Source organism: Budorcas taxicolor, chromosome 24 (assembly GCF_023091745.1).
Source record: "Budorcas taxicolor isolate Tak-1 chromosome 24, Takin1.1, whole genome shotgun sequence".
Classification (NCBI taxonomy): Eukaryota; Metazoa; Chordata; class Mammalia; order Artiodactyla; family Bovidae; genus Budorcas; species Budorcas taxicolor.
In genome coordinates, this window is record NC_068933.1 from 40,812,135 (window position 1) to 41,388,850 (window position 576,716).

The 576,716-nt window shown below is 45.2% G+C and overlaps 2 protein-coding genes, 1 non-coding gene and 1 pseudogene across 7 annotated transcripts; 2 read left to right on the forward strand and 2 right to left on the reverse strand.

The window, feature by feature from the left end:
- The first annotated feature begins 6,149 nt into the window (after positions 1–6,149).
- On the forward strand, positions 6,150–443,608 carry THRB (thyroid hormone receptor beta). 5 transcript variants are annotated; one of them, XM_052661486.1, is made up of 10 exons: positions 6,150–6,289; positions 193,650–193,721; positions 320,704–320,767; positions 358,452–358,706; positions 408,793–408,893; positions 414,370–414,517; positions 417,487–417,692; positions 427,539–427,685; positions 434,078–434,336; positions 438,964–443,608. In XM_052661486.1, the coding sequence occupies exons 3-10, from the start codon at positions 320,746–320,748 to the stop codon at positions 439,203–439,205; spliced, it is 1,380 nt and encodes a 459-aa protein (XP_052517446.1). In that variant the 5' UTR covers positions 6,150–6,289; positions 193,650–193,721; positions 320,704–320,745; the 3' UTR covers positions 439,206–443,608. The 5 variants fall into 5 exon arrangements, with proteins under 5 accessions (XP_052517446.1, XP_052517449.1, XP_052517447.1 ...); XM_052661489.1 differs by lacking the exon at positions 6,150–6,289 and adding an exon at positions 6,367–6,402; XM_052661487.1 differs by lacking the exon at positions 6,150–6,289 and adding an exon at positions 6,780–7,054.
- On the reverse strand, positions 311,542–311,613 carry TRNAS-GGA (transfer RNA serine (anticodon GGA)). The gene has a single exon. It is a non-coding gene; the product is annotated as a tRNA-Ser (tRNA).
- Positions 443,609–457,471: 13,863 nt separating the features above from the next.
- Positions 457,472–458,381, forward strand: LOC128068234 (uracil-DNA glycosylase-like; annotated as a pseudogene).
- A 74,239-nt stretch (positions 458,382–532,620) lies between these two features.
- On the reverse strand, positions 532,621–558,724 carry NR1D2 (nuclear receptor subfamily 1 group D member 2). Its single transcript, XM_052661351.1, has 8 exons — positions 558,638–558,724; positions 548,593–548,859; positions 547,628–547,716; positions 545,729–545,873; positions 543,342–543,967; positions 541,771–541,956; positions 539,255–539,465; positions 532,621–532,905 (listed from the first exon to the last, which is right to left on the reverse strand). Exons 1-8 carry the CDS (start codon positions 558,651–558,653, stop codon positions 532,709–532,711), a joined length of 1,737 nt encoding a protein of 578 aa, XP_052517311.1. The 5' UTR covers positions 558,654–558,724; the 3' UTR covers positions 532,621–532,708.
- Between the last annotated feature and the right edge of the window lie 17,992 nt (positions 558,725–576,716).

Here is a 576,716-nt window from a genome sequence, read left to right on the forward strand (position 1 = left end):
TGCCATGCCCTCCTCCAGGGGATCTTCGCGACCCAGGGATCGGACCCAAGTCTCCTGCATTGTAGGCAGATTCTTTACCATCTGAGCTACCAGGGAAGTCCTAATTAAATGAAATTTGAATTGAAATTACATGAATTAGATTGAAATTATATAACTCAGTTGGTAAAGAATATGCTCACAATGCAGGAGACCCAGGTTTGATCCCTGGGTCAGGAAGATCCCCTGGAGCAGGAAATGGCAACCCACTCAAGTATTCTTGCCTGGAGAATCCTGTGGACAGAGGAGCCTGCAGGCTACACTTGATAGAGTCACAAGAGTCAGATACGACTTAGCAACGAAACCACCACATTTCAATAAAAAAGTTATCACTAACCTTTTCTCAACACAACATTTTGTTGTAGGGCCTTATGCATGTTGAAGTGCCTAGGCCTGTTTCACTATTTGCACTGTATCTGTTTACAGCAAAGATGGTTTATGTTCTGGTGCAGTTTGGCTTGGCTGATGGGTGTGTTGGGATAACACTAAATTACTGCAACCAATAAACCTTCACTTTTCAGCAGCTTCACACAACAGAAGTAGATGACTCAGATACTGCTCAGGTCAGTGTGAATGTTCTCAGATTCCTCTGTACGGTGATGCAGGGACCCAGGCTCCTTCCAGCTTGTGGCTTACAGCTTCCTGCCCAGGAGTCTCAGAATCTTCTACCACCAGTTGGAAAACAAGGCGAGACAATGTAGCCAGAGAATTTTCTAGGTTACTGCTGGTAACAGGCATGTGCTCTTTAGTCCTCTTCTGGTTGTCCCAGAGAACAACCCCTCACAGGAGGAACTAGAGAGCCATCGCCTGACTCCCAGAACACGTGCACGTTTTCTCCGCCCAGGAGCCTGCCCACCACTTCCTCTCCTGCATACACGGAGCAGGGTGGGCCGGTTAAGGGTGCAGCCTCGGCCAGTAGGGTCTGGGCTCAAGCAGATGATGTGTTCTTCCAGTGTCTTAGCTCCCACATCTGAAAAGCGGAGTGCATAAGAATACTACTCCTCAGAGCGCTAGGGCAAACTTTAAAAGGGTTTGAAGCATTTAGGACAATACCTGGAACACAATACGAATTTAATAAATGTCAACTGTATCATACACTCCCTGCTATAACCAGCCATTTCAGAAGTTCTGCTTACTCTCCAGCATGCCCTAGGCTCCTCCCAGAGCAAACAATCAAGTCCTCTCCCCCAGCCAGCTTCGCAGGCATGGAATTTGTGCAGTCACACGGGGCCCCATGCTTGGGGCCTGGCAGCTAGTTTAACGCTCTGACCGTACCATTTTGAAACTGCTAGCAATTTTCTCTCTGAACTTGTGTTTTGCACATGAAGTCTGGAGCGGCGGAGATCCACACAAGGCACGCGTCCACTTCGGCCTTCCCTGCCCCGCTCGCGTGCGGCAGTGCTGGTGCCCCTCGAACACAGAATTCTGATGCCCTCACGATGTCTGGGAGGCGAGCAAAGCTCAAGTCAGGTACCCGGCAAGCAAGCCACATCTGCAACTAAGTGGGACCACCCACGAGGCCAAGCTTCCTATTTCAAACAGAACATGTTCTGAATGCAAAAAAAAAGACAACAACCAAGGAAACCTATCACGGCTTTTCTTACTTGTGTTCCTTCCCCCTTTTAACTAACTGAAGACAGAGGAGAAAAGGGCAACCCAGAATTTGTTTTCTTTTCAGTTCTTCTTCATTCATCAGTAAGTCAAAGATGGAGTATGGATAGAATGGGCATACATAAAGAAGCTGAGATGTGGAAGCAACCTAAATGTCCATTGACAGAGGAATGGATAAAGAAGACGCGGCACATATACATAATGGAATATTACTCAGTCGTTGGAAAGAATGAGACAATGTCATTTGCAGCAATATAGGCAGACCTAGAGATTATCATTCTCAGTGAAGTCAGCCAGACAAAGAGAAATATCATATAACAGCACGTATCTGTGGAATCTAAAAAAATGATACCAACGAACTTATTTACAAAACAGAACACACACAGACGTAGAAAACAAATTTATGGTTACCAAAGGGAAAAGGGATGGGAAGGATAAGTTAGGAATTTGGGATTGGCAAAGTTGTCACCAGCTACCTCTTCCTCCAGAGTCACTTTCTAGAGAATAAATATGCCCTGAGGCTATACAGTTAAGGACGGTAAAGCGTCTGTCTGCAATGCAGGAGACCTGGGTTCGATCCCTGGTTCGGGAAGTTCCCCTGGAGAAAGAAATGGCAGCCCACTCCAGTATTCTTGCCTGGAAAATAGTAGGCTCCGCCGTCCATGGGGTCACAAAGAGTCGGACACAACTGAGCGAATTCACTTTCGCATACATAAAACAAACAAGGGCCTTCTGTATTGCACAAGGAACTGTACTCTGTATCTTGCAATAAATTATAATGGAAAGAATATATGTGCATGTGTATTATAACTGAGTCATTTTTCTGTACACCAGAAACTAACACAACATTGCAAATCAACTATACTTCAATTAAAAAAAAAATGTTGAGTCAGTTTTGTGCTGTGTTTCAACTGTTCTGGTGAGAACAAAACATATCTGCATATGCAGACCACAAAGTATCCACACATACTTGCTACAAAATACAGATTGAGTAATTGTGTTGATTTTGCAATGAGTTAAATGCTCCTATATTTTCCTTTAAAACTAGCATTGCACGATCTAAAAATGAGCAGTGAAATTGATGCTAGTCATTTAAAATGCTTGTTTTCCTTTACTTAGAATGATATTAAATAGCAAATAAAAAATACCATAATCATTCCAAAGACAGAACATGGAACAAAAGAGAGAGCTTTATATATTTTTGTCTTTAGTGTGGCACTTTTTTTTTTCCTGCTTCTTGAATAAAGGGCTCTGTGTTTTCATTTTCCACTGGGTCCTGCTAATAATATAGCTGGCGACATCCTTTCTTTACTCCAGCTTCTCCCCAAAGTACTACCCAGGACCTTCTACAGAAAGTCTCACCTGATCACCCCAGTCTTCCTCACCAGCAGCTACCTAGTAATTTACATTTACATATTTCTCATTGCACCTTGACTTTTAGCATTAACTTTGAGCATGGTATCTCCCTATTAAGTCTGTCTTTTCTCTGAGGGGCAGGGGCAGACTTGACATTCTTATTTGGCTGGCCATGAACCAGAATCACTGGGGCCCTCATAGCCAAAGTAAATTCCAGGAACTGACAATCAACAGATAGAATCAAGAGCTCCAGGGTTAGGTAATTCGGTTGCACAGTGAACTTGAGAAGCAGTTGTTGAATGAACGAGCGAATACCACTGGTTCTGGGGCCTACAGTGGTACTTCTGGTTCCAGCGCTTCATGGTGAAATCTGGTCTGTCCTTAACAGACTGGTTTAAGTGCAGCCCTGTTCGGTGAAATCTCCCAATTTTTCCGTTCCCACACATCCGTATTTCTAAACCTGACATCAAGTTCCTTTGTTGTTGTTAGTTACTAAATTGTGTCCGACCCCCATGGACTGTAGCCCGTCAGGCTTCTCTGTCCATGGGGTTTCCCAGGCAAGCATACGGGAGTAGGTTGCCGTTTCCTTCTGCAGGGGACCTTCCCAACTCAGAGATCGAACCAGCATCTCCTGCTTGGCAGGCGGATTCTTTACCGCTGAGCCACCTGGAAAGCCCTGAAGTTCCTTACCATATACTAATTATCTTCAATACTAATACAGTTTGAATTGAATTTTACTTCTCTGATTAGACTCCGCTAACACTGAGGTCACAGCAGAGGGAGCCCAGGATGAGATAAATGAGGCTCTCGCTTCATTTTGAGGGCAGAATTTAAAAGAACATAAAAAACTCAGTGGAGGAGAGACAATATTTTAATGCCATATTTTAAACATCAAAATGAAAGGAACAATTATCCAAGATGAACAGTGTATCAACATTTTCAGTGGAGAGTGGCTCGGACGCTGTTTGGCACCACCGGCCTCGTAGCCTTCAGTGTAACCCCAGCCCTGTTGGATGCTGTGTTTTATTTATCTTCTTACCCCAGCAGTTGATGAATACATGAATATATGAATGATTTGCTTCCTTGAACCAAGTCACCAGCCTGAAATTTGTAGACCCTGGTAATGATGGTGGCTAAGGTGAAGGGTGAGCCTAGGTCACGAGAACAGTGTTGGCGTGCCCTCTCAGATCGGAACATAGGAGCTGGTGGTCTACAATTTGAATACGAGTTTCTGCCTTCAATCAGGTCCCTATAAAATTCTCCTCCAATGTACCCCCTTGTGTAAAATTAGAAAAACAAACACCACGTCCTGTTGGTAACCCTTCCTCACTGTGATGCAGCCTGGAAGACCCAGTGGGCTGACTTCCGATGGAATCATGCTGTCTCAATAACACTGCACAACATTGCCCTGGCCTGGGGCCTTCCCTGGAGGCCCAGTGGTGAAGACTCTGAGCTCCGAACGCAGGGCACAGGGGATGATTGTTCCGGAAACTAAGATCCCACGTGCTAGTGTGGCCAAAAAAAAAAATTACCCTCACTTATTGTTATATAACATTGCTTCATTAATTGCTTGAATAATGCCACACTGTTTATTTAGCTTTCATTTACTCTTTATTTCAGAAGTTTCCAGGCCAAATGAGATCAGAAAAACAAAGTCAGGGACCAAAGGGAAGCGACAGCTTTTATTCTATTCCGTTCTCTGTATGACGTTTCCTACTTAAGAAGGAAGTGAGCTCCCAGCTGAAGAGGATGCAAACTATAGGATAGATAAACATAAGGTCCTGTGTAGAGAACTATATTCAATATCTTATGATAAACCATAATAGCAAAGAGTATAAAAAGTGTTTATATGTGTAAAACTGAATCACTTTGCTGTACAGCAAAAATTAAACACAATATTTTACATCAACTATACTTCAATAAAATTAAAAAAATAAATGTCCCAGTGGATTAGAACCTAGCACCCACCTCCTGCCCATCCAAAGCAGTTCCAGGGGCTCCAGGGCCCCGAGAAGGCCAGCTGTCCACCGTGCTGGCCTCTCAGGGCACGCTTTTCCCTCAGTGGCCAGCTTCTCGCCCACGGTTAGCCACCAGAGGGCCGCCTGTTTGGTTCAAATGGTGCAGACGCCACAGCTTTCCTCCAAACCAACCAAAACATACCGGGCTGCTTTGGAGCAAAGCCCAGGAACTTCCCTGCAAAAGGAGAACAAACCCTGAAAGTCCTAGGGTGCCGCCTTGTTCAGCATGAAGAAAAAAAAAAAAAGCCCAGATTTCTTGCCAAGGACCCAGGGGCAAAGCGGGTCCGTGGAGTCTGAAGGGAGAGGTCCCTCCGTCTCGCCAGGGAATCCTGGGGTCTGCAACGCTGCGCCAGGAGCAGGGCAGTTTCTGAATTCTTGACGGTTGTGTCAAGAGGCTTCTCGTCCCTTTCCCCAGAACGCTCACAAGAATTGGGACTAAAACACACACGTCATTGGCTGGAGATCTAGAAAACTCTCCAATAAATCATCGTTCAGACAGTTGAGGCTAAAAAAAAAGTCAAAGCTCTGTCAAAACAGTTGGTTATGTTAATACGTGTGTACATTGAATAATGAAGTCGGAATTATTTTAATATTATCTGTAAGAAAATCATTATACCCTGTCCTTCAAATAGCTTTCTGGCAACCCGAGCTTCTGACCGATGGCATTTTCGTTTTCTGGGTACTGAGAATTTTCACAAGCACTCTTCTAGCCCAGAACCGCAGAAGCCTGCTTCCTCTTCTGCCAGCCTGGACCCTCGGCCTTCAGGACCAGGGTGGGGGATGGATTTTATAAGTGCATATCTGACTCGGGCAGGACTTTTCAAGAGTATAAATTATTTTTGTCTTCCGGGTTTTATTTGGACGTGTCCCGGGCAAAGACAAACGAGCCAGGCGGTCTTTCTGGAACCCCTGCGGGGTCTGCACCCCGCGCCGGGCTCCCACGATGTGCGGGGTGGTGCGGAGGGGTGTCTCCCTCAAGGGCAAGCCAGGTATTTTCCAAAACTTCCAGTCCTGGGGTTGGCGATGGGGGGGACCGCCAGACGCCCGGCGGGAGCGAGGCCCCAGGAGGAGCCAGAGCGCCGCGTCGGCCCCGACACGCGCCACAAGTGGTTTGGAGGAGGGAGGGAGGAGCGCAGCGGCCGGGGCCCGGCGGAGCCGGGGCTTCTGGAAGTCACCCCTCCCGGCCCGTGTCCCCGTCCCCCGTCCCTTCCTCGCTGCCGACTAGAGGAATGACGCCCGAGCCCGAACCTCCCTGCGCACGCAGCCGGGTGGGTGGACGCGCGGCCACCAAAACGGCCGCGACATCGCCGCCGGGGGGAGGACTCCGGGGTGGAGGGCACGGCCGGGACGGGGCCCGGGGCGCCCGCACCTGGGGCGGCAGGTGCGGAGGCGGTGAGCCGGGCGGTGCGGGCCGGGCGCGCGGGGCCGGGGGGGCGCGGGCCGGGCGCGGCGGGCGCGTCGAGGGCGGGGGCGTCGGGGGCCGGCGGGCTCCCCGGGCGCGCGGCCGGGAGGCCATTTCCTCGCGGCGCCCCGGGAGGAGCCGGGCCGGCCTGCTCCGGGCCGCCGCCGGGCGGGCCGGAGGGGAAACCAGGTCACCGGCTGGCAGACGCGGCGCGGGCGCCGGGGCCGCAGGAGGGCAGCGGCCCGGAGCGGGCCGGGCGCGCGGGCCCGAGAGGCGGAGACTCGGCGGCCGGGCCGCGCTCGCCGCCCGCGCCTATAAAAGTGGAGCGGCCCCGGCGGGCGGCGCGGTCCCGGCCCGGCCGCCCCTCTCCGCCCGCGGAGCTGACATTTCGCAGGACGCGCTCCCGGGACCCCGCCGCCGGGAGGAGGGGGCGGAGGAGGGTGGAGACTGCGGGGCTCGGCCGAGGCGGGCGCGCGTCCTCGGGCGGGCGGCCGTGACGCGGCGGGGATTAACTTTGCATGAATAAGGCGAGTGCGCCGGGGAAGCGGCCCTCCAGCTCCAGCGCTCGGGCAGCGCCCGCAGGCTGCCTCCCGCGGCGGGGGCGCCCCACCCGGCCGGCTCCAGCGCCCCGGTAATTCGGCGAGAGGACGGCGCGGAGGCGGAGGTGCGGGGGCGACAGCCCCGCTGTCCGGAGGGCGGGGTGGGGGGTGTCGCGGGAACCCCTCGGGGTGCGAGCGGCGACGCCGAGCGCGCGGGCGGGCGTGGGTGGGGTGTCAGCCGCCGGGCGCCCGCCCCCGGGGCTTCGCGCCCCGCCGCGGGGAGGAGGTGCCCTCCGGCTCGGGCACCCTCGGGGAGCCGCGGCGTGGGCAGCGGCGGAGCGGGGCGGCTGGGGCGGCCGTGGCCCTCGGACCCCGAGCCCCGGCGGGTTGCCAGCCTCCTTGTGACCCGGAGTTTGGCATCCTCGGCGCCGAACCCAGTGGAAGTTTCCATGATGAGGAAGTTCTATGACACGAGGGTTCGGAAAAGGTTGGCAGACAGCCGGGCTGAGGGGCGGGGGCGGGGGCGGGGAGGGGGGCGGCGGAGCCGGTTTAAAGGGACGGCGGGTCCCCCAGCCCCCTGTTCTGCTGCCCCGGAGCTCCGGGCTTTGCGGGCGGCACGGACCCCGCGGGTGGCATGCGCCGGTGCCCGCGCCTGGCGACTTGGCGTCTGCCCACCTCCTCGGGGATTTGCGGACGATTTCGCTTGCCTCCGGGTCGCGCTTCTTGCTTCGCTTCTCTTGACGCAGCATCTTCCCCTGGGCCGTCTCGAGTCGGTTCCGATCCGCGCAGTGGTGCCAGCTGCGCGCTCTCCCCCACCCCCGCCACCCCTCGGAGAAGGTCTCATTTGAGGGAGTTCTTACTCCTGGTGGATGTGGTCCTTTTTATTTCCCAGCGACCATCATCAGGTTCTTATTAGTGTTAAATCTTAAGTCTTCTGATTTGTTTTCAGTGGAGGTGGGATGAGTGTTTTGGGTCTGGAAGATTCAGTGTAGAATTTTCCCCAAATGGGAAATGTTCAAGGTGGGATCTGGAAGCATGACAGTTCCGTCAAGTGAAGCGAAGAAAGAGACAAGGGTTTACCTGAGCAGACATCTGCCCTTCTCACACACAGAATTTGTGAAGATTCAAGCACTAAGCCTAGTAAATACATGAAACAAAGTCTTCCCCTTAGCATGTTATTGATGCTAGGTGCTTGTGAGAATCAGTTTTAAAGACCTGTTTTGAAGTTCAAGAAATTCAGCATTCGTTGGACAGTGCAATAATAACAGAGCACAGCAGTTTCTAATAGTATCAGTATATTGGGTAATGTAGACCTTTCGGGCAATAATATTTGACCTTCTTTTAGTATGCCTATTTACATTGCAGTAATATGTAGCATGCTCTGGATTGCACAGTAATACCAATTGCATGTTAGTCAAAATATTTCACCGATTCATTCTGGATATTCACAGTGACAGATCAGCTCCCTGATTCACTACTGCTTGCCTCTCTGATTCTGAAACAAGGCAGGGACTAGGAAACACGAAAGAAAAAGGTGTTTTGATGAAAGTTATTCTAAGCAGTAGATGTTTTCAGGAGTTTTCATGCCAGTTGGCTATGTGTTTTAATCGACTTCAACAGAAATTCCATATCAAGCAACTTATTCAAGATGAGATATGTGAAGGCATTGGCAGACACTCACTTATTATTGGTGCGTGTTGAATAGATATCATCAGAACCTTAATGAGTTTCAAAGTTTAATTGTATATTGAAGTTGTGTCCTCTGCTAGTAAATGTGATTTGCTTCTATTTTTCAACAAGTGAAAGCAAATGATACTGAATTTAGCCATAGACTTTTCCTAAATAAAGCAATTCCTGTTGGCATTACAATGCAAAGGCATAATTTTATTGACACTTGAAAAATGCTTTTTATAAAGTAACCGACATTAAAAGAGAAATTAGCATTCCATTTCCCCCTCTTTAGACTCTTTGTAGCAAATTCTGCTATAGAGGCAGATTAAGACAGATCCCTTTTAATTTAGCAACTTTGGGAAAAGGAGGTTTCTTGAACTTTCCTTCCCAGTGGAGAAAGTCGTGGATTCTTTTCCTTTCCTGGGACTTTTGCAGTTGCTGAAACATGGTGTGTGGAGCCACAAATGATATTGCACGTTTCGTTTCAGTATGCTCATCGTTTTGAAGGAAATCAGAGTAAAGATGATTGGTTTCTTGAGCTCCTTTTTGTCATTGTGCTGTAAGACTAAGTGTTGCTTCTGTTAAGAGCGCTTCCCTGACGTTGGCGCAAAGGCAGGCTCCCATTGCTTCTCAGAATCCGTGCGTTGTTTTTGCTTACCTTTATCCCTCTTCCGTGGTGGTATTTGGTATCTGAATGGTTCATTGCAGTTGCTACTTGTTGAATACTTGTCTCCCCTGTCTGGAAAAGAGTCTTGACGGCCTTGTTTACTCATAATTATCTAGCATCTTGACCGGTGCTTAGCACACAAGCAGGTGCTAGAGAAATCTTTGTTGAGTAAATAAATGGTTGTGCCCAAACCCCATGTTCCCCCAAATACTTAAGTAAGCATCTAAGTGAGTATCGATGGGGTGTGCCGAGGTCTGTACCTGTGTGTGCCGTGTGCATATGGCTCAGCTTCTCTCTTTTGATAGGAAAGCTAGCCCTGTTTTGTGTAGTGACAACTCAGAGTTATTTCTGTGAGTTCTTCTGGGGGCATTTGCCTTGAGTGCCTGGAAATCCTCAGCAGCAGTTTGTCTTACGTGTTACCGTCATTCCCTGAAGACACTGACCTTCAACTCCCTGGGTTTCAGCAGACTCTTTATGAGTTCCAGAGGCATTGTCAGTGCTGAGAGTGAGATTCCAGGGAACAGACATCACTGGATGATAGCAGTGCCTTCTCACTCAGCAGGTTCTGGCAGTGCCTTTGGCCTTGGCAGCCCCAAGGGGCCCAAGGGCATGTGGTGGTGTCACTGGTCTGCAAAAGTAGCTGTTGGGGAAGGGGCGAATGGGACTGTCAAGACCCAGCACACTATACAAATATCCCTTACTGGTAGAGTAGGAATTACCCTGGGCCGCTACCCTACATGTAAATTCAGTCAGTCAGCCTCTTCCCTGTCTCCTTGCCCCATTTCATAAACAGATTCTGAACCTGATAATTATGGGAACTATTACACTGTCTGAGTTTCCAAGTGACGGAGGTGTGATACCCAAGGGGGCATCTTCAAATTAGCTATTCATGAAAACTCTTGTGACAGTTGAGACTAAAAGGAAATTACAATGGATGGTTCTGGTCATTTATTTTTGTTTACAGAGTGGTGACTTCCAGAAACATGTATCAGTAAATGCATAGCAAAAAAAAAAAAAAAAGTGTAAAAAATACATAGTAAAAAAAGCCCACAAAGTGATGAGACCAGTAAAAATGATAAAAGAAGAGAAATCAAAATCTTAGGCATAAATTAAACTGAAATAAGTGCTTATTGCTTTTCAGTTTTTAATTTAGCTCTGAACTTCTGTGTCCAAGTTAACAGAAAAGAGAAGGCAGGGAGGGGGCCACTGAGGTGGCAAGTATGTACAGAACCTGTAAGGATAAATCAGATAACATTTGTAGAGGGCTTACCTCTACATGTGTGCCAACTACTTATACTCTCATGAAATACCATGTCACATAACTTGAACTTCATTTCTACAGAAAATGAAGTAAAGTTCTTTACATGGTAAATTCCTTTGCCCACCTGCGAGAGAAAAAACGACGCAGAAAGTATAGTAATGGAAAGTCACCTAGTGGGACTTTATTTGTGGGGACCTGAGCTCCGATGCTCAGTGGTAGAGATTTTGGACGCTGTCTCTAGTGCAGAAATAGAGCTCAGACCTAGAGGAATGAATGGTTAACATGTTCTTTGGGCTGACTTTCTCAAATATCCAGTGTCTCAGCCAAGCTTTTAAACTGGAGCAGTCTGAGAGGACGGTTCAGGTCCAGGTACTGGAAGATGACCCTACGGCCATAAACCTCTCTCAGCAGGTGGCCTTGATGCTTTGTGCTTTAGTCTGTATTCCCAGGTGGCGCAGTGACAAAGAGCCTGCCTGCTAGTGTAGGAGACGCAAGAGACGTAGGTTCGATGCCTGGGTGGGGAAGATCGCCTGGAGTAGGAAATGGCAACCCACTCCAGTATTCTTGCCTGGATAACCCCATGGACAGAGGAACCTGGGGGGCTACAGTCCATGGCGTTGCAGAGAGTCAGACCTGACTAAGCGCACACGCACACACTGTGTAGTTATCGACCTTTGGGACAGTTTGTTTGTTTATGTCTGTTTCACCTCTATCTTCCCCTCTGAACTGTGATGATGGACTGGGGGTTTCCTCATCCTTGACTCCCAGCGCATCTAGCCAAGGCTTTGACATCTGGGCTCAGGGAGATGCTCCTTTGGGAGAATGAATGGGAGGGGCAGGAGGGAGGATGTTTCTCTTTCCTGTCTGGTACTGTATCTGGTGTCATCTTCTGACTTAGTTTTGTTCAAGTGAATGTTTGCTGCCTGGCTTACATTGTATGTCTGTATCACAGCAGCGAATTTTGCTAGAAGAGCTTATTCTCACGTCTGAGCTGCTTGAACAATACATGGCAGGTTAACTCCCTACTTTATTTAAATTGATTTTAATTACCTGATTTGATTTCTCTTTCAGGCTACAAAGATTTGTGTACCTACTGTGTGCCTGGCCCCTCTAGTTGCTCTGTAGCTCAGCATGTAGTCTAGTGAACTGTGAGACACTAGGTGATGTTAATGCAGAGAGATTCTGAAATGGTTTCCACTGTGATGGAACGGAATGCCTGTCGGGGTCCCTCACGTGGCCCCCTGGGTAAAATAAACTTCTTTTAATCTGAGGAGGTGATGGTTTTGTGAGGTTTCTCACCCATGTGTATTAGTGTAAACTGCACCACGATTCACCCAGGACTCTCTTGGGATCCATGTGGTCTGGCACTGAATACGTGTAGGCTGGCGCATCTGTGATTAAGGATGCTCACTCTCCACCTTAAGGGCCTAAAGTGTTAGTAGTTGTGGCATTTAGGCCAGTGGGGGCGAGGGAGAATGTCCACATTATCAAGTCACAAATAGTATTTCCACGTCTTCTCAGGAATCTGCCCAACTGAAGGCTAGAATCGTGATCTACATTTAATGCTAATGTTGTTTGGTCCTGCTGCTGCTGCTGCTGCTAAGTCGCTTCAGTCATGTCCGACTTTTCTCGACCCCATGGACTGCAGCCTACCAGGCTCCTCTGCCCATGGGATTTTCCAGGCAAGAGTACTGGAGTGGGTTGCCATTGCCTTCTCTGTTGTTTGGTCCATACTGTCCTAATTTCAAGGCACTTTGGAAACTTTATGTCCTGGCAGCTCTTCTTCTGTGGTACTATTTTTATTGAGTGAGAAACTGAGCTCTGCTCTGAACTTAAGTTATCCTTTTCACGCGACAAGTCAGGAGACCCAGGAATTAGGACCTGGGAGCTTGAGTCTCTCCCAGGAAGCATACTGTATCTTTTCCTTCATGACAGATGCACTGACATATACATATACATGTAAGGATATATATAGGTGTATACAGTGCATACAACTTTCCTGGAGAAGGAAATGGCAACCCACTCCATTATTCTTGCCTGGAGAATCCCATGGACGGAGGAGCCTGATGGGCTACAGTCCACGGGGTCGCAAAGAGTCAGACACGACTGAGCGACTTCACTTTCACTTTCACAGCACATACAGTAATATTTGTATTATTTGCATTGTGTAGATAACTGTATAAGTAACATGTGCATGTGTGTTCCTGCATCTGTGTGTATGCCAAAAGTGGACGGTAGATGGGACACATATAACAATTAGGAAAGGACTGAACTGAACTAATTACTCAACTTCCTAGTTTAAAAAAAAAAAAAGAGCTTCCAGGTATCATGGCTTCTCTTCTGTGATCAAGAATGCAGGGTTTTTTTTTTTTTTTTTTTCAGAAAGTCATGAATGATGAGCTGATGAAAGTAAAAGCTTGGACAAAGACACGCTGATCGACAGCAGGTGTATCTTCTTCATTTGAGAAGTATGCTATCTGACTCCTCTGGAGGCCCAGGAGTGTCTGTGTTTAGGAGAATGGAGAAGACAGTCCTTGTTTGGGTGGCAGGCTGTATGAGCATGGCCTTCAGAGCCCACTGCGTCTTCTGACCCTTGTGACGTAGGTTGTTCAGTGGTTCCCAGGAAGGTCCTGGTACACTCCTCTTTCCTTTCATTTGTCTCAAGACTGTTTGCCCAGATTTCAGCCCTGGTTGTTCAGAACAGCTGCTCAGCAGTTCATGATTGAGGTTAGCGATCGTGACATTCTTGGGTTAGGGTCAGCGTTTTCCTTTTTCTCTCCTGTCTGCATCAGTATCTCCCCACTTGCATGTCTGTACTCGCAGAGGCTCCTCTAACAAGTCTGTGTCCTGTTATCACATACAGTGAGAAAGGCACTGCTCGTCTCTGGCTTCAGCCGCGATTCCCATGGCGAGAAACGCCACAGCCATGCTGACGTCCCCAGCTGCAGACCCTGCCATCAGTTTCAGTCCTCCGCCACACTCCTAAATGTTTGGGCACATCCTCTGATTTTAGTTTGTACTGGTTACTCTATGGGAAGTCCTCAGTTTAACAACTTAATGCAAGTGTTTTCAGAGCCTGCTTTTTATGCTTGTGTACAGGGGCAGCATGTACCGAAACTTATTTGATCACCATATTCTCATGTGTGTGTGTGTGTGTAAAGCCACAAATGGCCAAAGTTGGATGCAAAAGGCTGTGAGGAATAATTCATGGTGTTAGTCACTCAGTCGTGCCTGACTCTTTGCGACCCCATGGACTGCAGCCCACCAGGCTTCTCTGTCCATGAGATTTTCCAGGCAAGGATACTGGAGTGGCTTGCCATTTCCTTCTCCAGGGGATCTTCCCAACCCAGGGGTGGAACCCGGGTCACCTGCACTGCAGGCAGATTCTTTACCGAAAAATTAGTCCTATCTGCTTTAGAGCATGAGAACCCACTCCAGTATTCCTGCCTGGAGAATCCTGTGGACAGAGGAGCCCGGGGGGGTGCTGTAGTCCATGGGGTTGCAAAAAGCTGGACACAGCTGAGGTGGCTTAGCAGGCAGGCTTTAACTTCTGCTACATTTTAAAATTAGAATTATTTATTTTTGGCTGTGCTGGGTATTTGTTGCTGCCGGGACTTTCTCTGGCGGTGGCGAGTGGGGGCCACGCTCTCTGTCACGAGCAGGCTGCTCACGGCGATGGCCTCTCTTGGTGCAGAGCACACGGGCTCCAGGCTGTGGCTCCCGGGCCTCCTTGCTCCTCGGCATGTGGGCTTTTCCGAGATCAGGGAGAATACCCATGTCTTCTGCACTGGCAGGTGGATTCTTCACCACTGAGCCACCAGGAAAGCCCCTTCTACTACATTTTATGACAAGTGATCACTCACAGTGAACCTTTATGCTCTTCTGTAGAAAAACCTATCAGTTTGTATTCAATAGCAATTAATGCTGCCTTTGTGATGATGTAAAAATTAGGCTAAATTGCTGTGACTTTAAAATGTTACAACCATAAAATATCTTTTCTTGACTTCATTTCTGGTATTTGATATATTAATTGACTCCAGGCATAGAATGGTTTATTTCTGCCTTATATGTTTTTGTTTACTTTTCTGAATTTTGCCTAAGCTTCATTGTAATTTCTCCTCCCTATTTTACTCCCAGCATCGGGAAACCTAGAATAATGTATTTATATCTGAATTGTAGTTTCAACAGGAGGAAGCATATGGTTGTATAACCTTGTATTATTTGTGTTTTATTTTTTTAAAAAAAAGATACCAGGGGAATCTTATACAGGAAATCTTTAAAAAAAAAAATCTAAATTATGGCCTGTGTGCCCTTGGCTTGTTAATGTGATCTCACACTACAGATTCATACATGTGAGGTATTGCTAAGGCTGAGGCATCCTCTGGAATGTACTCTATATGAATTCATTTACTATTAATTAAAAATGTGTTTTCTGATTTATTTTTACTTCAGGTGCCACAGAAACCAAGCCTTAAAATAATAAACTTGTTTCTTTTCTCCTGAAATCTGTCTATTCCTCAACCCAGCCCTCTATCTCTACATCCACCCCCCATCCATGCACCCGTCCATCCATTAATCCCTCCATCCATTAATCCCTCCATTCCTGCATTCATCTGTCCACCCATTCATCCTATATGCACTGGACATCTACTGGGTACCAGGCTCTGTGGTAGGTTCCAAGACCCCGTGGTGAACATTTAAAAATCCTTGCTGTAAAGATGCTCAGTCTCCTGGGTCAATCTACAGGCATTAATTTAGCACAGAGCAGTGTTTCTCAGCCTCTGAATCAGTGACATTTGGGACTGAACAGTTCTTTCCTATGAGGAGCTGCACTGTGTATGAGAGGGTATTTAGCAGCATCACTGGCCTCTTACCCCACTAGATACTTGCAGCCATGAAAAATGTCTCCAGATGTTGCCAGATGTCTCATGGGAGCAAAATCACCTACACTGAAAACTACTGGTGTAGAATTAAGAACCTGGCTAAGAGTGGTGATGTGTGGGTTCGTAACTTGTCTTCCCCTGACTTTGTTGCTCGTGCCCCTGTCTCCTCGTCTATAACACAGTAAAGATTTAATGGAATAGGGTAGCACTTGACCTGCAGTGAGGTGTTAAATATTAACTGCTCCCAGCAGTGGTAGAATTAATGCTTCAACAGTTACAGTCAGTTACAATATAGATGAGTTCTGTGATGGAGTAAGTACAATGTACTTTACTTTAAAATCTTCTAGTAGCCACATTATAAATTAGTAAAAAAGCAACCAGTGTGTTTGCTTTCAACAGTATATTTTATTTCATCTAATATATTCAAAAATTACTGACATAATCAATATGAAATGATAATGAGATTTTTACTTTTTTGTATTAAACCTTCAGTATCTGGTATATATTTTATACTTGTAGCAGATCTCAGCCTCAGCTAGCCACATTTCAAGGGGGTGGGGAGAGTTCTAGGAGTGGGAAAACCACATGCAAGTATATGAAATGGGATAAAAGTATGACACATTTGGGGATTGCAAGGAGCTTAGTTGGATGTGCAGAGGACAGCAAATGAGGCCATAGGGGCAGGTGGAAGCCACGTGATGAAGGCTGTCCAAGCCAATAAGGAAAGTGGGTTTTGTCTCGACTGCATGAAGAGACTAAAGGGCAGCATGTGAGAGTTTTATTTTGAAAGGGTTTTTTTGGAGTAGGTCTTGAGTAGGATGGAGACTGGAAATGGTGAGCCAAGTGAAAGGTTCTAGAATAATATACTGACATGAGGGTAGCTGCTAGAACAGCGGCAGTTATATGTTGCTGTGAAGTCTTGGGGAACAGATTTCACTTTCTCCAAGATATGGCAAATTTTTAACATTTAATTCCAATAAGGAATATTTTTAGCAAGCTGGCTCTACGTTTGGGGGAATTTCAAGTTTAATTTGAAGGCAGATTAAATGATAGGTTCTCTTTAAAGTATTTTCAAATGAAGCTTAATTTAAAAACTATCTTACAGCCTATTTGTTGCTCAGTATTACTCAAGGGTTCCTCTGCTATTAAGTGTTGATTTTCTGATAGGGATTTTATTACTCTAATGATCAAAATTAGAGATGGGTGGAGAGTATGAATCATTGAGTGAATGAACAATAATGACCTTACGGAAATACCACTTAATTCAGAATAAAAATATTTTGGACAAGTCTCTTCACTTATCTGAGCTTTCATTTCCTTAGTCATGAAGTAGTTAGAGTAGGTGAATTAGGCAATTTCAAAGTTATTCTTTATCTGGGCATTATCAGAATTAAGTTCTTCATATTGCAAATTTTAATTTTCAAAAATATTGCAAATATTTTACAAGGACAACCATTGTAAGTCAAGGACAGCCCTACCTAGGGTAATACAAAGGCAAACAATTATTTCTTTTCCTTCTATATGTCCTTAGCTTAATACTTCTTATCATTGGTTGGTCTTATTTCTTAGTAACCCAAAACAGATCTTCTACAAATACTTCATATAATAAGCCATTATAATAAAAAGTTTGAGCTTTTCAGGACTACTCTGAGAGTCCTACTTTTCAGCTCTACTCTGTAGTGGAAAAGCAGCCATAGATAGTATGTAAATAGTCATGGCTCTGTACCAATAAAGCTTTATTTACGAAAACAGTGACTTGTAATTTGCTGACACCTACTATCCCAGCAGGAGTCCAGTAGAAATATAAAGTGAACCACATAGGTAGTTTAAAATCTTCTAGTAGCCACATTATAAATTAGTAAAAAAAACAACCAGTGTGTTTGATTTCAACAGTATATTTTATTTCATCTAATATATTCAAAAATTACTGACATAATCAACATGAAATAATAATGAGATTTTTACTTTTTTGTATTAAACCTTCAGTATCTGGTATATATTTTACACTTGTAGCAGATCTCAGCCTCAGCTAGCCACATTTCAAGTTTTCAATTGCCATTGGTGGCCAGTAGCTGCTAGAATTGGGCTGTACAACTTTAGCCTTAAAAGCTATGGTTCTATCAAATTCCATGCACAGAGAAACTCTATGCATTATTTCAAGTGATTGAGACATTCACCTTTTCTCGCCATACGTGTTGGTTAGGAAAACATCAAGCTTTGAAAAAAAACACCAAAAAAACAAAACGGGCAGGGGCTAAAGAAAGTAAAATTGTATCTTTCACCCACGTGAAGTTGAAGGTTGCTGTTCCCGATTCAAGGGGGCTCTGCTCCGTGTGAATTTCGGAGACTCCCGATTTCCTGGGTCTTGGTCCCTCCGTCTCCAGCTCAAGGCTTCCAAGGTCACATCCTCACTGCGTCAGACCCCTAGAAGGGAAAAGACGGTGCAGAAGCACATGGGCCTCTCCCCTGCCTCGGCTTGGAAGGGACCCAGCACCGTTTTGCTCCACTTCCACCAGCGACAGCGATCACCGGCCTGCACCTGGGGAAGTGGGAGGGGACATACAGCCCCGCCTCCCGGGTGCCCCTGGGCTGGGGGCGGGAGTCGAGGTCTGACCCTCTCTGCCACTGTGTTTTTCAGTTCTTGGGAGGCTCTCCTCAGAGCGCTGTCTTGGTGCTTTTGGAGGCGTTGCTGCTGCTGCTAAGTCACTTCAGTCGTGTCCGACTCTGCGCGATCCCAGAGATGGCAGCCCAGCAGGCGTTCCGTGGTGGAAACCTCTCCATAGTGACGAGGCAGCCCACGACTGGGTTTTAGTGCAGGATCGCCCTCCTAGCTGACCCAGTTCTGTTTTCTCCCTTCTTGGGCTCTTACAGGGTCGCTTTTAATCTGCCTGCACCCGCCTTTTCCTTGGAATCTTTGACTGTCATCTTGAACTTCTTGATAAATCTGTGTGGGTCATAATATGTATATAGTGTTGGGAGTTTACTGATCAAGCCTGGTGTAACTGGCACATTACTAATGATGCTGCTACATTTTTAAAATTTTTTATTGGAGAAGAGTTGCTTACAATATTGTGTTAGTTTCTGCTGTACAGCAAAGTAATCAGCCTTACATATACATAAGGACTTCCCTGGTGGCTCAGGTGGTAAAGAGTCTGCCTGCAAAGCAGAAGACCTGGGTTCAGTCCCTGGATCACGAAGATCTCCTGGAGAAGGCAATGGCAACCCTGTCCGGTGTTCTTGCCTGGAGAACTCCGTGGACAGAGGAACCTGGTGGGACTGGGCTACAGTCCACGGGGTCACAAGGAGTTGAATGAGACTCAGGGCCTGCCACACACACATACATACACATATCCACCCTTTCTTGGATTTCCTTGGCATTTAGGTCACCGCAGAGCACCAGGTTTCGTTCCCTGTGCTATACAGGAGGGCCTCATTTGCGCTGGTGTTTTTTAACGAAAACTAAAATGTAAAGTAGAGCCATCAGGAAGCAGAGGGCAGAGCTGATTCTTGGTGTGCTGACAGAGGAGTTGAAGCCATTTTCCTGGAATCATTTTACAGAGCTTTAGACAGTTTAAATAAATGACTCATTACATAATATCTTGACTAAAAATAGCAAGTTTCCTAGTATTTATTCTATTTATCATTCCTTACTACAATGGAGAAGCCCAATTTATTTTAGTCAAAAAGGATGTTTGCTTGTTTTCTTCCCCAATTATAAATGTATTAATGTGTTTGATCAGATATTCAGCCTGTTCTGTAGAAATGCATCTGGTGAAGGAAGTGGAAGAGAGAAATGAATAATAAAAGTGAGGTCAGTGAAAAGAACAAAGAAGCTCTTTCCTTCTGATTCTGCATATTTTACCTTTTTGAAAACTTATCATTTAATTATTATTCAAATGTCTTCCTCTGAGAGTAAGGGAACTGGTATTTCATTAAGAAATAGGACCAACCAGTGATCAGAGGTATCATGCTAAGGACACGTAAAAGGTAAAGAAAGAATCATTCGCCTTTCTATTACCCTAAGCAGGGCTGTCTTTGATGGCACAGTCTATTTTTGTGAAATATTTTTCAGTAGTTATGAAAATTAAAACTTGCAATATGGAGAAGTTAATCCTGATAAGTGCCTCTCAAGTACAGAATCCAGCTAATACTTTTTTTTTTCATTGAACTATAGTTGATTTACAAGGCTGTGTTAATTCCTACTGCACAGAAAAGTGATTCCGTTATACACATATATATTTAAAATACTCTTTTCCATTAATGTTTATCACAGGGTAGCGAGTGTAGTTCCCTGTGCCATTCAGTTCAGTTCAGTTCAGTCCAGTCGCTCAGTCGTGTCCGACTCTCTGCGACCCCATGAACCACAGCACGCCAGGCCTCCCTGTCATCACCATCTCCCGGAGTTCACTCAGACTCACATCCATCGAGTCTGTGATGCCATCCAGCCATCTCATCCTCTGTCGTCCCCTTCTCCTCCTGCCCCCAATCCCTCCCAGCACCAGAGTCTTTTCCAATGAGTCAACTCTTCGCATGAAGTGGCCAAAGTACTGGAGCTTCAGCATTAGCATCATTCCTTCCAAAGAAATCCCAGGGCTGATCTCCTTCAGAATGGACTAGTTGGATCTCCTTGCAGTCCAAGAGACTCTCAAGAGTCTTCTCCAAAACCACAGTTCAAAAGCATCAATTCTTCGGCGCTCAGCCTTCTTCACAGCCCAACTCTCACATCCGTACATGACTACTGGAAAAACCATAGTCTTGACTAGACGGACCTTAGTCGGCAAAGTAATGTCTCTGCTTTTGAATGTGCTATCTAGGTCGGTCATAACTTTTCTTCCAAGGAGTAAGCGTCTTTTAATTTCATGGCTGCAGTCACCATCTGCAGTGATTTTGGAGCCCAAAAAAGTAAAGTCTGACACTGTTTCCACTGTTTCCCCATCTATTTCCCATGAAGTGATGGGACCAGATGCTATGATCTTCATTTTCTGAATGTTGAGCTTTAAGCCAACTTTTTCGCTCTCCTCTTTCACTTTCATCAAGAGGCTCTTTAGTTCCTCTTCACTTTCTGCCATAAGGGTGGTGTCATCTGCATATCTGAGGTTATTGATATTTCTCCCGGCAATCTTGATTCCAGCTTGTGTTTCTTCCAGTCCAGCATTTCTCATGATGTACTCTGCATAGAAGTTAAATAAGCAGGGTGACAATGTACAGCCTTGATGTACTCCTTTTCCTATTTGAAACCAGTCTGTTGTTCCATGTCCAGTTCTAACTGCATACAGATTTCTCAAGAGTCAGGTTAGGTGGTCTGGTATTCCCATCTCTCTCAGAATTTTCCACAGTTTATTGTGATCCACACAGTCAAAGGCTTTGGCATAGTCAATAAAGCAGAAATAGATATTTTTCTGGAACTCTCTTGCTTTTTCCATGATCCAGTGGATGTTGGCAATTTGATCTCTGGTTCCTCTGCCTTTTCTAAAACCAGCTTGAACATCAGTAGGACCTTATTACTTATCCATCTTGCATCTTCCAATCCCAACCATCCCTCATCTGACCCCATCCTTCTTGGCAACCAGAGTCTGTTCTCCATGTCAGTGAATCTGTTTCATAGACGGGTTCATTTGTGCCGTGTTCTTGACTCCATGTGTAAGTGATATCGTATGGTGTTTGTCTTCCTCTTTCTGACTTACTTCACCTAGTCTGATCATCTCTAGTTGCATCCACGTTGCTGCGGATGGCATTAGTTCATTTTTTTTTACGGCTGAGCAGTATTCCCTCGTATATATGTATGGCATCTTCTTTGTCCATTCCTCTGAAGGTGAATATTTAGCTTGTCTCCGTGTCTTGGCTATTGTGAACAGTACTGCTTTGGGCGTACATGTATCTTTTGAGTCCAGCTAATTCTTGCTATCCTGTCATAAGAAAGAACTACTTCTTTCAGTCACCCCCCCACTGGTTACCACCCCTCACTAGGATCCCTGGGGCAAGGGGTAGCCTGCAGTGTGGGCACCAGGAATGTCATATTTTAAAGTCCTGTCACAGAGCAGGTAGAAGAGACATTCCCCTTCTCTGAGAGACAAAGTGCAAATTGCAGGGAGGGTGGAAATGGGGATCTGGGGTCCTGGCCTGGTTGAGAGCCGGGGTGCTGGGGGCAGATCAGGAGTAATGGGTAGAGGGGTGGCATCACTCAGGCGTTGAGTTGGATGCCCAGCTTTGCCACCTTCTAGCTTGCGGTCTCTCTGACAAGTTACTTAACCACTTTGAACTCCAGTCACCCCATCTGTACAATAAAAATAGTATTGATACTTCACAGCCTTGTTGAGGACACTAAATGAGATTGTGGTTAGGAACTGTGTAGCCAGTCCACAGTGCCTGGGAGGGCACGGTACATGGGGAAACAGTCTTATCGTTATCTTATTATTTCAGAAGCTGTAAAATTGGTTGTGTTACGTCAACCTACACCCTAGAAGTATGGAGCCTGATTGTTCCAAAGGCAGGAAATCAAATTTCCTCGATCATTTTGTATTATTAGTTACTCTTTTTTCAGTTTTAAATCATTAGGATGCATTTACTGGTAACAGTCTTCTTTTTATAGTGAAAGTGTTTGTCACTCAGTCATGTCCAGTTCTTTGCGACCCCATGGACTTAAGCCCACCAGGTTGCTCCATCCATGGGATTTTCCAGGCAAGGATACTGGAGTGGGTTGCCATTTTCTTCTCTACTTTTTAGAGATGTCCTGGAATTTTTTAGCCTCAAGAGATACGTTCTGTTGTCAGTGGTTGAACTCAGGGAACCCTCAGGGTTTGCATAAAATAAAAATAGCAGATGCTCAATTTCCTGCCCAGGGCTCCAGCCTCTTGAACACAAAGTTGGTTCTCCCACTTGGACTGAGTGTGATGCTGAAGCTGACTACCTTACTGACTTTTTTCATAGCATCTACTCTTGCTTCTTGCTCTGATGCTTTTCTGCTGTCCACAAACAAACTTCTGTACCTTGTTTGTGTGTGCTAAGTCATGTCCAACTCTTTCCGACTGTAGCCTATCAGGCTCCTATCTGTGGGATTTTCCAGGCAAGAATACTGGAGTGGGTTGCCATTTCCTTCTCCAGGGGATCTTCCCTACCCGGGAATGGAACTTGGGTCTGCTGCACTATAGGTGAATTCTTTACCATCTGAGCCACCAAGGAAGCCCTCTGTCCCTTACAGTCCAGTATATATTTTTTCCTGCTTCTGTTTCAACCCAGCTTCCAAATATCCTTCATTCAGGGAGCTCCCCAGACCTGCCCTGGTTCATTAGGATTGTGATCCAAATGATCTCTGCCTCTTCCTTGGTGAAACATACCCCTTTAATGACAGTTTCCTTCAACCCTTTGTCCAAAGGTAATAGTACATGTTAAGTCTCTTACTATATGGATTTCCTCACTGTTCATTGCCCAAACCTCACATTGGTCAATGAAGTGGCTATTTCTCTGCTGGATTTGAAGTTCTAAGAGGGCAGGGGCTGTGTGCTGAACAAGTGTAGTGGCGTCTAGATGGCAGGCTCAGAAGGTAGGTGCTGAGTAATGCTGTCTGCTGTTTTGACCAACCACATGCAGGCTGTTTTTGTATAATTAGGATGAATCTAATTTTAAAATGAACAACCGTGTGTCCTCAGATGAACCAGAATATACACTTACAAGGCGCTGCTGTCCTGCATTATAAATAAGGGAATAGATTGCCCGGCAGAAAAGCTCTGCTGTTCTTTTCCCTTTTTTAAAGAAAAGAGAAAGAAGGAAAGAAAAAAAGCTCTACGCTGGTAAGAACTGAGATAGAAGATCTCCCCGTCCCCCCCACCTACACTGGCGAGAAATCAGGGCCCCAAAGTGGATGTTCTCAGCAGAGATGAAACCCAGCCGACAGCCACAATCGGAGGAGAGTGGCTTCAGAGGACTCGTAAGGAGCCATCCTTAAAAATGGCTTCCTGCGGACAGACCCTGAGCTGCACGCCCGTCCTCAGAGACCGGGGGACCCCCTCAGGGCCGCGCTCGGGTCCCGCGGAGTCGGAGTCCTTGGAAGGCGTCGGGTGCATCCCTGACTACAGGCCTGCTGCTGGTGGTGTGGGGAGCCCCTCGATACATTGCCGCCATCACATGCCTCAATCTCCGGGCATTTTCGTGGGATTCCTTAGCATCTCGGGATGCCCACTGTAGGGAAGATGAGTGATTTAATATCGCCCCGAGGGGGCTTACGGTTCACGTCTCTCCTTTGTCTCGCGCGGGTTTGAAACGGTGATCCATGTTGCTGTTCTGTGGTTTTCGGTCCCCCCTGGTAATCCATCCAAGTTCATTTGAACCGCAGCCGCCCTTGTTTCCAGCTTTGCCTGTTCCCGGCACTAGAGTAAGACTTCCCTCCCAGAGTCAAGTGTTTTACTTACTTAAGTTCTTGCAGAGGTCTGACTTCAGGGGCACTTGAGACTCATAGGGATTGTGCTTGGGTTCCCTGCCAGCCTCGAGCTAACCATGTGGGAGAGACTGGAATGTACTTGGCATGAGCCGCGTTTCTGATGGTCTGCAAGGAGCAGGTCTAGAGCCCGTGGCTCAGCGGATCCCGGGATTTTGTTCTCAGGACCTGGGGGTGGGAAGGCCGGACCCTCTGCGAGAGGGCCACTGAGACCCCAGAGATCTCCCATATCCGAGGAACCTGAGGATCAAGTGACCGACACCCCCAGTGTCCCTTCGAAAGACTTGCCATTAGAGTTTGGGTTCCCCAGAGGCAGACCCTGAGCTGAGAATTGAAATGCAAATTATTTTAGGGGGACAGTGAAGAAAGCACCCATATGAGAGTGGGGGAAAGGGGGGCAGGACAGGAATAGCCGCCAGTGAGGGGGTGTTGCCAAACAAGTCGCCACTGTGGGCACACTGCAGAGCCCCGGGGGACAGTGTGAAGCGGGCCTCCTGGTTGCCCAACCCAGAGGCGAGGGGGCCGGGACTTATTCACCCAGACCTGCCCGGCATTGGTGCAGGACTGCCTGCAGAGGCAGTTGATTTCCTGGTATTTCAGGACTGCCACTTGGGCAGCCAAGAGCACGCCTCAAGGCAAAGGAATGCCGTTTCTGGCAGTTGGAAGCCAAGCCGACGGGCGCTGGTGCGGCGCCCCCGGGGCGGGGTCGGCACCCGCCGCAGGGGAGCCCTTCTCGCCAGAGGCGCGTCACCCCGCAGGGCAGCCCGTGGTGCGCGTTTCCACCCAAGGGCGCCTGCCTTCTCTCCAGCCGGTGCTTGGGAAGAGGCGAAGGCTGCCTTCAGCGGGAGCAGCGGAACCGAGCCCCCCTGTGATTGACTGGGGATCCAGTGGAAGGGGCGGGCAGCCGATGCCAGACGCTTCCTTGAGCTCATCTCCCTCCACGCTGTCTGCCTCTCTCGCCCCCTGCCGAAATAGTCCAGTGGGCCTGCTGAGCGCATTCTCTTTCCCAGTAGCTTCTCCTCTGGCTCCTGTCCCGCTTACCTTTGTGCCCCTGGGTCTCAGCCTAGGCACTGCAGACATCTGGGGGCCGCCAGATCCTTGCTGTAGTGGCTGCCCTGAGCTTTGCAGAACGCTGGGGGGCCTCCCTACCCTCTCCCGGCCGGAGGCCCTGTGTTCCACTCCTGAGTGATGAAGGTGAAAAATGTCTCCGGACCTTGAATGCCAGTTGTCCCCTGGGAGGCATAATTGCCTCCTCCCGAAAACCACTGCCTTAGACCTCGGTTCCGACCCTCATCCCCTCTCTCCCCCCAACTCCGCGTTAGTTGTCATTACCCTTCATGAAGATGCTGCTCCTCACGGGGGTGGGAAGAGCCTTCCGCAGTCAGCCGCCTCTTCCACCTGCCGCCCCATCCCCTGGGGGTCAGGGATCGCTGCCCTGCTCTGTCCGTCTCTCTCTCTCTCTCTCTTTTGCCTCCCTTCCCCTCTCTTCTCCCCTTGCGCATCATGAACACATGTGATTTGGAAGGTGCCATTCTTTATTTCTGCCTCCCTCTTATTAAAGCGCCCTGCTCAATTCAAGAAAGCAAATGCTGTAATGAGAAATCAGCTAATAAAGTAAGATGTCGCATTTAAAAAATCATGCTCATACGTTCGTGTTTTTAATCAAATGTGTATGTGCCGGGTACACGCTTGGGTGCAGTGGGTGAGCCCACTCCCTGTCCCTCCAGACAGATGCACAAAATGATTCCACAAAGACAGCCTCACCATAATTAAGACTGTTTTCATTTTATCCACACACATATCCGAATTCTGGAGGCTGGAAGTGCAGAAAGCCAGTATGGTGCCAGGAACAGCTGGAGTGACCATCAGTGTTTCCTAGTGTGGGGATTCTAACTCCGTGGCTTCGACTTATGAAATCATGCTTGGAGCACCAGGACTTCCTGCTGTCACGTTCAGAAGTGTGTTATGAGTGTGTCCACCTTGATGAGCAGGTTACACAGTTTAACAGGTGCCTGAAACGAAAGGTTAGTAAGTCACACTCTTGTTGGCTGGCACCATCTTTGCTGCCCCTGCTTTGCTGAGACAAAGTAATTGTTCACAATTTGGGGTGATCCCATCCAGAGGGCTTCCCAGCAGTCACCAAAAGGGTGGCCTTGTCCCTTCTCGTTTTGGCTGAGGTTGGTTCTGGAGGAAGGACACAAGAGTCCAGATCTCCAGAGGAGAAGATGAAAGCATAAGGGGGCCTCCTCTGCAGTGAAGGCCACCCCCACCCCGCTTGGAGGCAGCAGGGCTGTGTGGTGGTGGGGAGGTGTTTCACACTGCCCTGCTCCTCTGCGCCCCCTCTTCTTAGCCTGCTACCCCCAGGCTGGTCCATCCATACCTCCACAGGTACAAAGGCAGAATCTCGCACCCCAGCCCAGCCCAAGCAGACGCTGCGTTTCAACAAAGGCCCCCGGGGGCTCACTGCAGGAGAGCAACTTTTGTTCTACCTGCATCTTGTCTATGAAAAAACGTGGGGTGCAAGCGTAGAAAAGAGTTGCAGGGTAACCCCGGTGGGTATTGACTAACTCATTATACGTAGTCTGTTGTTTTTCAGACTTGATTATCAACACGTTAGTGGGCCGTGAATCCACATAATGAGTCACAAGCAACAAAAGTTGTAAGTAAAACTAGAAAAGAAGGTCTTAGAGGAAGCCACAGTTTTCGAAACATCTATTTCATTAAAAAAAATACAGACACACACACCCCATCTTTATATGTATGTTCTGATAGGTGAATAAGAATTCTGGCTGGGATTATGGTTAAGGAACAAACAAACAAAGAAACCCTCCTAAAATGAATGTATCACTTTATATGTGTAGATCAGTGTTGTAAAAACTAAAATCTAACATATGCCTCTAATGAAATGTGGTCACTTGACTCTTCCCCAGAGATAGTGAGATTACATTCCCGAAATCAGATTCCTGAACTAGTGAAATGTTAATAGCATATAGGAATAGTAAAGTGATCTCAGTTGCATGTCCATGACACTAGCATTTACATTTCACACTCAAGCTCAAGAAAACAATGCTCTATCAGAGAATATTACCTCAAAATCTTGAAAAAGAAACCGAAGACACGCTCACTTTAAATCAAGAAAAGATGGCTGCAGAGTGATGGAAGGACATCCGTTAACTGGAAGGGAGTAATTTAGAGCCCCGAAGAAACTCCCCAGGTTATGAGAGGTACAGGGAGTCTCAAAAGTGGCAGTGCTATTTAAATGTCAGCGTCTTCAGAAGTGTGAATGCTACACACCTACAAAAAATGATCTGAAAGTTTAATCATTTCCGTTTCTTCAACACTCATTTAGCTTCACAGATTTTGAAAAGTTAATTTTTACTTTATTGTTACAGGCATTTGCCAGTTTCCATCAGAGAGACAAAAAAAAAAAAAAAACATTCAAGTTGAAAATCCTATTGTTCATGGAATTGTTTTCTTAATTTCATTTTCAGATGGTTTATTGCTACCATATAAATATACAGTGGATTGGGGGAGGGAAATGTACTTTGCAAAAGCCGCAAAGCTCCATGAGTGTCCAAGAGAGCAAGGTAATGAAGCTTTCCAGAGCTTTCTTGTGTGAGTTGTGTAGCATTAATCCTTCTGAAGATGTTAAACCCCCCGGAGGAGGAAGGCAAGCTTGTCACTCTGGGAGCACCAGTCGGTGTGAGGCTCAGGCACCGAGACCTTGACAGTCGGGATTCAGCACATGTGGGGAGACCTGTCCTGGGCCAGGCCGGCTCTGTGAAGGGGGCTGCTCGGGGCAGGGTGGGCCGCGCTCACAGGGCCCGCTTCCTCTCCCCACCTTGTGTCCCCACCAGGACCTCTGCTGGGCCCTCAGCCCCAGAGAGGCCTGCAGGGCTGATCCTGAACCTCCCCTGCATCCTTCCAGGCCCATTCCCGCCTTCTTCCTCAGCTGCGGGGCCTCTGACTTTGCTGCAAGGATTACGTACCCCAGTGGTGCCTTAGAAGGACTCCACGGAGCCACCAAAGCAAGATTCCATGCAACAGGATTTTAAATACGCTTTGAAGGAGCCATTGAAGGTGTTCTCTTTATTTTCTTCTATAATAAGTCTGTCAACTCTACAGACACCTTCTTCATTAAAATTGAAGACAGAAAATGATGATGTCCATATTCTTTAAGAATGCTGTGTTTGGGTGGAAATTTAAAACAATGACTTGACGCGCTGGAAATGATGAGAAAACAGTGCTCCATCTCTAACTGGGTGTCGGCATTAAAGCAGGTGGTTTTGCTCATTTTTAAAAAATATCCTGTTTCTTTGTTTCAAAACTTTTTTTCTAGTGCACAGCTCTTTGAGAATATATATATATATATGTTCAAATTATATAATTTGAATATATATGAGCATATGTATGTTGAACATATGTTGAATATATATTAAATATATATCATTGGAAACCAATATGAGAAACGATATTATAGATATTGTAAATAGGAGCACTTTATAACAATCTCTTACATTTTATTTCTGAGTGGAATAAATTGCAGTTCCTCAACATTGTGGTTTGATGCTTTTCCATAAATTGTATTTTTACTTAAATAAAACATTAATTTGAATAATATGAACTGGAAGATATTCGTATTTGTCATAATGTATTGTTTGCAATTTTTTGCTGATTTGGAAAGAAATCTGATATTTCAGCCTCTCCTTGTTGCCCGATGGGTAAAATTGTATAAAGTAGCACTGTTGCTCTCAAGACTAATGAGAACATGACAAATTCTGAGGTCCATGCCAAAAGAACATTTTGTTTTTAGAACATGAGCTGTAGAAAACCACATATTAGTGTCATGGTTTTCCTGTGTGATTTATCATGGATGTTGGGGTTTTTTTCAGTTGAAAAGCACAGTTCATTGTATTAAGTCATTCTTCTGTCCATAGCATTTTAGACAGGTTTCCTATATACCGTTTTCAAATTAGTAAGAAAGGTAAAGGTTTCAGCATGCCCTGCTCTGCTGCAGGCTCCCCGGGTTGGACCAGCCGTGCCCGTCTGTGAGTGTCTGAGGCCTGACCCCCTCCTTGCGCCTCCAGTTCCATGGTCAGCGATGCAGAGCAAGCATGGTCTGCCCAGTCCTTGGTTCCATCCAGAAATCAGAGACACTTTTCCTGTGAAGGGTCAGAGAGTCTTTGCTGGATGCATTCAAATGACTGTAGCCTTCTCTTTTTCCCATAAGAAACTTGGACTATCAGAGTAGCCGTTCATCCTGCCCGTTCTAGTAGGTCTGCCCCAGAGCTGAGGTCAAGTAGCTCTGTGCCAGTTGAAATAGGTTTTGCTGGCTGACGTGTCTGAGCTTGGCAGTAGTGTGTGATTGATTAGTAATACCTGCTGTGGGCTAATGATTAGGAGTAATGGCCTGAGTGTCAGGTATTGTTTTTTATCCTGTGTCCATACCTACGGAGGATTAAACCTGCAAGACCCATTGTGTTTTCTTGGGCTCTAGTCTCCCTTCAATGGAGACTGTACTTGTTCTGAAGACTTGTTCATTTTCTTGTCAATGGTAAATGAGAAAACTCATTTGTAAGTCAGGGAGACTGTGTAAGAGTGTTTCCATATTGGCAAGTTTGTTGTGATAGCACAAAACGAAGCACAGGTGAACTTTTGTTTTTTAATTGTCTCTTTGGTTTTCTGAGTCTTGACACTCAAATATATAAATATATTATTAATACTACTTTAAAACTGAAATATCAAAATTGTTGGAACTCTTTTGAGAACATGCTAGGTTCTCAGAATTGAAGACAGTATTTTCTATTATATTTTAAAATGGCAAAAATGTGTGTATGTAATTTGCCATTTGAACTTCATGGTCTACTTACTTTCTCAATTATAACATCATCCTCTCAGAAGGATTTGGCCAGCCCCTTAACATGGAGACCAGGAAGGAAATTGATTGTATATGAGAAGATAAAGCAGGTGGGTGATCACAGTCCAGCTTCTGCTGGGTCTACCAAGCTGGGAAGATGGAAAGTTTGGGACTTGAGCCCAATAGTGCAAAACTGAAGTTGGAAGGTCAACAGAGTGTGTGTTTCTTATTCCAAGTAAAACTAAGTCTTTGTTAATTAGTTTGATTGGACTCATTGAAATCTCCCTGTGAGAAGACCTATTCATTATTACTCACCTACCAAACTTCCAGGTCTACCAAATCTGGAAGGTCATAATTGCTTACATTACATGAAATGATTATAACGTCCTCAGGAATTGATGAAAGAAATCTTTTGTACATGTGTGTTGGGATTCTCTGCAGAGAGAGATGAATCATTTTCTTCAGCAAACCCAGGACTTGACTTTGTGAAGGCCGGCAGAGAGGGCAGTAGGAAACAGCTGGCTTTTCACAGGCGCCTTTTCCTTTGCAGGGGCTGCTGTTCTGCAGGATGAAATGGCCTGTGGCTAGATAGGTCTTTATAGGGCTTCCCTCATGGCTCAGCAGTAAAGAATCCACGGGCAGTGCAGGAGATGCAGGGTCGATTCCTGGGTTGGGAAGATCCCCTGGAGGAGGGCACGGCAACCCACTCCAGTGTTCTTGCCTGGAGAATCCCATAGGCAGAGGAGCCTGGCGGGCTACAGTCCATGGGGTTGCAGAGAGTCAGACACAACTGAGTGACTGAGCACGCACACACATGCACATGTGTTCATAGCTTAGAGGATTCTTGTAGAAAGGGACCAAGTGCGAGATCCCTGTGGATGTTTTAAGATGTCACCTTCCTGGAAGCTGTGATATGTGTTATTTTGACCATCAGTAATTGAATTTAATATTCTCTGGAACAAAGGGTGGGCTAAGAGGGTCTCAAAAATCATAATGAACATCTTTTTAAAGTTCCCTGCCATTTTCAGCCACAATAGTGTTAATGTAACATAGCAGGTATGATATGAACCTTGGACAGACCTGAATATAAATATGACTGTCCCCACTAAGGTAGCTGATATGGCATTAGGAAAAATTTATTAACTTCCAATTCTATAAAATGTTAAAAAAAAGAAAGCCTGCTGTGTAGGACTATGGTAGAGTAGAAATATCTGGAAAAGAAATTTTTAGTGTAAAATGAAAGGAAAAGCAGAGCTTTGCATTTAACATGAAAGCTTTGAGATGTGCCTGCTTCCAGGCCAATCCTTGTTGGAGGAGAAGAAGGAGTAGAAAAAATTAAACTTCAGAAGCCTATCAAAAGCTGCTCTGTTCATCATGAATTTTTTTTAAAAGCTTTTATTCAGGGTTTGAAAGCAAAGCTAGTCTCTCACGGTTTCCTGTTGGGCAAAGTGGAGATATGCAGGGTGCTAATAAGAAATTTCACAAGTTGAACAACCATATGAACTGATGTTCTCATGGATTAATGTCAGGCCAGAGGAGGAGGGTCTGCCAAGGACCCCCAGCCTTCTGCCCCAGCTCTGGGTGGATGCTGTGGGTGACACCATGGAGACACGTATGGTATGCTCATCAGATGTTCAGAGTCGCAGAGCCGGAGGGGAGAACCAGGAAGCCCCACCCCAGAGCGTGGGCTCAGAGAGATCTTGAGGGGCTGGAGAGGCGGCTCCGGGTCAAGAAGACCCAAAAGAGGGTTAGAAGCACAACGCTACATTCAGTACAGGTTGGAGGCCCAAATTCCAGGAGACCACCCATCGTCAGTTTAGTGCGAGCTGACAAGCAGCGTGGTGTCTCGACTTTCTGTGGTCATAAGTTCGATGAAAACAATGGTTCTTATCATCTGGAGGGCTTATTGACGTAAGACTCCTGGGCCCATCTCTAGGGTTTCTGATTCAGCTGGTCTACACTGGAGCTGGAGAGGCCATGTTTTGAGCAAGATCCCAGGTGGTACTGAGAAACTACTGCTGCTGCTGCTAAGTCACTTCAGTTGTGTCCCATTCTGTGCAACCCCACTAACGGCAGCCCACCAGGCTCCCCTGTCCCTGGGATTCTCCAGGCAAGAACACTGGAGTGGGGTGCCATTTCTTTCTCCAATGCATGAAATTGAAAGGCAAAAGTGAAGTCGCTCAGTCGTGTCCTCTCTTAGTGACCCCATGGAGTGCAGCCTACCAGGCTCCTCTGTCCATGGGATTCTCCAGGCAAGAGTACTGGAGTGGGCTTGCCATTGCCTTCTCCAGAGAAACACTGAGTTAGAAGAAAAACCTTGCTCAGATCTGGGAAGATGGCTGTCATCTCCTGAAGTATGGAAGCAATTTTGCATTTCAGTCTTTTAGTTAGGTCAAAAGCCAGAAGGATGAAAAGAATTCTGGCAACCAGGTAGTATTAGGAGCCAGGGAGGACAGAAGAGTATATGGAGAAGAGAAAAACTTCAAGGATGTAGTTAGTCCTACCTTCCAACCCTTGAGAGATTAGCATGCTGAAGAGTCTTGGTTGAGTGTATACGTTGGAACCAGATATACCTGGATTTGATTTGAGAATTCTGCCATCCTTTTCTGTGTTTAACAAATACTTCTATGGTGCTAAGTACCAGGCACTGTTGCAAATGTTTTACACATAAGAACTGAAGGTCGCTCAGTTGTGTCTGACTCTTTGCAACCCCATGGAATTCTCCTGGATGGAATACTGGAGTGAGCAGCCTTTCCCTTCTCCAGGGGATCTTCCGAATCCAGGGATGGAACCAGGTCTCCTACATTGCAGGTGGATTCTTTACCAGCTGGGCCACAAGGGAAGTCCCTTTACACATAAACGCTCATTTAATCTTCATCACACACACAAAAAAACCAATCTCATAAAGTAGGTTCAGAGAGGCTGAGCAACTTTCCTAAGGTCACAAAGCTCGGAAGTGGTAGCGCTGAGCTTCAGATTCAGGCAGCCACATCAGAGCCCATGTTCCTAACTAGAGCATGACGCTGTGTCTCTTCTCTTCCCTCTTCTCCGCTTAGTGACTGCGAGTCCTTAGCGACACCCCCAACTCCTCGTGACTGAGTTCCTTCATCTTTGAAACAGACACACTCCTTTTCTCATAGGGTTGTTCCAAAGAGCCGAAACGGGTAGTGTTTGTAGAGCATCTTGCTTGTGTCTGGTGTGTGGACTTTTGTGATACTCAAAACTAGGAGCAGTGGGTAAAGTTAGGGTGGGTCACACTGTGACTCGGGAGTATTAAAACCTATCTTATCAGTTCCCGGGTCCAGGAACAGTGCTAGGGTGTCAGCTTTGGGGGGACAGTCTTAGGACCCAGATGGCCCTCCAGTGGGACCATCAGCAATAGCATTCACACCTTGGCGGGGAGGCTGGACTAATGGATACTCTAGGTTTAAAAACATTCTGTGACTGTGGAAAACACTGACTTCATTCATTGAAAGTATCAGCCTTCGTCAGATGGCTTGGTTATTTCCCCTTTGCTCACCGAAAGACTTCTGTAGATTCTCCAAGATTCTGCCTGTCACAGATAAGGTGGTTATAAAAGTCAGTTACCCAAACAATTTCCTATTTTCACCCATATCTCATCTTTACCAGCACAGAGCCTGCTCATAGATTGTTGCTCGTCAATACTTTCTTCTAAATGTCAACCACATGTACTAATATCTAGTAGCTACTTCTTGCCTGATTTCTTTGTACCTGAGTTTTCCTTAGTAACGATGCAGTTTGATTGTTTTGCGTGTACCTGAAACCTTCATATTTTAAAGCACTAGTGATTATGTTCAGAGATATTTCATCATACTCCTAAGAGGTAGGTTGAATGCTTTCCCTGAGATACATGTACAAACATGATAAGGAATACAAGACAGCCGAGAGGAAAAGCTTATCTGGGTGCCATGTTCTGTTGGGGGATTGCACAGCAAGGGGTAGCACTAATGCTGATGCCCAAGGTGTGTGACAGTGGAGTTTACCTGAAGTCCTTTCCTGCCTCCTGTGTGGCTCCTGCATGGAAGAGCAGCTCCCGTAACTGGGCTGCCTCCAGAATTAATTTAATAACTCATGAATCTATCGAGTTTATCAAATACTAGTCACAGTGCCAAGAGCAGAGTATTCTGTGCTACAGTTCTGTGACTATAGTTCTATCTGTAATTGGATAGAACTGATTTCAGAGAAGGACAGATATCTAACTAGACAATTACAGAGGCAGGGGGATACCTGCAAAGATAGAGGGAAACTTTGGGTTCTATGAGCTAGCTCAGACTGGGTGTCTACTGGGAAGATCATGGAGACCTTCCCAGAGGACGTAATGCTGGGTCTGTTTTGAAGAATTAGTAGTAGTAAGACTGGGAAAGTTATGGGCATCTGTGTGTGTGTGTGTGTGTGTGTGTGTGTGCGTGTGTGTGAATTAGGTAAATGTATGCATACTGGACACATGACTCTCAGGCCTCCTACCCCACTAGGTTTCCAGAATCCTAGCAGCTGGGCCTTCACTCTGCAGGCAGCAGTTTGAAAAAAGCATTTTTCTGGAAGATCTGAGCTGCCCAGGAATAAGGACCTAAAGATATTAAACCAGGGGTACCTGAATCTGCCTGCAAAGCAGGAGACCTCAGTTTGATTCCTGGGTCAGGAAGATCCCCTGGAGAAGGGAATGGCTATATTTGCCCTGCTATACATAACATCCCTTGTGGCTCAGCTGGAAAAGAAACCACCTGCAATGCAGGAGACTTGGGTTCGATCCCTGGGTTGGGAAGATCCCCTGGAGAAGAGAATGGCTACCCACTCTAGTATTCTGGCCTGGAGAATTCCATGAGTTATATAGTCCATGGGGTCATAAAGAGTCAGATACGACTGAGCAACTTTCAATTTCCTCTTTTTCACCCTGAATTATGCTCAACCTTATGAATGTTATCACCCAACATTTCAGTTTCAGGCAGCTGAGACTGCCTATTTCTTTACCATTAAGAAATAGGTGCTGCCTGAAACTGAAATGTTGGGTGATAACATTCATGCCATCAGGAACATGGAGCTTAAAGCCTTCTTTTCCTTAAGTACATGAAAGCGCTCAGGATGGTTATCCCTAGGGATAGTGGAGGAGATGGGAGGAGGAGTTGGGAGAGAAGTTTTCCACAGTACGTCTTATGAAACTATTTGATACTTTATGTGGAAGTATACATTTGACAAAAATAAAAACCAAAAAACTTTCTAAAAATATCTGGTGAAAGAATAGACTAAACATGGATACGGAAAAAAAAATGACTGAGCTTGAAGATAGCAGTGATTAAGTTGCCCAGCATTCAGCTAGGATGTGGCAGTTCAAACAAAAAGACAACTCTGAGTCCTGGACAGGATGAGAATGCAGCCGGTCAAATGTAAAGGGAATGGGGATGACATTACTTGCAAAGTAACCATCCTCAAACAGCCAGGTAACCTCCTCCCAGCAATAGCAGCGGCTGGCTAGCCACAGCATGTGATTTTCAAAATGTTGAGCAAAGTCATCAACCCCCAATTCTAGGCTGGCTAAGGGAAAACTCAAAACTGGGGGCAAATTAAAATCCTGTCCAAATAAATCAGACCGGGCTAATTAACCTTGCGGAAAGAACTGTTAAGAGATACACTTGAAGGAGAAGAAAATTAAGCAAGAATAATGGGGACAACAATGAGCAAAGAAATTGGTAAACATTATGGGAAATTTAAATAAGCACTGTTGGTAAAACAATCCCAACAACAGTAATAGTAAGAAGTTTTGATGAATATTTGTAAAAAATAATATAGAACTTAACTGTTGCACCATAATAGCATGGAGTGAAGGGGAAATGGAAGTAGTATCTTCCACATTCCATCTATTATTGTAGAGAAGGATAGAGATAGTGATTCTCTTTAGATTTTGGTTGGTATACAGATTTGGGGATGAACTCCTTAGAAATAGAATAACTTATAAACCAGAGGTAGGGAATAAAGAAAATGTAATCAATTCAAGAGATAGCAGAAGAGAAGGGGGAAAAGGACCAATGAAGAAGCTGGCCAATAGAAAACAGTGTCAAGAAATAGGTCCAGCTGGAATAGGTCCAAATATATATTTAACCACAGTAAAAAGGAGAAAGAGCTGAACTCTCCAGCTTGAAGACAAAGGTGGCCAGAGTGCATAAAAATTTGAGCTCCAGCTGTATATATACTGTTACAAACATCATACCTAAAAGACAGCCTCAAAAACTTTGAGTGTAATGGGATGGACGTTGATGTATCAGATAAATAGGAATTAAAGCTAAAGTAACAATATTATGTTAAGTAAAATATTAAGGTCAGACTTAAAAGACTCTGTCGTCAACATTGATCATTTGGACCAAAATTTAATGACACAGATTTATCTTTATTGGTGTTGAAAAGCACCATATTTACCAAGTTAATACAGCCATTTCTTAAGGATGTTCTTGGACACGTTAAAAGTATCAGCAATTCTTTCATAAAAGATACCGTTTAACAGGTCACTTCATTAGACTCCTGTGTGGTGATGTGGCCACCTGAATGTGACCTACACGAGCAGTTCTGCATCCGTGTTTGTTCATTGTGTGTGTGTGTGTGTGTGTGTGTGTGTGCTGTGTGTTCAACTCTTTGTGACCCTATGGACTGTGGCTCGCCAGGCTCCTCCGTCCGTGGAATTTCCCAGGCAAAATTACTGAAGTGGGGTGCCGTGTTCTATTCCAGGGGATCTTCCTGACCCAGGAATCAAATCTGCATCTCCTGGGTCTCCTGCGTTGCCAGGCAGATTCTTTACCACTAGCGCCACCTGGGAAGCCCATACATGTACATCTATCCACTCTTCTTTAGGTTCTTTCCCCACATAGGTTGTTGCAGAGTATTGGGTAGAGTTCCCTGTGCACTGTGTAGGTCCTTATTAGTTATCTTGGAGAAGACAATGGTAACCCACTCCAGCACTCTTGCCTAGAGAATTCCGGGGACAGATGAGCCTGGTGGGCTGCTGTCCGTGGGGTTGCACAGAGTCGGACATGACTGAAGTGACTTTGCATGCATGCATGCATTGGAGAAGGAAATGGCAACCCGCTCCATGTTCTTGCCTGGAGAATCCCAGGGACGGAGGAGCCTGGTGAGCTGCCGTCTATGGGGTCACACGGAGTTTGACACGACTGAAGCAACTTAGCAGCAGCAGCAGCATTAGTGATCTGTTTTATATACAGTGCAGTAAGTTCCCTACATGTGAGCCTTCAAGTTGTGTACATTCAAAGACGGGAGCTGTGTTCGCATGTCCAGTCGTATTAGTTCACGTGTCTGGTGTACATTGCTATGTGTGTGGTTGTGTTTGTGTGCAGTTTACTGTACCGTACTGTGTATATACAGTAGTGCGGCATCTTTGTTCCAAGCCCAGGGTGTTCTGAACAAGTGTAAAAGCCGTGGTGATGTAGTTGGTACTAGTGAACTTTTCAAGGTACTCTACTGTAAGATTAGAAATGTTTTTTTGTTGTGTTTGTTTTTATGTTACGTTTGTGAGAAGTATTATAAACCTATTGCAGTACAGTGTTACATAGCTGATTGTGTTAGCTGGGCCTAGGCTAACATTATGGGACGTACATGCTCTGGAAACAGAACTCATTCGTCTGTAGGGGACCTACGGTAGCCAGTGGCATACTGGACTTTAAAGCTTCCTGCATGTAGCAGTAACATTTACCTGTGCCTTTAAAGAGATCGTCGGCAGGGTCGGTACAGATGATTTTCAAATTTTATAATGAGATGGTGTAAAGAGAGCTCTTTCCCACCTCCTTTAAAACACTTGTTCTACTAACAAAGTTATGCAGAAATCTTAATCCGTTTAACATTCTGTTAAGGTTTCAGCTACTTCTTCCTCCCCTCATAAGGAGCCCTTGCTACAGAAAACAGGCCCAAGTTCTTACTAATCAGGCCAAGGCAATCTCTTTGTCAATCGCTGAGCCCCAACAGATCCTGTGGACGAGCACCCCTCCTCTGTCCAGGAGGGAAGCCAGGTTGTGTAACCCGACTCCCCGGCGGGAGCAGGGGTTACGACGTGGGTGGAAAAAAGCTTGTCGCTCCTGCACAGAAGCAGATCAGCTTTGGGGACTAGCGCCACTGGGCTAGGTGCCTTGCCCAGAAGGGGGTAGGGCTGGTAGCCTGAGAAACCGGGTATTTTTCCCAGGCTTCTGGGTCACCGCTACCGCCTTTCAATGCCCTTTAAAAAGCACCTCGAGGAAACTTCTCGTTGGCAGCCAAGGAGCCCACTAGTTCCAGCAGAACAATCTGAGCAGGAGGAAAGAAGAATCGTCTCCCCTCTCTCTTCTGCAGGCTCCTGAAAAGTAGGATGTTGCACATTCGTTTTAGACCCGGGACGGAAAGCAGCAGTTTAGAATGTGTTTTGTTCTGTTTGGATTCTGAGGCTTCGAGTAATCTGATTTCCTTGCTACTTATTTCTGTAAAACAATTTTAATCATGTAGGTATTTCCCTGATATTTAATAGTTTGGACTGGGTTGTGATCTTACCGATGCCTTGCTCCTAAAATGCTACAGGTGATAGTTCTGTGTATTTCAAAGGGCTTCACGTCTGAGACATCTCAAGAAAACCATCTCCTTTTCATAACCGTCTGTTTTATTTGACTTGAGTCACTTATCCCAGGACTGTGGCTGTCACTTGTGTAATTTTTTGGGTTTTTTTGGATTGATGTGTTTAGATCAAATAAAACGTTAAACCTTTGTAAAGGTACAATCAGTTCAGTCAGTTCAGTCGCTCAGTCGTGTCCGACTCTCTGCGACCCCATGAATCGCAGCACGCCAGGCCTCCCTGTCCATCACCAACTCCCAGAGTTCACTCAGACTCACATCCATCGAGTCCGTGATGCCATCCAGCCATCTCATCCTCAGTCGTCCCCTTCTCCTCCTGCCCCCTATCCTTCCCAGCATCAGAATCTTTTCCAATGAGTCAACTCTTCACATGAGGTGGCCAAAGTACTGGAGCTTCAGCTTTAGCATCATTCTTTCCAAAGAAATCCCAGGGCTGATCTCCTTCAGAATGGACTCGTTGGATCTCCTTGCAGTCCCAGGGACTCTCAAGAGTCTTCTCCAACATCACAGTTCAAAAGCATCAATTATTCAGCGCTCACCTTTCTTCACAGTCCAACTCTCACATCCATACATGACCACTGGGAAAACCATAGCCTTGAAGAGATGGACCTTAGTTGGCAAAGTAATGTCTCTGCTTTTGAATATGCTATCTAGGTTGGTTATAACTTTTCTTCCAAGGAGTAAGCGTCAATACCGTGTACCAATTTTTCAGGTCTGTAAACCTGTATTTATGCTGAGCCCCTGACCCATTTCAAATATTATTTTTTACCTTTTGTTGTTCTTAATTATCAAAGGAATAATTCTTATTATTTAAAAAACAATACTGGAAATGTTGAAAAATAAGAGGGCTTCATCCCAGGCTCACTGTGTGGCACTATTTAGCATCTGTGGGCTAGCTCTAATACGGACCAGGGTCCTTGACCATTCCCAGTTGATGAACATTGACTAGACACCAAACAAGAAATTCAGGCGAGGTTTTATTGGGGCTCCTCCTGCACGGGGGGCAACAGGAACAGGTAACAGGTTCCCTTACTCGCTGCCTGAGGGGACGGTGAGCTTGTACTTTATGGAGGGTGGGGGTGGGGTGTATCCAGGGGTGACGCTGGAGGGGTGTCTTAGGTGGTCCGCCCTTCCCTTTGGGGGTGCTGAGTGCAGGGGGCATGCGCCATGCCCTGCTTTTGCCCCTGACTCTTCAGAAGTGGCAGTTGGGCTCTCTTGGTCTTTTTGTATCTTTTGTCCTTACTTTGTCCCAACTGAACACGCACTCAGTTATTTTTAGTCCCTTATAGTTTCTTTGTATTTTGTTGCTGGAGGAAAGGTCTGTCCAGGTGCAACTGCTGCAGCAAAGGGTCCCAGCCTGTCTCAGCTTGAAAAACAAAAAGTTTTTCTGCCACACGTGGTCACACATCTTGAATGCTAGAATGTCAGACTGGAAAGATACAGGTTATTTGTTCAAAGCATCTCAATTTCAAGGAACAATACTTGGCCCCAAAATGGGGAGGTGATTTTGCCTGAGGTCATCAATTTTAATGTGTCAGGGCCTTGGCCTTTAAAACCTAGTCCTTGACACCTAGGACCCCTTTCTGGCTATCACACTGCTGACAGGGTTTTAACTTGTAATCATTCACTTTTAAGAACTTTTATTATTATTCTGATCACAAAAGTAAGAAATGCTCTTCATGGACATTCATCTGTCATCTCCCCACCAACCACTGAAATGGTGGGGTCTTTACTTCCAGGCATTTTTCTGTATCATATTTGTACAAAAATGGGATCAAACTTCCCATAATTTTCTACATTGCCTTATTGTCTTCATATATGATGAATTTATTCCATGTCTCCGAACAGAATTGCTTAAAACTATCCCTAATAATTGCAATGGCAGTCTGTCCTATAGATTACCATAACATGTAAGAGTCCCATTCAGGGCCATTTGAGAAGGCACCCTTTCGTCAACAGAAAGATGATGTCTTGTACACAGCTGAATGTAAATCCTTATTTTGCAGGCTGTCTAGAAACCCCTGAGCATACAAATCATAGTTGGTCTATAATTTAGGAAATTCTTGGAAGGGTAGTGAATTGCTAAAACCCGAAGTTACTTCATGTCCCTAGATTAGATATCTTTTATTTAAAGTAAATAAAATCAGATCTCTTTAGAGAACAAATCTATTAACTCTGACTTGGTCAAAGATGACTTCAGTTCAGTTCAGTCGCTCAGTCGTGTCCAACTCTTTGTGACCCAATGGACTGTAGCACACCAGGCCACCCTGTCCATCACCAAATCCCAGAGTTCACTCAAACTCATGCCCATTGAGTCAATGATGACATCCAACCATCTCATCCTCTGTTGTCCCCTTCTCCTCCCACCTTCAATCTTTTCCCAGCATCAGGGTCTTTCAAATGAGTCAGCTCTTTGCATCAGGTGCCCAGAGTATTGGAGTTTCAGCTTTAACATCAGTCCTTCCGATGAATATTCAGGTCTGATTTCCTTTAGGACAGACTGGTTGGATCTCCTTGCAGTCCAAGGGACTCTCAAGAGTCTTCTCCAGCACCACAGTTCAAAAGCATCAGTTCTTTGGCACTTAGCTTTCTTCACAGTCCAACTCTCACATCCATACATGACCACTGGAAAAACCATAGCCTTGACTAGATGGACCTTTGTTGGCAAAGTAATGTCTCTGCTTTTGAATATGCTATCTAGGTTGGTCATAGCTTTTCTTCCAAGGAGTAAGCGTCTTTTAATTTCATGGCTGCAGTCACCATCTGCAGTGATTTTGGAGCCCCCCAAAATAAAGTCTGCCACTGTTTCCACTGTTTCCCCATCTATCTGCCATTAAGTGATAGGACCGGATGCCATGATCTTTGTTTTCTGAATGTTGAGCTTTAAGTCAACTTTTTCACGCTTCTCTTTCACTTTCATCAAGAGGCTCTTTAGTTCTTCCTCACTTTCTTCCATAACGGTGGTGTCATCTGCGTATCTGAGGTTATTGATATTTCTCCTGACAGTCTTGATTCCAGCTTGTGCTTCATCCAGCCCAGCGTTTCTCATGACATACTCTGCATAAAAGTTAAATAAGCAGGGTGACAATATACAGCCTTGATGTACTCCTTTCCCGATTTGGAACCAGTCTGTTGTTCCATGTCCAGTTTTATCTGTTGCTTCTTGACCTGCATACAGATTTCTCAGGAGGCAGGTCAGGTGGTCTAGTATTCCCATCTCTTTCAGAATTTTCCACAGTTTGTTGTGCTCCACACAGTCAAAGGCTTTGACATAGTCAATAAAGCAGAAATAGATGAATTTCTGGAACTCTCTTGCTTTTTCAGTGATCCAACGGATGTTGGCAATTTGATCTCTGGTTCCTCTGCCTTTTCTAAATCTAATTTGAACATCTGGAAGTTCACAGTTCACATACTGTTGAAGCCTGGCTTGGAGAATTTTGAGCATTGCTTGAATCCCATGGATGGAGGAGCCTGGTAGGTTACAGTCTATGGAGTCACAAAGAGTTGGACACGACTGAGCAACTTCACTTTCACTTTCACTTTACTAGCATGAGAGATGAGTACAGTTGTGCAGTAGTTAGAGCATTCTTTGGCATTGCCTTTCTTTGGGATTGGAATGAAAACTGACCTTTTCCAGTCCCGTGGCCACTGCTGAGTTTTCCAAATTGGCTGGCATATTGAGTGCAGCACCTTCACAGCATCATCTTTTAGGGTTTGAGATAGTTCAACTGGAATGCCATCACCTCCACTAGCTTTGTTCCTAGTGATGCTTCCTAAGACCCACTTGACTTCACATTCCAGGATGTCTGGCTCTAGGTGAGTGGTCATACCATCGTGATTATCTCGGCCGTGAAGATCTTTTTTGTATAGTTCTTCTGAGTATTCTTGCCACCTCTTCTTAATATCTTCTGCTTCTGTTAGGTCCATACCATTTCTGTCCTTTATTGAGCCCATCTTTGCATGAAATGTTCCCTTGGTATCTCTAATTTTTTTGAAGAGATCTCTAGTCTTTTCCATTCTATTGTTTTCCTCTATTTCTTTACACTGATCACTGAGGAAGGCTTTCTTATCTCTCCTTGCTATCTTTTGAAACCCTGCATTCAAATGGGTATATCTTTCCTTTCCTCCTTTGCTTTTCAATTGTTTTCTTTTCACAGCTGTTTGTAAGGCCTCCTCAGACAGCCTTTTTGCCTTTCTTTTTCTTGGGGACGGTCTTGATCCCTGCCTCCTGTACAATGTCACAAACCTCTGTCCATAGTTCTTCAGGCATTGTCTCTATCAGATCTAATCCCTTGAATCTGTTTTTCACTTCCACTGTATAATCGTAAGGGAGTTATTTTAGGTCATACCTGAATGGTCTAGTGGTTTTCCCTTTCTTCAGTTTAAGTCTGAATTTGGCAATAAGGAGTTCATGATCTGAGCCACAGTCAGCTCCTAGTCTTGTTTTTACTTAATCATTGTTTATTAGCCACGTGTCTGTTTTATTAGCCAACTGCAAGAAGGTTTAGTATAATATGCCTCATTGCTTGGTAGGTAAAGCCTCTGTCTTCAGAGTGTTATTTTACAATGCTAATAAAGCAAATAATAGTAATTATAGTAACAGCTAAGGAGATCCAATCCATCCTAAAGGAAATCAGCCCTGAATATTCATTAGAAGGACTGATGTTGAAGCTGAAACTCTAAATCTTTGGCCACCTGGTATCAAGAACTGACTCATTGGAAAAGACCCTAATGCTGGGAAAGGTTGAAAGCAGGAGGAGAAGGGGACGACAGAGGATGAGATGGTTGGATGGCATCACTGACTCAATGGACATGAGTTTGAGTAAACTCTGGGAGTTGGGGATGGACAGGGAGGCCTGGCGTCATGCAGTCCATGGGGTCACAAAGAGTCAGACACAACTGAGTGACTGAATTGAACTGAACTGAACTATTTATTGAGCATATGCAGTATAATAGCTAGGCTGCAAGTTCTTTACAAACATTATACTCAGTCTTCATAAGGACCCAGCAAAGAGTCTTATCCCACTTTACAGAGAAAGACACTTTAGCTCAGAGAGGTTAAGTAACTTGCCTGAGGTGGTACAGTATATGAGTGGCAGAATGCAGACTGGAACTCAGGACTGCCTCACTCCAAGACCCAAGATTGGGGTCCACTTCTCCAAAGCAGTTCTGGGAATTAGTTTTTTTGTGATGATTTAAATTCCTTTCTTAGCAGTGGTTTTTAACCTTTTGAAGATTGTAGAGCCATTTGAAAATCTGTACTGTTGCCTAGAAAATGGTCTATTTGAAAGGATTGTTGTTGTTGCTATTGTTTAGTTGCCAAGTCATGTCCGACTCTTTGTGACCCCTTGCAGTGTAACCCGCTAAGCTCCTCTGTCGGTGGGATTCTCCAGACAAAAATACTCGAGTGGGTGGCTGTGCCCTCCTCCAGGGGATCTTCCTGACCCAGGAATCGAACCCCTGTCTCCTGCATTAGCAGGCAAGTTCTTCACAGTTATTTAGTGAAATATGAAGTAAAACCTTCGTGTTCTCCCTGCTTAGTTAGATTAGGGTAGGTTAAAGGAACAGGGGTCAATTATTTAAATATTAGTCTGTATGACTTGTTAAGAAAATGAAAAAAAATCTGGTGCAAAAGAAAATCATGAGCATTATAAAACCAACACAATGGTTTGAACATTTTCTGTGCTGCTGCTCCCCACATTAATGCATATAATTGAGAGTAAATTGTTTTTTAGTGCAATTTTTCTGATCATCTCTGAACTCTCTGATGCTCCTGACGATGTTAGCTTTAGATATTAAACCAGTAGATTTATTTTCTTAGTGTGCAAGAAAACAAGAAATAGTAACTTCAGCTTAATTTTAGATAGGTAAGTCACAGATGGATAAGCCTGTCATTTTAACTTTCCTATATACTTTGCTCTTCAAATGACAGAGTGCACCATGTAATACATTCTAAAATGCCACTAAGATAATGTGCTAAATGAAATCTGTTTAAATTTCAGGGAAGTGGTAGCAAAGTTGTGGGACAGCCGGTAAGGTGTTAGGTAGAAGCTCTCTGGTGTATGCGAAATGATTTCTTAGAATTGAAAGCCTGAAATTTAACTCTTCTGCCCTATTGACGTCAATGTATTTTGAAAGTAAAATGTGATGTTGAGCTTCTCAGAATACAAATAAATATGTCCTCAGTTAATATTTGCATTATAAGTACTTGTATAAAAACCATGTACAGGGACTTCCCTGGTGGTCCAGTGGTTAGGATTCTGCACCTCCCCTGCAAGGGGCACGATTCAGTATCTTGTCAGACCCCGGGTGGCACAGTGGTAATTGCACCTGCGAATGCAAGAGATGTAAGAGGCACAGGTTCAATCCCTGGGTCAGGAAGATCCTCTAGAGGAGGGCATGGCAACCCATTGCAGTATTCTTGCCTGGAGAATCCCATGGATAGAGGAGCCTGACGGGCTATAGTCTGTGGGGTCACAAAGAGTCAGACGGGACTGAAGCAACTTAGCACACACACATGTGAAGATCCCACATGCCGTGTGGCATGGCAAAAAAAAGAAGTTAATATAAACAAAACAGAAAAATTAAAAAATACTACTTGCAAGAATTCTTTTCTCTTTAGAATATGTATAATATGTAACATATTTGAGGATTAAAGGCCAAGCCACATGGGTATCTGAGGCTCTGTCTAAACATCACCTTTGTGTTACTGTGGGTTTGAAGTTGGGTTTTTCTTGTTGAACAGTGTGAGTCTGATTCTCCCTAGACTTAAGTCACACCTCAGCCATCAGTTGGATATTCTTTCAGGCTACTGATACGAGATTTACTGCAGTGTGAGGGAAGGAGAGGAGTATTGACTCAGTCAATTTTGCCGTTTATAATAGGTTTGATGGAGGAAATTGAAAGCAAGAGCTAAATTATTAGCAGCCAGTGCATGAACTGGTACCCTACCGAGTGGCCTGAAAGAGTTGAAAATATTTAACTCACTGAGAGTTAATGAGATTGCAGTTGGGGAGAAGGAAGTTGTTCTTTTTTTTAATGCCCGAAAGCAATTGAATGTAAACTAAAGACCATCATTTCAGCCTTCTGTCAAAGTTACAGGGTCTGGAGCCTGGGAAAGCAGCTGACCAGAGCTCCAAAGCCATCAACCAGACACAGCTGCTGCCTTTTTTAGGAACAGAAAAATGACCCCCAAATACCTTATCGGCCCAAAGTGACCACTGTCACTCAGCCTCACAGAGTTTTCTTTTCTTGTATCTCACTCCATTTCTTTAGAAACCCACTCTTCAGGTGTGGGCCCTGGCCCAGCCCCGTCGACAGCCCTCTGAGCTTGTTAGACACACAGAGTCTCAGCCCCCCACCCAGCCCTGCTGGCCTGGGGCCTGCATTTGACGGGACGCCCTGGGGACGCGTTAAAATCCGCCAAGCTTCGCTGTGAAAGAGGGAAGCAGTGAGTGAATCGCTGCTCTGAAGAGTTCTTGGAGCTTCCAGATAGTCCCTGCTCTTCTTTTAAAGTGATGTCCTCCGCAGGTGGGGAGGGTGGATTTGTGCACGCAGTGGGGGAGAGTGGGACGAATGGAGAAAGTAGCGTCCACGTGTATACACTGTCGGGCGTAAGACGGACAGCTGGTGAGAAGGCACCTGTAGCAGGATGCCCAGTCTGTGATGACCCAGAGGGCTGGGGTGAGGGTAGGGGAGGGGCTAGGGAAGGAGGGGACCCATGTACAGTTATGGCTGCTGTGGGCTGCTGTGTGGCAGAAACCACAGCACTGTAAAATTTAAAAATAAATATATAGTTAAATTAAAAATAAAAATAATTAAGAAAAAGGAAAGCAATGTCCTCACCAGGACATTGGCCTAGAGAGATGTGAGGCCAGAAAGCTCCTTTCCACCAGGAATTCCTTCCCTGCCTCCCTCACTTCTATCCAAAGAGTGTGTAGTCCCTGAAAGCCTAGTCAATCCCACAGACAGGTGAAATTTGCCAATTTGTGACACTAAAAAAACTGGAACCCCACAATTTTTTTAGTTTTATCCTCTTTCCCCAAAACTACTTCTAGAAGGACCAGCAAATTAGAAATTAGATGGATTCGCAAATCACCACCTTTGCCCCCTCACTCTCAACCAGGGATAAATGCTAACTAATGGCTAAATGAATACAAAGTCTGAAAGAGCCTTGTTAAATGAACCTGGAGCGTATGCAGGCTGGTTACCAAAGGAGGAGAGCGGGTGCACGCTTTTGTCACTACCACGTGCAAAACTCTTATTTCAGAGGTTGGGGTCGACATACACACACTGCTGGGTATAACATAGGCAATTAATGAGAGCCTGCTGTTTAGCACAGGGCACCTGACTCAGTGCTCCATGGTGACCCAAATGGGAAGGAAATCTGAAAAAGGGGGATATATGTGTACAGATAGCTGATCTCCTTTACTGTACAGTAGAAATTAACACAACACTGTAAAGCAACTATACTCCAATTAAAAAAAAAAAAGAAAACAAACCTCTATCTCACAGTCCCACAAGGTGGAGAGAACACTTGTTTTCTTTTCCTTTTTAAAATTTTTATTGGAGTATGGTTGATTTGCAATGTTCTGTTAGTTTCAGCAAAGTTTCAGTGTACAGCAAAGTGAATCAGTTTATGTATATCTCCACTCTTGTATATTCTTTTCCCATACTGGCCATTACAGAGTGCTGAGTAGACCCCCCCGTGCTCTACAGTAGGTCCTTATTGTCTGCTTTGTACACAGTGGTGTGTATGTGTCTGTCGGGACCTCTTTTTCTTTGAAGGCAGTGTCTACCTGGTGGCAGCCAAGACAGATGGAATGAATGCGTTCCTATAAGCTTCAAAAATTCTTTCAACTAATTTTTAAATGACTTGCTCTGAGAGTCTAAAAGGGCCTTTCTTACCAACTTCTGTAAGAAGATAATAGTTTGCAGAGAAATTCAGTGATGCAGTTAAAAAAAAAAAGCTTAAAATTTTTTTTTTTTAGAGAGTAGAGCAGTGATAGTGATGTCAAACAGTATCCCTGAGTTTCCAGCCCGCTTAAACCAGCCCCAGGCCCAGCATGGCCGTTTCTCCTCGTCAGCCAGAGGTGACAGAAGAGCAAAAATCAACCCTGTATTTCACTGACTCTTGGGTACACTTCTCTTCACCACCTGTTAATAAAATATCCCCTTGGAAGGGAGCCAGTCTTCTCTCAGGCAGTTCAGACTTTCTGAAATACAGGAAAATTGCAAAGGGAAGCTAGCAGAGGAATATAGAAGTAAAAAATTAACTTTGGGGGTCAAAAATTCTTATCTAAACAGACTGGCTTGATTATTTTTTTAAAGCATTGTGTTCATACCAGTGTTTAAATTGAATCACAGGTAATGATTTAACTGAAGTTATGCTGCATCGTCAACTCTCAGGAACACGGGGGAAACAAACTCAGTTCTGAATGGACATTTCTCACGGACAGAAGATCACAGGGTGTCACTGAAGGCCTCCGTTGGGTGAGATCGCTCAAGGTCTCAAAGGCAAGGGTCTGGGGAAGAAGGGAAGGTGGGAACAGACGGGTTTGCTGAGCAGGTTGCAGAGAGGATTCAGAGTCCATTTCAATACCCCATTTGCTTCCCTCTCTACTTAGGACCTGGGTAATGGAGGTGACTGGGCTTCCCTGGTGGCTCAGTGGGTAAAGAATCTGCCTGCAGTGCAGGAGACCCAGGTTCGACCCCTGGGTCAGAAAGATCCCCTGGAGAAGGGAATGGCAACCCACTCCAGTATTCTGGCCTGGAGAATCCCATGGACAGAGGACCCTGGCGAGCTACAGTCCATAGGATCACAAGAGTCAGCCACGACTTAGCGACTAAACCTCCATCAATGGAGGTGCCCAGTCCAGGAGATGGTCATGACAGCCTAACTCTTCGTATTTAGAGGCCCAAATCTAAATTTCCCACTTTTCTTCTGTCTTAAAAAAAAATGTGTGTGTCTTTATTCCCACAGTGCCTAGGGCATGACTGGGAGCTCGTCAGTGCTTACTGAAGGGATGAGCCTCATGCCTGTCCTTCTCAGACTTTGAATGGGATTTCCTTTCCATGCAGGAGACTCAGTTGTGCAGAGCTCTGGGCTGGGGCCACCTTGGAAAATGCAACTCACGGCTCTCCATTCTGTATGGTGCTGCTGCAGAATAAAAATAAACCTTTGGCCTGGCAACCTCTGATTCTCCTTCTCCTTACCTTTCTGATCTTGGAGAAGATATTTATTCTCTCTGGAGCTTAACTTCCTTGCTCTAAAATGATCATTTCTTCCTCTCGTCCCACTCTCAGTTCAGTTCAGTCGCTCAGTCTTATCTGATTCTTTGAGACTCCATGGACTGCAGCATGCCAGGCCTCCCTGTCCATCACCAACTCCTGGAGTTCACTCAAACTCATGTCCTTAGAGTCGGTGGTGCCATCCAACCATGTCATCCTTTGTCATCCCCTTCTCTTCCTACCTTCAATCTTTCCCAGCATCAGGGTCTTTTCCAATGAGTCAGTTTCAGCTTTCCACTCTAACATTCTATTAACCTGGCCCTGTGTTTCAAGTCTGCCTCTAAACAAGGACAAAGGTAGGCAACTAGGAATGATCAGAAATGAGGAAGACCATAATTTCTTCGTGAGAACGTTTCATCTAAAACTCCTCTTCTGTGCTCGAAAGTAAATTATATTCTTTAGTTAAGTCACACCTACCCTTGTAAATGCCAAACGTAGGTCCAGCTTTAAAGTATTGTAAAACCTGTATTCTGTCAGTTTTATAACAACTTTATTGAGATGTAATTTACATGCCAATGCAGTTCATTCATTTCACGTGAATTAAAGTTCTTCACAGAGTTGTGTAACCATCACTGTCTCGTTTTAGGTCATTTGTATCTCCTCCTAAAGAAACCTGGTACTGATTACCCCTGGTGCCTCATTCTGCCTCCAGCCTTAGACAACCACCAGTCATCCTTCTTACTCTATGAATTTACTTGTGAACATTTCATGTCTGTGGGATCACACAATATGTGGTCTTTTGTGGCTGGCTTTTTTTTTTTTTGCTCAGTGTTTTCGTGATTTATTCCTGCCATATCATGTATCAGTGCTTCATTTCTTTCTACTGCTGAATAATATTCTATTACATAGACGTGTTGTGCTGTGCTAAGTTGTTTCAGTCATGTCTGAGTCTTTGCGACACTCTGGACTGTAGCCCGCCAGGCTCCTCTGTCCATGGGATTCTCCAGGCCAGAATACTGGAGTGGGTTGCCATGCCCTCCTCCAGGGCATCTTCCCAACTTAGGGATCAAACCCGTGACTCCTGCAGCTTCTGCACTGCAGGCGGATTCTTTACAGCTGAGCCACCAGGGAAGCCCATTACTTGGATATATCATAGTTTATTTTCCGTTCATCAGTTGATGAATGTTTGGGTTGCTCCATCTTTAGCTATTAAGCATAAATGCTGCTATGAACATTTGTGTGCAAGTTTTTGTATTTTTTTATATGTTTTCATTACTCTTAGGTGTATAGCTAGGAGTAAAATTGCTTTGTCATATGATAAGTTTTCCAAAGTGCTACACCATTTTACAGTCCCCTCAGCAGTGTATAACGGTTCTAACTTCTCCACATCCTCTCCAATAGTTAATAGTTTCCTCTTTTTTCTGGATTGTTACTATCCTAATGGATATGAAGTGATATTTGTTGTGGTTTTAGATTTGCATTTCCCTTATGGCCAAGGATGTTGAGCATCTTTTCATATGTTTATTGGCTATTTTTATATCTATCTTGGAGAAATGTCATCAAATTCTTTACTTATTTTTAAATTGTGTTGTCTTCATGTTATCAAATTCTTTTTATATTCTAGATGCACATCTCTTATCAGATATGTGATTAGCAAAATTTTTCTCATAGTTCATAATCAATTTTTTGGATTCATTCATTTTCTTTTTAGAAGTATTGAAATCTGAAAGGACAGGTACCTTAATCTCAAACCAAATGATTATCTATTATATAGAGAAAAGAAGTATCTGTATATATTCCTAGAACATCTGTGACACAGCAGAACAGTGGAAAAATCGCATGTAATGAATGGTTTGCTGTTTCCTGATAAGAGACTTGGCACCAATGGGAAGTCAGCCTCTAAAGTATGAAGAGGAATAAGTTGTCAAAAGATACGTGATTGAAATTGCTCATCACTTATCATGAATATATATATATGGAACACCACTCTGTATTGGGATTAAATAAGAACAGTCAAGAGTTTGATTCTTATCTTATTGGGATTGATAGTCGCCATGACGACACGAACCTAGATATCCTGTAAGACTTTTAACAAAATAATTCTTTAGAAAGTTCTCTTTTTTGTTTGCTTCTATGCCTTTTCCAAAATTGAATGTTTGATTTAAGAATTTTTGTTCACATATAGGAAATAAAAAAGATATCATACATACATATGTCTTTTCTTTTTGAGACTCAATGATGTTTATTAAAGTGCCTTCTTCAGTTCACGTGTAGAAATCTTTAAAATATTTAAAGATCTTTAAAAGAGCTGCCCCAGAATTTATTCTCTGAATGGATAATTACACTGTTTATATTCATGGCTCTGGGAAAAGGGACAGGGAGTAAAATGGTGGATGAAACACCTTGATTGTGCCTCTTGGAGCTCACAGGCAATCAACAGGTAAAAAAAATACACGTAAATGTAGAGTTAATGCATTTTAGGGTTGCTGTGAAGGGAACGGAGAGGATGCTGAGAGAGAATAACGTGGAGATGTCTTTAGGCTGAGGGATCAGGGAGGTAGGCTAGGATACATGGAGGGTTAGACAGACCAGCCAGAGAAGGAAGGAAGCCCTGCGGAAAAGAACATCCTGGGGCATGGGAGTGCAAGAAGGCTGCTTACTCGGATAGAAAGGTAGGAAATGGCGAGGTCTGGGAAGAGCCAGTCCATAGAGGAGGTCATAGCCCACACTGAGGAATTTAAACTTCGTTCAGAAAGTAGTGAGATGGTGTTGAGGGTTTTAGCAGAGGAAATGACATGACCTGACATAAACTTGAAAGAGACCATGTTGGCTGCTTCCTGAAGACTGGTGTGTAGAGATGAGGTAGAAGTGGAATCTAGGTGACCCTTTAAGAGGGATTTGCAGGTGTCTGAGTGAGTAATGACCGTGGCGTGGACGGGGCAGTGGGAAACCAAAACGGTGAATGCGTTTGAGATTATTTTGGAGACAGGATGTCATGGTTAAGAGTGTGAGTTCTAAAGCCAGACAAACCAGTTAGAATACCAGTTCCCCCTCTTACTCGCTGTGTGACCATGAGCAAACAAGCTTCTTTGTAATAGGAATCATTTCATAGAGTCATTATGAAGACTGAGTGAGTTATCAATTCTCTCCAGGCATCATAAGAGTACACGCAGAGTGAATGCTTTAGTATATGTTGTTGTGGATATTGTTTTGGTATTTAAATGGATAAGTGTAGGTCACATTTTAAAGGGGGAAGTTGGCGGGAGGTGGTGTCAAAGGCAGTTGCCAGGTGTCTGGTCTAAGTACCCACCCGGCGTGGATGGTGCCAGGTCCTGAGATGGAGGAAACCCAAGAGAAGCAGAGTTGGAGGGGAAGGAAGGACAATAAGCCAGTTTTGAACGTTTTAGTTTCAGACGTGCCTGAAATCCTCAAGTGGAAACATCGGGCAGTTGGAATCTGGTGCTCAGAGTAGTGTCCTGGGCCAGAGATAGAGCTTATATTTTAGATCACGCTCCTTGTCATGCGTAAATTTGTAGAACAGACAGCACTTGGAAATAATTTGACCTTCTCCTGGACGGGCCCACCCAGGACCAAGATACTGAAACAGTGTAGTGGCCCTGACTCTCCTTGAAGAAGTGGCAGATAGGGGGAAAGGGTGTGGAGATCGTCATCAAACAGGCCATCTTTTGACGTTTACTCCTCCACTTACTATGCAGATGACCATGAACAGTTACAAGTGTTGGCGATGAATTCAGTGAATCACAGAGGAGGAACGATGGACATTCCCCAGGATCCTGTCCCTTCAGTATCAGGAACCTGGTGGGGCCAGTTCCTGAGAGGGAAGAAAGTAGTCCCCACTTCCTCAGCTGGAGATTAGTATACTTTCCTCTTAGGTAAGGGCCCAAGGAATGTACCTAAGATGCCTAGCATAGTACCTGGTACATAGGAGGCGCTTTGGGCTCTTCTTCCTCTTTATTTCAGCTGCAAGCATCGCGACCTTCTTGCACGAATCTGCTTCCATTTCCAGGTTAAGATGGTAATGGGAGCAGTGTGGTGACAGAGCTCGGCCAGGAACAGGCTGAAGTGAATGACGCCCTTGCTGAGGGCACCAAAAAAAAAAAAAAAAAGAAGAATTAGGATAAATATTATTTCAATGCAATATTTTGAAAAGTGAAAACACATACCCCAGATCCATGATGACTAAAATCTATTTTTAATAAAGCCCAGGGGAGGTAGTCCTGATTTCTCCTTTTGCCTGAAGCTCCAGCACTCAGTGGGCTTCCCTCGTAGCTCAGTTGGTGAAGAATCTGCTTGCAATGCAGGAGACCCGGGTTCGATTCCTGGGTCAGAAAGATCCCCTGGAGAAGGAAACTGGCAACCCACTCCAGTGTTCTTGCCTAGAGAATCCCCATAGACAGAGGAGCCTGGTGGGCTACAGTCCATGGGGTCACAAGAGTCGGACACGACTTAGCTACTCAACCACCACCACCACCAGCACTCAGTGTCCTGGGCCCCCAGGACTCTTTCTCTCCTTTCTTCCAAAGTTGGTGTCTAAAAGTCAGTCAGCTGACTTGTGTACTCCCAAGACCTCTCTCTCCCTCTCTCTCTGCAAGATAGCATGTTCTAAGTCGGGGTAGGAGGTGCGGGGCCTCTGCTAGCCCAGCCCCCAGCCCTGTTCCGTCAGGGCCATGTGAGAGCTGGAGCCGGGCTCCTGGGTTTGCCCCACCTCGGTACATGCAGACCCTGCTGACCCAGAATGCTTGAGCAAACACGGAGTTCTCTAATAGAGGCTGGGGTTTAAAGGTCAGCTCTGTGCTTATCGGCTGAGTCTGATTCACTCTCTCAGTGACTCTCAGGGAGTCTGATGCTTGCAGTGTGGACCGAGGAAGTAGATGAGCCTTTCCATGCAGAGTGGGGAGCTGTTTGCTTTGCAAGGAGCTGCCTCTGCCCACAGGAGGTCTGCAGGTCAGCCGCAGGTGGGAGACGCGCGGAGGTCCCCTGCGTCGCACGCTTCCTTCCGACGCGGACTTAGAAAGTGCGAGGTACCTGTGGTCGTTGGTGGCTTGTGGCTTTCAGCTTTTTCCTGTGACAATCAGAAGATTTCCAACTGAGACAATTTGGTGATTTCAACGTGGTCAGCAGGCAGGCAGTGAGTGAGGAAAAGACAGATTTGCCCAAGCCCATATCTACTGTGCAGAGACCAATGGTGGACGTTTTGAGCTTTTGGGTCACTTTAACAAAAAACTGGGAATGAGAATATAATTTTTAAAAGTTATATTCAGGATTTTTATTTCAATGTAAAGAAAAGAATGTTCCTACTTTTTAAAATGTTTTACTGTAAATGTAGCATACCCTTGTCATGTATGAATGATTTGGGCTAGGGCAGTAATTAGCAAAGGGGAAGCTTGTTCCAAGTGGCTACTGGACAGTCTGCATGTCAATGGCACTTTAAGATTGCAACATTTTGTTTGGTGACCTTCATACCAGTTGACTGCATGCCCCTTAATCTCTCGCTCTCAAAAAAAGCTGAGCCTGCTATAGATTTGGTCAGTTGTGTGGTTTTCTTTTTTTTGTTTGTTTAACCCAGTTTTTCATTTACCTACTGCTTTATGACTCCTGGTTTAATTTGTACAAAAGGATGAAGTTCATTATTACATAACTCTGAAACTCATCTTTAGGAAAAATAAGTACAAGGGTTGGCATGGATTGAGACTGAAAAACTTCTGTATGTGCTGGGGATACACTTTTAAGAGTATAAGAATGCTTTGGAACAGCTGTCAACTAGGTACACAAATGCACAGGGGAAGAAGAAATGCCATGTGGGGGAAATAAAGTATCTTCCAGGCTTGAACCTACAACTGAAAGTTCAAAAGCAGAGTAAATGTTGGGACCTTTAAGCTCTTGTGAGGGGCTGTCAACTTGTAAATATGGCCTCTGTGCAGATCTTCCTCACTGTGCAGTTCTGTGTCCCTCTGTTTTTTGGGTATCTTGTCTTTATTTGTCAAGAGTTAATGCAACGACTTTTCAGACTATAAATAAACAGTGCATGGTCCCTGGGCATGGTTACACAGCATACCTATGGAGGTTTTATCTTTTAAAGAGCTAAACAAGATTTTCAATTGTCTAAGTACAGATATTAAGCAATTGAGTTGTGATACTTGTTCAAGGAGGTCTGATTTCATCCCTTTATGCTTCCCTCCATTCCTCTTCTCTCCCTTCCTCTCTCCTCCTCCCTTCTTTTCTTGGCTCATTTATTCTTATCATGTCCACTGGATTGCTTAGATTATCTTACTTCTATCTCTATGAGCATTAGTTTTAAGTCAAAGCTATTAGTTCCACCAAGAACCTGAAAGCCAAGTTAATATCTTTTTTAACCTACTATTCTTCTCTCTTGCCCCATGATTACAGTTCAGTTCAGTCACTCAGTTCTGTCAGACTCTCTGTGACCCCATGGACTGCAGCACGCCAGGCCTCCCTGTCCATCACCAACTCCTGGAGCGTGCTCAAACTCATGTCCATTGAGTTGGTGATGCCATTCAACCATCTCATCCTCTGTCGTCCCCTTCTCCTCCCGCCTTCAACCTTTCCCAGCATCAGGGTCTTTTCCAGTGAGTCAGTTCTTCACATCAGGTAGCCGAAGTATTGGAGCTTCAGCTTCAATATCAGTCCTTCCAATGAATAGTCAGGACTGATTTCCTTTAGGATTGACTGGTTTGATCTCCTTGCAGTCCAAGGGACTCTCAAGAATCTTCTTCAACACCACAGTTCAAAAGCATCAATTCTCTGGCCCCATTATTGCAGTAGTTACTAAAACTAGCATTAGAACAGAAAGTCACACCAGCAAATTGCATTCTTTGGGTTTAGGTATTCTCATATGTATACTATTCAGCTAAAAGATAAGGATAATAAGCTATAAACCGGCTACCCTACTTTGAAAAATCTTCACTTACCTCTCCAAACCAAATGTGAATAGTCACAGAATTTGTGGACAATAGTATGCAGAAAACCTTTAACCTGACGTTCAGTTTTCAGGAGAAAACGTCAAAAACTCCACTACAAATCTCAGCTGTTGGACTAAACGTTGACCTGTTAGTAATCAGGGAGAATGATTTGACTGCTTTCCTGCTGAGCTAAAATACAGTGCTGCCATGCTTTCTCCCGTGGTGGCCCCAGCATGGGTTAGTTACTTGCTCCTGGGAATTTCCTGTCGACAAGCGCATTTCTGTCCATCAGCCGTCACCTGTTTCTGGGAATGGCTAACAGCAGTGGTACGGCATGCTGAATTTTAATGTGCTAGTGGCCCTCTCTGGTTTCAGAAATGGGTCCTGCAAATGTGAACCCATGAAAACCACTGGGAGCAGTTTTAGAGTCAGGAAAATTCATCATACCTGGTATAGACAGTGTTCACCGTGCTGCTACGGTGCGTTCAGGAACAGGAAACCCTCATTTCTAAAGAACTTGAAGTTTCTCTTTATCCTTCCTTTACTTTTCGTTGACCATCTTTGCAGCCACTGCTCTGTCCCTGCTAACTGACTGGGTACCTGCCCACCGCTGGTATTAAATTCAGAATTGGACCCAGGCCTTCACACTCAAGCCATTCGGCCCTTACTTCCTCGTGCCTTACGCGTGTCCTTGACCTTAATTTGGCTGGTTGGTTTGCCGTTCTCCACACTCGTCCCTCCCTGGCCTTTGTGTGGGCTCCTCTGTCATTTATTTTTAACTGGTGGCACGTGGCCCTTCTCTGTCACCTGCCAGCCTGTAGTCTCTCCTCCTCCAGAGCCAGCCCAGGTCTTGTCTTCTCTGGAAAGACCTTCCTGTATCTGAATCTAGATTCTGTACCCAGGACTTGCTCACAGTTGTGTGTGTGTGTGTGTGTGTGTGTTTTCTAAGAAATTTAAAAAATTTTGAAGTATAGTGTTGATATGTATATAATCTCTATATAATTCATTTTTATATAATCTATAATGTTAATATCGCCAGTATTCTGGCCTGGAGAATTCCATGGTCAGACGAGCCTGGTGGGCTGCTGTCCATGGGGTCGCACAGAGTCGGACACAACTGAAGCAACTTAGCACGCATGCATGCATTGGAGAAGGAAATGGCAACCCACTCCAGTGTTCTTGCCTGGAGAATCCCAGGAACAGGGGAGCCTGGTGGGCTGCCGTCTATGGGGTTGCACAGAGTCGGACACGACTGAAGCGACTTAGCGGCAGCAGCAACAGCATAATGTTAATATATAAAAATGTTAATTTTTATATAATCTATAGTGTGTTAATTTTGGCTGTGCAGCAGTGATTCAGCTATACACTAAATGCGCTCCTTTTCATGTTCTTTTCCACTACAATCTATCAGAGAATATTGAACATTTCCTGCTAACAACCTTAGAACCTTGATGTCCATCCATTCTGTATATAACAGTTTGCTCTGCTCATCCCAGACTCTCAGTCTTTCATCCCCTCTCCCCTACCGCTTGGCAACCCCCAGTCTGTTCTCTCAAGCAGGGGTCCCCAACCTCTGGGATCTAATGCCTGATGATTTGAGGTGGAGCTGACGTAATAATAACAGAAATAAAGTGCACAATAAACGTATTATGCTTGAATCATCTGAAACCATCCCCTCCTTCCCAGTCCATGGAAGATTTGTCTTCTGCGAGGCTGGTCCCTGGTACCAAAAAGTTTGGGGCCCACTGCCCTGTAGGACTTGCAACCTCTTGACCATCCAAATACACATGTGGTCAAACAACCTGAACCTGTTGAAAATATTCAAAGACTGAGACTCTCATTCTTTGTTTTGTGCGGTAATCTCATGGCAGGTACTTTGGAGAGTGTGTCTCAGTTTAGGAAATGAACTTCCAGCTGGTGGCCCTGGCCAGATGGGAGGTAACCAAGTCTGTTTTAATGAAGATCCATGTCTAAAGGCTGCTTTTTGATGGAACAAGACAGAGAAAGACCTGCTTATCTGTGTATTTTAGATTTCCTAATTGGTAACAGTTGTCTCTGGAAAATTGTGCATATGCCTATCCAAGGTGATCATTAATATTCTTAACATTGTAAATTTCATTGTCTAATCTCTTTGGAAGTTTTTATTGCCTTGCTCAGAGTTAATCAATAACAGTTTTGCTAAAGGAAACTTTTTTCCCCCTATCTTAACCATTTTTAAGCATACAGTTAAATGCTATATGTGTTTATGCTGACTATTTCATATGTGCTGGTCTTTTTTTTTTTTTGTCGTTATTAGGTTATAGCCCCTTGATCACTGAAGTTAGATTATGAAAGTATTAACTTGATTTTCTTTAAATCCTCAAGGTCTTAACGCATTCACAATTAATAGTAATTTTCTATTTTATTATACATAGGACAAGATACATTTTATATCTTTCAGGGAGAAAAGATTTTGTTTAAAAAATTGCTATTTTTAATCACCAAAATGTAGATTACATTAGTCACATTTCAGAATTAGACACATTTTAGGCATTTACAAAGATATGAAATCATTTTAAAACATACAAATAAAATGTTTTCATTATTAAAATGATCATGTTACAAAACACTTGAAAAGGCACTATAGAAAGCCTAGAAAAATTCCATCTCTTAAATATGTTAGAATTTTAGAGTCTTCCCTCTAGTCTTGTCTGCTTGAGCATATTGTTATTTCAGTATCAGTTCAGTCCCTCAGTCGTGTCTGACTTTTTGCGACCCCATGGACTGCAGCACCCAGGCCTCCCTGTCCGTCACCATCTCCAGGAGCTTAGGCAAACTCATGTCCATCCAGTCGGTGATGCCTTCCAACCATCTCATCCTCTGTCGTCCCCTTCTGCCGTTTTCCATCTTTCCCAGCATCAGGGTCTTTTCAAATGAGTCAGCTCTTCGCATCAGGTGACCAAAGTATTTTTGTTTACATGGTTTCAATCGTGGCATGTTATTAAATGCCTTTATATCACTAAGAAAGAGAAGCTGTCCAACAGAAATCAAGGCAGCTTCACAAAAGGTATGAGCACTTACTTGATTGAACTCAGGTCAAGCACTGTGGGAGAAGCGCAGTTACGGTGCGCCTTTGGACACCAGGCTCCTTCTGCTTGCGTCGGGAGTGACGACCGGGTGGGACTCTGCTGGGGCTGGTGGGGCCTCGCTGTGACTGGCCGCGTTTACGGAAACGTTGTCTGCCGCTGCGGAGGGAGAGGGACGGGGACGCGGCCGAGCAGAGCGGGCATCGGGAGACCCTGCGGGCATCGGGACACCCTGCGGGCATCGGGACACCCTGCGGGCATCGGGACACCCTGCGGGCATCGGGTAGCACGGAGCTCCCGGCTCCTGCCGCCCTTCCTCAGGGACTGAGGGCGCCTGAGGACCCTCCCGTTAAAGCTCGTCTTCTGATTAGCATTTGAACATCGAGGTTCTCTTTCTTTTTCACTGAAAGAAGCTTGACTGGTGCATCTTGCCTGTGAGCGTCGTCCTGTTCGTGTCATCTGAGTGATTTACTGGCTTCAGGCGCCTCAAGCTGATCCTCTGCTCAGTGGTGAAACGCACCCAGCAAGCAGGCAGGCGTGCCCTCCCTGGGCCTCTGTGACTGGGGCCTAGTAGGCGCTCAGGGGATGCTTACTGAATGCAGTAGTCCTGTTTTCATTTGTTCTTTTAAATGCCGTCGAGTTGATATGGAGAATGATACAATATAAATTAATCTTTAAAATAATTTTGATGAGAACTTAAGTTGAGAAGGTTATGGCAAAAATTCAATTTTTATAGTTTAAATATAAAATTAAATACTAAAATATGGAATGTTTAAATTCCCAAATCTGGATATTAGTTACTTCCTATTGAGGAAGAGTCAGGAAATCATAAAGTGGTATTCAGGGCTCATTAAGTGCCTTGTCATGGGTTTTTTTTTTAATTAAAAAAAATTTTAATTGAAGTATAGTTAATTTGGGCTACCCTGGTGGCTCAAACGGTAAAGAATCTGCCTGCATGGGAGGAGACCTGGGTTCCATCCCTGGGTCAGGAAGATCCCCTGGAGAAGGGAATGGCAACCCACTCCAGTATTCTTCATGCCTGGAGACTCCCATGGATAAAGAGGCCTGGCAGACTGCAGTCCATGGGGTCACAAAGAGTCCGACATGACTGAGCGACTAACACACACACACACACACACACACACACAGATAATTTACAATGTTGTGTTAGTTTCTGGTATACAGCAACACGATTCAGTTGTACATACATATATATGTGTGTGTGTATTTCACATTCTTCTCCATTATAGGTCATTATAAGATATTGGATATTGTTTCCTGTGCTATACAGTAGGACCTTATTGGTGATCTATTTTATATGTAGTAGTGTGGTGATGTTAATCTCAAACTCCTAGTTTATACCCTGTCCATTCCCCTTTGATAACCATTAGTTTGCGTTCTCTGTGAGTCTGTTTCTATTTTGTAAATAAGTTCATTTGTACGATATCAATAAACTTCACATATAAGTAATATCCTATGGTATTTGTCTTTGAATGAAGTAATTTTGACAGCAAATACACTCATTCCTTAAAACCTGTAGCTATCTTGTTGGGCACCAAGAAGCAACGACTTGTGTTTTCATCATTCAAAATCTTGTGATACCGGTAGGCGACCGCTGAATATGAACCCTTCTTTCCACGTCTCCTTTCTGCAGAGCACTGGCTACGGGCAGATTCTAAGCACAGACGTGATCAGATTCTTGACTTTCGTTGGTGACTCATCATCTAGCCCCCACCCACTCCTTCTTTTATTTTTTAAAAAAATTTTTTTTAATTTATTTTTTTAATGAAGGATAATTGCGTTACAGAATTTTGTGGCTTTCTGTCATACAGCAGTGAGAATCAGCCATAGGTACACCCATGTCCCCTCCCTCCCAAATCTCCCTGCCATCTCCCTCCCCATCCCACCCTTCCAGATTGTCACAGAGCACTCGGTCCTTAGATGTGTGGTGTCTAGGACTTTAAATTCACATTGGGGTGACCACCATGGTTGACCCCATAAGAGGAGGGTCCTGGCATCACTGATTATACACCGGATAAGTAGAAATAAATCAGAAGAAGTAAAGATATCCTTGTGTCATAACAGCTGAAAAGTGAACTTGGAATTAATATATTAAACAGGACAAGTTAAAACAAAACATACTCCCTCTGGGATCATACCTTTCTCATTACTGCGAAGAAGGGCATGGCATGAGAAAGCTCTCTCCCTAGGTTTATTTCAGCTTCACTTAGACCTGTGTTGTTGAAATTAAGTTCAGGAGTTGACTTCTTTCTTATGGCTGAAAGTGAAGTCGCTCAGTCGTGTCCGCTCTTTGCGACCCCATGGACTGTAGCCTACCAGGCTCCTCTGTCCATGGGATTTTCCAGGCAAGAGTACTGGAGTGGACTCATTCTCTTGTTTATCTGTAAATCCCCTGTTTAACAGTGAGAAACTTGGATTTTACCTTCTGACATTCATTTACTTAATTGTTCAATTCCAAACCTAGTTAATTGTTACAGGCTGGTGGATTGTATAGAATACTCAACAATACATAAAAAGACCTGCTGTGGATTTTTCTTATGGTAGTTTATTATAACATTTATTAAATGTTTCAGAACTTTTTCCTACTTGAGTTTAAAAATAAATAGGTAGTTCTTTGAAATGTCATTGATTTGAGTTGAAAATTAGTTGGAAATGGGGTACTATACTTGCTAATTTTGTAATTAAAATATACATTGTGGAAAAGTTTTCGTCTACTTTTGTTTTAAAATTACTTGATTTCTTATTTAAAAAAACAACAACACAGAGTCTATGTTTGCATAAGTGTGTTCCCTATAATGATGGGAGACTGGAAAGCTGCAAAAAGTACTTTGCAAGGAGAACAAGAGGCTCAGTCATTTGCAGCTGGACTGGCAGCTCACTCCAGTATTCTTACCTGGAGAATCCCATGGACAGAGGAGCCTAATGGGCTACAGCCCATGGGGTTGCAAGAGTTGGACATGACTTAGTAACCACCAGAGAGAAAGTAGTATATGTTGAACTATTGCTTAGGCCCTTTTGGAAAATATAGATGTAATTAATACCCTAACAATATTATTACTTGATGTGGTGATGACCCCAAAGACCCAACTGTACCACTATGATACTTTATAAATCAATGAAATATTGATACTGATGAAGGTTCTTGGCCTTTCCCAGTCAATAAAAACTGATCAGAGGCCAGACAAGAAATTCAGGCAAGGCATTGCAGGGACCCCTGCTGCAGCAGGAGGAACAGAACGGAGGATTCTCTTTCCTTGCTTGCTCCTGAAGCGAGTGAGCTGGTTCCTTAAACGGAGTGGGGGGAGGGGCGGGTCCAGGGGTTGGGCAGGAGGAGTGGCTTAGGTGGTTTGCCCACCTCTTTGTGGTGGTGTGTGCAGAGGGCATGTGCAGTACCCTGCTTTTGCTCCTGATGCCGTTTTTTTGTTTTTGTTTTTTTGCTTTGGCTCTTCAGAAGTGGCAGTTGGGTTTTTTGTCTGTATCTTTTGGTCTGGAATTCGCCCTAACTGTGCATGCCTGCGGTTAGTTTTAGTCCTTAGAGCTTCTTCGTATTTTGTAGCTCAAGGAGAGGGATGTCCACGAGCAGGCACTGCAGCCAGGGTCCCAGGTCCCAGCCTGCCTAAATAGCACTCCAGGACTTCAGACTTTAAGGTCAGAAGGAGAAGGGGGCCATGCAGTGAAGGAGGAGAATAGCTGGATACTCTGGGTTACATCAAGCTAGATAACAAACATCTATTTGCCTTCCCAAAATGTCTGTTTTTCATATGAATGCATGCATGTCCCATCAACTGGAATGTGAGCTCCCTGTGGAAAGATGCTACAGAAGATGGGTTTGTAAAGACATACACTTACCCTCTGGGAACTTAACTTCCTGATGGGTGAGTAAAACTCCCACCTATGAAGACAGCTAAAAATGCAGCATGTTTCGAGTGTCGTAGAGATTGATAGAGTGCTGCGGCTGCTGTCGCTTCAGTCGTGTCCCTCTCTGTGCGACCCCATAGACGGCAGCCCACCAGGCTCCCCCGTCCCTGGGATTCTCTAGGCAAGAATACTGGAGTGGGTTGCCATTTCCTTCTCCAGTTTGTTAAACTTGTTTCAGTTACAGGAAGTAGTTTAATCACTGGATTCATCCCTATAGCCTAAGGCTCAGGGATGCAAAGCAATTTGCTTCCATTAATAATGTTAATATAAACAGATGTTGAAAAGCTTCTATGGTCAAATAAATTTAGAGAATTTTGGGTTTATCATAGTGAAGAGTATTCAGTCTTTAAGATACTAAAGTACATTGTGAATTTCCAAAAGGGTGACACAATGTATTCATCTGCCTAGAGGACACTTTAAAATTGTGCAGTGGCTTGTGGAACTTGCATTCACTGTAACACAGTTTGGGAAATTCTGGCAAAAATAAGAAATAAGAAAAATAAGGTGATACATGTTCAATGTGGAGTCTCTAGCTTTCATTGAATATCACTTGCTCACTGGCTGCTGCTGTTATAACAAATTACCACCAATTCAGTAGCGTAAAACAAATTTATTATCTATAGTTCTGGAAATAAAAGTTCAAAATAGGTCATCCAGGTTTTGTTCCTTCTGGCTACTGTGTGGGAGAATCTGTTTCCTTGCCTTTCCAGCTCTTAGAGACTGCCCGTATTCCTTGGCTTGTGGCCCCGAGTCACCTGACTTCTACACCTTCCATCCCATCTTCTGATCCTCCCTGCTCTTTCCCTTATAGCACCTCCTGTGGTTATATCGGGCTTCCCCGTCTCAAGATCCTTACCTTAATCACATCTGTAAAATTCCTTTCACTGTGTAATATAATATATTCACATGTTCCAAGATGAAGGTGTGGACATCTCTGCGAACCATTATTCCCCAGACCCACACCCACATTATATTTCCCAGAACCCTAGATGGTACCCAGGCTTCCCTGGTGGCTCAGTGGGTAAAGAATCCGCCTGTGGTGCAGGAGGCCTGGGTTCGATCCCTGGGTTGGGAAGATCCCCTGGGGAAGGGAAAGGCTATACCCAGTCCAGTATTCTGACCTGGAGAACTTCATGGACTGTATAGTCCATGGGGTCACAAAGAGTCAGACACGACTGAACCACTTTCACTTTCAATAGATGGCACCCAGTAAATATTTGGTGAATATCCTTCATTAAGAGACCAATTCAATGATTTTAGTAAAGCTCCCTGAATTATGCTGCTGAAGGAGAAATGGACTTCTGGCATCATCACTGCAAGTAGATTTTGCAAGAATTTTTAAGAGCGTGGGTTTTTTTTGTGTGTGTGTGTGAAAAGTCCTCCCGATGTAGAGAGTCTTATGAAATGATGATTTAGCAGAGGCAGACTGCATTTCTGTAGAAACACACATCATTCCCTCAGTAATCACTCAGCATGCTGACCTCCCTCCAGACCTGCTTCCTGTGTTGCGACTGTTTTGTTGTGGCCAGACTTTGAGTGGGAAGAAGAGGGAGGTTGGCAGAGTCTAGGGGGAGGAGGCCAGAGAAGGAATTAGCCAGATCTGATGGAGAAATGGTTTCTGGGATGCCTTTGAGAAGAGGAGGTGGCTTATGACACACTTGCTCCAGCATTTCCTTAAGATAGAAGGACAGAAAAGACAGTTGTCTTCATTTCCTTAGAAGGCTATGTTCGATACGCCTGGCTTCTTATTTTTCTTGTCAATCATTGGTTTGTTTTTATTCCTTCAGAAATAAATTTTATCCTGATATTTATTGTAGAAAATAAAAGTTACCTAGTCTAATGCTCATAGATAAGCCCTGTAACTTTTTAGTACATTTTCTTCCAATTTTTTTCTATATGTATTGTTACTTTATAAAATCAGGACTGTGGTCTAGATACAATTTTGTATCTCATTTATGTTAACTTGACCAGGAGCATCTTCTTGTGGCATTAAATAGTCTTCAAAACATGATTAATTAATAACTATATAATATTGTACTTAGGAGTGTATAACTGTAGTTGGATGCTCATGCTTTGCATTCATCTTTTGCCATTTTCTTAATTGCTGCTACATGATAGTAGATGTAGTCAAAGGACATGAACATGTTTATACTTCTTCTTAGACGTGGCCGAAGGTATTCGTTCATTTACATTCCAGCTGGCAGTGTATGAGACTGTCTTCAGGTCCTCCCATTCAGCAGCAATAAGCATTAATCATTTAACATTTTTGAATGTTAACTGGATGTGTATAACAATTCTTTTGTAACTTGTTGATCCATGTTCTTTGCCCATTTATCCACTGAGGTATTAATATTTTGCTTATGAACTTTCTATTAAAGAGCCTTTCTATGCCACATCTCTGGACATTATTTTCCTAGTTTGGTGTTTGCGTTTTAATCTGAGTGTTGTGCTATCGGACATGTGATTTTTTTCATGTTTATTACTACAGTCAAATCTATTACTACTTTCTGATATACTCTGCTACTTCTGTGTTTACAAATTGTTTGGCCCAATATCTAATAAATAGCCACCTATATTTTTCATAATCTTTTATAATTTTATTTTTAAATTTAGTATGTAATCCATTTGTAGTTCAGTTTGACACATTGTATGAAGGAGAGACGTAATTTTTTAACTATTCAAATAGCTACTTCAGTATCATTTATTGAGTAACCCCTTTATTCTATATTGAGTTGTGATTAGATCTATGTTAATTAAATTAGTATATACATTTTGGTATCTGGGGTCTTCATTCTATTTCTTTAACATCTATTGATTGTGGAAACAGAACCATATTGTATTTTGTAAAGCATTTTCGATTTCTGATATAATAATCCCTAACTGCTTCATTATTCCATATTTTAAATGTACCTTAGCCAGTTATCATCTGAGCATTCTTCCAGGTGAATGTTGGAGTTAATTTTCAAATAAAAAATTCTGATGTATCTGCATGGAATTATGTACAAACTATGAAATATTTTGGAAGAGTTTGCATCTTTACAATTTTTTATCATTTCAGAATCTGCCTGTTTTTTAAGTCTAATTTGATACAACAGAAAAATTATTTCTTCCCACAAGTTCTGCATATTTTTAAAGGTTATTCCTAGGTACTATATGCTCTTTATTTAATGGTATTTGGTATTTTTCTAGTGTTTTCTAACTGGTAGTTACTGTTATATAAAAGCTGTTGATTTTTTATTAATAACTGAAGTATAGTTGAGTTCCAGGATTGCAAGTGTACAGCAAAGTGACTCAGTTATATAGCTGTTTGTTTATCTTGGAAATTTGCAAATATTTTCTCCCATTCTGCAGGTTGTCTTTTAGTTTTATTTATGGTTCCTTTACTGTAAGAAGAAAAGATGAATCCAAATTGGAAAGGAAGGAGTAGAACTGTCACTGTTTGCAGATGACATGATATTATAGATAGAAAATCCTAAAGACATCACCAGAGAACTCCTAGAGCTCATCAATGAATTCACTTTAAGTAATTGGTTTTATATATTGGTTTTGATTCTGTTTATTAATGATAATCATTTTTTCACTTAGTTCTCCTGAGTTTTCTTAGCAACAGTTATAATGTACAGAAGAATGATTCTAATACCTTTCTAAAGAGACTATTTCTTATTCTAGAACTATGTCTTATAGCATTAGCCCGAATTTCTGCAGCAGTGTTAAATATGTTTAATCATATTCTTATCTCGCTTTTTATTTTAATAGCTAGGATAGAATTTTCCAACCATGTTAAAGAAACTTCATTGCATTTCTAATATGCTGCTGCTGCTGCTGCTGCTAAGTCGCTTCAGTCGTGTCCGACTCTGTGTGACCCCATAGACGGCAGCCCATCAGGCTCCCCCGTCCCTGGGATTCTCAATATGCTGAGAGTATTTTTAATCAAAAAGGAGTTTTGAAATGCTATAAAATGTCTTGACTATTTTGGTAGATTCAGTCCCTGGGTTGGGAAGATCCCCTGGAGAAGGGAACAGTCAGCTACCCCCTCTAGTATTGTGGTCTGGAGAATTCCATGGACAGAGGAGCCTGGCAGGCTCCAGTCCACAGGGTCACCAAGAGTCAGACACGACTTAGCGACTTTCACTTTCACTTTTCCATCCTCTGTGAGGAGAACATTACGTGGAGATCAGATCATAGAATTTATGACCAGACCTGGGATCATATTGCACCTCTTCCTCTTAAATTGTTTATCACTCCATGAGTTATTTGTTGTCTTCCAACTTCAGTTTCTTACACTGTTATATGAGGATAAAGAGTATTTTGTAAAGATATTGTGAGTATCCAATGAGAATTGCTTACAATTCACCAGACTTGATACAGAGTATCATCTTCTTTTTGAAAATTATTGTGTAATTTTTGCCTTTGATCTGTTAAAATGGTGTTCTATAATATAAAACATCTTAGTATTTACTTATTTTTTATTCTTGGAGTAAAGCCTACTTGGTGTGATGAAATATTTTCTTAACTCCCTGCTATATTCAATGTTTGTTCCAGATTATTGCATCAATTTCTATAATAATTTAGTCTTTGGATGAATGTTATATTGTCTTTCTAGTTTTGACATCAAAATGTTAAGTTCTTATAATGATCAGAACTTTTTAATATTTTTTGTGATTTGGACCTATGGGGATTGTATTTTCTTTGAGAATGCAAAAGAAGTTCCCTGTGGAATTTTATATGCCTGGATTATTTTTGAACCAGATAGTGCTTTTACAACTTTTTACATTATTTTTAAATTTGTAGTTGTTTTTATTTTCTCTAATCATTTTGTCTGTTCCGTGTGTCTGTTGAAGCTTGTGCCATTTTAGTATTTCGGATTATATCTAAAAATTATCTTTTGTTAGTATTTTTAAATAATAAGCATGAAACTGAACACAGAACTCACTCGTAATTTCTAAAATCGTAGTATCTGTGCTTCTCTCTTTCTTTTTTTTGTATAATTCTGAGGTTTATTTGGCTTGCTTTAAAAGAACTCTCTTGGATTTATTTATTATTTTTTGTACCCCCCACATCTGTAACATAATCTCACAGTGATTACTTTAATTATTATACACTTTTGACTCTGCCACCTCAAAAGTCATCATTTATCACATGGTCAGCGATCATTTATCAAGTTCCTCCAAAGCCCCCCCTTCATAGAGGAGCTGGTGTCTGTTTTCACCCTAAGGCTGGGAACTATGGCAGAACATTCTGTCTAGGTTCACGGCCAAGCTCCACTGCTAACCACCTATGTAATCTCTAAGCTACTTCAACTTTCCGTGCCATAGTTTCCTCATCCGAGTGCGAGGATATGAAGCTCAGAACAGTCTCTGGCATGTAGTCAGTAGCTTTTAGTTAGCGCTTGTCATTATTATACTTTAGAATAAACACTGTGATTGTCCTCAAGGTTACAGTGTATAGACAGAGTTGCCAATGGAACTCAAAGACAAATGGAACATACAGGGTTTTCACTTGTAATATTTGGAAAGATTTTAGCCTTCAGAAGAACCAGACACGGTGAATAAAGGTTGCAGCAGACCATGACGCTATAGTTCATCTGTTCAAAATCCATAGTGGTGGAAAACCAGCAGTTCCTCACATGCTTATCCCATCTGTGTGGGTCCTCACATGTCTGCTGATTGCTGTCCAAAAGTCAGAGATAAACGTGTTTTCTTTTCTTTTTAAAAAAATTTTTATTGGAGTATAGTTGATTTACAGTGTCGTGCTAGTTCCAGGTGTACAGCAAAGTCCATCATATACACGTATCCACTCTTTTTAGATTCTTGTCCCATGTAGGTCATTACAGAGTACTGAGCAGAGCCCCTGTGCTGTACAGTAGGGCCTCTTAGTTATCTCTTTTATATATAGTAGCGTATGTATGTCAATCCCAATCTCCTAATTTAACCCCCTCCTCAGAAGTTTGTTTCCTGCATCCGTGACTCTATTTCTGTTTTTAAATGTGTTTTTTAAACAATATTTATTTTTGGCTGTGCCGGATCTCCAGTGCAGCACCAGGGCTTTCTCTAGTTGTGACAAGCGGGGGGCTGCTCTGCAGTCACGGGGTGCAGGCTTCTCACTGTGGTGGCTTCCCTTGCTGCTGAGCTCAGGCTCTAGGGCGCTCAGGCTTCGGTAGTTATGGTGCAGGGCCTTGGGTGCCCCACGGCATGTGGGATCTTCTGGGACCAGGCATCGAACTGGTGTCCCTTGTGCTGCAAGGTGGATTCTTAACCACTGAACCAATAGGGAAGTCCCTTAAAGGCGTTTTCTTGAGGGAGCCAGCAAGTTAAAGAAATTGGCTTGAGTCTTTAAAAAAAAATTGTTTTTTTTTTTTTATTTTAGGGATTCATGTTAGAATGTTTCTGTTTGGAGAGGGTTCTCTAGTGATGTAAGTTACCTGTGTTCTTTCCTGTCTAGTGTGTGAAGGGCACACCTCATCCTAACAGCAGCACAGCAAAGCACCGTGTACCTTTCTCACATTGTCGTGTAGGCAAGCGAGAGGGTCAGTTTCAAGCAGGGGATTCATGTGTGTATGTAGGTGATACTCTGCTTTCCGTGTATTACCTCAGCTCATTGCATGGTGTCTCTGGCACTGCTGTGCTTCCTAGAATACCGTCCTAACCTCCGCCACCTGCTTTCAGGAGAAAGCTGAAACTGCAGCAGGGCACCGGGGGCCTCTCCAGCCTGTGTCCTGCTCCTGATGGTCCCTGCAGCTCCTTGAGTCGCAGGAGGGTCTGAGGGGACCCCAGGATTCTCACGCCCTGCTGGGCACGCCGCTTGTGATCCCCTTTCTTCGCCGAGTACCAGACCTGGGAATATGATGGGATTGTCACTCTCTGAGCCACTTCATACGGGACCGCACCCCAGTGGAAGGCAGAGAGAGATTCTGCCTCTGGCCTTGAAGAAGCAGAGTGCCATAGTGGCCACGGTGGGGGCGGGGGCTGCAGGAACCTGCAGGAAAGTGCAGATCTCAATTTTGCAACTCACTGTCTATAGACAGCCAGTGAGCTTGGAAGGGGACCTGAAACCTAAGCCAACACCTTGTTTTCGACCTGATGAGTCTGAGCAGGGGCTAGGCTAACCTGACGCGTGGGACTGACCCACAGAAACTATGGGATAACAGATTTGGTTGTTTGAAGCTACTACATTTGTGGTCATTTGCTAAGGAAAGAAGTGAAAGTCACTCAGTTGTGTCCAACTCTTTGCGACCCCACAGACTATAAGGTGCATGGAATTCTCCATGCCAGAATACTGGAGTCATTTGTTTCTCCAGGGGGCATCTTCCCAACCCAGGGGTCGAACCCAAGTCAGTGGATTCTTTACCAGCTGAGCCACCAGGGAAGCTATGGGGCATTAGAGAAATAACGCAGTCGGTTAGTCTTGTCACCTGCTTTCCTTAGATCAGGCACGTCCCACGTGTCCCCAGCCAGGGCTCCCCACAGCCCCTCCCAGACTCAGCATCCTCTTCTCAATGGGAGAAAACAATGTTTAAATTCTAAAGTCATCTCCTTAGATTATTTTCAATCACAAAATGAGTACCTTGATATCCTGTTTTTCTATGAAATGAATGGAAGTAAAATATTTTATTGGAAATTAATTATCCTTTGAAACTCAGCATATCAGAATATCTATGAAAGAGTCAGTTGATGGTCGGATTTAGACTGGGTCTAGGAACAGGTATGAATGAAGCTGTGGGAGAGCTACAGTGCTCCTGGGAGGGAGTCACTAACAGTGGGCTGTGAGAATCCACTCTTGGTCCTATCAAAGTGTTCCTTTAAAGAGTCACTTTTCGAGGACTGACTTCCCTGGTTTTGGCTGTGCTGGGTCTCTGGTGCTGCGCGGGCTCCTCTCTAGCTGCGGTGTGCAGGCTTCTCACGGCAGCGGCGCCTCTTATAGAGCATGGGCTCTAGGGTGCGCAGGCTTCAGGAGCAGTGGTGCCTGGGCTTGGCTGCCCCGCATCGTGTGGAATCTTCCCGGACCAGGGATCAAACCCACGTGTCCTGTTTTGGCAGGCAGATTCTGAACCACTGGAATGCCTGGGAAGCCCAAAGTGTTGTTTTATATCAACAAGTTTAGTGAAGATACAGACTGCATATTTATCAAAGTTGTGGTGGACGTAAGGCCTTGAAGCATAGCATGTACTTTGAGTAACACAATTAGGATCCAAAGAGATCATTTCAGGTCAAAATGATGGTGGGCCAACTCATCCAAGATGGACTTTAAGCTAAATAGGCATAAAAGTCTATAGTTAAGTTAAAAGACATCAATCTAGAAACGAGGCATGGGGTTAGACAGACAATATATGCAAAAATATTTACAGGTTGGCATAAATAAGTGATATACTGGGCATGTCACAGAGCTTATTCGAATCATGAAATTAATTTTTGAAACTCTGTTAATTGAATGGCTGTGTACCGAACAAGAAGACTAGCTCTCCTTTGCTCATGGGGGTCAACGGCACTCCTGGAGGCTTGGGTGGTTCTGGGCACCTCTTTAATGTAGTCAAAGACAAACCGGAATTTCTTCAGTGGGCCGGAACCAGAAGAGTGAACAGATCTGATATCACACATGATATAATGGGACAATCTGAGCATGGACATTTAACTAAGGATTAGACGCCCTGTCCATGACTTTGGCAAATGGAAGTTACAAGGGAATAGATTATTTGCTTACATTGAAGATGTAATCATTGACATGCTTTGAAACTTCATAGCAAAATATACCGGGCTGCCTTTGGGCATTATTGACCCCTCCGTCCCTGAGAGGCAGGCTCAGAGGCTGGGGCAGGGGAAACCAGATGCGTGGAGTCTTGTGCGTGCATTGTTACCATATGACAACGATGAACCAAAATCACCCACACACAGTTAGAGGCTAGAAAGTATCATGAAAGGTAGAATACAGAAACTCATGTTGATGGTTTTCGAAAGTCAGAGGTTAACTCAGCCTGTTTCTGGGCAGAGGACTGGCTCCCCGAGGCTGCCCAAATCCCCCACAAAAGGGCAACAACCTGTTCATCAAGCCAAATTCTTCTAGGCGTGAGAAGCTGCCTCTAACAGGTGCGATCAGTGGGCCCCTAGGCCCCGTCACTGGGCTGGCGTGCCCGTCCTCCAGAGGCTGCCAGCTCCTCACCCTGCCATCCTCCCCTGTAGCACTGCCCTTGGCTGATGGCACCTGTCTCATCCAAAGACGCCTGGGAGGTGGTGGCCCCATCCCCGGGGACAGCCCTCTGGCCCTGCCTGACATCCTCTGTCGTCCTCTCTCCTCTCGCCCTCAATCTTTCCCAGCATCAGGGTCTTTTCCAATGAGTCAATTCTTGGCATCAAGTGGCCAAAGTATTGGAGTTTCAGCTTCAGCATCAGTCCTTCCAATGAACACCCAGGACTGATTTCCTTCAGGATGGACTGGTTGGATCTCCTTGCAGCCCAAGGGACTCTCAAGAGTCTTCTCCAACACCACAGTTCAAAAGCATCAATTCTTCAGGGCTCAGCTTTCTTTATAGTCCAACTCTCACATCCATACATGACTACTGGGAAAACCATAGCTTTCACTAGATGGATCTTTGTTGGTAAAGTAATGTCTCTGCTTTTGAATATGCTATCTAGGTTGGTCATAGCCTTTCTTCCAAGGATCAAGCATCTTTTAATTTCATGGCTGCAGTCACCATCTGCAGTGATTTTAGAGCCAAAAAAATAAAGTCTGTCACTGTTTCCACTGTTTCCCCTTCTATTTCCCATGAAGTGATGGGACCAGGTACTATGATCTTTGTTTTCTGATGCTGAGTTTTAAGCCAACTTTTTCACTCTCCACTTTCACTTTCATCAAGAGGCTCTTTAGTTCTTCTTCGCTTTCTGCCATAAGGGTGGTGTCATCTGTGTATCTGAGGTTATTGATATTTCTCCCGGCAATCTTGATTCCAGCTTGTGCTTCATCCAACCTGGCATTTGGCATGATGTACTCTGCATATAAGTTAAATAAGCAGGGTGACAATATACAGCTTTGACGTACTCCTTTTCCTATTTGGAACCAGTCTGTTGTTCCATGTCTAGTTCTAACTGTTGCTTCTTGACCTGCATACACATTTCCCAGGAGGCAGGTCAGGTGGTCTGGTATTCCCATCTCTTGAAGAATTTTCCATAGTTTGTTATGATCCACACAGTCAAAGGCTTTGGCATAGTCAGTAAGACAAAAGTAGATGTTTTTCTGGAACTATGCAGACCTTTGTCGGCAAAGTGATGTCTTTGCTTTATAACACACTGTCTAGGTTTGTTATAGCTTCCCTGCCAAGAAGTAGTTGTCTTCTAATTTCATGGCTCCTCATAGCAAAATTCAGGGTTAAACTAAAGAAAGCAAAGGCATCTTAGTAGAGTGTAAAGCCCATGACAAACACAAGCTATTATTCAGATATTACATTAAAATGCAGTCCTGCTCATGTACAGCTTGCCAAATATTGGTTTGGCCAAACAGTTCTTTCAGGATTTTCATAAGATCTTTGAAGCTCTGAGGTGTGAACATAAATAAGAACTGTTTAAGGTGGGGATGGTTTGCTCCCTCAGGGAGGGCCAGAGCTCTGTAGGAGTTCAGAAGAAGATGAGCCCATTTCCTGTTGAACATTTGTTCTTTGGACCCAAAAGTATGTCTGTCTTCTTTCCTGCAATTCCCTTCTGGCTTCGGGCATGAAGACAGCAGGACCTTGCATAAATTCAGAGAAATAAAAAAGATCGTTTACCCTATTTGATGCTTCATGGAGAAAAAGGGCCTGGTCCACATATACAGGATCACTGTAGGGATGGAGTCATCTCTTTAGAATTAACCCTTTGTTATGAGATTTAAGGATGTTCCCTTTCCAGTGGATTTTACTAGACCAGTCAGATGTGAGAACTTGACCTTTTGTATATGGATCTCTGTTTTTAGTACTGATTAGCAATGGCACCCCACTCCAGTCCTCTTGCCTGGAAAATCCCATGGACGGAGGAGCCTGGAAGACTGCATTCCATGGGGTCGCTGAGGGTCAGACACCACCGAGCAACTTCACTTTCACTTTTCACTTTCCTGCACTGGAGAAGGAAATGGCACCCCACTCCAGTGTTCTTGCCTGGAGAATCCCAGGGACGGGATCCCAGAGCCTGGTGGGCTGCCGTCTGTGGGGTCGCACAGAGTTGGACACGACTGAAGTGACTTAGCAGCAGCAGCTGATTCTTTGATCATAATGTGAGCAGGTCCGTGTTATTATAACTGTACTTAAGAGTTCCTGGAGCAGCTGGAAGAAGCTGGACAGACACAGTGAGAAGTACGTGATCGTCCAGGCCACCCATTCGGGGAATAGTGGATGCCCCAAGCTTGGAACAGCAACCTCACTGAATCACCGCCCCATGGTGGTACCAGATGCCTGAGACATAGAATGCTTTTCTGATAACCTGTATTCTGACAGCCAAACTCAGGGTGAAACTAAAAAATACTAATTGCTATCACTGATCTTCTAATTTACTCAAGCAGATGTATATAGATATACTTGAATAAAATGTACTTCTACGTTTATGCAAGACAACAGTTGCGCAGAGGCCTGGCCGTCTGCTCTTCCTGAACAGCTTGGAGAGGTGAGGCGCGCAGGGCTGCAGGCTTCGCGGTCACTCCTGGGCCCGGATGTTGTTTCCCATCTTGCTGGCTCAGTACCTCAGGCGCGAGCTGGATGTTCAGTATTCCAGCGGTTGCGGCTGGAGCTTGGCTGTGCTCCTGGCATCCTGAGAGTCTGGCAAACCCCAGCCCCGGCGGCTCCGAAGGCAACCACGGCGGGCGCGGAGCTTGCGCGCGGCCCCGGCGCCACGCGGGAAAACAGGGCACGGGGAGAAGCGCCCGGAGCGAAGGGCCCGCCCCGCGCACGCGCAGAGGCCGGGCTCCCTCGGTGCCCCGCGGTCCTGGCGCCAGGTTGCCCTTGATGCCCTGGACGCGGCGCTCGTCCGGCACCGCTGACCCGCCCGGCGCCCTGCCCGCTCAGTGGCCTTCCTTCTTATCTCTGCACCCCTGCGCGCGCGTTTCCGGTCTCCTTTGCCTCACTTGGCCCCGGCGGCTCTGTTGTCTACTTTTCTGAGCCCTCGCCTCCCATCTGTGCCGTGTCCTCCGCGTAGTGTCTGTGGCCCCGGACTGTGCTCTCTCCCTCGTTTCCAGTGACTGGCTGGTCATGTCGCCCCGTACGTGCTGAGCTAAGCCAGAAACCCCAGGCCGTCTCTGACTTCTCCCCCAACATCCAGGTCTTTTCAAGACAGGTTCCACCCACCCAGCACTTTAGGTGCCTCCCCACCCCAGAGCCCTCATCCAGGACAGGACTCCTCCAGCATCCTGGAATCCTCTACCTTTTTAAAATTTTTTATTTTCCAAAAAAAAAAAAATCCGATCTGACCATGCCACCTCCTGGATGATAGCTGTTCGTTTTGTGGCAGAACTCTCGGCAAGAACACGAGCCCGGCGTGGACCTCGGCCCCCTCTCCTGCTGCTGTCTGTCCGTCGGCACTGCATGCCAGACACACCAACTTCTTACTATGTTTAGAGGAGGCTTTTCTGCTTTTGCACATAACCATTTTCTCTTTTCTCCCCAAAATGTCCTTCTCGTTTTTTCTAGCTAAGATCTATTCTTATTTTGCAACTGTTTTATCGAGTTTTCTGGATTTTCTCAAGTTGAAGTCACTGTGTCTCTATGTGCCCAGCTAAATACTGGCTGTGTCTCTATCATGACATCTGACCCCACACTGAGTTAAAAAAAAAAATGCTTTGCATGACAGAATAATTTATAAATGGCAGAGCATTTTTCACAGACTTTCTCTCCATGGTGAGTTGGAAAAAGCAGAGATATGAAAGAGCTTGTGTTCCAGGGCACTTGGGTGGTGGTTCTATTTTGGTCATTTTTGATCCCCATGTACAGTTATCTACACCTTTAGCAACAAGGAAAGTGTGTCAAACGTCCTGCCACTTTGGAGGATAAGAGCCTGGGCAGAGTGCTTGATGAGAATGGACGGCCAACTCTGTTCTCCAAAGTGAGAGCCTTGAATTAAAGACAGAAGGGCCCCGGACTCTTGGAGCTAGGATATTTTTTTGCTAAGAACAGTCTTTGTGAAACACTGAATACCTTTTTTTAGGCATAAATTTAAGCTAGGAACTGCTTGACCTCTTTTTGTCTTTTTGTTTTGTTTATTAATTGCAGAATTAGGCCTGCCTGGTTAATCAGTGTCCTGTGCAAAGATAACCTAGGGGCAGTTGGCACTAGATAATTCAGCCACTGGCTACAGGTTTGAGCAGGAGGTGGGGGGTGGGGGGTGGGGGTGGGGTGGACTCAGGAAGTATGTATTAGGCTACCTAAGTGAGCATATAATCCTTGCATTTTCGAGCTTGAAAGGATCTAGCCTCTACTGATGGCTGAGGAATGAGGCCTGGAGAAGTCCAGCACCCAGCCGGACCCTCACCATTAATGGCTGTTGAATGCCTGACTCGTACAGAATCTCTTCTCAGCTTCCTCAGTATATAGGAAGATGTAACCATGGCTTATGAAGGCGGATAACTGAGGGTACAGTAATATAGCTGGCTGTGAGACTGAGCCTTCACTGGGGACAAATTAGATGGATGGTAACAGTAATAGATGCCAAGAACTTTTACTGAATTATCTCACTGGATCCTCACCATAGCCCTGTGACACAATGAGTTCCCATCTTATTGCTGCTGTAACAAATTACCACAAATGATTTGTTTAGTGACTTTAAACAACTCAGCTGTATCATCTCAGAGTGCGGAGATCAGAATTCTGAAATGTGTCCCGTGGTACTGAAGTCAAGGGGTCTGCACATCTCGTTCCTTCTCAAGGCCATAGGGGAGAATCCATTTCCTCGACTGTTTATAGCTTCTACTGGCCGCTCCTTTTCCTTGGCTTATGGGCCCTACCACCGTCTTCAAAGGATATCCTTCCAATCTCTGCCTCCATCATCACCCAATCTTCTCCTGTCTCCCATTCCCCCTGCATCCCTCTTCTAAAGAACTTGGTGATTAGACTGGGCCTTTGTGATTGTGTTGGTCCACTTGAATATTCCTGGATGATCTCCTCATCATGAAATTCTTAACTTAATCCCATTTACAAAAATATGGTACTGTATTCACAGGTCCCTGGGACTAGAATCTGGATGAATTTGTGGGGCAGTTGTGCAGAGCGGTACTATTCTACAGCTGAGGAAACTGAAACTCAAAGAGGTTACGTAACTTTCATAGAGTGAGATGGTTACTAAGGACCAGAGTCATTTATCCTTTCCCATTGTCCCTGGAACTAGATTACAAGGAGTGAAAAATAAATGATATAACTGAGCTCACAGTAAATATGATCTACTATTATTAAAATTTTAGACCAAAAGCATACTAAGCCTGCAGTCTGAATTGTAAAATGTAATCCATTATAAGAGAAAAGGTTCTAAGCTTTTTTTTTTTTTTTCTCTTATTTTCAAGGATAACATTCCATAACAGCTCTAGGTAATTCTTGGACTCTAATAGCCACCCTCCACTTAGTCATCTTGCTCGCAGCTGTGAGCTGATATTTTAATTTTCAAAGCTTAAGTAGGCTTCAATACATTTCTATCCATTGGTAGTAGGTGGCCATTCTGCGTGCAGAATAAAGCTGAAAATGTTTAAACCTGACAGCATTTCTTCTTCATTTTTGAAGTCATCTGCCTCATTTCGCTTAATCTCTGTTTCCTCTCAGTTGAGTGACTCAAGTTCAAATTTAGTTAGCCATTCATCTGAAATGGATATTTGACAGTCTCATGTCTACATTAGCTTTCCCGAGAAACTCCCTGGTTTGTCAAATACTTCTCACAAAATATAGCTCCAAGGACTCAAGATGATACGCAGCTGCAGCGAAGTAGCATTGAGTACCACTGAGATGCTCCCTTCTCTTCACTGCAAAGTGTGCCGCTAGGGCATTGCCCTGCTGACAGAATGAGTGGAAAGTTGGACAGACTAGCTCATTTCCAGAAAGACAGAAGTCTTTTTAAACTGTCATTTGACTGATAATCCACTTGAAATCCAAAGAAAGCAGCAAAACCTTCCATTACACCTTGACCCCCTGGAAGTGATGTGTGGTCAGCTCTGATGGGGTTAAGAAGGCCGCGTTCCTTGGTGTGTGTACGTGTCGTTCTACTATTTTCCCTATAGTTATTTACATGTTATAACATGTATGTAGGCTATGAAACTTAATCATGAAATAAGTCTTCCATGGAACTAATGTCCAATTTAAGGAGTCGAACATCACGGTATGGTTGCTGTTGAATATACATAGAATGTTCCTTGCTCTTCCTAAATCTTGCTTCCTTCCACTGAGATATACTTTATAAGTTTTATATTTATTATTAGGAACTTTAAAAAGTTTTATTATGTGTGTTTATCTCCCTAAATCATAAATATCTTAAATTTGTGCTTGTCTGTAGGCTTTGTAAAAATAGTAGCATGCCATATCTAATTTCCTGTAACTTGTTTTTTTGTTCACAATTGTATTCCTAAGTTTTATTTACCTCCTCCTTAAGGCTAGGATTTGCTCACTTACCCCTGCTGTATAGTATTCTGTTGGGTGAACATAGCACTGTATTTGTGGATGGACTCTGGGGTTATTTCCTGTGACTTGCTGATACAAACAATGCTGCTATGTGAATTTTCTTGCACACGTCTCTAGGTGCACGTGAGTGAGGGTATCCCTAGGAGCAGAATTGCCGGGTCAGAGGGCAAATGCATTTTTACTAATTCGAAATTATTTTTCAAAGAGATTGAACCTATTGACACTCCCCCTAGCATTGTGTTAGAGTTTTGTTGCCCCACGTGCTTGACAATACTTAAGGTCAACTCTTGCATTTTACCACCTAAAGTGTATCTTATTGTGGCCTCAGAAAGCATTGCCTTTCGAAGGAGGTTGAATGTCTTTTCATACTTATTTACCACTGATGCTTCCTTTTGTGAAATGCTCATTCCATCCCTCCATTTAGCTTTTAGTTCGTAAGTGTATGTGTGTGTGTATATAATGTGGTCAGATATATTAATCTATTCTTTTCTGCCAAGTGATTTTTAAGTTTTGCTTAAGAAATCCTTCCATCCCTATTCTGCATTGTTTCTAAATTTTTTGTTTCATTTTACCTTCATATTTTAAGAATGGATTTTTCTCTTTGATGGCATGAGATAGGAATTCAATTTCATTTTTTTTTTTCAGATGAAAAACAATTACACTAGCGTGATTTCCCCTCTTGATCTTCAGTGCTAAGGAGTTCATGAATTTAAATTTTGATTCCGTGAGACTTCTTTGGGTCTTTTCTATTTCGCTGGACAGTTTGCTTCTGTGTCAACACCTCATTTTTCTCTCCTTGCCCCCTTTGGTTGTCCATTCTTCTGCCTTCCTCTAAGGACCTTGGATCTTTCATTCCATAATTCACCATGTCGAAGGTCAGCCAGTTTGCTAGGAGTGTCCTGAGAGATGCCATGGTGGATCAATAACAAAATGAACAGGGCTATCTCTTGCCCATGGTGATTTCCCATCATAGCACAGACCAGTAGGTTATCAAGTCCCCACTGCAAGCAGGGTGACTGGAAAATGGGAGGAAGGGGAGCAAGAATATGTTCTGTCCTCTTTCTCTAAGATTGCTCTTTACTTTCTTTCTCATATTTGCCACCATAGCACTCTGTTGACTTCAGTTGTGTCTTCTATACAGCTGTCATCCAAGGCTGCCCTAACTCTGCACCCTGCAACTCCCTATTTACACTTTATATCAAGTGCAGAACTCTATATTGTGCTCTCTAAGTTTTATCTGACTTTTCATCAGATCATCTTATATACATGATTATGTTATCTCCACTATTCACAACCATTCAATGATGGTAATCCGCTCTGTCTTCATCCAAATCAATACAGGTTTTTCACAGGAAAAAGCTCAATAGCTCAGTTGACATTAATGAATTAACTAACAGTTGTTCAACTCATGTATTCATTCTTTGCCATTCAGGTCATATTCTACTATCTCACCCCAGGATACCTTATAAGACTTTGTCAAGCATCTTGCTAAAATAGGTCTATGATGCCATTGGTGTGCTTGTGATTATTCATTTGCTAAGTTGTGTCTGACTCATTGCAACCCCATGGATTATGGCATGCCAGGCTCCCTCCACTATCTCCTGGAAGTTTACTCAGGTTCACGTCCACTGAGTTGGTGATGCTATCTAACCTTCTTATCCTCTGCCACTGCCTTCTCCTTCCACCTGCAACCTTTCCCAGCATCAGGGTCTTTTCCAGTGCATCTGCTCTTCGCATCAGGTGGCCAAAGTATTGGAGCATCAGCTTCAGCATCAGTCCTTCCAATGAATAGTCAGGGTTGATTTCCTTTAGGACTGATTGGTTTCATCTCCTTGCAGTCCAAAGGACTCTTGAGAGTCTTCTCCAGCACCACAATTCAAACATCAATTCTTCAGCACTCAGCCTTCTTTATGATTCAACTCTCACATCCATACACGACTACTGGAAAAACAATAGCGTTGACTGTATGAACTTTTGTGAGCAAAATGATGTCTCTAGGCTTACCATAGCCTTCCTCCAAGGAGGAAGCATCTTTGAATTGCATGACTGCAGTCACCATCCAAGAAAGTTAAACCTATCAGTGCTTCCACTTTTTCTCCATCTGTTTGCCATGAAGTGAAGGGACAGGATGCCATGATCTTCGTTTTTGGAATGTTGAGTTTCAAGCCAGCTTTTTCACTCTCCCCTTTTCATGCTTATCAAGAAGCTCTTTAGTTCCTCTTCACTTTTTGCCATTAGAGTGGTATATCATCTGCATATCTGAGGTTGTTGATATTGGTATACCTTGATATAAATGCACATGAAATATAATTTGATGTATTTGTTGTATCATATTGTCAAATAGCATGTATCATGTATCATATATTTATCTCATATGTCATATGTCCTGTATCATTTAATTATGTCTCCTCTCAAGCCCATTGCTACTCTTTATTGATTACCTCGTTCACTTTCTTTCACTAGTATTCATAAACCATGAATCTACGTATAACTTGTGGAAATGTAGGCATGCCTACAGTTGTGGGAAATAATGGGATGCCATTATTCCCCACAGCCCCATTTCTCCCCTTGCTGCCCTCAGATCCCTTTTGTGATAATCAAGGCAAAATTTACTTTCCTGATCTTCAACAACAAGGAAAAATTTGTGTGCTGTTGGTTTGTTTCTCTCCATTACTTCTGATGACCTGATGCATCTGAGCCTGGAAACTTCAACACAGTGAGGTACTCACTTTCAATCTTCTCATTTTTCCAGTCTTCTGCTAACATTAGTGGGCTTCCTTGGCAGCTCAGACAGTAAAGAATCTCCCTGCAGTGCGGGAGACCCAGGTTTCATTCTTGGGTCAGGAAGATCCCCTGGAGAAGGGAATGGCTGCCCACACCAGTATTCTTGCCTGGGAAATCCCATGGACAGAGGAGCCTGGCAGGCTACAGTCCATGGGGTCACAAAAAATCAGGCATGACTGAGCGACTAACACTCACTAACATTAACCATTTCAGGTCTCTTCTTTACAATTTGACGACCATTCTTCCTGATAAAAATTACAAAAGCCACAGGGAGAGGGACTGTTTTCCTTCCTCCTTGTCATATGCTAACATTGCACCATCTGGCTGAAGCCAGGGGTCTTGCCCTTCCTGTTCTTCTTGCCCTGAACATAATCAAAATGCATTTTTACTTACTCAGTGTTTTCTCAGCAAGCTGCAGCTCATCCTTGACTTCAGCTTTATTGATGTCATTCGGACATGTGACTGTGCTGCCAACAAGCAAATTATGCTCAGAAAAGTGGGGGAAAAGCTTGTCCAGACTTACTGAATCTGAACCTCAAACAAACACCAATATTGTTGGGTACTCTGGTAACTAATTCTGCTGAGAGCTTGTTCCCAAAGGGGGACTGGGAACTAAGAGATGGGTTTGATTACTTGAGATCGAGACACCCATCCACTCTATATGTGATGCTGCTACCATATGGCAAAGAACATTCTTTGCAATATCTGTGGGATGTCCCTGAAATAACAGTTGTGTCTAAGAATAGCAATACTGTCCATTGTGTTGATTTTCAGTAGCTATTGTCAAGCACATAGTAGTCCTCAACAGAATTTTGTTTATTGGCAAAATGAGAACCATAGAAATGGGAGGAGAGGAAAGAAAGATTATTTCCTTCAAGTCACCTGATGGACTAAAATTGATAATGTGGATTTAATTTCTTCTATTACCTTTGGACTGACCTGACATTTTTCACTTTAAGATTCTGGCCACTTTGATCCACAGGGAAACATTAGTGGTGAAAACATGGAATCTGCTTCTTGGAAAATGCTTTGCTTCGACAGATTAGAGACATACAAGCTAGAGGGAGTATGCAGATCTTCCTTGTTTGAATGGAAAGGAAAGGAAGCAGTAGAAGAAGTTAATGGAAATTTTCAAATCTGGGTCTCTTTCTGATATTTTTGATAAAAGCCTCTGGGAGTGAGTCAAGAGGAAGAAGACTGACAAAGTCTTCTGGGCTAGAGGTATTTTAATACTAATGATGCAAGTTCAAAACATCCCAAAACAACAACTAATATTTTCTCTTGAATTTCAGTAATTCAGACTGTTTACTGAGAGTTCTCAGTTAACCCTCCGTGTTAAGTTTGCAGAAAGGTGTGTATATGTGTAGATGCATGGAAGAGAGAGAGAATCATTTTTCTTTTCCTAGGGTTCCATGTATTCCAGAGCTTTGCAAAACTTAGCTTGTTTAACAACCCCTGGTTCCGTGTGTGATAATCTCTAAGTGTGTTCAAATCCTTTTGGCAGAAATGATCGATTACTACTCAGCTCCCTGCATATTTATGATTCTATATCTCACTGGGCTTCCCTGATAGCTCAGTTGGTAAAGAATCCGCCTGCAAAGTAGGAGACCCCGGTTTCATTCCTGGGTTGGGAAGATCTCCTGGAGAAGGGATAGGCTACCCACTCCAGTATTCTTGGACTTCCCTTGCAGCTCAGCTGGTAAAGAATCCGCCTGCAATGCAGGAGGCAGTCCTGGGTTGGGAAGATCTGCTGGAGAAGGGAAAGGCTAACCCACTCCAGTATTTTGGCCTGGAGAATTCCATGGACTGTATAGTCCATGAGGTCCCAAAGGGTCGGACACGACTGAGCAGCTTTCACTTTGCTGTATCTCACTGTTCATACTTGCTTAAACATTCATTTAAACGGAGACCCTTTTTTGATTAAAAAAAAAAAAGTACTCAGTGATGTGAACTATGTTAACTGGTGACTAGCTGGAAGGAAGAGGTTTTCCTCAGTCACAGATCCAACTTCAGTGCAGGGTTTGCTATTTTTAATCACAGAACTTTAAAGCATAATGCAGTTAAAGAGGGAGGAAGTTGTCAGGGGAGGGTAGCTAAAAGTTCATGCTAAATTTGCTTAGAACCAGATTGCGTTCATTAATATTTATACATCTCTGGTTGGGAAGGGCGATTATGCTCCTTTAAAAACATTGGGTATTCATTTTCCGCGTATCGCGTGGCCTTCTGATCGGCGAAGGTGGGTTTTCATTGTATGATCAATGGAGATACAGATGGGAACCATCTGGCGCCTCATCCCTCGTCTGTCAAAGCCTTGTCTTGTCTCTCACATGTCAACGATGAATGGAAGGATTTCAATCTCAAGCTGAACAATGCAGCTTGAATCCCTCAGCTAGCCAAGGGGTTTTTTGGCAAGCGCTGATGGGCTTAATATTTTAAAGAAACCAGCAATCATTTTAATTCATTAGTTGAGGCCTGTTGTTCTCGGCAGTGTTTTTGATTTGTATTTTGGGCACTGGCTTTGTTTTTGACTCACAAGCGTATTCCATATGGGTGTAGCTTCTTTTACACGGTGCGACTCATGGGGACAGAAGTGGGAGTTTTATCAGATAAAATGACCAAAATGCTGAGAGTTTCTTTGAATCATCTTCTGTATTAATTATGATTCATATTATGAGTTACCAAAAATCTCCTTGTTAGCTGAGAGCATAAATCAGAGAACACAGATTTTAATTAACCCAACTACAGACAATGCATCTAAAAATCCATGTCTCTGCTCTGCCTTGAGGTGGGAAACTTGGTGCCTACCTGTCTGAGAGTGCCTTGGGTCCACGCTCTTGTGGCTGGCTGGCTGGCTGTGAGTTCTGGGCTGGAAGCAAAGTGACCAACCCACATGGTTAGCTTTGACAGTCATAATCCAGCTAATAAAAAACAGGTTGGTTTTCCTGCATTCCACATTGAGAAGAAAGAGGTAAATCACAGAAGAGCAAGTTGATGCCAGAGCCTTATTCAGAAACTCGTTTCCAGGGTACATCCTGGGTTTGGTAGAGACTCTGCCCAGCTCGTTCCGCCTGCTAAGACTGTGGTGGCCTTTGCAGCAGTTATAAGCCTACCCCTGGCATGTGTCGGGCTCTGGTTAAGAGAGCATGAAGCAGGCAAGGCCTGTCGTTGAACCGGGATGATTGCTGTGTTAATATGCAGTGCTTACTACTTGCCAGGCCCCGTTCTACAGTGCTATACAGACTTTCATTCATTTAATCCTTGTTACCACGCCAATAGGTACATTCTACTATTATGCTCATTTGACAGTTAAACTGAAGACCAAAGACATGAAGATCTAGAGATTGTCATACTGAGTGAAGTAAGTTAGACACAGACAAATATCATCCGATATTGCTTGTATGTGGAATGTTAAAAAAGGGGGTCCAAACGAATTTATCTACAAAACAGAAGTAGAGTCACAGATATAGAAAACAGACTTACGGTTACCAGGTGGGAAAGGGAGGAAGGGCTGAATTAGGAGACAGGAACTGACTTTTATGCACTATTATATATGGAATAGATACCTACTAAAGCCCTACTGTACAGCACTGGGAACTCTGGAATGGTCTGTAGGGGAGAACAGTCTGAAAGAGAGTGGATATATGTATGTGTGTAACTGATTCCCAGGTGGTGCAGTGGTGAAGAATCTTCCTGCCAGTGCAGAAGACGCAGGAGACATGGGTTCAATTCCTGGGTCAGGAAGATCTCCTGGAACAGGAAATGGCAACCCACTCCAGTATTTTTGCCTGGAAAGTTCCATGGACAGAAGAGCTACAGTCTGTGGGGTCACGAAGAGTTGGGCACAACTGAGCAACGAAGCACATAACGGATTCACTTTGCTGTACCCTGGAAACTAGCACAACATTGTAAATCAACTGTATTCCAGTAAAAGTTAAAGAAAAGAACTTGCCCGAGCTCCATAGCTTTTAAAGGGCAGCGTGGGGATTCCGATCCAGACAACCAGGCTCTGAAATCTGTGTGCGTATCCTGCAAACTGTCTCTCACGGTCACCGTGGGAGATAAAGGTCATTCTTGTTATTTCTGTTTTAAAGGTGAGGAGACTAAAGCATGTCCTTAGTCTACAATTTTTATATAAATTGTAGCTATGGAGCCAGGACTCAGACTTTCTGAATCCCATTCTCTTCATACGGTGGAGAATTCAGAACAATCACCATGAGGCCCCACAGGATAATCATCAGAGAAGGACTGTATTTGTTCAGTGGAGTACAGGCCTAGGAAAAAGGAAATATACTGAGTCTACACAGATTTACAGTAATGTAACTTGACCAAATGATTATAATTTACTTCTGATGAACATGGAACTGAAATGAACTCATGCTGATGCCACTCCATTGAGTGTTTACTATATTTTTCGTGCCTCTAAGTATTGATACAAGAAATCCTTAGTATGCAAAAAATCTTTTCAGTTCAACAGGAAGAAAACGGAATAGTCAGATTTTTTAAAGAATGGGCAAAGAATGAAAATAAATACAAGTGGGCTATAAATTTTTTTAATGACGAAAAGAATTAACTTCATTAAAGAACAATAGGAGCTCATCCTGTTACTAAAGTGACACAGATTAAATAAAGCAGTGATATATAGTGTCACACACCATGGTGTGAGAGGCTTCCCAGGTGGCTCAGTGGTAAAGAATCTGCCTGCCAATGCAGGAGATGCAGGTTCTATCCTTGGGTCAGGAAGATCCCCTGGAGGGGAACGTGGAAACCTGCTCCAGTATTCTTGCCTGGAGAATCCCATGAACAGAGGAGCCTGGTGGGCTAGTCCATGGGGTCACAAACAGTTGGACACAACCGAACATGCACGACCACGCGTGGTGCAAGGGAGCTGGTGCTTTCCTCCACTATTAAGGTGCTTATTTTTTTGAAAGGACAGTTTGTCAATGTGTATCAATAGCTTTAAAGGGTATACACACTTTGACCTATGAATATCACATCTAGGGATTGATGCCAAGAATGCCGTCATGAATGTGAACAAAAACTGCTTAAGTAATCAAACAAAACATTATCTGTAAAAGCAAAAGTCTGAAACAACCACTGAAGAGTCAATAAAATATATCTGGGATATTCCTGTGATGGAAAAAGGGCTTTCAGGTGTCACAGTGATAAAGAATCTACCTGCCTATGCAGGAGACTCGGGTTTGATCCCTGGGTCAGAAAGAGCCCCTGGAGGAGGAAATGGCAACCCAGTCCAGTCCTCTTGCCTGAAGAATCCCATGGACAGAGGAGCCTGGAGGGCTAGTCCATGGGGTTGCAAAGAGTCAGACACAGCTGAGTGACTGGGCACAACAGCAGCATGGTGGAGAAAAGGCAGCTTTAAATATGTCTAAAAGTAGTTAGTAATACAGTAGGATATGAAGGATGTGCTAAGTGACAAAGCAGGTTAAGAAGGTTATAAAACAATGTGTATAACACTGTCCTTTATGTGAAAAGCAAATTGATATCAAAGTAATAATGTCATTTCAAAGTAGTATTTTTATTCTTTATGCTTTTCCATTGTGTTAAACAAAAAATGAATTAGAAATCAGAAATGAAATAGTACTTTTGATTTGTTAAAAATTTTGCTACCAGATTTTTATAATCCTATAAAAAATGTTACTTTAATGAGTGTAAGAAGGGCTTCTAGATTTATGAACATTTAATGAGGTTTGAGGCACAGCGAAGGGACAGAGAATCAGTTGGCCCTTTTAATTTGTATCATAGCACAGCAGTTCTCCTGAGGCCTTTCTGATTCAGGAGGTGTTGATGGGGGCCAAAAATGTGCATTTCTAGGAAGTACCCCAAAGCCTGAACTATTTCAACCATGTTCTCAATCATAGCTGGACATCAGAATCCCTTAGGGAGCATTAAAAAAAAAAAAAAAAAAAGCCCAGAACAATTAGGTCAAACCTCTGGGTCTTGGATTGGAAGGACTCCAAGTGCTTCTAGCAGTTGGCTGGAGCTGAGACCCACTGCTGCCACCACGCTTCCAAGCCACCATGCTAATCCTGTATTTCAGAAATTAAAATGCTGAAGCCCTCTGTCTTCAATTAACTGAACTATACATACTTTGAAGATCCTCAGTCACCAAGCACGCAGTTTTAGTAGAATGAGTCTCCACTGACAGGCTTAAAGTATCCCTGGAAAGCATTTTACAGAATGTCTCTATTTAAAAATGTTGCCTTCTGCTGGATTAGGGTAGAGAATTTTCCTCCGAGAACCATTTGTGGTGAAGTAAATAAAAGTTTTCTTGGAGTAGGCCATATATAGCTGGGTGTTCATTCTTTTTAAAAAATTATCAGAGTATAGTTAATCTACAATGCTGTGTTAGTTTCCGGGGCTGCTCTGTGTTATATAGCACTGTCACGTACCTCTGTAAAGGCTGGGGCTAAAGCGCTATTGAATGTCTCCTTTACACCCAAAGCGAGGGTCCGACACGTGGATGACATTGATAGTTGGAGGTCAGCAACAGGTGGCTGAAGTGTCTGAATAGGCTCCACCCCCAATATGTTGGGTTCCAAATGTGTCTTGTGGGCTAAATTCTTGGGGACACAGAATTTACATCCGCATGGAAATAATGGTTGTTGTGCCACCCTTTTCAAAACTCACAATGGAATCAGGCAAACGGGTAGCAGAGCAGGTTTTTCTCATCCACCCTCCCTTTCTTTACTTTCTGAGAGTTCTCACGTCTACGGCAGGCGACCCTCCCCAGCTAAGTCGCTTACTGCTTTATAACAAACCACCCTGCAGCTCAGTGGCTTCCGAGAACGGTGGCTTGCCCTTTCTCACAGTTCTGTGGGGCAGACTTCGAGTAGGGTTGGCTGGGCAGTTCTTTTGCTCCATTTGGCATCGGTTGGGGGTCACTCACTCAGCCTGTTCAGCCTGTGGCTGGGCTGGGCTGGAAGCTCCAAGAAACTTTTACTCAACTCTGGCTGAGCTGGTGTTTCTCCTGAGGCCTTGCCACACAAGGTGCGATGAGTGTTCTCACAGTGGGTGGTGGACAGGACTCAGAATTCTCCCATGGGGGTGGGCTTCCAAGAAGGAAGAAGCAGAAGCTTCCAGTCCTTTTCAGTCTTGGGCTAAGAAATCCAAGGAGAAGGGGGCGGCAGAGGAGGAGATGGTTAGGTAGCATCACTGACTCAGTGGACGTGAGTTTGAGCAAACTCTGGATGATGATGGAGGATGGGGAAGCCTGGTGTGCTGCAGTCCATGGGGTGGCAAAGAGTCGGACAGGACTTAGGACTGAACAATACCAAGAAGTCCTGGGACCCAGCACGTCTCTTCTTCCATATTCTACTGGGCAAAACAAGTTACAAGGCTGCCCCACGTGTCAAACGGAAGAGAATGGCACCCTGCCTTCAGCAGGGGAATGGTGCATGCTCTCAGGGAGGAGAGCATTAGTGGCTGTCTCTGCAGACTGTCTCTTGTACCACCCCTTCCCTGGTGCATTCTGGAAGAGGTTGAGTTGTGAGGTCTTAACTCTTCCAAGTAGGACCCACCAGCATGGGCATGTCCCAGAAGTTCAAGGGCAGCCAGAGATGCAAAAATTCCTCTGCAGCAGCTAAGAGAATGGTGAATTCATGCCTATCCCTCTTGCAGCTCCTGTTTTGCCATAAAAGAGCGGGAAATCTAAGTTTGCATCTGGAGAGGAGATGCAGGAGAGTGGCCATTTTGGGGTTAGTTTCTGTTGCCCCGGAAACCCCAGTAACAGTGAAGTAAGCAGAAGTTTGTTTCTCCCGTAAAGTTTGAAGGTCGGCCCTGCAGGGCCGGCGTAGCTTCCTTAAGCCCACTACTCTACCCCAAAACAAAATTAGAAAAATGGCAGCTCTTGCATAACTCCTGCTCAGATCAATTCCACATCCTTAATTCAGATGGTCCTAATTCCTCACGCATGGATCTTTGACTTTGGGCGATTATCCATCCATGCCACCAAGTTTCCTAAATGTCCACTTTTTATGGAAATAATGCTCACTTCGTGAACAACTGCAGACAGTTAGAATTTCAAGCTTTCCGAAATTTGCCAAGCTCCCCCAAAATACTTAAATGTTAAATGAGTGATTACTACCAGATTGCATCTCCCTTTTTTATGAAAACCACATGAAATCGTTGTTATAATCATGGTCAGTTGAAGCAGTGAGACATCGTACTTCAGAGGAGAAGAGACAGACCCATCAATCTGCTTTGACTGTATTTTTATTGATGGGGCAGAAGGAACACCGGACTAGGAGTCAGATAAGCAGAGAATCAGAGAAGCACACGTCTTCAGGAAAATCACTACATTTTTTAAAATCTTATTTTTATTTTTTTTAACACCAAAAACATTTTATATTGGGGTTTATCCAATAAACAATGTTGTGCTAGTTGAGGTGAACAGTGAAGAGACTCAGCTATACATACACGTGTATCCATTCTCCCCCCAAACCCTGTCCCGTACAGGCCGCCACATAACATTGAGCAGAGTTCCCTGTGCTGTACAATAGGTCTTTGTTGGTGATCCATTTTAAATACAGCATGGCGCACATGACCTTCCCAAAGTCCTTAACAATGCCTTCCCCACCGGCAACCCTGAGTTCGTTTTCTAAGTCTGTGAGTCTCTCTCTGTTTTGTAAGTTCAGTTGTTTCCTTTTAGATTCTACATATAAGGGATGTCATATGATATTTCTCCTTCTCTGCCTGACTTACCGCACTCAGTATGACTATCTCTAGGTCCATCCATGTTGCTGCAGATGGCCTTATTTCCTTCTTTTTAGTGGGTGAGGAATGTTCCATTGTATACACGTACCACGTCTTTATCCATTCATTCATCAGTGGACATGTAGGTGGCTCCCATGCCTTGGCCACTGTAAACAGTGCTGCGGTGAACATCGGGTGTGTGTATCTTTTCAGACCATGTTTTTCTCGGGATATGCACCCCAGAGTGGGATTGCAGGGTCATTTGGTAGCTCTGTGTTTAGCTTAAGGAGCCTCCATACTGTGGCTACACCAATTTACATTCCCTGGTGCAGGAGGGGTCCCTTCTCGCCACACCCTCTCCAGCATTTGTTGTTTGTGGATTTTTTGATGAAAGCCATTCTGACCGGTGTGAGGTGTTATCTCCCTGAAGTTTTGATGTGCATTTCTCTAATAATTAGCAGGGAAATCACTGTTTTATTTTTAAAAAAGAGTCTTGGGATCTATCAAATGGGGACGGTAACCCGTGGTCTGTAGACAGTGTTAGGAAAGGAGGCATCAAATGCAATAATAGTGGGAAAGCGATGCACCATATCATTGCCACAAGCGTCAGGCTGTTTGCTTTCTTTGATTTGTGAATAGCATCAGCATCACTGTGTTGTCGGTATACTTCATTCTGAGTGGTACAGTAAAATCAGTGAGAATGCGGATTCTGCCTGTTTTGCAGCCTTTTTACTCTTTAACACGGGTGCTGGGGCCGGGCTTTGAGTGGCACCTGTGGGGGAAATTGTGACTAGGACTCCACTGGCGTCACAAAGCCTAAAGACCTGGGAGACGTTCCAAGGAAAGAAAGGCATTGTGACAACAGCTGGCCTGTGCGTCCTCAGGGCTGGGCGGGGTGGGCGCTCTCTCCAGCTCCCACCTCGTCCATCCCTCACCTGGGCCCTCCATGGCCCACGCATCGTTAGACCTGTTCCCTGCAGAGGAACCAGCCTTAGAGAGATGGGTGACTTAAGAGCAAAGTACTGGAGCCAGAATTTAATTCCCATAAACTCCTGAGCCCGTGTGCACTCCCCCGTGCCCACTGGGGACCCCAGGACCAGCTCTCCAAGACCAGAGAGTGGGCGAGAGAAGACCCAGCGCAGAGAGAGTCTGGTACCCAGACTGACGGCGCGGGCCTGGGACCTGGGCCAGCGCTCACGCCCCGCATAGAAGGGCCCCATGCTCCGCCTACCCCCTCTACTGGCACTCTCTCAAGATTCCTAATAATTTTTGAACATGTGACTCTCCTTTTCATGTTCTACCAAACCTCATGAAGGTAGCCAGACCTGGGAGACACTTGGGAAAGAGAAAGGCTAGAGAGACTAGCCTACCTTCATTCTCCAAGGTGACACAGATGAAGCGAAGGAAAAGGAGAGAGACATGAATACCTATGGGAACGGACTGTGTGCTGGGCAGGCATCCAGTCACTGGTAAGCCTGCTAATCACTTTCACCTCCAGAACATTTCTCAGAGGTAAAGAAGTTCTTCCTGTTATAGATAAGGAATCAGATTCTCAGGGAGATGAAATCATTTGCATAAGAGTCCACCTCTGGGAGGAGCTGGGGTTCCAGGCCAGGTGTGTCTGAAGTCACAGCTCTCCATGCTGTCGAGATTAAAAACAAACAAAAACCTTCTTCTCACCGGTTTGTTACTATGAGGTGACTTTCCACCTCTGCAGAAATAAACTATGATTAAAGTGTACAGTAATGTAAATCATTATCTGTAAAACTTACCAACGTATTTCTGGTTGAGCCTGCCCTAATGAAAGGTTCTCAAAGATAGAAGCTGTGATAGGTAAACATGATCAAGATATAATGTCTGGAATGACTAGACATGGGACTAGGCAGTGTTATTTTTAGAAGCTCATTGCATCAGGATTCTTAAATCTATGAATAGCAGTCAACTAGGAGTCCAGAGACCTGAATTCTACTCTTGGCTCTCAGCAAGTATGCTTGGGTAAGTCATTTGACTTCTCAGAGTCTCAACGATGAACGGAATACAACTGTGATCAAAAAGCTTCCGTGGTGATCAGAACCCTAGGTGGAATTCTTTTTTTATGCCCAGGGCAGGAAGCTCTAATGGGCTTTTCATTTGGGGGAGTGGGGGGGCACTTAAGCAAGTGGGAGAAGGGACAAGAGAGAGGAGGAGGGGCCTTCCCCTGGTGTACTGGTGCTCCCCGAGCGCACTGGCTGTCTCACCCAGTCCACGGGCCGCGAGCTCTGTTTCCAGGAGCTTGCCGGGGTTGCCTGATGAGCCTGAGCCTGCCTTCAGGCTAGGAGAGGCGGTGCAGTGTGTTTGTCAGAGGAGAGACGGGAGGAGCTCTAAATTCGCCTCCTGCTTCCCAGTCATGATTTGACTCTTTTGTTTTCTGCTCCGATGCCCTGTGGTCCAGACCTGACGGCCACGTCCTAGGAACTGCCTTGCAACTGACTGGGGGAATGGCTTCACAGACATGGGTCCCACTCAGCGGACAGAGTGCTGTGTTGATAAACGGAGTCTGCCGTGGGCCCTGGATGTGTGGAGGATGGGACTCAGGTCCCATCTGTTAGCTACTGACCATCCCTAGCGGAACGTAGACTTTAAAGCAGTATTTGTCGGATGACCGAGCAAGCATTTCTGTCAGTGTTAACTTTGTTGTATCTATGAGAGAAGTGTAGTCCCAAGAAGTTGGCTAAGAAGATTCTTGAAAATTTAGGTCATTGCTCTACGGAAGTGAAATACATGGAGTTTCTCTTGATTTCTCAGGGTGTGGGTCACAAAATATTTGTATCAGACTTGCCTAGTGAGCATGCTTAAAGTACAGATTACTGGGCTCCATCTAAGACTTTCTAAGTCAAATTCTTTGGAGGATAAGACCTAGGGATCTGCCTTTCCCAAGGGTCCTCTGTGATGTTGTGTGTGTGGGTGCTGAAGTTAAAGAATCATTGCAATACCAAGTTGGACAATTTTTTTAACTGGCAGTATTTCCTTTTTTGGTTCTCCCATGTGGCTTGCAGGGTCTTGGTTCCCCTGACCAGGAATCGAACCCAGGCCCCCTGCGGTGGAAGCACAGAGTCCTAACCACTGGGCCGCCTGGGAAGCCTCTAAACTGGCAGCAGTTTCCTTCAGCATATTATCGTGTCAGCTAAGAAGCCACTGTGCAAAATGTGCTGCGAAGAGAATTACAAATACACAGTCTAAGTAAATTCTTCAGTATTCAGTGGAGGGAGGGAGTCTAAATACATAAACTTAAAGACAAGGAATGCCTTTTTGAAAAGTTTCATAGTCGTAGCTTAACCAAGTAACAACTCTAGATAAGGTCTTTTTATGAAAAAGAGGACTCTTTTTTCATCTGCGTATCTTTGATGTGTCTGAGGGTAGAGGGGTAGGTGGGGGGACAGAGATGTGTGTTGGGGGGGATGTGTGACCGTGAGAAGGGAGTGGGGTGCAGAAGGCCACAACACAGGCCGAAGGGCAGCATCGACTCAAAGAACAGCCGGCTCCTGGGAGACAGACAAGTGGACGAGGGTGAGAACAGGGAAGCGAAGGGAAGGGTGGGCCGAACAGCACAAGCCTGAGAACACTCACTGGCCCTCCAGCACGACACAGACAGCGTGAGTGTGAGCCTGCCCCGGCCACTTGCCCAGCCCTGTGGTCGTGGGGGAGTTACTCGGTCCCTCTGGGTCCCACTTTCTGCATTTGGGAAGCGGGACGAGGACAGAGCCGACGTCCCCAGGGGCACGCGTGCTGCGGAGAGTTACAGGGCAGGCAGCACGGGACACTGGACTGTGGTGGACACTCAGGGTCACCCACAGGGGACAGGCCGGAGCTAGCACGGCTCTCTCTTTCGAAGGGCAGCTCGCTAACATTGCTGTTTTTAAAATTAATTTTTATTGGCGTATAGTTGATTTTCAGTGTTCTGTTCATTCCAGACGTACAGTGAAGTGAATCAGCTGTGTGTGCACGTATATCTCCTCTGTTTGGGATTTCTCTTCCATTCAGGTCACCACGGAGCACTGAGCAGAGTCCCTGGGGGTGCAGCGGGTCCGCCTTAGCGTCACCCAGAGGGTCAGCAGGGTGTGCGCGTCAGTCCCAGCCTCCCAGCTCACCCCACCCCGGCTTCCTCCCTTGTTTCCATACGTTTGTTCTCTATGCCCGTGTCTCTGTCTCTGCTTTATAAATAAGGTCATCCGTGATTCCACATATATCCGTTAATATACAACTTTTTTTTTTTTTTTCGTTCTCTCGCTTACTTCACTCTAATATAACAAGAGGTCCAGGTAACGCTGGTAATGAGATGCATTGCTGGAAAGAATCCTGAGTTGAAGGAACTCAGCTTTTTAGCTCAGCGGGTAAAGAGTCCACCAGCAGTGCAGGAGACACAGGTTCAATTCCTGGGGTGGGAAGATCCTCTGGAGAAGGGATAGAGAGACCTGGGTTCGATCCTTGGGTGGGGAGGACCCCCGGAGGAGGGCGTGGCGACCCACTCCAGTATTCTTGCCTTGAGAATCCCACGGACAGAGGAGCCTGGCGGACTACAGTCCGTGGGATTGCAAGGAGTTGGACGTGACTGAAGCGATTTAGCACACGGGCATGCGGATATCCTCTCTATGCTGAAAGTCTGTTCAGTGTGCACACATCCAAAAAAGCTAGTCTGCAACAAGGCAGGCCGTATCTCTTCTTATAAGACCTGCAGAAACTTGGAAGACCCATGCAGAGCTGTCCTCCAAAAATGCTGTGAAGAACACTTTGCTCTCGATCACATTTGAGCCTTTTCTTAATAGGTTTCAGCAGATGTCATTCTATTTTAGATATGCTCATTGGCAAACAGTGTTGTCGGAAATCACTCTTTCTACCAACATGAATTCCATGTATAAAGGGCATTGATAGCACAAGACTCATGGAAATCTTTACTTTTACTTATTTCCCTCCAAATACAATGCATCTGTACCCAGAACACAACTAATGGGGTGACTATTCCATTTCTGTCCTTGATAACTAATAGTTTAGTATCAGAGATTCCATGACTGCTACACGATTGAGTATTCTCAAAGACAAAATCCAAAGCTGGTTTTTCTAGATGCATGGACGCACACCCTGGAGCAGCAGTGTTTCTTGTTTCTATATTTGTTTTCTTTTTTTACGTTAGGTAAGGTAGCTTTGCTTAGACAACCAAGGAAAAGGTTTTATTTATTTAACATTTTCTTCGTCTGAATTATCATACAATTACTCTAACCTACTTTCCTGTTGTCAAGCTTCTAAGACACAGATATGTGCTGTTTATTTAGCATACTTGGAAAGATACAGGAAAAAGGATACCAAGTAAGTTCTCACTGTTAACTTTGGACTTCCTGACACATTGACTTTGTCAAAGTAAACTTGACATACTTAGGCTGGGAGTGATCATTTAGCTGTCTTTTAAATCAAGATAAAGAATTTGCAGGCAGCTTTTTCTTCCTGGAAACTTAGATTTTATGAAGATGCATGTTCATGGCTGTATTATTTTGCTTCGTTTTTACAGCGTCATCATTGAATTCTCTCAGCCCTGGTGGCTGGGCAGGGGTGGTGGAATTCAGTGTTTCTATTTGCTGTTCAAGTGCACTACTGCTTCCTGCCATAAGAGATGTCCCTGAAAAGGCAAATACACCCTAGGGACCCGGGACAAATGTGGCTTCGTGTGCTTCTTCCACTTGAGGTCAATTCTGGGTCCCTGTGGTTGTTGCTCGTCACTCAGTCGTGTCTGACTCTTTGCCACCCCCTGGACTGCAGCACGCCAGGCCTCCCTGTCCATCACCAGCTCCCAGAGCTTGCTCAAACTCATGTCCATTGAGTCGGTGATGGCCATCCAACTGTCTCATCCTCTGTCATCCCCTTCTCCTCCCGCCTTCAGTCTTTCCCAGCATCAGGGTCTTTTCCAGTGAGTCAGTTCTTCTCATCAGATGGCCAAAGTATTGGAGTTTCAGCTTCAGCATCAGTCCTTCCGATGAACACTCAAGACTGATCTCCTTCAGGGTGGACTGGTTGGATCTCCTTGTGGTCCAAGGGACTCTGAAAAGTCTTCTCCAACAGCACAGTTCAAAAGCATCAATTCTTCAGTGCTCAGCTTTCTTTATGGTCCAACTCTCACATCCATACATGACTACTGGTAAAACAATAGCTTTGACTAGACGGATCTTTGTTAGCAACATAATGTGTCTGCTTTTAACATGCTGTCTAGGTTAGTCATAGCCTTTCTTCCAAGGATCAAGCATCTTTTAATTTCATGGCTGCAGTCACCATCTGCAGTGATTTTGGAGCCCCCAAAATAAAGTCTCTGTTTCCACTGTTTCCCCATCTATTTGCCATGAAGTGATGGGACTGGATGCCATGATCTTAGTTTTCTGAATGTTGAGATTTAAGCCAGCTCTTTCCTCTTTCACCTTCATTAAGAGAGTCTTTAGTTCCTCTCCGTTTTCTGCCATAAGGGTGGTGTCATCTGCATATCTGAGGTTATTGATATTTCTCCCGGCAATCTTGATTCCAGCTTGTGTTTCTTCCAGACCAGCGTTTCTCATGATGTACTCTGCATATCGGTTTAATAAGCAGGGATCCCAGTTAGGTGAAGTCATACGTAGATGTGAAGCAGAGATTAAAAAAGAAAAAGGAGCAACTAGTGATATCTTTCATCCTTGGGTTCGTCCAGAGATGGCCCAAAATATTCCTTTTCCATCTTCTTTTTTTCCCAGTTCACTCTGGTAAGTGTGCCTATTTAATTCAAGAGTGACCAAAAGCAAGGCCACTCCTGTTTTTAGAGCTTCCTGATGGTTACTGTCTGTAGCAGAAGGATGTGAGCCCAGGGTTAGAATATTTGTAGGTATAAGAAAACTTCAAGAGGAGCTAATATCTGAAGCCCATCATTTTGATTGTTTAATTTCTAAGAAGTAAATGACAGGTTGCTGGTGCTATTGCTCTCTTTTTCTATACTAGCAAGTTTTTTTTTCATTTTGCTGGTTGCAGTCAGAACATGAGGGTCACATGAATTCACTCAAGAAATTATTCATACTCGGTGGGACATGAACTCAATTTTACCCAGTTACATTTAGATCTGGAGGGGCGCTAGGAGATAGTGTAGGCCTGTTTTATAAATATTTATTGTTAAACCAGAAAGAAAAGACTCACCCAAGGCAGGTGGGTGTCCTCGTGATTCAATGTTCTTCCTCCTCTACCGTGATTCTTTTGCTAGGGAGTCTGAACCAGCCCTTTTTTAAACACCAGAAATAAGTGCCTGAGCTGTGCTGTGCTTAGTTGTGTCTGACTCTTTGCGACCCCCTGGACTGTAGCCCTCCTGGCTCCTCTGTTCATGGGGCTCTCCAGGCAAGACTACTGGAGTGGGTTGCCATGCCCTCCTTCAGGAGATCTTCCCCACCCAAGGATTGAACTGAGGTCTCCTGCATTTCAGGTGGATTCTTTACCCTCTGAGCCATCAGGGAAGCCCAAGAATACTGGAGTGGGTAGCCTATCCCTTCTCCAGGGAATCTTCCTGACCCAGGAATTGAACTGGGGTCTCCTGCATTGCAGGTGGATTCTTTACCAGCTGAGCTAATAAGTGCCTACAGCTCTGCTACGTTTAGGGGCCACTGCTTTGAACAGCACAGACACGGTTCCGTGCTCAGACTGCTCACCAGCTAGGAAGACCCCTGGAACAACTGTTCACTGAATTTTAGCCAAAAGGATCATGTGAGAGTATAACAAAGAGACGTCGAGGGAAGACTCCCCGTGGAGCTGAGGTCAGTAACCAGGAGGAAGAGAGCGAAGATTTAACGGTAGGAAGCAAGGGAGATGGGACAGACCACAGAACCTGGAGGTCCTGAAAAGCCAGTGGGGCAGGAGCAGAGATCGAGAGAGGTCAGGAACAGGGCAGGCCAGACCAGAGAGGCGGGCAGGAGCTGTGCTGGGAACAGGGCCTCTATCTAAAGGCTTACAGGGAATCATCGACAGGTTTAAGAGAGCCCACACGCAACCTGTGTGTCTGAGCATACTGCAGAGTGGGGACGGATGTGATCGGAAGGAGGATAAGATGGGTTCCAGGAGTACGAACAAGCAGGAAACGGATATGCTCCACGCCATCTGATTTGTTCCACGGAGCTTTGCTTTGTTAGGGGATTAGTAACAGTATTTTTAAAAAATAAACCTTTTCACTGGATAAGAACAATACATAACGCATTGTAGAGAACCTCAAAAATAGAGGAAATGTGCAGAAATAAAATCACCCCAAATTCCACAATCACAGTCAAATAGCATTTCATAGTTTGAGAATACTTACTTCCAGTCTTTTTTCTAAGCACATTCTAGTATATTAACATATAGTGTAATTTTTAAAATATTAATAATGTGTTTTAATATATATTATATAATATATTGCACCAGGATGAAAGTTTTTGTACCATTTTTACAAAAATATTGTTAGCCTTTTTGAGTGCTCATTGTATACAAGACTCTGAACAGAGTGCTTTGCCAGATTACCACAATTTAATCCCATAGTAACCTTATGAGGTGGGATCTATTACTGTCTCCGTTTATAGATAAAGAAACTGAGGCTTAGAAGGATTAAACAACTTCTTTAACAGCTTTACCAAGGTGTAACTGACATACTGTGAACTGCTGCTGCTGCTGCTGCTGCTAAGTCGCTTCAGTCGTGTCCGACTCTGTGCGACCCCATAGACGGCAGCCCACCAGGCTCCCCCGTCCCTGGGATTCTCCAGGCAAGAACACTGGAGTGGGTTGCCATTGCCTTCTCCAAGACCATGAATTGAACGTATTTAACGTCTACAGTTTGATAACATATAAGGTCTACAGTTTGACACTCACATATACCTGGAAATCTTCTCTGTAGTCAAGACGATGAACGTAATTCTCACTCCAAAGTCTTCTCGTCTCCTGTAATTATCCCTTCTCCCCACGCCCCTCGTCCCTAGGCAGCCACAGATCCGCCTTCTGTCGCTGTGGATTGGTTTGACTTTTCTAGAACTGTAGACTCCTGCAGTATGTATCAGAGAAGGCAATGGCACCCCACTCCAGCACTCTTGCCTGGAAAATCCCATGGACAGAGGAGCCCGGTAGGCTGCAGTCCATGGGGTCGCTGAGGGTCGGACACAACTGAGCAACTTCACTTCCACTTTTCACTTACATGTATTAGAGAAGGAAATGGCAACCCACTCCAGTGTTCTTGCCTGGAGAATCCCAGGGATGGGGGAGCCTGGTGGGCTGCCGTCTATGGGGTCTAACAGAGTCAGACACGACTGAAGTGACTTAACAACAACAACAACAACAACAACAGTATGTATAATGTTTTCGATCTGGCTTCTTTCACTCAGAAAAATTATTCAAGTCTAATCCACACAGGAGACATAAGAGATGTGGCTTCCATCCCTGGATCAGGAAGGTCCCTTGGAGGAGGGCATGGCAGCCCACTCCAGTATTCTTGCCTGGAGAATCCCATGGGCAGAGGAGCCTGGTGGGCTACCATCCATGGGGGCACAAAGAGTCAGACGTGACTGAAGCAACTCAGCACGCACGCAATCCATGCTGTTATCTGTGCCAATAGTCCATTGATTTTCATCACTGACTGATGTTCCATTGTATGGGTACCACAATTTGTTTATCCATTCAACAGCTGATGAACATGAACAGTAGTATACAAATCTTTGTGTGGATATATATACCTTCGTTTTTCTTGGATAAATACCTAAGAATGGAATAGATGGGTCTTAGGGTAGGTGTCTTCAGAATACATGAAGAATGCTCAAAACCCAATAATAAGAAAACAAGTAAACCAAAGTAAAAGTAGGCAAAAGTTGTAAACATAGACTTCTCCAGAGAAGATATACAGATGGCAAATAACCACACGAAAAGATACTTAACATTATTGGTCATTCCGTTCCATTCAGTTCAGTCACTCATGGACCGACTGCGACCTCATCGCCAGGCCTCCCTGTCCATCACCAACTCCCGGAGTTTACCCAAACTCATGTCCGTTGAGTCAGTGATGCCATCCAACCATCTCATCCTCTGTTGTCCCCTTCTCCTCCTGCCTTCAGTCTTTCGAAGCATCAGGGACTTTTCAAATGAGTCAGCTTTTCCAGAAATGCAAGTTAAAACCATAGTGAGCGACCAATGTACTCTGATCTGAATGGCTCGAGTGAAGGAGAGTGACCATTCCCAGTGACGGTGCCATGTGGGGGAGCTGAGTCTCCATACCCTGCTGGCGGAAATGGAAAATGGTACAGACACATTAAGAAACTATTTGGTGGTTTCCTGAAAGGTTGAATGTAAGCTTACCATATAAGTTTCCTGTGGCTGCTGTAACAAATTACTATAAACTTGATGGATTAAAATAGCAGACATTTGTTCTAAGTTCTGGAGGTCAGAAATCCAAAACCAAGGTGTCCACAGAACTGTGCTCCCTTCAGAGGCTTTAGGGAGGATTCGGTGGTGTGCTTCGGCGGCCGGCGGTTGCCTGCATTCCTTGGCTTGAGGCTGCATTATTCCAGTTAGTTTCCATCTTCACATCCCCTCGCCCTCTTCTCAGCATCTGTGTCTAAACTCCCTCTGTCTCTTCTTATAGGGAAACATGTGGCTAGATTTAGGGCCCACCTACATAACTCAGGAGACTCCGCCTCTCAGGATCCTTCATTTAAGCACGTCTTCTGCATATATGAAAATATATACAAGTTCTGGGGACGAGGACATGGCCGTATCTCTTGGAGGACTGACATTCTGCCCACTATACCTACAATAAGCAAATTTTCAACCTCATAACACAAGTGGGATCCGATTTTATTAAAACGCTTTGTGATATCTTTTCAGATTGTCACAAAATACTTGCTGCATCAGCAGATGCCTCACCATGAGCTACCACTTCAACTATTGAATGTTAAGGAGATTCAGAAGAAAGTCTTTCTTTCTTTCCTTTTTAACTTTTTTTTTTTTTGCCCCACTATGGGGCACACAGGATCTTAGTTCCCCAACCAGGAACAAAGCCCACACCTCCTGCAATGGACGTGCAGAGTTCTAACCATCGAACTGCCAGGGAATTCCCAGAAATTCTTCATTAAATAGCACTGCAGTGAACATCTTTGTGTGTAAAGCTGTTTTTTCTATATTTTGAGATTTTCCCCCTTAATCCTCCTAAGTGAGTTCACTAGGCCAAAAACTACGAATGTGAACTTCTTTGTGTATCTTCCAGAAGGGTAGTACCAACAGATATTCCACCTGTAGCATAAGAAAACCTCTTTAACCACTCCTTCCTGTTGAAAGTAAAAAAAAAAAAAAAAGAGGCAAATTGATAAGTAGAAAATGGCATATTATTTTAATGTATAGTTCTAGTGAAATGAGATGTTTTCCTGCATTTTTTTTAAGTTCCTAAAATTTTGTGTCCTCTGCTCAACTGTCATTTGCTTGATGCTTTTAAGAAATGATCTTATATGTTAAAAATAGTGACACTTTACAATTTGTGTTACAAATGTCTTCCTGAGTCTGTGGTTTGCTTTTGAATGTTGACAAGGTTTGATTTGCAGGGGGGGGACGGGGGGGGGGGATTAATAAGCAAAAGTGTAAAATTATCCCACATAGTTCAGTCATTGAGTCGTGTCAGACCCCATGGACTGAAGCACGCCAGGCTTCCTTGTCCATCACCAACTCCTAGAGCTTACTCAAACTCATGTCCATCACGTCAGTGATGCCATCCAACCCTCTCATCCTCTGTCATCCCCTTCTCCTCCTGCCTTCAGTCTTTCCCAGCATCAAGGTCTTTTCCAATGAGTCAGCTCTTCGCATCGGGTGGCCAAAATATTGGAGCTTCAGCTTCAGCATCAGTCCTTCCAGTGAACATTCAGGACTGATTTTCTTTAGGATTGACTGGTTGGATCTCCTTGCAGTCCAAGGGACTCACGAGTCTTCTCCAACACCGCAGTTCAAAAGCATCAATTCTTTGGTGCTCAGCTTTCTTTGTAGTCCAACTCTCACATCCACACATGACTACTGGAAAAACCAAAGCCTTGACTAGATGGACCTTTGTTGGTAAAGTAATGTCTCTGCTTTTTAATATGCTGTCTAGGTTGGTCATAGCTCTTCTTCCAAGGAGCAAATGTCTTTTAATTTCATGGCTGCACTCACCATCTGCAGTGATTTTGGAGCCCAAGAAAATAAAGCCTCTCACTGTTTCCATTGTTTCCCCATCTACTTGCCATGAAGTGATGGGACCAGATGCCATGATCTTAGTTTTCTGAATGTTGAGTTTTAAGCCAACTGTTTCACTCTCCTCTTTCACTTTCATCAGGAGGCTCTTTAGGGACATTCTATTGAGGCTTTTTCTTTGTAGCTTTCCTACTGCCACAGTAAAATTTGAGAAAATTGTCTCTCATTCAGAGAGCAGATAACTATTCATCTAATTTTCTCCTAGTTGTTTTTAATCCATCTGTACTTTTATTTTGATATACAAAGAGAGGTTGAGATAATAACTTTTCCCTAATTCCTAAATAATTATCTCACAATCTAATTTTTTGAATAATCAATCTCTTTTTTGTTGATTTGTCTTTATCATTTTTTAAGGTTCACCTGTAAACTGGAGTCTGTTTGGAGGACAATTTATTAGACTCCACTCATCCATTTCTGGCCAATGTAAGAGATTTGTATTAAAGCTTTAAGATATATTTTATTATCTAGGCAGATCGGGACATGGTGTTATCATTTGTCTCTAATCAGAGAAGCCTAATGCTTATATACAATGCAGTCAGTGCGTGTTATGAAAGCAAACAGGCTAACACACAGGTTGTCTTGCCAATGGTTTATGTCAGCATTTTCTTCTATAAATAAACACATCTATTTTTGAGTCATTTGATGGAGTACTCTCTGTGTATACAGTTTACATCCTTCTCTGCCCTGCTCCTACCCTAACCTTGAGCTCATTGGCAGAAGATACAACGTATTTAGAAGTATCCTTGATACTTTGAAATGACTTGACAAATACTCTTTCAGCAGGCTGATTTTCTCCTCCTCAGCCGCAGAAATGACCAGCTGCTACTCAACTAATCAGATCCCAGATCCCTGCATTATGATGTGTCTATTTAAATCAGGGTTTCTCATCCTCAGCACTATTGAGATTTTGGGTAAAAGCTTCTCTGTTGTGTCCTATACACAGTGGAACCTTCCTCTCTGCTCCATTTGTGACAATCAAAAATATTTCCAGGTGTTACCAAATATTTCCTCTGGGACAGAAGTGCCTGAATTGAAAATTATTCATTTAGCTCAAAATATTTAGGTGGCATGCGGCGTAATAAATGTATTAAACTTTTATCCATTTACGATCTTTTTTTGGTAATCTTAGTAATACAGTCAGGTTGGACCTAGAGCAGTCTAATGAACCACACAATGGCTCACTGTCATTAGGCTTAAAAAAAAGAATCACCCTGAGGGCATTACGCTTGTCCATGTGACTTAAACGTGACCCTAGAAAGAAGAATGGCAGTATGATTGCTCAAAATAAAACATCTCACAGATCTCTTTCAGCTCATCCCTCCCGGTCGACGGAGCCTGTACTGATGGTAAATTTGAAACATTGTCAATTTGATAAGCATATTGGTATATGTAAATGAATGATGCCCTGTATTTGAATCCTATATTTTGACATTTGGAAAATGACCTGAACTCTCCATCCATAATTCTTTGACTCATCTTGCCTTTGATTTTAGCCTATAACCATGGCTGTCTGAGCTGGTTAGTTCAGAGGGGTTTTACAAGATGGTAATGAGGCCAATGTTGCAGTTTCAATTAGCTTCACAGAAGAAAAACCCAGCTTCACAGAAGCAGACTGAATTGCTAAGCCTACCACCACTCAGCCAACAGCCAAAAGGAGGAGGAGAACAGAGGGGGCTGCTGACTCAGCACTCCCAGGACCATGTAGCCTGGACCAGCAAGGTCACTACCCATTGATGGGCCATCCATGTTGTATTCCTCCACCAATGCACAGCAGAGACACAAAATGAAGAGCACACTGAAAATCAGAGCTGCTCTGACAGTCAGTGTGGATCATCGACAAAGTTCTTTCTTATTCCAAATTTGGGTGAAATTAACAGAACAGCTGCAGTTTTGGAAGGTGAACAACTCTTATTTTTGTTTTCAGATTTGCAATTTTGGCCATATATTTGAAGTACGTTTTATCCACTGATGAAATTATCTTCTCATCATTCACTTAGAGGGATAGATGATCACAGACATAAATTTCCCTGCTGCTGTGTAACTATTAATATAATGGCTAACTCTGGCCATTTTTCATTGGAATGGGAAGACTTTTATAAGTATTTAAATGGAGATTAAATTTTGTTGCTCTCGTTTAATCACTGAGTCATGTCCAACTCTTTTGCAACCCTGTGGACTGTAGCCCACCAGGCTCCTCTATCCATGGGATTTTCCAGACAAGAATATTGGAACAGGTTGCCATTTCCTTCTCCAGGGGATCTTCCCAGCCCAGGAATCAAACCCACGTCTCCTGCACTGGCAGGCGGATTCTTCACCATTGAGCCACAAGGGACCCAGATAGAATTCTACCTGTACTTAGTATGACTTTTGCGCTGGCAAAGGGATATGAACAAGGATCCCTAGCACCAATATACCTAATACTAATTGTTTAAATAAAAATTAATCTCCATGGCAACATGGCCCTCAGCCTCTGCCCTTCATTCCAAAAGATTGGACTCCGTTCTGCTTTTGAAATATTTGCATTGTTCCTACTAAACCGCCATATAGTAATGGATGCAAATGACACCTGGCCAGTTTGGTTTATACTCTCAGTTCCAGCATTAAGGTACATTTGCTTCTTTTCATTTTCTTCTGGTCTTTGATTTCTGATCATACTTTCCAATCCCGGGCCACATTTTTCCTGTAGGGAGCATCTGGAGCTTAATATTATTTATACAATGGTCCTTCTCACTGCTTCCTGAATTTTTCTTCTGGCTTTTCAAGAGAGCCATAGAAATTTTCAACAATGTAGGTAGATATTCTGGTGATGGGCAGATACTTAATTTCAAGCTCTTCCATTCAAAATGCATTCATCAAAATGCAATCAACTTTTGATAGCCAATGGGAAAATGGCTTTTAGGCATTGATATTAACCTCACCTCAACAAAGGTCTGCTAAACATACTGACTCTCAAATGAATAGTGATGGACAAGCCAAACAGATTGAGCCTTGAGTGCAAGAAGATCAACAGATGTTCCATGGATTGCTTGCTCCATGCTTTTTAAGTTTTAATTTTTTTTAATTGAAGTATAGTTGATTTGCAGTGTTATGTTAGTTTCAGGTATACAGCAAAATGATTCAGTTATATATATATATATATATATTCAATATATATGTATACACACATATATATTGTTTTTCAGATTCTTTTCCACTATACGTTATTAGAAGATGGAGACTCTAGTTCCTTGGGCTATACAGTAGGTCCTTGTTTATCTCTTTTGTATATAGTACGTGTTAATCCCAAACTCCTGATTTATCCCTGTTCCCCTTTGGTACCCGTATGTTTTTCTTCAAAATCTGTGAATCATAGGAGCTTATGCCTTTTAAAAATTGATTTCTATGATTACAGTGGCATGGATACCACATTCTCTGTTACCATTAGACTTGTGTTCAAAATCTTTTGTTTCAAAATGCAGATGTTCCCTTCTTTCTAAGAATTTTAATATTTATTGAGCACTTCTGGGTGTCCCGCACTGTGCAAAATGCTTTAATGAATTGTTTCATTTAATTTTTTTACCATGGTCTTACGGCACACACTAGATGCTATTTTTCTCATAGTACAGCTAAGGAACTTAATAGTAAATATTAGTCCATGGCCCAAGAGCAGACAGCTAACACCAACATATGGCAAAACCAGAACTGGAATTTGATCTGTATGAATCCAGAGTCCACACTCTTAACTGCTATAGTACTCTGCCACCCAGAAGTCATTATCACAAAAAATGTATATTATTTTTAATTTCCAAGAATAATAATATAATTTTCTTTCTGTTATTATACTTGATTTAAAACAAATAAATATGACACCCAGATATCTTTTGTGTCACCTAAACCTGAATTCCTGCAGAAATTTTGCCCATGCTAATTTAACTTGAAGTGGGGCATTCATTCCTCTGTTTCCCTTAAATGAGTCTTAAGTTTGTCGCTAGAGAGGGGTTCATGTTTTGAGTAATTGTATTTCACTCTCTATGGCATTATGGTACTTAGAACATGTTCAATGATGTTTTAAAGAAAGCAATTTACACCACTTCCTTTAGAAGACTATAAATTAAAGAATGATAGAAAGTGTCAAACCATAATTATATTGAAGATTTTAGTAACCTCATAAACCACAAGAACAGAAATACCAAGAAAATTTGTTTCAACTGCTGCCAACAAAGTTTCATTTGCTGATTCTATTTTTGTAGCATTGATGGAAGTAATACAGTTAGGCTGACATTTTTGTAGAGGATGGTTTAATGTTCAAATAAGCTGTGTTGTTTCATCAGCTTATTTTCTTTATGGATAAGGTTTTTTCCTTCTGTAATGGTTTGAACTATGAAATGAAAATGTGTCTTGTGGGTTGGATTATGGCTCCAGAAGACACAGTTTAGCTGATAGAAAGGTCTTTGCCACAACCACAGTTGATGTTTACAAATACACATCCCTTCTCATTTTTAATGCTGTTTCTGTATTTCTTAATGAATCTAATCACAGAAAATGTGTCAGATGGAAATGAAAACTTGGTCTCAAACATATGCTTGGGTTTCTGTTAGCAGGAAACAAATGTCCAAATGCAATTGCAGACAGGCTCACACACATCCTTATACACACACTCAAGTTTGGATCCAAGTAGGAACCTGGGGACACGCAGGCACTCAGAGCCAGATACTAAACATATGTCGAAATTCGGTGTGATCACAACAGCAGAGCGGCACAATATTGTTTCATTCCGTCTGATGCTGGGGGAGAAGCCAAGTGACAACGAGTCATAAAACAAATGTCATTCTCCTTACGGAAGCATGATGTTTGAATAGTGGAGGAAATAATAGATCAGTGTGTTTCAGTGTGAGTTTCTTGTCATTGGAAAATTGATAGATACACTTCTGTTCTATAAGAGAATGTGGGCTAACCTTTAGTGGTTGACATATGTGAGATAAAATTGCTGATACTTGATATTTCTGTCCTATAGGACAAAATGTATCTATCACACACCATAAAAAATACAGTATCTGCAAATTCATATAGTTCAGTATGGCAAAATAATATTTATTATGTTCCTTTTCCCCTCAATTTCTTTATGTGTTTTTTCTTTTAAAGATGACAGTGTTAACCATGTAAAAAGGTGTAACTGAAAGATGGACCTTACTGATACAAATAACTTGTGTATGGGTCAAGTTTTTTTGCAACTTATGGGATATAATTGACATGCAGCACTGTAAATTTAAGAAGTACACAGAATAATCGACCTGCCTACATCATGAAATAATTACTGCATTAAGATTAATCATCTTGTATAGACACAGAGTTAAGAAAAAAGAAAAAGGCGCATTTTCCCTTGTGCTGAGAACTCCTAGGATTTAGCCTTAATCATGTTCATGTATAATGCACGGCAGTGTTAATTATATCATTAATCTTACAACTGGAACTTTTTACATTTTGACTGCCTTCTTTGCTATACAAAGATATCACATTATTATTGACTGTTCCTCCACACTGTATGTTTCATCCCCAGGACCGATTAATTTCGTAACTGGAAGTTTCTTTCTCTGAATTTCCTTCGCCTATTTCGTTCATCCCCACGGCACTGTCCTCTATGGCAACCACATGTTTGTTCTTGGTATCTGTGATTCTGTTTCAAGTTTATTATGTTTTTTCATTTGTTTGGCTTTTGTTCACTTGTTTTACAGATTCTCTGTGTAAGTGAAATCAGGGTATTTGTCTTTCTCTGACTTATTTCACTTAGCATAATACCCTCCAGGCCCACCCATGTTGTCTCAAAGGAGAGGATTCCTTTTTTATGACTGAGTGACATCCCATCATCTGTATAAGCCACATCTTGCTCGCCCATTCGTCCATCAGTGGGCCCCTAGGTTGATTCTGCATCTTGACTATTACGAATAGTGCTGCAGTGAACAGAGTGATGCATAGATTTTCCCCAAATTAGTGTTTTGTTTTCTTCGGCCACATACCCAGAAGTGGAATTTCTGGATCATATAGTAGCTCTATTTTTAGTTTTTTGAGGAACTTCTGTATCATTTTCCACAGTGGCTGCACTGATTAGCATTTCCACCAACAGTGCATGAGGGTTTCTTGTTCTCCACATCCTCACCAACACGTGTTATTTGTGGTCCTTTTGATGATATGAAATCTGCCGGATGTGAGGCGATGTCTCACTGGGGTCTTTATTTGCATTTCCCTGATGATTCCCTGATGATGCTTGCTTCATGTGCTTGTTGGCTACCTACATGTATTCTTTGGGAAACCTGTCTATTCAAGTCCACTGCACATTTTTAATCAGGTTGCTTGTTTTTTTGATGTTGAGTTGTATGAGTTTTTGTATAATAACCCCTTATCAGATATATTGTTTATAAATATCTTCTCCCATTCAGTAGGTGAATTACAGAACTATTTGTTCTAGTTCTGTGAAAAATGCCATTGGTATTTTGATAGGGATTGCATTGAATCTCCAGATTGCCTTGTGTAGTATGGTCATTTTAATAATATCAATTCTTCCATCTGTGAGAATGGAAAATCTCTCCATCTGTTTGTCTTATCTTTAATTTCTTTTACCAATATCTTAAGGTTTTCCAAGTATAGGTCTTTTATTTCCTTGGTTAGATTTATTTCTAGATTATTTATTCTTTTTGATGCAATTGTACATGGGATTGCTTTCTTAATTTCTCTTTCTGGTAGTTCATTTTTAATGTATAGAAATACAACAGATTTCTATATTAATTTTGTATCCTACAACTTTATTGAATTCATTTATTAGTTCTAATACTTTTTTGGTGGTGTATTTAGTATTTCCTATATATAGTATCATGTCATTTGCAAACAGTGACAGTTTTGCTTCTTCCTGTCCAACTTGGATTCCTTTTTCTTTTTCTTGTCTGATTGCTGTGGCTAGGACTTCCAATATCATGTTGAATAAAAGTGGCAGGAGCGGGTATCTTTGTCTGTTACCGAATTTAAAGGAAAAGCTTTCAGCTTTTCACTGTTGAGTGTGATGTTGCCTATCAGTTTGCCATATATGATCTTTATTATATTAAGAGATGTTCCTTCTACATCCACTTTATAAAAAGTTTTTATCATCAATGGATGTTGATGTTTCTGCATCTACTGAAAATTTTTTCAAGATATGTTTATCCATGAATTCCCTTATAAAAGCCAAAGTTAGAATAGTCATTCATGACTAGCACATGTCACAAAAAATGAGAGTTCAAATTCTTTCAGACCTTTCTGCTTTGAGATGTTTGGCTAATGGGCAAAATGTAACCCCAGGGAAAAGTAAACAGGGGCCAAATGATAACTCCTTGAAAAGATTCTATATCATGTTAATAAGTTACAGGTAGATGAAATGCTCTGTAAATTCATGGGATGGACATGCCATTGGGATTATTCAGCCCAACAGTTCTCAGTTATCCAGTGAGAGAGCCCAGCTCCATGTGAATAGGTTGCCATAATCAGTGAGGTATGTTTTACACAGTTTGTGTCTAGTGCTCAAAGTACTACAGTTAACAAATTACTGTTTCTTTTATAAATTAGAATAGATTTGAAATTATCCTTCTCAAAACGCCACACTAACTGAATAGCATTTCAACGCAGAAAGAAGTACACCTTCGGATGGTAGGTCTAGTGCTACATATGTGTCCCTTGGAGGTACCCATGGAATACAAGATATTTTCTCGTGTGAAAATGGAGGTGATGTTTCCTAGCAGAAAAAGTTTATGATCTGCACATCTAGATACCTCCTTCAAACTTTTCTATGATCAGTAGAGATGACTAAATTCAGAAGCAAAAGGTTACTGGTGTTCATGGAATCAGCAAAGGGCCGTAATCTTCAAAGGCATTTCTCCAGGACACGGAGAAGCCTGAGGAAATGACTATGCACTGGTTTACGTTTTTCATAGCTGACTGCTTAGAGCTCTTGGATTCTGTCTCCTTCCTACGAGGAGAGCCCAACACCCCCCCCACTGCCAACGTTTGTTTTCTCTGAGCTCAGTTTATCTAAAGTGGCCATGCTCCAGGAGTTGACCTTTTCTTTCTTGGATGTGTTAATGTCATGGATTAAGCTCCGTGGTTGGTCTCAGTCCAGTGGCTATTCCCATAAACCCAAGGAAGTGTAATTAATTCAGTGCTTGCAGGAGAACCTTATTCCTTTATCTGCAAGTTGTTACTTGGAGGGGTGGGGACACTCCACCATTGTTCCCATTTACCAAGAAACTTAAATCTAAATCTGACGCTAATAGTTAATGTTCTTGCTGCTGTCACTGTGCAATTCTGACACCTCTCTATGTTACTTAGTGGGGCAAGTTGACACCATACCTCATTCTTGTGATCTTCATTTTATGTAACGTCTTTTATCACTCAAAATTTGTATAAATTTATCATCTTAGCAGCTGTCTACTATTCTAGGGATAGAAGGTATGATCATTCCCATTTTGTTTCTTTTACAATACAGGAAAATCCTAGTAAAGGTAACACCAAAACCTTACTAATCAACCTAATAGGTTGAAAAATCCCAAGTGAAATGCCAGTGGATTCAATCAGGTAAACCTTGAACACAACAACAAGCTATACCCAGAAAAGCTGGTTCTTAGGAACACAAGAAATTTTGCTAATAGAGAAATTTGTTATGAAATTCATGTTATCAATAGACTAAATGAGAAAAAATGTTATTACCTCTATAGATGCTCCTCAAAGTGTTTGATTTAATATACGTTATTGATGAGAACTCTTAATGAAACAGAGAAGGCTAATTACATAAAATTATAAAGATTATTTGAAACAAAGATTAACTATTTCATTTAATCTTTGTATTTACTTGTAAAATTCTGTACATATTTTCATTAAAATGAGAAACAAGAAAGTTTTAAATTTATTATTTTTTCAATAAAATTAGGTAAAGTGATCAGAAAGGGAAAGTTAAATAAGTCCCTATTTGTCTATATTATAATTTTAGGCGACTCAACTGAAACAAACAAAAATATTGGAACTGTAAAAAATTCAGTATGGGAACTATTTAGAAAATATACAGAAAAATACAGAGTACTTATTTGCCTTAATCAATGTAAAAGTAAGGAAAAAAATCACTGAAGTGACCCTAAAACAGAAAATTACTAGAAATAAATATAAAAAGGAATTTAATAGGATATACTGAAGAATTATAAGTTAATTTGGAAGAAGGTGAGATTTAACTGGGAAACATTCTGTGCTCCTCGACAAAAAGAATCAATATTTTAAAAATTAAATTCTCCCCAGAGTAACACAACAATATAATGCAACTGCAGTCAGAATCACTGAAGGCTTTTTCAGCTATATGATAAAATGATTTTAAAATTTATGTTGAATAAAATAAAAACAAAAGTAACAAGTAAGTCATTTAAAAATCAGTGTCTCCAAAGTTTAAGAACAATTATATTAAAAGAGAAAATCTGATCAAGTTTTTATATCCCATATGAAAATTTTTGCAATGGAAAAATACCCAGAAACAATGTTAAAAGGTTATAAATGTGATGGGAAAACATCTGCAAGACAAGATTTCATTAATATACAAAGGTATCTTACAAATAGGAAAGAGAAGGAAAGAGACAAGCCTTCCTATGGAAGCCACAAGATCAAGGGCCAGCAAACCTTTGCCACAGGAGACAGATAGTAATTGTTTGGAAAATCCCATGGATGGAGGAGCCTGGTGGGCTGCAGTCCATGGGGTCGCTAAGAGTCAGACACGACTGAGCAACTTCATTTTCACTTTTCACTTTCCTGCATTGGAGAAGGAAATGGCAACCCACTCCAGTGTTCTTGCCTGGAGAATGCCAGGGACAGCGGAGCCTGGTGGGCTGCCATCTATGGGGTCGCACAGAGTCAGACACGACTGAAGCGACTTAGCAGCAACGGCAGGCACCATGGTCTCCTTTGCAACTGCCCAGTCTCTCCTTGTAGCACAGGCATAGCCACAGACAATGTGTAAACAGATAGGAAGGACTGTGTTCCAAAAGAACTTTATCTACAATAATGGGAAGTGGATAAAGTTGGCTCACAGGACAGTAGTGTGCCAACTCCCGCAGTAGGCCTTTTGCAACTTGTTCACTGCTGTATTCTAGATACACCTAGAAGCTTCTAGATACATCTAGAAGCAAGTATGGTATGTGCAAGATGTTCGGCCAACACATGGTGCACGAATAGAAAGAGGACAACCCACAAAATCAACAGTAAAATAATATAGAATAGTTCAAACCAACATAATGAAAGAAAGGCAAATTAAAATTATGGCATATTTTCTTACTCTCAGATACACTGGCTTGGTTTGTTTCTCTTAAGCAGTAATTCTTGTTTGGCAACAATATGCGTACTAAATCTCGTCAGTCGTGTCTGACTCTGCAACTCTATGGACTGTAGCCCACCAGACTCCTCTGTCCGTGGGATTCTCCAGGCAAGAATACTGGAGTGGGTTGCCATGCCCTCCCCCAGGGGATCTTCCCAACCCAGGGACCAAACCCATGTCTCTTATGTCTCCTGTATTGGCAGGTGGGTTCTTTACCACTAGCACCACCTGGGAAGCAGGTTTCTGCATATCCTCGTGTGCTGCTAGAAGGTTTGTTTGTCTTTTTGGCTATCTTTCATTACATATACAGAGAAAAGTATAGAAAGTAATAGAAGTGTAGACGAGTATCTGTGTATTCACTCACTCCCTAGATCAGCAGTTCTCAAATTATCTGATTTCATTTGTAAAGATTATTGAGAACCACAAAGAACTTTTGTTCGTTAATGTTTACTGCATTTAGAAATTAAAACAAAATTTAAAATATTTAATTCACTTAATATAGCAATAATAAAATCTTTATGCGGTAACATAAAAAAAATTTCTTGACAGTACAATTTTCAAAGTAAAAAAAAAAAGAAAGAAAGCAATATCGAGAAGAATGACGCTGTTTTACGCTTTGGCAGATCTTTTTAATAACTGACTTAAAAGAAGTTAACTAGATCTTCATGTCTGCTTTTGAATTCATTCTGTTGTGGTATGTTTTATTGTTGAAGTATATGAAGAAAATTGATCCTCAAGCAGTTATGTAGTTAGAAATGGGAAACATTTTAATAGCCTGGTAACTGAAAATTCTATTGGATATTACACCAACATTCAACAAATGGTAGCTGCAGTGTGTAATCTGAAACCATGTCACTGAGCTTTTCAGACTCTGTGACATTAAAATCCACTCATTTATCCTGCACTTTGAGTGGGTCTTCCTCTCATACATGATTTTTTTAACATCATGCACTGACTGAAGCTTGGCATGCTGCAGTCCGTGGGGTTGCAAAGAGTTGGACATGACTGAGCGACTGAACTGAGCTGAACTGAGCATTTGGAAAATGTTGGTTCAATGAGTAGTGTAGGCTTTCCTGATGTAGACATGTTACCTTATACAATATTTAAGACTCCACCTGCCAATGCACAAGGCACAAGAGACATGGGTTCGATCCCTGGGTCGGGGAGATCCCCTGGAGTAGGAAGTGGCAACTCATTCCAATGTTCTTGCCTGGAAAATTCCATGGACAGAGGAGCCTGGCAGGCTACAGTCCGTGGGGCTGCAAAGAGTCAAACACGGCTAAGCGGCTGAGCACTCCTCGTATCACACCTCCACTGATCTCAGAGAAGTCTTTAACAGTTAGGCGTCGGCCAAGCCCACGGTGGTAGATATGTTTTCTAGAATTCTAATTTTCATTTGCAAGCTGTAATTTTGTCATGGGCAACGACTATTACTGGTTGTTTTCTTGAAAGTGACCGGCGGTTCAGCCGAGTCTGAATAACCATAACTGAGCTCTCGTGCATTCTTTCAAGAAAAATGACGTTCCGTGGAGAAATGCAGGTAGATCGGTTCGCAGCTCAGATGGTCACACACGTGCTTTTCCCTGAAGGCAACACTCAAACATAGAGCAGAAGTGCTGTGGGCATATTTGCTATTCTGTTACTCAGCGCATCATTGAAAAAGCATTCATACGTTGGGATTTAATGAAAAGAAATGTTACTGCTTCGGCAAGGAGCGGTTTGAGTAAACCTGGCTTATCTCATTTTGTCTGGTGTTTCTGCAAGTGCCTGGGGTAAGGAATGCAGCCCCCTACTCACCTAGTTGGCACCAACAGCTTAGTGTGCGCTGACACCACAGTTTTACCCAGCACTGATGGTGAACCATCAGCGGCAGATGTCAACACCCAGGAAAAGGCAAATCAGGTCTTACTATTAATATAAAAATTATTTTGAACTCAAGGACATCCTGCAGTAGGCTTGGGGCCCCCAGAGGTCCTCAGACTCACTTTGAGAACTGTGCCGCAGATTGGGCATATGTTGATATTGACCTTGTTTTCTTCAAACCTGTTTATTAAGAAAATAAAATATTATAGATCTTAATAAAATCCCTACCTTTCTTCCCCCCCATGTTGAAGTTAGTGTAGGAGGTTTTGTAATTCCCCTGTGTGTGTAAACACAACAGTGTGTCTTTATAGTTCTTTCTTATTTTACGAAAGTAATTTCATTCCATATGTATGCTTTTACCAAGATTTTTTTCATTCAATATTATGCCATTTTGTTTTTGAGAGAGATCTCGGTTGATGTAACCTAGCTCATATGTTTTACCTCATATATTTTTCTCTCTTTATTCCTGTACTGATGTATCCTTGGACTATTTTCAGCTTTTTGCGATTAGGAATATTCCCTTAAGCAAGAGTCACTTTAGGTTGTAGACCATGGAATTCCTAGCTATAGGGGCATGCACACAGTCAGTTTTCCATTCCTATCTTCCTAAATTTCCTCCAGTACAGCGATACCAATGTACAACCTAATGTGTTTCTTGGTTTTGCATTAAAAATTTTACTGATTTGGCTATTCAGGGTCTTAGTTGTGGCATTTGTGATCTAGTTCCCTGACCAGGAATCAAACATGGGCCCCTTGCATTGGGTGTGTGGAGTCTTAATCCCTGGACCACCAGCGAGGTCTTCTAAGGAGGCTGTTCACTGGTCTTCTCATTCTGGGAGCAATTTGGCGATGTATGTCAGATACTTCAGGAGAAAACATTAAGTTTTGAACCAGAAATTTCAATTCTAATAATTGGCCATTAGGAATCAATGCAAGGATTTTTTTTTTCCTTTTACAAAGTTGCCTGTTGTATTGTTATTTGTAGAGGGGAAAATCTGAACAACAACTTCTAAAAGATCAATATGTACTTGCTACTATATGTAGAACGGATAACCAGCAGAGACCTGCTGTAGCACAGAGAACTCTGCTCAGAATGTCATGCGGCCCTCTGGATGGGAGGGGAGCTTGGGGGAGAATGGATACATGTATACGTATGGCTGAGTCCTTTTGCTGTCCAGCTGAAACTCTCACAACAATGTGAACTGACTATACTGCAAAATAAAAAGTTAAAAAAATAGGTGATTAGTTACATATATTATAGTACCTTTGTATGAACTATGATGTTATTTATGTCCTAATTTTGTTTAATATTATTTTATATCATTTTATTTATATCAAAACGGGCGATAGGAGTACAGTTAATTTTTCTTTTCTTTTTTTGCGTGTATTTTTATTGGTATTTTTGAAGGAACGTGTTATTACAGAAAGCAAGGAAGAAAGAGCAGACCGTAGGTTAGCAAATAAATCTTGAAACTTTATTCCAAGCTAAGTGTCAGGTCAGGCTAAAAAAGTAAAACGTGTCCCAAAGTTGACACTGAAGAGTTGTCATTTGAGAGCTTGTTGCAACCCTCAGAGGTCTTGATTCTGTGGGAGCAGGGATCAAGGAGACCCTGAAATACATAGACCTCACATCTTAAGAAATACTCATTTAGACACGGTAGCTAATTTGATCGGATGAGCCCACATTCATGAAAAATCAGGAGTCTTGTCATTTTCAAATTCCCGCAGGAAGAGACCAGCAGTGTCTAGGGACAGTTCTGGTGGGGCCTCCCTCTGCTCACACAGGCCTGGAGCCAAAGGCCGGAGGCTGGGCAACCACATCCTGAAAGCCTGCCCTTGGCATTCTTTGCTTTCTCCGGGCTGTTGGCAGCCTGCCCAACACAGACAAGGTCACGCCTGCAGGTGCTGGCCCCAGGTGTTCGGCCTCTATTCTCTCCCATCCCTCCTGCCTGTTCTCTGGCACCTGGGTCGCTTTCTCTGCTGAACTAAGCTTCACAACTTTGAGCGTTAGAAGATACAAATTCCTGGCCCCCAACCCCCGTGTTTCGGATGCCATAGGTCTGCAGTGGGGCCCAGGAATATGCACTTGTAAAAAGCTGCCAAGTGATATTGAAGCTGCTGGCCCTGGAAAGCACTGAGGTCAAGGCCATCAGGTACTCAAGGGGCTGAACGATCAAATGTTAGTCATTAGAGTTCCTTTCAGATGGCCATTTGGAAATGCAGGCGTGGATGCAGCATAGTAACAGCATTACTAGTGGTGGTAACAAGTAGAAAAACAGCAGTCATGAAAATAGTAACATTAGTAATAAAATAACAAAAATAAATGAGAACCATTTGTCTTCCAGTGTCTTGACAAAAGTCTTGAATATGGTCTTACCAGAATAGGAACGAGATTTCCAATGCAAGAAATGTTATGAAATCACTAATTTAAAAAATATGTCTGGCGGTCCAATGGCTAAGAATCCGCTTTGCAATGCAGGAGGAGACATGGGTTCGATCCCTGGTTGGGGAGCTAAGATCCCACCTGCCAGAAAACCAAAACTTAAAACAGAAACAATATTGTAACAAATTCAATAAGGACTTTAAAAATGGTCCACATCAAAAGAAATCTTAAAAAAAAAAAAAAAGTCTCTTTAAATGGATGTTATATTTCCAGTGAAAGCAAGGTCTTGAAAAACATACCAGGCCTTATGATCCAGAAAAAGCTGTTTCTTTTCCTTCTGCAGGGTATTATTTATCTTTGGCTAATAGATTCAGCCAAGCCATGTTTATAGCCTCATATGTTATCAAAAAAAGTGTTTTTATTGCTCAATCTAACTACTCCCTTTCTCAACCTATTGCATTAATCCTGCCTTTGGAAGCCAAGTATAAACTAAAGTCTAGATAAAAGGGATTTTTTTTAAACCCATTTGTGTTTTTCCTTTTTGTGTTAAATTATGAATACAGTAATTGGCAGTTAATGAGATGTAAGTGCGGTAGCCTTGGACACTTTGGGTTATGCAGGCCTCTGCACCATTTTCCTCTGGCCCTCATTTCCCAAACTCCAGACCTATAATTATGCCAAAATTTATCCAAGCCAGAAAATATTTTGTTTTTCCTTGTTGCTACCTACAGACCATAAAGTTATGGAAAGCAGACGGGCAAAACTAATTTTAACCCCTCAGTGAAAATTCTGAGAGGCAGCTCAATAAGATATAATTAAAGGTGTATGAATCATAGATGTCAGAATCTCTGAGACGTCTAGAAAGCATCTGATTCAGCTGTTTGGCTGAATGTATCAACCCCATTTTGCAGATAAGTTAGCCAAGGCTCAAACAATTAAAATACAGATGAAGCTCAGATTTGAACTGAAGATCTATCTGATCCTAAAACTTGTGCCGTGTTGAAAGGGGTGTGGCAGCTGTTCTTTGCCACTCTAAAGGGTTTTCTTTCACTGTAGCCTACCTTGAACTCTTTTTTTAAAATAGGCTTATAAAGTTGAATAAAATATTTGATTCATGCAGTATCTTCCAATCACCATGTCCTTGCATGAGATATTTTGATATACTAAATTTATACATACACCTGAGTGAGGAAGATACATGCATTCTCTTTGTGTAAAAAAGTCCAGGTCTCATGTTTACATTGAAAATGTCAATCTTCGTTTCCACTCAAGTGCTAATCTTTCTAAAAATGTCCCTGACATTGAAGGACAGCTAAAAGGCAGTAACTTATTAGAACCTTGGGTTCCGATTACAAATGCGTCTGGCAAGCTCTGTGTTAAAGTTCAGATTATCTTGGAATTATTTTAAATATTTGTGCAGGAACACTGATTAGTTTCTTAACGTGTTGCCTCATAACCATCCACTAAGAACCACCTTGGTCTCCGATCGCTAACTCCAAGGGCTCGAGTCAGTTCTCTCAGCAGAGCTAATTGCTTCAGCGTTTGGAAGTCATTAGAACTTGGAAGCGTTGACTCAGAAAAGGAATTTGACATCTATTTTGACTTTGTTCTTTGCACAGGAGAGCTGAAAAGGAAGTTCTGATGAGGTAATGACCTTCCCTACCCTTCCTTTTATGTAGTTACTATTTCCTGATGATTTACCTTGAAACTGGAGACGAGAGCGTGACGTCAGGGAGAGAAAGCTGGTGTGGGAGCCAGGGTACCTGGGATGGCGTTCTGGATCTTTCAACTCATGCTCTTAGACAAGTCACGGAGTTTCTCTGGGCGTTGGTTTCTATAAGTGCGAATGTGACACAGGCCACTGTTACACTGTCAGTTCAGCCAAGAGACATCAAACCAGCTCTCAGACCACAGATTCAGCGACAGGTCAGCCAGACCCCCGCCTCCCTTCTTGCTTATCTTTTGGCAAGTCTGGCTTCATGGGCAGCAGCCAGGCAGTGATCCTGGCCTGAGCTCTGCGGGACTCCGTGCCTGATCCAGAGCCTTTCTGTCGCCGTCTTGAAAGTCTTATTCACTTATGAATAAGGACCCTGCATTTTCATCTTTCTCTGAATCAGACAAATCACGTCTCTGGCTCTGCCGTTTGGAAATACATTTATTGCCAGATGTCTACCAGTTTAAATTAAAAAAGAGTCATTAACCTCAGATTTGCCACTTTTGCCACCATTGTTTCTTTGGGTGGGGCTTCCCTAGTGGCTCAGATGGTAAAGAACCTGCCTGCACTGCAGGAGCCACAAGAGACACTGGTCGAGATCCCGGGGTCGGGAAGATCCCCTGGAGGAAAGCATGACAACCTAATCCAGTGTTCTTGCCTGGAAAATCCCATGGACAGAGGAGTCTGGCAGGCTACAGTCCCTGGGATTGCAAAGAGCCGGACATGACTGAGCAAAGATAATAATAATATCTTTTGGGTAGACTAGGAGAGTAAAGTATTGGCAAAAATATAAATGTGGATTGTTTGGTTATTTTCAGTGATCTGAGGTTTGTTGAAGGGTGTTTGTCTTTTTAATTTTTAAAAATTAAAAAAAAATTATTGAAATATAGTCAATTTACAGTGCTTCAGATGTTTCAAGTGCAAGGTATTGCAGATATATGTCATCTCCCTGATTCATTTTCATTATGGGTTATAAGAGGATATTGACTATAGTTCCCTGTGATATACAGTAGGTCCTTGTTGTTTGTCTATTTTATATATAGTAGTGCTATGATCTGAGTTTTTGATTGTCTAAATTTTCCTTCTTCTGTTCCTCCTTGCCCCGGTTCAATCCTGCTAGAGCCGGGTAGTCAGTTGTAGTACAATATAGAAGACCCTGGACAGACTAGGGAGGAGGCTTCTTTTCCACCAGCAGTGACTTTATCTGATCAAGTGATCTTCTCTCTGCTTTGAGGCTAGGACACCCACCTTGCAGTGGAAGAGGTCAATTCTGGGTGAAAAGGGGCCGCTGTCTGTGGTGAAGTGTGCATGCATGCAGGGCCACCTTGATTGCACGTGTTAACACTGATGAAAATGACTCTGTTATTGCAAAGAAAATGCACATTCTTTGTTTCACTGCATGCCAGAGATGAAAGAGCAAAGCAGACAAAGGGAATGCTTCTAGGTACTCACTGAGCACTGGATGGTTTTACATTAGGAGTCTACTTTCAGAAGCTTGGAGGAGGTCTCCAAGGAACCAGATAGGCAGTGGACATATTACAGCCCTGATAATACCCTTCTTTGAGGGGCCATTCCAGAGTGAATTCATTCAAAGCATTGAAAACACCAAACCAGTCTTCGAACACTCCTTTTTTCTTTTACAAATGCAGTGTTCATAAACTTCCCAGGAGCTGTCTTTTTTCCCTCAGTTCATGAAGTTTTCTTCTATTTGCTTAAAACTGGATAGTATCAGACTTCTAATTATATTAACAATGTCTGAATGTTTTGAAGTATTTAGTCTTTTCCCTTCATAAAACTAAATTTAAGTGACAGTCTGTATGGTGAGTTCTAACTGCTGTCTGACTTTTGACTTAGATATTGGAAAATGTGTCATTTTTATTCTTTAAATCACATAAACCAGTATTTTGATGCACAACTGTGCTTAAAAAACAGGGTAGAAAGAATTGGTCAGTTTCTAAAGGGAAAACAATTGGCCACAACATTTTTCTATTTGGTATTGATAACTAACAAAGCAATAGTCCCAGCTTGCATTTTGGGTTCCCTTGTATTCAATGCATGGAATCAGTCTGAGATAAATCATTTTGATGAACTCAATTTATTTTTGATCTGTTGCTTGGGCTTTAGGTATTTTATCCAAAAAAAAAAAAAGGTTTTGCATAACCCCAGATAATGAAAATTTTCTCCTCTACTTTCTTCTAAGATTTTACAGTTTTAGCTTTTCCATTTAGGTCTGTAATCCACTTTGAGTTACAGTTTTTCTACATGGTGTGAGGAAAGAATCCAACTTCATTCTTTGGATGTGGATATGCTAAATGAGTTTTGAAATAGCCTCCTCACTGGTGGTCGGTGACCGTCTTGCTGAAAATCAGCTGTGTGATGAACTTCACAGGGCTTGGCATATGGGGCAGCTAATTCCAGAAAACCAGCGAATTGCAGCTTCTTTGTGCTCTGCCCCAGTGAACCCATATACTGGCTGAAAGCCTAAACGCACACCTGGGACCCCCAGAGAACACCGTTACACAGTCTCTGGTTTGAGGTTTCCCTGCTAGGGGGCACTTAGGAGTTAGGGGAAGAGTGATATCCATCCATCACAAAAGGCGTCTGAAGGAGCTGAGTCATTTTGCACACTGAGCCACACAAACGCATGCCAGGCTAGGCATGCCCTGTCTGGCAGGAAGCGCCAGGTGCGCCCTTCTGGTCAGGAAAGGCTGTGCTGCCGTCTGAGGAGGTTTCATTGCCTTGTACTCCTTCCTGTGTGAATGAAAGAAGGCCCCTTCCTCACAGCTGTGATGTGTTATCTAGAAACACTTACGGAGAAGGCTATGGCACCCCACTCCAGTACTCTTGCCTGGAAAATCCCATGGACTGAATAGCCTGGTGGGCTACAGTCCATGGGGTCGCGAAGAGTCGGACACGACTGAGCGACCTCACTTTCACTTTTCACTTTCATGCATTGGAGAAGGAAATGGCAACCCACTCCAGTGTTCTTGCCTGGAGAATCCCAGGGACAGAGGAGCCTGGTGGGCTGCCGTCTATGGGGTTGCACAGAGTCGGACACAACTGAAGCGACTTAGCAGCAGCAATAGCAGCAGAAGCGCTTAAGGAAAGAGTAGATAGGTCCCTGGGGGTCCAGTGGTTAGGACTTGGAGCTTTCAGGCCTGTGGCCCTGGTTCAATCCCTGGTTGGGGAACTAAGACCCTGCAAGCTGTGCCACCGGAAAAAAAGAAAAAGTAGGCAAATCACCCCTCTGGAAGACCCTCGAGTCAAATAGTGCCCAAAGCAGAGGGGAGTATTGCCCATCCCCAGAGTTCTGTGCTGCTCGGAGGGTGGCAGGCAGTACGGAGAACGGTCCCAGCAACAGGAAGGGAAACGGCCTGCAGTCAGGCCAACGACGGCAAGCCCACGTTTAGGAGCAAGTCACGTTCCTTCCTTCTCTTCAGCTCGATGGGTACTGATGCTCGTGAACAGAGGTTCATCTTCCCCAAGCAATCTCTGCGTGCTTGTTTAGGAAGGGAACGTACCTGGCAAGAGTCTTACTGTGTCCTCAGCTTTAGGCGGGCATGCTCATGTGTGCTTTTGGGGACTGTGTTAAAACTTCCATCGCTTCCCGGGAATCCTCCCAGGCAAATCCCATTTTATCCCAAGAAGGCAGCAAAGATTCACATAGAGCTGGGTCCACATTATACAGTCAGGGTAATTTGCAATGAAGTATTTAAATTCTTTGAGCCTCATCCTCCTCTTTAAATTATAGGAATATAAAAATCTTTATTCATGGTCATTATTGGATAAACTGAGATGACGTGTAAAATCTCTGGCCCACATTGTGAGTTATATATTTTATTACTTTCTCCCTTTCAATACCAAAGATAAAGTGGGCCTCCCGTTTCAAAACTTGTATTTTGGGCCTTCAATCCAAAGAATTAAAAGGACTGTCAGCCATTAAAATGGAAGTTGGGTTGATGTGTGGACACGTCAGATCTCTCTCCTGTATTCTTTTCCTTCAGTGATCTTAAAGCCTACAGGACCTTGCCTCACAGGGTCTTCCTGAACCTTAAGAAAAACATTACTGCTGTCCATAACTTTGGTGATCTGTCGGCATTTCAGAGAACTACCCAGTGATTTAAAATAACAGATATATATTTTCTTTGATCTGAATATGCAAAGGTTAAATGCAACTGCCTTTTTTCAGAAAAGCTTTCTGGACCTAAGGTATTTGGTTAGGTTAAGTGTTGAGATGTATTATGACCTTGATGAGTACTAGCTTTCAACTGGTTACCCAGAGCTTGTTTATGCAGGTATTTTTGGCCACAAAGCTGAAACCAAGCCCAAGTTTCCCTGTTGGGGTTTTTTTTTGGGTTTTTTTTTGCTTTTTTTTTTTTGGTGGAGGGCGGTGGGTACATTGTTCAGCAAGAATATTTGTTTGACTGTCAGTGGAAGGAAACATTTCTCACGACAAGGATGTCAGGTCTGGCACAGGGGAGGTTGTTCTAAACAGGCATGGGATCTGGTTCTTCAAGTGACCTCGGGTGTTTAATCCTTCCAAGTGCTTCCTTTGTTTCTGCATGATCTGGAGGTCCTGGTCTTTTGTTCTGTTGCCACCCCGTAATGTCCTAAAGGTCATCCGTAGGATAGCAGACGAGGGGCATTTCGTTCCAGGAACAGTGTAGACATTCAAGTCGTGGTGTCTCTAGTATTTGTATTCCTGTGTAATTTAGCCCAGTTGTTCCTTCAAAACGCTCATGTTTCCCTAAGGACGATGCTTCAGAAATTGGGAAAAATGTAAGAACTCAGAATGAGCTCGCATCCAAAGAAACAGTAATCCAGTAACAAATTTAGCATTTGTTTTCATTAGGCTACATTATCACATATGTCTTTTCTTAAAACTTTGTGCATATAAGTAGAGATATTAGAAAAGTAGAATAAACTACTTATTTTTCCCATGAAGAGAGGGCAGAGGTATACATAAATTCCCAGCAGTACATGTTCCAAACCTCTGAACATCCTTTCTGGAATTTGGCCTGGTATGTATAAATGTAGACGTATAAGTACAAATGCTGCTCATATAACTATAAATATGTCAAGCCTAAACTATTTGATTTTGCAGTGCAGTCAGTTATAACTTACAACATTTAAATACGCTCCCTATTTCTACTGGAGTTCAGAGCATCCCCCTGAAAAATGTAGGACTTTGCTTTATAATAGCAGAAAAAGACCATAGAGAGTTATTTGAGGATGATTTACAATTGAATATAACTTTAACATTTTTAGGTGGAGAAGTCCATCGTGTTACTTTAGACTCAATTCAGAATTTTCATCTGGAAAAAAAATTAGCCAAATCCTTAATAATTCAAGAAAATAAAAAATACTACATATTTTTCTAAGACTTGGAAAAAATAAAAGGGGGGTTTCCAGGTTAAATAAAATCTAATGTGTGGTTGTAAGAATCAAATAAAAAGATTCATCGAAAAAATGCTTTGGAAATGGCAACATAGTCAAGCAGGATAGCAGGAGGATTCCACTGAGAGCCTAGTGCTAAGGAGTCTGGCTTTGTGACCACATTCTTTATGTCTCAGTTCCAGCATGACTGCTCGTGTGTGAATTACTCAGTATCTGTGTCCCAGTCTCCACATCTGTTAAAATAGGGATCACAGTAATTCTCATCAGCACATGTACAATTTTCAGGATGATGCCTGGCTATTAGGACTCCTATTTCAGGATGATGCCTGGCTTATAGGAAATGGGTGATAAAAATGATGCTGATGATGAAATGATGGCGGGAGATAGGCCAGCTGACCCTAACTGTTTAAAGAGAAGTAAACAGAATACTAGAAACAAATAAAGTTTGAAATTGGAAAGCAAAGGGATACCTCGTTCATAAATAATTTCTAAGTTGAGACAACTGTCTTTCTTGATATTGGTGGAAATATTAGTGCCAAAGAACTGATGCTTTTGAACTGTGGTGTTGAGAAGACTCGTGAGAGTCCCTTGGACTGCAAGGAAATCCAACCAGTCCATCCTAAAGGAGATCTGTCCTGGGTGTTCATTGGAACGACTGATGTTGAAGGTGAAACTCCAGTTTGGCCACCTGATGTGAACAATGGACTCATTGGAAAAGACCTTGATGCTGGGAAAGACTAAAGGAAGGAGGAAAAGGGGATGACAGAGAATGAGATGGTTGGCTGGCATCACTGACTTTATGGACATGAATTTGAGCAAACTCCAGGAGATGGTGAAGGACAGGGAAGCCTGGCATGCTGTTGTCCATGGGGTTGCAAAGAGTCAGACATGACTCAGTGGCTGAACAACAACATAGTTTAAAAATGAAAGATATTTTTGAGCAATCATTGCACATTTACTACAAAGTCATGAAGTTGCAGAAGATGTGATATATACATACACACACAAACACACACACAGTGTGATAATACTCAGCCATAGAAAGGAACAAAACTGGGTCATTTGTCTTGATGTGGATGAACCTAAAGTCTGTCAGAGTGAAGTACGTCAGAAAGAGGAAAACAAGTATCATATATCAATGCATGTATGTGGAATCTAGAAAAATGGTACAAATGAACCTATTTGCAGGGCAGGTATGGCGCCGCAGAAGTTCAGGATGGACTTGTGGATGTGAGCAAGGAAGGGGGGTGGGATGAATTGAGACAGTAGTGTTGCCATATATATTCTACCACATGTAAAACAGACGGCTAGTGGGAAGCTGCTGTATAACACAGGTTGCTCAGCTCAGTGCTTTGCGATGACCTGGAGGGGTAGGATTGAAAGGTGCGAGGGAGGTTCAAAAGGGAGGGGAGATATGAATACCTACAGCTGATTTGGGTTTCCCTTGGTAGCTCAGCTGGTAAAGAATCTGCCTGCAATGCAGGAGACCCCGGTTCGATTCCTGGATCAGGAAGTTCTCCTGGAGAAGGGATTGGTTACCCACTCCAGTATTCTTGGGCTTCCCTGGTGGCTCAGATGGTAAAGAATCTGCCTGCAATGCGGGAGACCTGGGTTCGATCCCTGGGATGGGAAGATCCCCCGGAGGAGGGCATGACAACTCATTCCAGTGTTTTTGCCTAGAGAATCCCATGGACAGAAGAGCCAGGCAGGCTACAAAGAGTCAGACATGACTGGGCGACTAAGCACATAGCTGATTCAGGCTGTTATAACTAATACAGCATTGTAAAGCAATTATACTCCAATTTAAAAAGACCAAAAAATGAAAAAAGTTGACTATATCAAACACTGAGTTTATCATAGTCCTCTGGACTTGGGTAGGAATTGCATCTTTCAGAATTAATTTAGGTAATACAACATTCAAGGGGTCCCAATAAATACAGTCAAAATTTTAAGTGTAAAAAAAAACATAGTAAGAAATCACTGTCCATTATGAGATGATGACTTTGGATCGTAAACAACTATGCCACAATTATGAGCTGATGACCTTATTCAAGAACGGTAGACCAAAAACAGCCCAACTCCAAGGATTGTCCAAGTTTTTCAGACTCTTCCCAAGTTTGTCAAAGCTGAACTACAGTTATTCCTTATGACGCTGACCGTACTTTGCCACGTATTTTCTAAGACAGTGGTTAAACCCTCCCCACGGGAAAGCCAGAGTCTCCGGGTCCTCACCTTCCCATGGCTGGGATGCGTGTGGTAGCGGACACACAGCCTGGAGAGGACCTCCATCAGCCTCCAGCGGAGCTTCTGAGGCCCAGCAGCTCTGCCCACTCAGGCCCCACTCCGCGTCTCCGCAGGCCCCGCTCTGCTGGCACACACCTGAGCTCCATGCGGGGCGCCTGGCCCTCCTGCTGCCGCGGATGCAGGCTGGGGACCAGCCCTGGACGGGCTCAGCGCTGCTCCCCGCCCATCTGCGGGGCTCTCAGACCTGCCCGAGTCGTCCTGGCTGGCCCAGAGCCCAGGCTCTGAGCGGTTCACTCTAAAAATGGAGAATCGGGGCCAATATTCTTCCTGGGATTGTCTTAACTCCAAGCGTTTAAAAATAATGCATGTATACATTATATATATATTCAGGGAGAGGCTCGGGAAGCAGCTGGGCTGCTGAGAGGCTGCGTGGAAACAGAGCAGCTGTGTGGGTCTTAAGCCCTGGCTGGCTGTGTACCCCGTGACTTCCTTCAATTCTAGGCCTGGGGATTTGGGGCCATTAAACAGAGCTAACAAACGTCAGGCTTCCCTGGTGGCTCAGACAGTGAAGCGTCTGACTGCAATGCGAGAGACCTGGGTTCAATCCCTGGGTCAGGAAAATCCCCTGGAAAAGGAAATGGCAACCCACTCCAGCAGTCTTGACTGGAAAATTCCATGGACGGAGGAGCCTGGTGGGCTACAGTCCATGGGGTCGCAGAGTCAGACACGACTGAGTGACTTCACTCAACAAATGTCAAGCTCTCTGATTTCTTGGGAGACATCAGGGTTGAGCTGATTGTTAAGCAGTCTGAAAGTGGACAGGACTGCAGAAACACTTTTAATAATAAACGGCTAATGACAGCACTTTCCCAGGTTCTAGAACTTTGGTAACGGGGAGCACAGCGCGTCCAGGACCCGACATGTGGATCAGGGAGCTGGCGATGTGTCTACCAGAGTCAGCATGCTCTTGTATGTGTGATAGCTCTTCTGCTGATCAACATGATAAGTCTCACTGGACAGCTGCTTTAAGATAAGCAAAGCAAGCCATTGCCGTTGATTTTAAAGCCATTTATGCATGAGTGGGCTTCCCAGGTGGCTCAGTGGTAAAGAATCCACCTGCCAGTTCAGGAGATGCAGGAGACATGAGTTCGATCTCTGGGTTGGGAAGATCCCCTGAAGGAGGAAATGGCAACCCAGTCCAGTATTCTTGCCTGGAGAATTCCATGGACAGAGGAGCCTGGCGGGCTGCAGCCCACAGGGTCACAAAAGTTGGACACGACTTAGTAACTGAACAACAACAACAACATGTACACCTAAAATAGGTTTCCACTGGAGACTAGGGAGAGTGTCTCATGCATCTTGGTATCTCTGTGGCATCTTATGATTATTAAAGTGACTGGCATTCTGCCTGGTACATAGTAACTGACCAATAAATTATCAGTTCTCACCCTTCCCCTAGCATTTTGTCTTCAGTGGGAAATGGCTTGGTAGGTGGTCCTTGGGGAGCTTTGAGTGCCAAGAGTTCACAGCCTAAAGAAAATCAGTGGGTTTAGTAGAGAAATGCAGCCTAGGGATAGCTCTAGCTCATCCCTCCTACCAGGTTGTCACCTCCATGGCATAGCCACAAAGACATTTTGGAACTGTCATTGGTCACTTCTCATTCAGTGAGAGTTGCAAAAGTACCTGCCGATTCAACTACATCCCTTATGGACGCTCCAAGATGGTGATCCCCTTTAAGGATCAGTAAGTGCTGCTGAATGGATTTCTACTTGTTGAGTATCGCTTATTGCTGTGGATATTTGTATAAACACTGCCAAAAGCCTTTAATCTTCTCTCTGTTGAGCGTATCTTTGGGGTTGTTTTGGTTGTTAAAACCCACCTTTGGCAGAGAGTGGAGCGAGTCAGGAAAAGGGAATCTAGGTAGGAAGCCATGTGTAGAAAGTTCCTTGAAAAAGCCCTGGCCCCTGAGTTACAACTTGCATTCCACTGGAAAACCACAGAGTAGAGACAAGCACGAATCTGGCTGAGAGCCTGAAAGGCAAGTTTCAGCATGAGTGAATTTTTAACAGCCTCCAAGAGGAGGATAAAGTGAAATTCTGACAACCTTAACTACCCTGCTTTCTTAAAGCCCTGCTCTAACAAAAAAAAGAAAAAAAGAAAAAGAAATGTCAATAGTCACATATTATTTTCTCTAACAATAGTTGATAATTTTTCCTCCGTAGGAGCGCTTGCCATTGTATAGTTTCAATTCTGCATTTTGACTGGCTGCCCAAGGACAGCAATTACTTAAGCCCATTACCTACACTTGGGTAGCAAAGCCAGAACCTGTTCAGCATTGCTGGCTCCTCTGGGGCTTGGCTTTTGGGGACTTCAGTCAGGCAAATGAGTCCTATGATCGGCGGGCGTGTCTTCCTTAGTGCTTCTTAAACCACTCCAATTACCTGGACTCATCTCTAAGACTTGGAAGCACACTAATGGCCATGTCTTCTGAAAAAGAAAGCCCAACTTCTTTCTGTGTGTCCAGGAAACATCTTACACCCAGAAATGATGGAATAACTGAGGAGTAAATGCATCCCTAAGTACACACTACTGATCATTTAGCTGCCGTTTAGTACTTCATAAACGCTTACAGACTGGTTCCAAATAGGAAAAGGAGCACGTCGAGGCTGTATATTGTCACCCTGCTTATTTAACTTCTATGCAGAGTACATCATGAGAAACGCTGGACTGGAAGAAGCACAAGCTGGAATCAAGATTGCCGGAGGAAATATCAATAACCTCAGATATGCAGATGACACCACCCTTATGGCAGAAAGTGAAGAGGAGCTAAAAAGCCTCTTGATGAAAGTGAAAGAGGAGAGTGAAAAAGTTGGCTTAAAGCTCAACATTCAGAAAACGAAGATCGTGGAATCTGGTCTCATCACTTCATGGGAAATAGATGGGGAAACAGTGGAAACAGTGTCAGACTTTATTTTTTGGGCTTCAAAATCACTGCAGATGGTGACTGCAGCCATGAAATTAAAAGATGCTTACTCCTTGGAAGGAAAGTTATGACCAACCTAGACGGCATATTAAAAAGCAGAGATATTACTTTGCCAACAAAGCTCTGTCTAGTCAAGGCTATGGTTTTTCCTGTGGCCATGTATGGATGTGAGAGTTCGACTGTGAAGAAAGCTGAGCCCCAAAGAATTGATGCTTTTGAACTGTGGTGTTGGAGAAGACTCTTGAGAGTCCCTTGGACTGCAAGAAGATCCAACCAGTCAATCCTAAAGGAAATCAGTCCTGGGTGTTCATTGGAAGGACTGATGCTGAAGCTGAAACTCCAATACTTTGGCCATCTCATACAAAGAGTTGACTCATTGTAAAAGACTCTGATGCTGGGAGGGATTGGGGGCAGGAGGAGAAGGGGACGACAGAGGATGAGATGGCTGGATGGCATCATGGACTCAATGGACGTGAGTTTGGGTGAACTCCAGGAGTTGGTGATGGACAGGGAGGCCTGGCGTGCTGCGATTCATGGGGTCACAAAGAGTCGGACACGACTGAGCGACTGAACTGAACTGAACTGAAACGTTTATTGAACTTCTTCCTGTGAAATGAGGCAGGCAGTCGTTAGCAACTCTCAGATACCTCATACTTTGACAAATGTAATAGGAGGCATGGCCAGTGTCCTGTGGAAGGACAAAGGAGAGGGGCGTTTTCATTTCAGTTGATGACACAGGAACATCTTGAAGTCAACAATAATGATGATGATGATAAGATCAATGGGGATCAATGGGAATGATAGCTTCTATGGATGCATGTTGAGTATGAGAGTTAAGTGCTTTCTCATTTTCAAACTCAATTTGTTCCCTCCACAGTCCTTCGATATAGATCCTGTATCATCATCCTCTCTGCATACAGAAGAGGAAAGTGAGGCTACCAGAGACGTTAAGCAATTTGCCTAAGAGTTGATGATGAGAAGGTGGTGGCCCTGGAATTTGAATCCAGCGTGTATGAAGCCAAAGTCTGGTATCTTATCACAAAACCATTTGATCTCCTCTTTGAAACTGACCTGGAAATAAACATGGCAGAGGGGAGCATTCAAGCTGAAGGAACTGTTTTTTAAGGACAGGATAATAGTTGGGGTTTGGGAGGAGATGTAGTTGCCTGGAGAATCCCAGGGATGGGGGAGCCTGGTGGGCTGCCGTCTATGGGGTTGCACAGAGTCGGACACGACTGAAGCAACTTAGCAGCAGCAGCAGGAGGTTTTGGGTTTCCCAGGTGACTCGGTAATCAAGAATTCGCCTGCCATTGCAGGATACTCCGGTTCGATCCCTGGGTCAGGAAGATTCCCCGGGAGAAGGAAAGGGCAACAAGTCCAGTATTCTTGTCTGGGAAATCCAGGCAAGAGGGATTTGGAGCCTGGCAGTCTGCAGTCCCTGGGGTTGCAGAGTCAGACATGACTAAGCAACTGAGCACGCAGGAAGTCTGACCGAATGTAAGGTACAGAAATTGAAGCATGGTTTGGAGGGTAAATCTTCAAAATTAGATTACAGTCTCTTTGTAGATGGCTTTAGGTACTGAGTTAGGGTTTTATTCTGTGTGAAATGGGGAACCGAAGAGGTTTGTGAACAAGGGTGTGGTCAGAGCTACGCTTTACCAGTGACTCTGATTGGGGAGACGGATGGATACACGGAGACCCTGGAGGTGGGTCAACTCCGAGAAGGAGGCCGAGGGGCCCCGATGGCCGGCTACGGGACGGGAGCAGAGCCAGTAGAAGGAAATGGAAGAGAGCCTTCCTGGCGGAGGGAAGGGAGGATTTGGTCATTGCATCAGCTCAGGTTTGGCGTTTATGTTACTGAGACCGTGGGATGACATAAAGCTGGATGCAGAGAGCGCATGCGTGCACCTTCAGGACATGAAAACGGAGGTCTGGGCCTCTGGGGAGGCTCTGTCTAGAAATCTCAGGAACCTCCACCTGGAGGGGTGGAGGACCCTGGAGTTTGGATGGCATGGGTTTGAGGTTATTGAAAATAAAAAGGCATCCAGGCTGTGAAGTCTGAAAGTAGACATTTAAAGAGAGGGGACAAGAAGACGATTTTTTTAAAAGTCATATGGTACATCAAATGAACTCCTGACGTGGCCAACAGGCTGTACAAGAAGTATGTGACCTTTCAATTGTGGGATGAGAATTAATGTGTAAGGCTGGGTACAGTGTTTCAGGAGAAGGGCAGGGTTGACGTACGATTCATCTCAGAATCTTTCCAAACCCCGGTAGGTCATTTCCACGTGGGAGCACAGCCTGGCTTCCACGGCCTGGATGAACTTGGGGGGCCAGTTTTCTCTGTTGTTTATTGGTTACTTGGTCCATTCATCTTTCTGTTGAACCGTCATAGTCTGCTATTTAGTTCCAACTTGCTTAAAGTGTGGGTTATAAATTTTATTCTAATATAGTTATAATTGCAGGATTCATTTTTACTATGTATAGGTCAAACCCCTAAGGATTTAAAGGCAGATTATGCTGGATGTAAAAGTAGGAAGCAATTCCCAATATTTAGAGTGTGGCAACATCTCCAGCCTGTCCAGTGCACACGAATGAGTGTGTGTATGTAAATGTGTGCACGTGAAAACCGTAGTGCATTTGATTGTTTTCTGGGAATTCTTTGATAATATGGGTGCTCCCCTAGATACAAGTGGGAATGTCAAAACCAGGACTTAAAAAGAAATTTCTGTTGCAGAAATTTTCAGCTTATTTGATTCTCCCAAATAGCATGCTGGTGGTCAGTCATCTTTTTCGATTATTAATAAAAATTCAGCATTTCAAATTAAGTTCTCACTCTCCAGCAGATGAGGCCCCATCTTTAGGACATCTGTAAGAAATCGTTTATGATAAAATTCTTATTAGACCATAAAATTCTTATTAGACCTTAGAAATGACAATCAGGGTGTGTCGTTTTTCTTGCGAAAGATTACTCTCCCCTAGCCTTTCAGAAAACAGTTGTGCCTTTACTTGCCTTCTATTTTGATCAAGGTGTTACATTCATGTAGTACACAAATCGTAAAGTGAGTGGCTGATGACTTTTTACCATGTATATACCAGCCAGGTCACGTGGTAGAACACCCCGGCACCTGGAGTCTCCCCCCACCCCTGCCCACGCACTTGTTAAAGATGACCTCTGTTCTGACCCCTATGACATCGACCGGGGATCCACACGTTTTAAGTGCAAGGCTTACATATCGATGAATTCTGAAATCTGTCTGTTGGTGTGTGCTAAAGTACTAGGAAATACTCTTAGCTTCCTTCCAGAGGCCACTGTATAAGAGGAACTCTATAGTCAAGTGACTAATCCCTGGGCTTGTGCAATCCGCAGTGGCACACTCTCATTATACCAAGGGTGAGTAATACCAAGGGTGGAAGTTAAACTAAGGGTGAATAACTGTAGGGATTTCTGCCCTCTAAGCAAGGTCGTCGGTTTTCACCATTTTCACAGAATCGAACCTCTCCTAAATTTCCCCTTCCTCTCACCATCTTCCACCCCCAAGGGTTCTAGTGGCTATTGCTTTCTCCCTTTTCTTTTTTTAAAGTATAGTTGATTTACAACCTTGTGTTACCTTCTGCTATAGAGCCAAGTGATTCAGCTATACATGTATATTTCTATTATTTTGCATTGTTTTCCTTTATGGTTTATCATAGAGTATTGGATATGGTTCTCTGTGCTGTAGAGCGGGACCTTGTTTATCCAGTCTGTGTATGAAAGCTAACATGTGCCGACCCCAGCCTCCCACTCCACCCCTCCCCCAACACCTCTGCCTCGATTGCCGCAAGTCTATTCTCCAAGCCTGTGATTCGGTTTCTGTCTCGTAGGTAGGTTCATTTGCGTCATATTTTAGATTCCACAGGCAAGTGACACCGTATGGTGTCTGTCCTTCTCTGTCTGACTTCCTTCACTCGGTATGCTCATCCCTAGGCCCATCCCTGTTGCTGCAAATGGCACCATTCCATTCTTTTCGATGGCCGAGGAATACCCCGCTGTGTGTGTGTGCTACATCTTCTCATCCTTTCATCTGTCAATGGACATTCAGGCTGTGTCCATGTCTTGGCTACTGTGAATAGTGCTGCCGTGATTGAGGTGCATAGCAGCACCCCAGTCAAGGGACATGAGTTGGGGTGCATGTATCTTTCTGAATTACAGTTTTCTCTGCATATATGCCCAGAAATAGGATCACTGAATCATATGGTAGTTCTGTGTTTAGTTTTCTGAAAAGCCTCCATACTGTTTGCCACAGTGGCTGCACCAACTTTCATTCTCGAGTGGGTGCTATCTGATTGAGATTTCTTTATAATTACATTAATCAATTTATATTATATGAATCAATGCTACAGTGCTCAGTTGCTCAGTCATGTTCAACTCTGCAACCCCATGTACTGTAGCCCACCAAGCCCCTCTGTTCATGGGATTTCCCAAGCAAGAATACTGGCATGGGTTGCCGTTTCCTCCTCCAGGGGATCTTCCCAACACAGGAATTGAACCCAGGCCTCTTGGGTCTCTTGCATTGACAGGTGGATTCTTTACCACTGCACCACATGGGAAGACCTTTATGTGAATAATACCTTGTAATATTTCATCTTCTCCCAATCATTCTTATGTCTAACTCCAGAAGTTTGCGGAGTTGTTACAGCTTCCAACACATAAGAATGCAGAGGTTGATTAGTGATCAGACAGAATCATCCCTCTTTTTTAATGATTCAGGAAAGCTGAAAATGACACAGAATGGTCTTGTTTTCGTTCTGCTCCCTAGGGCTCCTTCCATAGGGTTGTTCTGTGATATTGTGTTGTAAGTCCAAAGCTGCCCCTGTCTAGAAACCAAAATTAAAAGTCAGAGGCTCGTTTATTCAACAAAATCTGATGAATGGAAAGATGACTGGTGATCACATACTAAGGTGGCAAGACTTCGTGGGGCCCAGATTGCTGTTGCTCCCGAGAGAACTTTCCAGACTAAAGCAACATCAGAGAGAGACTAGTGGTATCTCAGAAAGAGAGACCAAGAAAGATCTCTTTGGTCATGTATTTCAAAAATTCTTCCCTCGTTGTTGAGCGTTTACCTTCTCAAACTGTTGCTTAGGAGCTGGTAATTCCTTCAAGGGAAGATGCTCTAAGGTGAATTGAGTTCAAGAGATTCCTTTCAAAATCAAGAGAATCTTGTTTCCTCCACCTTGTTCCTTTCTGTTAAAAAACGATGACAATGTGACTGAATTTCCCAGGCAAACTATCTAGCACCTTTAATGAGAAAAATTGTGTGTTTGCATGAGTATACAGACACACATAAGAATGCTTGTGAGAAGAACTGTTTACTCTACACTTACAATAGACCTGAATTGAGTTGGCAAGAAAAGAGAACTGTGTTAATATGAGCATTTGTCAAAGTTTCTGTTATACTCCTAGTGACAAGATATTAAGAAACTAGCATCACCAGCTCAATGAACATGAGTTCGAGCAAGTTCCAGGAGTTGGTGATGAACTGGGGAGCCTGGCGTGCGGCAGTCCATGGGGTCGCAAAGAGTCGGACACGACTGAGCCACTGAACTGAACTGACTGAAGGAGAAATGTTCAAGATAAACTTGATCTCATGTCATCAACAATATTTTTATTCCATGTACCTAGTAGAAATGTAAGCAACTGCAAATGTTTAAAAGAAAAAAAAATCTTTTTTACTTTTCACTCTCTTCTATTCCCTCAGCCTCAATCCGTAGACAATAATAGTGTCTTCCAGATATTGTTAATGCAACTACAGAATGGACGGATAGAAGGGTGTATGGCTGTCTGGCTGGACAGATAGTTGGATGGCACAGTGGATGGATGGATTAATGGATGGATGAAAGGATGGATGGATGGATGGGTGGATGGTTGGATGGATAGATGGCTATATAGACTGAAGTACATACTTATTTCATTTCTAAGTCACCTACCTTATTGAGGATTCAGTGATGAGCAAAACAGGTATACGATCAACTTTTCTAGGGATTATAGTCTAGCAGGGGAAAATAAATACTAATCACACATAGGTAAATGTATAATACACGTTAAAGCATATAAATTAAATGAACCAAAGAAGAACATGTGAGTTTCTCTGTCCCTAAGGGATCGTTGTACTGAAATCTGAAGGAAAAATGGAAAGCTAAGTTGGATTAGAGGAGAATGTTCTAGAGAGGGACAAAGGTGTGTGCAAGTCTGTGTGTGTGCCAAGGGACCATAGCTTGTTCCAAGTGCCCAGTGTGGCTAGAGTGCAGAAGTGAGGAGAAGCACCTAGCTGGACTCCAGGTAGGAGGCTCCTACAGAGCATAAGGGAAGGCACAAAGGCAACTTGGACTAGCACGTGGCTGAAGAAAAATGGAGACATTTCATTGTATTTTGGAAAATAAATTCCACATGATTTAGCGATGCGTTGGATGTCAGTGGTAAGGAAGGAAGAAATGCTCTGTTGGTTTATATATGTGAAATTACCCTACCTTCATTGTTCTGACTTTGCATTTTTTCTCTTAATAATATGTTTTGAGGATAGCATGTCTGCCTCAGTTTCAATAACACCCTTTTAACAGTCTTACTACATTTCATGATACAAGTTTGTCATAATTATTTTCACAAGTAACTCACTGACAAACAATTTTTTTTGTTTTAATTTGGGGGAGAGGTATTTCAAACAATATGCAATTTAAAATGATACACTCATGCTGCATGCTTCCCTCGTAGCTCAGTCAATAAAGAATCTGCCTGCAATGCAGGAGACTCAGGTTCGTTTCTTGGGTCAGGAAGACCCCCTGGAGAAGGAAACAGCAGCCCACTCCAGTATTCTTGCCTGGAGAATCCCATGGACAGAGGAGCCTGGTGGGCTACAGTCCATGAGGTCGCAAGAGTCAGACACGACTTGGCCACTAAATCCCCACCACCACCACTTACACTGTATGTTTGTGTTTGCAGACTTAGACAAATATAGCATACTAAATTTCCACCAGGCCTTCCCTAGTGGCTCAGGAGTAAAGAACTCACCTGCCAGTGCAGGAGACATAAAAGATGTGGGTTTGATCCCTGGGTTTGGAAGATCCCCTGGAGAAAGAAATGATACCCCACTCCAGTATTCTTGTCTGGGAAATCCCAAGGACAGAGAAGCCTGGTGGCTACAGTCCACGGGGTTGCAAAAGAGACTAAACAATAGCAACGGCAGATTCTCACCAAGGTAATTTATGGGTTAAAACATGGTACACTTAATATTTAATTGATTTTTTAATTGCTCTAAAGTACATTTACAACATTTTATCCATCACCAATAATTTGTAAGACTTCTTGCTTCCCCATACCATCAACAACTTTAACAAAGTTTCAAATTTTTGCCAGTCTGATCAGTACTAAATCTTTGTGTGATTTGTCTTCCTTTAAAATAAATTCGAGTGTCTGTGCATATGTCTATTTGTGAGAACGTTATTGGCCATTAGTACTTATTTTTAGTGTGACCAGCTTGTTCATAATAGTCATGAAAGTGAAAGCTGCTCAGTCATATCCGACTCTTTGTGACCCCATGGACTAAACAGTCCAGGGAATTCTCCAGGCCAGAATACTGGAGTGGGTAGCCTTTCCCTTGTCCAGGGGATCTTCCAGACCCAGGAATCGAACCGGGGTCTCCTGCATTGCAGGCAGATTCTTTTACCAGCTGAGCTATCAGGGAAGCCCATAGTATTCATGCATCTGTCTAATGATTTTTTTCTCTTTTAAAAAAATGATTTTTTTAAGGACATAAATTCTTTGTCTAGCAAAAGATTAAACTAGATTATATAATCATAACCATAGTTGCCATAGATACCAAAAAGACACTTAAAAACATTTATCAGCTTATTTCTCCCTATTTCATAGTTCACTATAGCTGGTCGTCTGGTCTTTATTTTGTTTTCTGAGCTTAATTGTCTCTCTTTTCTCCATATTCCACTATCCTTGCATCTCATCTTTGCTCCATTCTTGGGTCAAACTCATCATTTTTTAAGTCTTCTATGCAAAGCTTTTGTTGTGGAATTTTCTGTTTCTCAAGACTTTTTTTCTGGAATGTATTTTTTGTCAATCTTTGTTTGATATCCTTCTCTCCCTACCTGTTTCCTTCCCTTCTGTATTTCTTCTTCTTCTTCTTCTTTTTTTTTTGCATAGTTGCTATGCCATTGGTTTTTTTTTTTTTTAATTTTAAAATCTTTAATTCTTACATGTGTTCCCAAACGTGAACCCCCCTCCCACCTCCCTCCCCATAACATCTCTGTGGGTCATCCCCATGCACCAGCCCCAAGCATGCTGTATCCTGCGTCAGACATAGACTGGCGATTCAATTCTTACATGATAGTATACATGATAGAATGCCATTCTCCCAAATCATCCCACCCTCTCCCTCTCCCTCTGAGTCCAAAAGTCCGTTATACACAGCTGTGTCTTTTTTCCTGTCTTGCATACAGGGTCGTCATTGCCATCTTTCTAAATTCCATATATATGTGTTAGTATACTGTATTGGTGTTTTTCTTTCTGGCTTACTTCACTCTGTATAATCGGCTCCAGTTTCATCCATCTCATCAGAACTGAATCAAATGAATTCTTTTTAATGGCTGAGTAATACTCCATTGTGTATATGTACCACAGCTTTCTTATCCATTCATCTGCTGATGGACATCTAGGTTGTTTCCATGTCCTGGCTATTATAAACAGTGCTGCGATGAACATTGGGGTACCTGTGTCTCTTTCAGTTCTGGTTTCCTCGGTGTGTATGCCCAGCAGTGGGATTGCTGGGTCATAAGGGAGTTCTATTTGCAATTTTTTAAGGAATCTCCACACTGTTCTCCATAGTGGCTGTACTAGTTTGCATTCCCACCAACAGTGTAGGAGGGTTCCCTTTTCTCCACACCCTCTCCAGCATTTATTGCTTGCAGATTTTTGGATCACAGCCATTCTGACTGGTGTGAAGTGGTACCTCATTGTGGTTTTGATTTGCATTTCTCTAATAATGAGTGATGTTGAGCATCTTTTCATGTGTTTGTTAGCCATCTGTATGTCTTCTTTGGAGAAATGTCTATTTAGTTCTTTGGCCCATTTTTTGATTGGGTCGTTTATTTTTCTGGAATTGAGCTGCATAAGTTGCTTGTATATTTTTGAGATTAGTTGTTTGTCAGTTGCTTCATTTGCTATTATTTTCTCCCATTCAGAAGGCTGTCTTTTCACCATTGGTTTTTATGTTTCTTATATTCTTGTGGGGCATGCTAACTAAATATTGTGTCCATGAACCATACTTCTCATCCCACCTTCTCTGAGATCTGTTTATATTCTCTTAGAGATGTTTGAAGACTGGATATCACTATGATTTTACTTTTGCTTGAAGGCAGAGTAAGGGATTTAACTGGGAGACATGAACAGTAATAGTTGATGAATTTGGGCTCTACTTTTTGTTCTGCAGCTTTAGTTAGCATTGAATGCTGCTATTATTTTTAAAGAAGGGACATAATTTGGTTCAGTCAGTGGGAACCCTTTGGTGCACTTTGCTGTAATCTGAAAAGAGTTTTCAGAGCTTTTGATTTGACAAAGACAGCCCCATGCACTTACTTGCCCACATTCAGCTCCTTCTTCCAAAGAGTCATTGCCACTTTGAGTCAGTATCATGGGCCAAGACTTCTACTCTTAAAGCTTTTTCTGCAAAAAATATTGTTCCTATATTGCCTAATGTCTCTTTGGAGTGCTGCTTGCTGAATTCTGGGACTTTATTAATATTTCTTCCAAATTTGTGCAGCTCTCCTACAACTGCTTTTCTCTCCTAGAATTGCTTTGGAGTTAGAGAGTAATTACTCTTGGGTCTGTACATATTGTATCATTCTTTCGCTAAGCACCTTCTTTAAAATGTTGTTCTGCTGGGTTGTATTTCTTTCTTTGAATGATGTTTTCGATGTTTGAAATTTTTATTCATTTTATTAAATGTGGAAGAAGGGAATTTTGGCTATGTGACCATGACTACCTCTTTTAATGAGGGTCAACATATTTATTTGCAAAATGGGAACAAGTAATTGCTACCCTTTCTGCTTTCAGGGGGATCAAATTAGATAATCTATTAGAATGCACTTTGTGCATTACAGTACTAACATTACATCACAAGGAACTGAAAAGGAAACACATTATGCCCAAAGGTAGAAAAAGGAAAGAAATAATAAAGATTAGAGTAAAATTAAATAATATAGAGAATAGGGAAGCAATAGAAAGTATTAACAAATCTAAGAGCTGGTTCTTTGAAGAGATTTTTTAAAAACTGGCAAAACTTTAGCTAGACTAACCAAGAAAAAAAGAGAGAGGTCTCAAATAAATAAAAACTATAAATGAAAGCAGAGGCATTACCATAGCTTCTACAGAAACACAAAGGATCATAAAAGACTACTATGAACAATTATAAATCAAAAAATGGGATACCTAGAAAATTGGATACGTTCCTAGAAAGATATAACCTCCCCAGACTAAATTATAAAGAAATAGAACATCTGAACAGACAGATTATGAGCAAGGAGACTAAGTTCAGTAATCAAAAACTCCCCTACCAAGAAAAGCGCAAGACCAGATGGTTTCACTGGTGAAGCATTTAAAGAATTAATGCCAATCCTTTGTCCTCTCGTCCAAAACACTGAAGGGAAGGAAGACGCCCAAACTCACTTTACAAGGCAGACATTAATTATCCAGATACCAAAGCCAAATAAGAACACTGCAAGAGAAGAAAACTTCAGACCAGAATCCCTGACTAATGTAGTTGAAAAATTCTCAACAAAATATTAGGAAAGTGAATTCAATAGCACATGAAATGGGTCATAGACCATAATAAGTGGGAGTCATCCTGGAATGCAAGAGTGCTTCAACACAGCCAAACCTGTGCATGGGACACACCAAATCAACAGAAGGAAAGGTAAATATTATAGTCATCTCAACAGATGCAGAAAAAGCATTTGACAAAATTCCACATCCTTTCCTGATACAGTAGCTCAACAAATGAGGTGTAGAAGGGATGCAACGCAATACAGTAAAGGCTATAAATGACAGGCCCACGGCTGGCGTCACACTCGGTGATGAGGGGCGGGGAGGCCCAGCTGGCGTCACCCTCGGTGATGAGGGTGGAGAGGCCCGGCTGGCGTCACCCTCGACGGCGAGGGGCGGAGAGGCCCACGGCTGGCGTCACACTCGATGAGAGATAGAGAGGCCCACAGCTGGCGTCACACTCGGTGATGAGGGATGGAGAGGCCCCTGGCTGGCGTCACCCTCGACGGCGAGGCGTCACACCCAATGATGAGGGGTGGAGAGGCCCGGCTGGCGTCACCCTCGGTGATGAGGGTGGAGAGGCCCGGCTGGCATCACCCTCGACAACCAGGGGTGGAGAGGCCCCCAGCTGGCGTCACCCTCGACGGCTGGCGTCACACCCAGTGATGAGGGATGGAGAGGCCCCCGGCTGGCGTCACCCTCGACGGCTGGCGTCACACCCCGTGCCGAGGGTGGAGAGCGTTTCCTGCCGGACCAGGAACAAGGCTGGGGTGCCCACTCTCGCCACTCCTACTCTATATAGTGCTGGAAGTCCTAGACAGTCATCAGGCAAGAAAAAGAAATAAAAGGCTTCCAAATAAGAAAGGAAGAAGTAAAATATGGTCTTACATGTAGAGAACCCCTAAGGACTCCATTTAAAATCAGTTAGAACTAATAAACAAATGCAGTAAGGTGGCAGCATACAAAATCAATTACTTTTCTATACACTAACAGCAAACTATCTGAGAAAGAAAGAAAACAGTCCCATTCAAAATAGCGTCAGAAATAATAAATGCTTGGGAATAAATTTAACCAAGGGGATGACAGATCTGTACACTTGAAATGATAAAGATATTGATAAAAATAAATCTAAAATAAATGGGAGATAGATAAATGGAATCATAGTCTGTGTTCAAAGATCAGAAGAATTAATATTGTTAACATATCCATACTACCAAAAGCCATCTATAGATTCAATGCAATTCCTGTCAAAATCGCTATAACATGTTTCATAGAAATATAAGCAATAGTTCTAAAATTGGCATGAAATCCCAAGAGTCTGAATAGGGCAAGCAGTCTTGAGAAAGAAGAACAAAACTGGAGGCCTCACACCTCCTGATTTCAAACTACTCTATGAAGCTATAGTAATCAGAGCACTGTGGTGCTAGCAAAACAAAAACCCATGAGGGTCATTGGAACAGAATTGAAAGTTTAGAAATAAACCCACACATATAAGGTCAACTAACACTTGACTTCATTAAATGGTTCTGGGAAAAATAGATATCTTTATGCTAAAAAATGAAACTGTACCCTATCTTACACCATGTACAAAATTAACTAAAAATGGCTTAAAGACTTAAATGTAAGACCCGAAGCCATCCAAATCCTAGAAGAAAACATTGGGAAAAGATTCCTCAACGTTAGGTCTTGATGATGATTTTTGAGGTATGACACCAAAAGCACAAACAGAAGCAAAAATAAATAAGTGGGATGATATCAAGCTGTTAATAAAGAGCTTCTGCGTGGCAAAATAAGTGATCAGCAAAATGAAAAAAGTCTACGAAATGGGAGAAAATAGGTGCAAATTATATATCAGCTACAGGGTTCATATCCAAAATATACAAGAAATGCATACAACTCAAAAGAAAAAAAATTGAAAGAAATTTGATTTTAAAATGGTCAAAGGGCCAGAACACGTGCATGCTTCTATCGTGCTTCGCTGTATTGTGCTTCACAAATATTGCTTTTTATTTTTCAGATCGAGTGTTTGTAGCAAACCTGCATCGAGTAGGTCTATTGGCACCATATTCCCGACAGCACTGCATTTGTTCCAGTTGGCTGCACTGGGTTTAGCTGTGGCACATGGGGTCTTTAGTTGCAGCGTGTGAGATTTAGTTCCCTGACCAGGGATCAAACCCAAGCCTCCAGTGTTGGGAGCACAGAGTCTTAGCCACTGGACCACCAGGGAAGTTCTAGCATTCCTTTTTAATTAAGGTGTGTACATTGCTTTTCAGACATAATCCTATTGCACACTTAGTAGACTACAGTATAGTGTAAACATAATTGGGAAACCAAAACATTTGTGTGACTCACTTTATCGTGATACCTGCTTTATTGTGGTTGTCTGGAACCGGACCCACAATATCTCCAAGGTATGTCTGTAGACATTTTCCCAAAGAAAGTATACACATGGCCAACAGGTACATGAGGAAGTGCTCAGTTACGCTAATCGCCAGGGAAACGCAAATCAAAGCCACGGTGAGATATCATTTCACATCTATTATAAGGGTTATTATGAAGAAGACGAGATGTAAGTGCTGATGAAGAGGTGGAGGAAAAGGGAACTCTCAGGCCCTGTTGGTGGGAATGTAAATCGTTGCAGCCGCTGTAGAAAACAGTCTGGAGCTTCCTCAAAATCTAAAAATAGAACTACCATACGATCCAGTAATTCCATTTCTGAGTATATAGCTAAAGGAAATAAAATCACTATCTTGAAGAGGTGTCTGCAGTGAACACCCTCATGTTCATTGTAGCATGATTTACAATTAGCCGAACATGGAAACAGCCTCAGTATCTATTGATGGATGAATGGATAAAGAAATGTGATATATCATTTGACCCCTCCCTAACTCTCTGTCTCCTCCTCCTCTTTCCCAGTTTCCTGTGATTTCAATAAAACACACACACACACACACACCCACACACACACACACACTGACATGTTATTCAACCATAAGAAAGGAGAAAATCCTTCCATTTGTCACAACATAGATGAAACTTGAGGGACTTATGCTAAGTGAAATAAGTCAGAGAAAGATAAATACCATATGACCTCACTTATATGTGGAATCTGAAAAAACAAACCCATAGAAACCAAGAATAGACAGATGGTTGCCAGGGGCAGGGGTTAAAGGAAATGAGTGAAGGTGGTCAAAGCTTATAACCTTCCAGTTATGAGAAGTCAGGGGTGGGATCTAATGTATAGTGTTGTGACTGTTGTTAATACTCTTTTGCATACTTGAAAATCGCTAAGAGTGGATCCTTAATGTTCTCACCACAAAAAATGTAACCAGCGGAAGGATGGGTATGTTCACTGATCTCTAATCACTTCACTATATATATACTACTTGTATATATATGGATCTTCCCCGGTGGCTCAGACCGTAAAGAATCTGCCTGCAATGCAGGAGACCTGTGTTCCATCCCTGGGTTGGGAAGATCCCCTAGAGAAGGGAATGGCCACCCACTCCAATATTCTTGCTTGGGAAATCCCATGGACAGAGGAGCCTGGTGGGCCACAGTCCATGGGATCGCAAAGAGCTGGACACTCCTGAGCAACTAACACATGCATAGTGTGTATATATTTATAAATATATATATGTAATCATTTGTACACTTAATTTACATGTCAATTATATCTCCATAAAGCTGGAAAATTGGCAAAAAAAGAGATGTTTTGTGAGCTGTAAAGTTTTTAAAAATGTTTAAAAGATGTTTTTAATTCTTACTATTATCTGCTTAGATAGGACACACAGAGACAAAAGTAAAAACTAGATATATTCTGAGCACCAAAGTGATAGAATGTGTGAGCATACAGTTAAGCACGTAGGGGCCCCAAGGGGGAATTCTGTGGCGGACAGGAGTAGGGAGGGTGCAAATGAAGAAAGAGTGGGTGGGGCCCCCGGTGTGTTTAGAGACCAGTGAGTTCCAATGAAATCACAGGAAAGTGGAAAAGAGGAAGAGGAGACACACCCTGAGAGTTAGGGAGGGGTCAAAAGCTGTAGACCTGACCTAGGAACAGAAAGGTCAGTATGAACGTAGGATAAAGTCTGGGTTTGACTCTGAAAACCTTAGCAGGAAGCTCACGCTCTGTTTAGGGATGGTTCTGTGGCCGCGGTCTGCCAGAAACAGAGCAACACCATGGGTGCGGGCGCTCACACGAGCGTGGACGTGTGTCTAGTGAAACGCCGTGGGTGCGGGCGCTCACATGAGCATGGACGTGTGTCTAGTGAAACGCCATGGGTGCGGGCGCTCACATGAGCATGGACGTGTGTCTAGTGAAACGCTGTGGGTGCGGGCGCTCACACAAGTGTGGACGTGTGTCTAGTGAAACACCATGGATGCGGGCATTCTACACGAGCGTGGACATGTGTCTAGTGAAACACCGTGGATGCAGGCGCTCACATGAGCGTGGACGTGTGTCTAGTGAAACACTGTGGATGCGGGCATTCTACATGAGCGTGGACGTGTGTCTAGTGTTTATACCAGTGTAAACCTGCTGTCCGAGAGTGGTTACTCACAGTTGGCCCCCTTCCCTCCTGATGCTGCTCATGATGAGATGATGGTGTCGGCACCAAATGAAAGCATCGTCAGGACCTTGACCAAGGTTCAGGAGACCAGCAGGTATATGAAGGAGCCAGTGGCAGGACATTAAAATAAAAGAATTTATAGAATGTGATGCATTGGGGTAGGACGAAGGAATAGAAGGGAGAGCGTGAGAGATGGGTCCAGATACCCTGCCAGAGAAACTGGGGTCATAGTAGTGACAGCGATTTTAAGAAACAGATAGACAGGAAGTTAGAAGCGCCATGGATGAGGAGAACAAGTATCCGTTTGCTGCGGACTGTTGAGTTGTAGGAGTCAGTGAGGATGCAGGCTGATTTATCACTCCTGTGTTGGGTGCTGATGCGGAATAGTTATTCATCACGTTTACAAGACGTTCACAGACCATGCTCCGCCCCGTGGGGCCGAGTGGAGACGGTGTGAATTACGGAGCGTGTCCCGGAATCCTCGTGCCAGATAGGGATCACCTGCTCCTACTCTCCCTTCCTACACAGAACAAGTAAGCAAACACCCAGATACCTTCTCTTACAGCTCCAAACCCTGTACACACCAAGGATCCAGGGTCAGGCGTTTCTCTCGGCTTTGGACTGGGTCTGTTTTCATGACAGAAAACATTCTCAAGACTTTTGTCCCCTTGGACCTTCCAACTGAGAGCTCAGCGCCTGACAAATAGAAGTTGACCTTTCTTATTTCCCAGTTTGTGACTTTCCGTGACCTAATGGGCCACCTTTGCTTGATAAGTTGCAAGAAAAGCAAATTACACAATATCACTGATGGTTGTAACATATAGGGTGCAGTTGTGGAAATGTGCACATATATGAATGTATAAATGACCACATAAACACCAGGATAAATGTTTATGCAGACTGTATATACACAAGTACACATACACCCATACACGTCCAAGGCAGTGTTGTGCTTAAAATTCAGACACGTTAAGGAGTTCTTGAGTTGAGCATTCTCAGTTCACGTGTTTCCCACACACATCACCTTCCTCGTGTCTCTCTGAAGCCCTTTTCAACTGTTTCCCTTGGAAAGAAGAAAGACCTGGTGTCCTAGGACCACCCAGCATTGGAGAGGTGACAGGCCATTGGGGCAGAAACTAGATTCCCAGTGTTTTATAGACTGTTTGGCTTTATCTTCATTTATCTTTCCATCTTCTCACTTCTTAAGAACCAACGTTTCTCTGATGACAAGGCTAAAAGGTGAGCAGCCTTGTCTCTTTCCAAATACAGTAGGCATCTCCCATTAAACATTTGTTTTCGTTAAAAATAAATCAGAAGCTACCTTTGGGTCTAAAGCCAGTGCTTATTCACTGTGAGAGTTTCAGATCCTAACAAACACATAGATGGCCATAATTTTACTATTATATTTTTGCTATTTTACTATTATTTACTATTTGCTATTACTATTTGGATAATTTTACTACATTTTTCCAAATATTTGCACGATCTTTTTTCTTTTTGCCCATACCATCAGTCCTAAATCATCAGGGGTAATTTTACTTATTAAAAAGTGGAGAGATTTTAGGGGATTGGTTCAAAATCTTCAAGAGATAGCAGGACTGAAGGAAAGCAACAGTCCCCTTGCCCAATTCAGTCTGTGCCTCATTCACACTGAGTTCCTCTTGAGCCTGCACTTCTGGGTGATAGAATTGGTTTAATTCAACCTTGTAAACAAAAGGAGGAAACTCTGTCTAATAATCAGCAAATAGGAGCATTTGGAGAATATGTGAGGATTTTCTTCTCTTGCTTACTGGGTTCCTGTATCTCTCAGCTTACACCCTTTCTTTGTGGGCTTGAACAAGACACTTTTATAAATCACCATTAGCCTGTAATCTAGCTGACTTTGGAAAGTCCCTCATTTCATAGACCCATGAAATGTTGTAGCTAGAAAGAGCCCTAGAAGGCCTCCCTTCTCAGTTTACGGGCTGAGGGGGAACAGCGGGAGGTAAGAGATTTGCTCAAGATAATCCAGCTCTTTAACAACGAGCCAGGACTATCCGTTTTCAGCTATCAGATGTTGACGCTCTCACCAGTGAGCCACACTCTGAGTCTCAGTGTGCGTGGTCTAGCATCCATGCTACCCGCAGCCTCTCCGGCCCTGTCAGAATGGCTACTGCTTCATAATCTAGGAGGAGACCCCGTCTGAATTCCACCCTTCCCTTTTGCTGCAGCTTCTGATGCAGCTGAATCCTAGGCTAGGAATCCCACGGATGTCTTCTGTGGACGATCATCATGGCTTTTGTTCTTGTTCACTCACTCAGGAGCGTCCGACTCCTTGTGGCCCCATTGACTGCAGTGCACCAGGCCTCCCTGTTCTTCACCATTTCCCAGAGCTTGCTCAAACTCATGTCCACTGAGTCAATGACGCCATCCAACCATCTCATCCTCTGTCACCTCCTTCTCCTCATTCCTTCAGTCTTTCCCAGCAGCAGGGTCTGTTCCAACGAGTCGGCTCTTCACATCAGGTGGTCATCGTACTGGAGCTTCAGCTTCAGCATCAGTCCTTCCAATGAATATTCAGGACTGATTTCCTTTAGGATGGACTGATTCAGTCTCCTTGCAGTCCAAGGGACTCTCAAGAATCCTCTCCAACACTGCAGTTCAGAAGCATCAATTCTTCAGCATTCAGCCTTCTTTATGGTCCAACTCTCACATCCATACATGACTACTGGAAAAACCATAGCTTTGACTAGACAGAACTTTGTTTGTTTGTTTGTTTTTTAACACACCATCTAGGTTTGTCATAGCTTTTCTCCCAAGAGTAAGTATTCTTTAATTTCATGGCTGCAGTCACCATCTGCAGTGATTTTGAAGCCCAAGAAAATAAAGTCTGCCACTGTTTCCATTGTTTCCCCATCTATTTGCCATGAAGTGATGGGACCGGATGCCATGATCTTAGCTTTTTGAATGTTGAGTTTTAAGCCAGCTTTTTCACTCTCCTCTTTCACTTTCATCAGGAGGCTCTTTAATTCCTCTTCACTTTCTGCCATAAGGGTGGTGTCATCTGCACATCTGAGGTTATTGATGTTTCTCCCGGCAATCTTGATTCCAGCTTGTGCTTCTTCCAGCCCAGCGTTTCTCATGATATACTCTGCATATAAGTTAAATAAGCAGGGTGGCAATATACAGCCTTGACATACTCCTTTCCCAGTTTGGAACCAGTGTTGTTTCATGTCTGGTTCTAACTGTTGCTTCTTGACCTGCATACAAGTTTTGCAGGAGGCAGGTAAGGTGGTCTGGTAGTCCCATCTCAGAATTTTCCACATTCTGTTGTGCCACACAGTCAAAGGCTTTAGCTTAGTCAATGAAGCAGAAGTAGACATTTTTCTGGAATTCTCTTGCTTTGTCTATGAGCCAATGGATGTTGGCAATTTGATCTCTGGTTCCTCTGCCTTTTCTCAATCGAACTTGAACACCTGGGAGTTCTCAGTTCACATATTGCTGAAGCCTGGCTTGGAGAATTTTGAGCATTACTTTACTAGCATGTGAGATGAGTGCAATTGTGCAGTAGTTTGAGCATTCTTTGGCATTGCCTTTCTTTGGGATTGGAATGAAAACTGACATTTTCTAGTCCTGTGGCCACTGCTGAGTTTTCCAAATTGGCTGGCATATTGAGTGCAGCACTTTCACAGCATCATCTTTGAGGATTTGAAATAGCTCCACTGGAACTCCATCACCTCCACTAGCTTTGTTTGTAGTGATGCTTCCCAAGGCCCACTTGACTTCACATTCCAGGATGTCTGGCTCTGGGTGAGTGATCACACCTTTGTGATTATCTGGGTCATGAAGATCTTTTTTATACAGTTCTTCTGTGTATTCTTGCCACCTCTTCTTAATATCTTCTGCTTCTGTTAGGTCCATACCATTTCTGTCCTTTATCGAGCCCATCTTTGCATGAAATGTTCCCTTGGTATCTCTAATTTTCTTAAAGAGATCTCTAGTCTTTCCCATTCTATTGTTTTCCTCTATTTCTTTGCATTGATCACTGAGGAAGGGTTTCTTATCTCTCTTTGCTATTCTTTGGAACTGCATTCAGATGGGTATATCTTTCCTTTTCTCCTTTGCGTTTCACTTCTCTTGTTTTCTCAGCTATTCGAAAGGCCTCCTCAGGCAGCCATTTTTCCTTTTGCATTTCTTTTCCATGGGGATGGTCTTGATCCCTGCCTCCTATACACTGTTATGAACCGCATTCCATAGTTCCTCAGGCACTCTGTCTATCAGATCTGATCCCTTGAATCTATTTGTCACTTCCACTGAATCGTAAGGGCTTTAAGTCATACCTAAATGGCCTAGTGGTTGTCCCTATTTTCTTCAATTTAAATCTGAATTTGACAATAAGGAGCTTATGATCTGAGCCACAGTCAGCTCCCGGTCTTGTTTTTGCTGACTGTTTAGAGCGTCTCCTTCAACTGCAAAGAATATAATCAATCTGATTTCAGCATTGGCCATCTGGTGATGTCCATGTGTAGAGTTGTCTCTTGTGTTGTTGGAAGAAGGTGTTTGCTGTGACCAGTGCGCTCTCTTGGCAAAACTCTATTAGCCTTTGCCCTGCTTCATCTTGTACTCCAAGGCCAAACTTGCCTGTTGCTCCAGGTATCTCTTGACTTCCTGCTTTTGCATTCCAGTCCCCTGTAATGAAAAGGACATTTTTTTTTTTTTTGATGTTATAGGTCTTCATAGAACCGTTCAACTTCAACTTCTTCAGCATTAGTGGTTGGGTCCATGGGGTTGCTTAGAGTCAGACACGACTGAGTGACTTAGCAGCAGCAGCAGCAGCATAGACTTGGATTACTGTGATACTGAATGGTTTGCTTGGAATCGATCAAGATTATTCTGTTGTTTTTGATATTGCACCCAAGTACTTCATTTCAGACTCTTTTGTTGACTATAAGGGTGCTCCATTTCTTCTAGGGGATTTTTGCCCACAGTAGTAGTTATAATGGTCCTCACGGCTGCATCTCTGCTTCCTCATTTTTTGACCAAGCTCACTTTGTGTAGCGGGGGGAAGGGGGTACCATCAGACCCCTTCTTTCATATCACACTAGTTGAATGCCCACAGTCTTAGGGGATAAGTACCCAAGGGGACTCTCATTGGCCCGACTTGGGTCACGTGTAGCGCCCTGTGTCCAAAAGGTCTGTGTTTCCTGGTCACCTGGACATGGCGAGCGTGGAGGGCCCTGGCTAAACCGAAGGGAATATGTTCCTTCATAGGAGAAAAGTCCTCTTGTGATACATCCAAGTTCCTAGAAGTAGGACAAAGCCGTGTCCTGCAGGCAGAAACAACTATCTGCTTCAGGTGTCGACCAGCGCGCTTGTGCAGTAAGCTTTTATTTGATGGCGAGCATCATGGATATGACAGTGTGAACGCGATGGCTGTTGTCTTTTCCAGAGAGGGGTGAATTTCTCCCTGGCAGGCATTTAGTCTTCTGGCAAGTGAGCTGGAGCTCGTCATGGCTTTAGGCTCTGTTGGGGCCAGTCCCGAGTGCTCATCACTCTAGAGTCATCCTTCTAAGGTATTACTCTTTTGGGGTCTCAGCTGAGTCTCAGGAGAGTTGAACAAGGTCTCTTTCCTCTGGCTGGTTGGAAACCAACCTCCTGGTAGTCTGCATCCTTCAGAAATTCTCTCCCCAGAAGAGCTATTTTGGCTAAGCCTTGGGTATGACTTGCTCAGTGCACAGCTGAAAGCTCAAGGGAAGCTCTGCACGCGTTTCTCAAGCTCTTTTGTCATGCAGCTTCTTCAATACCATGCTTCACAATTCCTGCCTAATCCGGCACCCGGATCTCAGCTTACTCCCCTCATCTTCTCTCTGCTTGCACTCCACTCCCCTGAGCTGCAGCCTGAGAAGCGCCCGCAGGCAGAAAGCCAAGAGAGCTCACATCCCAGCTCCATCGGTCTTGCACTGTCTGTGGTCCAGTGCCCGCAAGTGTGGCCTCCAGTCTTGGTCCAGGTTTACTGTTGCTTACGTCCATTCATCCTCTAGGGCCAGGTGTGATGCTGTAACTGAAGCACACATAGATTTGATCCATCACCACGCTAGCTCTGTGTGCAAGGCTACTTTATATTCACAGAAGGTTTCCCCGAAATGCTGAGGACAATGGGTTACGGAAGCTGGTAATTTAATCTGCAGTCAGTCCTTTAATGAAAAGAGAATAATTGCTTTCTAATTTATCTATACTTCTGTAAATTCTCATATTCAGTTATCTCTTTATTTTCTTTTAAATGGGGATGTGGTCATCATTTGAAACAACTTTGAAATAAGAGAAAGAGAAGTGGACTTAGAATTACAACATCTTGGTTCAAATCCCAGTGGACCTCAACATCCTTGGGCTTGAGTTGGTTGTAAAATGGGATAAAATTACCACTTTTCCGAGCTGTAATGATAATGTTGAGAATGTTTTCCAGATTCTTATTATTTTATTATTCTTATTATGTCAATTGTAGTATAGAAGACTAGACAAATTTAGAATTAGGTAACACGTAAGCATAGTCTTGAAATAGCTTTTTTCATTTTTTCTGTTGGGCGAAATGTAATATTAATAGAATGTTTGAACATAAAGCATTTCAGAGCAACCAAAAAAAATGATGATTTAAAAGGAAGACAGTATATGCCTCTTTAAAATATGTCTGTTAGCGCTTGGCTTTGCTTTAGAGAAGTTTGCTTTGCTTTGCTTTTCTTCTTTATTAATCCCTGAGTCATAAAATCTGAGCCTTTGTAAAAGAAAAGTAAAGCAGAGGGGGAAAATGTGTGCAAAAGAATTTGTGTATTTGACTTTTTGAATCTCAAGTGTTTAACAGTTTCATAATCCAGGTTTATAACTTGTTGAGAACAATAGACTAACTATTTTAAGCACACTGGCTTTGCTAAAGATTAACTTTTTACATGCCTGGCAAGTATGGTCACATTTGAGCTTTGAGGGTAATAGAGAGGAATATTTCCAATCACTGCCTGTGTTCGAGATTTTTAGTAACACACTAACACCCATCTCCAGTGAGTGTGTTATGTTCTTTTGCAAACAGTGCGATTTAAGCACTGTATCTTAGTGCACATACTCCTAGAGAAAAGTGAAATAAGTGGGCCTTGAGAAACAAGAATTTCATTTATCCTGACTTTACTTTTCACATCGCTTTGGATTCATTTTAGATTCTCATTGAAATAAAATAAAATATTGAGAAATATTGAGAAAAATGAATATTGAGAAAGATAAAATATTTAGAATCCTCATCCTAATATACATAGGCTGACCTGCATTCCACAAGTGCTTTAATTCACAATCATTTTATATGATTTGAAAATTTTATAATTACTTAATTTCTTTTTGGACTTTGGCCAGATAGCTCAGCAGTCAAGAATCCACCTGCAGTGCAGGAGACTTGGAGACATGAGTTCAATCCCTGGGTCAGGAAGATCTGGAGAAGGAAATGGCAGTCCACTCCAGTAGATTTCCCAGGGGCCTGGGGGGCTGGAGTCCACAGGGTTCCAGAGAGTCCGACACAACTGAGGGACTAAAGAACAGTAACAGATTTCTTTTTAAGTCATAGTATCAGTCTTAAAGACATTTTATTCCAGCAAGAAGTTGTACAGCGTTTTGTTAATCATAAAAAGAACATTATAAATATATACACACATAAACAGACACTGAAACACTTCACACATTCATTTATGGGTCTTCCCATACACATGCTCCAATATTATAAGGCATAATAGGAGCAAATAATTATATATATACATATATATATATTCTCTTTCTACATACTTCTCCATTGTAGCTTCAGGGTGAATATTTGTCTTAAAAAGTATGCACTTTGGTATTAGGTCTGTCTATACCTATAAGTTTATAATACTATCTTAGGAAATATTTAGTGTTTAAGATTTGTTCTCAGCAGACCCGAAGGTAATAGGATGTTGTGCAAATTAAATCTATTTGCGCAGCATCGATCACCATTTGATCAGGCACATCCCATGTGTCTTTTTTCCAATTAAAATGGTTGACTGACTTTGGCTAATGATTTATTATTAGCTAAAATGATTCTCTTTGCTCCGTTGGTTTTCCACCAGGAGCGCCTCAGAAGGCGGCTTCGGGTGTGTGGGTCTGACAGCCTGGTATCCGTTTATTGTGATGCCAGCCGCCTTGTCTGCCTTCCCCAGGGGCTTGCCACAGGTCTGTGTGGCCGTTGCTCGTGTCGCCCTGGCACGTGTGGGTGGGGCAGCTACGTCTGCGATGTGTTCACAGCCGGGAGTCGTGCTGGCCTCCAGGGCGTTAGCGGAGGACCCGGAGTGCCTGGACCGTTCGGGAGGTCACGTGATAGAAGCATCTCCCGCGGATGCACGGCATCCGCTAGCTTCCAGAACAGACCAGCAGGAGGCGAAAGGACCCACGCTGACTTCTCTGCGGTGTGTCTGCACGCAGATTACCTCCCGGTATCATGGGAAAGAGCCGCCAGAAGGCTCCATTTGCTTTACGAGAGCCAGTGTCTCACACCAAGGAGCTTTGTTTGAAGATTAACAGTCTAGACTTTGGTCTTCACTGGGGTTTTCCAACTCTTTTTTTTTTCCCCTAAAGTCACTGAACTTCTTCAAAAGAAATCATCTGACTCCCAATATATAAAACAGATGAGTGCTTTAATTCATCTCTGGATGGGAGGATCCAAGGTCTTCCCCTCTTATGCCTTAAACCCTTCCCTGGCCCTGAGAAAACCCTTAGCCCCCTTGAGGCTCCATGAAGCACAGTCTGAAAACCACAGCCCAAACAGACCTGGAGGCTGTCTGTTGGCCACAAACATTGCCACTTATACTGCATTTGACGGGAGTCCTGAACGTCCTGCCACAGTTTTAGAAGGTTTTGTTTTTCACAGTGATGAGGTACCGTGGTGCAGACGTGAAGGCCCCAGCACTGGTGGACTTGGAGCATGTGGTCTGATTTCTAGGACTTTGCCCCCCGCTGTCTGTAAGATGAGGATGGCCAGACAGTTGTGGACGATACCTGGAGATCTTTGGCTGAAAGATTCCATTTCTATGCGTGCGTGTTTAGTTGTGTCCGACTCTATGCAACCCCATGGACTGTAACCTGCCAGGCTTCTCTGTCCGTGGGAGTTCCCAAGAGAGAATACTGGAATGGGTTGCCATTCCCTTCTCCAGGGGATCTTCCCTACCCAGGGATCAAACCCGGGTCTCCTGCATTGCAAGTGGATTCTTTACCACTGAGCCACCAGGGAAGCCCCTCCAACTCTATGGAATGGAACCAAAAGGGGCTGTTGCTGTCTGACACATCCCAGTATGCACATGTCTCTAGATCGCTTCAGCGACAGCTTCTCAGGTCCATTCGGTTGTAGCCAGGGTAGGGTGATCACTGCCCTGGTAGTAAGCACAGCAGTGTCTGCAGGAGAAATGTCTGGGGATAAGGTTCCCATCAGCAAAGTCTGCATCCTATGAGCTTACAGTCTTGAGACTTCCTCTCTGGTACCTTGGGCTAGAGAGGGGTTTTAAGTTCTGTTTTTTTTTCTTTTTTAAAAAATTTCCATTTTATATTGGAGCATAGTTGATGAACAGTGTTGTGTTGGTTTCAGATGTTACAGCGAAGTGATTCAGTTATACACATACATACAGCCATTCTTTTTCAGATTCTTTTCCCATTTGGGTTATTACAGAGTACTGAGCAGTGTTCCCTGGGATGTACAGTAGGTCCTTGTGTGGTGCGTGTCAATAAATTAACACCACGCTGGCAGGTAAAGAAGCCTGGGTTAGAAGCAGAGAGATCCACGTGCTGGAGCTTGGCTGCCAAATTTCCACGTGTCCTCCCAGCTCCACGGATGCGGCAGCATCATATTGGGAGCTTGGAATGGCTGTGGGGGAGCTATTTACACTTGCAAATCAGCCAGTTCTGTAAACCGGGGCTTTGTTCTCCCTGAGAGCTGTTTCCCCAGCACAGGGAGCGGAGGGATTCGAATCACAGACCCAGCGCGGCTCCTCAACACCGTTTTCCGCCTCCATGTTTTCATCTATTAACCTCGGGAGACAATACCTGCTCTGTCTGTCTCGCGGATTTGCTGTGGAGGCCCAAGTGCATGCGAAGGAAGCCTGGAAATGAAAATGGCTGCAGAAGTGGCAGCGCTGTCATTTCCAGCGCTTACTGGAAAGACCGAGAGAGAACATGATGAGAACGAACCGCGCCTGTTCTCCTTCATTAAACAGAATGAGTGTCATCAGAGCAGATCTTCTAAATGTAAAATTAGATCTTGCTTTTAAGGAATCATAAATATCAGGCATAGGTGGTAGTGTTTTTTAAAGCCACTCTTTAAAAATGGAACTGCGGACTCCTAAAGGACAAACAGCTACCTCACTTCCCAGGGCAGGAACCACTGGGTGCTGAAGGGGTTCTTTTGGGCACCAGCCTCCAAGATGCCCTGATTCTAGCCCCAAGGATGCTGCTGGTTGCTGGAATTGCCACAACACAGCACAGCTAAGTGGCTGGGAATGGCTTTCTCCTTAAGGAAGGTGCAGGAAGTTAGACGGTCTCTGACATTGTGGGTCACCGTGATCCGGGCAATCGAGGATCTGCATGAAAAGGTGTCCACGGATAATCCTAGCCCTGCTGGAAATTTCCCCAGGGGCTTTCCAATTACACCTAAAAGTAAACCCCACAGTAAAGCAACTTAGAGAAAAATGATTATTATTAATAAGATAATGGCATAAAATCTCTACCAAGTACACTTCAAAGAATGTGATCCTGTTCACCTCTTGAAGATAGGATGGGACTCATGTCTTGAACCTTATCTCATGTTCCATAGCTGTATTTCATTGCTGTTTAGTCACCAAGCTCTCTGACTCTTTTGCTACCCCCGGACTGTAGCCCTTCTCTGTCCATGGAATTCTCCAGGCAAGAATACTGGAGTGGACTGCCATTTCCTTCTCCAGGGGATCTTCTCTGACCAGGGATTGAACCCATGTCTGCTGCCTAGGCAGGTGGATTCTTTGAGCCACCAGGGAAGCCCACACTTAGTTATAATCTTTCTCTTTTATTTTTGTGGACCAGAACTGTGGATGATGTTGCCCTAGGCCTCTATGGTTATTGGGTCAAAATATTTTCATGAACGGTGCAGAGGCAGACATGTATCTTTTATTTTGTACTTTAATCATAAGCTAAATTTATCCCTTTGAAATTGTGTTTGCCTTATTATTTTTAACCTCTTTATGGCTCATAAACATACTGTAATGGTTAAGAGAACAGGCTTAAGCATTAGAACTGTCTTGGTGTTCCAGCTGTGTACCTGCTGTTCCCCTGACTTTGTTCAAGTTTCTTATCCTTTCTAAGCCTCTGTTTCATCAGCCAGCAAATGGGGCCAAGAATAGCTTTTCTTCCCTGAGGCTGTTTTGAAAATTACATGAAAGCAGAGCTCAATTAATGTAAAGGCCTTAAGCAATAAGCTGAATTATGATTTTCTCTGGGTATATGCACAATACTGGATTTGCTGGGTCATATGGTAATTTGGTCTTGGAGAAGACTCTTGAGAGTCCCTTGGACTGCAAGGAGATCCAACAAGTCCATTCTGAAGGAGATCAGCCCTGGGATTTCTTTGGAAGGAATGATGCTAAAGCTGAAACTCCAGTACTTTGGCCACCTCATGTGAAGAGTTGACTCATTGGAAAAGACTCTGATGCTGGGAGGGATTGGGGGCAGGAGGAGAAGGGGACGACCGAGGATGAGATGGCTGGATGGCATCATGGACTCGATGGACGTGAGTTTGAGTGAACTCCGGGAGTTGGTGATGGACAGGGAGGCCTGATGTGCTGCGATTCGTGGGGTCGCCAAGAGTCGGACATGACTGAGTGACTGAACTGCACTGAACTGAACTGAATGGTAATTTTATTCCTGGTTTTTAAAGGAATCTCCATACTGTTGTCCACAGTGGCTGCAGCAGTTCCTACCAATAGTGCAAGAGGGTCCCCTTTTCTGCACACCCTCTCCAGCATTTACTGTTTCAGATTTTTTGATGATGGCCATTCTGACCGGTGTGAGGAGGTTGCTTATTGTAGTTTTGATCTGCATTTGTCTAATAATGAGCAATGTTGAGCATCTTTTCAGCTGTTTGTTGGCCAACTATATGTCTTCTTTGAAGAAATGTCTGTTTAGGTGTTCCACCCATTTTTTGATGGGGTTATTAGTTTTTTTTTTTTTAATTTTTATTGAGCTGCATGCGTTGCTTGTATATTTTGGAGATAATTTATTTTGTCAGTTGCTTCATTTGCAATTATTTTCTCACATTCGAAGGGTTGTCTTTTCATCTTGTTTATAGTTTCCTTTGCTGTGTAAAAGCTTTTAAGTTTAATTAGGTCCCATTTGTTTATTTTGGTTTTTATTTCCATTACTCTAGTGGGTGGGTCAAAGAGGATCTTGCTGTGATTTATGTCAAAGACTGTTCTGCCTGTGTTTTCTTCTAAGAGTTTATAGCTTCTGGCTGTACATTTAGGCCTTTAATTGATTTTGAGTTTATTATTGTGTATGGTGTTAGGAAGTGTTCTAATTTGATTCTTCTACACATAGCTGTCCAGTTTTCCCAGCACCAGTTATTGACGAGGGTGTGTTTTCTCCATTGTATATTCTTGCCTTCTTTGTCAAAGATAAGGTGCCCATGGGTGCCTGGGTTTATCTGTGGGTCTTGTATCTCGTTCCACTGATCTATATTGATGTTTTTGTGTCAGTACCATACTATCTTGCTGACTGTAGCTTTATAATATCGTTTGAAGTCAGGGAAGGTTGATTTCTCCAGGTCCATTTTTCTTTTTCAAGATTGCTTTGGTGAGTTAAGGTCTTATGTGTTTCCATACAACTTGTAAAATTTTTTGCTCTAGTTCTGTGGAGAATGCCATTGGTAATTTGATAGGAATTGCATTAAATCTGTAGATTGCTTTGGCTAGTATAGTCATTTTCACAATATTGCTTCTTCCAATCCAAGAACATGATATATCTCTCCAAGGACATCTTTGCTTTCTTTCATCAATGTCTTACAGGTTTCTGTACACAGGTCTTTTGTCTTCTTAGGCAGGCTTATTCCTAGATATTTTATTCTTTTTGCTGCAATGGTGAGTAGGATTATCCTTAATTTCTCTTTCTGATTTTTTTATTGTTAGTGTATAGGAATGCAAGGGATTTCTGTGTATTAATTTTGTATCCTGTGACTTTATTAAATGACACATTACCTCAGTGTTCATCGCAGCACTGTTTACAATAGCCAGGACATGGAAGCAACCTTGATGTCCATCAGCAGATGAATGGATGAGGAAGTTGTGGCACATGTATACAATGGAATATTACTCAGTCGTAAAAAGGAAAGAAGAATTTGAGTCAGTTGAACTGAGGTGGATGAACCTAGAGCCTATTATACAGACTGAAGTAAGTCAGAAAGAGAATAACAAATACAGTGTGTGCATATGTGTATACATGTATATATATATGGAATCTAGAAAAGTGGTACTCGTGAACCTATTTGCAGGGCAGGAATAGAGACACAAATGTGGAGAATGAATCTGTGGACACAGCCAGGGAAGGAGATGTGGGATGAGTGGAGAGAGTAGCGTGATCACATGTACGTCACCGTGTGTCAGATCGGTAGCTAGTGGGAAGTTGCTGAACAGCACAGGAGCTCAGCTCAGCGCTCTTTGACTACCTAGAGAGGTGAGACTCAAGAGGGAGGGGAGATATATGTGTACACACACTTATGGCTGATTGACGTTTTATGGCAGAAACCAACACAACACTGGAAAGCAGTTATCCTCCAATTAAAAAGAAAAAAACACTTAGAAAACAAAGAATGAGCCTAATTGCCACAGGGCCTACACTCAAGCAGTGATTTCAGTTAGGATCTTGATCCTGGAACGAACCTGGAGCTGGGGGGGTGGGCGAAGCTAAAATTAAAGCCACCTCCCCGTGAGGGGAGCCCCTGGAGTCTGTCAGAGTCAGAGGTGAAGCTGGAGCTGAGAAGCTGTGGCCATAAGGCTTACGCCTGGTGAGAGTCCCTGTCATTCTTCACCTTATTTCACGGGGTTTTCCCCGGACCGGTGGCTCCCTCACGATTTGTCTGCCGCAGGGGAGTGTTTTCCCCCGCTGGTCCCTCCGCGGCTGACGGGCTGTGCTGAGCGTGCATTGCTGACCGCAGGGCCTCCTCCTCGTTCTTTCGGGCCTATGGACGTGCACACACCCCACACGACCGCCTTGGTCATCCTGCTGACGCATCCCGACCCTGTCAAGCCAGTGGAGTCCAGGGCGTGTGAAATAATGGAGCCTTCCAGAAAGAAGAGTCATCCGTCCACCTTTGTCCAAGATGAAGACCTCAGCACAGAGGCATCCCAAGGGCAAGGGGTGGACGTGGCCTGTCCTAGCACTGCTGGCCGTGAGGGGCGCACTGTCTACAGAGAGTCTAAAAATAATCAAACCGATGAAATGTCAGTTGGCTCTGATCATCCTCTTGCCCTGTTCTAAAGACTCTCAGTAAATTAAAATCGTTGTTGTGGTGATTTAGTCACCAAGTCGTGTCCGATGCTTGTGTGACCCCATAGACTGTAGCCCACCAGACTCCTCTGTCCATGGGATTCTCCAGGCAAGAATTCTGGAGTGGGTTGCCATTTCCAGCTCCAGGGAGTGAACTCATCCTCCCGACCCAGGGATTGAACTCGCATCTCCTGTGTTGGCAGGTGGATTCTTTACTGCTGAGCTACCAGGGAAACCCTCCAATATTAAAACACTCCCCCTAAAAGATATATCTTGTTGATCTAAGCCATTACTGCTGCCATTACTGTTGAGTTTTATTAGTATGTATTTCAGTTTCAACATAGCACATTTTATAATTTATATTTTAGTAAACATGAATTCACTTGAAAGTTAATTTGGAGAACTCCTGGGTATCCAGTTGGTAGCAACATACAGGACTCAGCTGTACACATCGGTTTCGAGAGTCAGTCCTTATCAGTTTGAAGGATGTTCAGTGCCTTGAGCACCATTTCTCTCTCCAACCCTTGGGACAGTAAGTAGTTAGTATTTAAAAAATTCCAGAATGAGCAAAGATAGCCTGAGGACAACAGTCAAAGAAGCAGAACCTGAGTTACTTCAGCTCTGTTATACTATGTGACCACGTGGAATTTTCACTTGTGTTTTAAACGTAAAACAGTGAAACAGAATGTACACTGTGAGTTGCAATATTGTTTGGTTAGTGTGAATTTTAGTGACCTGAAATATACATGTTATGATTATTGTTGGAAAAATTGTCGCTTAGAGGAGGAGAGTGTTAAAAATGCCCCAGCCTGGGGTAAAATAGTGTCCCCATTGTTAAGTTCAGATGAATGGACATTTATCATCTGATGTCTTACAATGAAGTTGATTTTACTAGTATTTTCTCTTTAGCCTTCCTTTCTGCCCTTCTTCCCAAATGCAGAGTTCCTGCACTGGAAGCAGGCTGTGCACACAAGGTACCTTGAAGCCAGGAGAGACCTGAATTCAAACCTCAGCTCAGCCACTCACCAGCTAGCAGGGCTGGAATCCATTGCTGGATCTCCTCACCCTCTTTTGCAAAATCCCAATACAGCCTGGAGACAGATAATTAAATCAGATGCTGTGTGGAAGGGGCCCTGCTTTGTAGGTGGATTCTTTACTGTCTGAGCCCCAGGAAAGCCCCTCCACTGGTACCACACCTGGCAAATATAAGGCTGCCTCCCCCATCCTTGCTTCTTTACTTCCCGCACTGGTGTTTATCCGTGTTTGCCAGTGTGCTTAGGAGTATGATTCACTGACAGTGATATCTACACGATATTTACAATGCCTTATATACTCAACAACTAATACATGACCACTGTTTATGTCCAGTCTGTCCCTCTGAACCCCTCTCGGCTCCACTTACAAATACAACAGTTAAACGAGGCCATTTCCGAGTTACAGTTCAGGTCTAATATGCTGTGTGTGTGCGTCTGACTCTGGCGACTCCATGGACTGCAGCCCACCAGGCTCCTCTGACCATGGGATTCTCTAGGCAAGAATGCTGGAGTGGGTGCCCGTTCCCTTCTCCAGAGGATCTTCCCAACCCAAGAATCGAATCCAGGTTTGCTGCATTGGCAGGCAGAATTTTTTAACCACTGAGCCATGTGGGAGACCAATGTGCTGTGTAAATCCGGCCAAATGAGGGAAGTCTTCCCTGCACATACAAAGTGGGCAGGGGAAATGCGTGGACGCTGTGAGTTCAGGTGCACGTGAATTTTGTATTCTTCTTGGCCATTGCCAGGGAAGCAGTGTAGTGAAGGTGGCCACCAGCAGTGTGTTGAACCACAGCTTTTACTGGCTTCAGCAGTAAAGGACATCCATGTTTGAAGACAGCAAATAGGACACGACTTGGTCGAAATGGGTGATCTCATTTTTGTGGGTAGTTCAACTGATGCTCATAGTGGCACCAAAAAGAGCACTTTCAACTTTCCCTCAACCTCTCTGTTTCCCCCTTTTATGAAGCCATAGCAGTGTATAGTGTAGCTAATCTCTGGTTTATACCTAGCGTTAATTTTTTTGGTATTGCCTGTTTTATTGGTTGGTACATTGTGTCCAACAGAACAAAGGTTTTTCCGCCTTTGACTTAGTTTATAGGAGTTGTTATACAGATCAAAATCAGATAACACACAGGAAAGCTTTTCTAAATCATAAAGCAGTTGTAATTGTTAAACGTAATAATTATCTTATATCGGGGTTCAGTAAACTGTGACCCACAAACAAGGTCTAGCTCTCCACCTGTTTTTATGCCAACTAGGGGGCTATTCGAGTCCCTTCAAGTATTTTGGCTTCACGTCGGTCTCATGTTTAAGTTCTCCCTGGTGTTGAGTCCAAGTTGCTGTTTCTGTTTCTCGATGCTAGTTCAACATTTGGCCCCAAACATTTGCAGTTTATTCATCATCTCGCCCCCTCCAGATTTTCCACAAGTCCCGCCCGAGTGTAGACACTTTACTCTCTGTACTCTGGCTGCTGGGAGGCGGCTTTCCAAATACCACACAAGGGGGAAACCTTCAAACGTGAGACATGCCCTGGTACCCCTGTCACAAGTGAGGAAACAGGAGACTCGAGCGCTTGGGCCATAGTCTGTCAGCCTACATGGCAGAGCAGGCCTTGAGCCCGGCCAGTCCGAGCCCAGCACAAAGGCGGCCTCCTGTGCCCCAGAGCACCCTGCTCCAGCAAGCCTGACTGCTGGGGAGCCCAGAGGATGCTTATTTCATGCCCCTGTTAATCCCAGTGTGGTTGATAAAGACCACAGGGTCTCTACCCCTGTTGTAGTTTCCAGCCTAAATTGCAACGGATCTTTTTTTTTTTTTTAAATATATGGAAGTGTTTCCCCATCCCCTCTTCTGAGTTGACCAGGTCTGGCTCAGATGATAAAGTATCTACCTGCAATGCAGGAGACCCGAGTTCAATGCCTGGGTCGGGAAGATCTGCTGGAGGAGGGCATGGCAATCCACTACAGTACTCTTGCCTGGAGAATCCCATGGACAGAGGAGCCTGGTGGGCTACAGTCCATGGGGTCACCAAGAGTTAGACACGACTGGGCAGCTAACACTGTCACTTTCTCCACATCACCGCCGCCCTGACCTCCTCCCCGTGTGCACATTCCCGCCCTCCTCAGGGTCCTCACTGAGCTCCGCCCGTGCCCTTCCCAGTGGTTCTGGAACAGTGCAGGTTCCTCCCAGTCAGCTGGAGGGTGAGGGCTGTACCATCAGAGTCAGCTTTACATCCTCACCCACCAGCTCACTTCCTAGTGGACAACCGAAGCTCACTACACAGTCGTTGAAGGAATTTTGACTGCACCGTCGGTCCTGTAAATGCTGGCAAGCATTGTTTAAGAAGGGCAGCTGTGGAATAGTCACAGGAAAACTGGATATGAAACCCAAGAGCTGAGGAATGCCAGTGCAGATCCCGTAACTCTGGGTCCTTAAAGCGATCGGCATGCACAAGCTGACAGGTTGGTGGGCCAGAGGCGGTGATAACAGCCAGCCACACTGGGGAGGGGAGACCCCAGCTGGCTGTGACCTTCCCCGGGCTCAGGGTGGTGGTGGCCTGCAGGAGAGGTGGGCAGAGGGGACATGGAGGGGAAGCTCTGGCTTGTGCAACTCACTCAGGTCTGCCCTAGACAGGCACTTCTGAGTCCCCAGGAGCTGCAGAAGTGGCCACAGTTAGAATGTGTGGAAGATGCTTGATCAATATGGATTGAGTCAGCTGTGACTCAGCCATGGCTGTGTGTGGCGTGTCCCATTGACTCACTGGGTGTATCTCTGCTTCCATCGTCCAGAACTAGACAGAGCTGTCTTCTCAGGGCTGATCGCCACATTGATGGACGCCTTTGGTACAGAGTGAAACTCTGTAGGTAGAATTACATGATCTGGTTCTCCAAGAATGGTGGTGTTTTAAGAAAAAATAATTTCTATTGGAGCACAGTTGCTTTACAATGTTGTGTTGGTTTCTACCACAGCAAAGCGAATCAGCTATATGTACACCTATATCCTCTCCTTCTCGGCTTTCCTTCCGACTCAGTCACCCCAGTGAATTAAGTGGGGTTCTCTGTGCTGTGCAGCAGGCTCTCATTCCTGGTCTGTTTCACACAGAGCATCAGCAGTGCAAGTATGTCAGTCCCCATCTCCCAATTCATCCCACCGCCCCTTCTTCTCCCTTGATGTCCATACATTTGTTCTCTATATCTGTCTCTATTTCTGTTTCGCAAATAAGATCATGTAGCCCATTTTTCTATATTCCTCCTGTGTTGGCTGGTGGACTCTTGACGGTCTCAGCCACGAGGGAAGGCCCCTAGATTCCACATACATATGTTAATATACAGGTTTTTTGAATTTAATTTTATTTTCAATTGGAGGGTAATTACAATATTGTACTGGTTTCTGCTGTACATCAGCATGAATCAGCCACAGGCATACACACATCCCCGCCCTCTTGAGCCTCCCTCCCACTTCCCACGCCTTCCCACCCCTCTGGGTGGCCACAAAGCACCTGATTTGGGCTCCCTGTGTCACACAGCAAATTCCCACTGGCTGTCTCCGTTGCATATGGTGACGTATGTGTCTCAATGCTGCTCTCTGAATTCGTCCCGCCCTCTCCTTCCCCCACTGTGTCCACAAGTCTGCCCTCTCGGTCTGCATCTCCTTTGCTGCCCTGCAGATAGGAACATCAGTACCATCTTTCTAGATTCCGTATGTATGTGTTATTATACGATATTTGGTTTTCTCTTTCTCTTACTTCACTCTGTATAGTAAGCTCTAGGCTGACCCACCTCCTTAGAACTGACTCACATGTATGCCTTTTTATATCTGAGTGATATTCCATTGTATATATGGTCCACACCTTCTTTGTCCAGTCGTCTAGTGATGGGCATCTAGGTGGCTCCCGGGTCCTGCTGCTTGGTCACTTCCTCCGTGTCCGACTCTGTGTGACCCCATGGACTGCAGGCACCAGGCTCCTCTGTTCCTGGGATTTTCCAGGCAAGAACACTGGAGTGGGTTACCATTTCCTTCTCTAATTCCATGTCCTAACTATTGTAAATAGTGCTCTGATGAACACTGGGGCACATGTGTCCCTATGAATGTGGTTTTCTAATATGTTTTTTTCTCTTTCTGATTTGCTTTACTCTATATGACACTCGTAAATCCAATAACAGTTGTACTTTCAAATGTCTCTTCCCATTTTACTGAAGTATTCCTGTACTTGTCAGTCACATTTTGATTTTCAGTTTGGAGAAGGTAATAATAGGTTTAACATGCAGATGTCTGCCTAGCGCAATGGATTAATACTGGAAGTAGCCAGTTAAATAATTCTGCCCTCCCAACTACAGTGTATACATTTTTAGCTAATAAATGTGTTGAGGTCCAAATACCTTCATCAGAAGTTCTTGTGTTCTTTTCTTTCTAGGTTTACCCAATGTGATAAAAGTACTTTAAGTTTCTTTATAATGCTTTGCCAATACATTGAGATTATTAGTGAGGAGAAAAATATACTCAAGATGAATCTGTTTATCTCATGAACTTCCAGAAGCCACATAAAAATTATTTTGATATTTTAATGTTCAATAAAGAATTTTTTAAAATGATAAGGAAATATTCCTGCCCTGCAGATAGATTTATTTTATTTTATTTTTCTAATTCTTTTTTGAATTTGTTACAATACTGCTTTTGTGCTTTGTGTTTTGATTTTGGGGCTGTGAGACTCAGACATAGAGGACATACTTATGGAAACAGTCAATCTGGTGCTCTGGGGCAGCCTGGACGGGTGGGAGGTGGGAGGGAGGTCCAAGAGGGCGGGGACCCGCGTGTACCTATGGCTGATGCACGCTGATGTACGGGGTTGTGAAGAGTCGGACACGACGGGGCAACTGGATAACAGTAATGACAGTCCGTGGAGGAGCTTTGGTTTGTGGGTTTTTGTCGAGTCCAGCGAGACAAAGTTGGCTGGCACACGAGGCTCCCTCTCTGCAGGCTGTTTCCAGCGTGGCCGGGGAGAACTCCCCTGCACCCCTGCCTGTTCCTGCGCCCCCCAAGCGCCTCGGGTTCGCGGGCCTGACCTTGACGCCGTGGCTCTTTGCTGGAATGGTGCCTTTTCTCCAGTATCTGTTGGTGGAAAAGGCAGGAAATAATGCTCCTAGATGAACAAAATTGGTCAGGCTAATCAGGTGGCAGGTGAATGATTTTTCTTTTAAAGACAGAGCTTGGAAATATGTTTCTGAATGGAGCCATTCACCTCTAATATACTAGACATGAGGAATCCTTCACTTCTTGCATATTCTGTGCGTGTCTAAATAAGATACTAGGATGCATAAAATTAGAAAAACATGCCCTTTCTGGTATGGAAAATACAGACATAGATGTACATACGTCTATACATTCTTCTCACTGCAAAGTGATAAAATTTGCTTATTTGTTATTTCTCTGAAGCAACACCAAAAGTTTTTTCAGTATTTAAGTTATGTCCATCAGATTTTCCCAAGGCCTACTTTTTCCAGTTGTTTGTCATCAAAGGTATAAGCTGCAGCGGTAGACCTCTCTTATTTGCTTCTTTTTATCTTTGTAGTTTTTCTTGTGAACAGTCTCAGTAGCCCTTTCTCTAGGAAGCAGTGTAAATCACATAAATTTGTCTTGTTTCAGACAAGTGGCAAAGCAGAAGGATTTGAGGCTGTATTGGACTCTGATTTGCTTATAACTAGGAAATGTGGAACAAGTTATTGGACCTTTTCAAATCTCAGTTTTCGCACCTGTAAAACGCCACTAACTTCTACTTCCTAGGATTGCTCATTGTAAGGAGTGAAAATAATTTGTGGGAAGTTCAGTCTTGAAGGCTCTCACTGAATATTAGCTGTTATTATTATTAAAATATGAAATGCCCGACACATAGTAGGCATTTAGAAAAGGTGATTTCCTTCGGTCCTGAAGCGCTACATTATTGCTTAGTTTGGCTTAATCAAGTCGTCGCTCCAGTGACATATCAGGTGACTGAGGATACTCGTGGGAACCCTTCACTGTAGCTGGTCTTTGATATGTGTCTGTCCGCAGTTTACGCATGTTCCTCTGCTACCATCCCTGAAACTTCTGTCTCCCTGTTTATTTTGCTTTGGTTCTTCGATTATTTCTTCCTCCTGTCTCTCTTTGCCCTTTCTCTGGGCCTCCAGTTCCATCAGGTCTTCGTTAGTAAGCTCCTCGTGTCATGCAGCAAGGAGTTCAATGAAGTCATCCTTTTGCGGATCTAGCTTGAAAGATACTGTATTACTGTTCTGTATACAGTACTATGAGGAGGGCATGGCAACTCACTCCATCGTTCTTGCCCGGAGAATCCCGTGGACAGGGGAGCCTGGTGGGCTGCAGCCCATGGTGTTGCAGAAAGTTGGACATGACTGAGCAAGGCAGCACACACGCATGCATGCTGTACGGTACAGTAAAGTACACAACAGCACAACCACGCATAGAGAATGCACACACACGACAATGTATGCACACGACAATGTACGCCAGACATGTGGGTTAATAGTGAGCTTAAAATGTCAAGCCACCTATTTATTTCTTGTCTTTAAATTATATTAGAAACTTAAGACACATCTCATCTAATTCATCACGTATTTGCCAAAAGATGTTTTCTGCCGTGTATCTTTTCTCAGACAATTTTCGAAAGGTCTTTGAAAGCTTTTTTTTTTCCCCGGAGGAAATGTCTCAATCTTCCTTTCTTTGAACTTCACTTTTCAGTTTGGCCAAACACCATATAAATGACTGCCTTATGGACTAAGCACTTTGATCCACTGAAAGCTGTCTCAAGTAGATGGCTTAATATTTTACCAAGTGCCCCCAAGGCTTTGGGCACATTCAGCCTCCTCAGGCCCCCTGTGTTTGGCACGAGTTGAGTTCTATCCAATGTATTCTTAGATTGGGGAGTGTTGGAGTGGTCTTCAAGGCCAAGTTAGCGGACTTTCTACAGAACCCTTTAAGACTCCCGCCGCCGTGCTTGCATTCCATGTGGTCATTTTCTACGATGTCTTTGGGTTCGAATTCCTGCCACTGGCTCATACTAGATGAAATTCTTGAGCAATTTAAGGTTCAAAGTGGCCCTTGACTTACTTACCCCGAGGAAATAGGACTTGCTAAACCTTGATTTATTTCCCATCACTGTAATGCTTCAGAAGGTCCAATTTCTCAACACATGATCACTCAAGAAATTGTATCAACTGCTCTAAAAATTAAGAATTACCCTAATCAGAGGGAGCAAAAATAGTTTTTCCTTTTCTCACTAGCTTACAGTAATTGCCCTAGTTCCAATTACATCAAATATAGCTCCACTTCCAGATTATAATTATTGTATTTATCATTTCCCAAGAAAGGCCCAGAATGGTTAAAATAACAACAGAGTAGGTCAGGAAGTGTTTCGAGCTTTTGGTGTCAAATGGTCCAAGGTTCACATCTCCTGTCTAGGAATTTCTCTTTTGTGGTCTTGGGTCACTGCAGCCTCTTTAAACTTCATACCTTGGTAAAAGCAGGATTATGAGAGTGCCTATCTTCTAGGACTGCTGTGGGGATTGAATTCATTCACTTATTCATTCTGAAAGCATTTATTGAGCACCAGGTATGTGCCTCGCATTCTTCTAGGCACTGGGAATACAGCAATGAACACAGCAGAAGGGACCCTCTGCTTTTATGAACCTTACCGCACAGTGGATGCCAGACAGAAAAACCGGTAGAGTTCTGGATGTCAGAACGTGAGGAGGGGAGTACGGAGACACAGCGTTAAAGAGTGGTCTGAGAAGAACTCAGTAAGACGACGGCAGGAAGGACACTTGTGATGTCTGGAGAAGAGCGTCCTAACTCGGGGCACGCAGTGCAGACAGTTCGTGTTTGAGGGACAGCCAGAGTTCCTTCACATTAGAGGAGTTGGCATTGGACGGGGAAGGGGAGGAGGTGAGGTCAGAGAAAGAATGGGTGGAGAGGGAGGTGGGCAGCTGATGGCTGTGGGACTTTGCCGGCTGGGGAAGGGACTTCATCCCCAGCACGGAGTCAGATGGGAGCCATAAAGTGTTCTATGGAGAAGAGAGCAAGATCTGACTTTTTTTTCATTTACTTTTCTAAAATTGTATTTGCTTTAGGCTGTGCTGTGTTTCTGCTGCTGCGCCCAGGCTCTCTCTAGTCGTGGCAAGCAGGGGCTACTCTTGGGTGTGAGCGCAGGCTGCTTATTCCAGTGTCTCCCTTGGTGTGGAGCGCAGGCTCTAGAGTACTCAGGCCTGAGTGCTGTGCTGTGCAGGCTCAGTAGTTGTGGTTGGTACACGGGCTCAGTGGTGCTAGTGGTAAAGAACCCACCTGCCAGTGCAGGGGCTGTAAGAGATGTGAGCTGGATCCCCGGGTGGGGAAGATTCCCTGGAGAAGGAAATGGCAACCCACCCCAGTATTCTCTTTTTTTTTTTTTTAAGAGTAAAATCTTCCCCCCCACCAGTGGAGACACCATGTATTTTTTTTCTATTTATTTTTAAAATTAATTATTTTAATTGAAGGCTAATTACTTCACAATATTGTGGTGGGTTTTGCCATACATTCACATGACTCAGCCATGGGTGTGCATGTGTTCCCCATCCTGAATCCCTCCCTCCTGCCTCCCCATCCCATCCCTCAGGGTCACCCCAGTGCACCAGCCAAGAGCACCCTGTCTCATGCATCGAACCTGGACTGGCGATCTGTTTCACATATGACAATACACATGTTTCAGCGCTACGCTCTCAAATCACCCCGCCCTCGCCTTCTCCCACAGAGTCCAAAAGACTGTTCCACCCCAGTATTCTTGCCTGGAGAAGTCCCACGGACACAGGAGCCTGGCGGGCCACATTCCATGGGGTTGCCAAGAGTCAGACTCGACCGAGCAACTGAGTGCACACATGCTGATTGTCAGTGGTGGCATCATTATTGTTCCTGATGTCAGTGCTGGGCTTGCCTCTGCATTCTTAGCTACCATGGGACAAACGCCAGGATGTGGGTTATTAGTATTAAGAGTTGGGGCCCCTGTCATCTCGCGCCCCAGTTAAATCCGCAGAAGGTGCTGGTGCCTTCAACACCTGGAAGCGTTTTGCTGCGAACATCATGGGCAGTGTGGTCCAAGCCCCCGGTACTCCATCCATGCCCCTCCCCTCCCTGCAGCTCCAGTAGAAGCCCTGCTGTTCATCATCCAGGCAAACACCCCCAGACAGAGGGACGCACTGGTGATGCAGACACCAGGCAGAACACTTTCCCTCTGACCATGATCTTTGTTTTGCATGTCTTTATTTCCTGTCCTGGTTTTCATCTTGGGTCCCTTTTCCTTGGTTTCGCTTTGTCACTAGGCGGTGCCCAGGCCGCGGGTGGAAATCATGGCAACAGCGCCTGTTGAAAACTCACCGACTTTCTCTACTGAACTGCAGAGCACCACCTGCCCCCTCCCTGTTGTCACGCGTCCCCTGGTTCTGTTGGCATATCCGGGCATTGCACAGAACACAAAATTAGGCATAGGTACTGATTCTCCGAGGTCTGACAGTCTCCGATTTGGGCTGTGTCTTACGCCATTGACAGGAACACTATAATGCCTCTGAAGCGAGGATGGTGAAGTGCGATGATTATAACGTGTGTTTTCCAAGGCTTCAGGAGTGGTGGCGTTTATAACCATCAGATTCTGAGGGGGTCATGGACCCCCCCGGGGAATGACTTTAAACTTACTGACTTTCCTGTATCCCTAACCAGATGCACACACACAGACAAACAGATGCGGTTTATTTTACTTGCATGCAGTTTTTTCAAAAACCTAAATTTGTTGACAACATTTATTCTAAACTCTGGATTTTGAGGCTCTTCTTCAGAAATCAGAACATTTGGCACTCCTCCACCCCAGTTTCTCCATAGCAACCATCAGCTGGAGCTGCAGGAGCCAACCCAGTCGTGTTCAATCTTGATGACACAATAGAGTCACGTGAGGCACCTTGCCCAAAACAGTGGTGCCCCAGCCCCACAGCAGACCAATCAAGGCATAGTTTTCACCAAGAGCAATAGCAGCCAGTGTTTACTGAGTGCTTATTTTCTGCAAGAAACTACCCTGAAAAGAGAGCTGTTATATAAAATATATTTGTGCTGGGGACATAGACTGTGTATAAAAATGCTAAAAAGCAAACAGGCAAGATATAGAATACACTTAGTACCAAGTGAGCTGTATTAGCCATGGTTCTAACTTAACTGTATGTTAGAACCACCCAGGAGGCTTTGAAAAATCCTAATGCTTAGGTCACACCCTAGTCCAATTAAACTGGCATTGAGAAACAGGCAGGGAACTCAGGCATTAGTATATTTTAGCAGCGCTCCATGGAACTCCAGCCAGAAGATCTCTGGGACACAGAGCGGTGCTCCTCCAACTTTAAGGCGAGTCCACCTCACCTGGGGACAGTAGGTCTGGGTTGGGACCCAGGTTCTGCATTGCTAACAAGTTCCCAGGTGATGCCAAAGCTCTGGGTAAGAAGGCTGCATTTTGTGTCACAAGGAGGTGGGAATAGCTCACTACATTCGAGCTCTGAGACACTCAGACAGTTCAGTTCATCATTCTGAGCAGCAGTGTTCTCAGCTCTAAAATGGGCTGGGCAATTCCCACCCTTGAAGTTAGGGTTAAATGCAGTAATATGCACACACTACTGTATATAAAATAGATAACTAATAAGGACTTGCTATAGAGCACAGGGAACTCTACTCAATGTTCCATGATAACCCTTATGGGAAAAGAATCTGAAAAAGACTGTATACGTGTATATATCAGTTCAGTTCAGTTCAGTCCAGTCGCTCAGTTGTGTTCAACTCTTTGCGACCCCATGAATTGCAGCACGCCAGGCCTCCCTGTCCATCACCAGCTCCCGGAGTTCACTCAGACTCACATCCATCGAGTCAGTGATGCCATCCAGCCATCTCATCCTCAGTCGTCCCCTTCTCCTCCTGCCCCCAATCCCTCCCAGCATCAGAGTCTTTTCCAATGAGTCAACTCTTCCATGAGGTGGCCAAAGTACTGGAGTTTCAGCTTTAGCATCATTCCTTCCAAAGAAATCCCAGGGCTGATCTCCTTCAGAATGGACTGGTTAGATCTCCTTGCAGTCCAAGGGACTCTCAAGAGTCTTCTCCAACACCGCAGTTCAAAAGCATCAATTCTTCAGCGCTCAGCCTTCTTCACAGTCCAACTCTCACATCCATACATGACCACTGGAAAAACCATAGCCTTGACTAGATGGACTTTAGTTGGCAAAGTAATGTCTCTGCTTTTGAATATGCTATCTAGGTTGGTCATAACTTTTCTTTCAAGGAGTAAGCGTCTTTTAATTTCATGGCTGCAGTCACCATCTGCAGTGATTTTGGAGCCCCCCAAAATAAAGTCTGACACTGTTTCCCCTGTTTCCCCATCTATTTCCCATGAAGTGATGGGACCAGATGCCATGATCTTCGTTTTCTGAATGTTGAGCTTTAAGGCAACTTTTTCACTCTGCTCTTTCACTTTCATCAAGAGGCTCTTTAGTTCCTCTTCACTTTCTGCCATAAGGGTGGTGTCATCTGCATATCTGAGGTTATTGATATTTCTCCCGGCAATCTTGATTCCAGCTTGTGTTTCTTCCAGTCCAGCGTTTCTCATGATGTACTCTGCATAGAAGTTAAATAAGCAGGGTGACAATATACAGCCTTGTCGTACTCCTTTTCCTATTTGGATCCAGTCTGTTGTTCCATGTCCAATTCTAACTGTTGCTTCCTGAGCTGCATACATGTTTCTGAAGAGGCAGGTCAGGTGGTCTGGTATTCCCATCTCTCTCAGAATTTTCGACAGTTTATTGTGATCCACACAGTCAAAGGCTTTGGCATAGTCAATAAAGCAGAAATAGATGTTTTTCTGGAACTCTTGCTTTTTCCATGATCCAGCGGATGTTGGCAATTTGATCCCTGGTTCCTCTGCCTTTTCTAAAACCAGCTTGAACATCAGGGAGTTCACGGTTCATGTATATATGAGATGGCAAAGAATCTGCCTGCAGTGCAGGAGACCTGGGTTGGATTCCTGGGTTGGGAAGACCCCCTGGAGAAGGGAATGGCAACCCACTCCAGTATTCTTGCCTGGAGAATCCCATGGACAGAGGAGCCTGATGCGCTACAGTCCATGGGTCCTCAACGAGTCAGACATGACTGAGCGACTAAAACTTTATATATATAACCTTATTTACTGTGCTGTACACCTGAAATTAACATAACATTGTGAATCAACTATTCCCCAATAAATTTTTAAAATAAAAATAAATGATAAACATATATAAAGTACCTTTGCAGTGGGTGTTCAGTAAATGTTGCTGCTATCCCTGGAATATAGAAGAAAGAGGATGATCTAGTAGGGTACCCAGTGAATTACTAGGCACGTCTTTAAGGTCTTTAAAATAAGGCCGTGGATCAATAGAAAGAGCAGCCAGCCTTGGGAGTGGGGAGGGTCTTTGGAATGAGTGGTTGCATTTCACAATGAATTCTCAAAACATTTACTTTTCATTTTAGTTCCCTTTCCAACCATATAGAAAATTGATGCCAAATAACAAATTGCTAAAAATTGATGAGTTTGAGTTGACTCTCTCTGCCCCTATACACCTCTGGTAAGGGGATCCCAGCAGCAGTCATGTGGGTATCGGGGGAGGGAGCAGAAGGCGCTGATAGAGAAAGCCAGAGCCACACTGGGGACATGGCTTCCCCCTTAGGCAAGGGTTAGTAATCCAACTCAACAGAAACCTTCATTTCAAAAAGCAATTACTTTCCAGTCCTGAACCATGTCAGTGTTTCCAGAGTTAGAAATGGGAGACATGGAAGGAAAATGGTAGAAAAGTCAGAAGTAATTAAGAGGGAAACTGTCCGATTTTCTACTAATAGACACTGCAGTAGTTTTAAAACATGACCACAGATTCCCGACCCTCTCCCAGCAAGAGGTGGAGGTCTTTGAATTTGGTGGCACGTGAGCACTTTCACCAGTAGCAAATGGGGGAAGGGGGCTTCTGAGGCCACACAGCTGCCCCTGTGTTCCCTGAGTACTTGCTCTTGAGTCCAGCCACCATCTAAGAAGTTGGACAACCCTGCAGCTGCCAAACGCTAGAGAAGCCACACGGAGGGTGTCTGTGGGATAATCCCAGCTGAGCTCCGCCTTCGGGTCGTCTCTGCCAACGTCATAAGCACACAAATGAAGCCATCATCCTTTCATTGAAGAGAACTGAGTTTCATTCCGGTGTATCAGGAGCTTGGGAGAGCATAGGAAACATCCGAGTGTCAATAGAGCCACTTCTTGTACTGATGTCATTTCTTTCTAAATTAATCTGTAAAATAATCTGGTTGCAATAAAATAATGAGGTAATCTTCTGGAGGGAGGGTTGACTGGCTCTGTGGCTTCTGATATTCTTATGAAAAAATAAACACGTGAGGATAAACAGGAAACCTAGGGCAGAGAGAAGACAAAAAGGAGTGCCCAGCCCTACCCAGATGTGAAAATCACTATATTGCAAAGCGAATTAAGATAAATCAGTACCAACCCAGGAATGGACAGGCAAGTTAACAGGGCAGACTAGAGATGAGATATGACGTAAATATTTATGGGAATTTGATATATGATAAAGATGGCATTTGGAGCAATGAGGAAAGGATGAATTGTTTTTTAATTCATGTTGAATCAACTGGCTAACTATTTGGGAAAAAATAACAAAGCTGATTACATAGCCACTACCTTTGCCAAAATAAATTCCAAATGAATCAAAGATTCCAACATGAAAACAAACCATGAAAGTACCAGACAAGTTTTTAAAAATAACTCTGGAGTGCATAAAGCCTTTCAAACCAAGATACAAACATGAAAGTTATAAAAGGCAAATATGTTATGCTTAAATATATAATAATTAAACCATTCTTTAATGGCAGAAAGAATGCCCTCAACAAAGTGAAATGATAAACACCACACTGGAAACCATGTGAGTAGGACAAATGACAAAGGCTTATTTAGTTGCCATATAAAGAACTTTAATGAGTCAGTAAGAGGAAGACCAGTAATCCAATAGGAAAAATGTGTGAAGCATTCATTCACTGATTCCTTATTTATTGAGCGCCTACCAAAAGCCAATCACTGTTCTCTGTTTTAAGAACACGGCAGTGAATAAAGGTAAGTTTCCAATCCCATGGAGTTACTATTCTAGTAGCAGCTGCAAGTGACAAAAAGTGAACAAGCAAATACGTTCTGTTTCAGGTGGTGATAAATCCTGTGGAGGCAACTAAAGCAACGTGACAGATAAGAAGGATGGAGAGCTGTTGCTAGTGTAGGAAGTTTCCAGAAAAACAAGTGGTGGAAACAAGAGAGAGAGGAGTGTACTGAAGGATGTGCACAGTTGAAGGACATTTGATCCCTTGTGGTGCAAAAGAACCGCAAACGTCGTAAAGAACCTCATTAGCAAAGAGCTCTGATGAAGTATAAACGGAAGAAGTGCGAGAGAATACGACACAGCCCATTTAGAAGGACATTTGAATATATCAAAGGAAAGAATTCAAACCAAGAGCCAAACAAAGTGAGCCAGAGAGGGTTTATCATGGTCCTTCTTCCATGAAAAAAAAAAAAAAAAAAAAAGGATGAACAGATACCTATGCGTGTGTGTACAAAGAACACTTCTGGGAGGATGATCCAGGTCCTTCCGACGGAGGCAGCTCTGGAGACTCCCTTCCCATGGTATTTATTTTAGCTGCACATGGATTGTATATCTATTAATATTCCCACAACAAAAGAGACATGGCTCCCAGCACCGGCACAGGGTTAACACTGAGACAGTCGCCTCCCCTTGCTGTCCCTCCCTCTCCCCAGTGGAGGAATTTGAGTGAAATGATCTCTGGACATTCCTGGAAGCTTGGAGATTTCGAACCTGAAATGTTGGTATTCTCTTGTATATTATTTTATACTAAGATAAAAAGAGAACTGAACAGCAGGAGAAAAACAGACCACAGTGTTGGTTCGAGGCTACCAGCCCACTGTCTTTATTTTAACCTTCAGTCCAGGTTCCCAAACCAAGAAGGAACCTTAAGTATTGGTTACGTTATTGACCGCGGGTCACTGAGAATGGTAGCTAGTGCTACCATTTTTTTAAGATTCATTAATTAACGAATTTATTTATTTTTTGACCGTGGTGGCTTCGTTGTGGCACGCAGGCTTTCTCTAGCTGAGGCGAGCAGAAACGACTCTCTAGTTGCGGGGTGCGGGCCTCTCCCTGCGGTGGCTTCTCTTGCTGCAGAGCATGGGTTCCAGGGGCCTCAGGCTTCAGGGGGCTCGGGCTCCAGGAGGCCCCGGGCTCCAGGGTCTCGGGCTCTGGGGGCCTCGGGCTCCGGGGGCCTCGGGCTCCAGTAGTTGTGGAGCAGGGACTTAGCTGTCCCTTGGCTCATGGGACTCCTCCAGGGCCAGGGTTGGAACCCCTGTCCCCTTCATTGCAAGGCAAATTCTTTACCACTGCCCCACTAGGGAACCCCTAATGCTGAAGTATTTAAAAACATAAGCCGCCGAATATTGCTAAAGGGTTATTCTGTGTCGTCACATTCCCCTCCTCCGCTCCCAACAAGAAATGTTCTGGGATCGTGGTAACCAGAGCCCGTCTTTGCTGTGTTAGTCTGAGGGGAGCTCAGAATCAAAAAGGCTTCAAGTACGCTCGGTATTCTTGAAGGGTGCCTCGAGTATCCTGCTTTCTTCTGTCTGCATATTCGTTTGACATCGTCATAGCCGGCACAGCCCTTCTGATACAGCCCTTCAGGTGACTTTGACCATGAATTCACATCGGGTTGATAAGGTGTCAGCATGAGTGCTGAGTCACTTCAGTCATGTCCGACTCTTTGCGACCCTGTGGACGGTTAAAGTGGCAGGGTCAGAGCCAGTTACTGCTCAAGGATTCAAGGTGTTGTTGCTTAGTTGCTTGGTTGTGTCCAACTCTTGTGACCCCCATGGACTGTAGGCCCCCACGCTCTTCTGTCCGTGGGATTCCCCAGACAAGAGTACTGGAGTGGGTTGCCACGCCCTCCTTGGGGGATCTTCCCAGTCTAGGGACTGAGCCCACGTCTCCTGCAGGGGCAGGTGGTTTTTGTTTGTTTGTTTGTTTTGTTTTTACCACTGAGTGACCAGGGAAACTCCACGGTGTTGGCTGAGTTGCAAAAACTTCTTTTAAGAATTTGCTTACTTCAGCAGTAGTAGGAGTTCAGGGTGTTTGAAAAGCAAGCAAGAAAGGACTGTTCCTTTATGCATCCCTCTAGACAGTGTGGGTGGACCCATGGTTATCATTTCTGGAGGACAAATTTTATGGGATCTTAGGCACCCTCCTACAGATTGGATACCACCTGTTCTTATCATAGGAGCCCATAGAGGATTTCAAGAGGTCCATAAACCTCCTAGGACTGTCTGTAGAACTGTGCACCTTCTGGAAAGCACCTTCCAGAAGAGTACCTTCTGGGAACAAAGGAAAGCAACAGCAACCACAGAATTTCCCATATTAGATTCCCCAAGGGACCCAAGGGATGCATAACCCAGAAAAGATCAAGAATATATGCAATGTAATCAATAGGGATTTTTTCAGGATATGGAGAGATGGAGAGGGATGTTTGGAGGTACAGTCTGTGGCACTCCAAATCTCTAGTTCTCCAAAATTTTTGTATTTAAATGTGCTTATAGAAGGTAGAATATATACAACACTAATTATCAAATAAAGAAGCTAATGCTTAAAAAAAAAAGCACAGCAGTACTATAACACAATCAGAAAATTGGTCATTCTCAATAGGTTTAGCTTTAAACTATATATTATTCTCTGAAAATTATGTATTTATAACTTTCTCTGTTCAAACTACCGTCCAATTGAGCTCATTTCACATGCTAGTAAGGTAATGCTCAAATTCCTTCAAGTTAGGCTTCAGCAACATGTGAACTGAGAACTTCCAAATATACAAACTAGATTTAGAGAAGGCAGAGGAACCAGAGATCAAATTGCATTGGATCAAGAAAAAGCAAGGAATTCCAGAAAAACATCTGCTTCATTGATTGAGTGAAAACCTTTGACTATATGGATCACAACAAACTGTGGAAAATTCTTAAAGAGATGGGAATACCGGACCACCTTACCCGTATCCTAAGAAACCTATATGCAGGTCAAGAAGCAACAGTTAGAACCAGACATGAAACAACAGACTGGTTCAAAATTGAGAAAGGAGTATGTCGAGGCTTTTTTGTCACACTGCTTATTTAACTTATATGCAGAGTACATCACGTGAAATGCTGGGCTGGATGACTCACAAGCTGGAATCAAGATTGCCAGGAGAAATATCAACAACTTCAGATATGTAGACGATACCACTCTAATGCAGAAAGTGAACAGGAACTAAAGAGCCTTTTTATAAGGGTAAAAGAGGAGAGTGAAAAAGCTGGCTTAAAACTCAACATTCAAAAAACTAAGATCATGGCATCTGGTCCCATCACTTCATTGTAAACAGATGGGGGGGAAATGTGGAAACAGTGACAGTTTTTATTTTCTTGGCCTCCAAAATCACTGCAGATGGTGACTGCTGCCATGAAATTAAAAGATGCTTGTTCCTTGGAAGAAAAGCTTTGACAAACCTAGACAGAGTATTAAAAAGCAGAGACATCACTTTGCAACAAAGGTCCGTATAGTCAAAGCTATGGGTTTTGCTGTAGTCATGTATGGATGTGAGAGTTGGGTCATAAAAAAGGCTGAGTGCTGAAGAATTGATGCTTTCAAATTGTGTTGGAGAAGACGCTTGAGAGTCCCTTGGACAACATGGAGATCAAACCAGCCAATCCTAAATGAAATCAACCCTGAGTATTTGTCAGAAGGACTAGTGCTGAAGCTGAAGCTCCAATACTTTGGCCAGCTGATGTGAAGAGTCAACTCATTGGAAAAGACCCTGATGCTGGGAAAGATTGAAGGCAGGAGGAGAAGGGGACGACAGAGGATGAGATGGTTGGATGGCTGGAATTTAAATTTTACCTTTTATCTGCTTGCCCTTTCACCTTGGCAAAGTGATTTGGTCACACTGAGCTTCAGTTTTCTCGTCTTCAGAAACAGACATAAGCGTGCCGCACTGCCCGGTGTCGGGTGCTAACGTCGCGGTTGACGAGGACCACGGTCTTTGAGATGCAGGTGGGCAGAGTTGGCAGGTCCTGGTGAGAAATGCAGAACTTCAGGCTCCTCTTAGACTTTTTGGGCCAGAATCTGCACTTGAACAAGATCCCTCCAGAGTCTAGATTCGCTGGTACTTAAATTATTGGCTACGTTAAGGCTTATGGTGACGTGTCTGGAATTCAAAGGGGAGGAAGTTTCAGGTCCGGTCATCTCTGTCATGTACCCTCTTCTCGGACTGCTTCTCCGGGAGGTGTCTGTATTTCCGCAGGGTGTGCTTTAGAGAAGGATTCCCGTACAACCTAGTCTAAACAGACCCCCACACGGTCTGCCCAAGGGGGCAGGGTGTCTTCCCCTGCAGTCGGGGAGAGAGGCTAGAGCGGGCAGACAGGGAGCCCAGCGGGGAGGCTGCTTGGGAAGCCCCTGTGGTCACAAGCTCCTGGGACCTCCGTCACCAGAGCTGCGCCTTCAAGCCAGCTCTCAGAACAAACAAGCGAAAGAGATGAGGAGAGGAACTTATGGGAACTATTCCCCTCAGGCCAGAAAGCAGCAGTGCAATGCCAGGCAGAGAGCTGACGTTCAGGAGCTTCCAGGGTCAGCCGGACTCCTGCAGACGTTTAAATGGCTGAGTGTTTAGAAACTCCCCGAAGCCCCAGGCTGTCCTCCGTTCAGGCCTGTGTGTGTGTGTGGGCCCTGTGCTGTGGGACATGGTGGGAGTGTATGTGGTGTGTGTGTGTATGGTGTGTGTGTATGCAGTGTGTGTGGTGTGTGTATACAGGGTGTGTGTATGCAGGGTGAGTGTATGCAGGGTGTGTCAGCGATGTGTGTGGGGGAGGTGTGTGTGGTATGTGTATATGTGTGGTGTGTGTATGTGTGTGTATAGTGTGTGTGTATGCAGTGTGTGTGGTGTGTGTATAGGGTGTGTGTATGCAGGGCATGTATGGTATGTGTTTTGGGGGTGTGTGTTTGTGTATGCAGGGTGTGTCAGCGATGTGTGTGGGGGAGGTGTGTGTGGTATGTGTATATGTGTGTTGTGTGTATGTGTGTGTATAGTGTGTGTGTATGCAAGGTGTGTGTGGGGTGTGTATATTCAGGGTATACATGGTGTGTGTGTGTATTGAGGGTGTGTGTGTATGCAGGAGGTCAGCAATGTGTGTGTGGCGTGTGTGTTTATGTGGTGTAAGTGTGTGGTGTGTGTGAATGTGGGGGGTGTGAGTGTGTGGTGTGTATGTGGGGGGGTGTGGGGGGTGTGTATGTATATTCAGGATGTGTGTATGCAGAGTGTGTGTGTGTGTATATGGAGGTGTATGTGTGTGTATCTGATGTGTGAGGGGGTATGTGTATGTGATGTGTGTATGTGGGGGGTGTGTGTATATTTCTGGTGTGTATGCAGGATGTGTCAGTGATGCGTGTGGGGGTGTGAGGGTGGTGTGTGTGTGGGTGTGTGTGTTTATGTGGTGTGTTTATCTGATGTGTGAGGGAGTGTGTGTGGTGTGTGTGTGTGTGGGGTGTGTATATTCAGGGTATACATGGTGTGTGTGTGTATTGAGGGTGTGTGTGTATGCAGGAGGTCAGCAATGTGTGTGTGGGGTGTGTGTTTATGTGGTGTGTGTATCTGATGTGTGAGGGGGTGTAAGTGTGTGGTGTGTGTGAATGTGGGGGGTGTGAGTGTGTGGTGTGTATGTGGGGGTGTGTGTGGGGTGTGTATGTATATTCAGGATGTGTGTATGCAGAGTGTGTGTGTGTGTATGTGGGGGTGTATGTGTGTGTATCTGATGTGTGAGGGTGTGTGTGTGTGTGGTGTGTGTATGTGGGGTGTGTGTGTGTATTTCTGGTGTGTATGCAGGATGTGTCAGTGATGCGTGTGGGGGTGTGAGGGTGGTGTGTGTGTGGGTGTGTGTGTTTATGTGGTGTGTTTATCTGATGTGTGAGGGAGTGTGTGTGGTGTGTGTGTATGTGGGGTGTGTGTGTACGTGTTGGGTGTGTGTATGTGTTAGGTGTCTCTGTGTTGGTGTGACCCTGTTGGACACACCCTTTCTCCCTTTACGGGGATGTTCTGGGCTTCACTTCCCGATGACCGCCCCCCGCACCCCCCGCAGCAGGCCCCAGTCTCCGAGAGTCCTGGGGAGGAATTCCAGGGTGGAGAAAAGACCGGCTTCCTATCATCAGATCTCCGTTCCCCACCCTGCTGTCTCTTTTGCCCTCATTCTTAACCGCTTCGGTGTCGACTTTCTAAGAACAAGGGCAGTCTCTTATAGCACCGCAGTGTGGTTATCAAGCCCGGGAAGTTCAGCGTTGATGATACTGTTACCTAACCAACATTCCGTATTCCGATTCTGTCACGTGTCCAGTGGTCTTCCTGGTAGCAATGTTTTTCTCGGTCGAGGTTTGTTCCACAATCTCCTGTTGGATTTAGCGGTCTTGTCTCCTTACTCCGAAACAGGTCCCCAGGCTTTCTTTGTGTTTCTTGATGTTTTGGAAAGGTACAGACAGATTCTTCTGCAGAACTGGATTTCTGACGTTTCCTCGACGTTGGATTCATGTGGTGCCTATTTGGAAGGAAGACCACAGTAGTGACCTCGTGTCCTTCTCGGGACACGTGAGGCCAGTTTACTGCGCCGGCGGCGATGCTGGCTTCCATCACTCAGCTGAAGTGCTGTCCGCCAGGCTTCCCACGCAAGGGTACTACTCTCCTCTTGGGAATTAATATGTTATTTGGGAGGAAGCACCCCAAGACAATACAAATGCCATTTTCCTCCTCAGATTTTCAGCCACTAGGTTTAACATCCACTGATGGCTTTCTGACTCCATTGCCCCTTCTGTACTAGCTGGCATTCCACTCTGCAGAAGAGCTTTTATTTCTCTCCTGTGTTTGAGTCCTCATGATGATGTGGACCCGTGTGGGCCTGTGAAGAAACCCTTCCCGTTACATCCTGAGCCTTTTCTGGTCTCCTCTGTCCGGAGTCACCGAGAACCAGCCGGAGCACCCAGAGCGGGGTGCTAGCTGCCTGGGGTGAGGCCGTGGGGGATGGGGGCCCAGGAGAGCCTTCACAGCTGGGTGGGAGGGGTCATAATCTTGGTTCCAAACTGAGGTCTCCATACAGCTTGGAAGTGTGGATTTTTTCACGCTTACTCACAGACACTGAAACCCCTTCTCTGAGAGCAGAAACCCAGTCAGAACACAACCGTGTTCCCCCTCCTCTTCCGTTCAGACACCCTTCTCTTCCCACCCCCACCCCCACCTCCACCAGCCACCCCAGGGTGTCTGTTCCAAAGTCAGTAGCGAATGTCTCTGCCTAAGGACTGGAAAAGGCCTCAAGGTGTCAGAAAGCTTGTTGTTGTTCAGTCGCTCAGTTGTGTCCGGCTCTTTGTGACCCATGGACTGCATCACACCAGGCCTCCCTGTCCATCACCAACTCCCGGAGTTTACTTAAATTCATGTCTATCGAGTCAGTGATGCCATCCAACAATCTCATCCTCTGTCATCCCCTTCTCCTCCTGCCCCCAATCCCTCCCAGCATCAGGGTCTTTTCAAATGAGTCAGTTCTTCACATCAGGTGGTCAAAGTATTGGAGTTTCAGCTTCATATTCCAATGAATATTCAGGACAGATTTCCTTTAGGATGGACTGGTTTGGTCTCCTTACTGTCCAACGGACTCTCAAGAGTCTTCTCCAACACCACAGTTCAAAAGCATGAATTCTTGGGCACTCAGCCTTCTTTTGTCCAGTTCTCACATCCGTACATGACTACTGGAAAAACCATTAAAAAAAAGTATACCGTACCATTATAAACTAGAAACCCAAATGGATAGGTCCCAGTAACCCTTTATGCCTCTTGTTTTTCCAAAGTAAACAAGTTTCTATCCAATCTGTGATAGCATTGGAAATTTCTTGAACACCTATTAGGAACTTTAATCGAGAGCAGGGCATCGGCTGCCAAACTGTAGGAGGTACCCCATCCACATTACTGAGAAAGTGGCTTTAAAATTTTAGCAGAGTTGAGAGAGGGATTGGGGTCGCTTTGTTGCCAGAGCATCTGTACTTACAGTTTGCTTCATGCACTTGCTTTATTCAGTTTTGTTTTAGCTCAATGAAGGAACGAAGGAGAAAATCTCTTAGTTGGTCAGGTGGCTTGCTGGTAACAAGATTTTATGGAAGTTTTCTTGGTGGCCATATGGAATTAGTTATCAAATATACAGAGTCAGAAGCAAACAATAAAGCAGATCAACGTGTTTTTCCCTCTCTGGATCTGCCAGTGCAACGAGGTCTCCCATACTGAGCTGGCTGAACTCATGGTGACTGTCCCATGACCCAGGCTTGAGGGCGGCAGCCTCAGGTTTTGGAACTGCCTTCATTTCCTTTTCAAATAGCGTAGAGATTACTCTGGGCGTCCCAGGTGGCACCATGGTAAAGAATCAGCCTGTCAATGCAGGAGATGCTGGAGACCCAGGTTTGATCTCTGGGTGGGGAAGATCCCCTGGAGGAAGAAATGGCAGCCCACTCCGGTCTTCTTGCCTGGAGAATCCCATGGACAGAGGAGCCTGGTGGACTACAGTCCATGGGGTCGCCGAGAGTCGGACACGGCTGAGCGATTGATGGAGAATCCCATGGACAGAGGAGCCGGGTGGGCCACAGTCCATGGGGTCGCAGAGGGTTGGACACGGCTGAGCGATTGATGGAGAATCCCATGGACAGAGGAGCCTGGTGGGCCACAGTCCATGGGGTCGCCGAGGGTCGGACACGGCTGAGCGATTGATGGAGAATCCCATGGACAGAGGAGCCTGGTGGGCCACAGTCCATGGGGTCGCCGAGGGTCGGACACGGCTGAGCGATTGAGCACACACACAGAGAGGTTACTCTGCTGCTCGCTTTTGCCTTAGCCAGCTGGACGACGTCAGTTGCTGTAAGGCTGGGGAACTCTGCCAAGGGAATGCATGCGTGTGTGACATTTACATTAACTGGGTGGGCTTGCAGATGGGCCATCTAAACCCTTAATATTATTAATAAGCAACAGTATTAAGTTGGTCCACACAATCCACATGAAAAAGATATACATTAGAAAAACCGGGTCTTTTAAGGTGGTTTTCCTTCATACAAATATGTTCAGAGGGTAAGAACCTGTTTCACTTTTTTTTGTCTTTGCATAAGATTCACTGAGGCATTCGGTCTTTCTGTTCTCCCTGTTAAGTTAGAAATTTAACTCCTGAAGTTCTCATGAGTCAAAAGAAAAGGGACAAAGTTTACAGATATTTATGAGTCAGTGAATGAACAAATTACAATCATTTAAAAACAACTTAGAATTTATAAAGAAATACATCAATTACATTTTTTACAGTGGCTTTTATCTAGTTGTAAAAGCAATCCATGTGTATAATGGAAATTTTGGGGAAAAAGAGATAATAATAAATAAGAGATAAGTAAGTAAAAAGATATAAATGATAACTAAGAAATAAGAATACAAAATAAATTTAATGTTCACTCTTGATTTCTCTAGCCAGTATTTGTAGCTCCTCTTAATATTTTGGAGTGTTTTTCCCAAGTCTTTTTCTGTGCAGATGTAATGCATACATGCTTTAACACGGTTGAATTCATTTTTTGTTATCTGTAGTTTTCATCTTGCTTTTTACATTGAACGTTTTATTGTGGTTATTTCTCACGTGGTTAAGTATTCGTTTTAATGATTGCACAGTTACGTTTTAAAAGTCTTCCTGCCAGCCTGAAACTTATGGACTGCTTCTGACTTCATGCCACTAAGACAAATTCTTCCGTAGACATCCGTGCATGTAAATCTTAGTTTGCATGTTTGGTCATTTCCTTGGGAACATCCATGCTCTCTTGGAGCGAAAGCAGAAACTAAGCCTAGGCCCCATGTCCTAGGAAAGCATTAAGCCATTTCAGCTCTGTTATATTCCTTAAGGTCCTTTTTTTGCTAAAGGGAAAGAACCAGTCATATTCACACCCCTCTTATTGTCCACAGTATTGCCCACAGTATTGTCCTCACAAAAACAGCATTACCAAAGTGAACCTTGGTGCTCTGGCCCAAAACATATTTTTCTTTCTTTGGGGCCTGGAGGATAAGCCAAGATGGCACCTTGCCCAAAAGTGATCCAAGACCTTGTGCAGGGAAAGTTTTGTTTGATAGGACCTGAGAAAATGTTTTTTTTTTTTTTTTTTCAAGTTTTATTAAGGCAAAATGTGTTCCCTGGGTTAGAAAGATAAAGTTACTTCCCACATGCCTGGACTGGCTCCTCCCAACATGTTGCTCGTTCTCCTGTAGACACACCACTTCGATGACCTGAGAAGGACTTTACACCCTGAAAAGAGAGATAAAGGAAACTCAAGAGCATGAACTCCTTTATCACAGAGACGCAGAGATGCTCATGCTATTCTTCACTGTCAACTGTAGAACCCTTTGTTCCTCTTTCAAAAGTGTCTTTGTGTTTCTTGGAATGAGCTGGCGCGCTCTCTCCCAGCTGTCGGAAATGCAGGAGAACTTCATGGAAAGCAAGAGTGTCTATTGTTCCCTGGAAAGTTAGAGGTGAGCTCCCTTCCTGGGGTCCCCGTCACCATGTGCCCTCTCTGCAGAGAGTGTTGCAGTGGTGCCACCGGAAGTGTCTGTCCTGCAGGAACTGTGCTTCCTGTTCCCAGAGAAGCAGGCCCTGCTGCCTTGGGAGGACCTTCATCTCCCGGTTCTGTCTTCACTGATTACCACGTGACTTTGAAAGCAGTTCAGGGAGCTTGTTCTGGAAAAGATGATGATAGCTTAGAAAGATCCATATACTAGAATAAGTTAACATAAGCTATGAAGGATAAGAAGAAGCGAGAAGCAAAAGAAAACAGCGGTAGACCCTAATAATGAGCTGGAGATTAGATTGATATGCAAATATAGACCATTGCATATTCAGTAACTTTTTATATTTACCAGGAACTCTAGAAAATATTTTTCAAATTTAGTGGCAACCTTGGTCCATGAAATCATTTAAGTGAGTGGTCACAATTTTTAATGGAATAGGATATGAAGGGCTAGAATAGAAAATATCAGAGGATATTGCACAAAGTAAGGGTATTATTTGCCAAATTGTATGTTAACAAATGTATGTGTGTATTTGTATCTTGAATCATGATATAAAGTGTGTTTCTTACTGTGGCCATAGTAAAAAGAAAGTTTGAAAGCCACTGACCTGCGGGTATGCACAGATTTAGGGCTGAGTTTTCTAGGAGCCAGGGGTAAGAGGGAACCATTATACAAATTTTGCTGGTCATTTCCTGCAGCTATGCACACACACACAAAATTTTTTGCTATTCTTTACAAGAAGGAAAAATGAATAACATGCTAAACAACCTCTTTGCAGAAGACTCTGGTAATTTCAGGCTGTTTCTTTCTACCTTTCATAACTGACAACATTGCTCTACACTCCACGAGATGTCTGAAATTTATCCTATGTGTACTTTAGGTCCTATCACTGCTCTTTACCATGTATGCCAGTGTTTTTATGACTGCTAAGTGGGGAACATGAGCTATTTATTAAAGTCTCACAAACTTATTTTTGAAGCAAAATGTACATACATTCCATTAAACATACTGTAAAATGCATGTATCCGTTACATTAAAAATGGGGGTTACTCGGAAAAATGGTTCCAGGGACTCTTAATGTGTTGCAACTAAGTATACAAGTCATCCTCATACTGCTTGATACATTTTCACAAAATATAAGCACCCATGTAGCCAGCCACCATTTACATCATGAAACTGAACACTACGGGAAGAACAAACTGTCCCTCTTCCCCCTCAGTTTCTGCCCCCAAAGATTGAACTTTCCTAAGTTCTAAAACTACAGATTAGTTTTGCCTTTTTTGAGTTTTACATAAGGGGCTCATGTAGAATGTACTCCTTATGTCTGACTTGTTTTTGCTTAATATTATGTTTGTGAGGCATTCCATCATTTGTGATTTATATTTCATTGTGGGCATATATCCTTTCTACTGGATAATGAATATTTTAATTGTCTCCAGCTTGGGCTATGAGAAGTACAGCTATGGACATTTTTATATAGATCTTTTGGTGAAAATGTGTATGCATTTCTGTTGAGTTTGAGGATGAAATTGCTGTTCATAAATATATATGTGTGTATATATATACAGACATGTATAGATAGATATTCAGTTTCATGAGATATTATAGTGTCTCAGAGCCTGATCACACGTGTGCCTGGAGATTCACCAGTGTCTCAGTAACAGGAACAAGCACAGACGTGTTCTTTTCAATTCCTTAGTCTTTATTTTGGAAAATTTGGAAAATACGGGTGAGTATACAGAATAAATGGGCTTCCCTCATAGCTCAGTTGGTAAAGAATCTGCCTGCAATGCAGGAGACCCAGGTTTGATCCCTGGGTCGGGAAGATCCCCTGGAGAAGGAAATAGCGATACCTACTCCATACCACTCCAGTATTCTTGCCCAGAGAATCCCATGGAGAGAGGAGCCTGGCAGGTCCATGGGGTCACAAGAGTCAGACATGACTTAGCAACTAAACCACACATCACTACATACAGAATAAAGGGCTTCCCCAGGTGGTGCTAGTGGTAAAGAATCTGCCTGCCCACACAGGAGATGTAAAATGCAATTTCGATCCCTGGGTCAGGAAGATCCCCTGGAGGATGGCATGGCAACCCACTCCAGTGTTCTTGCCTAGAGAATCCATGGACAGAGGAGTCTGTCGGGCTACAGTCCATGGGGTCACAAAGAGTCAGACACGAGTGAAGTAACTTAGCATACAGAATAAAATTTGAATCCCAATAACCCACAGCTCAAAGATGACCACTTTAGCAATTAATTGTATATTCTTTGAGACCTTTGCCATTATAGATAACATTACCTGAGCATCTCTGTCACTGAGGCTTCATGTGTGTGAATGTGTGTGTGTGTATATATATATATAAATATATGGATATATATGGATATAAATATATATAAATGTATGGATATATATCCATAATCATTTATATAAGATAAATTCAAAGAAGAAGAAGTGCTGAATAAAAGAATGTGGAAGTGAAAAACTTCAGGCTTTTGATGCCCTCACTAACATTTTACAAGTCGGATGAGTGGGAAAGGGCACGCAGTAAGTGGGTGAATGTCGAAGAAGTCACAGGTAAGAAAGGATATTCTGGCACCAGAGGACTGGCAAGAAAGCCTCTAAGGATTCTCCTATATGATGATTCTGTAGTCCTTGTTCACTTTTTCCTGTTAGAAAGAGGAAATAGTTTTTAATATTTTAAGAAATAGATTTTTTGGGGGTAGCTGCCACTGAATTCAGAGGCATATATCCTCTTACTGTCTGTCTTTACAGTTAATTACACTGCTCCAATTCCAGCTGTGTACACTTGGCCAAAAGAATCGTTACAAAGTTCGCTCTGGTCTGTAATCTGGACAGACATCCTCAACACCCGGTTCTGCTGTTGCTCCTTCGTGGGTAGTGGTTTTCTTGCCAGGCTTTGTTTGCAGATCCCCTGGGGGTGGTTTTCCAGAGGGATGAATGCCATCTTTGTTCAAAGGGGCAGGAGAGAGAATAATCGAGTTCTACCAAACAGAGGAGACAGTAAGCCGATCCTGCGTTTCCATTGCTGTTGGAAAAAGAACAGTAAATGACAGCAAAATTGAATAGCTTGATACTTGCACGGTACAAATGACCCAGCGGAAGAGATGTGTTGAGAAGGAGAGTGAGGATTTGATCTCCGCCTTTCAGTTCTCAGTCATTGTCAACCACCAAGTACAAAAATTGGCTCAGCAAACCTTAGTTTCATCCAGGATACTAGACAGAGAGCCAAGAGATTTTTTTTCCTGCTTAGTTGCCCAGGATTGCTCTTTTGTGGGTATGTTTACATTGGTGAATGAAGTCGGGGCACTTTATTTTGCTACAGCAGTGCCTTTTACACTGTGGGTTGGGCCCTATTTGTGGGTAAGGAAATCAATTTAGTAGGTTATTAGTCATTTTTCTTTAATGAAATACTATATTATAAAGAATAGGATAGTGTTAATGAAATAGGAAATATCCAAATGCATCACATGAGCAAGAGTATGATCTCACCTTTTGCTTTTGTTAGATATGCGTGTGCGTGTGCACGCTAAATCGCTTCAGTCGTGTCTGACTCTTTTCTGTCCTACGGACTGTAGCCCACCAGGCTCCCGTGCCCATGGCTACTCCAGGCAAGAACACTGGAGTGGACTGCCATCCCCTCCTCCAGGGGACCCCTGACCCGGGGAGTGAACCTGCATCTCTTACATTTCCGGCATCGGCAGGCAGGTTCTTTACCTGGGACACATCTGAATATCTGGACGTGTGTTTTAGATTAGGACAGACTTCTTATTGTGGGTCATGGTCAGATAATTACTGCTGGGAATTTGTTACATTAGAGATTTTCTTTTCTTTTCTTGGAATATTTTTATATATACACAAGTTTCTAAAAGATGTATCTTTGGAATTGAACAGATTAAACTATGGGGTTTGGGGTTCAAGGGAGCAGGGAGTCTTCATGTTCATATAGATAGCAATTACCTTCTTGTTGATCAAAAGTACAAGTAGAAAAAGCTTGGCTTATCCGAATCTGTCTTTATTATGGTCCCATAACTTCACCCAAAACACCCAGAATTATAAAACTGCTCTAGTGACTTTCAAATACCGACCAACTCATCATACTTTAGAAGGATAGAAGGATGGCTTGTGGTAACATTACATACCTACTTGCCTGAGACTTCACCAGACAGTGGGATCACTAGCAGTTGATTGTGATGACATGTGCTAATTTTCAACTTTTACTATGATTATTTAATAATAGAGTAAGTTTTCATGCATACCAAAATTTCCCCCTAATTCAGCTTCATTCAAATCTATATTTAATTGCTTTGAGTTAACATTTACGTGAACTCATGAACTTGAATAAGATCTAGCAGGTGACCTGATTGTGTGTAAGTTTCCCATATTTCCCAATATGCACATAAATATGTATATACAGATCCTATTAGTATTAATACTTTATGCTATGTACATCCATTCATTGGTGCTTCATCCTATGAAACCAAAGAAAGTGAATGCTATAACTAAAGATGGTCACTCTAGAGAAAAACAGTGGCTGCCTCGGAAGGGAGCTAGCTGAGAAGGGTTTGGGGATTGTGTTGGACTCGGCAGGATGGAAAGCTTGCGTTTGATTAGTAATATCTGTGATGGCATGGGAAGGGGACAGCGGGATGTCCACGCCTTGTGTTTATCTTGGAAATTTTTAGCTTAGGAGCTCTTTATGGTATCTTGGAAACATGAGTTGCTTCCTCCATTTCATAGGGAGGAGAAAGGAACAGCAGGTGGAAATAGCCCAGAATTAAACCTTTGATTTATTTTCTCTGTTCCCTTGTTTTTTAAAAAAAAATCAACTATACTTGATCTGCAATATTGCATCAGTTTCAGGTGTGCGACGCAGTGATTCAGTGTTTTCATACATTATACTTCATTTACAGAATCAAACCTTTTAGTAGCCCTTGCTCTTGTTTCGTTTCTCTTCCTATTCATCTGTTAATAGATTATTTGCGATAATGCCTTACGAATGTTTATGCCTGTTTGCCCCTTTCCATCCCCATTGCCACTGTTGCAGTTTTGACCCTGCTCGCTAGATCATGCCCTGCTTCTGGCATTTACAGTGTTGGATAAGGTCAAGGATCATGGGCTCCGTTGAAAACCATGTGAACGCTCTGTCCTATTTCTAGGAAAACTGAATGTCTACACAGACTCCTGTCAGTGTGTTCAAGAAGGTTGTGAGCTCCCCGAGGTCTGTGCTGAATTACAAATCCCTCATCTGTTTCTCTCCCTCCCATCTACCCCATAGGTTTTATCAGAGTAATATTTCTAACACACAGTTTGGGTCATATTGCTCTCTGCTCAGAACCAATTCATTTCCCCATTGCCTTCAGAACAGAAAGAAGTCAAATCTGCTTGGATTGGGCTCCAAGCTCTTTTTCTTTCTTTTTTTTTTTTAGCAAAATGTATTTGGCATATAACATTGTGTCAATTTAAGGTGTGTAACATGGTACATTGACACATTTATATATAGTAAGATGATTACTATTGTAGGGATAATTAGCACCTGTTACATCACATAATTGGAGAAGGAAACGGCAACCCACTCCAGTATTCTTGCCTGGAAAATCTCACTGGACAGAGGAGCCTGGCGGGCTACAGTCTGTGGGGTCACAAACAGTCGGTCACAAACATCACATAGTTATCCTTTCTTTTCAGGGGTCCCAGCTCTTTCAAGTTCTCACCTTTGCAGCTTTTTTGCCTTTTTTCCTTCCCTGTGTCTTTCTCCCAAATACACAACCTCTAAGTCTAACCAGAACACTTGCTCCCTCCCTCCGCCGTTTGTGCACTTTGCTTCCATTTCTCTTGCTACCTAAACATCCTTTTCTGGCTATTCAGGCCCTTTCTAACCTTCAAGCCCAGTGTCTGCTCTGACTCTCAGATATTCCTGCAGATGGAGCTCTCTGTGCCAGTGAATGCCTTGTGTGGTGTGCTGTCCATCACAGAGGGGCCCAGGTGTGACTGAGAGGCTGCCCCTGAGGGCAGGACCTGAACTGGAGGATAAGAAGGACAACAAGCCTAAGGGATTGATTTTTTGCTAGACTTTATGCATTTACTCCCTTTTTAATGACTATATGATAACCGATTATAGAGGAACTGAGAAGGCTTACTAACAGATGCAAATGAAAGGTATAAAGCATATGAGAAGTGAATTGTTGGAATTTGAATTTATAAGTTAAACAAACAAACAAACAAAAGCAGGGCTGCCCTTGTTCCTGGACATCTGGGGCCGGCTGAGTGGTCCTGAGCATCTTGGGTGCTCTCCTATGTGTGGGGCTTGGCTGCTCTAGGCTGGTCTAGAGTGGTCTCGGTTGAGGCAGGAGTCAGCTCCATTCTGTGTTTCTCAGGCGTGACAGGCTAGTCCTGGTGCCTTCTGAGAGCAGTTACAGAGGAGCAAAGAAAACACGTGAACGTAGCAAGAGCTTTTCCAGACTTCTCCATGCAGCATACTTGCTAACATTCCATTGGCTGAAGCAAGTCACATGACCAAAACCAAGTTTAAAGGAGGCAAGACTGAACCTCTTTGGGAAGAGGAGCTCCAAGGGGCAGGTAGGGCTGAGGATGCGCCATGAATGCAGTGGAGTTGGTCAGTATCAGGCTCTATGGGGTCAGACAAGACACCTAAGAACAGAAGATAGAGAGGTAGATGACATTCATTTTTTGCTGTAAGAGTAACCCTTTTAAATGAAAACTTTGCAATAAAATACGCATCATGTATTCTCTGGTTCATTCTTTAGAGTTCATTTGTACATAGTTATAGGCTAAAAAAAATAGACCAAGAGTCATTTATAAATAACATATTAATAAACCGAGTTAAAGGAGCTTTATTTATCCTTTCACCTTCAATTTGCATTAATTGGGAGCAGTCACGGGAAGTGGTGCCAACCTTACCTCAGGTCAGATGGCTTAACAAAATGAACTGTTTCATGCCCAGAAATAAATGTCTTCCAAACATAAATATGAATCAGTTATAAAAAAGAATCTTTTGGAAGTACAAAATAACCACACTGCTAATATATTTGTGTCCCAGTTGAAAGCGTGTCAAGAACACACATTCTGGGCTAAAGTTGTTCCAAGGAGTGATTCTCATTTTTGCTTTGAATCTTGTATAAACAAACCAGGATGCCTTCTTTGAGCCATGAGCAAATCCACAGCTCCCTGTTTTCTGAAGAGAAGAAGAATTAAAGATGGAACTGTTTAAGTTGGAAAGGTCTGGGGCTTGACCTTGCTACTTTAAATTTCCTTCATCACTAGGAAATTGCTTTGAATTTGTCTGCTTGGAGAACTCTAATTTGGTTTGTTCTTGGTTTGAACCACACCATGAAAGAGATGCTGTCCGTTTGTATTATAGCAAAATTTGGAAGCCACCTCAGTGACACTGTTTTCCAGTTTTCCTCTCTGCTGTTTTCGTCTTTAGATCTGAGCTTGTTCTCAGTAATTCAGAATGAGACCCCTGACATCTTACTGCCTGAGTGAGCATCCCAGCTAGTCTCTTTTTCACATTTGTCTTTGGACAAATGTTTACAGCTTTCTCTGCCTCTCTTTTCCTCATGTGAACAACGGGGTTATTAATAATGCCTACCTCATACAAGCATTGTGAGGATTAAATTAAATGAAATTCGGTGAGAAAATTAGTGAACCCAGCCCACAAAATGTGCTTAGGAAGTGTTATATATTAAACTGCTTATTGTCATCATTAATTATTGAGAATGTTTAGCTTGTTTTCACTGACTCGGGTTCATGCATAGACTTTAAAATCCAAATCAGATTTATACGCTCAAAAAATAAGTTGAGATTCAATATTATTTTTATAGAAAGGCAAAGCTTGTTTTTAGGTATTAGTGTTGAAGATAGCGGTTGTGTATCTACTCACATTTAAAGCCGCAGCAGTTACAGACACAACCTTCTTCCTGCCTTGCCAATTCCTTGATATTGATTGAAAAGGGAAGAAGATTTATAATAAGCAGATGAATTTTTAGCAAACGTTTTGCCTTTTAACACACCTAATGTTCACTCTGCGTGGAGCCAGAGTATAGAGGAAAGAGCAGCATCTTGAGGAGCTGAGTGGAGATGCCGGGAAAACTTGCACACGCACACCTGCGTATGCACGCACACACACACAAGCAGCACCCAGTTTAGTGGCATGACAGCGGCTTTGATGGTGCTTGGTGGAAAGGCAGTGAGCTAAGGCTGAGCTAAAACTTAGCACTCTCAACACAGTCAGGTCACACACGTAACACTGAGCCCAAATGGAGAACAGATCATATTGTAAGTGTTTAAAGGGGGGGAAAGCCTCCTGGAAAGATACAAACAAACTGGTGATCTGACCTTGGAGTAGGTCGTCAAGGAGATTATACCTATGCTCCATTTTGTTTGATGTTTTTTTGAAAAGAGTGGATAATAACAGGTCCATGGTCCATTCTGGGTAGAGGGGACCCAGATGTTTGTCTCGCCCTCGCCAAGCTCTGCTTCCCCGTGATTTCTAAGCTGCTCACAACAGCAGTCATGGGCCCACAGTCACTGGAAGAGCAGCCCCTCGCTTGCTGTGCAGACAGGCACCTGGAGGCGTCATCTCTTGCGAGAGCGAATGCCCTGGTTTCTCCTTCAGGGAGAGGCCCGGGGGAAGTGTCCCCAGCATCACCGCACTTGCCACCATCCAGCGTCTCCGTGGGGTCCTCTCGGCCCCGCCCCCGGCCGACTCACAGGGGCACAGCCGCAGCTGGGGCGTGTTAGGACCTACCCTGGGGACCATCTTCTGACACCCAGCTGCACAGTGTTTAGCACAGAAGTTCTAAATTGTTTAAGATTCATGTTTGCCTTTTAGACCTCTTCCAAGGCCGGGAATCCTGTGCACAGAAAAGTAGGTCCTTGGGACTCAGAAACCCTGTCCCATCCCAAAATGTGTTATTAGAATCCTGTGTTAAAGTCCCTTTCTCTGAAACCGGCTCCTCTTTGGAATGGGACTTTATCTAAGTCTCTTTGCATGTATTCAAAATCAGAGCCAGCCCTGAAACCAGACCCTATCCAAACATAGAAAGAAGAACAGTGGCGGATTAAGCAAATGCTGGGGAACTTTAAAAAAACACACACACTTTTATTTATCTTCTTGTGTTTCTCTCTTTCCAGATCTGCAGTCTCCCTCCCGCTGGCCGTCCTGCGTGGGTGCCAAGTTCCACACGGGGTCTCATGGATCGGCAGGTCAGATGTTGCGCTTGTTTGCAGACTCGTGATTCTGTGATTGTCACTTTGCAGCGTTCTGGGAATGGTCTTCTCCTTATGCATTACTGGTGTTATTTAAGAGAGTTTTGAACTCTGTAGGTGTTGAGAAATACAAAGCATTCAGCAGGTTCAAAATAAACATGATGGAGAAAAGGATGCTTCGAATTCACTTGGGGAGAAAAAGTAATAACTGGGCACAGAAAGGAGCCTGCTTGTCATTTGTTATGTGGAAAAATGGTGGACGGAGAACCAGAGTTCCCTCCAACCTCTCTTCTTTGAGTGCTAAAGAAGGCAGAAGGATCACATCTCTACCCTGGGTTGGAGCGAGTCAGGTAGACGAGAGCAACTGTGCAGTGAAGACCCACTTTCTACACCGACAAGGCTCCCAGCCTCCCTCCAGTCCCCCACTGTTGAGTATTTGGAATGCTAGGATGTCATTCGGAACCCAGTTTGTTGACGTTATTGTAGCAACGGTTTCAGTTTGTCTCCGCAGTTAAGATCGTGTCAGCACTTCCCTCTCTGTGTTTATTATTTTTAGCAGTTTAAAAGCTAACCAGGAAAGATGGCTTTCTGGCGGCGAGGTGACATTCTGGCTGGGCCGGGGTCTGTGGCGTCTGTGCAGCCCTGGCTGACGGTGGAGCCGGGCCTTCTGAATGCTGTCTTTGTGCCTGCCATCGCCAGCGCCTCTGGCCTATTGTCCAGCCGCCTCGGTTGGGGTGGCGCTATCTGATTGTCGCCAGTGCTAATATTACAGAGCTCGGGGCCCTGGCCTCCCCGGGGGCCCCTCGTCTGGCTGCCGCTGTCTCCCAGCCTTCCCTCCAGAGGGCCAGTCCCGGCTCTCATATCAGAAACACGATTTGTAATTTATAAAATGTTCCAGGGAGAGGGATGGGTAAGAATCGGCTAGACCTGCACTTCTCCAACTTAAAAAAAAATTTTTTTTATTATTATTTTTTTTACAAAAAATACTTGAATGCAGTCTTCCAGTGAAAGGCAATTTGTAAGATACAGAAAAGTCCAGCTGTTCTGTTGGGAGGAGAGAAGCCCAGGCTTCTGCCTGCCCTCCACCCACCCCCAATCAAGGTGGCTTCTAGGCCCCCAGGAAACCTGCGACTCCTCAGAAGACTTGCCCACTGTTTTCACAGGGCAGGCCCCTCAACCTGCAGTTAAGGAAGCTAAGAGGTGTTTTATAGATGCTTAAAACATGAGACATTAGTCACTTAAAAACTATACTGTATTCATCCATTTTTACCTTGTTCTAAAAAAGGCACAACGATTCTGTGGTGATAGTCAAAATAGTGGTTACTCGGGGGAGAGACCAGCTTGGCTGGGCAGGGGCACAGGGAATTTTCTGGGGTGATAGAAATGTCTGTCTTCATAGACGTGTGTGCTACCTGGCATTTGTCAAAACCCGTCTCCTTTTTGCTATACGTAAATTCTACCTCTGTTAAAAAATGAAAGCAACAAAGGAAAATGAAGCGAAAAAAAAGTAGCTGAGAGCAAAAAAAATTACTGAGAACTTCCTGAAATACTGAAAATACTGATGGTCTTTCTTAAAGCCACGTGCACTCTGTTGAGTGGGGTTTATAGTCATTATGCAAAGTTGGACAAGACAAGAGGCTGCTTTTCTAACAGTTTCTTTGTTCAATAATTACCAAAACTAGAAAAAAAAAAAAAAAACCTCAGAGAATTTCAGACAACAAAACCCCTGAATACCTTCTGGCCCATAATGCAGCTAGAGGAAAATGTAGGGGATTTCTAGGGGTTGAGGTCCCAAGCACAATACTTGATTCATGCATTTCTTGGACATGGACTGTGGATAATGCTCAGGAAATTGTCCATAATTTTTTAACCTCTGCTCTTTCATCTGAATGCTCTTTGGGGACCTGTGAAATGCAAGAGTCCTTCTTCTGTATCTTTTCAGAGTGGAACTTCTGGTGAGAGGTTGGAATTCTGGCCTTTAGTGACCTGAATAAAGCATCCTTTAAAATGGACTTTTCTCCCCCAGAAATACTTGGAGCCAAGTCTATTTGAGTTTTTCTGTTCGTGTGTTTTAGAAAGTCCGGCAGTAACATGGAAGGTTATCATTTGGGTTGAAACGCTTGCTGGTGTCCTGGGCCCAGGCAGATATGACCCAGTGGCCAGGCCTGCTTGTTAGAGCTTGATGAGGAAGCTTGACCGAGAAGAGCCAGGAGGGGGTTTTAAACAGTGTCGGGTGATGGTAAGAGAGGGTCACAGGAGGCAGAGGCAGCAAGGGTTTAAAGGCGCAGCATAGTTCCCGGTCCCCCCCCCCCCCCGGTACACCCAAATCCACAGATGCCCAATGCCCTCAAGTCGACACGATGGTGTAGTGCAGTCGGCCTCCTTATCCCTGGGCTCCGTGCCTGTGGGTGCAGCCCATCTCAGAGTGGTCCAGGGGGTGCGCTGCGCCCAGTGTTCTTGCCTCCGAGGCTGTGTGGCTTCTCTTCAGGAAAAAAACAAACTGCTTCTTCAGTGATTTCCCAGCAAAGGGCCACGATCTAGTTCATTCACAAGGTGTATCCACAGGACCAAAAATTTAGTTCACTCCTGAAGCTATGGCAAAGCTGAATCATTCGCCAAAGAACATTTAAAATAACATTTTAAAAACCCACACATACTGCACTCTGCCTGCACGGACACGCAAATGTTCTCATCAAATCAAATTTAATTCAGCAGGATTTGTATCCAGCCAATTTAGGTTAGTGTGCAGAAGAGCAGAAATGAAATTGCAGGATGGAAGAGTCTGAGCAGAATTTGCTTTTTTGAAATTCAGTGCCATTTAAAAGGAACTGTTTCTTCAAGTCATTCATTACTAGTCAATGTATCCAAATGGCAAATACCAAGAATTGTGTGACTTCTCCATTCCAGGGACTTGGGACAAGTGATTCCCCCAGGGCCAACGTTCTTGAAATCTTCATGTGTGTGTATGTATGTATGCATCTATCTACAGGGCAAGGGGTGTTTGGAAAATGCAACACGTGTTTGCTCAGATTTCAGGTATGCTTACAAATGAGAGTGAAATGTCAATAACTGAAGTCCGGTTGTTGATACCTTTTCCCTGTGACTTTTGAAAATTAGCAACCTGAATCCTTTCGACCCCGAAATTGCTGACAAGGGCTGTGAACAAGTGGGAACACATCCTGGTTTGAATTTTATCTCCTTCTCCCTCCCTCAGTTATTTTCTCTGTTGATGCTTTGGGGCCAATAGCAACCAAGAAACCGGGTGAAAGGAAAACAGCAAAGCCTTTAATGTGCATATTCTTCTTCTCAGTTTCCAGACAGGGTAACTGAGGAGGAGGGATGAGGAACAGGGCCTGAGGATGTTGCAGCGGTAGGGCTGGGTGCAGATGCAAACCTTTCTATCTGTAAGCTCTTGTCCCAAGAAGATCTGGTACTCTGTGGCAAAACGGATGGGCGGAATGGATTGGAAAATGAGAGGGACATTCAAGAGGGAAAGGACATATGTATACCCATGGCCGATTTGTGTTGATGTGTGGCAGAAACCAACAGCATCTTGTAAAGCAATTATCCTCCAATTAAAAAACGAATAAATGTTTAAAAGAAGAATAAAAAACTGATCATCATATTACACTGGCCAGAGCAGAGAAATAGATAGAATTGGAGAGAGAACAAACCACTATGTTGGGCCTGCCTATTGCCGAAAATCTTAAATAACAGTAAAAAAAGACAAGATTTATTTTTCTCTCCAGGGCAGTTGGGGGTAGTTCTGTTATCATCAGGGACTCAGGTACCTTCTATCTTTCTGTTTGTCTGTTCTCAAGCATATGACTTTATCTTCAGGGTTACCTCCTGGGTGATCATAGCTGCTAGACCTCTAGCCCTCCCACATAAATTCAAGGCATCAGGGAAGATGGGAAGAGAGGGGCAAAAGGCACGCATTACCAGGTGGTTTCACGCTCTAGGAGACTTTCTCTGAATTTCCCCTCATAGTTTCTGCCTGCAGTCTCATCTACTAACTTCTGGTTGCAAAAGAATCTGAAAAATGTAGCTGGGAAACATACTTTGCATCCGCAAGCAAAGTGAGATCTGGTTATAAAGGAATGGAGTGGAGGCACCTAGAAGATTGGCCAGAATCAGGTAGCTGTTAAAGGCTTTTCCATTTTGAAGAGGCATGGTCAGGGTGGTGCTTTGGAGGAGCTGATTTTGCAGCCAACTGGAAGCAGTGGAGGCCTCCAGTCTGTAGTGATGAGCTTTGTGTTACTAAGGTGGCGTTAGGGTCAGGAGAGACCGGTGTCATGAACTTTGTGAAGAATGCGTTGACCAAGGATAATGTATTAATTTATTAGCCATGCAGTTCAAACTGCATTTCAACAAACACACATGCACACACATGTTTGTGAGGTGTGCGGATGTGCGTAAAAATACATTATATACATATTCATATACATGTGTACATATGAATATGTGTGTGCATACATTGCTGCTGCTGCTGAGTCACTCAGTCGTGTCTGACTGTGACCCCATGGACTGTAGCCCACCAGGCTCCTCTGTCCATGGGATTCTCCAGGAAAGAATGCTGGAGTGGGTTCCCATGCCATCCTCCAGGCGGGGTCTTCCCGACCCAGGGATCAAACTCGGGTCTCCTGCACTGCAGGCAGATTCTTCACCCTTGAGCCACCAGGGAAGCTCATGTATGTGCATATATATGAGTAAATATATACGTGTGCATATGTTATACAGACACACACATACATATATATATGAATGGAAACCCAGCAAAGACATTTAGCCAAATTTCCAGGAGACAGGATCTGTATAAGCAAAAACAAATCTCGTGGTGTTTTTACATGGAGAACATTGGCTGGGAATGTAGTGATGCGGTCCATGGGCAATAGGTAAATAACGCACAGATGAATAGTGTATGCATACGCACAACGCAAACTACACAAAGCTTTTCGAGGGCTCCTCCCACCAACTGCAATGATTTTCAAACTTTGGCATCCCTACGCAGAGAAAAAGGAAAAATAAAAAGGAGCTAAACTGTAGACTTTTAAAGGAACTAAGCGGTGAAGGCGTTGTAAATACCACTAAGAGGGGGTCATAAGAAATCAAGGTGGGGGAAAGGGGAAGGTCGAGGTTGAAAAGGAAACCAGTTTTTCTTTCCTTGTATCTGCCTGTCTCTCTTCTCTCACTCTCTTTCCTGACTTTAGGAGGAGAAGGATCATGCATTTGGTAACCGTACAGACTTTTCATTGTGCTGTGCTAAGTCACTTTAGTTGTGTCTGACTCTTTGCGACCCTCTGGACTGTAGCCCACCAGGCTGCCCCGTCCCTGGGATTCTCCAGGCAAGAACACTGGAGTGGGCTGCCATGCCCTCCTCCAGGGGATCTTCCCAGCCCAGGGACTGAACCCTCATCTCTTGCCTCTCTTACATCTCATGCATTGGCAGGTGGGTTCTTTACCACTAGCGGCCCCGGGGACGCCCCACGACTTTTCATGACTAGCTCCTCCCAGTGAGAAGGAAGTTCAGCTCCATGCCATCACCACATCCCTTGTTAAGCCAGGGGGCAGCAGGTCACGTCTTGCCATTTTGCAGATAACGAAATCAAAGGCCGTCTTCGGTCCTGGTAGGAGGTAGCCAGGTGTTTTCGAACTCTTTGCACCCACGGTACATGCTGCACCCCCATGTACACACTCACCTTGTGTGAGTAACCCAGCAGGCTGGGCACAGTGACCGAGCTCGTCAGTACCACGTTCTTGGTCCTGTGTGTTTGACATCTTTGACGGCAAGACAGCATGCGTTTTCATTTTCGCTTTTAAAATCAGCTGAACTAGCAGAATGCGATTTTCCGATTCACACCCCTCTCCCCTGACCCCCCGCTGCACCGCCCAGTGGCACCATGCAAAGCTAGCCCAAGGCCTGCTTTTTCCCACCCCCCGTGGAGAGGAGATGGTCTGACAGGCCCTGGCTGCCTGCTGCTCCCTGCCTCTCCGCAGGAAGCCTGTCCAGGCAAGCGCAGTAATTTCTGCTGTAATGTCCTGGACTGAGTCTCTCATTAAGATGTAAATGCCTGTACACTTACATAGTAAAAGTGCAAAAACATGCATGGGAAAAAGATGCCAGCTGTAAAATAGTGGCTAGCTTGGTGATGGGGGGGAGGGGAGGTGAAGGCGGGGAGGGGGAGGGGGAGGGGGCTGGGGGAGAGAGAGGGAGATAGGTCGCTGTGTTTCCTTGTTTTATTTCTTAAAAAGGAGAGGTGGAGCTAATAGAGCAAAGCTGAATGGTGGGCCCTTGTGTGTCTGTAATATTGTTTCATATCCCTTTTAAAAACCCTGTTTCCTTTATGTCGGAGCATAGTTGATCAACAATGTTGTGTTAATTTCAGGTGTACATCAAAGTGATTCAGTCATACATGTCTATTCTTTCCCAAATTCTTTTCCCACTTAGATTATTATAGAATATTAAACAGATTTCCTACGCTATACAGTTCAGTTCAGTCGCTCAGTCGTGTCTGACTCTTTGCGACCCCATGAATCGCAGTACGCCAGGCCTCCCTGTCCATCACTAACTCCCGGACTTCACTCAGACTCACATCCATCGAGTCCGTGATGCCATCCAGCCATCTCATCCTAGGTCGTCCCCTTCTCCTCCTGCCCCCAGTCCCTCCCAGCATCAGAGTCTTTTCCAATGAGTCAACTCTTCCATGAGGTGGCCAAAGTACTGGAGTTTCAGCTTTAGCATCATTCCTTCCAAAGAAATCCCAGGGTTGATCTCCTTCAGAATGGACTAGTTGGATCTCCTTGCACTCCAAGGGACTCTCAAGAGTCTTCTCCAACACCACAGTTCAAAAGCATCAATTCTTCAGCGCTCAGCCTTCTTCACAGTCCAACTCTCACATCCATACATGACCACTGGAAAAACCATAGCCTTGACTAGACAGAGCTTTGTGGGCAAAGTAATGTCTCTGCTTTTCAATATGCTATCTAGATTGGTCATAACTTTTCTTCCAAGGAGTAAGCGTCTTTTAATTTGATGGCTGCAGTCACCATCTGCAATGATTTTGGAGCCCCCCAAAATAAAGTCTGACACTGTTTCCACTGTTTCCCCATCTCTTTCCCATGAAGTGATAGGACCAGATGCCATGATCTTCGTTTTCTGAATGTTGAGCTTTAAGCCAACTTTTTCACTTTCCTTTTTCACTTTCATCAAGAGGCTTTTTAGTTCCTCTTCACTTTCTGCCATAAGGGTGGTGTCATCTGCATATCTGAGGTTATTGATATTTCTCCCGGCAATCTTGATTCCAGCTTGTGCTTCTTCCAGTCCAGTGTTTCTCATGATGTACTCTGCAAAGAAGTTAAATAAGCAGGGTGACAATATACAGCCTTGACGTACTCCTTTTCCTATTTGGAACCAGTCTGTTGTTCCATGTCCAGTTCTAACTGTTGCTTCCTGACCTGCATACAGATTTCTCAAGAGGCAGGTCAGCTGGTCTGGTATTCCCATCTCTTTCAGAATTTTCCACAGTTTATTGTGATCCACACAGTCAAAGGCTTTGGCATAGTCTATACGCTATACAGTAGGTTACCTATTTTATATATTGTAGTGTGGATACGTCAGCTCGTATTCCTGATTTCTCCCTCCCCGCCCCACCTGTCCCCTTTGGTGACTGTGAGTCTGTTCTCTGAGTGTGTGAGCCTGTTTCTGTTTTGCGTCGTAGTTTAGACTCCACGTGTATGCAATATCATGACATTTGCCTTCCTCTGTCTGACTTACTTCACTACGTGTGATAATCTCCAGGTCCATCCGTGTGGCTGCAAATGGCGCTCTTTCATTCTTTTAATGGCTGAATAATATTCCATTGTGTGTATATATATCAATATATATGTATATATACACAAAATATTTCATTGTGTATATGTGTGAATATATGCAATGTTTCATAATTTAAAAAAATTTCTTCAAATTAAGCAAATGCCCCTCCTGTTGGACAAAGTGAGTGGAGGCCTTGACAGTCTTTTCTCCGTCCATAGCAGTCTACTTGCAATGGCATATACTGCTTCTGTGTCTCTCCTATGAGGCCTCCTTCCAGCCCTGCTGCTCCCCCTCCCCTCTAATAACGTCTCCTCACCTTTCCACGCTCAATGAAAGTATCACATCCTCTAGCAAGCTTCATCTGACTCCTGTGCCCTAGTGCATATCTGGGTTTAGAGGTTCTGCTCGTGTCTCAGAGAAAATCATGCCTCTTTGTATAATGACATCCATCACAGTGCTCTGCTAACCAAAGGCTTGTTTCTCTGAGGGCCAGGACCATCACCTCTGGCTTAACTGCGGTATGTCACTGGGCACCATTTATACAGTATCCAACCTGCAGAACTGTACAAGTCTGCCCTGCCTCCTTCCCGTCAGAGAGAGAGAGATTCTCTTTATACCTCTGTGCAGAATACCTGACCTAATTCACGGGCTGGAATAGACACATATTCACAGAGCAAACGCTTGTTTAATGAATCAAAAAGTGAGCAGCCAGCCAAACTTGAGTTTCTTCAATGAAGACTTCTCCAGACAAGTGGTTCTCAGAGTGTGGCCCTTAGACAGACAGCATCCACATCACCTGGAACCTTGTAAAAATACAGATTCTCAGGCCCCACCCCAGACGACCAACTCAAAACCTTGGGCGTTGGAAACCCTGGAAACTTTAACAAGCCATCCAGATGACTGATGCATGCTTAACTCTGAGATACACTAACTCAGGCTGATCAACACTAAAAGCAAAGATTTTATCTTGGGTCAGTTGGGTCTGAAAAGGGAAAGCGACATTGTCTGGTGAGCAGTAAAGGTTGTGGGGCGGCGGGGGCAAGCAGAGACAATGGCATAGATGAAGGCAGAGAGGTGCGGTGTGTAATTCACAGGGAGATTATGATGGATGGAGTGAAGCGTTTAGACTGGCAGGACATGACAGCTGATGATCAGGGATCAGCTCACACAAGTCTGCCTCTATGGTGTTCGGATTTTAACCTGACAGCAGTAGAGGGCCACTTGAAAATTTAAATGAAGCAGTGATTTGACCCAGTTTAATATTTTAGAAAGAGCCCTATGGTAATGAAGGGACAGATGAGGTGGAACTGAGATTGGCTATCCAGGGCCAGGTAAGCAGCTGTTACTTGGCTTAGGTGTAAAATGATGAGAGCTGAACGAAGACCATTCTGGTGGAAAAGGAGAGGAAGGGATGGAGTCAGGCAATATTACAAAAGTAGAATTGATGAGATGTGGGAATGACAGAATTCAGGAAGCAAGAGAGAAGCCGTGGAGGGTGGGTTTGTGTCTTAGGTACAGACATACATTAGCACCAGTCATTGAAACAGAAGGCAGCGAGCTTTGGGGATCAGCACTGTGGCTGCAGGAAACCAGTTTGGACATTTAGACTTGGAGGTATTTATGGAATATTCATATGGAGGCTTCAAATGCCCACAGATATATGCTGGGCCAGAAACCAGTTTGGATGTTACCTACGTATTAATCATTTACATGTCATAGTAAATATACCTTCCCAGAGATTTTGTCTTAATATTTTACAAAATGTTGTGTTGTTTTATGCTTCCGCGAAGAGAGTCCAGTTCATCACATCTTTACTGACATTATTTAATCTTCACAAATTGGATTTCCCTAGAGTGAGGTTGGAGAAGGCAATGGCACCCCACTCCAGTACTCTTTCCTGGAAAATCCCATGGACAGAGGAGCCTGGGTTGGCTGCAGTCCATGGGGTCACTAAGAGTCGGACAGGACTGAACTACTTCACTTTGACTTTTCACTTTCATGCATTGGAGAAGGAAATGGCAACCCATTCCAATATTCTTGCCTGGAGAATCCCAGGGACGGGGGAGCCCGGTGGGCTGCCATCTATGGGGTTACACAGAGTTGGACACGACTGAAGCAACTTAGCAGCAGCAGCAGCAGCAGCAGCAGAGTGAGGCTACGTTAATGTACACTTTTTCAATTCCTTGTAAGACTGAATATATTTCACTTTTATTGACTTTCATGCCAAGATTTCTGTTCATGCTGTTCGCCCATTTTCTGTAAGATACTGATCTTTTTAAGTTTCCCAAAATGCTTTTCTCTGTTAAGGACATCTCTCTGCTCGTCTCATGTGTCACAAATAGGTTGTTCCCATTTTTCCTTTGCCTTTGCTTCAGTAGCAGATGGCTGTTCCCTTTTCCCGGAACACTTCCTCCATCCCCAGGACACTCACTGGGCCCATTCCTGCACCTCTTGAAAGTCTTTATTTGAATCTTCTCCTTCACTGATGTCTGGCCACCCTGTTTAATACTTCAGCCACCCAACAAGCACAGCCCTTAGCACTTCTAATTCTCTCTCTTATCTCTACTTTTCTTTTCCCCATAGCACTCTTCATCTTTTCCCATGCAAAGTGTTACCAATTTGTTTTGTTAAACATCGGTCTCTATCCACTAGAATGTAGACTCCTTGATAGCAAGGCTGTACAGACCTTTATCTGTTAGATAAATGGATGGATGGATGGATATGTAGGTAGGTAGGTAGATAGACAGATAATTACCTAAACCTAAATAATGCCTGGAATATAGTAGATGCTTAGTAAATATCTATTGAATGAGTATGAGTTGCTCTTATATTTTTATCTGTTGTCCTAGGGTTTCAAATTTTAATTCATATAAGTTTATCTTTATATGAATATCCTTTCCCTTACAGTCTCTTTCATTATTTGCATGTTTAATTATTTTTCCCATGCAAGGATCCATTAAATATTCAGCTTGAATTTTTATTTTACTAAATTTATTTTATTAAATTTTATTTAATATTTTCTTGTATTTTTAAAGTTTCCATAAAAGAATTACTCTCTAAATCCATCCTGCATTCTCTAGAGTACATAGTGTGAGATGAAGCTCTAACTCGTTATGTTTCCCCAAACTGTCAATTTTATCTCATTTTTTGAACTACAGCATCACTCTGTCATTAGTTTATACATCTACCTTTTAAAAATTCTATTTTAAATTCATACAGTAGCATCTGATTAAAACCTAGAATAGTTTGATGGGAATTAGACCATTCCATTATCTACTGATGGGTGTTTTAAACCTTTATCTTTAGGATTTACCAACAGTTTTTATAATAAGTTTTTGGTTGAACTAGGTGCAAAATTCAAATTTCTTAATCCATAAATATATTCATTAGAATCAGGAAAATGAGAGGGTTCGTCAACATTTATTTGAAAGAACAAAAATTCATCCAAAATGTACAAATTACCTAAATTTGTATTAAACACAGTTTTTGCAATTGTTGATTTCTGTGTTATGTCAGCTTATTTCATGAATACCCTGAAGACCACTTAAGACCATGTTGATTAGACAGCTTTTTCTTGAGATGTTTGGAGATCGTACCAAGACACGACAATTTCTGGTTTGGAGCTGTGCTTTCTGCTAATAATAGGTGGAACAGCTAGTTTTCACTGCCCTTTGGGAAAATATGTTGTAAAATATTTATTAAGCTCTTCTCTATGCCAAACATCATGCTATGCCAATGGAAGGTACAAAAAGTACTGCCAATTATACTTCCTCAAAGAAATGTAGAATTAACTGGGAAGTCAACATACATATGCCAGAAAGGTAAGCGGTGATTTGAGTTATTCATTATTTATGTTTTTGGTGAAATGATTCATAATTCATGAAAGAAGAGGAAGAAAGGGTAGTAGTTGCAGTGACCTATGAAACCTTTACTGAAGGACTAGAATTTGAATCGGGCTGAGAAGAATAAGCAGAATCTGACTTCTGTCAAAGAGGAGAAAGGGAGAGGAGGCTTCGTAGTTCTAAGCTCTATTTCCAACATTTAACGGTCGGCTTTATTTTTTTTTTTTTTTTAAGTTTCCATTGTTGCTGTGCTTTCATTTCTAGACAGTTGTTGTATTATGCGTTCATATGTGTCTGAACAGTTTTTCACTTCTGTTTCAAACATTTTATATACTCACCTAACATTGAAGTTGAATCAATGGGGAAAATCTAGAAGGACAGTTATATTTAGTTGTTTTGCCGATCAGTCACGTCCGACTCTTTTGCAACCCCATGGAGTGTAGTCTGCCAAACGCCTCTGTCCGTGGGATTTTCCAGGCGAGAATACTAGAGTGAGTTGCTGTTTCCTTCTCCAGGGGATCTTCCTGACCCAGGGATCGAGCCCGTGTCTCCTGCACTGCAGGCAGATTCTTCACCCCTGAGCCCCCAGGGAAGCAAGTCATATCTAGACCGGTTACGAAAAGGCAGCACCAAGCATGCTCCCTGCTCTGTTAAAACCATGGGCAATTAATGGGGATGGGCCAGTCACCTTGATGTTCAGTGTTGTTTTCCCTTTGAGAGGAAACACTTGATGAGGTAGGTATCATGCCAAGTTTAAGTTTTTTAGTGATAACCGGTCACAAGAAGCAGTGGTAAGCTGTTTATCTCACATAACGTAGAGAACTTCATTTAGTAAGGAGCATAACCTTTTCCTCTCAGGCAATCTTTTATGATAGTGATTAATAAATTAATAAATACCGGTCCATCCTAAAGGAAATCAGTCCTGAATATTCACTGGAAGAACTGATGTTGAAGCTGAAACTCCAATACTTTGGCCACCTGATGTGAAGAGCTGACTCATTTGAAAAGACCCTGATGCTGGGAAAGATTAAATGCAGGAGGAGAAGGGGACGACAGAGGATGAGATGGTTGGATGGCATCACCAACTCGATGGACATGAGTTTGAGCACGCTCCGGGAGTTGGTGATGGACAGGGAGGCCTGGCATGCTGCAGTCCATGGGGTCGCAAAGAGTCAGACACGACTGAGCGACTGAACTGAAAACTGAAAAAATAACAGAATTCGTCTGATAGACTAAGTCTGTGACTTCTTTCTCTTCTACTGCTTCGTATTATCACCTGAAACAGAACCAAAGGCAGACAGGCAAACACTGGAAGCAGGAGTTCACTCCACAGTCTGAAGACACAGACCATGACGGAATCGGAACTTGCAGCAATTATTCATTTTATTCCTCTTATCTGGATGTCCGCCTTTAATACAAAATACTATTATACACGTCTTGCATTTTTCATTTAATCGGAAATACTTTAAGACGTATTTTGCAGCAAGGTAGAGGTAGCATTGGAATATGCTTATTCTAAGAGTGCTAACCGACTTGATTTTCTGGTAATTTCCGAGAGTCAGAGACAGAAAGTCTGACATATTGCACTTAGCAACCAGTAGAGACCTTCCATTTTCTCGTTTAAGCTTCGCCTCAGTTTGTTTGAATCTTGGATCTCTGGGCTGCCAGTAATGGCCATCTTAGTAAATGATATGTTTCATATTTTTATTTCATATGTTGTTAATGAAAAGCAATTGTTTCTCCATTAAAAGTCAAAGCTAGTAGGAGTTGAACGTAAAAAGTTAACCATAGACAGTCTTCTGCACATGTAGTATGCATATCATGTGCATGTTAAGCCCTTCAGTCATGTCTAAATCTTTGCAGCCCTAGGGACTGTAGCCCACCAGGCTCCTCTGTCCATGGGATTCTCCAGGCAAGAATACTGGAGTGGGTTGCCATGCCCTCCTCCAGGGGGTCTTCCCGACCCAGTGATCGAATCCGCGTGTCTTACATCTCCTCCACTGGCAGATTCTTTACCATTAGCGCCACCTGAGAAACCCATGCATAGCATATTTCGTCATTTAAAAAGAGGTAGAGCGGGGGACAGGGGAGCCTGGTGGGCTGCCACGGGATCGCACAGAGTCGGACATGACTAAAGCGACTCAGCAGCAGCAGCCGCAGAACAGAAGAAACAACCGTAAGAAGATGGGAAAATGATATCTAGCAACAACCAGCAACAGAATCCCTCTAAGGAAAGGAACTGTATTTACTTGGGGAACTTGACCAGTGTTGCTTCTGCTGCTGCTGCTGCTAAGTCACTTCAGTCGTGTCTGACTCTGTGCGACCCCAGAGATGGCAGCCTGCTAGGCTCCCCTGCTCCTGGGATTCTCCAGGCAAGAACACTGGAGTGGTTGCCAAGTGTTGCTTAGAGGTAGAAAAATAAATCTGCAAGGAATCTGGCTGAGAGGGAAACTGTTCTGCTGGAGGTGAGGGGAGGTTTGCGCCGTTACTCCAGAGAAGAGAGGGAGATAGAGGTGGAGTCAGAGGTGGAGTGAAGACTTGCGGGTGAAGCTCGAGGTGGAGGGAGAGGAGATGAGCGAATGAGTGAGCAATAGTGGGCAGAGCAGCAGAGAGGTGGCAGAGGCTCTAAGGCAGTGATTCCAAGGGCAGGGGAGCCTGGCAAGCTACAGTCCACGGGGTCACAGAGAGTGGGACGTGACTGAGCGATAGGGCACACACACGCACACACACACACACACACACACACACACAGGGTCGTGAGGTGACTCCTTCCCTCTGACGCCTGAGATCCTCAGCAAAGAAGTGGAAATGTTTGGTGCTTCCAGATCTGTTCTAGAAAAAACCTACTTTTGACTCAGGTCCTGGGATGAAGCTGAGGCAGCTCAGGTGCCCACAAATGCCTGAGGGGCAGATGGTAGCAATCTTTCCGAATGGGGGTTCAGGCCAAGGGGGAAGGTGGCAGGACTGGGGGCTGGTCTTTCGTCAACCAATGTAGCCTGTGACCGGGGTGCGTCTCAAGGGTCATGCGATCAACTGGGAGCCTCGTTGGAAATGCTGGTTCTGAATCACGGCACCCGGGGAGGGCCTGAGCTGCTGGATTCCGGGCAAAACTCTTGGGATGAGCCCGTGATGCGAGTCATCACACCACACCCAGAGGAGCGAAGTGGCTCCAGGACCAGGTTTGCCGGGTTCAAATCCCAGTTTTGCCGTGTATTTACCGTGTGACTGTGAGGAGATGCTTTCACTTTTGCTTGTTTCCTCAACCATACCATGGAGACAATACCCCAGAGGGTTGCTGTGAAGATTAAAGGAGTGAATACATGTAAAACGCCTAGAACATGAGTGCCTGACGGCTCAAGAGCTGTATTAGTGTTCACTTCGGCCGAACTCCCCTCCCATCCAGGCTGCCGCACAACTTTGAGCAGAGTCCCCCGTGCTGAACAGTGGGTCCTTGGTTACCCACTGTGTGCATGTCCATCCCAGACTCCCTCACGTACTCACTTGGAAATGAAACCAATCCTACAAAGAGTTAAGAATGTAAGACTCAGCCTGTGGCCACAGTGCGAGCGTGGACTTGAATGTGAAGCAAAGGTGAGTTCAAGTCCCACCTCCGTGACCCAGATCATTCACTCCCTTCTACCCTTGCAGTAAAATAGCTTAAATTCAAAAACTTGCTGAGAAGTTAGTTAGGCAGACATGCATACTAATTTTTTCCCCTAAAACTTTACACTACATAAAAATGTGTATTGTTGGGACACAGAGGCCAGCATTCCCATCCAGGGAATGCCTCTGTTCTGCAGTGTTTTATAGATATCTCTGTTTAAAAGCGTATTATGTTGTAAATACTGAGTTAGATGCACATCCTCCGCCCCCCCTACTCAGTTAGAGGCTAAAATTCATTCCTCTTCTCCCCGCTCCCACCACCTGGTACACGTGGTGTGTGTGAATGTTCAGTTAATATAGTGTAAACTCATCTGCCTGTAGTCAAGAGACAGAAAAGTCATACATTGAAAGAAATCACATATTGATTTCATTTTGACTTTCGCTGAGTCTTCTTCGTCTCTTTAAGAGTTTCCCTACACCGAGGAATTTATTATCATCATCAATTACATGGCTGTACACGGACTTACTTGGTTTGAGAAGCAATGGGTATGATGGAAGGATCCTTGATCCTGCTATGAATATAAATTATTTTTCATACTTATCAGATATGGAATGAGAGAATTGTGTTCCACTTTAAGCAAACCTTAGACGGGAGTGTGTTGTATTTACAGAACAGATAAATTGAAGGGCAAATATTTATTTAGCAAAATTCTTCTTTGCATAAGGATTCAAGATAACTGTTTTATGTAACTAGTCACTGGGTAAACTTGGATGTGTTTTGCATCCAACGTTATTAGCCATCCAGCTGAGGCGTCAAGGGGGCTTATTTGTAGAGATATTCTAGGAAGGCAGAAGCTAAAGATGCATTTGACAGAACAGCTAGATAGTAACTTGATCCACTGCAAGATTCTAAAGTGGTTTGGTGATAGACTCTGACATTTAATTTCTAAATCCTCCTACTTTGATGAATTTCTGCAGCTGGTACTATGACTGCTGGAGTATTCTAGCAGAGCTTCTCAAGAGAACCAACTCCTACTTATGTCAGCTCTTGGTTGCTGGTCACCCAAATTACAGAATCCTAGAAACGGGTGATTTCCTGGAGATGGAAGATTTCTTAGAGATGGACTCCTCTGTGTCTCAGAGGGTGGTTGTGGTCAGTCTCATGGCACCAGGCAGGATCTTGCTGGAAGGGCAGAATCGTGGGGCTCACCCTGGACCCAGTGAATCAGAATCGGCAATTTAACAAACTCCGCAGGGGATTCTGATACACAGTAACATCAGAGAAGGCTGAGTCCATCCTCAGTGGACCCCTTCACCCCTGTGTGGGCTAGCTGCCCTGAATGATCCTTGTCATCACCCTGAGAATGTTCTGAAACGAAACCGAGTCCTTAACAGCTCTCGTCTTGGCTTAGGGGCGCTGTCGTCATTTCAAAGGGCAGAAATGCTGTTCCCAGGAAACAGAGAACAGGATCCAAAGAACATGCTTAGGAACTTTGGTTGCCTGGGGCCTGAGTCTGTTAGAACAAGTCAGCTTGTTAAGGAAAACCTGATGATGGTCACTTCATCTGTGGGCCACCTCACCCTCATCAAAATGAATGGCATCGTTTTATGGAAATCTTGGATACTGGCAACACTGAACAAGAGTTGGGGGAGGAGTCAGCAGTGGTGTGACGGGACTTCCCTGGAGATCCAGTGGTCAGGTGCTTTCACTGCAAAGAGTACAGGTTCAATCCCTGGTCGGGGGACTAGGATCCCACGTGCTGTGAGACCAAAAAAAAAAAAAAAAAAGTCTTGAACTGAATAAAAATGAAAGTACAACATAAACTTTAAAAGCTTATATGGAAACTTACATCACCATATACGTAAAATAGCCAGTGGGGACTTGCCGTGTGGCTCAGGAAACTCAAACAGGGGCTCTGTGTCAACCCAGAGGGGTGGGCTGGGGAGGGAGATGGGAGAAAGGTTCATGAGGGAGGGGATATATGTACACCTGTGGCTGATTCATGTTGAGGTCTGACAGAAAACAGCACAGTTCTGTAAAGCAATTATCCTTCAATAAAAAATAAATTAATTTTAAAAAGATTACCAAAAAAATTTTATGGAAAAGTAACCAAAAAAAAGAGGAAATGGAGTGAATGGGAGGCACATGGGGCATAAATGCAATGCTCATGAGAAAAGTGCATTTATGGCTAAATTCACCCAAGTTCCACGTCTGTACCTGGGATATTTAAATTAGCCATTAAATAGCACCCAGACAGCATTTGCACTGCAAAAGTGGCAGAGTATTAGAGAGAGGAGATGGAGCTAAAGGCTTTGGTCATTTCTGTGATAGGTTCTGTGCAGGACTGTGAAACTATGCCCGCATATTGTTCAGCCCCAGAAGAATCAAGCTCCTGTGACAGGAAGTGTCTTTCAGTAGAATGTTCTAGGTGAATCACAGCTTTGGTGACAACGATGGAAATCAAGCTCCTGTAACAGGAAGTGTCTTTCAGTAGAATGTTCTAGATGAATCACAGCCTTGGTGACAACAATGGAAGAGAAAAAAATTAGCAATAATATTTCTTTGCTCTTGGGCAACATAGTCATTGTTTTCAGCTCCAAAGGAAAAGCTGAGGAGAGATTCTGGTGTCCCCGAGATGTGCAGACCCAAAGAAGAAAGCTGCCTTCCTGGAGTTCCAGGCAAAAAAAAGGAGCTTCAAGAATTTCTCTAACAGACTTTGTACATTTACTTACTCCTAGGAAGGGTCACAGGACAAAGGTGCGAGCTGGACCTGGCCCAAAGCAAATACAATAAAGTCTTTGTTATTTGGTGTGTGTCGATTAGATTAACAAAAAATGATACTTAACCCAGTTACCTACTTTTCCCATGAACTTTTTCAAATCCTTCATTTGAACCTATGGAAGCTATGGTTTTGATTTAAAAAGATAAAAGGGTTTAAGCTTCTAATACTGGTTTGTTTTCCTGGCTCAGTGATTAAGGGGACAAAGTGAAATATATACGTATGATGTTGTTTCTATCTAAATCAGTATTTTACAAAAGCTCATTTTTTCCCTCCAAATCCACCTTAGCTTTTTTACTTTATAAATGCACTTTAAAACATATTCATCATTGTGATTTCTCGGGAACTTCTGAGATCTGTTTCACTTTTCCTGCCCTTATGCTGTAACCCAGGACTGCCCACTAGAAATAGAATGTGAGCCAGGAATGCAAGCACGTATGTAATTTACAGTTTTCTAGTAACTGCATTCAGAAAGAAAAACAAGTGAAATTTATTTTACTCTTATATTTCACATAGCTCAGTATCTAAAATAGCATCCCAACAAGTAACCAACAAAAGAATCATTGAGCTATATTGCGTCCTGTCTTCCGTGCTAAATCTTTGAAATGCCGTGTGCACCATGCGCTTAGAGGGCATCTTACTCCAGCCACACATGTCCAGTGGCTTAGGCAAACCTGCAGAAAGCTGTGAACTCCCTCCCAGAAAAATTCTCACCAGCACATGTTCCCCATAAACTGTCAGGGGATTCATGAACTCCTGGAAGCTACCTTGCACTTCCTGTCATAAACTAATCCCAAACTGCCAAAGTTCCATCACTAACCTCACAGTTTTTCTTATTGTTGTCCTTTGGGGGTTCTATAAACTATTTAAAAAGAAAACTTTAAATCATTTCTGTGTATGAAAAATGTGTCATTTACCAAAAGATAACTGTAAAAAAACATTTAACTATATTTTTATAACGTTTTAACTTGAAGTATAGTTGATTTACGGTGTTTCAGGTATACAGCAAAGTGATTCAATTTCACAAGTATATATTTATATATGTTTGTATATGTATATCTTCCTGATAGCTGAGTTGGTAAAGAATCTGCCTGCAATGCAGGAGACCCGGTTCAATTCCCGGGTCAGGAAGATCTGCTGGAGAAGGGATAGGCTACCCACTCCAGTATTCTTGGGCTTCCCTTGTGGCTCAGCTGGTAAAGAATCCACCTGCAATGCCAGAGACCTGGGTTCAATCCCTGGGTTGGGAAGATCCCCTGAAGAAGGGAAAGGTTACTCACTAGTCCACGAGGTCACAAAGAGTCGGACACAACTGAGCAACTTCCGCTGTCACTTGTTTATGTGTGTGTGTGTGTATGTATATGCACACTTTTTCAAATTCCTTTCCATTACAGTTTATTATAAAATACTGAATATACTTCCCTGTGCTATGCACCAAGTCCTTGCTGGTTATCGTTTTTATGTATAGATAAAAAAGATAACCTGTTAATCCCAAACCACTAATTTATCCCTCCTTCCTTTCCCTTTGATAACCATTAGTTTGTTTTCTATGAGTCTCTTTCCATTTTGTAAATAAGTTCATATGTATCATTTAAAAGTATTGAACTATTCATTTGTTTTAGTTGTCCATCCATAGACCTACCTCCTAAATTCATCTTTCCTAACACTTACCCTACCTAGGGCTATGCAGACCAGATGAAGAACTTGCTCTAAGGCTTGTTGGATCAGGTACAAGAGTAAACCAGGGTCTCTGGAGACACAGTACTAAGTCGTTATAGTAACTAACTGGTTGAGCTGTTATTAGGGATCAGAGGCAAACAGCTGGGCAGAGTCATTCACTTGGGCATGGTTCTTGGACAAGAGAATCGTGGGGCTTTTTCCTCCTACTCATGAATTTTCTTCCCTAATTCTGTTTGCCAGGATAGAGTTTGAGCTCTGCTCTTGGCAGAAATGGGGCTGCAGGTGGGGGGTGACTCGGGTTGAAGACTCAGATGAGGTTTGCTCTCAGCTTCAAGGTCTGGGCTTTTGCTCTCCCATCTCCACTGGCTTCCTCCTGTCCCAGTGCCTCTGGTGGGGTCCTGTGGACAGAGGGGAGAGGCAGCCAGTGACTGGTCCCTTGCGCTTCCTGCAGCATTGACCTCAACCCCAGGCTGCAAATTCAATTGCCAGCAAAAGCAGAACAGGTAACTTAAATGAGGCACTTCTTAAGGAATTGGAAGTTTGAGCTTTTGAATTGAAGTGTCCTGTTCTTTCATATGTTGACTCTTTATTATTTAACACTAGATACACTTAATCGGGACACTGATGCAGGGTGGACTATGCCCACAAGATGCCAGTTAAGGCTTCAGTCCGAACATCAGTGGTGATCCTCCAACAGGACTGGCTCCCTGCCTTTTGTTGATATCACAGTGAGGGAGGGAGGAGCGGGGATGTCTCTAGCCTTGGGGACCTCATACCAAAGGACAGTTCTGCCCCCAAAGGTCTGTCCTGCTGCGGATGCTGTAATGCCCCAGCCGTTGTTGTTCAGTCGCTCCATCGTGTCCGACTCTTTGCAACCCCATGGACTCCAGCACAACAGTCTTCCTGTCCTTCACCATCTCCCAGAGTTTGCTCAGACTCATGTCCATTAAGTCGACGATGCCATCCTATCTCAGCCTCTGTCGTCACCTTCTCCTCCCACCTTCAGTCTTTCCCGACATCAGGGTCTTTTCCAATGAGTCGGCTCTTCGCATCAGGTGGCCAAAGTATTGGCAGTTCAGCTTCAGCCCCAGCTGAGAAACACTAAAAGAATAATGGGAATTCTCTATGTTCCCAATAAGGTGTCCAAGTTCAACTTGGGTTTGGGGCCAAGGCCCTGTTTGGTAATAAGGAGGAAATGCATTTTCCGGGAGCACCTATTTCCTTTTGGTTGCACAGGTGTGACAGACAAAGTAGGTTTCAAGGATTGGAGGTTTCTGACCACCTTTGGCTTCTCTCACATTTCTGCAAAGTTTTGCGGAAGCGCTTTAGAGGAAGACTCTGCTCTTTTCTGTGGCTCTAGTGCGCTCCCATCCTTCAGAGCTCTGACTTTTTTGTTCAAAATGACTTTCAAATGGGGGGACCCCGAGGACAGGACTTGATTCTAGGTTTATAAATAAGTGAAGGTCTAAGTTGCAAGATTCTGTTATAGGACAGTTCAGCTGAACTGTTTATCCACTCATCCTTCGGAAGGAGTTACGCTACAGATATAGCCTCCTGGGATGGGTACATCCTTGCTCGTCCTTGTCTGAACAAACTGAGTTTCCCCTGATTCTCTGCTCCACACCCACTCCAGTTCAGCGTTTTGTTCAGTGATAGCTTCCTTCCCTGAACCTGCAAGGGTCTATATGATCCAGTGTCCGAGATTCATATAAATGATGGAGGGGTTTTGTCCCTTAGACTTATCAGTTCAGTTCAGTTCAGTTGCTCGGTTGTGTCCAACTCTTTGCGACCCCATGGACTGCAGCATGCCAGGCTTCCCTGTCCATCACCAACTCCCAGGGCTTACTCATACTCATGTCCATCAAGTCGGCGATGCCATCCAACCATCTCATCCTCTGTCGTCCCCTTCTCCTCCTGCCTTCAATCTTTCCCAGCATCAGGGTCTTTTCCAATGAGTTGACTCTGCATCAGGTGGCCAAAGTATTGGAGTTTCAGTTTGAGCATCAGTCCTTCCAATGAATGTTCAGGACTGATTTCTTTTAGGATGGACTAGTTGAATCTCCTTGCAATCCAAGGGACTCTCAAGAGTCTTCTCCAACACCACACTTCAGAAGCATCAATTCTTCAGCACTCAGCTTTTTTATAGTCCAACTTTCACATCCATACATGAGTACTGGAAAAACCATAGCTTTGACTAGACAGACCTTTGTTGGCAAAGTAGTGTCTCTGCTTTTTAATATGCTGTCTAGGTTGGTCCACAGGAAAAACCATAGCCTTGACTAGATGGACCTTAGTTGGCAAAGTAATGTCTCTGCTTTTGAATATGCTATCTAGGTTGGTCATAACTTTTCTTCCAAGGAGTAAGCGTCTTTTAATTTCATGGCTGCAATCACCATCTGCAGTGATTTTGGAGCCCGAAGAAAATAAAGTCTGACACTGTTTCCACTGTTTCCCCATCTATTTCCCATGAAGTGATGGGACCGGATGCCATGATCTTTGTTTTCTGAATGTTGAGCTTTAAGCCAACTTTTTCACTCTGCTCTTTCACTTTCATCAAGAGGCTTTTTAGCTCCTCTTCACTTTCTGCCATAAGGGTGGTGTCATCTGCGTATCTGAGGTTATTGATATTTCTCCCGGCAATCTTGATTCCAGCTTGTGCTTCCTCCAGCCCAGCGTTTCTCATGATGTACTCTGCATATAAGTTAAATAAGCAGGGTGACAATATACAGCCTTGACGTACTCCTTGGTCATATATGGATGTGAGAGTTGGACTGTGAAGAAGGCTGAGCACCAAAGAATTGATGCTTTTGAACTGTGGTGTTGGAAAAGGCTCTTGAGAGTCCCTTGGACTGCGGGGAGAGCCAACCAGTCCATTCTGAAGGAGATCAACCCTGGGATTTCTTTGGAAGGAATGATGCTAAAGCTGAAACTGCAGTACTTTGGCCACCTCATGCGAAGAGTTGACTCATTGGAAAAGACTCTGATGCTGGAAGGGATTGGGGGCAGGAGGAGAAGGGGACGACCGAGGATGAGATGGCTGGATGGCATCACAGACTCGATGGACGTGAGTCTGAGTGAACTCTGGGAGTTGGTGATGAACAGGGAGGCCTGGCGTGCTGTGATTCATGGGGTCCCAAAGAGTCGGACACGACTGAGCGACTGAACTGAAATGAACTGAATTGAACTAGGTTGGTCATTGCTTCTCTTCCAAGGAGCAAGTGTCTTTTAATTTCACAGTTGCAGTCACCATCTGCTGTGATTTTGGAGCCCCCCAAAAAATAGTCTGTCACTGTTTCCATTGTTTCCCCATCTATTTGCCATGAAGTGATGGGATCAGATGCCATGATCTTAGTTTTCTGAAGGTTGAGTTTTAAGCCAACTTTTCACTCTCCCCTTTCACTTTCATCAAGAGGCTCTTTAGTTCTTCTTCTCTTTCTGCCATGAAGGCGGTGTCATCTGCGTATCTGAGGTTATTGACATTTTTCCCGACAATCTTGATTCCAGCTTGTGCTTCATCTAGCCTGGCATTTCGCATGATGTGCTCTGCCTAGAAGTTAAATAAGCAAGGGTCTATATGAGCAAGGGTGACAATATACAGCCTTGACGTACTCCTTTCCCCGTTTGGAGCCAGTCTGTTGTTCCATGTCCAGTTTGCTTCTTGACCTGCATACAGATTTCTCAGAAGGCAGGTCAGGTGGTCTGGTATTCCCATCTCTTGAAGAATTTTCCACAGTTTGTTGTGATCCACACAGTCAGAAGATTTGGCACTAGTCAATAAAGCAGAAGTAGATGTTTTTCTGGAACTCTCTTGCTTTTTCGATGATCCAGCAGATGTTGGCAACTTGATCTCTGGTTTCTCTGCCTTTTCTAAATGCACCTTGAACATCTGGAAGTTCACGGTTCACATGCTATTGAAGCCTGGCTTAGAGAATTTTGAGCATTATTTTGCTAGCGTGTGAGATGAGTGCAGTTGTGCGGTAGTTTGAATATTCTTTGGCATTGCTTTTCTGACAGAATGTGGTCCACTGGAGAAACGCATGCCAAACCACTTCAGTATTTTTGCCTTGAGAACCCCATAAGCAATGTAGACTTATCCAGGCTTCTCATAATCTCTCATCTATCTCTAAGTTTTTAGTGAGTGTCACGTGGAAATGTTCAAGTATATAAGACAATGAGTTTTTAAAATAGACATCACTCATGCCACCAAAAGAGAAAATAGAACTTTTCCACACCACAGAAGGTTTTCTTAGCCTCCTCTGCCCCCATCAGAACCTCACCCTCACCCTAAGACCTACCACTATTCTGATTTCTGTCATCATTGACTCATTTGTTACCTGAGCTTCAACTTCCTATGCAGGTAATTACATAAGTACTCTCTTGTATTTGACGCTTTTTGCTGAACTGAGACATTCTCACATATCGGTGTAGTATCAGTGTTTCCTTTTTATTACTGAGCAGCTCTGATTATGTGGAAATATCAATACTTCGTTGCTGTGGTTGTGTTAGTCACTCGGTCGTGTCCCACTCTTTGCAGCCCCATAAACTATACCCAGCTAGCCTCCTCTGTCCATGGAATTCTCCAAGCAAGAATACTGGAGTGGGCAGCCATTCCCTTCTTCAGGGGATCTTCCTGACCCAGGGATCGAACCTGGGTCTCCTGCATTGCAGGCGAATTCTTTACCATCTGAGCCCCCTGTTGATTCTCCCGTTGGTAGACGTGTGAGTTGTTTCTGGTTTGGGGCTGTCTTTTGGAGAACATGTGCATTTCTGATGGATGTAGACCAAGAAGTAGAAATGCTGGCTCGTAGAGTGGGTGTGTGTTTAATTTTATAGGAACTTCCTAACAGCTTCCTAAAGTGGTTGCATAAACTTACAGTCATGTGAGACTTCCAGTTGCTCCATTTCCTCTCCAGCACTGGGTAGTGTTGGGCTTTTTAATCTGAGTACTTCTGATTGGTATGTAGTGGTGTGTCTTGGTGTCTTTGATGTGCCTTTTCACCTACAATAAGTGAGTCATAAAAACTCCTGAATTCATGAAGAAGCTTTTAAAGTCTTGGCTCAGTCAGCTACACGTATAGTTGAAGTAACCCTTTGCAGGAATCCTAACTACTTCTCCTTCCTGAGAGATGTGGTGCCTAATGGTGCGATCATCCTCACTTTCTCAAATGTGAAAATGCCTCAGCCACAATCCCAGTGCGATAGCACCAGAGCGTGCCCTGATAAACAGGGTGCAGTGGACACCCAGCCCTGTTGCCGGAGGCACTTGGCAGTGAGTCACAGCCTGCACCGCAAGTACTCAGAGCACGTTTGTGGAGCGCCTCCTCTGTTCCTCTCTGCTGAGGAGAGAGGAAGCAATGGGAGCCGAGGCTCGACCCCCCTCCTGAAAGCCTCACAGTCTCAAGAGGGAGTCAGAAAGTGAGCAGGTGCGTGGCATGCAGTCTGCGTGCTTTGAGAAATCGGTGTGGCAAGGTGCTGGGAGAGAGCAAGGAAGAGGGAGAACCCCAACCTTTGTTTCAGAGAGAGAGGGAGGTCCCCCCAGGCAGGGCAGCCACAGTGAGAAGTGAGGAGATGAGCCTCTGGACAGGTGGCTACTGCTGCCGGGGCAGCTGGAGCATCAGGCTCGTGCAGGAGGGTACAGGCAAAGACACAGCCAGGGTGTCAGCCAGGCAAGATCATGCCCGGGGTACCTAGGTGATGATGGATTCTGCAGAGTCCCAGCCTGGAGAATCTCCTTCTCTGTTTACCCACCAGAAGAAAGAGTCAAGACTTCCCTTTGGCTGTGATCTCTGAGTTTGACTTCTACTCATCTTTCGAAATTAAATTGCCTGGTGTTCGACATCTTTCTAGCTACTTACCTGGACCCGAACACATTTCCTATTAAAGCAGTTTGCAACCAGTGTGTACTTCCTCATAGATGGTAGCCTGAGAACTGCACTTTCTCCTCTCGGGTTGCTTTTTTCTTACACGCCATCCAGACCCACATCCCTAGTTGCCAACAGGGTTCCATGTGCCCAGTGTCAGTTTTCCTGCAGAATGGAGTTTTATTCTCAGTGTTACTATATGTCCTTAAAAAAAAAAAAAAACTTTTGATTTTGTATTCAGGTATAGCCAATTGACAATGCTGTAATAGTTTCACATGAACAGCAAAGGAACTCAGCCATATATATACATGTATCCATTCTCCCCCAAACTCCCCTCCCATCTAGGCTGCCACATAACACTGAGCAGAGTTCCTCATGCTACATACTAGAGATTGTCATACTGAGTGAAGTAAGTTAGACAGAGAAGGAGAAATACCATATGACATCCCTTACCTGCAGACTCTAAAAAGAAATAATACCAGTGAACTTACCTACTCACAGACTTAGAGAACAAACTTATGGTTGCCGGCAGGAAGGGAATGTTAGGGAGTTTGGGATGGATCTATACACACTGCTGCTGCTACTGCTGCTGTGCGTGTCCGACTCTGTGCGACCCCATAGATGGCAGCCCACCAGGCTCCCCCATCCCTGGGATTCTCCAGGCAAGAACACTGGAGTGGGTTGCCATTTCCTTCTCCAATGCATGAAAGTGAAAAGTGAAAGTGAAGTCGCTCAGTCATGTCTGACTCTTTGCGACCCCATGGATGGCAGCCCACCAGGCTCCTCCGTCCACGGGATTTTCCAGGCAAGAGTACTGGAGTGGGGTGCCATTGCCTTCTCCGTGTACACACACTACTATATTTAAAATGGATAACCAAGGATCTACTGTATGTGTTCTTCTGATTGGAGGAGGGAGGCAGACATTCACATTTCTCATCAAGCATCTTCTCATCTAAACCAGGTCAGTCCTGATCATGTCCAAGATCTCCTCCCTTCAGCAAGCAGAGGAGGCTGTTGGGTACCAGAGTGCTCTACTCAGTCGTATTTAACAACGCCTACATGACCTGTATCCCTTTCCATTTTCTAACCCTATGACACATTGCAACTCTCTTAATCCTCACCCCCACCCTAGAGCTGGACAGTATCATCTCCATTGACAGATGGGGAACCGAGGAAGCAAAGAGGGTGGTTAACTTGCTCATATCACAGTGGGACGTGAACCCATGCACTCATTCTTGTAACTGATGAACCACGATGCTGCTGTGGCTTCCTAGTGAAATCTTGAAGAGAAACTCAGAGCAACAAAGTTCATCCAGCAAACATTGATTGAGCAACTGCCTGGGGGGTGAGTCAGCAACATCTTTGCCCCAGAAATTCTTCACCTATTTGACATGACAGGGGGAAAAAATGTTTGCAACGCAACGTAGACCTGAAGAGGAAAGAGACATGAAATTAAGCAAGCCTGGGGAAGGGAGAGAGGGGCTTGAGCTTTAAAGACAGGCTTAGCCTTTGTGAAAAGGTGTAAACAGAAGGGGTTTGGAGGGGGTCAATGTGTGTTAGGGGTGGGAGGTTTAAGGTGTGTGGGAGGAGGTGAGGGTGGGAGACAGGATGGGTCAGGGAGCAGCTGTGGGGCTGGATCAGAGGGTCTCCTTTGCGGACTGGAGAGCAGGGCTCATCTGGTACCCAGGGCGAAGCCTTGGGGGTGTTGTGCAGAGGGCAGAGGTGATGGACTGTTGCCATTGCTGTAACCCAGGAGTGGATGAAAGCTAGCAGTGCAGGGCAACTGGAATCCAGGCATATCGGATGGGATGGCAATAAAATATGGCATCTGAACCATAACATGCAGAGAGACGACGTGATGGGAAAGGACAGACAGGAAGAACAAGAGAGAAAAAGAGGAAGAAGGAGAAAGAGAGAATGATGTCTGCTAAAAAGGAGCAGGGGGAAAGAGAATAGAGAAAGTGTGGAAGGTGCAAAAAAGAAAATATGTCAGTATCGGTACCTTCCCAATATCTCATGATAACCTTACTGGCAAAAATCTACATGTGACCAAGACTTTGGGAAGTGTTTTCTCAGCCAGCTTTTGTGTTGGTGGCTCTCCAGCGTTACCAGTCACACCTCTGTAACCCCGCCCATTGAGATTACTTCTATCTGTAGATAATTTGTCAGGCTTATGTAAGACTTCATTTAGGAGCATTGCCTTGGCATGCAGAGAGCTTCCAGACTTTACACACCAGCAGAAACATGTTATCTGAAGAGTGCAAGAAAGCAAATTAAATTCATTGCTCAGCACCCCAGCAGCAAACAAGTGCTGTTCTATAGGACATTGTCAGAATAATCCTTTTCTTTAAAAAAAAAAAAAAAAAGACATTTGAAATTCAGCCTCACCAGTCTGAATTCGCCAACCCCAAGAAGCTTCAAAGAGACAGGAAGCCTTATTCAAGCCCAATCACTCTTGTCCTCTTCACCAGCAATAAGCAGCGGAATCAGTGGAAGGAATGATTCCTCTCTGCAATGATGCTCCTCTGGCTGGGTGGCAGCAAAAGTTCTCATCGTCACAGGGCCCGCGGACATGGATAAGGTAGCATGTCAGGTGTTAGCTGTCCAGCAGCCTCCTGGTGTTAGAGGCGTCTCCTTTCACCGTGGGTTTAGGTTACCACCAGCTTCGCTCATCTTCCTGCTGCAGGGCTGGCTTCTGGGAGTGGGCTGGAGGCATGGTGTGGAATCCCAGAGCCAGACAACAGCCCCAAGTCATGAACTGTTGGCCTGGGAGCCTTATGTGGCGAAGCCCGGACAGTTGTGACGCCAGCCCGGCGTCACTCCGCACGGGCATCTAAGATGCATTTCAAGAGCGTCTAATTGAGATCGCTCAGCCTCAGAAGCACGGGACGTGGCGATGGGCCCCAAGCAGTTTCTTGGCTGAGAAAGCCTGCTTTCCACCTGGCTTGGAGGCATACGAGGAGTAGATCACGCTGAGGGTGTGGAGACGCGAGAGATCCTGAAAGCCTGGAGGACTGCAGGGTAAGTGTCCAGCCCCTCCGGGACAGCTCCTCTCCGTGTGGATGCTGGTGGGGCTTTTGTTACCATTCAGGTGTGGGGTCAAGGCCTCTTCCATCTTCAGGGCACACGCTTCCAGTAGCCAACTCTCCTTAAAGTTCTAACATGTCATTGTTGAGGGTAAGATTCTACAAATGTACTTTGATTTCATTGGTACAAATAATGTACCAATAGTTCTCAGCTGTCTTGAACTGGAGTTCAGAGATAAGGCAAAGAAAATATCAGTCCTAGATTTCAGGCTTTTACGGTGGAAGATCGGGGGAAAAAGAATAGTAAAGGGATAGAGATTGTAATACTGTGTTTTCTAAACTTTAAATTTTTTAAGGTTTGTAAAAGAAAAACTATCTACTTGTTCTTAAATAGAATATCAAAGGCATGTATGAACAGACCATTGAAATCAGTTCCTAGTGCAGCACTTTGTGGGACATTGAATTTCATCACGAGCCACACCTGAAGGGAGTGCGAGGTGGCGTCCCATGGAGATTGTGGCTTCAGAGGTGCTCCATGTTCTCCAGGAAAGGCGGGGAGACCTAGGGGTCTTCAGTCTGGAGAAAAGGCTGCCAGATACAGCCGTTTTCAAGTTGAAGGATGAGGTCCAAGGTAAGGAGACTGCTCGTCTTGTATTTCTCTAAGAAAAGGATTTCGTTCTTTGGAGAAGGGGATGACAGATGTCTTTGACAGCCTGATTTTTGAAAAACCACATGGACTTACTTCCCAAAAAGTGTACTTATATAAATGCAAGATTGAACCATAATATCTGGGATTTCATGGAGCCTTATAAAGCCTGTGTGAAGAACTCCCATTTCAGGCAGTGGGACCAAGTGAATGGAAATTTCAGGATTTGGTTGGAGAGAAGGAAGGATTCTCAAAGTGTTTGGCAAGTCCTCCCATGGAGCTGGGTTTTTTGTCATGGGATTTCCTTCCCCATCACTGCGTGAATAGGCATGTGAGCTTTAGATGCACAGAGGTGGCGATCTGAATATGGGTGATGCTGTTTCTAGCTGTGCATCCTCAGACAAATTATTTACCCTCCTAAGTAGAAGGCAGTGGTGCCCCACTCCAGCACTCTTGCTTGGAAAATCCCATGGATGGAGGAGCCTGGTGGGCTATAGTCCACGGGGTCGCTAAGAGTCGGACACAACTCAGCGACTTCACTTGCACTTTTCACTTTGATGCATTGGAGAAGGAAATGGCAATCCACTTCAGTGTTCTTGCCTGGAGAATCCCAGGGACGGGGGAGCCTGGTGGGCTGCCGTCTATGGGGTCGCACAGAGTCGGACACGATAGAAGCGACTTAGCGTCAGCAGCAGCAGGTACCCTCCACTCCACTGAGAAGCTGAGATCAAAGCTATCATGGAGTGGCCAGGCTTACTCCATGACAAAGGGTGTATAAAATGCCTATCCCAGTACTAGAGAACATGAAGAGCAAAAATCAACTTTTCTAAGTAATTCTCGAAGATAATGAGTTGAAAGAGCAAGAAAAAGCCCAGTTCCTGCCTGTGCATAAGTTCTTTATAATTATGTTCTTTTTTGACTCTTAAGAATATTTGAGGCAGCATTCTTGCTTTGCGTGGGAAGTTACAGTGAATGCCTAACTCCAAATATGTACCAGATTTGTATTAAAAAAAGAAAAAACCCTTTTGAAATGCATTGAAAGGTGATAATATGTATACTAAAGTTTTGTGGGTTTTTTTAAGCATTCTGACCAAAGTGTGAATGAACACTGTAGAAAATGAAAGGTACTTGAGATGATTCAAGTGTTTTCAAGGAGCAGAAACTTATCCTAAATTTCTCTTTAACAGAAGAGGAAATGAGGTTGCATGTTATGGTAACACTTAATAATGGGAAAGAAAAGTAACTATACATCAGGTGAAAGGTGATAATGCTAAATAATCACAGAGTATGGAAGTTAAATGCCTGGCTTTACAATGCTAGAAAGGAACCTAGTTTTCAAAGCCCTTTGGTAATGGGCTTCTGAAAGTGTCCATTGGGGTATGAACTGGAGGAGACAAACATTTAGTCCTGTGGGAGGTGGGATATTCTTAGCAGCTGACGGCTGCACGGAACAGCTCCAGAGTAATTTGCTGCAATGTGAATCATATTTAATTCCTCAAGTATGTGTGGCACCCCGACTACATCCAGAGCTGTTCTGGGGGTGATACTGCGTGGGAAGGTGGGGGGACAGGGGTGACCCTCCCCTACAAGGACCATAAGCCAGATTGGCACCTTGAGCACGTGCTCCTAAAAGAATAAGTGGGGTGGGCAAGGAGGCCCCAACTTGCTGAGAAGAAAGAGGGAAGATGGGTTGAAGTTGGTGACAGCCTTTCTGGAGGAGGTGAGAATCGGACTGAAAATAAGTAGGAGTTTCCGTCTTTCCATCTCAGTTAATGGAGGCCCCATTCATCTGGGTGTCCAGTCCAAAAACCTAGAAACCATACTTGCTTCCTCCTTCCCTCCCCCAAAGTCCAAACCCTTGGCAACTCCTACATCCTCTGCCCCCAAAATGCCTCTGGATTCGGCACGTCTCACATCTCCATTGTCATCAGCCTGGGTCAAGGCTCATCATTCCTCTGAAATGCGTCAATGGACTTGCCCTTTCCACACTGGGCCCAGCCACGAATCCATTTTCCATCAAGCAGACAGAGGCCACCACTGCTATTTCAACTCTTCTGAGGTCTCCACTGGGCCAAAAGCAAGGACCCCACTCCATGCCACAGCCGACGAGGCCTGTAGGATGCGGTCCTGCTGCAGGGTCTCACCCTGTTCTCTTAGCTCATGGTGGTCCAGCCACGCTGCCTTCCCTTGACGCTGTGATCCAGTTAGACTCACAGCAGAGAAAAAAGAATGAGAACATTCCTGGTGGCCATCTAAAAAGATTGGCTCCAAATTCATCAGAAAGCTAGGTTTGATGATGATTCTGCCCCACAAACATGGGTGTATGAGTAGAAAACATCAGCCGTGTGGTTTGATTTCAAGGATTCCCCAAGGAAGTCTCCTTTTATATTTCACAATTTATCTCCCCCTCCAGCTTCCTTTAACTCTTTCCCCAGATCATAGAGCTTATTAAATTCCCACCAGGAAGTACAACCAGTATTTACCATGTGTCAGTTATGGGAGCTCTAAGAAAAGAAGAGTGAAGACTTACCTTTGGGCTTTCCTGGTGGCTCAGTGGTAAAGAACTCGCCTGGCAATGCAGGAGACACAAGTTCGATCCCTGATCCGGAGGATCCCACATGCCACGGAGCAACTAAGCCCATTCCACAACTACTGAACTAGGGCCCGGGAGCCTCACCTACTGAGGCCCACGCGCCCAGAGCCCCAGCTCCGCAAGAAGAGGAGCCACCGCAGGGAGAAGCCTGCGTGCGGAAACGAGAGGGAGCCCACGCACAGCAACGAAGACGCTGTGCAGCCAAAACCCAGTGAATGAAACAGAAGGCCTGCCTTCCCAGTGCTGTCAGGACAGCCGGGCACACTGGCCGTCACAACGGGAAGTCATCCTGATGAGGAGCTGGACAAGGTGCCGCGAGGACACGGGTTGGGACGTCCAAGTCTGACCTGGGGGCTCCAGGGGAGCTTCCCGGGAGAAACGCTATTTCAGCTGAGACTTGAGGGAGTGGGTGTGAAGCAGAAGGCAGAGGCGAGTGTTCCAGTGTCCTCAGCAGGGGAAAGAGTACAGGAGAAGGATGGTGTTTAGGGGTGGCATGACTTTCCGGGAAGCCAGGCATCTTTGACAGGGACATAGTGGGCTAATGGGGGTGGGGTGAGAGAAGGGGAACCAGCTCTGAGCAGTGAGCAGTGGTCTGTGCACACTAAACCTTTCCAGCCATCAGAAGGTCTTCTGACACATCTGTAGCTCCTGACAGGTTTCAAACTGAGACGGGGCGGGTTTTAGAGAGCTCACTCTGGAGAGGGTCTGCAGAGGAGGCAAGCCAGAGGCTGGCAGGCCGATGGAAAGGCTGTTTGGAAATCCAGAAGAGAGATGAGGTTGGTACAGGCCCGCAGAGAGGCAGAAAGAGTGGAGAGAATCCAGAGGAGGGGTTTGGAAAGCCTCGTCTGGAAGACTTGCAGATACTCTTCACGCAGCACGCACGGGGGCCTAAGGGAAGAGCCACAAGGCAAACGCATTACATTTGCACCGTGGGCAGCCTCTCCCGTAGCGAAGACAGGGATCTCGGGCGTAAATGAGCCATTGGGAGAAGATGGGGAGAAGCCACTGCTGATAGTGAGGTGTGCTTCTTCTTTATCGGAGAGCAGGTTTTCTTTGTGGTGTGGGCTCTGTAAATTCTGAAAATCAAAGGCTGGAAGAGTCCATGAGATGTGGAGAGAGAAGGTACCTTAGAGAACCATTGAGGCCTCCTTAATTTTAGGTTCTTCTGTCATTCAAATACAGTATTAAAGAGAAACACTGGTCTGCTAGGGAATAGTCAGGCTCTTTCCAGCCCCATTACTCTGGGATATCTGTGTTTCCATTTTCCACAGTCAAGGTATGCCCAGAATCTTCTCTGCTATAGACAAGAGGCTTGCAGCCCCTTGGGGACTATAAGTGTTTCCTCATCCCAGTTGATTTCACATCCCTACCTAAGTCCTCATTTACATTTTGGATGAGTGAACGTCTGGACCACGGGGTGTTTTATGAGCTTTGTAGACGTGTGAATGTGAGAGAGACAGGAGGCACAGAGAGAGATGACAGTAGGTATGCTTGAGTCAATTAAGTTAATTCCTGTGACATCATCCCACTGCAGCTGAAGCCTTCTGAGCTGAGGTCTTCTTGTTTCTGTTGTGGTTTAGACTCGTATTAAACAGTGGGCTTCCATGGGAAAGACAGCTCCCTTACCCAAAGGTTTCCCGGTCTCAGCACTGCTGACCTTTGGGACTGGATAATTCTTTGTGGTAGGGGCTGTCTTGTGCATTGTAGAGTATTTAGCAGCATCTCTGGCCTTACAACAAAGGTCTGTCTAGTCAAAGCTTTGGTTTTTCCAGTAGTCATGTATGTATATGAGAGTTGGGCTATAAAGAAAACTGAGCACTGAAGAATTGATGCTTTTGAACTGTGGTGTTAGAGAAGACTCTTGAGAGTCCCTTGGACTGCAAGGAGATCCAACCAGTCCATCCTAAAGGAAATCAGTCCTGAGTGTTCATTGGAAGGACTGATGCTGAAGCTGAAACTCCAGTACGTTGGCTACCTGATGCAAAGAACTGACTCATTTGAAAAGACCCTGATGCTGGGAATGATTGAAGGTGAGAGGAGACAGGGACGACAGAAGATGAGATGGTTGGATGGCATCACTGACTCAATGTACATGAGTCTGAGTAAACTCCAGGAGTTGGTGATGAACAGGGAGGCTTGGCATGCTGCAGTCCATGGGGTCACAAAGAGTCAGACACGGCTGAACTACTGAACTGAACTGAACTGACCTGGCCTCACTTACTAGACGCCAGTAAAGACCTCCCCAGACCCAACCGTGACAGTTGAACATGTCTCTATTCATTGCCAAACGCCCATGGATCATCCCAGCTGAGAATCGTTGTTTAGAGCCATTGTTCTCAAAACATTGTGCTTAGATCAGAGCATCCACATCAAATGAAAACTCATGCTGTTTAGAAGACATGGTAGAAGTATACAATGGAATATTACTCAGCCATAAAGCAGAGAATGAAATAATGCCATTTCCACAACATGGGTGGACCTGGAGGTGATCGTACTAAATGAAGTAAGTCAGAAAGAGAAGGACAAATACCACATGGTATCACTCATATGTGGAATCTGATTTTTAAAATGATAAAAATAAACTTACTTATGAAACAGAAATAGACTCACAGACATAGAAAAAAATCTTAAGGTTATCAAAGGGGAAAGACAGAGGGAGGGATAAATTGGAAGCTTGTGATTAACATACTCACACTACTATATATAAAATTATAACCAATAAGAACCTACTATATAATATAGACAATTCTACTCAATATTCTGTAATAACAAATGGGAAAAGGATCTGTGAAAGAATAGATATGTGCATATGTATAACTGTATGTATAACTGAACCACTTTGCTCTATACCAGAAACTAACACGGCAGTATAAATTAGCTATATTCCAATAAAATTTTTTAAAAAAGAAAACTCATTAGAAGTGCAAATTCTATGAGAAAAAAACTCTAGGTGTGGGGCCAGTTATCTGTGTTTTAAAAGCCATCCAGTTGATTCTGATCAACACTAAAATTTGAAAAGCACGGCTTTAGAGCAAATGAACAGTCACCAAAGTCTCACCAGAAATAGTTACCTATGTTAAAAAAAAAAGATTTTGGATAAAGGAAGATTTTCTCTCTTTCCTTTCCCTTTAAGAAAGAAGCACAAAAAAGTATAATACAACATGTTATTTCTGCAAGACAAAGATTTTTTTATTTTAATTAGAGGCTAATTACTTTACAATATTAAGACAAAGATTATTGATAAACAGTTCCCTGTCATGGGAAATTCTTTTAGGTAAACAGTTTTTAAATCACATGAAACGTGTGTTACTCTGAACAGAATTCTTTTTACCTTAGTTCACAAAGATCTAATAGCGTGATTGGGTATCAGATTGACCAGGAGAGATTTTAAATAAGCACATGGAAAGACTTTCTGCAAGTGGAATAGAAATGTGATACAGAACTTGCTCTCAGGGCAGCAGGCCCGCGGCCTGCCCAGCACCCTATAGCGTTTGAGAACAAAGGCAGATGTCTGTGTCAGAGAGACTTGCCTTCGCTCTCTTTCTTAGCTTCCTTTGTCACTCAGTTATTCAGTCGCCCCTTTTCCACCCGAAACAGGACTGCATGAGAGGGTGCAGTTTTCTGATTCATTTAAATAGCAGGTGGATAGCACATCCTACAAATTATAAACATTCAGATAAAAGTTATATTCTTCAAGTACATTTTCCACTTCTGGGAGTTGCTAAGAAATTCAGTGATGTTGACATCTTTAAGAAATGCCTTTGGGACCCCAAACATTAGATTGGATTTAAAAATAATTTTATCAGAAAAGGAAATGATGTTCCACTTAAATAGTTGTTTATAAGGGGCTGCTGCTGCTGCTGCTAAGTCACTTCAGTCGTGTCCAACTCTGTGTGACCCCATAGATGGCAGCCCACTGGGCTCCCCCGTCCCTGGGATTCTCCAGGCAAGAACACTGGAGTGGGTTGCCATTTCCTTCTCCAATGCATGAAAGTGAAAAGTGAAAGGGAAGTCGCTCAGTCGTGTCTGACTCTTAGCAACCCCATGGACTGCAGCCTACCAGGTTCCTCCGTCCATGGGATTTTCCAGGCAAGAGTACTGGAGTGGGGTGCCATCGCCTTCTCCGTTATAAGAGGCAAGTATGCCAAACGAAAGAAGATACATTTAGTAAGACTTTGTTCATTAATTTATTTCTTTATGTGTTGATTTGTTAAAAAAATATTTTTGCCAACTGGATAACAGTGAATAAGACAAATATTTGTTCTCTGACTTCACGGGGCTTACTTTTTTGTAATGAGAGGAAACAGAAGGCAAATAACCCAATAGTTCAAATTCAGGTTCGTATCCTGTTCATGGATTATAAAATCGACTTAACCCGTCCCAGACAGCTTTCATGATTGTTTCTTTGAGAAACAAGCTAGAATAAAATGAAGAAGGTGGGCCTCACTCTACCATAGTTCTCAAGCGTGTTATTTCACGAGACTGTCATTTCTGTTGTATGTGAGGGCGTAAATCAAAGTTAAACACTTCTTGTTACGAGTTTCAAAAGTTTGAAAAATGCTGAAATTTTTTAAATAAATAAATAAATGAAACTATTTCAATCGCAATACATGCTGTAAAAGGGCTAAAGAGTGAAGATAGAAAAATCACAAAAAGATGTCCAGTGCAGGGAGGCAGAACCAACATTAGCTGTGTGGTCAGACATGGTCTGTCTACTGAAGGGCCCCACCACCTGTCCCCAGCAAGGAGAGGGGCTGGCATAACCGAGGAGACAAGCCTTCCAGACAAAGGAAACAGCAAGGGCAAGGATTCTGTTGAGGCGTTAGTACCCGTGGGGTAGCAACCTACATGGCAAAGAGAAAGCACAGTTCATCTCCTTCCCCCATAGGAAGGAAAATTCCAGAACTTTGGGTTGATAGAGTTACAAAGACGAAAGGAAGACATGAACCTCTTCCATAAACACAAATACGTCTCACTTCAAAGACTTGGAAGATCCTCAATTCAAGGAACTCATAGTAAAGAAACATACGTTCCGTTAAAATTCAGCAAATATTTATTGAGTTTTTACTGTGGGCAAATACTTTACTTCTTGGCAAATAATTACCTTAAAGGTGAATTTGAAGATAAACAGGAGTTTCAAGATGTAAGTGTAAAGTTCTAAACACACATACACACAAAATCCAAAGATTGTAATTTACCTATTAATAAAACAGCTGGCCCTCTCCTTTTCGAGCATATTGATTCCACATGCCTGGAAATTTACTTTCCTCAATATGGCTTTATAACAAAGACTTCATTTACTCCAGAAGAGTCTCTGCCTAACAGAATGGTTTCTGCCTAATTAGATTATCTGCTCTGCTATTTATTTCGAAAGATAGGGGGGTCCTGTATCCAACGGTGATTTTTCTGTTTCAGGGCCTCAAACAAAGTATTGTGACTTAGGGCCTCTGTTAACACCTGAATCCTGCACCCCAAGACTCCCTGCTTCTTTCTGAGAACCTCAAGTTCAAAAGCAGCCCTTTGCAAAGCATTAAGCTGTGTTTGTCACAAACTTCCTGTGGCTGTGGTCCAGGCGACCGGCATTATTTCAGTGTCTCCTGTCTCCTTGCTGCCTCACTCAGTCTGACGGCCCAAGCTCCGTGACAGCCCGGTGGAGTGTCCTTTACCTTATCTTCCTGCTGAGTTCCAGCCTGCAACTTCTTCAGCACCCAGTCTCCCACTTTCTTTGCCAAGTGGGCAAAGAAATTCACAGACGCTGCAGCAGTGACCACAAAAGCTATTTCTGTAGTTGACAACATAGACCCATAGTCCTACCTTGACAGCAGTGGACTGTGGAGTCATAGGCCTTTGGCGAGTGGTCTGGAAACTCCAGAGATGATATTTATACCTTAGCTTAAAACAACTAGAATCCAGTAAAAACTTTAGGAGTGGACAGAACAAAGTCACAGGGAAATTCTTGAAGGATTCTTCAAGCAAAGAGTTTAAGACACAGTCATTTGCAGTCATATCAAGAAAGTACTTCTTATTCTTTGAAGCAGTTCTTTGAGAAGCTTCTAGAACACTTTTGAAAATTTTTTTATAAAGAAATAACTCAGAATTCAGAAATAGATTTCAGGTCAGAAATGTTAGTTGTGGCATTACTTGTGTTTGAAAGTCAACCAGATATCCTTCAATAGGAGACTGTTAAATATTTAATGCTTTATCTACATAGTGGGGGTGTGTGTGTGGGGGGGGTGTGTGTGTGTGTGTGTGTGTGTGTGCGGGTGTGTGTGTGTGGGTGTGTGTGTGTGTGTGTGTGTGGGTGTGTGTGTGTGTGGGTGTGTGTGTGTGTGTGTGGGTGTGTGTGTGTGGGGTGTGTGTGTGTGTGTGTGTGTGTGTGTGCGCGCGCGCACGCTCAGTCGCTCAGCTGTGCCCGACTCCCTGTGACCCCATGGACCACAATCCCTTAGGCTTCTCTGTCCATGGAATTTTCCAGGCAAGAATCCTGGGACACGCTGCCATTTCCTACTCCAGGGAAGCTTCGAACCTGAGTCTCTTCCATTTCCTGCGTTAGCAGGTGGATTCCTTACTGCTGTGCCGCCTGGGAAGCCCATATCTATATAGTGGAGGGTTTCGTCCTTCAAAGCGCTATTTGTGAAGAGAGACTCACGTAACAAGATGGTTAATGTTAGAGGGAAAAGAATGCAAATCAGAATGTATGCTACAACTTCATCTCTGTTATATTTGCATAGAAAATGCATAACAGATGCGTAAAAAGGCTAGAAAGGAAAGAAGGGTTGAGATTTCTAGATAGATTATGAGTTTTTGTTACACTTTTCTATATTATTAATATCTTTCTACCATAGCATGTATTCCTTTTAGGTTCTAAGTAAATAACCTTTAACTCAAACATTATCATGTTATTTCTCCCCAGTAAATGTAGAAAAATTTCATGGTTCCAGGTAGTATTCAGTATACATGTAGTGCTGGGCAGGCTGTTGAAAGCTGCTTGCCCACGTCCATGAGTGTATACTCGCTTACTTTCACCACAAATCATTGCCAAGTGATAAAGCAACATGAATATTTTATAATTTATTGTTGGTTGTATTTATAAAGCAATCAAGACCTCTCATACAAGATTTTCATTTTTTATTGTGAAGAAAAAGAGAAGGGATCTATAATCATGGTTTGCTTTAAGGATGGGACCTTTATTTAGAACAAGATGTTATAGGATAATAAACCAGCTCATAATATATAATATGCCTCCTGAATTAATTACTAAATTTTGTCAATTAACTGTAGGAAGGTACAGAGAACTATTTGTATGCAGATGGATTTTAGCTTTCAGAAAGTTTCATCAGCCTTCCAAGAAGCCCTGCCATGGTCACAAATGACAAGGTCATATATTTGATCTACAAGAGTAATGCGCCAGTTGAAGGACTTTGAGCCTGGACTGGAAACAGAGGGTTGCAGCCTAACAGACACTTTTACTTCACTCAACTGTCAAACCATTTGCTTTGCCTTAGAACAAAACAATCAAGACCAATTCTTCTGATCACCTTGAAAAGATGGTAATACATCCACCTCCATCCCTAGAGGCCCAGTTAGTCAGCTATGAGCAGGCAAACACTAAGAAAACATTCACTCCTCTGTTTCAGAGAATTGTCCCTCGTTCTTCAGCCCTATTTATAGTTTCTGTTCTCAGGGAGAATATATGGCGCACAGTTATCTTGGCCCGGGTGCTGTGCCTCAGCGCGAGGGACCAGATCCCTCTGGGGAAGGCTGCTTTGTCAAGGACACTGCTGACAGATCCCTGCATCCTCCCACGGGTGGTCCAGCCCAGGCCTGGGATGTGCCAGGAACTGTAGATTCAGGGAGCTCTTATCTATCACAGCGATGAGCCTCCTGGGAACCAGAATTCCAGGTCACTAGTATTCCTCCTGTGTGCCAAAATAAACCCAAACTCCTAATCCCCAAATGGTGGGGGTTAATATTAAAACGTATAACGATCTGTTAGTCTCTGGGCCAACGCAATACAAACATCGCTGAAGGGCTGTCATTCTGAAGCACGTCTAATTGGACAAGCGAGGAAGTATGTTATCTATTAGAAAGGCCTCTTCAGAAGGAGTCAGTCCACTGAAGAAGGAGATAGACTCAGATTTCTTGGGAGCCAACTCAGGCTGAGAAAAAAAATTCTAAGAGATTTTAATAGAAGGAGCCAAAGCAGCAAGGCAAACCTGATTTTGAATCCTGTATAGAATCGAGTGTCCTAGGGCAAGTCCCCAGTATTTTTTGTCAGTTTCTTTCCTTGTTAAAAAAAAAAAAAATGGAGCAGAGTTCCCTGTGCTATACCGTAGGTCCTTGTTGGTTATCTACTCCATATATATAGTGTTTGTATGTGTTAATCCCAAACTCCTATTTTATCCCTTGACCCCATCTTTCCCCTTTGGTAATCATAAATTTGTTTTCAAGGTCTACTTTGTAATAACCAATATGAGAAATCACTCGGAAAAAAGAGTGGATACATGTGTGTGTGTGACTGAATCACTTTGCTATATACCTGAAACTAACACAGCATTGTAAATCAACTATAGTCCAATATAAAATAAAATTAAATTTATAAAAAAGGAGTTCCTAAGAACTACTTTCTATGTTAGATGTAGGAAGAAACGATATAATGGATATGAAACACCCAGCTTTTGTGGTATGCCTTTCACATACCTCTTTGCCTCATTATTAAAGCAGGTTAAGGGCTTCAAACCAACTGTAGCTTGTCCACCCTTACAGGGAAAAAGGTACTTCTCATTTGGTGATTAGAGTGCAGCAACATGCAAATACCCATGTTTACCTTAGTTTGGGATCAGTTATCAGCTGTAATTCCTACCAATATATAAGCAGATACTAGTCCTGGTACTGGAACGTTCAACCTTGACCTCACCCCACATGTGCAGCAGGAATCCCAGGACCAAGGAGGAAATACCACATGCCTGCTCCCACCAACACTACCATACCCTGCTCCGTTTGCTCATTCTTACCTCCAGCTGCCTTGCACTCCTAAGAACTGACTGTCCTGGTGATCATAGAGTAAACGTCTCTATATCTCTATACGTGGAAGAGATTCGTTATGCAAATATATATATACATAGTGGTTGTGGGTGGGAAAAATTATGTGAGCACATTCATTACGTATGGAAGGTAGATTGATGTTGAGGAAAAGAAAGGAGAGCGGGCAATCCAGCAGACGTGGTCCTGAAGATGAAGCAGTGCCCGTAGCCTGCTGTGTGTAACGTGTATGCCAGCCGCGTCCAGGGCAGCGGTTCTCACAGGTTACCGTTTGAGGACCTCCAGTTCTGGGACCCTCACCCCTGAGTTTCTGATTCAGGAGGTCTAGATAATCGGTATTTCTAGCGAGGTTCCAGATGTTGCTGGCCTAAGAAACATACTAGAAGAACCACTGATCTATACGATTCATAAAAGGAATTTAGGAAATTTTCATCTTTTTCACTGGCCTGGTGTAGTTTCAACAGCATTGGCATTATCTGTTTTCTAAAAGTTGGGACTTCCTCAACTGTGAAATTATTTAGCCTTGATACTTTTTTCCCTGTTAAATGATAGACTTTGAGTCACTGTTTAAATCTCTTTATTACATTTTTTTAAAATTTCTTCTTGCAGGAAGTGTTAGTCACCCTGTTGTGTCTGACTCTCTGCGACCCCATGGCCCACCAGGGTTCTCTGTCCGTGGGGATTCTCCAGGCCAGAATGCTGGCGTGGGTTGCCATGCCCTCCTCCAGGGAATCTTCCCAAGACAAGGATTAAACCCAGGTCTCCCGCATTGAGGGCAGATTCTGAGCGACCTTTCTTAACTTGAAGTTAATTTCTATTTTATTTGATAAATAATCCATTCCCTTTAGGTTTTCACGTCTATGGCAATGGGATTAAATGTAGTACTTTCTTATAATTATTTTATTCTTCTGTATGTGCTTCTCTCTTCTCTCAATTCTAATAGTTTCTTCTCTTTCCTCAATCATGTTCAGGAGATAGTTATATATTTTATGAAAGAACCATATAATTTGAACGTATTTCTTCTTTCTACCATGTTTGTTTTCCATTGTATCCATTTCAGTGTTTATCCATTTTTCATACTTTATGTGGGTTTATTATTTTGTTCTTCATGAAATTTCTTAGTACAAATACCATGCTCATTTATAATGTCTTTCAATAATGAAGTTATCATAGCTATAAGCCATACATTTTCCCCTGAATGTAGTTTTGGCTGTGTTCCATAATTTTTAGTAGGAAATAGATATTCTCTTTTGATTGGGTCTAGATAGTTTATAATTTAAATTTTGCCTTTCTCATTAATCCTAGAGTTATTTTGAAAGTTTTTGTCAAGTAGTTAAGATTGACTAGCCATTGCTTCACTATTTAACACTAATTTTACTTGCTTATGATCTAAGATTATGATCTATTAAAGTGTATACTTTTTAAAGTAAGCTAAAATTATCTTTTTAGACTTGTAATTTATATGTTCCATTATGATGTGGATTCTGTGTACAAACCTATTAGATTGTGTGGCTTATGTTTTTCAAATTTTTATGTCATTTCTTTTATTTGGGCTTCCACATCAATTCTCAAAGTTCCCAAATCATTTCCTAACGCCTACATAATCTTTCTTTCAAAACCTAATGATAAAATACAGACCAAAGGGGAAAAAAAAGGACCAATTTCACTTACGCATGCAATATTTAATAAAATATTACCAAGTAAAATTCAAAGGCATCTTGAAAGAATAATGCACCATGACAATGACCAAAAAGGACTTGTTTATAGAATATAAACATAGTTTAAAATGAGGAAATCTATCAAAATAACTTGTGTCTTCATTAAATTAAAGGAAGGAAAAAAGATTGGAATAATACATGTGGAAAAAGCATTTGCAAAATTCAGCCCTTTTTAATAAAATAAAACCTTAATCACTTTCTACTTATCTGTTTCTGTTTTACTCACATGTGATAAAGACTGTCATCTAAAAACTAACAAAATTCTCAGCGGTAAACCTCTTGAGACTCTGTATACTAAAATAAGTTTACAAATGGAGAAGTGATTGTCACCCTAACAACACACTGGACAGGACTTGGGAAGGAACTTTAATGAGAAATGCTAATTTGAAGAACATCAAACAATATCTGTAAAAACCCAGCAAAACTATTCTTAAAAACAAGTAAAAACAGAGGCAGCTAGCTTGCCTACCGGATACCTGAACATACTGAAGGGACTGTTTCAAGACTACATGATATTAGCAAAGGAATAAACAGACTGACAATAATAAGTGGAACCAATAGGTTCCAAACAACCTATTGGAAAGTCTACCTAGAACCAAGGCTGTGCTCCTACTCGCTAACACACTCAGAAGTAAGTTATGGATATAATAAACAATAAGGTCTTACCACATAGCACAGGGAACTAATTCAATATCCTATAATAAAATGTAATTTAAAAAAGCTGAAAAAGAATGCATATATGTGTAACTGAGTCACTTTGCTTTACATCAGAAGTTAACACAACATTGTAAATAACAATACCTCAATAAAATTATTTTAGCATAAATTATACATAGATAAGGGTACACATTTTTAATTGAGCAATAAATATGCATTCATTTTCTACTGCTGCTGTGTCAAATCATCACTAATCTAGTGGCTTAAGGAAAACAAAAATTTCCCCCTAATATTTCTATAGGTGAAAAGTCTGGCTTGGGTCTCACAGGACTAGGCAGGGTTGCATTCCTTTCTGGGTGTTCTAAAGGAGAATCCTTCTCCTCCCCATTCCCCAGGTCTGCCCACATTCCCTGGCTTGTAGACTCTTGCTGTCCTCAAGGCCGGCAGCATTGCAGCTCTCTGATGGCCCTCCCATAGTCGAGTTGCCCTCTGACCACACCTGGAAAAAGCCTTGAGGGCTCTTAGAGTAGATTTGGCCCACCTGGAGAATCCAGGACATTCTCCCATTCTCAGGGCCTGTACATTAAAAAAACAAAAAATTTATTGGAGGATTGACACATGTGTATGGAATCTAGAAAGATTGTACTGATGTTCCTATTTGCAGGGCGGCAATGGAGGTGCATAGAGAGCGCAGACTTGCGGACACGGTGGGGGAAGGAGAGGGCAGGACGAGTTGAGAAAATAGCACGGAAGCACATGTATCTCCCTGTGTGAAACAGACGGCTGGTGGGGATTTGCTGTGTGACTCAGGGAGCTCAGCCCAGTGCGCTGCGACAACCCAGAGGGGCGGGATGGGGAGGGGCATGGGAGGGACGTTCAAGAGGGCGGGGACATGCGTGTACCTGTGTCTGATTCGTGTTGATGGATGGCAGAAACCAGCACAATATTGAGACACATGTGCTCCACTTTGCAGCATTTTTTGCAATAGACATGGAAGCAACCTAGATATCCATGGACAGATGAATGGATACAGAAATTGTGGTATGTATACACAATGGAATATTACTCAGCTATAAAAAAAACAAACACATCTGAGTCAGTCCTAATGAGGTGGACCCTGAGGTGGACCTGTACATTTAATCACACCTGCAAAGTGCCTTTCGCCGTGGAAGGAAGCGTCTTCACAGGCGCCAGAGATGAGAGCATGGGCATCTTTGGGGACCATCTTTGTGCCAACCACAGGCATTTCAAAGGAGAATTAGGAGAATATTTTTATCATCCAGATATCAGAGAGACGTTTGTAATCAACAGGAAACTAACTCATGAGGGATAAAAGAAGAGTATGCTGTATGTACCCTATAATTTATTTTGACAGTGTGACCCAACAGCCATAAACGAACTTCAACAGATGTCTCACAACACCTGGCAGACAAAGGGTTAATATCTGCTTTTCTTTCTTTTTTTTTTTAAATAGAATTCATCAGAATTGTTAGGGAAAAAAAAACAGCCTTTGAAAAGTGGATGAAAGATCGGAATAGTACATTTATAGGAAAGCAAATTCCAATGGCCAATAAAAACCACAAAAATATATCTAACTTCAGTCATTTTCAGAAAAACACGTGATAACAATGAATACTGGTTGCCCAGGGATGCCATAACAAATTGCCGCAAACTTGGTGGCTTAAAACAGCAGAAGTATATTCTTCTCAGAGTCCTGGAGCTGGAAAGTCCAACGTCGAGGGCATGGCCGTGCTCCCTCCAGTAGCTCTGGGGAGACTCTGCCCTGGGTCTTCCAGGGTCTGGTGGCCTTAGGTTTCTCTTGGCTTGTGGCTGCTTAACTCCACCCTCTACTGTCTCTTTACTCGGTCCTCTCCTCTTCCCCCATGTGTCTCTTACAAGCTCACCTGTCACTGGGCTTGGTGGTGGTGGTGGTAGTTTAGTCGCTAAGTCGTGTCTGACTCTTTGCGACCCCGTGGACTGTAGCCCGCCAGGCTCCTCTGTCCATGGGATTCTCCAGGCAAGAATACTGGAGTGGGTTGCCATTTCCTTCTCCAGGGCTTGTTGCTGCTGCTGCTAAGTCACTTCAGTCATGTCGGACTCTGCTCGACCCCATAGACAGCAGCCCGTCAGGCTCCCCTGTCCCTGGGATTCTCCAGGCAAGAACTCTGGAATGGGTTGCCATTTCCTTCTCCAATGCATGAAAGTGAAAAATGAAAGTGAAGTCGCTCAGTCGTGTCTGACTCTTAGCGACCCCGAGGACTACAGCCCACCAGGCTCCTCCGTCCATGGGATTTTCCAGGCAAGAGTACTGGAGTGGGGTGCCATTGCCTTCTCCAGGGCTTAGGGCCCATCAAATAATCCGAGAAGATCTCATCTATATTTCCTTAGTTATATCTGCAAAGACCCTTTTTAAAGTTTTTATTTTCTTTCTTTTTTATTAAAGTGTACGATGTTGCACAATTACTTTGTGCAGCAAAGTAATTCAGTTATAGATCATACGTTCTTTTCCCTATTCTTTCCCATGATGGTTTATCACAGGATATTGAGTACAGTTCCCTGTGCTATACAGTAGGCCTTTGTTGTTTATCCGTTCTATCTATAATAGTCTGCATCTGCTGACCCCAAGCTCCCAATCCATCCCTCTCCCATCCGCCATCCTTTTGGCAACCCCAAGTGCAAAGACTCTTTTTTAAAATGAGACCATATTTATAGAGTCTGGTGATTAGGTTATGATCACATCTTTTGGGGATGCTGTCATTGAGCCCTGCAATGAGATATTATCCCTCCCATCAGATTGGTTCTTTGGTAGATGGACAGATTGGCAGGGGGAGTGTGGACATAGTGCCCTACTGTGGTCTTGTGAGTTTTTGAAAAGCAAACTATTAATACACACACACACACATATTACATGACTCAGCTTCTGGGAAACTAGCCCATAAAAATAAAAGCACCAGTATGCACGATTTTGTATACAAGAATGTTATGGCATCATCATTGCGGTGAAAGAAAGAAGTATCCAGAAACAAAATGAATGCTGGTCAGTTGGGAGATAATCGCAAACGCTGTGGTACCCCTCTGTCATGGATTTGTTTTTTTGTTTTGTTTTTTTGTTTTTCTTTTTTTTTTTTTGTCATGGATTTGTGTATGTGAGAGATTTGAGAGATACGTGGAAGGGAAAGCATCGGCTTGACTGATGCGTAGATCATGGCAGAATTCGTGTTGGAGGGTTTAAGCAGAGGAGATGACTTTCCTTTGAGCCGCCGTGTCTGGAGTCCCGAAGGAAGCCTTGGTCCCCTCCTTCCTGGTATCACAGAGCGCAGCCCTGTGTGCCCAGCCGCCCTGGTCTCCATCGCACAGGCTCAGGGCAGGCAGTACCCTGACTCTTCTCTCTCGAGCTCCCAAGCAGAGTGTTTTGGTTCTGCTCTCCCCTGAGGCACAGGGAGAAGGCCGTACATCTCTGAACAGATTTAGAGATGTAATCAGTGGCTTTAGACAGAGTCGTTGCTGACTGAGAAAATTCCTGTTTAGTTCAGGAACTGAGAGGCAGGGTTGGGATGGGCCATTCCAAGCAGCCTTGCACTTGCTTCCTGTAATTCCCCCAGAATATTTTGAGCCATGGGAACACACTGAAAAAGGTACACAGTTTCCTCCCCCGGGGTGGGGGGGGGGCGGGGGGGAGGAAACTACATGCATTTAAAGGTATAAACTCTGGTATGTATGTTTGCTTTAAAAAAAAAAAAGTCTCACTTGCCCAGAAACCTCAAGGCTTCTTGGAATCTCAGTTAAGAATTCAGATGTCCTGATGATAAATTTCTAAATACCATCATTTCAGTCAGTACTATTGAGACGTAGCAAAAAAAAAAAAAAAAAAAAGTAAAGTTTCATTGATCAGAGGAAATGTTTTTAAAAAAATGTGGAGAAATGCAATATACCTGGTCATTGATGAAAACCTGAAATCAGATAGCTATTGATCCTTTCAAACTGTCTGCATCCTGTACTGAATGGAGTATCCAACTCCAGGATACTTTGAATTGCTTAGAAATAAGTTATTGACATCAAATCTCCTGAAAAGCATCCAAATATCAAGCAACTGACTTTTCTTCCCCCAGGCAAGGCTGGAGGCTGCCTAGCAGAGTTACCTGAAGGTCCTTCTTACCTTTAAACAACCCTGACGTGTGATGCCGAGTTCTTCACTTCTTCTATATTGTTATCTTATTCTACAATGAATATAACATGCTTTTCTAATTAGAAAAAAAAACCCACATTAACTAAAAACTTGCCTATGTGATTTAAGAGTGACAGTTCATGCAGTGTTTGGGGAATGGATTTTTAAAGCAGCCGAAGCAGTTGCAGTCCGTGCATGATCAGGCTTTTGCAGTGTGTGTGCCTGGGGACCGTCCTCATGTTTATATTTACAGATTAAACCGTCGAGTGCTTATAAATGCAGGAGAGAGTATGGGTCGGAGGGGTGTTCTGAATAAGAGGGACCGACAGAGGCTCCTGGCTTCCAGCTCAGACTCCGAGCGTTCATCTCTGTAAGTGGAGGTGACTGCAGCCTCTACCACTGCAGCCTCATCACAGGCTTAGGGCACGTGTTATAGGGAGCTGGAAAACTGTACCCAGTGATTCACATCTACGAAAGCCTGGGCAAGTATTTTTTCATGTTCTTCTTGCGTATTTCATTGGGGTTTTTTTATTTACTTAATTTTATGGAGTATAGTTGTTTACAATGCTGTGTTATTTTCAGGTGGGCAACAAAGTGAATCTGTTATACATATACACATGTCCACTCTTTGCAAGATTTTTTTTTTTCCCATATAGGTCATTACAGAGGATTGAGCATAGCTCCCTGTGCTATGAAGTAGGTCCTTATTAGTTATCTGGTTTATATACATTAGTGTGTATACGGGCTTCCCAGGTGGTGCAGTGGTCAAAAACCTGCCTGCCAATGCAAGAGATATAAGAGATATGAGTTCAGCCCTGGGTCAGGAAGATCCCTTGGAGTAGGAAACGGCAACCCACTCCAGTATTCTTGCCTGGAAAATTCCGTAGACAGAGGAGCCTGGCAGGTTCTACAGTCCATGGGAGCCAGGCACGGCTGAGACGCAGCGTGACACATGCATGTGTTAATCCCAACCTTTTTTTTTTTCCAGTTTTTTTTGGGGGGTGGGGGGAGGGCTGCTTGACATGGCTTAGCAGGATCTTCGTTCTCCACCAGGGATTAAACCTGGGCCTTTGGCGGTGAGAGCAGAGTTCAAACCACAGGACCACTAGGGAATTCCCTCTTATTTAAAATAACCACAAACAAGACCAATACAAGGTGTATTAGGCCTGTGCTGTGCTTATTCACTCAGGCGTGTCCGACTCTTTGTGACCCCATGGACTGTAGCTCACCAGCCTCCTCTGTCCATGGGATTCTCCAGGCAAGAATACCGGAGTGGGTTGCCATGCCCTCTTCCAGGGGATCTTCCCAACCCAGGGATGGAACCCAGGTCTCCCACACTGCGGGCTTATTCTTTACCGTCTGAGCCACCAGTATCAGAAGTCTGGGTATCAGGCCATTTGCCCTCAAAATACAACTGACCTCTTAACTATCTGTCAACAATTATTTGCATCTAAATAGGCCAATCCTCTTGCAATTTGATAATGGAGACAAATAAAACTTCCCAAAGCAGAAGCGATATTTAAAATCAGGCATGTGGTTCCCATGGATCCTGGGGGGCCCCCAGGAGAGGCTTCTGAGTGACTAGGTAGCTTTGGAGTTTTGATCTGAGTACTGATTACATGCCTTGTATGATTAGAGTCTGTGTACGTGTCTCTAAGTGTGTTACACTTTAATAAAAAGTTGAAACCAAAAAAGAAAAAAAAAAAACAAGATATCCCAGAAAGTAAATAGCCTCTTCATAGTTCTTAGTGGACCATATTCTTTTATTTTCTTCTTTCTCACATTTCATATGCACACCAGAGGAGAAGTTGAAATTCAGTACTTTAGACAGAGATTTTCAACTAAGGGCAGGCATCAGACAGGCTTTAAGGTGTTTTAAAATTAAAGGTCAAAATTCACCCTTGGAGATGGTGATTCAGTAAGTGTGGAGGAGGGGCCCAGAAATATGTATTTTTTAGATCTCCAAAATTAGGAACCACTGCTCTGAAGTCTGCAGCAGAGGGTCTTAAACTTTGCCATGTGCTAGCATCACCCAAGGGGTTTAAAAAATATTGAGAGCTGAGTTACCCCAAGCTTCTGATTTGATTGGTCTGGGAAATGACCTGGACATCTAGGTTTTTGAAAACTTCCCAGATGACTCTGGTGTAAGCCACAGGGGTGAACAACCATCTAAAACAGAGAGAAGGAGCTTGGAAACCTCCCGTAGGGATTTGTCAACAGCAGGTGAGAGCAGCCTCATCTCTCAAGCCAAGCCTGCCAGCATCCACCTGCCACTTACCGTAACCTGTGGCTTTCGCGTAAAGCAACTGTTTGTTGTATGTTTCCATGATCAGCATGTGTCCGTTTATAGGGCCTTAATATCCTGTCTGGGTCAGCATCCTCCTTGTCATTGTTTGATCGCTCAGTTGTGTCCGACTCTCTGCAACCCCATGGACTGCAGCGTGCCAGGCTTCCCTGTCCATTATGGACGTGAGTTTGAGCAAGCTCCAGGAGTTGGTGATGGACAGGGACGCCTGGCGAGCTGCAGCCCATGGGGTCGCAAAGAGTCGGACACAACTGAGCGATCAAACAATGACAAGGAGGATGCTGACCCAGACAGGATATTAAGGCGCTATAAACGGACACATGCTGATTATGGAAACATACAAGAAGCATTTGCCTTCTGTGAAAGCCACAGGTTAAGGTAAGTGGCGGGTGGATGCTGGCAGGTGGCCTGTAAATTTCTAAACGGCAGGAGTGAGGGCAAGGTAACTGCTTGTACAGCACCTACGTGCGCAATTAGATGGACGATCACAGTAATGCAGGAACACCTTTCCGAGCTCATCAGAGAAGCGGGCACCAGCCGTATCTGTTCATCTGCCCCAGTGACGTCACCAAAGGAAAGGGAAATGCAGGCAAACAAACTTCTCGGAGACGAAAGGTCCATTTCCCAGAGGCCAGCAGCAGACTCTGAGAAGTGAGGTTGCAATGCCAGGATTCAGTGACTCTGGTGATGAATGAGGATTTTATTTGGATGGGAAATCAGCCTTGCAATGACTCTACTTGTTGTTTATCCGGCCTCCTCCTTCTTTTCCTCCCTTCTAACCCATGAACAGTGCCTTGCACTCCATACCTTCAGAATGCTGCTTCTTGTCAGCGATGCCTTGCTATACCCAAGAGTTAGAGCTGAGTGGGATGGGAAGAGGAAAAACTCTCATCCTTCATCAAGAAAGGGAATTTGCTCCTTGAATAAGCAGAGATTCAGAACCCAAAGTTCTGAATTCATTTTACCTCCTTGAGAAAGGGTTTAGCTGCAGCGCTAGTTGGTGAGAGGTGGCAGAATCACTAATCGCTATATGTTTCGCTCTGTTCCTCACAGTTAAAATAGTAATGAATGAATTTAATGATAGCCCCAATTAGCTGACAGCCCTGTCCTCCTCCATCCTGGCCACCTTCATCAACTTCACCACCCTGCACGCGGTACTCCCTTTCTGGAAGCTTCCCTAGCTTGCTCTCTCCTTCTAGTCACATTGATTATGGGATGTTCACAGTGTGTTATAAACATTTAGCCCCTGGCCAGGCTCCTCTCGTAGACCTGGGCTCTTTCTAGAAGAGGAGGGACGCTTACTCCTGTTCTCAGTCTCAGGTTAGTTCTGGGTCTTGGCACGTAGTGGGAAGCAGACGGTGTAATTACAGGAGATGAAGCTTGGGAAGTGCATCACCCGTCCTGACAACGTGGCTAATGTTTATTAGCAGAGCCTTCGGACAGCAGCGCTTCTAACTGAAGCAGGCATTATCCTAAAATAGGAAGTTGCATCAGTGCTGCCTTTTGATTCAATAAATGTCAGCTCTCATCCTATCCAAATAACTCCTGACTCTCCGGTGGGCCTCTAATGGAAGATCAAAGAGGCTCTCCAGAACTGTTTTGTTTCTCTATCTCAAGAAGCGAGTTAATGCTGCAGGTTAATTGGGAGCTCTTGACTCTATGGTGAAATGGTACCGGAGGCGTATCTGACCTTGAATTCTAAGCAAAATACAAAGACAGTGGAGAGTCGGTGGGTGGGGAGCAGATGAACAGCGGAATGAGAAGATTAAGTGGAAGGATAGGGTAGTAGGAATAAATAACATTTACCTAAGAAGGATTTGTGCTGCGGTGGCTGTGGTGGCTATTTGAAAGTGAACCTGAAGTCGCTCAGTCGTGTCCAACTCTTTGCAACCCCATGGACTGTAGCCTATGAGGCTCCTCCATCCATGGAATTTTCCAGGCAAGAGTGCTGGAGTGGGTTGCCATTTCCTTCTCCAGGGGATCTTCCCCACCCAGGGATTGAACCCAGGTCTCCCGCATTGCAAGCAGACGCCTTTGCTGTCGGAGCCACCAGGGAAGTGGCTATTTAAATGTGGATTAATAAAATGAAGCAAAATTAAATATTCACTTCTAAAGTCACAGTAGCCATACAGCAAGTGCTCATCCGCTACTGACTCTGACCAGCGGCCACCGCGTTGGAGAGTGTTGCTGTAAGGCACTACCGTTATCAGGGTGAGTTCTGTCGGACAGCACTGGCTCCATCCCATCCCCTTGCAGACAGGAAGCCGGACTGCTGAAGAAGTTCAGTGACTGGGCGCAAGGACACACAGTGGGCCTAAGCTTGGGGACCCCACGCTCAGGAACCCCTGGCTGGCCTCACAATGCTCCATGCTGTGAGAAGTGCCCACTTCCACTGTGTCTGTTTGTATGGGTCAAAGAAAATGAGGGAGGCGAGCAAGTTTCAGCTGATTTCAAAAGTACAAAATAGCCCTTCGGTGCTGTTCTACTAAGCAAACTTACCAGAAGAAAAATTGTAAGTAGAAAGTTCAAAACATAGTAATTACCTTAAATGGAAAACTTGACTGGTGAACAAAACATGCCTTTATACTTAAAATGCTAAGCTATGTGGCCATCAAAGCACCATCTGATCACTCAACTTAATACCAGTTAAGGAGGTTGCATGCAGATCAAGACCTCAGCACACACACTTGTAGCCGTTTAACTGCCCACTGCTTACCGTCCTGTAACTGTGTATCATTGTGTTTTGAATATTCCAAAAACAAAAACACACGTTTACATCTTCTACTTAAACCCGCTTGTGGTGTGGGCTGTCAGACATCACCCACTGATATGCGTTGTTTAATATTTGACTTTTCAAAAGGTTTCTTATGTGGGTTCAGATTTGCCTCGTATCTCGAGCTGGTTTCAGTAATAGAGTGATGTGCCCACATTCGACCAACCAAGAGAATATCAGACTTCTTTATACATTTAAATTGGGTTTCCAGAAACTGAGGTGATGAGTTCTCAGACCCGGGGCAACATTGAAAATACCAATATTTGAGGAACGTGTGTTGCTGTCGTAGTTACAGGGACATTTTTTGGACGTGGTATTTCAGAAAGCTAACAAGGATTTCACTGAACTCCCAGGCCATCCATCTTCATTCGTTTGGGTGAAGACATCCCTCTCCTGTTTGCTTTAACACTTGGCTGATGGTGCTGAGAGCTAGACCCTCAATGAGAAAGTAATATCCAGAGGGTGTTAAGACGAAGCTTCCTCTCTATTCACTGGGGTCACATATCAATAGTGTTGGAGCTATTTGACAGAAAGTTGCAGAATTTCAGACCAAAAATGACTCAAAGGCGTGTGATCCCACAGAGCAGGAACTGCGGAGGTAGCTGGTGTTCGTGTCTGTTACTTCTCCAGCTGGCCTAGACCTCCAGATGCCATCTTCTCGGTCTGCCCTCCACCCCCCACCCCCACCCCCCGCTGCCCTGCCAATGCCTTTCATCCCCAGGATTGTCCCCTCAAGAGTCACAGGTTATCACATCTCCAGAAATCCTGTGGTTTGCACAACTGCATCCAAAGCCTGGAAGAGAAGAAATTTATCTTCATTACAGGGAGAAACATCTCTTCCAGAAACCCACCCACCCCCACAACTACCTCTAGCAAACTGCCTCTGACATCTCATTGGCCAGAGCTGGGTTACAAGCTTGTGCTGTTGTTGTTGAGTCGCTCAGTCGTGACCAACTCCTTTGCAACCCCATGGACTGTAGCCTCCCAGGCTCCTCTGTCCATGGGATCTCCCAGGCAAGAATATTAGAGGGGGTTGCCATTTCCTTCTCCAGGGGATCCTCCCGATGCAGGAATCGAACCCGGGTCTGGGCATGGGCAGGAGGGTTCTTTATCACTGAGACAGCAGGAAAGCCCCTAACTCAGAGGGAAGGGACGTCAGCTCCAGCTTCTGATGAAAGGAGTGGCAAAGACAGATCACCCAGGACACACGTGGGAGGGGAGGAATTGTGGAGAATCGGCCGTTAGGATGAACTGATGTTTCAGACTTCACGTGGCATCAGCTTTGCTGCCCTGGGCATAGCCTGGGCATAGCCAACTTAAATGACCTTTGAGGACACAGTACCAGCATTGCCAGGCTCAGGAATGATACCATCCGCTTAAATTCCACTTGAGAGAACCGAATTAATCAGACCTCATCTTCTCTAAAGTTGAATTAGTGAAAGAACAGATTTCCATATATTTAAATAGAATAAAACCATGCCTGGGGCTGACAATAAATTCAGCAGTACGGTAAATTTGATTCATTGATAAGACTTCATCCATTGAAGAGGCACGTCCTTAGGTTTTGTTATACTGACTTTCATGCTTATTCCATATGTTGAACGTGACGTTTCATTTTAAATCAAAATAACAGAGTACTGTGGTGAGCTCAGGTGGCCTAAGTGAGAAGGAGAAGGGCTTTTCTAGGTGACTTTCGCTGCTCTCTCTTTCTCTGTCCCCAGGGGCACAGCCCCAGATGGGAGGGACCTGTGTGTGATTGGATCATGCTGGTAAAAAGCTCCATAGCCTAGTTACCAGCCTGACTCTACAGTCTCAAACCCTTTAAGTTCCCAGAATGTCTGGAAGCCATCAAACTCTTAGATCAACAAAACATAGTGATGCGGGAAACATGCTCAAGTAAGGCACCTAACTTGTGGTGAAACCAAGCAAGATTCTGACTCTTGATTCTGGGACAGACCTGTGAGTGGTGGGAGGTACAAAAAATTTGAGAAGCAAACACATGAAAACTTGGCACCGGAGCAGTTCTAGCCCATTGTATTTTTTCTGGAAAATTGGTAAAATTTGCTCAATTTTAAATGAAATGCTTGCCTGTGGCCAAACTTCTGTTTTTGCTTTGAAACGCCTGAGTGTGTTTTATGGGACCCCAAAGTTTCACATGGTCTGAGAGGCATGAATCACTGAAAGGGCCAGGAATCAGAAGGAACTGGTCCAAATTTGCAGCTAAAATCCCATGTTTATAATATTCTGGTGTTGTTTTATCAGAGTGTATTTACACTGTTGGGCTTCCCAGGTGGCTCAGTGGTAAAGAATCCGCCTGCCAATGCAGGAGACATCGGTTCAACCCGTGGGTCAGGAAGATTCCCTAGAGATGGAAACGGCTCCCCACTCCAGTAGTCTTCGCCTGGGAAATCCCACGGACAGAAGAGCCTGGCAGGCTACAGTCCATGGGGTCACAAAAGAGCCGGACACGGCTTAGCAAGTAAACAACAACTTACAGTGTTATTTACAAAAACAAGAGCGTGGTACCTGCTACAATTATGGTACACTGGGAGAAACTTCCTTAGTTTTTCAGACTTTAGACTTTTTTTTTTGTATCGGGGTACAGCCAATTAACAATGTTGTGGTAGTTTCTGGTGGACAGCAAAGGGACTCAGCTGTACACATACATGGATCCAATCTCCCCCAAACCCCCAGGAGAAACTTTCTACAGATGTCTCATTGGGCTTTCACAAACCCCCTGTGAGGTGAAACAGTGGTGATCCCCATTTTACTGATAGGGGAATTGAGAGAGGGTAAGTCAGTTGCCCAAGGTTGCACAGTAATGAAGTAATGATATTGGATTTGAACTCAGGACATCCTGACTTCAAACCCACTACAAGACATTGCTTCTCAAGGCAAGTCCAGGAGAGCCCTTCCACCTGGCTTAGCAGGTTCAGGACTTCAGGACCAGTTTGCCCCCCACCAACGTAGACCTTCCTCTTCTACAGCATTCTGTTGGTTTTCAACTTCACAGAGCAGTGGTTTTTCATAGTTCATTTACCCTGTGCTCTTGAATCCTCTTTCCTCACTCCCCACCCCATCGAATTCTGCAAAGGAAGTATTTTAATCAATGTAAATGAGCATTTTGCCAAAATCTTTTTTCCCAGAATTGCTAGGGTAACAGTTGGATTCCTGCAAGCATGGTTTTTACATCTCAGTGAAACCTATGTTGCAGAAGTAGCTGCCCTTTGCTAGGGAAGAGAGAGAGAGGAAAGGCTTTTGACATCCAGAGAACTGTGACAATGAGAGCTGAGTCTCAAAAGTCTTCCAAAGGGTGGGTTCAGGGACCTCCAACCACGTGGAACCCACTCCTTCCTTTCTGCACTTTCGGTTTATGACTAATTTGGCTAATATCGTCAAAGCAAGTTGCCCTCCTTCCCTTGTTGATGTTTAGATCTAACATGTCATGCCCCTGTTAGAACTGTAGCTGAGATGAGGCCACTGGCTTTTTTATCAACCAGATCTATTGGCTGCTCAGTATTTGCCAGCTGCTGTGCTGAGAACCAGGGATTTATTCACAAAGGCAAGACAGACCCAGTCCCCTAGCAGGGGCTTAATGCTTCCAGTCGGGGAAGAGGGTACAGAGCAGGCTGGCCCCTGGTAAGCAGTGCCCAGGGGCTCAGAGGAGGGACCAGATCTGCCTCTCGGTTCAGAGCCTCACTTCCCTCCAAAATACATGGATTAGAGTCAGATGTTAGGTGAGTCCTTAATGCAGTTTGGGCAGTAGCTGAGTGAGTTCAGCCATTCAGTCATGTCTGACTCTTTGCAACCCCATGGGCTGCAGCACGCCAGGCTTCCCTGTCCATCACCAACTCCTGGAGCCTGCTCAAACTCATATCCATCAAGTCAGTGATGACATCCAACCATCTCATCCTTTGTTGTCCCTTTCTCCTCCTGCCTGCAATCTTTCCCAGCATCAGGGTCTTTTCCAATGAGTCAGTTCTTCTCATCAGGTGGCCAGAGTATTGGAGTTTCAGCTTCAGCATCAGTCCTTCCAATGACTATTCAGGACTGATTCCCTTTAGGATGGACTGGTTGGATCTCCTTGCAGTCCAAGGGACCCTCAAGAGTCTTCTCCAACACCACAGTTCAAAAGCATCAGTTCTTTGGTGCTCAGCTTTCTTTATAGTCCAACTCTCATATCCATACACGACTACTGGAAAAACCATAGCTTTGACTAGACAGACCTTTGTCAGCAAAGTAATATCTCTGCTTTTTAATATCCTGTCTAGGTTGCTATGACAATGGAACTCAAAAGTATTCTAATAAAAGTAATGTATACTTATAGTGCAAACAATAATAACATTGAGAAGCTCAGAAAAGGATAGAAAATAAGACATAAAATATTCCTATCTCCCAGATCTACTGGTAACATTTTCTTATATAATTTTAGGAGTTTTGCATGCATGCCATTTACATTACATAATTATAGATACAGATGTAGGTAAATATTACATGAAACACAGGCATAGATAGACACAGAGATGGATGGATAGATCCTAGATAAATAGATATAGACAGACATTGGGATAGACAGGTACATAGTAGATAGATCATAAATATATACATCTTTTACACAAATGGGTCATACTCTATATATCATGCTGTGACTTACTTTTTCCTTAAATAAAAAACCTTCAACATCTTTCCATACCCCTCCAAACACCTTTATTTCACACTATGTTGCTCTCTTTTGAATCGCCACATTTTAGTAGAATGATTAGATGTGCAGACACTTACTCGTCAGGTCTTCTGTTAATGAACATTTGTTTCCAGACTGTTGTCATGTTACGCAAGCCATAGCAAATGTGTATGCCATGTATATGTGAATACATATATGAATAATATGTGCCTGTGGGATAAATGCCAAGAGGTGGGTCGTGGGGCCAGAGGCCGTGTGTCCTGGGAATTTCGACAGCCGTGGCCATACTCTGGCTAACGTGCACTCTTACTGACAGCGAATGAGGGAACACCCCAGGTGTTCACAGGGGACCGATGAGCTTTGAGGGCAAGTGTGCACCTCACTTCTGAGGCAGGTCCAAGCGGAGCCCTGTGTCATTTGCTAATAAAAGGAGGTGAGCCCAGGGTTTAAAACAGCTTTCTTCTCAAGTCTTTGAACTGCGATGTGGTGGCGACTCCGGTGAAGAGTTTCCTTGACCTCCGGGCTCATGTGTAGTTCGGCCTCTCGCCTTCTGTCTCGGGAGGAAAGCAGTCTTGTGGACCTCCCTACAAGCTAAGAGAGGTCCCCAGAGGGACGCTGAGGGTGGTGACGTGTAAAGAAGACACAGGCGTGATCATCCGACCTCTTTTGTTGAGCTAATCCGAAGTGAGCAAACAGTCTGGTTAAACTCAGTTCAGTGATATCCCGAGTCCCTGGGCGCTTCCTTACAGTAGGCTAGCCAGAGACATTTCAAGGACCATTTTAGGGTCCTTTCTTTCACGCCTGGGAACATAGAAAATCTTAGCTTATGGACCCAGCGGATGGCTTGGGGATCCCCACGTGAAGTTTCCGAGGTTAGCTGTCATCGCTGTGTGATTCTGCTGCAGGGTCTGATTTGAACACCAGCCCAGGAGCAACACTTGCTGGAAAAACCAGGCTCCTCTTGGCAGAAAGAATGTTTGTTTCCATTTCTGATCAATTAGGGTATTTTAACCACTGAATATGGCACAGTGGTAAAGAATCAACCTGCCCGTGCAGAAGACATGGGTTCTATCTCAGGAAGGTCCCCTGGAGAAGGAAATGGCAACCCACTCCAGTACTCTTGCCTGGAAAATCCCGTGGACAGAGGAGCCTGGTGGGCTACAGTCCATGGGGTGGCAAAGAGTCGGACACGCCTGAGCACACATGCAAACGCATAAACACTTAATGGTGCACCGCGTCTCCTAGAGTAGGCACTGGATTGCATTGTCAGGAAAATAGCACCGTTAATGACAAAAATACTCTGAATATCTAAGAAAGATGGAGAAGGCAATGGCAACCCACTCCAGTGTTCTTGCCTGGAGAATCCCAGGGACGGGGGAGCCTGGTGGGCTGCCGTCTGTGGGGTCGCACAGAGTCGGACACGACTAAAGCGACTTAGCAGCAGCAGCAGCTAAGAAAGAACTTTTGTTTCAAAATGTTTTTGAATATGGTTGTTGAGGTTCACAGGGAACATGCCTAGGATGTGATCTGACCTGAAAGAACATGTTGTCAACAGATGCCTTTTTTGTCAATTCTGACATTGCAGAAGGGCCCGGAGCAGGCAAACCCCTCACTAAGAGCCCCATGGCCCATGAAGAGAGACACGTGTGTTGTTGTTGTTGTTGTTGTTGTTGTTGTTGTTGTTGTTGTTGTTCAGTGGCCAAGTCATGTCGAACTCTTTGCAACCCTGTGGACTGTAGCAAGTCAGGCTCTCTGTCCTCCACTCTCTCCTGGAGCTTGCTCAAACTCATGTCCATCGAGTCGGTGATGCCATCCAACCATCTCATCCTCTTTTGCTCCCTTATTCTTTTACCTTTAAACTTTCCCAGCATCAGGATCGTTTCCAGTGAGTCAGCTCTTTGTATCAGGTGGCCAAAGTATTGGAGGTTCAGCAACAGTCCTTCCAATGAATATTCAGGGTTGATTTCCTTTAGGATGGACTGGTTGGATCTCCTTGCAGTCTAAGCAACTCTCAAGAGTCTTCTCCAGCACCACAGTTCAAAAGCATCAATTCTTGGGCACTCAGCCTTCTTTATGGTCCAACTCACAAATCTGTTCATGACAAATGCATCACATTTCATTAAAGTGACTAAGCAAACTGTCTAGAAGATTCCTTTCCCCTCCCTCCTATCAAAAAAGAAACACAGCTAAGCAGCAAATATTTTCCTTTCTGCCAATGTTTTTGGGATTTTTTCTTGGCTCATTTCTTTTTCAGCCCAGACATTATGGAAAACTTGATTGCCTGGCAGACACGTTTCTGGGCAGCTGAGGAAATAAAAAGGAAACATAGCTTGGTTTATTTCTTTTCTACTAGGAAATAATCTCCAAAAGAATAAATGCTGTCTGCGACAGTGAAAAAGCAGGGGGTAGAAAATAAGCATTGCCTTGGAAAATAAGGAAGTTGATTATGAGAGACAGCAAGGGTCTTTGCTGGGGGATTGGGGAGGAGAATCTCTGGGTGAAGTTGCGGGTTGTTAGATTTTAAATTTTAGATTTTTCATCACCACAGGGAAAAGCCCCAAACTCTGAATTTTTGTCTCTTTAAGTGCAGTTTAAATAATGTTTACATTTTGCTTCATTTCTGAAAGGCCAACTTGTATTTTCATGCTTATTACCTTGCCCTACTCCCCCAAAAAAACAGCTGATAGATAGACAGACACTGCCTATTTTAGAAACTGAAGAAAGATTGGAAAGCAAGTTCTTTGAAGGCAGATCCATATAAAATTGCCCTTTCTGTGGGTGAAAATGACCAAGTGGTGGGCATCTTTGACATTTCATCCTGAAAGAATATGCATCTCAGGCATACCTACACCTTGGTTTGCATTTACTAAGCATCTGGAACTTTGTGTAAATTATCAGCCACTCAGTTTATGAACTATCACTCTCAAAGTGAAGTGGCGTACCTGGGGCTCTAGTTGGTGCTTACTATCCTATGTGCTCGATTTCTTTAAAAAATTCCTTGGTCTTCATGCAGCTAATAAGCGGCAGTAATAAACCCTTGTTTGTCCACTTGCCAACCCTCCCATTTGGCCAGAAAGCTGCTGGCTTGAAACCCCATCCTGGGCTTGTGTCCAGTTTTTGTGAGTCTCCGGGTCCCCTCCCTTTTCTTAGCCAGCACTCTGGACAACAGTCAGAAATCAGAAGGGCTTTATTTCCTTAAGCAAGTCACTCCTTTCAGCGTTTCTGCCATGGCTTTGGCGCAGTGGCCTTCAAAATGATGACCGCAGCCCACAGTAAGAAAGACGTGTTCCATAACAAGACGGAGCCTACAAGCGGTTTGTCTGTGAACTCAGACGAGAGCTTCACAAAACACTGCTGACTCTTAGTAAATGCAGGGAACTCCGCTGCTTTCCACTCCACTCTTTCATTTTTTAAAAAAGGTGCTTCTCACTCCCTGCTAAACTGATTTCACAACCCACGGGTGGGTTGGGACTCCTAGCTGAACAACGCTGCTTTAGTATACTTGCCTCAGCCTGGGAATTTTCAGTTTGGCAGTCAACCTCGGGCTCGGGTATATCGGCAGAAAAAGGCAGGACTATTCACTGCTAGGAGCACAGTACAAAACATCCTTCGGCGGCTTTCAGAAGACTTTTCATATTTGTGGAGTAAGAAAGGTATTTAGGTTATTCATGGAAGAGTCCCTCAACCAAATAATCACAAAGAGTTAAAAATACCACGGCCAGGCTCTCTGAGAAGGTAGGTGGGATCCCAGAGACTTTAGCTCCAGGACTTGATTCCCGGAGAGTGAAAGAGGGGTGGCCTGCTTTCCAGGTAGTCAGGAATGCAGATGTTCAGATAGAGGCAGCAGAGAAGGCTCACGATGTTGATTTAGACATCCTGGCGCGGACCCCGAGTCTGCAGCAGGCGAACAGCCCCCGCCGCTTCCTCCACCTCCAGGCTTCACTCAGAGGTTCTTTCACCACGTGCGGCCACAACTTGCTCAGCTCCGGCCACCCAGGTGAAAACCTGCCCTCTAGATTTGGGACAGACTAAAAACCGTGCACCTGGGCCTCCTGACACCACGATGTATGTCTTCAAGGCCCGGCTTAGAGCCCTATTCCCTGCAGCTTTGGAGCTTTCGGGAAAGCTGCAAGTGTAGAGCAAGGCCAGGAGCAGTTTTCATTACTTCTCCCCTTGGTCTTTGGCTACTGACATCTCCGTCTCAAGCTCGCGCCAAAGTAGGATGGGAATGTATCTGGTGACCACAGAAAGCGAACTGGATCAAGTTGCCCCAGGAGCCTTAATTTGCGTGGCTTCCCATGAGACATCGTCAAGTTTTAACTTCAAAGAGGCCACTGCAGGTGTTCTCCTTTGTAATTTTCATGTTCCCCAAAACATCTGAAAGCCATTGGGAGGAAAAAAAAAAGATTCCTGGGCGTTCTTCAGGATTGCAGAAGAAAGCCACACATCTCTCACCTGAAAGGCAGTGTCCCAGTCTCTCCCAACCAGGTCAGGAAGAGCCAGAAGGGTGTTTGTTCCACACCGTGTCAGAACCACCGGGGTGACTCCCGTTCCACCTGCAGACCAGGAGACAAGCGCGGTGATGCTGCCCGACAGCTGAGGGCTTGCTTCTCTGAACTGGGAAAACCAGTTTGGGCCCGCACTGCTCACAGAGCGGATGTGAGCATCAGTAGAAAACTACAAAATTCTGTAAAGCAATTATCCTTCAATTAAAAAATAAAACGATAACACACACACACACACACAAATACCGAGACAAACCTGCATGCAAGTGCTTGGTTCTCTCCTGTTTCAGTCTTTCAGACGTAATGCGGGTGCTGCAGCGGGGGAGTTAAGCCCTCGTAGCCCTAGGAGTCTGATTTTTATGGCAACTGTCAGGGGCTTGGATCCAAATAAAGGAAAAGAGGCAAAATCAAGGGCACCAGGTGGGAGGAAGCCAACCAGAGGGATTCAGTGGCAGAGGAGAGGATAGGTAAAGGAACCTGTCTCGGGTGTTGTGTGGCTCCCACCCCGCCCCCTCGTCACCTCTGCAGGTGATCCCGGATCTTCAGAAGCTCTTGGAAGAGCCTGGATTTCCACCATGAGCTGAAGGGCCTTTAAGGGGTGGCTGGGGTACCTCCATCTCATGAATGTTGAATATTATTCATTGGAATTAACCCAGCTTGAAATTCTGTCAGTCTTGATCTTAAGCTTCTTCATTTTCACTGACGTTGAAAGTAAGACGGGCCGCTGAAGCCCCAGTCCTGTGTTCCTCCTGGCTGCTACCCCATCCCACCCTGGTCCTCGGTGAGAACATGCATCTCTCGATACAGACATGACTGTTTAGCAGAGGAAGAAAGGTAAAGGAAAATATTGAGAGAGGTGTGTTCATGGGAAGAGAGATATGTTGTGAAGAGGCAATTTTGCTGCCATACAAAATTTCTGCTGCTTCTAGTTACCCCGAGTTATTCAGCCTTGAAACCATTGTGGTTTCAGCAGGAATAAACAAAGCTGCCACTGAAGGGCTCTGAGCCTGACGTAGTGAGCTCAGCCTAAGGGTGGACCAGCTTCAGCTCTATCTGTAAATGATCTAGCCGTTTGTCCAGATGCAGAATTTTGAGATGTTTAGCGAAGTGTTAAACCGTATGCATTAAGCTGACTACACCCGAAATTCCTCCCTTGCCTCTTAGCTGGTGATGGCAACAGGATTGAATGGTGAAGAAATGGAGAATGTGGGATTCTTTTTTTTTTTCATCCATGGGCATCTTCTTGAACCACGCTGAAAACAGTATTTAGAAAGGAATACTTTCTTTAAATGAAATAATGATATTTGCAACAACATGGATAGACCTAGAGATGATCATACTAAGCAAAGCAAGTCAGGAAGAGAAAGATATACGTCATATAATATCACTTATATGTGGAATCTAAAATCGACACAAACCCACATTATCTGTGAAGCAAAAACAGATTCACAGACATAGAGAACAGGGCAGGGGTGTGGATGAGAAGGGAAGGGAAGGATTGGGATTTGGGGATTGGCAGAGGCAAACTACTCTATATAGACTGAATAAACAACACGGTCCTACCATACAACGCAGGGAACTGTATTCAATATCCTGTGACAAACCATCATGGGAAAGAACGTGTGTGTGTGTGTGTGTGTGTGTGTGTGTGTGTGTGTGTGTGTGTGTGACTTTGCCGTACAGAAGAAATTAACACAACACTGTAAATCAACTTACTTCAGTAAAAATTGTTACAAAGTAATGCTTCCTTTAGAGAGTTGCTGTTTTATAAAAGTGTGTGGCACTGGTGAGCCCCCTGTTCCTTATAAAGACCTGTAAATGAGAGGAAGCTTGGCTTAATCAGCCCTGGATGCTATAACAAAACACCGTGGATTTAGGTGGCTTAAACAACAAAAATTCATTTCTCATGGTTCTGGAGGCTGGGAAGTCCAGTAGCAAGGACCTGTAAGATTCAGTGTCTGGTGACGGCCCTCCTCCTGGTTTGCCAGCATCTGTCTTCTCTTTACGGCCTTGCTTCGTGCCTGCCCTAGGAGAGAGTGGCACTCCCCTGTTCTGCTCTTATGAGAATGCTAACCCTTTCATGAGGGTCCCAGGGTTAGAGCGTCAACATATAAATCTGGGGCAAGGGGGACACAAACCTTCAGCCCACAAGAAGGCATAACCCTAAAACTAAAAATTTTTGAATGCGAAAGATCTTCTAACCTCAATGGTCAATGTAACGCAGAATTACTTTTACTCCAGATAGATTGTGGATGATAATTCAGTGATTAAGTGATGGCAGAAGTACCATTTTCTGGGAGCGTTTAGTTCCGTTTGAGACCTAGGAAATTATCAGGGCTAGATAATCAGTCTTCTGGGAAGAAAATGAAATGTGTGTGGTATGAGAAACTGACTCTGTGGCTTATGAGGAATAAAGGTAATAAGGTTGCATCCTTCAGCCAAGGCAGCTTGATGTTTGTAGCCATTTTTGTACTGTGACCCCTTTTGCCATCCTGATGAAACCTACAGATTTCTTCTCGGAATAATTCTTTCAAACATGTGATGTAAAACATAGAGGATTACAAAGGAAACTAATTATACTGAAGCAGAGCTTCATCCCTGGCCCATTTCTGCAGTGTGGTCCATGGACCACAGATTAAGAGCCCCAAATCGTTAAAGCCCAGAAGATGGGTAGAGGAGAGTGATGAGGTAGAAAGAGCAACGTTTCCAGTGTATATAATGGCCATTTTAGGAGGCAATGTGAGGAGGAAATACAAAGTTCTGACTGGTCTAAAAGCAGGGTAAGAGGGGCTTCCCTGGTGGTCCAGTGGTTAAGAATCCGCCTTGCGATGCAGGGGACACAGGTTCGATCCCTGGTTGGGGAAGATCCTACATGCCGTGGGGGATCACGTCTCAGCCCATGTGCCGCTAGGACGGAAGCCCACTCGCCCTGGAGCCGGGCTCCGCAACCAGAGACGCCGCCGCAACCAGAGGCCCCTGCGCTGCAACTGCAGAGTAGCCCCCGCTTGCCGCGACCAGAGAAAGCTCCGCACCGCTAAAAATAAATAAAACAAATAAATAAACATTTTTTAGAAAGATAGCATAAGAAAGGAAAAGAAATTCCCACACTTGGAAATATATTCCTCTGAGAGCTTTAGAAATGAGCTGTAGCTCTGATATCCTGGGGATAGAACTGTACGTTCACTGAGGACATGTTTAGAAGAATATTTGCCAATATAAATCAAGAGCCTGAAAATGATCATGAGTGGGTAAACAGCTGTGAGAGACAGCAAATATAGGAAAATACTACTGTTAGAACTTGGGTGGGTATATGAGTGTTCAGAACATTCTTTTGATGTTGCTATATGTTTGAAATTTTTAATAATAAAGCACTGGGAGGTGACAAAAAAAAAGTAGCTAAAGAGCTCTCGTCACATGTTTAGGCAGAGAGTGCCTGAGAACAGCCGAAACTGGATCTGCAGAACCTATCATTTTTCATTGATTCTTCTCTCACGAGCTTTGCAGATGTTTTTCAACATTGGAAGTTTTCGTTTTTGCCTTAGACAAGTCCACATGTTCACTCTTCCTAGTATAAATATTTCAGTTCCCCAGTTACAGACTCAAGCTACCAATCAAATGATGTCCTGTGAAAGCGGAAAGTCCATATATAAATAAAAGGGACAGACAGTCCATCTTCCTGTCGTGAGCCGTTCTGAGCTCCTGCCATGCCAGGTGCGAGCTGCTTGCGGGAATCACAGGCCTGTCGAGTGGAGGCTCCTGCTCACGAGACGTTCAGAATCTGGAGGCAGTGAGAGGCAAGCAAAGAGACAATTTCGATACTGTGCTTTACTGATTTTTTTAAAACTTGTTTTCTCACATATTGTAGCTTAAGTAGAGAGTTGTGATGTAACATCTCCTTTTTCACAACCCTGGGTTCTTATAAAATGAATAATAGACCACCCTTTTGTGCAAAGGATAATATTATTCTGCCTGTTCAAGAAACAAAAATTGCCCTTTCCCGAAGATGCTGGCCTAGTCTTTCATGCCCCTGGGCAAGACGTTCTCAGATTTCAAGAATAGAATGAAATCTGCTTAGTGTTTTACACATTATACCTCCTGTCTCAGCAAATCTTACCCACTTTAACAATCTCAAAGTATTTCTCATTTCTCTCATCCCATTTCTTTACAGTATACTTTATGCCTTTTTTCTATAAATTCTGAAAATGGAGATTAGTCAGACACCATAATCTCACATTTTATACATATGTATATATATATATTTCATATATTTTCTTGAATAAAAAAAGAATGAATTAGACAGTGAATAAGTGTACTTGCAAGGCATTATGAACCTTTTCTATTTTTGTGCTGTGTGATTCTGATCTTTGTACTCTCTGCCTATCTTCCATGTTTCAACATCATTATGGATCCCTTTCAGTTCAGTTCAGTTCAGTCGCTCAGTTGTGTCCAACTCTTTGCAACCCCATGAATCGAAGCACGCCAAGCCTCCCTGTCCATCACCAGCTCTGGAGTTCACCCAAACTCAGGTGCATCGAGTCAGTGATGCCATCCAGCCATCTCATCGTCTGTCGTCCCCTTCTCCTCCTGCCCCCAATCCCTCCCAGCATCAGAATCTTTTCCAATGAGTCAACTCTTCACATGAGGTGGCCAAAGTATTGGAGTTTCAGCTTCAGCATCAGTCCTTCCAATGAACACCCAGGACTGATCTCCTTTAGGATGGACTGGTTGGATCTCCTTGCAGTCCAAGGGACTCTCAAGAGCCTTCTCCAACACCACAGTTCAAAAGCATCAATTCTTCGGCACTCAGCTTTCTTCACAGTCCAACTCTCACATCCATACATACCACTGGAAAAACCATAGCCTTGACTAGACAGGCCTTTGTTGGCAAAGTAATGTCTCTGCTTTTGAATATGCTATCGAGGTTGGTCATAACTTTCCTTCCAAGGAGTAAGCGTCCTTTAGTTTCATGGCTGCAATCACCATCTGCAGTGATTTTGAAGCCCCCCAAAATAAAGTCTGACACTGTTTCCACTGTTTCCCCATCTATTTCCCATGAAGTGATGGGACAGATACCATGATCTTATGGATCCCTTTAACCCACCTTAAATCCCCAAACCCATCTTAAAATGAGAAGAACAGAACTAAAGCTCTGCCTATTTGGAAGGAAAATCAAGCTTAATAAAAATATATCCATGCAAACTCTGCTCTGTGTCATGTGGCAGCCTGGCTGGGAGGGGAGTTTAGGGGAGAACGGATCCATGTATATGTGTGGCTGAGTCCCTTTGCTGTGCACCTGAAACTATCACAACATTGTTAATCAGCTGTACTCCAATACAAAATTTAAACAAATATATGTCGTGCACTGTACAAATATCATGGCATAACTATTGGCTAGTGAATGCATTATTAATGATTAGTTACCACTTAATTGAGAGAATTGATTATTTGGTAAATGACAAATGGGTGACTTATTGTAACAAACCTGAGTTTCTGAGAAATTCCTTATATCTAGAACTTAAATGTAATGTTACTTTTAGCCAAAAAAGCCACTGAGGGAAAGGACATCCAGAGGCAGCAGCTAAAATTTGGGACAGCACACCGACAACTTACTTTTAAAGTTGTATAACTGGCTTACTTCTACACATTTCTTTAACTGCCTGGGCCTTTTTGGCAAGTGACATAAATATAAACTTAGTAACTTTCCATTCAAAATTGTATGTAAGTGAACAAAAAAAAAACTCATATAACTCAGAGATTTTAAGCTTGAAAATGAATATAGAGATTATACAGGCCAGAGTCTCCAAAGCAGCACTGTCAGCGTCACTTGGGAAACTGTCAGAGATGCGAGTTCTTGGGTCCTTCCCCAGACCTACAGAATCAGAAATTCTGGGAACAGGGCCCAGAAATGTGGGTTGTAACAAGCTCTCCAAGCAGTCCTGATGCACAGGACAGTCTGAGAACCACCAATTGAGATCGACTCTATTGCCATTTTGCTCCAGATCATTCTTTTTTACGGAGGTGGGAGGTGCCTGCCCTATGTGTTGCTGGATGTTTAACAGCATCCCTCGCCTCAACCTATTAGACACCAGTAGGACCCCCCTCCCCAGTCACGACAATGAAAAAATATGTGCAGACATTGACAAGTGCCCCTTGCATGGGGGCTGGGAATTGTCCCCTCTGGAGGACCACTGCTCTGGAGCACGGTCCCCAGCCTTTCTGGCACCAGAGCCTGGTTTCCTGGAAGACAGTTTTTCCACAGACTGGTGTTGAGGGGCGGGGGGTGGTTTTGGGATGATTCAGGCGCACTACATTCATTGTGCTCTTTCTTTCTATTCTGACTCCATCAGCTCCACCTCAGGTCATCAGGCATTAGATCCCGGAGGTTGGGGTCCCCTGCTGCAGAGCACCCTGCAGCCTTGACTGACAGCTCCCTCTGCTCCAAGTGTGAGCTCCTTTCTTTCCCTCCTCCCTTTAGAAGCCACAGCATTGGTAACTCACCCACTCACCCTCAAAAACCAGAAAAGATTATTGCAGAGTTAAACATTTTAAGGATATTTTGTTTGGAAATATTCATGTAATTCTTATCATTGATTAGGAGACAACAGTCTTATAAAGTGTGGTGGATCACTAATCTTTGTTCAGAACTTTGCCGCACTATTTATCTCTCGCTCTCTCTGACTGCGCACGTCTCTCCCTCCTCCACCTCCCACGGGAGCCCTGGCTCCACCCAGCTGTGCCCTGCATGCTTCCCCCACGTGGCACTTGGCGCTGGACTCTCACTTCTGTACTCCTCGTCGTTCAATGGTGCCCGTCTGTGTATCCGCAGGCCCAGCGCAGCACCTTACACCCTGTGATAATAGTGATGACCAGACTTGACTGCGTCGCTGTCCTGTCCCAGGCACTGTGCTAAGTGTTTTTAGACTCAATTTTCTCCTACCACTGCCAATGAGGAAGATTCCATCATTACTCCTGTTTGCAGAAAACAAAAGGGAGATTTATAAAATTAGAGACCTTATTCAAAGTCTAAAAGCTGAGTTCCTTGGTTTTAGGCTGTTAATCCCTGCACTACACTATTCAGTTCAGCTCAGTTCAGTTGCTCAGTCGTGTCCAACTCTTTGCGACCCCATGGACTGCAGCACGCCAGGCCTCCCTGTCCATCACCAAGTCCCAGAGCTTGCTCAAACTCATGTGCATTGAGTCGGTGATGCCATCCAACCATCGCATCCTCTATTGTCCCCTTCTCCTCCTGCCTTCAATCTTTCCCAGCATCAGGGTCTTTTCCAATGAGTCAGCTCTTCACATGAGGTGGCCAAAGTATTGGAGTTTCAGCTTCAGCATCAGTCCTTCCAATGAACACCCAGGACTGATCTCCCTCAGGATGGACTGGTTGGATATCTTTGCAGTCCAAAGGACTCTCAAGAGTCTTCTCCAAGACCACAGTTCAAAAGCATCAATTCTTCGGCGCTCAGCTTTCTTCACAGTCCAACTCTCACATCCATACATGACCACTGGAAAAACCATAGCCTTGACTAGACGGACCTTTGTTGGCAAAGTAATGTCTCTGCTTTTAATATGCTATCTAGGTTGGTCATAACTTTCCTTCCAAGCAGTAAATGTCTTTTAATTTCATGGCTGCAATCACTACCTGCAGTGATTCTGGAGGCCAAAAAAAATAAAGTCAGCCACTGTTTCCCCATCTATTTGCCATGAAGTGATGGGATCAGATGCCATGATCATAGTTTTGTGAATGTTAAACTTTAAGCCAATTTTTTCACTCTCCTCTTTTACTTTCATCAAGAGGCTCTTTAGTTCTTCACTTTCTGCCATAAAGGTGGTGTCATCTGCATATCTGAGGTTATTGATATTTCTCCCAGCAATCTTGATTCCAGCTTCTGCTTCATCCAGCCTAATGTTTCTCATGATGTACTCTGCATGTAAGTTAAATAAGCAGGGTGACAATATACAGACTTGACGTACTCCTTTTCCTATTCGGAACCAGTCTGTTGTTCCATGTCCAGTTCTAACTATTTCTTCTTGACCTGAATACAAATTTTTCAAGAGGCAGATCAGATGGTCTGGTATTCCCATCTCTTTCACAATTTTCCACAGTTTATTGTGATCCACACAGGCAAAGGCTTTGGCATAGTCAATAAAGCAGACATAGATGTTTTTCTGGAACTCTCTTGCTTTTTTGATGATCCCGCGGATGTTGGCAATTTGATCTCTGGTTCCTCTGCCTTTTCTAAACCCAGCTTGAACATCTGCAAGTTCATGGTTCATGTATTGCTGAAGCCTGGCTTGGAGAATTTTGAGCATTACTTTACTAGCATGTGAGATAAGTGCAATTGTGCAGTAGTTTGAGCATTGTTTGGCATTGCCTTTCTTTGGGATTGGAATGAAAACTGACCTTTTCCAGTCCTGTGGCCACTGCTGAGTTTTCCAAACTTGCTGGCATATTGAGTGCAGCACTTTCACAGCATCATCTTTCAGGATTTGAAATAGCTCAACTGGAATTCCATCACCTCCACTAGCTTTGTTCACAGTAATGCTTCCTAAGGCCCACTTGATTTCACATTCCAGGATGTCTGGCTCTAGATGAGTGATCACACCATTGTGATTATGTAGGTTATGAAGATCTTTTTTGTGCAGTTCTTCTGTGTATTCTTGCCAACTCTTCTTAATATCTTCTGCTTCCGTTAGGTCCATACCATTTCTGTCCTTTACTGAACCCATCTTTGCATGAAATGTTCCCTTGGTATCTCTAATTTTCTTGAAGAGATCTCTAGTCTTTCCCATTCTATTGTTTTCCTCTTTTTCTTTGCACTGATCACTGAGGAAGGCTTTCTTATCTCTCCTTGCTATTCTTTGGAACTCTGCATTCAGATGCTTATATCTTTCCTTTTCTCCTTTGCGTTTCACTTCTCTTCTTTTTCACAGCTATTTGTAAGGCCTCCTCAGACAGCCATTTTGCTTTTTTGCATTTCTTTTTCTTGGGGATGGTCTTGATTCCTGTCTCCTGTACAATGTCACGAACCTCCATCCATAGTTCATCAGGCACTCTGTCTGTCAGATCTAGTCCCTTAAATCTATTTCTCACTTCCACTATATAATCATAAGGGATTTGATGTAGGTCATACCTGAATGGTCTAGTGATTTTCCCTACTTTGTTCAATTTAAGTTTGAGTTTGGCAATAAGGAGCTCATGATCTGAGCCAGCTCCAAATGCTTGCCACATGTCTGGTCAATGCATTCACTCTGTACTGAAGGATGAATGAACTGATGAGTGAATGAATGATTGACAGTTCCTTTAGCGCTAATGATGAGAGCTTTCAGATGACTTACCTAAAAGTTCAGTCATCGACCAATTCTACAATGTGTCAGTTATTATAGACTAACTGGCAACATTGGGGGACAATAGTTTCAGTTCAGTTCAGTTCAGTCGCTCAGTCATGTCAGACTCTTTGCGACCCCAGGGACTACAGCATGCCAGGCCTCCCTGTCCATCCCCAACTCCCGGAGTTTACTCAGACTCATGTCCATTGAGTCGGTGATGCCATCCAACCATCTCATCCTCTGTCGTCCCCTTCTCCTCCTGCCTTCAGTCTTTCCCAGCATCAGGGTCTTTCCCAATGAGTCGGTTCTTCGCATCAGGTGGCGAAAAGTATTGACTAGCAGAACCAGTGCAGCTCAGTGGAGTCATGTTCAGTGCAGATGGCTGGGTCTGGCATCAAGGCTCCAAAGGCAGCAGGAACTTCCTCCAAGGGGCTGTGTCTACAAGAGCTAGAGGTTAATTCAGGAAGTGGAAGCACAGCGGGAGACTCCCAGACTCTGAGTTCTCCTGGCAAAGTGGCAGTTTAGGGGTGAGAACGAAGCCCCGTGATGCGTCCCAGCCTCTGCCGGACATCAGGTCGCCCAGGAGAGCATTTTCAAAATGCAGAGGGTGTGGAGGTGCGGCGGGACCCCGGGAATCAGAAATCTCAAAGCGTCTTTGGCACAGAGGGAGAGGGCCAGTGCCCTGCATCTTTCCCCGCGCGGTTCCTAACGTCCACAGAAGCTGCCAGAAAAGAAGCCCTCAAGAGTCATTCACAGAGTCAGGCTGCCCTCGAAAGCATAAAGATACGCCCTTTCATCCTGCTCCAGTGGGAGACAAGGAAGAAATAGGAAAGTGGCCACGAGCTGTGTGATGTGACCATGTCCATGGAGCCAGGCCGCTGGTGGCTTGCTTTTCCCTGACTTCTTCCCTGTCATAAGAGAAACCATCAGACCGTGGAGTTCTCAGTAGAAGGTAAAGTAACAGCAAGGGTGCCTGACTGTAGACTGCCTTTCACAAGAGAACTCGCTTCAAAAGAGCCAGTGGTATTCTTGGGGTGATCTGTTTCAGCTTCCTCATTAATAGATTAAGAGGGTGAGACTAGCTGATATTGTTCACCTGTAAAAGTTTCATAAAATCAGAAGCGATTATTAATGTGTGGGGCAAACTGCCAGAGCACTTTTTAAAACATAATGTTTAAATTAATTTTACTCATTTAATATTATTTTATTCATTCAATACTATAAATAGAATGTTATAATAAATGCATTAAAATGTTGATTGTAACATTTTCATGTGTTTATTATACTATAAATAAAACATTATAATAAACATTAATATGTTTAATATAACATTTTAATGTTATTATAGCATTTTAATATGTTTCTTTTAATGTTTTATTTACCCTGTGTGAATTGAAAATGACTGCTATGTGTCACCTTCTATATTCCTTTCCCAAATATTTATGTCTGTATTGAAACCCAAGATGCAAACTGCCTGTTTTGAAAATATTTGGAAGAGGAAAGTGCTGGCCATGATACAAGTGGTTTGCCAGGAGAAGCAGAGGAGGAAACCTGGAAGATTTCACATCCTCTGATGCTTTGAGCTTATCGCTCAGACCCCGAGTCTGGGTTTGCAAATCCATAAGCAGTGCATTATATGAGAGCAGACAAACAGAGTGCTTAGAAGTGAAAATAAAGCTGACCTGAAAGTTCTAGGCAGAGAACGTTAGACATCAAGGCTACTTTGGTCTTTCGAAAAATTCTGCTTATGACCCACTGGGCTTGGAGATGGTGCCCGCTGTCCGAGGCAAAGCATGGCAGTGCTCTGGTCCAGGGCTCTCTACCCACAAGCTGTGACAAGTAGTGAGAATAAAATGAGTGACGTGGGTCACAGCCAGCGTTTTGTTCATGCAACACAATAGAAGAGAAGCGACCTTGTGCATCTCTCGTGGAAAGATTGAATACTGTGTCATGCGACTAGGGAGTGTGGCAATGCAAGATGTATTCTTATTACAGACCGCCTAGTCCAATACTTCACTTTATAGAAAGAAAAAGTAGACCACAAGACATTACATAACTTGAAGCTGCACTATGAAATAATATAAACTGAGAAAATAACTTTTTTAAAGAGCCTTCAAAAACTCAGCTGTTCCCCAAATCTTGATTCTGCCAACAAGGACACAAATTTTCCTTGGAAGACACCGCGAGGGTTATTGGCAGAACAAGCACATCCCTTCCCATGGGCTCTTAGGGGAAGAATAGTCAGTGAACCAGACTCTGTGTTACGTGCTACGTATGAATTGCATCATTTCATTCTTCCGCAGCAAGGCAGGTGGCCCCTGGCCCCTTTTACAGATCAGTAAACAGAGGTTCAGAAAGTGTGCACTCCGCTAAGTGGAAAGGCTGCTGTGTGAACCCAGAGCCTGAGCTTACTCGCGCGAATGTAAGCTTAGCTGTGCCCACTTTCTCCTTCTTTAGTAAACAGACGGGCAAGTAAAGAAAAATAGATGGGTGCCCAAATTCTAAATGTTCTCATATGTTTAGATATTCTAAAAGTATAAACCTGATCACAGAGTATAAAAATTCAGAGACAAATAAATGGAAAATCAAACAATGTAAGGTATTTGAGCGAAAACTTTGCTGGCAGTACAAAGTGTGTTAGACTCGGGGTTTCTTAAAGTTTAGTGAAGCAAAACCAGTAACTGGGAAAGCAGCAATGTGGTGCTTTTGCAGTGATTTAAATACAGTGAGTGACGTCCCTGGCTGTCCAGTGGTTAGGACCCTGCACTACCACTAGGGACTAGGGTTCAACCCCTCGTCAGGGAACTAAGATCCGTTATGTTCAAAAAAATAAAAATAAAAGAACAACAAAAAATACAATGAATCTTTGCTTCACTTTCTCGAGGCAGGTACCCTATGAGTTTCAACTTCTTGGTATGTCACACCTAAGATATAAATGTTTTTGATCATGCAAATAGAAAAAGAAATGGGCAGGTTAGGGAAAAAAGAAAGGCAGGAAAAGGAAATGGAGAGAAAGAGCCAGAGTTAATCAAAACCTGTCCTTATGTCCTTACAAAGGCCTTACAAATTATTTACACATATGTTCTTTCCTGGTTTCTTGAGAATTTTTTTTTGAAAAAAGTAAAATAATATTATACGTGTATGAGACCCACAATGAAAGAGAACACAAATTCATCTATAGGAACCTGAAAATAGTTAAGCTTAATGTGCTTCCCCAGTTAACCTTATCACTCATCTCTTTGTTTTTGCTGTGAACATTTTCCAATGTCGGTCCATATAAGCAGTGTTTCAGTGTAGTATATACTATTTGGCCTGTGTAAGCAACATCGGATGCAGAGGAGCAAAGCTTCAGAAAACTCATTTGCCACAGACGCAATCACTGGATGAAAATAAAAATAAGTCTGTGCTCTCGCAATTACTCTTAGGAGAGCACTCTGAAATTACGGGGCCAAGGAGAATGGCGGAAAGCCCCTGAGATCACCTGGCCCGTCCCGTCCCCCACATCGTCCTGCCAGGCCCAGCGCCCAGTGCTCCTCCGAGTGTGGTCCAGAGACTGGCAGCAGCCGCACCACCCGGAAGAAATGCAAGTCTCAGCCTCCACGGCAGACCTGCTGAGTCAAAGTCTGCTTTTAACAAGCTGCTCAGAGGGGTCGCGTGCCTGTGGACGTCTGAGAAGCCTCGGGCCGTGCCCGTGTCAGAGCAAAGGCATCCAGGACTAGACTGGAACAGCTGAGATCAGAGTTGGGGGGAAAAACCCAAGATGTGATTGATGATCAACGTGAGACATACAAAACACTTGGAAGACGTTTGGTGACACGGTTCCAACTCAGAACAAAAGGAAATTAAATTTTTGTTTCAGGAGAGATGAAGGTTAACAGTCAGAACATAGAAAAACCTGAAATGCTCTACATCTGACCCGTCTCGAGGATGGATGGGTGTGTGAGATCCCCCGGTGGTTTCAGATGGGTCAAGAGCATTTTGTTTCTGCCACATTCATTTTTCAGTGATCTCCTGTTTATGACAAACGAGAACAGGTTTTCCACTTACAGAAGTGATCTAACTTTTCTTATAAAGAAGTTTATTTCAGCTTTTTAAAGTGGTCAATTTAAAGAACTATAATAATTAAATAACGGGGCAGATGGATTGCGGGTGGAACTCAGGTGCCGAGGAAGCGGACTTGTTATTCTAGGTCAGTATCACCCTGAATTTTACATTTCATAGAAGAGCATCGTGTCTAAAAAGAAACAGGGAACTGCCAGCCTTTCTGTTTCTCCAAATAAAGATATTTGAAGACAGAGCAAACCAGCTTTTACTATCTGCTCTCACCACATTAAAGAAAGAATATTTTTAAAATTCCCAAAGCGAGAAAGCAATTTCGGGGGAAAAAAATCATAAACCTTTCCAAGATGTGGTTGGGAATTTTACAAAGATACACACAGACAGGTCCAAAGTTCTTGCCAGACAGGTCTCAGAATTTAGTGTTTTGGTTTTTGGGGTTTTTTTGGAGGGGCGGAGGGTTCTAGAAAGATGTGTGTGTGTGTGTGTGTGTGTGTGTGTGTGTGTGTGTGTGTGTGTACCACTCAGTTATGTCCAACTGTTTGCAACCCCATGGACTGTAGCCCGCCAGGCTCCTCTGTCCATGGGATTCTCCAGGCAAGAATCCTGGAGTGGGTTGCCATTTCCTCCTCCAGGGGATCTTCCCAACCCATGGATTGAACCCCAGTCTCCCGCATTGTGGGCAGACTCTACCATCTGAGCCACCAGGGAAGCCAAAAGCTTCTCTGGCCTGTAAGAGGCATGAAAGTAATATTGTGGCATCTGAGGGAACAGCCCATCCCATTAATATTTCTGTAGTGAAACATGAATATGCATGCCCAATTGAATTGATAAAGACTTATAGAGCACGCTTATGAAATCAGGTCAGCTTTTACCACCAGATAAGCTTCAGTTTCCAGATATTTTTAGACTTTGAAATTGCAAGTCAGAAGTTGTGCTCCCGTGTCCTTCCCCCTTCTCATTTTGCTGCGAAGCAGGGAGCCCTCCCCGCCGATGACAGATAGAGGTCTGAGAATGGTGACCTGACTGGTCAGTTCTTCATTAAATAAAGGAAAGGCTTGCAAGTTAACAAGCCATGCACATATAAATATTAAAACTGCCACAGGCAGCTCACCAGTAGAGAGTTGAGTTGCAGTGTGTGCGTGTGTGTTCCGTTCAAAACAACCTGTTACATTCTCTTTCCTTGTTTGTATTGGAGTCTAGCGGCTCTGCGGTGTGTCCGTTTCTTCTGTACAGCAACATGGGTCGGCTATCAATGCGTGTGGATATACGCAGCCCTCTTTCTGGATTCCCTTCCCGTTCAGGTTGCCTCAGGGCAGTGAGCAGTGCTCCCCGTGCCGTGCCGTGCGGTGGGTTCTCATTGCTGAGTCGCCTCAGTCGCGTCCGACTCTGTGCGACCCCAGAGCTGGCAGCCCACCAGGCTCCCCCGTCCCTGGGATTCTCCAGGAAGAACACCGTAGTGGGTTGCCATTTCCTTCTCTAGGGTTCTCATTAGTCACCTATTTGATACACAGTAGTCGGTATATGTCAACCCCACTCTCCCAATTCATCCCATTCCTTCTATGAAAAAAAAGACTTGTATATGCGAATGCCTCCCACTGGTTATACAGCTGTAAACAGAATGCGGCCAAGGAATCCAGATGGTGATGTCATACACTGACTCATCTGAAATTGAGTCAACACAAATAAGTATTCGGTACTGATGCTTATTTTTTAAAGGTAGACTGTTTAATTTGCTTTGCTATTTTGGGTGCAGATGGTCTAAAATAAGTGAGAGTTCAATGAACTGTAGTAGGAAAAAAGACCATAAACACAGTACAGTCATTCAGCATAAATAAGAAAGTAATGCTGTGAAATTTTAAAACGAAACTGCTTAGCGACCGAGGATCTGAATTGGTCTTCATGATCACAACAAAATATGACTTCAGCTGGATGAAATGTGATAGCAAAAAAAAAAAAAACAACCTTGTGTAATCATGGCTTAATTCTTCCAGAAAGATAGTTTGATTTTCTTTCCTCAACGCCTATGGGTATGGTTTTGATAAAACTGTGATTAAATGAGCAAAAATCCTTCTCCAGGGAAAATGTTACCCTCAGCAAAGAGTAAGGCCACATCACTGTCTGTGAAGTAGAGGCCACATGTTAGCCGGTTGTAAATTATTGGTGATTGTTTTCAGAACTAAGAAAATCCTGCAGGCACTTATCAACCACAGTGCGTGGTGAAATTTTACATGGTTCATGATCCTGTTTGTCCCAGAATTATAGATTTCAGCTATTAAGAAGTAGCTTTACCTTCTAACTCTACCAACCTCTTGACCATCATAATCATAACAGGTCACACTTATCCAGCCTTCGCCAGGCCCTATAGAAAAAATATTAGTCATCCTACTAACTTAGGAGGTTGGTATCACTGCCTCCACTCCCATTTTACAGTTGAGGAAATTGGAATTCAAGAAGGTTAAATACCTTCCTGGGTTTATACCACAGTAAGTGGCCAAGTGGGGGTTGCAATCCAGACGCATCGCATCCATATACTGTCCATGGTAGCATGCTGCGTGCCTTCATGTACATCGTGTGAAACACTTTAAAAATCCATGGCTCTCGGGTGTGAAAGTAACAGATACAGTGCAACAAGCAAGTCCAGTGATTATAATGCATTTTTCTGCAGTGTTGTCATCTACGGCCACTGCTTATAACAACGTGCCCATAAAGCTACACAAATGCGTATCAGATAATCTTTCAACTTTCCATTCTTTTCTGAGCTAGTTACTGAAATTGTTCCTTCTGAAATAGATTTGTGGGATCTTAACTGTCCAGTTAATTGTGCCCTTGTACTATGTGACATCTTAAACCATGAAACTATTAGTTATAGTTTTTCCAGGCGCTGCCAGAAAGGAAGTACAGAATTTCTGTAATACAGCCTAATTTATTTTAAGCAAAGACTCTTCTTAGGAACAAATCAAAGAAAGAAAATACTCACATGGAAGTTAAGTGTTATTAAAACTGTAAGTCATCAATTCATTCCTTTAATAAATGCATTCGGTACCCTGGTATGTATTAGGAATTGGTATAAATGCTTGATTGCGTGTGTGCGTGCGTTGTTAAGTCATATCCAACTCTTAGCGACCCCATGGACTATATATAGCCCATCAGGCTCTTCTGTCCATGGGACTTCCCAGGCAAGAAGTGTTTGGGGGCATATTAAATTTGATTTGGTAAAAGGATGCTGAGTCTTTAAAATGAAAAAAGCCTTTAAATCATCCTGTTAAGGCTGATGTTTGAAATAAGACCATCAAGGTTAGGGATTGTTCCTTCAGTCACAAAATACGGGTAACCTAGAATACGTCTGTATTATTTGTTTCCAACGTACAGGCTCTGCACCCCTGAGGGTCTAGGAGATGGTTCTAGCTGGGCCCAGGATGACTGCAGGCAGAAGAGCACACAGCCTTAACCTGAGCACACCTCTCCAGTCTCTGGCAGTCTGATTAGACCCTGGGCAAAGCCACAAGGCTGTGCTCACCACTGCTAACCTTTAATTCCTGCCCATCTCTTCGCAACAGCAATCAGGCCTCAGGCCTCTGGCTGTTCTTCCGCAAGTGAATCCCCCTACAAATTAATAGCCTTATTTCATTTGCTATATTTTGACAGCCTAGACAGGTTTTTCATTAGAGTAGTGCTCCAAAGTCATCTTCTTCAACATATCTAAGCTTGAAGAAAAGTGTAAGTTGATGTGGTGGGAAACAACCAGCAGAGTTGGAGAAGGAAATCGCCACCCACTCCAGTAGTCTTGCCTGGAAAAATCCCATGGATGGAAGAGCCTGGCGGGCTGCACTCCGTGGGGGTCACAAAGATTCAGGCACGTTTTAGCGACTGAACAACAGCAACAACCCGGCACAACTGCTCTTCAGCTGTGGCCAAAACGGTGAAACTTGTACTTGAATGTGTAACACTCCGAAACGTTCGTTTTAAAGAAGTGGGGCTGAGATGCCGGTGTCCTGGACCCATCTACCATCGGCAAACCGTCTAAGCTAGACATTCCCCCCCACCTCCCTACCCCCACCCCAGGAGGCCTCAACTCTTTTTTAGAGAGAGAGAGTGTGAGAGTTGAGCCAGATAAACCTTAACAGCTTCCCAGTTTCAAAATTTTGTGCAGGTGACCCACCAGGGGGGTGACCCAGGGCTGAAATCCAGGCATTCAGCGGGCGCTCCTGGCAGACAGGGAATTCATGTCCCCAGAATGACACTGGGCCTCTTTGGGAGACTTTGGGTCTGTTTAAAACATCAGTTAAGCCTGTTTGTTTTCTACCCATAGAATGCCTCCATTCCAAAGAGAATAAAATAATGGACATCATTCAAGGAAAAATTACCAACAATTTTTGTCTCGAGGGTCTGCCTGAGAGCGTGGTGGCTCCTCTGGGACTCAGTGATCCTAAGAGCAATCAACACCCTCGTGTGAAGCTGGAAAAGAAAAGATTCCCAAGGCCGGTGCTCTGTCTCTGCTTTAGACTTCCCGCCTTTCTTTTCCCAACATTTTAGAAAGTCCTCGTTTACAACGACACCTGCTCAGTACTAATTTCAGCTAATAAAATGCAAATGGGCTTTGCTCTGCCGTGCCTGCCTCTAAACCCTCGCTTTGCATGTTCGCCTGACACTAATTCCCATCTTCTCTTCTGACTTGGGGTGTCCTCTGGTTCCTTCAAAGCGGATCTGGGCTAGGTGGAGAGTCAGGACCCTGGAGCCCTTCTCTCCACCGCTCCCTGCCTCCTGCTGACTTAGCTCAGGCCCTGTGGGCCCTGCTCAGCCTCTGCTCCTGGCTATTTGCATTGTCTGTGCATCTGACCCCCCACCCCGGGGTCATCGGGGTCATCACTCCTTTTGCTGGTGCCTCTTGACTTTTCTGCTCAGCAGAGCTCAGGCCATGCTGTTCTGGGCCTCCCTGGGTCACACCTGTCTGGGGATTCCAACAAGCAGACTGCAGCCCCACAAGAAGTCTGCTCCTCACCATGCTTTTCACCGTTTTGCTAAAGGACTTGACTTTACAGCCAAGTGCTGTGCATGATGGGGATACATCATGGGGCTTCCCAGGTGGCGCTAGTGGTAAAGAACCCACCTACCAGTGCCGGAGACATAGGAGACATGGGATCCCTGGGTCAGGAAGCTCCCCTGGAGAAGGGCATGGCAACCCGCTCTCCAGCATTCCTATCTGGAGAATCCCATGGACAGAGGAGCCTAGCAAGCTACAGTCCCTGGGGTCACCAGGAGTTGGGGATACATAGAGCCAGCCTTATAACTTGCACTCAGCTGCAGGAGGTCGTGTTGGGTCTGGTGCCTGATCATGGGTTGAGCTGGAACACTGACACCCATTAGGAGAAAGAAAATCCCAGGCAGACTTGGCTGCATGCCAGAGCATCCCCGTGTTGACCACAGAGGGACCAGTGTCCACCAGCCAGGGGGGCCGCTGCGTGCTCCCCTCCTCCTCCCAGGGACCCCCTCTGTCTGCACGGGCCGTGGCCTGTGTTCCTCCATACGTTTATCATAAGCAGATTGTACTAGTTTGTCAAAAATGTATTCAGAGATATAATCTAAAATATGATGTCCTGATCAGTTAAAAAAGCATTAATTCATTCAGACAGTAGCTGGTCTTCTCTTAGTAGCATAACAAATCATGTCACACTTGACTTTTTCAGCCTATTTTTGTGTATCATCCTGGCTGCCCTAGACAAGGTACCCCCAACATAAAGTGAAACTTCAGTTACCTAGAATGAAAATAACCAGGACACTCATCTAACCATAAATCCCCTATTGAATTTTTATAAGGCAAATGATAGAAACTTCACCACAAAAATTCAACCTATCATTTTGTACTAGAACAAGTGTACAAAAACCAGATTGATTCTAGAGAATTTGGAATTCTAATGTTTATGGTTAAGCGTCATTTATTATTCTAATGTTCAGAAATATTAGTTCAATAAATCTCTGAATGCCCAAGACCCTGATCATCTCAGAAAGATTAAATTTAATCTACTAACTGACAGAATTTCTGTTTTCTAACCCTCTCCTGTCTCTTGCTTGGCACTTCCTACGGCTTTCCTTTAGGGCATTTCTCTCCCTTCCTTGTGTACTCGTTTCATCTGCCCTAAAGAGCCAGGGTCCCTGGTGTCTCACTGGTAAAGAACCCGCCTGCCAACGCAGGAGGCTCAGATTCGATCCCTGGGTTGGGAAGACCCCCTGAAGAAGGAAATGGCAACCCACTCCAGTATTCTTGCCTGGGAAATCCCATGGATGGAGGAGCCTGGCGGGCCACAGTCCACAGGGTCACGAAGAGTCGGACACGACTTAGTAACTAAACAACACAGAGCTGATGGCAGCTGAGGGCAAGGTTAGTAAGCATGACCTCCATCACCCTCAGAGCCGTCAGCGAGGTGAGAGGTGAGTGGTCACAGCACACCGAAGCTAAGCCTTCCCTCTGCGGTTCTCCCAAATGATGAGAAAGAGGGGAAGAGGAGAAAGGGAGGGGAGGGAAAGCCGGGGCAGGGAAGGGGGCGAAAGGAGAGGAGGAAGGAGCGAGATTCTCAGAGTGTGCTGCCTGGAGAACAGCGGCAGCGGCTCCTGGGAGTTTGTTAGAATTGAAAACTGGGTGCTTTCCCTGGTGGCCCAGTGATGACCCCATACTTCCAGGGCAGGGGGCCCAGGTTCCATCTCTGGTCCGGGAGGTCCCACGTGCTCCAGGGTGCAGCCAAGAAAAAGAAAGAAAATTGGGGGGATTACCCATCCTCCATGTTCAGCCTCAGAAATTCCAGAGGAGGAGACCCCAGGGTGCGCTGGTCTGACAAGTCCTGCAGGTGATTTTTAAGGCAGCTAAATTTGAGAAGCGTGGGTGCAGACCTCCTCGCTCGTTCTGTGAAATCTCTTTCACTCTTCTAGAGCAGTGCCCATTGAGCTTCAAGGTCCATGCAAATCACTGGGTCTTGTGAAAACTGCAGTCAGATTCAGCTGGCCTTTGGGGCGGGGGTGTGGGTGTCAGGGCGGGGGCTGAGAGTGTGCATTTTTAACCAATTCCAGATGAAGTTCTCACCGCTGTTCAGTTCTAGAAAAAAAAATTACAGATATATTTATCAGTTCAGTTCAGTTCAGTCGCTCAGTCATGTCCGACTCTTTGCGACCCCATGGACTGCAGCACACCTCCCTGTCCATCACCAACTCCTGGAGCTTACTCAAACTCATGTCCATTGAGTCAGTGATGCCATCCAACTATCTCATCCTCTGTCATCCCCTTCTCCTCCTGCCCTCAGTCTTTCCCAGCATCAGGGTCTTTTCCAATGAGTCAGCTCTTCACATTAGGTGGCCAAAGTATTGAAGTTCCAGCTTCAACATCAGCTGAAGCTTCCAATGAACACTCAGGACTGATCTCCGTTAGGATGGACTGGTTGGATCTCCTTGCAGTCCAGGGGACTCTCAAGAGTCTTCTCCAACACCTCAGTTCAAAAGCATCAATTCTTTGGCGCTCAGCTTTCTTTATAGTCCAGCTCTCACATCCATAGGTGGCCACTGGGAAACCATGGCCTTGACTAGACGGGTTTGTTGGCAAAGTATATGCATTTTGAAATTGTCACCTTTCACTCCTTTGGAAATTGTCTTCTCTTCTAATGAGAACCCCTGCCTCTCTCTGGCAAAAAATAACAGGATTCTGTTCCATCCAGGTCAAGGTCAGAGGGCTGCTTCTTAAAGGATACCAGAGATGTTTTCCGTGTGCCCCCAGGGAATCCCTTTCAATAATCTCACACTGCAGTGTGGGTTCCCACCACTCTCTGGTTTCCAGATTTATGCCCAACTCAGGAATGGACACTCTAGAAAAACCCAGATCTTGTCTTCATTATTACTGTCTTCCTTCCTTTTCTACAGCTACAAATCTTGGGAAGTGAAACGGGGGCAAAAGAACAAGTTCTTATTTCTTTGGTTGTTTCATAAGCCACATGCATTAAATGTTCATGTAAACACCCTGGTTGGGGGGAGGGGGGAGAAATATGATGGTTTGATTTTTGTAAACAAGGGAATTGCATCAAATATCTTCCCCAGGTATAGAACATTTTTATAACTTAGACTGTACTCTGTGCTCAAATATACTAATTAACTAAAATATCCGATAAGACTTTATTACTCAGAAGAAATGGTAACAAGTTACCCATGCCTGCCAGGGAAGGCAGTGTTTTGAATGCGTATCTCTAAAAGGATATCTTCTTAGACTAGAGCATCCAGGGGAGAAGATATTTTGGGGAAAAAAAAAAAAAAAAGAACCTTCTTGACCCTCTTGAATTGAACAAATAAAGTTTTTCCAGGGAGTCTCAAATAGGTAGGATTCTAAACGTTTCTGTGCAAGAGTAGATGAAAATTCGTGCTCTTAATAATCAAAGGATGTTAAGAATAAAGAACTTTAGAAATAAACTAATCAAGGCTACACTTTACAAAGAGAGCCAAAGGGCGAAGAGACTTGTCTCAGAGCTCCTGGCTGATTGGCCCACAGCTGAGGCTAGAGTTCATATCTGCCAGTTCCCAGCCCAGTGCGATGTCCAGGACGCTGTCTGACTTCAGCCGACGTGCCCTTATGAACTGACCTGCCGTGAGCTGCTACCTTAGTGCCTTTGCAGAGCCTTGCAAGAATGGCACAGATGCGAGCAATGCTTCCTTTGAGCTCCAGCTGGAAGGGCTGGGAAGTATCTAATTTCTAGGCAGCCTGAGTAATAGCATTATAGATAGATGCTCATAATGTTAGCACCCAAGACAGCAGGCTCACTTGATTAAATGGCAGTGTGGATCCCTTTACGTTCTTGTTATTTTGATAATTAGATGGGATTTCCAGCTCATCTTTTGACCTGACACTTGTATTTCATTTTTAAAGTGAGTCAGGGAGTGAGTAATTCATTGTAGTTTTACAGAACAAACTATACCTGTAGCTTATTAAAATTTAATAAAACTGCTCCCCATGCAGTAATAAACCTCGTTAAAGTGTCTAGCACATCATGCATGCTTTTAATGGCCTGTTTGCTTTCAGACATGTGAACAGAGACACACTGGGAAAAAGGAAGATGAGTGCAATTTTAAATTTTTCGCCATTTTCGTAGGACTGTTTCTATGTTTCCAAGATATAAAACCCTAGTCGTCTTATCATATTTTTTAAAAGTCTAGCCTTATTATCATATTTTTAAATGTTTCCTTTTCATTTCCTAATGTGAGTAAATACCACCCATTTGTAAGAAGTTAAATAGCATTAATTCTTCAATGCTCGAATACATTAGATGTCGCAGAAGAGAAAAAATGAGGATTCGAAAAAAAAATTCAGAAAAATCCAACCAAAGAAGGATCAAAGTTATTGTAGAAATCACAAATGTATATATCAAAAATTAAAATTTTCACACTTAATTTCTTACTCAATTTGGCATTTGTGCCCAGATTGTCAAGGCGAATAAACCAGAGCTGGAAAACAGAAGGTGATGTTATTACCCTTAATCATAAATAATTTAAATATGTATATTTTCGTATATAATATATATTGTGTTATTTATAATTTCGCTTACATAACTTACATACATTTAGCCTTATTTCTTATATTTATATTTATATATGTATTCATTTTAATAGGCTATGTCTGCCTGGTTGACTGAAGGGCAACATTGACTTTTTTTTAAATTTTTATTAGATTGTAGTTAATTTCCAGTGTTGGGTTAGTTTCAGGTATACCATGAAGTGAGTCAGTTATGCATATACATATATGCCCGCTTTTTTAGATTCTTTTCCAAAACAGGTCACTACACAGCACTGAGTTGGGTTCCCTGTGCTATACAGTAGGTCCTTGTTGATTATCTATCTTATGTATAGAAGTGTGTGTATGTTAATCTCAAACTCCTAATTCATTCCACCAACATTCCGCTTTGGTAACCATAAGTTTGTTTTCTGCATCTGTAAGTCTATTTTGTAAATAGGTTCATTTGTATCCTTTTCTAGATTCCACATATAAGTGATATCATGTTATTTGTTTCTTTGATTTACTTCACTTAATATGATAATCTCTAGGTCCATCCAAGTTGCTGAAAATGACATTATTTAATTCTTTTTATGGCTGAGTAATATTCCCTTGTATATATACACCACATCTTCTTTATCCATTCATCTATTCATGTATATTTAGGTTGCTTTCATGCCTTCGGTTCAGTTCAGTTCAGTCATGTCCAGCTCTTTGCAATGCCATGAACTGTAGCACGCCAGGCCTCTCTGTCCATCACCAACTCCCAGAGTCCACCCAAACCCATGTCCATTGAGTCAGTGATGCCATCCAACCATCTCATCCTCTGTCGTCCCCTTCTCCTGCTGCCCTCAGTCTTTTCCAGCACCAGGGACTTTTCCAATGACTCAGCTCTTTGCATCAGGTGGCCAAAGTATTGGAGTTTCAGCTTCACCATGGTCCTTCCAATGAACACCCAGGACTGATCTCCTTAAGGATGGACTGGCTGGATCTCCTTGCAGTCCAAGGGACTCTCAAGAGCCTTCTCTAACACCACAGTTCAAAAGCATCAATTCTTTGGGGCTCAGCTTCCTTTACAGCCCAACTCTCACATCCGTACATGACCACTGGAAAAACCATAGCCTTGACTAGACGGACCTTTGTTAACAAAGCAATGTCTCTGCTTTTTAATATGCCATCTAGGTTGGTCATAACTTTCCTTCCAAGGAGTAAGCGTCTTTTAATTTCATGGCTGCAGTCACCATCTGCAGTGATTTTGGAGCCCCCCAAAATAAAGTCTGACACTGTTTCCACTGTTTCCCCATCTACTTGCCGTGGAGTGATGGGACCAGATGCCATGATCTTCGTTTTCTGAATGTTGAGCTTTAAGGCAACTTTTTCACTCTCCTCTTTCACTTTCATCAAGAGGCTTTTTAGCTTCTCCTCACTTTCTGCCATAAGGGTGGTGTCATCTGCATATCTGAGGTTATTGATACTTCTCCCTGCAATCTTGATTCCAGCTTGTGCTTCCTCCAGCCCAGCGTTTCTCATGATGTACTCTGCATAGAAGTTAAACAAGCAGGGTGACAGTATACAGCCTTGACATACTCCTTTTCCTGTTTTCTATTGTAAATGGTGCTGCAGTGAACATTGGGGCACTTGTATCTTTTCTAATTATGGTTTTCTCTGGATTTACACCGGAAATTTTGACTGTTTCCTGAGGATAATATTAGTGAATCATTAAGACTTTAGTTCCTCTCCCACTTCATTACATGTTTCTGTTACTTGAATTCAAATCAACAACATGTATTAGCAAGCAGCCAGCATCTGATATTTGTGGAGAAATGACTAAGATGGCTGCCGGTCACAAAGCAATATGCGGACACTGTCGTAATCCCATGTCCCTGGAGGGCCGGACTGTCTGTCACTTGCTCCCTCTCCTCCCCCAGAGGACCATGCCCTGTCTTCTAATCGTCTTCGCGCTGGATGAGGAAGCTCTGCCGAGGCCTTCTTTTCACTCTGGCAGAACATGGCGGAATCTTTCTGGATCTTTGTCCCACGTCTCCTACCTTTGCTCTCCTCTCCGAATACAGCTGTGGTCTGGACGTCGATTTCCAAAGTCTTGTCTTCGCAAGAACACGCAAGTGTGGCAGGCCTAGTACGGCAGGTCGCTTTGCTGGGGACCCAGGCTCAGCCCCCACTTCTGAACTCCATTAGGTCTCACAAGCCAGGGTCCCTTCCACCACTGAGAGTTGGCCCATGGCTGTGGACATGAGTCTTTTCCTGGCTTGGATGGGAGCCCGGTCTTTGCCAGCGTGCCATGACCGCCCTCAAGAACTACTTTGCTCTGAGGTGTTTCTCTTGCCACTTCCCCAAGGCTCCCTCTGCCCCTCCCGGGATCACTACTTTCCAAGTCTAAAGATTTCATGAGACGGTCTCCGGATTCAGCCTGTTCACCTTCCTTTCTCTGCATTGTCTCAAGTGGAGAGGTGGAACTACAGTCCTCTAGTCCTCTGGCCAACAATTTTTAAGACTAAGATATGGAGTTATCCTGCTCTCTTTGTTTTGTGGCTGCTGGAATTATTTTGTTTTGCTTTGTTTTATTTGAATGTATGTTTTTTCATTCCTTAAGTGTTAAAGGAGGGAGACCCCGTGATACAACCTCACACAATGATCTTTTCTCCGTATCACCTCAGAAATCACACACACGTCTACACAAAAGTGGCAGTACAGATTTGGTGAAGTTTAAATGAAGATTAAAACTTCCATGCCAAACTTTCATTCATTATTGCTGTTATGATTATAAGAGAATGTAATCTTTGGAGAAAATAGGATAGAAAAGTGCCGTAGAGGACACCTTCATTCTCACATCATTTGGTGTGTTTTCCTATAGTATTTTGCTTATCTGGGATAGTTTCCAAAAATAGGATTACACAACATATGTGGCTGTTTACTTTGTTGTTTGTTTTGCCTCTAACAGTATGCTAAAAGCATTTAATATAGCATCAAATATTTAACAAAAAAAAATGTTTTAATCATTTGGAAACATGCTCTGTATTTAAATAATCCCCTATCATTGGACACTTATGCTATTTATAATTTTTATTAACATTAATGCTAGGATCTATATAAATCTTTGGGTGTGTTTCCTTTATAATGTTATTAATCAATGTTAAAAACCTTCATTGTTATACAGTGCTATGAGGAAGATAAAAGAGAATCCTGCACTGTATTAATGGTCCGGACCCAAAATTCTGAATAAATTTAGTTATACGTCTTTTAGTGCTTGTTGCTCATGAATTTAAGGTTGAAAATCATGTGAATTCTGGTGAGTTATTTAGTGGAAACCACTGAAGCATTTCCTAAGTTGATTTCTCACTGTTTTCAGACAAGGTCGCTTTCGCTGTCTCGATGAGTGCCCTTTGGCTTTTTCTGCAGAGTTGAGGGTAGCAGAGTGGTTCAGCGCACGGACCCCGGGGTCAGAAGGACCTGAGATCTACCCCAGCTGTGTCTGCTGTGGAGCCGGGTGGCCTCTGCACACCGCCCCCTGCCCCTCCTTCTTCCATTACGTTCCAGTGACGGCCGCTTGCCCTCCGTCCCCTAAGCCGGCCAAGAGGAAACCCCGCCTGGCCCCTGACTCCTTCCGTCTTCACACTCTTCCCCCCGGCTGCTCGCAGGGGGCCCTTTCTTGTTCGAGGGCTGGGCCTCTGCTCAGATGATGTTTCTGCTAACGTTCCCCTGGCGTCATTCTCCATTCCATTCCTCTGCTGTATTTTCTTCTTAGTATTTCTCATCACTTATAAGTATCTTAATAATAGCTCTGAAAATAGTAATAATAAAATATTGGCCCTAATGAATGGTTTTTATTAGCTTACCTCAGCACCCATAATTCCCTTCTGCCCACCTACAGCTTTGGAGCCCTTCTGCGGTGAGGGAGACTGCCCTCTTGTGGACTGTTAGGATATTGCTACTAAAGGCGCAAAGTTTCATTTTTTTCAAATGCAGTCTTGTTTTGCGGGGGCTGGGAAGGGGTGGGGTGTTGGATCTGGAGGGGCGGGGAGCTTATCTGCAAGTGTCAACTACCTGAGACTTACTGATTTTCAAGCGGCAGACGAATGCATTTCTAATCGACCTGAAACAGGAATGACCTAAAATGTGAAATGGCCTTGGTGTAATAGTGATAGTTACTCGTCAAAGAGTGTTTTCTCAGTACCAACCACTGTACTAAGGAATTTTCTCATATTATCTCATTTAGCTTAAGCATCAGAGCTGGGAAAAGGCAACAGCTTGAGACATATAAAGAAAGCTTTCCCAAGCCTTGGAGCAAGGCTGATTCTCTATGTCTAAGCTTTGTCTGCAAAGTTTTGGGGGAGGGGAAAAATGGCAAGGTGGAATAAGAGTTCTTTTGTTCAGCAGCAGAGGGGCCTGAGTTCTGGACTCACCTGATTACTGCGAGTCCCATGGAGGTTCGTTTGTCTTGTCCAGACCTTAGTTTCCCCAAATGCAAAATGAGACTGAGGGCTCTTTCAGGCGGGAAGCGCCTTCATCAGCTATGCTCAGCCAGTGCCAAAGGGGAGGTCAAGTCATCATTTCATCATCCTTCCCAGGAATGTGGCTCTGAAATTCTAAGACTAGGACATCGCTCTGTGTGTTGATTACATGCCATGTTAACCGCAGGTTAACACCTGAAAATTGTCTTACAACAGTGTTACTTCTGTAAAGCTTCTCAACATAGTCCTTCGTCCATGAATGATAGCTGAGTTTTAAATGTAGTTGATTATGTATTACTGTAATTGTCCATGTCTGGGTTTTGTGCATAAGGTTTTCTTTTTCTTTCTCATCTTTTATTGGGGTAGAGTTGCTTTGCAATGTGGTGTTGGTTTCTGCTGCATAACAAAGTGACTCCGCCATACAGATACTTACATCCCCTCCCTCCTGAGCCGCCCTCCTCCCCCTGCCCCACCCACCCTCTAGGGCGTCGCAAGAGCACCAGCTGAGCTCCCTGCCCTGCAGAGCAGCTTCCCGCCAGCTGTCTGCTTTACACTGGGGAGTGTATAAGTCAGTCCCAGTCTCCCAACTCATCCCCCCCTCCTTCCCCGCCGCGTCCACACATCCATTCCTACATCTGCGTCTCTATTCCCACCCTGGAAATAGGTTCATCTGTACCATTTTTCTAATTCCACATATCTGCATTAATAGACAATATTTATTTTTCTCTTTCTGACTTACTTCACTCTGTTTGACAAGCTCTGGGTCCAGCCACATGTCTACACATGACCCAATTGCTTGATTCAACAAAAATCTATTTTGTAAATGTGCGTTGAGCACCCATTCTGTCTTGGTGCTGGCATGGAGGAAATATCAACAAAAGAGACGACTGTAACCCATCCTCATGAAATCTACTTTCTAGGATCTCAAGACATCATCTCCAGTATTATCTTCAAAAATAATCGGGGGCAAAATGCCAAAATTTAAATTCTGGAAAGTGGATTTATTAGTTATATTATGCATATTGATAGCATCATAATATAAAATTTTAAAGCATCTGCTTTGGGGGGGGGTCTGACAAATTTCTTTTCAACCTCTTATTAGCTGTGGGGTCTTAAGCAAGCCGCTTTACCTCCTGTGCATCGGTATGCTCCCTCAAAAATCAGAGGTTTTATAAGGATTAAATAAGATAGTGTTTGCAAAGAGTCTGGCATACACAGTCCATCCATGGCAGCTGTTGAGTGAAGAAAGAATGAGAAAAGAAAGAAAAGAAAATTGGAAGCAGTCCAGCAGGCAAGTATTGGCAGAAGGCGAAAATGGCAAATATTTTTAATATTATACATAAATGCTGGAAGTTATAAAAAAGCTGAAGAGTAATATCATCTTCTGGCATGCTTAAAACTGAAAATAGAATTTGTTACCCAACTATATCATAGTCATATCCACGTCTTTCTCTTCTGTGCCCAGAAACTCTAGAAGACAAGTTCAGGGCCTTTTTGTTTTGTTTTGTTGGTTGTAGCGGTGGTTTTTGTTTGTTTGCCATGCCACCATGTGGCACATGGGATCTTAGTTCCCAAACAAGGGATTGAACCTGTGCCCCCTGCCATGGTAGCATGAAGTCTTGACCGCTGGACCACTGAGGAAGTCCCAAGACAAGCTCAGTTATAATCCATCATCTAACACGGCTGAAGAAAGGTTTGCCAGAAATACATTCTACAAATAAACATGCAAGTGCGCCTAGCGCTGTTTGGGGCCTTGGAGCTAGAGTGATGAACAAAACAGAAGGGGAAAAAATCCTGTCCCTGTGTTTACAATCCAGCAGGCGAGAAACAGACAGACAATGAATGGTCTAAAGAGATGAATCATGTTTCCAGAGAGAGCATGGTCCAAGGTCCTGAGGCAGGAGCAAGCCTGGTGCATTGGAGGACCAGCAAAGTCAGCTGGACTGGAGTGAAGTAAGTGAGGAAGAGAAACAGCGGTGAAACAGAAGTCGGGCGGCGGAGGGACTTAGGCCATAGGAACCACTGCAGGGTTTGTGCAGGGGGTGAAATGAACGCACATATGATTCAACCAGTGGAGTCCACCGACGCGTGTTTCAGAAGGATCACCTCTGGCCGTGTGCTGAGAAATAAATGTCGGGGACGGGGTTGAAAGCAGGAAGACCAGGCTTAATGCAGGTGAGAGATGATGGCTGTCGTGATCAAGATGGGAAGCATGCTTTGATGCTGAATCGTTTAAACATTATTTATAGTGACGAGGAAGATAGTGGGTGGAACAGGTTTGTCTGAGGTTTTCTGGCCGGGAGCAGGCGGAAGGTCTGTGATCTAGTTTTGGACATGTCGGGTTTAGTTAGTATGTCCATTAATGCAGACAGGTAGACACACAGGGAGAAGTCTGTCCTGTGGATACACATTTGGGGATGGTGTCTGAGGCCGGGAGACAGAATGAGATCTCTGAGGGAGTGACCGCAGATCAAGAACCAGTGTCCCAGGAGTGAGTCTCGGAGCATCTCAGCAGGCGGAGGGAAAAGAGCCAGAAGAGAGTGGGAAAAGAAGCATCCAGGGGTTTGTAAGGAAAGTCAGGAAGATGTCTTATCCTGGGGGAAAACAGAGGCAAGAGCTTCGAGGCAAGGAAGCAACCAGTCATGTCAAGTGCTGCTGAGAAGTCAGACAGAATGAGGCCGGAGAGTTGGCCGTAAGAGTCAGCGGTGTGGGGACCGTGGGTTGCCTGCCTTGGTTCAGACAGCACGTGGGGGTGCTGGGGGCCAGGGCGGACTGGAGAGGAGCAGGGAGGACTCCAGGAGGGAGCACAAGCCTGCTGCTATAAAGGGGAGCAGAGCAGAAGCTAAGGAGGAAAGGGGGGGTCCAGAGAGAGAGACTCTTAACATGAAATAACGTGCTGGTCAATAGGCTGATTCAATAAATAAGGGGCAAATGCTGAGGCCTGAGGCCGGAAGGAAAGGGGGGGAATCGGTGGAGCTAGGTCCCTGAGAAGAAAAGCTCCGGATGGAGTTCGCACGTGGAGAGGTTGACCTCGGCTGAGACTACTCCCAGTCTCCTAGCATCAGCCCCACTTGGGAATTATTACAAGCGCGCGTTCTCAGCTCCTGCCCCTGCTCTGCTGATTCAGAAACTGAGATTGGGGCCCACACGGTTTAGATGCCAGTGTGGTCCTGAAATGCAGAGGATCCCCTTCTGGCTGCTGCTGTTTCCTCAGAGAAATAGGAGGGATGTTAGTCAAGAGGGAGGGTTAGGAAAAGGTTCTTGGAGACAGGAGGAGACGGGAAAGGCTTATCCAACAGCAGTTATCGGGGACACCGAGAGGGTCCGTGGTCTGGGGGTACAGTGAGGTGCCTGCGAGCGCCAAGTGACCACCCAAGGGAGAGTGTCCACGTGGAGACGGTCAGTTTGATTCTGTTTTTTCTCCAGCCACGTCCAGCTAGAGCTGAGAAGGTAAAAGAGAAAATCAGTGGAGGAATAAATGAGGAACATGGCTAATAGCTTATAAATATGAGCTTTCTAAATAAACCTTGCTTTCCAGCTTGGAAACTGTACGTTTCCTGAAGCCCAGTTTACGTCTTATTCTCAGGGTCCAGCACGGGGCCTGCAGGCCTGGCCCGTTCGCTTCTTGGTGGGAGAGTCAGGCTGGAGTCCTGCCAGCCCCACAGGTCAGGAGTCCAGCTGGTACATCCAGCAACGGCAGCCTCGCCAGTCAGGTGGTGGGCTGGTCAGGGCAGAGGGGTGCACCCAAAGAGTGCCCCGGAAGAACTGTTTCTTCATTTCCTCCCCTGCCCACCATGTTCCTATTCAGACAAAGTTATTATTTAAACAAGAACTTGCCCAGATCATGGAAAACTACATATCATATGATTCTATTTATGAGAAACGTCCAACGTAGGCAAATCTCTAGACAGGAACGAGATTAGTGGTTGATTAGAGCAGGGGGAATAGGGGTGAGCTAAGGGGTGTCAGAGCCTCTTTTTGACGTGATGAAAATGTTCTAGGGAGTTCCCTGGTAGCCCATGGATTCTGGGCTTCCACTGCAATGGCCGGGATCAGTCCCTAGTCAGGGAACTGAGTTCCAGCAAGCTGAGTGACCGAAACATAGAAATAAACATCTAGGTTGAAAAAAGAGAGAAATGTTCTAAAAGTGGCTGTGGTGTATATATCTATGAATATACGATAATCCATGGAATTGTGCACTTTGTAAAGGTAACTTACATGGTGTATGAATGATATCTCAGACTTGCATACCCACACGTTTCACTACTTATCTGTAGAGATGAAAACCAAGGACTTCTTATTGAAAATTAACCAAGTCATTTAAACATGTAGCTGAATTCTTTTGTACCTTTCTTTAGGCAAATAGAAGAGCTTCTCCTTCAAATGCTCAAGACTTGCTAATACATTAAAAAAAAAAGTACAGTCTCTGATGTGGAAAATAGCTGCCAGGAATTAGGCTTTTGTTTCCTTTAAAAAAAAATTACACAAAATAAATTAAACAGGAAGGTAAGAAAGCAAGCCAAGCCCTGCTCTGTTGTGAAAAACTTGGACTCAAAGCGGCCGTTAAGTCTGCTTTTCAAAGGAGGATCCTCTCTGAACTGAACGACCAAAACGAAGGGCCCCAGGGTCTTAAGGTGATAGTGTCTCTTCCATCAAAGTGGCACGTGCTGTTGAGAACAAGCTCATTTCTGCTTCCGTCAGCTTCGCGGCTGGGCACTAACTGTCCTTTGTTTCACTTGTTTGCACTAACTTTCTTGCTCTAGGCCTAGAGACCACACTCCTTTCCTTGCTATTGTCAAAATGCGCCCCTTGTCCCCATTTTAAAGCAGGCTGGCACTTGGCTCTTGCTTCTGGTGACTAAATCCATCTCGGTCAGTTTGTCTTTGAGTAGAAGAGCCCCAAGGCCGTGCAGTCCTGTCGTCCAAGGCAAGACGTATCTCTGGTGTGTGTTTACGGCAGAGTCACTGCACCCTCCCTGAGCAGCCTGGGACTGGAGCAAGAAGGAATCAGCGGGGGGCCATGGTAGCTTACGAGCCAGGGGCTCTGGGACGTTTCACAGGCCACAGGAGGACGTTTCATCCTCCACTTCCACATCTAAAACTAAAGGGATGAATCAAGTGACCTGTGAGGTTCTTTCCAACGCCAGCCTCCAGACAAGGCATGGGAGATGGAGAGCTGGGGCCCCAGAGTCCGAGTGAGCTGGACGGGTGCCTGCACCCTGCTTCCTCAGCCCCTCTGTGCTGGGCACTTCCAGGCTCAGACCGGCTGCCTGGGTGCCTCCCGGGCTCAAGGCTGTCGGTAGTCACAGCCGTGATGCATCTATGCTCAACTCAACACAAGAGCAAAAGAGCCGGCCCCGCACACTTCCAGTCTCCCTGGGAGCCAGGCTGGTGTGCGCGAGGTTATGGACCACGTGATACTGACTACAAAGCTCCAGCCCAGGAGAGGCCAGGTGACGCCCTGAAGCTTCAGGGGGCAGAGTCCAGGGCTGAGACTGTCGGCTGGGAGGAAACATAAGTAAAACCCTCCTTGTTTGTTTCTTTCTCTCCTCCCCGTCTGACTCTCCCAAGTTTGTTTTGGTTCTGAAACCAGGCCCTCCCAGGGGAGCTAACAGAGAGCAGACCCTTCGTCCGCTTCCTGTCTCCGAGTCTCCGGGCCTCGGCCTGGGGGGCCCCGTGGGCTCTGCGGTGTCGCCTGCCTCAGTGGGTGCCCTTTTCAGGTGCCCTTTTCAGGTGCCCCCACCCTTCCTGGCCACGATCTGCGGGCCTGCTTCTTGGGAGAAGCCCTTCCCCCTCTCCCCTCCTCCTCTGCTCTGTTCAGAGGAACACCTCTCCAACCCCGGAAAGAGAGCGGTGCACGCGGAGGGTTTTCATTCATTTCACCCATCAGATCTCGAAACACTGGAGGCCGTGGTTCTTCACACTCTGTTCCTTGCCAGCACCGTCAGTGGTTTGGAGGTGTTGCTCTGGCGCGGACTCACGGGACCAGCCTCCCCTCGGAGCCGAAGCTGGATCCAGGGCCAGCCGTGTGAGTGTGGGAGGTGGCTCCACTGTGCTCACAGGGCACGTCCGCCTGCCCCGTTAGTGGGACTCCTGTTGTTCGGTCCCCGAGTTGTGTCCACCTCTTTGCGACCCCGTGGACTGAAGCCCGCCAGGCTCCTCTGTCCTCCACTATCTCCCAGAGATATCAAATTCATGTTCAGGCATGTTTCATCTGTACTCAGGTCAGATTCCACCCAGGCTGAGACGTGCCTGAGCCCCTCTTCCCTGCTGGCCTGCCAGTCCATTCTGGAGAGCTCTCAACACTACAGACATCACCCCACTTTTCCTCCCCCACCTCCCTCCTCTGCTGGCAACAGCCTTCCCCCTCCCCCATCCCCCATGTGTGGGCCGGCCTCCTTCCCCTCCCCATGGGGGTTGCCCCCCCCCCCCATTCCAGCTGGGCCACTCCTGTTCATTTGTTTCATCTCATCCCAGTGAGCACTTTTAAGAATCTCATCCCATTCACCGCTTCTAAGACTTCCTTAAGTCAAATCCGGCCTTTTCGTCTTTCCCTTGTATTGTATAGCGTCACCAGAGGTTTCCATTGAGCTAACACTAGCATAGCTCTAATTCTACACTGTACCCTCAGCAGCACTACTGACTTGATTAATACCTGTTCCCTCCCCCGAAGCTGGTAGGCACTGTGAGCACAGATACTCTGGACTGTTTTTGTTTGCCTAGCACCTGGCACAGGGGCTGATCAGCATGAGCTGCTCAGTAAATATTTCATGAAAGAAATGGATAGAGGGAGTGAGGGAGGGGAAAAAAAGGGATGGATAGGTGGACAGGTATGGCATCTTTGGGCTGAGACGTGGGCTTTAGCATAGGCAGTGGGCTGACAGAATGAGCATTATGCAAATTCTCTACTAACTCAGAACAGGGAAGCATAAGCATTTGACAGTGGGATTGTTGAACTTGATACCTTGGACATCTCCTTGCTGTTTTGCACTCTTCCCAGGGACACTCTATTTTTATGGGAATGTAATAATAATAACAAGCACAGTACGTGTTTCTTAACCACCACAAATATTTCTCAAATGCAAACTTGCGGCTTCTGATTCATCCATGTTGTTGGGGAGGAAAATCCAAGCTGTCACAGGCTTATGAAAAGCCCTGCATTCTTCTTCTGTGTGATTTTACATGACTAATGTCATTAAACAACCACAGAGACTAACCCACTGGTCACAGGAAAATAAAAACGGTCTTGTGTTGGTTGTGTCTGGCACAAAGCCTTTGTTCAGGAGGATATGCATCTGCGTGTCACGCATCCTAGAATGAACTGACTTATAGCATTCAGTCATCTCCAAGCGATCAAGCCCTTATTTAAAAAAAACAAAAACACACACGGCACCCTATAGCAATCAACTGACTCCAAGGAACTTAGCCTGTTACTAAATACCTAGGAGACAAGGACGTCTGGGTTTGACTCCTACACATTTAAGTGCATGCTCGAAAACACTTATCTTAGAATGAACAGAAGAAAACATTGTTGCTTTAATGATTCTACCCTTAATCTATACCAATATATACCAGTATATATACCACTATATACCCTTACTCTATACCAGTCAGTCTTAAAGGAAATCAATCCTGAATATTTATTGGAAGGACTGAATCTGAAGTTCCAATACTTTGGCCACCTGATGTGAAGAGCCTGCTCATAGAAAAGACCCTGACGCTGGGGAAGATTGAGGGCAGGAGGAGAAGGGGACGACAGAGGATGAGATGGCTGGATGGCATCACCGACTCGATGGACATGAGTTTGAGCAAGCTCTGGAGGATGCTGAAGGACAGGAAGCCTTCCGTGCTGCAGTCCATGGGGTCACAAAGAGTCAGACACGACTGAACAACAGCAACAACCCTTACTCCAAGTATTTGCAAGTCCTCTTTGGGATTGCCTTCAAGACCAGAAGTCCATGATTAAACACACCCTTCGTCTTTTGAGGGTAAATTTGGTGTTTCAAAAACCCAGCATTGTGAAGAATCAAATCTGGTAAAGAAAATCAGGCATTAAACTGAGAAGTCACATTTGATCCAAACAAGACTTAAGTCCACAATGATACAGGTTTTCTTATGCAGTGAGCAAACTGGTCTTCTGTGAGGGGTTCCAGAAATGTTTCAAGAATTGAAAAAACATGCGTAGCTTCATCAGATGGCAGGGCTTACAAGTTTGATGTGTTTGTTTTAAAAGCTCAATCTCATTTCTTCAGAGATTTGAACTGGCTGTCCCAAGGGCCAGCGCTGGCCAGCAAGTTGTGTTTTATTTGGATAGCATGGTGATTTATCTTAAAGTTGAGTCAGGATTTTAGAATCAGGAGGTTTCAAGTACAAATCTTGAATTTCTGGTGTCCTCTGAAGATCTGGCCAAACTGAAATATCTGGCAAAACTTTTTCCCCAGCCGGGCATGACCACCCCTTTCTGGAGAGAAGTACTCGCTGTCTCCTCCATAAGGGAGGCAGCCAGGCCTACCCCTCACTGCTGTTGTGACCCACCTAGGTCACTATTCCTGACTCAATCCCCACCCCCTTGGCTGTTTGTCGTTCTTTTTCTTTTTGTAGTTTTCTTTTTTAATTGGAGTATAATTGCTTTACAATGTTGCGTTAGTTTCTGCTGTGCAACGATGTGGATCAGCCATAGATATACATATAGGCCCCTCCTCCTTGAGCCTCCCTTCCATGCCACCTTCCCAGCCCCTGGGTCATCACAGAGCATCAGGCTGGGTCCCCTGTGCTTTCAGCAGCCTCCCCCCAGCTATCTGTTTTACGTGAGTAGTGTATGTATGGCACTGCTGCGTGTGTGTCCGTGCTAAGTCGCTTCAGTCGTGTCCGACTCTTCGTGACCCCGTAGACTGTAGCCTGCCAGGCTCCTCCGTCCATGAGCTTCTCCAGGCAAGGGAATTGCTATGCCCTCCTCCAGGGCACCTTCCCGACCCGGGGGTTGAGCCCTCATGTCTCATGTGCCCTGCACTGAAAGGCGGGTTCTTTGCCACCAGCTCCACCCTCTCAATCTGCCCCATGCTCTCCTTCCCCGCTGTGTCCATGGGTCTGTTCTCCACATCTTTGCCTCCACTCCTTTCCTGCAAATGGGTTCATCAGCACCGGTTTTCTAGATTCCCTGTATCTGCTTTAATGTGTATTTGTCTTTCTCTTTCTGACTTAAACCTCACTCTGCATAACAGGCGCTAGGCCCCTCACCACCACTGACTCACACTCATTCCCTGTTTGTTGTTCTGAGTGGCGTTAGTTTCGCTGTCTGTATCATCTCTCCAGGCTGGATGCTCACCAGGGCAGGGATTTCTTCCGGTTTGTTTTCGCAGCTCCGTCCCTGCTGCCTCGGGCATAGCTGGCTCTGATGCTGTTGAACAGAGGAATGATTGAGTTGTTCCTGTGGGCAGTTGAGTCACACTTCAGAGAAGACAGATTCCTACCTTGTTATAATCAAGAACACTTCAGAGCACGCCTGCTTTTCATTTTCTTTGCTATACGATTTATTTTCTGCCACCATCACAGCGTTCTTGAATTCGGTCTCCGCGACAGCTTTGTAAAGTGTATATTATCTCTGAATTTTCCCTCAAGTTTTTCTGCCTTCATGTTATGTTCACTTGTATTTATTTCATTCTTTGAACAGACACTAAATTCTGTACATGGTTCAGAATTCAAAATGTATTAAAAAGTCTGCAGTAAACATTCCATCCACCCACCATGCCTTAATCATCAGCTTCTCTTCTCATAGGCTAGCACTGTGGTTAGTTTCTTGTGTGTCCATCCACGGATGTTCTTCACATGCACATTTATGTATTCTTCTATTTATTAGTTTTTCTTCTTGGCTGCGCCGAGTCTTCATTGCTGTGGTTGAGCTTTCTCAGGTTGCAGCGAGCGGGGCTCTTCCTCATCATGGTGTGTGGGCTTCCCCCTGCGGTGGCCTCTCTGTCGGAGCACAGGCTTCCGGTGCACGGGCTTTGATAGTTGCGGCTCACGGGCTCGGGAGTTGTGGCTCAGGGGCTTGCTTGCTCCGCGGCATGCGGAATCTTCCCAGACCCGAGATCGAATTCCCGTCCCCTGCACGCGCAGGCGGATTCGTATCCCCTGGACCACCAGGGAAGTCCTCTTCTTTCTCTTTACATTCACAGACGATCTGTGTCATACACACTATTAGGTAATTCGCTTTTCTCACTTAACGATGTTTCTTAAAGATCATTCCATATCAACTCATAAAGGACTTTATCATTCTTTTTTTACGTCACGTAGCACTCCACTGGGTGACTATCAGCTGGTTTATTTACCTAGGCCCTAGTGATGGGCACTGAGGTTTGACTCACCTCCTTCTACAGGTGTTCAAAATATGGGTGTTCTAGGTGTTTAAGAAGTGAGACTGTGGATATTTTCACATTTTGTGCCATAGTTAGAACATCTTCTCTGTTTTAAAGCTTTGAAAGGATTCTCTTATTCTTCTAAGACTTTCATTTGTTGCATTTTAATCTTTCATCCACTGAAGTTATCTTATAAGGTATAAGTTATGGATTCAACTTTGACTTTTTCCTCTAGATGGTTTGCTGGTTGTCCCATCTCCACGAACTGAAGAAGCCAGCTTCTGTCATAGTCTCAGTTTCCGAATGTGAGGTCTGTTTCTGAACTCGGTGCTGCTCCATTGATCTGCTCTCTGTTCAAGCACCAGAGTGCACTGTTTTAATCCTTAAGGTGTCATACAGTGTTTTAATCTCTAATAGGGTTTATTCCTTCTCAGTACTGTTGTTTTTAAAATTTTCCCACATATTTACTGTTATGTCAAGATAATATTCATATAGTGTTCCTTCCATGTGGGCTTTTAAGTCATCAAGAACAAGCAGTGAGTATTATCACAGGCCATGTTAGCATCCTTCAAGATCAAGTACCTTTCACTCAGGGGACTTATTACCATGATTAGCAGCTTAATATTGCTCATATCGAGCCATCCTGACTTTCTAGGAAATATCCCATTTTTTCATTTTAATTTTTATTGAGAGTTTTTTGAGGTTTTATTTAAGAGTTTTGCATCAATATGCAAGTGATCTGGACAGATTACTTTTTCGTATTTTTGTATCATATTTACAGTGGTTTCACAAAAAGCACTGGGAATATTTCTTCTCTCTTTGTGCTATCAAAAAGTTTAAATAGCATTTTTTAAAATCTATGAAATAACCCATACATGAAATCATCTGGATTTTATACTCACAGGCAAAGAGTAGGGGAATTCCTTGACAGTGTTTTTTTTTATGATTATTAGTCTGTATGAAATTATCTTTTATTTTCCTATTTTATATTTTTTTGAGAAAAATCAATTAATTAAGGTATTAAATTATTTGCACAAAATTATTCAAACTCATCTTTTATGATTATTCTAACTCTCAGCATCTGCAACTAATTTCCCTTTCTATTCTAATGTTGTGAATTTTTTATTTCTTGTGTTTTAATCCAGTTAGCTTGTAGTTCATCTATTTATTGTCCTGTTTTTGTTTTTCCCCAAAGAACCAACTTTTGAGTATCTTTACTTACCAGTCCCATTATGGTATTTTGTAATTGTATTAGCCTTCTGACATTATTATTTCTTCTTTCAACATTTCTTTACTTTGTGGGTTTTTTCCTCCCTTGTACTATCTGTGTTCACAACCATTTCTTTGTGAAAAGGCATTATTTTTATGCTACAACTGTATTTTGTTGAATTCAGTCCTTTGAAGTCTTCCTAAAGGGGCTCGGGAGCGATAACCTCTCACGCATGCTCAGAGGAGCCATCCTGTGGGGTTGGCACTCGGAGCTGGAAGAGAGGACCCCAAAAGGCTGCTGCTGGAACCTCTGTGGGGGGAGACCCGCGGCTGGGAAGGGCCCTCTCCTCCCACCTCCAGTTTCCCTCTAGGGCCTGCTACTGTCAGAATCCGACAGAACACCCTCTGGCAAGGCTCTGTGGGGAAGAGTTTGCCCCAGGATCTCTTGGCTTTTTAAGAAAATCACCTTTCCTTTATTAAGGGGCATTCACTGGCGATCCCTTCATGCTCTTTTGTGGCAGCACTAACATGGAGCGAAGAAGAGAAGGGTAGATTCGGAGCTGAGGAGGACAGGTTTGGCGCTCAGTTTGGCGTTGGAAAGTCTGTAGTTTTGTAAGTTGCCGTCAGCCAGCTTTACCTGCTGTATGCGTCCGCCTTTCCTTCCAACTACTGATGTCGCAAATTCCCAAGCATCTCTTGGCTTTTTAAGAAAATCACCTTTCCTTTATTAAGGGGCATTCACTGGCGATCCCTTCATGCTCTTTTGTGGCAGCACTAACATGGATTGAGCCACGCAGCCCCTGAGGGTCCGTTCATTTTCAGACACTGATAGCCAGTTGGTACCTGTGCTAAGGCACTTCAGTCATGTCTGACTCTCTGCGACCCTATGGACTGTAACCTGCCTGCCTCCATCTGGAGGCTCTGGACTCACTGGAGTCCACGGGATTCCCAGGCAAGAATACTGGAATGGGTTGCCATTTCCTTCTCCAGCGGATCTTCCCAACCCAGGGACGAACCTGTGTCTCACATCTGCTGCACTGGCAGGCGGGTTCTTTACCGTAAGTAAGGCTTATCCTCATCAACTCACCCACAGAATCATGGGGATAATTTCCTTCATCAGGTGGACCAGTGATTTTTAATAGAACTTCTAATTTTATGAATGACCATGTCACCTTTTTTGAACTCAGGAAATGTCTTATACCTAACAGGAATTGTTTGCCTGCGATCTAGGTAACATGTGTCTCGTAGATACTGGGCTGCGCTTGAGAGCAAGCATCAGACTGATCAAGAGTGAGCTTTTCAAATGACGTGTGTCAGCCTGATCACACTGTGTGTTCTCTATGTTAAAATTTCAGCTACTTGATATGCTGAGCTAGAAATTTCATGTTTTTTAAAAGTATGCCGTAGGTGGCTGGCTGTGCTGGAGCTGAGAGGTTTTAAGGTGTGACCTCTCTGCAGTGTTTTGCCCTGAGCATGGAAGGAGCAGGAGGAGAAACATGTTCTTTCATTTCTAAAGGGGACATCCCAGGAGTCAGTGAAGTTTAGAGACGCGGCTGTGGTCTTTTCTCCAGACCTGTGGGCTCGTCTGAGCCCTGAGGAGAGAGAGCTATATTGGGATGTGATGCTGGAGACCTGTGCTCAGCTTGTGTTGTTGGGACGCTGGACTTACAAAGCAGAGGTGATATCCTCCTTGAGGCAAGGGAGGGACCCCCGGATGCTGGAGGGGGAGGCAACCGGTGCTGCATGCCCAGAGCCCCAGTGACGAAGCTGATGTCACCCTTATCTTCGCCCGCAGCTCTTTTTTCCCCTCTGGTTGATTGTGCAGGCTTCTCTGTACCACTGACTTTGAGCAGTTTGACAATGATGTGCCTCGGTGTGATTCTCTTCACATTCCGTATGCTTGACTTCATTGGATTCTTGGATCTGTGGGTTTATAAGTGTTCATTGGGTTTGGAAACTTTTTGGCCATTATTTAAGTATTCTTCTTTCCGGTGCTTCTTCCTCCATTTCTCATCTCTTTCCAGAGATTCTAGTTGCCCGTATATTAAGCCGTTTGAAGTTGGCAAATCTTCTAACGTTTTTTTTTTTTTCCTCTTACGGGACTTATATTAATGGATGGTAATGCTTCTCTTTGACTCCTGCTCTGACTTTGGGGTTGAATACTCTATTTCTTCAGTCCTTTTCCTCTGGGTTCTCCAGCCGGGTTCTCCATGTCACTGTGTTTCTTTGTATAACTTTGTCTTTGGTACAGTGTTTCTATACATGTGAACTATTAGGTTGAAATGTTGTATTTTCAAAACCAGTTTTCACCACTAGATTCCATCTCTAGTGCAATGTCTTGTTTATTGTTTAGACAGCATCAATCGTGCGTGTCTTTAAACTGCTCCTCTGGATTCATACATTTCCTAATAACCCCAGATTAAGGTCTAGAGTGATAAAGGTCACAGAAACCCATGCTAGTTCTCCTCTGTCAGTTAATCTTTTTAATTAAAAAAAATTCCTAGCAGTTTAAAAAAATATATCTTGTAGGTGAAATTGTGGGTCATCTTTTGCCTTCATTAGATAGTGCTGTGGACAATTAGTCATCAGAACCTTCCATTCAAAACAGATTTAAGTTCAGATTCTTTAAGAACACGCTTGGCTTAGAGGTCAGGAAGCAGAACTTTGAGTCTCTGCTCTTCTAAATACCAGTGTTTATCTTTAGACATTTAACATCTGCGCCTCACTGTCCTCATCCACAAAAGATATGAGGAGGTTGTAGGCACTGAGTGAAATGATCCTTGTAAAAAGGCATTGTAAACGCAGGTTGCCTTTATTCTTGCAAGGGACAGTCAAGTGTAGTCGTTTAGAACAGACTGTCTGGATTCACGGGACCTGGGATCAATTCCTGACCTTCCCACTGAAAAATCTTTACAACCTCTTCACTTTAGTTCCCCCAACTATAAAATGGGACAATACTGCCTCCATCATAGGTTGTCAAGAGTCATAAAGGAGGTTGACCAAAAAAGTTTGTTTGGGTTTTTCCATAATGTCTTAATGAAAGGAACATTTTGGTCAACCCAAAAAGGGTTCTAGGATACTTAGCAGAATGGCAAACACTCAGTAAGTGTTAGATGCTATTAATGTTATTGCCTTTATTACTATCATTATTATTTTCTTACTTTTTACAAAACCATATACACACGTGTAGGGGCTTCTCAGGTGGTGCCAGTGGAAAAGAACCTGCCTGCCGGTGCAGGAGACCTAAGAGATGCAGGTTCGATCCCTGGGTCGGGAAGATCCCCTGGAGGAGGGCATGGCAACCCACTCCAGTATTCTTGCCTGGAGACTCCCTTGGACAGAGGAGCCTGGCGGACTACAGTCCATAGGGTCGCAAACAGTCGGTGATTAACATAGTAACATGTTAACATAAATATCGTTATCTTCTTTTTCCTCTGTTCAATTTCACTGAACGCACAAGTGGAAGCTCTTTAGCAATTAGTTGCTGTAAATTCTACTACAAAGCCAAGAGCCGTCTCTTCGATCTAGTTGCCTCTGCCTTGGAGCTGAGAGATAGCTCAAGAAGGACTTTCATGCACTTCATGTGGGATCTGCATTATTTCTTAGATGCTTGAGAAACTGGCTGCTTTCCTTTCCTCTGGAGATCCTTCTTCCAAATCATATGAATTCATTTTCCCCAAAAATCACAGGCTCTGTTTTCGCAGGTAGAACCAACAATACAGGTTGATGACCGAGGCTCACTGCCCTGAAGTGGGTCTGGTTTGCAATACACAATGACTCCAGCGATGGTCTGAGCAAAGTGCTCTATCTCATACCTATAAAAGTCATTTGGGGACCAGAAAATGTGCCTTCTGGGAGAAAGCAGCTGTTGTGAAAATACTGATTCAGATCTCCCAAGGGAGACCACTCAACTGGTAGCCATTAATTGTTGCCATGCTGCTTGAAAGAGTCCGTTTTGTACATGCCACGGTCCCCAGAGAAGTGGGCTATCCTGTAATCAAATATCTTTTACACAGTGTCGCACAGAGGACAGAAACCCCAGGCTTTCCTAACGTTACCAATTATTTTATTTAAAAATTATCCTCTGATGAAAGGATCTCTAATGGCACGGATGTTTGGTCATGTCCAACTCTCTGTGACTCCGTGGACTGGAGCCTGCCAGGCTTCTCTGTTCAGGGAATTTTCCCAGCAAGAATATGGGAGTGGGTTACCATTTTCTTCTCCAGGGGATCTTTCCAATCCAGGAGTCAAACCCAGGTCTTTTGTGTCTCCTGCATTGGCAGGCGGATTCTTCTCCACGGGTGCCACCAGAGAGGAAGAAAGTGTGTCTAATACTGTGCCCTTTTTATAAGCTACAACCTGCATGAAGTCTGTCAAGCTCTCAGCGATAGCAGTGATGCTTGGGGAGACCCACCTGCATCCCCACACGGAGAACACAGCCTCACTTGCCAGCTCTTCTTTCCTACACAGCAGAAGCATTTATCCTGTAGGATCCTCATAGCAGCTCTGTAAGGATCATACTCTTGTCTTTTAGGACAAATGTTCAAAGGACATTAAGACAAGCTGATGGAGGTATCTGTCCAAGCATCCAGGTTGCACAGTCAGGATGATTTCAGCCCAGTCACCTACACTTTGTACAGCCCACGTTCTCACAGACCCTCCACTCATAGCTGAGTCTGGGCCAGGAAGATCACATGACCGCTGCTCAGAGTGGAGGGGGAATTAACAGAGTGTGTGTGTTTTGTAGCTGGGTTTTCTTAGTTCCATGGCCCTCTGCATTTCTGTCGCTGTTCAGTCGCTAAGTCCTATCTGACTCTTTGTGACCCCCATCGACTGCAGCGCACCAGACTTCCCTGTCCTTCATTATCTCCCGGACTTTGCTCAAGCTCATGCCCATTGAGTCGGTGATGCCATCCAACCGTCTCACCCCCCACCACCCCCTTCTCCTCCTGCCCTCAATCTTTCCCAGCATCAGGGACTTTTCCAGTGAGTCCGCTCTTCGCATCAGGTGGCCAAAGTATTGAAATTCAGCTTTAGCATCAGTTCTTACAATGAATATTCAGGACTGATTTCCTTTAGGATGGACTGGTTTGATCTCCTTGCAGCCCAAGGGACTCTGAAGAGTCTTCTCTAGCACCACAGTTTGAAAACATCAGTTCTTCATCACTCAGCCTTCTTTATGGTCCATCTCTCACATCCATACATGCCTACTGGAAAAACCATAGCTTTGACTATATGGACCTTTGTCAGCAAAGTGATGTCTCTGCTTTTTAATACGCTGTCTAGGTTTGTCATACGTTTTCTTCCAAGGAGCACGCATCTTTTAATTTTGTGCCTGCAGTCACCATCCACAGTGACTTTGGAGCCCAAGAAAATAGAATCTGTCACTGTTTCCACTTTTTCCCCTTTTATTTGCCATGAAGTGATGAGACCAAATGCCATGATCTTAGTGTTTTTTTTTTTTTAATGTTGAGCTTTAAGCCAGGTTTTTCACTCTCCTCTTTCACCCTCATTAAAAGGCTCTTTAGCTCCTCTTCACTTTTTGCCGTTAGAGTGGTGTCATCTGTGTATCTGAGGTTGCTGATATTTCTCCCAGCAATCTTGCTTCCAGCTTGTGCTTCATCCAGCTTGGTGTTTCACATGTATACAAACTTCAGATAGAGTACCAAACAGGACTTCCTCTAGTTAGAATTGCTTGTGTGTGCTATGTCATCTCTGCCAGGCAATGCTCCCCAGAGGGAAAGGTGTAGGGCTTAGTCACCTCTCTTCCCATCAAGGCGCCCAGCCAAGGGATGCTCACAGGGCAGGCAGGAAGGTAGCTCTGTGACTAAGAGCACTGGCTCTGAGTGACCTCTAGCTCCTCCTCTCACCAGCTGAAAGGGAAATCTTCTCTGCTCCCCAACCCTCTGTTTTGTCAATCAGCAGAGACAACTCTAAGTGTCTGTTCCTCCAAACAGCCTGCTGATTAACGACAGAGTGTGTGTGTCCACCTTGGGAATACTCTGCAGACAGAGAAGTTCCCAAGGGTCTTCCTTGTCACACCATTGCTCAAGTCTTAGGGATTCCCTGGTGAGAATGTGGAAGCTAGGACTCAGGTGGCCTCCTGACCTCCATTCAGCCAGACCCTCTGTGCTTGGGCAAGCGCGTGTCAGTATTGTTAGCAGACACACTACTATGCATAAAATAGATAAACAGCGAGGACCTACTGTGTGGCACAGGGAAGTACATCCAATATCCTGCAGCAAACCATAATGGAAAAGAATCTGGAAAAGAATATATATGTATATGTGTATATATTTACAGTATATAGTATAACTATATCACTTTGCTCTGCACCTGAAACGAACACAACCTCGTGAATTAACTATACTTCACATGGACACCTGTGGTGGATTCATGTCAATGTATGGCAAAACCAATACAGTATTGTAAAGTAAAATAAAGTAAACATAAAAATTAAAAAAAAGATAAATGAACAAAAAATTTTAAAATTTTTGGAGATGGTGAGCAGAGAAATGGGCAGAAAAGGATAAGAGAGGTTTTCCCCTTCTTAGCCTAACAGAGTGGTGTTGAGCTCTTAGGGGAGGGAGAAAGGTCCTCGGCGAGTTGTCCGTCTTTATCATTTTAATCTCAACGTGCTATCATTGTTCCACATCTGGTATTAGATAACCATGGCATCCGCAAGTTGGAGGCAGGTTCACCATGCTGCCAGCCAAGCAGCATTTCAGTCCACATGCAGACAGATTGAACTCTGAGATGTACAGGGCAATTGGCCATCCATCGGTTGATGGTAAATGTCTGCATGGATGGAGTTTTTCTGGGCGTTATAAGTTCAAAAGTGTCAAATGTGTACAAAGACCAGTTTCATAGAAAGTGGTTACTTGTTTCTCAAAACTTCTGGTCCTGAAAAAGACCAGAATTTGGGGAGACATTGAAATTATTAAGGGAAAGCTGTTGAATCCAAATAAATTACTCTTGAGTTAAGCCTTGATCAAGAATTTCCAGTTGCGTTATTGATTAATAGATGTCTCTTGGAAGCAAACAAGGGATAAGGAAGACTCTTCTATCTCAGATTCCAAACCTAAGTCAGAAAAAATCCACATGCCTGATACATAATAATAACAATGCTGTGTGTTTCTTTTTCAGCTTTAAATTGGATAATTTATGATACTTTGTTTAAGTATGCATTTTAACAGTTTTGTTGAGACATAATTTACATAACAAGGTTCACCCATTGAAAGTGTACAATTCAGTGGATTTTAGTTCATTTTCAGAGTTGTGCAGCTACCACTATAATTTCATTTGTAGACGTTCCCATTAGCCTCTCCCCCCAAAAAAATCCTTGTACCCATTAGCAGCTACTCCCCACCCTGCACGAAACCCTCCCACTGATCCCCTCACTGCCCACCCCCTGCCCAGCCCTGGATAAGTACTCATCCACTTCCTGTTTCTATAAGTATGATTTTTTTTTTTAACCTAGACATTGCCTGGCAGTCCTTCCCTTGAAGGACTTGAGTTATAATTAGAATCAAATGATAAGTGTTCCCTCAAAACCTGTCATTTTTGAGAAAATTCATTTTCTTCATGCATCGCCTGAAGAAAACTCAGCCCACATCTCTCTCCACCACCCTCAGATGGGGCCGCTGGGGGCACAGTGGTAAGGAATCTGCCTGCCAGTTCAGGAGACCCAAGAGATGCGGGTTCAATCCCTGTGTCAGGAAGGTCCCCTGGAGCTGGAGATGGCACCCCACTCCAGTCTTCTTGCCTGGAGAATCCCATGGACAGAGGAGCCTGGCGGCTACAGTCCGTGGGGCTGCAGAGAGTCAGACACGACTGAGCATGCACGCTGGCTCTTGCTCTTCGTCTAATAACGTATGTTAACATGCCACTGACTGGGGGATTTTTGCAGAAACGAATGCCTGTGGCTGGCGATCTCTTATGTAAGTGAAGATTGAAAGGTCTCCAGTCAGTAACGTTTGGGTAACAAACAAACATAGTAATGCACCACTGTGTTAAGTCCTACTGTGTGCCACTTGGGGAATCCGTGAACAAAACAAAGACCCTGGGCCTTGAAGAGTTTACGTCCCAGCAGAGGGAGACGAAACAATAGGCAACAACAAAAAGCAGCAGGAAAACCAGAAATAAACTGTGCCGCGCGTTACAAGGCGCTGCAGCCCACGGGGAAGAGGGGCGGGAGAAGGGTTGTCGGTCGGTCAGAAGGCTTGGAGCGCGGGGAAGGGGCAGGCCACAGCAGGTGCTGGGGGGTTCTGAGGGTGCATCCCAGAGAAGTTAGCTTTACGACTCAGTGGGGGTGAGGGAGGGACTGAGCAGGTGTCTGGGGAATGAGCATTCGGGCAGAGGAACAACCCGGTGCAGAGAGAAGGAGGAGACCACCGCAGAGCGGTGATTGAGGGCGAGCCGGGGGGCCTTGATGGGAGGGGGTTTGGGGGCACAGGCCACACGAGCAGGATTATATTCTCAAAGGGCCACTCTGACCGCTGTGTTGAGAAGAGATGAGAAGGGAACGGGAGCCGGGTAGCGGCACCTCCTGGACACTATTTTAGAGCCTCTGTGGGACCGTGCTTCTCCGCTTTGGTTGGACCCCCAAATGGCCCCTGTGCTTGACAGAATTGAGGCCTGACTCACAAAACACTCAGTGGTGTGGGGTGCAGCCTGGGCACTGGGACTGCAAAGCCCCCCAGGGGATGTGGGCGTGCAGCTGAGGGGGACGGCGTTCTAGGAACGTGAAGCAGTCCCACCGGTTTGACTTTGCCACTGGGAAACAAAACCCACAGCTGGCCGCAGCTGCTGTTGGCAACACTGTGCTCAGGGGCAACCCGAGCCTCACTGCTACAGCAGGGCCAACAGTGGCCGAGCAGACAGTGTGCACACGGGGTCAGGGGCGGGCGGAGCCCCCCGACCGTCAGACCTCGAGCAGGTCACGCCCGTTCTTTAATGATGCAAGGGTGAGCCTGAACGTGAGCACTGTCTTTCTGCCATATCAGGGCAGGATAGAAGGATCAAGTTTGAACCCCAAGAGGTGCATGTGTGATTCACCCCATGGGCAGTTTTTAAGAATCCTGGTTCCAGGGTACCAGGCATTGTGCAAGCAGCAGCTAATAAAAAGATAAGCTCTCTTGGCCAAAGCCAACTGTCTCAGAGTGAACGCTGTGTAGTATTTCAAAACGTGTCATTAGTGGGAAGGTTTTAAATAAGCCAAAGGGGAGGGGGATCTTCGGCTGCCTCGCTGAGCTGCTGGCATTTCTAACTGGGAGGGATGAATAGAGCATCATCGTGTCCCAGCGGCACATGTACAGCCAGAGAAAAAGAGACGCCTGGAGCCAGCCGCAAGCCAAACATGAATCAGCAATCTCCTTCTATTGTTCAAAAAATGAGCTTGAGGCTGGCAGAGGGGAACTGAAGCACCCTGCAGAAACGCCCCTCCCCCTGCAGGAAACAGACCCCAGCTGAAACAAGGCATCTCGTTCTGGGCTTCCTGAGCTGAAAGGAGTGTAAAAAAAATGCTGGAGAGGATTTAGGGGGAGCTGATTTGAGAATATGGAGCACACAACCCATAAGAAATGAGAGAGGATGTAGACGCAGCGTTGGCAAACCCTCAGAGGCGACACGCCAAGGGCTGCTCTCTCCGATGAGCAGGAAGTAGGGCGACCCTCGGATCGGTGCCCAACGAATGTTCTGGGCTGACCACTGGATGAGTTGCTGGGAGTAGGCACAGAGACGTGCCCACCTTGTGAAGACCTTCCGGCCTGTGGTGATGGGCAGGAGGGTTCGAACTCCAGCGGCATCGGAATCATCACCAGAGGGCTTGTTAAAGCACAGCCTGCCTCTCACAGGTTCTGACTCAGTGGGTCTGGGGAGGGGCGTACGGGTCTGCATTTCTAGGGCGATCCCGGGTGATGCTCTGCTGCCGGTCTGAGCCCCCGCTGGAGAACCCTGCTCGAGGAAGGCAGTCATGGGCAGGAGCAAGGGCGAGTGTGACCTGAGCGCAGAAGTCCAGGTAGGGTGCTGCTGGCGTGCCACTGCTACAGCGGGCCCCTCGGTGCATATAGGTGGCACTTTGGGTGTGCATAGCAACGTGATTTGGATCAACCACTCGGGTCATGATTTTGCCCCCCAAGAAAGCATGGCCAGAGGCAGGGAAAGAGTTCTCTGCAGGCCTGTGGCAGTGAAACAGCACAGGGGGTGTCCAGGAGCTCTGGGTCAGGGAGCACGTGTGTGGGCAGGTGTAAACAGGCAGATGGCTTCAGGGTGACAGCAGGGTGATTCAGCTTATACCCCAGTGCTTCTCTCATGAGCAGCAGTTCTCAACAGTCAGCCAGAAAGCCTTTTCTAGGCATGTCTTCCCCGGACCCAGACCCAGAGATGGTGGCAAGGCTTCTCAGCTGACCCCCCCTGAGAATCCTTCCTCGAGATTAAAACCCGCTTTTCCTGCAGCCTCCATGGTCGGGCCCCATCCTTACAAGTAAGCAGAGTGCAAATCTGACCTCTTTGGAAATGCGAGACTTGAAGGAAAGCCAAAAGAGAGGGAATATATGTATAGCGGTCTTCCCTGGTGGCTCACTGGTTAAGAATCTGCCTGCCAACGCCAGGGATGTGGGTTTGATCCCTGGGTCGGAAAGACCCCCTGGAGAAGGAAATGAAAATCGACTCCAGTGTTCCTGCCTACAAAATTCCATGGACAGAGGAGCCTGGAGGGCTACAGTCCACAGGATTTCAAAGAGTCAGACAGAGCTGAGTGACTAAACAACGAATGTAGATACATATGGCCGATTCACTTTGCTGTGCAGCAGAAACTAACACAATATTCTAAAGCAACTATACTCTGTTGACTTAAAAATAGTCACAACCTACAAAATGACAGGTATATTTTATTCGGTGGGAATTTTCAGGGTTCTAAGCCCAGGAGACAGGATCTCAAGTAACCCTGAGAGAGCTGCTCCAAGGAGGGGAGGGGAGGAACCAGATCATATAGACGTTTGCAACAAGAGGCTGGTAGTCTGAACAGCAAAAGGCTATTGTTAATGAAGGAAAACCAGATATCACGAATGAATGAATTTAGCGCTTTTCTATGTATAGGAAGATGCAAGAGACTGGACTGACTGACATGTTCCTTTCATACGCATCCCAGCTACCTGGGGCCAGCATCCTGCAGTTTGATTTTTCACCTCCTCAGTTCCTCACTCACGGCTGGAAGTGGTGGCATCGCTCTTCCTGGGTGCCCGCCAGGCTCAGAAATTCGCATTTGGAGGGCCAGAATAACTGTTGATCGTGACATCCTTGCTTATTGATGTGGCAGGAAACACTCCATTTCACAACTCCAATAAAAATTAGTTTAAGAAAAGAACATGCAAAATCCCTTCACATCTCCAGGTCTCCTTGTTCCTCTATCCCTGGGAGACTTAAGTGTCTCACTTAAAGTGCAAGTGGCCTTCAGAGGAGGCAATTGTCCAGCCGCAGAGCTGGGGGCCTTGATCAGCACCTCTTCACTGGTATGTTCTAGACGCTTGACCAGGCTAGTCAGCAGTGGAGAGATGGGGCTCCCCGTCCAGCGTCCAGTGTAGCCCACCACGAGGGTCCCCAGCGCCTCTAACAGGCTCCCAGGTCTGGTAGGCTGATGGCTCCCAACACGTGGTTCCTGGAAAGGACAGTCCAATCGCCTGGGACCTCGTCAGACGTGCAGACTCCCAGACACCCTGACGCCACACCACTGCCAGACCGGCTGAATCAGAGACCCTAGGGACAGAGCCCAGCAGTCGGCTGTAGGAGCCTTCCAAGTGTCTGCCGAACTTTGAGAACCGCTGGTTTAGTCAGTGGCTTCCCTGGTGGCTCAGACGGTGAAGAATCTGCCTGCAATGCAGGAGACCCGGTTCAATTCCTGGGTTGGGAAGATCCCCTGGAGAAGGGATAGGCTACCCAGTCCAGTATTCTTGGGCTTCCCTGGTGGCTCAGATGGTTTAAAAAAAAAAAGAAGTCCTCCTGCAGTGTGGGGGACCTGAGTTCAATCCCTGGGTTGGGAAGATCCCCTATAGGAGGGCATGGCAACCCACTCCAGTACTCTTGCCTAGAAAATCCCATGGGCAGAGGAGCCTGGTAGGCTGCAGTCTATGTCGGACAAGACTGAGAGACTTCACTTTTCACTACACATGTTCTGGGGTGTTTAACAGGCCGCTCGTCAGATTCTCCCCTAAGAACTTAGCTTCCTCGGCGCCCTCCCGTGTCCTGCCGTTCCCGGTGACGACGCAGCTCGTTGCGTCTCCCACTGAAGACGAGGCAAGGGCTGTACTCTGCTGCTATCTCGAGTCTGCACTGCAAGTTCACGGTGTGACAGAGGCTCAGGAGACTCTGTTAGATGATGGCCACATCCTGTTTATTCCCCGAAATGAGCTTACATCTAGCCAGATTTCATTCTCTGCTCTCTCCTCCACAGCTGACACCAGGCTGATTCACTCAGCAATGTGAAACTAAAAGGTCGAATTGTGTAGTCCTGGGCTCACAGAGAGCAAGGGCTGAGAAGAGATTGGGAAAACTAGACGCTCGAAATAATCACTGATTGCAAAGCTGCTACAGCCACAGTCCCCAAACCCCTGTACCAGGGCCCCCTGGGAGTGCCGCAGCAAACCCAGAGGAACCCAGTGGAGTGTTTGACGTTTGAGGAAGGTGTAGCCACCACTGTCAGACACCATGCAAACACTGCTGTTATGAGGTTTGGACCTTCTTACTTAATAAGCGGCTTCCCTGGCGGCTCAGCGGCGAAGAACCCGCCTGCCAATGCAGGAAACACAGAAGACGCAGGTTCAATCCCTGGGTCAGGAAGATTCCCTGGGGAGGGAAATGGCAATCCACTCCAGTGTTCTTGCCTGGGAAAATCCCATGGACGGAGGAGCCTGGCGGGCTACAGTCCATAGGCTCACAAAGACTCTGACACAACTTGTGGGCCGAGCATGCACACACTTAATAAACAGAACGTGTGTTCCTTTCCCCGGGGCCACCGTGAGGCAGTTGCTGAAACACTCAGTGTGCCAGCTAAGTGGAGAGTTTCCTGTCGTAGCACTGCTGACTGTGGGAGGAGGGTCTGATCAGAACCATGCATATAAGACAGCGCATTCAAGGAGATACATATTCTAAATTCACCTTAGAAGCTGGGGGGCAACTATAGCCTAAATAGGAAAAGAATTTGAATTTATGTATATGTGCACCTGAATCACTTTGCTGGACACCTGGAATTGACACAACGTTGTTAATCAACTATATTCCAACATGAAGTTTAAAAATTCGTGGATTTAAGAAAAGAAAATTGCAACTCCATGAGTCTTTTAGAAGGTTCTTTTTCTTGTTACCTTCCTAGGTAGATCTGTTCACCCCGACTGCTTCAATCCTTAACCAAGGTCCCTGTAATCACTGTTATGTGTTATGTTACGTGATGGAGCGGAGTTTGGGAGAGAATGGACACGTGTATACATATGGCTGAGTCTCTCTGCTGCTCACGTGAAATTGTCACCAGCATTACTAACTGGCTATACCCCAGTACAAAAGTAGAAGTTCAAATTAAAAAAAAAAAAAAAAGAAAAACCTTTCTTCAAGGCTTAAACATAAAAACATAATGGATTAATTCTTTCCCATTTGAACTAATAACTGCTCTGATGCATTCAAATCGCCTTTGAAACCTACTGTTGAAACAAAATCTGGGCTGCATATGGTATGCACTGTCCTCATTCGAAACCAGTAAGTTTGCTAAAATAGTCAGGCAGTGTTAAATTAGAGCCCAGTGAAGGGAAAGACAGGACTGTACAATGTTTATGAAGCCTGTTTCTGTAGGAACTCTGCAATGCAGATGGCCTTCCTGCCCCACAAGTGGCATCTAACTGGTAGTAAACCATTATGATATTATTAAGAGAATTTTATTGGCATCTTCAAGGGATTTTAGAAGCAAAGCAGTCCTCATAGTATCGCCTTTGGAAGAATATTCCTTCTATCCCAGGGTTAAAAATCTTCAGGGAGCTCAAGGCAGATTCCAGAGGAAGCAAAACCCAAGTTTCTCCTGGGTACCGCCGTCTCCATGGCTTGAGATGGGCAGGGGTTCAATGATAGAGTCGTTTCTTAGGCAGCTGTCTGGGGCAGGGTGCGGAGCTGCCTTAACTCGCCTTCTGACGCTTTTAAGAAACCAGTAAAACGTGATCCGCTTTGGTGTTAACATTTTTTTAATTAAACTATTTATTTTAATTGGAGGCTACTTACGTTACGATATTGCAGTGCTTTTTGCCATATGGTGTTAACGTTGTATTTCCCCTCGCGTCTGATGTTTTCCGTGCCTGCGTCGTGGGGAGTCCCCTCACTGTCTGTAAGCACTCGGGCGTCGGGTGGGTCTGTGTGGGACCCTCACCCCCCGGCCTGGTGATGGATGCCTCCCGGGCACCTCCGCACGCCCGCCCACCGCTGTCTGTGGCTCAGGGATGCCGCCTGCCTCTCCACCAGGTGTCAGCAGAGGCAGCTTGAACCGCTTGCTTTGGCCAGCGAGACCTCTGCCGAGGTTGCTTCTGCTGCGGTGTCCGAGGTGCCCACAGACCAGCCGTCTGCTTCCTCTTAGGAGGGGGACTTCTTAGAGGCACTCAGGGGTGATGGTCCACCTCTCGAGCAGGGGAGCCACGAATCAGTGTGTTACAACACAGCAGGCGGCGCGTCGAGCCTCTCGGCGTCGGCCCCATAGCGCTGTTCCTGGCCGGTCTCTTAGACCTGACTTTTCTGTCGCTGGGTTACACAGCTCGAAACGGGTCCAAGGGCCACTCAGGTGTCAGTAAGTTAGAGGGAACAGAGGCCTTAGATTCCCCGGGGGCTGGGGCGGTTGTCGGAAGGCCCACTCCGACCCCAGGAACCTCAGCCCTCCCGCTGCTGACCGCGCCTTAAAGCAGAGGTGACTTTTTCACAGGCTGTGACCTCAGCCCCTCCCACGCGAGGATACAGGAACACCCTCAAAGGGCAGGCACGTCTGTCCTGTTTCATCCGCCTGTTCCCTTTGAGGCGGGTGACCTTACCCACCTGGGGCTCTGGCTCTTGAACACCCCCGTGTCATTCTGTTTTAATGGCAGGTCCCACGCTCCTTCCAACCCATGGTGACTGCGTGCAGGGAAAGTGGAAGTGAAGTTGCTCAGTCGTGTCCGACTCTTAGTGACCCCATGGACTGCAGCCCACCAGGCTCCTCCATCCATGGGATTTTCCAGGCAATAGTGCTGGAGTGGGGTGCCATTTCCTTCTCCAGGGGATCTTCCCGGCCCAGGGATTGAACCCGGGTCTCCTGCACTGCAGGCAGACGCTTTCCCGTCTGAGCCGCCAGGGATTCAGCGTTGCTGTCATTCAGCCGTTCAGTCGTGTCTGACTCTTTGTGACCCCACGGAGTGCAGCACGTCAGGCCTCCCTGTCCTGCACCATCTCCCAAAGTTTGCTCAAACTTGTGTCCATCGAGTCTTTGATGCCGTCCAACCATCTCATCCTCCGTCGTCCTCTTCTCCTCCCGCCTTCAATCTTTCCCAGCATCAGGGTCTTTTCCAATGTGTTGGCTCTTACGTCAGGTGGCCAAGGCACTAGAGCTGTGATTCAGTGTGGACACAGATTAAAAGGAAGAGCCCCGGAATGAGATGGTTGCAGTTGAGTTAAAATCACTTTACCAAGAACTGAAAAACCAGCCACAGCCATTTGCACTCAGTTTTCAACAGCAGAGCTTGGCTGTGTTGTCTGATGTCTGGAGGAGAAACGCTTCCGGTGACTGCCGAAAATCTGAAAAGGGAGCTATAGGTTTGCCACCGGGAGTGTCCCGATGTCTCTGACGCGGGGCCCTTGGCTCCCACAGCACACAGCGGAGGACTTCTCCCAGCCTGCACTCCAAGGGGCGATGCCCTGGGACGAACACCTGGGCCCCGTCACAGGGCAGAGCTGCTAGTATTTGCTGACATTTTAATTAAGTATGGACTTCCCTGGTGGCTCAGACAGTAAAGCGTCTGTCTACAATGTGGGAGACCTGGGTTCCACCCCTGGGTCGGGAAGATCCGCTGGAAAAGGAAATGGCAATCCACTCTAGTACTCTTGCCTGGAAAATCCCATGGACAGAGGAGCCTGGTAGGCTACAGTCCATGGGGTCGCAAAGAGTGGGACACGACTGAGCGACTTCACTCTCACTTTAATTAAGTAACTTTCAGCCTCAGGTTCCGTTTTAATCAAACTAATCCCTAGCCTCACAGTGCTGCCTTTGTGAACATTTCCCTTGTGCTGAATTTCGGGCTGGTTTTTTTGTTTGTTTTTTATTTTAATGTCTGTGTGTGTGCTTAGTTGCTCAGTCGTGTCCGACTCTTTGTGACCCCATGGACTGTAGTCCGCCAGGCTCCTCTGTCCATGGGATTCTCCAGGTCAGAATCCTGGAGTGGGGAGCCGTTCTCTTCTCCAAGGGATCTTCCCGAGCCAGGGATCGAACCCAGGTCTCCCGCATTGCAGGCGGACTCTTTCCTGTCTGAGCCACCAGGGAGGCCCTAGCTGCTGGGTAAGTGTTGGCTAGAAGAGTGGACGTGAGGCCGCTCCATACTCGTGGACACAGAACCAGGTAACCACCATGTCTGAGGCAGACAGTCACTATACTCTAGGGAGTTTGTCAGAATCGAGGGAGGTGTCCTACTTTTAATGTTTACCTATCTATCTGCACCAGGTCCTAGCTGCGGCCGGCGAGATCTCTTTAGCAGTGACCTTCGAACTCTTAGCTGGGGTGTGTGCCATCTAGTTCCCTGACCAGGGGTGGAAGCCGGGCCCTGGACATTGGGAGTGTGGAGTCTGGACCACCAGGGACGTCCCCTTGCACTGAACTTGTCATACTACACTCCCCAGTAGAAGCGGTGGGTCAGTGTTGTATGGTTTGAATAGCTCTGCCATCTCTTCTCTGTGAGTGCTTACATTATGATAATCATCAGAAATTCGACCATTATGCATTCACTTCATTGGATCCTAGACTCACTATTAAAATGCAGAGACCTCAGGGAAGGACGATTGGGGCTGCATTTGGGACGCTGTAAAGTCGCTCAGTCGTGTCCAACTCTTTGGGACCCCGTGGACTGTAGCCCACCAGGCTCCTCCCTCCACGGGATTCTCCAAGCAAGAGTACTGGAGTGGGTTGCCATTTCCTTCTCCAGGGGATCTTCCCAACCCAGGGATCGAACCCGGGTCTCCCGCATTCCAGGCAGACGCTTTAACCTCTGAGCTACCAGGGAAGCCCCAGGGACGCTGTAAAAGTAGCTACAAATTCATCTGTGTACCCAACCCTCCTGGATCCCTGTAACAATTTTAAATGAACTTGAAAGAGAAAAAAAATTCACAGAAAGTAAAATTCAATCTGGGAAGAGGAGACAGGAGCAATTCCACCTGCATTTTATGTTGAGGTCTCAGGAGGCGGGCTTTGGTGCTGTCTTTTCAGCCCACCTCAGGGCGCCCCTGAGTGTGAAGTCGAAAGAGTATACTCTTTCCTGCATACTTGCCTGGAGACAGGGCGCCCCTAGAAGCCAGATAATAGCTCCAGTCTCCCACCACGACGGGGGCTGGCCAGGGGATGAACGGGTGTTGATGATAATAGTGACTGTGATAACGAAGACAGAGACTTCCCTGGCAGTCCAGTGCTTAAGACTCCAAGCTTCCATTGCAGGGGACACGGGTTCGATCCCTGATCAGGGAACTAAGATCCCACGTGTCGCACAGCGCCACCCCAGGATAAATAGATAAAATAATGAAGACATCCTGCCAATACCGTGGGTCGGTGTCCGACTTTTTAAATTTACGAAACGTTTTCAAGTTTCCTGGTCCTCATCATAACCTGAAGGGTTGGGGGATGGTGGTCTCAATTCACAAAGGTGGCTCGGAGAGTTAAGACACCCAGCCAAAATGTGCAAACTGCAACCTGAGACTCAAAGTCACCTGGAATGGCTCTCAGCCCAGGTGTCTGTTCGCCATACTTGGGACTGAGCTTGTTCCTACAAATGATTTCCAAACATCAGGGTCAAAGCCTTGACGCGGGGCAAGGGAGAAAATCAGACACTCCAGCGGGGAGAGAGAGAGAGTCGTGACCACCGTGCCCTCCAGGCGGATGCAGCCCCCTCGGAGGACACAGCCTCCACCCAGCCGTGACTCCAGACCCAGAGACAGGTGGTGGGGGGCCAGGCCAGCGTGGGGCTGGGAGGGACACTGGCCCCACAAACCCGCGCGGTGCCCAGCGCCCCACGGACCTAGTCAACACCCCCTGGCCGTCCGCACACACCCTCACGACACACCCTGAGCTGCTGCCTTCCTCACGTCTCCACGGCCTCTCATGGCCTTCTGCAGGGGAAGCCCAGAGTGTCCCCGTGTCCGTGACATAAGCACTGGTCAGGCCAGCCCTGAGAACCGCCCCGGGATTCGCCACCTCGGCCTGGAGCCTGTGATAGCCCACGATGCGAGCATCTGACCTTGTAACCGAACCGAGAGAGTTGCCTGTGGACGGGACTCCTGCCTAGCCTGCGCAGCCCGCTCTCAGCTTCCTTGGGTGGGCCGGGAAGCCCCCGCGGAGGACACGACAGACGAGCATGCCTGACTCACGATCCAGATGCCCTGAGGCCAAGGAGAAGCGAGCTAGGACTGCAAACACCCTCCCCAGAACAGGTGGCCGTGGGCCGTGAGGGGGGCGCGTGTCTCGTTTATTTTATTGGAGCACAGCTGGTTTACAGTTGTGTTAACTGCCGCTGTACAGCGGCGTGACTCAGTTATACATGTGCATACATTCTTTCTATATTCTTTTCCACCATGGTGATGCGTGTTCCATTTCCATAATGTGCAGACTCTATAAGCAATGACTCACTCGGTCTTCATGGAAAGACTTTTCCCAGGGGGAGTTTGCACGGTTGTCTCTTCAAGGTTGTGGTTTCGATAAGGATGAAAGAACCCACGAGGGGACACAGGGCGTGCAGTCAATGCCGGGGCCTCTGACAAGGCGGGGTTCTCTCTGGTCTAACTTGGTGACTTTGGACACCGAGACACGAGGGTGCCACCAAAGGGGTCGGGCTTCTCGGCACTGAGGCAGAGTTAGCTTCTCAAGTCAGCTCACTCCCCGATGGACCTCCCACGGCGCCCCGTTCGTCACAGGACCAAGTCTGGCTCCCATAGCAAACCTCCCAAGACCCTAGACCATCTGGCCCCAAATTACCTTTGCAGCGTCGCCCTCAGCCACTGCCTGCCCCGCCCCACCCGGCATCACAGCCCCTGTGCCAGGATGCGGTGCCCTCTACTCTTGCCGTTCACGAGCCACACTTGGTCCCCTGCTGGGAGGGTTCCTGGCTTCCTTTCAAAGCCAACTTTCCTTCCTTTTCAAAGCCAACTTCCAAGGTCCTGTCTTGCAGACAGAATCATCACATTCTCCCCTGAGCCTCCAAATGTACCCTTTCTCCCTCCTGTTCAGCTCTGCTGCCCTGAAGGTTCAGGGTGGGTCTGCTCCCCAAGGGCAGGCACCATGAGTGGTTCCTCTCGAACGATCCAGAACTTGAGTCGGTTTCTGAGGTCGTGGATGAGGCAGCCCTGAACCAGGGCCTCGGGTGAGGGGCCTCTTCAGCCTCCAGTCTTGCTTCTCAGAAACCATTCTCCTTTCACCCACAAAGGGATCTGCTGCTGGGAGGCCCTGTACTCTTTGCCACCCACCAAAATCAGCTCTCAGATCTCCTTTTCATTCTTCGCAAGTAGCTCAGAGGTTAAAGCGTCTGCCTGCAATGCGGGTGACCTGGGTTCGATCCCTGGGTCGGGAAGATTCCCCTGGAGAAGGAAATGGCAACCCACTCCAGTATTCTTGCCTGGAGAATCCCATGGACAGAGGAGCCTGGTGGGCTACAGTCCATGGGATCGCAAAGAGTCGGACACGACTGAGCAACTTCACTTTCACTTTCACTTTTCTTTTCATATTCAGCTTGTCTTTTCCATGCGTGACTGCATTTTAACGGGACTCACGGTCTGCACCTGGAGCGCCGTGTGGCATCTGCTGACGGGTTGTGTGTATGTGTGTCTGCGGAGCCCACGAAAATAAACGCCGATCTGTCTGTCTGTGTCCTTCATACGTTCCTTGAGTAGACCACACCCCCAAACAGTCGAGATCCACTGAGCTGAAAAAATGAAGCTCTGGAGGAGAATGCTAAGGCGCTCTGTTAAGGAGTTTTAAGGATGGAGTGCCCCCTGAGTGTGGAGCGCGTGTGCCGCTTTGTTGCATGGTAAGGACGCTGGCTCTCTCCTGAGAGGCTCCTTGTGCCCTGAGAGCAGAGGCAGCCCCGGGCAGGCTGTGTGCCCTCGTGTGTCTGCTCTTCCTTTGCCTCGTCTTTGCCAGAGTGGGCAGCGTCCCCTTCCGCCAGGCCCAGCAGCACCTCTGCCCCCGTCCTCCGCCCACTGACTCGCTGAAATTCTGCAACTCCATGGACTGCAGCCTGCCAGGCTCCTCTGCCCGTGGGATTCTCCAGGCAAGAATACTGGAGTGGGTTGCCATGTCCTCCTCCAGGGGATCTTCCCAACCCAGGGATCGAACTCGGGTCTCCTGCATTGCAGGCAGATTCTTTCCTGTCTGAGCCACCAGGAGCCCCATGTGGCATAGTCTGGCTGCAGACCCCGAGCCCACAGGGGACACATGGACCCAGAGTCTTCCAAAGTCCCTAAACCTAATTCTTTTTTTGTTAGCCTTAAACTCTTTATTTTGTATTGGGGTTTAGCTGATTAACAATGTTGTGATAGTTTCAGGGGAGCAGTGAAGGGACTCAGCCATACATACACGTGTATGCGTTCTCCCCCAAACTCCCCTCCCGTCCAGGCTGCCGCGTGGCACTGAGCAGAGTTCCCCGTGCTGTAGAGTAGGTCCTTACTGGTCATCCATTCCCAATACGGCCGTGTGTACGTGACCTTCTCAAAGTCCCCATCTCTCCCTTCACCCTAGCAACCATAAGTTCGTTTTCTAAGTCCACGAGCCTCTTTCCATTTTGTAAGTTCCTTTGTATCTTTTCTTTTTAGATTCCACATAGAAGGGATGTTGTATGTCCATAATAATCCCACTCTCTTTTCAGTTTTGGAGTTCCAGATGGCAACGTTCCATCACGTGTATTTTTAAAATATAAACGCATTTCCTGTGTTTGAGAGGCGAAGGCCCACTTTTTCCTTCCCTCCAAGGGGAATGTTTCGCCGGGGGCCCTGGCCTGGGACAGGGGATGGTGGAGCGGGCAGAGGGAGTGCCGGCCCCCAGCCACTCTCGGCACCGCCTCCTGGCACATGCCTCACGTGGCTCGGATTTTCAGCCGCTCTGTGTCAGTGGTGTCCGCCTTCCCAGCCAGCTTGTAAAATGGTCTGTAAATTCCGTGAGCGCCCAGGGCCTCTGGGTTGAACGTGTTTGCATCCCCAGTGTTTATCCCTGGATTAAATACTCATGTCACGTTAATCTCCATGTCTTCTCATTTCTACCTCTTAAATGTCATGAGAGTCGCTCCCCTATCAGCACCTTCACCGTCACCAACCAAGTTCCAGCTCCCTTCCTCTCTCCCCCAGACCTTCCACAGCTTCCTGGCTGGCCTGCTTTCACTCAGCAGCCACTGAGAAATTTTAAAAACTCAGATAGCTTTGGATCGCTTCCCTGTTTCAACCTGTGTGATTTGAGGGAATTTCCTAGTTTTTCTACACAAGGCTTGTTTCTTGCAGAATCCTTTGCTGGGCAGAGGCCTATCATAAAGAAGTCTTCAGATACAGGGTCACCTCCACCAAGAAGGCTTCTCAGATTGCCCCCGGTAAAAATGACTTCTTTCCTCGTGGCCCAGTCTGCCCTGAAGAAGACATGTCAGGTGAAACCTGTCTGCACATTTCACTGGTGTAGTGCACTTCTCTCCCTCTGGTAGGTTAGAAGCCCCACATGGACAGGCTTAAGTGCTGTCTTTGGACAAAGCCTGGGGCAGCGCCTGGACAGAGTTGGCCCTCCGTTAGCCCTTTGGGCTAACCAGTCAAACAAATGAATGTCTCATGGGAAAGGAATGTTCGGGTTTAGCAGCGGTTCACTAGGGACTAAGCTAAGAGCACACTCAGTTGGTGCTGAAACGCTGCGGCTGTCAAGGGACCCTCAGCTCCGAGGGGCAGCTTGCAGACCCTCTCTGGGTCTCACTGGAGGCCCCTCTTCCCAGGAGCAGTGGGCCTCTTGTAACGGTGGCCTCCAGGGCAGGGGCAGCATGGTGGTCAGTTCTGCTCACATCGCCCCAAACCTCCTCCCTGCGCCCAGTCACCTGCCCAGGGAGAAGCCCCGAGCTCTTTCCACTTTCCCACAAGTGAAACACTCGTCTTCCTTCCTCTTCAAGCTCTTTGAACTTGTTGTCCTCCTTGGACGCCATGACCCCTGGGATGGCTCTGGAGGGGAGGTTCTGTGCGTCCCCCTCTGCACAGGGTGTGAGCTGAGACCCTCCTCATGCCGGGGGCGACCCCGGAAAGCCACGGAGCACCTGCCTGCTCAGAGCGTTTAGCCACCGTCTAAAGCTTGAGAGCTTGTTGCAGGAAAACAGCACCAAGTAATATGAAACACCAGAGTGCTGTAGGAATAGGAACAGGAATACACTATTAATGCTACAGGAGTATTAACAGCGTCGTGCAGGAATGAAGTGCTGTAGTAATAGAATGGAGTATACTACTAATACTCTGGTCGTGGCGCCAGTAGAGGACAGTGCAGTCATACTGGAGCGCTATCGTGGTGACAGGAATGTGTTATTTTTCACTGAAGCATAAATGAGGTACAGTGTTGTGTTAGTATCAGGCATGAAGGAAAGTACAGGAATGTATTCATGCTGGAGAAATGGAAGCAGTACACCACAGTGCTTCCCTGGTGGCTCAGATGATAAAGAATCTGCCTGCAGCGCAGGAGACCTGGGTTCCCTCCCTGGCTCAGGAAGATCCCCTGGAGAAGGGAATGGCAGCCCACTCCAGTATTCCTGCCTCGAGAATCCCATGGACAGAGGCGCCTGGCGGGCTACAGTCCATGGGGTCGCAGAGTCGGACACGACTGAGCGACTAAGCTCGGCATGCACATAGTATGGTGTAGCAATGCTGAAGTGCTCCTGTACCTGGAACAGGGGTCATTATTTTTTATTGGCGTATAGTTGATCTACAGTGTTACGTTAGTTTCAGGCACACAGCAAAGAGCAGGAATGTGTATTAGTGCTACGGTAGACGGAGAACAGTTCTAAACAGCAAGATCAGGACTAGATGTCAGGGCGGTAATAATGTATTTTAAGCCTTCATAAGATGTTTTTCCTCTTCCGGGCTACTTTCTGCTACACACACAATAACTTTCTACAGTTCCTATGCTGTTCTGTTGAAATTTTTAAAAGAGAGCTATTTCTAAAGTGTTGGGATAGCAAGAATATAACTGGGATTTTGTAGCTTCACCTTCAAGATGCTTGAAAGGACACAGAACTCTTCTGACACATTTGCATTAACGCTGTGTTTTGATATGGGTGTCGGGATCCCCTTGGTGGCACAGGGCAGAGATCTACCTGGACCCAGCCTGGGTGATGTCTGTCTTGCTCAGGAGGGTTGAGGGGGTGCGGGACACAGCTGGGCCTCCAGGAGACGTGCAGGCAGGGGTTCGAGACCAGAGGGCTTTCTCGTCCCTGCGGTTTTCGGTGAATGTCAAGCCCATCCTCTCTCTCACATTCAGGCTTTTGCCTTGTGGCCGAGAGACGTGGTCGAGAGACATGGCCTCAGGCAGCCTGAGAGTTTTAGCTTCTGATAAATTCTGCCACTGCAGGGACTTCCCTGGTGGTCCAGGGGTTAAGAATCTGCCTGCCATTGCAGAGGACAGGAGTCCGATCCCTGTTCTGGGAAAATCCCCCATGCCACGAGGCAACTCAGCCAGCGAGCTGAGACCATCGAGCCGGCGCGCCCAGAGCCTGGGCTCCACGAGAGAAGCCCCCGGAACGAGGAGCCCGCCCTCCACAACTGCCCGCTGCAGCTAGAGAAAGCCCACCCAGCAACGAAGACCCAGCACGGCTAAAAACAAATCGATAGATATTTAAAAACTTCTGCTACCAAAGACGGAGAAGGCAATGGCACCCCACTCCAGTACTCTTGCCTGAAAAATCCCATGGACTGAGAAGCCTGGTGGGCTGCAGTCCATGGGGTCGCTAAGAGTCAGGCACGACTGAGCAACTTCACTTTCACTTTTCACTTTACTGCATTGGATGAAGGAAATGGCAACCCACTCCAGTATTCTTGCCTGGAGGATCCCAGGGACAGAGGAGTTTAGTGGGCTGCCGTCTATGGGGTCACACAGAGTTGGACACGACTGAAGCGACTTAGCAGCAGCAGCAGCAGCAGCCACCAAAGATGGAATACACAACCTTCTCCCTTCCTCTCTCTTTCTCTTCCTGTCTCTAAACATTCCCCAGAAGCTAGGTGGAGCACTCCGGCTGGCCCAGCATAGGCAAGTTATTCATCCTCCCCTGGAACATTCAGGAGCCACGTCCAGTTAAGACGTGGCTGTGTCTGCAGGGTGGGAGGGGGTTAAGGGTGGCTCCGTCTCTAAGAACAAGAGGTCTGGACAGTCACTTCTAGAGGAGTGATCTGAGCTCAGGGGCTCTCAGAACCTGGTTCTCTGACTCCCAGCACAGCTGGTAGTTGAAGGAGATACCACGGGTTTGTGGCTGGCGACCCTTGAAGTGTCAATCAGCAGCAAGAACGCGTTTCCCTAGTAGTTAATCCTCACTCTTGTACCAGACGCCAGTTCAGGGATCTCATCCCATGCCATATCAACTGTCATTCATTTAATTTTATTCACTTGTTCAGCATGCGTTTCCTGAGTGTCTGTTTTGTATCTTACACTCTGCACATGTCAAATATAAAAATGACAAAGACGTAGTGCCTGCCACAAAGAGCTTACAGTCTAGTGGGAAAAGCAGCCTCGGAAACACGTGATGACCAAGGCGTGACCATCAGGCGTGAATTCAGGGCCGCGGGATTAGATGTGGAGACAGCGAAGGAACGCGTGCATGCCTGCTGTCATGTCCGACCCTGCGTGACCCCACGGACTGTCGCCCTCCAGGTCTCTCTGTCCATGGGATTCTCCAGGCCAGAATGCCAGAGTGGGTTGCCATTTCCTCCTCCAGGGGATATTCCCGACCCAGGGATCAAACCCACATCTCACGTCTTCAGCCCTGGCAGGTGGGTTCTTTACCACCAGCACGGCCTGGGAAGCCCCAGAGGAGGTGTGGGGGAGTATAAACCCAGGTTGCAGGCACAGGCCCCATGCTCTTCTTCTCAGGATATTCCCTCCCTCCTCCTACGACTCGTGTTTACCTGGCACTTTCACTCACATCCTGTTTACACTTCAGAAACACCAACCTTGTGACGCACGTAGGTCAGGTGTTCCTCTCATTTTGCACATGAAGAAATCACAATTGTACAGCGAGCTCCTGACAGCCGGCCCTTGAACCCTCGCCCTGGGCTTCCGTACAGTACCTGAGCCACCCTCCGCCGCTGAATACGGCAGCCCTTCTAGAAAAAGAGCTCTCATCCTGCTCTGTCCCCGGCAGCACGCAGAAGGGCTCCGGCCCATGGCCAGCAGCCGCGGGGTCATCATCTGTGAGTCCCTCAGCGCTCCGCTCCGCCAGTGCCTCCGGCCTGCGCTCGTGTGAGCCCACCTCCACCTGCTGCCTTCAGACCTCACAGATCCGGTGGCAAGAAGGGGCCTCCGCACTGACCGAGGAAAAGGCACGCCTAGGATGAGGACATGGATCCCGTTCTCTAGAGCAGGCTGGCTAAGACTGCAGAGTGCAGGTGAACCACCTGTGGGTCTCGTCTGAATGCAGATTTAACAGAGTGGGTTTGACGTAGAACCCAAATTTTCTATTTCTCACAAACTCCCAGCGATGCTAAAACGTCCACAAGTCACACCTGGAGATGCAAGGATCTGGGTTGAAGACGCTAACACGTCTGAGCCACTCTTGGGAAAAACAGCAAGCCCACTCAACTGGTGCTTTCTTAAAAGCTTGAGATGGAAAATAGGCATGTGACCTTGAATGAAATATTACTATAAAGACATGTCCATAGAAGGAACCCTGAGATGAAAGTTGAAAGGTCTTGTAAACTTACCTGTATGACACAGCCCACCCCTGCTTCACTTTCCTCCATCCTGAGTTGAAAGTAACAAATCACCTCAAGCTGATTAATGCATGTGCTATTGTTTGGAATCAAGCTGATTAATGTCCGTGCTATTGTTTGGAACGAAGCCTTATGGAAAACCCAAGTTCTAACCCATGCTGTTTTTCTTGTCTTTTTCTCTATAGGAGATGTCAGTGAAAAAGGGGGCGCAGAATGATTACTAACCCATGACTCCCAACAGTATGACAGGTACCTCTTTTCTTTTCTTTTATTTGTGTGCTTCCGTTTTTGTTCCACCCGAAGAGACATATAGGCTTCCTGAAAGGCCAGCCTAAGTCTTAGCAATAATTATGTCCAAGTCAACGAATGTTATTAAATGCAAATATATCCATACTTGCCAGGGTCCAGCCCCAGTGGCTCCAGGGTGATTCGAAGGGGAGACAGAAATGGCGAGGAAAAAACTTATTTATTTAGAAATATAAAAAGAGATTAGGAAGAAATAGTATAGTAGGAAAATTTAGTGGAGAAAAGAGGCTGAATAACTTGGTTTACATGGAAAGCCAGTAAAATTCCAGACAAGGAGCTTGCACCATCTACGTTAGGCCACCGGCGTCCTCTTGAATAGCGGAGGGACCCCACCTTCGGCTCCCTCTCTCGTGGATCTTAGAAGCTGGGGCAAGTAAGTAGAGATGGTGAGCCTCCACGCCCCAGATGGGAATTCAGCCAGAAAAGGAGTAAAGAGGAGACACAGGGGAAACCAGTCCAGTGACTCCCCCCCCCCGCCCCCATTGTCCGGAAAGGCCTTATATACCTTTTGATTTCACATAGAGATCAATGGATAATACAAAATTATGCAGCGTCAGCAGCCCTGACTCTTATCGAGACCAGGCTTTCTCTCTGCATACTTAGTTGTATACACAAGTCTTAGGTGATTTACATCATCTTCCGGCCAAAGGGCCAATTAACATTTTACAGACTTTTTTCTGATAAGGGTTTGTCAGCCAGAAGGCTTATTTGTGTTGATCTTCCCAAAGTCTGGTGCCACTCTCAGAAAGCACTAAATAAAGTTACATTCTTACATAGCAAAGATACAGCAATTTATAACATGTAAAAGGAGTACAGTGATTTATAACAAAAGAAAAGTAATTAACTCAAAAGTCTAGTGTTGCTAACATCAAAACTACTATATTCCTATTTCTGCATCCCGATTACATTGATTAATATCCTCCCAGCTGCCTAAAAGATAAAGAATATGGAGGCCTGGCAGCAATCATTGAGTCAACAGTGAACTCCGTCACCAATATGATTTTTAGCTCTTTAAAAAAGGCTCTGTATCTTTAAGATGTTTTAAGCTTTGTGCCTCTCGCAGTTGCGGGGCTGTAAACAATTCACAAGTTGTAAAGTCCAGGCAGATAAGTTAGAAAGCCATCAAAGGTGTTAAGCCGAGACCTTCTTTTTATATGAAGGAGACTGTTAACTGAAGCCCTAAGTTAACTCTTTCCAGAGAAAAGGTGGTGATGTCAGAAGAGTATAGTATAGCAGAGAGTAAACAGACAGGTTTTGTTTTCGGGGCAGATGCTCAGACAGAGGACCCCTCGACACCTGACTCGCCTTGCCCATCAGGCCTCTCCGCATGACCTTGTCATGGGTGGGATCTCCCGTGCTGGCTCCCGGCACATACTCTAGTTTCTTTTGAGATTGTATAAATCTTTCACCTTATACTGAAGATATCCATGAAGGGTGGGGGGGGGGGTGCGGGAAGAAAAACACCCAAATATATCCCGTGACTACGTCCCAACAAATGTACTTCTGGGTTTCCCAGAAGCTATGGGGTGCAGCATCACCAGAAACATGATGAGAGGAAGTGATAATTCCCAGTGAAAACCTCATTTTCCTCCTTCTCAGGGTCACCCTCTCACACCCAATGTGTTTCCTTTCACATTATATAAGAAGTGGCTCTATGTACTCAGTGACCGGTGAGTTCAGGCCTCCTCCTAAATAGAAGACCCAGCAGCAGAATCAGGATGGAATATGTTCAGAGCATGCAAGGCAAAGTGAGCCAGAAACTCTTAGCAAGGGGCAGAGGAGAGAAAGAATGGCTCCCCACCCCTAGGAACAGAAGGTTGCAATAACACGGATTCTCTGTGCAACCCACAGAGCTGAGATTGCAAGCTCAGAGGCCCCAGCGGCCAGGCAGCAAACACCCAGGCCTGAAAAGCTGGGTGTCGGGAAAAGCAAACACCCAGGACGGGAGAGCCAGGTTCTCTCTGAAGAGAAAACGCTTCTCCACCCCAGACCATCACCGACAGCAGGGAGGGAGCCCAGTGTGTCCAGAGATTTCAAATTTTCAAGGGAAGCTGAAAATCCAGATTTAGACTGAAATATCCCTGTTTCTAAATATAAGCGGTTAACATATATAAAAAAAAATCAAGGATCCATGGACCAGTCAAAATACATCTGCTGACTGGACTCGGCCATGGGCTCAGTTTATAACACACCTTCCAGCCCAGCCCCAACCCTGGGACGGTCGTTTGGTTACCATGGCAGCGGGCAGGTCCCCCCAGACCTCATTCCTCTGCAAGCTTACGCGCTCACTAATGCCCGTAGCATACATCTCCAACAGCATTCCGCGCCTCTCTGCCCATCCACGCTCGAGTTCCTGGAGCAGCAAAAAGACAGAGCACCCGGGTACGCCAGAGCGACTCACACCTGTAGGAAGTGAGCACCTGGGAACCCATCTCATCTTCCCAGCTTAGTTCTCAGCAACAGAGACCAAAACACACCCAGCCCCATTTCTATGCCACCAGCAACTCTACCACCATAGCATGAAAAGCCATGGGCGGTATGTAAATAGGCTTGGCTGTGTCTCAATAAAACTTTATTTTCAAAACAGGCAGCAGGCCAGTGTTGGCCTGAGGACTATCATTTGCTGACGCCTGGTCTAGAAGTCAGGATAGTCTTTTATTGAGCAGAATCCCCAGGCCGAGCCAGCTCATCTCCAGGACTGAGCTGGGAATCCGGGCTCAGCGTAGGATGGTTCTAGATTAAGCCACCTTTCAGCCAATCAGTGGATGCGGGATGCCGTCCCTGCAGCCTGGGCTGGAACCCGTTACCTCCCTGTGGAGGAGGAAGTTTTTGCTTCCCAGCATTTGCTTCAAGGCACAGAAACTAACGGCAGTTCTATTTTCTAAAGAAATCAATCCACACACACATATGCTCAGTCTATGCTAATAGGCTCAGCAGAGAAAATCATTGCTTTAGATGCCCCGTTTGTGGATGAAATAAAAGTGTCCTTTTTCCTCTGTCTTTTCCTATGGTCTTGAGCTGTGTGTTTATTTTAAGAAATCTGAAAGGAGACCATAATAAACCTGTAAGTCGTCAGAACTAAGTGCTGGCTTTAGAAGCATAACTTAAAGGGCAAACATGCATATTTTCTGTCTGAAACAAATAATGGGTAATATCGCTGTTATGCAATACAGGAAATCAATTAACCTTTATGAAAAGAAAACCAATTTTTAAATTGAACAGGAGTAAGAACATTGAATCTGTTTTGCCAAAACAGCAGACCAGCATTTCTAGACTGGAAAAAAAAAAAGCATTCAGCCACAACACTTATAAAATTTCTGTATTTTGCATTAAGCCAAAAGAAGAATGGTTTATTTTCTGGAGCTACTTAATATCAGCTGCAGAGGAGTCATGTCTTGCACTGTTCTCATTGCTCTGCTTTAACCTACTTAATATTAGGACCATATGAAATCTCCGAAAATACAGATTCTTAGAGGGGAGGAAGGAAGTGCCCTGATACCATATGTTATTGCAACGGTTCCCAACCTTTTTGGCATCAGGGACTGGTTTCATGCAAGACAGTTTTTCCACAGACCAGGGTGGGAGAAGGATGGTTTCAGGATGGTTCAAGCACAGTAGCGCTCATGCTTTTACGACCCTGCGTATGCTGCGTGCTAAGTCACTTCTGTCGTGTCCAACTCTGCAACCCCATGGACTGTGGCCCGCCAGGCTCCTCTGCCCATGGGATTCTCCAGGCTAGAATACTGGAGTGGGTTGCCACGCCCTCCTCCAGGGGATCTTCCCGACCCAGGGATCAAACCCACATCTCTTACCATCCCCTGCACTGGCAGGTGGGTTCTTTCCACTCGGGCCACCTGGGAGGGCTTGTGAGCCTATAGGAGATCATATACGATCCTGCGTCAGATCGTGCTGAGCTGACAGGAGGCAGACCTCAGGCGGTAACACAAGCAATGGGGGCAGCTGTGAATACAGACGAAGCTCTGCTCTCGCCCCCGCTCGCCTCCTGGTGCCTAACAGGCCGTGGACCAGCACCGGCCTGTGGCCCTCGGGGTTGGGAACCCCCTTTTACTGGCCTCGTATTAAGCACAGCTTCCTAGGCAATCTGAGGGGACTCTGCTAACGTTTATGTCATTGTAATGAGCTCCACTTTGCATAAAATCATGACGTGCACCATAGGAGAGTTGGTTCTAAGATATGAATGTCTGTAATTTTAAATACCCAAGTGAGAGGCTTTGAGCCTTGATGAGAAGGGAACTAAGGACTGGGACTCCTGGAAACGTGCCTGGAGAGGCAGAAACGGGGCTGTTGCGTGGGCTCCGAGCTGGTTCAGGGAGTCAGGGTGGGACAGGAGGTCAGCCCGCAATGAAGCTGCCCCGTGAATCACAGGCCTCCCAGCGGAGGGACCCGTGCCTCTTCTGGGTGGCCCACTTGTGCATCCAGCTGACCCGCAGCGACCTTGGCCCTGTCCTTTCTCTCACTCGAGGAATCCTGTTCCGTGTGTCCTGGGGCGAGGGGAGGAGGGCTGGATGGGACAGACCAGAGCCCCCAGTCATGGGCCCAGGGTGTTCACCGTGAGATCCTCAGAGTGTTTCCATGCTTGTGTTTGTGTGTGTTTGCTTTTTCAAAGAGGAGAACAAGCGTATTTGTTGTTGGTGGCAGGAGGGCGTGAAGGGGAGGGTTCCCTGGCATCTTGTGTAGGGGGGAGGTTGGGGGCAACAGAAGAGGCAGTAGGTGGGGGCGCAAGCCCCGTTCTGCACTACGGAGAAGACTGATCTGATACCTTACGTCACAGCCCCTTGTCCTCGGTCGTTAAATAGGATGAAAATTCACATTTCTTACTACTCCTGCGGTTGAACGCTTTTGCGTGTCTGTTGGCCACTTGTGTGTCTTCATCCATAACTTGCTGGCCCGTATGCATTGTCTGGTTGCCCACTGCGGATTTTGTATTCTCATTACTTGAACAAGCATTTATTATATTCAAGAGAATAACCAAGCAAGTCACCTAATCTCCCTAGAGCTTGAATTCCTTATCAATTAAGTGAGAAAGTGAGACTAGTTCTAATTCTGCCTCCACTCTTAAGATTAGGTTGCACTTAGATTTGAACATCTATAAATCACATTTTCATAAAATCAGGCGTGACTACATTGACGGTTGAGTGTAGAGGAAAAAAGGTGCTCTGGAGAAAGGTATTTTGTGTTTTGTAATGGATAGGTTTTTATGAGTCAAACAGTACATCTAAGTTGGGAAAGGTCAGTGTTTTATCATGAAAGAAAGTGAAGTGCTAGCACTCGGTCATGTCCGACTCTTTGTGACCCCATGGACTGTGGCCCGCCAGGCTCCTCTGTCTATGGTATTCTCCAGGCAAGAATACTGGGGTGGGTTGCCATTCCCTTCTCCAGGGGATCTTTCTGACCCAGGGATGGAACCTGGGTCTCCTGCATGGCAGGCAGACTCTACTGTCTAAGCCACTAGGGCTTTACTGTGAAGCCCATGTCATTCGCCAAGGCGGCCGTCTTAGTGTAACGTCTCCCTGATGACCACTCCCTCCCTTCAGAGATGGGGCCACAGCTGAGCTCCTGTCCTGTGCCCCCTGTGACCTCTGTAGGGTACCCCCTCACAGGGTCAGAGGTCGTTCACAGCCAGATAAGGACACCACTCAGAGAGAGCAAATGCCAACAGCTTGCATGTTGTTAGCATTTCCCATCAATATAAATGCTCTTCTAAAATAAGATTCTGTTCACAGCTACTTAGTGACCCATCAAACAGTGATACAGACCCTGCATGTCTGGCTTTTAATATAATATTATTATAAATAATGTTATAATGAACCACAGTATAAATAATTTGACATCTCTCATTATTTTCACAGGATAGATTTGCCTAAGTCAAAAAAAAAAAGAAAGAAAGAAAATTCTGGGTCAAAGGAAATGAACATCTTTAAAAACCTTTTCTATTGACAGATTGTAGCCAGGTCACTGGACCAAACAGCAGTGCGATGTCCATTTAATCATATACCCTATAACTTTGGAGATTTTCAGTAGTTTACTTTTGAGAAAGGCAATTAATTAGGCAAAGTTTTATCATAGTTTGTATCAAAGTTTTTCAAAACTTTACATGTTTGTTATTAATAATAGTTTTGACTACACAGACACACACACACACAGTTGGCCACTTAAATGTCTTCTTTGGTAACTTAACCTGTACAGTGACCTTTTCTATTGGACTATTAGTTTTTTTCTTATAATTTAATATTAAGGATTTAATTTGTCATGTCATAAATGTTACAAAACTTTTTCCCATATCAGTATCCATCTCTCCTTTTTGTTTATGGGAACATTTGACCTTTTAAAAATGTGTCTTCTTCTGAAGTGATTTCATACTAACAGAAAGTTTGTGAGATGAGTTCAGAGAATACCCAAAGTCCTCAAATGTTAACCTTTTACCATGTTTGCTTAATTCTTTTCTCTCTCCTTCTTGATGTGTGTAATTTCTATTTTGTACTGTTCACAGGTGAGCTGTGACCATGATGCTATGACATTCCTAACAAACAGAAGTTCCCAGTTTAGACACAGGGAGCTCTAGAGAGGTGGCATTTTAGGACTTCCGTCTCTGTTCTCCAGCTAAGAAATCTCTTCTGGTGAATTCTGCGGGGCAGGACTCAGTGGGTCCTTGGGATGTGTTAGTACTTCTACGCCAACACACAGTTCTTTCCACTTAGACACAGGCATGACTGGTTAAGGGGGAAGGTTGTCTCAACAGGCACCCTTTATGCACCAACCACACCCCCACGGTACCCTGGCCCTAGCCTCAGAGGGCAGGGCGGGGAAACCCGGCAGTGCTGGCCGTCCATCTGTCCCTCCTGCCAAAGTCAGGACGGCCACGCCCAGGTCTGCACACTGGTCTCCCAGCAAGGGCCGTACACAGAGGCCAGACGTGGCTTCGCTTCCTTCCCCACGTTGCTCCGTGAACCAGGACCTTGAATTGTCAGGTTATGCACTCCTGGCGTAATTACTTGGAAGGGGCGTCTAAAGCCTTAGTGTACTTTCTTCTGAATTCCTGTTTCCCCAGTCGTGGCCAAAAATAAAACATGGCCTCGGATTTCAGAGAGCCAGCTACGCACATGACAATGTGGCCACAGATAGCTTTAGAGAAAGAAAAATACCAGTTTGCTGAGATAGCCAGCTCTGCTCTCAGAGGTGGTGGTTGTCTGTGTGCGCCCAGTCGTGTCTGACTCTGCGACCCCATGGACTGCAGCCCACCAGGCTCCTCTGTCCACGGGGTTCTCCAGGCAAGAATACTGGAGTGGGTTGCTGTTTCCTCCTCCAGGGGATCTTCCTGACCCAGGAATTGAACCCGTGTCTCTTATGTCTCCTGGTGCCAATCACAAATGGAAACCTGGCTTTTATTCTTGGGTATTTAGCCCAGGAAGCAATGGGGCCTCTTTGTCCCCTCCCCAGCATGGTGCTGATTGTTGCTGCTTTTGTTGTTCAGCCCCTAAGCCCTGTCTCACACGTCGCCACCCCATGGCCTGTGGCGTGCCAGGTTCCATGGGGTTCTCCAGGCAGGAATACGGGAGCAGGTTGCTGTTTCTTTCTCCAGGGGGGATCTTTCCTACCCAGGGATCGAACGTGGGTCTGCTGCATTAGCAGGTGGGTTCTTTACCACTGATCACCAAGGAAGCATGGGTCCCCTCCTCAAAGCAACCAAAATCTCACCACAAGTCAGCAAGAAAGGAAACGCCAGGCTTCCCCAAAACGTTGAGGGCAAGGAGGAGGCTGCAGCAGACGAATCACACAGAGACCTTTTAAATTAAAACCCTCCCCATCCATCTCTTCTCTTCACTCCTCACGTAGCTGCAGAAGCCCCAAGGGAGTGGGGGCGCTACAGACCCAGCCCCAAGCCGGGAGCCACGCCCCAACGCTGGGAGCCCCGCCCCCAGCCAGGAGTCACGCCCCCACACCGCCCCTTCTCCGCACTGTACACACACACACACACACACACACACACACACACGCTTCTGGACCACTTTCCAAATTTGAGCTGCAGCCGGGCGGTAGTGGGGGGGGGGGGGGGGGGTGGGCGGGGTCAGAAAGGTGACATGTGAAAAAAAAAAAGGCCTTTATAAAGTGAAAGGTGGGAACATGAGAGTAAAGGGAAAATGTATTTCCTGTTCAGCAACCCCTGTACTTCCGCCCAGAAGCCCCCTTTACAATATTTGTCTTCTCCTAGACACGCCAGTACTCTTGCCTGGAAAATCCCATGGACGGAGGAGCCTGGTGGGCTGCAGTCCATGGGGTGGCTAAGAGTCGGGCACGACTGAGCGACTTCACTTTCATTTTTCACCTTCATGCATTGGAGAAGGAAATGGCAACCCACTCCAGTATTCTTGCCTGGAGAATCCCAGGGACAGAGGAGCCTAATGGGCTGCCATCTATAGGGTCGCGCAGAGTCAGACACGACTGAAGCGACTTAGCAGCAGCAGCAGCAGACCCCCACACCTGGCCCTCTCTCCCCACCCCACCCCACTGTCGCCAGCATCACCATCTCCCCTCAGCATCCGCCATCCTGACAAACTCATCTCTGCTCCCTCAAGCCCCCCGTAACCAGGAACTGCCCACAGCTCTCAACTCAGCTTCTGCTGATGGTCACAAATATCAACCCTAACCTGACAGAGTCAGGATGGATCTTCCTGCCTGTTCTCCCAAAGTCCTTCAAAGAACTGAAAGTCGTCTTTTCCCAGCAGTAATTTAGCCCATAATGAACACATGGTGTATTTTTGTTTGAAATGAGCCGAGTCACTCTTCTGGGCCGCCCCCAGCTGACAGCCCCAGGCTCGTGCTTTATCCCTCTCGGCTTTTAAGTCATGGCCATCTCGGCACTCTTGCTCTGGAATTCTCTGTGCTGTAGAGGGGAAATTCGTGCAGACGTCCAGCTCTCCAGCCTGCGGGTTGCAGGCACATCTGCCGCGGTGCATGTGCAGAGCTGAGAGCCATCCCTCCAGCCCTCACACTCCATACGTCAGCAGGCAAGGGCGAGCATGCTGAGGTCACCCGCTCTAGGTCACTACGGCAGACAGTTGAGCGTCTGGACACTGCTTCCAAATCGTGGTAAACTGTGGGTTAAATGACTTTAGTCATCAAGTCTCGTTTTGCTTTTTTTTTCTTTTCGATTTATTTCCATTACATTTCCATCACCATTGCCTTCTTTCTTTCTTTCTTTTTACTTTTTGCCTGTGCCATGCCACATGTGGAATCTCAATTCCCTGACCAGGGATAGAACCTGAGCGCTCTGCAGTGCAAGCACAGAGTCTTTAAAAATATATATATATATATTTTAATTGGAGGCTACTTTACAGTATGTAGTGGTTTTGGCCATACATTGACATGAATCAGCCATGGGTGTACATGTGTCCCCCCGTCCTGAACCCCCTCCCACCTCCCTCCCCACCCCATCCCTCTGGGTAGTCCCAGAGCACCGGCTTTGTGGGCCCTGCTTCATGCACTGAACTTGGACTGTCGTCTGTTTCACATGTGCTAATATACATGTTTCAATGCTATTCTCTCAAACCATCCCACCCTCGCCTTCTCCCACAGAGTCCAAAAGTCTGTTCTTTACATCTGTGTCCCTTTTGTTGTCTTGCATATAGGGTCGTCATTACCATCTTTCTAAATTCCATAGATATGTGTTAATACACTGTATTGGTGGTTTTCTTTCTGACTTACTTCATGGCATATAATAGGCTCCAGTTTCATCCAACTCATTCAGTTTAGTTCAGTCACTCAGTCGTGTTTGACTGTTTGCGACCCCATGAACCACAGCACGCCAGGCCTCCCTGTCCATCACCAACTCCTGGAGTCCACCCAAACCCATGTGCATTGAGTTGGTGATGCCATCCAACCATCTCAGCTTCTGTCGTCCCCTTCTTCTCCTGCCTTCAATCTTTCCCAACACTAGTTTTGTTTTGTTTTGTTTTTTTTTCAAATGAGTCAGCCCCTTCGCATCAGATGGCCAAAGTACTGGAATTTCAGCTTCAACATCAGTCCTTCCAATGAACACCCAGGACTGATCTCCTTTAGGATGGACTGGTTGGATCTCCTTGCAGTCCGAGGGACTCTCAAGAGTCTTCTCGAACACCACAGTTCAAAAGCATCAGTTCTTCGGCGCTCAGCTTTCTTTTTAGTCCAACTCTCACATCCATACATGACCACTGGAAAAACCATAACCTTGACTAGATGGAGTTGTTGGCAAAGTAATGTCTCTGCTTTTGAATATGCTATCTAGGTTGGTCATAACTTTCCTTCCAAGGAGTAAGCGTCTTTTAATTTCATGGCTGCAGTCACCATCTGCAGTGATTTTGGAGCCCCAAAATAAAGTCAGCCACTGTTTCCACTGTTTCCCCATCTATTTGCCATGAAGTGATGGAACCGGATGCCATGATCTTCGTTTTCTGAATGTTGAGCTTTAAGCCAACTTTTTCACTCCTCTTTCACCTTCATCAAGAGGCTTTTTAGTTCTTCTTCACTTTCTGCCATAAGGGTGGTGTCATCTGCATATCTGAGGTTATTGATATTTCTCCCAGCAATCTTGATTCCAGCCTGTGCTTCCTCCAGCCCAGCATTTCTCATGATGCACTCTGCATATAAGTTAAATAAGCAGGGTGACAATATACAGCCTTGATGTACTCCTTTTCCTATTTGAAACGAGTCTGTTGTTCCATGTCCATTTCTAACTGTTGCTTCCTGACCTGCATACAGATTTCTCAAGAGGCAGGTCAGGTGGTCTGATATGCCTATCTCTTTCAGAATTTTCCACTGTTTATTGTGATCCACAAAGTCAAAGGCTTTGGCATAGTCAATAAAGCAGAAATAGATGTTTTTCTGGAACTTTCTTGCTTTTTTGATGATCCAGCGGATGTTGGCAATTTGATCTCTGGTTCCTCTGCCTTTTCTAAAACCAGCTTAAACATCTGGAAGTTCACAGTTCACATGTTGCTGAAGCCTGGCTTGGAGAATTTTGAGCATTACTTTACTAGCATGTGAGATGAGTGCAATTGTGTGGTAGTTTGAGCATTCTTTGGCACTGCCTTTCTTTGGGATTGGAATGAAAACTGACATTTTCCAGTCCTGTGTTCACTGCTGAGTTTTCCAAATTTGCTGGCATATTGAGTGCAGCACTTTCACAGCACCATCTTTCAGGATTTGAAATAGCTAAACTGGAATTCCATCACTTCCACTAGCTTTGTTTGTAGTGATGCTTTCTAAGGCCCACTTGACTTCACATTCCAGGATGTCTGGCTCTAGGTGAGTGATCACACCATCATGATTATCCGGGTGGTGAAAATCTTTTTTGTACAGTTTTTCTGAGTATTGTTGCCACCTCTTATTAATATTTTCTGCTTCTGTTAGGTCCATACCATTTCTGTCCTTTATCGAGCCCATCTTTGCATGAAATGTTCCCTTGGTATCTCTAATTTTCTTGAAGAGATCTCTAGTCTTTCCCATTCTGTTGTTTTCCTCTATTTCTTTTCATTGATCGCTGAGGAAGGCTTTCTTATCTCTCCTTTCTATTCTTTGAAACTCTGCATTCAGATGCTTATATCTTTCCTTTTCTCCTTTGCTTTTCACTTCCCTTCTTTTCACAGCTATTTGTAAGGCCTGCTCAGACAGCCATTTTGTTTTGTTGCATTTCTTTTTCTTGGGGATGGTCTTGATTCCTGTCTCCTGTACAATGTCACGAACCTCCATCCATAGTTCATCAGGCACTCTGTCCAACTCATTAGAACGGACTCAAATGGGTTCTTTTTAATAGCTGAGTAATATTCCATTGTGTATGTGTACCACAACTTCCTTATCCATTCGTCTGTCAATGGACATCTAGGTTGCTTCCGTGTGCTAGCTATTGTAAATAGTGCTGGGATGAACATTGGAGTACATGCGTCTCGAAAGCACAGTCTTAACCACTGGACTGCCTTGGAAGTCCCACCATTGCTTTCTAAGTATATCTTTAAAATGCTGCCACGCAGAGTTACTATAAAAGACATTTTTCTCACCATATAACCTTTTAGAAGTCCAATCTTACAGAGCTTTTGATTGCCCACTATTTTCTTCTTGGAATTAAAGACTATAATTAATTTGTGGAGAAACAAAAAAGAAGGTAATAGTGGGGTTTACATCACATTGGAGTGAAGCAAACGTGTTAGTCACTCAGTCGTGTCCGATTCTGTGACCCCCCCTGGACTGTAGCCCACCAGGCTCCTCTGTCCATGGGATTCTCCAGGCAAGAGTATTGGAGTGGGTTGCCATGCCCTCCCCCAGGAGATCTTCCTGACCTGGGGATGGAACCTGGGTCTCCTGCACTGCAGGTGGATTCTTTGCCATCTGAATCCCCAGGGTTGCTGAGGTCTCATTTTCTTTTTCTTAACGGAAGTTCTTACTCTTTATCATGCTAAGATGTGTGTATATAATGAGTTTCCATGGAAGCTGGATTAAGTAGTTTGCCCTCAGCTTATCGAAGCAGAGGCCCCTCTTTGGTGGAGGACAGACAGCCTTGTTATGCTCAGATCTGTATGCACATTCCAGTCCCCCTAGGAGCTTTGTAAGATCTCGATGCTCATGGCACCCCCAGACCAAGCTGATCAGACTGTCTAGGTGTGGACCCGAGATCCAGTTTCTTTTAAAACTGTCCAGGTGCTTCTGAAGCATAACTCAGCCTGAGAACCTTGATCTGGACACAGTGGCTCTCAGCCCAGGCTGCCCACCCGAGTCACCTGTTTGATAATACCAATGTACACACTCTGCCTGAGAGAGTCCAGCCCACTGGGTCTAGAGTGGAGCCTCTGGCATCTTTGTGTTTTTTTTTTAACTCCTCTAGTGATTCTAATGCACATCTAAGTGTTGAGAAAAGAACGGGTGTTCTCAAACTTGGTGGTGGGGTATCAGAATCATTGGAAATTTTGGTTATAAAACAAGGCAAAACCAGCTCCATTCCTGCGGCTTAGGTAATGACAAGGACCTGGGCCTCTGGGTTCCTTACTGGCTCTTCAAGTGATTCTGATACACACAGAAGCTTAGCAACCACCCATCTAGCAGGGTGTGTTCTTTTTCCATATCAGATGTCTTTGGGGAAATGTTTTCTAACATTCATTCTAACATTTATAACATTCTGGCGTTTCCTCTGAGGACCTACAAAAGACGTCTAAAATATCGCCATTAATCTAGGGTTCCAGGCTTCCCAGGTGGCTCAGTGGTAAAGAATCCTCGTGTCAATGCAGGAGACACGAGTTGAGTCCCTGGGTCAGGAAGATCCCCTGGAGAAGGAAGTGGCAACCCACTCCAGTATTCTGGCCTGGGAAATCCCACGGACAGAGGAGCCTGGTGGGCTATAGTCCGTGGGATCACAAAAGAGTCAGACACGACTTAGCAACTAAACAGCAACGTAGGGTGAACAGGGACAAACTGAGACGTGATCAGCGGTGCTCTGCTCTTGTTGGTGACTCGTCACGCTCACCCAGGAACGACAGGCCCGCTGCGTCTGCAGTCACATCTGACCGATGAACTGCAGCATCTCATTCCCCTCAAAGGCCTGTCGGGGCAGGAGCCCCTCCAGATCACATGGTCATCAAGTCCTTCAGGAATGGACTTCAAGGGCAGTGTTTTTCATTTCAGGAACGGAGCAGCCACAAGGAAACTTTCTTCTCTGTCCTACAAATTCTTGCAAATGATCAGCTCAAGCACTGAGCTCCGAAGGCCACCCCACGCTTCTTTAGTGAGTAGCTTGAGTTGTTTGAAACTTTTAGTTATGGAGTTTCCCAACCCCCCCAAGAGTTTTTTCATAGACTTTTTGCAACCCCCTGGACTGTTCCTCAGAGCCTGCCAGGTTCCTCTGTCCATGGAATTCTCCAAAAACCGGAATACAGGAGTTGGGTGCCTTTCCCTTCTCCAGGATGTATAGTAAATGACTACCATTTTAGGCCTCAAGAGAATGTGGCTGTGTGGGGGCAGTCCCCACGGCAGTATGGCTCTGGACTGCGCCTTGGACTCACTTGTTATTGTTGCTGTTTAGTCTTTAAGTTGTGTCCAACTCTTCTGTGACCCCATGGACTGTAGCCCGCCAGGCTACAAGGATTTCCCAGGCAAGAATAATGGAGTGGGTTGCCATTTCCTTCCTTTCTGCCAAGACCCTCTTGTTAATCCTTAACCTTCTACCTTCCTTAAACCCTGTGCCTTTAAGCATTTTATCTGCCAAACTGCATTTTCCTCTTATCTCAACCCAGGGATTGAACCTGGGTCTCCTCCATTGGTAGATGGATTCTTTACCACTCAGCCATTAGGGAGCCCTAAGGAGCTTTTAAAACTCCTGATGATTTTTCTAGTAGTCAAGTATGGATATGAGAGTTGGACTATAAAGAAAGCTGAGTGCCGAAGAGCTGATGTTTTTGAACTGTGGTGTTGGAGAAAACTCTTGAGAGTCCCTTGCACTGCAAGGAGATCCAACCAGTCTATCCTAAAGGAGATCAATCCTGAGTATTCATTGGAAGGATTGATGCTGAAGCTGAAACTCTAATACTTTGGCCACTAGCTGTGAACTGACTCATTTGAAAAGACCCTGATGCTGGGAAAGATTGAAGGTGGGAGAAGGGGATGACAGAGGATGAGATGGTTGGGTGGCATCACCGACTCGATGGACATGAGTTTGAGTAAGCTCCAGGAGTTGGTGAAGGATAGGGAGGCCTGGCGTGCTGCAGTCCATGGGGTCACAAATAGTTGGACACAACTGGGCAACTGAGCTGACAGCCTGATGCTGAAAATGCTGAACTTTTCTCACAAAAGGTGATGAGGATGGCAGATGGAGGTAAATCCTCTAACACAGGGTGAGGACCCTTGGGCTCAGCTGAGACTAGTCATCCTCAGGCTATACCTGGCCCAGGTAGGCTCTAGACATTAGAGACAGTCAGTTTAATGGTGAGAAGTGGCCCATAGAATTACTGCACCACAGTGGGACAAAACAGACGTAAATGAATGTTTGTAGGTTTTTAAATGCAGGTGAGCTTACATTTTCCCAGCTTTGCTTGGCTCAGTCCCATAATTCCTGCCTTCTCTTTAGGATCCCATTCAAATTCCACTTCCTGTTTAGGATTTCCTGAAGGAACTTTCTGTGCCAAGTGACAGCCAAGAAATACTTTGTTAGTCTTTATTATTTTATGGAAAGATATATTGAATGGAGGAGTCACCTAAACATAACATATGAAGCAAACAATTCATGCAAAAGGAAGTAGATAATTTTTAATACAATCTCTTCCTTTCTGCAATCCCTGATAAAAATAAGCATCTAAAAACACTGGTTGGCAGTATCAGTATTTCATTTTCGATGGGCAGGGGTTCCTATGCCAGCAAGACAAAGGGTCTGTACCGCTCGCATGTCCTTGGACAGCTGCACTCCCAGGAGGCGGGACAGAGCAGGACGTAATCACACAGAGGGGCAGAAAATGGAAGGAGACACACATCCCCCTGCAGCAGCTGCTGCTGCTAAGTCACTTCAGTCGTGTCCGACTCTGTGCGACCCCATAGACGGCAGCCCACCAGGCTCCCCCGCCCCTGGGATTCTCCAGACAAGAACACTGGAGTGGGGTGCCATTGCCTTCTCCCATCCGCCTGCTGCTGCCAGTGAGTCTAACAATGCACTGGTTTCCCAGTGTTAGATTGCATTCTGTCTGTGCAGTGTCAAACCGTGGTTCCCACCTTTCTGCCAAGACTCCCTTGTTAATCCTTAACCTTCTACCTCCCTTGAACTCTGTGCTTTAAAGCATTTTTATGCACCAAATTGCATTTTCTTTTTTGGGGGTGGGAGGGCAGGGAGGCAGCGAATGGGACAGTAGTTCCCTGACCAGGGATTGAACCCACAGCCCCTATATTGGGAACACGAAGTCTTAACCACTGAGCCCCCAGAAAAGTCCCGAACTGCACGTTCTAAGTAATAGAATCCATTGCCTATTTTTAGTCGCTGAAAACATATATAATCCGATAATCTTGATGAGCAGGATGAAATGACCAATATTTCCATACAACATATAGAAAAAAATTTATTTTTCCAAAACCAGATGACTTAAGGGTTTTCATGAAAGTGGCATTAGCTTCCTCATATTATTCTATAGTTTCCCTTGGGCCTTATTCAAACTTTTTAAATTGCTCTTAGTTTGCCCAATACTACTTTTATGAACCTCAGGTTAAGGGCCATTCAGAATGATAAAATTCTGAATGCTCTGTACTCCAATTTTCTCAACTCTAAGTAGGAATTATGCCTCTGTATTATTCAACTAAATAGAACTATAAATGAAGCCATCAGAATACCAATTACTGCTGGCACCACCTTTAATCAAAAAAGTCTTTCAGCTTTATTATAAAATCATTCTTCAAAGATTACATCTATACAAATGAATATAAAATAGCCTATCATACTCAGTAATGCACAATGAAAATATTCATGAGAATTTCAATCATTCGATGCTGTGCTCCAAATTAGATCAAGAAATCATTGGCATAAATCAGAACATTCATAAATTCTTTGAGTTTTTTTTTTCAAACAAAAAAATTATAATTAAATTTAACCTTAGAGCATCTAAGAGATTAGATTCTAGGCATATAGATGTAACTAAGAAGTAAGCCATACCTTTGAAGGGTTCACAGTATCAAGAGATAACTGTCTGAACACCTGTGCCAATACACATTTGTCAGCATCAAAAAAGGCTTACAGAGGTTTAGATTCAGAAGGAAGCTAGAGACCATCTGATGTAACACCCTGAAACTACAGGTGCAGAAAGTAAGCCCCTGAACCTAACTGGATGGGCTTCTGCCCAGGCAGCAAGGTACCGCTCAGATGCTTTGGTGGTTCCCACACGCGATTCTTCACAGCTCTCTTTAAGCTTCCATTGACTTGTTGCATTTGTCAAGAACTGAATGATATCATAGGCCAGAAAGCTATTTACAATCCTAAAAGGCCTATTAGTGAAACAGGGCTCTCAACTGTAGCCAGGCGAACCATAAAATCTCAGTGACTTCATACAAGAGAATTTCATACCTGACTCATGTTAAATCCGGGGCCTTCCCAGGTGGTGCTAGTGGTAAAGAATGGGCCTGCCAATGCCAGCGATCCCTGGGTCAGGAGGATCCCCTGGAGGAGGGCCTGGCAGCCCACTCCAGTATTCTTGCCTGGAGAATCCCATGGACAGAGGAGCCTGGTGGGCTACAGTCCATGGGGTCACAAAGAGTAGGACATGACTGAAGCGACTTAGCGTGCACGCATGTTTAATCTAACGCCATGTGTTCTTGGCTGGTAGGTGATGTTGGTGTGGTCCTCTGGGGGACCCAGACGCCTTTCCTCCAGCCATGCTGACCTCTAGGACGTCAGAATTTTCTCTTTTCAACTGGAGAAGGGAGAAAAGAAAGTGGAAAGATACATGGAGTTGTTTTAAACGCCCAGCTGGGTGGCCAGTGTGTTCATTCATCCCATTGCCTAGAAAGCAGCCGCACGGAAGTGCAGTTCAGCTGTTCACCCAGGAAGCAGGGAGGCGCAGATTCGGATACGCATCTGTGTTGCAAAGGGCTGTGCACATGCGTGGAAATATTCTGGAAGTCAGGGAGGTCAGCAAGGACTTCGTCTTTATATGGAAGTCATCTTTTTCTTCAGCAATGTGTTAGAGTCCTCTGCACTTAGCCTAGTAGTGTCAGCCTCTCCAGACAGGGCTAGGGTGATCTGTTTTGCCCACCTGTTCTAGTTACTTCTGGAGGTGGCATAGTATAGTGAAGAGAACATTGGAGTCATATGTCCTTGGGTCCAAATCCCCAGTTTGCCACTTATTGAAAGTGAAAGTCACTCAGTCATGTCTGACTCTTTACGACCCCATGGACTATATAGTTCATGGAATTCTCCAGGCCAGAATACTGGAGTGGGGAGCCTTTCCCTTCTCCAGGGGATCTTCTCAATCCAGGGATCGAACCCAGGTCACCGGCATTGCAGGTGGATTCTTTACCAGCTGAGTCACCAGAGAAGCCCATTGCCACTTATTACCTGTGAATTTGAGCAAGCTGCTTAAGCTCTTGGAGTCTTGCTTTCCTTATTGTCAAATAGGGGCGGAAAGAATCTAGATAAATCAGCCAGCGTTTATGGAGGTGGTGCTCTGTGACAGGTTCTGTGGTCCATAGCGAAACAGCAGAGATCTAAAAAATAAAAACAAGGGAAGGCGCGCAGCGACATGCAGACAGCCACCGTCCTGGCGGCCACTCGGCACGCACGTTGTCTGGCCTCCCTCACCACGCCCCACTGCACGCTCTACAGATTTGATATGACTTTTTGTTTCCTTCTGTCCCTATGCATCTAAGCCAGGAAAACAGGTTTGTCCCTAGAAATTCCAGAATGAACCAGTCAGTGACTAACGATGCATCTGAGAGATGAAAAGGTCCCGTGGAGGATGTTTTCCTGTGGTTTGTAACTGAATTGATGAGGTGACGATTCTAGGAGGCATGTTGAAGTTACAAGGGCTTAAAACAGAATGATTTGAGCTACCAAGTCCTTGTTCAACTGCAACAAGAGTAAACAAAACCAGGAAAGCAGCAAGCCGTCCTCAAGGCTAGCAGTCTTTGCTTCACAAGGCATCCTTTACAAACCAGAGGAGCGTCTTAGAGGCGGTGAGTGGGTCCCTCCTACTTGCTAACAGATCAGGAAGAGCATCAGAGACCCCCAGGCGCCCAAGAAGGGGGGAGGTTGCGGCTCTTTCCTGAGACACGCCCGCCCCGGGGAACACTTGCTTCTGGTCCTCCCTCATCTCCTCTCTCTGGCTCCTGTCTTATCGCTGTCAATGATTTCTACAAAGGACAGAAGAGCTCTCTGTTGTTTGCTGGAAAACCTGCCTGACTTTTTACTCCCTTGCTTCATTCTTTTCATGAATCTCTGTTTTGTTCCTCTTTGTTTGCTTTTATGTTTTTCTTTTAAATGCAGAAGAGGCTCAAAGGGAGGAAGGGGGCAGGTAAACAATGGAGACACTGTCTCCAGACCAGAAACGTCTATACCATTAACTCCAATTAGCTCTGCACCCCCCATTCCTAATGCCCCAAACCACATGGACACTGCTGACCCCATACAAGGCAGTGGGGCCATTGAGGGCACCTCTGGTTGTGGCCCTGGGGATCCAGTGTGGCTCTTCAGCTGTGACATTGGGCACGTGGCCTTCCCTTTCTTAATACTCAGTTTCCTCATCTGTGAAATGGGCACGACTATTATTTATCTCAATACCAAGGTAAAGGTTGAAACAAACAGCGTGAAAGGTTGAAAAGGTTGAAGGAAACAGTCTCAGCATCAAGACTGGAACACCGGAAGCACAAGCGCTAAACAATAAATGCCATCATCGGGACGTCCCTGGTGGTCCAGGGGCTAAGACTCCGAGCTCCCAACGCAGGAGGCCCGAGTCCCACCCCTGGCCAGGGGATTGGATCCCACATGCCACAGCTAAGAGTCCGAATGCCACGATTAAAGAACCCGGATGTACAAGATTGGAGGCCCCATGTGCTACAGCTGAGACCCAGTTCAGCCAAGTAAATAAACATATATTACTAAAATAAACGCCATCAGCACCACCATCCCCCTCATATCTCCAGGCCGAATGCATTGTCCCACCAGGAAAGCTGAAGGGGGCCAATGCAGTGACCTGGTCACTTGCTCAAGCACATTTGCTGAATCCCATAACCAAATGCCATCCAGCTTTCCCCGACAATGCATTTCACAGTCCAGGAAGTAAAGAGTCATGGGTGTGACTCAGAAGTGGGTCTTCCAGCCCTACTTTCCAGGCCTGGTCCTTGAGAGCTGCGCATTTGCTTGAGTTTTTTAATCTTTCTCTTTCTTTCCTTCTCTCTTTCTTTGGCTGCACCAGGTGTTAGCTGTGGCACACGGGGTCTCCGGTCTTTGTTGCAGCATGCCAACTCTTCCCAGTGCCATGTGGGGTCTTAGTTCCTGGACCAGGGTTGGAACCTGGGCCCGCTGTGTTGGGAGCGCTGAGGCTTAGCGACCCATTCATTTTAAATATCCCTTCAGGACGGCTGTGAAAGAAGACATCACTGAAAATCTATTACTAAAGCTTCTAGAACGGTTTTGCCACTGACTGCCCCCATAACAGGCTTCCCAGGTAGCACTACTGGTAAAGAGTCCGCCTGCCAGTGCAGGAGATGTAAGAGGCTCAGATTCAACCCCTGGGTCAGGAAGGTCCCCTGGAGGAGGGCATGGGAGTGCACTCCAGTGTTCTGGCCTTGAGAATCCCATGGACAGAGGAGCCTAGCGGGCTACAGTCCGTGGGGTTTTAAAGAGCTGGACACGACTGAAGCTTTTTAGCATGCATGCATGCATGCCTCCATAACACACCCAACTCTACCGTTCCCTCTTCTCCAGACAAGGGTTTCTTACCCAGTTCCGTCTCTTGGAAGAACTCTTAGGAGGCTGCTTCATCGGGGTGAGGGCTCCCTGCCTTCACCCAGCTTCACCCTAGATGGTCTTGCTGCTGCCTGTGTCACGTGGGAGGCTGCAGGCAGAACCTGGTGTCAGAAGTCAGCACACTCGTGGAAGGTCAGGCTTGGCTGTGCTTGTGACTGTCCAAATGACCCTGATCGTGCGACTTCCCTGCTTGCCCAGTGGTTAGCACTCCATGCTTCCAATTCAGGGGCACAGGTTCAATCCTTGGTCATGGAACTAGGATCCCACATTCCCTGGTAGGGCAAAAAACAAAACAAAAAACTCTGATCCTGACCAACCTAGGCCACCTTCTCGGACTCCCATTTCCCTTTCTATATATGAGGTGTTTGAACTAGTGTGAGCCCAAAGGACCCTTTACCCACCACTGTCCCTTGAATTTTACTATTCAGAGCCCATAGCTGAGAACCAGTTGAGCTAATTTGCCTCTGAAATTCGGCATGGAATAGTGCTACCCACCAACCTACCGTATATAGCCCCTTGATGATGGTCAGAGGGACAAAGAATCCAGAGAGTAGAGTGGAGTGACGAGGGAAGCCGCCCTCACAGAGGTTTGCCCAGGGAGAAGTGCTTCTGTCTGGCACCATCACATGCTTTGCAGACAGAAGGGCAAAACTTTCCATTTCTGAGCCTCAAAATGAGAAGAGATGACTCTGAGACTCCTTCCCACTGCTAATTATTTTACTCAGGCTGCGTCTGCTTTGCTGGCTTTAAATAAAAACCCACACAGCCTGCTATCCAAATATAGACCCACGGTGTCTAGAGAAGAGACAGCGAGGGACTTATGGTAGCAAAGGCCCCTCAAATAACCAACAAATGGACCTTAATCATATCAAACCCACAAGTCAACATTAGAAATAAAGAGAAAGCAAATGAGTTTTGTTTGGGGCACAGGAAGGTTTTTAATAGGGTTTCTTCTCTTGATGAAAAGCAATTGTGATCAATACCAAGAACAAATAATTGCTTGTAATAAAAAGTACTCGGGGAATTCCCTGGCAGTCCAGTGGTTGGGGCTTCACACCTGCTTTCACTGCCAGGGTCTTGCATTTGAACCCTGGTTGGAGAACTAAGATCCCACAAGCTGTGTGGCACAGCCAAAAAAAAAAAAAGAGTATTCATGGCTATATCCCAGTGGAACCACATCACAGATTTGTTTATGACTTTAAAAGGTGAGCAGTGCTTTGTAAATTTCGTCATCTCACCCACATCTACTAAAAATAAGTGCCTGCGTTATTAAGGCCTGCTGGCTAACAGTTCCCAGATTGGAGCTGAATTTACACTAAATCCATGAGTCACTCAAAATACAGCTGTTCCTGCTCGTGCTGGCTCCATCAGTCATTCATACCTTAGTGCGATTAATCCGGTCAGACCCTTCCCCCGGGAGTCGCTCACACTGCCTGGGGGAGCAGATGGAAGGAGGTATGGAGGAGGAACTCCAGGGCCCTGCTCGGGCCAGAGGAAGAGCATTTTGAACCAGAGGCGGTGAGAGCCTCCTCACCTGACAGATTAGCAGGCAGGTCCTTCGATCTCGGCACCAGTGACTCGAGGGTATGGATGATCCTTTGCAGTGGAGGGCTAACCTGGGCACTGTAAAATGTTCAGCAGCATCCCTGGCCTGTCTCCAAACATTACCAGCTGTCTCCAGGGAGACAAAATCCCGGGGACAGCCCGCCAGCCTAAGGGCAGCCCTGTAGGTGCTCATGGCCCCTTCAGTCCGTGTCTGTGTGTGAGTCAGTGTACGGATCCACTGAGTGACTCTCACGTGGAGGTACCTGCAGAACCGGATGTTTCTGCCCGAGCATCTTCCTCACTGGGGCGGTTTCTTCCTCCCCTGCTTTCCTCATCATTCCAGGCAAATGGACCCCTAGAGTTGCGGCAGTTGTAGGCAAGGCAGCCCCAGGAAGTCAGCTGCCCCTCTGGCTTGGGGGAGCAAGTCTGGTCATTTTTGATACCTTCCACTTCACTTGCCATCTTGTCTCAAGTAAATCCACGAGAATACTTGGGGGAGCATGCCCTCTGGTCGGAGAGCACGCTAGCTCTGCCATCTTGGTGACTCAGCTTCTGCGCAGAAGCTGTCAGTGGTGGACTTGTGCCCGACACACGGGGTGATTCCCAACAGCACAATGGTGCTTCTTCTTTCGGTTAGTCAGAAGATATCTCAGGCCAGACTTTCAGAGAGCCAGAAATGTTCGCATCTCAAATATTTATTATTCCATGGCCAAAATCAGACAAGTGTGTTCATTTGGACATCATGTCCTTCCTACATTTCTAAAGAAATGCCCTCTTGAATTCCATTTTTTAAACATTTTTGTTGGAGCACCGTTGCTTTACCATGTTGGGTTAGTTTGTACTGTACAGCAGAGGGAATCAGCCGTACGTATATGTACATCCCCTCTTCTTTTGGATTTCCTTCCCGTTTAGGTCCCCACAGAGCATCGAGTAGAGGCCCCTTGCTGCACGGCCGGTCCTCACTAGTTGTGTCTTATAGATAGTATCTATGGTATACCTGTGTCCATCCCAATAAGGAGAGACTCGGCTTCCTGAAGCCAGGTTTCCTGAGCAAATAGATGAACCTCCCTCAAAGCACTGTTTCTGCTAAGAGATGGGCCACGGTCATTCCCTAGGATTTTTCCATTTGTCATCAGCCCAAACTTGGCCCATCAGAGGAAGATTCCAGGCACAGCACTGCCCTTGAGCTAGTTGTGTGACTGGGCAAATGGTTTTCTTCTCTACGCTACCATTTCATCACCTGCAGAAAGTAGCCTCGGTCGTAGGGGAGATGAGAGGAGCTCCCCATTTACCATCTGTGACTTTCGACAGTATCTTTAGTTCTCAGGGCCAAAGTTTCCTCACCTATGAAATGAAGCGAATGACAGCCATCTTGTTCACGGCATTGTTCTAATGAGCAATACAAAATGCTCTAATGAGCATCTGGCAAAACAGATGCACCAGGCCTGGCACGCAAGAGACCTTCCATAAGGGCTACCGCTCAATATCCTAAACTCCAACTCAGTCATCCTGCTGCCAGTTCTAAACTATTAGGCGCCTTTGAGATGGTGGCTAGGACAAACGTCAGTGCTTCTTACCTCGCTTGGTTGCTTTTGTCTTCCGCATTTTCTGGCCGCCCCATACGAGCATAAACATCTGCCCTTTGAAAGCTCACTGGCAGCCAGTGTGGGAGATAGAAGCAGTCCCTGCACAGCTGTCTCATGTTTGGTAGGTTTACTGGAAGACGATAGTTTTAATTAGAGAAACTGCTAATTTTGAGGCATCGCCTGGAAATGTCAGAATTTGAAACAGTGTTTGACATCGAGCAACACATCCTTGTTGTATACCACAATATGAATGTTTTCAATTTAGATCATGGGATGAAAAATCAGAAGACCCACCCCAGCACTTCCCTCGTCTGGGTGACGTTGAGCAGGGTCGTGACCTCTCTGCGCTTTAGTTTCTTTATTTCAAACCTATAATTCGGTATTTCAGTCCACAGAATTCCGTTCTCCAACCTGAGGTGGTCACCTACGTCATTTGGTGGTGGTTTCCCGCAACAGGTAGAGGTGTGGCGGGGTCAGCTAGACCTCTCTGGGTTTCGTTCCTGACTCTGTTACTTATTCACCGTGACCTTGAGCTTGTTGCTAAACCGCTCTGTGCTCCAGTTCCCTCATCTGAAAACTGAGGGTAATATTTCTGCCTCATCGAATTATTGTGAAGATTACATTTTACACTTAATCGCAGAATGGGTGCTTGGCATCTAGTAAGCCTACATTCAGTGTTACCTATTGCTTTTATTATCTTGTTGGCTGTCTCTAGAGAGGAAGTCCTACAAAAGATGAAATTATAATCAGAAATCTTTGTGTTTGGATTTTTCCACCTCATGAACCAAACTGACCCACTCACCATTTAGGAAACAGAGACATTAAAGGCTTGTCCCTTTACTTTCCCTGACCTTCGGTTGCTGTTCAGTTGCTCAGTCGTGCCCAACTCTTTGCCACCCCACGGACTGCGGCACACCAGGCCCCTCTGTCCTCCACTCTCTCCCGGAGTTTGCTCAAATTCATGTCCGTTGAGTTGGTCATGCTATCTACCCATCTTATTCTCTGCTGCACCCTTCTCCTCCCACCCCCAACCCCTCCCAGCATCAGGGTCTTTGCCAGTGAGTCATCTCTTCACATCAGGTGGCCAAAGTATTGGAGCTTCAGCATCAGCCCTTCCAATGAACACTCAGGACTGATTTCCTTTAGGATGGACTGGTTTGATCTCCTTGCAGTTCAAGGAACTCTCAAGAGTCTTCTCCAGCACCACAGTTCAAAAGTATCAATTCTTTGGTGCTCAGTCTCAGATACACACACGCACGCACGCACACACGCACGCACGTACGCGCACACACGCACGCACGTACGCACACACACACACACACACACACACACACACACACACACACGCTTCCCTGGTAGCTGAGTGGTAGAGAATCTACCTGCCAGTACAACAGATGCGGGAGACACAGATTCAATCCCTGGGTCAGGAAGATCCCCTGGAGAATGTAATGACAACCCACTCCAGTATTCTTGCCTGGAAGATTCCGTGGACAGAGGAGCCTGGTGGGCTACAGTCCACGGGGTTTCAAAGAGTCAGACATGGCTGAGCACATACACAGCAGTGCGTGTGTGCGTGTGTGCGTGTGTGTGCACGTGTGTGTATTCCTTGACCTGCAATTCATCAAATACTACTTTCCTCTCTGATTCCCAGATAGGAAAATCATCCTTCTCTGTAGTAAATATTAAATCCTACCCAGGTTTAAATGGGGTGACTACACGTCTAACCAATCCTATCTGCTCTCCATGGAGACCATGCCCTCAAGCAGACTGTCTTAAACCTCAGTGTGCGTGTGAATCACACGCGGATCTGGTTAAAATGCAGATTCTGTTTCTTCAGTTCTGAGGCCAGCATCCCATGTTTCTAACAAGCTCTGGGTGAGGCTGATACTGTGAGTCCTCAGACAAGATGAGAGTAACAAGGGCTTAGATGTATGTTTACAAGCCATCTGTGGACGGAGGAGGCGGGGGAGAGCCTGGCCCTGGCGAGGGGCACGCAGGTTGGAGACCGGCAGACCTGCAGGGACGGATGGTCAGGCACCACCCCAGCCCCAGCTTTGCCAGCTCTGTTTCGGGTTTTGTTTGGCTCCCGGCTCTTAGCAGCAGTACACCGTAGCTTTCCTCATGGTAGGCATACTCTTAGTTCTAGTCCTGGATTCCATCCCCCCATCAGGGCTTTAACCTGGCCCCCTGCATAGGCAGTGTAGAGTCTTAGCCCCGGGACCACCAGGGGGCCCCCTCGCCAGCTCTGTTTTGAGTAATTATAGGGAAACGCCAGAAGGTATGAAAAAGACGATAGAAATCACACCGCCTCTTGATTTTCCTGAACTCTTGAAACACTGTAGAGCAGGCTGAACCAGATTATCATCCAGAAGACAGGCAGGTCGAAAACAATTTAATTCTCCCTCAATGTCTGCCGTTGGACCAGAGCTGAGAGCGGCTGATGCTAAGCCAGATTCTCCAGAGGAGACATTAGAGGCCACACAAGGCAATGTGGTTTTGATGTGGTTAGTGGTGTCCCCAGGGCCTGGAAACACCCCCAAGTGCCCGCCTTCTCCGCTTCCCTGAGGAAGCCTTGCCTGCCGTCATAACCGAGGGTAAGGAAGATGTGGGGGACTTCCCAGCCCACTATTCCTGAACAAAAGGGAAAACCCAGCTTCTCCAGGCTGAAACGTCTCCTCCGTCAATGAAGCGACTGTCCACACTGACCTTGATCCTCCTTACTTATGTGCACAGAGCAATATCTGGAAAATGGTTGTGAGATTCTATGAACACCCAGAGGAGGGGACCTCTGTCGGCCTGTATGACTGTGTTCCATCCATACCCAGGTATATTTCTGTCCAGCTTGTTCATCTCTGAGTGTAATTCGTTAATAGAATGTATACGTTTTGCTGCCGTGTGATGGCTCCTTTGAAGTGTGATATATAAAGTTGTTCAGATTTACCCGAGTCATATTTTGTCTTTTTACTTGGTAAATCTCAAAATTTCTTCTTTACCCACAAATCATGCCCCCGTCCTAGTTTCCAAAGTTAGAAAAGGTGCGCACGTGTTTCCTCCTTTTGAAAGACGTATTTCAAGTTTGGGAACCAAAAAACGAGGCCGGAGTTACAAATGACCTAATGTTTTTTTCAAAACGGTGGGTTCAGACTGGCAACAAGGATAAACGTTATGATCTGAACTTTCACACAGGAGAAGCTTAATCCTGACAACAAACGCCTGTTTCCTTTTCTGTGCTTTTGTGGCTCTTTAATGGGAATGTTTCTGCCACAGCTGTAGCCTCTTTCATATCCTAAATGGAATCTCTGTGGGCTTTAAAATAATTACCTCAACGTCAGGAGTCATCTGACCTGAGGATTCTCTGATTAAATCCAGTATGAATTATGGAAAGCCAGTGACCCTTCCCAGGGAAAGATTCCATTGTGTTCTCTGGAAAGCCCTTTTCCAGCCTTTGGGGCCTGTGGTCTGTGCTCTAGTAATCGCCTTGCCCCCGCGTGGGTCATTCTTAGACGCAGTTCGTGATCCTGCTCACTGCCTCGTTTCCATGCAGCGACTCTCCAAGTGGAGTTTCCACCAGGCTCTTTGAACACACGTTATTCTGTTGTTTGGTCTAACTTTGTTTCAGGCTAAAACTTTAAAAGACATGAATGTGCATTTCGTTTAAATGTTCTAAATACACGCTTGCAAAAAACGTTAATGGTTTTAACTTACCAGGAGGTGAGCATTGGAGTTCTGTTTCAGAATAATTATTGCGATTTCCACAGCTACGCTGATTGTTTTCCATGGAGATAGTGACTTCCTAATGGAATAGCCAGGAAAAGTGGAGAAGTGAGACCAGCCAGATAAGGAAAAGGTTTGTTTCTCTCTTAGCAGTTTCCAGCTCTCGCTGCCTTAATGGACTGAGAACTGCAGCCAGAGAAACGAGAGAAAAACCTGAGATAGCAAACCTGAATTCACCTGCACGCGCGGGCAGAGAGGCTGGGCTCAACAAGAGGGAAAATTAATAGGCGGGTGCCCGGGAAAAGAAGGCCAAAACCACAGTGATGGAAGGCAGCTTATCTGAACACGGAGGCTGATTTTGCAAGACTTGGCCAACAGGACGACATTTCTGAAGACGCGTTTCAAATAACTGGAGAATGGCAGAGCAGGGTCCTTCGGCGATCTTGTTTATAAAGTTTCCAGGAGTAAGCCCTAATGGGAAAGTTTGAGCACAGTTTCCCCCATCTCAATATTTCATTCATTCATTCATTCTGTATGTATATCAATTCAATCTAATAAAAGGTTTTCTCTCTAAATTTTCAAAGAAAATGTTACTATTTGTTTCTCACACTGTGAGAGGGAGAAGCTAGGGCCCTCCCAGTGCCCAGTTTCTTTGGAGACCTCTGCTCAGATCTTGAAATAACCATAGATACATGTTGTTGTTCAGTTGCTCAGTCATGTCCAACTCTTTGTGACCCCATGGACTGCAGCACGCCAGGCCTCCCTGTCCATCACCAACTTCTGGGGCTTGCTCAAACTCATGTCCATCGAGTCGGTGATGCCATCCAACCATCTCATCCTCTGTCGCCCCCTTCTCCTGTCTTCAGTCTTTCCCAGCATCAGGGTCTTTTCCAATGAGTCACTCTTCACATTAGGTGGCCAAAAGGTTGGAGTTTCAGCTTCAGCATCAGTCCTTCCAATGAATATTCAGCGCTGATCTCCTTTAGGATGGACTGGTTGGATCTCCTTGCAGTCCAAGGGACTCTCAAGAGTCTTCTCCAGCACCCCAGTTCAAAGGGATCAATTCTTTGGTGCTCAGCCTTTTTTATTGTCCAGTTCTCAGAAACCATAGCTTTGTCTATACACATAGCACAGACACACCGCACTTGGAAAGAGAAGGAAGTAAAGGAAGAAAAGTTCAGGGAAAGAGCGTGGGGACCACAGGAAAGGATCCTGAGCTGCTCCGAGGGAAACCAAAACAAGGGCAAAGGGAAGAAGGATGTGCTTACTGGTCCCAGTTCCCACTGGGCTGTGCAGGGGAAATGGGAGGCCAGGGGAGGGGGAAGAGCTGCCCTGCAGTGCAGTGGACCAGGCCCCACGCTGCATGCTGGGCGTGCAGCTGAACAAGCCACGGTCCCAAAGGTTAAGGAACTCACAAATGTAAATGTTGAATGAATAATTACAGCACATTGTGAAAGTGAAAGTGTTAGCCATTCAGTCCTGTCTGACCACTGGTGACCCCATGGACTGTAGCCCACCAGGCTCCTCTGTCCATGGGATTCTCCAGGCAAGAATACTGAAGTGGGTTGCCATGCCTCCTCCAGGGGATCTTCCCCACCCAGGGATCGAACCCAGATCTCTTGAATTGCAGGCAGATTGTTTACCATCTGAGCCACCAGGGAAGCCCAAGAGCAGGTTGTAGCCCATTCTAAATAGAAACATAGGAGTCAGTTGACTTAACCCCCCCCCGCCCCACCCTTATTTCCACATCAGTTAGAATGACAGAAACAACACCTACTTCTTGATTATTATTGTATGATGTAAATGAGATAATGTGTGGGAAACACTTAGGATGCTGCCTGGTGCATAGTAGCTGCTCAGTTAATCGTAATTTATATTTGTGGTGCCCAGTCTGGCACAGAGTAAGTGCTCAGTATATTTTTAGTGTTACTGAACTTAGGTCTGGCTGCTCACAGCTCAAAAACCAACATTTGAGAGGCAAGTGTTGGTAGAATCAAAAACATTGTTTTTAATCAGAAAGCCAGAAATCTGGAGAGAAGGTGGATTCATGTCCCAAAACCAACTCCAAAGATCCTTCTTGGCCGTGAAAGTGTTTTTAAAGAGAAAAGGGGAAGTAATCTCAGTCACTGAGATGAGGAGTCAGGCTGGTAGCCATCCGCAGCTGTGTGCAGGCTGGTAGATCCACCTAGACAGAAGCCTCCCCTCCCCGGGCACCAGGAGACAAGCCTGCACCCCCATCCCAGCTGCTACCAGGCTGCGGCCGGGGGCTGTGCCAGGCCAAGGGGCCCGAGAGGATGGCCCAGAGATGCCCCAGCCACACGATGGCACCTTCGTGGAGCTCTGCCATTCACATCATCTGTGCAGCAAACTGGGCTGCACACCTGTGGCTTGGGCAGGAAAAAGGGAGCTCACCCAGCCAGGGACTGGGAGGAACAGTCACCCGGCTGCCCTTTCTGTCTTCTCTGAGTACAGAGCTCCCCTCAGCCTGCACCCCACGTCTCTCCCTAGCAGGGTTACCCTTGCTACTGATGCTGAGCCGGCTAGCCAGCTTGTCTCACACAGAACACACTATTGCTCTGTAGGTCAAAAGTCCTGGATAGAGGAGAGTCTATGTTCTGTTCAGCTTCAGGGATAATTTGACCTGTCTAGATTACATTCAGTTACTTCCAAATAATACTTATTGAGGTCCTGTCATGTTAAGACTGCGCTTAGAGCTGTGGGATGTGAGAGATGGATAAGTTGATCAGAGGCCAGTAAAGAAGGAAAACCTGGGGATACCACTGACTCACGAGGAGGCCGTGCTAAGTCCTTGCCTTACGGAAGAGACAGAGCAAGTAAGACAGATATTCCAGGGACAAATCCAATCTTCCCAGAGTCACACAGCTGATAAGTGGAAGAGGTAGAGTTTGAACTTTTTTTCATGTTTATTTTCTTTCATTTTTGGCTGTGCTGGGTCCTTGCTGCCCCATGGGCTTTCTCTAGCTGCCGTGAGCAGGGGCTGCTCTCTAGCTGCCGTCCGCGGGCCGCTCCCTGCACTGGCTTCGCTTGTTGCCAAGCGCAGGCTGCAGGGTGCTCACGCTTCTGCAGCTGTGGGTTCTGGGCTCTAGGGCGCAGGTTCAGTAGCTGTGGCACTCAGGCTTTGTTGCCCCATGGTGTGTGGGATCTTCCCGGACCAGGGATTGAACCAGTGTCCCGTGCATTGGCAAGCAAATTCTTAACTGCTGACCCCCCAGGGAAGCCCCAGAATTTGAACCTTGACTAGCTGAGCCCATAGTCTTATCCACTAACCTATCCCTGCCTCTAAGAAGCAGAACAGTGTTCATTTTCACCAGCAGTTTGGGGAAGATAATACTATTGGTGATAGAAAATCTGCATTGAATTGCTTTTAATAGAAATGAATCCACCTTGTGACCAACCAATGGCTTCTGGATAGGAAAATAGGCAGAGTCTGTGCTTAGGAAGCAGTTTTCTCTTTGCAAGTATCAGACTGTTGGGGAACAAGGTATATTAATTGTTATAATTGAATTGTGCTAGGCAATGTAAATGTAACCAAAAAAAAGAAAATCATACATGTAAGTAAATGATTATATCATGAGGTAAACGTAGCATGCAGGGCAAGGGAGGTCCATTTTGGAACTATGGAAGTCTAAGGGTGGATGAATTGGTTCAGGAAAGTTTAAACAGTAAGCTAGGTCTTGAAAGTTGAATAGGGGTCAAAGCTGTGTCTTCACCATTGTGTTGTTTGACTTACCAAGCAAGCTAAGCAAGCTGGGTATGATGACAGGCCAGCCTTCACAGGAATGCCTGTTTCATCAAAATGTCTCTCCCATCCGCCTTGCACAACCATCAGGAATCCAACTTTAGACACTCATTCCCGGGCCGTGGACTTACACTCCTCAACCATCCTCTCTAAATCACAACTTCGGCTGAGAGGGGTGACTCATCCCAGATTCTAAGCCGTTAACATAGTGGTACGAAGTCCTTTGGGCTTCCCAGGTGGCGCTAGTGGTAAAGAACCCACCTGCCAAACCCACCTGCCACTGCAGGAGACATGAGAGATGAGGGTTCAATCCCTGGGTCAGGAAGATCCCCTGAAGGAGGGCATGGCAGCCCACTCCAGTATTCTGGCCTGGAGAATCCCATGGACAGAGGAGCCTGGCGGGCTACAGTCCATAGGGTAGCAAAGAGTTAGACACGACTGAAGCAGCTACGCGTGCCTGTGAAGTCATTTGTCAAACTTATTTTTCCTGGAGATGTTTTTGAAAATCTTGTTTAGAGAAGACTTGCGCTGGAGGATGGGGCAAGGAAAAGAGATCGTTGAGCGTCTGAATGAAGAGCTAACACTTACTGAGTGTTTAAAGTGTGCCACGCACTGGCCCAAGACCTTTTTATGTACGAACGTATTTAACCATGACAGCGTTAGAATGTTCCCATTGTACAGACAAGGAAACTGAAGTGCAGAGCAGAGACGTGACTTGCCCAAGGTCACTAAGAGCTCTGTGAGTAGGTGACCTGCCCACAGTGGGGACCGAGGACCCAGAGGACGCAGGAGGAGGGAGAGAGACGGCGAAAAGGCAGCCAGAAGTGGGGGGCCATCAAAAGCAGCCTCACCTGCACACATGTTCTGTTGAGGACGAGGTGGTGATGGCAGGTGTGTCGATGGCAGTCGTGGTGTTGAGGATAAAGGTGAGGTACCTGTGTCCACTGAACATAGTACAAGTAACATGAAAAGTGAGAATGAAAGTGTTAGTCACTCAGTCATGTCAGACTCCTTGCAACCCCAGGGACTGTAACCCACCAGGCTTCTCTGTCCATCGGATTCTCCAGGCAATAATACTGGAGTCAGTTGCTATTTCCTACTCCAAGGGATCTTCCCGACCCAAGGATTGAACCTGGGTCTCCTGCACTGCAGGCAGATTCTTTACTGTCTGAGCCACTGGATGCTCAAAAGAAGCATATTATTTTATTAATAGTATTGTTCCCTTCCGAGAGAAGGCAATACATATGGTCGGGTACAAGACATACATTAGGTGGCTACACGCTGTGCTCACCTGAAGAGCACTTAGTTGCTAAATACATCCACATACATTATTTCATTTGAGTCTTAGAAAAATCCCATGAGCAACATTATGTTGCCCTTTTGCAAATGCCGAAACTGACGCTTAGAGTCAGGAAGCGATCTTCCCAAGAGTAAGACCCTTCAGGCCTCTCAGAAGACTTGGGACTCCAGTCTTCCAACCTCATCCCGTCTCCCTCCACCAAGGTGGACACCGGTCCAGCCCTTTTGGTTTCTCATTTCAGTTATCTTCTTGGAGAAATGCAACTCAATAGGTTCTTCAAAGGGGGAAATCTAACCTTCCTATAAAAGGGAGAGGGAGGTGGATCCTGGCGGTTTTCTTGGGAAAACAGGAGGTGGTTGTATAAGGACTGGGAAAGGGCACCCCGGCCATCGGAAAGAGTCTCTGCAAAGATTCTGTGTTGGGAATGAGCTTCCCAGGTTTGATGTCCACGTGTCCAGAGGACAGAGAGCTGGAGGCGGAGGCACAGGATCAAGGCTCAGCGGACAGGCTGATAAACACCACAGAGCCTGCAAGCTGCAGCAAGACCTGAGCACATCATTCCAGTTCTGATGGGAGGTCACCGGAAGATTCTCAGCAGCAGGGAAATCTACTCTGATATACATTTTTCAGAGGTCAGTCTGGCTGCTGCGTGGACCATGGACTGTAGATGGCAGAGAGTGAAAGGTGGGAGACGAATTGTGAACATCAACAAGTGACTGGGAGGACTGAACAAGACAGTAAACACAGTGTGTAAAGAACTTTCAAGGTCATCATCAAATGCTGGCTATTAATAGGTCAATGGCGACTCATCAAACTAAGGCAACCAATGAGACCGTATCAGTTAACAGAGCAAAAGATATGAAGCGGCCGATGAAGTGCTTCTCTGGGTTTTAGTTTCCCCGTCAATCAGGAGGCAGAATGGTGTGTGCTTCTGGGATGTTCAGGAAGGTAAATCAAAGTGGCTAGTTCTATACCTGGTCCATAGTCAACGCTCAGCCAAACATGAGTCTCCTATGTGACTCCACAAATAAAAGTCAGTGGATGTGTACATAGTTGAGAATTCCATAAGGCTAAAACTTAGGGTTGGAATAAAAAATGTGAGCAGAAATCAGAGACCTCAGTGGCCTCATGCTTTACAGTGATAATTCTACACACTTGCTGGGTGTGCAAAGCATATTATGTATACATCCCCTGAATACAGGATACGGTTGGGGGTCTCAGGGCCTTGTGTTGATGGCCTTTTAATGCAAACTCAACACTCATGATTGGTGCCATGAAACCCCAGCCTGCTCAGCAGCCCCTTGCTGAGCACTCTGGCCTAATTCTGTTTCCCTTGCCTTAGCACTTTTCTGTGATATCAGCTTGCTTTTGTGTCCTGAAATACTTGCATATTTTCATGTAATTCTTTTTTTTGGATGGACACATTTATTTTCTATTATCTTTAATGAAATTTCCAGAGATAGGATGTAGGTAGTTCTGTGGGATTTATGTTTTTTTCTTTTGGGGAAAGAACCCGTTAAGGTCAGTTCTAGGTCATTTGAGCCTTAGAATTACGGTCATCTAACACAAAAGCAATCATTCAAGTCTAAATGCCCTGAGACACACAGGTCAAGGTGTGTCTAGTTATTTTCGTAGCAGTTCACATGCCCCCTCTAGTTTTTTTTCTTTGATTCTACTTATTTATCAACTTGCCTCATAACTGCCCTATTAAATTAATTATCTTGATGCCTAGAGTATGAAATATTAAAAGCCAGATGTTAACTGAGATCCATTTAGGAGCTCATACTTTAGGAACTATAAGATATTATCATTGCCAGAGTCTCCCTTTTAAAAATGTATTTCCACTACTGCACACATCTGTATCCCAGGTAATCCTCAGAAGGACAGGTTTTTGAGTGAATGTGTATTTACATCCATTCCTGCAATCTACAAGACAACAGCCAGTGAACATCTGACTTTTAATGCTTCGAGCAGTAGATCCCAAAACAACTGATGAGTATTTTAATACAAGTTCAGTCCAAGGCGTGTAAAACATTCGAATCTGAGAAGGAAACTGTACCTTTATCTGAAATCTGCCAATAATTTGTTTTCTTACCTTAGATTTTCTTAACCCTGTGGATCTCAAACTCTGCTGGGTATCAGCACCTTCTGCAGAACTTGGTAAATATCCAAATTCCCAGGCCCCATCCTATCTCAGTGAGCCTGGTCTCACTGGTTTGAGTTTAGGGGGAACCAAAGGATATGAGTTGGCACAAAAATAGCAGGAACCCTCATTGCTAAGCAAACATGGAGTACCACAGGGCACAGCGCCCACAGTCAGCTGAAGTGAAGGGGCCTGGAATGGTTTCTCATCCCTCCTTGGGAATGGAATAGGAATTATATTTGCCCTTTCCATCTTGGGAACGAAAATCCCACATGCTGCCTGGCACAGCCAAAAAATTCTGGGCTTCCCCGGTGGCACAGTGGTAAAGAACCTGCCTGCCAGTGCAGGAGGCGTGAGAGACACAGATTAGATTCCTGGGTCAGGAAGATTTCCTGCAGGAAAGAGTGGCAACCCTCTCCAGTATCCTTGCCTGGAGAATCCCAAGGACAAAGGAGCCTGGCGGACTACAGTCCATGGGGTCGCAAAGAGTCGGACACGACTGAGTGGCTAACACTTTCTGTTCATCTTGGGAAGGTAACCGAGATCCCTCCTTAAATAAATCCTTCTTGAGCTTTTCTGAAGGACCTCTAGTCCCAGCAGTGCCCCAGCCAAAAAACCTGCCAACTGAGCAACGGAATATCACTATCATGAGTGTAACTGCAGACCGGAATTACGAGCTTGGACATGGCTCCAGTGAATGGAACACTTTTCCCAGACCACCTCGGCTTCTTTTCATAGGAAAATGGAAGGCAATCTTATTCCTTGTCTCAGCCTCCAAGTAACATCTCTTGCTTGTAAGAAATCCCCACTCTTGCTGGCCCAGGGGACGCGCTGAGCAAGCTTTAATGGGCCATGCTGTAAAGAAGAACGTCCCCTTGGTGAGATCTCTTCCAGAGTCTCTCATCCATGCGTGTTGACTAGCTCCCTTCACTGGGGAGCACTCTCTACCCATTAGGCTGTATTTCTTAATTTCTGTGTGGTCAAGGGAATTAATACCACATTTTAAGAATTTCTGCAGAAAAATCAAATGTTGGAGGCTCTATAAAAACACTGTGACAACTTTAACATTACTTACAAAGGAACATTGCACAATGTAATTTACTGAGGATTTAGAGTCCATGATGATTGAATAGACATCATAGAAACACACATGGGTGAGAACATGTCTCACATCAGTCAAAACAATGAAACTCCTTTTGCAGAGTTAATCCTCGCATTCAGTGACTTTATATTCAGCTCATGAAAATGTCACACCCTCATGGATACTAGGTCCTTGAAAGAATTCTGCAGAGCTATGTTTCATCTGAAATGCCATACAATCTCCCAAGATCCTAATCTTTTGTTTTCTTTTCGTGGGAAGTGAGAATAAGTGCCCATAACTGCACCAGTAGCTGGCAGGGTGGGGTCCTGACCTTTAGGATTCACCATGCATTGAATAATGCCACCTAAACTAAGGAGAAAGACCCCCGGGCTATTTCACACCCCTCACACAATGCCAAGCACAGATCTGAGCACAGAGTGAATTTTCAGGGCTCTTCTCTGAATAAGATCAAACGTTACATCCCAAGCATTGTATGATTTTTTTCTCAAGGGGATCATTTCTTACTGGCCAAGTGAGGGTATTTCAAGCTGCAGGATTTCCACTTACTGTGACAGAGAAATTGAGTGTTGGCTATTACTGCCTTGCTGTGATCTTGTTCGCAGTCTTCTCCTATACTAGAAATGAAGTGGACGGGAGTGAGGACTTCCACGAGGTAGTCCCAAGACCAGGAATGGTAAACGCAGCTTCCAAAGGGGGCTGGGAGCAGATGATGCCTTTAGACAAACCACCCTAACCAACGTCTCTGAAGACATCTAGCAGCTTGACAGAGGGGGCTGGTGAAAACCGAAAGCAGGTTTAACTCTTGCATTCGACAGTTTAAAATTTATCTTAAATGTCTGAAACGCAGCTTTCAATTCCCAGTACTGCGCATAGATCAGGGCGGGCCTTGTCCGATATGGTATCTACAGTCCTTGGGTCATTTCAGCATAAAAGAAAATTCACCTGTCAGTTAATCTTTCCATCACTGTCTCTAATCACTTAAAAGTAGAACTCTATTTGTGTTTTTTTCCTATTTTGACAGAATTTCTGGAAGTATGGGTGACCAGATGGATTATGCTTTTTAACGTGAATGCGTCTACAAATCATCTATATTAGCTTACTCTTTTCACCCTCTTCCTTGCATCCGTGTTCAGAAAAGATGTTCAAGGAGGTAAAATTTGCCCCCAGGGAAAGCTGGTGTGAGAACGTTTTCATTATCTTATCCAGTTGTTTCCCACTCTCTAGAGGGCAGACCTTCAAGCCCCTTGACATTGAGTAGAGGAAAGAGCTCACACACAGAAAGCGTTAACTGCCTGTATCTCAGCGCAAGAGAGTGGGGCTTTTCGTTCTGTCCTAAGAGCTCTTAATTTGCCCGGCAACTAAAGCACAGTCTGCTGACCTCCTCTCATCTCATCTCGCCTATTCGGGAGGACGTGGAAACCACTGACACAGTGTCCCTTGGAAGACCCAGCCCCTTATGGCAGCCTGTCGGGAGTGGAAGGTGCCAAGGAGCCCGAGTTGTCCCTGTCATGTAGCCACGTGGCACGGCCCTCTCAGGGAACAGGGTGCCCCTCAGGTCAGCCGGTGATGACACCCAAGTCAAACAAGGCCGCATCCCGGACGTTGTACGTCCCGAGGATCTGAAAAGTGTCCACGGCCAGCCCTGACCCTCGAGACCTCACATGGTCATCTAAGCAGTATCATAAATTGGTGCCCACTTGCTCCCGAGCCATTGCCATCGGGAGCGGGGCTGGCGAGAGGGTGGCGCTCCCGTGGAGGAGCCGATGTCTTCCTAGGCGCTAAAAATCGGGGAAACGCGCTGACTCCTCCGCAGGCAGCGCAGCGCCGGGGCTCCGAGCCCGAGGCCGCTCCCCGGGCGTCTTACCGCCGCCGTGGGGTGGAAGGGTCCGGGAGCGCGGCCAGCCCCCACGAGCCCGGGAAGCGCTCGCCTTCCGGACCGCTTCCTCTCGGCCCCGTCTTGACAGTGCCAACAGCCCCGTCATGTCGTGTTTTTCAACCCTCCAGAGAATGGCCTTCCAGCCTGGGACAAGCCGAAGCCTTGTCCAGACGGCGAGCCGGAGTGGAAGCTCGTGGGAATGTCTGAAGCCTGCCTGCATCGGAAGAGCCACCCGGAGCGGCGCGGGCCCCTGAAACATGAGCAGTCGCCCCTCATCCAGGCCTCCTGGACGAGCTCCTTATTCCATCTGGACCACGACGACGTGAGCGATCAGAGCGCGCCCAGCGCCCAGACCTTCCAGACGGAGGAGAAGAAGTGCAAAGGTAACCAGCTGTTTGTGAGAGCCGGGTTGCCGCAAGGAAAAGGACTCTCTGTGTGACTGTGTGCGGGGTCCCCCCTTGAGCCCAGGTATGCTGTCCGCGTGGCTGCCCAGCAGCTCTCTTCCAAGCGCCTTTGCCCCCAGACCTTGTGTGGAGCCTAAAAGCAGTGGGTTTCTGAGAGCAGTTGATTTCAGCTTCCTGTTGGGGCCACTTGGGGGAGAAGACATTTTTCTTTCTCTAATGAGCAGGAGGGTTGTTAGTTTTGGCTCCGGTTCTGTTTTTGAAGCTGAGTAGAAACAGACACTGCTAGCATTACATAACTACTTGCTTTGAAGTGTGTGTGCGTGTGTGTGTGCATGACTTTTCCCAGTTGTGCCAGTAGCTAATAGGATCTCCAAATCTACCTTTAACCTAAATAGACAATGCATGTTCGAAAGAGAGGTTTGAAGTTGTTTTCTTTGATTCATTAAGTCCTGTGTCATCAACCTGAAAGGCGAGATTATGGTGTTAGGGGGTTGTCACCTCATAAAAAATGTTAAACGGGCCTAAGTTTCTGATTGCATTAGATTTAACTGGTCTTGACCTCGGGTCGCCTCCGCCCTGACAGATGTCTTTTGTGTTGATCGCTTTATGGTCTTAGGGCTTCCCAAAATCTTTGCTTCTTAAATCAGTTAGTGTCTTTAAATGTCCAAGTTCATGTTGACCCTCCACCCTTTCTCAAGTTAACATTTTTTAAAAATAAAGTCCTTTTCCATTTTCTTTGAGGACTTTGATTCATGATCAAGTTTTTATGGGAATGTATGTTGATTTACAATATTGTGTTAGCGTGATAAACTTTCAAATGGTGTGTTTGAAAATCTGCCAACCACATATCAAAATATATTAATGAAAGTTTGTAAAGAGACCTATATATGAGCCATATAGGACCTTTGCAAACTGTTCTAAATTGAGCATAAGCACGTGATTCTGACATCCTTCTCAAAAAACTGCTGGTCCTTTAACTTTTTTGAAAACTTGAAAAGCTGCTTGGAAGCACCAGTTGACCTGGGAAGCTGGGTATGCAGATTGCCTCAGATGAAAATGGTATTATCTAAACAAATAATACAATAGTGGTATAAGCTCTCATTTGAATGCAGTCAAAACCATCCATGTTCTTTTGGGGAGGATCTGTGTTTGAACTGTCTAGGAGACTGAGAAATTGAAAGGGATATTTAGAAAAAGAGCAAAGTAAGTTTTTCCAAAGGAGTCGGGATATAGAACAGGTGTGTGTGTGTGTGTGTGTGTGTGTGTGTGTGCACATTTGTTTGAAATACAATTGAGAGTTAATCTTAAAATCCATAACCACATCATAGCTTCAAATTTTAGGAGCTGGCATCAGAAACACATCAGGCCTTGGTTTACAGGGCACTGCAGTGTCCTCATGACCTAAGGACCGACAAACTAAATTCGATTTATTCCTGATTGGTACCCGTATTCGTTCATTCATTCATGGATCCGTCTCTGTCATTTGTGAGAAAACTTGGCCTTGCATATCTAGAGTTTTTGACAACTGTACACTTTCCGGTTTATTGGTAAACCTTGAAAGCAAAAGGAAAGCGTTTCTATTTGGTTTCCAAGACCCTACTGCTTGTAAATACAGAGATTAAGGTCGCAGATTTTTGAGTCTACCGTATTTGGGCTAGAATCTCACCCTTTCCACTATCCATCCTTGAGCAAAGCTATGTGATTGCTGACAGAATTGAATTAGATAATGTATCGCTATTGAAGCTCTTAGCACAACACCCCTCATCGTGATCTCTGAACATCAGCGTCATCCTTGCTGTGATCACTCTTACTGGCTCAGCATCATTAAATCACACAGATCCCCTGGGCCGCGCTCTGGTGAGGGAAGGAGGAGACCAGGACATTTGGGTGTGGTGTGGGGTGGGAAGTTTCGGGGAGGTTAGACTTGGACTTGACTATCTGTTTTGGATTCATTCGGCTCTCTTTTGCTGCAAGGCAGAGAATTATTTCATAGGAAAATGTAATTAAACTCTTGAATGAAAGCCCTTCCTCCGGATTCTAGTTGTAAAAGGAACACAACAAAGGTAAATGCTCCTGCAGTTTCCAGAGCAACCGCCAGGATTCTCGTCGGCATGGACACGAGGCAGTGCCTTGGTTCAGCATGGAGAGTCTGGGGACGCCCACGCGGTCATGGCTGAAACCTTGTAACTTCACTCCTTCCCAGTGGACACCCGTGTTTGGTGAGGCGGCGGAGGGGCTGGGGAAACATCTGGATTAGATGCTTTTCTTTTCAGAGTTGGGTGCTCTTCGTGTACTCAGCTTGCCAGCTGCCTCTTCACAGGCACTGTGAGAGGAGCTCTCTTACCCAGCCTGGGCCCTGATCTCCTAGCTCTCTCTGTGTAGCCCGCAGGCGCGCTTGATGTCTCTTTCCTGGGCTGCCTTCCATGCATCCCATCTGTGTTTATTAAGTGGCTACTAAGTGCAGGACATTGTCCTTCATAGCCTTGAAAAAAAATAGCAGCAGACCCAAAAATCCATCCAAGTTCCCCCATTTCCAGGACCCCAAGTGGAATTGAGGAGAACCAAGTTAACCCTTTGGCCACCTGATGTGAAGAGCCGACCCATTGGAAGAGACCCTGATGCTGGGAAAGATTGAAGGAGGAAGAGAAGGGGATGACAGAGGATGAGATGGTTGGATGGCATCACGGACTCGATGGAGATGAGTTTGACCAAACTCTGGGAGATGGTGTAGAACAGGGAAGCCTGGTGTGCTGCAGTCCATGGGATTGCAAAGAGTCAGACATAACTGGACAACAATAACAACTAACCCTTAAAGGATACAAAACGTCAAGGGTCTGCAGCGGAGAAGCCAAAAGAACAAATAGACGGCTTCAAGTTGTACTAAAACTCATCTCCCAAATCAGTTATCTAGCCAGTCTAGACAAGGCGCCTCTGAGTGTGGTTCATGGTTCGATTGCTGTTTAGCTGCTAAATCGTGTCCAACTCTTTTTGACCCCAGGGACTGTAGCCCACAAGGCTCCTCTGTCCATGAGATTTCCCGCCAAAAATACTGGGCTGGGTTGCCATTTCTTTCTCCAGGGGATCTTTCAACCCAGGAACGGAACTCATGTTTCCTACAGGCTAATTCTTTACCTCTGAGCCACTGAGGGAGCCCTTGTGGTTGGGGGCCCTGCTGCAAACTCTTACTTCCTGCCTGTCTCTGCTGATGCAAGGACAGAAACTGAGAGGAAGCTTTACAAACTGTCACTGTCAAAAAGCACTGCCCCTGGCGTTCAAAGGCGTGCTCAGTGGATCGTCTCACTGGACAGTGTAGACTCTAGTTGGATGTTCTCAAACTCACCAGTCAATCACGCAGTCCAGAGCCCATGTATAAGTCTGCTGCAGCAAAACCAAGGATTGGGCTGTCCCGGACTGGCTGTTTTGTAAATTGTGTGAGATTTACTGATTTATGCTTTGTAGCGTTCTTAACGTTTTTCTTTAGGCTTATTTTTGGTAGGTACCAAATGTCTTCTTTGTCGGGTTGATCTCAATACTGTTTTTATTTCAGTCTAGGCGTATGTGTGCTCCTATGTGTTACAGTTATTCTAAGGAAACTAACTGGTAACATATTTCAATAGAAAGAGCGCCGTGGAGCCCGGACATTCTGCTACCGATCCCACAGTTGAAATCTGCTCTAGTGTCGGAGGCTCTTCCAACCCGAAGCAAGCGACCCCGTTCTCTCGCCCCAGCCACGCTCCACCTTCGCGGAGTTTTTTGCCACCTCCTCGTGCCCACCTACTCCCCTCCCAGAGTCTGAGATGGTGCAGCACCTGGACCTTCTTCGAAATGCATAATCTCAGGCCGCAGAGAACTGGACTGGAAGTTCTGGAAAGGGGCCCAGGAATCTGTATTTCAATCACTCGTAAGAGATCCTTCAGGCGTGAGCATCAGGAGGTGCCTGCGATTACGCACAAGCTCTTAGCACCAGTAAAGGAAAGGGTCTGCCACCTAGTGGACACCGGGGAATATGCATCCATAGTCATGTACGGATGTGAGAGCTGGACCGCTGGACTGATGCTGAAGCTGAAGCTCCAATACTTTGGCCGCCTGATGCGAAGAGCTGACTCGCTGGAAGAGACCCTGACGTTAGGAAACGAGGAGAGGGCAGCAGAGGATGAGGTGGTCAGATAGCACCACTGACTAACAGACATGACTCTGGGCAAGGTCTCGGAGACAGTGAAGGACAGGGGAGCCTGGTGTGCTGCAGTCCATGGGGCTGCAAAGAGTCGGACACGACTTAGCGACTGAACGACGATTCCCTTCCTTGAGTGCAGCGAGGGCGCCCCCGGGGTCTCCTTCTTGGTCTGTCCTTCCCTTAGGCGTGGCTTAATTGCCAGCTTACTCACTCTGGCCAGTGACATCCTTCTGGGACTTGAGCCCTTCTTGAGAATCCCACTCTGTCTGACTGGAGCCCAGCTCCTCTTTAAGCTCTTGCAAGGCCTCTCCTTTCAACCCTCTATGCCCCGCCAGGGCTTCTCTTTGGGGACCACATTCCCACTAGCCCCACGGGGATGGGTCCTGGACAGGTGCAGGCACCCGTGGAGCGGGGTCTTGCCAGCCCTGTGGAAGCCAGACAGCCAGCCCTCCATCCCTGGCTATCTGGCCTTGCTGTCCATCAGGCAGCTTCCTGAAACTCTTGAACCTGGGAAAAAGCAGGCAGAGAATGACCCATTTTTTCCCTGGAATTAGGGAAAAAGCAGCAATCTGGGGAACTCACTGCATTTTCTCTGTAGGTCTGTCTGCTCTGTGCTTGACAGTAAGAAAAGCAAATCTCAGAGACGCGGGAAGCCAAGAAGAGACAGTCCAAATAACCTTCCCGACAAGGTGCTTTCCAAAATCCTCCCATGTACAAGGAGTGAAGGTGTCCCGAAAGTTCCCCAGAAATGAGTTTGAAAAATCATTTGTAATTCCATCCTCAAAGGAGATGATGATCTTGATTATATTTCAGTCTTTCTCCTGTGTGTATCTATTTTTCTTACAAACTTGGAATCACTTTTAACCAACTGTTCAGGCTTAACTACCATCCACATGTTCCTTTGTCATTAAATATCCTTCTGAATCCTGACTGTTATTGGCTATAGATTATCCTTGCTCCTAGGTATCATTTGTTAAACCAGGTCCCAAGATTTAGACGAGTTAAAGTAATTTTCAAAACTATTTCTTATGTTCACAAAGGACAGACTATTAACTCATGCTCTTTAGAAGGAGGCGGGAGGGGGAAATGACTCAAACCAGTGACGACCATTTTAAATGATGTATAAGTCTCATCTACCAAAATAACAACGTGGCCTAAAACTAAGAGACGTGAAGTCAAGTGATTGCACTTGATAACCCTTCAAGTTAGACATTCGGCTTCTCAGCACATGACCGCTCTCTCTGTTCTTAAGTGAAATACAAGGACATCTTCAGGTTGGCGAGTGTTTGAGAAGGTGGGGGATTAAAAGGCTTGAGCCCTTCCACCAGGAGACCATCTGCTCACGCATCTCCACTCTCCTCTCTGCCCCGGCTCCCCATCCATCAGGAGGCGCGGTTCCACGAGAGCACCGGGACTCATCCGCCTCAAGGGCACCGGGGAGGCTCGGCCATCAGCAGCAGAGTAAGTGCTCTCCACCAGCTTCTGGCGCACGGAGAGCTCTGAGATCCGATACTTCAAAGGCAGGGAAGCACACCCATCAGTGGCCCAGGCAGGCAGAAATAGGAGGGCTAGTGAAGAAATAAAAGCCCTCAGCTCGAGTGGAGGGGAGGGAAATGGAGAAAAGCAGTGGCAATGTCGACCGCAAGCAGACCTCAGAAATTCAAAGCTCTGGTCCATCCGGCCGCAGTTTTCACTGAGATGCAGCCTCGGGCAGTGGGGGGACCGTGGGCTTTCTGAGGCCAGTGAAGCAGCATCTGCTGAGCTTCCCTGGTGGTTCAGACGGTAAAGAATCTGCCTGCAATGCAGATCGACCTGGGCTCAATCCCTGGGTCGGGGAGATCCTCTAAAGGAGGGCATGGCAACCCCCCGATCCAGTATTCTTGCCTGGAGAATCCCCATGAACAGAGGAGCCTGACAGGCTGCAGTCCATGGGGTTGCAAAGAGCTGGACACAGCTGAGTGACTAAGCACAGCACAGCAGCGTCTGTTACAATGTAAGATGCTGGTATGCTTCGACCCTGCTGTCCCTCTCAATATAGTCTGTCCCATGGAAATACAGTACCCAAGGGCACGAAGTTCTGCGTTCCAAAGTTTTCTTTGCACCTTTGTTTTTATAACTGAGAAATTGGAAACAATCCACATGTCGACCCAGAGGGGAATGATCCAGCAAATTATGGCATATGTAAAGCATCCTCTGGAAAACAGGTTTTTTTAAAATCACAGTATTAGGAAAACTTAGTGGAGAAGCAGCCATTCGTGATCATGTAATCCCAAGTCAAGTTTTAAAAGTCTGTAATCGTGTGAGCACAAATGCACAGAGAAAAATGTTCCCAGAGACACATCGCCCTGTGACAGCAGACAGCTGGAAAAGGAAAGCTCGGAATAGAGGGTATTATTAGCTCAGTATACAACAGCAGTTCACACTTCTTACAATTCCATTAATGGAGAACTGGTGTAGTTCTTTTTTTAATGTTAAGATCCCATGCTTCACAGTCAGACAGACTTAAGTTGACTGCTGATTCCTTCACTGAACCTCTCTGAGCTGAGTCCACTTAATTTTGAATGAGGTAATAATACCCAACGGCTCTCCCAGTGGCTTGGCAGTAAAGAACCGGCCTGCCAAGGCAAGAGACACGGGCAGGAAAAGCAAGTTTGACCCGTGGGTCAGGAAGATCCCCTGTAGAAACGAAATGGAAACCTAGTCCAGTGTTCTTGCCTGGAAAATTCCAACCCATGGGGTCACAAAAGAGTGTGCGCCTAGACAACAACAATAACAATAATACCAAGTTTTCAGATTTGTTGTAAAAATGAAAGCTAACGTGTGTAGAGCACTGTGCCTGCCACTTAAGAGAGATGCTACTGCTACTGCTAAGTCGCTTCAGTCATGTCCAACTCGGTGCGACCCCATAGACGGAAGCCCACCAGGCTCCCCCATCCCTGGGATCCTCCAGGCAAGAACACTGGAGTGGGGAGATGAGTGATGACTTATTCTGTTAACTGTTCTGAAAATATCAATAATTTCTTGGCTTGGCACCTCCCTCCTCCTGCGGTTTTTATTACCCTTTAGGACCTTGAAATATGTTGATGAGCTTGTTGTTCAGTCGCTCAGTTGTATCCAACTCTTTGTGACCCCATGGACTGCAGCACGCCAGGCCTCTCTGTCCTTCACCAACTCCCAGAGCTTACTCAAACTCATGTCCATTGAGTCGGTGATGCCATCCAACCATCTCATCCTCTGTCGTCCCCTTCTCCTCCCACCTTCAATCTTTCCCAGCATCAGGGTCTTTTCTAATGAGTCGGCTCTTCTCATCAAGTGGCCAAAGTATTGGAGTTTCGGCTTCAGCATCGATCCTTCCGATGAATATTCAGCATTGATTTCCTTTAGGATTGACTGGTCTGATCTCCTTGCAGTCCAGTTGATGAGGTAGATACACATAAATGAAGAGAAGCAGAACGAACCGTCACATATACAGCTGAAGACAGGCTTAAACGACCAAGAAAAGAATCCATAGCAACAACCAAGGTATTTTTTCAAACTCTTTAAATAGTTTTAAAAATTAAGTACAAAACCAAGAAAAGTATGAAAGAGCTGAAATGAAATTTGCACCAAGCAGTCTGCTTCAGCATCAAAGCTCTTTACCACTAAACTCTTGTAGCCGTTCATTCCCCTCTCCAGGGGATCTTCCTGACCCAGGGATCAAACCCACATCGTCCGCATTGCAGGCAGATTCTTTACCATCTGGGCCACTGGGAAAGCCCTAAAAGTTAGTTGCTCAGTCATGTCAGACTCTTTGCGACCCCATGGACTGTAGCCCACCAGGCTCCTCTGTCTGTGGAATTCTCCAGGCAAGAATACTGGAGCTGGGTACCCATTCCCTTCTTCAGGGGATCTTCCTGACCCAGGGATCAAACCCAGGTCACCTGTATTACAAGCGGATTCTTTACAAACGGGCGAGAGGATCCAGGCGCCCTGAGGAAGAATCTGAAACTGTGGAGAAGATGCCGGCCTACCCGGAGGAGAAGCTGCAGGGCAGTGAGGCCTGCCAGGAGGGAGACGGGGCTCAGCCTGCACCTAGCTTTACAGTCTGAGGTCACGTTCCGGCGCTGCCGCTTGTCAGCTGCTGAACCCTGAGCTAGTCGCTTAGCCTGCCTAAGCCTGTTTCCTCATCTATCAAATGGGGACCACCCCCCCGCCATCCAACTGTGGCAAGAAAGAAGCTCTTAGATGATTTCACAGGACTACTGTGAGTGCTCAATAAATAGAAGTTACTTTCTCATCATGGAGCTTGGAAACAATATGAGAAGCAGACAGGATCTTAGGGCTGTAGAATGCCCCTTTGAGAACAGCCGCTAAGTAGCCAGTATCAGGATTGAAAGCTCTAAAGCCAAGGGTGTAATGGAAGCAGGGGGAACAGACACAGCAGCCGAGACGCACGATGCTCCCCACAGGTGGTTTCAGACAGAACCGGGGACGACGTGGGTAATGAGCTTACTGACCTTGTATTGAAGCTGGAAAGGTATTGGGAGAGTCACTTGTACAAAGACACCACGGGTGACCACTGGAATTCAGAGCCCTTTACTTCCCCCAGGCGTTGCCCTGAATGCCTGTAATTCCATCCTGGCCCTTTCTCTGTCTTTCAAAATGCAGACCTCCTGGTTGGATATCTTATCAAGTCACTAGCATCTCCAAGTGGAGAACTGGATCAGATTTCTTTCCTCCTTGACAGGATCCAATAAAGACAGTGGAAGGAGGCCACACAAAATGTGAGGATCCTAGGGAAATGGATGCGAAAGAGGAGACAAGGAGCAGGCCCCCGGCAGCGCTGCACAGGGTTAGGGCTGTGCACTGCTCAATGGGAGTGCGTTCACCGCAGACCTGGCACCCTGAGCACAAACGCCACCTGTTGAGGTCCTTTAATGGACCGGAACCTGGTGGTCAGGAGTCGACCGATAAGGAAGTAAAGGAGAGAGAAAGAGGCTGATAGTCCTCTTTTTACACAGAAAGCCAATAAAGCCCCTGCATGGGGCTTGCTCCATTCACGAAGGCCTCAGGCACCCTCTCGATGGGGTGAAGGCGAAGAGCGCCTTCTCGAGAGGGTCTTAGAAGCCCAGGCAGGAAAGTGAACCCAGAGGACCTCTGCACTCCAAGAAAATAGCCTGAGAGAGAGAAAGAGAGAGAAAGAAAGCAAGACAAGGGGACCAGAGCTCTGATGGAGCAAAGGTGTGGGCATATATACTGTAGCTATTCTCAGCAAAGATAAAGATTAAAATTCCAGACTTACAAAGCACAGGCGATCCATATTAAAGAGAGAGAGTTGTAAACAGTCACTTTTACCATATGGTTCACAAGAAGGAAGAGCGTACTTATCACCATATTGAAAAACTAACAAAGGAAATGCCTGGATTCCACAGCCCCCAGGAGAGGCTTGCCTCTTCTCTTAATTCCTGAATATAGGAATTAATAAGGAACAGAGAGTTCCTGACAGATCCAAAACAGCACACAGGAAGCCTCCTGTTAAATGCTTCCTGACAGGCACCCCCTCACCGCTGGCCAGGAGCTGACCCTGACACAGGATGAAAATACAGATATTCCAGTCACATTTAGACAGACGTGTGAATGGCATGTTGACCATTGGCTATCAATGTATTCCGAGACTAATAACACTCTTTTGTATAATTTAAATTCACTAAGGGAATTTCCTGGTGGCCCAATGGTTAGGACTCTGTGCTTACACTGCTGAGGGCCCAGCTTCAATCCCTGGTAGGGGAACTAAGATCTTGCAAGCCTCACAGTGTGACCAAAATTTAAAAAAAAAAATTGCTAAGAGAATAAAACATAAATGTCCATGCACACACACATAATTAACTAAATGGGAGGAATCCTTTCACAATGTATTAATATATCAAATGATCACATATGTTTTAAATATCTTGCAACTTTATTTGTCAATTATACCTAAATAAAGTTGGAAAAAAGACAGTCTGAGAACCCTCACGTTACACAGCAGGCCTGCAGTATCAAGTTTGGGGGTGTTGCCCAGCCTGTAGTAGGCACGTAGGGAATGTTTAGACAGAAGACCAGGATTTGGTTCTTGGCTCTGACACTTTCCAGCTATTTAACCTTGGACAAATCACTAATTCTCTCCAACAAACACCATCATCAGCGACCCCATGGACAGTAGCCTGCACCAAGCTCCTCCGTCCATGGGATTTTCAAGGCAAGAGTACTGGAGTGGGTTGCCATTTCCTTCTCCAGGGAATCTTCCCAACCCAGGGATCAAACCCAGGTCTCCCACATTGTAGACAGACGCTTTACCATCTGAGCCACCAGGGAGGTCCAGTCAAAGATTAGTCAACCACAAAGAAGCAAGGACATCAACCTACCCTCCAACCTAGATGTCCATTGACCGAGGAGTAGATAGAGCTGTGGTACATATAAACAATGGCGTCCAACTCAGCCACAACAGGGAATGAAATGGTGCCATTTGCAGCAACGTGGATGGACCTAGAGATGATCTCACCAAGTGAAGTCAGACAGAGAAAGACACATATCATATGATGACAGTTACTTGTGGAATCTAATTTTTGAAAAAATAAATGAACTTATTTACAAAGCAGAAGCAGACTCATAGATTTTGATAACAGACTTACTGTTACCAAAGGGGAAAGATGAGGGGAGGGCGGGATGAATTAGGAGTTTGAGATTAATATACATGCACTATTATATATAAAACAGATAACCCACAGGACCTACTGTAGAGCGCGGGGAGCTCTACTCAGTATTCCCTATATGGGAAAGGAATCTGAAAGAGAATGAATATATGGGTGTGTATAACTGATTCACTTTGTGGTACTCCTGAAACTAGCATGACACTGCAAATCAACTACACGCCAATAAAATTTTTTGAATTAAAAATAAATTAAAATTTTAGAGAGTTCCCAGTGGCCTAGTGGTTAGGGTCCCAGGCTTTCACTTCATGGCCCAGGTTCAATCCCTGGTCGAGGTTCTGAGATTCCACAAGCCATGCAGGGCAGCCAAAAAAAAAAAAAAAAAAGATAAATAGAAACAAATATAAAATTATGACAAAAATAAAATACAGTAAAGCAAAGTAGCCCTCCAATACAACAACCATATTTCCCCTTGTAGAGAAAATGGAGCAAAATACATTAAATCAGTGAAAGTGAAAAAAAGTGAAAGTTAGTCGCTCAGTCGTGTCTGACTCTTTGCGACCCCGTGGATGGTAGCCCACCAGGCTCCTCAGTCCATGGGATTCTCTAGGCAAGAATACTGGAGTGGGGTGCCCTTTCTTCCCTCACGGGGACCTTCTGGAGGAATGGATGAAGAAGACATCGTACATATATATACAAGATAATACTACTCAGAGTCAGACCTGGATCTCCTGCGTGGCAGGCCGATTCTTTACCATCTGAGCCACCAGGGAAGCCCAGAAATGGCCCCCCAAAACCTAAGCTGCTAGCATCATAAAAGCATAGCCCCACCCCAAGGACGGACTGGGAAGGGTCGGTCACCTTCCACTGCCTCGGTCAGCTTTCTTACTGAACTCTGGGCTGGCTTTCTCCAGGAATAGAGGGACCTCAAGCTCAGTTCTTGAGTAGGTCTGGGCCTCCTCCCCTTTCTGTTTCCGAAAACCTACTCCTGCCTATAATAAACTCCCTGAGAAGGTGTTGGGAACCAGTACTGCCCTCTCTCCTTCCCTCTTCAGGGCAGAGCCTCTGGGTTTTGAGAGCCCCAGAGAAGCAGAAACTCCATGCCAAGAGCATTACCTGGTAGCGGCGTCATAGACAAAGCGGGCAGGTCTCCTGGGGACCATTCCGCCTGCACTTGTTACCCGCATTGACACAAAAGTGGTTAGTCCTGTCTGTGAGTAATGCCTTTAGAAATTAGCCTTGGTTCTGGACCACCTCAGCCTCTTTGACTTGAACTGTCTCTTGCAAAGATACCAGAAATCCAGAACCAGCCAGGGTTTTGGAAAGAGTGTCAGAAATCCTCCTCGGACGAAAGCCCTGCTCCACGGCATCGACTGAAACAGAACTGTTGCCTCTGGTGAATGGCTGTCCTCGTGACATTTGTCGATTTGGCTTAAACAAGAGACTTGACTTCATTCACATTTACTGTCTCTTAAAATATACAACTATATTGCCAATATGACTATTTAACTCAATTAGCCGTGCTGTGAAGTCACGCAGCCTGAGCTAGAATGCTGTCTGGGGATGGATGGTTTATCAGTGAGTGGCAGGTTTTATCCCGACTCCCTGCTCATACTTGCCCCATAACGTGCAGCTGCAAAGGCCATACTATCGTAAGCCGAGCCTCAGGGCTAATGAAAAGATGCTCATATGGTGCTTTGTTTGCCTGGCTCTGGAAAGAAGGTCTTATAATAAGCCTAAGATATAAAACTAAAGGTCAAAACTATATAAGTAAAAGAAGCTTCTGCCCTTTACAGGGAAAAAAATACATGTTAATTTTTACAGGAGTTTCAGATGACTGTTTCCAAGGGAACAAGTATCTGAAATGGGTTCATCTCATTTAATATTCATGATTGGACATGGGGATAGTCCTTTCCTGTTATCCCTTTCTGGTTACACATGATATGCTTATTCTTAACTTGCTTTTGAAGTGATCATTCTATGTTTGAATCTCATTTCTTCCACAAACAAAGGAAATAAATGTTCATTCTTATGTTTTAAAATATTTTGTAAAATTAAGAATATAAGCCTTTAAGAAAGACGACTATTATAAATAGTGGTGATCACTGCAAAAGCAAGAGAAAAACAGTAATCAATCTGACATTCTTTACTCAGATGAGTCAAAGGCTATTGAACTTGGCTTCTTGTTTTCTTGCAGATCGGCTTACTTTTCAATTTTTTCTGCCACTTCTGCTAAGTCGCCTCAGTCGCGTCTGACTCTGTGCAACCCCTGGCAGCCCACCAGGCTCCCCCGTCCCCAGGATTCTCCAGGCAAGAACACTGGAGTGGGCTGCCATTTCCTTCTCCAATGCATGAAAGTGAAACGTGAAAGGGAAGTCGCTCAGTCGTGCCCGACTCTTAGCGACCCCATGGACTGCAGCCGACCAGGCTCCTCCGTCCGTGGGGTTTTCCAGGCCAGAGCACTGGAGTGGGTGCCATCGCCTTCTCCACTTCCACTTCTATTGAGATGTAGTTGGCATACAGCACTGCATAAGTTTAATGTGCACAGCATGATTGGACTCGCCTAATGAAAGGATGACCGCAAGCTTAATAAACATCCCTCATCCCATACGGGGACAAAATTAAAGAAATAAAAACAAATCTTTTTCCTTGTGAGGAGCATTCTTTGGATTTACTCTCTTAACAACTTTCACCTATAACATACAATGATGTCAATCATGGGGCCCTAGTGGCTCAGATGGTAAAGAAACTGCCTGCAATGCAGGAGACCTGAGTCTGATCCCTGGGTTGGGAAGATCCTCTGGAGAAGGGAATGGCTATATTTGCCCTGCTGTACATAACATCCCTGATACTTATTTATCTTATTGCTGGAAATTTATTATACCTGTGGCCACCTTGATCCAACTCCTCCTTCCCCCCGCCTGGCCCCACTGTCTCTGGCAATGGCATATCTGATCTCTTTTTCTGTGAGATTTTCGTTTGTTTTCGAATTGACCCAAAACACTGTGTCACTCCTGGTGCACAGCTTAGTGATTCGATACTTCTGTGCCTTTCAGATTGATCAGCACCAAATCTGCTTACTCTTGAGGTTGGTTTCTGTTTTTAAACGTTGAATTGGAAAAAGAACATTGGTGCCAGGAGACCACCATGGCTGAAGTTTGAATGAGTTGTGTGTTTTCTTAGAAAATCTGCTAAGGCAAAATCTATAAATTTCTCTCCATTTGATTTTAAAGTGATCTCTGCTGCTGCTACTGCTGCTAAGTCGCTCCAGTCGTGTCCAACTCTGTGCGACCCCATAGACAGCAGCCCACCAGGCTCCCCCACCCCTGGGATTCTCCAGGCAAGAACACTGGAGTGGGTTGCCATTTCTTCTCCAATGCATGAAAGTGAAAAGTCAAATTGAAGTCGCTCAGTCGTGCCCGACCCTTAGCGACCCCATGGACTGCAGCCTACCAGGCTTCTCCGTCCATGGGATTTTCCAGGCAAGGGTACTGGAGTGGGGTGCCATTGCCAGAGTGGAAATGAATGGTGCAGAGAATGCCTATACACCCTTCACTTGGACTCACCGACTATGAACATGTTGCCACATCCGCTGTATCATTCTGTGTGTGTGAACTCTATGCACTTGTGTATATACGTATTATTAGTTCTTAGAACCATTTGAGATTAAGTTGCAGATAGCATGTCCCTTTAAATATTTCAGTATGCCTTCTAAAAGCAAAGAAATTCTCTTAGAAAACCATGGGACAATGATCAAGATGAGGAGATGTGATACTGATGTGTACTATTCTCTAACCTACAGACTTCATTCAGATTTCACAAATTGTCTCTCCCCACTCCATCCTCATAGCTCAGTTGGTAAAGAATCCGCCTGCAGTGCAGGAGACCCCGGTTCAGTTCCTGGGTCGGGAGGATGCCCTGGAGAAGGGACAGGCTACCCACTCCAGCCTTCTTAGGCTGCCCTTGCGGCTCAGCTGGTAAAGAATCCGCCCTCAATGCGGGCGACCTGGGTTCGATCCCTGGTTTGGGAAGATCCCCCGGAGACAGGAAAGGCTACTCACTCCAGTATTCTGGCCTGGAAAATTCTAAGGACTGTAGAGCCCACGGTGTCGCAAAGAGTGAGACACCACTGGGCGACTTTCACTTCACCCCTCCCTCCCCCCGGAGGAGAGGTCACGGCTGAGACCAGGAAGAGAAAGGACGTGTCTGCGGAATCGTACCTCCATCCCCCTCAGCCCTGCGCCCGGCCCCCGCCGCTCCTTCCACCAGCCTTGTTTCCGGCCGGGCCGGGCCGGAGTGCGCCTTGCCTTGTGTTTCCGTGTCTGCTGTCTGCTTTCCTCTGTCCATAACCTTCCACGGTCTGCACGGCGCTTGTCGTTTGTGGAGAATGCAGGCTGATTCTTTTGGAGAGTGTCCCTCCGTTTGGATTTGACTGACGTTTCTTCATGATTAGGATAAGACTGCATTTGGGGCCAAATTCTTTTAAAAGCTGTATCACCTGATGTTGTTCCTATAAACATTTGAATTTAAGTATGTGATTCGGGAAGTTTTGCTTCCTCCATGAATTTAAGTATGTGATTCGGGAAGTTTCGCTTCCTCCAAACCACCTGCTTCTTTCTGTCTCTCTCTTTTTTTAATCCCCTTTCAGCTCCTCTGGGTCTTCATTGCTGCGCGTGGGCTTTCTCTAGCTGCAGGGCGCGGGGTTCCTGTTTGCAGAGCACTGCCTCTGCGGTGCACGGGCTCAGGCGCCCTGCGGCGCGTAGGCTCTTCCGGGACCGAGGACAGAACCCACGTCCCCTGTGTTGGCGGGAGGGTTCTCAACCTCTGGGGCACCAGGGAAGTCTGACTCCTCTTTTTTTCTTTTTCTTTTCCATTAGGGTTTATCCCAGGATACTGAATAGCGTGCCCTATGCCACACAGTAGGCTTGCTGTTTCTCCACTCTCTATAGGATAGTTTACATCCGCTAACCCCAGCCTCCACCCCACCCTGCTCCCACTCTCCCCAGCCCCCTTGGCAAGCACCGTCTGTTCTGTGTCTAAGTCCTCTTGTGAAGCATCCATTCCGTGTTCTGGGGGCGAATGCCTCAGGAATGAATGTTATTGGTTGTTCTGCCACCTGTGACCTTTTTAAGGTTGGAATGAGAGAAGGATGCTTGCCTGGCAGCGTCTCTGTTTGTAGCAGGCCAGAAAGCAGATTCTGTGCCATCCTGAGGATAGCAAGGGCAGATGGCCTCTTTGGGAGGCCATTCTTTTTTCCCCCCACAACTCAAACCATAGTAAATTACAAAAACAACCAAGATTGGGATATAGTTTAGGTTAATCTTGATACTTGTAGTATACCTTTTGCAGCTATTTTGGCACTTGAAGTAGAATGAAGAATTTTGATTCACCAGTTCTAGATCTGGTTTGCAGTGCACCAGCATGAAGTAGGTTTTATTTTTGAAAACATTTACAAATCCTACTTTATTCCCCTCATCCTTCAAGGCTCAGTTTAAACATCACTTCCTCTGGGACTCTCCATGCCCATCACGAGGATTCATGTCTTTCTCATGCTGTCATGAAACTTCGTTACAGTATTTTATGCTTCCTGGGCTCTGCCTTATCGTATCACGGCTTGGCTCCTCAGTGACTGTGACTTTACCTCAATTTACATCAGCTGCGTTTTCGTGTGTTCTCTATGCCCAGCACCAAACTGTGTGCTGATGGTAAGAAGCTGCTTCGTGCATGAGATTTCCAAATAGAAATGTTGGAAGAGCTTTGAGCTTAGGCTTGGAATGCGCAGCAGACCCACTGATGACCAAGCAGTGGTGGAAATGCTACTGGCTGGCCTTTATCTTGGAGAGACTAAAGAGCCTAACCTATGTTGTTTCAGAAATAATAATCCCGTCTTCCTCCATGTTTACCGTCTGCTTGTTGATGTTCTTTTAGTTGGGTTGCAAATTTCAAAGCAAAATCATGTCTTCCTCTTAGGGTGTATCCTACATTAGATCAAGGAAACTTATGTAGTATTGATATATAAATGATTACCTCAAGCTGTTCACAACCTCGCATGTCTTTAGGTAAAGCTTTGTTGGGACATAGTTCACCTATTGTAAAATTCCTCCAAGTGTACCACTCCATAACTGTTCGTCTGTTTACAGAGTTGTGTTAATACAGCCGTGACCACAGTCTTATTTTAGAATGTTTCCATCTCCCCCAGGGAAACTTTGAGCTGATTCGCAGTTATTTTTCATTCCTGGACCCAGCCCCTGGCGACAACTCGCCTACTTTCTGCCCACACTGATTCACTTTTACTGAACACTGCCCGAAAGTGGAATCCTATGATGAGACTGACCTACTGTTTTTGAGGTTCATCCATGTTGTTACATGTATCAGTACTTTGTCTGAACTTTTTACCTTTAATCATTCTTCATAATACTTTCAAGTAAAAGTGAAGAACTGGGGCCTTTAATGAACAAAGAATAAACCTTTTGAAATTGGCATCAATTGTGACACCATGTAGACTTTGTATTAGTTGTTCTTAAAGGTGAAAAAGCAAAGTAAATGCAAATGACTCAATCACTCATTCATTATTCCTATTATTAAGGAAATTTGTTACAAAATTAATCTCTGATATGTTATTCTAGAATAAAGCATACTATAGCTGTTAAATGTCAGAGTCATTCCACTCAAACAAGCACTCAGCTTTTCAAACTGAGTCCATCGGTGTGAATTACAATGAAATAATCATCTTAACACAGTAAATTAAGGGAAAATGGATCTACATGCTGCAGGTAATTAAAGCATACATAAAGTGAGCCGCTATGTGATATTCATGCAAAGCATAAATGATATTCATAAAAAAACATAAAATGTTAATGAGCATTTTTTTCTTCTAAGGAAACATACTGATTAAAATAAATATATGAAGTAGCATTAAATTAGGCACATCTTTGGGAAAAACAGATAAATCATCACAGTGATCTTAGAATTTGTGTTGAAACACATACTTCGTTGCCCAAAACTTTCAAAACCTTAAAATAATTTTCTACTTAGAAAAGCAGTTGGGGGAAGTAAGTCAGGCAGGTTCTACAATAGCAATTCAAGAGCTGAAATTTCAATACTAACATCTTCCCTTAGTGACTGCATCAGGGTGAAAGAGCCATCCACTCAGTGTCCTCTCTGTCAAATGAGTGGAAACACCTCCTGCCACCCTCGTGGCTCAGACAGATAAGAATCTGCCTGCAATGCAGGAGACCCGGGTGTGATCCCTGGGTCAAAGATCCCCTGGAGACAGGCATGGCTCCCCACTGCAGCATTCTTGCCTGGAGAATTCCAGTGGCAGAGGAGCCTGGTGGACTACAGTCCATGGGGTCGCGAAGAGTCAGCCACGACTGAGCAAACAGCACACACAGCAGTCTGTTGTTTAGTGAAGAAGATGACGCTCGTCACCATTATATGGCCAGGGCTCTAATCAAAGTCACACCAAAACTGAAAGCTTGCGGTATATTTTCTAGACTATGATGCCCAAGCTTCATCAGACTAGAGTCAGGAAAGATTTGCTTTCGAGTCCAGTGTTCATTCATGAAAAAGAACAGAGATCTCACTGTTCGCTAGAAAAGAGAGGAATTCAGTGCTGATAATAGTGGTCTAAGTAAGTTTTAAAAGCCTTGCTTTTTTTCCCAGTCTCCAGCCTTCAGGGTGCTATTCGACATTCACTTTTGTGTACATGCGTTTCTCGTTTGGTTTGGACGCTGATCTCTTTCTGGATATTATCTTATGCCTTCAAAGCACAAGGAAGCTTCATGATTTGTCTTTGGTCTTAGGAAATCACAGTGAGAATCAAACACTAGATCTTCATCCTGAGAACTCTTAGATGCCAGCCATTGTGCTGCAATGGCCATCGTTCATCATCACGCTCTCACTCACTGGAAATGCTTTGGGAGAGAGGCTTTGACATTGCACAGATATCTCTGGGAATTTTGAGCACTTATACCCATCACTTGAAATGGGGGCAGTTTCTACTTGAATAGATCTGGGTTTGAATCTTGACTCTTCAAATGTCCAGCTGTGCTTCTCAGAAAAATGGGTTTTTTAATCTACTAAAAAAAAAAGATGTGGGTAACCATGGCTGTCCTGAAGTACCATGATAAGGATTCAGTAAGGCGATGTTTATGAACACCCGGCCCAAACTCTTAGAGAAGTTCAATCTTGGTGCATGGAGTACCATGGAGACATCACGGAGAGGAGCTGGGTAGGTGGCTGAAAGTGCAGGTCTTGGGGCCACCGTGAAGCACCACCAGTGTACAGGACGATGGTCAGAGATTCAGACCCTGCTAGGTCACCTAGTGAGAACACACCCAGTTAGAAGGGTTGGGATAAACCAAAGGGAAAGCCAATTTTAAAGGCAGACAGAGGAGTGATCTCTTGAAGAAGGCTGGGAAGAATCAGCCAGAGGGGGAGGAGGTAGATGAGAAAGGTATCGTGTCGTAGAAGTTTCTGGAACACTATCAGCAAGCATGGCTGTGGGGGTGGGTGAAAGCAGGTACAACAGTAGTGTGTCCAGAGACCCAGAGATACTGGAAGTCATGCTGCTTAGGAGAGTCCAAAGGGGCAATGATAAAGTACTGTTGTGCTAGCAGTGACTGGCCACCCAAACCCAAAGTGGAGGCTGGGAAAGTGGAGTGTGGCTGGCCGCACAGAGCACACCATTTCTCCTGGGTTAATTAGACCTGAAAAGGTTTCAGATTAAGGACAAAGCCAAGACATCAGGAAGCAGAAACAAAGAAAAGGCGCTCCGAAAAGCCAGGGCTGCAGGAGACAGCCGGTGAGCCTGGAAGAGTCGGCGGAGACCAAGCTGATGGACCACTTGAGCCTTTCTGGAGGGCAGTGGCTCTCAGCCTTTAGCTGGGATCGGAATCCCCAGGAGGGCTTGTCTACACCCCCACTGCTGGCTTCGACCCGGGTTTCTCTTAATGCTTCTGGGGTGGTCTGGCAAAGTCGCATTTCTAAGAGGTTCCAGGGGATGGCAATGCAGCTGGTTCAGGATCCATATTTTAAGAACCACTGACTTAAGCATTTTGGAGTCTATTTTTTCATTTTTGTGGAACTTCAAAGGACTGTTTTCTTTGACTTCTTCATCCTATAAATTGACCTATTTCATCTAGTTTAAAAAACTGCTGTAACTGAGTTGGTGGTATCTTTGGCATGACTGTGCTGGGCAACCATTCCATCTTCATGAAATGAAACTTGCAGCCTTCAAACCATAGATCTGGAAAAACTGGCCAAATAAGGAGGCCACCAGGAATGTCTTAATGAGAGCCTCCTCCTTGGAAATCCTACAGTTCAAGTATTAGGCTGCCTCCGTCAGCTTGGATCCCGAGTCCCGGGCTCCTACTGCGGTGTTCGCAGCAGAGTCGTCTCTTTCCCGTTGCACCAGGTCAGAATCCATTCCGTTTGTGCTAGGAAGCCACACTGCCAGTTTTTCAAGCACATTTTTGTAAAACCAAATTCTGCTTGGTGATGGATTGTGCCCCAAAGCCCCCGCTTCCCTCAAGTATCCTTCAGTAGAGCCATCACGGGCTAGAAGTATCAAAAAGTTTTCATTAATCATTAAAGGAGAAAAATTAGAAAGGAATTCAGAATACAAGAAGTTTTAAAGAGAAGGACTTTGAGTTTCTTATTCCTCAAAAATATCAAAACAGACTCAATCCCAGAGCCCCAAGGCTTGTGTGGCCCCTGGGGATCTGCACTTCCTGGGTCCAGCCTGCTCTCTCTGGCCAGGAGTTTTCTTCTTTGGTAAAAATAAGAGAAAAGGACGCTCACCTTTGGAGCTTCCCAGGCTCCTCCTCTCTGTCTTTGGTCTGTAATCTGCGAGAAAAAAAAAATCCACTCTTTCCAGTGATAAATCCTGCAAACAGCCTTACCGCTTGCATATCTTCAACAGAACAGACTTCTGTGTATCTCAACATATATTTCATGGAACACTTGGAACCAACTTTACAAGATATATAGTGGGGACTTTCCTGGCGGTCCGGTGGTTGAGAATCTGCCTTCCAATGCAAGAGATGCAGGTTCAATCCCTGGTTGCGGAACTAAGATCTCACATGCCTGGGGACAACTAAGCCCACACCCGAAGAGAATTCCACACATCTCCATGAAAGATCCTGTATGCTGCAGCTAAGACCTACCTGATGCAGCCAAATAAATAAACAAAAATAAGATGCACTGGGTTTTATGACCAGGTGTGTTCAGAGAATGCTGAGTTACACAAAGTTCAACAATTAACTTGGGTGAATCTTCAAGAGAAGGATATACAGTTTCCCAAACTCACCTTGACCATAGAGCCTGTTTTTATTGCTTTTTCTTCAAAGCATCTCTTGGGATTGATTTTTGGACCACTTTGGGAACACCATCTGAATGCTGCTTCAGCAGCCATGGTGTTCATTTAATAAGGATCCCAGACATACAGTAGCCCAGGGGAGAGTGCTTCACGCCAGTGAACACGTCTAGGATGAGGAAGTAAGCGTTTCCAACATGGTTAGCTTGACATGGTCCTACAAGGTTTCAGATCATTTAGTAGAAGTAGGAAGGAGAGAGAGTCCATCCCAGGCTTGGGATGAATCTCCCTAATTCCTTCCTTCCCTTTCAGTTCAGTTCAGTTCAGTTCAGTCACTCAGTTGTGTCCGACTCTTTGCGACCCCATGAATTGCAGAACTCCAGGCCTCCCTGTCCATCACCAACTCCCGGAGTTTACTCAAACTCACGTCCATTGAGTCAATGATGCCATCCAGCCATCTCCTCCTCTGTCGTCCCCTTCTCCTCCTGCCCCCAATCCCTCCCAGCATCAGAGTCTTTTCCAATGAGTCAACTCTTCACATGAGGTGGCCAAAGTACTGGAGTTTCAGCTTTAGCATCAGTCCTTCCAAAGAAATCCCAGGGTTGATCTCCTTCAGAATGGACTGGTTGGATCTCCTTGCAGTACAAGGGACTCTCAAGAGTCTTCTCCAACACCACAGTTCAAAAGCATCAATTTTGGCGCTCAGCCTTCTTCACAGTCCAACTCTCACATCCATACATGACCACTGGAAAAACCATAGCCTTGAGTAGACGGACCTTTGTTGGCAAAGTAATGTGTCTGCTTTTCAATATGCTATCTAGGTTGGTCATTACTTTCCTTCCAAGGAGTAAGTGTCTTTTCATTTCATGGCTGCAGTCACCATCTGCAATGATTTTGGAGCCCCCAAAAATAAAGTCTGACACCGTTTCCACTGTTTCCCCATCTGTTTCCCATGAAGTGATGGGACCAGATGCCTTTCCTTTAGGGCAGGTTTTTTGTTTGTTTGTTTGTTTTGAGCCTAAAGCACTATTGGAGAAGGAAATGGCAACCCACTCCAGTATTCTTCCCTGGAGAATCCCACGGACAGCCAGACTACAGGCCTTGCTATCACAAAGAGTCAAACACAACTAAGCAACTAACACACACAGCACTATAGTCAGTTGGGGAAATACAGGTGCCCCCGGCATAGGAGGCCTAATGTGCATAGAGCAGGGGTGGGTTCTGGTCCCCAGGACTACCACCTGCTATGTGACAGAAGTCAGTTTATCCTCTGGATCTGTTCCCTCATGAGTCAAATAAAATACACATGGAATGCAAAGCTCAGAAGTTCTAGTTGTCATATCCTTGGATCCTGGGGAAGCCTCCATCGTTTCCCAGCTGTCTGCAGGAGGGAAAGCACTTGACGATAGAGTGATCCTGGGCTTCCCTGGTGGCTCAGTGGTAGAGAATCCACCTGCCAATGCAGGAGACAGGTTCGATCCCTGATCCAGGAAGATCCTACGTGCCGTGGAGCAATGAAGCACATGCACCTCTAGTATTGAGCCTGTGCGCTAGAGCCTGGGAACTGCAGCCACTGAGCCCACGTGATGCAACCACTGAATCCCATGCACCCCAGAGCCTGTGCGCTGCAAGAGAAGCCACTGCAGTGAGAAGCCCGCGCACCACCACAGAGAGTAGCCTCCACTCACCGCAACTAAAGAAAGCCCGAGCAGCAATGAAGACTCAGCGCAGCCAAAATTAAAATAAAGAAACAATTACTAAAAAAAAATTGTCCCAACGTGCTCTCATCTCTGGAGTGGAACTAATTTGGAATCTTTTTCAAAGAGGAATTCCTTGGCAGTGCAGTAGTTCGGATGCAGCGCTTCCACTGCCTGCAGCCCAGGGTTCAATCCCTCCTCTGGGAACTAAAATCCCACAAGCCGCATGGTATGCCCCAAAACAAACAAAGTAAAAAAATTAGTAAAAACTGGGGGAAAAAATGGTATCTCATTTGTTTTAAAAAAGAGAAGAACAAATCAGAATATCCCACACATCAAAAGATGAACGAAGCATGCTCAAAAAAATTGTTTTCGTCCCTTTTATTTCCCCCTAAATATGTCCCCTAACTTTTCACTACACTCAGCACTTGGATAGTGAGATCTGAATGCCCACTCCCTTATATCTACAAAGGGATCTTTCCTCAATTTGGGTGGCTCCTTCAGAGGGCAAGCGATGTCCCTACCCTTGTTACAGCCTCTCTTGGAGCAGAGATGTTTGGGAGTGATGACACCCATTTATGATTCCGAACCTCCAAAGAGGTAGTTTTCACATACAGGTCAACCTCTAGCAGCAAAATATAAAAGAGTAAACTGACTCAGCTTGAGACGGACGGGGTCTCACTGGAACTTCCGAGCCCAGGAGAGTCCATTTATGACGCTAGGTAAATTTCCGCCTTGCTTTTGAAAATGCAGAGAGTTTTGGGTGCACTGAGTTTCCTCCAGCTTTCTTCTAAGAGGTTGGACAACTACGGTCACATAGGCGATGAGTGTCAAGAGCCTTCAGCCTGTGATGGAATCAAGAGGTCCCTGAAATGTAGAGAAAGTGACGTGAAAGCAAAGTCCCAAGGCTGAGAAGGGCCCCACCCTGGGGAGAGACAGAGGAAGGGGTCTTTTCAGGCAGAGAGGAGCGCCCCAGTGCCCCTGAGTCATGCAGGCGCAGGGTGAGACGGAGCCAGGGTGGGGAGGGGTTGACAGGAGGTGGGACATCTTCTGGTGAAGAGTTTTAATTTTATTCTGAATGCAATGAAAGGCCGCTGAAGACTTTAAGCGGGGAAGCAACGTGGTCAGGTGTGCCGTTTTTCAGACGTGACTCGTTGCTGTAGCAAGAAAGAGTTGCTGCCACAGGGCAAGGCCAGTTAGGAGGCCACCTGGAGAATCCGGTGACAAGGCGGGGACAGAGAAGTGGCTGGATTAAAACGATGTTTTGGAGGAAGAACCGATGAGCTTGCTGCTGGACTGGCTGCAGGTAGTGAGGGAAAGTGAGGGTCCCGGATGGCTGCGGGGCTCTGGCTGAAGCTCCCGGGTGGCGGTGGAGTGGAGATGTGAGGGCTGCAGGAGGCAAGGGTGTTAGAAAGGACAGAGTTGGAGATGCCCACTTTTGCACAGCGGAGCATCAGCGGACAGCAGGACGTAGACCCTAGAGGAGACACCCGGGCTACCGTTACACGCTGGAATCTTCCGCATTTAATTGTTATTCAAAACTATGAGAAAATAGACTCACAGAGAAAACAAAGCTTTGGTTACCAGATGGAGAGAGGGCTAAATTAGGAGTTTCGGATAGACAGACACACGACTGATGTATATAAAATACATAATCAACAAGGATCTACTGTATAGTGCAGGGAACTGTATTCAATATCTCATCATAACCTATAATGGAAAAGAATCTGAAAAAGGATACTTGCATATGTGTAACTGAATCACTTTGCTGTATACTTGAAACTAACAGAACATTGTCAATCAACTATATGTCAATAAAAATTTTTAAATAAGTAAATTTTTAAAAATAAAGTTATGAGACAGGATGAGATCACCTAACGCAGAGATGGCAAACTTCAAGAGTGCCACATACTGAATACTTTCAGCAAGCCACACGGCCTCTGTCACGACTCCACTCTGCCATTTTAGCACAGAGTAGATTCAGAGCCAGACAATACATAAGCAAATGAGCAAGGCTGGGTTCCAATAAACCTTTATTATAAAACAGATACGGGGCCATACTTGGTGTGCAGACCAAAGCTCAGACCAAAGCTCACTGACTCTTGACCTAGTGAAAATGTAGGCCGAGAAGAGAAAATATTCCAAGATAGAGATAAGGCATTTCAATAATTACTATGGAGAAGGGCATGGCAACCCACTCCAGTATCCTTGCCTGAAGAATCCCATGGAAAGAGGAGCCTGAGGCAGGCTACAGTCCATGGGGTCACCAGGAGTGAGACACAACTGAAGTGACTTAGCACACACATATATAATTATATTCACTTACTATACCTGTCAATCTTTTAAGTGTTTTACTTATATTTAACTCAATCTTTACAATAACCAGTGAGGTGAGTACTGTTATTTCTGTTTTACAAATGAAAAAACTATACCCTAAATAAAAAGTTGATTTCTCCTTCCCAAGGGAAAAAAAAAAAAACAGAGGTTGGCAGTCTAGGCTAGTATGACAATCCTCACCAACCTAAACTACTTCCAGTTCATTCCTTCACCAGCCCCAGAGTATGACTCTCATCCTCATGGACCAAAATGGTGGCTAGGGTTCCAGACATCACATATACATTGCAGTCAGCAGGAAGAAGGAGCAAAGGAGAAGAAGGAAAATGCATGCACCAGTTGTTATTTTAAGTTGTCTTTTATGTTCCCTAGAATCTGCCTTACAGTATTTATTCTGTTACATCTCATTGGCCAGAAGTTAAGCACACAGATGCCTGCACACGCAAGAGAGACCGAGGAACAAAGACCATGCGCCCAACTAAAATTCAGAGGCTCTGTTACTAAAGCAGAAGAAGAGCAACCACTAGAGTCGAGGCTCGAAGTCTCTCGCACCTCTGCCTCCATTGTTGGAGTTCCACGTGCTTCCCAAACGCCAGCTCGCGGGTCATCTCTTCTGCAAGCCATGCACCGCCCCCGAGCAGACACTTCCTGTGTTCCCTGTCACCACACTTCCTTAGATTTACTTTGTCCTGGTGTATCTCCTTGACTCATTTCCTCTACTTGACCAAATGACTCAAGGGCAGTGAGGCCAGCTTGAGATAGGGAAGGTAAACTTTGAAAAACAAAAGGAAATACACAGTGAAGCTGCCAATGAAGAAAAAGAATGAGTCTTCAGGATACCCTGGTCCCTGTTGAGGAGCTGGGCTCAGACACCCAGTAGAATAGACAGTTCTTCAAGTTCACTGCATGTGCCCAGTCACGTCAGCCATTTTCAACTCTTTGCGACCCTGCGGACTGTAGCCCACTGGGATCCTCTGTCCATGGGATTCTCCAGGCAAGAATACTGGAGTGGGTTTTCATGCCCTCCTCCAGGGAATCTTTCCAATCTGGGAATCGAACTCGTGTCTGCCTGTGTCTCCTGCATTGCAGGCAGATTCTTTACCCACTGAGCTGCCTGGGAAGCCTGACTCCACTGCCTGTGAATTAATCTGGGAAAACTTGAAAAAGTCATCACAATCAGGTTCTACCCCATATTGATTAAATCACAATTTCTGAGGATGACACTTGAGCACTGGTGTTTTTAACGTTTGTGGGTGGTTCCAATGTGCAGTCTTATATGAGAGTCAACACAGCTGAAGGCAGAAGAAAAGAAAGACCCAAAGAGAGAAACAAGGCTCCTCCTTCAGAGTCCTTGAGGGTTCGCTGTTTACCTACCAGTTTCGCCAGCAAGATCATTAGTCTTGTCCTTTTAGGTTATTTCCTAAAGGACAAACGTGTACTTAGATAATAAATTATTATTGATTGAAACACTTCTAATAAGAATTATGAAAGCCCTCCTGAGTTTATTTCAGGCCGTTTGATGCTCTATACGTCAAATAACTCGTAAGCTTCTCTCTCAGTAACTAAATTAGGCTCGTCAGCCAGGGAAGTAAGAGAGCAGACTTACTAAAGTTCACCTCATTTGTGACATATAATATGTTTAAATTGCTTTGTTGACTTCACAAAAAGGCTGGATCGATCGCGAGTGGCAGCGCCAAGACTGCCTCTGTCAGGGATGAGGGACTGTATTTCAACTTGAATCCATTTCCAGCTCCCAGTCATCAGTTTTACACATTTACTCGAAGAGTAACCCCACTTGGTGCAAGAAGAAGGCAGCATTTCAGAAACGTTTGGTTCTATATTTTCCAAAAGAAAAGAGGAAGTGAAGAACCCGTTTAAACATGTCTAGAAACTTTTTTTCTGTTCGAAGATTTCTGGGAGAATTCAGGATTGTTTTAACTCCATCAAAATGCTGTTGAGAATTCAGAGGTGGGGGCAAGTTGTTCAGGAATTGTTCTGTCTTTCTTTGCTGCAGGATGTAGATCAGTTCTGAGGCAGAAGAAAACTCTGATTTTTCAAGCACATTTAGAGATCTTGGAAAAATGTTTAGAAGTGTTCCTTTGTCATGAAATTTGAGATTCTGGCTTGAGTTGGTAATGTTACTGGTGAAAAGCAAGAAATGGCTTGGACTTGTGCCTCCAATGAACTAGAAAGGGAGCCAGGAAATGCACTGGGCAAAACTGCAAAACTGGATGGTTTTGACATGCAGCTTCTAACCAGAAAAGGAGGCCTTGGAACATATGTGTTTGCCAGGAAAGAAAACTGCTTTATTGAAAGGTTAATTTTCAGATTAGTTTTGGGAAATTTGAGATAAATACATGAGATCAGACAAAGAAACATAAGGCCTGGATCCTTTTTCCTGGGGTTTTCAGAAAATAGTCATTGCTTCCAGTGAAATGTTTTGACATTTTCAGTAGGGAGAAAATGTTAATTGTAATGTTGTATGTATGTGTTCTTAAAAACACTTGCAAATAAATCTTTTATTTGTTTGAAGAGCAATCAGAGAATAAAAACTGTTAAGATGTTAGCTGCATTCCTTATTCCTTATGGTAACTTCTGTGCTCTCTAGGATGTTGGAATTCATTGTCTGGGTTCAAATGTAACAATTTGAAGAACATTCCTTTCCTTGTTCAGTTGCAATTTTTTGAGCAGTCTTATTACTAAATATCCACCCAGGAGTCTGTCTGCCTGGGTTTCTTCCCTCATCTTGTCTCATCTGTTGCTTGTTTTCTAATTCTTAATTGTCTTCCCTGAATCCATGCAATTCATGCATAAAATCATCAGCTCTTACAGACTCTTGACAGTGGTCCGCTTGACTCTGTGTGAAAACACCTGCTATTAAGCTACTTGGTGACGGGGCCCATGACTGACTTCCCAAATCAACACCTCTGCTCCCACCCGCTCCTTGCTTTGTACAGAACAGATAACCTATAGATGTTTGTTGAATGACTGTAATATCCTCCTTTCTCTGGCCCTATGTCCCTGCCCAAAATTCCACATTGCATTAGGTCCAAAGTGGAAGCGTTACAATGGAACACTGCAACATCACATTGCCTGTGGTCCCTTGGGAGGGAAATACCAAGAGGTCACCTATTCAGGGACTAACAGGATCCCAAGTGTACACATTACCTCCTGGGGCCAGCCCTCCCAACTAAGTCTTCCCAAGAAAAAGAACCTCCAACTGCAAAGATAGCAGCTTGCACCCTTCCTGAATCGTGACCTAGAATACAGGTGCTCACTGCCATCCACACGGAGAAAACACCATCGGGCACCATCTAGCAGGCTTTTATCTCTAACTTGGTGTTTGTTTGTGTCTTAAATGGCAGTTCTCCTAGAAAATGCCTCTCCCTTTTGGATCACTATCTTTAAATGTCAAGCACATGACTACTACTTAAATCACAGTTAAGCTCGAAGATCATCTCAAAAGGAGAACTGAATGAGAATGAAATGATAGTTGTACAGTCTGAAAAAGAACGGATATGTGTATCTGTGCAACTGAATCACTTTGCCGCACTCCTGAAACTAACACTGCAGTATAAACCAACAACACTCCAATATGAAATAAAAATTGAATTAAAAAAAAAGAAAAACTGGTAGCATACTATAAAAAGCATCCCCCCAGGATCAGAAGGGGGACACTGCTCTCCCAGAGGGGTGCTCTGCACACCAGGTGTGACACACACTCACCCCTGGTGCGCTTACCAACACAACCAAGGCAAAATGAGCAAAGTGAAGTTCAGCTCCAGGCCGCATGTCGATTAGGCTAATGATGTAGAAAATCACCAGGGGCAAGGAGCAGAACAGAGCTCGCAAACGCCAGCGGTGTTCTCAGATGTGCCTCGCGTGGTGTCTTTTAAAGACCCGTGGGCCCCATGTGTCCTTCTTCCTGCATTAGAAGCTCGTGGGTGATGTTCAACAACAGATGTAACCTCTAACGTTTGTGTGACTAGATTAATGTTCCAGAGTCATCAGGCTCGTTACGGCTGGATTTTCTCTGGTCCCTGCTAATAAACTAGATTATTGATTTTCGGATTTTCTGTGTATCCAAGGATAGACTCTAAGATGTCTTTATAATGTTTCATGCTTAAGTTGTCAACCAAAATGACATAACAATGAGTAATCATTTTCTAATCATGTGGAAAGGAGTTAAAAACAGCATATAAAATGGATCTTCCCAGCGTCAGAGCCACAGACGCGTCCTGGCTGTCGGTCCTCCAGCCGGGCAGAGGTCATGCCTACCTGCCTGCCATCTGTCGGTCCTCCAGCCGGGCAGAGGTCATGCCTACCTGCCTGCCATCTTTTCCAGGAATTAGGTGCGTTCAGAGCTTAAGACCTTGATAGTCAGAAATCTGCTTTCCAACATGTTTGAATGGCAGCAGAGCTCCAAAGACACCTCCACCTAAATAGGATTTTAGCACATCAGGTGCCGTGGCAAAGTACAGCAGGCTGGGTTGCCGTGTGGCTGGTGTTTATTCATCTCTGCTTCTCCCTTCATGTGTATGTATGTACGCTTCTCGCGGTATATGCCCGGCACGCAGGGCGTATGGGCTGGGGACTGCATCCATAGAGTGTGTGTATATGTAAAGTAGGAACAGAGCCCGGGCACCAAAATGAACTTCTGTGTGCAAGAACTCTACGAAGTACACCCAGCTGCCGGCAGCAACTGCTACATGCAGGCCACTGATTATTACGCGTATTTCGAAGATAGTCCAGGTTACAGTGGTTGCAACGCTCAGGCTGTGCCCAGTAACAACATATATATGGAACAGGCCTGGGCAGTGAATCAGCCTTATACCTGTAGTTACCCTGGAAACATGCTGAAAAGCAGGGACTCGGACTTGGACATGGCCCTGAATCAATACAGCCAACCTGAATATTTCACTGAAGAAAAGCCTACTTTTTCTCAAGTGCAGTCGCCATCGTACTCTCAGAAAAAAGGTAGGGACCATTTTCCTTCCGTTTGATCCAAGTTTCCTTGTTTGTCTCTGGGGTGTTTTAAAGGGACCCTTTGCATCCGCTTTGTCAAATCTTTGACTTTGAACGCTGAACGTTTGAAATTAAAAATAGCAGGAAAGAGAGGTTGCTAAGTGATTGAAAGGGGTCCTTGAACGACAAAGATTTCCAAGCACTTTTTTCTTCCAGTATGCAAGCTGGATGGAGTTGGTTTGTTAGGCTGTGATTTTATTATCTATATAGCGTGTGTGCACGCGTGTGGATACACACTGCCCACAGGGAATACTGTCAGCTTCTTTGCTAAAGAAAATACGTTAAGGCTTCCCCCTTGGTGGACTGGCACTGTTGCATTTGAAATGGGATCATTTTCCTCGGCTCTGGTTCACATTAAAAACTCATTTGACTTTTTCTTGGCACTTTATATTGAAAGTTTATTTTAGGTAAGTAGTAAAATATTTTCACGATATTTTGACCATAACTTTGAGATATTGGGATTTGTAAATGTTCTTTTTAATATATTTACTTATCCATGTAAACTGTAAAGAATCTACTTGTAATCATAACTAACTGTAAGAACATAAAACTCATTAAGAAACTGATACACTTTACCTTGCCATCATGTGCCTAAAGGTGGATGTGTTTGCCATCATGTCAAACTCTGCACAAAAGAGAATGAAATAGCCTTCAAAATATCCAATATTCAAACAAGTGCAATATCCATTTAACAGACGCTGCAGCTTTCTGATACTGTTTAATTTTCTATCGGTAGAACCTATCTTGTATTACCAAAAGCTAAAATAAAAGAGGCAAACTGGTAGTACTCAAGAAATTTAAAAGCAGTTGCCAGATAGAAATGCTTTTGAAAATAGCTTAAATTCTAGTGCAAATATGCCAGAAACTCTTTTTTTTTCCTGTGTACAATCCATAGGATATTTCAGTGGAAACCAAATTTATAGGTCTTCATAATTTGCAAGAATACAGTGCCCTCTGATCTTCAAAGATGAATTTCTCCATGAAGTTATCTTAAAACATAAGATAATTTGATTGTGGATCCTATAAAAATTTTATTTGCATTCCTTAATATGTGTCCACAATTAAAAGTAGCCCGTTTAAACAAAATTTTAAAAAACAAAACCCCGTTTAGTCTTTACCATATGCTGTGTTTTTATTCTGTGTTATCCTGTAATTTCCAGATACGAAGGAAATTGAAGCATAAAACATTTTCAGAGTCATTCATCTGCATTTTCATTTAGTTTCACATTTCTCTTGAAAGGCATCAGAAATTCTCACTTATTACAAGGGACACTGCATGTAAGTCCCCTAATGGGAACTTTGAGATAGACTGCGTGGTATTTCACTTAATATTATATTTATAAGTAATTTATCTTTGAAAAGCAGTTAACATTGTTTCATTAGGCATGCCTGGAGATATGCTTTTCTCATGCTGTAAAACCTCAAGAAAATATTGGTTTGTCTCTATATTTGGGCATTCCACTATTAAAAACTCTTGCAAAACTTTGCAGACTTTTACTCATTTTTATCTTTTCACTGTATTGTCTTCCACCAGTGCTGGAGAATATTTGCTTATAAAATGCTAAACCAGTGATTCTTTACTAATTAACTTGACGCATGAACTAGAGGCTAAGACATCATATGCATATATTGATGTAATTTCTCAAAGCCATATGCCATTGAAAGGCCACTGCCACCTGCCAAACTCACTAAATCAAAGCAGGCAAATATTCTTAAATGCACCATTATTTACTGTTACAAGTCTTTAAGTAAATCCCAGTAAAACTAAACCCAGCTGTTAACTGTCTCTTAGGACAAAAGGTCAGACCCAACACGTTTATCCATATTGATCCATTATTGATTTTTGTTGTTGTTGGAGAACATCAGTCGTATCTCCTTAAGGCAAAATTAAGACTATAAACAGGTGTTCAGTGGGGCAGGCCTCATTATTCCAATTGGATTTTTATCTATTTTCATGAAATTCATAATTGCTTCATCTGTGCTTATTGCTGTCACAACAGCTTTATAAACTCTTCAATAATGCAGTTGTCTTAACTTTTTCACAATTTGTTTTAAGGATGACTTATTCTCTAGCCTTTAATTGGAGTTTTCTAGTGTGTAGAAAATGATCGTAATCTTGTAAAAAAAAAAAAGTGTGTTATAAGTACACATAGATGAAATTAAGAAAGGCTGCAGAACCCAGTGACAAGACTGATTATTTCAATAATAGACTTTAAAATGACTTAGTTCCCTTTGCATTGCTTTTCTCTGTCTTTATGTGTATAAAATAGCCAAGGGGGAAAAATGTTATCAAGCTCCTGAATCACTGAGAACGTGAATTAACAAAGAGTTAGAATACAGTTCACTGAATGAAATTTAAAATAAAACTTTATGAAGGGGAGTAAGTGGTTTCCACACTGCGAGGGGCTGAGACCCACAGTATGCATTTACTTTTAGCTAGATGAATCTACTTTTCATATAGTAGATGAAAACACGTTTTCAATTTTTGAAAGTTAGGGACAAGTCAAAAGAAATCTAGCAATCACTAAAAAGATATAGCTCCCTACTTCTTATCTTTCAAGGAGCCTAGCCATGGTTTGTTATGTCAACATCAGCCAACAGCGCCGGTTCTGCCCCACACTTTCTTCCTAGTCCCAACTCAGAAGAAATAGGAGGAGCACATTTAGAAACCAGACAAAGGGAAGGGAAATTGGCAGGCAGGGTGCTGTGTCTTCTCCTTTGTGGCCGAGGTTTCAGCAGAGCTAAAAGTCAATTTTTTTTTTTTGGCAAGGGGTGCTGGCTGTTTCCACCAGAAATTCCAGTTACATTCCAGAGTCCCCAAAGAGCTTGAGTCTGGCCGCTCTGCGGGCAGCTTGGCCAGGCCGCCTCTGGGTCTGCTTCAACAGACTCCTTCCCTGCACTGTGTGTGTCCTGGGCAACTCACCTACCCTGGGCTCCCTGCTTGACATCCTCCGTACCATCTTGGTAAGATTTGCACGTCCAAAACGCAGCTAGTGTGTGTGCATCCAAGTTGGTTATCATGTCCAAGAGAGTAAGAATTTCCTGGTTTGGAGCCAGGATCAAGGAGATGTGTGTGTTTGTCCTATTTTGTTTGGGGGTTGGATTGCACGTGTACTTGTTCAACAGCCGCCTTCTTACTATCACAGAAAGACTTCATACCTGAAGCAACACCGTCACATAGAGCCATCATTTCTGAACGTTTCCATTGCCACTCTGCCTCTAGTCAAGAATCTAACTTTTTTTTTTCCATGTTCTGTAGCTCTGTTGACTGTGTGTGAGTAATTGTGTAGATATTAGAAATGGAAATGAAATGGTAGGTGGAAGATGGTTGAAACGGTCCACATCAAAGAACACTGGATTAAAAACAAGAGTTAAGCCCTAAAGAAATCCTAATTAGAATTTCCTTGTTGTTTAGTTGCTAAGTCGACTAAACATGGACTGTAGCCTGCCAGGCTCCTCTGTCCATGGGATTTCCCAGGCAAGAATATTGGAGTGGGGTGCCATTTCCTCCTCCAGGGGGTCTTTCTGACCCAGGGATGGGACTCACATCTCCTGAGTTGGCAGCAAATTCTTAACCACTGAGCCCCCTAGGAAGCCACAATTAGAATTTCCTTAGCGTCTGTTAAGGTTGAAGAAGGAGTGCTGTACAGTAGAGTTGAGGATATTTAGGCTCCAGAGTCCGCCCTGAAAAAAAAAAAAAATGTTACATGAGAAACAAGTACCCTTAAACCCCAGAATCACACCCAGTCCAGGGAGAGGAGGGCACAAAAGGAAACAAAGAAAGGGAAGATTTATGGTCAGTCCACCCAATGAACCAAGTGCTGCAGGCATCATGTCTTTACAGTGGAGTCCTTAAGAGGTCAGTGCAACCGCAGATCTTTCTGCAGTGCTTATATAATTGTAAGGATGCTGGTACCAGTCAGGATTTCCACTTGGGTACCGCTACCCACGTGCTGCGAAGAGTCGACACCACTCCAGAAAATAATAGGAATTTTCTTCTTTTTTAATACAAAACACCTTTGCTGTTCAACAGGTTAAATGAAAGTGCCTCTCAGTACCCAGAAATGCAAGCTAAGGAAGGAACAATAGTCGCTTCCAAAGCAAGCCCACGTGCCGAGGAAAGCTCGAGCCTGCCGTTCTGTCTTCTCTTTCCTGAGAATCAGGGGTCTGTCTCGTCAGAGGCGTGTCCTTCAGGGATTTCACTGGGTGCCCTCAGGCATCCACTGCCTCTGCTCGAGGTGGCAGTCATACCAGGAGTCCAAGGTCTTATGAGACACTGAAGTCAGGGCTGGCAGGCTGGGGAAGGGGCGTTGGAGCTGCGTGCTTGCCGCGCGCGGGCTTCGCGTCCACCGCCTCTCATCCCTTCGTGAAATCCTTCCGGTAGACTGTTTCATCTCAGCTCCCGGCATTGAGGGGCATTCAGCCTGAGGCCCAGTGGCCTCCCACTCCGCCGTCTGCCCTGGGCCAGCTTTCAGGGCCCGTCTCCTCCTACTGAAGCACCGGGGGCCTGCCTTCCCCCGTGTCCACGCCCTGGTGGCCGCGGCCCGCCCCTGGTCCCAGGCTCCTCTCAGGCCCGCGAGGACTTCCTCGGCCCCACACTCCCGGGGCGGTCCTTCCGCCCAGCCGCGCGCAGACACTTCCGGCGCGCTGCCCCCTCTCCGCGTGTCCCCCCGTCTCCCCCAAAGCCTCTCTTCCGGTCTACCCCCCGCCCTCTCCACCCTCCACAGGCCCCTCCTCAGGCGGTCAGGCCCTCTCCGTGACCTGCCGGGCCAGACACCCGCTCCGCCAGCTCTCCCCTGCCCTGAGGCTCCCTCGGGATTCTGGCCTCTGTGCCTCCTCCCACACCCGCTGTTCCGGAAAGCTCGGCCGTTTCCTCACAACCCTCACCCCTGAACCGATGATACTTCTCTCAGCAGCCCGCTGCCAGCCACACCCCCGGCTTCACCCTGCGCGCCTCCGCCGCCTCCCCTCAGGTCCGGACCCACCTCACAGCGCGGCAGCCTTTGCGGCTTAAGCAGCCCCGCGTTCTCTCCCAAAGGCCCGCTCCCCACCGGCCCTGACTCCCCAGACGGGCATCCCTTGCTTAGTACATAGTGCTGGATCATTTGCGTAAGTCACCTTTTCAGGAAGGAAAATAAGTCATACATAATGAGTATCATCTTTCTAAATTTCATATATATGCGTTAGTATACTGTATTGGTGTTTTTCTTTCTGGCTTACTTCACTCTGTATAATTGGCTCCAGTTTCATCCACCTCATTAGAACTGATTCAAATGTATTCTTTTTAATGGCTGCATAATACTCCATTGTGTATATGGACCACAGCTTTCTTATCCATTCGTCTGCTGATGGACATCGAGGTTGCTTCCATGTCCTGGCTATTATAAACAGTGCTGCGATGAACATTGGGGTACACATGTCTCTTTCAATTCTGGTTTCCTCGATAACCCTGTATGCGAGAGAGAGCAAAGGAGAGACAGATGTATAGAACAGTCTTTTGGACTCTGTGGGAGAGGGAGAGGCTGGGATGATTTGTGAAAATGGCATTGAAACAGGTATAATATCATATATGAAACGAATCGCCAGTCCAGGTTCGATGCATGATACAGGATGCTTGGGGCTGGAGCACTGGGATGACCCAGAGGGATGGTATGGGGAGGGAGGTGGGAGGGGGGTTCAGGATGGGGAACACGTGTACACCCGTGGTGGATTCATGTTGATGTATGGCAAAACCAATACAATATTGTAAGTAGCCTCCAATTAAAATAAATGTGTATATATATATAAAACATAATGAGTATCAGACCAGAGTTTCCCATCTTGGCATGTGCAGATGACTTTTGAGGCTGGTTCCTCTCTGTCGTGTGGCTGTCCTGCGCCTTGTGGAACCTTTAGCAGCGTCCCTGGCCTCCAGGCACCAGATGCCAATAGCCCAGTTGCGACAACAGCAGTGTCTCCAGATAGTGCCAGGTGTCCCCTTGGGGGTGAAACCGCCCCAGTTGAGAACCACTCTCTTGAAAGAACTGAATATTTAGAAAACATCTGAAAGAAAGGGTATATTGTAAAGGTGCTTTTTTTGTCGTGTGAAATAGGAAAAGCCTCCTGGGCTTTCAAATGGAAAAGTTTAGATTTTTGTGTATTGAATCGATTCAAAATGGAGTACACTTGAACATCCATGTACGTGTATACCTGCAACATGCTGCTTACACGTGTGTTAGAGACAGTCCGCGTGGTCTGGACCGTGTTCCTTCCATCAGGTAGGCTTGTTTAGGTCAGCTCTGTGTAGACATAAGCACCCCCTCTCCTTTCCACTCCATGACTACAGGGGTGACCTCAGGGAGACCAGTGCAGCTTAGAACAAGGATGCCATCCTGATGTCAAACCCAGCTGCCCCTTCCTTCATGAGACATCAGACTAAAGAGCTGCTGGCCCACATTCTTAGATCTGGACCTTGACTCTCATTCTGAAGGGTATTCAGATAAAGAAAAGGCACCCATTTTCCTCAGACCAGCAGGGCATGAAATAACTGTGGTTGCTTCTGTGGAAGCCTGATACCATAAACTGACTCTCAGAGCAAAACCAGAGATCAGAGGCACCCACTCTGCCCGTTTCTGATGACCTTTTCTGCTGCCTCCTTTCCCTGTTCTCGTGAAACACTTTGCCTTTCTGCTTTCTAACCAATTGCCTCTTTAAAAAGAGGAAATGATTGGGGATTCCCTGGCAGTCCAGTGGTGAGGACGCAGTGCTTTCGCTGCTGTGACCTGGGTTCAATCCCTGCTCGGGGCTAGGGTCAGGATTAGGGTTAAGCTCTCACAAGCCATGAGGCACAGCCAAAAATAAAATATTAAAAAATCTAAAATTAAGTAAAATAGGAAGTGATCTCATTAGTACCAGAGTTCTGAAACGCCAATGCCCATAAGAACCAAAGAGCCAACGCTAGTAACTGAAAGACGCAGTTGTTCCGTAAGGCCAACCCAGTTTAAATTTTTCAACCATCGCACACATTGTTTACGTGTCGCTGGATCAGAATTTTCAGTTCCATAAAGAAATGCATCATTTCACTTTTCTTGAATTACTTGTGTCTTCCCACTTTGGGCAAAGATAAAAATCCTGTGAAATATTTCTTTACTCATCAAAAGACTATGCGAGACTAGACCTAAGCGGCTGCTGACATTGGCCTCCCTCGGGGAGGGGTGCTGACTGCAGAGAGCCAGGGGTCTCTCTGTTAGGAGGGGGGCTGCCTGATTGGTGCTCTGGGAGGATTTGGGCTCAGTATGTCAGATCTTCCCATTTTTCACACGAAGCTACATTTTATGTGAAATCCTGGTTTTGAAAATTGGCTGAGATTTTTAAACACTCTGAAAACCAAACCGTGCAGACTGCTAGTGTGTGTATCCTTTTGATTAACATTTTTGACTGACTCATTATACCGGTCTTTTCCCTTTCTTTGTGACTTGCATCTTCAAGTGGTTTAGCTCTAATTGTAGATTGAAAGGTTAGGTCAACTCCTGAGGGTGGGAGACCATGGGGACTGAGAGAAGAAAGGTCAGTTAGGGACTTCTTGTGTGTAAGACTGTATTATGCCCCTTGCATGAGTCATGTCTGACTCTTTTGCGACCCTGTGGGCAATAGCCCTCCAGGCTTCTCTGTCCATGGGATTTCTCAGGCAGGGATACTGAAGTGGGTTGCCATGCCCTTCTCCAGGGGATCTTCCCAACTCAGGAATTGAACCTGCATCTCTTGGATTGCAGGCAGATTCTTTTACCACAGAGCCATCTGGGAGATCTGTATCATGCCCTAGCCTCAGCCTAAAAATGATTTATTTTAGTTTCAAGAACTCTTTGAGTCAGAAGAAACCATCTAAACCTTGTTTTGGCCCTTTTTCTGCCTTAAGATTCCAGATAAAGGAAATCCAGAGACCCTTATGCTCATGTCCTCTCCCCTTTCTGGACTGACACCTCTGACCTGGCCTCCTTTCTGCTTCCCTCCCCTCCCTCCTGAGCTCTAGAGTTTGAAGACGTGCACCTCTTGTATCTTCACCCCAGCCAGTCGGAGGGCAGGGTGCAAAGAAAAGACATGCTGTTCTAAGGAAAGATTCCTTGAATGGGAGCATCTGGGTAGCTCTGTTGGGAAACTGCAGACCTTGAAAGTTAACACTGCTTCAAGTTTGAACCCCATTCCTTACACACTGGAGCATACATGTTTGTTAAGTAAATGGATGGATGGATGAATGAATATAGTGTTTATCAAAGGGTTAAATACTAACATGATGCAAAACTTGGTATCTAATGCCAAGAATTAAACATAACATAAATCAGGATTATTATGTTGGGAAAAAGCTAAGTGATGGAGTGTTCAAGATTTTTTTAAATATATAAAGAAATAACATGACGTTGAAGGTCCTGTGGGGGGAAAAGCTTCAATCAGAAGGACCTAACTGTGGGATAATTTAAGGAAGTTCCAGGTAAAATTGGAAGAGTGACTGAACATGCTAACAGTTAAGCTTCCTTCAGTTCATTCAGTTCAGTCGCTCAGTCGTGTCCGACTCTGTGACCCCATGAATCGCAGCACGCCAGGCCTCCCTGTCCATCACCATCTCCCAGAGTTCACTCAGACTCACGTCCATTGAGTCCGTGATGCCATCCAGCCATCTCATCCTTGGTCGTCCCCTTCTCCTCCTGCCCCCAATCCCTCCCAGCATCAGAGTCTTTTCCAATCAGTCAACTCTTCACATGAGGTGGCCAAAGTACTGGAGTTTCAGCTTTAGCATCATTCCTTCCAAAGAAATCCCAGGGTTGATCTCCTTCACAATGGACTGGTTGGATCTCCTTGCAGTCCAAGGGACCCTCAAGAGTCTTCTCCAACACCACAGTTCAAATGCATCAATTCTTCGGTGCTCAGCCTTCTTCACAGTCCAACTCTCACATCCATACATGACCACAGGAAAAACCATAGCCTTGACTAGACGGACCTTAGTCGGCAAAGTAATGTCTCTGCTTTTGAATATACTCTCTAGGTTCCTTGGGGGTATAAAAATATTTTTTCATCCAATAGCCTCACCCTAACCACTCAGGGTCTGTAGCCTTAACCTCACCATGAACCAGCACCTTTCTGAATGACCCAAGGGATTTCCCATCGCCAGTGATAACCACTGCTCCTTTCAGACGCCAGCACAGCTGTGCCAGGCAAGAGATCTTACCCAGAAGGGAAGATGAGCAGATGGGAAACAGCCTCTGGTCTCGGCTCCCCTCTCCTTCTGCTGGGTCGACCCTCCGAGGCAGCTTCTTCTCCTTTCCACCTACCAGCAAAGTCTGCCTTACGTTCTGTTCCTAAGGACTGTGTGTCCACCAAGGTGATGAGGGGTTTCCTTCTACTAGGGCCTGAGATGCTGTTATAATTTACTCAAAAAAGTTAGACTAGCCAGCCCTCTGATCTTACTCACTCATTAATTAGAAACCAAGTGAATCCCACTCAGTGCAAACCAAGAAGCCAGGCTTGCTGCCGGTCACATGATTTCTGACACAAATGCACACAGCTTTCCCTTTCACATACTAAGTCCCTCTGAAAACCAAATTTTTAAAAATTAAAATCAAACTTTTAAAAACAACAGGGATAAACTTTGAAATTATTGTGCTCAGTGAAAACCAGTCATCAAAGAATACATGTGGTACAATTCCATTTATACAGTATGTCGAGAATAGGCAAATAGGTAGAAACAGAAAATAGCTTAGTGGTTGCTTGGAGCAGAGCAGATGGGGAGTTGAGAGGGATAGGAAGTGATTTCTAAAGGTACAGACTTTCTTAGGATGAGGATGAAAATGCTCTAAAACTGATGACAGTGTGATTTTACAACTCCATGAATATATTAAAAGCCGTTGAATTGTATGGTATGTGAATTAGGTCTTAAAGTTCTTAGCCAAAAAAGTTAAAAAAAAAATGTTAGTAATATTTTAGCATGTCGATTTATTTTAGTGCAGAGTAATGCTTGGCAATTAGTGAGACTAATGCTTGGCAAGTGTTCACTTAAAAAAAACTCTCCCAGTCCTTTGTTGAACAAACAGACGGAGTTTGCTTTCGTAATAATATCCTTGACAAAGTGACAGCACAATTGACTAGCCTAAGGTACAGGGCGTCTGAGAATATAGAAGCTAGTCAAGATGCGACATCCTTGGACTGTCACATGCAGTCACGGGTCGTATTTAACCATTCTTCTTTAGCGGTCAGTCCCTTGGGACAATTCACAGAAGCAGTTCTCAGGTGAACAGCAAGGCCTCCAGGCTGTGTTTCTCATATTTGTTCCCAGGCAGAACTCAGGACTGACACCCAGTGAGCATGCACTCCCGGGAGCATGCATTTCCTCAGCTGGGCGTATTTACCAGCCAGCATGTGACTGTTTGGCGTGTGTGAGGAAGGAAAAGGATGGAGACCCCGAGAGGGGAGAGGAGGCAGTGGTTCCGTTCTAGGAGAACTGGTTACCGTGTGATGTATCAAGCATATTCAGAAACCTAAAGAGACTCCCCACCCACCTATCCACTTGTGCGGGATCTCACTCCCGGTGACAGTTATTTAGTGATGAATGATGGGCCTAGGCATAATGACTGATGTATTTTTGGGGGTAAATAAGATGGTTCTGAGTTAATATTTTGGAGAAAAGAAAGACACGGGTGGGGTGCACTCGTGTGCAACTGCTGCCACTTAAGTAGATGTTTCTGTAGATGTTTTGATGTTTTAACTACAGACATAATCACCTACTCACCCACCCTCCAAGAAGATAATCTGGGAGAAATGCAAGAGCAAAGCAAACCACTCTTCAGACTCACAGTCAGAACACAGAAGGCGTCCATTCCACCCGCACATTGACTTATCACAAGACTCCAGGGTTCCCAAGAACTTTAAAGGCCAGACAGTTCAACCTTCCACATCAACTGTTGAGCTACAGACAGGAAGAAATCTTCAGTGCCCTACTGCCAACGGCAAAGAGTAAAGCAGAAAGGTAGTGACGAGGTTGGGGCAGAGGGTCCCACATCCTTCTAGTTCTGACGGGTGGTCTCCAGCCCTCCCAAGGTGTGTCCCGCAAGCCACAGTGTCCAGTTGCACTGTGATTGGTTCCCAGAGATGAGAAGGAAAAGATCTGTAGCTCTCTCTCCTTTATCTCTGCCATCTGCACTTGATACCAAGTATCTGACAAAATGCACATCACCTCTGGGTGTAAGAAGTCAAGATGTAGCTTCCCTATGCAGATGGAGAACGTGTGAAAAGATGCTCCACATGACTAATCACCAGGGGAATGCAAATCAGAATCACAGGGTCACCTCACACCTGTCAGAATGACTGTCATCAAAAAGAACACAAACAACAAATGTTGGCAAGGATGTGGAGAAAAGGGGGTCAGTCCCTTACACTGTTGAAGGGAATGTAAATTAGTGCAGCCACTATGGAGAATAGTACGGAGCTTTCTCCAAAAACACTAAAAACAGAACTACTATGTGTATCAGTCGCTCAGTCGTGTCCAGCTCTTTGCGACCCCATGGACTGTAGCCCAGCAGGCTCCTCTCTCCATGAGACTCACCAGGCAAGAATACTGGAGTGGGTTGCCATTCCCTTCTCCAGGAAATCTTCCTGACCCAGGGGTTGAACCTGGGTCTCCTGCATCGCAGGCAGATTCTTTACCACCTGAGCCAGCAGGGAAGCCCTAGTGTTCAGTAGTAGAACTACTATATGACCTAGGAATTCCACTCCCAGATAAATACCGAAAAAAAAGCAAAAGCACTGGGGCTCTCCTGGTGGTCCAGTGGTTAAGAATCCGCCTCCCAATGCAGGGGACACAGGTTTAATCTCCGGTCTGGGAACGAAGGTCCCACATGCCGGGGCAAATAAGCCCATGCGCTACAACTTCTGAGCCACAAAGAGAGAAGCCTGAGCACTGCCACCAAATTCCCGGGTGCTGCAGCCAAGACCCAGTGCAGCCGAATAAGTAGATAGATAATGACGATTTAACCAGAAGCTCTGATTTTAAAGTGCATATGCACCTCAGTGCTCTTAGCAGCGTAGCCGAATAAGTAGATAGATAATGACGGTCTAAACCAGAAGCTCTGATTTTAAAGTGCATATGCACCTCAGTGCTCTTAGCAGCGTAATTCTCAATAGCCGCGATATGGAAGCATCCTCAGCATCTATAAACAGATGAATGGATACAGAAGATGTGGTCTGTGTACGCAAGGAAATATTACACAGCCATAAAAAGGGTGAAATTTTGCCATTTGCAACAACATGGAAGGACAGCATCACGCTGAGTGAAATAAGTCAGGCAGGGAAAGACAAAAATTGTATGAGATCACTCATATGTAGAATCTAAACAACACAACACACTAGTGAATATAATAAAAAAACAGACTCATAGTGAACAAACTAGCAGGGAAGGGAGGAGGGACAAAATAGGGTGGTGGGGTACAAATTATTAGGTATAAGATAAGCTACAAGGACATAGTAACAACACATTGAAATAGCCAATATTTTATAATAACTTTAAATGAAGTATAACCTTTAAAAGTTGTGACTCACTATATTGGACACCTGTAATTTATATAATATTGTACAGCAACTGTACTTCAATAAGAAAATTTAATTTTAAAAATAAGATGTAGCTTTCCTGACAACATGGACATGTATATTCCATCTGACTTTACCAGGAAGATGCATTTTTTAAATAATTGGGTTACTTTGTGTTTTGTGAGTATGTGTTTCAGCGCACACAGGCGCATATGTGCACATACAGTCAAACATCCTAATTTAAGATGTAGAAACACCAAAATGCTACAGTACTTACCTCTGTGGTAGAGAGTTGATAGGGAAGTTTGTTTTTTGCTAATTTATGTCTTTCGATTTTTCTACAATAAATTGTATTATTTGTATAATTGTTATTTTTAAAAAGCTGGACTTTATAAGAAACTAATGTACACAGTTTTTAACTCGTTTATATCGCAGTCATTTTGCTTCTTTAATTATGTATTTGTCCATCTTTGGCTGCGAGGGGTCTCTGTTGCTCCGCGAAGGCTTTCTCGGGTTGCGGCGGGGCTGCTCTCCAGCGGCGGTTCGAGGACTCCTCACGGCAGCGGCTTCTCTTGGTGCGGTGCGCAGGCTCCAGGCGCGAGGGCTTCCGTAGCTGCGGCACGTGGGCCCGCTGGTCGTGTGCCGGCCTCTAGTGTCCAGCCTCAGTAGTTGTGGCACTCAGGCTTAGTTGCTCTGTGTCGTGCGGGATCTTCCCGGACCAGGGATCAGCACTGGCAGGTGGCTTCTTTCCCACTGTGCCACCAGGGACGTCCCTGTACATGTTGGTCTTCATCCCTAGAGACTGATCACTGTGATGTTACATATTTCCAGAGTATGTCTGACCGTGTTCACTGACTTTATCCCCAGTCCTACACACTTGATCACTAGTTGGTTCTCTGGACACAGATCCCTGTTGGAGCTGTTATGTTTCTTTTTCCTAAGAATGAACTCCACCACCCAAAAAACTGTATTTAGAGTAAATCAACACCTTGTGAATTTTCCTGTAGATTTTGTTAGTATTTCTCCTTAGATTTGAGTTGCCTAGCAGACAGTGGCATTGGAGAAGGCGATGGCACCCCACTCCAGTACTCTTGTCTGGAAAATCCCATGGATGGAGGAGCCTGGTGGGCTGCAGTCCATGGGGTCGTGAAGAGTTGGACATGACCGAAGCGACTTAGCAGCAGCAGCAACAGCAGACAGTGGCATACTACTTTGGGGTTTGGGGTTTACGATCATGTAAAGGAGAGACCTAACCAGCCAGCAATGCCTCTCTTTGAGTGTGATGAATAGTGGATTTTTAATGCATGGGAAGTTGCGGTATCTATCTTATTGATCTGCTTTACGTTTCAGCTCCTCTGGGTCTTTGTTGCTGTGTGGGGGCCTCCTCTAGTTCCTGCGGGCAGGGCTGCTCTCCAGCTGCAGGGCACCTGCTCCTCTTGCTGTGGAGCGCAGGCTCCAGGGCACACGGGCTTGTGTAGCTGCAGCACCTGAGCTCAGTAGCCACAGCTCCCAGGCTCTAGAGCACTAGCTCAACGGGCTTAGTTGCTCTGAGGCATGTGGGTTCTCCCCAGACCTGTGATCGAACCCGTGTCCCCTGCATGGGCAAGCAGACTCTTACCCACTGTACCCCCTGGGAAGTCCCAACAGTGGTTTTCACAGCCCAAAGGAGACAGTTGAGCAAGATGTATAAAACTCAGACTTCAAATCTCCCTTTTCGGTGATGGTGTCTCAACCGAACTGGCCTGGACATAGTGATTTTCATTTCTCCATCGTGGGAACACGTATGGCCCTTCAGCTCTCCTTAGCCCTGTGTCCTAGCCCTAGTAAACCCAGTGATGAGAGCTATCAAAGCAAGCAGGAATCTAGTTGATCAGTGAGCATGCATGCCCCCAGATCACCACGTCTTAGATGAGCTTGAATCTGGACGTCTTCATCTGAGTGGAATTTGGGGGTTTTAACCACAGTTCAAACATCCTAATGCAGTTTTCATGAAGCTGGAAGCCGGGCCCTGCATCTGCATTATCAGCTCTTCCAGAAGCCCTCACGGAGACCCTCAGCCTCTTGGGCACCGCTCCAGACTGCCACCCTGCCTGTCTGCACGTGCCAGATACAGGCCTCCTCCCTGTGTTGTCCCCTCTAGAGGGCTGGGAGCAGTGATCTGGAGAAACTGAGATGCTGTCCATCAGAGGAACCAGGGGCAGACACCAGGGCTTCAGCCTGGATGCATGATCCCTGCCCCCTCACTGGAACCGTAACACTTGCAGTAAACCAGAGACCACGTCTAAGGAAGGAAAAAGCTCACGCCTGTTATGTCGCAGGTGCTGCGGGCTGCCACTGACAAGCATGGGGAGGGTTGAGAGTGCCCATCCTGGACTCAGGCTGCGGGTGGGCAGGAGGGTGACTTGGAGACTTACCCCAGCCCCAACCACATCATCAGCAAATGACCCATGATTGTCTGTTTCCCCTCAAAACACTGAAAGCTGCCCCAAGAATTAAGACTGTTCAGCTCCTTGGCATGTTGCCTGGCATGGAATCCCCTCATATATATGTTTATTGAATGGAACCTCTTTTCTCTCCTGGTTTCTTTGCTTTCTACTAGGGGCTTTATTGAGACATGTTTCACATACTATAAAATTCACAGATTTATGCAAAATATGTCCATACAAAACAATGGTTTTCTTTTTTAATTCCATTTATTTTTATTTTTTTGATGTTGTTGTTGCACCATGCAGCATGTGAGATCTTAGTTTGTCACCAGGGGCTGAGCCGCCGTCCCCTGCAGTGGAAGCACAGTCCTAACCAGGGAAGTCCCCTGGTTTCACTCAGTGGTTTTTAGTATATTCACAGAGTTGTGCAGCCATCAACACTACACAATTCCAGAACATTTTCATTACCTTGAAAAGAAACTTCGTATCCTTCAGTGGTCATCGTCCATTCTCCCCTCCCTCCAGACCTTGGCAACCTCTAATCTCATTTCTGTCTTTATGAATTTGCCTGATCTAGCTATTTCACAGAAATGGAGGTATATGATACATGGCATTTTGTATCTGGCTTCTTTCACGGTGTGCTTTCCAGGTTCTTCCATGTTGCAGCGTGTAACAGTACTTACTTCCTTTTCGTGACTGAATAATATTCCATTGTACAAATATACTCTATTTCGTCTGCCCATTCATCATCTGATGGACATTTGGGTGGTTTCTACCTTCTGAATATTGTGCATGGTGCTGCTTTGTACAAGTTTCTGTACAGACACATGTTTTCAGTTCTCTTGAGTGTGTATTTCAGAGTAGAATTGCTGGGTCATATATGTCACTTTGTGTTTAACCTTTTGAGGAACTGCCAAAGTGCTTTTCCAAAGCACATTTCACATTCCTACCAGCAATATGCAAGTGCTCTGATTTCTCCATAGCCTCACCAACATGTGTTATTATCTGCCATTTTATCGTAACCAACCTAGAGGATGTTAAGTAGAACCTTGGTGTGATCCTGATTTGCATTCCGCATCTTTTCATGGCTTTTCCTTCATTTTCAGCTGTTTCTCTCTCATTGAGAAATAACCAGGACTGGGAATACAGAACTCAGTTGCTTACACATACGCTTCCGCAAGGATGAAACCGTGCCTTACTTGTTTTTATATTACAAGCACTAAGCACAGTGTTAGTCGCTCAGTCATGTCCAACTCTTTGCGACCCTGTGGACTGTATGTAGCCCGCCAAGCTCCTCTGTCCATGGAACACTTCAGCAAAGGATGCTGGAGTGGATGGCCATTCCCTTCTCAGAGGATCTTCCCAACCCAGGGGTCAAACCCAGGTCTCCTGCATTGCAGGTGGGATTCTTTACCGTCTGAGCCACCAGGGAAGCCCGAGCACAGTGGCAGATGCTAAAATAAATGTTTTCTAAATTCATGAATAGACGACTGATTGGATGAACACACAGATCTCTCCAGTTCCCTTTTTTCTCTGCCCAGATCCCTTCCAGAATTCTCTCTTTTTTTAAATGTCTGATGAGAATTTTGAAACATTTGAAGTGAACTCAACAGATGATTCATGTTTGCTTGATGCTAAAGTAAACTAAGAAAAGCTGTGATATTTAAAAAGATAATCCTTGTGCATTACCAAATCTTGCTTTGAACTCATTTCTCTCCTTCCCAAAAGGGAGATTCTTCTAAAATAAAGTCTGAGCACAGTCATTATGAAAAGGGTCCATTTTTTTCTGTTTTCTCAATGGCTTTTTTTCTGAAAAGTAAGCCCTCAGTGACCTAGTTTAATGAAAGACTGATGAAAATGTCATGATAAAGCATATAGTAAGTCATCTGTCATTTCAACTTGGCTGATCTTTTTTGGACCCAGTAAGGGTTTCCTGAGTCAAAGAAGTTCGTTAAGACCATGATCAAGAGAAAGAATGATTTTGTTTTCTCAGCCTCTCCACATCCCAACAAATCAAGCCTTTTTGGTTTTCTCTGAAGCTCTGTGCTTCTATGATAAACCTCTGGTACCTATGAAACTGGATTTGCCCTCTGAAGCATTTCTTATGTTTAGAATTGCATACAAGGAAAGGAAAGAGGCAGACATGGGTGGGAAGTACATAGCTTCTGTTCATGTCTTTAGTTTCCTGAGTCATGGAATTTAATAAGCACAGAGTGCAGTAATAAAAAGAGTTATCACAGTTGGATTTGTTTCTTAATAAGCAGAGCCACTATTTACTGCAGACATGAAATTAAAAGATGCTTGATCCTTGAAAGAAAAGCTGTGAGAAACCTAGACAGTGTATTAAAAAGCAGAGACGTCACTTTGCCAACAAAGTTCCATCTAGTCAAAGCTATGGTTTTTCCAGTAGTCAATTACGGATGTGAGAGTTGAACCATAAAGAAGGCTGAGCCCCGAAGAACTGATGCTTTTGAACTGTCGTGTTGGAGAGGACTCTTGAGAGTCCCTTGGACAGCAACGAGATCCAACCAGTCCATTCTGAAGGAGATCAGTCCTGAATATTCACTGGAGAGACTGATACTGAAGCTGAAACTCCACTACTTTGGCCACCTGATGCAAAGAACTGACTCACTGGAAGAGACCCTGGGAAAGAGACCCGATGCTGGGAAAGATTAAAGGCAGGAGGAGATGAGGATGACAAGGGATGAGATGGTTGGATGCCATCACCAGCTCAATGGACATGAGTTTGAGTAAGCTCTGGGAGATGGTGATGGACAGGGAAGCCTGGGGTGCTGCATTCCATATAGTCTCAAAGAGTCGGACGTGACTGAGCGACAGAACAACAACCACCACCCAGTTGTTGAACTATGTAATCACATCACAAGTTTGTAGAACCTTTTTTTAACATTTGTTTATTCGCTTTCATTTTTGGCTGTGCTGGGTGTTTTGTTGCAGTGCAGGCTTTCTGCAGTTGCAGTGAGTGGGGGCTACTCTCTAGTTACGATGTGCGGGCTTATCTTCGTGGTGGCTTCTCTTGTTGCAGAACACACACTCTAGGGTACACATGCTCAGTAGTTGTAGTTCATGAACTTAGCTACTCTTCAGCATGTGGGGTCATCCCGAGCCAGGGATCCAGCAGTTGTCGCCTACATTGACAATTGTGTCCAATTTTTTACCACTGAGTCACCAGGGAAGCCCTGCAGAACCTTTTTTTGTTTTTTAGATGCCCTTATTCATTCTACTTTTGAAGTTATTTTTAGAAAAAGACCAACACTTTTGGAGAGCTGGAAGTCAAGATCTGGGCTTTCGTCTCTGCTGTTAATTTCTGATTTGAGCCTGAGGAAGGCCAAACTGATGAAGACCTGTTCATCTCAAAATTACTTGCTCTCCCAGGGCCTTTCCAGCTATAAAGTTTTCTGAATTTATTGCATGGTACCGAGATTGCAAAGGGATCAAGTCCCCTAAGCACAGGTTCAGAAATTAGCCTTTGATGCTAAAGCTGAAACTCCAGTCCTTTGGCCACCTCACGCGAAGAGCTGACTCACTGGAAAAGACTCTGATGCTGGGAGGGATTGGGGGCAGGAGGAGAAGGGGACAACCGAGGATGAGATGGCTGGATGGCATCACGGACTCGATGGACGTGAGTCTGAGTGAACTCCGGGAGTTGGTGATGGACAGGGAGGCCTGGCGTGCTGCGATTCATGGGGTCTCAAAGAGTCGGACACGACTGAGCGACTGAAATGAACTGAACTGAACTGAAAGAGACTGTGATCCACAGCACCCCACGTGTCTCACATCCTGGCCTCTCTGGATCCCTCCGTATAAACCCAGCCCAGGGAGTCTCAATTCTAGATGTACGTAAGAATCACCCAGAGAACGTTTAGGAAATTCGGTGCCTATGTTTCTACACCCTAAGACCACTGAAATAAGATTCTCAGGGGGCTGGTCTCAGATTCAGTATTTTTAAATGGGTGATTCCAAGATTCAATTTTCTTTTTTGACTGTACCATGTGGTATGTGGGGTCTTAGTTCCCTGACCAGGGATTGAACCTGGGCCCTCACCAGTGAAAGTGCAGAGTCCTAACCACTGGACAACCGTGGAATTCCCCATAAGAGTCAATGCTTTTAAGCAGGATGATTCTAAGGTCTAATCAGAGCGGAAAACCCATGGTTTACCCAAGTAGTTTTGTATGGATAGAGAAAGAAAGCTGGGCGTTGAAGAATTGATGCTTTTGAACTGTGGTGTTGAAACAGACTCTTGAAAGTCTCTTGGACTGCAAGATCAAACCAGTCCATCCTAAAGGAAATCAGTCCTGAATAGTCATTGGAAGGACTGATGCTGAAGCTGAAACTCCAGTACTTTGGAGTTGGACACGACTGGGCCACTGAACTCATTTCATATGTCAGCGCCCTCTTGAGCCTCCCTCCCACCTCCCACCCCATCCCACCCTTCTAGGTTGTCCCAGAGCCCCGGTTTGAGCTCCCTGGGTCATGCAGCAAATCCCCACTGGCTTCTGTTTTACCGATGGTATTGCATATGTTTCCATGGTGCTCTCTCCATTGGTCCCACCCTCTCCTTCCCACAGACATGGAGAGCAGACTTATGGACATGGACGGGGGCGGGGAGCCGTGTGGGAAGGAGAGAGTGGGAAAGACTTTCAAAATGTTTTCTTGTTCAGAGTTTTACTTTCTATATTGAAAACTAAATGATGTAAATGTGTAAACCATAAAGCAAAAGTTGTATTAAAACACATAAAACAATTCGGTCGTGCCCCTCATCCACCCCTTCCGTCCTCCCCGGTGCTCCTCCTGGCTGTGGCGTCTTTGACTTGAACGTGATGTCTTTCTCACCTCCTCTTCTGTCCTCCCCACAGGCTACATCCCCAGTTACTTAGACAAGGACGAGCTGTGCGTCGTGTGCGGTGACAAAGCCACGGGCTACCACTACCGCTGCATCACGTGCGAAGGCTGCAAGGTAACGCGCGCCGGCCCCTCCCCAGAGCCTCCGGAACGTGAGTTCGAACCAAACCCCGACATTCATGGGCTGTGATCATCCGGGTGTCTGGTGGACCTCTTCATTTTGGGAGGGGGTCGGGCACATATTCAAGACAGAATTTTTTTTTCAAATCGAGAATAACTAGATGAAGTTTTGCGAGAGTGTGAGATCTGGGGGCGTGGTTATTCAGTCGCTCAGTGGTGTCCGGCCATTTGCGACCCCGCGGACTGCAGCACGCCAGGCTGCAGCAGGCACGCTGTCCACTGTCTCAGCATTTGCTCAGACTCATGTCCATTGTGTCTATGATGCCATCCAACAGGTAGAAAAATTGATTAAATGAAAAGAAATCGACAAAGGCCTCCTTTTCAGTTTAAAAACGCATTGATATTTTATAACGTGTTACCCTCCCAAGAAATGACCATTTCTCCTCCTGCTTTATCTCGAGTGTTTCAGGGGACAGAGTTGGCCTCAACCCCAAGCTGTTTGCCAGTGTGAACCTGACTGAATACGCTCACTTTTCAGGGTTCCATTAGGGACTATCTTTGAGGCTACTTAGGTTCAGTTCTATGCTGAAATTGTCCAATCCGGCTGTTGGCACAGGCCGCAGTCCCTGGGTAAATTCTGGTTGTGCTTCAGCAATCACATCCTCTCCAGACCCACCTGCAGGAGACACTGGACGAGAATACACCGCCAAACAACAGTCAGCACACTTTAGGAAAATGAACCTGAATTTGCAAACTTACATCTTCATTATCAAAATGACGTTGAGTTTCTGGCAAACACGTTTTGGTCCAACAACCTAACCTAGAAGATAAAGTTCACTGTAAAGGTAAACAAAGCTTAACCCAGGGCATTCAGCTGATGTTTTATAAAAGAGGTAGTAAGTCAGAGAAGCGGAGAAGGCAATGGCACCCCAGTCCAGTACTCTTGCCTGGAGGATCCCATGGATGGAGGAGCCTGGTAGGCTGCAGTCTATGGGGTTGCTAAGAGTTGGACACGACTGAGTGACTTCACTTTCACTTTTCACTTTCATGCATTGGAGAAGGAAATGGCAACCCACTCCAGTGTTCTTGCCTGGAGAATCTCAGGGACGGTGGCTGCCGTCTATGGGGTCGCACAGAGTCGGACACGACTGAAGCGATATAGCAGCAGCAGCAGCAAGTCAGAGAAAAACTTTTTTTGTTGAATGTTTTATTTACCTTATTTTACACAAAATGATCACAAACTTTAGAGCAAAAATCATATTAAAATTCATAAAACAAATCAGTCTTCCTCATTCATCACCTACCTCACCACCTCTCCTCTCTTTTCCTTCCTCCAACTACCCCCTTTTCTCCTAACCTTTGACCCTAGACCCCCAAATTCAACATGTTAGCTCGCTTTCATACTGATGGGTGTCATTTCCCTCGTGGAGGATTTTCCATGCAAACTCCCTTCTTTCTGTGCACAAAATTAGGAAATATGTAGCCTACTAAAGTGTTAAGATGATATATCCAGTGAAAAGAGGTCATTTTTGAGGTCATTTTTAAGGTCTCAAGGCAAGACTCTTTTTTTGGAATGTGATATAATATTGCTCTCATTCATCCAGACTCCTTTGATCTAGAATTTGTAACCTTTTAACAAAGATTGGGCTAAAGGTTGCTATTACATCTATGAAAACAATATCATAAGGAGTTTGATGGCATTATTTACAAATAAGTTGCGGCTGTTTATTAATTGGGAAACTTGCAGACTGTCTCTTGAAAGGCCAATTTTATGGGCTTTGTTTGAAATTGATAAAACCATTTCTATAGATGCTTTCCCTCATTCCAAAAGCTCAGCGATTCAAATGGGTCTTTTTTCTAAATTAGCCCCAGTTAAGAAGGGTTTTACCTACCTGATTATGCAGTGTTGAGATTCTCTCAGATCAGTTTTTAATGACAAATTTTGAATTCTAGGAGCAACTCTAATGAAAATTCCACTTAACATTCAGCTCCCAAAGTGACTCTAAAAACCAAGTGTACCTTACAGAGGACTTAATGCTCCCTGCTGCTGTTTGCTGTTTAGTTGCTCAGTTGTGTCTGACTCTTTGTGACCCCGTGGACTGCAGCCAGCCAGGCTCCGCTGTCCATGGAATTTTCCAGGCAAGAATTCCGGAGTGGGTTGTCATGCCCTTCTCCAGGGGATCTTCCCTGACCCAGGGTTTGAACCCATGTCTCTTCTGTCACCTGGGAAACCCAAGGGCAGTTACACAGATCTTTTAATATAAGGACAGAGCATCTTGGAAAAAAAGCGAAAGAGATGTTCAAATGAAACAGGGCTTTTAAAAGCGGCCAAAAATGAAAAAAGTTGCACTTCACATCTTGTTTATTCAAACCTGTAATTTACAAGTATTTCTACCCACTACTCACCGTGTGCAGAGGGACTCTTTTCTTCCTGTTTTTGCCCAGAAGACAGTGGAAATCTTCCAGATCAGATGTTTCGTCTGTTGGGATAGGCCAGTTTTCATGCATCTTTTGTAGAAAGAAAGTTTATGCTCCTACAATAAATCACTTTTTAGCGCTGATTACGGCATCATCTGGACCACTAAGAAATGGATTCAGTTCTTCTCAAAATGCAGAGAAATGTGTCTAATGTCAATTTATAAAAGCAAAACCTCTGCTCCGCAGCAACTCATCAGTGAAAGATATGTCCTTACTCTGTCCCTGAGACATCTCTTTTGTCTCAAAAAGATTTTTTTTTAAGTAAATATTTTCTATCCAAGTTCGCTCACAAAAGTTGATGTTTCTCCCTTTTTAAAATTAAGGAACCTGCCATCTCCGACATTTACTCAAATGAAGTGTTCCTTCATCATGTGTCAAAATTTGCTTCTATCATGCCTCAGGGGAAGCCTGAGCCTTAAAAAGGATCTGGTCCATGAAGTGCCCAAGAAGAGGCAGCGAGATGAGCCACAGAAAAGATGGCACTAAGAATGGCACAGCCTGCTGCCTCAACTTATTTTTCTTTTTTTCAAAATAAGCCACGCATCAGTTATTTCATTCATTCCTTCTAAAGGTTCCCAGAGAAGCCTTTTTGGAAAAATGCTCGTTACGTCTGCTTCTGGTTCATCACCTCGTCCCCTCCGTGCTCTTGTCTGACTCCTCGGTGGGCCAACCCCCCGCCCCTGGACACGAGCCAGTGTGAGCAGACGAGGGAGGAAAGGTCTCCTGACTTCAGGGAACAGTCTCCCAACTTCAGAGCAGCGGTCAGTGTGCTCATGGAGGCCCTGGACTTCGGTGTTTCCACCTCCAGGGAAACCAAAAGGAAGATGCCAGCTGGTGGCCCTCCTCCCTGCCTGTGACATCTGTCTTCTTGCTAGAATTTCTGTTTCCTCTGCCTTTCAAGCGAGTGCAACCCTCGAAGGGTGGGGGGCAAGGAAGAGGACAGGGTGGAGGGGACCGGTGGGGAAGTTTGTTTCCACTCTGCAGGCCCTGACATCCGAGCCTGGCAGGACAGCCCACCTTGGACACCCAGGAAACACATGTCAGCTGCTGCCCCGTGTGTTCTTTAGGGAGTGTTATGACAGTTTGTCAACGTCATTCAAACTAATGGGCTCAGTGTTTACGGACCCAGAGCCAAATATAATATGACAGCTCTTCTGTTAGGACTTGAGTAATAGCAGTGACCGGGGATGAGCACGTGCGCCCTGACACCACGCCCCTGAGCCTCAGCCCGTCATTCCTCTGTGTTACTCTGCTTTGCCCAATGTGAAATCCTCCCTCAGACCTTTTCCTTGTAAAGAAGAGCTCCTGAGTCTGAGTGAGGAATATGCAAATGGTATATGTACATAATCAAAGCCAGGGCCGGTTAAATGGGATAATTACAATTTGGGCTTAATCCTGGTGGCGCAGCTGGTAAAGAATCTGCCTGCAATGCGGGAGACCTGGGTTCGATCCCTGGGTTGAGAAGATCCCCTGGAGAAGGGAATGGCTACCCACTCCAGTATTCTGGCCTGGAGAATTCCATGCATTGGATACATGGAATTACTTTGCATGGGGTCGCAAAGAGTCAGACATGACTGAGCCACTTTCACTAGATCAGCTGGCATCTAAGTCCAGTTTATGCAACCAAGTTGGAGGTTCCTTTAAGCTTTAACAGACAAGTCCTTTAAAACCTGTTGTGTCTTGCTAATGTATACTAAAACATAAAACGATGTGGTTTTTTGAGAGTGGGTGAGAAGGGACTGTTTATAATATGTTCATCTAAAACATTTAAATAATACAGTAAAACTGGACTAAGTTTATATCATATAAGCAGTTAAATAAGTAACACTTGCAGTCCAATTCCCAGGTTCCAGTTCCAGCGTGTACTTGCCATGTGATTTGGGGCAAGTGATTTAACCTGTCTGAGGCTTAGTTTTTAATCCCCGCGGTGGAGATATTAAGAGTTCCGACCTCAGAAGGTTGTGGGAGAGACAGAGGCATGGCGCCTGTCTGCAGCACTCTGCACCGCGCCACTCACAAGGAGTGCTTTCTGCCGTTATGACTTGAGTACCATGTCCAGAAAGGATTCTCATGTGACACGGCCATGAGGGGGTTACATAAGTCACCTAGGCCTGGAACCCCCTTCTATCCTCAGGTGGCCCTCTCCTGTGCCTTGAGAGAGGGAGAAACACTGAACTTTAGGGCAAGTGTCTACAGACTCTGGAGAAACAGGGTGCTAGGAAAGGAAAACTCCAATGCCACAAGCTTTGGGGAAAATCTGGTGAAGAATTTGGAATTTTCTCCTCCCCAGTGACTGTTGTTTTAAGGGCTATCTGCGCTGGTCACCGCCATCTCAAGAGTCGAAAACCAGAATTAAACTAAATCTCTAAAGGCAGTTAATGTGTGCATTTAAATACTAGATGATTACATTACTAATTCACAGAGCAGCACAAGTATCTAGCTTTTTTATTCTCCAGTATAAAGAGCAAACCTCTTCAAAGCTTGGCTCAGATGGTAAAGAATGCCTACAAGGCAGAAGACCCAAGTTCAGTCCCTGGGTAGGGAAGACCCCCTGTGGGAGGGCATGGCAACCCACTCCAGTATTCTTGCCTGGAGAATCCCAGGGACAGAGGAGCCTGGCGGGCTACAGTCCCTGTGGTGGCAAAGAGACATGATTGAGAGGCTTTCACATTGTGGCATTCTATAAAGTGAAATTATTTATATGACTCACTGTTTGGAAAACATAAGCGTGAATACCAATTTTCCCGTTAGCTTTGAGTAAATGCCAAAAAGATGATGACTCCACAGCTTCTGACCTCTCCCTCTCCTCAGATTGAGAACTCCTTAGATTCACTTTGGGTCAGCTGCCCTATACTGGAATGGGTAGAGCTACAGGCCTGTACACAGGTGAGGTCCAAAACCAGCCACCGTGGTTAGGAAGATGCAAGATGCCGGAGGTCCTTTATTTCTAGACAATCTGAAACGGCTGTCTTGGGTCTTTCTCTTTCATATAGGGTTTCTTTAGAAGAACCATTCAGAAAAATCTCCATCCATCCTATTCCTGTAAATATGAAGGAAAGTGTGTCATAGACAAAGTCACAAGAAATCAGTGCCAGGAATGTCGCTTTAAAAAATGCATCTACGTTGGCATGGCAACAGATTGTAAGTAACAATTTGCTTCCTTTACTTCATATTTAGGGAGTGGTGACTGGGGAAAGGGTGGCTCAAGGACAACAACCAGGCAGGAAAGAAAGCAGGAATGCTTGTGGACAGGGGGCAAGCACCCAGCCCTTTCAGGGACCCTCACTCCCATCCATGGCTGGTCGGTTTCCATCCGACCTTCCCCATCAGCTCCTGACTCCAGAGGCATCCAGATGATGGCTGAGGGACAGAGGTTAAACTGTCCCCGTCATGCTTGCAGGACAGGCAGCCATACTCCGTTTGCACAGAGGTTACAGACGAGGGGTCTTGTCCACCCACCTTGATGAGGTGTAATTTTCCACACAGCATTCATGTGGTCAGAACTGCATGGACTAATTCTCTCCTTTTTTTTTCCAAAAGCAGAGACAGGAATTTATTTTGTGGGCATTTTCAGAGTCAGGGCACTGGCAGAAAACATCGTGTTCAGAAATTTCTAAAGAATGTGAACTTGAGTCCTATTGCATGACTCATCCTGCAGTTGGTTTTTTGTTGTTGTTATATTTTTAGCCCATAAAAACATTCCAAGCTGAAGTCATCTTCCCCAGTTTTCAAAGTGCCACAGCATATGGCAGTGAGATTAGCCGTCGGGGTCTCTTCCCCACACCGTGCAAGGGATTTACACCAGTCACTTTAATTAATCTAATCATGAAATAAGAATCATGCCATTCAGAATGTGTGCCCTCCCTTTTGCTAGGTATCTGGGTTACTAGTTTCTTCTGGCATAAATTTTTTGCACATTGGTGAAGGATTTCAACTTTTAGTTTAAAGAAAAGAGGAAGGAAAAAGAATGCGTGAGGACCTCGTGAAGAGGAAAGAGTCACAGCCACATTTATGTGATAAACAGAGTTCTCTAAGAACAACAGCAAAAATCTCTGGAACGTCCTTGGTTTGCCCATTAAAGAAGACAGAAGGGGAATCTTTTATATAGAAAAAAAGGAGAAGGGTTGTGTCAGGGCGTGAGGCTGGAAACCATGGGTTAATCCCCACCTCTGGCAGAGTTCTTTGTCTCCGAAAGGCTTTTACTGGTTGCCAACAAAATGCCTGCTAAGGTTCTGTGGAGAGAAGGGACCTGCTGAATGTCCACTGCACCGTTTTACTGAAAGTTAAAGATGCAAAAGTTGATGAGCTTGAAAAACTCAGTGTTAATCCACACTAGGTGGAAATTCATTTTGAGTGCAACTTGCTTGCATGTGAGTCATTCATTATAAGAGCTCAGGTTTTATAATCAGAAAAACTGTTGGAGTCCTGGGTCTGCCACTTACTCGCTGTGTGCCCACTGGACTTAATTTCAGGTTTCCCTTGTGTGAAGTTATCGCTGATCTTAGGATTCAATTAGAATAATACACGTCTAATTTGCCACGATCCCTGACACCAGGGAAGCATTTGGGGAGTGGGGCTATGAGCACAGCCCTCTCCTTGCCTCCTTTTAATGGGTGAACCATGCTGAGTTCACGGGGCTCACCCAGCCTGCCCACATTTCTAAGTGCCCCCCTCACTTTAAAGATCCAACCCCATCTCCATGATCAGGGTCTCATTCTCCGTTTATGGGTTCACCAGGCACTTTTGGTTCTCTTCCTCTGCTATGCCTGCTTTTTAAAAAAAATTTCCTTTCCCTAGCAGGTCACACCTTCCTCAGGAAATGGCCCTAGGACGATGACGTTCTAGGTGTGCAGTCAGGGGTCCTGGGTCTTACCTTGGCCCAGCCGTGAACTTGCTGTGTGACTTTCGGGAAGTCATGATCGCCTTCTTCCTTCTCTGTGAAAGAGGGAGTTGGGCTAGATCAGAGCTGAGATCCAGCAGTGGTAAAACACACTCTGTAGTATGAACCCAGAGCCTTTCCGTGCCACTGCAAGCTTCTAAGAGTCTGGTGAAATAGTCTCCTTTTGGAGATTAACCACAGAGGTATAGGTTGCTCTTACCTGTACTTCTGATTTCCCTTTTGCTTATCAGGGGTCCTCAACCTCTGGCCCTTGAACTGGTACCACCTGTCAGATCAGCAGTAGCATTAGGTTAGAAATGACATGTACAATAAATGCAATGTGTGGGAATCATCCCCAAATCATCCCCCAACCTGCAGTCCATGGGTAAAAAAAGAAAGTCTCTTCCACAAAATAAGTCCCTGGTGCCAAAAAGGTAGGGACCACGGATAAATGATACAATTCACGGCTCTATTTACTGAGCATGTGTCCTGCATCATCATACTGATACCCTGCGAAGTAGGTCTTATTGATCCCATTTTATACTGGAAGAAACAGAAGCTCAGAGAGCCTCAGTAAGCTGCTGGAGGTCACACAGCTAGAATGTGGTAGTCTCAGGATTCAAGCCCCAGTCTTTCTAGATTCCAAAGCCTGGGCTCTTTAATCACTTTGAGGGTTGACCAGGTATACCGCAATGCAAAGAAAGTATCTGTGAGGGCTGAGCTTGGCCTAGCCAAGCTCCTAGCCACTTTAATCAGCCTTGAGTAAACAAGTGAAGAGCAAGACTCCTTTTCCCTCTGAGAAAGGGATACCAGCCTCTGTTTACTGCTCCAGAATTTTTTTAACCTGAAGTCCTTACTAAGAGCCGTTTGGGGAGGAACAGACAGCTTAAGAGTGAATTCAGATGACTGGCTAGACAGACCGACCTATGACCCTCTAGGTGGGATGGGCTTTACCTGGCTCTGCTTCGTTCTTATTTAGGGTCACCCTCTGTGGAGCTAAGATGCCCGGTGTCCAAGTGTGTCTCCCCTACCCCACTTCGTTTTGGAAAGCTGGCTAGGCTTTGGGAAATTGGTGCTGGGCTTATGGTGGACAATGGCTAGCCGGTAGCAGTTTGCCGCCTAAGGAGAAAGAACTCGAGGCCAAAGCCCCCGCGGGTCTGAGCCGCCAAAGCCCCCGCGGGTCTGCCAGCTGTCTGGAGAATGTCTGTTCTGTGTCCCTCTTCCCCCGCAGTGGTCCTAGACGACAGCAAGCGTCTGGCCAAGAGGAAGCTCATCGAGGAGAACCGGGAGAAGAGGCGGCGGGAGGAGCTGCAGAGATCCATGGGGCACAAGCCAGAGCCCACTGACCAGGAATGGGAGCTCATCAAGACTGTCACCGAGGCCCACGTGGCCACCAACGCCCAGGGCAGCCACTGGAAGCAGAAGCGGAAGTTCCTGGTAAGACCCCGCCCCTTCCATTTCCGCTTCTGCTTCCACTCCCGCTTCGCCTCTGTGCTGTGGGTGCTCGGAACCCGGATGCTGGTGTTCACCTGCTTGTTCCTGATGGGAGTGCAGGGGCAATCTTCTGCCTGTGAGTCACTGAGTTCTAACGCAGTTAGCGCTTTGCTTCTACTGTGAGGTACGTCGGCCCTGGGTCAACTGATTAGCAAAATTCTTTACCTGCCAGCTCTCCCTTTTTATACTCAGGTCTTCCCTCAGATGCCCATTTATATACATACTTCATCCCCTAAACTCACTCCAAAATATCCCGTTTAGAATCACCCCTAGAAAGAAGTGACCCATATACCGAATGTATTTTTACATCAGTGGAAGTCAAAATGTTGAGTTTAAAATAAATGCTGTCAGGTCCAGGGGGAAGATGGGAATCTGGAGTAGGGATGGGGGAGTGGAGTGGTAAAAAAAAAAAAAAAAACCAGGCCTTCCAGACCCTTGGAATATCCATGTTTGACATGTTTATAAAACTAGCCGTTTTACGGTGGTCCAGGGGTTAGGACTTGGGCTTTCAATGCAGGGGGTGCAGTTCAGTCCCTGGTCAGGGAGCTGGGATCCCACATGCCTTGTGGCCAGAACATCAAAACATAAAATGGAAGGAAAAATGTAACAAATTCAATAAAGACTTTAAAAATGGTCCATGTCAAAAAACAAACGAACGAAAACTAACCATTGTGAAAGGCCTTCCTAGCCATTGCTTATTTGGACTTCACGACGCTTTGGGTTAGGTAGGCTGGAATCACCATCCTCATTTTACAGGTATGCAAACCAAGCCCCAAGCCTTTCCAGTGTCTCACCTGAGGTTTGCCCACCATAAAGTGGCCAAACGGCCAACTTGGGTTTTTGGCCAAGTCTTCAGCCAAGATAGCATGATTTTTAGTTATTAAAACAGCCACATCCATACCTTTAACTCAAAGGTTTGTAATGCTTTTCTCGATCATCTATAGAAAGAACCAGGAAAGGAATAGCACAGAATGATTTGCCAGTAGAATTTCTTCGGGGCTGCAAGGTTACCTAGGCACAAGGTTTTGTTCAGGAAGTTGATGTTTACAGAGCCACTGCTTTACCCACCTGTCTCCCCACCCATCATGGAGCTGACATGAAGTGTATATTTTTTAGATCCTTAATATGTTCAAGGAACTGTCCCTCTTGGTCCAAATGCAAAGAACTGTTTCTCCAGGATATTTTTTCCTAGAGGGATCCTGGAGGAGACAGAACGCCTCCATCATCCCGTCTGTCTCTACAGTGAGCTTTGTTTCCATCAGCCAGTTCCCTTCTGTGCCTGGGCCACCCCATATCTCCAGAGTTCCATTCAGCTCTGTCACCTTCAGTGTCTGTCACGTGTGCAGTTGAAGCTGACGGTAGCTTTTCCCTAAGGTGACTGCCAATCAAGACTTTCCTCCCTTTCTTCACCAGGGAGTGGTAGAATCTAGTCCTCTCTCTCGCCTTGAATCTGGGCTGGGCTGTGATTCCTTGAAGCGATGGATTTGGGCAGAGGGACTCCTAAGGCTGGGTCATAAGAAGCCTTGCAGTTTCCAGTTGGTTATTTTGGAGAGGGATGCCACGTGGTCTCTGAGGGAAGCCATCTGCCCTAACAAACTAAAAGAGTGAGAGTCCTGCTACCTTGAGAGTGCCATGCTGGGAGGAGGCCCCAGGCAGCCATGTGGAGAGACTTCCCACCCGCCCAGGCACCAGCGGTGTGACTGCAGTCACCTGCAGATGGCACCAGTCTCTGCTGCGATTTCATGAGGGACCCCTGGAGAACCACCCAGAACTCAGAGACAGTGAAAATGTATTGTTTTAAATGGAAAAGTGTTGTTTCAGGTTTGGGGAGAGTTTGTTACGCAGCAGTAGATAACCAGAACTGAGCGCAATAAATATCTGTGAACTGGACCATCGAGTTCCATGGATCCACCCTCAGAGACAGCACAGCTAAGCCCGCCGTCTCAGCCGCCAGACACACACGTGCTCCCTGCAGCTGGGTGGTTGTGATTGAGTATTTATGCTCAGGATTAAAAGTGACTCTTGAGGGTTGCGAATTATTCCTGCAAGGCCGTTAAAAATCCTTCATTAAAGACAGCTTGGTTTCATAAGTATCCATGTACAGAACTGGCTTCTATACGTGACGACTTGCATCTCCTGTGTGGCCAATACCACTTTCTTTGCTTACAACACCACTACATATATTATTTCATTTATTTTTATGTGATGATGGCCCATCTTGTCTGGAAAAATATTTGAGGAGGCCTATTATTGTTAATAATAGTGTAGCAAAGTCATCAGTTCAGTTCAGGTCAGTCGCTCCGTTGTGTCCAACTCTGCGACCCCATGAATTGCAGCACACCAGGCCTCCCTGTCCATCACCAACTCCTGGAGTTCACTCAAACTCACATCCATCGAGTCAGTGATGCCATCCAGCCATCTCATCCTCTGTCGTCCCCTTCTCCTCCTGCCCCCAATCCCTCCCAGCATCAGAGTCTTTTCCAATGAGTCAACTCTTCACATGAGGTGACCAAAGTACTGGAGTTTCAGCTTTAGCATCATTCCTTCCAAAGAACACCCAGGACTGATCTCCTTTAGAATGGACGGGTTGGATCTCCTTGCAGTCTAAGGGACTCTCAAGAGTCTTCTCCAACAAAGGGATTATAAATTATATGTTGTCATGAAAGCTGGAAGTATCCATTTATCTGGAATGGGCAAGTAGCTTACTCCCTGAAAGGAGTTTCTTCATCATTTTTTAACTTTAATACCAGGACTCAAGTCATAAACAGAGATTGGTGGTTTGACCTGGGGTTCAAATCAGCATATCTGTGTCTTTGGCAAGTAAAGGAACTTTTGCAAAAGCCTTGCAGATTTTCAGTGATTTAAAAACCACTCTTTACAACTATTTCCAAAAGCATTTAAGTCATTCTCCAATCCCCTCAAATCTCTGGAGGTACAGAGTGCCAATCCCTGTGTGATGACAGTGATGAGGACAGGCAGATGTGGGCTGAGACAGGGGCAAGAAGCTCGTGCCAGGCAAGGGAGAGCAAGGTCTCCACCAAGGCGCTCACATCCGCACCTGCCCAGCATGGGCGACGTTGGCTCGAAGTAGACCCCTACCAGCAACAGTATTGTCTGCTGACACTGTGTTACTATTATTTTTTTTTTAACCAGGGTTTCTGGTCTCCCTCAATCAATAGAAATTGATCAGGGGCCAGACAAGCAGTTCGGGCGAGGCTTTATCTGGGCTCCTGCAGCTGCAGTGGGACGGTCTCTCCTGCTTGCTCACTGCCCAAGGGAAGCGGAGCGAGCCGGTTTCTTGTACGGGGTGAGAGGAGGGGTGAGCCCAGGGGTCGGACTGCAGGGTGTCATAGGTGGTCTGCCAGCCCCTTTGCTGGTGTTGAGTGCAGGGGGCATGCGCAGTATCCTGCTTTTGCTCCCGGCTCTTCAGAAGTGGTTTTTTGGTCTTTGTGTATCTTGTTGTCCAGAATTTGCCCCAACTGTGCATGCTCACAGTTTTTTTTAGTCCCTGATGGTTTCTTTTTTATTTTGTTGCTGGAGGAGAGGTGTGTCCAGGTACAAGCACCGCAGCCAAGGGTCCCAGGCCCCAGCCTGTCTCATTATTTCTCTGCTCCTTTCATTCACATGTGAAGGTACACCTTTGGGTGGATTTTTCACCCAGTGTAAAATGTGACCATCAGAACCAGGGCGGGCCTGCCCTGCTTTTCCCCTGGCAGAGCTACTGTCTGACGTCACACATTCTCCTTGGGAATCGTCTCAGAAAGGATGAGGCAGGATGGGTGGTTTGGCCACGTGTGGTCTGAGTAGACAGGTCACAAGACAAATGCAGCAAGCCAGGAAGGCTACTGTCACTCAAAATGATTATTACACTACATCAGATGAAGGCAGTGTTGTTATGTTTGGTTATGTGTGTAGGGATTGGAGCCAGGCAGCCTGAATTCACTGCTTGCTCTGTTGCTCTTTCATTATGTGACTTTGGGTAAGTTACTTCCTGTCTGAGGCTCGGCTGCTTTGGTGCTGTTATCAGTGATATAAAAGTAATCGGCACGAGATCTTGGCGTGTCATTAACAACCCCCTACGGGGTTACTCAGAGCATCATCCACACACCACCATTCTCACCATCCTGTCCCCTGCTCATCCCAGGAGAAGGGAGCAGTTGGGTAGTAATGTCCCAAGGCCCAGAGACCTTTAATCGCCACTTGTCCCCTACCCCCCACCACAAAAGACTCTGATGCTGGGAAAGATTGAAGGCAAAAGGAGAAGGGGATGACAGAGGATGAGATAGGTTGGATGGCATCACCGACTCGATGGGCTTGAGTTTGAGCAAGCTCCGGGAGATGGTGAAGGACAGGGGAGCCTGGCGTGCTGCAGTCCATGGGGTTGCAAAGAGTCGGACATGACTTAGGGACTGAACAACAACCCCACCACAAAGGTGAGGGGAGACGCCCTGTGATCACTCAGAAGGACGGAAGAGTCCCGTCTGGCCCCATCCCCTCTGCTTGTGCCAGAGACCCAAGCCAGGAAGCCCTCAGCTTCAAGAGAGCCACTTGCAAAGAGGTTAACCAGAGTACTTCCTACTCCCCTTGAACGATTCCGATGCCAAAGCAGAAAACCTCGGTCTGTCTCAGTTTATGTCATACCAGCCTCCTCTAGTGCTGAGCTGGGGTCAAAGCCATGTCCGCACACACCCCTGAATTTCTCGTTCTGTGCACCTCCACCCCCACTGCCCAGAGGACAGCTGCTGGGCCCCTCATCGCCCTTCGCCCCCTGGCCCCCTAGACGGGTCTCCAGGTCTCCCCTTTCTCCGTCTCCGCTGCCACCCACTTCCCCTCTTGCCCAAACCACCGCTGCTGTTCTCCCGTCTCTTTCTTTGGCTCCTGCATCCCTTCTCCATGTAGCAACTGTACATCTCGTCATGGCTGCTCTCCTGTTTAAAGCTCTTCAGCGGTGCTCCATTGCATTTAAAGTTCGCCCATCTCCTCTCCATGGCCCCTGAGGGCCCATCATGGTGGCAACCCTTGCATGCCTCCCATCCTGTATTGCATTGTGCCTACCACATGGGCCTGCTCTCAGACCTTGGGACTATGCAGTGGGTTTACCCTCTGCCTTAAATGTCCTCTGTGTCTGTGGAAGGCTGCCCTCTTGACGTTCTTCAAGATAAAACTCACACCTGACATCTCAAAGGGGCCTGGCTGGTCACCTGACCTCCCGAGCCGCATGTATTATTAGGTCAGTTCAGTTCAGTTCAGTCACTCAGTCGTGTCCAACTCTGCGACCCGATGAATTGCAGCACACCAGGCTTCCCTGTCCATCACCAACTCCCGGAGTTCACTCAGACTCACGTCCATTGAGCTGGTGATGCCATCCAGCCATCTCATCCCCTTTTCCTCCTGCCCTCAATCCCTCCCAGCATCAGAGTCTTTTCCAATGAGTCAACTCTTCGCATGAGGTGGCCAAAGTACGGGAGTTTCAGCTTTAGCATCATTCCTTCCAAAGAACACCCAGGACTGATCTCCTTTAGGATGGACGGGTTGGATCTCCTTGCAGTCCAAGGGACTCTCAGGAGTCTTCTCCAACACCACAGTTCAAAAGCATCAATTCTTCGGTGCTCAGCTTTCTTCACAGTCCAACTCTCACATCCATACATGACACCTCCAGTCTTATCACAAATTAACGTTCTTTCTTGGGAGCACTCATTTCATTTATTGTCCGAGTCCCGTCACCACGTGAAGGTTCTCTGAGGATGTACTGTTTCTGTAGCCTCAGTGTGTAGGACAAAGCCCGACCCCATAGCCGTTGCACAACAAATACTGTAGAACATGTAGAACACGTAGGACGTGTAGAAACATCCACCCCTGTATTCACTCCGCCAGCCCTCACTGCTTGGCCCAGTGCCCTCTGCACAGCAGACAAAGACCCTCAAGGCATATTCCCCTGTCTTGAGAAGGGATGTATACCTATGTAACTACAATTCCCTGGAGAAAGCAATGGCAACCCACTCCAGTATTCCTGCCTGGAAGTCCGTGGACAGAGGAGCCTGGCAGGCTACAGTCCATGGGGCTGCAGAGTCAGACATGACTGAGAGACTAACACTTTCACTTTTCATAACTACAATAAAAGTAACAAGGCCTCGATGCCCGATGAGGGGTTACCTGGGCCACCTTGTGTATTCAAATAAGGTGGACACCGTCTCCCACCAAGGCCATCTGGGAGGGCTTCAGAGAGAAGTTAGAGTTGGAATTGGCAGAGATGAGACTGAAGTGAAGAGTTTTTAAAAAGCAGAAGTCTGGGGGAGGCTAGGAGGCAGCCCCAGAAGGAAAAGCAAAGTAAAGTGAAAGTTGCTCAGTTGTGTCTGACTCTTTGCAACCCCATGGACTATACAGTTTATGGGATTCTCCAGGCCAGAATACTGGGGTGGGCACTTTGATCCACAGACACAAAAGGCCCGCTCCCCAAGTCTCCACTGCTGAGTCTGCATGCCGGGGACCTATCCCTAGTCTCTGAGTTTGATCTCATATGCAAAAACACACATGTGCATATGAGCAAATGTGTTCACTGAGTAGACTACAGGCTACTTGCTGGAAGAAGATACCAGTAGATTCAAGTGTGCCAAGTGTTTGTATTATATTTTTAACATCTTCCAAATATTTTAGCAAATAATATGTTGTTTTTATGGGTAAAAAATCTTCAGGGAAGTCACAAACAAGGTTGCATTGTCAACTTTAACTTCTTATACGTGATGCTTTAACTCAGGTCAATTCATATATTCTTTTTTCTAGTATCCAAGATCTATTTTGGATATAAAGCTTAATGATATAATAGAAGGCTTTTACTTTGCATATGGTTTTACTTCTAGCAATTGTATTTTCCAGTAAATATCCAAAAGCTTAAAAATAAAATTTTTTTCCTACTCTGCTGTTTGTCAACAGAAAAGCTCATGAGGTTGTTATATTTGGGCATTTAATTTTAGTTAAAATTATCAGATTTTCTTATACAATTTCCCTCCTATTTTTCAAACCTTTAGAGGTATCACAGATGATAATTCAAATACCCCCACAGACTCACAGATTAAATGGAAATCATTAACATTAGTATTTAGACACTGACATTTCAAAAGACACTGAAGACAATTCAATACAATTAATTAGATCTATCAATGTTCAGTGAGAAGATGTCTGGAGTCAACCAGGCCAAAACTATGTTATTAAAATAATATTTTTATTTTTATTTTTTAAAAAGATCACCTTATGTGTGTGTGTATACAACTCTCTACCTTTTTACCGTGTTCCTTTGACTAGTTGATCTTTGTGAGAGAGTTATAAAGCAGACACGCAGGTGAGCCGGGCCGCATTTCAGAGTGGCAGGGATCAGAGAGACCAGCAAAGAGGCCTGTGGGGTGCCAGGCTGCTGTGTGCATCGGAATAATCACCCCCAGACTCCCTGATGTACCTTTTCCCTTGTTGTTCAGTCACCCATTCGTGTCCGACTCTTGGCGACCCCATGGATTGCAGCACACCAGGCTTCCCTGTCCATCACTCTCTCCCAGTTTCCTCAAACTCATCTCCATTGAGTCAGTGATGCCATCCAACCATCTCATCCTCTGTCGTCCCCTTCTCCTGCCTTCAATCTTTCCCAGCATCAGGGTCTTTTCAGATGAGTCAGTTCTTTGCAACAGATGACCGAAGTATTGGAGCTCCAGCTTCAGCATCAGTCCTTCCAATGAATATTCAGGGCTGATTTCCTTTAGGATGGACTGGTTTGAGCTCCTTGCCATCCAGGGGACTCTCTACCCCTGGAAGAGAGTCTTCTCTAGTACTACAATTTAAAAACATCAATTCTACAGCACTCAGCCTTCTTTATGGCCCAACTTTCACATCCATACATGACTACTGGAGACACCACAGCTTTGACTGTATGGACCTTTGTCAGCAAAGTGATGTCTCTGATTTTTAATGCACAGTCTAGGTTTGTTGTAGCTTCTCTTCCCAGGAGCAAGCGTCTTTGAATTTCATGGCTGCAGTCACCATCCACAGTAATTCTGGAGCCCAAGAAAATAAAGTCTGTAACTCTTTCCATTTTTTCCCCATCTCTTTGCCATAAAGTTATGGGACCGGATGCCATGATATTCATCTTCTGAATGTTGAGTTTTAAGTCAGCTTTTTCACTTTCCTTTTTCACCCTCATCAAAAGATTCTTTAGTCCCTCTTTGCTTTCTGCCATCAAGGAAGTCCTTGTCCCTTAACTCAGTATATGAGAGAGACAGAGACAGGAGAGAGAGACACCGTACCTGTGATTATCCCGTCAATTCCATCTGCATCCGGAGAACCAGCAGCCTTCCATGGGCTTGCTATGCTGACAGTTGCCCCAAAACATAGTCAGTGATATGAAACAAGACAGAAACCAGCTTTCTTTCCCATCCACTTGCTGTCCCCAAAAAAGTAGAAAAAACAAAAGAACCTCCTGGAGAATCCAAAATAGGTCAATGCTGTCATACTTTGCTGTGTAGTAGATTGAAAAATCCCCCCGCCCTCGACCCCAGTCTGTACATCTCCAATCACACCTTTGGACGGCCTGGGCCAGCCCTCCGACCTGGTGCCCTGGCAGTAGGAGAGTGAAGGAACCATCCTTGCTTGTCTTTGTGCTAAAAAGGAGGCGAGAGCAGCAATGGGGGCGATAGGGGAAGCCACGCAGGAAGCGGGTGCCCCCGGGCTGGGCATGGTCACGCTCCCCCAGTGCCACTCAGCGCGCAGGCCCGGCCCGGCGGCACCCGTGCCCTGGGGAGCTGGTGGAAATGCAGATTCTCTAACAGGGACCTACTGAGTCGGCAATTCTGGGGGTCACTCAGAGGCACAGTCAAGTCGGGCCTGCAGGGGCAGACGCAGTCCGTCCCCAGCGGTGGCCTCAGCAGCCACTCTGCGGTGAGGGCTCGGACTTGCTGGACCGGCTCCCGGAGCCCATACGTCCTGCCGTGTCCGCCCTCTTCCCGCCTCCCAGCCTGGCCGCCTGGCCCCTGCCTGACCACCGTGATTCTGAGCAAAGGGCGCCGCCGTCAGGCAGTGTCCGCTCCTCTGACGCCAGGCACGGCCTCCCGGAAGAGCAGGGACCAGTCCTGGCCTCGGGACCGTCCTGAATCTCCCTGGGCACTCCTTCGCTCACTTGTCCATCAGGGATTGGGTGAGGACCACCCAAGGCAGTCATGACCATGGCAAGGACCAGAAAGGGCAGTGGGGAGGACTGTTGCTGGCTGGGAGCACCACTGAGCACAGGAGATACAAGGAGAGGCCGCAGTGTGTTGCAGTCCCAGCTGAGGAGCTGGCCTCGGGCTGGCCTCTGGAGGGCGGACTGGGACCCAAGCTAAAGGCGTCGCAAGCAAGCGTGAATGCCTGGGTCCTGTGTGCGGGCCTCCCCCTTCCTGCCCACCGCCCACCGGAGGACACCCACAGAGTGTGCCCTGCTCTGAACACGGCACCCAGAGCCCCGGACGTAGGTCCCCTTCGTGCACGGAGAAACAGCCAGATTCTTGTTTCTTCTTCCTCCCTCTTTCTCTCACTGTGTCTTTCCACAGCAACAGCCCTGTGACCATGATCACTGGGGGCCTTTGAAAGCGATGACCAAGAACATATATCTTTGCTCAGAGAACTCGAGGTCTTGGGAACTGTACGGTCTCTCAGGGAACGACGTGGAAACCGTAATATGTCAGCTCAGGAGAGATTTCCTGCCGCGCGAGAACCGTGATCAGTGACCCGTTCGGTGTCTTCATTTAAATCCTCCTTGTCTCTCCTCCTCAGCCCGAAGACATTGGACAGGCGCCGATAGTGAATGCCCCAGAAGGTGGAAAGGTCGACCTGGAAGCCTTCAGCCATTTCACAAAAATCATCACACCAGCGATTACCAGAGTGGTGGATTTTGCCAAAAAGTTGCCTATGTTTTGTGAGGTGAGGAGATTGCTTTTCCTTCTTCGTTCGTATTCATGATTAGTTCCATTGAGTTCCTGAGTATTACATGTAATTTAATACTAATCAACTGGGACTTACAAAAAGTCATATGAAAACCACGGCAGCACGAAATGACAAGGCACTGTCCCACGTGTTTCCCCGCCTCCTCTGTTGGTCACGATCCATCACGTGAGGCTGATGAGGGGCCTCTCCACTGCCCGACTCCAGGCCCCGGAGAATCAGACAGTCTCACCTCCTCTAGGTCGGCATTGTGATGTCCTGGATCCCGTGCTCAAGCATGCCTCATGAAATCCAGTCTCTAATAGATCAGCAGGATAGCTTTTGTTAAGCCCACTTTACAGATGGGGAAAATTAAGATCAAAGAGATGAACTCTACCCATTTGGCATGGGGCCACTGCTCTTTGAGTCTCTGTCTATATTATTTCCACTTCGTATCCCAGCAGGCTGGCTTCGTGGTGGTTTCTTCATCCTCAAGAATAAGTGAAATGGGGTGGGGTGGGGTGGAGGGTGTCCCTAGCAGTCCAGTGGTGAGATTCAGCCCGTCCCCTGCAGGGGGCATAGGTTTGAGCCCTGGTCAGGGAACTAAGATACCACCTGGGATTCTCCAGGCAAGAATACTGCAGTGGGTTGCCATTTCCTCCTCCAGGGGATCTTCCAGACCCAGAGATTAAACCCGTGTCTCTTGCATCTCCTGCATTGGCAGGTGGGTTCTTTACCACTGAGCCACCTGGAAAGGCCCATTCTAAAGAACAGATCTCCCATAATTTAGGTTATCTGCTTTTATGGGATATCCAATTTTTCAATAATGTAAATATTTTTCAACGAGCATTCTGGTGCCTAAGCCCTGTTCACAGAACAGCCTGTTTCCTGGGGCGAATCCCAGAAGTGGAATTTAAGTACCTAGGCTGCTCCTCTGAGGACTTACCACGCATTGCCAAATTGCCCTCTGGAAAGTGTGTCTACAGTCCCGTCTGTGCCCAGGACGCCTTTCCTCTCACTCCCGGTGTCAGCTCTTGTTTTTGGGTGCTGGGTTGAATCTGTTTTCCCGAACCTCTCTTAGCCCTCTGTCTCTGGGCTGTGTCCTCTTTTCTCAGTCCTTGGTGTCTGAGAAAAAACTGGAGTTGGCTACTCCTACAAGGCGAGCTAGCCTATCAGTCCTGTGTTCCCCTTGGAATACCCACCAGGAAAAGTTTTCCAGAAAATGTAAACCGTAAGGCCACCAGCCACTGAGAGCTCTGTAGTGAATGAAGGAAAAGAAGCCGTTGCCACCACCAGTAACAAACACACCGTGCTCTGTGTCCTTGGCAAGGATGAGAGCTCAGCCCGGAACTTTCCAGGCCCGAGTGTGGCAAGCCTCTCCCTTCAAGCTTCCCTCGGGAGTTTAAGCCTGCTTCAAAGTTGTGGTTCCACCTCTCTTTCAACCTTGATATTTTCTAGTCTCCAAATTGAAAAAAAGTGAGGGGAGACCATTTTGACAGCAGCGATACATATGTTTCTGGTGCTTGGGGCCTCCTGAGGGCCTTTACCCTTTGACACTATTTTTTTTTTTTTAATCTTTTGGTGGCACTGCATGGCATGTGGGATCTTAGTTCCCCACCAGGGATCAAACCTGAGCCCTCTGTATTGGAAGTACAGAGTCTTAACCACTGAACCACCAGTGAAGTCCCTTTTGACACTCTGGAACCCCAAAGAGGGCCATAAACGGCATAGGCCGTGAGCTACCTGTGGAGTGGGCTCCAGATCCCAGGTGGGCTCCAGAACCGGAAGTTTCTGCCAGCGGCAGTTGGATCCACCTGCTGTTCAAATCACACTCAAGATAACTTTCTCCTGAGGCCCATGCCTGCCCACCAACCAAGGGCTTCGAAAGCTCTGAAATGGCTGCTGGCAGAGCTGCCAAGAGCACACGTCAGAACCGTTTCTTGAGTGCAGGGCACACACACTCCTGCCAGCCGACCAAGCACTGCACTCCTGGGGCAGGCGGGTCTGTGGGCACCCCCGCCTCTCCCCCGGGCGGGCCCCCCGGGGCCTCCCCACAATGGAGGGTTCTTAGGTGACTTAGAGACTGTCTGCCCACACATGGAAACAAACCTCACCCTAAATGCCTCTTTGAAGAACAGGCATCTGGCCTAGTTTTTAAACCACTGGAGACCCTTGACAAATCTTTACTCTGCTTTTATTTACATGTGAACTCACAAATAGGAAGTTTTCAAAAGAAAACTACTTCATCTATCATCAGACTTGGCTGTAAAGATGGGGCCTGCCCAAGTCTATATACTCTAAAAACAACTAAAATCAATGGTTTTATAAGACTAGTCATTTCTCTTTGCCACTCTATGTCCATGGTTCTCAAGAGCGGGTCCCTGAACCAGGTGTGTGGGCATCACCTGGGAACTTGGGCACATGCAGACTCTCAGAGGCAGGGCCGACAATGCGTGTTTATCAAGCCCTAGGTGTCAGTGAGTGGGCTGCAGACAGGACCTCTGCCTTAGGCAATGAAGCCAGCACTCACCCACTCCAGCCAGCTGTCCAATTGCCTGTGGAGGCGCTAGCCAAGTTCCCATCTCCTGTTCCCTACCAGGCCCTAAGCCCAGGAATCCAAGATGTAATTGAGGAGTACAAATCAGAAACTAAATAAAAGCAAATCATAGTGATTTTGCTTAATGAGTGGAGGGGAGAATTCACATGAATGGATTCCAGAACCAAACACAAAATGCCTTTTATTCTAGAGAAAAAGCAGAGCAATTTGAAATTAAACAGTAAGGCAAGTAGACTGAGTTAGTAAATATATATATATATATATATATATATATATATATATACCCTGTATTTTAAAGGTAATTCCATAGTACTGCTTTGTCATATGTAGTCACCTGAATTGAAGTAGTTGTGTTGCCAAGATGATTTCTCAAAAAAGAATTGGAACCTGCTTTAATGAAGAGAGAAACTATGTGTCATTTCATATTCTTTCTTTACAGAAACTTACACCCAAATCCCTTCAGAGAGGGAGCTTTCCTTTTCCCTTGACCTTGGATTCTGACAGAGCTGGCTTCCAACTCTCACCTCACCCACTCAGGGACCCCCTAGCATGTCTCTCAACCTCTCAGAGCCTGGATTTTCACACCTGTCAATAAAATTGGAATTAGAACATTTACCTCACTGCATCACTGCAAATGTTAAACAAGGCGATGCATGTCAATCTTAGCCCAATTCATCAAAACCACCCATTAACTACTAGTGTTTCAACCTACTTTGATAATGGCATTTAATTAAACGTTCTCCCCCTCCAAAGAATCAAACTCTAATTTTTTGTTATTTCTCTTCACACATTTTTTTTTTAATTTATTATTAATGTTATCAGTTCAGTTCAGTCCATCAGTCGTGTCTGACTCTTTGCGACCCCATTAATCGAAGCACGCCAGGCCTCCCTGTCCATCACCAACTCCCGGAGTTCACTCAGACTCACATCCATCAAGTCAGTGATGCCATCCAGCCATCTCATCCTCTGTCGTCCCCTTCTCCTCCTGCCCCCAATACCTCCCAGCATCAGAGTCTTTTCCAATGAGTCAGCTCTTCGCATCAGGTGGCCAAAGTACTGGAGCTTCAGCTTTAGCATCATTCCTTCCAAAGAACATCCAGGGTTTATCTCCTTCAGAATGGACTGGTTGGATCTCCTTGCAGTCCAAGGGACTCTCAAGAGTCTTCTCCAACACCACAGTTCAAAAGCATCAATTCTTCGGCACTCAGCTTTCTTCACAGTCCAACTCTCACATCCATACATGACCACTGGAAAAACCATAGCCTTGACTAGGCGGACCTTTGTTGGAAAAGTAATGTCTCTGCTTTTCAATATGCTATCCAGGTTGGTCATAACTTTTCTTCCAAGGAGTAAGCGCCTTTTAATTTCATGGCTGCAGTCACCATCTGCTGTGATTTTGGAGCCCCAAAAAATAAAGTCTGACACTGTTTCCACTGTTTCCCTGTCTGTTTTCCATGAAGTGATGGGACCAGATGCCATGATCTTTGTTTTCTGAATGTTGAGCTTTAAGCCAACTTTTTCACTCTCCTCTTTCACTTTCATCAAGAGGCTCTTTAGTTCCTCTTCACTTTCTGCCATAAGGGTGGTGTCATCTGCATATCTGAGGTTATTGATATTTCTCCCGGCAATCTTGATTCCAGCTTGTGCTTCTTCCAGACCAGCGTTTCTCATGATGTACTCTACATATAAGTTAAATAAGCAGAGTGACAATATACAGCCTTGATGTACTCTTTTTCCTATTTGGAACCAGTCTGTTGTTCCATGTCCAGTTCTAACTGTTGCTTCCTGACCTGCATACAAATTGGAACCAGTCTGTTGTTCCATGTCCAGTTCTAACTGTTGCTTCCTGACCTGCATACAAATTGGAACCAGTCTGTTGTTCCATGTCCAGTTCTAACTGTTGCTTCCTGACCTGCATACAAATTTCTCAAGAGGCAGTTCAGGTGGTCTGGTATTCCCATCTCTTTCAGAATTTTCCACAGTTTATTGTGATCCACACAGTCAAAGGCTTTGGCATAGTCAGTAAAGCTCAGTCATGTCCAAATCTTTGTGACCCCATGGACTGCAGAACGCCAGGCTTCCCTGTCCATCACCAACTCCCAGAGTTTGCTCAAACTCATGTCCATCAAGTCCGTGATGCCATCCAACCGTCTCATCCTCTGCCATCCCCTTCTCCTCCTGCCTTCAATCTTTCCCAGCATCAGGGTCTTTTCAAATGAGTTAGTTCTTCACATCAGGTGACCAAAGTATTGGAGTTTCAGCTTCAGCATCAGTCCTTCCAATGAATATTCAGGACTGATTTCCTTTAGGATTGACTGGTTTGATCTCCTTGAAGTTCAGGGACTCTCAAGAGTCCTCTCCAACACCACAGTCCAAAAGCATCAATTCTTCGGTGCTCAGCTTCCTTTATGGTCCAACTCTCACATCCATACATGACTACTGGGGAAAAAAATAGCTTTGACTATATGGCCCTTTGTCGACAAGGTAATGCCTTTGCCTTTTAATATAATGTCTAGGTTGCTCATAGCTTTTTTTCCAAGGAGCAAGCATCTTTTAATTTCATGGCAGCAGTCACCATCTGCAGTGATTTTGGAGCCAAAAAAAGTCTGTCACTGTTTCCATTGTTTCCCCATCTATTTGCCATGAAGTGATGGGGCCGGATGCTGTGATCTTAGTTTTCTGAAAGTTGAGTTTTAAGCCAACTTTTTCACTCTCTTCTTTCACTTTCATCAAGAGGGTCTTTAGTTCTTCTTTGCTTTCTGCCATGAGGGTGGTGTCATCTGCATATCTGAGGTTATTGATATTTCTCCCGGCAATCTTGATTCCAGCTTGTGCTTCATCCAGCCCGGCATTTTGCATGATGTACTGTGCATCTAAGTTAAATAAGCAGGGTGACAATAATGTTATCACATTATCACAAATCTTAACAGGATACCCAAATGAGTTTAAAATGAGATTACAACACTGACAAAGAGATGGAGTGTGTTCAGTAATTCTGATGCCAGAGACTCTGAGAACATAATAACCCTAGGAGCCAGGAGGTCCAGATTCTGGGCTCACCTCTGCCTCTGATCAATTGGGTGACTCTGAGCAAAGTTGTGACATCTCTGGGCCTCAGAGGTCACATGTGTCTGTTAAGAGACCTTCTAGTCCTCTGGCTTTTAAGAGATTCAAGGAGCAAACTTGCTTCAAAAAACAGAGCAGCACAGTTGTCAGCTAAACAGTGGGGTCAGCTCTTAGAGCTACCAGACCAAAACGGTGGTACATTTAGGAAGGTCTCAGTTGGTGGCTATTCCAGTATTCTTGGGCTTCCCTGGTGGCTCAGACAGTAAGGCATCTACCTGCAGTGTGGGAGACCTGGGTTCTGAGTTGGTTGCACTTGCGATGCAGGGGGGTGCCAGTTCAATCCCGGGTCAGGGACCTAAGATCCCACATGCTCTGCAGTGCAGCAAAAAAAAAAAAAAAAAAAAACCTGGTGAAGATGATGAATGAACAATGTGCATGCGCAGTTGCTCCAGTTGTGTCCGACTCGGCCAACTCTCTGTGACCCCATGGACTGTATCCCGCCGGGCTCCTCTGTCCACAGGGATTCTCCAGGCAAGAATACTGGACTGGGTTGCCATGCCCTCCTCTGAGCGATCTTCCTGACCCAGGGATCGAACCCAGATCTCCTGTGTTGGCAGGCAGACTTTTTACCACGAGTGCCCTGGGAAGCCCAGGCTTGGAGTATGGGGAGTGGTTGTGGGAGTCTGCAGCCGCGAGCAGACAGGGCAGGGGCTGCTCCCGTTGCCCCTGGGGTCCTCACTCCGTGCTGACGTGGGCTGCTTCTTTCCAGCTGCCATGTGAAGACCAGATCATCCTCCTTAAAGGCTGCTGCATGGAGATCATGTCCCTCCGCGCAGCCGTGCGCTACGACCCGGAGAGTGAGACTTTGACCCTGAACGGGGAGATGGCGGTGACGCGCGGCCAGCTGAAAAACGGGGGCCTCGGGGTGGTGTCTGACGCCATCTTCGACCTGGGGATGTCGCTGTCCTCTTTTAACCTGGACGACACTGAGGTCGCTCTCCTTCAGGCCGTCCTGCTGATGTCTTCAGGTGAGTGTGTCCGGACCGGGCCCTGCGCGCGTTCAGAGCGCTCGGGGAGCTTCCGGTCGCCAGAGCTTCCGGTCCCTGGCACTTCCGGTTCGCATCCCGCGGCCCTCCAGCGGCTGGCGGTAGGTTTCTAGAAGGTCCCTGCCGGACAGCGTCCCCGCATCCTCCCATGGCGGACGGGGCTTTGCGGACTGCCGGGGAGCTAAGAGGGGGTGTCTGCCGGCTCCTCAGGTCGTGACAGGAGCCCCCGGAGCTCCTCTTCCAAGGCTCAGTGAAGCGGCTCCCTTCCACAGACACTCCTCACTCGCCTCGGCGCGGTTGGCTCCCTTCTGGGTCCGCACGCTCCGCACTGCACCCACAGCGGTGGGGTCCCCCAGACCCGCCTGCAGTGTGGTGGGCAGGCTCTGTCTGGCGCGGCCTTCCCCGTCCTGCCCTCCCGATGCCTACGACGTGTGCAGTCCCTTCCTGTCGGGAACCCATGGCTGCCCTGGTAGGATCCTGAGAATTCCGCTTCCACCCCGTGACTGCCTTGTGTTCTGTGATACTCCAGCTCCTCTTGGGAGCGGACTTGCTCACAGGATAGGAAGCGGCTTCTACGAAGCAGGAAGTGAGGCAGCCTCCAGCAGACAGCCAGGTCAAGGTCGGCCAGTAGACTTCAGTATCAGTTCAGTCACTCGGTCGTCTCCCACTCTTTGCGACCCCATGGACTGCAGTACGCCAGGCCTCCCTGTCTATCGCCAACTCCTGGAGCTTGCTCAAACTCATGTCCATCGAGTTGGTGATGCCACCCAACTGTCACGTGAGTGTATGTTCCTCGGTTCTTTGTCTCGTCACAACAAAGACTTGGAGTGACGGCCATTAAAGCCCCCTCGGCGTGTCACAGCTCTCAGGTCTTGGATAGACCATGTTATAGCTCTCAGGTCTCGAATGGACCGTGTTATAGCTCTTAGACAAATCAGTGTTACAGCTCTATTTTATTTAGAAGATAGCAGGAAAATCCATCTTCGAGGCATGAGGGCATGTCGATCTAAAGACAGGAGGAGAAGAGCGCCCCAGCGTGTGGGAGAGAGGAGAGAGCTAGCTTTGGCTCTTATGTTTCTCTCTCCCTGGGCCTGTCCTATGTAAATTGGGCCAGCCAGGAGTGTTGTTTGTTTTACCTGAGGTCCTCACTCCAGTCCTCGGACCTTCTTTTGTTTCATTTTCGCGGGCTTTTCCCTTCCTTGTCTTGTAGCCACCACCATTTTGGACTCCTTTTCCCTATTCTGCCTACCTAACACAATGATCTCATCCTCTGTTCTCCCCTTCTTATCCTGCCTTCAGTCTTTCCCAGCATCAGGGTCTTTTCCAGTGAGTTAGTTCTTCGCATCAGGTGGCCAAAGTATTGGAGTTTCAGCTTCAGCATCAGTCGTTCCAATAAATATTCAGGACTGATTTCCTTTAGGATTGACTGGTTTCATCTCCTTGCCGTCCAAGGGACTCTCAGGGCAAGCAAGCAAGTAATCACTCAGTCGTGTCCGACTCTTTGCGACTCCATGGACTGTAGTCTACCAGGCCCCTCTGTCCATGGGATTTTCCAAGCAAGAGTACTGGAGTGGGTTGCCATTTCCTTCTCCAGGGAATCTTCCTGACCCAGGGATCGAACCCAGGTCTCCTGCATTGCAGGCAGACGCTTTACCCTCTGAGCCACCAGGGAAGCCCAAGTATCTAATAATAATAAAACATGTAATTTATTTAAGGACTCCCTGTGTGACCCTGAGCAAAGCTTCTAGTGTCTCTGATCTTCAGTGTCCTGTAAAATAAAGAAACTGAGTAAGTGCAGAGTAATACCATGTTGACTTCCTGTTTGGATCAAAAGTTAAACGATCCTATGGAGAATTTATCTGGCACATTCAGAGAGAGAGAGAAGATGGGGTGAGCCACAGAGCAGCAACATCAACTATAAAGGAAATCACAAAATTAAAATGCAAACATTGCAATCTGAGCTGGATGGGGGATGCCAAAAGCCAGGATATTCTGTCTAAGCTCAGAAGGAGGGACTGAGACATTAACCCTGATTCTTTCTTTCAAATTAAGCAGAACTCTATTTAGAGTTTTACTGATACAGATATTTCAATAACTAGACATTTAAAGCATGAATGTATTTATTTGATCAAAGCCACAAACAGAAGAACTGAGCAGGGAGGTGGTAGGGCTCCCCAGAGTTGTATGAGGAATTCATTCAAGTTTAGAAATTTCATGGGTTTTTTTGTTTGTTTGTATGTTTTTAGGTATAACTTATATAACATTGCATTAATTTCAGGTGTACAACATAATGACTGGATATGTGTATATTATTTTGAAATGATCATCAGTATTAACTAACATATCTCCTCATATATAGTTGCACAATTTTTTCTTGTGATTAGGACTTTTAAGATTTACTGTCTTAGCAACTTTCAAATATGTAATACAGTATTATTAGCTAGTCATTATGCTGTTCATTACATCTGCATGACTGACTTGTTTTATAACTGGAAATCTGTACCCTTTGACCCCCTTCACCCACTTCACCCACCCAGACTCCCAGCCTCTGACAACCAGCAATCTGCTATGCATATGAGCTTGCTGGGATTTTCTTTGTTTTTGTTTTTGAGATTCTACCTATAAGTGAGATCATATAGTATTCCTCTTTCTCTGACTTATTCACTTAGCACAATGCCCTCAAGGTCCATCCATGTTGTTGCAAATAGCAAGATTTCATTCTTTATAACTAAATAGCATGCCAGAAATTGTGGGGGGGGGAGGGTGGGGGTGACAGCTTCTTTATCTATTCATCCATCAGTGGACACTTAGCTTGTTTCCATACCTTAACTATTATAATAATGCTGCAGAGAACAGGGGGGTGAAGATATGTTTTTGATGTAGTGGTTTCACTTTCTTCAGATAAATACCCAGAAGTGGGATTGTTGGGTCATGTGGTAGTTCTATTTTCATTTTTTAAGGAATCTCGATACTGTTTTCCACAGTGGCTGTACCAACTTACATTCCCAAAAATAGTGCTCAAGGGTTCTCTTGTTACTTCTTTTCTTTTTGATGATAGCCATTCTGATAGGTGTGAGGTGATATCTAATTGTGGTTTTGATTTGCATTTCCATTCATCTATGTATCTTTTTATGCCAATACAATACTGTTTTGGTTGCTGTAACTTTATAATATAGTTTTAAATCAGAGAATGTGATGCCTCCAGCTCCGTTTTGTTTTCTCAAGATTCCTTTGGCTATTTGGGGTTTTTTATGGCTGAAGATACAAACTTTAGCATTGTTTATTCTAGTTCTGTGAAAAACGCCATTGAAACTTTGATAGGGATTGCACTGAATCCACAGATGGCTTTGAGTAGAATGAACATTATAACAATATTAATTCTTCCAATCCATGAGCATGGGATATCTTTCCACTTACTGTGTTTTCTTCAGTTTCCTTTATCAATGTCTTATTTTTCAGTGTATAAGTCTTTCACATCTTTAGTTGAATTAGTCCCTAGGTATTTTATTCTTTTTGATGCAATTGGGAATGTTATCAGCAAATAGTGACAGGTTTTACTTTTCCCTTTCCAACTTGGATGGCTTTTCTTTCTTTTTCTTGCCTAACTGCTCTGCATAGGACTTATAATGCTATGCTGAGTAAAAGCCACAAGAGGAGGCATCCTTTCTTGTTCTCTGTCTTAAAAAAGTTTTCAGCTTTTCACCATTTAGTATGCTCTTAGCTGTGGACTTGTCATATATAGCTTTTATCATGTTGAGATACATTCCCTCTGTATCCACTTTTGCAACCCAAGTCCTTGCAGCTTAGATATTCCCGAATCATCCAGCCTTCTCTTGACATCCTTTTATCATTTTTTTTAAAAACTGCCTTGAGTCTTCTATGTATTGTGGGAAGACCAGTGGTTTTCCAAGACTTGGGAAGATTTTTCTGGCCTGTACATGATCATGATCTCCTCCAGCTCCATCTTCCCACTGTGACTCTTCTCTTCTCTTGTCTACACAGGATGATGCTAGTGTCGTTCACATCCCCTTTTCATTATAACTTCCCAAGACACCACCAACACAGGGCTGCTACAGAAGCAATCAAAGCTATAAGGGAAGGGAAGGAGTGGTTCACTGAAGCCAAATAAACAACTAAAATTGGATATTGTGCTGCTTTGTCCTCACCAGAGTCTCTTTCCATCAGACATTCCTCCTTTGCATCCAGGCTGCCTGATTTCCTCCCAATCTCTTTGCACATCTCTCTCTTCTCTCTAAGTCCCATGCTTGTCAGAATCCCTCCTCATTATGCAGAGTATTTCCGTTCTCTAGGTGAGGTTTCTCCTTCTGTACCCTAGGAGGGAGGCATCACCCTTCACACCCAAGGAGGTGATTTGTGTGAGCCAGAGACATTTATCTGAACAAAGCCTTGACACCCTTCATGTAAGTTACTCCACTCCCTGGCATCTTGGTCCCTGATGCCCCAGAGTTCATACTGCATCCATGCCCATTCCTAGGAGTCAAAAGTCCCCAGATTGGCCCACTTCACACTAAAGGACTTGAAGTGGACCAGGCAAGTGGACCTTCTCATTTCTGCCTCCAAATTAACATCCTTCTTTCTTCTCCCTCAGATCGCCCAGGGCTTGCCTGCGTTGAGAGAATAGAAAAATACCAAGATAGTTTCCTGCTGGCCTTTGAACACTATATCAATTACCGAAAACACCACGTGACTCACTTTTGGCCAAAACTCCTGATGAAGGTGACAGACCTGCGGATGATCGGAGCCTGCCATGCCAGCCGCTTCCTGCACATGAAGGTGGAATGCCCCACGGAACTCTTTCCCCCGTTGTTCTTGGAAGTGTTTGAGGATTAGACCGACTGACTCATTCTCATAATTCCAACAGCACTACTGGGTATCATTTCATTCCATTGCCTAGCTCTTTTTTGTTTGTTCCTTTATTTCTTTGTGTTGGGAGGGATTGTTTTGGGGTAAAGGGAGGTAGTCCTTGGCATAGACATGGATGAAATTGCCCCTTGAATGCGGGTACTTGCTAACTATTGCATTTTGTTCTCCAGTCCTTTGATGTGAATATGCTTTGGAGGTTTTACAGTTGTGGAGGTGGGGTGGGGACAATCATTAATTCACCAGCATCAAGCCGTCACCAGCTCCCATCTGTCCCTGGTCAGTGACTCGAGCAAGCAAAATGGCACAGCAGGAAACTAAAGAAGACTTAAAACCAAGACAACGTAGTCATCTTGATCCAATCCTGGTTTTTGCAGGGCTCGAATTAGCACAGCACAGACAGCCTCTGATGAGATGTGGCTTTCAGCTTCCTAGGGAAAGTTCTGAACACGTTATCTCTTCAAGAACATGCTGTTTTCAGCACTCTGTTCTCTCCTAGCAGCCTAACCTGGAATATATAAGGATATTTGTTTCCCCCAAATTAGCTGTCCTTTCACTGTAAATTTCATAATCCTGTGATTTAATTCGAGTTACACAAGGGTGTGACTCAAAGATGTGCAGGTGTTTGACTGATTGAGGCCAACAAGGAAAACAGTTTCCTTAAGTGAGCCCAAAGAAATTCAAAATCTTCACAGATATCAGTGACTCAGTGGTTTCCAAAAATTTACATAGTGTCACTTCATAGTAAGAAGGCTTCTTACTGCTCAGAGGACACTCCCACAAAAATCAAACCTACTTACAGAGTGATGTCACTGTTCAGTGACATCTGACCCTTCATCTCTCAAAGTCCTCAAGTCATTCAACCTGATTGCATCTCTGCTGAGCCGACAACAGATTTCCCTGTGGATTGACCTTCCAGTCAAGGAGTGGTAACAAGCTGAAATGTTTCAGTCTTGTTCTGGGGAGAGACTAGTGACATCACGTTCTCTGTTGAAGAAAATGCAGGGCCTCAGAGCCTCCTCGCCCTGATGCTAAGTTTCCCCTCTTCTGCTCTTGGATCCTCGGGCTCTTTGCTCTATTCACAAGTGTTTCCTAATCTCCTTTCCCTCTGGCTCTGAGGCTTGACTACCACCAAACAAAGCCTGCTCCAGCCACTGACTCTCTCTGTCCTTCTGATAGCATTGCCCAGACAGATACTCAGCAGAAAACAGCTGCAGACCACGCACACAAACCCTCACTCACCTTCCCCGCCCAGCCCACCTCCCCAGTGACCGCCACTGGAGCACTGTGTGCCCAGAAAGCATATGATGCCCCTGGGTGCTTCAGTGTCAGAAGATGGGCACAGAATATACCCAAGAAACTGAATGTATCTCACTCTTCACTGTCATGGTAGACATAAACTGTTCCTCTGCCTGCCTTGTACTGCCTTATCCTGGAAGTGTTTGGGAAAATAAGCCATATCAGTGAAACTTGCCTAAAAACCATGTGGATTCATTCTTTTTTAACTGGCCCAGAAGTTGGGGTGCCTGAGTTCTAGTTTGTGCTCTCAAGTGGTAGATTTGTGACCTTGAGTCATGAACTCAAAAATCCTTCCTGTCCTTAACACTGTACTAATTTTAGGGGGTGAGAGAATCAAGTTCTTTTGATGGTTTCTTTCACATTCTAATTTCTAACTTTATTAGAAATGATGACTCTCCTGACAGCTAAGGAAAATATATTTGGTGTTGATTCAAAATAGGCGGTTGATATACGACATATCAGTTATTTAGAGAAAGGCAGGGTAGATTTGGGAGGAGGAGAGGAGTGGCATTAAAAGTCCTGAGAGTGACCAGAAATAATCTGGGAGGAAAATTACGTGTTTGATGTGCTAAAGCAATTACACAGGCTTCCAGGGAAAGAAACCAAGAGCGGTGCACTGGAACTTACTACCCAGAGAAAGGAAATGGGTGAAGAGAATAAAATTATCAACATGAAGTTCATGGGCAGATTGCCTGCTTTGACTTCCCTCAGTTCAGTCGCTCAGTCCTGTCCGACTCTTTACGACCCCCATGGACTGCAGCACGCCAGGCTTCCCTGTCCTACGGGCAGTTGTTTTGGTTTTGTTTTCTCCAGGTAGCCTCTAGCCAGTCCCCTCTGGTCCTCACTTTGTTACTGTCTCAGCTTCCTCTGTTGACTCTCTTTGGATAACTGCTCTTTGAAATAAAAGCGTTTTACCACCTCTGCTCCAGGATAACTCCGAGAAGCTTTTCCGGGTGGGGCAGGTTTTTCCTTTGGAAGGGAAGGCAAGCAGGCAGGTTCTGGAAGCGCACAGACTCCTCAGGCAGTAGGCTCCCCAGGAAAGTCTCCTCAACGTGTTGAGATTCCCCAGGGCATCAGACAGCCCCAGATTCAGTCCAAGTGCAGAGCCTGATCTAAAGCCGCATCGGAATGCCTTAGGGATTAACATGATTGGCCACTGGCCAAATGGTTCAGCAGGTCTACAGCAACCCAGCCAGCCCCGACTAAATGTGTGTTTGATCCTTGGCCTCTTACATGGTAGCCTTAAGCAGGCAAACTGCTGATCTCAAAGTCTTGTCGAAGGCTGACTACTTCCTGCCGAGCAGACAAAGCTTCGAGGACTTCCGGTTTAAGGAAAGGCTGTCAAGACTGAAAGACTCACAACCCCGATGGTCAGGGTGACTCATTGCTTCTGTAATTGACTGCGGTACTTACTGCATCTCAAGACTCCATCCTCTAAAACTCGATTAGGAGGGACTTGCTCTGGATTTCTTTTTTTTTTTTCTTTTTAACATTTTTTCTTACGTCGTCCAGACTTTCAAATCAAATGTGGACTGACTGAAACCTTGCTCAGTGGGGAGACATCCCAGAAGAGGAGAACACAGCCCACAACTGGGATCTCTATTTATAAATCACTCAAATTTGGGGGGGTGAGTGGTGTCCAGTGTGTGTGTGTGTGTGTGTGTGTGTGTGCGCGTGAGTGTGTGTGTAGCCCTCAAGTGTACTTCACTCTTCAATTAGATGTGCCGTGTTGGTAGAAATAGTGAAAAAAGTAAAGATCTTTTCTTCTTTATGATTCTGCTCAAAACTCCACGTGCCGCCTCCGAGCTTTCCTCGTCCCGTGAGCCTCGGTCCTCAAGGATACCCGCGCCGTGTTGCTGCCTCAGCCCGAGAGCCGCCTCTTCCGCCCACAGCATGGCCGGCGCGCCCGGCCCCAGCGGGCACAGCCTCCGTGAACTGCACACGCCCTCGAAGCATGTCACTGTCCGTGATACATTTTTATTCTATGGAACTCTAACCCATTCGTGTCATGTTGACCTTTGGCTGCATGAGTCATAAAATATGAAACTGGTCTTATGGTTTTTGAAACGTAGCCAGCATTTGTAAGGCTAAACCTTTTTCACAAACTGAGTTGAATCACCACCAGGCCACCATTCCTCTTCAGAAGGAGAGTGCTTAACAGACGTTTGAATCTCTTTGCCCTTTCCGATGGTTACCGCGTCAGGTTCCAAAATAAGCTCGTCATTTTTCCTGTTATTTTAATAATAAGGAAATATTAGCATAGTGTTTCTTTTGATAGCGATAGGTTATAATCCATATTTAAATTTTATAGAGGAGAAATTTTATTGTACTGTGATGTAGATATTTATTATCCAGGTAAGGATTTGCCCGGTGTGTATTTTTTACAATTGAAACACTTAACTTTAATCTTAAAAAAAAAAAAAAAAAACTTTGAAAACACTCACACAGAGACACAAAAACAGACTAGGGGAAAAAAGGTTTGGCCTTATCACGGAATTTTTACTGTGCTGTACAAATGTTTGCAAATGCAAAATGTGTGCATTTCTAGTGTTTCTACATTCATTAACGCCGCCTTCAGGAGCAATATCGTGCAGGTAAAATGCTGTTTGTGGCTTTCTGTGCACAGTTAAAGCTGACCCACCTTATGCACAAGACAATCAGATATAAATCTGTCCTCCTCAGGATGCAGATAGGACGTTCCGGAGCACAACGTACGACAGAGGAAGACCCTTAGGTGACAGGCAACTTGCTGACACAGACGCTAGCAGGGCATGAACAAGCTGACATTATGCCACTCCCCTTTTTTGGTTCTTCCTAATTGACATTTTTCATTTGATTATAGAGCCAAATTAGTTATGAAGGCTTTCTTTGGAGAAAACACCTTTATTCCCCCATGATGTTTTCATGCCCTGAGAATCAGAAAAAGACAACAGAACAGGGAAAGATTTACAGTCATCAGAAGATTTGTGTTTTGCAAATGGTGTTAACTGATATTGCTAGATTGGTAATATTTTTTTCAGCCTAAAATTCTATTGAAATCTGTGATCAAAATGTTTTAAACTATCCAAAAAGAAAATTTGTATATTTGGGAAAAATGGATTTTTACATAGCTTTTGTATGCAGATATTAAATTGTAATTATGACTATAGCAGGCATAGATAAACTGATAAGCTACAATTCTAAAAAAGAAACAAAAAAGAAAAGCTTATAACAGATATACTTTTCTGCCTCTTTCTTTAAATATTATTATCGTCTATATAGGCACAGGGTTACCTGCTTGTCTCATCTTGCTGCTTCCAAAAGAAGGAAAACAGAGATGTGACGACATTTGTTTCATAAACATCTACTAGAATAAGCAAGTTTTCTTGAGAGGAGGGCATGAAGGGATAGGGAGATACTCGCTTTGGAAGGGGCCATAGAGATGTGGTGAGGAGGGAAGAGGGAAGTTTTTGCAGCTAAAAGACTGCATTCATCTTTTTATCTCAAAATGTCCAAGAACATTATTAGTACTAATGAAATTATACTGATACCAGCTATCAATATATAGCTCACATGTTAGGACTCATGCTGTGATGGGTGACCAAAAAAAAAAAAAAAAAAAGCCTAATGGGAATTTATTGTCCATAATATCTGAAAAATCCAAGAGTGCCATGGCTTCAGGTGTGGCTGGATCTGGGTACTCAGTACCTCAGGATGTGCCTCTTTTCATCTCTCTGGGCAGATTTCTGCCCATACAAATTCCCTTCACATGGACTTCATGCTCACATAGTCTTTTGTCCTATGATGGCCACCAGTAGCTCCAGGATGAGCCTTCTAGCTCCAAATCAGTGGGAAGAGAGTTTCTTTTCCCCAACAGTTCCAGTAAAAATCCTGAACCTACTCCTCATTGGTCCAAATGGAGTCACGTGCCCATTCCTGAGCCAGTCATGTGGCTGAGGAGCACAGATATGCTAATTAGCTGAGTCCTCTGAAATCCTGGAACTGGATGGAGGAAAAAAAGGACAACCAGCCCCATCTAAACTAGACAGAGAGTTGAGTCAGGAATGGTTCCCCAAAGAAAAGTCTGTCTTGCTGCTATAAGAAATAGGAGGAACAGTTAACAAGTGAAAAAAAAGAAAGAAATGTCCACACCAATCATTAAGTCTGAAAGCACATCCATTTTTGGTACAGCAACAAGTCTCCTGAACAGAGAGGAAGCTCAACACCATTCGGCCAGGACATGAGCCAGATAAACACTCCAATGAAAGTGTTTGATTATATCCTACCTAGCTCATGAAAGAGGCCAAGATGGGGCAAGCATTTATCATTTCCCCAGATTAGATCAGTTCAGAGTACCATTTTGAGAGTCTCCCCACTCTCTGTTCAAAAGACTGTATAAATTTTATATCTGTCTCTTTTCTACATTACATACCTTCTCAACTCTACCCTAATGAACATATTTCCTCCCCCCAAGAAATTACTTTATTCATTCTCTTTTGGAGAGTTGTTTACACATATATTCCAGCTAGGTACTGTTCTTAAGCCCATTGCACAGGCAAAGCTGATGCAAAACTGATGTAGTAGCTAACAGCTTGACCTGAGTAATGGAGCTGCCGTCATGGCACAAACCTGCACAGTTCTCCTGATGATAATCTAGAATGAAGAGAAGCCAAAGGCCAAAGCTGGTTTGCTTTCCCTTCCTGAGATGACAGTTCACCCTGGTTTTCTATTTAGGTACTCAGGCATGGTAGCTCTGTAAATAAGTAGAACTGTCATTAAGTTCATGTACACAAATTCTGACACACTGCATGTTGTTCAAACTGAAGCAAAACTCAGTAGAACTACTGAAATGGCGAGCTTTCCAGATATCTAAGGATCTGTGAGTGATATGTGTTTCACGTTATACTCCTGAAAGACAGAATCCATTTACATAGTATAAAGTGAAGTCAGAAATGAAATCTCTATCGGTAAAATGGTATTGCCTGAATGCTGTCTCAAAATGAGAAGAAAGTTGTCTTAGCCTTGGTTCCCCAGAAAGCAGAGTTTATTTGCTACAGTTTTATTAGAGATAATAGCTCCAAAGGGAGTAATGGAGGGGAAATTAGACAAGGAAGGAAAGAGAGTAAACACAAGAGCTGGCCACCCTGAGTACAACTGACTACTCAATCATGCAAGACCATCTTCTAAGGGGCCAGACAGACCACTGCAGCCCTGGATGGCTGACATGGGACTGAGGGAATCAATTACCTGCCTGCTGTCGTCTCCCACTCTCTGTTCAAAGGACTGAACTCCCCTCTGCTAGGCTGGACATGCCTGGCCACGGAGCAGCTCCAGTGGTGCCTCATGCTCCAGGAGCAAAAGCAACCTGCCAAGTGGAGAAAGTTCTCTCCACTCCCACAGCTGGCCCCAGGCCATCTAGTCTGGGAGACAGACCAGGTGGCAAGTGAGGTGAAACAAACGGCCCTGGGCCCTGGGCATGTAAACAGGCCTTCAAGGGTCTGCAATGATCTGATACAGGGGATCCTCCAGCCAACAAGTTCCACTGATTGTCTTTCCAAGTTCCAAAGAGAATCACAAAGTTCCACAAGCAAACCAACCTGTGTTTCACTGTACCGTGAGTTTGCATGTGCTGTTGTATAGTCACTAAATTGTGTCCAACTCTTTTGGGACCCCATGGACTGTAGCTCACCAGACTCCTCTGTCCATGGGATTTCCCAGGCAAGAACACTGTGGTGGGGCGGGGGGGGGTTGCCATTTCCTTCTCCAGGGGATCTTCCCAACTCAGAGACCAAACCCGTGTCTTCTGCACTGGCAAGCAGATTCTTTACCACTGCGCCACCTGAGAAGCCCTTTGGATGTGTTCAGTTCAGTTCAGTTCAGTTCAGTCGCTCAGTCGTGTCTGACTCTTTGTGACCCCATGAATCACAGCACGCCAGGCCTCCTGTCCATCACCATCTCCTGGAGTTCACTCAGACTCACGTCCATCGAGTCCGTGATGCCATCTAGCCATCTCATCCTCTGTCATCCCCTTCTCCTGCCCCCAATCCCTCCCAGCATCAGAGTCTTTTCCAATGAGTCAACTCTTCGCATGAGGTGGCCAAAGTACTGGAGTTTCAGCTTTAGCACCATTCCTTCCAAAGAAATCCCAGGGTTGATCTCCTTCAGAATGGACTGGTTGGATCTCCTTGCAGTCCAAGGGACCCTCAAGAGTCTTCTCCAATACCACAGTTCAAACGCATCAATTCTTCGGTGCTCAGCCTTCTTCACAGTCCAACTCTCACATCCATACATGACCACAGGAAAAAACCATAGCCTTGACTAGTTGTAAGGGTTCTTAATTTCATATAAACTTGTCGTGCAAATTGTCCACTTATCTACATTTCCCTAGCATAGCTGAAAAAAACTAAGCAGACTATTGACCTAATTATACAATATTAGCTTTTCTTACAGTGACTCATTTCAAGGCCAAATTTTTTTCCATATAAATATCTGGCTAAAAATTTTGTAGAAGTCAATAGAAATTTGGTATTTTTTTCTGTACAAAACTTCACTTTGGTGCAAACATTTTTAGAATCAATACATATGAAAAGTGGAGTCAGATGATTTGCAAATAACACTCTTCTTTTTTAGGATAATCATCTTTGACTTTTTTTTGTACTAATTGCAACAAGAGAGGGAGATGAATACAGAATAGAGCATCTTCAAGTTAGCAAATTTGAAAATTCTTATGCCCTTAAATCCCAACAGATATATAGACATTTAAAACACCCCTCAATTTTACTATGAACCCTAGAAAGATGCTTTAGTCTTTTTGTTGTGAACGTTTATTTGGATTTTAAGGATTTTAGAATTTTCTGTAGGGGCATCTTTAGCCTTTAAGAGAGCTTTTAGGATTTCTTTCCATTATGCAAAGTCAAAGCCAAATAAAATCTTTGTAACAATGAATTATTTCAAAAGATGAAGAACCCCAAACCAAGGATCATTCATTCATACATGAGCTGCTAATGAGAATCCAATTGCACATTTCAGGAAATTCATCTTCATTTTCTCCAGCACTGACAGAAATAGCACTCGTCATTTACTCTCCACTCCAGAAGCCCAGCAGTAATCCCAGAGGGTAGTCTGGGTGTTGGTGCTGCCTTCCAGAGTCTTCCACTGCTGCATGGAGTATACAGCAACAGCCCACCAGGTAAGGAAGAAACCTAATCAAAAGCAAGAATCGTACCAGACCCTCTAAATTACTGTTAATCCTCCAAATAAACCCAAAAGGTAGGTGTTCACACCCTTATCTGACAACAGGGAAATGGAGGCTCAGTGTGACTAAGCAACTCATCCAGCATCCTGCAGGTGACAAGTGTCAGAGCACATAGGGCCCCAAGAGCCATGTCATTCTTACTACTCGCCCTGATAAGACCATCACAGACTTAGCTAATGACAAAAAAGCAAAGGAAACTCTGCTCTGGAAATGTTTTCCATTCCCCCTCCCAAGAGGCTCCTCTGCTCTAACCCAAAAACACATGTGCCCTCTGAAGACCGGCCACCGTCTCATTAGGTTGTGTCTACTGCAAAATCATCATTGGTGTTCCAACACTGAAGAGTAATTTCTTTTCAGTTCACTTCAGTTACTCAGCTGTGTCCAACTCTTTGTGAGCCCATGGAATGCAGTACCTCCAGCTTCCCTGTCCTTCACCAATTCCCAGAGCGTGCTCAAACTCATGTCGATTGAGCTGGTGATGCCATCGAACCATCTCATCCTCTGTCATCCCCTTCTCCTCCTGCCTTCAATCTTTCCCAGCATCAGGGTCTTTTCAAATGAATCAGTTCTTCACACAGGTGGCCAAAGTATTGGAGTTTCAGCTTCAACATCAGTCCTTCCAATGAGTATTTGGGACAGATTTCCTTCAGGATTGACTGGTTTGATCTCCTTGCAATCCAAGGACTCTCAACAGTCTTCTCCAACACCACAGTCCAAAAGCATCAGTTCTTTGGCGCTCAGCTTTCTTTATGGTCCAACTCACATCCATACATGACTACTGGAAACACTATAGCTTTGACTAGCGGACCTTTGTTGGCAAAATAATGTCTCTGCTTTTTAATATGCTATCTAGGTTGGTCATAGCTTTTCTTCCAAGGAGCAAGCATCTTTTAATTTCATGGCTGCAGTCACCATCTGCAGTGATTTTGGAGCCCCAAAAAAATAAAGTCTGTCACTGTTTCTATTGTTTCGCCATCTATTTGCCATGAAGTGATGAAACTGGATGCCATGATCTTAGTTTTTTTAATATTGAGTTTTAAGTCAGCTTTTTCACTCTCCTCTTTCACCTTCAAGAGGGTCTTCAGTTCCTCTTCGTTTTCTGCCATAAGGGTGGTGTCATCTGCATATCTGAGCTTATTGTATTTCTCCCTGCAATACTGACTCCAGCTTGTGCTTCCATCCAGCCCAGCATTTCTCATGATGTACTCTGCACATAAGTTCAATAAGCAGGGTGACAGTATACAGCCTTGATGTACTCGTTTCCCAATTTGGAAACAGTCTGTTGTTTCATGTCCAGTTCTAACTGTTGCTTCTTGATCTGCATACAGGTTTCTCAGGAAGCAGGTAAGGTGGTCTGGTATTCCCATCTCTTTCAGAATCTTCCACAGTTTGTTGTGATCCACAAAGTCAAAGGCTTTATTTAATCAATGAAGCAGATGTTTTTCTAGACCTCTCTTTCTTTTTCTGTGATCCAATAGATGTTGGCAGTTTGATCCGTAGTTCTTCTGCCTTTTCCAAATCCGAACATCTGGAAGTTCACAGTTCACGTATTGCTGAAGCCTGGCTTGGAGAATTTTGAGCATTACTTTACTAGCATGAGAGATGAGTGCAGTTGTGTGGTAGTTTGAGCATTCTTTGGCATTGCCTTTCTTTGGGATTGGAATGAAAACTGATCTTTTCCAGTCCTGTGGCCACTGCTGAGTTTTCCAACTTTGGTGGCATGTTGAGTGCAGCACTTTAACAGCACCATCTTTTAGGACTTGAACTAGCTCAGCTGGAATTCCATCACCTCCACTAGCTCTGTTTGTAGTGATGCTTCCTAAGGCCACCTGACTTCACATTCCAGGATGTCTGGCTCTAGCTGAGTGATCACACCATCGTGATAAGCTGGGTCATGAAAAACTTTTTTGTACAGTTCGTCTGTGTATTCTTGCCACCTCTTCTTGCCATTTCTTCTGCTTCTGTTAGGTCCATACCATTTCTGTCCTTTGTCGAGCCCATCTTTGCATGAAATGTTCCCTTGGTATCTCTAATTTTCTTGAAGAGATCTTTAGTCTTTCCCATTCTATTGTTTTCCTCAATTTCTTTGCATTCACCACTGAAGAAGGCTTTTTTATCTCTCCTAGCTATTCTTTGGAACTCTGTATTCAGATGGATATATCTTTTCTTTTCTCCTTTGCCTTTGACTTCTTTTCTTTTCTCAGCTATTTGTAAGGCCTCCTCAGACAACTATTTTGCCTTTTTGCATTTCTTTTTCTTGGGGACGGTCTTGATCCCTGCCTCCTGGACAGTGTCACAAACCTCTGTCCATAGTTCTTCAGGCACTCTCCGTATCAGATCTAATCCCTTGAGTCTGTCTGTCTTGGCGGGACCTATTTATAACTAAGCTGACTTCTAGAGGTGTCAATCTAACAAAAGGACATTTTGTTTTGCTAAGCATTTGGGGGTCTGAGTGAGTTGTTAAATTTGGAGAGAGCCAAAGTGCTATGCAAAATGAGAGGAGAATTTTCAGCAGTGGAAGCAGAGAGGCTACAGAGAGGACACAGAGAAACACTTCAGTTTCACGATGTCATCATATGACAACTCCCTGGACTTCAGATAGAACTTCAGATGATCATGTGGCAAATAATTAGATAAAATCGGCAGATGCGTGGCACAAGCGAATGCCTTACAGAAACAAATAAAAAGGGTCTTCAGTTACCATCTTGATATGGAAGAACAGAAGCCCAGGGCAAAGGGCTTCATGATAAAACATTATCCCAGAATTCATGGGAGCTGCTTTAGCTGGTTTCAAACACTTGAAAGAAGAATTATCAATGCAGTTTCACCTAGCTCTGAAGACAGGCCTCTACCTGACATCTGGAAAATACAGTTAGTTAAAACTGCACATAGACATGAGGATAAGTTACTAAACTGAAAGCCCTTGTGGAATTTTCCACAGGAAAGCAATAAGAGCCTCTTCTATCCAACTTTCACTCTCACCTGCAATTAAAGGAAGACAACAGAAGCCTTCAACCGACTAGTAGCTAGCAAACCCAGATAACATTAGAGAGAACATTTTTACAATATTGGCAATGTCTGAAATGTCATGGGATTAGTATCAAGGATAAACATATGGGTTTTCCAAATCAATAAGAAAAAAAAAAAAAAGAAAAGAAACATGAAATACAATAGAGAAATAGAACATTTATAGAAAGAGAAGCCTAAATGGTTAACAAGTACATAGAGATCCCCTAACTCACTAGCAATCAGAAATAGAAGAATCAATACCACTTTACACCCGCTAATTAGGTAAATAAAAACACCAAGTGTTAGTAAGAATATTAAAAGATGAGGGCTTCATCTCCCGCTGAAAGTGTCAATTGGTCCATTCCATTCTTCCTGTAGCCAATGACTCTACACATAATTCCATCCCTGGGAACACACCCTAAACTCTCACATGGATCTAGAGGTATGGTCATCTGAGCATCCCAGACTCTGCAGTTCAGGCTAGGCAAGACGAGAAGAATACTGCGTGGAGGGCTTCCTACCAAAGAAATCACCGAAGCATCAGAAACACTGAGCCAAACCTGCATACAGAGACACGCATGAAATGAGACAGCACCAGAGTACGGATATGAACTACAAACACATGCAAGGGAACGCCATATTTACTTACATCAAGAACATTAGACTGAGTGTCTACGTGGAAGGGAAGAAGAGAGACAAAGCGAGAAAGCAGGAGCAGGGTCATGGCAGACTGATGATTTTAACCATCATGAAACAAAGAGGATGCTAATCTCAAGCCCTACATCTGAGGGACCCCTCCCCCCATCCCCAAACGGCCAGGTTTTAATTATCTCTTCCCTGAGTCACACCTGTTATGGTATTTCCCATGTGATGATGGGCATCAAATGATGAATCTTGCTGAGGCACACAGCTTAGAGCTTCAGAACCCAGAAGTGAAAGCAGAGATAGTCTAGAGATGACTAGGGAAAGAAAAGAGAGAAAGGGGTCAAGTCCTTGGTGTTAAATCACCTTCCAGCTGCCAAGACTATTTTCCAATGAACAACATCTGATGTGAAACTAAAAAAAAAAAAAAAGAGAGAGAGAGAGAAATGAGAGACAAGGCTCTGGTTAAATAGGTCTGTCCATTCAGCCACCCCAAATCCCCAAAGCAAATCTGTCTCTAAGGAGTCCCTAAATCTCCATCCAAGTTCTGGAAACCTCTGATCTAGAAACCCGTGCATTCATAAGCCAAGCTGGAGGGATGAATGGGAGCAGCAACTCCTCAACAGGAGGCAGCGGTCTTCAGAGAGACGGGCCTGGCCTGCGGGGAGCCTCCTGGGATGGGAACGGGAAGCCTGAGAGGAGTCCGCTGAGCCCACTGCCCCGGCTCTCTCCTTTAAAACCAGGTTCACACACCTCTCTCATTTTTATGAGTCTGGAATTGAATATTCTATTTGTTGCGCTACATAAGGAGATTAAGAAAATTTGCACCAAATGATTTCCATCTCTTTTGAGTTCCTCTGATTTGGAGGGCTCGTGAACCAGGAACCAATCCATTTCAAATGGGGAATGACCCAAGGAAGCAGAAACATTTACCCTGCAGAAGGCCTGAGACTCATATCCGAGACATCCTCGGTGAAACAGAAAACCAGCTGGTTCCGTGTTGCTGCCGAAGAGCGCAGCTAGAATGAATGGATGGAAATCATTCGGAAGTTCATATCAGCCCAGAAGAAGACAGGATGATGTCACAGTTGAACTGTCTAAAGTGGAAGTAGAGAAGATTCCATCACTCGAGGAGTTCAAGCCAAAACTACACTCTCATCTGAAAGTGAGGCAGCACAGAGACCAGAGGTCAAAGCCAGTGACCCCTCAGACCTTGGCTTCAGCCCCAGGCCACATCTGACCATGTCCTAGGGGCCGGTTCCCTGCACTTGCTGAGGTTTAGCTGTCCCTGAAGCCATATTTTAGGTTCTCCAAGGAAACACGTGAGATGAGCCTCAGTTAGATGCGACTTCTGGTGCCACTTACTTTGAATATATAATCATCCCCTGCAAAAGCAGACGAGCCAGTAAAACAAAGTCTACCATCTGTCTCTCCACGTTTTCTTTTTCAACAATTATCTGACTAGCTCCGGAGAAAACCTCCTCAGGCTGATCTGAAACCATCAGCAGAGGGAATCATGTGCTAGAACCATAGAGCAAGTCTAAAGTGAGACGAAAGACAGCAAATAAATCCTAGGATCGCCTTGCACACCAGGAACATGGTGTTGCCAGTGGCTCATCAGGACGCGCTGAGTGCCACAGTAGTTATCAAGCGTCTCCATGAGTCTTGATTTAATTGTCTCTGGCTGGGACTCTGCACACTGGTTGTCTGCCCAGGCACGAATGTATTTTGATCAAAATTAGTCTTAATCAGCTTGGCTTGAGTAACAGCGTGGCCAAAAATCACGGCCAGCAGACAGCTTGAAAGGCTTCTCTGGCAATTCAGAGACTAGAGAAGAACAGAACTTTGAAAAAACATTTTGCAAGGAGTTGATCCCCCTCCTACTTCTCAGAAAACCATTTCTTACTCCAATCAGTGTTAGCAAAAGCCATGGTCGTCCCCTGCAGAAAGTACCCACGGAATGAAAGGAGCGTGATGGACAGTCAGGAGGGAGGTCTGGACTGTCCTGAAGTCCTGTGGTTGGCGCTAGGCTTCTTCTGCCTGCCACCTTGGGAGATTCAGAGCTAGGAAGATGCTTTACTCTGAATGTCTGTCAAAAGCAGGCAAGACTAGACTCTGAGCACTCCAAATCACTGTGGGTTACAAGCAAGACTAAAAATGTGCTGGCACGACATTTTTCCTCCAAATGGAGATCATGAGTCACATGTTTATAAGGATGGGTGACAACGAGTTTGTCACTAAAACGTTTCCATTGCAATCAGCCTCATCTTTCCCAGGAATTCCTTCATTTCACATCCAAGTGCCGGCTTTTTTCTCTCCAGAAATAAGACCACACTCTCTCCCTGAAAGCACGCACAAATACATCTCACATGGACAGGGGAACTAGGGCGGAAGGCAGGGGCAAGCAGCACCATGATCCCAGCATGATCCCAAGCCTGGTGTCTGCGGCACAGCAGTGTAAGTCCACTGGCCACTGACTCTGTGGACACGAGTCTGAGCAAGCTCCGGGAGACAGTGAAGGACAGGGGAGCCTGGCGGGCTACAGCCCATGGGGTCCCAAAGAGTCAGACACAGCTGAGCAACTGAACAACAATGACCCCAGACATTCAAAGAAAGTTTATTCTCAACTTGAACCCAAGCATCCCTGGGGCAGCTAAGGACATAGTCTCAGAAGTAGTCAAAATTTTTATTTAAAGAGTTTTAATTTCTGGCCTCAATCCATAAGTGATTTTAAAATTCCCCCTAAAGCTAGTCTGGATCATCCAGATCAGCTCAAAACCAAATACTAGGTTTCAGCATTCATTCGCCCTCGTATTTGTAACATCTCTGATGTCAGATAATAATAACTTTAGTTGTGGCAACATAATTAGGACCAAAAAGGCAGCCGTACTATGGGAATGATGCAGTCACCACCAAACCCACAGCATCACGGCTCACTGGCCTATGAAGGGCTTGGCAGTGGTCAAGGACACCAGTGTGGTGGGCGACCTGAGTCACCACAATCGAGGACAGAGTCCAGGCTTCCCGGATTCGGGGCATTGGAGAAGCATTAGAGAGGCATCTGGCACATAAACAGGTAAAGTTCTTAAAAGAAGATGCATCATAGTCAGAGTTCTATTTTTCCATTAATTATTAAAAGCAACGTGGTTGCTTTGTCAGCAAAGAGAGTGAAGATACTATTTGCAAGCTTCCCTCGAGGTGTCTTTACTCTACCCTGATGATGGACGGCTGGTGCTGTAAGTGAGGTGTATCTAAAACTGGGCAGGCTTTCTTGCCTGAGCCTAAAACACATTCCCTTAATTGCTGAGTGAAGACATGACGTGAAATGCATTCAGACTCTGATGGGTCCTGAGAAATCCTGCACTTGTCCCATTGAGAAGTCCAAAGTAAGAACAAAATCTGCAGTTAAGTTTGGGGCAATCAGAGCAGAGAGGACTTGGCCTCCCATTCCTGAACGAAGACAGCGAAGTCAAGACCCATAAGAGAAATGGACACATGTGGATGAGTTCCCCAAGCCTAGCAAAGTAGCAAAGTAGCAAAGATGTGACAGGATAATTCTGTGAGGCTGAGAGAGGCCAGCCACAAGGTGGCTCAAGTTTAGATAACGCCACCACACAATTTGCCATAACCTGATAAAATAGAATCATCATGGACAGAGTGCATCTAAGGACCGCACAGAACTCAGCTGAGAGAGAGACAGAGATTGACTGGAAAGAGCTTGCAGTGTGGAATGAGGACCCTGCTGGACCTGTGTGGACCAACAAAGGGGCACTGGAGGCCTCAGCTGCCCCCTTGTGGACTGAGGGCAGTGCAGACCAGCTGCCCCCCGCCCCTCCCCAGGACATGATGCCATGATGGAGTTATTCTCCAATATCAGCAGGGTTGGAATTACCCAGAGTGCCTGCTAATGTACAGATTTATGGAGCCCTCCCCCGGGGTTCCTGATTCTGCAGGTCTGAGATGGGTAGTGAGATCCTGCATTTCTGACAGCTCCTCAGGTCATGCTGATGTAGTCTGGGGACCACACTTAGAAAGTCACTGCTGGGATGAGGCCAAGCCCCCTAAGTTACATGACACCCAGATCTAAGCGGAACTGCCCGCAGAAGAGAGCTCACGTAGGCATATACTTGTGGGAGGAAACTGACATTGCTCACACACCTGCACACGGGAACTAAGACCTGGGTCGATCAAGGAGACACGGGCCAATAGCTTTCCAAGTCTCCACCGGGTTGTTTCTGCCTCCAGAAGGCGTCACTTCCTGTTCTACTGCTGCACTGAATAGAATTCTTAAATATACTCAGTAATAACATGTTAGTGACTAATCTCTTCAACCCATAATGAAATCAAGGTGATCCGTGTTGGAACCCATGTCCAGAGTATTATAGACAGGATGGCAATGATTCTTTTAAAATACATTATATCAAGTCACCTTCCTGCTCAAAATCCCTGTGGCTCCCTGGTCACTCAAGTACAGGCTACCCCTCCGTGGCCTGCAAGGCTCTCCAGGGCTCGGCCACCCCGCCCCGCTACCCGTGCTCTCGGCCGGCGCCCCAGCTCCTGAGGCGTCGGCCTCAGCTCCACTGGGCAGCTCCTGTTCCTGGCAAGGCTGGGGGCCACCCGCACCTCCGGACCTGCGTGCACGTCCTCACCCACGCCCCGCCACTCCCTCGGGTCTCCGCTCAGACCTCACCTTCTCAGAGACGCATTCCTCTTCCCGGGTCCGATCCCTAGTCGGAGAAGATCCCATATGCCATGGGACAGCTAAGCCCGTGGGCCGCAAGAGAGGCCACTTCAGCGAGAAGCTCGAGCATGCCAGCTCGAGAGCAGCGCCCGCTTGTGGCAATGAGAGGAAGCCCACACCAGCAGTGAAGACCCAGGGCAGCCAAAAATACATAAGTAAAGGAAAATACATAGAGAGAGAAAATAGCATTTTGTTTTTATGAAGTAAATGTGGTTTTGATCATAAAACCTAAAGGCACCATGACAAAAATTAAATACTAGCTCAATCTTTTGAATTTAAATACAAAAATCCAGAATAAAATCTCGGACACTGGACGTGAGCTTAGGGGACCAACCCTACCATGGGGACTGGGTCCAGTCAGGAGGCCAAGGCACCCCCAGAGGGTAGAGCCAACAAGATGTTACAACAGGGACAGCACAGGCCCTCCCTAAATCCAGAGGCTCGGTGCAGACCCCAGGCACCGTGCAGGGCTGGGGTCACAGGGCCACAGGGTCCCTGCACCGTGGGGCCTGCCTGCTGCTGGGCCAGAGTCCTTCCAGGAGCCTTCTCTATCTTTCCACTGGTGTGTGTGCTGAGTTGCTTCAGTCACGTCCAACTGTTTGTGGACTGCAGCCCACCAGGCTCCTCTGTCCATGGGATTCTCCAAGCAAGAATACTGGAGTGGGGTGCCATGCCCTCCCCCAGGGGATCTTCCTGACCCAGGGATCGAACCTGCATCTCTTATGTCTCCTTGCATTGGCAGGCAGATTCTTTACCACTAGCGCCACCTGGGAAGCCCTTTCTATTGATAGTTCTATATATTTAAGGCAATGATACTTTGTTTTGTTTACAAATAGATTATCTGTCAAGAATGCTGTCTTGTTATTACCCTTTGTCAATCTTCTTGTCTATTTTGCTTGCTTGTTCTTTCAGTTGAAATTATGTCAAATATCAGTCATGGTAATAAAACAGGTGTTATTTCCCTATATCGTCTTTTCACCAATAACATGGCATATTTTTAATTTTACTTAATTTTTTATTTAGTACCATATGTAGACTCTTTGCCTTCCTGTCAACTGCATTCACTTTTAATTTTATTGCACTGGGCAGAATTCCTACATAATGATATGTAAATGTACCTTTTTGTTCTTGGTTTTAATGAGAAATGCTTTACCATCAAGAGTAATAAGTATATTGCTTTAAAGAATAAAATGAGGAGATAGCCATTTGTTAAGAAAACAACTCAGGCACCAAACTCGAAAACGGGGGCCGCAGCCTGCTGGTACCTGACCGGGGTCAGCCCTGGGTCCCCGGGGCTGCAAACTCCCACGAATGGGGGCCCTCTGCCCGGGGCCGTCGGGCTGCGCGCGGAAGCCGCGGGTGCCCGGGAGAGGCCCGCGGCAGCTGCTGAGACTCGTCTGCGGGGACTACCTACAGGCCAGCCCCGCCAGGAAGCCCCGGGCCGGCCGGAGGAGCCCGGCTCGCCGCCCTCGTCGCCGCGGAGCCCGGAGCAGTTGATCCGCATCCAGAGGAGCTAGGCGGCGGCGCTGCTCAGACTCGGGGCGCGTAACGTGCCGGTGGGTTTTGGTGAGAGTTGGAAGAAGCACCTCAGCGGGGAGTTCGGGAAGCCATACTTCATAAAGCTTACGGGATTTGCTGCGGAAGAAAGAAAACATTACCCTGTTTACCCTCCCCCTCACCAAGTCTTCACATGGAGCCAGATGCGTGACGCAAGAGATGTGAAGGTCGTCATCTTGGGACAGGATCCGTATCACGGACCCGATCAAGCTCATGGGCCCTGCTTCAGGGTTCAGAGACCCGTGCCGCCCCCGCCCAGTTGGGAAAACATTTACAGAGAGCTGTCTACAGACACAGATGGCTTTGCTCACCCTGGTCGTGGAGATTCATCCGGATGGGCCAGACAAGGTGTTCTGCGGCTCAACGCTGTCCTCACGGTCCGGGCGCATCAGGCCGATTCTCGTAAAGAGAGAGGTTGGGAGCAGTTCACCGATGCCGCTGTGTCGTGGCTCAATCAGAACGCCCACGGCCTTGTCTTCTTGCTCTGGGGCTCTTATGCTCAGAAGGGCAGTGCCGTTGATAGGAAGCGGCACCACGTGCTGCAGACCACACGCCCCTCACCGCTGTCGTGAAGAGGGGCTTCTTCGGATGCAGGCATTTCTCTAAAACCAACGAGCTGCTGCAGAAGTCCGGCAAAGAGCCCATCAACTGGAAGGACCTCTGACCTTGTGACCTGGATCCTGGGGGTGACATTGACCCTGGGGATTGAGCAGTTTTCTAGAAGCTGTGAAATAGAAGTATTGGTCGTTTATGAAGTCAAAGTAAGAAGAAAATCTCCCTCGTGATTCTCAAGCACCCGGCACAAGGGAACATGTTTCAAGCGGAGCAGCCATGAGCCAGACTGCCTGGGAGGGGCAGCTTTGTTCAGCTAGAGATAACTGGACCACACCAGCTGTGGCTCAGGCTTCCCGGAAGGGATCTGAGGTGGAGTGCTGACTCTTCCCCTTTGTTGGCACCTTCATGGTTAGAGCAGGGAGAGAAGCCCCTTCTGTTACAGCCAGCTGCTGCCTGTTTCTACTGATAGGTTAGACTTTAGATTTGGGGGTGCTGACTGTGCTTATTTGGGAAGGGCCCCTTTGCCTACCCTAGCATTTCAGCCTGATCTGTGGTCTTTCATGGAGCCCTCAGGAAGACTGAGGATGTTTTGCCAGTTCCCAGAAATTAGGAGTTGATTTCCTGCCTGTAGTAGAGGTGAAAATTGCTAAGGAACCATCCTTGGTGTGAACTTTCAGTGAATAGAAGCTGGGAAAAGCAAATTTGGTCTTATTTATACAGTAATTCTGGAGAAGGCAATGGCACCCCACTCCAGTACTCTTGCCTGGAAAATCCCATGGATGAAGGAGCCTGGTAGGCTGCAGTCCATGGGGTCGCTAAGAGTCGGACATGACTGAGCGACTTCACTTACACTTTTCACTTTCATGCATTGGAGAAGGAAATGGCAACTCACTCCAGTGTTCTTGCCTGGGGAATCCCAGGGACTGGGGAGCCTGGTGGGCTGCCATCTATGGGGTCAAACAGAGTCGGACACGACTGAAGCGACTTAGCAGCAGCAGCAGCAGCATACAGTAATTTCTTCAGGTGTTTCTAAGGAGTAAGCTATGGAGGTTGAACATGAAGCAGAAAGCGTTGTTTTAAGAGGAAAGAAATGCTTTCTTCCTGGGTACATCCTGAGTTGGAGTTTTTGAGCCACCAGAGACTGCCAGTGCTGTTTCTTCATTTAGAGGGGCGGGGGTTGGACTGAAATCACTTTAGGATTTTTCTTTTCTGCGACACTGGTGAACTTTGCTTTTTAAAAAAGATACGCAGATATGTATATATATCTGTTTATATATATTTTATATATATATATCTGTTTATATATATTTTATCTGTTTATATATATATGTTTATATGTATATATATCTGTGTATATATATCTGTTTTATATATTAATCCTGTTTTTTTTAAGAGACAGCCTTTATTAGGTGTGCACCTCCATCCCCAGATGACACAGTTTTGCTGTAAGCTGGGTTTAAAGGGTTAATGCAGCTGGGTTTAAAGCTGCCTGAGTTTGATAATAAAAGACTGTTGAAGTTTAAAAAAAAAAGAAAACAACTCAAATATTGGAAATAAGGCATAAAGATGACTGCATGTCTTTTCAAAGCCATGTGGAAGCTTCACCACCACCCCAGGGGTCACCTCATTCTCCAGCAGCATGTACTTTCATTTTGTTTATTATTTAGCACTGATAAAGCCGAGACCTTGTGAGGTTATATAGTAACTTGTAGGCTTAGATCTACTGGAGAGGTGAATGATTTTTGTCTAAAACATAACCCCACAGGTCTCAGTGTTACTGCCTGGCAGGCATTAACCTCTTTTCCCTGGGAGGCAGCAAACTAGCTTCAGCAGCCCTTACCTGGCTGACACACACTCTGTGAACAGCCCCATCCTGCTTCTAGTCTCCTGACTTAGATAAATCGTTGACACAGACTCACTACACATTTAGAGGAAAGTCATGTTTCTAACTTCTTAAAAAATTACACTGTTTACACATTCATAAATAATGACATATATCACACTCAATTACAATTGTGGTAAGGGTTATGAAAGAAATGGAGGTAGGGGAACTTATCTTGGACTGAGAGTTTCTGGAGGAAATGCTGTTTTAACCATGCCCTGGAGGCTGGCTGCACTTCCAGGAGACACGGGGGTGGGAAAGAGAGGCCACCAGCTGGTTCTTCCTAGGGTGATCTTCTGACTACATCCAAAGGTTCCCACAGTCACAGAGGAAGGTCACCAAAAATTACTCTCTACACTTGCTAGGCAGCTGCTGCTGCTGCTAAGTCGCTTCAGTCATGTCTGACTCTGTGCAACCCCATGGACAGCAGCCCACCAGGCTCCCCCATCCCTAGGATTCTCCAGGCAAGAACACTGGAGTGGGTTGCCATTTCCTTCTTCAATGCATGAAAGTGAAAAGTGTAAGTGAAGTCGCTCAGTCGTGTCCGACTCTTAGCGACCCCATGGACTGCAGCCCACCAGGCTCCTCTGTCCATGGGATTTTCCAGGCAAGAATACTGGAGTGGGTTGTTGCCAGGCAGAGCTACCTCGTATTTCCACACCAATACAATTTTCAAAATAAACATAATAAACAATAGTGGTAATTATATCCAATGCTGACTCAGAATGTATCACAGTGCTCTAAGTCTGGTATTAAACACTTGAAGTGTGTTATCTTCAGTCCTCAGGACAATCCCGCAAGGTGGTTACTATTATTATCTCCAGTGTACAGATGAGCAAACTGAGTTCCCGAGAGGTGAAGTTATACGCCCCAGGATACACACGAAGCCTGTCTGACATCAGACCTGAGCAGCTTTGCTGTCCCACCTCTCCCAAGGATATATCCCTTTAAGCTTGTGCTCCTTTATAGTGGGGAAGGAGTGCGTGATTCTCATGTTCTAGCACCATGGCAAGGAAGGAACAGGCAGGTGAAGCATATGAAGGGCCCTGGAACTCAGTGTTTTCTTTGCTGGCCCAGCTCATTTCTGAAGCTTCCTGCTGCACTGATCTGGGAGTAAAAAGCAGGGTTTGCTAAGAGTGGCTTTTCAACAAGCAGAGCGTCTCGTTGAAAACCTGTTTACCCCATGCCTCTGCTTTTATTCCCCAACACAGCCCCCACTGCTGTTTCCCTTGTCTGTGAGCCCTGAGCTCTTGTCCAGAAGCTTTTAGCCCAACTGGGTAGGCAAAAAGCCTCCTCCGCCATTCACCTGACAACTGGCTTTGAGTTTCTGTTAAGTGTTTGCCTGACTGCTTAGTCAAGGATTGAGAGTCCATTGTGAACCGAGTCCATCTGCCTTGATCGTGCGTAAGCTTTCCAGAGTTTGCCGCTTGGTTTTTGTTCCTTTTCTTTCTCCATTGGTTCTTTCTGCTTTTAAGCTGAGAATTATATAAAAATGTAGTTTTCCTGTCATCTTCCTTTATCTTATATTCAAGGAGAATACATGTGTCTTTTGTGTATATTTCCCAAGTGACCCAGAGGTATATTAAATGCTGTCCCAGGTCCCTGCGGCTTGGAATCTAATACCAGTCATGGCCCTTAGTGACTTCTAAAAAATCTTAAATAGCCCACAACAAAATCACAAAATCTCAGAACTAAAGGCCCCTTAGAGATCATCTAGCCCCATGTCTATATTTTGTGCAGTGGAAAAGAAAGACTGGTAAGCTTCCTGTGGTAAGACCGCCCCTGCGTACATAATATTTACTTTGGATTATATGTTTTGCCTTCCCAAGTGTACACTCTTTGAGAACAAAGACCTCTGAAAAACATTTTTCATATATCATCTGTACACGTGATATATTGATCCTGATAGAGAGAAGAGAGTAGCATTCTCTCCACTTCAAAGATGAACGAATTGAGGTCCAGAGAGAATACCTTTTCCAAGATCACATTTCCAGCTAGGAAATGGCATATGTGAAATTCAGACCAACCCATTCTGAATCAAAGCCCTTCTCTTACCCCATGATAATGTCCCAAACCCTGGTGACTCAGACAGTAAAGAATCTTCCTGCAATGCATGAGAGCCAGGTTCAATCCCTGGTTTGAGACGATCCCCTGAAGAAGTAAATGACACACCACACCAGTATTCTTGTCTGTAGAATCCCATGGACAGAGGAGCCTGGCAGGCTACAGTTCATGGGGTCACAAAAGAGTTGGACGTGACTGAATGACTTAGAGAATGCATATTACCTTGCATTAATGATGAAAAATAAATGAGATAAAATCAACAATATTTTTAAAATATTGAGTACCTCATAGATGCCAGGCACCATTCAAAACATTGAGGCTAAAGCCAGGAACAAAACAAAGATCTCTGTTCTTATTCCTAAAGGCAAAAATAGTCAATGAGAGGATAAATGGGTGAAATACGCAGTATGTCAAATGAAAGAGAGCACTAGGAAGAAAATGAGCTCGGGAAATGGGAAGGGCTGTGCCCAGGGTTAGAGGACAGAGCATGGCTTTAGATATGATGACCTGGGTCAGCCTCATCAAGAAACTGACCCTTGAGCGAAGATCTGAGAGGTGAGAGAAGAAGGTGGATGAATATCTAGGGAGAGCCATCCAGAAAACAGAAATGGGAAGTGGAAAGGCCCTAAAGTGAGAGCATGCTGAAAGGTCCAAAGAACAAGAAGGCCAGCAAGGTGGATGCACAGTGAGCCGGGAGAGGGGATGACGCCACGAGGGCACAGAAGTCACAGGAAAGCACAGTGGCCGGCTGGTGCAGAGCAGGAGGCGCTTCCAAAGGACGCGTGCTGCTGGAGGGCTTTGTGCAGAGGGATGTTGTGGTTTGACTTATGTTTTTGTTTTAAATTCTATTTTATTTATTTGGCTATGTTGGGTCTCAGTTGTAGCATGTGGGGTTGAGGTCGCTAACCAGGGATGGAACCCGAGCCCTCTGCACTGGGAATACGGAGTTTTAGCCACTGGACCACCAGGGAAGTCCCTGACTTATGTGTTAAAGGCTCGCTCTGGTTGCTGTTCTGAGATGAGACTACAGGGAGGAAAGGGAAGAAGCAGGGAGATGTGTCAGGAGACTATTACAAGAGAGAGAGAGGCTGGCGGCTTGGGCCAGGATAATAGCAGGGCATGGAAGGGAGAAAGTGGCCAAATTTTAGATAGATCTTATTTTATTATGAAAATTTTCAAACACTGTGAAAGCAGGGAGAGTGATACAGAAAACTCCCATAAATCCATCACTCAGATTCAGTAATTTTCTAGATTTTGCCAACTTTTCTTCGGAGAAGGCAATGTTAACCCACTCCAGTACTCTTGCCTGGAGAATCCCAGGGACAGCAGAGCCTGGTGGGCTGCCATCTCTGGGGTCACACAGAGTCAGACACGACTGAAGCGACTTAGCAGCATCAGCAGCAACATCATACTCAACAGTGAGAAGCTGAGAGCAAGATCAGTAAAAGACAAGGCTGCCCATTCTCACTGTTTTACTCAACAGCCCAGTCTCGCCACTTTCATTCAACAGAGTACTGGAAATCCAAGCCACAGCAATCAGACAAGAAAAGGCAGTAAAACAAATTCAAACTGCAGAGGAAGTAAAAATGTCACTGTTAGGAGATGATCTGATAGTATACATAGAAAATCCAAAATATTCTAGTAAAAAAAACTACTGGAACTCATCAATAACTTTGGTAAAATTGCAAGTTACAAAATTAATGTACAAAATTTATTGTGCTTCTATACGCTAACAATGAACTATCAGAAAGAGAGATAAAGGAAATAATCTTATTCACATTAATATCAAAAAGAACAAAATAAGATAAATCTAACCAAGGAGGTAACAATCTGTTCCTAGAAAACTAAAAGATACTAATGAAAGAAATTGAAGATGACACAAACAGCCAGTAAGATATAGCATGTTCGTTCATTGATTGGAGGATATTATTATGATAACTATACTATTCCAGGAAATCTACAGATTCAATGCAATTCCTGTCAAAATACCCATGGCATTCTTCACAGAACCAGAACAAACAATTCTAAAATTTGTATGGAAAACTAAAAGACCCCAAATAATCAAAACAGTTTTGAGAAAGAACAGAGCTGGAGGTATCATGCTCCCTGATTTCAGGCTATACTACAAAGCTATAGCAATCAAAACAGTACATTACTGGCACAAAAAGAGATGCAGAGATCACTGAATAGACAGCCCAGAAATAAACGCATGGACTTACGGACAACTAATCTAGGACAAAGGAGGAAGAATATACAGTGGGAACAGACAGCCTCTTCAATAAGTGGTGTTGGGAAAACTGGACAGCTACATACAAAAGAAAAAACTAGACTACTCTCTCACACTACGCACGAAAATAAACTCAGATGGATTAAAAACTTAAACATAAGACCTGAAACCATAAAACTCCCAGAAGAAAAGAAGCAGTAAAGATCTTTGACATCAGTCTCAGTAATATTTTGGGGGATATGTATCTTCAGGCAAAGAAAACAAAAGCAAATAAACAAATGGGACTATTTCAAACTTAAAAACTCTTGCACAGTGAAGGAAACTATCAACAAAGAGTCACCTAATGAATGGGAGAAGACACTTGCAAACCATGTATCCAACACAGAGTTCATCTCCAAAATACACACGAACTCATAGAATTCAACATTAAAAAAATCCAGTTTAAAAATAGGCAGGTGATCTGAGTGGATATTTTTCCAAAGAAGACATGCAGATAGCCAATAAGCACATGAAAAGATTCTTGAAATCACTAATCATCAGGAAAATGCAAACCAAAACCACAATGGAATATCACCTCGCATTTGTCAGAATGGGCTGTCATCAAAAAGACAACAAATAAATGTTGGCAAGGATACGGAGCAAACACTCATGCACTGTTGGTGGAAATGTAAACCGATGCAGCCACAGTGGAAAACAGTATGGAGATTTCTCAAGAAATTTAAAACACAACTAATATTGACCCAGCAATTCTACTTTTGGATATTTACCCAAAGAAAACAAAAACAGTAATTAGAAAAGATGCACTCCAACAGTCATTGCAGCATTATTTACCAAAGCCATAACATGGAAGCAATCAGTATACAAAGAAAATGTGGCATACACATATACAATAGAATATTCAGTTCAGTTCAGTTCAGTCGCTCAGTCGTGTCCGACTCTTTGCAACCCCATGAATCACAGCACACCAGGCCTCCTGTCCATCAACAACTCCCAGAGTTCACTCAAACTCACGTCCATCGAGTCGGTGATGCCATCCAGCCATCTCATCCTCTGTCATCCCCTTCTCCTTCTGCCCCTAATCCCTCCCAGCATCAGAGTCTTTTCCAATGAGTCAACTCTTAGCATGAGGTAGCCAAAGTACTGGAGTTTCAGCTTCAGCATCATTCCTTCCAATGAACACTCAGGACTGATCTCCTTCAGAATGGACTGGTTGGATCTCCTTGCAGTCCAAGGGACTCTCAAGAGTCTTCTCCAACACCACAGTTCAAAAGCATCAATTCTTCGGCGCTCAGCCTTCTTCACAGTCCAACTCTCACATCCATACATGACCACTGGAAAAACCATAGCCTTGACTAGATGGACCTTTGTTGGCAAAGTAATGTCTCTGCTTTCGAATATGCTATCTAGGTTGGTCATAATCCTCCTTCCAAGGAGTAAGCATCTTTTAATTTCATGGCTGCAGTCACCATCTGCAGTGATTTTGGAGCCCAGAAAAATAAAGTCTGACACTGTTTCCACTGTTTCCCCATCTATTTGCCATGAAGTGATGGGACCAGATGCTATGATCTTAGTTTTCTGAAAGTTGAGTTTTAAGCCAACTTTTTCACTTTCCACTTTCACTTTCATCAAATTACTCAGCCATAAGAAACAATGAAATCTTGCCATTTGCAACTATATGGATGGACCTAGAGGGTAATATGCTAAGTAAAATAAGTCAGACAAAAAGATAAATACTGTGTGATTTTGCTTATATATAGAATCTAAAAAATAACTGGACAGCTACATGCAAAAGAATAAAACTGGACTAAAACAAGTGAACAAACAAAACAGAAACAGAGTTATAGACTCAGAGAACAAACAAGGAGTTTACAGGAAGGAGGGAGAAGGACAAAGAAGGAAATAGTAAGGGCGACCAACAGGCACAAGCCTGCAGTCACAAAGTAAATCCCTCACAAGTATGAAATGTACAGAGCAGGGAATAATATTATTATAACTAGGTGTAATTAGACATCACGATGCTCACTTTGGCAATCTACAGAAATATCAAAAGACTAGGTTATGTAATAGGAAATAACATATAGTGTTGTGGTTCAGTTACACTTTAAAAACAAACACACAACCAAACTCATGGAAAAAAGAGATCAGATATGTGGTTACCAGAGGCAGGGGTCGGGGAGAGGGGACTGTCAGTTCATAAGGTAAATAAGATAAAGACAGTTCATAACAAACTGTCAGTTATAAGATACATAAGTACTAGGGACGTGATGTACAACGTGATAGATACAACTAACACAGCTCCATTTTATGTATGACAGAGCAAATCATAAGAGTTCTCAACACAAGGAAGAAATTGTTTTTACTTCTTTCATTTTGTATTTACATGGAATGATGGATGGATTTCACTAAACTTACCGTGGTCATCATTTCATGGTGTATATAAGTTGAATCATTACACTATATACCTTAAACGTACACAGTACTTTATGTCAAGTAGATCTCAATAAAATTGGAAAAAAAATGAACATCTCTTACATAAATATAATTATCATATCTATAGCATCACCCACTCAATGGACATGAGTTTGAGCAAGCTCCAGGAGATGGTGAAGGACGGGGAAGCCTAGCGTGCTGCAGTCCATGGGGTCGTAAAGAGACGGACGTGACTGAGCAACAACAATAAAATCATAAATAACTCAGTAACTCTCAGACCATAATCTAATTTTCCCAGTTGTCTTAGCAGTTCTGTCCCACATAGCAGTTCTGTCAAGTGTTCCAAATCTCAAATACGCCCATCCGCTCCCCTGTAGTGTCACGAATTTGTTCCCCTTTCAGCCATATTTGTTGTAATTGAAGGCAACTCTAGAAGGTAGACTGGTTAGATTCAGTTTCCTGTTTTTCATCACGAATATTTCACAGATGAATTGTATTTCCTAAAGCGTTACAGCAGGAGGTGCCCAAAGCCTGGTGGCCCCACGTACAGCTAATTCAGAGAGCGACCATCCCCATGCCCATGGTTAGTAAGGAGTAAAGGCATTTAAAGCCGTGCAAACTGACCTCGATGTCCAGACTCTAGTCACTGCAGCTCTGCTCCCACTTTGAGCTTATGAAGGGGTAGAGAGACCTGGATTGTCAGCGAGCCTTGGCATCTAACCTTCGCATCTATACTTCTCAACATATAAACACTTAGGGAACTCTCTGAACCAAGATTCCTGTCTGCACAATGGTTACAAAAATGACTCATCTTGGAACAATGAGTAAACAGTCATTCATTGTTGAACTATAGACTACGAAGAACTGATTCAGTAAGAGTCCACTTAAATTTAAGATGAGCTTTAACTAGTCTATATTTTCCTGTGCAAAATCAACGTTCAGTTCGTTTCAGTTCAGTTGCTCAGTCATGTCTCACTCTTTGAGACCCCATGGACTGCAGCATGCCAAAAATTGAATTAAATCAATTTTATATCTCTGTTATTAATATTCTATACTAAATCTCTTTGAATATAGATATGGGAATCTTCAGGGAAATTATTTTGCTTTTCTTGAGGTCAAATGGAAGTAGGAATAAAGTTCTCACTAAAATTATTTTGTCTCTAAGAAAATATTCCAGAATTTATAGGATTCCCAGTATGGCTTCAAATCATGCTCAATCAGTCCCACACCTAGAGGAAGCCCACCCTACAGAAAGCTGGGCACATTTGAGGAAGAAAAAATTTCTCTGACATAAAAGCAAACTCAGATGTGCACAGCAGGTTGAGAAATCGCGAGTTAAAAGTTTGAATATTTTGGAGTCAGTTATCTTTAGAAAAACACTTAGATGGAAGGCCTTAACTGTAACTTCTCGTAACAGAATTAAGCTGAGCCAAACAGAAACCCAAGCATCTGACAGTGGATCTAAGTCCTGCATTGTCTCCTTGATTTCTTTCCCAACTTCTGCTTATCCAGTATAAAATGAGCAGCTATAAAATACATCTTAAGAGTAAAATTAAAAAAAGGTTAGTTTTTCATGGTCCTCAGGATGGAACACAGAAATGTGTGGGCTGGTTCTGGCCCGAGTACAATTGAGAAATGGGTTTACTAATCCCTAAATCTTACTTTTGTCTGCCCATATAATTTTGCTTTATTAATAGATGTTGTCTTAACCTGGGTTATCCCAGAGGCAGACTCCAAGCCAAGGATTTGTGTGTATGTTATTTATTAAGGATATTCTCTCAGGAGAAACATGTAAGAGAGTGGGGAAAACAAGCTGCCCACAATCTCACAAAACTGGGAAGATTAAAAACTGGAATTCATGACTATTGAGTAAACATCCCCAGATTTAATTAGGACCTTTAAAGGATTACATCCTAAAAGTAAAACTGAACTTAAATGGATGAGACCTTTACAAACACTGAAATCCAACCTCAAATCAACTAATGATGGAAAGCAATGTACCCCATTTTAACTATCTGGCAAAAACTGGGGAGAAAAAACCTTTTGACAAAGATATCATCATTCAAGCAGCTATAATTCTTCATACATAATGTCTGAGAATTAATCAAAATTTTAATGTATGCCAACAGACTAGCCCAAGAGAAAAAAATAGATAATAGAAACAGGCCAACAGATGACCCAGATATCAGTTATCAGACATGGGCTCTAAAATAAAAATAAAGTAGGAGACATCTGTTCTGCTCTATCCATCCTTGAATCCTGCATTCCAAAGAAATGCTTTAAACACTTTCAACTCTAATATTGACTTCTACTTTCTCACATGACATGCTCATATTGCTATCTCTGAATTCATACATTTCAGTTATTATTGATTGACCTCCTATTATAATTGATATGACGGTAGCTTTCTTTGCACTTTCCTGTCTTACAAATCTCTCTCACATACCTCATTGTTTCCCCTCTTCTTATAGAATACAGTTACAACCAATATATAGTTAAGCCAACATTCAGGGTTCATTTTATTAAGGTTTTATGAATACTGATTTCCACTGAGCCAATTACTGTACAACAGTTCCGTTCATGTACAAGTCACAGTTTTCCAGCAGTTAATAATTGACTCATTTTTACCTAACATTGATTCTGATAGGTAGTGAAAGTCACTCAGTCGTGTCCAACTCTTTGCAACCCCATGGACTATACAATCCGTGGAATTCTCCAGGCCAGAATACTGGAGTAGGTAGCCTTTCCATTGTCCAGGTGATCTTCCCAACCCAGGGATCGAACCCAGGTCTCCCACATTGCAGGTGGATTCTTTACCAGCTAAGCCACAAGGGAAGCCCTCTGATAGGTAAGAACTATACAAAAAAGATCTTAATGACCCAGATAACCATGATGGTGTGGTCACTAACCTAGAGCCAGACATCTTGGAGTGCAAAATCAAATGGGCCTTAGGAAGCATCACTACAAACAAAGTTAGTGGAGGTGATGGAGTTTCAGCTGAGCTATTTCAAATTCTAAAAGATGATGCTGTGAAAGTGCTGCACTCAATATGCCAGCAAATTTGGAAAACTCAGCAAAGGCCACAGGACTGGAAAAGGTCAGTTTTCATTTCAATCCCAAAGAAGGGCAATGCAAAGAATGTTGAAACTACAGCACAATTGCACTCATTTCACATGCTAGAAAAGTAATGCTCAAAATTCTCCAAGAGAGGCTTCAACAGTATGTGAACAGAGAACTTCCAGATGTTCAAGCTGGATTTAGAAAAGGCAGAGGAACCAGAGATCAAATTGCCAACATCCATTGGATCATAGAAAAAGCATGAGACTATCAGAAAGACATCTACTTCTGCTTCATTGACTACGCTAAATGAAGTCTTTGACTGTGTGGATCACAGCAAACTGTGGGAAATTCTTAAAGAGATAGGAACACCAGGCTACTGTACCTGCCTCCTGCAAAACCTGTATGCAGGTCAAGAAGCAACAGTTAGAACCAGATATGGAACAATGGACTGGTTTCAAATTGGGAAAGGAGTACGTTGAGACTGTATATTGTCACCATACTTATTTAACTTATATGCAGAGTACATCATGATAAATCTCAGACTGGTTGAAGCACAAGCTGGAATCAAAACTGCCAGGAGAAATACCAATAATAACCTCAGAGATGCGGATGACACCACCCTGATGGCAGAAAGCGAAGGGGAACTACAGAGCCTCTTGATGAAGGTGAAAGAGGAGAGTGAAAAACCTGGCTTAAAATTCAACACTCAAAAACCTAAGATCATGGCATTCAGTCCCATCACTTCATGGCAAATAGATGGGGAAACAATGGAAACAGTGACAGACTTTATTTTGGGGGGCTCCAAAATCACTGCAGATGGTGACTGCAGCCATGAAATTAAAAGACACTTGCTCCTTGGAAGAAAAGCTATGACCAACCTGCTGCTGCTGCTAAGTCGCTTCAGTTGTGTCCGACTCTGTGCAACCCCATAGATGGCAGCCCACCAGGCTCCCCCGTCCCTGGGATTCTCCAGGCAAGAACACTGGAGTGGGTTGCCATTTCCTTCTTCAATGCATGAAAGTGAAAAGTGAAAGTGAAGTTGCTCAGTCATGTCCGACTCCCAGACAGCATATTAAAAAGCAGAGACATTACTTTCCGACAAAGGTCCATCTAGTCAAAGCTATGGTTTTTCCAGTAGTCATGTGTGGATGTGAGAGCTGGACCATAAAGAAAGCTGAGCACCAAAGAATGGATGCTTTTGAGCTGTGGTGTTGGAAAAGACTCTTGAGAGTCCCTTGGACTGCAAGGAAATAGGAACCCACTCCAGTATTCTTGCCTGGAGAATCCCATGGACGGAGGAGCCTGGTGGGCTACAGTCCACAGGGTTGCAAAGAGTCGGACACGACTGAGTGACTTCACTTTCACTTTCACTTTCACTTTGGACTGCAAGGAAATCAAACCAGTCCATTTTAAAAGAAATCAACCCTGAATATTCACTGAAGGGACTGATGCTGAAGCTGAAGCTCCAATACTTTGGCCATATGATGTGAAGAACTGATTCACTGGAAAAGATCCTGATGCTGGGAAAGATGGAAGGCAGGAGGAGAAGGGGACGACTGAGGATGAGATGGCTGGATGGCATCACTGATTCACTGGATGTGAGTTTGAGCAAGCTCTGGGAGACAAAGGACATTGAAGCCTGGCGTCCTACAGTCATGGAGTCGCAAAGAGTCGGTCAAGACTGAGCAACTAAACAACAACAACAAATCGCTGGATCCCCCTCAAGTGCCCCAATTTTTTAAAGCCTCTATCAATACTATTCTCAACATAGTTAAGATGCATATGGCTAACCATCAGTTCTTATTTATTTGCTCTAGAAACTTCCTGTCTAAAGTCTTTCATATCCCCCTGTTCAAAGTGTGCTGACTGATTTCTAAGACCACGGATAGCTATCACCTCACAACCTCATAAATTATAAAACTAGAAAATCCTTTATTTATCTCTTACACTGATCCCCGCATTTCCCGGATCCATGTGTTGGTCTACACCCTTGTTTTGGCATACCTCCCAAGAAACTCCACATTAGAAATAAAATGCCCAAGAGTCTGCATGTTCTGGGCCCCTCTCTGCCCGGGCCCCTCATGACAGCACCTGCTGTCACCAGGCAGGCCCCCAAACACTGTGGTTCTATCTATCTATCTGTCCATGTGGGCACTTGGCAGAGTTTACACAGGACAGGCCAATGGCCAGTGTACACCTTTGCTGCAGGGACCTCCCCTACAGTCACCACATCTGTTTCATATTTATTCACCTCAGAGGAGTCACCATCACCTCCCCCAGTATCACACAGGATTCTAGTTTTATCTTGGGCTACTTGAGTAATACAGCCCAGATTCCATCTCCGAATAATGGAACCGAACACCTCCCTACCTCGGGGCAATGGACCACATCCTCAAATGAAGGCTCCTTGTTTCCAGCAGACTGACAGGTTACCCAAACTTCATGTGCTGACATTCCAGACGCAGTGGAATTCTCCAGGTGCCTAGAACATCTGCAATGACTGAGATTTGGGACAAAGTTTGAGCCTTTCAAACACTGTGCAAATTAACAGAGACAGTAAAGCTTTGGAGACAACAGCTATGCAACTGTCTTTGGAGACAATCATTTACTAGCTGGGCAATCTAGGACAAATTACTTAACCTCCTTGAACCTAGATTTCCTATCTGTAAAACATGAATGATAATAGTGCCTACCTCACAGGGTTTTTATGAGGACTAAGTAAGCTATTATTTTATTTGATGTCTGGATTTTACCTGTGACATGTTCTCAGGGCCGCAAATGCCTTCCCCTCTTTCCTGTTGAGAGGTGAAGTACATGTCCTCTCCTTTGAGTCTGAGAGGACTTGTGACCACCTTGACGAGCAGAGTGCAATGGAAGTGCTCTTGGTGGCTAGGTCAGGAAAGGCCATACAGGTTCTGCCTGGCTCTCTTGGGACCCTGGCTCTTGGAGAAGTCAGCCCCCATGTAGGGAGTCTGACTAATCCAGCTCAGCACGATGGAGCATCCACAGAAAGATGCTTCAGGGCATCAGCCCCGCAAAGCCCCCAGCAGACAGCCAGCAAACTGTTCACCGTGTAGGGAGCCCACATGGCCACCCAGCCTAGGAAAGCCTTCGGACGACAAGCGTCTGACTGCAACCCACACAAGAGCCACCCCACTGGCCCCTTCCAGGCTCCTGAGCCACAGGCAGGGGTGAAGTGAAACAGCTTATGGGCTGGCGTGCTATGCAGGTTACGACACAGCGACAGCCACCAGCAGAGTGAGCAGCAGGCGGCAGCAGTGACACCAATACTGGTGCCGCCCTCGGTCCCTGAAGCCCTGGCATCGCGCCTCCCGCTCTCCACCGCGTGAAGGCCCTGGGGTGTCCCGGTTCAACCCTCGGGCTGCAGTGAAGAGTCGCGCCTCTTCAGAGCCTGGTTTCTTTCAATTCTCTGCTAGATTGCCTGTCTAACTTCTATCAAGAAAGTCTGAATAAACTTTAGATAAGCACTTAAAATTATTTCCTGGAAGCTCAGCAAACTGAACATGTGAATCCTCCTAGGCTGCGCAATTGAAAACAAGTTATGTAATTTCTGTTCTCGGCGGAAAGGGCTGTGTGAGACGCAGAACCCTGGGACTGCTGCCTGTCGTCTGGAATCACATTTTAAAGAAATAGATGAAGTGCACAGAAACGTGAATGATGAAATGGTAGGAACAGAAATTAGAGCAGTGGGGACGACAGGCACGACTTCTGTCTTTCTCTGAGAATTCCTGACGACTTAGCTTAGGGGCTCATTTCTTGAGGAGTGGGTTATTTTTACCGCCGTTGACTGTGATGCCTCCATGACACCTATTATTGCCAAATGCCTGCAAGGTACTTCTCAGACCTCAACACCACTGCAGGGTCAAGGTTCCAATGTGCCTGCTATCCCTTCAGCTATTTCAAATGTCCCATCAGCTATCTCAGTTATTTCTGGAATTCCTTCTTCGACGAGGAAGTTAGTTTCTTTAAGAACTGTTATTTTTTAAACTTGGCTTTTTTTCTTCCTTGCTGCTTTCTTCGCTACCAACACTTTCCAGTCCATCCATTTAGGATGGTATCATCTGGGACGGCATTACAATCTTCGTGAAGATGGCTAATAAACAGAGATCAGATCTGAACCGTACAAATACCATATTTGTGGCCATGCCTTATCCTCCTGCTCCACATGCTCAGGATGTCTTGTGGCACATTTAAGGAACACTTGGTAATGTGTAAGATTTGCTAATGTAAGATCTGAAATCTCTAAGGCAATCGCTATTCTTTTAAAAACTCAAGGAAATATTTGGAAAATTCAACTGTTGGTGCTATGTGTCCTGGTGTCTACACTTGACTAAACAGAACAGAGAGTCTTAACCACTGAACCATCAGTGAAGTCCCTTTTGACACTCTGGAACCCCAAAGAGGGCCGTGAACGGTGCAGGCCGTGAGCTACCTGTGGAGTGGGCTCCAGATCCCAGGTGGGCTCCAGAACCGGAAGTTTCTGCCAGCAACAGTTTGATCCACCTGCTGTTCAAATCACACTCAGAGCAACTTTCTCTTGAGACCCGTTCCAGCCCACCAACCAAGGGCTTCGAAAGCTCTGAAATGGCTGCTGGCAGAGCTGCCAAGAGCACACGTCAGAACCGTTTCTTGACCGCAGGGGACACGCTCTCCTGCCAGCCGACCGAGCGCCACACTCCCGGGGCAGGCGGGTCGGTGGGCGCCCCACCTCTTTCCCGGGCGGGGCTCCCTGGGGCCTCCCCAGAGTGGAGGGTTCTTAGGTAACTTAGAGACTGTCTGCCCACACATGGAAACAAACCTCACCCTAAACGCCTCTTTAAAGAACAGGCATCTGGCCTAGTTTCTAAACCGCTAGAGACCATTGACAAATCTTTCAGTTCAGTTTAGTAGCTCAGTCACGTCCCACTCTTTGCGACCCCATGAATCGAGGCACACCAGGCCTCCCTGTCCACCACCAACTCCCGGAGTTCACTCAGACTCCATCCATCGAGTCCGTGATGCCATCCAGCCATCTCCTCCTCTGTCATCCCCTTCTCCTCCTGCCCCCAATCCCTCCCAGCATCAGAGTCTTTTCCAATGAGTCAACTCTTCGCATGAGGTGGCCAAAGTACTGGAGCTTCAGCTTTAGCATCATTCCTTCCAAAGAAATCCCAGGGCTGATCTCCTTCACAATGGACTGGTTGGATCTCCTTGCAGTCCAAGGGACTCTCAAGAGTCTTCCAACACCACAGTTCAAACGCATCAATTCTTCGGCGCTCAGCCTTCTTCACAGTCCAACTCTCACATCCATACATGACTACTGGAAAAACCATAGCCTTGACTAGACGGACATTAGTCAGCAAAGTAATGTCTCTGCTTTTGAATATACTATCTAGGTTGGTCATAACTTTTCTTCCAAGGAGTAAGCGTCTTTTCATTTCATGGCTGCAATCACCATCTGCAGTGATTTTGGAGCCCCCCAAAATAAAGCCTGACACTGTTTCCACTGTTTCCCCATCTATTTCCCATGGAGTGATGGGACCGGATGCCATGATCTTCGTTTTCTGAATGTTGAGCTTTAAGCCAACGTTTTCACTCTCCACTTTCACTTTCATCAAGAGGCTTTTTAGTTCCTTTTCACTTTCTGCCATGAGGGTGGTGTCATCTGCATATCTGAGGTGATTGACATTTCTCCTGGCAATCTTGATTCCAGCTTGTGTTTCTTCCAGTCCAGCGTTTCTCATGATGTACTCTGCATAGAAGTTAAATAAGCAGGGTACAGTATACAGCCTTGATGTACTCCTTTTCCTATTTGGAACCAGTCTGTTGTTCCATGTCCAGTTCTAACTGTTGCTTCCTGACCTGCATACAGATTTCTCAAGAGGCAGGTCAGGTGGTCTGGTATTCCCATCTCTTCCAGAATTTTCCACAGTTTATTGTGATCCACACGGTCAAAGGCTTTGGCATAGTCAATAAAGCAGAAATAGATGTTTTTCTGGAACTCTCGCTTTTTCCATGATCCAGCAGATGTTGGCAATTTGATCTCTGGTTCCTCTGCCTTTTCTAAAACCAGCTTGAACATCAGGGAGTTCACGGTTCACGTATTCCTGAAGCCTGGCTTGGAGAATTTTGAGCATTACTTTACTAGCATGTGAGATGAGTGCAACTGTGCGGTCGTTTGAGCATTCTTTGGCATTGCCTTTCTTTGGGATTGGAATGAAAACTGACCTTTTCCAGTCCTGTGGCCACTGCTGAGTTTTCCAAATTTGCTGGCATATTGAGTGCAGCACTTTCACAGCATCATCTTTCAGGATTTGAAATAGCTCTACTGGAATTCCATCACCTCCACTAGCTTTGTCCATAGTGATGCTTTCTAAGGCCCACTTGACTTCACATTCCAAGATGTCTGGCTCTAAATGAGTGATCACACCATCGTGATTATCCGGGTCGTGAAGATCCTTTTTGTACAGTTCTTCTGTGTATTCTTGCCACCTCTTCTTAATATCTTCTGCTTCTGTTAAGTCCATACCATTTCTGTCCTTTATCAAGCCCATCTTTGCATGAAATGTTCCCTTGGTATCTCTAATTTTCTTGAAGAGATCTCTAGTCTTTCCCATTCTGTTGTTTTCCTATATTTCTTTGCATTGATCGCTAAAGAAGGCTTTCTCATCTCTTCTTGCTATTCTTTGGAACTCTGCATTCAGATGCTTATATCTTTCCTTTTCTCCTTTGCTTTTCACTTCTCCTCTTTTCAGAGCTATTTGTAAGGCCTCCCCAGACAGCCATTTTGCTTTTTTGCATTTCTTTTCCATGGGGATGGTCTTGATCCCTGTCTCCTGTACAATGTCACGAACCTCATTCCATAGTTCATCAGGCACTCTATCTATCAGATCTAGGCCCTTAACTCTATTTCTCACTTCCATGTATAATCATAAGGGATTTGGTTTAGGTCATGCCTGAATGGTCTACCGGTTTTCCCTGTTTTCTTCAATTTCAGTCTGAATTTGGTAATAGGGAGTTCATGATCTGAGCCACAGTCAGCTCCTGGTCTTGTTTTTGTTGACTGAATAGAGCTTCTCCATCTTTGGCTGCAGAGAATATAATCAATCTGATTTCGGTGTTGACCATCTGGTGATGTCCATGTGTAGAGTCTTCCCTTGTGTTGTTGGAAGAGGGTGTTTGCTATGACCAGTGCATTTTCTTGGCAAAACTCTGTTAGTCTTTGCCCTGCTTCTTTCTGCATTCCAAGGCCAAATTTGCCTGTTACTCCAGGTGTTTCTTGACTTCCTACTTTTGCATTCCAGTCCCCTATAATGAAAAGGACATCTTTTTTGGGTGTTAGTTCTAAAAGGTTTTGTAAGTCTTCATAAAACCATTCAACTTCAGCTTCTTCAGCACTACTGGTTGAGGCATAGACCTGGATAACTGATATTGAATGGTTTGCCTTGGAGATGAACAGAGATCATTCTGTTGTTTTTGAGATTGCATCCAAGTACTGCATTTCGGACTCTTTTGTTGACCATGATGGCTACTCCATTTCTTCTGAGGGATTCCTGCCCGCAGTAGTAGATATAATGGTCATCTGAGTTAAATTCACCCATTCCAGTCCATTTTAGTTCGCTGATTCCTAGAATGTCGACGTTCACTCTTGCCATCTCCTGTTTGACCACTTCCAATTTGCCTTGATTCGTGGACCTGACACTCCAGGTTCCTATGCAATATTGCTCTTTACAGCATGGGACCTTGCTTCTATCACCAGTCACATCCACAGCTGGGTATTGGCTTTGCTTTGGCTCCATCCCTTCATTCTTTCTGGAGTTATTTCTCCACTGATCTCCAGTAGCATATTGGGCACCTACTGACCTGGGGAGTACCTCTTTCAGTATCCTATCATTTTGCCTTTTCATACTGTTCATGGGGTTCTCAAGGCAAGAATACTGAAGTGGTTTGCCATTCCCTTCTCCAGTGGACCACATTCTGTCAGACCTCTCCACCATGACCTGTGCGTCTTGGGTTGCCCCGCGGGCATGGCTTAGTTTCCTTGAGTTAGACACGTCTGTGGTCCTAGTGTGATTAGATTGACTAGATTTCTGTGAGTATGGTTTCAGTGTGTCTGCCCTCTGATGCCCTCTTGCAGCACCTACCATCTTACTTAGGTTTCTCTTACCTTGGGCGTGGAGTTGCTCCTCCCGGTCACCGCCCTGGCCTCGGACGCAGGGTATCTCCTCCCAGCCATCGCCTCTGACCTTGGATGCGGGGTAGCTTCTCTCAGCTTAGCGCGCCAGCTGCCGCCACCACCTGCGCTTAGTAAAGACAAATCTTTATAGTAAAGACAAATCTTTTTTTTTTTTTTTTTTACTTTATTTTACTTAACAATACTATATTGGTTTTGCCATACATTGACATGAATCCACCACGGGTGTACATGCGTTCCCAAACATGAACCCCCCTCCCAGCTCCCTCTCCATAACATCTCTCTGGGTCATCCCCGTGCACTAGCCCCAAGCATCCTGTATCCTGCATTAAACATAGACAGGCGATTCATTTCTTACATGATAGTATACATGTTTCAATGCCATTCTCCCAAATCATCCCACCCTCTCCCTCTCCCTCTGAGTCCAAAAGTCCGCTATACACATCTGTGTCTTTTTTGCTGTCTTGCATACAGGGTCATCATTGCCATCTTTCTAAATTCTATATATACATGTTAGTATACTGTATTGGTGTTTTTCTTTCTGGCTTACTTCACTCTGTATAATCGGATCCAGTTTCATCCATCTCATCAGAACTGATTCAAATGTATTCTAAAGACAAATCTTTACTCTGCTTTTATTTACATGTGAACTCACAAATAGGAAGTTTTCAAAAGAAAACTTCTACTTCATCTATCATCAGACTTTGTTGACTCTTTGTGATGCTGGGAGATTCTAGATTTAGATTTAGAGATTTTTGGAAAAGTGCAAATTCCTGGATTTTGCCCGAAAAACGGAAGAAGAGACACTGGGCAAGGGGTTCAAGAATTCATCTTCCCAGTGATCTGACGACCAGCCAGCTTCAATAGTGTCAGCCCAACTGCACCCACACCCTCCATAAAACACCAAGAAGAAGGAGCTGTGAGCAAGCAGACCAGGCCTGAGTCTCGGTACTGGGGTTCACCTAGAAACCTCCCAGGCCTGGACAGGACTCAGCAGGCTCTCCTTCTTCCATTTGGTCAACTAACTAACAAATACCTTTTAAGGATCGAGTATGAATGAATTATAAGACAGCAGGGGACAGACGAATATGACTTCTTCCCTGCCATCAAGAAACTCAGAATGCACTTATTCATTCACCAAATATTTACCGAGCACCAGATTTGTGCTGGGTACCATTCCAGACACTGGCAATACAGGACCTAACAGACATAGTTCTGGTCCCCGTGGCATTTGGTGTTCAGCACAATCTACATTCCTTTTGTAGGAAGGCTTCCCAAATGGCAGTAGTGGTAAAGAACCTGTCTGCCAATGCAGGAGACTTAAGAGACATGGGTTCAATCCCTGGGTCAGGAAGATCCCCTGGAGGAGGGCATGGCAACCCACTCCAGTATTCTCTCCTGGAGAATCCCATGGCTGGAGGGCTCCAGTCCACAGTGTTACAGAGTCAGACATGCCTGAGCGACTTAGCACAAGCATGCCAACAGGTAACACACGAGCGGGACTTTGACGACTGCAGCAGGCAGCTCATTCAGAAGCAATACAGCACCTGTGTGAACCTGACACTGAGTGCCTCCTTAAATTCTGCAGCCCCCACACTCACTTGCCTCACCCTAGCCCCAGTCATGAGGTCGGGAGGTGTGCTACATGGGATCATGGCAGGTGCAAGGGCAAGAAGATGCTGGAGATTATTCAGAACCTAGGGTGGCTTGGGTGCAGAACACACCAGGCAGGAAAACGGTTGAGAGTCTGAGAGTCTGCTCTAGATGAGGGGAGAGCCGAACTGCAGCCTACAGACAGCTGTGAAGTTCTCTGCACATGAAATGTTTCTTCTCTGTCTCTATGACAATCAGATTATCCATTTCACTTTTTAGAAAGATCACCCTGACAGCAAAATAAAAATGAGCACTGGGTGGGGTTGGGGGCGGCGGGGATGCTTGGACCAAGAAACAAAGCAGCTATTATAGTAGTGCCGGAAAAAGGAAATAAATATTTGAATTGAAGCAACAGCCTAAATGGAAAGAAAGATTTGGTGTTCAAAGCTATAGGGAAGTAGATAAGAGAGGAGAAGTTTAGGGCCACTCACATAAAGAGTCTAACTATATCTTTTGGTGGAAATACACAAAGAGAATAAAGTAACCTTGTCTGATTCATTCTCAGCCCCATCTAAAATTTTTTACATTTTTAAGAATTCACTACCACAGACCATCTCTCACACAGGTTTGTGGTCCAGATAGATCCACACACACACACTCACACACATATCTCAAGTATGGAATTTAATTTAAAAGTTAGCCTTGGATTAGCAATATGCCGAGGTAAATGGCAGAAGTAAACACAAACCCTCACTGGAGTAACACCATCATCACAAGCCTCAAAAAATTCTCACAGATAAAGCTCCAAGGAAAATGAGCGGCTTACCGTTTAAAAGTACAAAACACAGAGAAACAACACACTGTGAGTGAAAGCCAGGACAAACAACAGACTGAATAGCGAACCCAAAAAGGACTCCAGATGCTGGAACTCTGCCACACAAAACGAAAAAGGTCCTACGCGTTTAAGGAAAGCGACTTTGAAGGATATGCACCAGGATGCATTCCAGAGAGACACAGACAGAAATATAAATAGAGGTTTGAAAGGACAGACGATATGAAAGGGTCCAACGTAGGTCCCATTTAAGGAGGAATTAACAGAAGCATTAAAGTGGAGGCGCCAGTTGAGGAAACCATGACTGGGAATTTACAGAAGTGGTAAAAGACAGGTCCTCATACCACTGGGGTTTTTAGAAATTCTCACTAAGACAGACCAGTGGAGCTTCCAAACACCAAAAAAAAAAAAGAAGATTATTAAAAGGGAGGAAAAAAAAAATATCATCTACAGAGGAGTGGCAATTATAGTTCAACTCAAAGAAGCAAAAGTGAAAGCTGAAAGACAATGAAACAATATACTTACTGTGCATAAAGAAGATAAATGTCATCCTAGATTTTTACGCCCAAAGAAATTTCTTTCAAGAACAAGAACAATATAAAAAAGAATTAAAGTCAGTTTCTTGAAGGAGTTCAGGTCAAAAACTGAACGAGTTTACCCCAAACAGACCCTTGGTAAAGAAAATTCTAAAGGAAGTACTTCAGGCCTAAGGGAACATATCTCTGATCAAAGATCTGAGACTCGAAGATAGTGGTCAAAGATGTCAGTAAACACGTGAGGAAGCCTAGACAAATACAAACTGTTTAAAACAAAAATAATAATGGGTGATGAGAGAGCAGGGAGGACAGAACTACGTTGGGAGGCTGGGATTGACTAACACACTACAATATATAAAACAGATAACTAACAAGGACCTACTGTGTAGCACAAGGAATTCTACTCAATACTCTGTAGTGATTTATATGGGAAACAAATCTCAAAAAGAGTGGATAGATGTATAACTGATTCACTCTGCTATACACATTAACACACATTATAAATCAATCATACTCCAATTGAAAAAAACAAAGCTTTTTAAGTAATTTTTTCCAAATGAAAGAACAAAATAGAAGCCCAGGAGAAAATCCTAATGAAATGGATGTAAGTAATATACCTGATAAAGAGTTCAAAGCAACAGTACTGAAAATGCTTTCCAAACTCAGCAGAAGAATGGAGCAACACAGTGTGAACTTCAATAGAGCATTAGAAAAAAAAAAGAACCAGTCAGAACTGAAGAATACAATACCTGAAATGAAAAATATACTCCCAAAGAGCCAAAGCAATCTTGAGAAAGGACAGAGCTGCAGGTATCAAGCCCCCTGACTTCAGACTATACTACAAAGCTACAGTAATCAAAACAGCATGATAATGACATCAACATAGACACATAGATCAATGACATGGAACAGAGAACCCAGAAATATAGCCACACTTATACGGTCAGTTAATCTACAAGGGGACAAGACTATGCAATGAAGGAAAGACAGCCTGTTCAGTAAGTGCTACTGGGAAAACTGGATGGCTACATGTAAAAGAATGAAACTGGACTACTTTCCCACACTGCATACAAAAATAAACTCAAAAGGGATTAAAGACTTAAATGTCAGAACTAAAACAATGAAACTGTTAAAAGAAAATATAGGCATTATGCTCCTTGATTCAGTTTAGCAATATTTTTTGGACTTGTCTCCTCAGGCAAGGGAAACAAAAACAAAAATAAATGAGACTACATCAAACGAAAAAGCTTTTATACAGCAAAGGAAGCTATCAGCAAAATGAAAAGGCAACCTACTGAATGGAAGAACATTTACAAACAATATATTTGATGAGGAGTTAATATCCAAAATATACACGAACTCAGACAATTTAGCATTGAAAAAAAAAACCTGATTAAAAAATGGACAGAGGATCTGAATAGAAATTTTTCTAAAGACAACATACGTGAAAAGATGCTCAACATCACTAATCATCAGGAAATGCAAATCAAAACTACAGTGAGCGCCTCAGGAGGCTGACAAGTCTGCTGCTTTATCTTGTGCTGGCTTCCAGGCCTCCTGATCCAGTCTGCCCACATCCAAGGCTTATTCTAGGGCAGGCTTTGAATTACAAGTCCGTCATCTACCTTCAGTAGGAATAAAGTATGACACTTAGAGATCTGAAGTATCAGTGGCAAACTGGCGTTTGTTTTTAATTGCAACAACTGGAAGGTTCTGTGAAAGACCAATGTTGTGAAGTCCCTAAGCCTGTTAGAGTGTCTCACAATCTATTTTTACCAAGGTCCAAGCTCGTTAAGAATGCGAAATCAATAGAATCGTTTCTTCCCAAGAAAGCACGACTGCGTACCAGCTACAAGTTCATGAAGTTAATCTAATTTATGAAATGCTATTCCATAAGCTCAGTATTAAGACATTGTTTATTTGGACTAATACAAATTCCAATGAATAAATCAAAATTTTAAAAACCACAATAAGACATCACCTCACACCTGTCAGAATGCCTGTCATCAAAAAGACTACAGATAACAAGTGCTGGTGAAGATGGGGAGGAAAGGGAGTCCTCGGACACTGTTAGTGGAAATGTAAATTGGTGCAGCTACTCTGGAAAACAATAACAGAATTCCTCAAAAAATTAAAAACAGAACCACAATACACTTCAGCAATTCCACTTTGGGGTGTTTACTCAAAGCAAATGAAAACACTAACTGGAAAAGATATATGCACCTTAATGTTCATTGTGGCATATTCACAGTAGGCAAGATATAGAAGTGTCCATCAACAGATAAGTGGACAAAGAAGATATATATATATATATGTTCATCAATAGATAAATGAATAAGAAGATATATATATGTTCATCAACAGATAAATGGATAAAGAAGATATGATATATATATGTTCAACAGATAAATGGATTAAAAAGATATGATATATATATGTTCATCAATAAATGAATAAGGAAGATATGATATGTAATATTACTTACAATATACATGCCTAATGTATATAATGAATATTAATCAGCTACAGAAAAAAAGAATGAAGTTTTGCCATTTGTGACAAGGATGAACCTAGGAGGTATTACACTAAGTGAAATAAGCCAGACATAGAAAAATACTGTGTTGTCACTTATATGTGGAATCTAAAAAACAAAAAAATTACAATAAGACAGAAACAGACTCATAGACCCAGTAAACTAGTAGTTGTCAGGGGCGGTGGTGGAGGGGATGGGCCAAACAGTTGAGGGGATTAAGAGGTAAAAACCGCCAGTTATAAAATAAATGTATCAGGAGGATATACTGTGTGACACAGAGAATACTCAATAAGGTTGTAATAACTTTGTACAGCATGCAATAATGAAAATATCCAATCACTGTGCTGCACACCTGACACTCATATAATACTATCAGTCAACTATCAGTTCAGTTCAGTCGCTCAGTCGTGTCCGACTCTGTGACCCCATGAATCGCAGCACTTCAGGCCTCCCTGTCCATCACCAACTCCCAGAGTTCACTCAGACTCACGTCCATCAAGTCAGTGATGCCATCCAGCCATCTCATCCTCTGTCGTCCCCTTCTCCTCCTGCCCCCAATACCTCCCAGCATCAGGGTCTTTTCCAATGAGTCAACTCTTCGCATGAGGTGGCCAAAGTACTGGAGTTTCAGCTTTAGCATCATTCCTTCCAAAGAAAACCCAGGGCTGATCTCCTTCAGAATGGACTGGTTGGATCTCCTTGCAGTCCAAGGGACTCTCAAGAGTCTTCTCCAACACCACAGTTCAAAAGCATCAGTTCTTCGGCACTCAGCCTTCTTCACAGTCCAACTCTCACATCCATTCATGACTACTGGAAAAACCATAGCCTTGACTAGATGGACCTTAGTCGGCAAAGTAATGTCTCTGCTTTTGAATATACTATCTAGGTTGGTCATAACTTTTCTTCAGAAGAGTAAACGTCTTTTAATTTCATGGCTGCAATCACCATCTGCAGTGATTTTGGAGCCCCCCAGAATAAAGCCTGACACTGTTTCCACTGTTTCCCCATCTATTTCCCATGGAGTGATGGGACCAGATGCCATGATCTTCGTTTTCTGAATGTTGAGCTTTAAGCCAACTTTTTCACTCTCCTCTTTTACTTTCATCAAGAGGCTTTTTACTTCCTCTTCACTTTCTGCCATAAGGGTGGTGTCATCTGCATATCTGAGGTTATTGATATTTCTCCTGGTAATCTTGATTCCAGCTTGTGTTTCTTCCAGTCCAGCATTTCTCATGATGTACTCTGCATAGAAGTTAAATAAGCAGGGTGACAATATACAGTCTTGATGTACTCCTTTTCCTATTTGGAACCAGTCTGTTGTTCCATGTCCAGTTCTAACTTTTGTTTCCTGACCTGCATACAGATTTCTCAAGTGGCAGGTCAGGTGGTCTGGTATTCCCATCTCTTTCAGAATTTTCCACAGTTTATTGTGATCCACACAGTCAAAGGCTTTGGCATAGTCAATAAAGCAGAAATAGATGTTTTTCTGGAACTCTCTTGCTTTTTCCATGATCCAGCAGATGTTGGCAATTTTATCTCTGGTTCCTCTGCCTTTTCTAAAACCAGCTTGAACATCAGGGATTTCATGGTTCACGTATTGCTGAAGCCTGGCTTGGAGAATTTTGAGCATTACTTTACTAGCATGTGAGACAAGTGCAACTGTGCGGTAGTTGGAGCATTCTTTGGCACTGCCTTTCTTTGGGATTGGAATGAAAACTGACCTTTTCCAGTCCTGTGGCCACTGCTGAGTTTTCCAAATTAGCTGGCATATTGAGTGCAGCACTTTCACAGCATCATCTTTCAGGATTTGAAACAGCTCAACTGGAATCCCATCATCTCCAATGGCTTTGTTCGTAGTGATGCTTTCTAAGGTCCACTTGACTTCACATTCCAGGATGTCTGGCTCTAGATTAGTGTTCACACCATCATGATTATCTGAGCGCAGGCGGCTGCGGCCCGGCGTACTACACGCGGCCAAGAGCAGCTACCCACGTCCGAGGTCAGGGGCAGCGACCGAGAGTGCCAGGCTGTGATGGCGCAGGAACGGCCGAGAGGAGCTACCCAAGTGCGAGGTCAGTGGCGGCGACTGGGAGGAGCTACCCCGCGTCTGAGCTCAGTGGCGGCCGGGAGGAGACACCCCGAGTCCAAGGTCAGGGGCAGCAGCTGAGAAGAACTACCCCACGTCTGAGACCAGGGGCGGCCGGGAGAAGCCACCTCGTGCCCGAGGCCAGGGGCGGCGGCCAGGAGGAGCAACCCGAGGAGCGGTGGCTGCGCACGGGCACGCAGGATGGCCTAGCCGGAGCTATCCCACGTTGAAGGTCAGGAAGGACAGCGGTAAGAAGATGCCCCTCATCCAAGGTAAGGAGCAGTGGCTGTTCTTTGCTGGAGCAGCGGTGAAGAGATACCCCACGCCCAAGGTAAGAGAAACCCAAGTAAGATGGTAGGTGCTGCAAGAGGGAATCAGAGGGCAGACACACTGAAACCATACTCACAGAAATCTAGTCAATCTAATCACACTAGGACCACAGACGTGTCTAACTCAAGGAAACCAAGCCATGCCCGCGGGGCAACCCAAGACGCACAGGTCATGGTGGAGAGGTCTGACAGAATGTGGTCCACTGGAGAAGGGAATGGCAAACCACTTCAGTATTCTTGCCTTGAGAACCCCATGAACAGTATGAAAAGGCAAAATGATAGGATACTGAAAGAGGTACTCCCCAGGTCAGTAGGTGCCCAATATGCTACTGGAGATCAGTGGAGAAATAACTCCAGAAAGAATGAAGGGATGGAGCCAAAGCAAAGCCAATACCCAGCTGTGGATGTGACTGGTGATAGAAGCAAGGTCCCATGCTGTAAAGAGCAATATTGCATAGGAACCTGGAGTGTCAGGTCCACGAATCAAGGCAAATTGGAAGTGGTCAAACAGGAGATGGCAAGAGTGAACGTCGACATTCTAGGAATCAGCGAACTAAAATGGACTGGAATGGGTGAATTTAACTCAGATGACCATTATATCTACTACTGTGGGCAGGAATCCCTCAGAAGAAATGGAGTAGCCATCATGGTCAACAAGAGTCCGAAATGCAGTACTTGGATGCAACCTCAAAAACGACAGAATGATCTCTGTTCATTTCCAAGGCAAACCATTCACTCTCATGGTGATCCAAGCCTATGTCCCAACCAGTAATGCTGAAGAAGCTGAAGTTGAACGGTTTTCTGAAGACTTACAAGACCTTTTAGAACTAACACCCAAAAAAGATGTCCTTTTCATTATAGGGGACTGGAATGCAAAAGTAGGAAGTCAAGAAACACCTGGAGTAACAGACAAATTTGGCCTTGGAATGCAGAAAGAAGCAGGGCAAAGACTAACAGAGTTTTGCCAAGAAAATGCACTGGTCATAGCAAACATCCTCTTCCAACAACACAAGAGAAGACTCTACACATGGACATTACCAGATGGTCAACACCGAAATCAGACTGATTATATTCTCTGCAGCCAAAGATGGAGAAGCTCTATACAGTCAACAAAAACAAGACCAGGAGCTGACTGTGGCTCAGATCATGAACTCCTTATTACCAAATTCAGACTTAAATTGAAGAAAGTAGGGAAAACCACTAGACCATTCAGGCATGACCTCAATCAAATCCCTTATGATTATACATGGAAGTGAGAAATAGAGTTAAGGGCCTAGATCTGATAGATAGAGTGCCTGATGAACTATGGAATGAGGTTCGTGACATTGTACAGGAGACAGGGATCAAGACCATCCCCATGGAAAAGAAATGCAAAAAAGCAAAATGGCTGTCTGGGGAGGCCTTACAAATAGCTGTAAAAAGAAGAGAAGCGAAAAGCGAAGGAGAAAAGGAAAGATATAAACATCTGAATGCAGAGTTCCAAAGAATAGCAAGAAGAGATAAGAAAGCCTTCTTCAGCGATCAATGCAAAGAAATAGAGGAAAACAACAGAATGGGAAAGACTAGAGATCTCTTCAAGAAAATTAGAGATACCAAGGGAACATTTCATGCAAAGATGGGCTTGATAAAGGACAGAAATGGTATGGACCTAACAGAAGCAGAAGATATTAAGAAGAGGTATCAAGAATACATGGAAGAACTGTACAAAAAAGATCTTCACGACCCATATAATCATGATGGTGTGATCACTAATCTAGAGCCAGACATCCTGGAATGTGAAGTCAACTATACTTCAATTTAAAAAAAAGAACAACTCTACTCCCTTTGTAAACTACATTCCCAATTCAGGGCAGAAGAGGCCTTACGATGCCTTCCAGGGCCTCTCCCAGCCATCTCCTCAGGCCTGGGTGAGCCGCCCTCCTGAAAGACGGGCCACCCTGTCCCCCGCCTCCCCACCTCCTCTCCCACAGACCCTTGCAGGCTGCACACTCAACACTCCAGCCCCCAGCAGTGACACCAGCTGTCCATAAGGGGTCATCCATGGACTCTGAGAAGTTGACATTAAATGGGATGTTGGAAGTCACCTGAAAATGGAGGGAACTCATCCAATTTAACTCAACAGTAATTCATTCTATGCCAACTATGTATCTAGATTCTGATCCTTTTGTGCCTTTTTAAACACACAACATTTAAACATTGAAAAAAATTGCAGAGAAACAAAAGATAAAGATAATCTTAATGACTTCCATCATATATTGAGTGTTGGCTTTGTGCCCAGCTTCATATGACAAGCTTATGTTAGTTGTCTTTGCGACCCCATGTAGCCCACCAGCCCACCATGGGATTCTCCAGGCATGACTACTGGAGTGAGTTGCCATCCCCTTCTCCAGGGGTTCTTCCTGACCCAGCGATCGAACCCAGGTCTCCTGCATTGCAGGCAGATTCTTTACCATCTGAGCCAGCAGGGAAGTCCATGAAGAGCTTGACTTTCATTAATGCTAGTCCTTAAAGCAAAGCTTCAAGGTTGCCAGTGATACTGCAGATGAGTAAACCCTGGCCCAAGGAAGATATGTAAACCTTTCAGATCACACAGCTAGTAAGTAGCAGAATCAGTGTCTGGACCCAAGTCTGTTAATCCCACAGTTCACACACGTGCCACTAGACTTTGGAGGTCACAGTAAAGTACGAAAACTGTCCTTGCAGGCTGGAAACTCTTCGCGTAGGCGCACTCAGTGCTGCCCAGCTTCCCAAGGCCCAAGAGATCCTGCCTCCCCTCTGAATGCCTGGCTTGTGGAAAGCCCGTTAAGCCTAATGTTTCTAATGTAGAATCTGCTGGAGATTCTAGCATGACGGAACCTGAGGTCAATACTAAGATAATGGGTCCAAAATACAATCTTATACAAAGGAACATTAATGTTATTCCTCCACTAATAAAAGGCTTTGCTCTAAGGACAAAACACTGCAAATATTTTCCTCCCAATCCCCACACGTATCTTATTCAATTGTAAAAATGTGCTTCAGACAAAGTTTAAAACAACAAAAATCAGCTCCTTAGGTATCAAATGTCCAAACAATACTCACTTTACATTTTCTTGATTCATAATACATCATTCAACCCACCCTTCAACTTCTAGGAAATAAAACTCAAGAAAAGAATTACTATAAAAACAACATTAAAAATTTAGAGCAGACAAACTTACTCAAGGTTCAAAATGTGTTTTTTTTCTATCCCTTGTCTAACTCATGTTGAAATCAATTTCCTCTCCTCTCCTTTGTCTCCTTTTATTAAATCATCATCTCTCCTAATTCAGTTTCTTCCAAGTATATATTTCACCAGCTTTTTAGAACATCATTCTGGCTTGAAGTAACAAGCTGGAAATACAATGCATTCCGTGGCAGCTTAATGCAGATGGGTGAAACCGCGCAATAATTAAACCAAGATCAGGGGTTTCACCTCATAATAAGCACAGAGCCAGGACAAAGCAGGCACCGACTAACGATAGCAGGATTAACCTGCACACCTGGTACCGTGGGCAAGGGTCTTACTGATTTGGTTCCTGGCAGATGCACACTTGAGTCTTGAAAGACAGGGCAACGGTGGAGGCTGGGGATTGAGAAAGCAGAGGAAAGACATGAAGGTGTCACCCACTCTGGACTCACAGGAATTCCCTCGCTAGTCTATACCAGTGGGGCAGTGGGGCGCTCAGGAAAGCTGGAGGAGAAGGATCCTCTTTCCCATTTTCTGACAGCTGAAGGAGAGTAATTGCTTTGAAAGGGCTTCCCCGGTGGCTCGGTAAAGAATCCACCTGTCAAGGCAGGAAGTGTGGGTTCTATTCCTGGGTTAGGAAGATCCCCTAGAGAAGGAAATGTCAACCCACTCCAGTATTCTTGCCTGGGAGACCCCACGGACAGAGGAGCCAGGTGGGCTGCATGGGATCACAAAAGAGCTGGACATGACTCAGCAACTAAACAGCAACAAATTGCTTTAAATGAGATGGAGAACCTGAGGTATTCCGAATCTTTATGAGACTAGATAACAGCACAGTACCTGCCAAGGTGAGCAGGTGGAAATCGAGTGCTTCCCATCTGTCGTCTCACTGAACCACTGCAGCGTGGAAGCTGACTCGAGAGTCACATCCTAGAAAGAGGCCACGCCCACCAGGCAGGATGCTGCCTGCCAGGCAGCAGGTGACATGTTGTGTGCCGTGGCCCTTTGGGCAGTCTTGTGAAGTCTACCAACACCTTAGAAGCATGTTTTTAAATGTATCAAACAAAGCAAACCAGTTGTACTAGATCAGAGTTCTAACCATGGGCTCCATGGAGCATTCAGGGCTTCCTGGTAGAGCTCAGGCTGGTTCCACCGGAAGCCCGCGTGAGACCTAGACAGGCCCCGTGCTACAGGGCCACCCCGGCCCACAGCCTCGCGCTGGGAGGCTGAGCGCACGCGAGAAAGAGCCACCCGCCGCCACGCTGGCCGAGCCCAGGCCGGCATCACGTGTGCGTTGCGTGCCCAGAGGCCAAAGACCGCGGCAGGGGGAACGGCTCCTGAGGATCTCGTCCCTGGGCGGCATTTGCGTGCCCCCTCCCCCGGCTGCCCAACAGGCACCTGCTGGGTCCCGCCAGGCTCCAGAGAAGCAGGACTAGATGGACTGCCTCGGTTCACTCCAGGAAGGAACACGGAAGGGAGGCACCAGGGTCCCTGTTTCAGCAACAACAACCCAAGCCTGCTCACTGAGCGGTGCCAAGCAAGACTCCATCGGGAATTGAGAAGGCATCCTCAGGGGCCCTTAAGGAGCTCCAGGGTCGGGGGACGTCTCCAGGCAGGCTCCCAGCAGGAAACTGGCAGCCTTTCAGATGGGACGGCCGGGCAGAGTCTCACGCAGGCACTGTTTACAAAGATGGAGGTGGGCTTCAGGAAAACCAAGACAGGTGAAGGAGCCCCGATTAGCTGGGGACACCTGCCTTCACCACCCCTAAAGGGGTGAGAAAGACCAGCGAATGGAATTGGAGAGAAGAACCTAAGATATACCCTGAGCGCTCGTCCCTCCACCCGGCAAATCTCCCTGACGCTTCCCATTGGCTGAACCCCACCGAAGCCCGGAGTCCAGAAAGTTCACGACCATCAGCATCGCAGGGCAGAGCAAGGTGATGGTGGATGAAGAGTCAATCTAGAAAGGCAAACAGGAGACTTTTCACGGCGGGGATAGGGGGGAGTGGGGGGGTGGGGGGGTAGGGGGTTGGGGGGGGGGTTGCTGGGAGGGATGCTCCAAGCCATTTGATTCGTAAAATAACTTTTACCCCACAGTAAAACATGGATCAGAATATCAACAGGAGGACCTCCCTGGTGGTCCAGTGGTTAAGAATCCACCTGCCAATGCAGGGGACATGGGTTCAGTCTCTGATCTGGCAACGAAGCCTGTGCACTACAACCACTGAACTCCATGTGCCCCAGGGCCCAAGCTCGGCAACAGGAGAGGCCCCTGCTCACCACAAGGAGAGCAAGCCCAGGCACAGCAACAGAGGCCCAGCACAGCCAATAAATAAATAAAGAAATTTTTTAAAAAATCAACAGGAGATACCACTTATATTCTTGTTTCCGACAATGAAACTATGTCTGGAGGAAAAGTGACTTTTAAAGATTAATAAAAAAAAGAAAAAAAATGTGTCTGTTAATTCTTCAGTCACATCTGACTCTTTGCAACCCCAGGGACTGTAGCCCGCCAGGCTCTTCTGTCCATGCAGTTCTCCAGACAAGAATACTGGAGTGGGTAGCCATTCCCTTCTCCAGGAGATCTTCCCAACTCAGGGATGGAATCTGGCTCTCCTGCATTGCAGGTGAATTCAAAAAATAATAATAATTAACAAAAATTAGATTTGGACTGCCGTCTCCTTGACAACAGGGCCTACACTCTTTGCCACCCTGATTACTGCCTCTAACAGTTATATTTTAAAAGTGGGATTTTCATTCTGCACAAGGACTTGGCTATAACCCATTTCCATCTCACTGCTCCAAACATTTTCTGCTAAAACGACAACATATGGACATTTTCATGTAAAACCCTCCATGAGAGAAGTATAAACCCTTGTATGAGGACAAGCAGTGCAGAAAGGGGTCTATGTTTGGAAACAGTCCCCCAAAATAAGAAATAAATTAACGTTTGAGAGGAGAGTCGCTTGTCTCAGTCTGGGCAAAACTTCAGTTTCCAGAAACCCAGGAAGATTAAAATGAGGCCTCAGAAGAAGCCAGCATTACTGATTGCATGAAAGCTTAGACAGCAAGGCTGATTAGGCAAAATTCCATTCTGCAGACTTTACATTCGGTGGGCAACTGGAGGGTTCTTGTCTTCCCTTAGCAACTTTTTTGAACATGCATTTGGTAGCTACTTGACACCAAGGAGAAAGCCTAGCTCAGAAAACATAACACTTTCAGTGTGTTTCAATAGATTAACCAGTTTATTCTGTTCTTAAGTATCTCCTGTTCTCACAAACAGCATAGGCTAATTTATGCCCAATTCCTTTTCACACTCACAGCAATATCTCCATGCCTTTCTGCATGTCTGTATGCATACATTTCAAGGCAAGCTTGGAGCTTTTAAAATTCTGCCTCAGAGAGGAGTCTAAGTAGAAAGGTATTTAGCAGGCCACTAGGAGGAAATGGCAACCCACTTCAGTATTCCTGCCTGGAGAACTCCATGGACAGAGGAGGCTGGTGGGCTACAGTCCATGGGGTCTAAAAGAGCCAGACACAACTGAGTCACTAACACTATGTCACTATGTCACATTTGGTTTATCCATTCATCCATTGATGGACACTCAGGCTGTTTCCATGGCCTGAAAGTGGAAGTGAAAGTGTTAGTCGCTTAGTCACGTCTGACTCTTTGAGACCCCATGGACTGTAGCCTGTCAGGCTCCTCTGCCCATGGGATTCTCCAAGCAGGAACACTGGAGTGGGTTGCCATTCCCTTCTCCAGGGGATCTTTCCAACGCAGGCGTTGAGCCTGGGTCTCCCACATTGCAGGTAGATTCTTTACTGTCTGAGCCCCAGGGAAGCCGCTTTCCCTGGCTTGGCTGTTGTGAGTGCTGAAATCTTCAGGGGCCTGGTGGCTGGGCCAGCCTTCAGTAGAGCCGGACACTGGGGGCCTCAGTAGCCTCCACAGCATGGCTGATCCTGGGGGCCCCTGCTCTTCCTCCCTGTTCCCAGCCATCTCTACATGTCTCAGCTTTGCTCTGAATAGGATGAAACCACAGTGCGTCCTCCACACGATGACCCAAAAGGCTGGGGAGCTAGTAGCTCATCTTGCCTTCCTTTCCGGGTCAGGGAAACTCTTTCTGGGTGGGGAGCTCCCTCTCGGAGTGGAGCAGAGGGGAATGAGATGATGCAGGCAGACTGAAACTGCTCTTCCTTTCCTTTTTGAGCCGTTTTTCTCAGGCTTTTTGATCCACTGTGTTGCTGAAGTTTCTTAAGTGGACGCCTCATCTCTTCTAGAGCTATTTCTATTGGTGGATAGCTGTCTAACTATTAACCTCTGTTGGGGGACAGAGGATGGGGTCCCCCCTTGGCCATCCTCATGATGTCCTGTGTTGCCTTCTTTAATCATGTTCACAGGCTTGTTTCACACGTTTCAACACCTGTAATAAACTAAAGGCTCTAGTTTTTTTTTTCATGAATTACTACCGAACTGGGTTTGCTTCATTCCATGCTGGTTATAATTGCGCTATTAAAGCTAAATTCCAGGGCCTACATTTATTTCTATTACCCTCAAACTGCAAAATGATCTTAACAGGTCTGAATTCTGGGCTGAAATTAACAATCAAAATTTCCTGTCATGCTGTCATGCCAGCTCTCAACTCCAGGTTATATTTTTATCCCAAGTCATTTTTCTTAAAGGTGAATATCTCAGGAAAAGACAGAGAGAAGATGCCATCAGATCACAGAAGGAAACCCCAGCATAATTCATGAGGCCAGAGGGCTTCTGTCAAGGTGGGAGCTGGCCCAGGAGGGCAGCTTGGAGGTGATCAAGAAAAAGGTGAGCCAAGTTGGGATCTGGAGGGGGCAACTGACCAGATGCCTGGTGAGATTAACAGGTAAGGCAGCCAGGTGCATCACCACACACCATCTATGCCAAGCGGAGTGAAACAGGGATAAGTGCTTGGACAAAAGGAATCACCGAGAGCCTGGGGGCGCTGGAGAGACCCAGCAGTGACATGGACTCTCACCATCAGGTAACTGGGTACCAGCACCACATCCTAACTTGTATGACATTATAAGACAGGAAATCTCCAATATCCAGATGAGTACAGAAGCAATAATGTTCTAATATTTGCAGGAAGTGAGCATCAGGAAAAAGAGGTACTAAGTTCAATAAACAGCAGTAACACCTAAGGAAACAGAGTTAATGGAATAAACAGAAACATGAAAAGAAGTACTGGGAAAAGAACCAACTAGTGATTATGGAACATAAAAACGAGTAGCACGGTGGATACAGCTGAGGAGTAATTAATAAACCAAGGATTCTCTCAGAACGCTGCCCAAATTTTCCACGATCAAAAATATGAAATGACAGTCACAGCTCTATTTCTGCTACATTCTACTGGTAAGAAATGAACCACAGGTTAGTGACCAAGCCCAGAGTGGAGAGGAGGGGACCACACAGGACTGGGAGGGATGGCCCCTGGGGAGCATCTTCGAGACATGCACCCTTCCACACCCCCCATTCCTCTGTGTGTGCCTCTATTATCACCTCTCATGTGAGGTTATAATCTGTTTACAGTGTCGCAGACTTAAATAACATATCCATCAGACTTAAACTAAAGGTGAAAAAAAAGGATTTTGTAGCCAATGATCTGTGTGCCAACACACAAGACACATTTAGAAAAACCATGTGTATCGGGCCACAGAGAAAGCGTCACACACTCCAAAAAGCAAAAGTCATCCAGGTCATATTGTAACAAAATCTAAAAATTCACAAAACAAAAAAATGGACACTTCCTCCCTCTCCCTCCAGCCAAGAACCTATCCCCAGGAAAATGCAAACTCTTAAAAAACACCCAGGTGAAAGAAAAAATAAAATAGAGATTATAAACCTAAATAGAACACTAATCACAAAAGATAATCCAATGTTCCCTCCCTAAAACTGCATCAGGTCCATAGGATGTCATAAGTGGGTTCTCACAGTCAGACACGACTGAAGCAACTTAACAGCGGCAACAGCTAAACCTTAAAGGTTATGATTTCCATGTTATATAATCAAGTTCAAATCACAGATAAGGGTGAAACAATTTTTAACTGATATTATGAAGTGTGCATAAGCAATACCAAAACCGAAAAAAGAATATACAAAGAGAAAGACCACAGGCCAATCTCATGTATGAACATGCATGTAGAATGTGTATGTACCGGAACATTTAAATAATATTTAATTAATCAAACATTTAGAAAAAATATGACTGATTCCAGGAATTCAATGTTAGATCACATTTTTAAAATCTATTATACACTGAGTTATATTAACAAATCAGAGAAAAAAACGCATTTCAATAGATGACAGGAAAGTAGCAGATAAAAGTTAACACATATTTCTTAAAAAAAAAAACAAAAAACTCAACAATGTAGAATGGAAAAAATAACCCAAAACCAAAGCAAAGATTATACTTAACGATGAAAATCAGAACCCTTGGCACTCAGATCAGGTTCAACTCAAGGATGCCTACTATCACTGCTACTATTAAAAATCACACTGGAAGGAACTGCCTGGTGGTCCAGTGGTGAAGAACCCTCACCTGCCAATTTCAATCCCTGGTCTGGGAAGATTCCACATGACTGAGAACAACTAAGCCTTTGTGCCACAATGACTGAGCCCCCACACCCAGAGCCCATGCTCCACAAGAGAAGCAACAAAGACCCAGCACAGCCAAAAAGTAAATTCATTTAATTAAAAAACTTCAACAAGGTGGTAGATGCAAGATACAAAAACCCATAGCTCTACTATAATAATAACCAGTTGGGGGAAAAAAAAAAAGAAATATCCCATTTACACTAGCAATTAAAACTATTATTACTATAAATAAACAAAAAATATATAATACCTACATAGAGAAACCTATAAAATTTACTGAATTTACTATTTAAAAGTAGTCTTCAATATAGCTCTCTGAAATAACCTACAAACACAAATCTCAATTAAAATTCCCAAATGATTTTCACAGAGAAGGACACACTGATTTTAAAAATTGTAAGAAAATGCCCAAGACAGGATAATTTTGAAAAAGAGCACTGGAAGAGGATTTGCCATACTAATTGTCAAAGGTATCCCGTGAAATGGAGTATTTTCTGCCATGTGAAGCAACAAGGACGTCGTGGCCATCAGGGACTCCAGCCCTCCAGATGCGAATTTCTGAGCCCGGGAAGAACGACGCCTGCTATTTGTCAGCCACCCAGCTGCAGTCTCTCCCTGTGGTGAGTGAGGAGCCAAGGCTGTGAGCAATCAAACCGCGAGATGCTGGCCCCAGACAGATGGGATGCGCACGGAAGGAACGAGTCAGTGAGCCCAGACTCCTGCATCTTCCCATACAGAGATAAGTGCTAAATTCTTGAGACATCTGGTTTTCCTTAATCAACAATAATAATGTTGATGTTCAGACTACCTGCCCCTTGCTGCAAGCTTCTATATAACCTGGCTCCTCCCTCTCCCTCCTCAGAACAGTTTTCTCAGGGTCACTTGAGATGCTGTCTCCCAGACTTAAAGTCCTAAAAGCTCCCATCAAATAAAGCATAACTCTCAACTTCTAGGCTGTGACTCCTTTTTAAGTTGACAATACTATAAAGCTTTTGGTGAATTTTTTTTTAGTGGGGCATTGGAGCAGATAGACAAAAAGAGAAAAACCCTAAATATACCTAGAAGTGTGGACAGGAATTTAGTATATGATTTAATGTTGTATATAAAATCATTGGCAAAAAGATCAAGTATGCAATAAATAGTTCTGAGAACAGTTGACTGTCAATTTGGAAGAAAATAATCAGACTTTCTACCACTTACAAAAATAAATTCCATGTGAATTAAAGATGTAAAGTTTAAAAAGAAAATTTAGAATGTGTTTATAAACTTGAGTTCAAAAAGACTTTTAAATAAGATTTTTAGATAAGTACTAAAACTGGAATGTTAAGGAAAATAAGTCAGAGAAAGTCAAATACCATACAATCTCACTTACACGTGGAATTTTAAAAACAAAACAAATGATACAAGAGGAAAAAAAAAAAAAGCCCACAGATACAGAGGACAGACTGGTTGCCAGAGCAGAGGTCAGGGATGCAGCAGGGGCAGGGGTAAGGGGGAGCCCATGGGCAGTGAAAAGGTACAAACTTCCAGTTATAAAATAAGTAACTCATAGGTATATAATATGCATGCATGTGTGGTAAGTCACTTCAGTCATGTCCGTCTCTTTTTGACCCCATGGACTATAGCCCGCTAGGCTCCTCTGTCCATGGGATTCGCTCGACAAGAACACTGGAGTGGGTTGCCATGCCTTCCTCCGGGGGATCTTCCTGACCCAGGGATCAAACCTGTCTCTTGTCTCCTGCATCGGCTGACAGGTTCTTTTCCACTAGTGCCACCTGGGAAGGCCAAGAATGCAATGTAAAGCATGGTAACTGTAGTCAATAATACTGTATTGCATATTTGAATGTTGTTAAAAGAGCAGATCTTAAAAGCCCTCATCAGGAGAAAAACAATTTTTGAAACTGTATATGATGACAGATGTTAATTAGACTTACTGTGGTGATCATTTCACAATATATGACAAAAGCTGATTCATTATAGTGTACACATAAAGCTGTTATGTTACATGTCAATTGTACCTCATAATAATAATAACCTGGAAAGTAACATGTTTATCAATCTGACAACAAAAATCTTTAATTTCTATACCACAAAAGCACCATAATTGAGTTTAAAAGGAGACAGACTACAGAAACTGTAACATTTATCACAAATGAGAAATACCCATTTGCTATACAAATGACTTCTACATATAAATAACACCAACAGCCTAATAAGAAAACAGCAAATGAGTCGATTTGTAGAAGCAGAAAAACAAATGAGCAGGCTTTGAACACATGAAGAAGCTTTGAATCTCACTAATAATCAGTAAAATGCAAATTAAATAACAATGGAAAACCATTTGAGGCCCATTTGATTAGTAAGATTGGAAAAACTGTACATCAAATGTCAAAGATGAGGCAAAACTCACCACTCTAGTGAAATTACCAGATTTTGGTGAGCTTACTTAGAAGAATGTGCTATCAGCTGAGATGTGCTTTGGTTACAGCAGTTCGGTTGCTCAGTCCCCACACCAGAGGAGCACTGGCCAGTGTCCACAGGACTGCAGGGATGAGCAGACCCTGCAGAGCGCTATTTGCGATGCAGGAAACACTGGACATTACCCCCCACACACCACCTCCCCTAATGGAAGTAATATGGGGAAACAGTTTGGAAGGGAAGGGAGGGAGGGAGGAGTATTTTGGGTCGTCTTTTTTTTTTTTTATAGGAGCTTTTTTAAATTGTTGTTTTTCGGTCGCTCAGTTGTGTCCAACTCTTTCAACCTCATGGATGGCAGCATGCCAGGCTTCCCAGTCCTTTAAGAGCAAAAAGCAATTTTCAGAACATATGTAAAGAGTGATATCATGTTTGTAAAAGCAAAAACTATACATTTCTATATGTCCATCTATTATGTAAATACTTTTTAAAAAGAGGTGTGAAAAAAAAAAAACACACTATAGGATGGAATTTTATTCAGCCTCGAGAAAGAAGGAAATCCTGTCATTTTTTACAATATGAATCCACCCTGAGGGCATTAAGCCAGACAGAGAAAGACAAATACTGCTGGTTATCACTAGTTTGTGGAATCTTAAAAAAAAAAAAAGAACACCAGGGGCTGGGGGATGGGGTATACAGTGAGAGATTAGTCAAAGGGCACAGACTCTCAGCTATGACATGAATAAGGTCTGAGAATCTAAGGTGGAAATGGTGGCTATAACTGATAACTAAAATTTACTAAGAACTTAAATGGTCTCACATGCAAAAGAAGATTTTGGAAAATAACAATAACTTTCTCACCCTGTTCAAAGTTATTTGATGTTGGGTTGATGTACCACCTAAAATTATCTCCCCACACCCCCAGTGGAACATGTCCTTAAGTACAAAAATTTTAGGTAAAATAGATGATAATGCACATTAATAGATAGATACACAGATGATAGATACAGACAGAGATGGGCTTCCCAGGTGGTGCTAGTTAAAGAACCTGCGTGCCAATGTAAGAGATGTAGGAGACCAAAGCTTGATCCCTGGGTCGGGAAGATTCCCTGGAGGAGGGCATGGCAACCCACTCCAGTATTCTTGCCTGGAGAATCCCATGGACAGAGGAGCCTGGCAGGCTATATAGTCCATAGGGTCGCAAAGAGTTGGACATGACTGAAGCAACTTAGCATGCACAGATATAGGTAGGTAAGTAGGTAGGTAGGTAGATGACTGATAGATAGATACTAGTAGATAGATCAATAAATCCGACACCAAACCAGTAACAGCTATCACCTCCAAGGAAACTGTCAAGAGTAATTTTAGCTTATCTGATGGACTACATTACATTACATTATATTCTTCCATAGCTTGTGTAATTAAGGAAAAAAAATTTTAAAGAAAACTAACAAATAAAAATATTCTAAGGAAAAGGCTAGAGTTCTATGACACACTGTTGGAAACCTTCCTATAAACAGGTCCAGAAACATTTTCCATATCGTGAGACCTGCTTTGAGCCAGACATGTTGCCCATGCTTCCAGTCTTCATACTTTCTCAGGAAGATTCTGGAATCACTGACAGGTAGAGGATTCTGGAATTCAGGTGAGGCAAGAGCCTTTTATTATGTACCAGGCACTGTTCAAGCAACTTTCATACATTATTGACTCTATCGGCACAGCAGGCCTAAGCGAAAGTCGCTCGGTCATGACTACAATCCATGGGATTCTCCAGGCCAGAATACTGGAGTGGGTAGCCCTTCCCTTCTCCAGGGGCTCTTCCCAAGACAGGGATCGAACCCAGGTCTCCCACATTGCGGGCGGATTCTTTACCAGCTGAGCCACCAGGGAAGCCCATCAGGCCTAAAGGCATTGTTTTTTACATTTCACACATGAGAAAAATGAAACCCAGCAAGGTGAAGTAATTTGGTCAAAATCACGGTTTTTAAGTGGCCCACCAGGATTATCAAATTTGACTCTGACTTCCAAAGCCTGTTCCGCTCCTCCCGTAACAGGTGACTTCCTGCTCTACCACTGAGAACAAAGATCCTCAGTTAAACTGCCCTCAGGCCGACGGAGGGACTCTGGTAGAGAGAACCAAAGGCAGGCCGATGTGCCTCCAGGGGCCTCTCAAGGGAGGATTTGCCGCTGAGCCTTGAGGGTGCCTGGAGCTGCAGCAGAGGGCCCGGCGGGGAAACGATCAGAGGAGCCTGGTGTGCGCTCGAGGAAGCAGCGCCCAAGATGGAGCTTAGAGAGCAGGATTGCACACTGGGGAGCACCTTTGGAAGGACAGCGGTGGGGGGGGCTGCCAGAGAGGGCGTCACGCCCCAGAGGCACTGCCAACCCCAGTGAGCTCTGAAGCTGAGACGGCCCACCAAAGCTGCCCACGGGGCGGCACAGGGCCAGCGTCCATGACCCGCTTCCACCCTCCATCCGTCACTGGACGTGGGCCACCAGGGAGAAGCACGGCCTTGCCCTGAGGCAGCCTGTAAAGGGATGAAGGCTGAAGGCGGCCAGCCGACGGCAGCTGGGGCGCCAAGTCCTTCCTGCGGGGAGTCTGCGTGGCATATCACCGGGCACAGTCAGTTCCCTGGGGGCTCAGATGGCAAAGAGTCCGCCTGCAAGGCAGGGACCAGGGCTTGATCTCTGGGTTGGGAAGATCCCCTGGAGAAGTGAAAGGCAACTCACTGCAGTACGGTGGCCTGGAAAATCCCTTGGACAGCGGGGCCTGGAGGGCTACAGTCCATGCGGTCGCACACGACTGAGTGACTAACACTTGCATTTTCACGTCACTGGGTACACAACAGGCTGAAAGACAAGTTTTGACTGAAAGGCCACAGGGGGACACCGTCACTTCAGTTCAGTCGCTCAGTCGCGTCTGACTCTTTGTGACCCCATGGACTGCAGCACGCCAGGCCTCCCTGTCCATCACCAACTCCCAGAGTTTACACAAACTTATGCCCACTGAGTTAGTGATACCATCCAACCATCTCATCCTCTATCGTCCCCTTCGCCTCCTGCCCTCAATCTTTTCCAGCATCAGGGTCTTTTCAAATGAGTCAGTTCTTCGAATCAGGTGGCCAAAGTATTGGAGTTTCAGCTTCAACATCAGTCCTTCCAGTGAACACTCAGGCCTGACCTCCTGTATGATGTACTGGTTGGATCTCCTTGCAGTTGGTGATGGACAGGGAGGCCTGGCGTGCTGCAGTCCATAGGGACACGACTGAGCAACTGAACCGAACTGAAGATCTCTGGGCCCTACCCATCCCTGACCCCTGCCAGGAAGAATCTACCCTCTGGAGAAAGGCCCCAAGGGAGACTTGGACTCGGGCAGACCAGGACGGCAGGAAATGGATGAGGCACTGGGTTTGCCGTGGAGGATGCGGTGAAGTTCTGCAACCTGAATGACAAGAGCTCTTCCCCAGCTCCCTTTCCCAAACCAGCTTCCAGAACACCCACAGCCAAGGAGGACAGCCTCCAAAGCAAGGGCAGAAAGAGCCTTCTCAGGAGAACCTGAACAGCTCCAGAGAAGAGACATGCCGACCAACAATCTCAGCATCTCCCGGGGGGAAAGCCAGCTCACCCCAAGTCACCCCCAAAGGAGGCCACCAGGCAACGAGCTTGCCCCACCACCCACCAGCACACAGGTCTCCCAACCAGTTTTCAGGGCCTCGCTTTTCGTAACAGATGCCTGGCTCCACAGTGCCTAACATTTAAAGGCAGCATCACACATACAATACAGAGAGAAAAGCAGAGAAACAGAAAGAAACTGGAAGAAACTGAGCTATGCAAGACATTTAAAAAGCGACTTGAAAAAATTCTAAAGAAAAGCTCAAAAAGCACCTTGTAGAAAAGCAAACTTCAAATGATATGCACAGAATCAGAAGAGGCACTGTCACCTCCATAAGGGAAAGGCAGGCAGCTGTTTCTCAAGAGCAAGAAAGAACAAGAAAGAGAGCCCACAGAAAGTCCACCAGGGAGATCACCTAGATGATGAATAAAAGGAAAGGAAATACAATGAGCAAAAAGGAAAGAAAGGAGTAAAAGGATTAAGGGTTAATCTGAGAGGCCCATTCTCCAACTATGTGGAGTTCCAGAAAGGAAAACAAGGGAAAGAAAGAGAGGAAAGAAATTAAAATAGAAGAAGAAAGCTTCCGGAACTGGAAGATGTGACTCTTTTGATAGAAAACAGGCATTTATAACCCAGACCAATACATGAAAAAAAATACACCCACAATATATCACAATAACAAAGAGATTGTAAAAGCTTCCATAGAGAAATGGAAAACAGTCAAGACAGGGGAAAGTACAGAACCCAGGAAACAGAGGACCCAACAGAAGGAAGAGAAGAGAAGCTTCTAGAACAAAAAGAAACCCCAGGACGATAGAGTTCAGGCTCAAGTAGAAAGGTGAAGGGCCCCAAGAGGGAGGTCTGGGTTTAGTGGCTTATCTGCTCCGGGGTGTAAAACAGATTAGAGATAGGTACAAAGAAAACTAAGCAAAATAAATGGATACAATTAACAACTCTGGAAATCATAAAAGGAAAGGGATTGTAATCTTAGTGCAGTACTTGGTGTAGCAATAAACAATATTTGTACTGGGGCTTGCCAGGTGGCTGCTAGTGGTAAAGAACCTGTCTGCCAATGTAGGAGACATAAGAGACGCGGGTTCGATCCCTGGGTAGGAAAGATCCCCTGGAGGAGGGCAATGCACTCCAGTTTTCTTGCCCAGAGAATCTCATGGATGGAGGAGCCTGGAGGGCTACAGTCCACAGGGTTGCAAAGAGTCAAGCATGGCTGAAGCCACTGAGCACGCATACACGCAGACATGTAAACGCTGATATTCCTATAAGCAGAAACACCGACTAGACTGTCTGAAACAGGAAGGCAGAGTAGCTGGATGACAGGATAGGATGGGAGTAATTAGCTCCCAGAGCTAAATGCTTATCTATCCTAAGAGGAAATCAGTAAATCAATAAGTGAATGAAAACAACTGAAATGAATCAAGATAGAACTGAGGAATATGAATATTTAGGAATCCCAGAAGCAACCACAGAAAGTGGCTCCCTCCCAGAAGCAGGGGCAGGGCGTTGGTTAAGACAAAGAATCATTTTTAAGCTCTTGGGTCCTATTTGACTTTCTTGACTTTGTTAATGAAATAAATTTAATTTTTAATAATGAATGGAATAAAGAAAGAGTTCTTTATAAGGAAAAAAGGCACCACTGCCATTTTTTTCAACCCCAAAGAGCCTGAAGGTGGGAGGGGTGGCGGGGGTAGGGGGGCAGCATCAAGGCAATCTAATTATGGACTGCTCTTCAGGGCTGACTGGATCAACACCTTCCATTTAAAACAAGCCCAGGGACTTCCCTGGTGACCCAGCAGTTAAGGATCTGCCTGCCGGAGCAAGGGACAGGGATTCGATTCCTGATCTGGGAAGAGCCCACGTGCCGCAGAGCAGCTAAGCCCGCACTCTGGAGCCCATGCTCCAACAGCAGGCGTCGCCACAGGGAGAAGCCCGCGCACCGCAGCCAGAGAGCAGCCCACCCACGCAGCAACCAAGACACAGTGCAACCAGAAATCAGTTAACTACCTTTAGAGATTTAGAAGTGAATAAATAAAACAACCCCATCCTCCAGTCAACGGCTGCACTAGCATGCACTTGCATTCATGTGGTTCCTCCAGGTTCAATTGCAAGTTAGTTAAAGCCACTGTCTGCGGCACTTGAATTTCACACGTCTCGTCTCTCTCAATCGCTTAGTTTGCCTTCTGCAGACAAACGCTTACTCTTCGTTACGCATTTACTGCCAGCCTGCAAAGAAGAGGAAAGCAGCCATGTATCAGCTGACGAGAAGCCTCAAGGTGAGCACCTCATCTGTCGAAATCACACTTGGATTAACAAAAAGCCAGCTGGCTGGAGTGGGCAAGTCAGCTGACTGCTCTTCTGTGCTCCACTTTCAGAGGGCATCCTGGGGACTGTCTCACACACACACACGCACACACGTGAAGAACTGATACCAGAGACAGGACTGTAAAAGACCAGATTCCAGACACAGGCGAGTGCTGCGTGTACACACCTCCAGCTCCCCAGCTCACACTGCTCAGCCTCCCTTTCATTTCAGACCTCTGTGGGCTTCTCCCCACTTCACACAGTGTCTGGCCTCAAGCAAGCTCTGGGGCTCCAGCATCCAAACCCCAGAGGCTTCATCAAGCCCCCACATGGGGGCTCTTATTAACCCCCAGGCAAGTGTTAACTAATGAGGGGAACTGCATAGACTCTCTCCCAGTCACTCCTCAGACAGATCCTTCTGAGAGGCATTTGAAACACTACCCAGAATGTGGGTTCGATCCCTGGGTCAGGAAGATCCCCTGGAAAAGGAAATGGCAACCCATTCCAGTATTCTCACCTGTAAAATCCCATGGACAACAAGCCTGCCAGCCTACAGTCCATGGGGTCACAAAGAGTTGGGCATGACTGAAGCGACTTAGCACGCACGCACCAGAATGTTCCAGGCAGGACAATGTCCCAGGTACTCTCGGTGCTGACGTTACTAATGCACCTTTTCCCTTCTTCCCATGCTCACCCAGGCCCCTCACCTCTGCTCCTTGGCTGCATCTTCCAAATAAACTACCTGTACCAACTCTTGGTCTCAGGCTAAGCTTTAGCAATGACACTAGCCAAAAGCTGGGAAGATCAAATGTTCCCATTTGGCTGCAACTGAGGGATTTCTCAATCCTCAAATTTCGCAAAGAGTCGGACACGACTGAGCTACTGAACTGAACTGAACCGAGGGATTTCTCAGATTATGGAACTTTTAGTGCTAAAACTGGGGAAACCCCTGGCAAACCAGGATGAACTCACACTAGTAAGACACTGAAAAGGAAGAGATACCAGAGAAAAAGCTGCAAAAAGGAACTGGTGAAGAAGGGACAGTGTCCTTCCATTGTCTATGCTATAAGCTTCACTACATCAAGAAATACCTGACAGGCTATAGTTGGCTCCCCTTAACTCCACTGTTTTTAAATACTGTATGGATGCAGATGGTGGCCATTTTAAATAAGAGATAACACAAAATGTACAGTGGGAATAAAAAGGCACTAATCTAGAAGGAAATACTCCAGAAAGCAACCTCAAAAACCCAAACACAGCAACTGAAAAACTATGAAAATAGAATTCAGTAATTAAGCCAGTAAAATAAACAATATATAAAAAAACAAACATGTTCTTGGAACAAAAAGGAATGCTCCTACACTGCTGGTGGGAATGTAAATTGGCGCCAACACGATGGATAACAGTAAGAAGGCTCCACAAAAAAACTAAAAATAGAGTCGCCACAATAACCCAGCAACCCCAGTTCCGGGCGCACACCCAGAGAAACCCGCAATGTGGAAAGATACACACGCCCCTACGTTCAAAGCAGCACTGTTCACAAAAGCCAAGACATGGAAGCGCCCAGGATATCCTCCCACAGACGAGTGGATACAGATGTGGCGCACGTATGTGATGGACTAACTACGCAGTCATAAAAAAGAATGGAATAATGCCATTTGCAGCAATGTAGATGGACCTAGAGATTTTCATTCTAACTAAACTAAGTCAGAAAAAGACAAAAATCATGTGATATCACGTATATGTGGAATTTAAAAGATGACACAAATGAACTTATCTGCAAACCAGACTCACAGACACAGAGAACTGACTTGTGGTTGACAAGGTGGGGGTGGGGTGGGAAAGGGCGGAGTGGAGTAGCAGATACAAGCTATTAGACATGGAACAGATGAGCAACCGAGTCCTACTGGACAGCACGGGGAACTATATCCAATACCCTATTTAAAAAACATATGGGAAAAGCGTCTGAGAAAGAATGTGTATATATCTATAACTGAGTCACTTTTCTATAGAGCAGAAATTAAGAAAACACTGTAAAAGAATTATAAACAAAAAAAAATTTTTTAAGACACATTCTTATATACCAGCAATTAGAAATTATAATTTTAAAAAATTCCATTCACTGTAGCAAAGGAAATTGTTAAATGTCTAAGAATATACTTTAAAAGAAATATATGACTTATGTGACTAAAACTATGAAAAATTACTTTAGAATTTAAAATGTAGCCTGAATAAAGAGAAATACATTCCATGCTCCTAAACGTGAATCATTTTTTTTAATATATTTTTATTTGTTTATTTGGCAGTGCCAGGTCTTAGTTGCCGCATGTAGGATCTTTAGTGGTGACATGTGGGATCAAGTTCCCTGACCAGGGATCAAACCTGTGCCCCCTGCTTTGGGAGTCCAGAGTCTTAACCACTAGACCACCAGGGAAGTCCCTGAATAATTTTTGTTAAAGACATTTTATTTGCAAATTCGTCCATAAACTCAATGCAAATTCACCCAGAGTCCCAATATTTTTTAATGAAAGTTGACAAACTGATTATAATCCTCTGCCTGAGGAAAAAAAGCATTTAAAGTCAATAGAGAAAGAAAAGACTGTTCAAGAAATATTTTAGGAACAACTGGATACTTATTCAGAAAACATTTAAGTTGGACAGAAATACTTACTGAAGATCTAGTGGTAAGCACCAAAAAAGAAGGCATTTTCCCATTGTCACAGGGCTAACAAGTGAACAAACAGATATTAAATCTTAAGAATCACGTGGCATAGTAGTAAAGAACACATCTGCCAATGCCGAAAGTGCAAGAGACTCAGGTTCTATCCCCAGGTTGGGAAGATCCCCTGCAGTAGGAAATGGCACCCCACTCCAGTATTCTTGCCTGGAAAATACATGGAAGGAGGAGTCTGGAGGGCCACAGTCTGTAGGGTCACTAAGTGTCCAACAGGACTGAGCATGCATGCATCCCTCCTGTTCTCACAGAGCTAACAGGTGAGACAACAGATATCAAATCTAAGAGTCACACAGATAAATAAAAGCGACTACTGTGACCAGAGCTACTAAAAAATGCTATTTATGTTCTGAGAATTCCAGAGAGTGGGAACTGACTTCGGAGGGGACGCTGGCTTTGAAAAGATCAAGTGTGGCTGCAAGGCAGAAAAATGGGTTGGTTCAGAGGCAGTCCTGGGTCAGGGGATAAACAGAAGGTGGACGGTGGCAGTGCGGTCCTCTCAGAGGCTAGGCCTAGAGTGGTCGGACTGAAAACAGACACGGGGGAAGGCGGACGACGGCACACTTGGAAGGTAAATGGGCCTGAGGTGACAGTGCACTGGACGCTGAGGCTGAAAGAACAAGAGGTGCCAGGAACGGCTGCACGGCTCCCCCCTTGGCTGAGATGAGGCGCACAGGACCAGGTTCGTGCTGGGGATGTCCCGCGAGCTCAGGCTCAGACAGGCAGGGTCCGGGGCCTCCCGAGATGCCCACTGGAGCTACCAAGGGGGCGGTGTAGGACCTGATGCAAAATACGCCTCACTTTTCCAACAGGACATGAGACGCAGCAATACCAGCTGCTCTCACAAGCACCCCCTCGGCTGTGCTGACGACACCTCGGAAATGCGTTTGGCCCTCGTCCCGTGCGCGCACCTCAGGGCTTCGCGCCTCAAGGGCCCGCGAGTCCAGGCGGAAGCGGAAGGAGAGGGTGCAGAACACGCCCCCCCACAGTGCTCTCGCCGGAAGTGACGCAACACGCACTGAACTCGCGTCGTTGCAGAGAGGGGGAGTCGCAGACTGCGACTGCAGGTGAAGGGTAGCGGGGAGAGGCAGGGTTTCCAGGGATTTGTTCTCAGGTACGGGAGCCCAGGGAGAAGGAGCCTAACGTGAGTAAGACTGAATGAGGAGCGATCTTGGCGAACCGTCAGGTCGAAGGTCACGATTGCATGTAGTTGCCCCACTGTCAGTGAGCGTTTATTGAGCGCCTGCTGTTTCCTCAGTACCTTCCTAGGGCCAGAGGCACTGGGCTCTCACTGTTACTCCCTAAGGTCCTCGTAGTTCTGGTGGGGGTAGGGGGTAAGTGAAAGGAGCTTACGGGCAGTGCCGCGTTGCTTCAGTCGTGTCTGACTCTGCGACCCTATGGATGTAGCTCACCAGGCTTCTCTGTCCATGGACTTTTCCAGGCAAGGATACTGGAGTGGGTAGCCATCCCCTTCTCTAGGGGATCGTCCCAACCGTGGGATGGAACCCGGGTCTCCTGCACTGCAGGCAGATTCTTTACCTTGTAAGAGACCAGGGAAGCCCCATAAAGGAGCACAAATGAGCTTAAATGAGCAGATGACAGTGCGGTCCTTAAGTCAAATTACTGGAACCCGGAAAGGTTTTCCCAGAAATCGAACGTGTGCCTCCTGCATTGCAGGCGGATTCCTTACCGCTGAGCCATGAGGCAAAGCGCCACAAAGACACGATGACTGCCGAGTAGGTCAAAGCTGAACCATTCTCAGAGCCAGCTTAGGGCTGGGAGATGTTTTGAGGCCCCCCCCCCCGCCCCCGCCAGAATGGAGAGAACTCATTGTTCAAGGACCATCAGAGTGACCTCAAAATTGTCATGCCTTAGTGGGGGGTAGACCAGATGCAACAAAGCTTAAAAACAAACCTAGAAAGGATCAAGCTGATCTGCAAAGTAAGTTTACTGCCTACCAAAACAAAACATCAACATTCTGCTTAGACAACAGAATCCAAACACACAACAAAGTATCACTTATATGGTCAACATCTAAAAATTCACTAGGGGTGCCAAGAAACAGGAAAATGTGAGGCACACCCAGGAGAAAGACTAGTCCAAAAAAAAAAAAAAAAAAAAACCAACCCAGACTTAGAAATAACAGAAATGGAATTACAAGGGAAGGTGTGTAGGAAGGAGATGGAATCCAAGCCAAGAGAGTAGCCGGAATACATGGGGTTTCTGGAGAGCTCGTCTGGAGAGTATCCAGTTCCTTTTGGTGGCATTGGTGAGAATAGGTTATTCAGGACAGACAGCCACTATTATCAGAGAGGCTGGGTGACATGTGGCACATATAGTGGGGATCTCCACTAGAAAAAGAAAAATGTTGAAGACTTGTGTAGGTCTTGTCATCTGACAGAATGGCTACTTTCCTTCTCACTGAGTTACAAAGTTCCCTGGGACAAATCAGAATGTGAGTGTCTCTATTTTCATTACAGCTGCTCACTTATGTCTCAGATGAACCTGGATTAAATACTTGCATTTCTAAGAAAAGAAGAGAGTTAAGCTTTAATGAGACCTGCTATGCGCTGGGCACTCTGACATACATTGTTTCACCTAATTCTTCTGTTAGCCCGAGAGACAGATACCTATGCTTCTTAGAGATGGAAGCACTTACGTCCAGAAATTAAGGAGTTTGCTTGTGGTCAATTAGAAGTGAAATTTGTGAAAGTTTGATATATCAGTGTCGAGTGTTTTGAAGTCCTCGAGGCAAGCTGTCTTTGCGGTCAGGCACACCTATGTCCAAATCCAGTTCAGCAACTTGCTGGGTGTTTGCCTTTGGGAAATTCCCCATCTCTTGAAAACTTGGGTTCTATGCATGTTGAGTGGAAAAGGGAAATCAATAGGGAAGATTAAGTGAGAAGATGAAGAATGTAAAGAACCCAGAAGAGAGCCAGGCACACAGTAGGTGTTCAATAAGGCCTCTGCCCTCCTCTTCCTCTGGTATCTCTTTGTCTTGGGTAGGAGGCTGCATAGCAGAGCCGTAGCCGAATCACACAGAAGGCTTTTCAGCAAATGCATGTGCCAGTGGTTCTCACAGCAAGGTCCCTGGACCGGGAGCGCCAGCAGCGCCTGGGATTTGTTAGAGATGCATACTTTCTGACCCTGCCCCACAGGTCCTGAGTCAGGAATGCTGGGAATGAGCCCAGCAGTCTGTTTTCAGGCGCTCCCAATGAGTCTGATACACAGCTGAAGGTTTCAGAACCACAAGTACAGCCCTTCTGCCTTTGCATTAGTTTACTCAACTGCATAGACTGGGTGGGGATACTAATAACCAATCTAACACTTGCTCGTCCTTGTCTTTCATGGATTGTTTTCGGATTATTTAAGGTTTTCTGCTGATTCAAGCTCTCCACAGGAAAGAGTAAAACGAGGTGAAATGGTGTTGCATTAAAACATTCTAAAAAGAGGTTCACCAAGCTATTGATTTGATACAAAAAGAGAAACGGAGAGTTCTCCTTGAGAAAAGTCACTTTAGTGGCACAGAGGAGAAAGTGGTTAAATTGGGAGCCTCTTCCCTAATCCCAGTGAGAGTTTAGCACAAATGACACTTCAAAAATTCTACCATTTTCACAATGAATACTGTTTTAATGTAGCTATTCCTGCCCCCAACCCTTTTTAACTAAAACTTATTTCCTAATTCAGCTGTTTTGTTTTCCTAACCTGAAGATCAGGGAAACAGTGAAGCAATTTTGGTCCAGAAATTAGGCACTTGTTAGGTGCAGAAGTTTCTGTGCTGAAAGACCTCAAAATATTGAAAGCTACAAAACAAAAACCGATGCCGGCTGGGCAGCTGAAACCAATTATGCAGGAAATTTGGCATCTGAAGTAAACAGTACATCTGAATACTTGGAATGATTCTCAATTATATTTAAGTAGTTTTCCTTTTTTCCAGTTGTACAGTCCTCCTCCTAATCCCCCTCCCCAGGCTGTACTCATGCATTTTTGCTTGAAAATGATTTCAGTTGTTTTCCATTTTATCTTTTATCTCTGCCGTTTTTCTTTGCTTCCTCATTTCATGATTTTTTTCTTTCCTTACAAGGCACTCACACAGCATGTGACGCCTCTACAAATGACGGGATTTTTCTTCCTATCCTTGAAGTGACAGCTTGTCTTTCCTCTCCAGCGTCTTTGTCGCATTGCCTGATAAACTGTTTATTTTTCCTAACAGCTTTCCTTTCTCGCCTGAAAAACAAACATTAACCAAAAAGTCCTTGTTTCACGAGTGACCCTTTCTATGCAATCCCTGGTGCTGGAGCGCCCCCTGCTGCATAAATGGGAAGTAGCCTGCCTTTTGTAATCCTGCCTTTGGTCCCCCAGAGGATGAGAAACTTCAACTTGGGTGGCCATGCTTTCATCCCAGCTGCAGATTCTTCAGAGTAATATTCAGTGTAATCTTCTTGACGTAGTCCTCCTCTAATCTGCAAAAGTCACATGATCGCCAACAGCTCTCCAACTATCACACCACAGTATGATAGGACTATACTTTTCACCACTGTCTGCTCAGTACTTACTAGTAATATGTATGCCCCACGTTGAAGAGAATGGCCAACAAGCGGGGTGGGACCCTTCCGTCGGAACCAGCTAATGATATGGAACCTACGACCTCATAAGGCAGGGAGCCCAGATGATTCCAAAGGTCCTTCTTATAATAAACAACTCAGCTTTTTATGGGGCTTCCCAGATAGTGCTAGTGGTCAAGAACCCGCCTGCCAATGCAGGACATTTAAGAAACCCACGGATTCGATCCCCGAGTCTAGAAGCTTCCCTGGAGGAGGGCATGGCAACCCTCTCCAGTATTTTTGCCTGGAGAATCCCATGGACAGAGAAGCCTGGTGGGCTACAGTCCACAGGATCACCAAGAGTCAGACACGACTGAAGCGACTTAGCGCGCGCCCACAGCTTTCTGTGGTTTTCTGCAGCTTTTGTCTGTGATTGTCCAGCCCCCTTCTGAGACGCTGCAGGGCTTACTTACTTTTCCCACTGTGTTGTGTGCCCAGTTGCCCAGTCATTTCTGACTCTTTGCAGCCCTATAGACTGTGCCCCCCCAGGCTCCTCTGTCATGGGATTTCCCAGGCAAGAGTACTCGAGTGGGCTGCCATTTCCTCCTCCAGGGGGTCTTCCCACCCCAGGGATCGAACCTGCGTCTCCTTTGTCTGCTGGATTGCAGGCAGGTTCTTCACTCGTTGAGCCATTGTGGAAGCCCCTTCCCTTTTCACAAGGGTTATTGTTCAGTCACTCAGTCCTGTCTGGGTCTTTGCGACCCCATGGGCTGCAGCCCACCACGCTTCCCTGTTCTTCACCATCTAAATATGTGAAATGTGTTACCATGTCCCCCTAAACATTCAAAATACTTCTCACTCCCCAATTAACATAAACCAGTGTCTACAGGCCAGATAGTGGGGCACTCATCAGAACCCAACTATGCACACACTCTGATCTCAGACCTCCCAGCCTCTGGACTGTGAGAAATACAATTCTGTTGTTTAAGCCAGTGTATAGGGCTTTCCTGGTGGGGCAAACAGTAAAGAATCTGCCTGCAGTGCAGGAGACCTAGGTTTAATCCCCGGGTCGGCAAGATCCCCTGGACAAGGAAATGGCAATCCACTCCAGGGTTCTTGCCTGGAGAATTCTGTGGACAGAGGAGCCTGGAGGGCTACAGGCCATGGGGTCACAGAGTCAGACACGACTGAGCGACTAACTTTCACTTTCAGTTTTCAAGCCAGACTATGGTATTTTGTTACAAAGTGACGCTCCTCTACAGAGTTCTGCTATCTCAGTGCAATCGTCCATAGTATATTCTATACAGGTTTTGTTTCCTGGTAGTTATATTTCCAAGTAAGCTAACCAGACATTCCTATCCCACAGCTGAGATGCTGAAGATGTATCATCTCACAAGGCAAATGATCTGTTTGTTTATAATCTCACTAAGGCATGTGCCCCAGCAAGTATTTGCTGTAATGTGGGGGTTTGGGGTTTTGTTTTTGTGTTTTTTTTCCATTCTAAAGGAGAACAGTCCTGGGTGTACATTGGAAGGACTGATGCTAAAACTGAAACTCCAATACTTTGGCCACCTCATGCGAAGAGTTGACTCATTGGAAGACCCTGATGCTGGGAGGGATTGGGGGCAGGAGAAGGGGATGACAGAGGATGAGATGGCTGGATGGCATCACTGACTCAATGGACATGAGTTTGAGTGAACTCCAGGAGTTGGTGATGGACAGGGAGTCCTGGCGTGCTGCGATTCATGGGGTGGCAAAGAGTCAGACACGACTGAGCGACTGAACTGAATACATTTTTTTAATAATGTATTAAAACATATTTTCTTAAGGGTTTTCTCCTTTATTTCTAAATCCGAGTGCCTTCTCAAGCAATATGGAACCCACATGTTGAATGTGTTTAAACCTGTTTGTTATAGGTATTGCATTGTATGACATTGACATTCTCTTCTGTAGGAGTTATTTCAAGGCTCAAGTGATTCTGAGGCTCAAATGTTAGAGAACTTTCTTCTCCTGGTCCCTCAAAGAGTCCCAGAATTTGTAAACCATACTCTTGACTCCTTACTGCACATCAGTTTCTTTTGTTATTATTATTATTGAAATATAGTTGATTTACAATGTTGTGCTAATATCTGCTGTACAGCAAAGTGATTCAGTTGTACATATATATATATACATTCTTTTTATATTATTTTCCTTCATGGTTATCCCACAACATTGAATATAGCTCCGTGTGCTATATAGTAGGACCTTGCTGGTTTTCATTCTATATGTAATAATTTGCATCTGCTAATCCCAACTCTGGATCCATTCCTCCCCCAACCCCTCCCCCTTGGCAACCACAGGGAACTTCCAGTTCTTAAATTTTTGTCCACTTTTGATAGTCATGTGATGGAAGGATTTCCCAATTAGTAAAACCAGTCCTTCCCCCTTCTTTTTTGTCCTCTGTCCCTGATTCTAAAACAAAGTAGATGTTAGTAAAACCAGTCCCTCCCCCTCTAGAGCTCCTTTCCCATTTGTCCTTGATTCTAGCTGCTTTGGATAGAGAATGAAATGGCTTCTCTATGAGGCAGTAGAGAGTACAATCTATAAACCCTCTCTGCAACTGAATGGAATAGGATGACACTGGAGAATCCCATGGTAAGGAGAGAGAAAGCACCATGCGAGTGCAAGGCGCCACTGGACTCTTCACAAAGCCCCTTTCAAAATATTGCCTCCCATTATTGCCGCCTCTTCAGAAGGCAGCTGGAGGACTGCTAATGGTACTGCTGGAAACACCTGCCAATGTGCACCCCCGGCTTCCACAGCCTTCTCTGAGAAGGGACAGGCTGTGCCCCCAAAGGAGCCGCGTAAGCATTATTCCACTTACTATTACGGCATCACAAAGTACTTCAAATGTCAGCGTATAAAACAATAATCATTTTATTTTGCTCCCAGTTTCTGTAGGTCAGGAATTCAGGCAGAGCTTGATGAGGACGTTTCTACTGGGGGTCCCACAAGAGGCTGCAGTCAGATACTGGCTGAAACTGCAGATATCTGCAGGTACAACAGGGCTACACGGCCAAGGTGGTCCACCCACACAGCCAGCAGCTGACCCTAGCCAGCAGATCAGAGGGGCACTCAGTGGGGGCTGTTGACCGAAGAGCTCCCCCACGGCCCCTCCCTCGCGGCGGCCCCAGGACAGCCCCAGTGCAAGCATCCTCGCAGCCAGGGCAGAGGCGGCATGGCTTTGGATGATGTGATCTTGGAAATGACAGAGATTGTGACTGAGCGGGCCCCTATGGGGACTTCCCAGAATAGACCTCTCTCTCCACCCATGTCCTCCACCTGCCTTTTGTCTGCAGGAAAGCTTCAGTCAAAGAATTATCAAAGAAGTGAGAAAATGCAGAAAGAAAGGAAAACAGTCAAGCAAGACAAATTAATAATACTTTAACCATTGACTAAAGTCGACGAGCTTTAGCTCTTCCCCAAGAGCTACGGGTAATATTCTGAGCCATGTCCTTTGAGCTGCTCTGCAGACCCCAGACGGGTCGGAACCAGAAGGCTGATGATGCTGACTTCCGACGGCATCATCACCAGCCAGTCAGAAGAGCATCCACGAGATGGCCACACCCTGCTCCTCGAACACCATGACTCTCCACTACCCCCTCTAGGGTTGGGGCACTTAGTTTTGAGGGCATTGGCCTGCTGTGGCCCCCTCTGCCTGACAAAGCGATAAAGCTGTTTCTTCCTGCTTCACCCCAAACTGTTTCTATTTGGCACCGGTGAACAGAGGCCAAGTTTTGGCAACAAGTTCACTTTGTCTAGTCTCCTGACGAAAGCAGTCACAAGCCTGCCTTGATTCTGGGGAAAGAATCCATTGAGCCCCCACCTCTCGATGGAAGGGATGCCAAGGATTTGCAAAGGAGACTAAAACCACCCCAAGAACTCCAGATGCCAGTCTGTTCTGTAGCTGGAAGTCACCCTGGAGGCCGACGCTGCTGCTGCTCTTCCCGCGGCCCCTTCCTGCTCCAGAGGGTGGGCGGTTCGAGGGGTTGCTGGCCATGGCCCTCCATGGGGGCTCAGGCCGCTCTCTCTCACAGCCCAAGGGCTTTCCCTGGGCTGGGGGAAGGAGCTCAGTCCTGAGGAGCAACCCCCAACCAAAAGAGATGGCATCAGTGGATAAATCCCCAACTTCCTCGCCCCTTGCGGGGACAGCGCTATAGCCTTGTCAGGCGGTGCCGCCACGGTGGGGCGGCTGGCCTGGGGGCGGCCAGCTCCTGAGCACAGCCTCTCCGACTCTTCCTCCTCGCTTCTGCTTCCTGACATCCCTTCCCAGCACCCAACATCCTGTCCTCAGCTTTTGGTCTAGTCTCTGGGTCCTGTCTAACTCTTACATGACCCCACGGACTGTAGCCCTCGAGGTTCCTCTGTCCATGAGATTCTTCAGGCAAGAATACAGGAGTGGGCTGCCGTTTCCTCCTCCAGGCAATCCTCCTGACTCAGGGATCGAAGCCATGTCTCCTGCATCGGCAGGCGGATTCTTTACCACTGAGCCACCTGGGAAGCCTGTCATCAGCTTTTAGGAGGATGCAAACTCAAACACTCATTGCACATGTCCTGGCGAGAGAAGGCCCTGAGCACTGTTGCAGCAGGTGGTCTGAAAGCCCTTCCCCAGCCTGAACTCCTGCTCTCGTCATCATTCATTTCATGAATGGGGCCAGCTGAGAAGGTCTGAGATCACTCTGCATTCTCAAACAAGTCACGGGTAAAGCCAAAATTTCCCCATTGCAGGGGATGGTGGGGGGACAGTCAGGGTTCCCTTAGTGGCTCCCACTTTCCCCATGAAATAAAAAGCACTGCTTGCACCCCAAACCCCCTCCTCCCAGAAAGCACCCATAAAAGTCAGCACTGAACAATGGTCTGAAGCCTGAAAATAAATTAAGCGAGACTGAAAGCAGAAAGATCCCAGTAAAATCTAAACTTCCATAGCCAGCAACCCTCGGGCAATTACAGTTTCTACAGAGAAGAGTGGGATTTAGGAACGGATGTTGGTTCATTTCATTCTTCATCCTCTGCTCCTGGAATTAGCTTCTCCGGTGATCAGTCTCCCCTTGGCTCTCAGGATCTCTTATAATTAGTTCTGTGACACAACACATGTGACTGGGGGCAAAGCTCAGAAGAATGGAAAGTCTGCTTAGAGCAGTTGCCGGAAGCCCCAGTGTTTTCTCAACCCTAGCTGGCTAATTCAGTTTCTTGGCACAGCCAAGAACGGGTCCCCAGATCCACCAGGCTGTTCTGGCTCCCCTGAGTGTGAAAATGTCTCAAGAACTCTTCTTTCGCTTCTCTGGATCCTTCTTTTATGTCCTATCTGAATGAAGAAAGTGTGGTCACAGAATATCATGTGTCCAGCCTTGAACTGGAGCTGGAGTTTAATACCTCCACGCCAGCCACCCCCAGAACGCCTTAGCTCCCACGTGGTATCTACCAACAGAGGTAACAGACCTGCCTGGAGACGGCAAACTGGTTGTTTTCTTGAAGGAACTCCGGAGACCAAATTATACAATTTCTAACACTGGGCTATTCAGGGGCCTGGTAAACACGGAAACCACGAGAGGGAAGGGAAGGAAAGAGGCGGGAGCAGGATAGGATGGCTGCCCTAATTCCACATTCGCCTGGCTCTGCTCTGTTTTACAACAATGTCCACTCTATGGAATAAAACCAATGTGGTGTCTACGTCTTTAAGACCCAGGCAGTTTGGGCAACGGATAGGTTACCATGGCAATCTGTAATTCTGCTGTCAACTAAATGAAAAGCAACAATAGAAAATCCCTATCAAATAAAGTGTGCTACCTCTCAGTGACAATTATTTACTACCGACTGGCTTTGAGTACTGAAAAATAAAAACATCTAGAATCCTTTGCCATATGTGAATGAAGCAGGGCTATTTTTTTTTTTCTTTTTTCTTTCAAAAGCTCTCGGAAAAGAAGAAAACAAACAAGTTTCTGAGAGAGTTTAGATGTCATGCCTCTGTGATGGCCCCAGAAGAAGGCGCCCACTGTATACACACAGACACTGCACTAAGGCGAGCAGGATTAGGCAATTCCGAGATCCATGTCCACAGGAAGAGGTCAGACCTCACCCAACAAGTGCCTTCAGGAGACCACCTTGGAAAAGTCTAAGACCCAACGAAGCTTCGACATGTGTGCTCTGCACACCAAGAAGTGTTTTTTTAAGATTATAATCCCAATAAAACATCCAAAAGCTCCTCCACCAATAGTCAACCAATTTAAACGTTTATTTAAAGACGACTGGGCATTTTGTAAGACATATAGCTGTAAGAGGGCTTCCCTGGTGGCTCACTTGGTAAGGAATCTGCCATGCAGGAGACCCCAGTTCGATTCTTGGGTCGAGAATCCCCCTGGAGGAGGGAATGGCAACCCACTCCAGCACTCTTGTCTGGAGAATCCCCAAGGACAGAGGAGCCTGGCGTGCTGCAGCCCATGGGGTCTCAAAGAGTCGGACACGACTGAGTGACTGAGCGCAGCACAGAGCTGTAAGAACAGGGAAGGACTTCCGTGGTGGTCTGGTGGTTAAGATGCTGCACTTCCACTGGACAGGATGTGGGTTTGATCCCTGGTTGGGCAACTAACATCCTGTATATCACGTGGTGGGGCCAAAAAATAAAAACGCAAAAAACAAAGACCGTCCCTGAACTCTGTGTGCTGTGTGTGTGTTCAGTTGCTCGGTCGTGTCCAGCTCTTTGTGGCTCCCTGGACTGTGGCCCACCAGGCTTCTCTGTCCGTGGAATTCTCCAGGCAAGAACACTGGAGGGGGTTGCCATTTCCTCCTCCAGGAGGTCTTTCAGACCCAAGGATCAAACCTGCATCTCTTGTGTCTTCTGCATCGGCAGGTGGATTCCTTACCACTAGCACCACCTGGGAAGCCCTCTGACCTCTACAAGCTCGCATTTGGGGAATGGGAGGGTGCGGGGCAGGGGGTGGGGCGGGGAGATAGATACATAAATTATTTGACAAGGTTCCCCAAGTGCTATGGGATGAATCGTGTCCCCCCCAAAATCCATCCGTTCCATCCTAATCCCCAGTACCTCTGAATGTAACTGTATTTGAAGATACGATCCTTAAAGATGAAATCAAATGAAAGCAAAGTCATTAGGGTAGAGTCTAATCCCATCTGACTGGTATGTTTACATGAAGGAGAACTTCAGACACAGCCAAGTACAGAGGGAAGCTGGCATGAAGGCACAGGGAGGGGACACCTGTCTAGAGCCCACAGGAGCGGCCGGTCAGATCCTCCCCTCACGGCCCAGGGAAGGAACCAGGCCCGCAGACACTTGGATCTTGGACTTGCCTCCGGAGCGGTGAGAAGGAAGCTTCTGTGGGTTACCGCCCAGTCTGTCATGCTCTGCTTCAGCAGCCCTGCAAACTAACGCACCAGCCTGTATTCTAGAGCTATTCTAAGTCGTTTTGGTGGTGTCCGACTCCGTGTGACCCCAAGGACTGTAGCCCGCCAGGCTCGTCCACCCAGGGGGTTCTCCGGGCAGGAAGACTGGAGTGGGCTGCTGAGCAGCAGAGCTCGTTCACCTGCTGCAGAGTACCCCGGAGGGTTTCTTGACACAGACTGGTAGGTCCCAGCTAGAGTTTCTGGTCCAGGAGCTCTAGGGGCGACTCTAGAACCTACTTTTCTTTTTTCCTTTTTTGGCCGTACTATGCCACGCTGCCAGGTTTTAGTTCCCCAACCAGGGATGGAACCCAAGCCCTGGGCAGTGAACGTGCAGAGTCCTAGCCACTGGACTGCCAAGGAATTCCCTGGAATCTGCATTCCTAACACATTCTCAGGTGATGCTGGGGCTGCCAGTCTGAGGACCGCGTCCAAAGAACCACTGTCTTACGGGGTACAAAGTCAAGATTAAGGCTATCTCTAGTCAGGCAGAATCAAGATAGGAAGCCTCTTGCTCCCTCCCCTCGAGTCTAAAATGGGACGTTTTCAAGCCTGAGCGTCACTCCGGTGCCGGAACAGGAGGTGGGCTGCCCGGGTGTGCTCGTCCCAGGGGCGGTCACAGTCACAAAGGTACAGCGTCTCAATCCTAAGGACACGGCAGCCATGTCCATTGCTACAACCCGGCCATGGGCGACTCTTGGTTCTGAGCAGTAAGACCAGCAGTCCTCCCTGCACTGACAAGGTCATCGGGTCGGGGGGTGGGCAGACAGGGTCTGAGCTCAGTCCTCCCCGTGCCACTGAACCCCAGCTCATGTGCCCAACTAACCAAACCCCAGCAAGGCCAAACTAACCAAAACGATGGAGTTCGGAACAAAGAAAGGTTTATCGCAGGAACATGCAAGGAGACAGCGAGCTCATGCCCCCCAAAATCCCGAACTCCCCAAAGGGTTTCAGCAAAGCATTTTTAAAGGCAAGGTGAGGAAGGAGCATGGTTGGTTTCTGCAAATTTCTTTGTGTAGGAATCCTTTGTTCTTGCAGCTGTCCATGTAGGGCTGGCCACGATGTTCCTGTAGACCTCCACCAAGACAAATGTAATTCTCCATTCTGAAACTTTCTATTGCTATACAAATGGAAAAGTGTTATCCCCTTAAAGGTCAGAGCCTTGAGAATGGGCTGTCCTGTCTATTTCAGGCTCTAGGCAACCTTCTTAACCTAAAGCAAAAGCAATAGACTACAAAGGTTAGATGAATGGATAAAGATGTGGTACACACACAAAGGAATATTACTGAGCCATCAAAAGGGATGAAACTGTGCCATTTGTGGAGACATGGGTGGACCTAGAGTTTGTCATAGCGTGAAGTAAGTCAGAAAGAGAAAAACAAATACTGCATGCTAACACATGTATGTGGAATCCAGAAAAATGGTACAGATGAGCCTATATTCAGGGCAGGAAGAGATGTGGATGAAGAGAATGGATGTGGGGACGCAGGGAGGGGGTAGGAATTGGAGATTGGAAGCGACACGTATACAGCTGTATGTAAGATAGCTAGTGGGAGCCTGCTGTAAAGCGGAGCAAGCTCAGCTTGGTGCTCTGTAACGACCTAGAGGGGTGGGGAGCGGGGGAGGGGAAGGCGCAAGAGAGAGGATTTACGCGTACATATACAGCAGAAACTAACACAACATCGTAAAGCAATTATACTCCAATAAAAAGGAGAGAAGCAGAGCTCGTGTGGACTCAGAGTTGTTCCTCCCTATTATTACACCGGCTTGAGGAGGTCATCAGGAGGTGTTGCCCCATCCAGCCAGAGACAGTGGACAGGAGGGAGGGGACAGAAGGATCGCCCTCTCTTGACCTCCCTACAGCCCAGGTGACTCTGGGCCCTGCCCCCGAGTCACACTCCAGAAGGCCCAGGCCTGTGCCTCCTCTGGCCCCTCCGCCGCCAAGGGCGTGCACTTCTAGGCCAGCTCCAGATCTGAGGCCCCTGCCCGAGCGGCCTGGACTCCTTCCAGGGCCCGCACAAGCCTCTTTCCTTGGCTGTCGTCGTCGGACCGCACGGCCAGTATCCAAAGCTCTGAGCAGTGTGTTGCTACCTGTGGTGGAAGGAGCCCTAAGCTGAGTATTACTGATTTCCACAGTATCAATGCTCCCACTGGGGCCAATTTCAAGACACCAGTGTGAAATCAGCAGGGTCACAAAATTCCTTTAAAAAAAAAATAGCTTCTCTTGCTATGGAATAAAAGCAGAGTGCGGAAAACAGAGCAGGCTAGCGGCCGTCATTTGTACTTGTGACTCAGTCCTGTGTTTATTAGCAGTGAGCCAAGAGCACCAACCTAGACAGAGTATTGAAAAAGCTGAGACGTCACTTTGCTGACAAAGGCCCGTATAGTCACAGCTATGGTTTTCCCAATAGTCAAGTATGGATGTGAGAGTTGGGCCACAAAGAAAACTGAGCGCTGAAGAACTGATGCTTTTGAACTGGTGCTGGAGAAGACTCTTGAGAGTCCCTTGGACTGCGAGGAGATCCAACCAGTCCATCCTAAAGGAAATCAACTCTGAATATTCATTGGAAGGACTGATGCTGAAGCTGAAACTCCAATACTTTGGCCACGTGATGCGAAGAGCAGCAGAGATGGTTAGATAGCATCATCGACCCGATGGACGTGAATCTGAGAAGCTCCAGGAGGCAGTGGAGGACAGGAGAGCCTGGCATGCCGCAATCCGTGAGGTCATACAGAGCTGGACACGACGTAGCAACTAAGCAACAGCAACAAAACAGCATCACTCCTGCATCCACAGGGAGGCTGGCCTGGTCACCACCGGCTGAGGTCGTCATTGATGAGCTCACGAAGGAGGGCCTTCCGCCCCAACAGGCCCCCGTGCAGAAGCCAGTACTGTTGGTTTCCTACCTCACAGCTGCCCCCTAGCCCCTTGTTCTTTCCAGGAGAGCCTGCTGCTCTCCACAGAGAGTCAAAGTTTGTTTTCCAGATTCTCTTGCCAAATGAGACCCAAGTGGCCAGTGGCAGCTGAGACACATAGTCTGCGGGACCTCCTTCTGAAAGAAATTTCCCCTCATACACAAGGGGCATGTTTCTCCTCTTCTCCTCTGGACATAGTAATTCTGCCGTGATGCCTGACAAGGTGCCCACTTGCAGTGTTACAAACATGCGCAAGATGACAAACTTCTTTTGTTGTTTTTTAATTGTGATAAAATACACATATCATAAAATTAACCATTTTCAAGCATATCGTTCAGTAGTGTTAAGTACAATCACATCATCGTGCAACCAGTCTCCAGAAGTGTTTTCGTATCCATTTTTTGAAGTGTACTTGCTTCACAATGTTGGGTTAATTTCTGCTATACACCAAAGCGACTCCGTTAGAAAAACACACATGCTCTTCTTCATGTTCCTTTGCGCTGTGGCTTACCACGGGCTACTGGGTATCGCGCTCTGTGCTGGGCAGGAGGCCTCGGTCTGTCCCTCCTGTGTAAGGAGGTCACATCTGCTGACCCAGCCGCCCTCCCCAACCCTCCCCCGCCCGCTTTGGCAACAGCAGCCTGTTCTCTGTGTCTGTGAGTCTGTTTCTGTGTCATAGGCCCATTTCTGTCATATTTTAGAATCCACATGCAAGTGAGTCACACGGTGTCTGTGTTTCTCTGACTTCACTTAGGATGATGATCTCGAGGTCCGTCCATGGTGCTGCACGTGGCATCATGTCATCTTTTGTTTTTGGATGAGTAACAGTCCATTGTACAGATGTACCACATATTCTTCATCCACTCATCTGCCAGTGGACACTCGGGGGATTTCCATGTTTCCTGTGAATAGTGCTGCTACGAACAAACGGGTGCATGTACCTTTCTCAGTTGCGATTTTGTCTCCAGAACTTTTTCCATCTTGCAAAACTGAAGCTCTGAAATACCTCACCATCCTGACCCACCCGACCCTTCATCCCCAAACACGATTCCGCTTCCTACTTTCTCTCTCTGTGGATGTGACCACTCCAAGGATATAAGTGGAATTATTTAGTATTTGTCCTTTTATAACTGGCTTATTTCACGTGGCATAGGGTTCATCCTAGTTGTGGGATGTGCCAGAATTTTTCTTTTTTACGACTGAATGGTATTCCCACCATATACATATAATGTGTTTTATAATGTAAAAATCATATAAAATTATAACCATTTCGTATTCCCATCACATACACATAAACCGTGTGCTGTGCATCCATTCAGCCGTCCATGAACACTTAGGCTGCTTCCAGCCTTTGGCTACCGTGAAAAAAGGCTGCTATAATCTGGATGTACAATTACTTTTTCAAGATGCTGCTTTCAATTCTTCAGGGGTATAGTCCCAGAACTGACATTGCTGGACCATATGGTAATCCTATTTTAAAAGTTTTTAGGACTGCCATACCATTTCCACAGCAGCTGCACCACCCAACATTAACGCCCACAGTGCACAGTGGTTCCGAAGCTTCACATCTCTAACAACACATATTTTCTTTTACTGTTTTTCTGTTTGATGAACAACAACAAACAACAGCTATCTAATGGGTGTGAGGGGTACTCTTGAGTTCTTGATGGCACCTGGAGCCACTGAACCAGCCTGGAATTGCCCTGCCTCCAGAGATCTTATGCAGGAAATAAGTAACAAATATCCTTATTGCTTTCATCCCGTTTAGGTAAGTCTTAAGTATCTTCTAGTTGATGCACTGCTCTTTCCATTAGACCCCAAACAGAAAGGACTAATTCAGAATTTAAATCCATTTCTCATACAGGAAGTCCTTTAGATGCGAACCTTCAGGTTTCGGATTTTCACAGATGTGAAGCTGCACTCTCACGCCCAGTCGCTTCTCAGCTCTCGTGTCTGGCGTGCAGTCACCTGTGTGCGTCCGCTGCGAGTGGCTGTGTGTGGGCTTGCTGTACAGTGTTGCCCCCAGTATAGGAGCACAGTATCTTTATTTCAAGCCCAGGACGTCCAGAAGCAAATGTAAAAGCAGCAGTATAGAGCTGACTGTGGTAGCTGGCCACCTAGGCTAACTCTGTTGGCCTTAGGAGCAAGTTGGACTTATGGATGTGCTCTCAGAATGGAGCTCCTTTGTCCGTAGGAGGCTTACTGTACTTTCCACTATGTGCTGCTTCCTGCACTGTTGGAACCTAACTCGAATTCTACCCCAGGATAAGTCATTCTGTAGAGCTATGCAAATACAGAGGAGTGCTCATAACCAGCTTTATCTGTAATAACCCCAAACTGGAAAAGGCCAGATATTCATCAATAGGAAAAATATACCGGTTCACCCCTACAAAGGGATACCATGCAGCAACGTTCAGATCAGAGCAGTAGTTGTTGTCTCCCTAGCAGCGGGGATTGTCTGGGAAGGGGTACAAGGAGACTCGGAGGGTGACGGTATCGTTCTGTCTCAGCTGGGTTGGGGGTTGCAGGGGCAAAGTGCCTGTCACGCAGAGTGGAGACTGTACCCAAAGATGTGTGCATTTCCTTGTAAACTTTACATCAAAGGAACAAACTGTGAATTAATATTCAACTCTAGCGAACTGTGTGCAAACTGAAAATCTTAGGGGGCCCTTTCCTGATGACTGCAGTTTACTTTATTAAAGTATTTTTTTAATCGACGAGGCTTCCCTGGTGGGTAAAGAATCCGCATGCCAGTGCAGGGACACGGGGTCACAATCCGGATCCAGGAGGATCCCACGTGCCGTGGAGCAGCTGTGTGGCGTCCCAACCACCCAGCCGGTGCCCTAGAGCCTGGGAGCCCCAGAGCGTGTGCTCCTCAGCTATGCAAATACAGCGCCCCGCAGCTGGAGAGGAGCCCCCGCCCTCTGCAACCAAGAGCCAGCACCGCCAAAAATAAGCAAAATGATCTGAAAAAAATCAAGATCGATGGGTGAATGGAAGGGCGGACAGACGTGTAAGAAGTACAGAATGACGATGGTAAGGTACGGCTGTAGGCGTCTGGGTGTGCCCTGTAAGATTCTTCTGACATCACCAGCTCAGAGTGTTGGGAAATGACAGTCGCTGGAAGTTTTGGTTTTACACGGTAAAAAATTTCTCTGAATTCCTTGAGGGCTGGAGTAAAATTCAAAGGATGTAGGTGAGGCGACGAGAGAATCGACAGCAGATATTGTACACTCCCTTACCCTGCTACTATAAAGACTTCGCTCTGGTTAGGGTCGAAGAGGCAAGTGCTGCTTGCTGCGCAGGAAGTCTGATGGAGCGCCCGGGGTTCACTGCGAACTCAGGAGCCCGAGCCGACGGCGCTCCTGGCGTCTCTCCCGCCCTGGGCCCTCCCCCGGCTTCCCTGGAACCTCGGGGGGATGAAACTCCTTGACACGCCCCCAGGCCCTGCACACTTCTGTCCCCGAGCCCCGAGAGGTGACCTGGAGCGAAAGGCAGCGGGCGGTCGGCCTCTGCCCAGCCGCCCAGCGGTCACCACTGCCGCGGCTCTTGTGTTGCTTCCAGAACATCGCGTCACAAAGGTCAGCCCTGGAAGCGACGCTGGAGGGCACAGGGCTCAACGCCCTCAGCTCCTCGAGGAGCCAAAGTGTGAGGAGAAAGGTGTCCTCCAACCTCCAACCTCAGTAAACGTTGAGAACATTCGAAACTAAGAGACACGGAAGGCTTCCCTTTCGGGACACGGAAGGTGTCTGTACCGTCAAGAAGCCGACGACCGCAGCCTCTGAGGTAGAAGTCCCCCCCGGGCAAGGCCAGCACCGACCGGAAGACTGAGGACCCTCCCTGAGGGGCAGGTGACAGGACACGGACCTGGTCATCCTCTGGCCCTTGCTTCAGATGCTCCTGAGGAAGTTACTGGAATCGGCCGTGTGGGAAGGCGGCGGTCCCCACCGGGGTCCTTCCCGACAGCGCAGTTTCCAGCGGAGGAGGCGTAAACCAGGAGCCACCCGCTCAGTGCCCTGCTCCTCACTCCAGCCCAGGGCTTCTGAGAGAAGCCCCGAGAGAGCACCCCCAGGCCTCCTCCCCTGGGGCCCACCCCTCTCTCCTCCTCCTGCCTACGGGCAGTGACCTCATGTCCGAACAGGTTTCACTGTTGGCAAAGATCTCACTACCTCTCATTTAGTCTCCCAACCACTCCGTCGTTTTACAGAAGAGAGAACGTTTTACTGAAGGGTTGGGGGGATAACATTAGACTAGCAGGTGTTGACTCCTTGCCTAAGAGCTTCCCCTTTAGCCCCTCTCAACAGCCCACATCTGCACAGAGCCAAGCCGACTTACTAAAAACCACTCTGCAAGGAGGGGACCCCAGGCCCCGGCCTCTGTCACACAGAACAGTGGAGAGCAGACTCCAAGGCCCAGACATCTGGGTTTTGCAATCCGACCCGGCACTCAGTAGCTGTGCAAACGTGAATAAATTACCTAAACTCTTAGCCTAGGTTTCTTCATCTAGAAAAACAGCATTACCTCTTGGGGTTAAGTAATAGTGGTGTGCTGGGAGTGTTTAACAGCTAGCTCCCTGAGGAGGAGTATCATACATATGAGTGTTCATCTACTGTTCTGACTGAAAGGCTGTACAGCACACGCTATATAAAGTGTACGACCCTCTTTACCGTTAACTCCACATGCACAATTCTCACAGAATGCATGCCTTTATTTTTGCCGAAGTTGCAACTGACAAACGTAGTTCCAGCGTGCTGACTGATAGTTTAAATATTTTAATCCAATAATTGCGTGCTTGCTCCTTCACTTCAGCCAGGTCCAACCCTCCACAGGCTGTAGCCCACCCGGCGCCTCTGTCCGTGGGACTCTCCAGGCAAGAATGCTGGAGTGGGTTGCCATGCTCTCCTCCAATACAACAAACAATAAAAACAACATCAGAACTTGACTTGTTTATCAATGATGTGAGAAGTTTCTTTGCTGAACCAGGTAATACTTTTCAACTACTGGACTATTTCTCCATGTTTCTATGCTATTTGCAATGGTTAACGGCAACAGACGTGAGACACTTCTAAGTTTAATCTGTATCATTTTCTCCATCACTTTCTCAAGCCTAGAAAATCAGCAAAACAGTAAATCAAGTCCTGAGTCAGAGCATGTGCAGATTTTCATGGTACAGATAATCCCTTGGCAGGGAGATGGGAAGGTGTGCAGAAACACGCTGACATAAAGGATTCCCACCATGCACTTACACATACATAAACCATTAATAATACATTTAAAATAACTAGGGAGAGATGAGCTTTGAGTATTACCCCTTCAAATATAACTCAATTGTAAACTTACATAACTTAATTTTTAATAATGGTTGTTTCTACCAACCAGGTCACACCAGACCTCAGGAGCCCCCGAGCTGGGCCCTGCACAGCACGGCGAGGGCAGCCCGTGCAGGACTCGGCCGCTGTGACTGGGGACCACCTGCTCCACAGGCATGCGCCTTTAGAACACTGCCTGGATTGGCGCCCTGGATTTTCATGGAACCTCACTTTGCATTAAAAAAAAAAAGGAATCCTGAGACACAGATGTTCAGTAACTGTAAGTAATGAAGAAGTAAACCATCAGTTTATTCCTCAAAAATCCTGTCCGACAAAACAGCTTTGAAAAAGAGCAGCCACTGCAATGGTGGGGGGCAGAGGGCCCACAGAAAAATAATCAAGACAGAAGGCAAGTGCGGGTGCTTTCCAGTTTGGAAACTACCCTACTTGTGTTTAACTGCAGAATCTGCACAGGAAATGAAAAATCTCTTGTAGGAGGGAAAAACAGATGAAAATGTACAAGCAAAGTAACAAAGTAATGGGGCGGGGGGAACCGCTGAAGTTAAGCATAAGAAGAGTTCAGAGAAAAATGAAGCAACAGATGAGAAAACAGCTTACCTCAGACACCTTAGGTCATATTCAGTTCTATGTGCCAGCTTCGCTGCTGGTTCAGGCAGTGAAGAATTTGCCTGCAACGTAGGAAAACCAGGTTCAATCCCTGGGTCAGGAAGATCCCCTGGAGGAGGGCAAGCAACCCACTATAGTATTCTTGCCTGGAGAACCCCATGGACAGAGGAGCCTGGCAGGCTACAGTCCATGGGTTCGCAGAGTCGGGACACAAGCAAGCAACTAAGAACACAGTTATCCTGGGTTTATACTGGAGTCTTTAACACTGGGCTCACTCTCTTTGGTTTTCTGTGTTAAAATGCAGGGGCAAGGCTCATCCTGAGAGCACGATCACCTTCTGGGGAATGTGCCCCACATGACGGGCTCTGGAGAGGCTCTGAGCTTCCTCCCAGCCTGCGCTCATGGCTTCTACACACGCTCGATTCAAAGTGTTGTTCTAAGTGAGTCTACTACCCTGGTGTCTAAAAATCACCCCATGGCCAGCAACTTTCACACCGTGAAGGGCGACTCTGACAAGACTCCCAGAACACAGGCCATAGCTGTTCCTCAACTTCTAGAAAGAAAGTGAAGTCGCTCAGTCGTGTCTGACTCTTTGCGACCCCATGGACTGTATCCTGCCAGGCTCCTCTGTCCATGGGATTCTCCAGGCAAGAATACTGGAGTGGGTTGCCATTTCCTTCTCCAGCAATCTTCCTAACTCAGGGATTGAACCCGGGTCTCCCGCACTGCAGGCAGACTCTACTGTCTGAGCCACCAGGGAAGCCCCCAGACTAAGAATTAGGAAAAGCACATGTAACAAGTTTTAACAGGCCTGAGTGAGTGTTAAAACTAACACCCGATCCATGAACTGGCTGATTTTACTCAGTTATTCAGCAGCAGTATTTCCAAAACTTGCAAGGATTTCCATCTGTTTTGCTTTCCATCAACCACACGTTTATTTCAAGTTCACTGTTTCTCATCCTGTGCAAAAAAGGGGCAAAACCCAATGTAAATTTGTACAATACTCAACAGAATATGACCAACATCCTGATCAAAACTTGAAGTGGGTTACCAGGGACTTTTCTCCTGAAAGCACCCTTTCCAAAAAGCCTCAGGAAAGCTCAGCAGAGAAAAAAATGGGGTGGAGGGGGTGTTGTTTATCTGGTGGAGAACGTTTGGGAAAAAAATCTGCATCCTCCTAAACCCTTCCTTAAGGGACACATGCACATTTGCGCATCAGAGAACACGAGTGCCATAAACACATCTCGGTAACCTTGGTTAACCCAGTATTTCCACGTTCATTTCATCAAGAAGCCCATGCCTCCCACCTGACATCAACTAACATTCACAGCAAAGTAGGGGATGTTACCAGTCTTGGAAACAACTGCTGGTTTAAGTGGCCCGTATGGCTGCACCCCCTAGTTAAAGCGAGAGGAGGCGGTGGTCGTGCGGAGGCTCCCATCCCGGTTCACGGTCACGGCCGAGCCCTGTCTACACCAGGTCCCCCACCCCGCCTCTCCACATTCCCTAACCGGGAAGACCACCTCATCTCACACAGCAAACCTCCAGTCAGCTGACATCATAGAAAACTAACAGTCTTTTCTGGAATCTCTAAACAAACTCTGAAGTCTCCTTTTTAAAGAAGTCCTACATATGTATATCCCACCCCACCCCACCCCATGCTGAATCAGAGATCTACATAAAAGAGACCCTGCTCTGCTCAGGGGAATGCAGTAAGGTAATTATAGATGGTCTCACAAAAACTCAGGATAGGAAAATACCAAATGCCACACCTGGTTAGAAATAATATTTATTATTCCCTCCCGCCATGTACAGATTACTTTTCAGAAACATGAACGTATTATCCATGTCTTCATCAACAACAGTTTGTAGAAAATAAACTTAATTCATATCTTGTCAACAATATAGTTCTATCATTTTTTTAAACAATAGCCATTTTATTTTTCCATGTTAGTTCAAGAATAGCTTCAAGTTTTACATTTCAGATCAAACCAAGACAATCTTTGTTTCTAGGTAACTGCCTGACAGAGCCCCACCCCCACCCCCTAAAAAATTCTATACCCTAAGTGATAAACTCTTCTTGTACATTCAGCAAACTTCATATTGGAAAAGAAAAAGAATAATTGAGATAGGTACTTACTCTCGTGCACAGTAATAAATCTAGCTGAGCTTCTACTCCTTGCTTTGCAATGATGTTTACATAAAATAAATCGTATCTTATCAAGTTACAATGGTAATTTCTTGAAATGTGTTTACGGAAGCTATACACTTAATCCACTGAAATTCCCTTCTGATTTTTGAATCTGCAATTAAACCATCGCCATAAGGAAAAGCTTCATCCCAAGAAGATGTTTCCCCTTTTCCTCAGCTATTTCTCTCTAAAGGCTTGAATCGTCTCTCAGATCATGTAAAGAGATACGTTAAAAGCACAAGAAAAAAATGTTTTAGCTTGCTGACATAATGCCCTTAAGTTTGCTGACATAATGCCCATGTCTTAACTTTAAAATGTAAAATCAGAGTTAAAGCATCACTTAATTCATACAGTACATTGTTAATTGACAGTGTCCCACCAACTCAGAAGTTCCCCAAACTGGCTGTCTTCTCCGCTTTTATCAATAGTAAGTTTATAACCAATGACTCAATCAAAGAATGTGCTTGTAGTAGGCTGCTGGTTTAACTTTAGAATTACAAGTTTCAATCGTGGGCTATTTTCAGACATCGAAATGCTAAGAGTGGTATATGAACTATTAACTTTGTTTCCCATTACCTACAGGGAGAATCTGTTCAAATAAAATTTTACAAGACAAAATGCAAATCTCTATACCTATATATAGATGTATACATGTATATATTGAACCTAACTAAAGCTTTATAAGCAATACTAACATAGTTCTGGTTACACATTCCTAAAGACTTAGTAACTGTTTTAAAGATATATGTTATAAAGAGGCTTATGCAAAAGGCAAAAATTAAGAAACAACATGGTCTTTGAGGTTCTCAGTATTACGTCAAAAAGCTGTTTCTATTTCCCATAGAAGAAAACTATGCATTTATCTTCGGAAAAAAATTATAAAAAGATAATGCTATCATGTAAAGAATTCACAAAAACTATACTGTATATCCCATAAAAGTCATACCTATTTAAGGTAAATCACAATTATGGTTTACATTGTACTACAGACATCACCATCACCTTTCCTCTTTAATAAAGAGAGGGTTTAATTCTTTAACTTACTTAACTAGTGCCACAGAAATTCAAGTCCTAGTAGCAACAAGTTAAACAAGATTACAAAATAAGGCATTCTGCTCACATGTCATTAAAGTAACAGGCTGAGACAGTAAAGGGGACCTTTTCAGTTTTGTAATTTTATATAATCTGAAAATTATACAGAAGGCAATCTTCACTCAAAAAATCCAATTAGCCGCTATCTTCCAGGGCAACAGAAAAACATACATAAGATCCTCAACTTTCTGGTGATTTTTCCAGCTGCCACAAAAATGCCAGTCTTACCTATTTAATAAAGCCCAAGAACAGAAATAAGGATGAAATGTCTTTGACTGGACTATTCCTAAGCCTGCAGGTCACACACTAAATGATTTTTCAAATTATAGGTTAAATCTAATTTGACAAAATCCCTGTAGTGTTATTTAGGGGAAAAAAAAAAAAAACAAGTGGCTTCAGAACACACTTGCACACCTACATTCACACACCCAGGCACACATCAGCATGTGAAACTGTTTTCTTAAACACTGGTTCTCCAGAAAGAATCAAAATGCTTATCATCGAGCTGCAGCATGTGTGGTAACGGGCAGCAATGAAATCTTTTTAGCACAAGGTAGGAATCTGAATGAACTTTTAAATGATCAGTACCTGAACCAAAAATTTTACTAAAGATGAACTCTAAAATACGTATTTTTTGAAAATCTGGATTCAACTGCCTGTTGCACTTATTACATTAAGTGGTGCTTAAATAAAAATGGAGCATAAATTCAGCTCTCTACTCTCTAGACATTTAAAGCAATGGTTATGTTATCAACAGGTAAAATGCACCTAATTTGGGTCTTTTGACACCTCTTAAGTTTATTGTATGATAAAGTTCTTCACAGTTTAAAATATTGTGAAGAGATATATTTATGTATAACTATATTCACATAGATATTATGTACACATACTATGTATTTGATGTACCCATAATCTTTGAATATGTGTGTGCCAGAGGATACCCCACACCTATGCAGGAACCCTGAATAGCAGATTGGTGTGGACTGAAATGATTTCTCAGAAAAGAGTAGAAGTTAAAAAAAAAAAAAGATAATTATCATGAATAATTATAACAAAAATTTTACCGTATTTACATAGTGCCTATCTCCCAAGAGGTAAGGATGCTTTACAGACGTTGGTTAGGAGGTGTGGGGCGGGCCTGGGGGAGGGTCGGCTCTCGTCTCCACACGCAGGGGGCCTCCCGGCCGCGCTCGCGATGACGGGGCACCCACGCCGAGCTCCCCTAGCGCGCGGGCCTCAGCCAGCAGAGCAGAGTCCTGCGCGGAAACCCAGCTTCCGTCCCACGGGAGACCCTCCACCACAGAGGGGGACCTTTCAGGCCTCAGGAACTCGTGGCTACGCGTTACATTTATGTCACAGGGAGATTAAAATGGATTTTGGTTTTGGCAGATGAGCGAGTCTAACATTCAGCGTGACTGTAGTTCCGTGTAGCTCGTCCAGTGGGGCGCGGCACAGCCGACGGGTCTCGCGGCCGGCGCGCAGCCCCAGCCCGGGCCGAGGAGAGCCGGCGGCCGGCGGCGCAGGCGGCCTGCGCGCTCGCCGTCGCCGAGGCCTCCACCGCCGCGGACCGCACGCACAGAGCGATCGGCGTTCCAGCACGAAATGTGCAGGTGGCCTGCGTCGTGTCCGAGTCAGCGAAGGCCTTAGGGGTGAACTTTAAAGGCCAGGAGCTCCTCAGAGTGCATGTTGTTTAAAGAGCGAAGATCTGGCAACTTTAGGAGAAGTTTTGTAAAAATAGAGGCCTCGTTCGGGTGGTTTTTCATTATTAAGGTCCTTAGCGCGCGGATGAGCGTTTCCTGCAAAGCCTCCACGGAGTTGACGTTTTCTATCCCCGATCGATCTGCGGAGAGCGACGAGCAGAGACGACAGTGTTACTAAGGATAAACAGTCGTAACTCGCACTTGTCAGTCTCAGTAATGAGCTCAAACCAAGGTTTACACATGGGAACAAAGGCAAAAGGTATCTGACAGAGTTTTCTAAAGCCCAATGGCAAATGTTTGCAGCTATTAATCCTATTATAAAATGTGTCACATAGTACCCCTGATAAATTAAAATTCTTTATACCGCTTGGGTATCTTTGCTCACAAAAATCTAGAGGTTCTGATTTTTTAAATACGATGCCACCTAATTTCAACTGCTTCTAATGAGCAAAACGAGATGAGTCATGTGCTTTGGAAGTGTATTTTCACCTCATACGGAACATTCCACATCTGCGTGTTACCACGGGTGGCAGGCACCCGGGACCCACGCGTGGACCCCTCTTCCCGTGAGTGGGCCAGACTCACTACTGAAAGCAGGATCACAGGGAAAACCATGGCTTCCACCTCAGACAATCTCACTGCTCGCTCTGAGGAAAGCTGGATGCCCGGTGAGGTGCCCTAAGATGTGCCCCAGGCTGTCTCCAGCAGCCAGCGACCAAGACACCCAGTGGGACAACTCGCAAAGAACTGACTCCTGCCAACGACCACGTGAATAAACCTGGAGGTCGATCTTGCCCCAGTGAAGCCTTCATATGGATGGCCGACAGCTTGAACACAACCTCCTCAGAAACCCTGAGCCAGAGGCACCCATAGCCCAACCCTCAGAAACTGAGAGAGAATAAATATACACATTTTCAAGCCCCAGAATCTCAAGGTAACTTGTTATGCAGTAGTAGTTATCTAACATGGCACGCAACTTTATTATCTATTCAACTCAGTTCAGTTGCTCAGCCGTGTCCGACTCTTTGCGACCCCATGGACTGCAGCACGCCAGGCCTCCCTGTCCATCACCAACTCCCTACTAATAGTTGTATTAAGTTGCATTTACTTTCATTTAGCATACTGTGTTTATTAAATTCATCACACAAAAATATTAATAAGTTAGTGATTTAATATAAATCAGCAATAAAGGAAACTACCTTTAAAAGAACCAAACCATGGACTTTTTTCATCAGCAAGGGCTATTTCTTCCCTTTACAACAGGAGACAGTTGTACACAAGAAATATTCAATGGCTCCAAGAAAAGGGGGTTGTAATTAGCAAGAAAAAAACTTCTTCAAAGAAACAAAATTCTCTGGCCATTTACGCCCTTGTTTCATTTTTTTTAACAAGGAAATCGGGGAGGTCTTTCATTGTGACTGGTAGCTGAAAAAGGCCACTTGGAATGGGAATGCTCAAAACAAGGACTAAAATTTAATAGTAAACGATGGGAGGCTGGTTAACTCAATGCAGGAAAAAAACGATGAAAACAGTTTCGTATTACATTTAATAAAATGTGGATTATTGCCACAACTGTGCTAATTATTAAAGAAACAGAAACAAACTGAATGCTGACTACTGGCTGGGGTGGCAGGGAGGGAAATCAACTTTCCACACAAAACTACAAGATGGACAAAAGATCTCTTCTCTCGACACCTGACTTTGGCCATACAATCACAGGATCATCTCTGGAAAACTACTTAAAGCTTTGTAATAATGCTTCCAAGACCCTCCCTTGCCTTTAATGTTCAAGCAATTGTTTTCTTTAACAGTCTTACAATTCATGAATTCATTCACCAAACACTTTAGAATGAGTGTGGTTACCGGTATGTGAGTAGCTCCTCAGTCGTGTCCAACTCTTGCGACCCCATAGACCGGAGCCCGCCAGGCTCCTCTGTCCTGGGGATTTTCCAGGCAAGAATACTAGAGTGGGCTGCCATTGCCTTCTCCAGGTTACTCCTATGGTGCTAGGGAATAAGCAGTCACCGTGACAAACTGCCAGTCCTTGTATTTAGAGAGCTGGTATTTTGACAGAAGAAAGTAGCTGGTTTACACTACATCCTCTGTAATTTACAATAACAACAACTGGGGAAAAATGAAAATGATCCCCCAAAACAAACCAGTCTAGATGGCAGTAGTACCAGTACCAAACAGTAAGTGGAAAAGGACATTTGAGTTAGTTCTATCTGTGGTTGATCCTCCAGTGATTATCTTGACTTTCTGTGGCCTATGCCTCTCTATTCAACTCCCTTCACTGTACCTAAGAACGTTACCCGTAAAAAACCACGGTTTCGTGATTTCGAGGCCAGAGGACATAACTACAAACCCAGCTGATCATAAACAATCCTCTAGCAACTGCAACACTAGATAGAGGTACCCACTGAAGTGGAAACTCATCTTCCAGACGGCGCACTGCGAGCTGTACTGCCGGTCAGGACGCAGCTCTCCGCGTCCTTCACCATTTCGCGAGAACTCCTCCTCGACTGTCCGCCTAGAGATGGACGTGGAATCCCCTCCACCAGCCCCTCATGGGGACAACTGACACCCACACCCCAACGAGCCCAGCCTAACACCCGCAGGCCAGTCTGACCTCCACCTGGAAGGGACTCTGCCCTTCCACACAGCCTGAAAAAGAACTAACCTTCTGGGTGCAACTGCTCTTCTCCTCACGGCATCAAGATCCTCCCCATCACTCAGGCAAGTGAGAGTTTGAGATTTCTCTCTCCCTTGGCAGCCACAGCTGTTCTGTTAACAAGCAGTACAGGGGGAAGGCTTCTGAAGCTAGACTAGTAGGGGTGCAAATGCCTGATCAGCCGATTATTAAAAATGTAACCTCAGACAAATTATTTAAGCCCCCGCCCCTGCCATTCCTCAACCTCCTCGCCTGTGTGACTGAGGATAGCATGTCCTGGCTCACATGCCGGGTCTGTCGTAAAGACAAAATTACATAACGAGACCATTAACCAGCACATTGTCTGACAACCAAAACAAAGCAAAAACCAGAAGGCAAGGTTAGATTCTAAGAAAAACAAAAGCTATTTTGAATATAAAGCAAACCATAACATTGCTTAATTCTAAGCAGTTAGCAGAAAATGCAGAGACAATCCATCTGTTACCTGACGCCAGAACGGTCCAGTCAGGAAGCACAGGTTTAGGGGAGAGTCTACGCTGCCTCGTTACCCTTTCGGCCCCACTGAGGGGACACTATGAGCACTATTCCTGTAATCCTAACACGTAAATACGGATGCTTTACTGTTCAATTTTTAGGATCAACTGATAAAGCACGGAAGACAGTCACATCTCTAGAACAGAATGTAAATGTTTACATTCTTGACGACACAGAAGAAACGCTAGGACAAAAGAAGTCAGGCTGCAGAAAAAGTAGGATGTGCCTCCCTGGACAGCGAGGACGCGTAAGCCGAACTCCTGAGGGTCACGGACAAGCAAAGGAACAGCGTGGGGGGCATATCACAGTCATTAAATAACAAAAGTAACCAGGGAGAGAACAAACATTTTTCTGGGGGAAAACTGAGAAGGTGCTTTCATTTATCAGTTGAAAAGTCAAAGTCGCTCAGTCGTGTCTGACTCTGCAACCCGATGGACTATACAGAATATTGGAGCAGGTTGCCTTTCCCTTCTCCAGGGGATCTCCCCAACCCAGGAATCAAACAGGGTCTCCTGCATTGCAGGCGGATTCTTTACCAGCTGAGCTATCATTGATCCGCTACATCTACTAAATAAAAAGGCATAAGGATAGTATTTTGAGTTGGATCAGCAATCATCAGAATAAGCCTGAAGAATAGGCTAGCAAGAGAATAAAGAGACTTTCCATTTTATACCCTTCCACCATTACTGGATTTTATTTTCCTGCTTTAAAAATAACAATAGTCCTTTTTTAAGTGACAAAGATTTAAATTTGATATGAACATTATCAAGTAGAAACATGTATCATTTTAAAGTGCAGGTATTTTTGCTTGTATATCCTCATGTATAAGCATAACAAAAATAAGAAGGCAGTATCTTTTTACAGTTTGTCTTTCTCCTTTAGTACTATATATCCACAAGCAGGCAAAGGGACAAATGGGTTAGTGGGTAAATGGCTAGAGAGAGATCCCTAAGGCTAATGGTGCTCTTTTTTTGGTGGTGATGTTATCACCCCTTATTTTCATCTTAGTATTGGCACTGTCTAATTTCTCAAAGAACCTGTATTATTCTTATGATCAGAAGACAAAACAAGGCTTTCTCCAAGTTAAAATCTAAAACAACAGAGAACCACATTCCTGGTGGAAACTACGAAGGAGCATGGTGCCTGGCCAGCGCCCCTGCGCCTCCGGCCGCATCCCCCCGACCTGCCCCAGGAGCGGGGGGGGCCACCATCTCTCCGTGAACTGCCCCAGGAGCGACCCCCCGCCGGCCGCATCCCCCCTGACCTGGCCGGGGAGCGCAGCCCCTCCTCCCCACCTCCTCACCTCTCAAGTCGCCCGCACAGCCTGTGAAGCCGACCCTCCAGCTGACGGATCAGGCGCGCCGATCCGGCGCCCCAGGATAAACACAGGACCCACGTCACAGCAGCTCAGAGCTCACGCCCGGGCGCCCCCACCGTGGAGTCACACTGCCGCCCAGGCCGGGCGCTCACAGCGGTCACTCAGCCCGGGGCTCCCCGTCTCCCGCCTCCCGCCCCTCGGGCCGTCCTCACCTTCCTCTGGGGAGGCCTAACAGTTCACCCGCACGGTCCCGCTCCACCACGATCCTGCCCGCAAAGCCTTCTTCCTTCGCAAGACGCCCATCTACCGCAGGCAGAGCCTCACCGGTTAGAAAACAAAGCTCTCTGCGTTGGTTCTGTCTCTCCAGATGGAACCTACAGCGTGTGTCCTCAACCTGGTCCTGTCACCCTGAGCACCTCGCACTCCAGGCCCATTCACTAGATAAAGAAGTTAACGGGTATGGATCACCTGTAGTTTCATGATTATAGATTTATTAACCTGATGCCAACTCAAACTATTACTAATTACCTATCAAGAGACTCTGCAAAACGGTGGGTTATGTGCAAGAGGCTTCCCAGGTGGCGCTAGTGGTAAAGAACCCACCTGCCAGGGCAGGAGATGCGAGAGACAAAGGTTTGGTCCCCGGGTCAGGAAGATGCCCTGGAGGAGGAAATGGCAACCCACTCCGGTATTCCTGCCTGGAGAATCCCATGGACAGAGGAGGCCATAGGGTCGCAAAGGAGTCCGAGGCAACGCGTGACTGAACACACACATGAGCAAGAGGCATTGAAAGGCTACTGAGAAACCAGGCCTCCCTCCCTGACACGGTCCATCATATTATCCTGTAAGCCCAGGTAGGGCAGGTCAGAAAAGGGGGCCAAACAATGCTCGCAAATGGCCTAACCACTGACGTGCAATGGGCCCTTCAAGATACACGAAGAACTTACCCTCTCCAGGGATTACTGGTGTGAAGAGTCACTGATTGACAGCTCAGCCCGTAACCAGGGGCCATACTCACATTTCACAACCCTCCCTGTGCTCAGCACAAGGGCTTTTACACAGCACGAAGTCAATGGGAAACTTAAAGTAAGTCACGTCAAAATACTGTCTAATTCTCCACGAATGGTTTAAAATACAGTCAGGGATACCTAAAAATGGCTGGCACTTTTTCACACGTTCCTAAGCAAGTCACCATCTCAGTCCCGATTTCTTACTGGGGGTAATCCCTCTCTTACTGTCTGAGCTGAGATACGTGGGTCAGAAACAACCGCAATGTAACACCAGGTGGCAGAGAAACTGGGAAACACCGTCGGTGCCTCACGAGCATCAGGAAATGCTGGGACACAGCAGCCGCAGCACTCGCTCAGGCAGAGGCTCGCGTCTGCCCTGCGCCAACGGCACGTGAGGCTCCCACGCACAATCGCCTCCTTTCCCAGGAGGAGGAGGAAACCAAGACCCAGAGAGAGACGGATACTTACCGAGCCACCCAGAGAACTCAGGAGCAAAGCTGAATGAAAGCCTACAACTCTTAATTCTGATTTTTGTAACAAAAGACAGTAATAGCATACATCTTGATACTTACAACACTTTCAAGTAACCCACATGGTATTTTTAATTAAAACTTAGATTTGGATTACCACCACCTACCTGGTGATATACAGTCTTGCAAAAAATAAATCCATGAGATATTAAGACTTAAAAAAAATATGAACAAAAGCTAAGGATTAAGAGAGGGGGACATGAGGCCCAGATCTCAACATCCGTTTATCACTATACAGCACTTTTGACTTTTACTGTCATGGCAAAAAAAATTCATCATGCAAAAATAACAGACCCCCTAGTTCAGCATCTTCCCTAAGGCCTTCGTCCCTCTACACGACCGGCCAGAACCTAGGCAACTGCAGCCTTGTCCCCAGGCTGCTCACTACATCCCAGGTGTGGCACGACTGTGAACCGGCTTCCTTACCTGCAGAGACCAGGACAACTGCCGTAAACAGACTCATCTCTTCATCACTAAGTTGGAGGGCATTTAGCTTCTCACTAAATTCAAACATAGAGTTTAGCAGATCCCCTGCTCCCATGGAGTGCAAGTCATCCACACTATACTTCTTTCCACTTAAAAAGGTGACAGTGCGTTCCTTTGCATCAAACAGTGATGCAAACCGTACCATTAAAACCTGGAAAAAGAAAAAGACTTCAATGTATATGGGGCCGTTCAATCGTAATATGAGAAAACAACTCAGTATTCAAGTCAGTTAAGAGATATCCTACGTATTTTAAAAAGTTGTAGAAGAAAAACTGAGTTTATTTTTACCCAGAACCATTTGCTTAAGGCAAATTCTCCATCAAAGCAATACTTTAGGAAGAGCATCAAAAAATAAAATTCTAGTCACCAACAGCAAAACAGTCAATGCCTATGGTACTCTGGGGCTATTAACAAAGATTCTGAAATGCAGATTCAAAATTAACGCATGCCAAAAAAACCCCAAATTAAAGCAGGCAATAATGCCAAGAAGTCTGAAACTGGGCCTTGGGCAAAGGCATTAAAGAAACTCTATTAAGCTATCAAGTACATCACAAAGCCCGAAGTAAAAACAGCAGTGTTTCAATGCAACAACACTTGGAAACATCCAAACACCAAATGTAGACAAGCAAAGATGAACTCTAGTTAGTCTATTTCAAGAAACGGTAACCCAAAGAGACACAAACTATTACAGCAGGTGTTCTAGATATCAAGCCATGATGGAGATCCAAACCAGAGTCACCGCAGACCTGCCCTAGTCAATGCAAACAACTACGGCCCTTACTTCTCGCGGAACCAGAGGGACGCGGAACGAACACCTGCCCTTTGCAGAGCTCCCAAGCAAAGACGGGCTTCACCCAAGACAGCCCGAGAGAGAGGGAACCTTCTAAGACGACAGCCCGAGAGAGACGGAGCCTTCCAAGACGACAGCCCGAGAGAGACGGAGCCTTCCAAGAAGACAGCCTGAGAGAGGGGGGAGCCTTCCAAGAAGACAGCCCGAAAGAGAGGGAGCCTTCCAAGAAGACAGCCCGAAAGAGAGGGAGCCTTCCAAGAAGACAGCCCGAGAGAGACGGAGCCTTCCAAGAAGACAGCCCGAGAGACGGGGAGCCTTCCAAGAAGACAGCGCTAGCTCTGCAGCCAGCTGTCTCCAGATAGATCATAAGGGGAACAGAATGCACGTCCTGGATTATGAGATCTGTGTTCTAGTCCTGATTGTCATGAATATACTGGTAACCCAGGAAAGAAAAGTCTCTTCACCTCTCTGGGCTATGGTTATATAACCTCATAACTGGGTGAACTGAACTTGATCTCCGACATCCCCTTCTGACTTTAAATCTGGAGGTCCACTGGTCAAGAGTCTGTCTTCCAATGCAGGGGACACGGTGGTCAGGGAACTATGATCCGACATGTTCCGACTAGAGGAACCCACGAGCTTCGACAAAGGCCCAACGCAGCCAAAGACCCTTAAGTCTAATGTTTTCCTTTAAACTGAAAATTCTAACCTATAGGTGTTTCTTTGGAATTACATCACAGCTATTTTATTTATGAAAACATCATCGTCTCTATTCTAGTCCAAGAGGCCCAGAGAACAGAGCCAAAGGCAAGGGGTTTTGTGGGGAGTGCATGTGTGAAAACAGGCGTGAAGAAGGAAATGGGATAAAAGAAAAGTCTGTAGCAGAGGACGTGTCACCAAGCTGGACACCACCTGACATCAAGCACAACCAAGATCTGGGCCACGTGGGGCCATCCAAGGACATGAAGCTCCCCCCGACTTCCTCTGCTGATCAAAGGCTGGGGCCGTCCAACATCAGCTCCCACCCTCCCCTGCATTTCAGGACAATGCCCACGTGAGCTCCAGGCCAGTCCTGTGCCTTCGGCCACCTCAGCTGCGGCAGGGAAGCCCCGGGCCAACAGATGACAGGCACCTAGCCAAGCACAGGGAGCGGCTCTGTCTGGGTCCTACTCAAGCTGGCAACAAGAGCTGCGCCAGGCCCAGGAGACGGCATCCCAGAAAGAGGAGCTGGAGTCAAAGAGCAGCCAAGCACTCTGACGCGGCCAAGAGGATTGTGGGAGCACAGATGAAATATCTGCTACATTGGCCAAATATTTCCCCATCTCTTAAGAGACAAAACCACGATCTGTTTGCCCTTTGGTCTGGTACTGAACCCAGGAGATGCTGGGCTGGGCTTTTGATAGGTGTCTAACTCCGGAGAACCTGCCAGGTTCACACCTGGAGGCAGTTCCAGGACTTGGGAGTTTCTGTGCTGCGAACCCAGCATGTTTGAGTTTCAAGCCTTGAGTCACGCAGAGTTTACCTTGTCTCTCCCCAAGATCCTGGGATGGTCATGCTTTTGTTGGTAGTTTCAGCCTCTAGACTACAAACACTTGTTGAGAAAAGAATGAAAATAAAATACTACCCTGCCCTGTATCAACAACATTCAAGATATATAAAAACCTACCTCAAAAGTCCCAGCCTTTAAAAGGTTGACCTGGTCGTGCTGCGAGAGATCTCTGAACCCAGGGATGCGCTTTGCAAACTCCACCACTTCCTTTACTGCTGGGGTGAAGCTCATGGAAAATTCTTCCCAGATTTCATGCCCCGATTTATGAGGATCTACGTACGGAGACTTACTCATTGGACAAACCTAATATGCACAAAACAGAAGAAATCTTCGATTATGAGAGGTGGGAAACAAACTTCAAAGGTAGTGTACCAGTCAGTGGAAACCCCAACAGGAAAATACGCTCCAACACCATAGAATCTACTGGTATTAGCTAGCACTTTCTCTACTGGCTGCTCCCCTTGTGACAGAAAGGCTCAGAGCGGCCTAATTTAAACAGCAGTCAACTCATCGTAAAAGAAGTAGCCTAAGCAAAAAGTTCATCGGTTACAAGCTGGTTCAAAACCCTGGTGCACAGTCTATAGAGACATAAGGCAGCTGAGTGGCTGGGGCTGGGCCTGGGGCAGGGGCTGTTTGCCAACAGGCGCAAGGGATGCTTTTGGGGGTGATGGGGACACCCCGGCACACCACGCAGACATGAAACACACTGTGCACGCTGACAGAATCAGCCTTCACGTGCAGACCAAACCCAGGAGATCCAGAAATGGGGTGGCTCCATAACCATGGAGAACATCACAAATGAGAACCTAAACCTTTATATATTTTCCCCTCCTTACGGCAGTCACTAGGCCTGAAGAAAATGAGGTTACCTTCCAGATCCATGGAATCAAACAACTTCAAGCGACAAAAAAAAAACACACACACACACTTAACATTAGGATCGGGGTAGAGTCAACTATTTTGAAAATGAAAAAAGAAGATTTGAACTACCCAGCTGCAGAAAACACCAAGCACTATCAAAGGGCCTGATGGTGTAGACAGAGCCTCAGGACTGCTGCTCTGGGTGAAAGTCTGGCTGAGCATAAACAGCGTGCTTTCACGCAGACTACTGGATTTGATGAAACACTTAAATGACGCTAACACTGACTCATCCCACAGGACGAAGTCTGAGAAAATTCTTAGAAATCAGCGGATTATCTTAACCTAGTCCCAAGTCTTCAAACCATGAAACACCCATGCTCTATATCCAAAGACCTTTTTATATCATGATGGTTAAAGAAGACACTTTCCATCCCAGTGACTGTGGCGAGCTATAGCATCAGTCCCTTGAGGAAATCCCAATGCTAGTAAGGCCAAGACTAACTTGAATACCTGCATTTTGAAAGGGCTTTCTAAGAATTAAAGGATCGATTCTTCATAACCCATATTTTACATAAAATCCTAATTCTGATCATATCAATCAAATAACATGCTTGTGTACCTAGCTCTGTATGCAATCAGGTCATTCCACAAATGCTGTTTATTCAAAATATTTGATCTAAAATACCACGCAAAAGGGATTCTAATAAATCTCCTAGCCTTCCTGACCCTCACCCCCTGCCTCTGAAGTTGGAATGGCCTCCGAACAAAAGCAAGCCTTCACATTTTTCCTCGACACAAAGTGAGCAAAAAACGTGATTTCACCATACCAGGTGCATTCTCGCTCCAGTGTTGCACAGGAAACCGTTCTTGTTCTCATTCTGAGAAAACCCATCTATGGAAACTCTATCACACACTCGCTGAGTATAGGCGCCGGAGAAGCTCACGCAGTGTCCGCCGGCGACACAGACGCCGTGCCCGCCAGGGTAGTGCACGCCGCTCCGGCCCTTGTAGTGTCCGCCGAGATGCTGCGCGCTCTCGGCACAGGGGAAGCTGCCGTGCGGCCCGCCCACACAGGGCTCGTGGTTCCCGCCGTACTGCTCCAGGTTCTTGGCGAGCCGCTCTCGCGGCGGCACCGCGGTCCCCGCTGAGCTTCCGCGCGGCTCCTGATTATACATGAAGGTGTCCTTGTGCGCTCTGGTTACCATGCCGATCACTTCCTCCTTCGCGAAATCGGAGGAGGAGGGAGAAGAGCTTTTGCTGCTGTCTGGCTCCAGCTGGGGTTTGGGTCGCGGTTGTTCCTGGGCTGGCAAGGCGATCTGCTCATGATGGTCTGCTAAAGGGTCACTGTGCAAACGGCCACTGAGCTGGCTGTCCATCATGGTCCTCATCGCACTCTGCATCTCGCTCAGCATCCGCTGTTTTTCGCGCTTAGGAATGCGCCCAAACCGCACGGCTATTGCAGGAAAAGAGACCCAACATCCACACATTAAAGGCGGCCCGTTTATTCCGAAGAGTAACACAGAACTGGCTCTGACAGCTACAGCTTCTGATCACACAAGAATGCCCACTTGAGTCTGGCCAAAAATCATTCTAAACTTGCCGGCTATGTTTCTGAGGTACCACAGGAAGCGGGAGTGGGAGAGAAATGTTTCACTTTTCTCTCAAAATAAAGCTAAAGAGAAGACTTCTTGGGTATTTTATAAGCAAAGTCTAAGAAAAAAAACTGAAATTAACTAATGAAAATCAGTTTGAAACAAACCAGCATTACCACACAGCACCTTACTAACAAGGCTGAAGACTGTGTCCTCAGCTCCCTGCATCCATCAACGCTGGATGGACAGGTACAATCACTCCCTGACCTCTGTCCATTCTCTTCCGTAACCTTATCCTCAAGACCCAACTATTAAGTGATCACCTTTTCCAACTTCTTAAGAGAAAATCTTAAAAGAAAAGAAAGAAAAAAAATCACAGTCGATAGAAATGTAGTTATTGGAAAATAAACTGGCTGGATGTTAATTAAAATCAATGAAACAAAAATAAAAGCATTCATTTGCAATATCTTAGAGGCTAGTCTTAGGATGAGTCCTGTCTCCAACATTCCTATCCCTGAGGGAAAGAAAAGCTTCTTTCTACTCTAGTATTTATACACAGATATTAAAAGTTCCATATATCCACCCAGCAAGGAGGTCTCGCTGCTCCAGCCTCTTACACTGTCTCAACCACAAACATGACTTTGTCCTTTTGCAGTCTACCTTCGCTCCCCTCTGCGCGACTGATGACCGTCTCTACTCTTGTAGAAATCACAATATCCATCAAGTTTGGATTAGTATTTCTAGAGCCATAAAAAAAAAATTTTTTTTAAGCAACTGAAAACATAAAACATCAATTGTTGAAACCTGTCATTCAAGAACCTACTTATTCCCACACTGTATTTCTGCGTCAGTACATACTAGCTAGAGTAACCTAAGGGACTGCTTAAATCACCCTTCCCTAGATAAATACCAGGCTCATTCTTAGCAATTCTCAGTGAACTCCTACCCTGACCCCTCTGAAAGCCTCACAGTCCTCGGCTATGTTACTTGGAAGAGAATGAGACTCCCCAGGCACCACAGAAGAGTCAGGTCTCCCAGTGACGTCGTCCACACAGGACACTGACGGTCCCGCCAGTCACCACCACTTCTGCTTCCCAGGGGAGTGGAGCACGCCAGGATAGAGCAACCACCTCCACACCAGGCCACGACGTGGCTTTCAATTCTGCATCACCTTCGAAAGTACTCACAATCGGTGCCGAAAAGCACGGTGTCATCTCAGGACTAAGTCACAGTGCTAATTCACAGAGGGAGAAATGGGCTCCTCAGAACAACTAAGAAAGAAATCAGGGGGAAAAGCCAAGAACTCCTATATCAAGAAAAACTGCACCTTTATTTTTTGAAAAAGAAAAAGTATTCACATCACACAGAGGAAAAGTGGGTCTTTTCACAGGCAAGAAACAAAAAAAGAAGTGAGTCAAAAGCTGTTTCTGAGACGATGATGCTAAAATTTGACTTGAATCAATTTGGCATCCTGTAAGACAACAAAATGTGTTTTTGAAAATCCCCTTCACCCTGAGCACAAGGGGGCCTTTGGTAATTGACTCACAGCTCTGGTTCACACTGAGGAATAAAGCCAAGCCCCATACGCTTTAAGAAGAGCACTCTCTAAACTGGGAACATACCATCTCTCGACATTCCAACAGACAGACACTTCTTGAAGCGACACTGCTGGCATCTGTTCCTATTCATCCTCATTATAGAGCAGTTTTCATTCTTCAGGCACTTCTTGTACTGAATGTTTTGCTGAATGCTTCTCCGGAAAAAACCCTAAGAACAAAGGAAGATGTAGGGATCTGATTAAAAACATCCAGGGGAACTCCTTCTAAGCGTCCCCCACACCTAATTAGCCAGTATGCTACCAGGGACCTGAGAAGTTATTCTGGCTTGGAGCAGGGGAGAGACAACACTGACACTCAGATCGTCACCGAGCTCTCAGCGGTGCCCGCGAGGGCCTGCCGGCCACGCAGAGCTCTTTCCCCCTTCCCTCTCAGAGTCTCAGTGCTGCCAAAGCCCCCGTGTCCTTCACTCCGATCACCTGTTACCAGCCAGGCCTGCAGCCATGCTCTCCAGCTCATACTGGAGTCACTTACACGTTCCCAAACTCTTGCAATATGAAGGACACCCTCAACGAGATGACAGAGAATGGCGTTCCATACCGCAATTCCCTCGCTAGATCTAAGGATCACGTTAGGAGAACCTGGTCTTTCCTGGATTATCATCTGCTGACACCTTACACATTCCAGATGTTCCGGGTTACTTATCAGCTACAGGTTAAGTGTCTCACACACACACACACAGCTCCCAGCTGGATGAGTGCACACAGCTGCCTGTATTTACTACACAAATAATTCAAGTTCATGTCCCGTGAGTGGTCTGCAAAGACCTCCACTTGACTTTTTCAGGAAAATCAAAATCACCAAAATTATTTTAAACTGCAGTTTCCTTGACTGTCCTAACTAACCACATTATTGGATGAATCTGTATTAGTGATTGTGGGATATAGCATTTTTATACTTTGTTACTGTAATACTATACTTGGGCACTATGATATCTGCACGAGATCTTTAAGAGCAATTATGTGTGGCATTTATCAAGAACATGCACTTAGTTTCATTTGCTTGTGCATTGGTTTCTCTAGCTATAAACACAGTTATTTCATATCTTTTGTAAAAAGAAAAAAAAGAAAAACTGTTTATAGAATTTTTAACACAATGAAAAAGTGCTATTTCTGAATAAAGTACAGAAGTCCTGTGATGTAAGAGCTACAACACTCACAGCTCATCCAGAGCCACCCCAGAAAGTATTTCCCCTTCATGGATAGTCATTGTTTCCTCGCCCACCACATCCTGCCCAACTGGGTCCCTGCTTCCGCCTTTCAGGCAGAGAAGAGTCATGCACAGTCTCGGCCGCGTTAGTTTTAGACACTCAGGAGGAAGGACCAGATGAGAAGAGAGGTTCCCTAGATGTGAGCAGGAAGTACAGACTTCTCACTTGGAGCTACCTGACTCAGGAATACTTAACGCAACTTACAAATGAGCTCACCCAGGGCTCAATTCATACTTGAGACGCTTCCACTTACTTGGCATCGCTTCCGAGGGTATCACATTTTTACAAGCATCTAGGAACTGCTCCCCATTCCCAGCACCTGACAGGTCGGCGTGTCAAAGGACCTGATGAGATCTGTTCCGAGCCTGGTTTACTCTAAGCCCCGCCCGCGTGCTCCCTGCCCTCCGCTCCCACCCGAGACAGTGCCTGACACGCCGGTGAGTGAACACTTCACACCAGACTCAAGTTTGAGATAACACATTTATTTTGATCAAAATCTTAAAGGAAAAAGAAATACTACATATATTTAAATGTAGTTTTAAAATATGCTTTTCAAAATGAGTTATGTTTGTACACAACATAAAATGGTCAAAACTTTAAGGAGTAGCTGACTTCTCTCCTCCTCCTGGATTATCAACCATGTAATTTCTTTAATCCCAGAATCAGCAGCTTAAACAAATGAAAGCATGCATTACCTTACAGCCTTCACAAGCATGAACGCCGTAGTGGAATCCTGAGGCCACGTCCCCACAGACTTTACACAGCAGAACCATGCCACTGAATTCTGAAGCAAAAATAGACACGAAAGGGAAAAGCTAAAAGAAAAGCTGAAACTGGTTCTTTCCAACGGAGTCCTGTATTTTGTTAGCTTGTAAATACTTTTAAAAATACACAAATATATAATGTCAGAGAAAAATCTTTATACCAAATTGACGAATCAAAAGAAATCATGCCTGATGGCACTCTCTCAAAAGGGCCAAAACTCTCTCAGAGGGCTGAAGATCCTGGACAGACACTGAAATTTTGTAAATCTAGAATTATTCTACATCAGATATGCAATCAGAACTAAGAAACCAATCCTATGGGGTTAAGAGTAAAGAAATCAGTGCCAGGGGCGTCAACCAACGAAAGGTGCGAAGTGGGGTCTCCACAGGCTGAGTCCCACCTGTGGGCAGTCTGACCCACCTGTGGGCAGAGGCAGGTGCCAGCCCTTCCTGACCCCACCCTGAACCAGCCTGTGACCTCTGCACTCACTCACGGAGCCACATTCCCACCACTCTGTGGGATATTCCAATCCTCCAAACGTTCCTAGCGCCAGCTTCATGAAAGCAAACGCCTTTCCCTGAGTGAGTGCTCCATTCCAGAACCAGATTCAGCAGGAGGGGTGCAGAAGGAAGACAGGAGTGGAAGTTAAGAGGGCACCCGAGAGGAAACAGGCAGACAGACCCCCTCACCACAGAGAACCGACTAAGACAGGCCCTGGGCTGTAACTCTTAATTAAGGTCATCACTGATCTCTGAATAACTACTGAACTATAATTACCCAGAAGGGGGTGAAAAGTATACCCAGAAATAAAATGGTCCCCACCAAATGAACAGGTGATAAAGTAAGCCCCACCTGCAATTAGTGGCATCAACTGTCAGAAAGCTAGACCACTCACTTGTCACTCCACTGTGACTCTTTGTCACCCCAGGGGCGCTCGATTTGCTGGTTTTCATAGAACAATCTATTCGATCATTCTTCAGGATGCCTTCAATGCTGGACAGATCGCCGTTTTTGGGGTTCCCATTGCTATCAGAATGAGTGCTGTTTGGAGAAGACGGGACAGAAGAGGACGCGGACTGGAAGCTACTCTCGGAGCCCTCGCTGTGGCAAGAGGCTGGGCTGGACGCTGAGCTGGACGAGCTGATGTAGGCAATCACTCCTCCTGGAAAACAGGGGGGAGCCAGGTGATCAGACACGTGATAACGCATATTTCCTATTTTCGCAAATCTCAGCAGTAAAGTCACTACGCTGGAAAACAGGTTAATGATCAAAATTATCGCAAAAGGGAAAAGTAGCTTATTTTCTTCCCTATTTCCTACTATTCCTGCTTCCACAAAGTTCAAAGCTATGAAATCCCCACTGGTTTAAAAGTGGGCAGGCTCTCACTGGCTCTGTTATTCTCAGCATGTCCCAATCCAAACTTAAAAGCGTTCCATTTTCCAAAGTGCTCCTAAAAGGGGATGCAAGACCTTCCTGAGTGACATAAAGCCAGTCGTCACGCTGCCTGGGCCGCGTGGAAATCTGGTTCTGGCCCCCTCTCTGCTTCCTTCACTATCCCTTCACATGACGCCGTCCCCGAGCAACTGGCTCATCGCTTGCCCACCCCACGCCCCAGCATCTGGATAAAGCTCAGGTCAGTCAGGCACAGATGTAACGTCTGGAACCCCGGATGAAGGAATCTATCTGGAAACACAAAGCCTTTCACAGCTGTTGCTCTCACAGTCTTTGTGTTCTGATGCTCCCCAAAGACTCCACCACTACCCACTGAACCCCAGTTCCGCACCTGCCTTCTCCCTACTCCTGCCATCGGACCTGCAGACACACTCCCCTCCAAAGCAGCTCTTGAGAAACCCACACGCACCGCTTGTTCTCCTGACTCACTGTTTACAGTGAGTGTCCAAGAGGCTGGAAGGCGGAAGGCATGCTCTGAGCTAACTCCCCCTTCACAGAGCTACCTTCAGAACACTCTGTACCACTTCATTAGGGAAACTCCACAACTCCCCTTGAAACTGGCTGTGACCTCTTAAGAGACTGCGAACCTTCCAGCTTAAGAAATAGCAGGGTATAATTTCAGGGTATAATTTCAAACTTCTTCCCTGAAAGTGATAAAACGCTGCAAGAGTAACCTCATGGTCAGAAGTATTATTTTTCCAAATCCCAGGCCAAACAAGTAATTTTCATCTTCTCTGCCAAGGCCTCCTGTGGTTTCTTTTCTTCTCTCCTCCATCATCGGCCAACATTTATTGGCTTTTTTCAATGTGCATCACATACAAACGTTAATTATCTCTCTTCCATCACTGTCTTGAACTCTTATTTAAACCTACTGTTTACCTGTTTCCATCTACTTCTCAACAAGAGAGATTACAAGCCCCTAGGTGTAGAGTGTCTTTTAAGTCTCTATACCTGCTTTACAGATAAAAGTCCGAGATAAATTTTTTCTTTCTTTTTTTGGCTGTGCCATGTGGCATGTGGGATATTAGTACCCTGACCAGGGATCAAACTGGTGCCCCCCTGCAGTGGAAGCATGGAATCCTAACCACTGGACCGCCAGGGAAGTTCCAAGACATAAATTATTTCTAATACGCACTTCTCTGCCTTTGTAAAGCCCACATCTAGTATCATGGGCAGATCCGAAACAGTATAAAGTATTACTGCTGCTGTTGTTGAGTCTCTAAGTCGCATTGGATTCTTTTGAGACCCCAGGGCAGTAACAAGTAAAACAGACATTTCTGAGAATAACCTGAGATGACTATTCTGAAATAGAGGACTTTACAGGTTTCCAAAGTAACAACTGCAATTTAAGCATTCACTCTGAAATAAAAGCTTTGTCTGCTAAAGGGAAAAGACTCCCCAGTCTTTTTTTAAATAACAGCCAGACTTTATAGGTCATTCACATGTACACACACACACAGCAAAATGCTAAGGCCAAATCAATTCCAAAGAACAGAAAGTCATTTCCACTTACAGAGAAGGAAAAAAAAGGCAGAGGGATAAGTCACTTTTAGTCTGTCATGATGACGTTAGGGACCAGACATGTATTTAAGTACCAGTTACACAAATCCAGACTCGGAAGCCCCTAGGAAGTAGAGCCTCAACCACAGTGCTCTGGTTATAACCCAGAAGAGAAGTGAGAGCAGGCGCCAGCTGTGTCAGGAGAAACCCAACAGAGTTCGTCATACACAAACTTAAAACGCACAGTGCAGCCAAAGGCACCTGAGTCTTCTTAATCGTCTTGCTCGTACAGATTTGAAATTTATTTTTTATTGAATACAGTTGATTTACAATGTTGTGTTAATTTCTGCTATACAGCAAAGTGACTCAGTTACTGCCGGGAGCCAGCGTGAGGAATCCCGCCCGTGACAAGGTCATGAGGAAGGAAGCCTGACAAAACGCAAGGACGTGATTAGGCTTCAGGGGTTCCCCCTGGAATTTTAGCATCCACCCCCCCAAAAATAAGAATCTGCCTGCTTTTCCACTCTTCTGATATTCTCTGGAAAAAGTCAAATCAGGGCTTTAGTCTTCTGCATTTGAAAGGGATGTTTCAGTTAAACCCCCTCTGATAACTCTCTAGCTTGCCTAACAGGTTCCCCCAGACCTCTTACAGCTTGTGAATTGCTTATAGGCCCCCGACCGTGAGAGGCACAAAGCTTAAAGCATCTTAAAGACATAGAGCATTTTCTAAAGAGTTAAAAATCATATTGGCAGAGGGTTTTTACTGTTGACTCAATGACTACTGCCGGGCCTCCATATTCTTTATCTTTTAGGCACCTGGGAGGATGTTAATCAATGTAAACGGGATATGGAAAAAGATATATAGTAGTTTTGATGTTAGCAACACTAGACTTTTGAGTTAATTACTTTTCTTTTGTTATAAATCACTGTACTCCTTTTACTTTTTATAAGCTGTATCTTTGCTATGTAAGAATGTAACTTTATTTAGTGCTTTCTGAGAGTGGCACCAGACTTTGGGAAGATCAACACAAGTAAGTCTTCTGGTTGACAAACCCTTATCAGAAAAAAGGCTGTAAAATGTTAATTGGCCCTTTTGGCCGGAAGATGATGTAAATTACCTAAGACTTGTGTATACAACTAGGTATGCAGAGAGAAAAGCCTGGTTTTGATAAGAGTCTGGGCTGCTAACACTGCATAATTTTGTGTTACCCACTGATCTCTATGTATAATCAAAAAGTATAAAAGGCCCTCTGAACAATAGAGGACGGGCCAGTCGCTGGACTGGTTTCCCCCGTGTCTCCTAATTTCTGGCTGAATTCCCATCTAGGGCATGGAGGCTCACCATGTCTACTTACTTGTCCCGGCTTTTAAGATCCACACGAGGGGGAGCCCAAGGCGGGGCACTCCCTGATATTCAAGAGGACGCCGATGGCCTAACGTAGATGGTGCAAGCTCCTTGTCTGGAACTTTATTGGCTTTCCACGTAAACCAAGTTATTCAGCCTTCTTTCTCCACTTAATTTTCCTACACTATTTCTCCCTAATCTAATCTTATATTAATAAATAAATAAGTCTTTCCTCGCCAACACCGTCCTCGCTTCGAATTCCCTGGATCCACTGGGGCTGGACCCCGGTAAGTTACATACACACACACACACACACACACACACACACACACACACACACATCCTTTTTCAAATTCTTTTCCATTATGGTTTACCCCAGGATATTGAATATAGTTCCCTGTGCTATATACAGGAGGACCTTGTTGTTTATCTGCACTTGAGTCTTAAAAAGACAAAAAATACAACGTGGACAATTCCATCCATTTTTCCATTCCAGAAGCATACGCCTGACATCGGCACTGAAGCTGGAGGCATGAATCGGCTTTTCCTGAAGCCTGACCCACTTCCCGATGCCCTTAACCTGCGCTTCCCACCTGCCCAGAGTGAAGCCCGAGCTTTAGGATTGATACCTGTCCTGCAACCTGGTCCCTACCCGTACACACCAGTCTCTCTCAGAGCGTGGTCCTGCACCAGTGGCTTCAGCATCGCCTGGAACTCGGTTAGAAACACAGGTTCTCAGGCCTCACTCTTCCGATGCACAGGGAAGTCTGAGGGTCACTGTCACAGGTCAGTGACTTCATCTGTACTCAATGGGAGAAAAAGCAACCAAGGGTAATCTCAGTAACAGTAATTTTATCTAACCACTGATTTTAAAATCTGAAGACTCTTCAATACCACAAACACAAGAAAAAGACCTAACTTTGAGTTTATTCTCACCTTCCAAAGAGATGATGTGAAATACGCATCAGAACCGCCTAGTGTTTTTCTCAAGATACACATTTCCAAGACCCTGCCCGAGTGGAGAAGGCACCCTGAGGAAGGAACTTTCTTTCGGCTGTGCTGCACTTGAGCTTTCTCTAGTTGCGGCGAGCAGAGTCTACTCTTGGTCGCAGGGTGTGGGTTTCTCATTCCGGTGGCCTTTCTTGCTACGAAGCACAGGCTCAAGGGCACCTGGGCTCAGAACACAGGCTCAGCAGCTGTTAACTCACGGGCTCAGTTGCTCGTGGTAAGGCAAGTTCTTAACCACTGGACCACCCAGGAAGTCCAGAAATGAGCATTTTGAACAAGCTCTCAAGGCAAGCCCTTGCAGGCAGAAGTTTAAGAATGGTTACAATTAGTAAATTCAAGCACAAATTGGCCCATAATTTTCAAGGCTGGTCTTCTCACTAACTGCCTGAATATCCCTAACATACTGTGAATCCAAAGGAAAAAGATTTCAACCTTGAAGTCTCTCAAAAGTCACGTTGCTAGGTAAAATCACCACTGCTTTCATAAAATTTTAGATTTGAAGATCACATTAGAAATCTCGGGTGGTAGCAACTGATATTTTTTTCATATTTAACTCCACTGAGAATAGGATACAAAGAAAAAGATTATCCTTAGTCCTCAACAAATCCCCAAAGGAAGCGCTCACAGCTATTTATCTTTTCTAAAGGACTACTTTACCTAGTGGGAGACTTCCCTAGTGGCTCAGGGGTAAAGCATCTGCCTGCCAGTGCAGGAGACATGGGTTCAATTCCTGGGTCAGGAAGATCCCCTGGAGAAGGAAATGGTAACCTACTCCAGTATTCTTGCCTGGGAAATCCCATGGACAGAGGAACCTGGTGAGTTATAGTTCCTGGGGTCACAAAAGTGTCAGACATGACTTAGAGACTAAACTGCTACTTTAGGTAGCAAATTCACTAATGTCTCAAGAGGATAAAAGGTCAGGAAGTTAGACCTTTCCAGGGCCAGGATTTCAGGCAGCTATTTACACCCACAAGCTCTTCTGAGTGGAGATCTGAGCTGTTCTGATGGCTTGAGCAGTGTTTTAAAGCTGACCGGGCAATGGAAGGTATTAATTACTCAAAACACACCTTCCTTTGCAAAAGTTCCAAAATCAAACCCAAGAAAAATTAGTGCGCTCTTATCAATTCAGTTAAGATGCAACTCCTGTCTTTTAGGGAATCAATAATAATTTACAACCAGCAATTGTGCCAGGAACCATGGAACCAAAGATGACCCGTCAAGGAGCAGCTACATTCTCTAAGCAAGACCTTCAACACTGACATAGTTGTCTTAGCATCAACCAGACATCACGCTGCCAACCTGATCATTACCAACCCAAGAAGGTTAAAATTTAATTTCTTAGAAGGTAAGATGTACATCTAGCAGCTCCTCAATCCAATGAAGAAGGGAAGTGGAGACTACAAGTCAGCAAGAATATTGAAAATAAGGACTTCCCTGGAAGTCCAGTAGTTGAGAATCCACCCGCCTTTCAGGGGATACGGGTTCTATCCCCAGTCTGGGGAGAATCCACTTGTCGCAGAGTAATGAAGCCTGTGTGCATAACCGCTAAGCCTGTGCCCCGCAGCAAGAGAAGCCGCCACAATGAGAAGTTCATGCACCACAGCCAAGAGTGACTCCACTCGCCACAGCCAGGAAAACTCCACGCAAAAGCAGGAAAAACGGAGCCTGGCCAAAAGTAAATAAAACGTCAAGAATGAAATGACACGATTCCACACCACGTTTAGTCCTCATAAGAACCCTGTACAACTAACTTCCATTATTCCATTTTACAGAAGAGGAGCTCAGAGAGGTTAACACAGCTACCAAGCGGCAGGGCCAGGGTTGAACGTCAATTCCAGAGCACAGACTATTTATTATCTCTTACTGAGAAGCCTTCGGCATGCAAGTCACTTCCAATCTTTCTAAACCTGAGTCATCTTCTATTAATACAAAATGGGAATATCTGCCAGAGTTAGTATAAGATTGAAATGAAATGATGTTCACAAAAGGGAACTATTAAAGTAAGTGCCTTTTTACAGAGAGAGTTTTTAACGAAAATGCAAGAAGGTAAAATCCCTGAACCAGCAAGTCCCAACACCTCCAAAAACAGGCAGAATATACTTCTCAGATGCCTCAAGCTAAAATTAGCTGAGGCTGAGTTGTCTCTATTTTTAGTTGAAAAGAATCCTGGAGTTGGGCCAGGTTCCCAGGCTAGGGCTTACCCAGTGGTCAGTTTCAATCCAGAAGTCAGCATCCAACTCTGTACCGCTGGGAGGCACTCACGGTCCTCACACAGCCTCGGCTTTTTTCACCCAGATTCCAGACTGGCCCAACATCACCACCACCCCACTCCCTCTGCCCACCATCCTGGAAAATACACCCTTGAGATCAGGTCACGACTGGACTTTTTTTTTTGCCTTGTGACTTAGAACAAAACATGTTGACTCAAGAAGCTTTATGAGTTCTCTCATTTTAAAAGCAGGTTTTCAATAACTTCTACTCACGGTATGACAGAGTGGACCTATTGAAGCCCTAAGCTTCCAGTTGGGTCCCACTGTGCGGGCTCCAGAGAGCAAGATGGTGCCCTCCTGAGAGCACTTCACAGACCTGGGGAGACAGCTCTGTCGACCTTTCGTTCCAACACAACGTGAGCCACAGTCCACACAAAGTCCTGAGCGTACAAGGGTGCTGTAGACGCCAAGGGTCGAGAGCTAAGGTGACAGACAATACACGGAGTTTTAAAGAATATGAGAGTGATTGAATGATGTGCCACATAAGAGACTACTTAAGAAGACAAAAACAAATAGGTCTCATTTTGAAAAACACAGTTCTTGTCTCCAAGTAAATTGCTGGAAAGGTGGGGAGGGGACAAGGGGGACAAGAGTAATCCAGAGCCTGGGGGGGAACCCTATGGACCAGCAACAAGATTCAAAAAGAGGAAAGATGAAACTGGGAGGCTCTGCCGACCCTCATACCACGTAAGCTGCGCCCATCTACTCAGTGTCCCCGCACCCCCAGAGGCAGGACCCCCAGGCCTCGCATACACCTTTAGGAGTGACGGAGGCTTCACCCCCAACTGTGCCTACAGCACAGGCATTAGTCTGTGCTCCCCACGGGGATTTCACAGACCTGCCCCTAAGGGTACGGTACTCACTTCACAGAACTTAGACCCTCCCCTTCCACAGTGGCAACAGCACCTTCCGACAGCGTTAAGGGGCGGCTCGAAGTAGTAACACACGCACAGGGCCCATATAGGACACATACACGCTCCACAGACACTCTCCATTATATCCTGGGAGAGCTGGATCCCAATAGTTCAAACAACTCTAACCCTCCCTATCCAGATTCTTCGTCCTTCAATTCTGAATATGTCATGTGGACCCAGATTTCTCTGCAGGTTCTTATTTCCAGGCCACCTTCTGAACTCCTCAACTCCACTGTCTAGTCAGGCAACTTCCTTCTTCACTTAGAATTCTTCCTATTATCTTACTGTTTCTCTCTTTATAGTAAAAACATCAAGTAGAATGGCATTTAAAGAACTTCAGTCAAAATCTGTGACAAAAATGTATCGAGTCCATTTCCACAGCTTCACTATTTCTCCTCTGTATTTGTCACAGAAAGGGTCACACAGTGAGTCATGATATATAGGGCAGTTTCACCAAATGGTCACTGGGTGAATATGTATTGACTAATAAAATGATATCAACCCAAAGGGAGGGGCCAGAGGCCTGCCACCAGCACTGAATTTGGCCCCACCCTGGGCAAGCTGTATGTGAAGGAAATGAAAGAGAATGCTTATTTAAGTTCCCTTAGAGGGATGGCAGAAACACTATACTGGATAACAGCTTGAACTTGGAGCCAAATGGAGAAAGAGAAAATTTAAGAAAGATAATTGCAAGTTCCTACAGTTCAGGTCAAACAATTATCTGCACAAGGGATGAAACTTAACTGCAAAACAGTTCACATGAAAAGGGTCTAGTTGACGGCAAGGTTACTGTGAGTCAGCAAAGCAGTATGCCACAAAAGCCCAACCTGCCAGACAACTCCTTTATAGCAGTTATTAACCATTCTACGACTTCCACCTCTGGATGCCACATCCCAAAGGGCAACAAGGATGATGATCAGGGGGAAAAAAAAAAAAAAAACAAAAAACGGAGCTAGGACCAAGGGACGTGAACTGGATATGGAAGGGGGTTGGGGGAGTCAGCAATCATCCCAAGAAAAGGTTACAATTTGTAACCACACCGTAAAATCAAAATTAAGATCAGTGATAATGTTCCAGGAAGGTTCAAATCTGAGAAAAACTTTCTAACCTTATCTGATCTCAAAACTGTAAGAATTCATTCACACTGAGATAGATGAGGATGAATTTCTTAATCTTGAAATTCCTAGCAAGTAAAAGTTTTATTCCATAACAGTTACTCAAATTCTTAAACTATCCTCAAGGTTATGTAGGCCCATGGGTAATTAACAGACAAGAAAATGACTTTATTATTTACTGTTGGTGGAGAGTTCACAATTTTTTACCAGGGGCATGGTTTTTCAAACATAACTTAATCACGGGCTGCTTCTGCAGCCTCACTGGATTCAAGGCTCTTCTTGGGGGTTTGCGGGGGGGGGGGGGGCGGGAAGGAGACAGACAAAAGGGCAGGAGGGACCCTAATATTGCTCCCTAGTGGGGAAGCAACAGGAAATGGGACAAGAAAAGGATTAATAAGGTCATATCCGTTATCATGGGAATTCCCAGGCTGTCCAGCGGTTAGGGCTCTCACCGCCCCGGTTCCAACCCTGGTTGAGAAACTAAGATCTCCAGCCCTCGGGGATGCGGGGCGGGGGTGGGGGGTGGGATCTGTTAGCGGATTCAGGAAAGATCAGCAACCTGGGGGTCACTGGGGGTCACCGGGCGGGACCGGGCAGGGTGAGGCTCCCGGCCCGCAGGCGCCGTGGGCGTATTCGTCACGGGAGGTGTTCCACAAGGTCGACCGCGTCCCCGAGGAGGTCGTTGAAACAGAGGGTTCTTCTTTGTTGTGGAGATGAGGCAGCGCCACCCGCGGCGAGCCGTCCCCAGGCGACCCCGGAGGGTCCCCCTCGGGGCCCGCCTTCTCCGCTCCGCCCCGGCCGAGGGCACTGCGGCGTCCGCGCCCTCCCGGCCGCCGGGCCGCGGGTCCCCCGGGCGCGCGCACGCGCGGCCTCTCCGCGGCGAGCGACCCCGCGGGGGAGGGGCGGCCACGTCAGAGCCCGAGGGCGCGGGGGCGGGGCCTCCCGCCGGCGCGCGCCCGCCCCCAGGGGCCCCCGCGGCCCGCGAATGTGGGTCACGGAGCCGCGCGGCCTCACGTGTCCCCGCCCGCCGCCGCCGCCCCGGCGCCCATTATGTAATGCCGCGTCACGCGCCCGCCCAGCCAACCGGCGGCCGCGCGCCGCCGAACGTAAACACAGCGCGCACGTGGCTCGCGCGGCCGGGCCATGTGAGGGGGGGCCGGGCTGCCGCGCTGCGGCGCTGCGGGCGGCTGGGAGGGCGGCCCGGGGGGCGCCGAGCGCCAGGCTCCGGGCGGGCTCCCCCTCGCCGCCGCCCGTGGGGGCCCCCGCTGCCGCGCTCGCCCGCCCGCCGGCCCCGCGCGCCCGCCGCCGCCGCGCCCCCCGCCCTGTAGGCTCTTACCCGCATTCACCTCCATGGTGCCCTCGGGGAGGCCCGAGGCCGCCCGTCCGCAGAGCGGGCAGCGCCCCCGCCGCCGCCTCAGCGCCGCGCCGCCCCGGGCCGCCGCCGGCGGTGGTCGCGGGGCGCCCTCATGGGCGGGGCGCGCGGGGGCCCGCAGCCGGGCCCCGGGGCCGGAGAGCTGGCTCGGGGAGAGCGCGCGGCGGCGGGCGGCGCTCCTCGCGGGCCCCGACAACAAAGCGGCGGCGCGGCGGCTTCCTGCAGCCAGCGCACCGCGGCGGCGAGGGCGGCTGACGGGAGGGCAGCAGCGACCATGTGACCCGCGCACACACCCTCCCCCGCCCGCGGCCGGCCGCTGCGGCGACTCCGCCCTCCCGGCCGCCCCGCCCGCCGCCTGCACCCGCGGCCACCGCGCCTCCGGGTTTCCCGCCTGGCCGGGGGTGCCCAACGCTGCACCCCGCCCCCCGAGGACTCCGCAGGTCACCTCCGATGGTTACCTCGCAACCCCCACCTCACCTGGCGACTCCGCGGGTCACGTCCCATGGCGACCTAGGACCCCCCCCCCACCTCTTGACTCCGCGGGTCACCCCCGATGGTGACCTAGACCCCTTCCCCCCACCGCACCTGGTGACTCCGCGGGTCACCTCCCATGGTGACCTAGGACCCCCCCCTTCCCTTCACCTGGTGACTCCGCGGGTCACCTCCGATGGTCACCTAGGACCGCGGGGTGGCGCGGAGCAGACCCGCTTTTCAGGATCCAGGCTGGGCAGACTGCTGACCGCCCCGGGGGTCGGGGCTCCCACAGACACCTCTGCCGGAATCTCCTTCCTCTGCACCGCTCGGTGACTTCATCCAATCCAAGAGCTCAGACATCTGTGTTCTGAATGAGCTTCAGGCGCTTGCACCCAGTAGCCCGTTTGATTATGCCACCTTGATGTCCTTTTGACAGCTCAAGTTTCAGGAGTAAACAGGTGCCTTTTTCTTCCTGTCAAAAGGAAGAAACGAAATACATGGCCTGTGTGCTGAGGTTTGGGGAGGGAAATGTGTTGATGTCTGCAATTTAAATGAATTGCGCAAGTGAGGGAACTCCCTGGTGCTCCAGTGCCTGAGACGCTGAGCCCAGGTTCGATCCCTGGTCAGGGAAATAAATCTGGCATGGTGCAGCTAAAGATCCCATGCGCTGCAACTAAGACCCAGGGCAGCCTAAATAAATAAATATTTTTAATAAAAAATAAAATGTTTTTAAAAGTAAGATGGGCTGAAGAATGTGGATAGAAATACAGTAAGATGGCCCTTGTAGATGTCATATGTGGGTATTCACAACTGGTAAATGTCTTCCTCAGTTGCTCTTTGCAAATTTTCAGTGTACAGCATTGAGGGAACTGTAATGTGTGAGACATCCCTTCTCCCTCCACCACCCCATGAGTACACACACCACTCCATCTTAATCTTCACATTTTGGTAAATTTGCCAGTTCCTGAAGCCAACAAGTCAAGTTTCTCTTTTCTCTCCTTGTCCCTCTCTCTGTCTCTCTCACTGCCTTTTATACCTCTATTCAATCCATTAAGAAATCTGAGCTATTCTGTTGCCCAGTGCTGTTTAGTGGATAAATCACGTCACTAAGTCATGTCTGACTCTTTGCAACCCCATGGACTGTAGCCCACCAGGCTCCTCTGTCTATGGATTCTCCAGGCCAGAATACCAGAGTGGGTTGCCATTCCCTCCTCCAGGGGATCTTCCCTACCCAGGGATCGAACTCCTGTTTCCTGCACTGGCAGGCGGATTCATTACCGGTGAACCACCTGGGAAGCCCTCTGTGGTATTCCAACTTCAGTTTTAATACTTCTCACCATCAGCATGGATATTACTCTGCATCAAACCACCATCATCGCTTGCCTGGACTTCTGTAATAGTTCCCTAATAGAGGAATGACTTCTGTATCCACCTACAACAACTTCTCCACAGTTGGAGTGTTGTTTTTTAATGTAAATGAGATCTAAGTCCTCTGCTCAGAACCCTTCAATAGCTTCCTATTGCTTTTTTTTTTTAATCCAGTGCCTTAAGCTGCGCTGCAAATCCCTGCACAGACTCTGAGCCCCCTCCTCAGCACTCTACACAGCTCTCTACTCAAGGGGTCCTCTTTCCTTCCCTACCTCAGGGCTTTATCACCCTCTGCGATGCTGGAGCAAGACCTCCAGGCTACACTTTGTAGCTCGCTTTTTCATTTTCTGTCAACCGCCATTTGCTTCTGCATAGGTAAAATTAAGCTGACCCAAACAGTGCAGAAGGCAGAAATCACAAAGACGACATCACAGTGGTTCCCTCAGCGATTCCTCAGGGCATCAGTTCCAGGACCTCCGATGTTGTTTTTGTTTCCCTAAGTCGTGTCTGACTCTCTGTGACCCCATGGATGTTGTTTTTGTTTCCCTAAGTCGTGTCTGACTCTCTGTGACTCCATGGACTATAGCCCACCAGGCTCCTCTGTCCATGGGATTCTCCAGGCAAGAATACTGGAGTGGGGTGCCATGCCCTCCTGCAGGGGATCTTCCTGACCCAGGGATCAAACCCGCATCTCTTATGTCTCCTGCATTAGCAGATGGATTCTTCGCCTCTAGTGGGAACCCTAATATAAGCTGTGGACTTCGGATGTGTCAATATAGGTTCCCTGGTGGTAACAAATGTTCCCCTGTGCTGTAGGGTGTTGATCGTGGGGGAGGAGGTGTGTGTGTGTCGGGGGACAGGTCTGTGGGAACTCTGTACTCATTCAACGTTGCTGTGAACCTGCAACTGCTCTAAAAAGTTAAGTATATTTTAAAGAGAGAGAGAGAGAGGGATGAATGAAGAAAGCAGTGGTGACATCCATACACTATCATGTGTCAAATAGATACCTGGTGAGAAGCCGCTGTGCAACAGGGAGCCCCACCTGGTGCTCTGTGATGAGCAGAGGGGCGGGGTACAGGAGCGGAGGGAGGCTCAACAGGGAGGATGGCTGATGGGGGTGCTTGTAGGCAGAAACCAACATAGCATTGTAAAGCAATTGTCCTCCAGTTTAAAACAAAACAATAATAGAGAAGACGCTACCAGTTAAGTTGGAAAAGAAGAATGGAAATAAGGTTTCTCTTCCATGATAATGCCTATGAAATAAAATGTTATCTTCAAGCCTCCCAGCTCTTCAAGGTTGCCTCCATCCTGTGCGGCTTGCTGGTTAACTGTCAGAGCCTGCAAAGCCATAGATAGCCCTGATCGGTCACAGCCACACCACTGCCCCCTGGAGTCGCGTGGGGCTCCTCAGAGCCAGAGGAGGGGCAGAGCGGCGCCCCGGGGGACGGTCCCCAGAGTTCCAGAGCTGCCACGGAGCCCACTTTTCGCTACTGTCTTCTAAGGAGCCTCCGTTTTTAACCCTATGGAGCCTGTGACTCAGTCCACAGGAATTCCCCGACTATTCAGAGTGGGTCCCTACCTACTCCTCCTCTCTCTTTCCTCTGACAAAAACAATCACTTTCTTGAACAAAGTGACTGTGTCTTCAAACGTCATCTGTTAAAAGAGGCAGATTTCCTGAGAAAATCACCTTATCAACCACTGACACCGAGGCCCTGGGAAACTGCACACAGGACCATTCAGTCTGGATGCAGATAAAGAAGTGGGGCGCCTACAGCGGGCTTCCCTGGAGGCTCTGTGGTAAAGAACCCACCTGCCAAAGCTGAAGATGCAGGTTTGATCCCTCGGTTGGGAAGACCCCCTGGAGGAGGAAATGACAACCCTCTCCAGTATTCTTGCCTGGAGAATCACAAGGACAGAGGAGCCTGGTGGGCTACAGTCCATAGGGTCACAAAAGAGTCAGTCGCGACTTAGTTACTAAACAGCAACCACAAGCCTACCATTAGAGTCCTCTGATCCCAAACTCAGTACAGCAGGTCAAGCAGGGCCCTTCCTTTAAGGGCCTGGGTGCAGGAGAGACGTGAGGAGGCGGAGAAAGGGAACGAGATGGTTTCCTAATAGTCAAGGCCAGTTAGAGATGTCTAGTGTTTTTCCTCATTTTCAACTGTTCTAATGAACCCTGCTGGTTCCCAGCACCTCAGTAACTTTCCACCTTAGCTTTGCCTTCTCTGTGCCCTAGATCAGCAGTTCTCAAACATTTTTATCTTGGAACCCCTTAGTGTGTGTTAGCCGCTGAGTCGTGTCCGACTCTTTGTGACCCATGGACTGTGGCCCACCAGGATCCTTGTCCATGGGGTTCTCCAGGCAAGCACACTGGAGTGGGTTGGCATTTCCTCTACACTCTTAAGTTTTTGAAAACAGCAGAGCACTTTTTCACGGACTATATTTGTCCTGTCAACCATTAGAAATGAAAACAGGGAAATCTTTAAAACCCAAGCACAAAAACACACACACACACACACACACACACACAAAAATAAACCCAAGCACATACAGCGCGTAAGTCACAAAAGAGCGACATCATCAGATGTCAACAGACAGCTTTGGGGTTTCCTCTGCTCACAGCAAATTGCAATTGCTATTCAACCTCATGATAGCTGTGATGTAATTTCTTGAGGGTTTTATTTTTCTTTACTGCTCTGGTCACAGCACTAGCTTCTAGAATCATTGCCCAATCATGCCTCTATTGTAAACAAAAAATTTTAAATACTTATTTTTTAACTAGAAGCATAATTTCATTATATTATACATAAATAATAAACATTACAACATAATGACCAATGATGACTTACATAGGTATCAGTTCAGTTCAGTTCAATCTCTCAGTCGTGTCTGACTCTTTGCGACCCCATGGATTGCAGCACTCCAGACTTCCCTGTCCATCACCAACTCCCGGAGTTCACTCAAACTCATGTCCGTTGAGTAGGTGATGCCATCCAACCATCTCATCCTCTGTTGTCCCCTTCTCCTCCCGCCTTCAATCTTTCCCAGCATCAGGGTCTTTTCAAATGAGTCAGCTCTTCACATCAGGTGGCCAAAGGATTGGAGTTTCAGCTTCAGCATCAATCCTTCCAATGAACACTCAGGACTGATCTCCTTCAGAATGGACTGGTTGGATCTCCTTGCCGTCCAAGGGACTCTCAAGAGTCTTCTCCAACACCACAGTTCAAAAGCATCAATTCTTCAGTGCTCAGCTTTCTTCACAGTCCAACTCTCACATCCATACATGACTACTGGAAAAACCATAGCCTTGATTAGACGGACCTTTGTTGGCAAAGCAACGTCTCTGCTTTTTAATATGCTGTCTAGGTTGGTTATAACTTTTCTTCCAAGGAGTAAGAGTCTTTATTTCATGGCTGCAGTCACCATCTGCAGTGATTTTGGACCCCCCAAAAATAAAGTCAGCCACTGTTTCCATTGTTTCCCCATCTATTTGCCATGAAGTGATGGGACTGGATGCCATGATCTTTGTTTTCTGAATGTTGAGCTTTAAGCCAACTTTTTCACTCTCCTCTTTCACTTTTATCAAGAGGCTCTTTAGTTCTTCTTCACTTTCTGCCATAAGGGTGGTGTCATCTGCATATCTGAGGTTATTGATCTTTCTCCCAGCAATCTTGATTCCAGCTTATGCTTCTTCCAGCCCAGCATTTCTCATCATGTACTCTGCATATAAGTTAAATAAGCAGGGTGACAATATACAGCCTCGACGTACTCCTTTTCCTATTTGGAACCAGTCTGTTGTTCCATGTCCAGTTCTAACTGTTGCTTCCTGACCTGAATACAGGTTTCTCAAGAGGCAGGTCAGGTGGTCTGGTATTCCCATCTCTTTCAGAATTTTCCACAGTTCATTGTGATCCACACAGTCAAAGGCTTTGGCATAGTCAATAAAGCAGAAATAGATATTTTTCTGGAACTCTCTTGCTTTTTCAATGATCCAGCAAATGTTGGCAATTTGATCTCCTCTGCCTTTTCTAAAACCAGCTTGAACATCTGGAAGCTCACGGTTCACATTTGTTGAAGCCTGGCCTGGAGAATTTTATCATTACTAGGTATCATCACTATGTGATCCATGTCTTCTCATCTTATATCTTCATAAAACATTCAGTTAAACCCATTTCAGTATTACATTGTGCATAGAAAAAAATCACTCAATCTGAATTAATCCATTGACACCAAGATGAGTGAAGTGTTTATGCACAATCCTAGAAATGAGGTGCACACCCAACACCCTCCAATGCAGTAACAATATCTTATGAGATGCAATAAAGCAAAATACAGTCTACCAAAACAGTCGAGGTTGTGTTGAACAGAAAGTACTCTACGCTATTCCAGTTTTTAAATTTAAGTTAGTTAAAACAAAATATTCATTCAGTCCCTCAGTGTCACTAGCTATGTTTCAAGGGTCAAAAGACACATGTAATTCATGGCAACCATATCCGTCATTACAGTTTTAGAGACTTTCTTATTCTTCCTGAGTCGATGCGTGGAATTATTATTCTAGGAATTTGTCTATGATGTTTGTTTTCAAATTTGTTTAAGTTTTCAAATTTAAAAGTTGTTCAATTATTACCTTTTAAACCTCCATCAATTTTGTGGTTTCTCATTCTTAATTTTGTTTATTTGTGCTTTCCCACCCCTTCTCCCCATTAGTCCTACTAGATATGCTGTCTAGGTTGGTTATAACTTTTCTTCCAAGGAGTAAGAGTCTTTATTTCAAGCGTATTTCATACGCTTCTAGATAGAAGCGTATCTACTTAACTGGCTTTTTCAAAGGCTCAGTTTGGGGCTTTATTGATTCACTATACAGTATTGGTCTTCTGTTCTACTCTGATTTCTGCTTTTTGATTTGGTCGCCCTCCTTCTGTTCTGTTTTCATCTGCTTTTTCTAACTTCTTAGTGTGGACCTGTATCTTGTTAGAGGCTTCCCAGATGGCTGTGTGAGTAAAGAATGCCCCTGCCATTCAGGAGATTCAGGAGACGCCAGTTTGATTCCTGGGTCAGAAAGATCCCCTGGAGCAGGGCATGCATCTTGTTAAGTTTGCTTTGGTTGGCCAGAGCCTGTCTTTCCTGTTAGTGGCTAAGGACCCCCTCACTGATAATGCTTTAATTCATCCTTCCCTCCTCCAGGGAGTAGTCTGGTTACTACCGCAGTGCAAGAAAGCCCCTCAGGACGTAGTGGTTTTAAACGGAGCAATCACTTCATGACATTGAGTCGTGCCTGTGGGTCAGGACTTGCGGGGAAGGCCTCCTGGCTGGGCGTTTCCGGCTCAGGGTCTGTCATTCCTGACGATCAGACACTGGGCAGGGCCTGAGGAACCGGCCCCCTGAGGCCCAGCCCAGCCTGTCTCTCGGGTGGGTTACTGGGCACCCTGTCCGTCGGGCCGCTCAGGGCTCCAGCACAAGTGCTTCAGGGACAGGGCAGAAGCCACATCACCTGTTCTGTCCGAGCCTCAGAAGTCACGCAACACCACTTTTGCTGCACTTTTAGTTACAAAGGAAGTCAGGAGCACACCCAGATTTGAAGGACCAGCACACACACTTCACCTCTTCATAAGAGGACCATCAAGGTCCTGTTGTGAGTCACGTGTGAGATGGAGACTATTGCGCCGCTATCGTTGTTCAAACCAGGAACAGTGACACACACAGTCCACCCTGACTCGAGGACCTTGTTCCAAGTGTCCTCTGTAAGACGCTGTACTTCTTGAGGTGAATATTTCCACAACCTCTGCCTGGTGGCATTTTCTGAGGCTCAGTATAAAGAGAAAGGAACAAATCGGGTAACAAGTGGGCCTGGAAAGGCTCCCACTCCAAATAAGGGCTCAGTTGTTGAGGTTAGATCCCTCATGACACAACAAAGACCCCATATGCCACAGTGAGACCCAACACAGTCAAATAAATAAGTAAATATTTAACAAAATAATGTCTGATGGCACTGGAATGGGAGAGCTCCCTCAGAGAAGAATCTGATAGGAAGAGTGCAATCCACACATAATGGGTGTAATCTTTACAACGTTACAGAAAAATCCAAGACCATCCTCAACAGAAGTCATCTGGCCAAGGGGCCTCATTGAATATAATTGGAAAATATCTAATGCCATCTGGACACCCTAGTTGAATTTTGTTAAGTACTCCACTGATTTAATAACACACTAAACAAATTTTTAAAAAGTAAGAAACGGTTGCTTGACAGTTCAATAAATAAAAATGCCCATCATCTTCAATACTCTCTATCATAGTTTGAAAAGAAAAACCTACAGTAAGGGAGCACGGGATAAACAATAAGGTCCCACTGTGAAGCACAGGAAACTGTATTCAGTACCCTGTGATAATCATCGTGGAACGGAGTATAGAAAATGTATTTATATACAAAACTGTGTCACTTTGCAGTACAGCCGACATGAGCACAACATTGTAACGCAACTGCACTTCAGTTAAAAAATGAATTAAAAAATAACAGAAAAATAACCCACAGTAATTTTTCCTGGGGTGGGGGTGAAGAAAGCAGAAACATCAGGTAAGAAATATAGCTCCAGGGCTTCCCTGGGGGCTGGGTGGTGAAGAGTCCACCTGCTAACACCGGAGACGCGGGTTTGATCCCTGATCTGGGAGGATCCCACTTGCCGCAGAGCAACTAAACCCATGTGCCTCAGCTACCGAACCTGTGCTCTAGAGACCGCCGGGCCGCCATGAAGAACTGCGGCACCCCAACCCCTCTCCAGTTACTGGATGGGGCTCCCGGTGACTCGCGCGCACAGTGAACCTGGGGAAGCCGGCCCTCTGCTACAGGAAGCAGAGACTTTGCAGCAGAATCAGTAGGGATGGGGTAGGCAGCCTTCTTAGACAGTCCCCGGTGATCCCTGCCTCCTGGTGTTTACCGCCTTGTGTAATCCAACCTCCCGGTCCAGTAGTGTGAGCTGGACAGAGTGACTTGCTTCTAAAAATAGAATACGGCGGGAATTCCCTGGAGGTCCAGCGGGTTAAGACTTCTTCCAATGCAGGGGGTGTGGGTTTAATCCTTGGTTGGGGAGCTAAGATCCTGCATGCCTCAAGCCTCCCAAAACTGAAACATGACAGGGAAACAATGTTGTAACAAGTTTAATAAGGCCTTTTAAAATGGTCCACATCAAAAAAAATATTTTAAAAAATTAGAATACAGAGGAGGGATAAGTTGGGAACTGGGGGTTAACATAGAAACACTACTATATAAAAAGTAGATAGCCAACCTACTATATATAGCACAGGGAACTCTGCTCAATATTCTGTAATAACCAAAATGGGAAAAGAAACTCAAAAACAAGTGAGTAGACACATGTACACGTGTAACTGAATCGCTTTGTTGCACACCTGAAACTAACACAGCATTGTAAATCAGCTGTGCTTCACTATGAAATAAAAATAAAAAGAACAGAATATGACAAAGCAACGGGTGCCGCCACTGAGATTCTGTCATCCAAGACTGAACATGTCTTCCTCACACTCTCTCTTTCCAGCTCTTCTTATCCGCTCACCCCGATCAATGGCTAGCTATGTTAGGAGCTGCCCTGTGGAGAGACTCCTGTGGTCAAGAACTTGCTGGCTGAACAACAACCAGCCAGGAACTGGATACTGCCAACAAGCAGTGCGTGAGGTCAGAGCGGATCTTTCCCCCAGCTGCGCCTGGAGATGACTTCAGCCACACCCAGCACCTTGACTGCAGCCCGTGGAGACCCTGAAGCAGAGAACCCGGCTAAGCTGCATGCAGACGTCTGACCCGCAGAAATGTGAGATAATAGATGTCGTCATTTAAGCTGGTAAGTTTTAGGGTAATTGGCTACTCAGCAGTTGATGACTGACTAATAAAGGGGGCAATCAGCAGATCAAGACACTGAAAATTCATACATGTCCAAATTCCCCTAACGTCACAGGGACCTAACAGACCTGTGGATAAATAAACACCACCCAGTAGAGCCAACAGGCTTCCCAGGTGGCGCTAGTGGTAAAGAACCCGCCTGCCAATCCAGGAGACATTAAGAGACTGTGGTCCAATCCCTGGGTCGAGAAGATCCCCGCAGAGAAGGAAATGGCAACCCACGCCAGGATTCTTGCCTGGAGAATCCCATGGAGAGAGGAGCCTGGAGGGCTACAGTCCACGGGATGCACAGAGTCAGACATGACTGAACGCTCACACTGTGAGCAGTAGAACCAACAGCTGGGAATTTCCAAAGGAAATCTTTGAGTCCACGGTGAGTATGAACCTGAAAACAATGGGATTGGTTCAACGTTTGCATAAGTGAAGCAGTAGGTCCCACCCAGATCCCACCCTCCAGTGAGGCTTTATAACAATCAGTGCCGCTCTCTAGAGCTTCCCAACACACACACACATCAGCTTTCTAATGCTTCATTCAGATATAAACAGAGAACAGTGGATCACTAGACTTTTGAGGGAAGAGGCTACCATATGGAAAGGACATAGAAACTAAGAACAATACAAGAAGCAAGAAAAGCACTTTATCATAGGAGAGATAAGAGAAGACAGAGCACCCATGAACTGGATGCTACAAAAAAGAAACAGAAAAAGCAAGAATTACTGAGTAATAAAAACATATATAAAATTCTATTGGAAAAATTAGAAAGCAAAGAAAAAATTATGCAGAACAGAAATACAAAATAAAATGGACTTTTACAAGCAGTTTTTTTTTTAAAAAAACTTAAAGATTAATCCAGGAGGGACTCCTCTGGCCGTCCAGTGGTTGAGACTTCACTTTCCAGTGCAAGAGTTTTGTCCCTGGTTGGCCTCGCAGCCAAAAAACCAAAACATGAAACAGAGCAATATTGTTATAAATTAAATACAGACTTTAAAAATAGTCCACATCGTTTGGCAGAAACCAACACAATATTGTAAAGGAATTATCCTTCAATTTAAAAAAATCTTGAAAAAAAAAAGGTGAATCCAGGAGATGTGGTAGGAGTTCTGGAAAGAAAATGATCAAAGAAATAATTCCAGAGAATTTTCCTGGAATTAAATGAAAGCGTTTCCAGATTAGAATACTCTCAGATTATGCTGCACAGGTAATGAAAAAAAAAATGTAACTTCAAGGCACATCATGGTGAAATTTCAAAGCATCAGGAGCAAAGAAAGAATAATAAAAAACATCCAGAAAGAAAGATCAGATCACATGCAATATGATCACATAGAAATCAGACTATCATGGGACTTCTCAACAGTGGCACTGAACACCTGAGGAATGCCTTCCAATTTTTGAAGTAAAAATACTTTACCGCAAAACCCAACTGAACCATCAGTCACGTGCAAGGGTAGGATAAAGATAATTTAAGACAGACAAATTTTCCAAAAACTCCCTTTCTAGACATCTTCTCTAGAAGGTCACTAAGGTGGTGTAACATAGATTAGGAGGGTGCGAGGAAGAGGAGGGTGTTACATGTGTGTTGCGGGCAGAGGAGTAGACGCAGGCGTGTCAAGGTGCAGAGGAAGAAATATGTGTGCTAGGGAAGTGTCATTCATTTCATTCTCATCTTTACAGAAAAACAAAACAAAACTGTACAAACTTTTCGGCCAATTCAATAGAAAGTCAATAGATGATGCCTGAAACTTGTGAGTAAAAGCAATAGCATTATAAAGACATCATTTAGAAATACTAAGGAGATACTGTGCAACGTCATGAACCTCCGTCCATAGTTCATCAGGTACTCTGTCCCTTAAATTTCTCATTTCCACTGTACAATCCTAAAGGGTTTGATTGAGGTCATACCTGAACGGTCTAGCGGTTTTGCCTACTTTCTTCAGTTTAAGTCTGAATTTGGCAATAAGGAGCTCATGATCTGAGCCACAGTCAGCTCCTGGTCTTGTTTTTGCTGACTGTATAGAGCTTCTCCATCTTTGGCTGCAAAGAATATAATCAGTCTGGTTTCGGTGTTGACCATCTGGTGATGTCCATGTGTAGAGTCTTCTTTTCTGTTGTTGGAAGAGGGTGTTTGCTATGACCAGTGTGTTCTCTTGGCAAAACTCTATTAGCCTTTGCCCTGCTTCGTTCTGTATTCCAAGGCAAAATTTGCCTGTTACTCCAGGTGTTTCTTGACTTCCTACTTTTGCATTCCAGTCCCCTATAATGAAAAGGACATCTTTTTTGGGTGTTAGTTCTATAAGGTCTTATAGGTCTTCATAGAACCATTCAACTTCAGCTTCTTCAGCATTACTGGTTGGGGCATAGGCTTGGATTACCATGATATTGAATGGTTTGCCTTCGAAATGAACACAGATCATTCTGTCGTTTTTGAGATTGCATCCAAGTACTGCATTTTGGACTCTTTTGTTGACCATGATGGCTGCTCCATTTCTTCTAAGGGATTCCTGCCCACAGTAGAAGATATAATGGTCATCTGAGTTAAATTCACCCATTCCAGGTTATTATCACCCTGCTTATTTAACTTATATGCAGAGTACATCATGAGAAATGCTGGGCTGGAAGAAGCACAAGCTGTAATCAAGATTGCTGGGAGAAATAGCAATAACCTCAGATATGCAGATGACACCACCCTTATGGCAGAAAGTGAAGAGGAACTAAAAAGCCTCTTGATGAAAGTGCAAGAGGAGAGTGAAAAGGTTGGCTTAAAGTTCAACATTCAGAAAACGAAGATCATGGCATCTGGTCCCATCACTTCATAGGAAATAGATGGGGAAACAGTGGAAACAGTGTCAGACTTTATTTTGGGGGGCTCCAAAATCACTGCAGATGGTGACTGCAGCCATGAAATTAAAAGATGCTTACTCTTTGGAAGGAAAGTTATGACCAACCTAGATATTGAAAAGCAGAGATATTACTTTGCCAACAAAGGTCCGTCTAGTCAAGGCTATGGTTTTTCCAGTAGTCATGTATGGATGTGAGAGTTGGACTGTGAAGAAAGCTGAGCGCTGAAGAATTGATGCTTTTGAACTGTGGTGTTGGAGAAGACTCTTGAGGGTCCCTTGGACTGCAAGGAGATCCAGCCAGTCCATTCTGAAGGAGATCAGCCCTGGGTGTTCATTGGAAGGATTGATGCTGAAGCTGAAATTCCAATACTTTGGCCACCTCATGCAAAGAGTTGACTCATTGGAAAAGACCCTGATGCTGGGAGGGATTGGGGGCAGGAGGAGAAGGGACGACAAAGGATGAGATGGTTGGATGGCATCACCGACTCGATGGACATGAGTTTGAGCAAACTCCAGGAGTTGGTGATGGACAGGGAGGCCTGGCGTTCTGCAATTCATGGGGTCACAAAGAGTCGGACGCGACTTAGCGATTGAACTGAAGGAGATACTGAGAGGCTGAAAGCTGGGGACTGAAGGATGGGGCGAATAGGGCAAGGTACTTCTGTTATTTATCACAAGCCAGATAGGGCCATATGATTTATTAAAATAGGTGAATTCATTAGTTTGATGAAAATAAAAGTTTAAAAACAAGAACTTTCATTAGCAGGTATAAACTATTATACACTATTCTAATATTTCCATGTATATGATATACATATAAAGCCACACGACTGAGTGGGTGGACAGCAGATCCCACTGAACAGCACAGGGACCTCTGCTCAGCATCTTACGATGGAGCATAATGGAAAAGGATATGAAGAAGGATAAATGCGTGTGTCTGACTGACTCACTTTGCTGTACAGCAGGAATTAACACGACGCTGTGAATCAACTACACTTCAGTTAAAACAGACTGGCGAAAACACGTCCAATTCCCCTTAAACACCACAGTCTCCCAGGGTAACAGTTAAATAATACAGCATCTGAATTATTAGGTGTTTGAGTTGCTTCCTCACTGTCTCCATTTATGGTCAGGGTATCACTGGTGAAAATCAGCCTCTTTCTTCCAAACTGAAAGGATAAAGAAGCCTTGGCACTAAACTCCATTTCTGGTGCTCAATCCTAGCAAAATTATCCTAAAAATAGAAAAATCTTTATGTGAAATGATATACAGTGCTGTTTCTATATCACTATATAATAATGCCAACAGAGGTCCATACAGTCAAAGCTGTGGCCTTCCCAGTGGTCACGGATGGCTGTGAGAGGTGGACCATAAAGAAGGCTCAGTGCCAAAGAATTGATGCTTTTGAACTGCAGTGTTGGAGGACTCTTGAGAGTCCCTTGGACTGCAAGGAGATCCAACCAGTCCATCCTAAGGGGAATCAGTCCTGAATATTCATTGGAAGGACTGATGCTGAAGCTGAAGCTCCAGTACTTTGGCCACCTGATGTGAAGAGCCGACTCATTGGAACAGACCCTGATGCTGGGAAAGATTGAAGGCGGGAGGAGAAGGGGACAACAGAGGATGAGGTGGTTGGATGGCATCACCTGCTCAATGGACATGAGTTTGAGTAAGCTCTGGGAGTTGGTGATGGACAGGGAGGCCTGGTGTGCCGCAGTCCATGGGGTCACAAAGAGTCAGGCACGACTGGGTGAGTGAACAACCACAGTATATTAGTGTAAACCTGGCAGATCTTTAACTGCCCAAACAGAAGAAAAGTGGAATTGTCCTCAGTCTTTAAAAAGAATGTTTATGAAGGTGAAGCAATGACATGAAAATATTGATAATTTACTGCGAAGTGACAATCTGTGAAAATCACATATGAAATAGCATCACAACTGTCTTTTAAAAATACCTGTACATGAAAAGATTGGGAGAATATATCGAAAGATTTACAATAGTTTTGTTTCAGTGATAGTTATTATGGATAATTTTTTCTTTTGACTTTGTATATTCTCAAAAATGTTTCAAAATTTTTATTACTACTACAACCAAAATATGAATTAAAAATACTTGAAAATATGAATTAAAATCAATTTTTATATTTTTAAAACTTTGGAGCTTACCATTTTGATTTTGCCAGTTTAGCCTTAAAATGTATGAAGTACAGTTGATTTGCAATGTTGTGTTGGCTTCAGGTTTTAGTTATACAGGATATAATTATATAGGATGCTTTAGCTATGCATATACATGTATCCACTCTTAAGATTCTTTTCCCATATAGGTCATTACAGAGTGTTGAGTGGAGTTCACTGTGCTATAGAGTAAGTCACTTTCTGTTGTATGTTTTATTTATAGTACTAAAAGCTATGGAATTTTTAAAAAAGTTTTACTGGAGTATAGTTAATTCACAATGCTGTATTAGCTTCAGGTGTACAGCAAATGATTCAGTTATACACCTACATATATCCACTCTCCTGAAAAAATTTTTTTTTCTCATATAGGCCATAACAGAGTAATGAGTAGAATTCCTTGTACTACACAGCAGATCCCTATTAGTTATTTATTTTATACATCAGTTCAGTTCAGTTCAGTCGCTCAGCCACGTCCAACTCTTTGCGACCCCATGGACTGTAGCACACCAGTCCTCCCTGTCCATCACCAACTCCCAGAGTCCACCCAAACTCATGTCCATCAAGTCAGAGATACCATCCAACCATCTCATCCTCATCCTCTGTCGTCCCCTTCTCCTCCCGCCTTCAATCTTTCCCAGCATCAGGGTCTTTTCCAATGAGTGAGCTCTTCACATCAAGTGGCCAAAGTATTGGAGTTTCAGCTTCAGCATCAGTCCTTCCAATGAATATTCAGGACTGATCTCCTTCAGGATGGACTGGTTGGATCTCCTTGCAGTCCAAGGGACTCTCAAGAGTCTTCTCCAACACCACAGTTCAGAAGCATCAGTTCTTCGGCGCTCGGCTTTCTTTATCCAACTCTCACATCCATACATGACCACTGGAAAAACCATAGCTTTGACTAGGCGGACCTTTGTTGCCAAAGTAACGTCTCTGGTTTTTAATATTCTGTCTAGGTCGGTCATAACTTTTCTTCCCAGGGTCAAGTGTCTTTTAATTTCATGGCTGCAATCACCATCTGCAGTGATTTTGGAGCCTAAAAAAATAAAGTCTGTCACTGTTTCCATTGTTTCCCCATCTATTTGCCATAAAGTGATGGGACAAAATGCCATGATCTTCGTTTTCTGAATGTTGAGCTTTAAGCCAACTTTTTCACTCTCCTCTTTTACTTCCGTCAAGCTGCTCTTTAGTTCCTCTTCATTTTCTGCCATAAGGGTGGTGTCATCTGCATACTTGAGGTTATTGCTGTTTCTCCCAGTAATCTTGATTCCAGCTTGTGCTTCATCCAGTCCAGCATTTCTCATGATGTACTCTGCACATAAGTTAAATAAGCAGGGTGACCTTATACAGCCTTGATGTACTCCTTTCCCGATTTGGAACCAGTCTGTTTTTCCATGTCCAGTTCTGTTGCTTTTTGACCTGCATACAGGTTTCTCAAGAGGCAGGTCAGGTGGTCTGGTATTCCGATCTCTTTCAGAATTTTCCATAGTTTATTGTGATCCACACAGTCAAAGGCTTTGAAAATGAAAGTGAAGTCCCTCAGTCATGTCTGACTCTTTGCGACCCCATGGACAGTAACCTACCAGGCTCCGCAGTCCATGGGATTTTCCAGGCAAGAATACTGGAGTGGGCTGCCATATCCTTCTCCAGGGGATCTTCCCAACCCAGGGATTGAACCCAGGTCTCCTGCATTGCAGACAGACGCTTTACCGTCTGAGCCACTAGGGAAGCCCTCATCAAAGACTTTGGTGTAGTCAATAAAGCAGATGTTTTCCTGGAACTCCTTTGCTTTTCCTATGATCCAACAGATGTTGGCAATTTGATCTCTGGTTCCTCTGCCTTTTCTAAAACCAGCTTGAACATCTGGAAGTTCACAGTTCATGTACTGTTGAAGCCTGGCTTGCAGAATTTTGAGCATTACCCTGCTAGCGTGTGAGATGAGTGCAGTTGTGTGGTAGTTTGAGCATTCTTTGGCATTGCCTTTCTTTGGGATTGGAATGAAAACTGACCTTTTCCAGTCCTGTAAGCACTGCTGAGTTTTTCAAATTTGCTGGCATATTGAGTGCAGCACTTTCACAGCATCATCTTTCAGGATTTGAAATAGCTCAACTGGAATTCCATCATCTCCACTAGCCCTGTTGGTAGTGATGCTTCCTAAGGCCCACCTGACTTTGCACCCCAGGATGTCTGGCTCTGGGTGAGTGATCGCACCATCTATATAGAGCAGTGTGTACATGTCCATCCCAGTCTCCCACATCTCCCCTCCACCCTCGCCCCCTCTCCTTCGGGAACCGTAAGCTTGTCTGCATGTCTGTGAGTCTGTCCCTGTTCTGTAAATAAGTTCATCCATATCGTTTATTTTAGATTCCACATAGGAATGACATTTTTCTCTGTGTGACTCACTTCACCCAGCATGATTCCATAGGATTTTTTAATGGCAGTCATTTCAAACCCATAGAGAGTTGATTCTTTGACAAGCTTATGAGTACATTTTAGTCAGAATTATCTTGACATTGATACATTTTCAGCAGGAAAGTATTAACTGGACAAATCCATTAGGCCAACTTGATCTGAATAATTTATTGTAGAACTAATCAATCATTGACCAGTTTTGTGTATGGTGAAGTTAAACCATTTCAAATAGTTCCAATTTTTACTTTGTTTGCTGGAACTCTTTTCATAAAAATCAAATTTCTCCCCGAAAATCTTAAAAGAGTTGATTCATTATTTTTTTTCCCAATCAGAGTTTCAACTATTAAGATTTCTGTCAATGACTTATTTTGTCCATCTGCCTTACCAAGTTTTCAGATTTTCATTTTGCCAAGATTTAATTCTGTTATTTTTGAGTCAACAATAAGTCTTATCATGTTTAGTTTTAGCCATTGTCAGTTTTATTTTAAAGTCATCATGAATTTTTTTGTAGCCTATTGGTTTCTATTTTCAAAACTCTAGGGAATTGCCTGGCAGCCCAGTGGTTAGGACTCCTAGCTCCCACCACAGGAGGCAGGGGTTTGCTCCCTGGCCGGGAAACTAAGATCCCATATGCCATGGAGCATGGCCAAAATGTTAAAAATAAAAATTAAAAAAATACCTCGCCTTCCGCTCTCTCTGACTTCCTGCTTCCCTGGCTTCCTTTCCTCATCACCAACCTCCCAAGCTCATTCCCAACTCAGAGCATTCACATCTGCTGTTCCTTCTGCCTGGAACACTTTTCCCTCAGATCATCATAAGCTGACTCCTGTCCTCCACATGGTTTCTCAGCGTCCTCTCCTTCTGGAGAAAGGC

Coding starts and splice junctions, on each gene's coding strand:
- NR1D2 (XM_052661351.1), bottom strand. Junction 547,717..548,592: donor GAGTCACAGTGGAGTGACAA/GTGAGTGGTCTA, acceptor TTTTTGCTTCAG/AATTCAGTGGCATGGTTCTG. Junction 532,906..539,254: donor AGTTGTCCTGGTCTCTGCAG/GTAAGGAAGCCG, acceptor CGCTCTCCGCAG/ATCGATCGGGGATAGAAAAC.
- THRB (XM_052661486.1), top strand. CDS start 320,746: ATGACTCCCAACAGTATGACAG. Junction 358,707..408,792: donor GGAGGAGAAGAAGTGCAAAG/GTAACCAGCTGT, acceptor TCCTCCCCACAG/GCTACATCCCCAGTTACTTA. Junction 408,894..414,369: donor TCACGTGCGAAGGCTGCAAG/GTAACGCGCGCC, acceptor TCTTTCATATAG/GGTTTCTTTAGAAGAACCAT.